This window comes from Microcebus murinus, chromosome 7 (assembly GCF_040939455.1).
Source record: "Microcebus murinus isolate Inina chromosome 7, M.murinus_Inina_mat1.0, whole genome shotgun sequence".
In the NCBI taxonomy this organism is placed as follows: Eukaryota; Metazoa; Chordata; class Mammalia; order Primates; family Cheirogaleidae; genus Microcebus; species Microcebus murinus.
This window is the reverse complement of record NC_134110.1, coordinates 30,340,900-30,917,615: the sequence shown is the minus strand read 5'-3', so window position 1 is coordinate 30,917,615 and position 576,716 is coordinate 30,340,900. Positions and strand designations below refer to the sequence as shown.

Here is a 576,716-nt window from a genome sequence, read left to right as displayed (position 1 = left end):
ACCTATAAGTATACTAAAAATTGTTGAATCATGAACTTTAAATTAATGAAATTTATGATATGTGAAGTAAATCTCAATTTTAAAAAAAGAAAAAAATATACAAAATATACATATAGTAGATGCCTAAAAAATGAAGAACTTTATGATGAGAAAAATGAAAAATAGTATTTAGGATGAATATTCACTCAATATCCACATCACCATATACACAGTGTGTAGAGAAATGAAATCTCTAACAAAAGAGAAAGTGCATGTGTGAAATAATGTCAAAACAACTAAGTGCCTAGTGAGGATTAAATTAAAGAAGATATCATTAAATTTTTGCAAAAGTCTACTGTGGTCAGCTAATCTAATTATTGGTTAAAACTAAAAGTGGTTGTTGGGATCATAGGTCCTTGCCCAGCACTACCAATAGATCTCAATAAAATATCCAATTCTCTCTGAGAAAATTCCATCTTCATACCAAAACAGGAAGGTCAGGAGACATGGATTCAAATAGACCTGCAGACATTGAGTTCAGTTTATATGCTTCTTGGGAAAAACAAAACTAAACTAAACTAAACATTGGAAGAAGAACTCATAGAGGTGTTTTTTGCCATCACATACCATGAATTATTGATAAATTGAGTATTTTATGATGAATACAAATGTTTGTCGGGATCAGAAAGAGTAGCTCTGTCAAAAGTCACTGCTTGCTGTCACCCCACCTCAACCCTGTGAAAATATTAATCATTTTAGAAAACCACAGTGGAATCAATAATTCACAGAGGCGGTTAAGATTTGGAATTTCTTTGAAGCACTCCATTTTATACTTGAACTTTTATGGTAGTGACTTTTTTTTTTTTTTTTTTTTTTGCTATACCTTGAAACTTTCCATTTAAGGCTACATTCAAAACAGCAACTCAGCTGGTAATCTAAAACTGGGATTTGACTCATCTGATATAAAATTCAGTTCATAGAGGTACTTTCAGAAGTGTCCATAAAGTAAGGTTTTCTTTAGCTCTCCTTGACTTCTTCATACTTTATCTTTGATACCAAGGAAGACAGTTCGTCCATCATATTTTATTATTCCAAATTTTTCAACCTGCCACATTTTATAGCATTAATTGTAATTCAACTGGAGATTTATATACTATACATGTTTCTCTCTGATAGACATTTTCTATCCTCATTCAGATATGCATGTTGGAAAATTGACATGGTTACTAGCAAATTAATTCTTCCTTGTTATGGTTCAATTTACCCTTCATGGCTTATTAAAATATTTCTGAACTTTATAAGGAAAATAGAGAAAGTTTGATTTAGATGCATTCATGCCTATTATTTTAAATCATTTTTATTGAAATATAAAAAGAAAAAAAGATCTTGTTTCAATTAGAATCTGGTAAGTTTTAAATGCAGAAGTGGTTTCAACAAAGAAAAGTTAAGCATCTTTCTAGACCTTGATTTATAATCTTTACACTATCATCTAAGTTATAGAGTAAGCATTCTATGGACACTGGTTGCATGGGGGAAGTGCCTTTCTTTCTTCCTATGTTGTCCTAGAATTTTTCACAAGGTAACTTGGTACAGCATGAAGGACAATGAACCTGGAATTAGAAATCCCAGCTACCAATCTCAAATGAGCCATCTGCTGTCTGCATCACTCAGAGAATTACAGCTAAGTACCCAAATCTTATGTCCCATGAAAGGAATGAAGATAATGATGTTTCTTCTTGATTCACATGCTTGCTTTGAGGAGGAGAAAACGACACAAAGCAATGAAAATATTTTCTGCAGAACCAAATAAAAGCGCAGCCTGTGTGTGAGCATATATGTGTATGTGTGTGTTTTGGGGTGTATTTCCTGATGCTCTAAAGATTGAGCCAGCAGCCCTTGCTAGGAAGGAAAAAAAGAATGAGACATTATCATCTATTATTACCTTTCTATTTCTAAGGAACTTAGCCTCAGGCAAGCAAGGAAGCAAGCAAGTAGGGAAGGAGGGAGGGTAAAATAAAGAAAAGGAAAAAAAATTGTAAAGCCATAAACTCCTTGTTGGCATGTCCCTCCTTATGGGCTACTGCGAGAGATACACACTTAAGCCAAAGTCTAAGGAGGAACTTGTGGGAAAAGGATGGGTACTGCTGGATCCAGCAGTCTGGCAATTGGAGTGAGAACTCTCCTGGAGTCATCCAAGGCAGGGCATCCTAGGAAGGAGTTCTACTAGGGCATAGTTTGAGTACAAAAGCTCAAAATGACTCTGGCAGAGCACTATTTATTACTCAGCATATGACCATGTTGTAAGAAGTATCTATGATATGAGCCGACCCATTCTCCCTGCCTCCATATTGTGATCTGCCCTTCCAGCCACCATATCTGAGACAGTTTAGCACAGCAGTTACCAGCTTGGTTTCTGGAGTCAGATTGCTTGGGTTCAGACTCATGCCCTGCCACTTACCAACACTGGAACTTTGGGTGAGTGTGTTAACCTCTGTGTCTCCACTTCTGTGTCTTCACTTTGCTCATGTGTATAATGGAAATAGTAATACATATATTACAGAGTGCTTATGAGTAGTAAAAGGAACAGCTTATATAACGTGGGAATAGAGTAGATGGCCACCATATGTAAGACATGTCAATTGTGACTGGTTTTGATTAGGAAGCTACACGGCAGAAAGTCTAAGAGTCCAAAGTCGCCAGCCCACGTTCTCTACAGATCAGCTATGTGGCTGTGAGATCTTAGTTCATGTGCCTCTGTTTACTTATCTGTAAGTGGCTAAAATATTTGCCTCACAAGGTCCTTACAAGGATTAGATGATGAAACAGCCCAGATGCAGTGGCTCACTCCCATAATCCTAGCACTTTGGGAGGCCAAGGCCAGAGGATTACTTGAGGCCAGCAGTTTGAGACCAGCCTGAGCAAGAGGGAGACCCCACCTTGACAAAAAAAACAAACAAACAAACAAACAAAAAAAACAGAAAAATTAGCCAGGAGTACCAGGATAGTGCTCACGCCTGCCCATTCCAGTTATTCAGGAGGCTGAGACTGGAAGATTGCTTGAGTCCAGGAGTTTGAGGTTGCCGTGAGCTTTGTTGATGCCATGGCACCACAGCCTGGGCAACAGAGTAAGACCCTGTTTCAAAAAAAAAAAAAAAAATTCAAAAGGGGCAACAAACATCAGGACCTGGCATGCAGTGAGTGTCTACTAAATGTTCAAAGCCACCCCAACTATCACGGAGTGGTAAGGCAGGCTGTGTTAAAGTCTGGCTGCATTGGTTCTCAATCCAGTTCTTCTCTTTCTAGACTCACAGGTCCTCAAACTTTTTAAGCAGGGGGCCAGTTTACTGTCCCTCAGACTGTTGGAGGGCCAGACTATAGTTTAAAAAAAAAAAAAAATTATGAACAAATTCCTATGCACACTGCACATAGCTGCTAAGCAGGACAGGCAGAGGCAGCCAAAACACACGGCAGGCCGGATAAATGTCCTCAGTGGGCCACATGTGGCCCGCAGGTGGTAGTTTGAGGACCCCTGTTCTAGAGTCACTGTAAGCAAATTACTTAGTCTTTTTGTAGGTACCTTGGGTTTTTTCATTTGGAAAATGGTAGAAAGTACCTCAAAGGGCTGTGTGGAGCTAAACGAGTTAAACATGAAGCTTTTTGATTAGTGCCTGCCACAAAGAAAACATCTGAAAACATGTCAGCCATTATTATCATTGCTGTGATGGTGAGGATGATGACTGAGAGGAGGAAGAGGGGAGGAGTCCATGAAAGCAATGTTACACAAGTGCTCCTGCTCTGTTCTCACAGGCAAGTTTGGTCACCACATGGGGAAAACTCCCTATATCTGTCCAGGACAGTTATTAGCCCACTAGAAACTCACTGAGGAGACAGGGAGAAGCCTTCACACTTGTACTGTGAAGCTCACAGGGGCCAGAGAAGAGGGACTCTTGTCACTTTGTTAAAGTCAGTTACAATGAATTGTGATCAAAACCTCTATCTAATCTCCTTAGTGGATTTTGAGGTTCATAGAAATCAAGGGAATCACATCTTTTCTTCCCAGTGGGAAGCTATATAGACAGAGCCTAGTAAATGGTAGTAGAATATCTGACTATGAGAAAGCCACATGTGTCCATCACAACATTTACAGAGCAGTGGCATTAGACATCCTTTTTTCTAGTATTCATTGTTGAGCATCTGCTGTGTCCCTGACTCTACAAGGCTCCAAAGAAATAATTGTGAACTTACTGCTTTCAGTAAGTTGAAAATTTTGTGAAAATATAAGAAAAAGTAAAAATTATAACCTCTCTCCCATCTTACTGATTTCACAAATGTTTCTTCTTTGAAGACAAACATTACCAAAGTGGAGATCGAGTATCTGTAAATAACATGGTCCAGTTTTTCTTAAAACAGGTCTCAGATTCTCTAACACTTTTATGAACTCACCATAATAAATAAAGCACCCTATAAAAGTAGAAAAACATAACATACCATCTGGTTTATATTATTGATATTCATTTATAATAGAAACATAAGACATCTGATAATCCAAAACAAGTGGGTTTGTGAATTCTGAATTCTATAGAGTAGTGAACACTAGCACAATTACCAGAAAACCAAACATTTTAAGACCATTCTAAGAGATAATAGGACAAAGAGAATAAAAGAAGTAAGGATGTAAAGGACAAATTAATTAAGTTTGATGGGGAAACATGTGAATTTGTCCTATATATTATCCAGTAATTTAGAGAGAAAATAGAAAGCCATTCTCAGGAAATAATAGGAGTTGAGACTGGCCTGAGAGTAGCTCAGGTATTGAACTCATTTTTTAGCTCATTTTTAAAGAGTAAATACTCTTGATATAAAAAAAAATTCAATATATATATTTAAAAAAATACATGTCTCAATTAGAAAAAGGATAATGTCATGAAAATTCATGATAATGAAAAGCTCTAGTATGTATCTTTGCATCAGACTAGTATATTGGTAAAATTTAGGAGGAAAATAGTGTTGAAAAGACCCTATATGGGGGATTTCTTATTCTATTTGTGTGGAAGCAAAGAGTGAGAAACATGACTCAGTGACTCCAAGTTCCTGTGATGAGAGAGGAGTGATCCTGAGATTATAATTGTAGAGCCCAGATGGTTGGCTTCCAAGTAAAGTCCTCAGCTTCTGTGCTCAACCCATCAGTGCTATCTGCACAGGACTTAAGAAAACACCATTATAGTTTTGCTGAAAATTAAGCACAGTGACTCTTAGGTATGGAGAAGATACAGCAGGAAATACCTGTAAAACTGGGTTTGGAACTATCTAGATATAGGTGGCTTACTATTGAATAGACTTAGTGGGCAACATAGAAATACTTCTGGGATTATTGCCATATATCCAAAGGCCCTATCAATGGGACAGACTGGCTTCCTCAATCCTTAACATGAGGGTTCTCTCCTTCCCTGGCTACTGTACTGAGCTGAGAAATGGACATCAAGCTCTAGCTGGATTAATCAGAATTTTCACTTCTTAGTCCCAGTGATTGTCTTCAGGGATGGAAATATGGCCAAACTTGGTTAAACTGAGTTATTCTCCAGAATCATCACAATTGTACATAGGTGTAAGAAGCTTCATTCATTTCTAGCTATGAAACTTAAACACTGGAAGCTGGAGTTGGTCAAATCCTCACCAAGTGGAGAAAACAGAAGTTAAATACAAGACATGAGAACATGAAAAGATGAAAGATAGAGAAATTATTGCAGGTGGCAGGGAGTCCCCTGATCAAAGCATCTCTAGCTGTTTTGTTGCCCCTTCACAAACACATGAGCTAACATATTTCTTATCATACCTAAGAAATCTTTTTTCACTTGAAAAATATTTAATTAACATTTGAATGAATATGAGTGTGATAATACACTTAAAAAATTAAGGGTGAAGTTCGTCACTAGGAATCTAATGGTCTCTGTTAAGAGAAATAGGTTCATTGTGATAACATTAGGTTAAAATCACTTATCTTCTAGGAGATCATTAAGAAATTTGTAAAATTTGTATAGAACTGCAAAAGACTCTGAATATCTAAAATGATATTGAACAAGAAGAACAAAGAGGGAGGAATCACACTTCATGACTTCAAGCTGTCCCACAAAGCCATAGGTAGATAGACCAATGGAACAGATCAGAAGGCCCAGAAAGAAACCCATGCCTACACAGTCAACTAATCTTCAGCAAGGACACCAAGAATACACAATGGGGAAATGATAGTCTCTTCCATAAATGGTATTGGGAAAACTGGATATCCCCGTGCAAAAAAAGAAATTGGATCTTTACCTTACACCATACAAAAAAATCAATTCAAAATGGATTAAGGAGCCAAACATCAAATCAGAAACCATAAAACAAACAAACAAACAAACAAAAAAAACAGTGGGAAAGCTCCATGACATTTATCTTGGCAATTTTTTTTTTTGGATATGACACAAAATACACAGGCAACAAAAGCAAAAATAAATAAGTGGTCTAAATCAAACTAAAAAGTTATTGCACAGCAAAGAAAATACTCAACAAAATGAAAAGGCAACCTACAGAATGGGAGAAAATACTCATAAACCTAATTTGATAAGGAATTAGTATAAAAAATACAAGGAACTCATACAACATAGTAAAAAGAAATTAAAAGTAGGCAAAGGACCTGAACAGGAAGACATGCAAATGTCCAACAGGCATATGAAAACGTGCTTGACATCCCTAGTCATCATGGATATACCAAAGAAAACCATATTGAGATATTACTTCTCATAAGCCAGCATGGCTATTGTCAAAATGTCAGAAGATAACAAGTGTTGACAAAGCTGTGGACAAAAGGAAATTCCCATATACTACTTGTGGGAATGAAAATCGTGCAGCCATTATGGAAAACAATATGAAATTACCTAAAAGATTAAAAATAGAATATGTGATCCAGTGATCCCACTTCTGGGTATACATCCAAAGGACATGAAATCATTATGTTGAAAAAATGTCTGTGATTCCATATTCATGGCAGCATTATCCACCATAGCAAGATATGGAAGAAACCCAAGTGTTCATTGATGGATGAATGAATCTCTTTTTGAGGTTTTTTTAAAGTTTTCTCAAAGTATTATGGGGGGTATAAATGTTTTTAGTTATGTGGATCGATTTTGTTATGCTTGAGTCAGGGTTATAAGTGTGCCTATCACCCAGATAGTGTTCACTATGCCTGTTAGGTAGACTTTCACTTATCCCCACCTCTCCCCACCCCAGCTTGATTTCCACTGAGCTTCATTTTATGTTCTTAGTTATATTTAATGTACTGAGAAGTGGATGTTGCTATAACAAATACCTGGAATTGTGGAAGTGACTTTAGAATTGGGTAATGAGTAGAGAGAGTTTTTAGAAGCAAGCTAGAAAAAATCTAGATTGCCATGAGCAGACCATTAAGGGCAATTCTAGTGAGGGCTCAGAAGAGGAGAGCTGTAGAGAGAGATCTCTTGATCTTAGAGATTACCGAAGTCATTGTGAACAGATGCTGGTAGAATATAGACAATAATGGCCATTATAATGAGATCTTAGATGAAAATGAAAAATATCTTATGGAAAAATGGAGAAAAGGCCATAAAATGACAATTTGGCAGACTTGTGTCTGTTCCCTAGGACTTTATGAAAGGCAGAATTTAAGAGCAATGAAGTAGGGTACTTGGCAGAACAAATATTGAAGCAAAATGTTGAGGGTGTGGCATGACTTCTCTTGACTGGCTGTAGTAAAATATGAGAAGATAGAAACTAAATGAAGATGAAATTTAAAATCAAAAGGGAAGCAGATGTAGAGTTGGAAAGTTCTCAGCATGCAAAAGTCAGAAAACTTGTTCAGGAGGAAACACCAATGGACAGGCAGAAGTCAGGTGCTATTCATTAAGACAATGTGAGAATGATCCCAAAGATATGTCAGAGATTGTCAGCACTGGCCCTGCCATCACAGACCCAGAGTGCCAAGAACTGCACAGCAGAACTATGTCAAAAGAGGAGCCTCACGTTCCCACTAAACCTTAGAACTCACTCCCCTGCCCTGCTTGAAGCCTCTGCTCCCAGCATGAGGGTGCAGTAGTCTGTGGTTTTCCCTTGTGTGAATTAAATGGGCCCAGGTATAGTTTGCCAAACCCCTCCAAAAGGTATAAGCTGTAAACCTTGACAGTGTCTGTGTGTGAGTAACTCTGCAAGGGGATAGAGTATATTAGCTGTTGAGGCATGACTACCTTAACCTACATTTCAAAAGATGCCTCAGAGAGCCTCAGAGCCCATGCAGAGAACAGTGAGAGGGACAGGGACATTTCAAAGCTTAGTAGAGTCTGAGAACAGAGCCAATCCCAAGATGCCAGAACTGTAGAGTCACCAGTGTGCAACTTCAGCCAGAGAAATTCTCAGCATGTGGCTCCAATCCCTGAGAGCTGCCATATGAGCTGCACCCAGCAAAGAGGTGGGTATAGGACTGCCAGGATCCTTGAAAGCCCAATGTCTAACCCAATGTCTTCAGAAAGAGGGACATGGAGTCAAGGAAGATTATTCTGGAGATTTAAGATTTAGTGTTTGCCCTGTTGGGTTCTGGATTTGTATAGAATGTAATACCCCTTTTTTTTCCTTCCTATTTCTCCCTTTTGGAATAGAAATGTCAATCTTATGTATATCCCACTATTATATTTTGGAAGCAAATAGCTCATTTGATTTATCCAGATTAAAGCTGGAGAGAAATTTTCCTCAGGATGAATCATATATTGAGTCTCACCCATATCTGATTTTGGTGATATTTAGATGAGACTTATAGACTTTAAAATTCATACTAGAATGAGTTAAGATTTGGGGGACTATTGGGGTGGAATGAATGTATTTTGTATTATGAGAAGGACATATGATTTGGGAGGCCAGGGACAGAATGCTATTATTTAAATATTTGTGTTCCTCTCCAAATTTATGTTGAAATTTATTCCCCAATGCAACAGTATCAAGAGGTAAGACTTTTAGTAAGTGATTAGACCATGATGGCTCCACCCACAACTGATAGGATTAGAGTTCTTACAAAATCTCTCGAGAGGGCAAGTTCATCCCTTTTGCTCTTCTGTCCTGTCATGTAAGGACATAGCAAAAAGTCACCATTTTGGAAGAAGAGAGAATAACCCTCACAAGACACTGACACTTCCAGCATCTTGATCTTGAACTTCCCATCCTTAGAAGTGTAAGAAATAAATTTCTATTATTTATAAATTACCCAGTCTCAGGTATTCTGTTATAGCAGCACAGATGGACTAAGATACCTACACAGGTCAAGTGAGTAGTTTAGTCTTCATGCTGAAAGTTCAGGAGCTATATTAATGAATTTTTGGCACAACATGGACCTGATAAAATTTGAGCTCAGTTTAGACATGAAGCAAATGTAATATTTCAATTACTATCATAAAGATCTCATTATATGATCATACTTTTAAATGTAGAAGTGTATTATACAATACTTAGTCCAAATACTTTGGTTAATAGATGAAAGACCCAGGAACCAGAAACATAAAGTATTCCTCAAGGTTAAATAAAGAAGATTATCAATTTAAGAAAGTCTAATGATCTCCTGTTTGAGTCATTTATTTACTCTATAGCCATGTAAGTTATTTCTGGTGCCAAATCAAGACACGTCCTTGCATCACTTCATTGAAATTTCTTGCCTTAATAATCTTTGGTCAATTTATTTTACATATTAATATGTATTTTTGTACATCCTTTATGTCTTCAATAAGACTTTTTGAATTAAGAAAGTTATATCCCTTTCATTAATTTTCATTAGCAAATGTTTGATTAAGCTACAACCACAGAAACTCTGCTTCGTTTAGAACCTGTCCTGGTGAGGCTTAATGTTCTTTAAACAAAGCAAATAGCTAACAGAACAATTTTCACTATTTGAGTGAAAACATGCACTGTTTCAGTTTAATGGTTGTGAAAGGCAATTTGTTATGGAATTTTAATGGTTCCATTATCACAGCTATATCTAAATGAATCACAGTTATTACCATTTAAGGTATGGCATAAATTGTAGATTATAATTGCTTACAGACTTTCCTAAAACAATACTATGTCTACATCAAATCTGGAGCGTGCTGTTGACTTAATAAAGTGCGGAAAGGATTATCATAAACCTAAAATGAGGGATGGAATGATGGAGAAAGACTTCTGTAGGGAAAAATATCTCCCATTTACACAAAGTAAAAATTAAACTGAAATTAAAATAAAACAGCAAAAAGGTAGTTTTCACCTTTGAACTCATAATCTTTATTGTATCTTCACTTGGGTCTGTCAGGATTTTAGTGTAGAAAGGATGTTTGAAATTGTTTAAGATAATGGATTTTTAATGATTTAGCTATGAACCTCTCATTAACAAATTATCCATAGTCTTAATATGAAAAACTAGACTAAAAATGGATTTTTATGTGACTGAATCAAGAGTGAGGGATTCTTAATATTTTTCCCTCAATCCAATTCCTTTTTCCCCATCTCCTCTTTTCAACTTGACAATCCCAAGTCACTAATGAACAGTGTAAACTCCACAACTCTATTCTACACATCCAATTATACAACTGAGAATATTTAAACCAGAAAATACACATGCGTTTCCCAATACTTCAAAGCTAATTAGTGGGAAATATGGGGCAGAAAGACAAGTTTCCTGGGTGTTATATAGAGAACATTCCATTATATTGGCTTTTGTTCAAGAATCTTAGGATTTTCCTACATTCTCATTATTGTCCTTGAACTTGAAGGCTCCTGCTTTAGTTAATGAATGACTGGAAGCTCAATTCAGCTCTAAGAAACAACGGTGATATAGCACATCTTATATTTTCATGGTTAGAGCTGGAACCCATACTACTAAGTGAAGTATCCCAAGAATGGAAAAACAAGCACCAGATATATTCTCCAGCAAACTGGTATTAACTGAGTAGCATCTAAGTGGACACACAGGTGCTACAGTAATAGGGTATTGGGGAGGTGGGAGGGGGGAGGGGGGCGGGTATATACATACATAATGAGTGAGATGTGCACCATCTGGGGGATGGTCATGATGGAGACTCAGACTTTTGGGGGGAGGGGGGGAAATGGGCATTTATTGAAACCTTAAAATCTGTACCCCCATAATATGCCAAAATAAAAAAAATAAATAAATAAATAAATGAATTGTAGATACACATAGAATCTGCCTGCAAATGTGGTTATAATTAGAAAATAATTTGAAGAAAACATAAATGCTCTTTTTCTTTCTATCAAAAGTAAGTAAAGGAATTTAACATCTAAATAGAAATGATATGTTTTCTCCCATTCTGTAGGTTGTCTGTTTGCTCATGAGATAGTTTTTTTGGCTGTGCAGAAACTTTTTAATTTGATCAGATCCCATTTATTTATTTTTGTTGTTGCTGTGATTGCTTTTGGGGTCTTCTTCATAAATTCTTTGCCTACGCCAATGTCTAGGAGAATAGTTACAACATTTTCTGCTAGAATTCTTTTTCCATACCTTACATTTAAATATTTTATCCATCTTGAGTTAATTTTTTTGAGTGGTGAGAGATACGAATCTTGTTTCATTCTTTTGTACATGGCTATCCAATTTCCCCAGAACAATTTATTTAATAAGGCTTCTTTTCCCCAGTGTATATTGTTGTCTGCTTTGTCAAAGTTCACTTGGCTGTATGTGAATGGTTTATATCTGGGTTCTCTGTTATGTTTCATTAGTCTATGCCTCTATTTTTGTTCCAATATCATGCTCTTTTGGTTACTGTAGTCTTGTAGTATAGTTTGAAGTTTGGTAATGTGATGCCTCCAGATTTTTTCTTTTTGCTTAAGATTGCTTTGGATATTTGGGCTCTTTTCCAGTTCCAAATGAAGCATAGAATTAGTTTAATAATTTTAGGTTATTTTCTAGTCACCTTGCTTATTGTTTTTTATTTTCTGAAGGAGTGCAAGCCTCATGAGGACTGTAACACTGTCTGTATGTCTTTCTTACTTGCTACTTTATCCTTAGGTTATAGATTATTATGTTTGTTAAATAATAAGCAATATATGGGATAACCTGATAGAATGAGTGAATGTTACCAAGACACTTTGGTTTTTTTTGAGACAGAGTCTCGCTTTGTTGCCCAGGCTAGAGTGAGTGCTGTGGCGTCAGCCTAGCTCACAGCAACCTAAAACTCCTGGGCTCAAGCGATTCTGCTGCCTCAGCCTCCTGAGTAGCTGGGACTACAGGCATGTGCCACCATGCCCGGCTCATTTTTTCTATATATATGTTAGTTGGCCAATTAATTTCTTTATATTTATAGTAGAGATGGGGTCTCGCTCTTGCTCAGGCTGGTTTCGAACTCCTGACCTCGAACAATCCGCCCGCCTAGCCTCCCAGAGTGCTAGGATTACAGGCATGAGCCACTGCACCTGGCCACCAAAACACTTTGTATTCCTTTTTCTTAAGCCTCCTAAATTACAGCAACTGGTTCTAATGTAACTTACTACCTACCATTCACCTTTTCTGCCTGGCCTATTATTTTACAAGTACTTTACTTGTGGCTCCTGTAAGTGGCTACCAAACCCTGAGGTTCATGCCCAATCTCCTCATAGATCTTCTTCTGACCTGAGCAAAAAGTCCCTATTCTGAAAGCTGACACTCCACATGTTTAAAAGAGCTATTACTTTCTACCTACAGACTGACTGTCTCTCTCTCTCTCTCTTTCTCTCTCTCTCTCTCTCTCTCTCTCTCTCTCTCTCTCTCATATCCCCAAGCTCTATCAGTTCTTTATAGCTTCCTCAGTTTCCATGGAGATAGATGGCTTTAGCGATTGCTGTATAGGGCCAAGGATTATAGAAACAGAAGAAGTGGGAATTAACTTGGACACTCTTTGTGCAATTAGCATCTAATGAATCTATCCTCAAAATAGGTCAGTTACAACCCCATTAGTCCAGAGTCATAGCTGCTCCGACTTCACTTAATAAGATGTCAGATGGCGACTCGCAGCAAGGACTCTAAAAAGAGCTTCTGGGGAGAAAATGGTTACTGAATAAACATTCCAGTCACTGGGGAGAGAATGACTCATTTGTGTTTCCTGTTTTAATGTGTGAAAATGGTTTTCCTCTAGAAAGGTACTGCATTAAGGTGCTTGGAGGCATTTTGCCAGACTCATTTGTGCAGTGGATTAGGATCTGAATAAGATTATAGAATTGCATTATCGCTGAGCATGAAGAGAAGAATGTATGGTGTGGGCAGCTCCATTTCCCTTTCAAAACCATGTTACAAGGCTTATTTACTTATTTATTTCAGTCTGGTATAGGGCAGAGTCTATAAAAGTCTCCCATTCTTCAAAAGAGGAAAATGAGGCTCAGGGTTAGTGGACACAGGGTTAGACCAATGTCATGGACCTAGAAAATGACAGAGTGAACCTAAATCATGAGTGTCCTGATTCATTTTCAAGGTTGAACACTACTGTTCACATACTTTGAAGCTTCTTATGCTTGGAGAATTTTAAGTTATACATATTGATGAAAGTAGAAGATAACACCTTCTTGACTAGAGATAAATAAAAGCAAAAGTACAAGACCATCCAGCGGAAATTAAAGTAAACATTACAATGGAGCCCACAGCCAAGAAATTTGGAGTCCAAATTCCAAATTGGATGACTCTCCTCATTTGAAAAGAAAAACAAAGGCTTCTTCTCAGTTTTCATGATTTCTCTGCTGTGGCCCTAAATTGTGATCCAAGTTCAAGTCTTTTTGTTCAAAATGTGGTGCTTATTCCATTAAGCAACACTGCCATGGGAAGAACTTGGGTAGCCCTAGTGGGATGTGGTGGAAATATTTTATATCCTGTATTCCTGTCTCAGTCTCAGGTCCTCCCTTCTGATCCAGTCACTGTGGCATCAGACAGCTGTACATAAATATAGTCCACTGACTACCAGTGTCACCTACACCAGGCCTACTTTGCTCTGACTTGTGGCCTCTTTGCTGCAGCAGCATGCAACATCAGGAAAAGTGAGATAATTGATACTGCTGGGGTGATATTGACAAATAGGGCATGAGATTCGATGGATAAAGGTTCACAGCCCCATGCCTCATGGAGATTTTGGTGACACATATTCTATATGGTATTTCATGGAGTCCTCATGAAATGTAGCATTCATTGCCTTGAACAGCAACCAGCTCAATTATCCATCCTTGCTTTAGATTTTCCTGCAATCTTCTTTCATTTTCCCCATATACATTTTTCTTTCCATAAGATTACTTTCTATTATAAACTATGTGCATGTATGTGCTTGCTTACCCTCTGGGGAGAACCCAAGCTGCATAGGGCTATTTCTTCTGTACTTAGTAAGTACATCAGTCAGCATTCTCTAGAGAAACAGAACCATTAGGATCTATCTATAAATGTATCTATCACTTTATTTATTATAAAAAGTTGACTTATGTAATTATGGAAGATGAGAAGTCATCTTGGCAAGTAGGAGACAAAAGAGAGTGGATGGTACAGTTTCAGTCCGAGTCTCAGGGCCTGAGAAGCAGGAGAATGGATTGTTGAAGTTCCAGTCCAAGTCTGAGTCCAAAGGCAGGAGAAGAACAAAGTCCAATCTCAAAGACAGTCAGAGTTACCTCTTACTGAGCCTTTGTGTTCAATTTAGGTTTTCCTAAAACCTACACAGTGAAAGATTTTATCTCTATCTTTAATGTTTCCTAACTCCAGACCCAAGCCCACAACTGTCTAATAAACATCTCTATCTTAATATTTCCTAACACATTCAAACTATATCCCAAACTGCCAAAGCAAACTCCCACTTTCTTTCCATAATTCTATATACCCAGACACACAAGCAAGAAACCATAGGTTTATTCTTAACGATTTTTTCTCTGTGAAAGGTCATTCTTATGCCCACATCTTCACTTTGTATTTTTGTTATTTCTATAGCTAAAAATATTGTGATTTCCAATTACCTCCAGTTTCTTCTAGGACAGTATTTGGCATAGAGGAGGTGCATTCAGGTTTACACCTATGAATAAAACTTTGATTTTCACAGTTCAGTATAGGAAGGACCTGTAGATTAACAACAAAGAAAATAAACTTTGGTTTTTTGCTAGCCTCCAAGGAGAGAAAGTCAGACTGAAAAAGATATATTTGGAGCGAGGGGCTAAAGAAACCATTTATCTCACTCAAGGGTGATATTTACAACAGAAATCATAAAATAGGTAATGTTCTTTTACATCTCTAATGAACAATTTGAAGAGAGCTAACTACTCAGAGAGTGTGTTTTTTCTCCCAATAGGGCTTATGTAGAGATTATAATGAATTCTTTAATTTCAATAATTCAACCTTAAAGAAGATCTAGTTACATTTCTCTTAAAATCACAATTAGTGCTCCAGGAAGTATGTTTCCCTGAATGATACTAAACATTTTATTGTACTAAAACTAGAGAATAGAAATGAGTAATTTGCAATGCTTTAGAATGTAAAAGGACTTTTTGGGTACATTTTAGACACACTGGTCTCAAGAATGTCTCTGAGTTTCCATAGTTAATGCAAAAGACAGGAAGGAGGTTTTGTTGAAATGGTCTTCATAGCTGTGTTCTGGTACCCATAGTTTCAGTCTTTCCTCAGGATTTCCTAATTTAGAAAGGGGAATATAACATGGAAGACTGTAAAGGTAGGCATAATCTTTGAGATTATTGATCCTTCCTTCCTCTATTACCAATTGAGAGCTTGCAATATGACAAGCTGCATACCAATTGCTAAGAATACACAAAAGGAATTAGATTGAATTCTAGGAAAGCAGAGTTAGAATACTATGCCCAGACTTGAAACAATGGGTATGTGTGGGAAGAACTTAAAATGGGTAGGCGTTGTGTATCTTTAGGATTTGGTACATGTTGACCTTTTCCCAGGGCCTACCCTTAGTGCCCTTTATTTCCATGTGAACTCCACCTCCTCTTTTCTTTGGTGACTTCTTCTTTGTCTTGTTCCAGAACACATGCTTATATTTATACTTCCCATATTTCTACCTCTTGCTTAAGCCTCTCACTGAATTTCAAAATCTCATGCCCTACTCTCTACTAATGTCTCCGCTTGAATATATCTCACCAGAATCTTAGATGTAACAAATTTGAAACTGATCTCTTCAGGTAGTCTTATATTAAAACCTGTCTTCCCTTAACACCTGCTCTTCCCATTTTATTTCTAACCATGAAATGGTAGCACATTTGATCAATGTAAAGCAGCTATAAAACTGAAAATCATTTATAATCTCCCCCTATTTTTTGCATCTATATATCATACTTTTTTTCAGTCTGTTGATTCTACTTCCACAATATATTTTGAATCTTTACTCTTACCTCCTACCACTGCTGCCACTTCACTTATTCCCAGTAATTGTTCTCACTGATCTTTCCCACTGCAATGCCCACTTGCTCTTTTGTACTGTTCTACTTTCACTACCTGTAATCCATGTTATGCAGGCAACCTAAATGATATATATATATATATATTTATAAAGTTAATACATTTATTAATTGTATTTATGTTAAACCATTTTTTTTATTTTGGCATATTATGGGGGTACAGATTTTAAGGTTTCAATAAATGCCCATTTCCCCACCTCCCCCCAAAAGTCTGAGTCTCCATCATGACCATCCCCCCGATGGTGCACATCTCACTCATTATGTATGTATATACCCGCCCCCCTCCCCCCTCCCACCTGCCCAATACCCTATTACTGTAGTACCTATGTGTCCACTTAGGTGCTACTCAGTTAATACCAGTTTTCTGGAGAATATATCTGGTGCTTGTTTTTCCATTCTTGGGATACTTCACTTAGTAGTATGAGTTCCAGCTCTAACCAGGAAAATATAAGATGTGCATATCACCATTATTTCTTAGAGCTGAATAGTACTCCATGGTATACATATACCACATTTTATCAATCCATTCTTGGATTGATGGGCACTTGGGCTGTTTCCACAGCCTTGCAATTATGAATTGTGCTGCTATAAACATTCGAGTGCAGGTGTCTTTTTTGTAGAGTGTCATTGGATCATTTGGGTAGATGCCTAGCAATGGGATTGCTGGATCAAATGGTAGATTCACTTGTATCGCTTTAAGGTATCTCCATATTGCTTTCCACAGAGGTTGAACTAGTTTGCAGTCCCACCAGCAGTGTAGGAGTGTTCCTCTCTCTCCGCAACCACGCCAGCATTTATTGTTTGGAGATTTTTTGATAAAGGCCATTCTCACTGGAGTTAAGTGATATCTCATTGTGGTTTTGATTTGCATTTCCCTGATGATTAGAGATGTTGAGCATTTCTTCATATGTTTGTTGGCCATTCTTCTGTCTTCTTTAGAAAAGTTTCTGTTCAAGTCCTTTGCCCACATTTTAATGGGGTTATTTGATTTTTTCTTCCTGATTTTTGTGAGTTCTAAGTATATTCTAGTTATCAGTCCCTTATCGGATCCATAGGATGCAAAAATTTTCTCCCATTCTGTAGGTGGTCTGTTTACTTTCATGACTATTTCTTTGGCTGTGCAGAAGCTTTGTAGTTTGATCATGTCCCATTTATTTATTTTTGTTGCTGCTGTGATTGCTTTTGGGGACTTCTTCATAAAGTCTTTGCACAGGCCGATGTCTAGGAGAGTGTTTCCAACTTTTTCCTCTAGAGTTCTAATAGTTTCATACCTTAGGTTTAAGTCTGTTATCCAGTGTGAGTTGGTTTTTGTGAGAGGTGAAAGGTGTGGGTCCTGTTTTAGCCTTCTACAGGTGGCTATCCAGTTTTCCCAGCACCATTTATTGAAGAGGGATTCTTTTCCCCATCGTATGTTTTTGTCTGCTTTGTCAAAGATTAGATGGCTATATGAGGATAGTTTTATATCAGGATTCTCACATCTGTTCCATTGGTCAATGTTCCTATTTTTGTGCCAATACCATATTGATTTAATTACTACAGCTTTGTAGTATAGTTTGATATCTGGCATATTAATGCCTCCCATTTTGTTTTTGTTGCCTAGAATTGCTCTTGATATTCGGGGTCTTCTTTGGTTCCATAGGAAGCGTAAAATTATTTTTTCTATGTCTGTGAAGAATGCTGATGGGATTTTAATAGGTATTGCATTGAATCTGTAGATCAGTTTGGGTAGTATAGACATTTTGATGATATTGAGTCTGCTGATCCACGAGCATGGTATGGATTTTCATCTGTTTACATCCTCTGCTATTTCCTTCCTCAGTGTTTCATAGTTCTCCCTGTAGAGGTCTTTTACGTCCTTGGTTAAGTATATTCCTAGGTACTTTAATTTCTTTGTTGCTATTGTGAAGTGAATTGAGTCTTTGATTTGGTTCTCAATAAGATTGTTGTTGGCGTATATGAATGCCTCTGATTTCTGTGTATTGATTTTGTATCCTGAGACTTTACTAAATTCAAAGATCAGTTCCAGGAGTTTCTTGGTTGAATCTTTGGGGTTTTCTAGATACAATATCATATCATCAGCAAACAGTGAAAGTTTGATCTCTTCTGCCCCTATTTGGATACCTTTGATTCCATTTTCCTGTCTGATTGCTGTAGCCAAGACTTCCAGCACTATGTTGAACAGAAGTGGAGATAGTGGGCAGCCTTGTCTGGTTCCAGTTCTAAGTGGGAATGATTTCAATCTTTCCCCATTCAGTATGATGTTGGCTATGGGTCTGTCATATATGGCTTGTATCATTTTTAGGTATGTCCCTTCTATGCCTATTTTCTTAAGTGTTCGTATCATGAAAGGGTGTTGAATTTTGTCAAAAGCTTTTTCTGCATCTATTGAATGAATTATGTGGTCTTTGTTTTTTGCTTCTGTTTATGTGGTGAATTGCATTTATAGATTTACGTATGTTGAACCATCCCTGCATCCCTGGGATGAAGCCCACTTGGTCGTGGTGGATTATTTTTTTGATAAGTGTCTGGATTTCATTGGCTAAGATTTTGTTGAAAATTTTTGCATCTATATTCATTAGGGATATTGATGTGTAGTTTTCTTTTTTTGTTGCATCCTTTCCTGGTTTTGGTATCAGAGTAATATTCGCTTCATAAAAGGTGTCGGGGAGGTTTCCGTTCTTCTCGATGTTGTGGAATAGTTTCTGCAAGATAGGTACTAGTTCTTCTTTGTAAGTATGGTAAAATTCAGGTGTGAAGCCATCTGGACTGGGACTTTTCTTTTTAGGGAGATTTTTAATTGCTGTTTCTATTTCAGCTGTTGAGATTGGTCTGTTCAGGGAATCTATTTCTTCCTGGTTGAGCCTAGGGAGGCTGTGTGTTTCTAGAAATTTGTCCATTTCCTCCACGTTTTTCAGTTTGTGTGCATAAAGATTTTTGTAGTATTCATAAATTGTATCTTGTATCTCTTTGGGATCAGTTGTGATATCTCCTTTTTTATTCCTGATGGAGCTTATTAGAGATTTCTCTTTTCTGCTTTTCGTTAGCTTACCCAATGGTGTGTCAATTTTGTTTATTTTTTCAAAGAACCAACTTTTTGTTTTATTAATCTCCTGAATAGCTTCCCTGTTTTCAATTTCATTTAGTTCTGATTTGATCGTGTTGATTTCACTTCTTCTGCTGGGTTTGGGGTTGGTCTGTTCTTCTTTTTCCAGCTCTTTGGGTCGTTTCATTAGATTATCTATTTGTGATCTTCTTGTCTTTTGGTTATAGGCATTTATGGAGATAAACTTTCCTCTCAGAACTGCTTTAGCTGTGTCCCAGGGGAGTTAATGACTTGTCTCTCCATTGTCGTTTTCTTCATAGAATTTTTTTATTTCCGTCTTGATTTCTTCATTTATGAAGTAATCATTTAGTAGGAGGTTGTTTAATTTTCACGTTTTTGTGTAGAAATGTGAGTTTCTGTTAGGGTTGATTTCTAGTTTTATTCCACTGTGATCTGAGAAGGTACATGGTGTGATTTCTATTTTTTTAAATTTCTTGAGATTTTCTTTGTGTCCTAGGATATGGTCAATCTTAGAGAATGTCCCGTGAGCTCATAAGAAGAATGTATATTCAGTGGATTTTGGGTAGAATGTTCTGTAAATGTCAGTCAGACCCAATTATTCTAGAGTTTTGTTTAAGTCCATTATTTCTTTATTAATTTTCTGTTTGGAGGATCTGTCTCGTGCCGTCAGTGGGGTGTTGAAATCTCTGGTGATTATGAAGTTGCTATTAATCCATTTGCTTAGCTCCAGTAAGGTTTGCTTTATGAATGTGGGTGCACCTAAGTTGGGTGCATATATATTTAAAATTGTTATCTCTTCTTGTTGGACTGTGCCCTTCACCATTATATAATGACCCTCTTTGTCTTTCACTACCTTTGTTGGTTTAAAAACTAAATCATCTGAAATTAGAACTGCCACACCAGCCTTCTTTTGGCTTCTATTTGCTTGGAATATTGATCTCCCCCCTTTTATTTTTAGTCTATATGCATCCTTGCAGGTTAGATGTGTTTCCTGAAGACAGCATATACTTGGCCTGTATTTTCTTATCCATTCAGCCAGCCTATGTCTCTTGAGTGGAGAGTTTAAGCCATTCACATTTATTGACAGAACCGATAGGTAAGGTAGTTTACTGATCATTCCTTTGGGTTGGATGTTGTTGCTATGATTTCTGTCTTGAGCCATTGTAATATCTGGCCTTTAATATCTTTGGGTTTTGGTTGTTTTTATATTCTTGGGTTATTATGATGTTCCATGCGTAATGCTCTTTTAAGTACTTCTTGTAGGGCTGGTCTTGTCTTGGTGAATTCTCTGAGCCTTTGCTTGCCTGAGAATGTTTTTATTTCTCCTTCATATATGAAACTTAGTTTTGCAGGGAATAATATTCTAGGCTGGGCATTGTTTTGTTTCAAAAGAGTGAGAATGGGGCCCCAGTCTCTCCTTGCTTGTAAGGTCTCATTAGAGAAGTCTGATGTTATTTGAATTGGCTTTCCCTTGTATGTTACTTGCTTCTTTTGTCTTACAGCTCTTAGAAGGGCCTCTTTAGTTGATACTTTGGTCAGTCTGATGACTGCATGTCGTGACGTCTTCCTGTTTGCATTGAATCTCCCAGGGGTCCTCTGGGCTTCTTGAACTTGTATATCGAGATTTTGAGCAAAGCCTGGGAAATTTTCCTCTATTATATCTTCAAAAAGCTTGTCCAGCCCTTGAGTGTTGTCTTCCTCCCCTTCAGCTAACCCTATGACCCTCACGTTAGGTTTTTTCACATAATCCCACAGCTCTTGTAGGCTTTGGTCTTTTCTCTTGTTTTCTCTTGTAGGCTTTGGTCTTTTCTCTTGTTTCTCTGCTGTATTTCTGTGACTGATTTATTTAATTGGAAGGTGTTATCTTCAAGCTCTGAGATTCTTTCTTCTGCTTGATCTACCCTGTTCTTGAGACTTTACACAGTATTTTGTAGTTCCCTGAGTTGATTCTTCATCTCCAGGACTTCGGTTAAACACCTGGGAGGGCTGGTGTTTAGGAAGCTCACAGTCTGAGTTCCCCTGAATCAGCTGTAGGGTCCCAAAAGGGAAGATCTCGTTCCCTGGAGGTGCCTCTGGCTGGTGGCTGTATTGCCTCTCTGGGCAGCCACGGGTAGGGTCGGCAGAGGGGAGGAGGAGGCAATATGGCGCCTGCCGCGCAGCTCGGGTCTGTGCACACAGAGGTGCCCGGAGGAAGTGGGAACCTGGTGCCACGTCTGCTACAGGCTCACCGCTGGCTGGCGGCGGCGGGTGTCCGCAGGTCTCTCCACCCTCTGGAGAGCCCACCAGCAGTCCCAAATGCAGGGGAGGGGAAACAGCAGATCCACCTACCCTTGCCGCTGGTCTCCGGGCTGCTCCAGTGGTCTCAGCCTCCAGTTCTCCTCCGCAGCCTCCTCCCGTGGAGTCTCCCGGGGTCTCAGGTACCCCTCCTTCTGGCCCTCATCCGCTGTATGCTCGTCTTCTTGCTTCTTTTTTCTAATTTCAGCTAGAATCTGTCTTTTCTGCAGAGACACTCTGTCTGGCGGTGTTATTCGTCCGCCATCTTGCTCCACCCTTAAATGATATATTTTTTTAAAAAATCAATATTTTTATACCAATCCTCAGCTTAAGTTTTGCTCAAGGAGTAAATAAACATGTTTGCACTTAAACTAAATTCCAAAATCTTTATGTGACCAATATGGTCCACATAGCCTGTCTCTTCCTACTTTTTCAATTATCCATTATCAGTTCTCTTACTGTGATTCAGCAATAGCAGCTTCCTTCCTTACCAATCTCTTTCCCCTTTCAATGGCTTTTTATGGTGCCTTTATCTAATATTCTCCTCCCTCATTCTCTTTGTGATTGGCTCGTTCTCATCTATCATATCTCAGCCTATACATCACCTGCTCCAAAAAGTCAGCCATGACTACTGTAGACAATAGGAACAATCTCCCCACTTGTTTCTTTCATAGCATTCATCACATGGTATGTGCTTATTTCACTTTTCCTTGTTGTCCCCTGTCCTCAGTAAATTGCAAGCTCCATGAAGGCAGATAAATGTATATACAGTATACATTTTCCTGTGCATATAACTTGCAGAGTCTCTGCCATGTGGTGGGCACAGATCACACATTTAAGGAACTATTTGTTGACTTATTGAATTAATGCATATATGTTTTCCATTCGTCTGGGAAGCTAGTTTTTTCTTTAAAAAATAAAGCTTTTATTCAATAAAAGTTTCTTTCATAATTGTATTGTAATCTTCTGTGGGTATTACAGGTCAGGAAATTCTCCTAAAAGATGTTCCATTAGCAGTGCCTCAGTCTCTTCTGTACTGTGTCTCCCCCACCTCTAGATCTCCATAGTCCTCTCCAATCAGCCTGAAGATGGAGAAAGGGCAGAAGGTCAGTGTGGGCAATCATTATAGAGGAGACCTGGAAATCCATTTCTACTGGTAAGTTCCTCTTGACATGCCTGGTACACAGCCCATGATGTGGCCCTACCCAACTGCAGGGGAGATGAGGAAAGGTGTTTGAGCTCTGTGCCCAGGAGGTGAAGGAAATTGTTAGGCAAACAACCTGTTCATCTTTGACATAAAATCTTCATCTCAGGAGTGTGGAACCCTGTGCTACACATTGATTTTTTTCTACAATTTTAAATTTATATATTTAGTCAACATCATGAGAACTCATAATGTGAAGTGAAAGTATTAGTCAATCATTTTGACATTTCTTCTACATATTTTCAAATAATAATTTTATTTAAAATTATGGGGGGGTAGGGGAGGGATCATCTGGGTATCAAAACCCCTAGATGGAAGAATAAATATTTTATTTTCTATTTATATTTTTAAGTTTTGCTCTACAAACCACCCAGTAAGTGAGGACAATTCCACATTGCCTACATTTTATCTGAGTAAATTAATGGCTGCCTATTGTGTGAGTTGCTAAATGCAAAGTTCTCCCACATGCAAATGTTTCTAATAATAATTTGCTATAATATTCCATGGTAAAAAGTCTTGACATCTGAGGGAGCAGTGGACAAGTGATTCTTTTTAATTTTTTTGGCAAGGACAAGGACTCTGAACACTATAATTATAATCAAGACTTCCCCTTAACAAAATCCAAAGGCAATGAGAGTAAGGAAAAGACACCAGGGAAAGGAAGATAATGAAAGAGCCCACACACAAAGCTCGGAGAATGTCTTCAGCAAAAGAAATATGTGGGTAGCAGATTAAGGAGTGCTTGAAAGGAAAAAAAAAAGGTAATAGAATTAATGCTATGCTGGGACAGATGTTTTTGCTATTAAGAGAATTAGAGAAGATGTACTCACCCTTGAAATGTCACTTTATGAGGAGAAGGACGCCTGGGGAGCTGCGTCTCCATGCTCTCAGATTTTGATACACGAGTGAGCATGTGAATGAAGAATAAGTCAGAGATGAGGGAGGCATGGTGCACCAGTTAGTTCTTCAAGGTCCTTTAATGCTTCAGAATGTTCTGGAATATGGTCAACATAATGGCAGGAACAGAGTTCTGACCTCATAAATATAGGAAGATAAAAGGATTAATATGCTAAAATATGCACACTCAGTGAAATCATAAATAATTGTTCTATTATCACCTGGAGTGGTGTTCAGGCCAAGGTTTGGGTGAGGGCTCCAGCACCAGAGCAGGAGCTAGAATATGGAGGCCAGATTAAAGAAAAGATTAAAAGATACAAGTTAAATTAAAATTTCATATAAACAACATTTTTTCTAGTATCTCATATATTTCATGGAGCATCTTTATACAAATATATGTGTGTGTGTGTGTGTGTGTGTGTGTGTGTGTGTGTGTGTGTGTGTATACACTCTGGGCATATGTATGTATATGTATTTATTCTTGTTTATCTGAATTTTCAATTTTGGGGACATTCTGTATTTACATTTTCTAAATCTGTCAACCCGAACTAGAATATCTAAAGATTAGTCCAAGTCTATGGAGAGGCCTTCTTTGAGTTATAAAAGCCAGGGTTCAGTATCTACACACTTTTCCTCATAAGGCTTAGGCCTGAGAGAAAAGAGGCATCTCTGACTTACACTTGGACCCACGAAGTCACGAAAGCACATTTAAGTGGACAGGCCAAAGGCACTGCACCCTAAGAGAGCATCTTCCCTTTTGGGAGCCCTACTCTGTCAGCAGAGCCGGCACTCCAGGAATTTCTGGACATGGGTGCAGCCCTTTGCAACCCTTAAAACAGCAAAAAATCTCCTGATAGAAGAAGTCAAAGAGTAAAGGGCAAGGAATCCTAAAAGAAGGAACCAATTTTATTTGGTGGTACACTGCTTGTTTCTTAAATACAGTAAAAGTTGCCTTTTCAAAATAAAAATACCACTTCTATAAAACTCTCTTGGTAACTCTAATATAGTGTTTGTGACCAAATGGATCCCCAAATACAATTGTAAAAAGTTAATTCTTCACAGACATTGTAGGATTTCATAACTACTTCAGGTTGTGACTCAGCTTCTTTGGTACAAATAGCCCATTACACATTTTCTCTGAGATCTGAATTACAATAATACAATTTTTGAACTCAGAAAATATTTTGTGGCAGAAATTAACCCAAGGGCTTTAAAATTATATTATTTTTGATGGATCACTAATATCTCTATTTTCTTGATTTCCTACTGGAATTTGAAAACAGTCCCTTTTGCTCTTTCACATAATCTTTTCTCAGCTACTTTCCCCAGAGTGACTTCCTTTGTAATAAAGTTATCAGGTAAAACCCTTTAAAAATTCATTGATGGAAGCTACGGGACTCCTGGGTGTTTGGAACAGATATACAACAGCATTGTTGAAGAGAAAAAACTAGAGAGAGAATGAATTGTTCTTTGTGTGCAGAGATACAGAGGACAACACCATAGTTTGTCTCTGCTGGTCATGAGACTAACCATGAATAGAATAATGGGAACTAAAGACCCAAAAGAAAGGTTTGGATACTTGCAAAGGCAGGATTTCTCATGCAATTATCTGTGGTCAGACTAAAAACAGTAGAAAGACAAAGCAAAGTTGCACATGCTTTGAATTCATTTAAATATTATCTAAATATAGATCTATATACAAAACAAAATTATAGCAAAACCAGTCTATATTTCCACATATTGATATACATGTTGTAGCAGCTGCTGTTAATGATCAACCAATATCTGTTTATCAAATATCAACCCATATCTTCTGATAGTGTCCTAGTGTAACCACCTGTAACTTTCTACCTGTGGACTTTCTCTTAAGTGTAGAAGTGCTGGGAAATAAAGCACCTGGGACAGCATTCAGCCAGTCCTGGCAAGGTGGGATGATTTTGAGGCATCTTTTACACTGTGCCGCATAGGTACCGATAGGATTGAGCCTCTTGTTTACAGTACCTGTAAACAATTAGTCACAATTGTTAGATTGTGACAAAAATTAGTCACAATTTTCCAAACATTTATTATTTACCACATACTAAACCCCTCATAGCTACTGTTACAGTAATGCTACAGTAATGCTACTGTTACAAAGATGATTTTGGTAACATAGATTTAAAATTTCACAAGGAAATACAGGAAACATTTTGAATTGTATCTGCTTCTTGAATAAATGGTAATTTTTTTCTTGTTAGTATTTTCTATAATTCTACAATGAAAATTACAAATGAAATAAGTAGGAAATTATGGTTTTATAAGAAATATATTGAATAATGTTGCACAGCTTGCAAAGAACTTCAGTGCATATTCATTTATTTAGTATATTCAGTGTTATCACCATTTGTTCAAGAGTAAATTCAGTGTTGGTTATGTTTTTGACCTACTATACCACAGACCTAGTAGGCATCAGACTGAAAGATCAACTAGATAATGACTAGAGAATCAATTCTGCCAGCGAAGCCGTCAGAGTGGAGTGGGGTGGGTTTTCCTCTCTGGGTGACTCTACAGATGCCCTTGCTGTGACAATCTGATGACCTTCTTTCTCTTCAAGTGCAGAGTGTAGTGGGGACATGCAGGATCAGATAGGAGAAAATGGATTTTGACAAGGCATTTTCAGGTTTTCAAAAAGCAGGTCTTCATTCTGGCCTGATGTTTCATCTGGATTTGTAATCTCTCCATTATGGGAAAATCAAAAGGGGTCATTTGGAGAGGCTTTATCTTCTTCTTCTGTGGAGTCCTTATGAAACATTTATGAGTTTTCTGACAATATCAAACCAAGCTTTCTTTTCTGTTCTTCCTTCCTAAGTTATGCCCTTCAGAGGTGCCTGGCTCATTCCAGTTTATAGTGAATATGAACTATACTGTCTCTTGAGATTAACTCATTAATGGTGATGGCTTGTTTTTCTGCAAATATCTCTATCTCAACTACTCCCAACATTTTGAAATAACTAGTGCTGAATCTATCTAATACAGTAGCTTAATTTTTTATGTTAAATGTCATACAGTGATTGCTTATTTTGTAATTAACCCTCATGTATATGAGTTAACATACAAAAACTGGAATATAAACCAGGTTCTAAGTTAAATTTTCCCCCTCTTACTAGTTGCATGTTCTGGGCCAGGATTGAACCTTTTTTAGCCTCAGTTTTTCAATCTTTGTATTCAAGGTAAAATCAAAGCTCACAGACGTATGCTACAATATGGAAAGGAAATGTTTGCCAGTATTTTATAATACTTGAGAGATACTTAAGTATAAAAAATCATTATAAAAATTAGTCACAATTTTCCAAACATTTATTATTTACCACATACCAAACTCCTCATATCTGCAATGCTACTGTTACAAATATGAATTTGGTTACATAGACTTAAAATTTCACAAAGGAAATACAGGAAACATTTTGAATATTGAAATAAGTCAGAGGTATAAATGTCAGTAGAAAATTGTCAATAAACTGGTATAACAGGGAAGGAAAATAATTTAAAAATTAATTGAGCATCTACTTTGTTATCAGAAAATTAAAATATCATTTCAATCATTTCATATAATCAGTGAGACCAGTAGACCACATTATTTTTATTCTATCAATGGGAAAAAATACAAATTGATGCTTACGAAAATTAAACAACCTGCCATAGGTGTTGGAACAAAATTTATAAGTTATACCCAACTCTAAACCTATTCTTTTCCCACCACACTATAGTTCTTGGTTGTGTTTATCTCTATTTTGTAATCTGACATCATAAAAGTCTCCCTCTCACTCTCTCTCTCCCCCACATACAACATGCATGTATAAAATATTACATAATGTATTATATTAGTGGAGGCTCTATATACATACATACACATGTAGTCTTTATTAATTAACATGAATAAGATACAAATAGAAGATCTAACTAGAGAATTAAAAAGTAAAAACTGAAAACAAGAGTGCTCCATTCAGTTTGTATTCAGCTTTAAAATCAATCAAGTAGACTTTTAAGATATTAAAATGTTTTCTTCCAAAATTCACTTACATTAAACTATAAAGCACTTTCTACTTTGCTTTACAATTCTGTGTGTTTATGTGTGTGTGTTTTAATAGTTCCACATTTATATTAACTTTTTGGATTCTTAAGAGAGGAAAATGATGGAAAGTTTTAGTCTTCCTATTTCCTTAAGAAGAAATTGAAGGTGTTGAAGTTCTGAATATTGTATTAAGTTGTTACTGTTAATAATCATGAAGACGGCATAAGCACTGTAAGGAAACACAGAAATTTAAAAGTGCTAACTTTTGAAACAAGAAGGGAATCTTAAGGGAACCCTGTTGTAGCAGATTATTTTTTCCAAAGAATCCTCTGCAATAAGTCCCTTTTCACATGCCCTTTCACAAGATTATTATTACACATGAACAGATGGAGTCTATATCCCCTTCCTTGAAGCCTGGATGGATACTTGTGACTAACTTGGCCAAACAGTATGGCAGAAGGGACCCTATGGGACATCTAAGACTAGGTCAAAACATGCCATCTACCTCTCCCTAGTCATTTTGGAGAGGTGACTGCTCTTTTGAAACCTGTACATCATGCTGTAAGAAATCTCCAGAATAGTTTAGAGGGGCCCACATGGAGAGGAAACAATACCCACACCCCATTCTCAGCAGGTCTCCTAGGCAACAGCCAGCACCAACTTGCCTGGCCTTGTGTGCACACCGTCTGGAAAGTGGATACTTCACCCTCCGGTAGAGTGCCACAGCTGAGGTTTTGTGGGGCTGAGACCAGTTTTTCTCATCATACCCCACATAAATTGCAGATTTGTAGGCAAGCTAGTCATTGGTGCTTTAAGCCACTGAATTTGGAGGTAGTTTGTTACATACCAATAGGTAACTGATTCACTTCCTAAGAGAAGTGCTTTTCAGATACTACGTATATAAGTATAGCATGATCAATTTTGTTTTATTCACTGTATGGTAGTTATATTAGTAGTGCTTCATAAACTACGATTTTCAAGGCAGGGATGTTCAGGTAGATTCTTGTATCCCCGGGTTCTAACACTGTACATTGAATATTGTGTTCAATAAGTGTGTTCAAAATTGGCATATATACATTCTTGCCAAATTATGTACTGGGAAATATGACTTCAGAAAAAGATTATCAGCTCTTACTAAACAGAGGGTTCAGTTGTTTAATAGATTTAGAAAAAAATAAGGGATGCCAAAACATTTTCTTTTCTTTTCATTTCAGCATGTTTGACAAACAATAAACACTCGCCTTTCAAGGACACAATCTTGTCCTTGAAACTTAATGGAGAAAATGTATCTGTCAAGTAATATATTTATACTTAGCTCTTAATTGATGTCAGAAACTGTTTTAATACACACTACCACATATTCACTTAACCTTCACAACAGCAATATTATTTTTATATGCCAATTTACTGATGAGAAAAATTAAGCATGCAGACATGCGCAACTAATAATCTAAGGATTCTAATAATATAACCCAAGCATTCTTGCATGAAACTGGAACAGCAACGGACATTAGGGAAAACTTCAGAAATCTGAGCAAAATATAAAATTTAGTTAATAATAATGTATTGATATTGGTTCATTAGTTGCAACAAATGTACCATGTGAGATGTTTACCATAGGGTATAAGAGAACTCTGCATGCTATCTTTGAAACTTTTCTGCAAATTTAAAACTCATCTTAAATAAAAAGTTTGCTTAAGTAAAAATGGGGGAAAGCAGTGAAAATAATAATTTCCTCAACATAATTTACAGAGTAAATAGTACATAAGCCTGCAATATATATGTATACAAATGCATGGAAAAAAGTCTAGAGGTATACACACCTAAGTGTTCGGCAGTGCTTAATATAAGGAGGGAACTGTATGTATTGCTACAGTGTCTAAATATCTTTCAAGGATAATGGATTCTTGAATGTGAAATTTATTTTTAGCCAAGCAAAGTAAAATAATAAGGAAATTTAAAAAAATGATTATAATTAAAATATGCAGAAAAGGATAAAAGAAAAACATTTCAGAGAATGAGAACATTGTAAGCAAAAGATCAAAGCTTGTGATATGACTTACCCAAGTTCTGGAAAATATGTTGATATGAAAGTTGTCTATGTTTGTGCATAAAAATTATCCGTGTTCTACTAATATCAATGTATTCCTACCCTGCTTTTGCCTATATCAACTTTTACCATAGATTCAGGTTGCCTCAAATGAGGTCTACTTAAATGGAGAAGGAACCAGCTCTGCTGAGATACTGTGGTGGGTGGTGGGCAGGGGCATGGATGGAACCAAGAAGCATCAGTCACCTGGGCCAATGGCAAGCAGTCTTGGATATGGAGCTAATTGAAGAAGGCCCCTTCCAACAGGTGGCTTTTTCTGAGTCTTCAATTGTATCTGAGATGTCACAGTAAAAACTAGCATTCGAGCAATAACAAAACTTTTCGATTCTCTCTTTGGGTTGGAGATTCATGAATTATGCATGTCTATGCAGATTTTTCACCTGTGACAGGTGTAGTATGGGCAATTTCCCTAATATATTAAGAAAACCAGCCATGTTACCAGTAACAGATGTAAATGAAATATTCCCATCAGTTGAATCAGTTTATTCAACTATTTCACATCAGCGTGTGGTGGGAGAATGCCATGCATGAGAATCAGTTACTGATGGAAATCCTACAAATACCAGCTCCCAGTGATGGGCTTCTCAGTTAAAAGATGGACAGGTTGTTGCTTATTTACTGCTTCAGTTATGTGTATTGTTTTCTGCTGAACCATACTACCTGAGTCGTGGCACACCTCACCTGAAAAACCAGCTGGTAAGCTCTACAGTGCATTTCCCTGAGAGACTGGACAGATGTCAAAATAGGGGAAAAAATATGCGTAACCAATACCTTCTCTGAATGCAAGGGTAGCAAGGTGTTACAGCTTCACATGCTTTGGCTCTGAGGCATCTGGGTACACTGATTACTCGTGCTGAGGCTCTGCATTCCCTGAAAGCCCTTTGATCTGGTAAAGCCCTGAGTAGGTTGTATTTAGAGAAATTGGATATTGCTTTTGATCCCCTATGTGAACCATACGTGCTAAAGATTAAGAAAATATTTTCACAGTTGGAGAACTCTGGACTGGGAGACTAGAGATCCCAGTTGTTGCCATGCCTCTGGAAGTGAACAGCCACATGCTGCCCTAGGGAAGTCACTCAACTTTTCTGGGTCCTGTTTGCCTTATCTAAATGTAAAGTAATAGGACTTAATAATGTCTAAGTTATATTCCATTGATACAATGCCCTGAGCCTTTCCTTTGACTACCCACTGTGGAAATGTTGACTTCTAAGACTGTAAAGCAAATTGAAATGCACTCTATTTAAATGCTGTTTGCTACTTTTATTTCAAATAGAAGTACTCTAAAGTCCACAGGGGTAAACATTATGCTTCTCTTTGTAATCTACACTGTTTCCCTTTCCTCAGGATTGTCCCCTTATTGTCCCATGTGCCATCTCAGATCACAGCACCACCAAACCTGAAGGAGCAGCCAACATTCTAATCATTTCCCACAAATAATCCACAGACAGACAACAAGAACTACATCATGTGCTGCAAATGCAGCTTCTTCTCACCCACTCTCTCCACTCCGGTGTCTTTAGTCTGCTCCAGTGTACGTTTCCTTCATGTCTGCTGGCCCAAACCCAAGGATGCACTGCACAGCATGGTTGATCTCCTGTACCGTCCCGCTTCTCTCTCATCAGTAGAGAAGCACCCTGCCTTCCCCACCTCTCTGTGTTATTTGGGTTATCCAAAATAACAACAACAGCAACACAACAACAAGGATCTTCCAACTGGGTTTAGTAGGAATGGCTAAATAAAGATGACTGGTTCCTTCCCTTGTTTATATTAAAAAGCAAAGTGAATCAAAGTGAATTTTTGAAAAAAAAATCACAACATGAAAAGTATTAGAGAGTGCTTTCAGGTATTCAGGGTAGAGAAAAAAGAACTTACTTTTACTTAAATGAACATGAAGGCAAAATTTATAAGATAATATTTGTGATGAACTTTTGAGGAAAAACCAGGGTAAGGTTAGTAGGAATTTCCAACTAGTTTGTGCACTTCTTAAGGACAGGAATCACTCTTTTGTTTTATTTTTGTTTGTTTGTTTTAATTGTGTTTACAATGCCTTTGACATTTCCTGAAACAAAGTTGAAAGCGAGTATACACAAAAACGTGTTTGTTTAATGAATGAGTGAAGGACTTTGCACCAGATCTGCAGTTTGTTTGTTTGTTTGTTTGTTTTTCCCCCAAAACATTTCACAGGTCATCAAATCCCACATAAGACTCTGGGAGGAAAAGAGGGCAGATACCCCTCTTTCATAGTTAAGAAAACTAAAGTTTGGAAGGATGGAGTGACTTGTCCAGTATCATGAAACTGACATTTGACAGAGCCTTGTCTCATAGTTGCCAGCTAAGATTCCACCTTTATACATAACAATGCTGTCTTTCAGTCTTGAAAGAGCACATCTGAGGCCCTTCTGCGGTGAGAGTCACAGAGAAGCTTAAGAATCTACTGGTTGCATTTACTGGGAAATTGAAACATATACTAATGTGGTTGTGGGATTTCAAAGTGAGAATGAATAAGCTGGATTGAGTAACTTTACTATTGATCAGGCAGAGGCTCATATTTAATAGAATATATACTAGCCATGTTGCCTGTGATAACTTATAGTTCTTCTTTTGTTAATATATATTTCAAAATATCAAGGGAATACAAGCATTTTTATTACATGGATGAATTATGTAATGCTGAAGTCAGGGCTTTCAGTGTGCCCATCACCCGAGTAATGCACCTGGTACCCAATAGATAAGATTTTATTTGTCTCCTCCGTTGTACTCTCCCCCCTTCTTAGTTTCCAATGTCCTTTACACCACTATATGAGCGAGTGTACCCATCGTTTAACTCCCACTTACAAGTGAGAATATGTGCTGCTTATTTTTCCATTCCTGAGATACTTCACCTAGGATAATATTCTCCAGATACACCCAAGTTGCTGCAAAAGACATTGTTTCCTTCAGTTTTATGTCTGAGTAGTATTCCGCGGTAAGTCTGTAATTGTAGGTCCACTTTTAGTTTTCTAGACCTACCTGGAATGGTAAATTCTACTTTTAGTTTTTTTGGGAATCTTCATACTGTTTTCCATAGAGGTTGCACTAATTTATAATACCACAACAATGTATAAATGCTTCTTGTTTTACTGCAACCACACCAACATCTATCACTTTTTGATTTTTTCATAAGGGTCATTTTGATAGGAACAAGATGTTATCTCATTGTGGTTTTAATTTGCATTTCTCTGATGATTAGTGATGTTGAACACTTGTTCATGTTTGTTGGACATTTATGTATCATCTTTTTGGAAAACTCTGTTAATGTCTTTTGCCCACTTTTGAATAGTATTACTTGTTTTTTGTTTGTTTGTTTGTTTGTTTGTTTTTTCTTGCTGATTCATTAGAGTTCTTTCTGCATTCTGGATATTAGGCCTTCATTGGATATATAGTTTGTGAATATTTCCTGCCATTCTGAAGGTTGTCTGTTTACTCTGTTGATTATTTCCCTTGTTGTGCAGAAACTTTTCAATTTAATTCAATCCTGATTTTTTTTGTTGTTGACATATTTGTTATTGGGGTCTTAGTCATAAATTCTTTGCCTAGACCTGTGTCTAGCAGAGATTTTGCTACTATTTCTTCTAGAATTTTTATGGTTTCAGGTCTTACATTCAAGTCATTAATCCATCTTGAGTTAATTTTTGTACATTGCAAGATATAGGGATCCGTTTTCATTCTTCTGCATGTGACTATCAATTTTTTCCAGTAGTATTTATTAAATACAGCATCCTTCCCCATATGTATGGTGGAAGTGGCCCCATGTAGCTTGGGTTACAGTGTCCATGGGGGTGGTGTGGAGCTCCAGGGTTTTCTCCTCTGCCCCTCTGCCCCATGTGTAGGCACTTTCCCCAGGTATCTTCCGGTCTTGCAAAGTGGATTACCCCAGCTCCCTCTCCTTCATTTTGGGTGTCTGTAGTCACTTTTCTGATGATTCACAATGCTTTCTCTGAGACAGTCCATCTGCAGGTGAACATACACTTAAAACTTTCAGTCTTCTTCTTGAGAGCTGTGTGTGTGAGCTACTTCTAGTCCAATGTCTTGGCTCCCTCAAATTGCAGTTTTTCTAAATTATCTTGCGACATCTGACCTCCTGGCATGGCTCCCTACCAAACCTTTTTTCTGGTCAGAAACAGGATCTTTCTCATGACAAGCTCCTCACTTTTGATTTAAAAATGAGAAAGAAATGGCATTTGATGAGAGGTGGAATACAGAGAAAGTGAGTTTACATTTTATTCTCAGATGAGATAAAAAAATGAGACACATATATTCCATTTGTTAACTCCAGGTACCCTTGTAATGCTTAATGAATATTAACTCATTTAATCCTCTTAATTCATAACAAAATAAAATAATTCCCATTTTTCTCATGTGGGATTTGAAAAACACAGAGAAATGATTTGTCCAAAGTTCTATGGCTAACAAGTGCAAAGCCAGCTATTACCCCAGATCAGATAGGCTGACTCCAAAACACATAAACCAATAAAAAAACCCCAAATCTTTGGACTGTATTCCTACTTTTCTGAAATTGCATGAAAGAAATAGACTATGTCAGGGTATTTTTCTGGACTCTGCTGTATTTGGTGAGGGAGCTACCTAAGGAAGAGCTGAATCTCTTTTACCTGTGTTTTGGATGATGGGGAGAGGGTGAGCCCATAGACATGTTTGTTTTCACTCAGCATCTCTCATGTATGGTGGGTTGCACTGTCTTAAGTAAGCTGTCTTACATTTCCTGGATAGAACACACCCTGCCCTTGATAGAATATTCCTGCACAGAGAGGCAACATAACAGCTAAGAGCAAAGATGTCCCCTGGGTTCCACTCCCATTTATCTTCCTAGGGCTGTGATTTGTGCAAATCAATTTACTTCCCTACAACTCAGCTTCCTTATCTTCAAGTGGCCATGCTAATGTGCCACTTTGGGATAATTGTGAAGGTTAAATGAGTTATAAAAACAAACAAACAAACAAAAAAATATATATCCTTAGAACTGTGTCTGGGACATAGCGTATGCTGTAATAAGTAGAAGTCATTGTCATTGTCTGTACTCTGTTTAAATATAGAATTCTTTCTGAATATAAGTAATAATAGAATATATGAAAACAGGTTTAGATTTTTTATAAAAATAATGAAAATTTAGAATCAAATTATTTGGTTTTATAATTATACTTTCCAGCTTCTTATGTGCATGAACCTGGATAAGTTACTCAAACTTTCTGAATCCTCATTTCCTTCATTCTGAAATATGGATAATAATATGTATCTTTAAGGTTTCTATAAGAAAATAACTTTTCTAGCATGGAGTAGGTGATAAAGGAAATTGAGATCCTTTTATTTATTTCTTAGGCAGAATCAGAGGAAGGACACTCATTCCACTCTTCTGCAGATGGCTGGCATACAAAAGGCCTATGATGATCCTATCTATACCCATGGTACTGATAGGAAAGCTTAGTTAAGAAACAACTAGAGGACTTGAAAAACAGCTACCCATGAAATCTACTAAGCTGTATTTGTCTAGTCTTAGTAACTGCCGATTTCTCTAAAGGACTATAAAAAAGCTTACATTATACGAACTCTTAATCATCAAAAACAGTACCAGTCATCACCTTCACATGAACCCTCACCTGAATAAATTCCAGAAAATCATGCACCACCTTAGGGGTTGACTTATCATGCTGCTGTTCTCCTTTCAAGCTTGGACTCTGTTACATAAATGTCATTACTTCTGCCTTGGTCCCTCCTGAGTTAACTGTCTTGAGATGTTGTATAAATTGTACTTCACTTTTTTTCCCCCACATAAGATCAGCCTCAATCGTCATGGGCAAATTACTCTGGAGCCAGAAGGATCTTTTTAAAATATAAATCTCACCACATCATTACCTTGCATATGACTTCTCTCTGCCTTTAGAATAAAGTTACAAAAATACCCAAGAAGTGTATACCTTGCTGAAGGATATAGTCCCTGGGTCCCCTGCATCTAATTTACTGGGTTTTAGTTCCTCTACTTCCCCTACCTGCCTATGCCCACCACACACAGTCACACACACACACACACACACACACACACACTGACACACCTACACATATGCACATGTGCGTACACACACTTATCATCATCATTTCAGAACAAAATGTAATATTCTTTGGTTCCTTGGTCAGGGAGACCTTAATCTGAGGATTCAGACTTGCTATTAGGTCCCCTTATGACATATCCAATACCCTGAAAACCCAATTTGCTTTTCTTTTTCTTCTTTCTCCTTGAAACTTAGCTCACTGTCTTTGAATCCCTATTCAGACCATAAATTCCATGAGGTTGAGAACAAATGTTCTCTGCAATAGTCTCTGAATATAATTTAGAGTCCAGCACTTAGCATATGCTTATCAAATATTTGTTGAATTATGAATATACAAATATGAATATACATCTTAGCCCTTAATAATGCTCTATCATTATTATTATTATTATTTTATTGGTAATTGTAATATTACACTTTCTTTCGTAGTTCTGTGGCACATTACAATACTGGATTCTAAGAGAGAAACATTTTTTTTTCTTTTCTTTTTTAATAAAGATTAATGTAGTTTTAATTTATGTCCAAGCTATAGCTGGCCTGATACCTGGGCTGGTCTGCTCAGGAAATCACATTATGGTGCAAAGTGTTTGGTTTTTAAAAAAAAAAAAAAAAAAAATATATATATATATATATATATATATATATATATATAATCAGAGCATGGGAATGGGAGATAGCTATGGGAGCCTGATAAACAGGGCCATCATTCTCAAACTGTGATCACCAGGCCAGTAGAACCAGCAGCATCTCTTAGGAATTAGATAGAAATGCAAACTCTCATCACCTCCACCTCCTCCCATCTCAGTCCTAGAAGTGCTAAAATTTGTGCCCAGAATTCTGTATTTTAACAAGCACCCCAGTTGAACATCATGCACACTTAAGTTTGAGTAGCACTAGGAATATTTTTTCCTAAAATACTAAGACATTTTATACAAGATCCCTGTATCTGAAGACTCTTCTAAAGTACTTTAATCTTTACTTTTGAGAGTTAATGTATCATTTTCCTATACACATGGATACAAAAAATGCAAGAAAGCATTTTTTGGGCATGTTGTCAAAGATGTGGGTGTTCTTTTTCGCATTTCAACTGGATCTTTCTTAGCATCAATGACTTTAAAATGTCATCTACTGAGAGCTCAATCAATTCTATCTGTAGTTCCGTAGGTACCTTGGTGATATCAAGTAGATGAGGCTGAAATGCTAATGTGTGTGTGATGCCATGATTCTCAAAATCAGTGAACTTTTCATTATATTCTCCAATTAATAGGTCCATAACAGTTGTGTATTCTTCAAATGAGTCACATATATTATCCTGCTCATCAATAACCTTTGCTACCTGGGGAAAATATTCATCTGAAATTTCCTTTTGAAGGAGTGTTTTTAAAAAAGATAGCTTTTTTTGAAATGCTTAGATTTTTTTGCCACATATATTTAGACTTAGTTTTACCTTGCAAAGAAATATTTAAGTCATTTCAATTTGATATAATATCACACAGAAATGCTGCATTCCAGTCAAAATCTTATTTTAATAATTCACATTGCTGATTCCATTCTTCATAAAATTTAGCTATTCTTATAGAGATAACATTTTGGCCAATACCTGTCCCTGTGATAGCCAATACACTTTAGAATGATATGGCAAGTCCACACTGAATACCCCATTGTTCAACTTTAGCCTGTGATGAAATTGACAATGCCATGTTGCATTTGCACAAATATAGTTGACAATACTTATAACTTGCTGCAAAGTGTTGAAACAGTAGCTTTAGCACAGAGGTGTTTCTGATGCAAGATACAATGAAAAGAAATGAGAGAATCTGGATCTGTTAATACTTTTTTTTCTTTTCTCTGTGCAATAAATCATTCATGTTTTCCTGTCATGGAAGGTGCACCACCTGTGCATACACTCACTAAATTTACCAAATTCAGTACAACTTCATGGCATTTACCTTGAAAGTTGTTGAAGATATCTATTCCCTGTGTTCTGCTCCCAGGAGGGCCCCAAAGAAGTAATTCTTCTTAGGAAAGAAAATCTTCTGTTGTGAACCAAATGAAGTATAAAACCTGTGCCCAGTCAGTAGTATCAGTTGATTCATCCAAAACAATTGAATAACATAGGTTTTCATTTTGAAGTATTGCATGAAGTTGTTCTGTTAGGTTGAAGGCTAATTCATGCTGCCAATTAGTTATGTTCTCCTTGAAAGAGGAAATTGTTTGTACTTTGAAACATTATCCTGGTCAAATCATCCTACAACTTTGACAACGCATTCTTTCACAATTTCTACATCACTGAATGGCATCCCTTTTTTCCAAAGTAGGCTACTTTATAAGTTGCTTCAGTGGCATTATTTCCAGGTCTTATTACATCTTGAAATAATTTTCTTTGCTTTTGCTTTTCATCTTTTAATTTTGGCAATGCAACCTTTTGTACCTCTCCCTCTAATTTAAAGTATTTGTGGTCCTTATGAGTGAGTGTTATAATGCTGATGAACATTGAGTTTCTTTAATGTTGATATTGCAGTATCACAAAGCAATAAAATCATCTTATCTTTAGCAGAAACAAGAAAGTATTGCAATTCCCAATCCTAATTAAAAAAAAAAAAATCTGTTGTCTTCCTTCAATATTCTCCTTAACATGATGGACTGCTAAGCAGACAAAAATAAAAAAATATATATTACCGAGCTGTGCAACTATTCACAAATTCCATTTCAAACATAAACACCGTGTACCATTGTCAAAAGCTGATAACAAACTGGCATATTTGCCCACATAAGCTCTTTTTAACCAGCCTTGTGTGGTAATGGTACCAGTCAGGTGGGGGAAGTTAGAACTAAATCATAAGCATAGGGGCCATTGATTTAGCTCATTAGAACCAATGTTCTAATCTTGCCAGTCAATCTGGGTAGATTATTTCATTGACACTGGTTTTATTCTTTGGTATTTTAAATGTGTTCATTTTAAAAAATAAAATAAAAAATTAAAAGATGAACAAATATATATAAATAACAATAAAAGGGTTTGTTCCATAAGATTTGGATTCAGTCTAAAGGGAAGGGCCTAGAAGGCCATACATGTGGCCTTAAAGCTGTAGTTTCCCCACCTTTAGGTTAGGCTGTTTCAAAATAACACATGGCACCAAACCCTAGTGATATAACACAACAAAGGCTTATTTCTTGTGCTAACAATGTCTGCTGCAGGTCCAGTCAACTTGCAGTCAAGTTTTCTGCATGTGGTGGCTCTGTGAGAGAGAATGCTTTGGATTTGTGGCTCTTCCATCCCAGCTATCCTTTTATGATTATTGTAGCAAGAGAAAGAAGCAGAAAGAATTGAGCACCAGCTTTTAAATGCTTCAGCATGAAAATGGCACATACCACTTCTTGTTAGAACAAGTTGCTGGGAACCATTTATGTAGAACCACCTTAGGTAAAGGGAATGAGAAAGGTAGTCTTCCACGTATCGTGGAAATATTAGAAGCACAAAGAATGTCTACCACAGATTACTAGTGGGACTTTTAGTTATTTCCTCAATATTGCAGCGTTTGTATTTGTCCCTTACAATTCAAAACTTTTTTTCTGAGCTCCATTTCTGTATAACTGCAGCCATTGTATGGAGGCTTCAATAACACCTCAAGACCTCAAATTTAACAAGTTGCAATCTCTTCTATCTTCTTTCTCCCCAGCTTCTTCTTTATTCTGTATTCCTTACCTTAGTAAATGGTGCTACAATTGGCAAGTTTCCCATATCAGGAAACCAAAGGCCATCCTTTATCTACCAAACTCTCTCTCATAGCCATCACATCACATCAATCAACAAGTCCTGTTGATTCTTAGTCTCACTTTTAAACATGCCCAAGGCAATCACTTCAATTGAGTCTCGCTTGACCTACTGCAAAGTCACTTCCCACGTCTTTTTCTCCCCTTTCACCAATACTTCTTCTTCTCTTACACCAATACATTTTGTGAACTGCAGTCATCAATAAGCAAAAATGCTTCTAAAAAATAGTCAACAAATTTACTTATAGAGCAAAATGTGAAATATTTAGTATCTCCTGGAATACCCTATATGGTCTTTTTTTTTTCATATCAGTACACTATATCATGCTACTTCCCCCAACTCACTCCACATGGTATAGTGTCACACATAGACAGTCCAGATAAGTGGGGATCTTCCCTTTTCATTCCTCTATTAGATTTTCTGTTTTGAGGCCCTTCACACCTTGCGGGCTGTGAACGTGGTCCTGCAGGAGAAAAACTGCTAAGTATCCTTTATATATAAGGTTAAATATCATTTCCAGGCAGTTTGGATTATGTTTAATACTCTGCCAATATACTATACCTCTAACTTCTAGCACTTAGCACCATTTTATTTAATTAGTCACTTGAATAAGTCTTTCCTTAATGACTATTATTAACATTTTATGAGGACAGAATCTGCAGTTCTAGTTTACCAGTATTGTCTCCAATACATTCCATAACTAATATTTAGTAAACATCAAATAAATGAATGGATTAAAAATGCTATATAAATCAACATGCCAAAATATAGTTTTTAACAGAGTTATATGTGTGTGTGTGTGTGTATGTATTTGTGTCTTAGAAGAATGTGAAAAAGTTTTCCAGAAAGTAAGTGCATATATCAAATGCAATGTAACTAATAATTAAGATCGAAAATGATGGGAAAGAATTTGGAAATTGAGTTATAGGGAGTTGATAGTGATGGTGGCTGGAGGTGTAAGTTAGAGACTAGGATATTGAAAGTGGAAGGAAAGATTAATAAGATAAATCATAGTGTCAGGAAAAGCACAGTTCAGAAAGATTGTCTTCTGAATTTGGGAAATAAGAATATTGATAGATATACATAGAAAGCATTTATAAAATTAGTTATCATGACTGGAGCATGATATATGCCAGAGATTGCTATGCACTTTATGTAAGTTGACTCTAATTCTCACCACAACCCTGTAAGTAACCCCTCAAAGTCATGGAGTTAGAGCACAGAAGGCTTTGATTGCAGCTATCTGGCTTCAAACCACATCCTCTTCCAACCACACCCTATTAAGCAGTGAGTACCTAATTAATACTTGTTGGTTTGAACTGCAGAGAGATGAATAAATGCAAAGAAAGCTTTGAGTGGAAAGTTCTGAAATCTTAGGGAGTGTGGGTAGCTGCATGTGAGTACCTTTTTAGGTGTTTCAATATCAATGAGAAATAATTATATTCATTTCCTAAAGACTATTGAATGTTTATGATAAAAAGATAAGGGACTTTAATAAATGTTAGTGGAGCTCCCTGAGACATTCAAAGAACCTTAAAATGTAGTTCCCTCTTTCATTTTTATGGCCAGAAATATTAAGTACTTTATTAGCATTTTATCTAATTAGTAACTCTTTATAAAAGAGGGGGAGATTGAGTATGGAAGTATCTAAAAACAGAAATGCCATCTAAAGCCTACTCACTCCTATATCTTCTGGGAAATAATCAAAAGAACATGGAGAGATAATTGTTGTCATTTAGCACCTGCCATTTTCCACATTTATGAAATGATTCCTCTACTATCCAGTGTTGTATATTTGAAAACTTATGCTGGTCTTCAATTGAACTTAAATCCATCCACACTAACTCAGGAGCATGAAAATGGCACATAACAATTCCTGATATAACAAATAGCTGGGAACTATTTATGTGTTTAAATATTCATAATATGATAAGGATAAGGGAAAATGAAAGCTGTATCAAAACGCTATGTTCCATTAATTGATTTGCAAGAGGATAAGGATAATAGCTACCAAGATTTGAGTGACTACTTTCGTTAATCTCTGTTCAAGACTTTTCCTGCATTTACATATCTGCTCCTAATCACATTAAACATCAGAGTTGTTAGGGGTAGTTATCTGCACCTCCAGTTTACAAATAAGGGACTTAGGACACATAACAGAGGCTAGGTTAATATTTGCTAACTCTAGTAAGTACTTACTAAGTGGCATATTCTGTACTAAGTGGTTCCTGAATGTAATAGTAAAATCCTCACATTGAACCTATGAGATTGATAATGATATTAACCATACTTTACAGATTAGAACACTAAGACTCACAGAAATTAAATAACTCAGGCTGGATCATGGGAGAGCAAGAATTCAAACTCCACATATTGTCTTGGTAGAACCTACATCAAAATCTTAGTCTGCCTGGTTCCAAATCTAAGTGTCTTTTCCTTCCTTCTTTATGGCTCTGTAATCAAAATAGGCATGAAGATTTTCAGTTCATTTGATAGTTCATTAATTAACAGGGATTAAGTTTTCTGTAAAAAGCTCAAATACCCCTAGATAGTCCTAAGGTTTTTCTGGAGTCTTAAGAAAGAAAGATTGTGAGTATCTGACCATTAAAATTAACCAAATAAAAAATGCTGGAAACCCATGCTCTAAAACCCCTGCCTTCCTTTTTATAGTCTCTAGTGGCTCTTATCCAAAATGTAGCTGAAGCTTTCTATAGCATTTGATTCCACTTGCTTCTTTTTTTCTTCTTGCATTAGATCTTCTGCTCATGATAACATAATATGGTGGTTTGACTTTGGTGGAGTTTGGGAATTTGATGCTGACCCAGGAATTTTATTCATTCTCCATTTACCTTGACTCAGTCTTTGAAATGAAAGCAAATCTTAAGTTTGTGATTCAAATATCCAGGCACAATGTTTATCTGTCATTGAATAACTGTATAGTTTGTTGAAGGCATATATGTTCTCTGGGGGGAATTATAATTTAAGTTCCTCTTACTAAGACTATTAGCTGTTACAAATCTATTACTTTCTTTCCTCTTTCAGGCTCTTAGAGCTCCTACTTCTTAGGGAATGGAAACAATAACATTTCCAATAGATAACCTTAGTGCCAGAAACTGTTTCAAATACTTAAAAATATTAGTGCATTGTATTATCCTAATGATAATATGAGTGAGGATCTTCTACCACACTCACCATCAGCTTAGAAAATTGACACATTAGAAACTAAAACCAATTAAAGCACTCAGTTGGAGAAAATTTCTTATAGCATTGAAGGCTGATATACAGCAGTCATTCTATTCTTCCCTTACCAACATAACATTGGTTTACCTGCTCATTGCCATGTGGCCACTCACTAACCGTCCAAGTCTTCATTGTGCTAAGGCAGTTGTGTGATCCAGATATGAAGGAAACCAGTCTGCAGGGAATAGAGGGGCACGTCAGAGTGATTTTGCTTCCTTTATAAAAACGTGGATTCCTACAAAGAGAATGTCTTTTGCATCTGCTGCTTCTTTCCTGTTTTGGAGTCTGGAAGGAAGGATATAAGGCTGAGAATAACCAAGGTCATTTTTCTTTTTCATAATGCAGGAGACACACAGAAAGCACAGCTAATGTCTGGGAATAGTAAAAACAGAAAGAGGAGGAGAATCTGCCTCTGATTACATGACTAGGCTGCTGGATCAACACTAACATCACCGACCCTCAGAAAGCCTGGGATTTAAGATGATTAATAGCTTGGCTCCTGAAGACATCATTAATTGAATATTCTGTTACTTGCAGCCCAAAGCATTTTTAGCTGAAACTGAATTTCACACTCAAAGTGAGAGGACACTGAACATAAGGAACCCAAAGATAAGGATTCGGCTGAGTAGCAGCTGTGGGATCACAGGGAATAAGAATCTGATATTTCCAGGCATGGTAGGCAGAATTCTAGGAGATTCTTGTCCCTGGGTATACTCATACCTTTTCCCAGTTACTGAATTGAGCACTAACATAGATGTTCCCATAAAGAGGCTTTGCAGATGTAATTAAGTTCCCAAATCAGACAACCTTAAACAGGGAGACTATATGAATGAGCCTGTAAGGAGGCTCTTCATGTAAGGAGGAATGAGTAAGGAAAAGGCTCCTTACATGAGCCTTTTAAAAGCAGAGAGTTTTCTCTGGATGTTCACAAAAAAGAAATTCAGAGAGCTGTGTCCAGAAGAAGAAAACATAGCTATGGTGAAATATTCTGCAGGTCACACTCAGGGATGAGTAGGTGGTCTTTAGGACCTGAGAGATAATCCCTAACTAGGAGCTACCAGGAAAATGGAGACTTCAAACATAAAAATGCAAGGAAATTAGTTTTTCCAACAATGAATGAGCTTGGAAGGAAACCTCGAGACTCACATGAGAACCACAGTTTCTGCCAATGTCTTGATTTCAGCTTTGTGAGACTCTATTATATGAACTTTGGCAAGTTGACACATTTTGGGTCTTAAATCATTCTTCATAAGTAGTTGACGCATGAGTGAATGGTAAACTCCTAATTCTGTAGAGGGTTAAAATATATTTAGATGAAGAAGAACTGTTATCTGAAATGTACTGACTCCCATTATTTCCCCCAGTGCTTAATAGAGCAGTTTCATTCTCAGAAATCTTTGTTCCTTCTGCCCCTTGTTGATGTGACGCATGTGGGGTCAAAGGACTATTCTTGAGTCCCATGTATTCACTAGCTCTGTGACTTGGGAAAATTGTTTCACAAGGCACAACAATAAAGTGCCTGACACAAAGTCAGGACACATGAGATGTTTATCGCTTTCCTCCAGTGTATCGTCCAAAGTTTTAGTCTCTGTATCTATAAGGGGATTTTAAGTTTACTTCACATGTAGAAGTCTATTATTTCATAATTTGAAAGACTTTTTTGTGGGGTGGGCTACAAGGGGATGATGGGTTTAGCATGCAAAGACAAAATTTTCATTCTCAAAGAATGAACAAAGGGAGAAAATTATGTGATGCCTAAGATCCCCTGATACATGTGGTCCAGCACTGTTGCTAGACATCTGACTATCTTCCATGAAATGGCCCAAAGACATTCCACACACTTCCCTCAAAATTTCCTGCTACAAGGTTTTGTGATTAGTTTTCAACAATTAAATTTAAGTTGACCTCTTCTACTTCCATTCTTCTGAGATCTAATGAATTGTTAGGTGATTAAACATCATCAGCATTATTTTTCAAATAGCATCTTAATGAAATGATCCTTATATGATTCTAAGAGATCTTGCAATTTAGTGTCATGTAGTTCAAATCACTATCCTATAAGGCATGTGGATTTGTCTGGGTAGAGCAGTTTAGGCAATGACAACAAGTAATACCTGGAAGTTGAGTAGTTTAGCAGAGTGCATGTGCATTTCTTGCTCACTTCATGGTCTGTTGTGCTCAGGCACTATCTGAAGGAGCTGTGTTCTAATGGTAACAAAGGAATCTGACCTCATCCAGGAACATTACCACTTTAGGGTGATGTGTTCTTTTCAGTAGCACAGATGTGGGAAAGAGACTGGGGGAGTTTGCAGGGACATTCTATGGCTGTCCTGGAAGCAGAGAGCATCATTTCCATCTACATTCCATCGGACTAAACCCAGTTGCACACTGTTGGCCTCACTGCAAAAGGTTTAGAAATAGCAGTTCCACAGTTTCCCAGAAAGAGAAATAGTCTCTGAAGACCAGGAGATAAGAAAAAAGGACCCAAAAGTCTACTATAGTTAGTTAGAGGCATCAGGTAATGTCTCTTCTGGTCCCTGGCACACAGGTCCTGGTTGAAGATGTATTTCCTCTGAATTATGACATCAAGAGATCAGATGGAATGTAAAATTATAGAAAGGGGAAAATAGTGGTCTTTTAAAGTCATGCAAAACTTGGGTTTTAAATCTGCCTGTGCTATTTATGAATTCTCTGGTAGCATGTTGTGTACTGACATGAGCCTATTTCCTTAGCTATAAATTAGTACATTGTTTTTAATTAATTCTTCATTCTTACAACCAAGAATGATTGAGGTTTGAATAACATGGTGTCTATAAAGCTCCCAGCACAATACCAAACAAAATATAAAGTTTGGAAGCTGCACCTGGGCTCAGCAGAGGAATGCTGTGATGAATTAGTGATGTCTGCCAGGAGCGTGGAGAGGAGATGTGATGAGGGGGCCATGTGGCAGCCCAATGTTTACTCATTTGTCATTACTATAAAAAGCAATCACTGCGACTTCCCATATTCCATAATGTGCCTTGGCGTCAGTGGCCTCATCAGGCTAATGGGTATAGTCACATCTACCATATGTGCATCCCAGGATGGCAGGAGCTTCAGCTGAGTTGATGTCTGTGAGAACTCTCAGAAAAGTAAGGAATTGAAAAATAACAGGATGATTAAGGATTTTTGCATTGTTTAATCATTCAGGGATCGTAGTTAGGATACTTTGGAACACTTTATAATTTTATTGCCTCACACACCTCAGGATAATAATGCAAAATTAAAATAAACATTCTTGGGAATCAAGTAAAGTGCATTGATTTTGAGATGAAACATACTTTTATCCTAGGTGATATATGCTCACATTAAAAAAGTAAAAGACATTTCATGGTTTAGAGCATTCATAGTTGCTACTATTGTTCAGCTTACTGGTTAAAAGCAGCAATTCTGGAAGCAGAAACTCTTGACTTATTATTAAGTAGTTCGGTCATCTCGCACAACTTTACATCTTAACGTCTTACTCCATCATCCAAAAAGCTGTAATATTAAGAGTGCCTAACTCATGGATTTGTTAAGAGAATTAAATGTTTTACACATTCTATAAGCTTTTGCCAATTTTAATTTTTTTTTATTTTTATTACTCTTTAAATATTTTTGTTAAATAATAAGACACAAACACACTCATTAGCCTAGGCCTGCACAGGGTTAGACTCATTCATATCACTGTCTTCCACCTCCATATTTTGTCCCACTGGAAAGTCTTCAGGAACAGTAACACACTTGGAGCTGTCATCTCCTAGGTTAACAATTTCTTCTTCTGGAAACACCTACAGAAGGACCTGCCAGAGGCTGTTTTACAGCTCTTGGGAAAAAAAAAAAAGAAATTGTGTGGCCAGTCCATGGTCTACACTGAAAACGGTTTTACAGCTCACAGCAGGCAGCTCCTCTCCAGCTAACCAAGTTAGGGTTTTATATAAGGGTTGAAGTCAAAGACCTTTGGTAATAAATAGCGTGCTTTTATCCAAACAGGCTTCTTTAGATCACTCCCTTGGTAGTTGGACTTACAGATAAACAGCTGCTCAAAGACATAAGAGTTTGCTGTCATGGGTAACACAATTCTATTTGAAACTAAATTAAGCCTTAATATCTTTAACTCTATGCCTACTGTTAGTCTGGCTTATTCCTCATCACATGAGTCTGTTAGGCTGAAGATAGTTTTGTGCTTACTACCCCTGTATATCAATAGCATCAGTAAAGTCTATGTCTTCCCAGATGTGCTTTAAAGCAGTGCTTCTCAAATTTAATGTGCATACAAAACACCTGGTACCCTTGTCAGAACATGTATTCTAATTCAGTATATCTGGGTTGGGACCCAAGATTCTCCATTTCTAACAAGCTCGCAGGAGATGGTGATGCCTATATTTCTCATAACACTGACTAACAAAGATGTATGGTACACATGAATCAAGAGGGTCAATGTAAAATCACTTCATCAACCTCTGGAGGAATTTCGTTTTCTGTTAGCAGAAACCCTCAAGTCAGCCTAAAGCCATAAGTCAGTGTCAAAACTAATTCCAGCTAAATTGAAAGTTAATGGCAATCACATAAACTACTGGTTATTGATTGACCATGCATAACACAGGATTAGTGTTATGCTGCCACTTGCTTGTTTTGGGACCCTGGTAAGTTGTATATCCTCCTAAACTCTCAAATTTTCTTGCCTATAAAATAGTGATAGTAATAATACCTCTCTATTAGAGTCTGTGCCAGAAATTAAAAATGATAGCTTGTATTAAATATTATTCTTAGTACAATGCTGTCAAAATATAAGTATAGAATATATTTAAGCTATTTGTTTTTGATTGGGACTGTTTTTCATTTTATGGGAAGTGATTTCCAATTTCCTCCAGGAAGAATTAACTACCCCTAGCTCAGTGCTGCTGTAAGAGCAATGGTTAAAAGTAATCTTCTCTTATTCTTTGTTTGAACTAGGTGTTGGCACATCTGAATTACTGGTAGGTTAGAACTTCTTGGAGGACAGGTGGATCAGTGCATTCTGACTTTTATTATTTGTCTTTTTGGATAATTTAGTCTTTCTACTTCTATCTTTGGTATTTGACATTTTCAAAAGTTCCCTTCTCATTAACATCTTTCTTTGCACTGTATCCCATTGTTAAGGCCCTACTATACTGATTCTCCAGGGAAGCTACCCCTGATACTCAGCAAAGTGCCCACTCCCTGTTGTCAGTATCAAAGTTAGTCAGTATGAATTGCCTCGTGGCATGGTTGAGGTGATGCACTTGCCAGACTAATTTCTATGTCATCTGTTTATATATTGTTTTTTCCCCATTGATTCTAATGTGAAATTGGTTTATATTAAGATGACAATATCAACTATCTTAAATAGGAAAGTGATAATGATAGTCCTATAGGTCCTCACTCCATTGACAAAATCTTGCCTAGGCAACTGAATTCCATTTTAGATGTAAGACTTTAGAAGCCATATGGACTCACAGAAAAACATACAGACTCAAATAAAAAGAGTTCTGAAGGGAGTCAAAATCATGTTATATTATATAATAAAGAGAAGAATAAACAGGAACATGAAAAATCAGGTTTACATGAAAACCATACATTTCCATATGAAAAAACAGGCAGACTTCTTATAATGTCCCATAGAAAACCATGACCTAAAATAAAGCACACTGTAGTTCATAAAATATTTTTTAATGATCCAAGCTGTGTGAAAAATGGATTGGGATAACTTAGAGATAACAAGTTCTCCAACACTTCAGATGTCCAGTCTCGGGATGAAAAGCCTTTAGATGAAGTTTGGGGGTTTGCTACTGAAGCATTCAATAAGGAGTAGAACTAGACACCTTTCAATACTAACTTCAACTTTCAGAATCTATGATTTTTTATGAAAGCTACATAAGAGTAGAGACTATTTCTTCAATTCTCATGACAGGGCCAAGCATATAATGTTATGTACTCAGTGAGTGCACATTGAATCAGTGGATTAGACTTCTGTTTCGTTCCAGAGTATAGGGAACTAGCTTATCTGGAGGTGCCCCAAACTTACCTGTGCACTAATGAATATCAAAATGAAACTTTAAAAGACTTCAGGGTATTGAATTAGTTTAAGAGACAAAAACTGTTTAAGCTAAGGACAATTGCTTATCCTAAATTTCTCATTCTAATTGTAAAGACATAGGCAATAAAGGTAATCACCTTGTATTCACATTCGTGTCATAACTATTCCGTACCCAGTGCCTGTAACTATCTCAATTATCTGAAATGGTTTAATACCACAGTCAAAACTAGGCTAGAGTTGGCAATAACAATAAAGCTAAAAAGGGTCCTGGCTATTTTATGACTCTATGGAATCATTATGCTCTTCAGTATTCAAGTGAGACAGATAACAAGAGGGCATTAAAATTTTAGCATCCTCAAACAATAGTATGGTTATTGCTTATTAATTATACCAAAGGAGCACAACTAATTAGTTTAATAGGTAGCATTATGTATGCCAGCGACAGATTAGAGGAAGGCAGTGGGCCATATAACATTCTTCAGAGGAACAGCCGACACCATCTATTTACAGTTGCTCAGCACACCTAAGACAAATGGAAATAAACATAAAAGACTGGGAGAGCTTAATCCACAGCCTTTTCATTTTGAGTATGGATTACAAGTTGTGCATCATAGCAATCATTTGCACAGTGATTATTTTTTTCTCCTTCAAAGAAAACAGGGAACAATTTTCAATATTCTTCCTTAGCTTTTCTGCTTTCCCCATGAGAATAAGGTGGAAGGAAGGTGAGAGAGAAATGTCTGGATGTTTGTCAAGTGTAGCTATTATGAAAAAGAATTTATGAATTTAAAGGTAGGCATATTTTGAATTTAAAAGATGCTGCCACATTGCTTTCTAGAAACACTTCTGAAATTTGTATTCCTATTTTTTATGTATTTGTGAACATATTTCCCCACTAAAATGTGATCCTTTTAATTTGTTTAATTTATTTTTACCTTCCCCCCATATTATGGGTTGAAATTGTATCTAATTGTTTTAATTTATATATCCTTGATTTCTAGTGCATTTTTCATTATGTAAATGTCTGCCTTTATAGTTTTATAAATTATCTGCTCTTATCTTTAGCAATTGTTTTATTTAGTTGTTTTCCCCCTTAATATAGAAACTATTAATATATTCTTTATATTTAGTTGTTTTCCCCCTTAAGAAACTATTAATATATTCTAAGTATTAGTCAATAAAAATCCACCCAGATGTCCCAGATATTGGGGTGATCAAACAATGATTTTAAAATTCTGATAACAAACATTTTTAAGGACATAAAGTTAAACATGGTCGTGATGAATAAACACATGGAAATTAGCAAAAAGTAGCAAATTTTTAGAACTATTAAGTACAATTGGAAACAATATCTTGTTTACAAATTTTGGTTACCTGCTGAGAGCTGGAATACGACACAGTTAAAATGAGGACAGATCAGTTTGACGGAAGACAGATAAAACAGTAACAGAAAATGAAGAAAAAACAGCTGCGTTTTAACGGGAAAGTCAGTGTTTTACTAAGGGAACTTGAGAAAGCCATTCAATGTTTCTGACCCTTCCCTGCACTTTTAAACATATTATATTGAATTTTAAAGTTCATTGCAGAACTCACTTTCTGTGTTCTATGAGTGTGTTCAGAAAGAAATCCAGGGAAAAGCCTGTGGGCACTAGATATCTGAACTCAGAAAGATATCCGAGGTGGACTACAGGGAGAGCTATTGTCTGTATCTGTATCTATAGTCAATAAATGGAAAAACTGCACATCAAATAAGAATTCTTGGCTTGGTTATTTGCTACTGTTGAGCAAGTCACTTCCTTTCACTTCCTTTCTCTTGACATGATTTGCTTCATTTCTAAAGTGAGGAAATGAATAACCAGATCTGAGTGAGTTTCTCTGAATAAGTGAAATGTATACAAGTCTCTATAAACTCTCAAACTATCTGTAAATACTAGTTTTATTTTGTGGCTGCACAATTTTACAGAAATATGGGAGAAAAGTATGTCTTTTGTTTAAATAAAACTTAAAGGGTGATTACTTTATATCCAGTGCTCAGTTTTATTAGTAATAATATTACTGTTGTTTTGATTTAGCTAACATTTCTGAGCACTAGGCTAAATACTTTATAATATCTTTTTAACCACATAAGATTTTTTCAGGAAAATAGGATTCCAATTAGACAGATGAGGAAACCAAAGTCCAGAGTAATTAAGTCATTTTTCCAATGCAATGAGCATCTGGTAAATTGTGGTACTAGAGTATAAATCCATGTCCTTGGACACCACATTACACCATCTTTCAACCATTACGTATACATAATAATTAAACATAAAAAATGTTAGAAAGAAAAAAAATTAAAAATAAAAAAATAAAGTTAATTTAGTGTTGTATATGTTACATTAGTAACTTGAATTATAAAAGTAATAATAATAAAGTATTTAAAGGCAAAAATAAAGATAAGAAATCTCTCAATTTTTTGGTAAAGAAAAGAAAAAAGAAAAGATAATACATAAATCTAATAAAAGAGAAGATAGAATGAGATAATCTCCTCATATATTTAATTTCTAAAGGCTTTCTCACATTTTAATTAGTAAATATTTCAGGCATAAAATGTACTACATTATAAATATAACTTCATTATATTTTCTTATTTTTTCTTTTTGCATTAAAAATGTTATTCACAAATATATTTAGTAAACATTTGTACCCCCTTAATATATTGAAATAAGAAAAGAATTGTTTACAGTCCTTCACATCTTATTCATACTGAAATAAATATCCTAATTATACATCATTTCTTCTCCCTAGAAAATGAAAAAAAATGATAAATCAAGATGAAAAACTGAGTTTTTCTTTGTTTCTATAAAAGTCAAGGTGTAGAGATTCATGGGAAATGGTTTGAAAATAGCAGGATCTTCTATCATTGTTTATTTGGGGTTTTTTGATCACAAATTAAATTATTTTAAAGCATTAAAAAATGAACTACTTAAAACAGCCTCCTTTTCTTAGTATAGAGGAACTAGGTCTGCTATAGTTGCCTTGACCTGACATGACTAGGTGGGGTTATAATGTAAGAAATAGGATGCTAAAAACCCCAAATTCTTAGATCCCGCAGAAACTTCACGTATCTCATAAAAAGTGCGTCCCACCCTGCTTTGTTGGCTTCTCATTCTTCTTCAATCATGCTCTGTAACCACAGCAGCAGGCACAGCATATAGCATCAGTTTACTCAGCCTATTGCCTGTACCTGCCCTTCTAGCCTATTTCTGAATGGAGGAAAGGGGCTTGGACTTGCATGTGTGTGTTCCAGATGTGTTGCCTCCATCTCTGAGCTCTGCAGGTAAATTCCAGATGCTGTCATCACTTTTTTCTTTCTTTGCCCTTATTAATTTCACCTCAGATGTGTATTTCTTTGAAATAAAGCCAAGCTTACCTTTTCTGCTCAGCACTTCCCTTCTTTTCCCTTCTACTACAAAATATTAACCACATTAACTGGTCCTCAATACTAGAAACCTCCATATTATTGGTATCAACATATTGAGATTAACACATTTTAAAAATCCCTATATTACCTCTCCTATATTGAGTTTAACATGTTTTAAAAGCCAAGTTCATTAATTGAACTACTTTACTATGTCTACTTTTTAAATGCATCATGGAATGGGAGGAAAACGCAATATGAAACCAACTTGTCTGTATACATTATAAATTTTTGGCCAATATAAAATGATGACTGCAATATGTATGTCTGAACAAATCTGTACAATATTGCTTACATATTCACTATGATTGACTATATGAAATGTTCACTTTTTATTAAGATTTCTTGGAAGTTAGTGGGCACCTGGAGATGTTAGAAAGTTCAGTGTTACACCAACCTTACAACTATTCCCCAATTATATAATTCATGTTTCCTTTCCTGTACTCTGGAGCCTCAAAAAGAATAAGAAGATAATAATTTTAAAAATCACCTCACATGCACACAGCACATTTCACTTCACATATTACAAAATATGCATTTTGATTATCATCTGAAACTAAGATATATGTATCATTAGAATCTCTAACGTAGAGACCCAAATAGATTGTGTGGCTTAGCCAAGGTCACAATTTAGAAAAAACAAAGGTATTTCTTGAATATATTTCTTTGAAACTTCTAGTTAAAATTTTTCTCCACTTCTCTATGGCAGTACTGCCAATATTTGAAAATAATTAATATTCCAACAATTTTCTCTGTTCCAAAGTAAAATCCTTCGGCTGATGTTTGGAAATAATCTGATTAATACAAGTAGTGTCCCAAGCAAAGAACTGATTGTTACCCTCCTTAATTTTATATGCTACCTTGAGTTTGGAGTTTAGTTGGGGCTTCTTTCTAAGTATAAATCTGAAGAAAAGTGTTTTTAGTAATGACTGTGGGGACCGTCTATGGACCATAATGCAAATGTCTGCAGGTATTTCATTTACAAGACAGTGAATGGCACTTGCCTTTAAGTATTTGAACACTTTTAGAAAATTCTGTATATTTTGCATAGCTCTAGATTTCTAAATTAGGACAAAAAATGCATGTTAGGGAGAAACCAATTTCAGGTTATTCTACCTTATCTAGATTAAGTTTAATATTTCCTGACTCCTGTGAATGAACAAAAGAATTAATGAGGAGGATGTTTCAAAGTCACAGCTTTCAAAACTCTAAAACAGGCCACTTTGCATGCATGATACTAAATACCTTCCTCACAAATACATATATTAATTAGTTTTCATGGTCCATATATTCATATACTCCTCTATTTTATTTTCCCTTTTAAAGATATATATTTAATTGACATAAAAATTGTATACATTTATAGTGTACAACATTTTGTTTTGAAATATGAATACATTGTTAATGGCTAAATCAAGCCAATTAACAGACACTTTGCTTCACATATTTATCATCTTTTCTTCCATGATGAGAACACTTAAAATCTTCTCTTTGTAGTTTTCAAGAATCCAATACATTGTTATTAACTGTAGTTACCATGCTGTACAATAGATCTCTGCAATTTATAGCTCCTAACTGAACATTTTTATCCTTTATCTAATATCTTCCCTGCCCATTTTCTATTTTAAACTCCCACTGTATCCCCACTTGATCTCTGAAATATATAGTTAGGAATACTTTCAGCTGCAACTTAACAGAATATTTGGCTAAAAGTGCATGTTGTAGGATTTTGTAGTCTGATTAAAGATTTAATGCCACAAAATGTAAGACTGGGAATGCCATCCCAGTCTTTCAGTGTACTTACTATCACTGAAAAAAGTTCAGTTACTAAACTCCAGTAAAAATGATAATAGAGGTAGTTACCCCAGTGAGCAGAGTGTTGGCTCTAATCAGCACTTCTTGAAATGTTGTCTGATGATCACTTATATCAAAACCTTTTAGGGAAGCTTATGAAAATGTGGACTTCGAAGCCCCACAGTACCATTACTAAAAACAGAAGGTCTGAAGTTGGGAACAGGAACTACATATTTTTAATAAGATCCCCAAATAATTCTAATTCAAAAGTTTGAGAATCATTTGTACATATAGACATTACTGTTTCTTTCAATTACTTGATTCCAAAGACTAGTGATTTTAATTTGAAGGTGTAACACTGAACAGGAAAAGAGTTGACTCCAGAACATTGAACCACATGTTCCAGAAATCCTCTGGAATGGAATAACTGATGAGTTGGGAATGCACATAACTGTCCTTGTCCCCCAGAGTACTGACAGTCCCTTTGCATTCTACCAACACAAATTTCCTTAGTAAATGTATGGACAGGTCACCCACTCATTCTTTCCTCAATTTTTTCTTTCCTAACATGTACTTGTGAGTTCAAGAACCCTAATTGAACACCTATTCTAATACTGTACACTGATCTAAGCACTGAGCCAAAAAACAGAATCATTCATATCCTGGAGAGATTCATGGCCAAATAGGAGGAAATAGCAAGCAGATATAGACAGCAATGCTCTTGAATTTAGTATGGTCTATCACAGGGATATGCAAATGGTTGCTGTTTCACATGGCAGGATGCTTAAACAGAGAGCCACTGAAACAGTGGAGCAGACCATCACAAATAAGGATGTTCAAGGAAGGCTCCTTTGTGCTGGACATTCTGCTTGCCCCTCCACGTGCAATCTGTCACCCTTTTCTACCCACATTTATATATGGGGGCCAACCACTGCTGGCCATATAAATCAGGCTCCCTTGCCTCTCTGACTGCCAGTTGAGTTCAATCGTTGGGAGGCAAAAGCAAGAGAACAGAGACAGGACAAATTGAGTACAGGGCAGTTGTGCCCCAAGCTGTACTCCTCTTGCTAAAGTTGGTCAGTTACTGCTTCTGCTATGTAAAGCCCCTGTTTCTCCAGATAGTCAGTCCCGAGAGCTGCATGTATTACTAGAATTTGGTAATTGTTTATCCACTTGGTCTTTCAGAGTTAAGGACAGGAATGGGCTTTTCTATAGCTATTCCCAGGTATATTTGCTTGCCCTTCTTGTTTTCCTTAACTAAATCATACCATTGTAACTATCCTGTTCATTAATTTCTTTTCAGTTATCCTTTTTGAGAGTGCCATGTCTTTACTTCCTGGGCATCCACTCCCTGAATTTTAAGAAGATGTTACCTATTCCTAGAAATGAGAATAAATTTGGTAGGTCTGAGAAACTTTAGGATGGCTAAGGTGGCTGCACCATAGCAGCAAGTGAAGATGAGGTAAGACAGCCAGCACTGGACCATTATGGTGCCTTTCTTAAGGAGTCCAGATTTTATGCTAAAAGTTAATGGAAGTCAATTCTGGGCTTTAAGCAGTGATGCAATCACTGCATATTCAGGATAAGCAAATAAGCCCTGGAATCAGATTGCCTGGGTTTTAAATTTGGCTCTGATGATTATTTTCTTGGTAATCGTGATCAAGTTACTTAACTCCTGTGATGGGTAATTTTACGTGTCAATTTGACTAGGCTGCGGGATGCTTAGAATCAACATTATTCTGGCTGTGTCTATGAAGGTGCATTGAATGAAAGTAGCATTTGAGTTGGTGGACTCAGTAAACATAGCCCTCCACAACGTGGGTGAGCATCATTTGACCAATTGAGGGCCTGAATAGAACAAAAAATGGGTGAGAGAGAATTTGTTACCATTCCCTTCCTACCTGCCTGTTCGAGCTGGGGGATTGGTCTTCTCCTACCCATTGACTGGGATTTACACCATAGACTCTTCTGGTTCTCAGGCCTTCAGGCATGGATTTGGGTTACACCACAGGCTTTCCTGAGTCTCTAGCTTATAGACAGCAGATCACTGGATCACTCAGCCTCATAATCATGTGATGCTTGTAATCACCCCTTATTACATGTATCCTGTTGGTTCTGTTTCTCTGAAGAACCTTGACTGAGACAGTCCATTTGTGCCTCACTTTTCCTATCTATGAATAGGAGATAGAAATAGTACCCATCTCATAAAATAGCTGCAAAGATAAGAGTTAATATATAAAGTGCTTCAGTGAGTACTGGACGCATTGTAAGCCATCCATACAAGTAGCTATCATAATTACTTTGTAAAAAGTATCACCTGGTTCTTCTACTAGAAACATCTGCAGGGTAAATGCAACAGCAGAGCAATGGCTGCAAACTCTTTCCATGGTGCGGGTGAGAGAGGAGAGTTCACAGGAATTGCAGATATCAACATGCCATCAGAGGGGCATCCACACTCAAGCAATCTTGAGACCTTCATTCAAGTTACCCAATATAATTCAGTGTCAGTCTCACGTTTGAAGATAAACTTACTCTGATTTACTTTTCTGGGTGTTGGGACAATAAACCATCAGTTTGTGAAATTACTTAAAAATGCAGAGAATAATTTGCATTAATTTTTCCATAAATTCTTTCCTAGCTCCAATAGTGACAGCAGCCCATGGAGACTTGATACATTATCCCCAAAATGTCCACCAACAACCTGATACCATAGCAGCCGAAATAAATTTTAGAAACGTGTCAGCCATTTAGGTAAATATTCTTTAGATTCATTTTAATTTAATTCTATTGATAAATGTCGAGGATAATCTCTTGGAATTGATTTCTATTGATTTGTGTCTAATGGAATTTAATTTAACCCCAGTGATTTGCATTGTACAAATTAAATTTCACAGACTAATTAGATTGAAGGCATTCTCACTGAGGTAGAGAGCATTCATGGGGATGAGCCCACTGTGATATAGCTTTAATATAGATAGGCTCCTGGGCTGATAGTGTTTGGAAAATTATTAAAATTCAGCAAATGTGTTGATTATTAAAATCACATTCTAAAGGAAGATAAACTGCATAGGTTTTGCAATTATATTGAATTATTTGGCTCCATCATCTATAAATAGTTGAGGATTGTTTCTAAGGGCTGCCCTTCTAGTGGAATTTGACTTCAATTGTAAGGAATATGATGTGTCTGGGGAGAAAAAAATGGGAAGGCAGAGAAGAGAGCTAACATTTACTCATCACTGGATGATACTTTTGTACCTTCGTTTTTGAAAATTAATATTCAGAATAATATACAAATGCCTATCTTAAGTACAGCTTTTGTAACATTTCAGTTCCTCTTGGCCTTGCCTGTTCCTTATTTCAGCCACAACTGCAGCAGCCTCTGTGGCAAGGCGCATCCTGCCAGTACTCAACCTAGTATCCCTGCTGCAAGCCTCCCTTATCTCCTGGGGCTTCTCTGGTGACACTACTGCAAGAGACATCACAGGAATCCATGAGGCGCTTACCAACATGCAAATGAGAAATGCAGAATACTTATAATCCCAAAGAGTAAACTTTGAGTAAGGATGAATAGGAGCTGTTATGAGCTGAGTTTGTGTCCCCACAGATTGATATATTGAAGTCCTAAATCCCAATCTGATCATATTTGGAGGTGGAATCTTTCAAGGTAATTAGGTCTTGATAAGGTCATGAAGGCAGGGCGCTTATGAAAAGAGATGAGAGCGCTTGCTCTCTCTTCTCCTTCTCTTTCTCTCTCTAACTCTGTCTCTTTCTCTCCCCCTCCCACCTCTGGCATGTAAGGACACAAGACCACTATCTGAAAGCCAGGAGAGTACCTTTTTTTATAGATTTTTTTTTATTTCGGCATATTATGGGGGTACAGATTTTAAGGTTTCAATAAATGCCCTTTCTCAGCCTTCACAACTGTGAGAAATAAATGTCTGTTGTTTATGCCACCTACTCTATGGTATTAGGTTATCACAGCCTGTTTTAGTTCATTCTTGCTGCTATTAAAAAACACCTTGAGATAGGGAAATTTATAAACAACACAAATTTCTTACTCACAGTTCTGGAAGCTAGGAAGTTCAAGAACAAGTCGCTAGCAGATTTGGTGCCTCATGAGGGCCTGTTCCTTATAGATGGCACCTTCTATGTGTCCTCATATGGCAGAAAGGGCACTCTCCTTCAAACCTCTTTGTTAAGGGTACTAATCCTGTTCATGCACATACAGCCCTCATGACCTAAATACCTTTTAAAGCCCTACCTCTTATTATCATGACCTTGAGGGTTAAGATTTCAACATAGGAATTTTAGGTGGACACATACAATCAGACTGTAGCAAAACCTGACCAGACTAATGGAGTAATCAAGGAAGAAATATTTCCTCATTTCTTTTCTTGAATAGAAGCTCAGAGGTGCTTTTCTTAAGGCTCATCAAGTGGTTACATGGGCTCAAGGAACCAGTCACAGACTCCATGATGCATCTTGGCACTGGCTTTTCCTCCCCTCTAGCTTTGCTCTAGTACTTAACCTGCTTTCAAAAGATAGTGTTCATAACTTAAGCATTTCTTTTGGGTTCTATTTTCTGGAAAACCCAGGCTAAGTCAATCCCATTGTCCTTGATTCACAAATAAAATATCTAAAGTTTATACAGAGATTATTTAGCAAATATTGCACAGCACAAAGCTAAGCCAGGATTTAAACCAAGGTCTGCATCCCCACAGTGCCTCATGTGAGAAGGAGCCAATCAGGCCTCATTGCACATCATATGATCTCTGATCCAGTCCTGGAGCTCAGTATTGTCCCCTAGCTTAGCTTCTACCAGCTCCTCAAAACTGGATTGACTGACATTCATCTACCTGACCCAGTTTCTAATTCCATCAGGAGTGACTCAAGAGATATTTCAGAAGCCTCCATCTTAGAATTATTCTCTGATGCATAACACTCAAAATAATTTGTGCATAAAGAACATGGCAGGTGAGTTTGTACCCTATAAGTCCTGCTTCTCTGACCTGGGATTCTCTCTAGATTATCCACCACTGACTGAGTGCCTGTGCTTAACTGACTGGGGTATCACTGCAGGGCCCTGGCTTTTGTCACTGAGATCCCAATATGTCTGTGCCCCAGAAGGTGCTAGTTATCCTTGGAAAAATTTCCTAACTGGGACTAATGCCTGCTGCACTATAAGGCTCTAATAGCTGTGAGTAAAAAAGGAAGGGGGTGGGGACGGATAACTCAAATCCATATAAAAGAAAAAAAAACAGGTAATTAATTCAACAAATACCAAACTGTGCATGCTTTCCTGTTCCTGCAGAAAATCTTGTTTTAGAGCTTATTTTTAGCAGATACTTCCCTGGGATCTTCCCTAAAAATTTTGTGATTGATAGCCATTGCAAAGACAGGGATCTATCCACTCTGAAGTTCAAGTCAGACTTGTCATTACCCATGGATATAGGCTTAGTGTCTTTGGGGGTCTTTCTGATGCTAGCAGCCTGGGTGCATTCATTGATCATTTTAATGTTTTAGAATAAGTACATTTTCATTTTACTCTGGGCCCTTTAAATTACTGGGAAGATAATAAAACTTAAACTCTAAGTCACCTCATCAGCAAGTGCACATCCCAAGGCCTTAAAAGGGCTTTAGCAATGTGTTCACATAGTTCATATGTTTTGAGAACATTTTCAAAATTGATATTGTAGTAATTGATTAATACTGGTCTCCTGTCACACATTTATATAGGACTTCTATACACAGGGCCTCATCTAATCCACATGGTAACCATAGGAGATTCTTAAGGCAAACATTACAAACCCCAAGCCAGGTTCAGGGCCATGTGAAATCTCCATGGACCATGTTTTCCTTGCTCCTAACACTGACCAGACTCTAATCTGCTGTTGTCCCTCTTCTGTGACAGATCAGAAGATTCTAGAAGGTAGAACCCATGTTCTATGAATCTTTGTCACTCCAGCACCTGTCCTGGAGCTGGTCACCTAGCAGGCAACCCTAATCCTTTGATTTCCCAGAGAATATTAGTTAAGGCAGTATTCTTTCCTTAACAAATAGTGGTGATAATTTTAATTTTTTCTTGCCCTCAAGTTTTACCCTGCCCCCATTAAAGACTGAAGGGCACAGGAATCAAAGGAGAGACAAAGAAAAATATTTTGAAAAGCTTTTAAGAAATTGTGATCCAAATAATTTGCCTAATGAAGACCTGAGCCATCTGTGAAATCCCCAGTAACAATTCACTCTGCCTGATAACTAAGGAGGCAGCTCATACTCCAGCAGGTCAGGAACACATCCATATGTTCACATTTTCCAGTAGCATCTGGGTATTTCTATTTTGCATCCCAGAATGCCAGAGTCAGAAAGGAACTTGGAGAGCATATGTTCCAGGGCCTCATTTCATGCACAGGAATCGGGATCCAGTGAGGACCCAGGGATATGCCCAAGATCACGAGTTAGAGTGAAGACTAGAAATCAACATCCTTACGGTTATAGTGCCCTTATCCCTTGTTTTAAGTTCTCACTTGTGATTAATATAGCTTTGACCTTCTCTTGCAAAAAGAGAAAAAAAAAGATGATATAACTAAAAGAAGCAAAATATTTCTGATGTTTCTAACACGATGTAGGGCTGAAATATAGCCTATAAATTCTACTTCAAATTGAGGGGACGTGGCTATCTCCAAACTTACTATTCAAGTCAGACAAAGACAGTAAGACCACAAGGCTGCTGAGAATATGATTGGAGTTTTGAAGTTCCCAGCAAAGAGGCAGGCCTTGGACTGAATCCCCAGACACCACTTGCCCTGCTGCTTATAGCACTGTTTGTTTCAGTTTGGTTTTGTTGAGCTCATTACAATAAAGGTCACCTCACCTCCCAGTTCCTACAAATCACTAGGGAGATAAAGGAAGAAAAACATCAATCCCCTGGCCCCATGGAGACATGTCTATAGGTGGAAGGGATATTGTGATGGGCTTCAGGAGCTTTGCCCTAGATAAACTCTGCTCCACGCCCATCTCACCTATGTATACTTGCCTGCTCCATGGTGTCCTGTTCCCTCCTATTGATCCTCCTTTTTACTCCTTCCTGGGTTACCTGCATCTCTGTATTATGCACTGTCCTATAATTGTTTCATCTTCCTGATCTTTTGCTTAACCTGGCAATTTTAGACTCACCTCACTATAACTGAGTTATGCCCCTAAACCAACACAGCACCTTCTGAAACTTTATGTAACTTTCTCCCCGGAACTTTCCCAGGCTTTCCAAGACTAAATAATCTCTTCTGTGCTTCCATACATATGACCTTTCCTTCTCTTTTGGCTGCAATTCATACACCAGATTATACAGACCCATTTATATGTGTGTATCTCCAAATTTAATGCTAAGGCACTTGAGGCGACTAACTGGTTTTTATTTCCAGTGTATCTCCAGCACTTTGTAGTGTATCCATGATGTTAATAAATGTTAAATACCCAGATAACACAGCTTGAATTCATCCCAGGTCCTCAAGTTGATAGATGGACATATATTAAAGAAATATTTGAATGCCTGTTTTGTGCCAGGCAGAAGTTCCTCCCTTGGGAAGAAACACAGAGAGAAGCAGACCAGCAAACTCTCCCATGGAGCTTCCATCACAGAGAGAGGGGGCGTGCAGCAGACAGTAAACAAGAAATGACTAAAAATTAATGAAAGGAGATAAATTAAGGCAAGGATAAGTTAAATTAATCCTATAAAAAAAGAATAGCATGATGGACTGATAGGGTGAGGTAGACAAACCATGTTACATGGGATGTTACATAAAATGTATGAAAACCTGGCTGTTCTTGTCTGGAAATTGGGGAAAAGAGACTCCCAAGGCCAGGCATGTATAAGGCAAGGACCACTGGGCAGAAACCTTGTTAGTCGACTTGTTCAAAGACCTGAAATAAGGCTGGAGTGGTGGAACTCAGGCAGCAGGGACGTTTGGAAGGAACCAAGGTGAGTGAGATGCATCACTGATTAGCCAAGAGATTTCTTGGCTGTGACCAGGAATTTGGAGTAATGAGTAAAACATCAGGCTTCTGAAATCAATGATGTAACGTAACCGGAACCACATTCTAAAGCATCCTCCTGGTCTCTGAGAGGATTGTGGGATTTAAGGTAGCTCAGATGGAAGCAGCACACCCTGTAATGTTGCAGTTGTCCAGGGGAGAGAGGATGTTGACCTAAACCAGTGTGCTAACAGTGGCAGTGGAAAGAAATAGACAAATAGAACTTGCTTGCAGATTTGTATTTTGGAGTGAAACAAAGAGAAGGATCGAGAAAACCTCCTGTATTTTTTTGCTTGTTTGTGTACCTGGGTAGATGGTGAAGCAGTTTATTGAGGAAGAAAGAGAGAAAAAGAGTTTTAGAGAGGTAAATCACTAATTCTATTTTGGACTTTTAAAGTTGGAGGTGAATTTATGCATTATGTGCAACTGTCATGTGAGAGGTTGTCTAAATGAGCCTGAACTTCTGGAAAGTGGTCAGCACTGAAGAGAGAGATCTGGGAGTCTTAAGTAGGGACCAATTCTACTTTATGGCTCTGGAATTACCCCAGGAGGGAATGTAATAGAGAAAAGACAATGTTCAGAATGGATCTCTGAGCACTCCAAACCAGAAAGATTTCACAAGAAGCAGAGTCAATGAGTAAAAGGAAAGCAAATGGCCAGTGAAATGGAAGCCACAGAAACAAAGTATTTCAAGAAGGTGGGTATGGTATGAACAAGCCATAGAAATCATGGCACCTGTCATTTGAGCACTTACTCCCTGCCCACTAGTGATTGTGAGAGGTGCCATATCCCACTCAGAGTGTACAAAATGATCTGTGAGTTTGTCACCAATAGAGATGACTGGTTCTTTTTCTACCTCAATGGCTATATAGTCCCCATTTTCCTAGTCTCCAAACCTTGGAGTGCCCATGGCTCATGGCTCTGGCTTTTTCTTCTCTTTCATACTCAGTCTGTTGTAATAATTTTAATACCCTCCAGAAGATGAGAATTTTCATAATGAAATCTAACCCTGACTCCAATAAAGAGCTATCAAGCAGCATCTCTATTTGGATATTTGACAGTAACTCAAGTTCAAAGTACCCTGGCTGATATTGTACTTTTAGAGGCAGATCTAGCACAGACTAATGAAGCCAGGGCCTCTCTTTTGTACTGATTCCTTTCCATTATTAATAGTAGGTACTGATAATTCATACTTTTTATGAGAGCTGCCAAATTGTGCAAACTTTAGGACATGTCATATCTGTACCCATCACTGCTTGGTCTCTGCCCCATAACTATATTTACTGTCTTAGTTTAATGAGAATTGCATCCTCCTAGATACTCAGGACAAAAATCTTAAAATCACCCAGGATCCCTTTCTTTCACCCATATCTCATGCTTTATCCAGTCCAATAGCAAATTCTGCACACTTCATCTTCAGATCATACACAGAATCTAATCAATTCTCAATCCTGTCTTCACGGCCATCACCCTTGTTTCAACCACTGTCTCTCACCTGAGAAATTCAAAAGCTACTTCACTGGGCTACCTGTTTCCTGCCACTCTCTTTGTTCTATCACTAACAACACCTAGAACATTCCCTCTTTATGAAAGGTCATATCATACTGTGCCTATGCTCAAAACCTTCCAAAAATGTTTTCATCTCTAGAGTGAAAACTGAAGTCATGATTATGGACACAAGGCCTACAGGGTCAGCTCCAGGCCATCCCCTCAACCTCTTGTCCTACAACTCTCTCAGGTTCTCACTCGACTCCAGCAACACAGACCCCCTTGACCTTTTCCTTATTGTTGTTGTTTCTGTCATAAGGCCTTGCTCCTGGGCCCTTGGAAGCTCTCTCCTCCCCCAAGGCAGACACTGATGCATGGATCCCTCCCTCCATGCATTCATGTGTCTGCTCAATCCTCACCTTATCAGAAAGCTGCCCTGGCTGCCCTACCAAAGGAGCACACACAGCTCCTCTCCACTGCAGGCCACCCAATCTGCACATCCTGCTCTACTTCATTGTCTTGGTATTTTTACCCTGTGACAACATAGAATGCAATTTTTTGTTTGTGTTCTCTACACTACTGACTAGAATATAACCATAAATACAAGCATTTGTCCTTCCTATTTTTACATTTTTCTTTATTTTTTATTACTACTATATTCTGTATATTTTTTCCTTGAAAATTATTTGCTAAAGGAGATAAAGGTTTTGAGCAATTTTAATAAATATAATGTGCATTGCTGTTCTATTTAAACTCTTAAGCCTTCTGTATGTAAAAGTGGCCATTGCCAGGAAGGAATCCAGCCTGGATCTTACAATCTCCAGACAGGAAGCAGTTTCTCTCCAGCCCCTGTGTTCTGTCCTTTGCTCTCCCCAGGGCAAACATCCCTTCCCCTCGGCCAAACATTCAGCTCTTGGAAATGGATATGATAATCATTTATTCACCCTTTGGTGTGCCTTTATTTATGTCAGTGAGACACCTGCCTGTCACAGGGATAAATGCATTATATACTTCAAGTTCAGTGTGAAATAAATGCTCTGTCTTTTGACAAAGGATTTTCTCTCTTTCTTTCTTTCTTTCTTTCTTTCTTTCTTTCTTTCTTTCTTTCTTTCTTTCTTTCTTTCTTTCTTTCTTTCTTTCTTTCTTTCTTTCTTTCTTTCTCAGTAGAAGCAGTTTGGAGAGGTTCATTTGAAATATGGCAGAATTCCCTATTGCCCTAAAACCCTTAACTTGGAAAACAGTATGGGGAATAGGAAGAAACTGGGCCTGGGGACTGAGGAACTATCCTGTCCTCGCCCTTATCTTCATGGAGGAGAAAGAATAACTAGGAACTACCCCGGGTTTTTTATAAGTTTCAGAATATTATGGAGGTACAAATGTTTTGGTTACATGAATTGCTTTTGTATAGTTTGAGTCAAAGTTATAAGCATGTCCATCACCAGATAATGTATGTTGTACCTCATAGGTGTGATTTCACCCATCGCCTCCTCCTCCTCCTACCTATTTGACTTCCGTACAGTTTTACCTCCATATATGCACATGAGCGTTGTTTGATTAATTCCGATTTAATGGTGAGCACATACGGTGTTTGTTTTTCCATTTTTATGGTACTGTACTTAGGAGAATTATATCCCAGGTAACAACCATGCAGGTTGTTACAAAAGATATTAGCTTACCATTTTTTAATGTCTGAGTAGTATTGCATGCTATACATATACCATAATTTATTAATGTACTCATAAATTGATGGGCACTTTGGTTGACTCCACATCTTTGCGATTGTGAATTGTGCTGCAATAAACACTCTAGTGCAAGGGTCTTTTTGATAAAATATCTTTTTTCCTTTGAGTAAATATCCAATAGTGATATTGTTGGATCAAATGATAAGTCTACTTTTAGTTCTTTGAAGTATCTCTATACGATATTCCATAGAGGTTGTATTAGTTTGCAGTTTGCCAACACCCACCAATAGTGTATGAGTGACCTTTTCTCTCTGTATCCATGCTGGCATCTATTGTATTGGCACTCTTTGATAAAAGCCATTCTTTCTGGAATTAGGTGATATCTCCTTGAGGTTTTGATTTGCCTTTATGTTGCTGAAAATTACACGTTAACATTTTTTTTATGGGTTTATTGGCCATTAGTCTATCTTCTTTTGAAAAGCTTCTCTTCATGTCTTTGGCCTACTTTTTAATGGTGCTGCTTGATTTTTCTTTTTGTTGTTATGCTTTAGTTATTTGTAAATTCTGGTTATTAGCCCTTTATCAGATGTATAGCTAGCATGCAAATATTTCCTTTCATTCCATAGGTTACCTACTGCTCTATTTATTGTTTCCTTGGCTTCTCAGATGCTTTTTAATAAAATCAAGTCCCCTTTATTAATTTTTATTATTGCTATGATTGCCTTTGGGCTCTTCTTCATAAATTCTTTGCCTAGGCTGATGTCTATAAGAGTTTTTCCAACATTTTCTTCAAGAATTCTTATAGTTTCTTGCCTTAGGTTTAAGACTATTATACATTTTGAATGAATTTTTGTGACTGGTGAGATGTGAGCATCCTGTTTCAGTCTTCTACATGTGTCTATCCAATTTTCCCAGCACAATTTATTCAGCAAAAACAGTCCTAAGGAGAAAATCCATAGTTTTAAAAACCTGCATCAAATAGGCAGAAATATCACAAATCAACAATCTAATGAATCACCTCAAGGAATTGGAAAAGGAAGCAAACTAATCCCAAGCTCAGCAGAAGAAAAGAAATAACTAAGGTCAGAGCAGAACTAAATGAAATCAATAACAAAATAATTATACAGAAGATTAATGAAACAAAAAATTGGTTCTTTGAAAACATAAACAAAGTCAATAGATCTCTTGCTAGATTAACCAAAAACAGAAAAGAAAGGACCCTAACAGTCTCAATCAGAAATAAAAAGGCAAATATTATAACTGACACCACAGAAATATAAAATATCATCTCTGAATACTATAAAAGTCTCTATGCACATAAATCTAAAAATGGTGAGGAAATAGACAAAGTTTTAGAAACATGCAACCTCCTGAGGTTCAATCAGGAAGAAATAGAACTCCTGAACCTACCAATATCAAGTAACAAAAGTCAGGCACTAATAAATAATCTTCCAACAACAAAAGCCCCAGGAAAAATAGTTTCACAGTCAAATTTTGCCAGAGTACAAAGAACTGGTATCCATACTACAGAAATCATTTCATAACACTGAGAGGAAAGAATCCTCCCAAACTTGTTCTATGAAGCCAGTATCACCTTGATACCAATGCCAGGAAATGATACATCAACAGAAAAGAAAACTACAGACCAATATCCCTTATGAATACAAAAACAAAAATTCTCAATAAACTAGCAAACTGAATTCAGCTGCACATCAAAAAAAAAAAAAAATTCACCACAGCCAAGTGGGCTTCATCCCAGGGATGAAAGGATTGTTCAACATACATAAATCTATAAATGTGATTCACCACACAAACAGAAACAAAAACAAAGACCATATGATCATCTCAGTAGATGCAAAAAGAACATTTGACAAAATTCAGCATCCTTTTATAAGAACTCTTAAGAAAGTAAGCACAGATGGAAAATATCTCAAAATTATAAAAGCCATATACAACACAACAATAGCCAACCTCACACTGAATGAGAAAAAATTGAAAGCACCCCTGCTTAGAACTAGAACTAGACAAGGTTGTCTACTGTCTTCACTTTATTCAACATAGTGCTAGAAGTGCTAGCCAAAGCAATCAGGCAAGAGAAAGAAGTCAAGGGTATCCACAAGGGAAAAGAAGAGGTTAATCTATCTCTCATTGCTGATGATATGATCTTATATCTAGAAACTCCAAAGATTCTTCCAACAGACTTCAGGAATTGATAAATAAATTCAGCAAAGTCTCAGGTTACAAAATCAATGTACACAAATTAGTAACATTTCTATACACCAACCATAGTCAAATTAAGAATTAAATCAAAGACTCAATATCTTTCGCAGTAGCAACAAAGAAAATAAAATATCTAGGAATATATTTAACCAAGGAAGTGAAAGACCTCTACAAAAAGAACTATGAATCACTGAGAGGAAGGAAATTGCAGAGGATGTAAAAGCATGGTAAAACATGCTATGCTCATGGATTGGCAGAATCACCATTGTTAAAATTTCTATACTACCCAATGTGACTTACAGATTCAATGGAATCCCCATTAAAATACCAATGTAATTGTTCTCAGATCTAGAAAAAATAATTCTATGCTTTGTCATAATTCAGCCCCCCTCAATAATATTCCAACTTAATATATTTGAAATTGAAAATAATAGGAGTTACGTTGTTTTTGATGGTTTTAAAGCCTTTAAATATAATTTACAAAAATGAAAAATTCATATAGCATTTCAGGAGTGATAGTTACAGGGTACTTGGTAAGTTTTACTGCAAGGACATGGGATAGTACATATGATGACCTCTTGTATGACAACTGTTGGATTTACTTTTTTAACTCTTTTAAAATATAAACATATAATTGTATAGTGTCATGTTTTGCATTGCATGACAACTGTTTAGGAGGTATTATGTTGATGAATGATGATTCAAGTACACAATCCCTCTCCTGCTAGTACCTAACTTATTGTAACCTGATGGTACAGAGGAGTGAATTTTTTCTTTTTGATATCTGTAGAACATCAGTTAATATCTCAGGGAGATTCTTGAAAAAAAAAAAAAAAACCCTTAAAGGTTATCTCTTTGGAGTCAACATGGAGGTTATCTACCACACTGGAAAATAACAGACCTCTGATAGTGGATTGCACACCTTACCTTACTGAACACACCATCAGAAAAACATGCGGCAAAGAAATGGGGACCAAAGTGCCACGCTGAAATATCTCTGGACATATAGATATACACCTACAATAGAGAAGAGTATGTATAGTGTAGAGAAAGAGTGTAGAGGTCACATGTGTCTGTATTTTTCATAAATTGCTAGCAATTCGGGGTGCTTCTTGAATAAACTTTTTTTTTATTTTACATTTATTTAAATTATTCATAATACATATTCATCCATTTATTTATTTACTCAGCAACTATTTTTTGAGCATCTACTCTGTTCTGGACTCCAATATCAAAATAGGGGCTGGAGATGTAAATTTTAAGTAAGTAGGCTTTATTCAATTTTTAAAGCCAGGAGATAGCATGGTGTCCTCTGGAGAGTGACTTAAAAATGGCAATCAGGAAAGGATATTGCTGCTTCTTTTTTGTAGCTACTAAAAGATATCTCCTGATTTATCTTTGTTTCCAAGGAAGATATCTATTTTTTATTTAATTTTTTAATTATTATGTGTACATAATAGTTGTATGTACTTATAGGGTACATGTGATGTTTTGATACCATACATACAATGTGTATTAGTCAAATCAGGGTAATTGGGATATCCATGGCCTCTAGGATTTATCATTTCTTTGAATTAGGAACATTCCAATTCCACTCTTTTAGTTATTTTAAAGTAGCCTATAACTTGGTCTTGACTGGAGTCACTTTGCTGTGATATCAAATACTGTTCTCTCTAAGTATCCCCACTTTAATTGAAGTGTTGCTCGATACCCACCAGTGTTCAAGAATCTAACTAGAGGTAAAATAAGAGGAAAAACTGGGAAATTCTGATGGAATGGTTAAATGTGAATGAGAGAATATATGAAGGTATGAGGTCTCCATATTTGTAGAACAGCTTTTCTGCCAATTTCAGTTGCTTTAGAACACATCTGTGGAGGTCCAGAGTCAGCCTCACTATGAGTCAGTTACAGCCCATTGTGAGTAAGAATATATAGATGGGGACAATGTAGATTAGTAGAGGTATATAATATCTAGGTGTTTTAGGAGGTTGGAAGGATGGCACAGGAATCTGGTAATTGTGCTTTTTAAATAATGAATCATCTATCAAAAGAGAAAGCACTTGATTTTTTTCTTGCTGATTTGTTTGAGTTCTTTGTAGATTCTGATTATTAGCCATTTATTGGATGTATAGCATGCAAATATTTACTCCTATTTCTGTAGGTTGTCTATTTGCTCTGTTGACTGTTTCCTTGGCCGTGGCCTAAAGCAGTATAAAAGCAATCCATGTAACCAAAACATTTGTATCCTGTAATATTCTGAAATAAAATAAAATGCAAAAAACTAAAATAAAATAAAGAGAAAATCCCACTTGACAAAATGAACAATAAACATCATTTTTTGGTAATATAGTTTACAATTGCAATGTGATGGCATTGAAATTTGAAAGAATTGGAGAGTATACTGTGATATCAAGAATTATAACATCTTTGTGAAAATGTGTTCCTCTGGTTAATTCTTGATCCTGAACATTGATTGCCTGATTCCAAAAACATAGTCACAGAAGATAAGGGATCAATAAAATATTTTATGACTCTTCACATTAAAAGATAATTATTTTCTAAATTAGTCCTGGTTCCTAATCCTTATATTAACACCTGCCCCAATCTAACTCTCATCAATAATTCTTGCTTTGACTCCCAGTACACTGAGTCTGAAAGCCCTTAAATCACCAGGATTCACAGCCTCTGCATGATTAAGCTTTATCTTATACTTAAAAGACCCCATTTTCTGTTGTTAAAACATAAAGAAAGAGTAGAAGCAGAAACAGCAGAAGTAATTCACTGAGAATTTTTCTTAATGAAGTTTTCTTCCTCAAAATAAGGAAACTACCCAACTTAAGAAATATTCAGCAATCCCACTGCTGGGTATTTACCCAAGGGAAAAAAAAAAAGTCATTTTATCAAAAAGACACTTGTACTAGAATGCTTATTACAGCACAAATAACAATGACAAAGATGTGCAATCAGCCAAACTTTCCCATCAATTTGTGAGTGGATTCATAAAATGTGGTATATGTACACCACAGAGTACTACTCAGCCATAAAAAATGAATTAATACCTTTTGCAACAATCTAGATGGAACTGGAGACCATTCTTCTAAGTGAAGTATTGCAAGAATGGGAAAACAAACACCACATGTACTCACTATTACATTGGAACTAACCAATCAGCACTCATGTACACAGATGGAAGTAAAACTCAATGGAAATCATGCAGGTAGGAGGGGGAGGAAGAGATGGGTGAAATCCTGCCTAACAGGAACAATGTAGACATTTGGGTGGTGGACACACTTGTAATTTTGACTGAAACAGTACAAAAGCAATCCATGCATCCAAAACATCTATGCCCCCATAATATTCTGAAATAAAAAATAAATAAATTGAATTTTTAAGAAAGAAAGAAACACATGAGTAGTTAATTAACAGAATCAAATTCCAGTCAAGAAATTCTCTTCCAGTTCTTACTTTCCATGTTTAAAAGATGTCCCTTCCACTCTAATAAAACAGATGTATATAATAGACATAAATCCTAAAGGAATGTGAGTGTCTGGATTCTCCCAGGAGTAGACCTCAAGGCAAGATGCAAGGAGTTTACTTGGAAGTTGTAGACAGAAGGCTGGCCTAGTATCAGGAGACAGAAAAGGGTGAGTTGTCAAGTCCCTGTGGATGACTGAGGTTTAACCCTGTGGGGAAAGTATTCTACCTGAGGGCCAACCAGCTCTTTAAGTTATTTTATTCTTTTTGTATCTATTTTTTTAATTGACAGATAAAATCACATGTATCATGTACAACATGATGTTTGGAAGTATATGCACATTGTGGACTGGTGACATCTAGCTAATTAAGATATGCATTACTCATAGAGCCATCATTTTTGTGATAAGAACTCTTAACCTCCACTCTCTTAGCATTTTTCAATAGCACATGTGTCTTTATACACTGACACAGCTCATGCTTTAGGGCAGCTGGGGAGCCTGCTCTGTGCACAGGCAGAGCACCCTCCGCAGCTCTGGAGAAAGCCCTGTCCGAGGAATGGAGTTATGGTAATTTGGAGTCTGTAAGCATATATGGAAGTGATAAGGTCTAGGCCAGAAAGGTAGGGCAGGGGCAACCTGTGCAACAAAGTGATCCAGTGAAAACAACAATAACAAGACAAACTCAACATCTGCTTGGAATGCATCCCTGCCAGCATTTTCCATGCATTGTCTCTAAGCAAGTATTATTTTTCTCATTTACAGATAAGAAAGTTCCTACTTTCTTATCTGTAAGAGTTGTCCTCTTACAGGGAAGAGGTGACTTTTCCAGAGTCAACAGCTATCAAATGACAGGATTAAGTAAAAATCAAGTTTCTATCACTAGATTTTTTTAAACTTTCAGGTCTATAAGAAAGTGTAGCAGCAAAGATTATCTGTAGAGAGAGTGTAAGAAGTAAAAGCTGATGCCATCCCTCCAGATGAACACTGTGGGCAGTGACTTTGTCCTGGTGAGGCACAGGAACTAACCCCAACCTGCCCCCAGGTCAGAGTCATCACTGCAAGCCAGATCATGAAGAACACAGTCCCAATATGTGGTCTTCCCCACCTCTGCCTCCAGTCAACCACTCCCTGGGACTTTCCTGGCCCCATTCTGAAATAATCCAGGTCTTTTGATATTTAGAGATTCCACTGCTGTCCCCAGTAAGAAAACAGTTAACAAAAATTAAAAAGCATGAGGAAGTCATGCAGTTTATATAGTTCTTATAGTCGTCTTTAGTTTACAATATAGAATATATTAGGGTACAGTAATAAAAATAGTTAAAGATCATGGACTAGATGGAAAAAAAAAACTACTAGGCACTTCAATCGCCAGCTTTTTACAATGGTGTGACAGGACATTTTAGATTATATGCTATTTTTGCCCTAATCTATGCCAAAGCCTGTGACAAGGCAGATTACACCCTTTGGCAATAAATTGGATAAAGTTACCCTGTAAAGCACATCAAGTCAACAGAATATTGGTTTTAAGATCTCTCACTTTCCCATTTGCAAGAAAATAGTTAGCCTGTTACTATTTCATGAATGTTGACCTGAGACCTAAGATACTGGGTCAGAGACAAAGGACTTTATTACTCACAAAAGCAAACAGCTTCATCATCAGCATGGGAGCCTTGGTTCCCACTGCTCTCAGTTCCTCAATATAAAGTTCCTATCATATGTGGCTTGGGAAATTCATTCTTTATACCACAAAATAAAATTTATGCTGTGTATAGACAGAGCAACTAAAGGGAGAAATGTTCACTTACATTAATTAACAAAATGATTTTGCATGTAATATATTCAATGCAATGCACCATAATTTCATAAAGCAAACAATGTTTGAATAACTGCTGATTGTTACCTGCTTCATTGGCAGAACTTTATAGAGAATGTGCAGAGTAGCCATCTATAACCTATTTCCAAAGAGAGCTCTCCATGTTTTCAGGGCATATTAATGGTGTACTTATCTCTCACCCAGATAAGAGAAGAGTCACTACTACCTCCCCCTCAAAAAAGGTGTGAAAAATTAAAACAAAACAAAACAAAAATCCTCAAATGAATGTTTTGGGTTGTTTTTAAGTGATTTTAACAAAGTCAAAGAATTTCAACCTAGGTGCTTAATCCCTTTGGTTTTCATTTTCATTCAATCATTCTTTCAAAAAAAAAAATGCATCAAGAGCCTGGAATATCATTGCATAAACAGAGTGCAAGTCCTTCTACCTGGGGTAGGGGCACTTATTCAGCAGGGCTTCACATAAAAGAAACACTTGAATTGGGATATTGAATCACCGACAACATAACATTATTCACTGTAAGGATGACAGACAAAGGACTTTTTACAAGAGGTCAAGTATCTAGAAGAGAGTTCAAATAAAAAAAACATATTGCGTTTGCCTGACTTCTCAATATGTGATGTACTAAAAAACGATGAGATACCCAAGTATTCATGGAAGAATTGTGGTGTGTTTCCTCCTCCTGGCACAGCTCCATTCCAACATGCACACTCACACGCACCCCATTAACTTCCTACCCATATGCGTCACATTAACTATGTCTTCCACACTTCACCTTTGTAGTAAAAGCTAAGTGGAAGGAAAAATATAGAAATAGGTATTTCATCGATGAAGGCTTTTTGTGTTATTGAGGGATGGGGGAAGAGGTCAGGCAAGAGCCTAGAAAACTCCTGAAATTTGGCTGCTTTCTAATCATTAGTAATAATAATAGTAAATATCTACATAGAGCATCTCCATTTGCATATCCCATCTCATTTGTATTTTCTAACAACCTTGTGATATAGGTATTAATATATGGCCCATATTATAGATCAGAACACTGACTTAAAGATGTGGCATGGCTTCCCAAGACCACTCAGGAAGTGATCAAGGCAGAAATAGGACCCAGATGTTTTGCTTCCTGAGTTAGATCCCATTCATTAAGTTGGAAGGGCTCAGAATGCAGGTTGCAAATAACTTGGACTGAAGTGGAGGCTGTGTGGGAAGTCAGAGATGCCCATTCGATAAGAGTAATAACTGACTACAAATAACCATAGTCATTTGTATGTGCACAATATACAGTTGCTAAGACACCTTTACATTTATTCAATTACTTGTCATTTGCAATCACTCAGTATGACAAAGAGGACTTACATATATTATCCCACTTTCTAAAAAAATTAACTGAAAACCAAAGATGTCAAGTTGGCAGAAGGTTACCAAGCTGGGAAACGCCATGAGGCAGAAGACCTTAGAATGGAAGGCAAAACTTCTCTACCTAGAAGGGGGGGAAAAAAAAACACCATCCCATTAGACATCCTCTTCCCTGCCAGTTTCTCCCCTCCTCTCCTCTTTGCTCTTTTCTGACTCTCTTCTTTCCACCCCTTCCTCCACTTCCTCCTTCTACTTTTTCTCTTCCTCTTCCTTGTCCCTCCCACACACACCATATACAGACACATTTCATAAGCATAAAAGAGAGATAACCTGCCTATATTTCAGGCAATGATTCCAATATATTATTAACGTCAAGAGAGCTCATCTCAACAGTTTAAGTTCTAGAATAGCTCCCTTTTTCCCTCCAGCCTTCACCCTCTTTGGTATTTCTTAATTTCATGGCTAGCTCTTACGCTTGATTGAAAATGACAGTTTTGGATGGCTGGAGGCTCTCTCTGAGATGATTCGATCTGTCATAAAAAAAAACAAAACAAAACAAAAAAAACTTCATGAGGGACAAAGGCCAGGCTCTGTCCATCTGTCCAGAAGGGAAGTTGTAGAGCCATCTTCTTTGCAGAGTTATTTTTGTGTGTTGAGTTTGTGTCTAATTTTCTGGAGTGCTGAGTCTCAGGATTGAAAGAAGCACTTGTGTCTCCCTGAACAAATATATTAGAGTCGTCGGCTGCCTTCAGATGCAGAATTGCATGACTTCAAACACCACAGATGCTGGAACTCACATTTTAAGATGAGGGAAAAAAAGAGTCACAGCTGCAGGGTACTTATTCCACAGAATTGAATTGTGAGCTATTTAAGCACAAAAATCAAAGCCCACGGAGGCGGGGGTGTCCAAACTCTGGGCTGATGCTAGGGATTCTTTTTCTCCCACAACAGAAAAAAGAAAAAGTAGTTGAAAATGGCACAACTGATTTCCAACTCATTTTGACTTATTTGGTAAGACATTATGAAACTACCAGAATTACAGCTGAGTGTGAGTGTGAGTCTCTGGCCTGGACCTCTGCACTGGCTGGTCTCACTGACAACCACTCCTCGGCTCTTAGTCTGCTCTGCATATGAGCAAAGTTACCTAAAGAGAAAATGTGGTCATGGAATGCCGTGCTTAGAAATCATTTAAGACAGTAGCTTCTTTTTGAAGGCTTTCCTGAACCTTCCCACCTAGCTCTCAAGGCCACAATAATCATGCTTCACTCCTTGATAGCATGTGGCATTATAACTTTTCAGTGAGCTTTCACTGTGTCACAAATCATCCCCCAAATCACTGTTTTAAAAAGCACTGATTCCATTTAGTTTAAGATACTATGGGTTGGCCAGGTGATTCTTCTGGCTTGGGCTGCTTGATTCCTCTCTGTATGAACAGATAGATAAAAAATAATTTAGGATGTATTATATAAGTATAGTACAAATCATAAGGACCACAGTTAAGTCTCAAGAGAGAGAAAGAACCAAAACCTATTCACACTGAAGAAATTTGGGTGGGGAAACAAGGGGAACAATTTGCTTTGATCGTTACCAGCCAGGTTTAGGGAACTGAGAATAACTTTGTCCCCAGCACTTTGCTGAGAGCTTTGCATGAGTGGGCTTATTCTACTCTCCTGCAAATCACCCAAAATAGGCACTACTTTACTAAGTTTTACAGGTTAAAAACTGAATCCAAAAAGCTAAGAATCTTGCTTAAAAGCGCATACCAATAAGGAATAGAATGAACATTTGCGTAGAGAAAGCAGATACTTGATTTTGAGTAATTTATTTAATTTAAATATATACCAATTACTAATTTGTTTATTTGCTCTATATTGAGAACATGCGATCTAAGTAATTGCTACCACAAGCAGCACAGACTCACTTGCGTGTAAAGAGATAGGCAGAATCAGGATCAGGCCCACCTGTCTTCATAGGACTTCAGCTGTGACTCTTAAGGACTAAGGGCAATAGCAAAATCCCCTACCACTTTGGGCCTCAAATATCTGTTTTGTACACGTGTTTTAATTTTTCACAATAGTGATAAAATCACCTACAATGTTGCCTCAAAGATTAAACAAGATAATGTGAGCAAAGCACCTAAGATCCTGCCTGAACATATATACTGGGTGCTCATAAAATAGCCAGTGTTTTTATTATCATTATGTCAATGTCGAAGATTTATGAAAGGAGTAACATTCTAAAAAGAAGATATACTAATTTGGGAAAATGATAAATGTGAGTAGTTGTAGGAAAAAAGACAATTTGGGTAACTCCACCATACCACTAACAATAATGATTCTTAATGAGACCTAACCCAGGACCAGAGTTTGAGACAAGAACTAATTTTACAATAGAGCCAATCCCTCAACCCACTGTCTCTGATGTTTTGATCAAGGTGAGATTCACTGCACAAATCATAGTGGAAAGAACTTTGGTCTTTGGAAAACATAGCCCATCCCATTTACAAATCATTGAAATGTTGGATACAATCTCCAGCTCCCCTTAGCAAATACAAAGTGTTCCAAACTGGTTGCTGAGTTGGTCTCCCACTGTCTGCAGCTCCTAATTGTTTACCAAATACCTACTGAACAAATTAAAATAATGCTTATATTTCAAAAAAGGAAACTAGCTTCATCCTTATGTAATTATTTCCCACAACAGAGCTAAGCATTTATTTGATTCCTGTAGTTTTTACTCTACAGGTATCTTTCACTTGAAAGACAAAAATTAGAAATGTTAGGTGTCATCAATGACTAAATATCGGCGATTACAAATGTAGTTAGTGTATATACTATCTATTATGCTATAAAAAGTTTAATTTCCTAGATTTTCTCAGAAGAAAAGACATCAAATCAGAATTATTAATTGATAATACATTCTATCAATCAGAGCTTCAAAATCTGGACATTGTAAGCCAAGAACCCACATTCAGGAACAAAATTCTTCTTTAAGCGAATAGAAGGCACTTGATCAGCTTTGAATCTTTAATTGAAATTGGCTGCATGTAAGACATGGTACATATGGACATGGAACGAGGCCTAATCCATCCTCCCATTAGGGAACTCTGTGATTGCTTGAGAATCCAGGGTCCAGAGCCAGATGCCCTCGCATCAAAGAGTAACTCAGAACTTAGTACTTCTGTGATTTTAAACAAGCTGTCACCTTCTCTGTGTCTTGTCTTCATCAAACATAAAACAGGAAAAATATTGGAACCTACTTCATAGATTTTGTTGTAAGAGAGAAATGAAATGCATGCTGACTTCAGCACAATACTAGGCATATAAACAATTCTAATAACTATTAGCTATAATTATTATTAGTACATACTATAGACTTTCAAAAAATGTTTGTAATTACACAAGGAAATATACCTCCTTTGATTAAATATTTTTATTATATTTTTATCACCATTATAATTAACATAATTATTACTATCATTATGATAAGCCATCAGTCATATTAATTGAGTTAAGAAGTTTAACTGTGCTGACATCAGCCATATAAAAGAGAGAATACTACTGAGCTACAAATCTTCTTGTTTTATGGGTCCCTGAAAAAGAGATGGAAGAGTTATAATAAGTGTCAAATACTGTGCTTGGTAGTTTATATGAATTCATTGATTTAATTCTCCCCGTAACCCTTTCATTTGAGTATTATAAAGCCCACTTTGCAGATGGAATTGGAACAGAAGCTCAATTTTTGCCCAAACTTGCATTTGTCTAAGCGAGTATGGACTGATCTGGACTTGAACTCAGGTTTCACTAACTTTAAGGCCTGATTCTTTGCATTATCCTAGCCTGTTTTGGGAATTGATGAATTTTAGGTAATGGATTCTAAATTCCCTAAGTCTCTAGTTAGTTAATCAACTCCATGTTATTATGAAATAAACAATGGACCCAGTGTCAAAAGACTTGCTTTGAGACCTGGGTCCTTCCACTTACTAACAATAAATTTGGTCAAGGCTATTTCTACTCCTTGAGTTTCAATTTCCTTATCTGTAAAATGGACATAATTGCTTACTCACAAGTGGCTGATGGACATGTAAAAGAAAGAATATGTAAGTCCTTTATCTATTACAAATGTCCAGGGTAGGGTAGTATGTCATATATTTTCAAAAAATTTATAATCGTTTCTGTATCAGAAGTATCAGGAGTGCCTATACCTGAGTATCCTGAGCGCCTATACCTGAGTCATCCTCTTTAAAGCTATCTTCACATTCTCTTTTCTACACCCAACCACCATTCACTTCATCAGCAAGCCATGTGGGCTCTATTTAATAATTTCCACCAAAAGGGTCACTTGCTTTCATGATCACAGCTAACACCCTACTCATCACCTACAACCAAATGATAGCATTGGCCTTGATAACACATTGCCTTATTGCAACTTTGGCCCCTCTATGGTCCATTTGCCATGCAAGTCACCATGACTCTGCCAAACATAGATCATGACACTCACCTCTTTAAAAGCAGCCACTATTCTCCATTACCCTAACTAAAAATGAAACCCAAACTCCTTGTGTTGGCCCTAAATGGCCCCATGAGACCCAGCTCTTACCAACCCCTACATCTCAGGTCCTATATCGGCCCTGCCAAGAACTCTGAGCTTCTTCCTGCTCTTCTGTCACTGGCAGCCTATCTGAGTCTCAGAGCCTGTGCACTCTACCTGGAGTGCTCCAGTCTCAGCTCTCTGTAGGATGTTTCCTTCATACCACTAAGATCTCAGCTCAAAAGGGTCCTCACCAGGACCTGCCTGTCTCCTGGATCTAAATAAGAAATTCACTCCCACTTCACTCATACCTATGATACATTATGTCTGCATGGAATTTTTTGCTACCTGAAATAGTCCTCTTTATTTATTAAACTCTTTACTTTCTTTTTCTTTTATTTCAGAATATTACAAGGGCACAAACATTTAGGTGGCATATATTGCCTTTGCACTGCCTGAGTCAGAGCTACACCTGTGTCCATACTCAAAACAGCGTACACCTCACCCATTAGGTGTGAATACATCCATCCCCTCCTTCTCTCTCCCACCTGCTCAACAACCAATGAATGTTACTTCCATATTTGTACTTAAGTATTGATCAATTAGTGCTAATTTTATGGTAAGTACATGTGGTGCTTGTTTTTCCATTCTCGTGATACTTCACTTCAGAGAATGGGCTCATACACTGGGGAAAAGAATCTCTATTCAATAAATAGAGCTGGGAAAATTGGATAGCCACATGTAGAAGACTGAAACAGGACCTGCACTTCTCATCTTTCACAAAAAACAACTCATGATGGATAATAGACTAAACCATAAGAATTCTAGAGTAAAACATTGGAAAAACTCTTATAGACCTAAGCCTCAGCAAAGAATTTATGAAGAAGACCCCCAAAACATCATAGTATCAAAAAATAAATAAATAAATGGAACCTGATCAAATTAAAAAGCTTCTGCATAGTCAAAGAAACTATCACTAAAGTGAAATAGACAACCTAGAGAATGGGAGAAAATATTTGCATGCTATATGCCTGATATAGGGCTGATAACCAAAATCTATATAGAACTCAGGAAAAGCAGCAAGAAGAAATCAAACAACCCCATTAAAAATTGGCAAAGGACATGAACAGAAACTTTTCAAAAGAAGATAGACTAATGGCCAATAAACATATCAAAAGTGCTCAATGTCTCTAACTATCAAGGAAATGCAAATCAAAACCACAATGAGATATCACTTAAAACAATGAGAATGGCTTTTATCAAAAAGTCCCAAAACAACAAATGTTGGCATGAATGTGGAAAGATCGGGAACACTCATTCACTGTTAGTGGGACTATAAATCAGTACAACCTCTGTGGAAAGTAATATGGAGATACCTCAAAGAACTAAAAGTAGAACTACTATTTGATCCAGCGATCCCACCACTGGATATCTACCCCAAGGAAAAAACAGTCATCTCATAAAAAAGACATCTGCACTCAAATGTTTACAGCAGCACAATTCACAATTGCAAAGATGTGGAAACACTCCAAGTGCCCACCATTACATGAGTGGATTAACAAAATGTAGTATATGTTTGTATACCATGGAGTACTTCCCAGACTTAAAAAATGGTGGACTAACACCTCTTTATTTTCCATTGCCCTAGTAAGATATAAAATTAATGAAAGAAGGAACTTGAACCTGTGTGTCTAGCTCATCACTTGCACCCAGCACAGTGCATAGGTATGAAAATAATATATATTGAATGAATTTTAAGAAGTGAATCTCTCTTGCACAATTGTACAATTGTGAGCCTTTATCTATTGCCTTTGCTTGGTGTACTGTCATGCAGAAAATAAAGAAAACTCTCCTGCTCTGGCATCCAATGCTCCCCAGATCCCTGACTGTACCTGCCTCTGTGGCTTCTGCTTGCAACCTTTCCTCCAGCCACAGAGCTGCCTGGTTCTTAGGCTGCTCCTCTAACCAAAAATACCCTCTCCATTTTCCTGAATCATTCAAGTACCACTCATGCCTTATTTTGTCTAGTTAAGATGCTATTTATTTTCTACATGACACTTTTCTTGATTGTCTCAGGAGTAAAGAACAAGCCTCCCTCCCTGTTCACAGGACTTCACTCCAATTGGACACTTAGCTTGACGGTGTCTCTCCATAGCCCATTTCTTTGAGAGTGAGAGGAGGGGATGAAGCGATATTTAGTATGATGGCTGTTCACTGGTTGTGTTTATATCCATTATCTGCTTGAAATTCTACTTCAGTGCTTCAAGGATGGTTTTCTTCCCATTTCACAGATGAAGACATTCAAGTTGAGTAAGATTAAATAAATGTCATAGGGTCACACCATTTATATAGGTGCCTAAGTTGGGGATAAATCCAGGTATGACATCAAAGCGAATTTTCTGTCCTGCTTTATTCTTCTTTCTCTTTACCATGCCTATTCCAGAGCAACATTAAATTTAACTTAAGGAATTGAATGGAATGGATAATGATGCTATACTGAAGTCCAGGTTTGTCTATTTCTCAATTTGATCTGGAAGCCTTCATGCATGTCCTTATTTACTCTGTCTTATTCCCTTCCTAGACCTAAAAGTCCTCACAAAGCGAAGAAAAGAAATCCCGTTGCTGGATAGCAGCACCCCCTTCTCATCATATCAACAATTCCATACATAACTGACCTGTGATGCTCATTGTTCCTTGGCATTTGTTTTAATGGTCAAAACAAAGGGGTTGCAACCGTTGGATGAAATTGAAAATAAGATTTATTTGGAAATGAACTGATCTCAATTTGCTAAATTGTCATATCGGGTGGCAAATATTCAGTTCATACTCGAAAAACAAAAAAGAAAGAGTATCTTTCCCCTAGTGATCTCTATAAGAAAACTTGAAAATCCACCAAATTAGAATTATATTCTTCTCTCTGGCATTCAGCCAGATTCTCACAATATTCAAAGCAGTCATGTCATTTCGAAAGCTCAGGGAAAATATGTTTCACATAGCTTAAAAAGTTAGATTAAAACTTCACATTTGGCCGGGCGCTGTGGCTCACGCCTGTAATCCTAGCTCTTGGGAGGCCGAGGCGGGCGGATTGCTCAAGGTCAGGAGTTCAAAACCAGCCTGAGCAAGAGCGAGACCCCGTCTCTACTATAAATAGAAAGAAATCAATTGGCCAACTGATATATATATAAAAAAAAATTAGCCGGGCATGGTGGCACATGCCTGTAGTCCCAGCTACCAGGGAGGCTGAGGCAGAAGGATCGCTCGAGCCCAAGAGTTTGAGGTTGCTGTGAGCTAGGCTGACGCCACGGCACTCACTCTAGCCTGGGCAACAAAGCGAGACTCTGTCTCAAAAAAAAAAAAAAAAAAAAAAAAAAAAAAAAAACTTCACATTTGAAATACTATCAGGACCAGCCCAGTTCTCAGAGGCAGCCAGTCTAAGAAAGCTTCCTCACGTGGATGCACTGAAGCGTGCACCAGAGCTTTAGTGTGGGAGGTCTACCGAGGGGCTTGGACAAAGAGTGGAAGTAGGATTCGGGACAGTCACAACTCTGGCACCAGTTTACTGACAGATCCTGAGTAAGTTGCTTAATGTCTTTGAGACTCACATTTTTTATGCTGCAGCATTGAGCACCTAGTACACATTTCAGAAAGTTGAGAAACATTATGGTGCCTGAAAGTGCAATAAAAGCATTCCTGAGACCCAGTCACTCTTACTGGGGGACTCTGTTCAAATAATGTCTCTGAATCTCAGTCTCTTCATTGGTAGAATGAAAAACAGGTCCTTTGTCACAGAGCTCTTTGTGAGAATTAAATGAGATAATGTATATGAAAGCGCCAATAACCTGGGTAAAAGTTGAAAAGGTGCCAAGATGCTCAGTTGTATGATTGATATCAATGAGTTAGAATTTAAGGGTCAGCAAAGTACAGCCTGCAGGCCAGCTGCCTGTTTTTGTACTAAAACATAACTGGAATGAAGTCATGCCCATTCTTTTATAGCAACCAGACATGTGCAGATGCTTTAGAGACTATATGGCCCTCAGAACCAAAGATATTCACTCTCTGGCCCTTTTAAGAGAAAGTTTTCCAATCGTGGATTGGGTGATTGGTAAAGACCCTGCCAGCTCTGACTTGGTGGGGATTCTTCCCTGTCTCTTTTTGTTGTTTCCTTCTTGCCTTTACAATCCTTCTCTTTTCTTTTCTGCCCTCTGTTTTTCTTCTCTTCCTTTTTCCTTCTTTTTTTTTTATTCTAATTTTCTCCAGAATAAGAAAAAGCCTAGACAAATAGACTGAGTGAGGTGTGTCTTCCTCTGGTAGGTGCAACTGGTGCCAAGCCCCCTGGCACGGCCTGAGCAGCTGGGGCTGGGCTGCATCCACCATTGTCCATGGGGATTCTAAATTATGAAACCACCTTATGTGAGTGGCCACATATTACTTAGACACCATTGAGACTTTGCAACTTGCTTCTGCATTTATCTTAGTTTTTGAAATCATTTTGCTCATATCATTCTTTCATACTAGACCTCAAACTTTTTGAGAGTAGGAGCTATGCATCATTTATTCTAGGGATCACATATATAGATGACAACATCTAATATTTAGCTCAATAAATGCTTGTTGAAGTGAAAAATTCTCTTCACAATTATATGTTTCTTGTTAATTTATTAATTATGCTAATTAATACAATCAATATTTTGTTAATATTATATCATTCATTCTGGTGAATTCTATAGTGGTTAAGTCTTTTTAATTTTTTTAATGTGTGTACTTAAAAGGAAATGGTTTATAGTCTTCAGTCTATATCAATCATAAAGGGATGAAAAAATGAGTTAAGAACAACAAAGGACATGTCTTTTATAATTTGGATAATTTTAGGATTTTTCCCTTAAATTGAGAAATAATAAGCACCCTTCCCTCCACACCCTCCACTTTTGGTCAGTGTGTCAGGAAAATACTGAGGCACAGCTGGACGCAGACTAAAATCTACTCTTTACCCAAGTGTGACCAAATCCACCTGCAAGACACAAGATACATTTTCATGATCTGCTCATCAGTTCAAAGTGGGTCCAATTAAAGCCTCATTTACAGGAACTAATCATAGTCTCCTGCAAATTGGAGGAAACACTGTTCCAATCAAATACATAATTCCCCTTCCCTTATGCGTTAAGTTTCCTGGTATTATGTGACATTTAGCAGTTGGCATCACCCTCAAAATTATCCCTTTTGGGAAGGAATTTTTGCATTGGGAATACAATTCTGACTAGTGCTTGGTTCTGATAAAACTTATTTTTTTTTCTGTTCAGTCTGTCATAAACTTATTTTATTATATTTGCAAACTTTGATGTCAATTCAAACATTTTCCATCTGATTATTGTATTTTATGGATGTGGCTACAGTGGATTCCACTTTCCATTTAGAATACTTAGTTGACGTATATTTTCCAGAGGTTTTACCCATATTACCACATTTAATCCTCAAAAATAACCCCTGGAGTTATTTTGTGATGTTGCCACATTTCACAATTAAAAATAGCAATAACATCAACAAAGCAGAAGTTCAGAGTCAGTAAATTGTTCAAATTTGCATAATTAGTAAGTAGTAAACCTGGTAGTTGTTAGTGGGTCTGTTTAGTTGCTTAGTCTGTGCTGGTAATTGCCAAGCTCTGATGATTTCCAGGCCAATCAAGAGTGGGACATGGAGCAGCGAATCATCACGTTGATACTCAGCAACTCTGCAATAACCCACTGCCGACAGGCCAGATGCTTCAGCAATTGTGAGAATTGGAGAGGACTGGTCAGATGGCCATTTTCTCTTAGCCATTTCAAACATGAAAGACCCTTTAGAGAAGGGATTGGAAAATTATGATTTTTAACATTTTAAATGGTTGAAAACAATCAAAAGATGGATATTTTGTGATGTGAAAAATATACGAAATTCATATGTCAGTGTGTATAAGCAAAATTTTATTGGAATAGAGCCACACTCATTTATTTTTGTGTTGTCTGTAGCCACTTTGGTGCTACAAAAGAAGGAACTGGGTAGTTACAAAGGAGATAATGTGGATCACAAAGTCTAAATTGTTTACTAACTGTCTCCTTAGTTTGCTATTCCCTGTTGTGGGGCCCAGCCCTGTGGCTGTCTTCTGCATTGGCCTTGTGTGGTGGCTCTTGCTTTGTTTCTTTGCCCTCTTCTAAATATGAACAATATTAGTACCTCCAGTATCCAGCCTATCATATACCATTTTATTTATACTGCTAGGACTGAGAGGATTTAATAACATCTCCTGCAATTCTGATTGATGCTTGGAACCCTCTATAACAGCCCTGTCGGGTAGAACTTTCTGTGTTGAAGGAAGCATTCCATAGCTGTCTTGACAAATACGCCATATGTGGACATATGTGGCTCCTGAGCCATGTGGCTAGTATGATTGAGGAATTAGATTCTGGAACTAAAGTTTATTTAAATTTAAATTTGAGTGCCCACATTGGACGGGGAAGGTCAAAAAGTTCTCTGCTGAGCTGTCACATAGCCTCAGCTTGAGTGCTTTGGCACTAAGAAATTAAACCCTGTGCCAAGCACCCCATTCCAATTTGGGGCAATTCTTGCTATCTGAAAGTCTTCCTTGAGAAATATTTTCACTGAGACATGTTCAACTGAGAAATGTTTTCCAGTAACTTGCACATTGCATTTTTAATTCTGCTGCTTAAGGTCAGACAACATAAGCCTAATCCCCCAACCCACTGTCAATCCTTCACCTGTCTGAGCTAAGCGAGAGTATGCACTAACCCACACAGGTATCTTTGAGAGGCATGCTTCATCTTCCCAGGTTGGGCTGGAAGAAACAGGGATGTAACTGCACCAAGAAGAATGGAAGCTATTTTATTGCCCCCTGTTGGATATTTTATGCCCAGCATGGAAACAGTTTATTACATTGTAGCCCAAGTCCTACTGGACATCAGGGATTCCACTACGGAACACAGAGCTTCCTTCTGCCTGTCTGCTAGAGGCTCAGGCTCAGTTACATGACCAAGTTTCTCTCCATAAATGGTCCTATCCTCTACTTGTAATTTGAAAAGAATGAAACAAAGAGAAGAGTAAATAAGAGAAAATTCACAGCAGACTGATGAAGTCCATTGCCAGCAATATTCTACCCAGACCATCCCTGGGTTTGGACCTTGGCTATGTTTTCAGTTTTCTCAACACTTAAAGTTCTGGTCCCTAGTACAAGCCTGATTCTTGTCATTGCTTCTGTCAGCTCTATGATACACTTCCAGAAATTCCTTTTCTATTTAAGTCAGCCAAAAGTCTAGATTTTTTTTTTTTTTTTTGAGACAGAGTCTCACTTTGTTGTCCAGGCTAGAGTGAGTGCCATGGCGTCATCCTAGCTCACAGCAACCTCAATCTCCTGGGCTCAAGCGATCCTCCTGCCTCAGCCTCCCGAGTAGCTGGGACTACAGGCATGCGCCACCATACCCAGCTAATTTTATATATATATATATATCAGTTGGCCAATTAATTTCTTTCTATTTATAGTAGAGGCGGGGTCTTCCTCTTGCTCAGGATGGTTTTGAACTCCTGACCTCGAGCAATTCGCCCGCCTCGGCCTCCCAGAGAGCTAGGATTACAGGCGTGAGCCACCACGCCCGGCCCAAAAGTCTAGATTGGTGTGGCTAATACAGACTATTTTGTGGGATTATAGTTGGCTTTGAAGTTGCTAGTCAACATCCAAAGAACGGGAAGAATTCTGGCAAAGGTGACTGGTGTTGGTTGACCTTATTCATGTGCAATGCAGAAGTAGTCGGATTGAGACTGCGTCTGCAGAGACCTCAACTGCATGAACTAGGACAGACGTAGCCCAAATGTGTGGGACCACAGAGAGTAAACAGATGTGTGGTGGTCATTATCTACCAAACATTATGATCTAATGCTGGTGGGAGAGGGGAGGTAACATGAGAACACAATAACTCTTAACAGTGAGAATTACATGAATTGCCACTTTCTCTTTTCCACCATGGCTTTCAAAAAGTTCAGAATTAAATTTAAAGCTTAAAAGACAGAAACTATATAAAACTGGAAGATTTGGCTTATTTATTCCCAGTTTCTTAATATTGTTTTGTATGCTATATTCCTGTTGAGTTAAGTTTGTCTTGAAGGATTGTTTAGTGAAAAAACAAGACATAAATTTCAAATAAATGGTTTATCTCCATTAAAAGAAAAAAAAAAAACTTTCCTGAGCACACACAGTCTTATTGCTGTATAGCTTTATAGCTCCTAAAGAAAAAGCTTGTTGCTTGTTAACTTTGGAATCACATTGGAGTCAGTGCTTGGGTTTCCATAATTAAGCACCCACAATTATTCCATGTATGACTGAAAGGGTCAGAAGGAAGAATAAAATAAATAAGGAGGAAGGGAGTTCACATTCTCTGTGTACCTGCCACCTGCCAGGCTCTAGCCTAGACACTTTGAAATCTATATCCAATCGTGACAATCATCTGTCTAAGGAAGTGAGACTTGGAGATACTGTAATTTGCACATAGTTGTACAGACAATGGCAAGCTGAGATTTTACCTTAAGACATTCTAACTCCTAAGCATCTGTTTTTAGAGATAACTCTGCCGAATGAATGAGTAAATAAACAAATAAATAGAACATTGTTGATATTGGTAACTTCATGGGTGAATCGTAACAAGTATTATAATGTTAGGAGCCCCAAAATGATACCCCATTTCTCAGAACCAACTGACAGATAATATACATCAAATTAAAGGGATGCTTTTATTACTGATAAAGGATTGTTATAGGATGTGGCTTAAGGTTGTTTAGCCAAGGAGACATGCAAATAGTGCACTTCTGAATTGAACTCACTACCCTCTTCTAGGAGTCCTGGGGACCCATATTCCCATGGGTCTTGCTACTAAACAACTCACCGCATAGAGCTCCAGAGAGCATGTGCTTCCTGTAGTGAGACGTCTTTCTTCCAGGAGAAAGGAAGGGGCTAAGCCCATTTCCTAGAACTCACCAGTCAGAAAATTTGCTACTTCACAGGAAAAGCAGGAATTTTACTCCCAAGAAGTTCCCTCTATAATAAAACATGAAAAAAGGAAAGGAGAGATTTCCTGCTAGCTTTGTGTATTAGGAATTATACTCTTACTTGAATCTGGACTTTAGAATTCTTCTTCTACCCTGGCCTCATAGCCAGGTATCTGGGTATCCCTGGGGAATTGCAGGTTTTCAAAAATGCAGCCTGACCCATGACCAGATATGGTCATTGCTGTGCACTTCAGGTCAGCATTAGGTAAAGATCCCAGCCTGGACCTCAATGGGATCCTGACTTCCCTCCCCCTAGGGTTTGGATTCTATTCTCTATTCTAATATGTTTGGTTGAGTTTCTGTTTAAATTGGATGAGCCATGCCATCATTCATTCTCTGTCCATGAATGTAAATATAGAAAGTATATACAGAGTGAGCTAGCCCACCAAAGAACACCAGAATCCAGCTGCCTTTATAAACTTTTTTCATTAGATTTACCAGGTGCAGGATATACAGAAATAAATACTAACATAATTATAGCTAAAACCATACATAAATTCCCCAATGTGCCTTCCAAAAATCCTGTGTTAGAGATATCGTTCTTGCTCCATCCTGAAAGCCCAAGCTCTGTACAATTCTATTTCTTCTCTCTCACACTGACATCAGAACATATCTCAAGAATAGATCACTGTGCTTTATAATAATAAAAGGTATATTTAAGAGGTCCAAGAAGTTGACTGATTTATTCCAAAGCAGACTGATATTCCCCTTTGGGGGCAGAAGTCTCTCAAGCAGGAAGTTTCTGAGGCTTTCGCTGCTCTTTAGATACTCCTTGCTCATTTCCTTTGTCAGACCAGCAGGGAAATGAATGCAGAGCTTCTTACAATCTAAAGCTACACTCTGTGAACTGCTCTGATAAAGGAAAGAAATCACACATTATCCTTGAGACTGGGGCATGTGCCATTAGGGAACTTGCAGGCTTTGTTCTAGGCATGTACACAGTGAACATGACTACAATTCAGTAGGTGCTCTCCAAAACAGATGTGCCCAGGACATGTAGCAGGAAATACAGCGGGAAGGGGTTTATTCTGCTAGAGAAGCGTCAGATGCAACTGGAACTTAAGTTGGATTTTAGGAGATTATCACTCTTCAAGAAGAAAAGAAGAGAGTCCACAATTGTTAATGTGGTTTATGAAGGCATATGTGAGGGAGAAAACGGAAGGAGCAGGGGCCCAGGGCACAGCCAGGCTATACAGGGCACGAAAATCCCACTACTTATCATGTTACGCACCCAGCCTAGTGCCTGGCCATCTGAGATCTCTGCACAAGTGCTTGTGAACAGAAATAGTGATGTGTTCAAAAGGATGCAATGCCATGCATTCTAGAGAGGGGCCCCTGCCCAGGTGGGTGATGATATTTGATGGTTAAGAACCTCATTAGTGACTCTTACTTTAAAAATGGGGGAATGAAATAAAAAGAGAAGGAGGAGGGGGAGGAGAGCAAAGAGGCAGCTTTGGGAAATGCAGCAGGCTATCTGGTATTCCAAGGGGGAGAAAAATTAAGAAAGGTGCTCTAAAATAGTAGGAAGTTAAGGGGTAATTAGGGGAGAAAAAATAGAATAAACTTGCTTTTGACATTTAGCTATTTTGAGCATTATAAAGCTAATTTATGGTGATTGCTTTCAAAGGCATATGGAGGTCTTGATTATTGCAATGACTGATCTGTAAAGATAATGAACATCAACTATGGGTAAGACATATAGCTGGGTCAGATACAATGATAAGAAAGAAAGCAGCATTTGTTGAGTGCTTTCTATGTGCCAAGCACATTATCACACTCAATTCTCACAAAACCTTGTAAGGGAGAAACAATTGTCAGCACTCTTTGGGAATAAAAATATGTACAAAGAGGATATGATTACAATAAAATTAATAGTTGTTCAAGCTGACTCTGCATGATCAAAAAACACTTGTGTGGGCTGGCCGACAAGCAGAGGGTCTGTGGTGAGCATGGGGGGGAAGCTGCCACAGTCCGTGCAGGCTCAGGCTCACCTGCAGGTCTATGAATTGGGCCACAAGTCATCTGGCCTCAGACTGCCCACCAGGGAGAGGCATTAAAAGTTGTAACTTGGGAATGTAGGAATGCTGTGTTGTTGTTGTTGTTGTTTTAAATTGAATAACAGCATGCAGTATGCATTAGAATGCTTCAGGGCAGGAAAAGCAGTCAGGAAACAGTGGCAGGAATCTAGGTGAGAAATGAGGGAGGACCATGATAGAACGTGGAGAACAAGAGCAGAGGCACCACTCGGGAGCTAGAAGAGCGACGAACCAGCAGGCCGGAGCTGCTGGAGACACAGGGCCAGAAGACGCAGGGGAGTTGATTGGTTTTGAGTTTGAGTTTGAATTTCTGAATGGATGACTGAAGAGCACACACAAGACAAGGCAAGGTCAAAGGCAAGAATTAATAGTTGTTAATTCTTAATTCCACTGCTCCTCTTAGATCCAGTGGTTTATCAGCTCAACAGGGCCTGCCTCTACCCCCTGCTGACTACTTCCCAGCTGACTCAAAACCTCCTCAGTGGCTGGAAAGTGCCTGCTCACCATCCCAAAGTGGAGCTGTAATTCACCCCTCTCCACATGTCATTGAGGATTACTCTCCAAATGGGCAGAGTCTTCCAGCTCCCTGGGCAGCCCTTGATGTCTTCAGATTACATGGCTTCATATTGGACTCTTTCCTCAGTTCCCTCCCTACCCCGGCCACTCATAGAATGCAATGTCAGGGCACAGGCATGATTTCTAAACTATGTTGGAAATTACCACCTTTGGTTTAAGTTTCAGGCTGTACAATTGCCTTTACCTTAGTCTATGCCCATTCCAACCACGTGGCCTAAACTATGTTGGCTACCTTAATGCTTTCATGCATATATTTTGTGAAGTTTTCATTGTAATGGCAGGGTTAATCACATGGACTTTGAGACTCTAGGGTCTAGATTTGATTCCTGTATCTACTGTCTACTAGCTGTGTCATCTTAGGTAAATTACTGAACACTTCTGGGCCACAGTTTATGTGGGGGGTAATATAAGGATTTAGTGAGTTAATATAAACCACCTAAAATATTGTCTGCCACACAGGAGAGCCCAGGACACTGTGGATGTGAGCAATGAAAGGGATGGTGGTGATGGCATTAACTCTGACGGCATTGATGGCACCCAGGTTTCTCCCCATGCCCTGAACTCTGCATTGCTCTCCAGGATGGCACTTACCACTTTGTAAGTATTAAAACTGCCTATATTTTCTGGACCTTTACATTAAATTATAAATTCCCTGCCCACCATCCTATTACATTCATCCTTACAACCCTGGCACTAAGTGTAGTGTCTGATAGATAGAGCTTTAACAAAATTACTGTCCTCACTCCCTTTTTCACCTTATTAATTCTTTAGTAGGATGTGCAAATGGACCAGATCAACTTGAAGGGAAAATTAATGCTTCAACAATTTAAATAATTAGGCTGTATAAAATATTTCTAAATCTAAACCCTGAGCTATATATTGGATAACAATTACATGAGCACTTAGAAAACATAAAGCCAAATTGTACATTTTTCTATTGCCAGAAATACATTGAGTAGAATTGTATGGTATTTTTTCCTCTCTTTGGAGGTCATTTAACTCTATCAATCTTATTTCTAGTTTAATTATGAAACCAACATGACAAACATACCATACATCCAAAAACAAATTCAGTTTTTTGAATATTAATTAACATTGTTTCAAAGAGATGGCTGCTGTTTATCATTGATTTAAATTAAATATTGAGAAGGAAATTAAAGAGATTTTTATTTCATTTATTCAGCAGCAACATTACAATTTATACAAATGAAGGCATAATTAAACAGTCTGCCATTAAATTACAATCTGCATCTCATGTAAGCAAACATATTAAAATTGAATATGCTTGTCATGAATATAAAACCAGCTTGCTGGAATAAGAATTACTCCTCAAGTATGATGCACATTTAAGCAATTGTTTTGTTTATTTTCCAAAAAGGATTGTGGCTTTTTTGATATGATCTGGCTTATAGGTTGCATTACTTTTAAAATGTATAATTGATAATAATTCTAAGACTACTAATAAAGGCTAATGATGTAGTAATCCATGGTAAGCACTTAACTCGTCCTAAGTATTTAATAATTCAATAACTTAATTAATGAGGTGGGTATCATTATTATCTCTTCTATGGAGTATCTTTTTTGATTGTTTGTTTTGTTTGAGGAAGGGAGAAAGGAAAGTCACTAGGGAGCAAGGATGGGAAGAAGGAGGGCACACGCACTCCGTCTAAGCCCTCATGAGTATAATGTACAAAAGAAGGAAACAGAATCCCCCTGAGATGCTGAGACAGAGAATTCAACTCTGTGAGTCAGGTTATAGTAACAGTAAGAAGATAAAGGGGACATTCAATGAAGTGAAGGTTCCAGGAAATGTCTAGTTCTGGGAGTGGCTTGGTGGATGGTATATATTCAATTAAAGCACTAATCCAAAATATCTGATCGAGATAGAGTTAAATATGATTTTTTTAAAGTTAGGATAACAACATTTCCTTACATTAGAGAGATTACCTTGAATAGGTTACTTAACCTCTCTGACTTTTCACTTGCTCCTCTACCAAGGGAAGATCATATTTATAATGCTCCCTAGCCCCCAAGGTGAGTATCAGATGATAATAGATGGTGGCTGGTATCTACTAAGTGCTCAAATGGGGCATTTATTCAATGCTTAAAAATTCAGACTAGAATTTTAAACAGCTTGCAAGAGAGAAATGCCATCTCAAGTGAGAATCAGGGATGAGCTCTGAGTAGAAAGCATGGAATCTCAGGGAGTTTATCATCAGTTACCCTATTCCTGTCTTCCTTCCTTAACCCTATGTCCTTGATGTCTGGTGGGTATGTTTTGCATTCAGAATGGTCCCCAATAATTTATATCATTTCTCGGGATGCAAGATCTATGAATGCTGAGCAGGGGAAAACACATGAAACAGTAAAAACAAATTTAAAAAATAAATAAATAAATGAGCAATCAGGCTTACCCACAGCCATTCTAGGAATCACCAGATGGCAATTGCAAACAATTGATGTGATGTAAAATGCCTTGATCTGACCAAGCAAAATTGGATTCGGGGAAAATACATTCAAGGAAGGAAGGCATTTAATTGTAAGGATATCTCAGAGAGAGAAATGGACCTTGTTGCCAGATGGGTCTGCTAATTTGGCAATTAAAGATTCGACGTCTTCAACTGGAGTCAGGCTGGGTGCTGGTTTGGGCTGCAGGCAGCTTGCGCAGAGGACCTGCTTCACGTCAAGTCAAAGGAAAGGGCGTTCACCAGTGACTGCTCCTTGTTGTCCACAATGAAGCACTCTTATCTATACATAAACTGATTCTTTTTTAAAGTTTTTTTTTTCATTTTTAAAGAAGTCCCAAGCTGTCTCTACTTTCCAATAATTCATGTATTCATTCCACGTGTCTTCGTTCGTAAGGCCCCTTGAAGTCCAAACTGGAACTTGGTTAAGTGCTGGGGAGGACTCAAAGCTCAGAGCTCACTATTCACTATTCCAGAGGAGATCAAATGTACATGTCAAATTGCTTTTCTCTTCAAATAATAACGATTATGCCTTGTGTGTGTATTTTTTAAACCCCTTTATTCAGGTATGATTGACATACAGAAAGCTGTATGTATTTAATGCACAACTCCAAGTACACATCCATGACATTGTCACCACAATCTATGCCATACACTATTCATCATTTCCAAAAGTTCCCCCCTCTTTATTTATTATTTTATTATCTGTGTGATAATAATATTTTGCATAACATCTACCCTCTTAGCAAAGCTTTAAGAGTACTATATAATATTGTCATCTATAGACACCATGCTGTATTGTAAGATCTCTAGGACTGAACTTGCATAACTGGAACTTTGCAACCTTTGACTAATATCTCCTTTTCTGGATTACTAAGCACTTCTCCAGGTGTTACTGACTTTGCACAGTGAACACCAATTGTTTTATAGGCTGCTGCCCCTACCCAACCATGCCCTCCCAGAGGTCCCTCCCGGGCAGGCCCCAGCCTGTGTGGTCACAGTGGAAAGAGCCATGGGAGAATTCACACTGTGGCCTGGCCCCCTCCCCACTCCCCACAAGTCATGGTCTAGGCATGGGCTCCCGAGGCAACCTGTCAGAAATTGGGACTAGACTCCAGCCTGACTGCTCTGCTGGGTGAGTATTGGCTTGTAGCTACTTCCTGCCACACCAACTGGAAAGCAAAGGGAGTGGACCTACTGATCTGTGATAAAAGACTTCCTAATGGAGGGACTGACCATTTCTTTCAGTCCATGCATGAGGCTCAGCTCCAGCACTGCTGTTGGGTACTATAAGGCAATCCTTTAGCATAAATAGACGCAGGTTACTAAAGCATGCATCCAACAAATATTAACTTATACACTCACCAGATCCGACCTAAAATTTGTTTGTTGATTTTTCTATTCCCTCCTTCTTTCAATATTCAATTTAAAGTCATCTTGATCAGAGTGGGTCCAAATAAACAGATGATGGTTTGGGGAATATGGCCCATTTCTATCTGTTTTCCAGCTTGATTTATTGAATCTATAGCTTCAAATTCTATTCTTCAACACTCTATTGAGAAAAAGTTGTAAATTTTCTGATCCCTAAGCTTCTTCCCAATATTTGGTTAGGAAAACTTTTGAAACCACAACTTGAACCTAACATCCTTAACTTTTCATCAGCTAGTAAGGATATTTTTCCTCTTTGGAGATTTATACTATATCTTTTTCTAGAACAGCAGAACAACACAAGTGGTGTTGATTAGAAGACCCTACATCAACTCTGATAAATCCTGTGACCAACTCAGAATGACCCATACTTACCACATTCACATCTCTACTCTCTTTTCTCTAACAGAAATTCCGTTTAAGATCATGGTATTTTGCCTTAACTTTCTTTTGTAAAGTCAGCCCTACCTTTGCTGAGGCTGGTCATCACTTCTTCCAATTTTTTCACCCAAATTCTTCCATTTTGTTTTTTGTTGTTGTTGTTCAGGCTTTATTCAGGCGTGTATATGTATATAATATATATGGACAATATACATATATACCATGCATGGACAATATATGTACAACATATACGGATATACAAAATATGACTTACAGAAATATCTCCAGTTGGCCAAATCAGAAATACTTTTAGTAAGGAATAGTAGTAGTGTACAAGGACCCCAAACTTTCCCCTCTTAGTTCAGTGTTTCTTGGGGTTTTTTGTCATTGGTTTTTGTTTTTATATTTTTTGTTTGTTTGTTTGTTTTTCATGGCATCTTATATTTGCCAGATCATCTGTCACCATCACTTTTCTTTCTCAAAATCTGGACCCATTTGACACTCTTCCATGTCCAGCATTGGCACAGACTTTGGGAGAATCACATTCTTCAGTAGAAAACATTTTAGCTGCAAGTAAATCTATAAAATGGCCAATGTAGTGGGCCTTACCAAATGATGGTTATTAATTGGATTGCTGCAATAGGCATTTGGTGAAATCAGCAATCACCTCTCAAGAGTCATATCCCTGAAAGTTGCTTTCTTTGTTGTTCCCTTTCATTTCTCTCCAAACTAAAAGTAATTGTAAATGTCTCTAGATCTGGCTGTGATTCCTTCTAATATAACCAGTTGTTACAAAGCAAAATCATTAGCATGATGAAAAATTAATTAGGAAAGTCTGTTGCAATTTATAAATATGCATTTGTGGTTAAATAAATATGAAGTTTTAGATTTTGCTTGGTGCCCTGAGGGTGGATATTTTGCATGCCTGTAGTGTACCGAACAAGAAACCTAATCAGATTGGTTCTGCCATAAATGGAAGCCATTTATTTGCCCCTAATTGGGATCTGAAAAGTTATTAAAGCATATTTTTGGAGTTTGTTCAAATTAATTATTGTGAAGCAAATGGATTTATAGGCAAGCTATTTTCTCAAAACAGTTTTTTCCTGAACCAGCTGTACCTTGTTCTAACAAATGAAAATTACATAAATTGAGCAAACATAATGGGCGATCACAGATGGAAAGAGAAGTGGAGGGACCGAGGTTTAAGGTGAAGGCTTGGAAGGTTATAATATAAAACAGGTGTTTTTACAAACATGCTCTCAGAACCCAATTCACTAATCCTTCTACCGTATTTCCACTACAAGAAACATATTTACTGCAATGAGGAGGGAACACCCTGTTAATCGCTTGATCTGGGGAAAACATAGTTTTATTTTCTAGATTTAGATTTGCCCTTAATACATAATAAGAAGGCAAGTAAAAGTAGCTTTAGTTTCTTAATCCCCTGATATATATGGACTGATGGGCTAGGAAACTCTAAATCCAAGTTAAAAAATTCAGTGTAGGATTAACTTGTAGAAAATGGGAATTTGATTAAGTGGTAACTGAGAATTTTTAGTGAGAGAGGAGTTTAGGTATTTATATTGTTAATCTTCCTCTTAACCTTGTATACTATTTATCTGGGTTGGAAATGGGATTTATAACAAGTGAAGCCAATTATTATCTTCATAATTATTTCTATTTTAATTGAAACTACCTATCAACATTGACATTTTGATGCCATCTTTAACCCAGCTGATGACAACCATGGGACTCATGGTTCCTCAAAACCAGGAACCACAGCCTTGATACTACTGGTAATTACATGATTTATAAAATTGTATTAAGAGTCAATATCAAATGATCAATTAGTCCCTGGGGATGCTGAACTTCTAAGGAGACATAAACTTTATATATTACACCCTTAGCTCTGCACATTGGCATTGCAGAAGATGTTCTACATCTAACAGTCTAAGAATTAATGAAATCTGTACAATTTATTTATAGATGTTCATTTTCTAAAATTTATTCAAATAAACTTTGTGTAATCGGTGAATTTTCAGAGTTCTTTATGTATAAGGATTGGCAGACATTTCTCAATTCCTTCTGATTTCTATTGTCCTCAATTCTCTCTCCCTGGTATTGTTTCCTTTACAATATAAGCTTCTCTCTGGGGTGATTTCAACAGCTGTCAGCCTTTTCACATGCATAGCTCAATCATGTTTCCAACCACTCTCTCCCTAACTAACTAAAATAAAAAGGAAATAAAATTGGAGAAGAAAGCACTAATAAAAAAAATGTCATAGGGCCGGGCGCTGTGGCTCACGCCTGTAATCCTAGCTCTTGGGAGGCCGAGGCGGGCGGATTGCTCAAGGTCAGGAGTTCAAAACCAGCCTGAGCAAGAGCGAGACCCCGTCTCTACTATAAATAGAAAGAAATTAATTGGCCAACTGATATATATATAAAAAATTAGCCGGGCATGGTGGCGCATGCCTGTAGTCCCAGCTACTCGGGAGGCTGAGGCAGAAGGATCACTCGAGCCCAGGAGTTTGAGGTTGCTGTGAGCTAGGCTGACGCCACGGCACTCACTCTAGCCTGGACAACAAAGCGAGACTCTGTCTCAAAAAAAAAAAAAAAAAAAAAAAAAAAAAAAAAAATGTCATAATAAAAAGAGTCACATTATAAACTTTAAAAGCCAAGAATAATTTTTAAATAAATATAATTTGCTTCATTTTGAAAGAGTATTTGGGGGCAACATATTACTCAACCAATATTTAATGAATCAAGGAATAAATAAGTAGGTGTAAACCACCTTAGTAAAGTGTGTTGCACTCTTCTGTGTCTGAGAGAGCTATGAGAACACATTTCAAATTTTTCAATTTAAAGAGTGAGGTCTAAACATGCAAGTGGTCAAGTGGTTTCCAAAAACAAAAAGGAAGGAAGGAAGGAAGGAAGGAAGGAAGGAAGGAAGGAAGGAAGGAAGGAAGGAAGGAAGGAAGGAAGGAAGGAAGGAAGGAAGGAGGAAATAAAGAGGAAATACTCCAGCTGAAGCCAATTTCCTAAATAGAAGCTATTATTGGTGCCTTATCCCTAATTTGACTTCCAAAAAAACACATAAAACCTCCAAAGGAAAGTGTGGATAGTAGGAGAAATAAAGAAAAAAAACAACAATATGCTAAGAGTCATTCTTGAAGCTTCAAACAGAAGACCGCAGCCAGGAGAGAAATTAAACAATGCTTCACAAAATATCTGTTCTGACATCACATCAGAAAGGCTGGACCTCTAGGAATCTGGAACAAATAGTGAGTGAGTTTCCAGAATTTGAGTGAAATTCTGCCAGGAGCCTGCAACAGAAGAGGGAAGTGGAGGCTCACTAAGGAGATACACAAGAACCCATAGGTGAGATCAAAGTGGCCCTAGGAAGATCTCAGGAAGTAGTCTCTGGTACAAGCAAAAGCAAACCCTCTCTGGAGGAAAAGGTTACAAATACAGCCCCTTGGAATTTCCATGGATTAAATTTAACAAAATAAGATTTTAAAACAAAAATCACCAAATATGTAAGAGAAGTATCAACAAAAAAATAAAAACAATGTAAGAATGCTCTACCCCCAGATACTAGAAATGACAGATACAGAATATAAAATAACTTGTTATAAAATCTTTGAAGAAGTAAAAGACCATTTAAAACTGGCCACAAACAAGTTACTATCTTTTATGGGTTGATTGTACCCACCTCTCCCCCCAAAAATTTACATGTTGAAGCCCCAATCCCAGTACCTCAGAATTAGTTAAGATGAGGTCATAGGGGAGTAATGTGAGCCTGAGTTGGTAAATTTTATGTGTCAATTTAATCAGTCCACAAGATGCCAGATATTTAATTGAACATGATTCTGGGCATGTCTGCAAGGGTGTTTTCTGGATTTGAGTAATAGTTGAATTGATAAAATAAGCAAAGCAGATTGCCCTCCTGAGTGATGGTGTGCCTCATCATGTTGTTGAAGGCCTGAATAGAAAGAACCAAAAGGCAAAATAAGAGAGAATATGCTTTGTCTGCCTGGCTGTCTTTCAGCTGGGATGTTGGTCTCCTGCCTTAGCACTCAGACTCACAATGGAACCTTCAGCCATTGGCCCTTACTGGTTCCCAAGCCTTCAGAACAGGACTGGAACTATACTGGCAGCTCTCATGGGTCTCCAGCTTCCCAACTGTAGATACTGGGACATCTCGGCCTCCCTAACCATGTGAGGCAATTACGCACACACACACAAACACACACGCACACACATACACACACATACACACTAGCATTCTATTGAGTCTGCTTCTCTAGAAGATTTAGCCTAATCTAGAGCCTCTAATCCAATACGCCTGGTATAAAGACGGAGAATTTAGAAACAGACACACATACGCAGAGAACACCATGTACAAATGAAGGCAGAGATTGGGGTGATGCATATACAGACCAAGGAACACCGGAGATTGCCAGAAAAATCACTAGAAAGCAAGAAGAGAGATGTAAAGCAGATTCTCTCTCATACCCTTAGAAGGAGCCAATCCTGCCAACACCTTGGTGTTGGACACTTAGCCTGCAGAACTGTGAGACAATATATTTCTATTTAATTTGGGGTACTTTGTTATGGCCTCTCTAACAAACTAATGTACTCTCCAATCAAACAGGAAGGTTTCTTTTAAGAGAAAATAAATAGAACTTTGGGGAATAGCAATGGAATTGTTAAAATTAAATACACAGCAAATGGTGTATCAGCCAGAGTTATGTACATGAGAGAGAAATCAAATCATTGTAGGGGCAGGTAGGAAGGATTTCATTCTAAGAAATCAGCTTCTTTTTGAATAATTGTATTTCCTAAAATGGCTCCCAAACCAACCAGCATGGGCCCTCTGTCATTAGAGCTTTCCTACAAGCATTAAATTATTTCCACTGCCACCACCATATGTGCTGCTCATCTTCAGAAAGCCAGAGAATGGACAACGTTCTGATCTAAAGCTGAGGATGGTAGGTCAAGAAGACAAACCCACCGTCTCCACCATTGTCATTGTTTGTCATTGATTGAGGGAGCTGTTACTAGTGATGCTCACATTCAAGTTCATGGGATCTCACTAGCCATCAGCAATAACCAGGCACTGCCTCACTTCTCCTTTTCAAATCTCATGCAAAAACATCTGTGACCCTAATGTTAATGGGATCTTTAAAATGTAGTCATTTCCTATTTTAAGGTTTCTACCAAGAAGGTGGCAAGAACTTAAAATGAATAAGCCAACCCAGAGTACCCAGTAGAGGGAAGCTAAGGAACAAATTAAACACAGTAGAAGACAGAATTACTGCATAGAGCATGCTTAATAATGATATGAGGAGATGAAAAATATAAAGGCATTAAAAGACACAGAGAGAGAATGTGAATATTTAACATGTTTATACCTGCTCAGCATCCTAGAAGCAGAGAGAACAGAAAATGGATATTATATAAAGTTACAATTTTTGATAATTGTTTAGACCTGTGATAAACATTAGTCCACACATATAAGAAACACAAAGAATGTCAAGTAGGATAAATACATTTTTAAAAGTCTAACCCTAGATAAATTTTCATAACATAGCAGAACGCCAAAAATAAAATGACAACCTTACAAGTAGCCACAAAGAAAAAGATAAATCATTTATTAAAGAATGATAATTAAACTTCTCAATTTAAAAAAGCCAGAAAACATAAAATATCAAAGAACTAAGAGAAAACCACTATCAATATGGTATTAGGTATTCAATAAAACTCTATCTCAAGAATAAATATGTTTTCAGGTATGCAAACAAAAATCAGAGTGTTTATACTTACTAAAGTGTTACCAATTTCTAAAATATTTATATTCGAAAAATAAAACAACTACAGAAGGAAGACCTAAGGAGTAGTAAGGCAAGAGAAACAACTTAAAGCTAAGAGAAATTTCATGCATAAATCATGATGAGAGTAATAAAATATTATCTTGTTGCAAAGAGTGAGAAAGCAAGATTAATTACACAGTGTAAAAATCTAATGGCAACATTTGAAAGAACATAAATGAACTTTATAACTTAAGAGCCAGTAGAATAAAATAAGATAAACAAAATTAGAAAACAAGTAACCAAAAATAATTAGTTCAAAATAAGGCTAATAAACACGAGGGAGAAGATGAAACTTAACCAAAAATAGAATGATTATAAAAAAAAATTGAAAATTCCCAAAATGAGCCCACTACCCTAAATAATACAAATAGATCAAACTCTTCATTTAAGAAAATTAAATGGAATTGTAAAAATAACCATAGTAATGTCCTATTTATAAGAAATACAAACCAAATATATTGAAAGCAAAATATGGAACAAAATATATAAGAGAAATACTAACTAAAATACTACTGGCTTAGTTTTTAAATGTTATATAAAATAGACTTTAAGATCAAAAGAATAATTATGAATACAGATGGTTAAATGCAATTTCATGTCCTGAGTCTGCACATGGCCATGTGACTTATAGCAAACCTAAGAAAGTACTTGCACATGTTCACTTCCTCTCTTTTGATTCCTGGTCAGTGCTGGAGAACAAGCCTCCGGGAGCTGGTGGGAGGGCTATGGAAGGTGACAAGAATAACCACGGCCATCGCAGACCAACTTAGAGCTAGATAGTGTCCAAATACATAATCCCATCCAGGTGGGATTAGCAAGGGTGCACATGTAACCCACACAAAGCACACCTGAGTGAGATCAGACAACACTGAATGAACTGCCCAGACTACCCTAGACATACAAGTGATCATAAACTGTTATAACAAACCATTCTGTTTGGGCGGAGTCTTTGGCATTTGGTATTATAAATAATGTGGGGGTACTGTATTCCTAGATGTGCAATTTTAGGATAGTAGAGTAAATATATTTTTAAAAATAGGTATTAACAAATCATCCCACATCTTCAACAGGTTATGACAGAAACTTTTACCTTATAATCTCAATCTTTTGAATATAGGAGAATGACATAGTGCATGTTGTTATTTTTTGCATTTAAAGACATCATAGAATCAGATATGTTCCCTAAATGACCTACACAATTACTAAATGAAAAGAAAAATATATATAGACATGCATTCACTCCACAGGCTAGTATTTATGGAGAACTATCCGTGTGCCATGCCCTGGACAAAGAGCCCTGTCACTTAGTTCAGGGATTCCACAGGAGGGTAGAGCTGATGAAAGGAAGCATGTCTCTGGAGTCACAGAAAGATTATGCACCAGCCTGTCTGTAGCTTGAGTAACTTATTTAATAGATGCACCTGCTCCTGCCAGCTGGGAAACGTTTGTTAAGGTGACCTGAGGCTCCTTCCATCTGCTTGGTGTCACCTGAATGACACACAGGGAGAGAAAAAGTCAGATGTAAGAGGAACACATTCTGGCACCTTTGAAGTGTCACTGGTTGCTATGAAAACCCTTCTGGTTGGTGCACTGGAGAAAGCCTATCTCGAGAGTTCAAAGGACAAGCTTCTTTGATAGGTGTCTGTTGAGGGAAAGGTTTGACCAGGACCCAGTTTCTCAAAGATTGTGTGAGAAATCTAAATAACGGAGAAGTGTCACCATTAGTGACCCTCTCACAAGGAAGGCAACTCAACAAGATGTTCCAAAGGAACCCTAAAAGCAAATAAAACAAGAATAAAGTTAATAATTGGGTGACAGAATGTAATTCCACTGAATTTATAATAAATCAACAAATATTATAGAATGTTTACTCTACACCATGTGCCAGGCCCCAAACTGGGGATCCAATGGTAAATATGAAAGAGCCCCTGACTTCAAAGAGATAACAATCTTAATGGAAATGAACAACAAGAAGGTTCATGATGGCGTCTATACAAGGGGTTCTTTCTATAGGAGCAGCAAGAAGATAGGAAAAATCTAACACAGTCTGTGAAGTAGGAGTGGGTGAGATGGAATACGGGATGTCTATCAAAGAAGACTTTCTGGATCCAGGATGATACAGCATTGATAATGTAACTCTGAATTAAAACCTCTGGGATTTACTCGCATGATGCATTTAGAGACTTTGAGATGAAAATTATTTGTCAAATAAGAGTGTTATAACAGTTAAATGAGATGCACGCTGTCTGGCATGTAATAACTGGTCCATGTTCATTTTGACTATTCTTCTAGTCACAGCTAGCATTCACTGAGAACTTTATATGGGTCAAGCAATTAGTTAAGTATTTTTTTTTTTTTTTTTTTTTTTTTTTTTTAAGAAAAGCAGTAAAGTCCCAGAGTTAAGTATTTTTTTTCTAAAAACAAATGAACAAACAAACCACTTTAATGAATTATCATCATAATATCTCTATTCTATGAGCACTATTATTATTACTATTTTATATTGGAGGCAATTATGACACAGTGCAGATAGTAGGGTAGAGGTCACAAAACAGCAGAACCTGCAGTTCAAATCAGTCTGCCTGTGTAGTTACATTCTTAACAAATATACTCCACAGTCATGATGATGATGATGATGATAATAATAATAGCACTATAAAGGACAACATAAAACAGGTGCATCTTGCTCAGTGTGTGGCAGACACTACTCTGTCTTCTTAACTTATATCTCACTTAACTTTCCTAACAATGTGGTGAGGTGAGTGCTATCTCCATTCAAGAGATGAGGAAAAAGAGACATGGGGAGGTTCAGTAGCTTGCTCAAAGTTATGCAGACACTAAGTGGTAGAGCTGACTTTGAACCCACACAGGCTGGGTGTAGATTTTGTGAGTTTGACCAAACAGCTAGGTCTGATTCTCTGAGATGGAGAGTAGTGTGCAGAAAGTAAATCAGGATGTGACCTCAGGATCATTCTTGTGGAGGAATGGAAAAAGCAGGACTGGGCAGAAGGAAAGGCTGACCTGATATCTAGTCACAAAAAGATGTCAGCAGATCCCCCCGAGGAGCTCTGGAGGTGGGATCAACTTTCCAAGGTGTCCCCAAGCTGAGATAAGGGCCTGAGATTTATTCTGTTGCATGGATGGATTGATCATATGGTGTAAGTGGCTGCTGTGGAGGACACAGCTTAGTAAGACACACTTCCAGCAGAGGGCAACTCCAGGGAGGGATTCAGCTATCAGCCGGTTGCAGCCAGTACCCTCAGCAGCTGGTCCTGCATCACAATCTGATGCCTCTCTCTGCCCAGCCCTGTTCCTTCCCCTTTTCTTCAGTTATTCCACAATAAACCTATGGCCCTTCCTAATCTGTTTGAGCATATGCTTCCCAGAGACTGCAACCAGCACACCCTTGCAAAGTCGAAGGGTGTTGGTGTAATAAACTCACTACCAAGAGGCTGGTTGGTGTCCCCTAGGGATGGTGTCATGCTGGGGTTTCAGCGATGATCTCTACTGTCCCAGTTTTGACATTTGTTTCTGCTGTGTCCTGCGGCCTTTGAAGTCAGCAAGAATTTTGTACCACAGAGAATGTTCTCACGTAGCCAGATTCTCCCTTATCAAGACTTATGTTCTTCCTCACCATGATCCAGCACCCTTGGGGGCCAGCCCACATGTACTCTGCCAGGTTCTGCCAGGACATGTTGGATCTGTCTTGTAGCTCCTCTGGGTTTAGTCTCCTTCCTCCTCAGTGGTCCCAGAACTTTCCCAGATGGTTTAGGCTGTGACTCAGCCCTTGCTTTTGCTTTGTCCTCCAGGAAGGGAGGTCAAGCTTACATCCTGAGGGATGCACATATTATCTTCAAGACAAAGCTTTTAGAAGAAAGAATAGCTTTTGAACAGAAAGTGGTGGCCATGTCTACAAGACAAAACTGTTTCTTGAAATCTGTGAGTCCATTTTTTATCATATTAATCTAAATGTCATCACCCCAAATCTCAGAGTTCTTTTTCCCAATTAGGGCTCTGACTTGGACATAGAAAACATGCTGAAGTTGAGATTTCAGCTATCTTTGGAAAATAATTATCCTCAGAGTGAGGTCCTCACTTTTCTACCCTTTGGCTTGGAGTACAGGTTAATTATCCCTAATCTGAAAATCCTAAATTTGAAATGCTCCAAAATCTAAGACTTTTTGAGTACAGACATGATGCCATATGGGTGGCTGAGATAATGACACCTTTGATTTTTGAAGGTAAATGTACACAAACTTTGTTTCATCAGGAAATTATTAAAAATAGAGTGTAAAATTACCTTTAGACTATGCGTATAAGGTATATACGAAACATAAATGTTATGTTTATACTTGGGTCCCATCTGCAAATGATCTTATTATGTATATGCAGATATTCCAAAACATGAGAACAAAATCTAAGTCTGAAACACTTCTGGTCCTAAGCATTTTAGATAAGGGATACTCAAACTATATATAAAAGTATCTCTATATGTTTCCAAGGAGGCCTTCTGACTTTCAAACTTAACTTTCAATTACTGATTAATCACTCTCAGCCTTTTATTGTCTTTTGCCTTGAGCTATATACACTTAATTATTCAATTCCATCATTCTAATAATCACTACATCTCCTAAACCTCTCCAAAGCCTGAGGTATTGCACCTGCTAGTGCATTCCCTTCCAGCACTGCATTTCCCCACCTCAGTTCACTATGCATGGGAGCTGTCACAATATCCTGAATCCCTGAGGCCAGCCGTGCCCCCTACCATCAATGGTATGATCTGCATTCCCAGCCTCAGGAGGGGATTCCATTCCAAAGTCCCATTTTCAAGTCTGCTTTCTCGGACGATTTTCTGAGACATTGCATAGGTGTGCATGAAGAAAACGTACTATGGATGACTCTCCCAAGAATTGACTTGGAAGCAGAAGAGGAGCTATGATGCTATGGCTAAAGAGATCAAGGTTGATGTCATTGGGGTTCTGCAGCTGGAATGGTCCTTTGGACCATTATTGTCCAACATTGAGGCAAAGACAAGGGGCTTTTGTACACTCACAACAATGTATCTGTGGTTAGGGTTGCCTTTATAAAAGGAAGATAACAATGGGATAGGCAGCTTCCACAGGCAAAGGGAGATTTCCAGGGAAGGACTCAGCAATGTGCAGCTGGGAGACTGTGTGTTGAGGCGGTGCCCCTCACGTCCTTTACACTCTCTGTGTTTTAGTCCCCCAGAGCTGACAGTAGAGCCTCTATCTCAGCTATGAACAGACAACAGCTGGGTGATAGGCATGGGAGGTGTAGGCAGAGAGAACTGAGCATCCCAGGGACAGAAAAGGCTGGTCATGTAATGAATTCACATTGAGCTTCACTAAAGGGCATCATCTCATATGCTGTGACCCCTGACGACTCCATTCCCTTTTCACAAAGCATGTTTTTCATTTGTGTGAAGTTGGTGGCCTGAAGGTGTTGAGATAAACCCTGTGAGTGTTGCCAGACAAAGGCAGAGGTAATAATATCAGAAAAGGGAAAAAGGGAACCTAGTAATAAGGACCTACTATGTGCCATGTGTCTTTGTAGCCTTTGAGAGAGAGAGTTAGAAGAAAATACCATGCTGGTCAGGCAAATAGGAGATTTGATAATGCAACAAAAGAAGCATCATGGAGTTGATTTTTTTTTTTTTTTTTGCACAATCGGGAATGTTTTTCAGTTGAACCCAATTTTTGATCTGCTCTCTTCCTGCCAAAAATCCTGATGAATCAAAATGCCCGCATCTGTCATCACATAGGATAGAGAAACAATGCTGATCAGAGAGGCCGAGCTGCCCATCAGGGGACAAGCAAGGACAAAGTGCCAGGCCAATGAATAGAAGCCAAGGCCAGGGTCATGCAGTGTGGACTGTAGATGGAGGGGTCTCCTAATGCTCTGTGAAATTGTCAGATCAGATTGCTGGGAGTGTAGAAACTCAGTTCTCTCAGTGCTGAAATTATAAACTTTCACCAGCCACCCAGAGAGACTTGAAAGTCCTCTGCTTTGATAGAAATACCCTGATATAATACTAATCATATATGCACAGGGTGCCTCCTATGTGTCTGGCACTGTTCTAGCTGCTTGACACATTCCAACTCTTGTGATATGGCAGTGCTATGCAGTGAGCATGTTCAGTTATTCCCACTTTACAGATGAGGACAATGAGGCACAGAGAGCTGAAGGAGTCACACTGTGCTAGTGGGAGAGCCTGGATTAAATTCAGACATCTAGGAACACATACTCAAGGGTGAAAACATTGAAGAAAAGAAAACGTGATTATCATAAAAGTCAGAATAAGACAGGGTTGAGGAAGGTGGATAGAAAAAAAGGCTTTGATTGGGAAGAGGAGTGCAGGCTGCTACAGAATTCACAATGTCCTATTTCTTGAATGAGTGGTGCTTCCCTCAGGGTTTCTCAGCCTCAGCACTATGGCCTTTTGGGCTTGATAATTCTCTGTGGTGGGAGCTGTCTTGTGCATCGCAGGATGCCTAGCAGCCTTCCCGGGCTCTACGCACTAGATACCAGAGATACACTCTTCTGCAGATGTGAAAACCAGAAACATCCCTAGACTTTGTCAAATGTCCCCTAATGTAAAAAATTTTCCCCAATTGATAACCACTGGTTAGCTGTGAAGTCCATGCTACCAGAATTGATAAAGTATACATTTATGCTATACACATTTTTGCATGTTTGCTGTATTAATCATTAAATTAAACTCAAACGAAAAAAGAATCTAGGATAGTGTGTGGCATGGAGTAGATGTGAAAAATGGGATTTTTTTCCATTCCTTTTCCAGATCCAATATTTCCTATTTCTGAGCTTATCTAGGAGGCTCTAGATATGCATTCTATGGCATCCCCCTGCCTGATCCCAGCTCTAGAACTCCAAACCCAGGCTGACACAGTCATATATCACTGCACTTACAACATTCTATTCCCATTGTTTCATGGTATTTTTTAATAAACTTTAGATAATAGGTAAACATACAGAAGAACATATATAATACTATAATTAATGCCCTTGTACCATCATGTCAAATCAGCAGATGTTAACATGCTGTTGCATTTGCTTCCAAACTTTTCATTAATAAATAAATATGACAGGTACATTTTTATACCCCTCCCCACAGCTATTTCCCTCCCTTCGACCTCAGAGGAAATGGTTACCATGAATTTGTTGTGTTTCATTTTTTTAATATTTTGTCATAGAAATAAAAGTGTGTATGTTTGTCAAAAGCAATATTAATAACATAACTACTGTGGCTAATATTCCTTGAGTATTTGCTGAGTCCAAATCAACCAAATGTTATATTTGTATTATTTTGTTTGATATCCATAGCAACCCTTTGAAATACCCACTATTATTCTCCTAAATTTTCATCTAAGCAAACTGAGGCATGAAGACACTAAATAAATTTATCAAGCTCACATAATTGAATTTTACATAAATGTTAAATTTTGAAAAATGTTATCAAACAGACTTCATAATCCTCCATTTACCCATCTGCTGTCCCTGGTAGACTTTGAATTCTTAAAGGCAGATAAGGTGCCCCTTTCTCTCAGTGTCCCTGGGCTACAACAAAGAACACTTAATAAATTAACTCACAAATGAGTAAGTAAATACAGGGATCAAGAAATCAATAGATCAATACAATCTCTCATACTATCTTCTGTTTCCATTCCAGCTGCAACACACCCTTCTCCACTCATCTTTCCTCTTGTTTCTCCCATTGAAGTATCCGTCCCATGCCCTGCACAGTGAGAATAACTGTGCTTCTTGCTTAAAATTCTCTTTGCAGTCAGGGCATTGGAGACTGCTTTGAAGAGCAGGTGCATGGTGAGAATGAATCAAGGGACATCACAGGGGAGTCTGAAGTGTCACCAAAGAGGCCTGGGGATATTATTAAAAATGTGCCATGGTCTGATCTAAGGCAGACATTGTGGGGTTGCAAGGAGTCCTTAACAAAACATCTGGGAATATGAACCAGGCCACTTAGGGGGACAGTTACCTGGACAGACTGGGTAGACCTGCAAACATACTCAAGTACACAAATATGTTTTCCTATGAAGCAGGCATTTTGTATAGATGCTAACCTTTATGTTTAGTATATGTAGATTAAAGATCGATTTTGCCTGAAAATGCTGAAAATGAGGATAACAGCACCCACCTCATAAATCCAGGAAGCATGAGTTGATGCACATAAAGCACCCAGCATGGGGCCTGCAGGCACCGGGAGCCCCGAGAGTTGGATGTGAAACCAACTGTTGGTTCTCCCAGAGCAAGGCTCCATCCACACCTCATGAGATTGGGGCCACCGCTCACAGCTCCATGGACACATGAAGCTTCCACACACCTCCCTGCCACCCACCTGCTACACTCTTTGCTCAGACTCCACAGCCCTACTTCATCTTCTAGGTAGCAAATTACTACTCATTGTTTCAAGGTCGAGCTCACATTCTCAGTCAACATCACCCATCTCCCTGCACACTGTACTGTTTGGGGAGAATTCTAACTCTCTGTCCATAGCACATACTGCCTTCTGACATATTACATACTTACTTGCACTTGCTATTTGTTCCCCCTTCATTCTAGAGCATAATTACCATCTGGGCAGGTCCTCTGGCTGCTGTGGTCACTGCAATATTGCCAGGGCCTGCGTCAGGCATGTAATTAATGCCTGCAGATTAAAGGCAGGGACTGTGCTCACACCCTGAGTGAAGGAATGTGACAGAGGCTCCAACACCCTCACCTCACGAAGCCTTCAGAAACTTGATCAGGAGACATGCAGGTGGGATGGCAGGAGGTGTGAGGGACTATGGGTGTTCAGGAACTTCAAGCATCTTAGTGGGTAATATGTTCAAGACCATAAAACTAAGTAAACGTGGTAAGAAAGGTTGCACTCAGGTGGGTCTTGGTCCTCTGTGTGTACTCTTTCCCCTGAGTCACCCTGCCTCTGTCACTAGGCTAACAAGACACTCAAGGGAAAATACCCAGGCAAATGTGTTTTGTAGACCCAGTGCCCAGAACAGTGCCCAGGCAGGGAAGGTAAGTGCATGATGAATGAATGAATGAATGAATGTACAAATAGAACTGGATATGCCCCTTAAAGTATAGACAGTATGGAGGTAGAAACAAAGGATCCCAGGATTTCTATACCAAATCGGACAAGTAATCTTTTCAGTCTGATCTGCAGACGCCCACAGGGGCTCAGAAATAGGAGGATGAAGATTCTGGGACGCACGGACAGGCGCCCTGGCTAAGGAACGCAGAGCTCTGCTGCCCCCATGTGGCACAGAGTTCAAGAGATGTCCAAACACGGATTCCTACAGCTGTGTTCAATCTCCACCCATGCTCGTTGACAGTAAACAGGAATCTTCTCTTTTTTTTCACCCACAGGTCGATGTAATGTAGTGACTTCAGACACCAGTGTCAGAAAAATGGAGGTACCCTTATTTAGCATGGAGGAATATTGGGGACCCCCAATACATTGAATCCTATTCACATAAGCTTACACAGGGTGTTTGCCATGCAGAAACACAAGTTCTAAGGGTAACTTTCCCTGAGCTTGATCAAGAAAGAACTGCAAATGGAAAGACCTCCTATATTCGTTGGATTATCATTTTTCAGAACTTGACTCTTGCTATGCTGGGAATTTTATTGTAGGTAAACTGCTTAGGCAGTGAGTGTTCTGGTCTTAAGTGGATAATGTGGAGCAACTACATTGATGGGCAGATGGAACTGTCCACATGAAGACAGAAGGTCCCATTTGTTAATAATGTTGAATTGTCACACAGGATTAAGTGAAGCTTTATTTTCGACAAGTAAACCCTACTTATAACAAAAAAAATAAAAACTCGATCCTCCATATATCACACAACTGTGAGTTTCCTTTTTGTTTTAGTGTTTATTTGCCCCTGAATATTACATTTGCCCTGTAACTTGAAAGTGCCATAGAAAGCATATTTGAAAGCTTATTAAAGAACCTATTTTAGGTGATGTTCACCCCACAGCTGAAGCAGAACCATATGATGTTACATGTTGAAGGGAAGTTGAAGAATTCTTCCAAATTTTTGTCCTTATTTCTGGAATGCAAGGATTTGCACTTGACCACAAGCAGAAGCTAGATAGTAAGAGACATATTTGAATAATTACAGTTTCTTTCAATACTACTCTCAGTATTATTTCAACTTTATCTGAACTGAAAAAGAAAGCAAGCATTTATTAGTTGTCTTCTCTGTGTCAAGTACAGTATTGCACTAGGCATTTTGCAGACATCAACCCATTCAGCATCACTCTGATGCAATGAGGGAGACTGTTCAATAATCTATTGTGTGTGACAAACTCCTCCAAACTTACTGGCTTAAACGACATTTTCCCCCTCGAAGTTCAATAAATTCACTGGGCTCAGCTGAGTGATCCTCACTTGGACTCTTTCATGTCATTGCAGCTAGACAGTAGCTGCACACAGAATCCTCTGGAGGCTTAAACTAGGCTGATGCCCAAGATGGCTCATTCACATTCCTGGCATTTGATGCCGGTTATTTGTGGATCTCAGAAGGAGCCATCAAACAGTGCCTATGCATGACCGTGAGATGTGCCTTGGGCTCCTAACAGCGTGATGTCTATGTTCAGAAAAAGCATGTCTCAAGAGTGATCATTCCATGAGAGAGAAAGTAGAAGTTCCTGGGCCAATTAAGGGCTATGAGTAGCACTGGAAAACTATTATTTCCATTCAATACTGTCAGCCAAAACAATCACAGGGCTAGTCCAGATTCAATGGACTGAAGAGCAAACATCGCCTTGTGACAGGGGGCTGGCAAGGCCATATAGCAGAGGAGTATGTGGGATGGGAGATATTGCTGGGACCATATTCAGAGAATACAACCTTATGCAACAATTCACATTTTTCCCACATGCAAAGAGCTTACTACCCCCTCCCAAGGAATCTAGGATTTCAGCTCTTCCCATTAAAGCATTAGCCTAAAGCAGAGGGTCTCATCAGCCAAATCAGCTCCCCATGTGGGCAATCCTTCTGGGGGTCCAGGAGGGATTCTTTGAATCAGCATCTTGAGTGCAATTTCTCTTAGTCTGAGGAAATAATAAACTAAAGATCCAAGTCATCCACTCTACAGACATCAAACATAATCAGGTGAAAATCAGGGTGCATAGTAATTCCTGGTCCGTAGATATTCTGCAATCTAGCTGGACACTTGTGTCCAGTGTTTTGATTAGAGATCAAGCATGCTCCCCTTGTTGCTCTCTCTGGTTCTTGGTTCCACCATCTGAGTCTTCCATTCATTTTCCATAGGGAATAGCCTGTGGGTACAGATGAGCATCCTCTTCAGCCTGCTCCATGCCCACATGGTATCTGAGGTCCAGAAACTTCTTTCCACTTTGGACTCTTTATGCCAATTTTTTTGGTTCAAACAGACAGTGTTTATGATGGAATAATAAAAAGAAGCACATATCTTATGAATATTATGTGTTTGTAATGAGTCTTATTGAAGTTCAGTCTATTAGGAAGAACAGCCACAAATAACTTTCTTCGAGATAGTCCTCCCCCTGGCCTGGACTTAGAATGAGTGTGCTATGAAAAAATGACCTTAACTTTCTCAGAAGTTTGTTGTATAGTTGAGGGAGGCTATGAATAATTTCCATTTTTTTTTCTGAAATCTTAACAAAAGTTTTACAACCACATGGGATGATCTTTATCCTGTGGCTATTTCTTTCTTTGTACCATTTTGCTGCCTGGAAAGGCTAGTGATAAGAACCAATTTTATTTTTGAACCTAGTATTCCTAGGTACTTTATATTTCTTATAAATTCTGCATGAAAATTGAACACTTACTCTTTTAGTTCCTCTTTTTTAAAAAAAAAAATCTGTACCTTATATATGGTCAGAGAAAGAATTTGATACTTCCACCATTATGCCTGATAATCTTCTCAGCTAAACACATCAGTTACTATGTTCATATAGTACTTTTCATATTTCTGTTACCAGTAAAATTTTTCTCAACTTTTTATTGGCATATATCATGTTTCCAAAGTATCCTATAATGATCTTCTCACTGTCCTTCCAGATCTCACTAGTAGTCTCTTTAAAGGACCTCAGCCCAGCCCCAGATCTAATGCTACCTACAGCAGCTTTCCACTTCACTTTTGGTACCAATTTCTGTTCTGATCACCTGTTGTGTAATAAAACATCACAAAACCTAGCAGCTTAAGATCATATTTTTTTTCTTTCACATGATTACATGGGCTGTCGGGGCTCTAGTGAGTTTTGTTCACTTGGGCTCTTTCATGCTGTTTGACTCAGATATTGACTGGAGTCTTCTGAAGGCTCTGGAGGCTGGACTTTGAGTATGATTCATTGCCTGCGACCTGTTGCTGCTGGCTGTTTGCTTGCAGAAATGCTGGGGCTTTGGTGTGCTGAGACAGACTTGAGTTTCTCACGATAAGGAGGCTTGGTTCCGAGCTGGAACTCCTTAAGAGCAAGTGTTCCAAGAAACAGAAAATGGGCATTGCCAGTCCAATTAAGGACTGGGTCTATGACTTGCACAGTGCAATTTCTGCTGCATGCTGCTGGTCAAAGGAATCACAAAATCCATAGGAATGGGATGTATCTCTTGATGGGCTGTTACAAAATCATGTTGCAGGAAAGCTTGTGGGATAAGAGATACTGTTGTGGCCAACTTTGGAAAATATATTGGAAAATATAATATGCCATAGATTCACTATTCTCTGATTTTATACATTAAGAAGAAAAAAGAAACAGGAAAGTTTTGAATTACCCTTCTTATTCAAGGCCATTGCTTAAGCAATTGTCTTCTATTTCTCATCAATATTTATTTTCATTTCTAATGCACTATTTCCATCACCTAAAAGCATACTATTATCTCTCTTATATTAAAGTAAAAACTCTCAATTCCATATCAATCTTCATATAAAACCCCCTCTCTTGTCCTCTTTATATCAAGACTCTGCCCCCTTTCATTCTTTCTTAAATCTAACCTTGTCAGGTTCCTGTGTTCCCTGATTCTTATCTCAGTGTCTAAGAATGGTTACTGAGACTGAATTGATGAAAGAAATGAGCAGATGAGACAGACGCAAGCAAGCCAAGCACCAAGATTTATTAAGCACAGTATAATAAATTCCCATCCCCAGAAAGGGAATGGGTCTATTTCTGCAAGTGGATGACCCTGAGTCTCTAATACACACATATTTTTATATGATAAAATATAAAATAGTTTTATATGATAAAATCTGAGGTGGAGTTTCCATTTCCCACCCTTGGGTGATTGACAGGTTTTCTTACATAACTCCCTTAATCTGTGTGCATGCAACCTACCCTAATCCTTCACAAAAGTTTATCAAGGGGTCAAAAGTTCAATGCTAATTAGATGGTAATGAACACCAGGCCAGTCTAGGACACTTAAAATTCCCTAATGCAGATGTTCCAGTTTATCCTGTTTGTGGTTTTGACCATATCTCTAGTTTGTGGTTTTTCTACTTCATTCTGGTTGGTCAGTTCTTATGTCTTCTTATTATAGACAAAACATTTGTTCCTCTCCCTTCCTCCTTATCTGTACCTAAAAATGTAATCAGGCTTTTTCCTCTCTCTACCAAACTGCTCTTACAATAACACCAATAACTGACACTTTTGCTAAGCCCAATGGTTGATGGTTCAGCCATGTTGCTTGACCTATCTGCAATGTCTGATGGAGTTGACTCTGAATGTTAAGACATTTTATTTGGTTAGTATCCCCAACATCTGACTCAGATAACTTATCTACTATCTCCCTGGCAACTCTTTCTGTTTTTTTGTTTGTTTGTTTGCTCTTAATTTACTCTTTTCTCATAACCTTAAAGTATTAGAGAACAGAAGTCTCGATATTTGGTCTTGCCCCTTTACATTATAAAAATGATATTATTACTCTCAGTGGTATCATTCAACATCAGGGATTTGAATATTTTTTTAAAACATCACAATCTCTCACTATAATAGAATCCTTTTTATATGCTGATGTTCTTCAAAATATACCCTAGGTTTAGGATATATTTTTCCCTGATTTCCAGACTATATATCCAACTGGCCATTTAACATCTCCTATCATGTCTGGAATGCATCATACACTTAATATGTTCCAAACTAAACTCTTGTATTTATCCCTCAAGGCTGCTTCTTTAGATTTCTATCTGATTTGATAGAACTTCCATCCTTCTATAAGATTAAACCCAAAACATCAAATCATCCTGAATTTATCTTTCACTCTCAAAACCCCAATCCAATTCTCGTTACTCCACCTTCAAAATATGTCCAGAATGTGAGCATTTCTTGCCATGTTCACTACTAATTTCCTGGCTCAAATATCTATGGAAATTTTTTCAGTGCCTCTTACTGTTTTTTTTTTTCTTTTCATTCAAATTTATTTTTTATAATTATACTCAACAAATCACCAAGACTCATCCTTGAGAAACAAGGCAGATTATTATGCTTCTCTGCTCAAACCCTCCAAAGACTTTCCATCTCACTCCATGTAAAGCTCTTTGCAACTACCTATAAGGCCAATAGAATCAGCTCGCTAGCAAGTAGCTCATTGAAGTCTCCTCATCATTGGCCCGTATTGTGGAATGAGCACTGATCTCTCATGCTGACAGATCAAGAATTTAGCAGCATCTGTATCTAGATTAACCATAGCCAGGGGAAACCCATGCTTCTGGGTTCATGCATAGCATCCATTCTTGACCCCGTGACTACTCTGTTTATGGGATCCTACATAATAACGGAAGTTGCCAAGGGCAAAAGCAGTCAACACTCACTGGGAATGTGTCTCCTGTCCTCTAGGTGTCTCAGTGCCTCTTCTGTGGCATATACTTTCCTGTGGGCATCATGTGAAATTCAAAGATCCCCAAACTTTGTGCTTGCTCTCATAGACTCTTCCACACTCTTGTAATCCAGGCCTCTTTATCTCTCAGATGCTTTGTATTTACAAGGAAATAAGCAAATGAACCTTGAAAGCTTACTGAGGTCTATTGTTTCATAGACTACAGTCACCTTGTTCCATTGTTTACAAACCAAGATAATAAATATTTATTGATAGAGTGAGTAAATGAGCCAGGTTCTGTTCTAGATGGACTCATTCATCTTACACATCCTCTCAACAGCTCTTTGACACATATATGATTATCGTCAATTTATTGCATCTCTCAAAGGGAAAGTAACCGCAAAGTTGTTAACTGGCAGAGCTTAGATGGGAACCTAAATAGGTCTGATATAAACCCTTTATTGATTGAAAAACACAGTGCCAAGCACATATTGTGCTCTTATTAAAACACCCCATGTCCCTTTACAACAGAACAGATAATGCTCACATGGGTGATAAAGATCAAATAATGAGGTTTATGTAGGAGGGATTTATAAAATATAAAATGCCATATAAACTGCCAAACTCATAGTAAATCACATTGATCCCTTCTTCTCTGATATACCTGCCATGTCTGGGCATAAAAACTATGAGATCATAATATTAGCATCTAAACGTTGAGACCTCAGAGATGAACACACCAAATGTTTTCATTTTGCAGATGAAGGAACTAAGTGCAGGGAGATGAGGTAAGTTGCCTAAAATCAACTCAGGGAGCCAGGACCCAGGTTTTGTTCAATCTTCTTTCCACTATAACATGTACATTAAAATGTAAATGTTATTTTATTAATTTATTTCATTAAACTGAGTCCCCTCTCTCAACCTTATTTCAACAGAATTAACCAAACTAATTGAAACTTAAACCAGTTGATATTACACCAACTTCTCTCTTGGACTCCACATCCCATTCAGACACATTGTAACCCCCTGGGAAAGGATAGTGGCAAGGTAAGCTCAAGTCCTTTACCTGGCTTCCAATATAAAATATGGGGGTTGCTCAGGTCTTTAAATTCTCAGCCATCTCAACAAATCTATGATTCTCCTATATCGGTACCTCATTTATTTTATACTCTTTCTGCCTAGGTTGAATGGCTCTTTAACCTCTAGGAATGAAGAAAGGGAAAACAACATTTATCAATCAATTTCTATGTGCCAGTTTATTTACATTTTAAACAGATTTTTTTTTTTTTTTTTTTTTTAGTTGCCAGCAATAGAGACCAGCTCTGGTAAATATAATGGAGGAAGTTTATGTGACTATTTTAGAGAAGACAAGGATTAGTTCAGAAGTCAAAGGCAGGCCTCAGAAAGGAAAAAGGACAGGATGAAATGAATTAGAAAGGATAAGGCATTTAAAACAGTATTGGCATACATTAAGGTCTATCGAAGTGTTAGTAAATAAATGAATACAATAAAGAACTGGAGTGTGGGCAGCTCTTAGGTTTGGAATAGCAGAGATTAAATCATTTTTTATTTATGTCACCACAGTTGGGATACATTAATTGTGATCATCCTCTGGTTTTATGTTACCTGAATTAGGATACATATTTCAAGGACCCTCTGTCTGTCCCAGCTGAGACCATAACCCCACTCCCTGGCCATGGTTCCAAACACTTTGAGAGTCCTACCAATCAGCACAATAGAGCCAGTTCCTACAGGAATATTGCTGGCATTGAACATAGTGGATAGCCCAAAATGGTGTTCTCCATGCCATATCATACTATTCATGTAAAAATATTAAGAATTAATATTAGGCTTTGAATGACAACTCCCAAAGATGAGGACTCACACAGCTGTGAAATTTATGATGAATCACATTACTTTCTGTAATCCTGCTTCTCATTTGTAAAATGGGGCAACAATAGTAACTACCTTATGGGATTAAAAGAGGATCCCCCAAACAGGGGATGAATAGAGCAGGCTTCAGAGATTATAGACAAACAATGTTTCCTTTTCCTCATTAGCCATGGAACCTTGGGAAAGTTTTATAATCTTACTGAGCTTCAGTTTCCCTCCTTAAAATGTAGTCAATGCTACCAGCACTGCAGAATTGCAATGAAGGGATTAGAGGTACTAGAAAAAAGTTTGAAACAGAGTAGATGTTTAGTAAATTATTTTAAAAATTCATTATTACCACCATAATTATTGCCACATTATCATTGAGGGAAAAAAGATCCAAATCACTAAGCTTATGAAAGAATGTTTTTTAAATTTTTTTTAACTAAATTTGAAGCTACAAGAATGTTGGTTATAAGTCAACCGGGCACAGATAAGATCCCCATTTTCTCATTGCACAAATTGTTAGTGTTTTTATTTAAGTATCTCTTTACCATAATAGATGGACGATGCACCATCATACCAGATAGCTCAGCTGCCTTCCAGGACATAGGATAATGGGATGTGTTTCCATATGGCCATTGTCAAATCTTGGCAAGGGATTAATTTCTAGATTTTTAAATTCTTGTAATGAAGGACGCAGTGAAGGAATCATAATTTCCCTACAGGTAAATGATGCTCTTCAAATTCCACCACTGGGGAATCAGTAAAACTTGAGGACCTGAGGGAATTTGCAGCAGGTGTGGAAATTCAGACGGCTATAAATTATCAACTATATTTGGCACCAAACAGAGCGATATTTCTGAATAATTCTTTTATGCCTGTCATAAGAATTTGGCATGCAGTTCTGTGCTGCAATGCATGTCATAAATACAATAATTTATGGTTTGTTTCTACCCAGTAATGTGCAATGTCTTACTAAACTTGGGAACAAGTACAATTAGAACTATAATCAGTTGTGACATTTTTTGAAATGTTTTTATTTAATTATATTTTTTGCTACAGGCTGACATTAATAGCTTTTTTTTTTTGAGATGAGAAATCATAATAATTACTCCAGAGAAAATGACTAAGATAAATGATACTCACATAAGAAGGCAGAATTGATCAAGACACTGATTGGTGGTTGGCTATATGAAAAGAAAGATAAAAGTTCTGCAGCTTTAGTTTGGCCTACTTATTAGCATCACCCAAAGAACACACAAGAAGTCATTAAAATTAATCTCCATGTTTCTCTCTCTCATTTGCAACCTACATCCCTTGGTCGCAGGTGGCTCACCTCTGAATCGTGGAAAGAATGCAGGCTTTGGATTCAGTAATATCTGAGATGGAAGGAATCCTTGGATTATCAGCTTCTTCCTAAATATGTGATGGGTCAGGAGTTTACCACCTGTTTATGAGAATCATAGTACCAACTTTTTCAGAATTGGTTTCAAGATTTGTTGATATTCACATTGCATGCCCGTATTGAAACATCACATGTACCTTATAAAGATATACGACTGTTATGTACCCATAATAATTAAAAATTTCAAAAAAATTCTAAAACAAAAAGGGAGCTATACAATCAAACTACCTAGATCTGAATTTTATCTCTGCCACATGCTACATGTATTAACTTAGACCAGTTAAAAATAACTGAAATTAAAACAAATTATGTGGGACCTATTCTGTACCAGGTACTGTTAATATATATTAGCCAATTACTTGGCCTTCCTCATTTGAATAGCAAGTCATAATACCAGCACCCACCTTTACATGCCATTGCTATGTAGAGGCAAAATCTGGTAACATATCCATCATACCAGTTTCCTGAAAGGTAGGTAATAGACATTGGGGAAGAATTAGACATCGCAAGTGCTGTGACCGCTGATAGGAGATGGACAATAAACTGAATCTCTTAATCCTCACCCTCCCACTTACCCTGAGAATTTCTATGGTGCAAAGGTTACCTGGGTTTCTTTGCTGCCTTTCCTTCTCTCCTAGTTAATGTACATATTTTATTTCTTCCCTGACCATGTCAGATTTGCCACAGGCTCTAAGGCAGATCCTATGAGCATATTTTTGATGAGTTCTAACATCTAGGACTAAGGATCATCTCTATCCTATAGATTATAATATTTCTTTAAAAATGATATCAAGCATTAATAAAGTCATAAGTGTTTTAGGAGGGCATGGGAGATACATTAGTCAAAACTATTTGGTTGCAGGCAACAGAACCATTCTGAGTGCTTTAAAACCCAATGGAGAGTTTTTTATATAGGACACTGGATAATTAAATAAGCAGAGATTTTGGTCTCCCCCTCTCTGTGAGGACCTGTGCCAGGGAAACTGCCAGCTCCTAGGGTTTTGGGGTACAACTGAAATTCTCTTTCTTGCTTGCTCACCACTTCTTTCACTTCCTCTTGACGCTTTTAAACCTCTTTCTAGGTTGTCGCAAAGAAAGAGGAGGGGACCGTAGGGGAGGGTAGCTAATGGGAGCAGGACATTTCTTACTTGAATGGCACCATCATAAGCTGCCTTCTCTCTCTCTAGTCCTTGTAGCTGTTGAACACTGAGTCCTTCTCTCATTATGTGCTATTCTGGGTTATTTAGAATCCTTCTCTACACCTGCATGGCTGTGGGCTTTTGCTGAAGTCCTTTGGTCTGGGGTAAATACTTCCATTTCGCTGGTGATTGATTGTGTCCTCATCCACCCCTAGAAATCTTGTGGTCAAAGTTCCATTCCTTGATAAATCCAGTCTCACTGGAGTTAAGTGATATCTCGTATGTTTATATCAGCACAATTCACAACTGCAAAGATGTGGAAACAACCCACATGCTCATTAATACATGAGTGGATTAATAATATGTGTTATATGTATACCATGGAGTTCTACTCAGCCACAAAAAACAATGGTGAACTAACACATCTTCTGTTATCCTGGATGGAGCTAGAACCCATTCTTCTAAGTGAAGTATCACAAGAAGGGAAAAACAAGCACCACATATACTCACCATCAAATTGGTACTAATTGATCAACACTAATGTGTACATATGGAAGTAACATTCATTGGGTGTGGGGCAGGTGGGAAGAGGGATAAGGGGATGGGTAAACTTCACACTTAATGGGTGCAATGTGCACTCTCTGGGAGATGGGCACACTTGTAGCTATGACTCAGGAAATGCAAGGCAATTTATGTAACCAAAATGTGTGTACCCCTGTAATAGTCTGAAATTAAAAAAAGAAAAGTTCCATTGCTCCTCTGCTTACCTTTCTTGTCAATCCTGCTTGGTAATATCTTAACAAGCCCGTTTCTGGCTCTCTAACATTAGTGCCCTACAGCTTCATTGCCTAAACTCCAAAAGTGAAATCTGATCCCAATAAAGCAGCCAATCTCCTTTGCACCTTCATCAGTAAGGCAGGCCAGCCTGCTCTGGTCCTTCACATCCACCAGGCAAGAGTCAAACAGTGCTCCACTCCATCCCCCAACTGCAGTGCATGCATGGTCTGATTAAACCTCTCCCTCTGAGCGCCAAAGACGATGCCTCCTGCAGAGGAGAGGGAGAGGAAACTCCTTGCAAATTAGTAAGCCTTAAAAATTTTCTTCCTGTGCTTAACATCTTGACCTATTATCCGTGGTTTGGGGAGCCAGTTTGAGGCTATATTACACTGCGTTAATCCACAAGGGTGCGCAGCCCGCCACTTTATTTGGTATCCAGCATGTGGTGCCTTCATGCCTTGGGCTCAACTAGAGACAGGAAACACTTCATTTTGACAACCAGTTATTTAAAGATAAGGATTTCTCATTAAGGCCAGGTTGCTCCTCTAGAAACTGGACAGCCATCAGCCTTCTTTTTCCCTCTTGGGTCTTGATTTCTTTCTTCATCTCTGCTATATTTGCATCTCTTTGAAGCATAGCTGGAGATCTCTGACCCCCAGTCTTTGTGGCAAGCTACAGCCGCCCCATTCCTCTGCAGTTTATATGTTTTCATTCCAGCTACCCCTCCAAGATTAACTTGACTTTCTCTGGTCCCCACAACTGAAATCTGCATAAAAAGAAACTGTACCAGCTCAGTCCAGGTACACAAATCTCACTCATTATGACAGCCAGGACCTATCCCACAGATTAGGGAAATCCCAAGTTATATAATACAGGAGGAGGTTCCCGGCCCATGGGATAGATGTATATCCCCAAAGTTTCCCACTGGAGGAAATTTAAGACAGGCCTTTGCGTGAGGGGTCACATTGGCAGCTAGCCTTGAAATATGAGAAATATCTCTAGGAAAGAGACTGGTTATTTCTAGAGGGAGAGACTTGCACACAGGCTTTAATAGACTGGAAACAAACTTAAGTGAATGTTTTATGTGCCTGGTAAGGAAATATGACAGTTTTAGGTGTGTACAACCCACTGGGTTAAAAAAAAGTGAGTTTTCTTTCTACTGTTGCAAACGTTACTCTTTCTAAAGAACCAACACTTTCGTTTAGTAACTACCTCTGAGCACCTACTAGGTTTCACTCTTGCAGGTGCTGGGAAGCACTGATGTGTGCACATGTTTTGCTTTATGAAGTGGAGGAGATGGAGAGTGCGCAAGTAATGTTTCATTTAAGGAGATGCAGAGTGACAAGTGGTGAAGAGGAGAAAGAGACACTTTTGTTAGAATAGCAAAGGACGGCTTTTCAGAACTGATAGCCTTTGAGCAGAAAAGTAAAAATGGTGAGGAAAGAGACAGAGGGGCTTAAAAATACAAGAGCTAAGCTTGTGTGACAGAGGAACCAGTTTGAGTGTGAATCTGACTGGATGCACGTAGAGGAAACAGCCCATGAAAAGCCAAAACACAAACAATTGCATATGAAGGAGAGAATTTTAGGTAAGGAGGGCGGTCCGTTTGTTGTCCTCACCTCACTCAGTAACACCAGGGACAACTGGGGATCTAACAGGGGCCAGTTCTTTGCAATGGAATGGCGACTCCTACAGCTGAAGCCTGTTCAATCAACCCCCAAACAGCCTCAGCCTCCGCCTCCGTATAGGGTAATGCCTGTTTCTAGTCACTTAATCTCTATTAAAGTTACCACAGAGCCCTTATTGATTTTTCTGTTTAGAGAAATGAGAAAAAAACATGAACTTAATTAGGTTCACGGTCCTAATCACAGCTCCTAAATGCTGGCTTTTACTTTCCCGATGCACCTGACTTGATTTGGTGCTTTGGAGTCTGGAAATGCCTGTGTCTGAGAGCTGAGGCCTTGGGAAATGAATGCAACCTAAAAAGAGAGAGAAAATAAGAAGACAGAAGGCTGAGGAAAATGATTAGCCTCCTGGAGGGCAAGGCCAGTAACGCTCACTGCTACATGCACAGCAGCCTCTGGACACCAGGGGTGATGTCCTGCTCAGATACAGAAGGAACCCGTTGGGCCTGGGGAGTCAGTGTGATGCTGACCTGGGATGGCTCACTCTGCCAAACGAGCTTCTTCCTCTGAGAAAGGGGTTCGTGGCTATGATAAATCTGTTTCCAATGAGAGGTATCCATTCACTGGGCCTCATGGCAACCCATCCACTGGGCAATAATGATTACAGAAAATAATCCACAGCTCCTCTTCCCACATCCCCTAAAATGGAGCTGAAACCAACCAAACCACAGAGACTCTGGCCTTAGACCAGGAGGGAGCCTCACTTAGACCTTGATAATCCTCTGCCTTTGGGTGGTGGGAAGGCACAAGGACTTCGGTAGGGTTTAGGGGAACAGAATAGGGGCCACTGAAGGGCTGGAGGAGGCTTAGAACATTTCCGTATTTTAACAACAGCTCATGCACCTTTGAGTCCTTTCTGGACACCATTCCTGTATAACAGGCCAAAGTCCAAATAGTTATTTCAAAAAAGAAAATTTGAATATTTCTATTTTTTCCCTGGATTCAGTAGACCTATGGCATTTAGCATGTAGATTGATTAGTTTGTGCTTTCATTCTAAGAATAACAAGCTTTCATTTGGCATACTCTGGGGATAGAAAGTGGTGACATGGATTTAAATGCAAGAAATGTCTACTCAGTGCTTCCTCTTTATTCCCCCATGAGAGAAAACAGATCGATGAGACATCCCTGCATCCAATGAGCTCACACTACAGTGTGTTAGAGGGGCCACAAATGTCAAAATTCACAATGCAGAGGAGTTAGAGCTAAGAACCACAAGCACGGGGCAAACACCTAACCCCATCCATGAGAAGATTAGCCAGGAAGAATATTCTAGAATCTGTGTATAACATCATGCTAAGCCTAAAAGACAGGTTAACAATACACAGAGAGCAAAGAGCATCCTAGGCCCATGACAAAGAACCTAACTGAGCATTTGGGGAGAGTATTGTGAGTGGAATGCACAGGACATAGGAACATGGCAAACGTACAAGAACTATCTACTTTCAATTATGATAACTATAATCATAGCCATCTTCATTATGTTTCTAGGGCTGCCATAAAAAAAATACCAGGTGACTTAGAACAATGTAAATATATTATTTCACAGTTCTGGAAGCTAAGAGTATGAAATAAAGATGTTGGCAGCACCATGCTTCCTCTGAAAATACAAAGGAGGAATCTGTCCCAGGCCTTTCTCCTAGCTTCTCACAGTACTGGTGTTCCTTGGTTTGTAGCTGCATCACTTCAATCTCAAGCCCATCATCACGTGGTCATCTCCCCATGTCTCTTCACATAGTCTTTCTTCTAAAATATCTGTCTCTGTGTCCCAGTTTCCCCTTTTAATAAGGACAATGGTCATAGGATGAAGGCCTACCCAAGCACCTCATTTTAACGTCTATCATTTCCAAAAATGGACACATTCTGAGGTACTAGGGATTGGGACTTCAATATATTTTTTTATGGACACAATTCAGTCCATAAAACATTCCCTAACATGGGAATTTCACTTTCTAGCTAACAAATCAGACTTTCTAGCTCTTCCATATTTATAGGATTTCATATCATCATTGCAACATTCTTGTGGGATATGCATGATTTCCCACATTTTAGGGGTAGTTTGGTCAATGTAGTCCTAATTAGTAAATACAAAAGTTGGAACTTTAATCTAGTTTTTTGATGCTATTTTTGTTTTTGTTTTTAAGTGCTTACTGTGCAGGCCATGTGCTTTACATGGAATATTCCATCTGCCTCATAATAACTCTCGGAGGTAAGCAAGACCCATCCCCATTGTAAAGGGAAGAATCTAAAGCTTTAGAGCACTGGAACAACATTTTAAAAATCACAGATGATGGTGTAGCTAGGATTTATACCACAGCATGTTAATTGCATAGCACATACACAACCATGAACAACTGGCTTCATTTAACTCTTTTGTGTACACAGTGAACAATTATGATTATACATGACATTTATTCAACATTGAAGATTAATCAGCACTTTACCTACTCTTCAAAAATCATGACAACAATGCAAAATATTAGTAGACCCTGATACCCAAAGGCATAAATGGAAACTCTGAGAGATGAAGTAACTTGTGCATGGCTGCAAAGTAGGGGAGTAAGGAAGTTGCTGTATTTAACCTTAAAACCCAGAAAAAGGTCTAGTTGGAGAGAACTGGTGGAAGTAAGAGCTCTGAACATGAAGCCATAAAAATGGAACTCAGACTTCTAGTCAAGATGACAAATGAAATTAATTATACTCTTCTCTGCTTTTCAAGGTAGGCTTACGTCATTGTTTCCTCTTTAACTAAAGACTTGTAGCATGTCTCAGAAACAAGAAGCAAATGTATGTGTGTTAACAGCAGGGAGGAAACCCCAAGGTGAGTGTTGCTAGACAGTGATGCCCTGCAGCTCACAGAAAGCAGTGCCTGCACACTAACTGTGGGGTCAGCCTGCAGGGCCGGTGAAGGAGATAAGCCAAATGGGATATTCACATAAGCGAACCGAACTTGAAATAATTTTATCCAATAGCTTAGATGCCACCTTTTTTGTGTGTGGCTTAGGGAGTAATTAGAAACAACTCTATAAAAAGGAACTTCATTTAAATTGTGCCTACACCATACATCAAGAATGGTAATTCCCAAGGTTTATCAAAATGCAAACTCTGATGTAAACACCAGAACTGTGCAAGGCAGCAAGTCAAGCTGCGCAAAGAAAAAACCGCAAGAGACAGGGAAAGTGTTGGGGGACAACGAAATCTCCACTTAGGTTGGGGGGAAAAATAAAAATATACATATACACACATATATCTATACATATACACACATGCACACACACATAAAAATATACACACGTATATATCTCAAAGCATATGAATTACCATAAAAACATAACTGGAAAACAATTCCAGCGTATTGCAATAGAACTTGTAAAGCAAATCTAAAAGGACTTTAAAACAAGTATACTTAGAATTCTGAAAGAGAGAGGGGGAAGTAACAATTTTGCAATGAAAATACTGATAAGTAAATTTTAAAAATAATGTCATACAAATAAATAAATAATTAAGAACCAATTGTAAATGTTGAAAATGAAAAGTAAAATCGCCAAAATAAAATAATTATATCCATAGTAATAAAGTTAATATATTACATTTCATTATAGAAAATTAGTAAATTGTAATGTAAACTTGAATAAATCCTCGAAATATTATATACCTATACATATATATTTAATATAGCCTATATATTAATATATAAATTATTATATAGAGAGGGTGTGTGTACATACACACACTCTATATATACAAATAATACAGTATACAATATATTATATATTCCAAAATATTATAAATGTTACCTATAGTATCTTATATAATATTAATCATAGTTATATTAGTATATAGTGTTAATATATAAATATAATATCAGTATATATAGTATTTATATGGTACATATATACTTATATATGTTAGAGAGATCTAGATAGATGTATCATATAATATATACAGATAATTGGACAGATTAGATAAATAGATATGATAGAAAATATGAAAGAGAAGTAATGACACATGGACAGTAGTTTGAGCTTCCATATATGTCTAATACACATGACATGCTAGAGGGTGAGCATGATGAAAATGTAGGGAAAATTATTCAGAGAGAGTGTCTAGTAATTCTTTCAGAATTGAAGTTCACAGGGGCCAGAGCCCACGAATTGCTGTTTCATCCACTTAGTCCATGCCCTTTCTCATTTTCTGCAGCACTGATTCTGACTGCAGATGCCGTTCACTCTCCCTGCTCAGCCTTCCTAGTTCATCCCCCTTTACCTCATCAGTCAGTGCTGGGCTATACTGCCCACCTGTTGCTGAGCAGATGCAGCTGAATCTTAGCCCATCACTGAGAAAAATCTGGACAGTGCATCCAAATCACACATGCAGGTGGCAAGCTGGAGAGAACTTTATTTGCTAGACATCTATTAGGTCCAAAGCTTGAGGCTTCCTTGAGAACACACCCTGTCTTCTAATTGAACAAATGATTCACCAGTTTAATGGATATTGTTACTTTCTTCCTCTTTTCTTTGTTAATCCTTTGTCAGGGACAGTTTTTAAATTACAGCTTTTGGACTCTAATGAGGCTTTTGTGTAGTTTATAAAGTTTGCCCAGATTTTCTGCTGTGGGTCCTCATTCGGCAGACCCAGTTTTCATCACCATTGGGAATGGAATTTCATCTAATCCTTTACATGCACATCTTTGAAATTGGAACTGCATGTTAAATATTGAAGCAAGTGTAGTCCTATAGCCTGAAAATTCCAGAAAGGAGACATTCTGATGATAAGACTGTACTGTTCAGAAAGCCATGACTACAACCGTATTTAAAATTACTTCTCTAGCATTCAATATTTTCAAACTAGGACACTCTCACTCTAACAAAACACTCTTTAGGTATTCATTTTTAGTTTTGTAAGTTTTTTTTTTCCTCTCCCTGGGAAACTGAACACTTTCTTTTAAGGAGGCTATTCTATTGACTTTCAAGTGCTGAAAATAGGTCACATCCTTGCTGGTATCATGGCTACTGGGAGCCATCAACATTTTTTTTTTATTTGTTTCTTTGACTCTTGTTTTTTTCACTTGAAAAGAAATGTGTTCAGATACCTAATGAATATTTCAAAATAACTTCCAACACATGAACCATGACATTTTTCTAAATGTTAAATTTTCTAAACTAAATGTTAAATTTCTGATTTTAAATTTTACCCAAAGAAAAGCTAATTTGTGAATGAGATAAACTAAGGCATGAGCAGGCTTTCAATAAAATTTTTATATTGCAAAGAAATATCTTTAAGTAACCTTACTTTATCAACACAGAACACAATAAGAATTCAAAAGGCATAAAAATAATCACAGTGGATCCCAGCATTGCCTAGTCCAGTCAGCCTCTAATAGAAAAGGTTGCAGTCTCTACTATGTCCAGAGCATGAGATGGAATGGCAAATATTCTAAGAGACAGAAACATCCCCGTTGTGACTAAACATAAACCCTTCTTCTTTCCCTCCTTAAAAACAAAAGTTTTGAGGGCTGAGGGACATAGCCAACCTCCTCTATGATGCGCCTAAGTTCCTTCAGGTTCTAACTGTCATCTTACATGTCTCCCTCCATCCAATTACCTTTCTCTCTACCTTCCATAGGTGCCTCTTCTTCCTGCCTTGCAGAATGGACAGGCTGCTCCACTCCCTAGAATGTGCTACCAATTATTCTCTTGCCAACTGCCTGCTGAATTCTTTCAGCATGGTTAAGAAATGATTCTGAAGTCAAATTGCCTTAGGTCAAGCCTTAGCTTTAGCCTTTACAATATGCGTGACTTTGGAAAAGACACTTAACCTCTTCACACCTCTGTCATGTACCGGATGCAGGAGCTCTTTGTGTGCATTATCACATTTACTAAACAAATTTCCTGCAATAAAAGTATGTCATCCCCCAAGTAATATATGAAGAAACTTAATTCCAAAGAAAGTCAGCTGATTGCTATTCTAATATTCCTGTAATACGAACTGTCTAGAATCTCAAGTCTGTGGATGTCAACTTCACAGAGATAATACTTGAAATTTGTGCAATCTTTAAACATTTTTTAAACTTATTTTGTTTTTTCAAGTATATTGTAAGATATGTAAGTCCAAATCTGATAATCATGAAGGGCACAAGATTGTCTAAATACAAACAAGAAATTGAAACCAATTCAAATGCTAGACTCTGTCCAGGACTAGAATACTGTGAAAGTTTCTCATTTCATTCTCTGTTTCTGATGTTTAATATCAGAATCCATTCTTTTCAAAGAAGAAACCATTATATAATTGGCCCTGTTTGAATACCTTCAAATGTATTTCTGGTCCTTTACATGGAAACAGTTTTCACTCACACTATGTGAATAAGACCTAATAAAACCCACAGCAGGCAGCAAATCCAGCATATTCAGGGAGTGTCCTAGGTATCTTTTTGAATGATATTCTACATTTATATCATCTATTTTCTTTCCTATGGCTCATATTTATTCTTGGTGATTTTCCCTATTTTCATCAGGATTTGGTCTAGAGCTTCCAAATTCTTAACAGAGATTTTTCTTTGGGATTCAGAATTCTAGGTACTTTGGGGGAATCTCTCTAATCAGGTTATTCTTAGAATAATTACTAAGATTCTTCATAACCCTTATTACTATTGATATCTAAACAAAAGTACTTAGTAATTAAGTCATTTGAGCTTACTAGTCTATACAAATAAGTATAGCCAATAGCAAATTTCCCAACACTGGAGAATATCTGTAAACTTCATCTGTGTCTTAGTCTATTTGATGTTGCTATAAAGGAATACCCGAGGCTGGGCAATTTATAAAGAAAAGAGGTTTATTCAGCTCACGATTCAGCAGATTGTACGGAGAGCATGACACCAACATCTGCTTGGCTTCTGTTGAGCCTCAGGCTGTTTCCACTCATGAGAAAAGGCTAAGAGGAGCTGGTGTATGCAGAGACCACATGGCAAGAGAGGAAGTAAGAGGGGAGGAAAGTGCAAAGCTCTTTTTTACAATCAACTCTCATGGGAACTAACATATTGAGAACTCACTCACTCCTCTCTCTTAGGGAGGACTTTAATCTATTCATAAGAGATCTATCCCCATGACCCAAACACCTCCCATTAGGCTCCACCTCCAACATCAGGGATTAAATTTCAACATGAAATTTAGAGAAGAAAAATACTCAAACTATAGCTATCAGGTAATGTTTGAATAACATAAGACTCAAATCTCTGAGTGATGTCAACAGAACAACTTCATGTGTCAAAATTTTCAATTTGAGGACTATTTTTCATCTAAAAAATAGTTTAGGATAGTTTGTTATTTCTTCAATCACAATACATTATATGTGAATAAAGAACACTGTGAATATAAGCTTGCTAATATTTATTGTATGTGCAAGAGTTACCGTTATTACCATTTCATAACACATTTATAACATGACAGCAGCTATCAGCAAGACCAAGTGACTAAATTGTGTCCCCTCCTCCCCCATATACTACTTTCAATGGAAATATCATGTAAATTATGACCTTAACTTTTAGCTCTACAAAACAGCATTTGTTTCTCTTAATTTTCACTTTGTATCAATAAATTCCTTTAGGCCCATACAGTCTATAGATGATTAAACTTTAATACTTATATGAAAATTATATGTTTTTTATTTGTTTTAGTTTCTTAACTGCTTTCACTCAGGATTTAAGATTCAGGGAAACATAAATTGCCTGAGAAGTTTAAGGAAGGAATTTCTGCAAGAATTCTAAAATATGCCTTTCAGATTGAAGCCTGCTTCTAATAGCCTGTTCTCTTTGAATCTATCCATGAATTGCCCTTGGTATTAAAACTCCTCTAATAACTATATTGAGGTTCTCATTTTACCATCACTATTATGGCATCCACTGAGATCGATGGACTTGTGGTATCCCCTCACCTTGGACAGGAATGAACATGACTCTTACTGTAACCACATCAGTGGTCTTGTTGTAACTATACATTTATAATATAGTATACATCTGGATTTACCTCAAAGTCAGAAATTCATTTAGTACTCAAAAAAGGCTTATTGATTTGTAAATGTTTCTTAAAATTCTAGAGATGTTAGACCATCAAATAAATAGATCAATATAGATTGATAAGGACAAATGTTACACACACACACACTGTGTATATGTGTGTGCATATATATATATATATACACACTATATATATATATATACTAGATATATATATATATATATATATATATCTTTGCATAACAATTTTTTCATTAAATCTAGCTTACCTGCCTCTCCAAGAACTATTTTGTATAAATTTATCTTTCTTATCATGGCTACTTGAAAAAAAAATATTGAGTGTCTCATTCATTATTAACACCTCCAAGCTGCTGCCCTGCTGACAACTGGAGCATGTGGACCCATGGAAGATGACCCATTGGTGCTATTATGCTATTATACACACACACCTTGGGATGTGCCTAATTAACATCCATCAAGATGTAAATGGAAGACTTTCCATCAGCCTGAGGAAAATAATGTCCTGCCCCTTTCCATGCAAGGAGCATCTGTGCCAAAGATCTAAACTGGTGGTCCATGCACTGACTCTGATACATGCATGTATTATATATGGCCCCTCAATGCTCACAGATTGTTTTATTGAGCCAAAACTTTCAAAAATCAAAATATTTTACAGATAAAAATCTTGATCAGTCTGGCTTTCGTCAAAAATATTGTATGAAATCTGGGAATACAGAGCCGGCATTCCTACTTAAACGTGTCTGGCAGTAGTAGTTGTTCATCAGCTGTCTTCTTAAGATGGGCTATGTAGCCCCTCACTTCCCACAGTGCATTCCACCCATCGTTGTCTCTTTACCACTGAAACTGGGTGTCAAGTGAACTTAGCACCGACTTACACAGTTATGTGTTTACTAACTAAAGAAATATATCCATCTCACTTCATTCTGTTATCTAACCTACCCACTACCTTTAGGACACACATTAGAAATCCCCGATATAATCAATAGATGAATTATCACTTTCCGTACCATGGGTGTTTATTCCTTTTAACAATTGATGAATGTGAAAATGACAATCTCAACTTCTTTTTTTCCCCTTAAAATAATTTATTATTTTTAACAGAAACAGGTATTATATGTCAGTAACAACCTTTATCATACTTTCTCAAACTTAAGCAATTACAGACTTTCTTTTAAATTGGACAATATGCCAGCACCTTTTAAAAATTTAATTATTTTCAAACAAAACTTTTAAATGCATTCTTTATACTTCTAGCTATTTTGTAACCCTAAAAGCCAAAATGGAGTTTTCAATTAAATACAAACAAAAATGTAAAATAATACAACACAAAGGAACAACACAAAACAATGGAACAGATGGTGTTTTGTTGAAGGAAAAGTTCTGTTTGCCCCATGAACACAGTCTGGATATTTGAGGAAGAAGTCTTTTGAGTCTGCCCTGCCTACATTCTGTGAAGTGAATAAGTTTCCCACTATTTTCAAAACTTATATTTATACATTCTGTCATAATCAAGTTGACCCATAAAAGCAACCATCAAATTAACAGCTCTGTTGTTTGACTGACTTGACCAAAACTGTTGGACTAATTGGTGATTGTGCCTGCTTATAAATGTCTGTGAGAATGCTATCACAAAGGTATCCCTTATGATTATCATTATTTCTGAATGGATGAAGCTGAGAGACTTGCATTATTGTCCTATAGACAAGAAAAGGTATATTACTTGATAAGACAGTTAGCCTTTCTGGGTCTCAGTCAAAGAAAGAGAAGCAAGGCCAGTTCATTGTTCTAGCTACATGTTCTTCTTTTGCTGCCATCACAGAATCTTGTTGGATAAAGAGGTATTTTTTACACATTTCCTGAAGACAGTGACTCTGTTCTGACATTGATTGTAAGCATTCTATGAACATGGCTAGAAAACTTAGTAGGTCAATGGACCAGGAAATAGAATGCCTCCTACTCGGTCTGAGGCAGGCCTATGTACTTCCAGCTTCATCAAGAGACTCCACATCATGAATTAATCCTTGGAGAAATATATGACAGGACAAATTCACTGGGATAAATAAGCATTGAACTACTATGAATGAAATCTTTAACAGCACCAACTTCCTTATTGGGTGAGAATCAGTCTCTTTTTCCTTATTGGAAGTACTGATCATTGCTATTTCATCAATGGATGATAGAGACTTGGGTTTTTGTTTGTGTAGTTGGTTGTTTTTTTTTTTAATTTATTTTTTTTTTAAATTTCAGAATACTACAGAAGTAAAAATGTTCTGGCTACATGAATTGTGTATGTACAGTTTGTGTCCAAGTTGTAAGTGTGTCCATCACCAGACAGTGTGCATTGTACCCATTATCTGTGATTTTATCCATCCCCTTCCATTGAGTTTTACTTCCATATGTGACTCAATGAACTAAAAGTAGAGACTCGGTTTTATTCTTCTCTGCAGGAAATTATCTGCTGACAATCAGAAGCCTGGTTGCCCAAAATGCCATCTAAGGCTGAGGAAACAGGATTACCTCAGTCTCCTGAGATCCCCTTCCTTACCCAATCTGCAGAACCTCCCAGCCTCATGTCTGTTACAAGGCAAATCTGAGAGACTGCTCTCTTGTCTTCTTACTTCGTCCAAATCAACAAAAGATTTCTCTCTCCCCAAGCACCAGTGTCACAGGGTTTGGCTTTAGCTGCACAACAGGTATATGAGCCTGAATCTGGGGCTCAACAATAATATTAGCTGGTGCTTTGCAGTTTACTGTCTTTGAAAATCAGTGTTTCCACTAAAATAATTATGCTCTCTTTCAAACAATTACATTTCACAAGTGGGAAATCACAGATGCAGAGAGGTGAAGCAATTATACACTATCATATGGTCAGTCTAACAAAATTCTCACTCATACAAAAATTGTCTTACTCCAAATTATTATATTGTTATTATCACAGAGCATCCTGTCTACTGGCAAGAACTTCAGTAGAAATCAACTGAACCACCAACCCTTCCCATATGAAGGCACAGTTAACCAAGCCCTGCTTTTTGGCCTTTTGCCCAGATCTTTCATTGATTAATGCCTGTCATATAATACTAAGGGTAAATATTTAATCTCTAACCTCCCCACTTGACACCATGTTTCCTGAAGGTAGGGACCATTCTCATTTAGCTCTGTATTTTTCAACATAAGCTATCAATAACTTTGCAGATATCTTCTGTTGATAATCAGAAAGTTAAACGACTCAGACAAGCAAAAACTTCTGAATCTGCCCCTGCAAATAGGTGAGGATGGTTATTTATTTGCAGACTTGTCCCTCCTTTCCTCAGATAGTTGTTTAAGATAAGCCCAGGTACTTCAGCATCTCCCTAGAAGTCACTCCCACTGACGAATGATATTTAAACAGCATCTTATGATAGGTTGGATAAGGACCCATGATGGTGACCACGTCTGAATTGCTGGAACTTGAGAGGACGTTAGCACACACGGTAAAAGGGATAAGGTAAAGATCCTTAGGTCAGAGACTATCCTGATTGTCTCTTGCTCACCATGTAATCACAAAGGTCTTTGCAAAGGAGAGGCTGGAGGGTCAGAGTCAAAGTGTAAGATATGTGAGGATGGAGGTAATTTGCAGTGATCTGCGGAAGTGGCTGCAACAGCAGGAGTGTCTGTAAGATGAAAAAGGCAAGGGATAGATGCTCCCCTAGAGCCTCCAGAGGAAACCAGCCTTGTCGACACTTTGACTTTAGCCCACTCTGATGGGTTTTGGATGGCTGACCTCTACAATTTTGAGATGATGCATTTTTTTTTCCATTTTCAGGCACTACATTTATATTATTATTATAAATTTATACTTGCAATAGGAAACATGCATGTTCTTCTCAACGCATACTGTTGTTCTTAATAATAGAGCTGAAAATCACAGGATTCTGAAGACAAGAAACAACTTCCTATGTAATATAGAACTCAGCTTCCTTTCCTTAGGACATTCTCGTGGTATGAAAAAAAAAAAAGAGATGGAATTGGGAGACAACTCTTATGATACTGTCTCTTTTAAAATATTGTGGCCTCCTTTCTCTCTAACTCTGGTTTGGATGAAGGCAATGCCTATTTTCTATAAAGATAATAACATGGATCAATAAAGTTTTCAAGTATGCACTAGCTATGGTTCTCTGTCTAGTTTCAAATAAGTGCCAATTTTTGGCCACCTAAAGGACGGATTAAAGGAGTCCAATGCATGTCCTAGTAGCTTTAACAGTATTCACACCAGCTTTTTCTCTACTGTCCTTTTCCTTTATTCGGCTTCCTTTTCTTTTCCTTGGACTTGATCTCCAGGAGGGGAAGTTGGCAGGGCTCTGTCCATATATACTTCTTTTTCCACAGCAGAGAACAAAAGGGCACTGAGGAATTCCAAGGACTGTGAGGAAAATGGCTTTCCTCTTTTCTCTCCACCCCTGTAGTGGGGGTGAGAGCTATTCCCTGCCAAGCAACTAACATTTCAGACTCATTTTCTCAACTTCACAAAATCTTTCATTTCTGATCTTTTATTTGGGCCATGTTTTACTTTTCATAATACATTTTTCATAATTTATCATTCATTTACATTTCAATTAAGAACACTAGCTGTTTGTAAAAGCTACCCTGATGGGGGAGTGTGAAATAAATTATTGAAGTTGCTATAATCTGCACTTCCATTACCACCTCATTTACCCTAATGACACTAAAAAGATTGTCACCTCCAATGTAGCTCCTCCAAATAATAGAAATTCTCCTTGGAGTTCAACACACTGAGGCTGTAGATATCTGCATGTGGTGCAGGATTGCTAATGAGGCAGCTGTTGGTGGACTTCACCCTGGGAGTCCCATCCAGTAGAGTCTCAAATGGAAATAAAACTGTATCCAGAGCCTCCCAAGAAGATGCCCCATGGCTTAAAAAGTGAACATTTAACAAGAAAGCCACTTGATTACCATCAATACAGTCTTTATTCACTGGTCTTTAGTACCCATTTTGCACATAACATTTTTCTTAAAGCAGGGAGAAAGGGTGAAAGGAAAGACGCTAAAGTTTACCCTACACATGCTATGTAAGAGACAGTGCTCTGAGGGCTTTTGCTTTTAATCCCCCAAGAGTTCCTAAGCCATTGGGAAAAATTGGCATGTAAGCAAGTAACTATTATATAAATGTAAAGGAGAAAAGTGGAAGGGAGAAAAATATTTATTATGCTCTTAATATGTTTGATGCAATTTGCAAATGCTTTTCTTCCTAATATTTCCTGCCTAACTTTATCTTTTTTACTTTATTAACAGCAGATAAAAAATAACTAATCATTATTGCAAATGTACTGTGGATTCATATAGTCTACATTGTTGGTGGTCTGCTCATATCCTCTCATCATAACCACTTCGGTGTACAATGATCCAATTTCCAAGGAACAGTGCCTGCATTTCTTTTCCTAATGGATTTATTTAGTTGTTAGAACCCTCTTTGCCAACCTGAGTGATGAGCCCATGGTGCCGCATAATTAACACATTGCTTTCCCAACCAATGGCTGATGACTAAGGGATAAACACCCCATGTTCCTCACTGCTCAGCTGGGCTACCCATGAATGTGTTGTACACTTGATCCACAATTTTCTCATTGGGGTTAATTAAGTTCCAGTTGCACACAGTGTTAATTGTCTAAAAACTCACCTTGCTTCCATGTCCTTCCCATCCCTGCCTTACTTCTCACTCACCTGTAGGTTTTTGTAGTGTTTACAAAAACCTGCTTAAATCCTAGTACCAAGTCCCAGACATGGTCTTCTGAAATCTTTCATAAGCAATTCATTTCTGCCCTTAAATCCCAAATGGGACCTTGGGTTCATAGTCCCTGAATACATTCAGACTACCCAGGTACTACCTGTCTGGTTTTCTGATTAATTTTGTTTTCAAACCTTCCTTAGTTTCTATACTTTTGGAGTATTGTAATGAGTTTAATTGTGGCCCCAAAAGCATATCCACCCAGAACCTCAGGCTATGACCTTATTTGAAATAGAGTCTTTGTAGATGTTCTTGAAGGTCTCAAGTTGAGATCATCTTATATTATGGCAAGATGGAAATTCAATGATAAGATACTGAAAAGGAGAAGACACAAACCCTCAGAGAGGAAGATCATGTGAAGATAGAGACAGAGATTGGAGTTCTGCTGCCACATGCCAATGAAGGCCCAGGGTTGCCACCAGCCAAAAGAATCTAGGAGAGGGTGCAGAACAATCTCCTGCAAAGCCTCCAAAAGAACCAGCCCTGTGGACACCTTGATTTTAGAATTCTGGCATCCAGAATTGTGAGACAATAAGTTCCTATTGTTTTAAGCCACACAGTTTGTGATGATTTATTGTAGTTTTTCTAACAAAACTAATACAGATGCCCTTTGCATATTTTAGGAATCTCCAGAGAAAGAGAATATATGTATACACACACACAAGTATATATATAAGTATGTGTGTATATATATAAGAAATTAGACATATATATCTTCAATTTATTTATGCATTTTTTTGTTTAGCAATCAAAGGAATTGGCAGGCTGAGAGTCTCATGACCTTTCATCTGCAAGCTGGAGAGCCAGGAAAGCTGGTGTGAAATTCACTCTCTAACTGAAAGCCAAGAACCAGCAGTGCTGATGTTCAAGGGAAGGGTGAGGTGGGTGGTCCCTGCTCAAACTGAGAGAGTGAATTAGCCCTTCCCCCATTTCCGTTCTATTCAGACCCTCAGCAGATTGGATTATGCACCCCCACATCAGTGAGGTAGAGCTTCTTTACTCAGTCTCCTGATTTAACTGCTAATCTCTTCTGAAATCAGCCTCACACACATGCTCAGAAATGATCATTTACCAGCTATCTGGGCACCTCCTTAGCGTACTCAAGTAGATACACAAAATTAACCATCACATCTTGTGACTTTTTTTTGCACTGTGTTTTTCCCAACATTCCATTACCCATTTCCATATCAGACCTGTGAGTGCACGCCAATCTCAGAAACCTACATATACAAACTGAAAACACCTCCAGGTAATGGAGTAATTACCCTGACCTCCAGCCATTCACTAAGTTTGTTCCAATTACAAGCACTTTCCCTCTGTTCCCTACCTTGACATTTAATGTTCATATACACTGTAATCTTATGACTTTGGGATTTGGGTTTTGTATTTATTGTCCACTCAAGGCCAAATAATAGCCTGCCCACAGGCAGGGCCTCCAGACTTAGAGACTTCCTCCTTTCTGTGAGAGTGCACCTTCCTCCCCATACCTGTAAGTTGTGTATTACTCAGAATGACCTCCACCCCCACTCCCTGCAGGCCTCACTCAATGAAAAGGGGGATAACCAAGTATACTGTGGCAATTCTGATACTTACTAAGGCATCTATATAGTGTGAGGGCATACTTGGTTAAAATACCTGTTGAGTAAAGGACAGAAGTAATGGATAAATAATGATGCAAAAGTGAAGACTGGATGAATAAATCAATAAACATAAATTAGTAAGTCAATGAACAGTTAAGTACACAAAGTAATGGGTTAATAGATAAATGAATGAATTAATAAATGAATGTTTTTGAGGATTGAGTATAGCCTTAGCTAAGGCAAAAGAGAGCAAAGTCTTCAAGAATTAATTTAGGCCCAAAGTAAACCCTAAATATGTAGCTTTATTTCTACTTAAGTAGGACTGCTATACTTTGCATGTTTGAGTCCCCCCAAAATTCGTTCATAGAAAACTTAATCAGCAATTTAATGGAATGCAGTGGGGCCTCTGGGAGGTGACAGGAGTGCTCATGAATGAGATTAGTGCCCTCACAATGAGGTTTGGAGAGCCGTCTTACCTCTCTTTGCCCTGTGAGGTTACCAGGAAAAGTTGACCTTCACCAGACACAGAATCTGATGCACTCGATTTTGGGCTTACCAGCTTCCAGAACTGCAAAAAACATTTTTATAAGCCACCCAATTTATGATATTTTGTTATAGCATCCTGAATAGACTGAGGCAATTACTTTCTAACTTGAAAATATTCATTCTTTTACTTATAACAATACTAAGACTCTAACAGTAGTTGAAACAAGCCTGAGATAAATTTAGGAAAAAAGATATATTTACATGAATTATAATTAATGAATATGGTTAAATATAACAAGACTGATTCCAAATGCTACCTATTATTAACAGATTTAATAGACAATGTATTATGCATTGTTGGATTTCCATCAGGATACATATAGCAGAGGATTAAGTTTGTTGGTGTCCAGAGTATGGGTACTCAATCTATATATTATTTTGAACCCATTTGCCCAATACAATGAGATGTAATTACTTGACTATTTTTATGTTATAAAGTTCTTAATACCAGATGTTCGTTTTTTTGGTGTACCCCCAATACAAAAGCATGTTACTAATGAAAATAAAATTGTTATATGATTGCATATCCATGTTCAATAAATTTTAGACCCATCCCTTTAAATATTGCATCCCTATATAGTATTTCTCCAGAAGGTAAATTAGGTAATGTCTTTTTTGTCTTATTAGATAAAGCAAGGAAATAAATTCAGATTTTAAACATTTAATATGTCATCAGATTTAATTTTAAAAATCAGTATATGTTGCGATATGATGGAAGTATCATAGAAGAGTGGAATTAGAAGGGGTTCAAGATGAGATAATTTAGTTTCACAGGTATATCAGTCTGGGGCCAATCAGGAGACAGAAACCACACACTGATGTAAGAGAAGAAGAAAATAAATAATTATAAAGCTATGATAAAAGAATTATTTTAAAGAACTCTATAACATAGTACCCTCGAGTTGAAAGAGGTACCAAAGGAAAACATGGAGGGGGGATTCTCTCTAAGGCTGAAGTTCAGACTTCATTGTACAGATGTGGTTACACCCCCTGAATGGCTAAGAAGAACCTGGGTTTCTCAGGCCAGAGCATGTTTGCAGTCCCTGGAGCAGCAGCTTGTGGATATGTATGGAGCTATGAAGGTGGGGGGGGGTGTCATCGTGGAGAGACCTGGGGTGTCTGTTGTATGTATCAGAGGTCCATAGAAAATAAATCTCTGGGAGGTTGGTGAGCAGGGAAATTGGGGTGTTGGTAGAGCGGAAAGTCCTGGAATACACAGTTGCTGAGTTGGGAGAGCCATGGGCGGGTGAACACAGGCCAGCTGGGGCCAGGAGGTCAGCAAAGGACTATGCTGCTGGGCACAGATGCCCTCACACACCACTGAAAATCTGCATCTCCAGCAAGAGAAGCCCCCCAATTCATTGTCTCTCAAACACCCTCTACTGAGAAAGTTTAGCATCATGCTGCTGTGAATAGTAAATCCTTAAAGGAAAATGACTATTGCCACAGAGAACATATTGTAGGATGAATTTGGAATTGAGATAATAAATTAAAAATTGCCCCCCCCCCCAACAAAGGTAGATGTAACTTGTGCAGAATCATGCAGGACATTAGTGGCATGGATTTAGCATGAGAATGATGACTCTTGCCCCTTAACCCAGAGCTTCTTTTCATTGTGACTAGCTTCCCTTCAGCTCAGTTAGAATATAATTAAGGTGGAAAAGAAGATGGAAAGGAATAAGTACTTTCTAAATGCCTAGATTGTCCCAGTGTCTTCACATTCATAATCTCATTTAATTGTTGCAACAGCACTTTCATACAGGAATGTCATGTCCACTTTACAGATGAACTTAGAGAAGCTGACCATCTTTCACAAGGTTGATGGGTGATCTCAAAGCTATGTTATACAGCCCTTGGCAGAGGTGACCAGGGGAACCAGTGCAAGAGAGTGACCAGGGGATTGGGATTCTTATAGGAGTCTTTCCCCTTTCCTCTTGGGATGATCCCCAGGGATCCAATAGAAAACCTTAACTGCTGCAGCCTAGTTGCTAATGCCTGACACCTCATCATTCCAGAATATCATTAAATTAATGACATAGACCACCCTGAACATCAGATGAGACAAAATGTTTCTTGTACCTTCAGTAAATGTCTGATCTAATCTACAAAGATTATATTAATGTCATCACCATCACTTAATATCCTTGTTGATTTGGAGACAATTTGACTCATGGAAGGCAGAGTAGAATGATGGACATTAGTGTGAAAATCATTTATACAAGAGCCAAAAGACCTGGGCTTAAATCCAAACTCTAGGATTTGCCAGTCTTGTGACCTCCAGCAGATTAGGTAATCTTATAGTCTTGGTTTTCCTATGTGTATAATGAAAATGTAGTAGATTGTAGTATTGTTTTAATTAATAATTGCTCTTCTTTGCACATGACCATACAACTTCACTCGTATGGCATTAGATTTAGCCACATGACTTTGCTTTGGCCAGTGAAATGTAAGAAGTGATGTGTTATTTCTGTGTACAAATGTCAAGAGTCATTCTGTGGTTCTATCAGTTTGTTGTTTTTTTTTACCCCCTTTTTGTGCAACTGGAAGATGGAGGCTGTTTCCTCTGCTCTAGGAATCAGTACAAATATAATATGGAGTAAAACCACAGCCAAACCATGACATGCAGGGAGCATGAGTGAGAAACTAACATTTGCTATTGATAGTTACTGACACACATTTGTTATTGCAGCATAGTTTAGCCTGAGCTCACTGCTATAGGTGACATTAACCCTACTGATATAAAGCTCATTACAGCATATTATTTTACCTATTGCTAAAATATTATATTCACTGGGCATAGATGATACAGTAGTGAAAGAGACAGACACGTTTCTTGATTTTTTTGATATCATATTATACATGGAAAAGAAAGACAACAATCAAACAAAAGAAAAATAAACAGCATGATCATTTGCTATTTTCTCAGATAATCAGTCTCACTGAATTTTTCAGCATTTCTATAATATACCAGACATTTTCAGAACTCTGAGAATTTGTACAAGTAATTGTATTTTTTCAATATATTCTACTCTATTCTTTTTACCTGGCCAATTCATCCCTCACTTAGATCTCTGAGAAGACTTACTGACTCCACTGAAAAGTTAGCTTCTTCCTTCTTCAACTTCTCACATGACACTATTCCAGGTTGTGTTTCAGCAGTTTGTGTAAGTTCCTGGAGGGCTGGGGCCCAGGGTTGGTCACCTTTATGCCCCCATTTCTAACAAGAGGCCTTAAAAATACTTAAGGTACTTAGAAATACTTTAACTGAATGAAAATGCAATGGCTAAATCACAAGCCTATTAAGTAGATGCAATGAGACCATTTATGTCAAAGGGTTTTCCATAAATCGATGTTTTAAAAAGTAAAAAAAAACAAACTAATAATAATGTGAGGGAAATCCAACATAAAACATCTTGTTACTAAAAGACCAGAGAACAGACTACAAAATTATAGGTATAGTTCAATACAATTTGAACTCCATACTTAGATATAGCTATAGTTATAGAGATACAGATTTTTACACCCATATGGTAAAGTTTGGGATGATGTTTATGACCTTATTTATACTTTCCTATATTTTCCAAATCTTCTATTGTCAGCAGATAGCAATTTACATTTCATAAAAATAATAAATATGTTTACTTAGCCAATTCTTAGGATTACTAGTATTATGATCACAATATGCCTCTGGATAAGAATAATATGTACTTTATATTTTTTAGAAAAGTTTGGTAGTTACATATTTAATATAGTACTTCCTATAGGTTACTCACTGCTTTAAGCATTATAGATTAATTCATTTACCTTCATCACAACTCTATTTGATAAATACTGTGATCTTCTTGATTTTACGGATAAGGAAGTAAAGCACGGATTTGTTAAGGAACTCTCTGGAGTCACACAGCTGTAACTGGCAAGGTTGTGCTTCTAATCCAGACAGTCTATTTCAGAGTCTGGGGTTTCAGCTCTAGACCAGCAGTTTGCAAAGTGTGGTTCCTATACCAGCAGTATCAGTGTCACATGGGAACTTATTACAAAAGCAGGTAGTTTCTGAGCCCAACACCAGATCTGCTGAATCAGAAGCTCAAGAAGGGATTGTGGGGGGACCAGATACCTGAGCAATAATGAACTTTCCAGGTGATTCTCTGCATTCTCAAGTTCAAGTATCATTAACCTACACCTTGTTGCCTTTCTGCCCAACAATAACATTCAAGAAACATGTGTTTAAGTCCTGCACATGCCACTGGAATTTAATAAACTCTGTCCCACTTTACTCAATCTAAATGACAAGAGAGATAACAAAACATGGGTCCTTCTAAAAACACAAACAACTATACAAATAAAATAAATCAGTAGAGATATTCTATTTTCAAGGAATAAGACATCGAGGTTTTGCCAAACATGGTATGACCTGTTCTGTAATCAGATACCCAAACTTTTACCAGGAAAGACATTATTTAAATTTGGTTCTAAAAATTTGGTAGGAGAGATTCAATGGGACAAAGTGTACAAAGGTCACTGAGGGCAGACTGGACAAAGGAGAGGAGGTGTGAAGGACTACAGAATCTGGTTATGATGGCTGGGGCAAGGTGCACATGGGCAGAGTCTCTCCATGAAGTCAGAGACATACACAGGGTCACTGTGGCAGACACAGGACACTTTCCTTTGAGGACCCTTTGGGAGTATCTGACAGGATCACATGCCAAATTCAGACACTGAAATCTTTTCAGTTTAATGTATACATATTTACCAACAGAGATTAACTGCATTTTGTCTTAAAATGCTCAATAGTCTTAAAAATCAAATTCCACCTTCCTGCCAATGTATTTACCTGTCATTACTAAAATCACATGGGATTGAGAAGTCTCTTTGATAGTCAAGTGGCAATTTTTATCATCTCCAAAACAAAAGCTATATAAAAAAAGAACAGCTTAAATGTGTTTTCTTATTGCCTCTGCTAAGAAATTGAGCCACACTCATAATAATTAAATGGCAAATTTTCCTACCTGTTTGGCTCATTACGGCTCTTTGAAATTACTACTCATAAATCCTTTTCCTGTCTTCAGAGCTAACATTCATGCTGGGCACCACAGACAGCAGGCACAACGGCATAAATGTGCCATATGAGGCCTTGGCCCATCCCTCTCAGCGCTACTGGTTTCCAACATATTTGCCTCTTTACACCCTTTCTTCATTCTTTATGTTTATTGCACACAACTCTCTCCCTAACTAAGCCTTGAATCCTGAGTAGCACTCCTCCTGCCTCACCAAATGTCAGGGCTCCCCCGCACCTCCGCTGAGATCACATTCCTGATAGGACCTTCATTCTGTTTCCTGCTCTGAGCATTACTTCACAATTATAATTCCTTCTTGCATTCAGGCATTGCTTTTACAAACCTTTACCCCTGTGTCCATTCATTCTTTCATCCAGCATATGGTTTAGCTCTTATGTATAGGTGGTTCCACATTCCAGATAATCTTTAAAGATCATTCAATCTCCAACATTCTACATTTGTATGAACCTAGTAGACAGAACTCCTGTTCCGTTCTTTATTCTGACAGTTACTAGTTGTAGGACTGAGCAATGTGCTGCCCCTCTCTAGGTCTGAGCCATTACACCCATAACATGGGCTCTTCTATTCTGAAAGTCCAACTGTATGAATTGACTGCATTTGAGAATTGCAGCTGAAGTTAAGCTTCCCACCTGGATACTCTAGATCCACAGGCTGATAAGCTCTCTGCCATTCACGCTCGAGAAGAACATGACACACTCTATGATTTGCTCTTCTGACATTTCCAGTGGTGTTCACTCGCCCTCCATCCAAAGAGCAGCATTGCCTCATTCACAATAAATGTATTAGAGGTAAAAGAAGACAAGGGAATTTTTCGACAGATGGCTCAGATTCCTCAGCTGCATCATTGCTGATCTAGGAGACTAACATTTTTGCACCACAAGATAAGTATCAAATTATATGCAAATGGGACTTCAGAGCACATAAACCACAGTAGATTCTCAGACATAAAGTGAATTGTTTTCCTTCTTTGTTCTTTCTGATGTATGCCTTTGACAGCAAACATTTGACATGTTTTACAAATAATAATCTGTTTAATCAGTGCAGGCACCAAAAACAAGATAGCTCATTCAGACATAACTCTGAGGCACAGAGTCAGTGGTTGTTGACTGAAGTTGCCAGACTGGGGGAAAAATATCAGATTAGGAGAGCTGAAAATTGGGTTTTAGTCCATAATTTAATTATTAATTTATACAAGAAGTTTTAACAAGTACTACAGCATCTCTTCCATGGTTGATACATCTGAGAAATGGAGTTGGCAAGCTTTTCCCACACACAAGGATGCCAGTGAGGACAAAATAAATTGATGGATGGGAATATGCAAGAGCTCCTGTTTTTCTTAAAGCTTCAGAGTCAATCCAGGGAAAATAAATGGCTCAGTGTGGCTCATACAAAGACTCAAGAACGGCATGTTGCTCTAGATCAGAATTTCTCAACTTTGGTACTAGCGACATGGCAGACCAGATGAATCTTTGGTGCGTGTGGAGGTGAGGGGCTGTCCTGCGCGTTGCAGGATGTTGAGCAGCATCCTTTGCCTCTACCTATGAGATGCCAGTAACAACTTCCCAGTCATGACGACCTAAAATTCCCAGGAAGGCTGAGCAGTGCACTCTCCCTGTTCAGTCGTCTACATAAGAAATGAAGTTCATAACATGGGATTGCTTGCTGAGGAGCCTGGGTTCAGAGCAAAGGCAGTGAGTTGGTTCATCCCAGCAGTTTTCTTCATGGAGCCAGGAGGGCCTGGATCATCCACTTTTTCTCTAGAGACTGTCTAGCTTACTTGGTCAGAGCAGCAGACTGCTGTATGATGCTGAAGCCACAATGACAAATTCTTAAATTCTTTCTCTTTGGCTTTTCACTACCTTTTAAGAGTCTGTGAGCTCTCTTTTTTACAGACACACACACACACACATACACATTTTAAGTAGGGAGTAAAATCCCATTGATTAAGCAGCAGGTTTATTGACTATAATTATCTTCATAGTGTGGGTTTTCTACAATCAATGTATTTGAATTTTAAAGGACCTTCCATGTTGTGAGAATTTCTGCTATCCCAAAAGCTCAACAATGAACAGCTTTGTTTATCTTTCCTGATGTACTCATTTTTTTTTTAATTTCTGAAGAATGGATTCCAAGTGGGTGAGTTGAGAGAAGTGTGCATTTTTAATGGTGCCAATGAAAATGATGAGGTTGCTGATGGGGACACTAATTGTGATGATGATGATAAAAAATAAATAAATAAGTAAAAACACCATTTTTCACAATGGGTTCAGAGAAACCATCAGCTCATTGTGCTCTAGTTAACACAGCCTCTTACACTCACCAGAGAGGGATCAGCTGTGATTTGCAAGAGCCCCTGTGCACCTGGTATAACTCTAGCCCTCCCTCCCCTCCATAAAAAGCCACAGTCTCACCACCACCGTCTGCTTTGAGATCATCAAGGTCAAGTTCAAGCGCCCCTTTCTGCACTTACTTCAGTCCCTACTCTGGGACTCTTGGGTCATCCTTCATTCTGTGGACTCTGATGTCCATGTGGCTCCTAGGGCAGTAAGATAGGCCACGCTAACCCCTGCATTTCCTCCCCCTTCTTTTCTTGATGTATTGTTCTTGTAAGCAATCATCAACACTATGCACATTATATCTGGTGCTTATTTATTTGATCACCCCCATTGTAATTGCAGCCCTAAGAAGGCAAACATTTCCTGTATTTTTCATTGCTGCTGTCCTGGTACCTAAGACAGTGCTAGCATACAATGGACGTCCAATGAACAGAATAGAACAAATGAACAAATAAGCTAATGAATAAATGAAGATGATTAAGGCAGAAAATAACTGCTTTTGAAATTTGGAGAATGAGGTGGTAGGAGAAATATGCATTGGAGAGCTTTAAAGGAGGCTTTGTGCAGAAGGTGGGAAGGGACAGTGTGATGCCAGCCCCAATTCAGGACACTTAAACACTGCTGACATCTTCATCCCTCAACCTCACACTTTCCATTATACAGATCATAATAAAAAGGAAAATTAAAAGTTCTTTCACATCTCTATGCCACAGATTTCTCATCTATAAAATGGGAGTAATAATAGTACCTATTCCATGGTAAGAACATTAGTTAACCTGTGTGCAGTGCATACAGGAAGTGCTATGTAAGTGTTGCCACCATTATTATCTCTAGCATAACAATTAGTGCATCATATTCTTGTGGGTTTGTATATTTGCACCTAACATATGTCAGGTGTGCCATAAATACATATTGAAGGTATGTCTGGATGTGCAAAGTGAGAAGGCACCTGGCAAAAACCAAGTGCAGAGACAACCTGCATGATACATTGGATACAACGAGAAAAATTAAAAGTCATTAATCTTGAAGATATATCTCTGAAACTCCTATAAAGAATGAAATATTCCAGCTATGGTCTTTTGGGGAAACAAACTTAAATATTTTCAAATTATAAACTTCAAAATTAAGAAACAAAAGATAACCTAATTGTACATTTTTCTCTTAATTACAATCAATTAAATGAAGCAAATATATAAAGTTTGTGTTGGCCGTTCATTTCAAAAGATCATATGGTGTGTGGAGAAGGGGCAGAGGAGAGGATGAGGGTAACACAAGGTGGCTGTCTAGACCCATGGTTCACTGGCAATGAGCCCATGGCCAGTCCTTCCATGCACACTGCCTCTGAGCCTTACTTTCCTTGTGTGTTAACTTTGGAAATAACTTTTATCCTACAAATTCCACTGGGTTCTTTAAAGAATCAGATGAGTTAATGGATGCAGCTCCACTGTGCAAAATAAAAGGGATTATGCAAATGGAAGAGATTATTATCAGAGAAAAATTGGAGTGAGGTCAAGAGAATTTTTCCTCCTCTATACTTGTCTCTGGTCAAAAGAATTATGTGTCAGGGCTTTAAAGTGATGCCTAAGTGATCTCTGGACATAAACCTTTCCCTTTTCTGACACTTCCTATTCTTTTTCTTTTTTTTATTTTCTTCTCCCACTGAACCTAAATAAGACACTATACTCTGCTGACAGCAAAAAGAAATGCTAACCCCCTCCATTTCTCTGAATACATAGATAGATGGTTAGAAACTGAGAATGACTTCAGCCCTTGGCAAGATCATCTCATACTGTTCAGAATATACTCTACCTCCTGCAGGGCAAAGGAAAAAAATAGCTCTTTCTGTTTTTCCCTCCAGGTGAGAAATCATAAAATGAAGATAGAGACAGAATAACACAACTAGAAAAATACAGCCAAGAGCTGAGGGATTTTCAGACTGTCAATTTGGCTTCAGAGAAACAGTAGGGGGAGGATGTTGTTTCCGGACGAGCCTGAGAAGGTGGATGAGGGGATTGGGTAGCTGTTGCCCATGTGGGTGGGACAGAAGCCCAAAACTGGGCAGGGCTCTCAGCACTGCTCGCTGACATGCACTGCTACAGCCACATCCTTGTGAACGAGCCTGGGACTCATGACCATGGGATTCATCCTGGGAGGGGGACCATGGCAGAAAGTAAGAGCACATTTAGACAGGATGGCACAATGGAAATCACCATGGCCTTGAAGACAGGAACCGTGTATCCATTATCCATTTGGTGCATTCAATAAATCTGCAGTAGGTGCTGAGGGCATAAAAAATAGTATGATTTGTCCAAGCTATGAAAACAAAAATCAGTCTCATGGGGAACAAGTTCTAAAACAGATTGCTTAACTATACTGTGGGAGGTATAGCAATGTATGTCCGATGGTGTGAAGCAGAATGGGGGCCTGGGATTCAGCCAGGGTGCTGGGAGGCACTTAGGGGATCAGAGTAACCTTGCTGGAGAGCTGCATCTCGAAGGGTCAGTGCTGTTCACTGAGGGCTAACATGCCATGGGGACTTATAACTTTTCCCAAAACACATTTTTCTTTATCCCCCTCCAACTTAGAAAACTACACAGTCATTCACCCAACTTCCTGAGCTGTCAAAAACCTGAATATTGATCTGGATGCCTTCCTTCTGTGTATCTGACACCTGGCCACACAGAGGAGTATACAGGTGGGCACAGCATGAAGGTGGAATGGCCACGTTGAAGGTGGTGGCTCAGAGAGTTGGGAAGATCAAGCCAGATCAAGAGTGTGGTAGAACACTGCTCAAGTGTTTCATTTCCTCGTATTTGTTTTCATTGGTATCCTTCACTCTCCAGCCAGCAGAAATAATTTTCAAAAACTATGTGAACTAAATTCAAAGCACTCAAGGATCTCTCAAACACAAAAAACAAACAAACAACAACTACAACCAAGCAATAACAACATTCTACAAAGCAAGTGTGGTTAAAACTCAGGGGAATGAGAAGCAGACTCACATTTATAAGCAAGGGATTTTAAGTACTTTAATGTATATGTCTCAGATAGGAAATACTGACATCTCCCTGTCATGAATCCATGTGCCCGGGATATAGAGTCACTGGCTGCCAAAGGAAGAAACAAGGATGCTTAGAGACAGAGAAAGTTTGTCTTAATTCCACTGCCTAGCTCTTGGCTCTTAAACAAAATCCCTAACCTTTCTGTATCCCGGGTTTCCCTAACTGTGAGAAACTTGATAAAGCTGCATTCTTAAAATTGTTTCCAGGATCATATGAGTTAACATAAACTATGGGAACAAGTACTGCAGATCGGAGAGCCAGTGAAACAAGGCACTGGCTTTGAATCCTGCCTCTGTCATCAATATTCTGAATAATTTGTGTGCAATTGTCAGAGATTTCTGACCCTCAGTCTCTTTATTGGTAAGAGGAAACTATTAATGGTAGTGCAAATGTTATAAAGTAGTTGTGAATACATGATATTCCTTACAAACTCATCTTACCACAGTGTTTGGAACAAGTAGGTGGTCAAAAGTGGTAGTTGTTTTCAGAATCATTTCACAAGTAATTTGTATACTAACCAGAGCCTCAGAACTTGTTATTGTTATTATCATGACACAACAAGATTGATTATATCTTAGCAGTGTCATTCTGTTGACTAATCAGAACATATTAATTTTTCAACTCATAAATCCAAAAGTATAGGAGCATCAACTCTACAGCTCACCTTTTCTGGTAGGATATTTTATACAATGAAAAGAAAAGATATTTGATAAACCTAGAATTGTACTTCCTCATCCTAATTGACTCCAGAGAATAAAAATATGTCATGAAAATTGCATAACTATAAAATAATTAGGTAGCTCTTTCAATTCCATTTTCTTATTTGATCCTCATAAGAACACTGCAAAGTGGAAATGTGACAATATCTATTTGCTATTATCACAGAACCAAAGATTATTCATATCCAAGCCCAGAAAATTATGTAGAAGGTTCACAGCAACAGACCTTTATTTCCTGACTTGAAATGATATGCAACCTTTATAAACACACAGTATCTCCCAAGGCAGTGGTGAGAAGAAAGAATAAATGAGAACAAAGAGAAAGTAGGTGTGGGCTGCTTCTGTTGATGGAAACTCCTCGATCAGAGTGAGGTGTCCATGAGCGTGATCAACAGGGACGTTGTTAAAGGAACCGAAGAGTGAGACTCTCAAGGAAAGAAGGTTATTTGCCATTCATTTATTCAAGGCCTCTTTGCTGAATTCATTCTATATAGTAGACCCTGAGGATAAAGACACGAGTAAGACAAAACTCCTTACCATCATGGAGCACAGTTCTTAAAGGGGAGACAGAAACATTAGTAGATAATGATGGAGCAATGGAGAAAACTGGATGGCTCAGATCTGAAAGGACACTCCAATAGTACTGACCCTGTCTAGGTTAGGATTTGAACAGGTGAATATGGTCCAAAAGGTATCCCAGAAGGGTTCATAGCATGAGCAAAGCCACAGTGGCAAGAAGCAGCATGATGCACAAGGGCGATCTCAGCTGATCAACAATGCTGAAAAGCTAAGTACGTGGCAGAAAGAGTCAAACAAGAAGGTTGAGCACATGGGAAGAAGCCTTGAATGTGGTATTAAATTTCAGATATTTCCTTGAGGTTCCTCTTAAATGTCTTAGATTGCTTGCTCTTAAGGATTTGTATTCTCAATGGAGAAATAGAGAGGGAAAGGAGAAAGGACATTCAATTTTCCTTCCAATCTACCACAGTACTTCATTCGTCTTGTGCACAAAAAAAGTGAACTTAAAATAATTACAGACAAGAATTTTATCCTAGTCTTGTTGTCAAACACGTCCCCTACCATCTCCACTGAGCCCACACCCTGCGGATTGACAAGCATGGGCTCCGTTGCACAATGCTCATTTCCTCTCTAAACATCACTTACTTTTGTTACATATAATTAGCTCTTACGCATTTCTTCTACTGTAAAATTCTAATCAGCTGGGAAATTATAAAATGTGTTAAATTAAGGAAAGACAGTTGCTCTCCATTTTTAGTTTCTGAGCTTCAGTTTCCTTATTATATATTATTATATATAATGCCTATTATAAAACAAGGAACTGTGGCCAGGAAATAAACATGTACCTGTATGTGTATGTGGAATAGGCACTCACAATAGTGGCCATTATGACAGAGTTTTGGTTAGGATGATCAAGGGCAAGCTGGACCTTGACATTTGTGATTGCACAGATGAAGATTTGAGAAAAGAACAACTGTCATTTCCACACCGCTGTCCTTTTCTTGCCGCAAAACTTGGCTACACAGTCTATTCTAACTTGGACACAAAGGTGTTTCGGTTTTACTGTTAGTTTCAGCCCTTCATTTCTCAGAATCAGCCCCCATATTCGTAACTGTTATACTCATTTCTGACTTCAACATTTCAAAACTATCAGGAGATATCCATCTCTTGTTTCACACTTGATGTTGTTTATGGCAACCAGTCCTGCTGTTTCTTGGAAATGGGTTATGATTCACTCTACTGAAACTTAACCAGAAGTACTGGAAATACAAAGAAGTTATGACGCAGGGCCTTTTAGTAGTGCAGACTTATTATGACACCATTTTCTTTTATCTTGACGAAGATGATCAACCTCACTCAAAGTTCCCTGGAGTAGAAAGACTTGTGTTTTATCAAGCCCTATATTTCTTTCATCCAGCTCAGGTTTTGACTGCCATGCACTTAATACATATTGCTCTAATGAAATATTTACATGCTACGTACCAGATATTCACATTAATCCATGTGATAGATGAGAAACCTGAATATCAAAGATGTTACCTGATTATCCAAGTGGTAGGCCTGAGGCATTAGAAATGGGAGTTGGGTAGGGGCCAGAGTATGGGTGGGTCATATTTGGCTTATTGGGGACTGGTGGAGAGCTTTCCTAAAGTTTCAGGAACCAGGAAGCTATAGAGATCAAGGCCAAAGCTGCGCAGTAATTGGAATGCAATGGAAAAGAGAGAGCAGGTGTAGAAGAAGAGAAAGAGGAGTCCATTATTTACTCAGTCTACAACTGTTAACTAAACACCTACTATATTTATTTATTTTTGTTGATGCTATGATTGCCTTTGGGGACTTCTTCATAAATTATTTTCCTAGGTCAGTGTCTAGAAGAGTATTTCCAATGTTTTCATCTAGAATTCTAATAGTTTCACACCTTAGGTTTAAGTCTGTTACCCAGTGTGAGCTGATTTTTGTGAGAGGTGAAAGGTGTGGATCCTGTTTCAGTCTTCTACATGTGGCTATCCAGTTTTCCTAGCCCATTTATTGAATAAGGATTCTTTTCCCCAGTGTATGTTTCTGTCTGCTTTGTCAAAGATTAGATGGCTATATGAGGAAGGTTTTATATCTGAGTTCTCTGTTCTGATCCACTGGTCAATATCCCTGTTCCTGTGCCAATGCCAAGATGTTTTAATTACTATAGTCTTGTAGTATACTTTGAAGTCTGATAAATTGATATCTCCCATTTTGTTTTTATTGCCTAGGATTGCTTTTGCTATACAGGATCTTCTCTGGTTCCATATGAAGTGTAAAGTATTTATTTTTATATCTGTGAAAAATGATGATGGTATTTTAATAGAGATTGCATTGGCTCTGTAGATCTCTTTGGGTAGTATAGACATTTTAACAATGTTGATTCTGCCAACCCACAAGCATGGTATGGTTTTCCACCTGTTTATGTCCTCTGCTATTTCCTTCCTTGGTGTTTCATAGTTCTCCCTATAGAGGTCTTTTGCCTCCTTAGTTAAATATACTCCTAGCTACAACAAAAATAAATAAATGAGACCTGATCAAATTAAAAAGCTTCTGCACACCCAAAGAAACTGTCATGAGAGCAAACAGACAACCTACAGAATGGGAGAAAATTGTCGCAAGCTACACATCTGATAAAGGGCTGATAACTAGAATCTATTTAGAACACAGGAAAATCAGCATCAAAAAGTAGGCAAAGGACATGTACAGAAACTTTTTCAAAAGAAGAGAGAATAATGGCCAACAAACATAAAATGCTCAACATCTCTAATTATCAGGGAAATGCAAATCAAAACCACAACGAGATATCACTTATCTCCAGTAAGAATGGCCTTTATCAAAAAATCCTAGAACAATAAATGTTGGCATGGATGCAGAGAGATAGGAACACTCCTACACTGCTGGTGGGACTGCAAACTAGTTCAACCTCTGTGAAAAGCAATGTGGACATAACTTAAAGCAATACAAAGTAGTCTACCATTTGATCCAGCAATCTCATTACTGGACATTTACCCAAAAGAACAAAGGACAATCTACAATAAAGACACCTGCACTCGAATGTTTATAGCAGCAGAATTCACAATTGCAAAGATGTGGAAACAACCCATGTGCTCATTAATCCATGAGTGGATTAACAAAATGTGGTATATGTATACCATTCAGTTATATGTATACTATTCAGCTATAAGAAACAATGGTGATATAGCACCTTTTATATCTTCCTGGACAGAGCTGGAACCCATTCTACCAAGTGAAGTATCCCAATAATGGACAAATAAGCACCACATGTACTCACCAGCCAAGTGGTATTAATTGATCAATACTTAAATGGACATATAGGAATAACATTTATCAAGTGTCAGGCAGATGGGAGGGAGGAGGAGGGAATGGGTATATACATACATAATGAGTGTGATGAACATTGTCTGAGGGATGGACATGCTTGAAGCTCTGACTCCAGGGGGAAATGGGAGGATGGCAACACACATAACCTAAATATTTTTACCCCCATATTATGCTGAAATAAAAAAAACCCACCTACTATATGCCTGGCAGCATTGTAGGCACTGCGAATTCAGTGTTGAACAAGAGAGAAAGGCCTGGCACTCATCAAGCTTGCAGTCGAGGTGGCTCCTGGGCAAAAGCAGAGGGTGAGCCCGGGGACCCATGTGCTATTTCTTGGGGTTTCAAACATTTTGGGTGGGTTTAACTGATGAACATAAGTAGAAATAATATGAAAAAGAACTCACATAATCTATTCAGTAGGATGGATTTCTTCCTACTCATTTCTCAAAATGAGTCGTAAAATATTTAAAGAAAATTAGCTGATCAAATCAAAGAAAGGGAAAAGGTATGATTGTAAATTTGGTAAATTTCCTTCATTCATTCTGAATCAAAATTGCTATGAACATTTAATAGTTGCCTCATGTCTCCATGTAGAGGCAGTGAACACTTTTCTAAGAAAACCTAAAGAACCATGATTTGTAATTTTGTACATGTATCATGTGGCCTGACCCCCCTTAATGTGGATTAGCCCCAGCTCTTGTTTCTGCATTTGTGTTTTATTCATGTCTAGTGAGTGGCACCACAGCATCCTTAGGACAAGAGAGTTCAAAGATAAAAGTCCCACATACAGAATCTTCTAAACATCGAATGAATAAATAAATGAAAAATGGAATAAATGATTTTGTAGGTAAAGGGTCTCAAAGATATAAACAACCAACAGAGATTTTTCTCCATGAAAAATCTAAAAAACTAAGAATATAAAAGGAAAAAAAAAAAAACTTGTCAAAAGCATTTTGCATCTGAAAAGCATTACTTCAAATGGTATTCACTTATTGGGATCTCCACAACCTAATCTTGCTGTAGGTGGTGTAATGGGAGATTGGGACTGTGAAGATGATGCCATCTATTTTGTTTTTCAGAGGTAGACATTTCTCCAGGGGTCATTAAAAGTAAGCATATTTAGGGATGAGCTGTTTACTGCACTTTCCTGGTCAGTCTCAGGCTGAGGGCTCCTTCCTTAAAGATGAACGTAGAAACTCACACCTCGCAAACAGTCTGAAATGCAGAGGTCATGGCCAGAGTAAAGGGAAGAGGATTCACTTCTCCCCTGTCCAGTCTTTCCCATTTATCCACACCCTTTTTGTTTGGACGGGCCCATGATGAAAGTGCATGGGTAAAATTTCTGAAGCAAAGAGCAAATATCTTAATTTCCTAATGAAGATGCATAATCACGTGTAACCAGAGTACTTAGGAACTACTGAAAGCTCAGAGAAGGCAGGAGGAGAAGAATCTATTTTCAAGGGTAGCCAGTCTAAGTAACTCAATGGGCTCCATCACATCCATTCATAAATAACTCGATTTCCTTTCCTTCAGATGGAGCTGCATTGGCAGTGTTTGTCAACTCACACCACAGACCCATGGAAAAAATACGACAAAAAGCAGACCTTTTACTTCGCAGGAAAATGCACCCACAACTAAATTTTGAACATAATTGATTAAGGTTTACACAGACTGAGAAGTTCTTCTATGACCAAAGAATGTGGTTTAAAAGATGCAAAGTATAATATACAGTGAAGAAAGAGCAGAAAAAGTAATAGAAAATTAAATCTTGCAAGAGTCACAAGATATCTTTAAGTGAAAAAAATGCATGAGGAAGTGAAGAGACATTTGGAAAACAGTCTGAAATTTGAATCTGAATTCTGCTGCCTATTAAATGTATTGGCTTAGCTAAGATACCTGTACAGTCATAGACACATTTATTGCAAACTGAATGATAATGTCATTTGCAATAAAGGTAATGCCTGTAGAAAGCTCAACAGAAGGCCTGCCAGATAGTCAGTACTTAATGCATTTGTTTAATGGAAACTAAAATAAAATAATTATTTACTGAATGTATTCTCTTTGCCTAGCTATACAGTAGTCACAAAAATAAGCATGCGCCAAATACCTAGTGTGGTGGGCATTGACTGTGCTTTTGTATTGATCTCAACCAAACTTGTAAGTCATTGTTGTTGCTTGCACAAAGCTTGAGGAGGTAGAATAGAATCATGGCAGCGCTTGAAGAGACTATAGAGCCTTCCTCCATTCACACGGGAGGGTCAGAGGTAAAACTGGGATAGGAACTGAGTTATCCAGGCCTCCCATATTATTTTCATTCTAGTGTTTTGTGCAGAATCTAAGACTTTGATTTATGTCCATTGCATGAGGAAAATGAAAGCCTCAAGGAACTACCTAAGATCTTGGAGAAGGAGCGATTCTCCCACCGTACGGCTGTCAGAGAAGCCTGGGGGCAAGAGTGCCATCCCTTCCAAGTTCTAACCCTCTCCCCAGATGTAAAGAGTATAAAGCAACAGGACTCAGAAAAGAGTGTCCAGAGCAGCCTTTTGTGGAATCCAGATGCTTGATTGTTCTTGAATGGATGTTCCCATATTTGTCATGAAATATGATTTGTGTTAACCTGCAACCTTTCAAGAATGTGTACATCGTTATTGGTTAAAGAGACAATGATAACTCTTTCACTTACTCAGGAGGCCACAGTGGAGAATAAATGGAACTCTCAGATAAAATATGTTTTACACAGTGAGTGGCATATCATAGAATCTCAGAAATATGTTAGCGTCATCCCTCTCCCAGAGGGCCCCCTCTCTCTTCAGTCCATGCTGTGGCACTCTCCAGTCCACACCCCTGGATGGAACACATGCTAGGTGCTCTCAGCCCCTCAGAACTGGAAAAGGAACCACTTCCAATCAAGTGTGTTTTCCCCTGTCATCAACATGTAACTCCACTATCTCCAGAAACACTTTAGCAGTGTGAATTATTGCAAAGCCACAGCTGGTTACCTGGTAACACTGAGTTGGGAATAACACAGCGTGGGTTATTTATGTGGACGAAACAAATGTGAAAAGAGAGGGAGTTCATGTCTTCCTCAGTGACTTAAGGCATAAAAGTCCTCTTATGTTCTCTAGGGAAATGAATGAGATTCTATCAGCCTTGAGCTAACAATATTATCTCTTGTGAGAATAAATGTGAAATTAGACTATGGCATCTACAACTTGAGGTAGACAGATATTAAATCACTAGGGCATATGTATAAACTTCAGGTCTTTGACAATCTTTAATCACACTAATTTTTAATGTGCATCAGTAAGTGTCATAGTTCTAAATGATGTATTCTTGTCATTTGTTAGTTTAAAAACTGGAGTATCCCTAATTAATGAGATGCAACTTTGTGTAATTCTGATAACCTTTTTAGAATGTTGTATCATATTCATTGTATATAATTTTCAGGTGACTTTCTTTGAACTGTTTGGCCAACCCCCAGAGGGAAAAGATAAACTATATTACTAACCATAGCATCTAGGAGAGAACATGCTAGGGTAGAAAGATCATAGGATTAGGAGGTAGAGTAGCTGTATATTCTTAAAATTCAGATTTTGCCTTGACTAGTTCCTTGTAGGGAAAAACCCTTTCTTATTGAACTTTGTACATGTAGCATTCAACCAATATTTTATGTGAAAGACTAAATTACGTGAAAGAATGAATGAATAATAAATAAGAATAAATCAAATAAAAATAAATCAATGAGCCCATTTTCTAAGTCTGAGTGCCATTAGTCTGTTAAATGGTGATAATAATGCTTTCCCTACCTCATAGGGTGGATACAAGGAAAAAATGATAGCTTTTTGTGGGGTGGGGAAGAGTAGCTAGAAAGACAGAGGAAAACTAGCATTTATTGAGCCTCTATCCTGACCCTAAGTTGGGCATTGAAATACACTACATAATGGAATATTCACAATAAAAATTTTAAGATGCTATTCCCATTGTCATTTTACAGAAAAGAAAAGTAGGGTCCAGAGAAGTTAAATTACTTTTCCAATGTCACATATAATAAGTTGAAGTAGGATTTATATTTAGGTCTCTTTCTACTACATGAGTTTGTTGTCATTTGGATATGTTAATAATTATTTTAATTTATTTATTCATATAAGAAAAAGAAAAGCTGCTGAAGACACTTATCATTTTGAGTAGCTGTGTTCTACTCTCTTATTCCGTGAATGGCATTCCCCTTTTTCAGCCAAGAAATACTGTTTTTTATTTCAACCAGGTGGTCTAGTTACGGCTGCTCGTGAGGGTCCTTCAGAAACTTTCCACCCATGAATCAAGTGATTGGCCCAGGAAGCCAGCAGGGGAGTGGGAGATGGGCAGTGCAGAGGGGAAGGCACAGATCACTCTGAATCTTTCCTGGAATTGCTTTTAAATGGAGCTGAGACAATCCATTCAGTCTCTCCCTGGTGGTAAAATTGTGAGCTTTGGGTTGCAGGGGTCACCAGATGTCATGTTTCTAGCTCCATGGAAGGAGCCCAGGTGGGAGACATCCAAACAAGAGATGAGAGAGGTCAACAGAGCGGGTGGTGGCATTTGTGCCCTGGCTCCAGCTGTTCCATTCTGAACCCCTGTCTCTCTGGGTGATTTGATGAGGCTTCTGTTCAATTTTTTTTTTCAATTTTTTTTTTATTTCGGCATATTATGGGGGAACAGATCTTAAGGTTTCAATAAATTCCCCCCCCCACAAGTCTGAGTTTCCAACATGACCATCCCCCAGAAGGTGCACATCTCACTCCTTATGTATATATATACCCGCCCCCCTCCCCCCTCCCACCTGCCCAATACCCTATTACTGTAGTACCTATGTGTCCACTTAGGTGCTACTCAGTTAATACCAGTTTGCTGGAGAATATATCTTGTGCTTATTCAATTTTTATTTCAGACAAATGAGTGGAGTTGAGCTCCTGACATTTAAAATGATCTTTTTTTTAATTACAAGTTTCCTAAATCCATTTAGGATAGATGAAGACAAAGCTGAAACAAACCCCCATGGCACACCAGGAAAGGCTTTGCTCAAACAGGAAGTACCCGAGCCACTGGGACACAAGGGCATCCATGGGCCAGACTCCATCTCTGCCATTTAAAGTTTTTTATCATGCAGGTCACTGAGACTCCATTACTGTAAGCAGAAGGAAATGCAGTAAACAGGATCCAGGGCCCTCAGACTCCGAATCCTTTGGCAAAGTCGACTCATTCTCCCCACCTAACCCTCTGCCAAACCATTGCCTTTTGTTTCCATCACCCATGCCTTCTTATTTATTGGCTACTATCAATAAGGCATTCTTTAAGGCTCCAAAAGAGTGGAACAAGGGAAACTATTTCCCTTGAAGAATTTTCAATCTGGCAGAAAGGGTATGTAGGTAAATAATGAACTATAGCAGTGTGTAACCAAATGGAGAAACCTATACCCCTTGTTTGACTCAGAAGTTTTGGTCTAGGAATCCATTCTACAGAACCCCTGAAAAGTCTCCCCAGAGCTGAATATGTAGTATATGCTCCTTTACTAAGGCAATGAAAATCCTTATTTGATCATCAGATAATTAAAATTAAAGAGATAAATTATATGTTTTTATTTTATCTTAAAAACATATAAGTGCATACAGTTTGTAAACTTTTTTGGAGGGGAGGTCGGAAATGGTAGACTGGTTGACATGCTAAGTTGTCTTCCTACATCGACCACACACAGAGCAAACCCTCCATAATTGCCACATTTGGTTTCATTAAAGGGAAGCAACTCCGGACAGTATTATAATCACCCATGACAGATGAGTACCTTATGTCTCTCCAGCCAAAAGCCTCATTTATATGATCACACCAGTAAGACAGACAGGAAAGCCACCCAGATTTCTGGCTCTAAATTTCATTATTCATCAATTCATCTGTATAGCCCTAGAGGTAGAGTTTGAGGTGGGGATGAACTTATAGTCTTCATTCATTAGATACTTATTGATAATCTATTTTACAGTAAGCAGTGTGTCGAGCTATGAGAGGAGGTGAGTGATGGCACGGGGAGGTGGCATGCCTGTGGGAGAAAGTCATTACAAAAACTGTGAGAAATGTCATAATGGAAAAGTTAGGGGGGCTTCAGAACATCTTGGTGACAACTGCTTCTTTAGGACATAAAACATTGAGGCTAGCGATGTCTACACTGCAACCTCACATGTGGAAGTCCAGTCCCTAAGCTGTTGCTGAGTGAATTGTATCCAAGAAAATGATGCCTTGAACTCATCAACCAAAGGGGAATCTTTAAATTTGTCAAAACAGATTTTCTGGGCAAACTTTTGAGATTCTTAAAGGGTAATGAAACTCCCTAAGTTTCAATTTTAGTAAGTAGCAGGTCCAACATTTGAACTCAGGTAAATTTACCCCAAGGCCCTACTCTGCCCAGGTACTGCCCTATAGGCTACCCTGCTCTCATTTGAACCTACTCTTGCAGGGGACTTTTGAATAACTTGCATCCTTTCTTTGCAAGGATGTTTTTTACCCAGCATCTGGATAACAAGGACAGGTTGCATCATTGATTGGTGTCGTGTGTTCATTTTCACTGTGCTTCTCAGCATTACTGATGCCAATCCCACCAGAGGACTGTTTGAAATATCTACACCAAGGAAGCCCATCTGCTACAAATGCCCTCCCATTGTTTCATAGCTATGGCAAATAACATTTACAATGTCTCCACTTACTTATATTTGAATGAGCAGGCAGCATTATGGTGTGGATGGAAAAAATTAGAATATACTTAGGAGATGTGAAATCTCAGATGCACCATTAATTACCTATCAGATGTGTCATTTCACCTCCCTGGACTTTAGAGTTAAAAAAGGAGGTATCCATCATTAATTCATTCACTCAATCAGTCATTAAGTGAGAGTTCATCAGTGCCAGGGCATGCTCTGGGATTGTACTCATTTATTTATCTTATCTTTTCAATACTCTAAAGCCAGGAACATGTTAGGGATTTCACAAAAATTTGTTGTATAAATGGATAATTAAACTAAAGTAGTAATAAATATTCTTGGAAACGTTAAATAATTTCATAAAAGTAAAATATTTTATATATTTTTAAATTATTTGTATTATAAAAAAAATAACTGCATTGCCCTAAAAAGTCAAAAATTAAAAAAATTCTCTATTCCTTGATCTTAATATAACCAAAATTATTAGCAACATGGAATATTTATTTTGTTTTTTCACTTATGTATGTCTTGGTCCATTTTGTGTTACTATAAAGGAGTACCTGGCTGGGGAATTTGTAAAGAAAAGAAGTTTATTTGGCTCATGGTTCTGCAGGCTGTACAAGCATGGCACCAGCATCTGATTCTGGTGAGGGCCTCAGGGAGTTTCCAATGAAGGAGGAAGGCAAAGGAGGAGCTAACATGTCATGTGGAGAGAGAAGCAAGAGACACAGAAGGTTTTAGATAACCAGCTCTCACATGAGCTATACACCCAGAACTCACTCGTTATCAAAAGGGGGGCACCACGTTATTCATGAGGGGTCTGCTCCCATGAACCAAACACCTCCCACTGGGCCCCACCTCCAACACGGGGGATCAAATTTCAACATGAGATTTGGAGGGGACAAATACCTAAACAATATCAATATACAAGCAGTATAGCATCTATTTTTCATCTGTCAAACCATAACAAAGGAAAGAAATGTGGTGAGTGTATACTACACACTAACAATGAAAAGGGCTAGAGATAGAGAAATAAGTTTGTTTCTGCCACCAATGAGCTAAAATTCCAGCACTGGAGAAAGGTCAAAAGTCCAATTCAGTGTAATGGGTGTCTTAATGGAGGTATATATTAAAATATAAAATTCATTTTGAACTTGAAGCATCATTTTCTTTAGGCATTTGGAAAAAATAAACTTGAAGCTTTGTCTTGAGAATAAGCAGGGATAGGACTTATGGATTACAAGAATAGAATGGAAAAGCAGGAGGATGTGAAAATGCACAGTGCTTTGCAGGCGATGAGAAGCCCAGTATGGGGACTGAGATGAGAAGAGATGTAGCCAACTGAGGATGATGATGACAGCTAAAAGAAACTGTGTGTCAGTCACTGTTCCAAATACTGGACAGGGATGGACTGATAGTATCACACTACTATTATTCCCATTTTGTGTACACAAATAAACTGGGGAACAAGAAGAGTCAAAGACTTGACTACAGTTCACAGGTAAGAAGTTGTGGGGTCAGGATCCAGAGTGATTGCATGTCTGAGAAACATGACCTTCAATCAGAAAGTGTCTTGGCGTAAAATAACTACTCTCGGATAAGGTCTGCACTTCTATCATTTCCACCTGGGCTATGCAGGATCTAACAGAGGGCTCACAAGTAGGAAAACCTTAGCATGCCCTCTGCAAAACCCCTAGCCCAATTGTCTTCCTGGCAAGCATATTCTCTTTCAGCTGAACTTCACTGAAAAGCCCACAGTGAGCTGCCAGAGCTGGCAGCAGGTAAGTGTTTTAGGCACTGACACTTCATTAGCAGGACCTGTGTCTCTTCTTGGCATCTACATCCTTTCTCCACTCCCAGCACCACCTTTGCTGGCATGCCTCAGCTATAATGCACACCTCCATCTGAAGGTTCTAGCATCTCTGCACACAGGGCAGGCAGGAAAGGGAAGCTCAATGCCAGCACTTTACTGGCTAACAACACTGCAGTTTAAAGTGAACACAGGCACCTGTAACACAAAAAATGTTTTGACTAATGTCTTTTTCCCCATCCTGCAGTGATCTTACATCTGTTTCCTTGGAAATGAAGGCATTTTAGTAAACACTGGATAGCTGTCATTCTACAGCATTTCACTATATGTGTATGTGTGTGTGTTGTGTGTGTGTCTGTATATAATCATTTTATTTATCATCATCTTCTACCTGCTCACTGTTCTCCCATTTTTATATAGAATATTGTGCTTAAGTGGAAGTGTAACATTAGAAAGTAAATTTAGTAGAAAAAATTACCAACTCTATCATGACATGGGAGGTGTAGGACGAGCGTGACCACGGTATCACAAAAAAGTTCTGTCCTGATTAATTGATTTGGTCATCCTCTCCTTTGGAAGAAAATGACAATGAGTGTCCTACCCATTCTGGGTGGGCTTCTCCTGCTCTAAAACACTCAGAAATTCATGCCTGTCTTACATTTCCCTTTCCATGAGCCTCCTCATTTACCTTCCCTTCCACCTTACCATGAGTGCTTCTGCATTAGAAACAGAGTCTTGCTTGCCTGAACACATCCAGCAGCCAGCAGAGCTAGGTATATATAGTAAAAATAATAGCTACATTTATCCAGCACCATGTGCCATAATCTAGTCCAAGGGCTTAAAGTGGATTATCTAATTTATACTTCAAAGTGGTTGCTATTATACCCCTATTTACAGATGAGGAACAGGTATAGCTCAGAAAGAATAAAGCCATGGATGGAGACCATTTGGAGACCATTTATGAATGTCCTTCTCAAGGATCAGTGAAGGGAAACTTTGACAACAACTGCCATTGCTAACACTGATTAAGCACTCACTAGTGGCTGGTTTTGAATATTTATGTGTCATCTCATTTTATCCTTGAACGATGGAATGAGGTAGATATCATTTATTATCCCCATTTGATAGAAAAGGAAACTGAGGTCAAGTGATTGGCAAAGGTCACAGAGCTAGTAAAAGGAGAAGTCAAAAACTGGATTCAGGCCCTAGAGTTTGTACTTCCATTTGCTGCACTATGGTAGTAACTGTTATGATTTCCCCATCCAGCTACTCTGAACAGGAGTGTGTGAAGTACTTTATATACTCCAACATTACTCACCATACCCACTGTATGAAAAGAATATTACACTCCTGATTTTAAAGGTCAGACAGTTTAAATAATTTGCCCAAATTACACAGCAATTAAAGAAAACAGCTAGGACATAGACTTACTTTTGCCTGATTCTCTAGCCATGATCCTAATAGAATTGACTATTTTAGAATGCAGTGTTGCAAATTAGGAGCTTTTTTCCCACTCTGAATTTTGTGATTGCTTTAGCATATTTCGTTCTGCCAACCGCTTCAAACCCAGCTAATATATGACCACTATTTAGTATCTTCCTCAAGCTCCTTTCTTCTGCCCTCAAAATATATGATTACCTTCTCCTGTTTTGCGTAATATACACAGCACCCATAAATAAACCATTCACATTCTTGTATGTTTGATTCTAGGAGTTATACATATATATTTTTTCACAATACTGATGTATGAATCTGTTTTGGCTGCTATAACAAAAGTACCATAGGCTCAGAAACCAGGGACACTTAGTTCTCACAGTTCTGGAAGCTGGGAAGTTCAATATCGAGGCATCAGCAGATCCTAGCACTCTGGGAGGCCGAGGCGGTGGATTGCTCAAGGTCAGAAGTTCGAAACCAGCCTGAGCAAGAGTGAGACCCTGCCTCTACTATAAATAGAAAGAAATTAATTGGCCAACTAATATGTATAGAAAAAATTAGCTGGGCATGGTGGCACATGCCTGTAGTCCCAGCTACTTGGGAGGCTGAGGCAGTAGGATTGCTTGAGCCCTGGAGTTTGAGGTTGCTGTAAGCTGGGCTGACGCCACGGCACTCACTCTAGCCCGGCCAACAAAGCGAGACTCTGTCTCAAAAAAAAACAACAACAACAACAAAAATGCGTCAGCAGATTCAGTGTCTGCTGAAGTCCTGCTTCCTGTTTCATAGATGTTGTCTTCTCACTATAACCTCACATGGCAGAAGGGGCAAGAGAATGTTCTGGGTCGCTATTATAAGTGCACTTATAAAAGGGCACCATCCAGAAGGCCCCACATGCATAATCTGATCTCCTGCTAAAAGCCCCACCTCCTAACACCATCACAGTGGAGGTTAGGATTTAACATATAAATTTTGAGGGGACACAAATATTCAGTTTATAGCATTTGGGATCATATTACATTTACTGACTTATAATTTTCCTTTTATTTCTTTACAACATAAGATAAACATTTTCTGATGTCATTATTCTATTACATCATTTTTAATGGCAACATATCATCTTTATTTGCATTAAAACTCAGTAATAAATACCTATTATTAGGTATTTTTTCATTTCTTTCAGTAAAAATCTCTGGAATTAAGTTCTTTCTAAATAAATATTTTTGCATATCTATGAATGCATGTGTGTTTGTGCATATGTAGAGTCTTAGAAAAGGAACTGGTAGTGTCAAAATGAATGTACATTTGAATCTCAAGATGTGTATTATCAAATTGCCCTCTGATTTCTGCCTACTTCCAATCCAAGCAGTAGGGCATGAGATGAATCATAATTGACACTGTCAGCAATTGAGTTTCAAAACTTGTAACCCTTTTTCTGTCAAATTGACAGATGGCCTCTTCCTTTCTACTGCCCTAACATGTATTTGCACTTATTTAAGACATTTCTTCCAATGCATAAGAGCTAGTTAGATTCATGTGCCTCTACTAGCTAGCCTACAAGTTACTTCAAGGCAGAAATCACATAATTCACTCATTTTATAATCTAACACCTAGCACACAATCTGCTTCATAGCAGATGCTCAGCAATGTTTGCTGAATAACACCAAGTTTTGCCAGAAGTGAAAGGGAATGTGGAGAATTTAGTCTTTTTACTAAGGTGAGATATGTGTGTTTGCAGTAATGCTTGGGGCTAACCTAGTATCACTGCTCCAAGCTTCATATTTTGAGCTAAATTATTCCTAGAGAACAGTTCTCTAACTGGGGTGTCACCTTATGTCAGCTCATTGAACACCTGCAGACTGTCTCTTCATATAATATAAATAAATCTCCTTTTCTGAGAAAGGCACCCCAAAATCAACACAATATATAGACAAGTTACCTTCAGTGTTTCAGCTTCAAATACCAGTGATTTATACCTCCTGATTTGGAATAGAGCCACTCTCCAAGTGCAGGTGTGTGCTAATGCATATTTCTAATACCACTGAGACACCTTTAGCAGTCACTGCTTAGATACTACGCATCCCCCTTCTGGGAAATTTACCCTAAGGGACATATGAATGTACTTCCGTTCACTCACCTCAATTCTTCAAATTTGTCTCAAAATATTCCACCACATGGAAATTATGCTACATGTACTTATGCCTTAATAGAATTATTAATTCATCAATCCATCCATTTATTATAAAAATAGCTAACATTTATGGAATATTTACCATCTGTGTGCCTTGCACTAAATGCCTTACATATGGTAAATTATTTAATCCTCACAAGAGTGCTATTAGGTAAGTTCTATTATTATCCTAACTCTATGGTGGCAAAACTGTCACAAAAGAAGTTAATCTTTTATGAAGTTGCAGTGTTAGGAGATATAAGAACAAGGACTGCGATCAGCTATGTGTGATTCCAGAGCCTGCATCCCTAAACATTATTCTAGCCAACAAACATTTAGTAAAATCTACAATGTGAAACCCTCCAGCTCGATGCCACCCTTGTTTACATAGTTATTGTTACCTGAACTCTCTTCTAATACATTTTATTTTTTAGTGACCTTGTACAAGGACTGACTGTTTTCTGATTTGCAATATTCAGGTGAAATTTATTTCAGCATGTGTTTTGCATGTTGTTTGGAATGAAAACCTAAAAAAAGTCTTAAAATTCTTTAAGTATTAGGTATTGGTTTCCTGTACCCTACTTCACCGTCTTAGACCCTCATTATTCCACATCTAATTACGGGAAGCATCTTATTTAGTCTCCAATTTCTATCCTCTTAATCTGAAACCATTGTCCAAGTGTTTTTTTCTAAAACATAAGCCCAATAATATCACCTTCTATCCTTAAATCTTTCTATGATTCCCCAAATCCTCCAGTGGCTTCCCCTACCTTCAGGACATCTTCCTTAGATAGATACATTTGGGGTCTGGCCAACACCTACCTTGCTTCAATTGTATGGAATTACTTTCAGGTTAAAAGTCATTTCATTTCATACATTCTACACATGTTCCCTTCTCCTACATGGCATTATACCCTGTTTTGGGCTTAATTATCTCCTACCTATATTTTAAGTCTTAAGAAATGGTTGTCCTAAACTTGACGACATCCACCAACTTCCTTGGGTTGAGTAAAACACCCTCTCTTGATACCTCTTCTTCCATACTTCAACAATGCTGCTATTTCTGCAGCTTTTATTGTATTACATATAATGTTCTATCAAAGCCATGGATTTTCTTATTTGTTTCTCATATAGTCTGCGAGCTCTCTGGAAAGGAGGAGAGGAAAAAATCTCCTACCTCTGTGACCATCCATGTCTACAGCAATGCCCTGTATTCCAGGGCACTCAATGAATCGTCCCCACCACTTCCCTCATCATTCCATACACGCTGGACAGCTCTCCAGTCCACATTTCTCCAGGGATGTTTGTCCTTCTTTGTTTGTTCTCATTTTTTTATCTTTAACTTTCATCTGTGTTCTTTTACTCTGTACTCTTTTTCTCCTGTATACATTTTCTTTTATTCTTAATATTATTTTTTCATCCCTTTTTTCCTCTTTTTTTTCTGAACACATGCCTGGATATCTCAAATATTATTTAGCACCTACAATGTTCCAGACTCTGTACCAAATGTTGGAGATAGCTGAAGGTGCATAAGAAGAATTTTCAGTTTCCTCAGATATCATCGTGCTATAGAGGGGAAAGGCAAGTAGTTAGGCATTTGTAATGTAGCCCTATAGCAATGATAGTTATTATAGAATGCTGCCCAGGAGTGTCAAGGTGGGCTCCTAATACACCCAGAGAGTAGAGTCAGCAAAGACTTCTTTGGGTATATACTTTGCCAAGCTGTAAACAAAGGGTAGCAGTTAGCAAAGCAAATAGAAGAGTTGCCCCAGGCAAAGGAGAGAACATGAGCAAATGCAGAGAGAGGAGTAATAGCTGTATTAGGTACAAACATTGCCAAGGGAAGCACCTAGAAATGGTAAAAGAGCCAGATCAGGAAAGACCTGTGAGACTAAAGACAGTTAAAAAGTGTCTATGCAATAACACATCATTTATACTAGCATTCATGAACTAGTCATTAAGTGACAGGTGCCCTTCTGAGTGATTTGTGTGACTTATCTCATCTAATCCTCCCATTAGCACATTTAGATAAGAACTGTTATTATCTCTACTTTAATAATGGACAGGGACTGTTAAAACAAGATATCACTACACTCCTATTAGAAGGCAAAATTCAAAACACTAACAGCACCCAACCCTGACAAGGATGTGGAACAAGAGAACTCTCATTCATTGCTGGTGGGAATGCAAAATGGTATAGCTGCTTTGAAAGATAGTTTAGCAGTTTATTACAAAACTAAATATACTCTTACCATATGATTAAGCAATTTTTCTACTTGCTATCATATTTACCAAAAAAGCTGAAAATATATGTATATAAAAATGTGTATGCAAAAGTTCATAGAAGCTTTACTTGTAATTGCCAAAAATTGAAACTGACCAAGGTTAGTTTCCTTCAATAGATGATTGGATAAATAAACTTCAGTACATTCAGACAATGGAATATTATTCAGGGCAAAAAGCAAATGAGCTATCAAGCCGTGAAAAGACGTGGATGAAGCTTAAATGTATATCGTTAACTAAAAGAAGCAATTCAAAAAGGCTGCATATTATATGATTTTGACTATATGTCATTCTGGAAGAGGCAAAACTATGGAGATAGTGAAGAGAGCAGTAGTCAGGAGTTGAGAGAGGGAGCAATGAATAGGAGGAGGACAGAAGATCTTTAAGGCAATGAAACAGTTCTGCATGATACTATTATGCCAAGTACACACAATAGTATATTTGTAAAGAGACACCAAGAGTGAACTCTAATGTATAGACTTTGCATGATCATGATGCATTAATATAAGTTCATTGATTATAGCAAATGTATCACTCTGGTACAGGATTTTGACAATGCAGGAGGGTGGGTATATGGGAATATGGCAAATCTCTGTAACTTCCACTCAAGTTTACTGTGAATCTAAAATTAAATTATTCTTTTAAAAAGCCTATTAAAAATAATAAGGAATGGGGAGCTGATCCATTCTTATCCTTCACTGAAAGGATAAGAGTTTGTCCTAGTCACATAGCCAGTAAGCAGCACAGTCCTGACTGAAATCGAGCCAGTCTGGCTACAAAAACTTTATTCTTGACCATTTGGCAGGGTGGTGTCCCCAGCCAACTCTGACATGGGCAGGAATTATCTTGAGAGAATCATGAATGGGAACACTGTGACCAGAAAGTTTTAGGTCACAGAAGGAGGTGTCCGTTTCAACATGAGATGAGTGGTAGAAGCAGAGGAGGCAGGTGATAGAAGACATCTTGCTAGGAATGGCTGGTGGCTAAGGCTAAGGCTAAGGCTAAACAAGGCTAGAGAGATCAATTAGTCAAATAACAAGAGAAAGGCACAGCATTATAATCAGAGGACTTGCCCGAACATTAGAGCCATGCCGGCAGTTACCTTATATATATTAGTTTCCTTGAGCTTCCATAACAAATCATTACAAATTTGGAGGATTAAAAAACAGAAATTTATTCTCTCACAGATGTTGAGGATAGAAGTCCAAAACCAAGGTTTCTACAGGGTCTTCCTTTCTCCGAAGGCTCTAGACGAAAATCTTTCCATGCCTCTTCCAGCTTCTGGAGGCTCCTGGCAATCATTGATGTTCCTTGGTTTATGGATACATCTCTGTAGTCTCTACCTTTGTCTGTGAGTGAACTTCTTCCCTGTGAATGTCTCTCTGTGTCATTGATCTTCTTATAAGGACACAAGTCATTGAGTTTAGGACACACTCTAATCTAGCATGACCTCATCTTAACTAACTAATCACATCTGCAAAGAACCTATTGCCAAATAAGGTCACATGCTGAAGTTTTGCTAGAATATGAATTTTTCAAGGACACTGATCAACCTACTACAGCTCACTATCAAGCTTCCTAAAACTTATGTCCATCCCATGTGCAAAATATATTCACTTCATCCCAATGTCACCAAAACTCAACACATTTTTTTTCAGCATTAGCTCTAAATCCAAAACCTCATCTAAATGTCATCAACTTATAAGGTTTTTTTTTTTTTTTTTTTTTGAGACAGAGTCTCGCTTTGTTGCCCAGGCTAGAGTGAGTGCCGTGGCGTCAGCCTAGCTCACAGCAACCTCAAACTCCTGGGCTAAAGCGATCCTCCTGCCTCAGCCTCCCAAGTAGCTGGGACTACAGGTATTCGCCACCATGCCCGGCTAATTTTTTGTATATATATTAGTTGGCCAATTAATTTCTTTCTATTTATAGTAGAGACGGGGTCTCGCTCTTGCTCAGGCTGGTTTTGAACTCCTGACCTCGAGCAATCCGCCTGCCTCGGCCTCCCAGAGAGCTAGGATTACAGGCGTGAGCCACCGCGCCCGGCCAATTTATAAGGTTTTAAATCTCATCATCTAAGTCATCTGAAAAAGGTATGAGTGAGACTCTGGATATGCTACATCCATTGGCAAAATTCTTCTCCATCTGTGGACATGTGAAATTAGAAAACAAATTATCTTATTCCAAAAGACAATGGTGGCACAGGCATAAGATATAATTCCAGTTCCAAGAGAGAGAAAATGGAAGAAATAAATGGGTCACTAAGTAAAAAAAAAAAAAAATCAAACTAGCAAAGCAAGAACAACTTGATATAATTCATAGGAAACCCACAGAGATTTTAAAGAGAGTTTAATAGGTAATAACACTGGAAGCTTGGATTAAAGGAATGCATATAAGTCAAAATGAAGAAGGGCTCCTGTACTGCCAATTTTTTATGGGCAGGAAGTAGGCTATAATTTTTCTAAGATGCAAAATGGAACAATTCTTATGAATATATATATTCATAAGAATATATATATGTATATATATATATATATATATATATATATATATATATGAAAAGCTAATTGCGCAGAAAGTAGAACTCAGAGCACAGAGAGTGGAGCCAAAAGCCAAGAATAAAAATGGACTCAAAAAACACTCCCCCCAGGGAGAATTGGGGCCTAATCAAAAATATTTTCTTATTTTCGACAGAGTATAGAATCTTACAACATGGGATCCTAAAGTCCATCTGGACTTTAGGATTGCTCCAGACCTGTGATTGCTATGCATCTCCTGTTCTTTTCTATCTTAATAGGGACCTCTCTATTTTATCCTTTCCCACCCTTAGATTTTGGTGGTGGACCAATATTTTGTATTTTACTCAACAGATATCTGGATATCAAAAATCATCTCCAGCCGGGCGCGGTGGCTCACGCCTGTAATCCTAGCTCTTGGGAGGCTGAGGCGGGCGGATTGCTCAAGGTCAGGAGTTCAAAACCAGCCTGAGCAAGAGCGAGATCCCGTCTCTACTATAAATAGAAAGAAATTAATTGGCCAACTGATATATATATATAAAAAATTAGCCGGGCATGGTGGCTCATGCCTATAGTCCCAGCTACTCGGGAGGCTGAGGCAGAAGGATCGCTCGAGTCCAGGAGTTTGAGGTTGCTGTGAGCTAGGCTGACACCACGGCACTCACTCTAGCCTGGACAACAAAGCGAGACTCTGTCTCAAAAAAAAAAAAAAAAAAAAAAATCATCTCCAAAGGAGCCTTATCCTCACTCATATCTGATGCAGACCACAAGATCCTGGATCACAAGCCATCTAGTCTAATTGGGATGGGAGTTTCAATGGTCCTGAGATTTAGATAAGCTTAAACTAAAGAGGGGAAAATGTAAGTAATTTTTAAACATAAGAAAGACTGTGATAGATTGCAAAAAAATTCCTCTATATGCCCTTCCCTTTGTAATGTGATATTGTGGCTTCTCCAATCAAGAGGTGGGGTCTATTTTTGCATTCACTTGGATATGGCTGGGTCTTGTGATGTGCTGTAATAGCATTGTGGCAGAAGCGACATGGTAGGTATACTGAGTCTAGGTCTCAAGAGGCCTGACAACCTCTGTGCTAGCTCCTTTGCTGTCCTGAGACTGTCCTGTGAATGAGTGTAAGCTAACCTGCTGGGGAAGTGCTGTGGAAGGGAACAGAGATGCCCCAGCCAACAGCCTGCACCAAACCACCAGACATGAACATGAGGTCATCAGGAACAATACTGCTCCAGTTTGATCATCAGATGACAACAGACATATGAGTGATCACAAGCTAGACTAGGAGGCAATCTGCCCCACTGCACCCAGGCCAAACTGCTGAAATAATTTTGAGCAAATTAAATGGCTATTATTTTGAAATAATAAGATTTTGGGTGGCTTCTTATACAGCATTAGATAGCTAAGACATTAAAATCTATTTTCTTATGCAAAGGGAATAATGAGTAAAAAAAGGACTGAGAAAGTTTGTTATTTATAGTAATTTAAACTATTTCTTATATGGATTTCAAATTGATAAACCCAGTATCAATCCCAAGGATTTTTCTGATTCATTTCATAGACAGACATAGAATATAAGCAATATGTACCTGCACATGAAAAGTTCTAAAAATCCTATTTTTACACTTTTGGTTTGTTTCTATATTCATTCTTTCAAGAGCAAAATTATAGGGAGAAGTTTGGGTTATTTTGAGTACATTATGTGTGTTGTTGCCATATCTGTTTTAGAATGAGTGAAAGGTTTCATACTAACAAGGTATCAGCATTATTTTGTGTAGCACAAAAGAGGCCAGAAGAAATAGCTAGTTATAGAGCAGCCAAATTCAATCAAATGTAATAAAGAAGCTCCCAATAGTCCAAATTGTCCCTAATGGATGGTGATGGAGTGAACTCTTCATCTCTCAAGAGAATTGAGCAGAGGCTGCCTGCCTGCTGAGAAGTATATTGTACCGGAAAATGTTATGCCACATATGAGAAAAATATAGAAGAGAAAACAAGAAAAATGTTGGTTTCTTTCTCATCTAAAAGGAGGTCTGGATGTAGGCAGTCCAAGCAGATCTAGCAGTTCCCCTAGGTTATCAAGGACAGAGACTCCTCAGCTCACTGCTGTATTATCCAAGGGGACAGCTGCAGGCCACATTGTCATATCTATATTCCTGGAGAATGGGGGAAAGAAAAGCAATTACCTGGCCCACATAGGTCAACTTCCAGGAAGTCCAGCGCGATTCTATATTCCTATTTCATTGGCCAGAACTCAATCTCACACCCTTATTTGGCTAAGTAGGAGACCTTTAACTTGGTGGGAAAGTGTGCAAATAAAAGTATGGTCTGCGGTTAATGAATTAAAAATGGTAAATAAAAGATAGGAATATGTAATAAACCTCCTTAAACTCAGTAATAATAATGACTACTATTTTTATGTACTATTAATTTTATGCAGTCATAAAACTAAAGGTGTTAAATGAATTATTTTATTTAATGCTTTATTCAACCCTAAAAGATAGGTACATTACCCCATTTTAAGATTAAAATAATGAAGGTTCATAGAAGATAAGTAAATTACCCGAGATCCTACAACTAGTTATTGACCACTTAGATTTGAACCAGATCTGTATGTTCTCACAGATACATGTTAAACGTCATGTGTCTGAGGAAGGTGAATTATATAGTGAAAATAGTAACAGCTTCAGAATCAGACAAACTTGGAATCCCATCTTAAACTACCCAATAATCATGTGATAATGAGCAAGTCCAGGAGACCTTTCAAAGTTAGCTTTCAATAAAAAGATGCTCTTTGTTTTTTAAGACTTATTCAAGGAAAAGATATACGTTCCACTTTATAACCCATACCCTCCTATACAAAATACTCATTAGCATTCATAGGCATAAGCTTTTGTTTGGCCAAAAAATAAAAACCTTAAGTTGATACCATGAAAGTGTGACTATCATTTTCAAATAATAGAGCCTTCATTGTGTTCATTTACTACTGCATACCAAACTACCTCTAAAATTAAATAAGCAATAAGTTTCTCTTCCAGGTCTATGGGTTGACTGGAAGAGGGATGATGATTTTTCTGCTAGTCTAGCTTGAGATCTCTCATACAGTTGCAGTCAGTTGGTAGAACCTGAATGTATCAGGCTACCCTTATCTACATATCAAAGATATTTTTTTCACTTGCCAATTTCTAATGTCTTAGGGATTTGGGGCCTCATTACCTTATGTGGACTGTTCACATCCTTTGTGAACTGTCAGTAAGACTTGAGCTTCTCATAGGATATTGGTCTCGGGGTCACTTCTTATATAGAAGCAAGAAGTGGGATTTGGCTGGCCAGTCAAGAACTACACTGAGAATTGGCCCAGCATCACTCCCATCACACTCTACTGTCCAGGGACTTTGATGGGGATAAAGCAAAGTGAGAATGCAGAAGAATAGGCAAGATTGAAGATAATGAAGCCATCTTTAAAATGTGAAATTTATAGCCCTGCAAGTTAAATGTTTTTGTGTATATATATTTCTTTTGTTTTGTTTTTAGGAAAAACTAGCTAGTTTGTAATATTTCCCTTTATAGTTATCTATAGGTAGCATAGGAGTCCTTTTGAAATGAGATCTTACCATTCCTTTGCAATTTAAAAGGTTATAATATCATTGGTGAATTTTAGTTTCGATGAATGAAGAAGGGGTCCTATCGACTGTGCATCATCAATCCCTAGAAAATTTCTGGCATGTGGCAGATGCATAATAAATATTTGTGGTAATATTTTGTCCAGAATGTTAAAAATACAAACTAACTGGCTATGTGAGCAGAGGAAAGTCTTTGAGCTTCCCTAGCTTTCTATTTAGTAACCTGTAAGATGAAAAAGGTCAAAGAATTATAGATAATGATAAATATAAAAGTGGCTATGAAAATATTGATAATATTTACAGATCAGAAAGAATATTCATATTTGAGAAGATATGAGTTGTTTGTCTATCTGGAATAAATTCTTACTTCCCCAATTTCCAACAAAAGCCACTAATTTTTATTTGGGACTCAAAGGTTTCTGGGTAAATTTATCTTATCTCAGGCTCTTGGGATACAGCATGTGACAGAGGTTGGCCAGTCAGTTCCCCCATCCACCTTGAACACATTGATTTAGAATGACCAAATTGATTGTTTATACTGGGAAGGTAGAATGATTTCAGCAACCATCTAGGAACATGAAGAAACCCAGCGCTAAGATTGTCACTCTCAGAGATAAGTGCTTCCTGAGTATTTCCAATCAGGAGATAGAAAGCAGTCCGTACATATAAAACATACAATTTATGTGTGACTTCAATTGTTTCAGTTCAATTTCATATCTTGCTCAAACTTAATAATGATTCCCTGGCCTGCCTTAAGCCAGCTAGATGTCATTTGAAACCAAGAGTCCACCATGCTACATGCTAACACTTCATCAATAAGAACCTCTCCACCTTGTCAGGTGGTTCTGTGATTCATGAGAAAATCTCTACAAAAGTATAAAATCAAGCTTTCTCATACTGCAGATGACTCAGGGTCTTAGAGTAAAGAGAGTTACTAAGGTACTTTTCAAGGTCACAGCTACTGATTAGCAGAACCTAGAAACTCTAGGGTTGTTATTTCAAGGATAAAGAGTATGTTAACTGAATGCAAAATGGGAAAAATTCAAGCTTTATGACTGACAAGTCATGTGTGATTTGTCTAGAATCCATGAGACAGGAAATCATCTTAGGTTTGCTCCATCACTACTTCAAGGATATTACAAGCCTTAGTAAACAGAAAAATTACTATTAGATGAATAAATTATTTTAAGCAAATTATATTTCTCTATGAGTGTTAGTCTCCTCATCTTTAATGTAGAGATAATGACTTCTAACTCACAGATATATAATAATAAAGTAGCTTATATGTAATATACTATCCTATGCCTAAAATAATCAATAGTTGTATAATAAAGTTAGTTCATTTCATGCCAGTCCATTAGTATTCCATTTCAGAGAGTAATTCTGTCTCTCTGCATCTTCCTACCTGCATAGAATTTTCATTTAGAATGTTGTTGTTGTTATTGTTTTTACTGTGCATTGGAGACAGATTTTGTGCCACCAGCTTTTCTACCTTGGTCTGATTCATTATTAATAGCAATGACCCCTGGCATGTCAAAAAGCGAACAATAATGGTAATGGGTTTTAGTTACAGAAGTCAAGGTTACAGTTGTTGCAGCTGTGGGTAATTTCCATTCCTAAGTTCATTAAACTCTTAAAAGTGGAAAGGTCAATAGTGATTTATTCCACTGCCAGCAAACTCAATAGCAATTCTTTACAAACAATCCTTCTGTCTTGACATATGGCGAGACTAATAGCCAATGAAGCTAATTTCATAAGGCAATGCGCTGCCTACCCGGATTTTTTTTAAAAAGGAATATAGCCACATAAAAAGAGAATGTTTCCAAGGCCCTCCACCTGGGTGAAGAGGACAGAAAGTCAGAGCAAGGTGAGACCCTGCTGCCTTGCTGTGAGTCCAGTTTTATGTGTCTACTTGACTGGGCTGAGGTATAGCAGTTAAAATATTAGTTCTGAGTGAGTCTGTGAGACCATTTCAGGCATAGATTAGCATCTCAAGTGGTAGACTGAGGAAAGAAGATCAGCCTTCGCCAATGTGGGTGGGCACAGCCTAATCTATTGAGGGCCCAGGCAGAAAAGAAAGGCTGGGAGGAGGGAATTTGCTCTCCTTGCTTGAGCTGAAGCATCCACCTTCTCCTGCCCTGGAACATTTGTGTCCCTGGTTCTTGGGCTTTTGGACTCAGATAGGGAGTTACAGCATCAGCTGTCATAGTTCTCAGGCCTTTGGGCTCTGACTTCACACTGCTGCACGTCCTGGTTCTCCAGCTGCAGACCCCAGACTGTGACACTTTTCAACCTTCATAATTGTGTGAGTCAGTTCCCATAATCAATCTCTATCTCTTTTTCTTGCTCTTTATTCCCCCTTCCCTCATTCCACTTGGCCACGCCATATCTCAGCATCAAGATCACTTCTGGGCCACGTGCTAAATGTATGAGCATGTACAGCCCAGCTTTAGTCACGGCTTTGCCTCATGTTGACATAAATAGAAAAAGGAAAAAAAGATGGTGTTATTTAGATGATTTGTGTGAGGAAATGTGGATGGCAGAAGAGAAGCAAGATGTTTTACAAGTATAAACCTTAAAAGAGAGCAGGCATGACAAGACCATGTGCTTCTGGACTTTGGCACTGGCTTCATCCCACGGTGTGAGAAAGATGATGCTATGAGAAAGCACACACTTTGATAGCCAGGCTTGACTTCCCTCACAGTGTTGTGTGTCATGGCCAGGAGTGATCACAGGTGGGCAGAGGTCTGTGGCAACAACCCAGCTTCAAGCAGAGACATTCCCATCCCATTTTGTGAGCCAAGCAAGCACATATATTACCCAAAGCCTTCCTGTCTCAAATATCCAACACATTCTATCTGAACCACCAACAGATTAAAAACCATTAAGCTTTTATCTGATCTGGAAAAAGACATTCCATTCCTCTTTCTCCAAGCATTCTCATCTCATTCTACAGGATGGAGGTTTTCTTCCCTCTTTGTTTACTCCCACTCCCTCCTCACCCTTTCTGCTTCTTCTTCTTCCTCCTCCTCTTCTTCCTCTTAATCTCCCTCCTTCCCTCCATTCTCCTCTTCCTCCTATTTTCTTACCCTCTTATCCATTCAGTAAAATGTACATCAAACTCTTGTTGTGCTGGGCATTATCCTACTTATAGAATATATAAATGAATAAAAAATGTATTATTTTTTTTCTATTATTTCAGAATTTTATATCCTACTAGGGTAAGAAATTAAAACAGGCAAAAAAAATACATAGCATAGAATGAATATAAAAATAAAATGCAAAAAGAGATTCAGACAGAGAATATCAGGGTGAGAGGCACTTCAAAGGATAGTCTAGGAAGTCCCCTCTCTGGAAGTAAAACCTGAACTAAGACTTAAAACAGGAATTGACAGGCGCTATGGAGAGTAGAGATTGGATTTACAGGCAGGGGGGTGGCAATAATAATTTCGTTAAAGTGAGAAAGATAAAAAATTAAGTTTAGTTAAAATAAACAGGAGAAAAACAAAGGAAGTTATGAAGAAAATAATGATTAGAGAATAGATTAGCAACAATCATGTATAAATGTTTAGTTCCTTTGGATAGAAAAAAAAATTACCTTGAAATGTATAACAGGAAGCCATAGGAGTGTTGGAGCAGATGAATGGCCATATATAGCTTGTATTTGGCAGTCAGGCTTACTGTTGCTGGTGTAACAGATCCTGTATAGGCAAGAGTGGAAACAAGGAGATTAATTAGAAAGACATTACAGTTTCCTAGCAGGAGATGATGATGATCTAGAAAAAGGTGGTGTTGGCAGAAGAAGATAAAGTCAGGAACTTGTTAATTGACTGGATCAGAAGGCAAGAGAAAAAGCAAAACCAAAAATGACCGCTTTATTCACTAGGACCAGATGATCTCTGCTCATTTCAAGAGAAGCGTGCCAAGGCATTGCTAAGAATCCTTACAGAAAACAGGAACCCATTCAAAATGTATCACTGAGAACTCAGCTAAGATTTAAGATATGCTTTTGCATGGCATCAGTATCCAGAATGTCATTATTTTTTCCAGTAGCCATTGGAGTATAGATGAAAAATCTGTGACTTATGACTGACCTGTGTTTGGAATCTTGTGACACAGCTAAGAGAAAGAGATTGATGCTAAGACAGTGAAAAGTGCTAATGAGGAAGGACAGAGTTCAGATGAACTGCCCTAGGCTTCAGATTGGGGAGGAAAGAAAAGAGTTTAGACAGCATTACAAGGAGGGAGAAAAATAAGTAATAATGGGTCTAAATGTCTCATTGGTCATGTTGTAGGTGAAGGAAGGAGATCACTGGAAAGTCTGGAGATTACTCTCAGGGAGGGAGATATTTGCTTAGCATTTTAGTAATCAGTATTTTTAAATAAAAGATTTTAAGATGTGGTAGGGAGAATGTAACTAAAACACAAATGGAAATGCAGATCTTTAGGGTTGAGGAAGTTGAGGAACATAAAGGCTAGAGGCAGAAGTCATGATCCGCACGGGCACTGATATCCCCTGGGTTGAGGACTTGAAGCAGTGCCTTCAGCCAGAGGATGGACTGCCTAGGAGGAGAGAAGAAACACGGTCACAAGATCTGACAGTTCCATGCAAAATATACACAATTTTGGGGTGCTTATTCAGGTAGCAGTTTACAATAGGTGCTTAGTAACTATTACTTTAGTAAATGAATGTATCTATTTATCATCTTCCAGACACATTTGTTTTTTTAATGAGACAGAATCTCACTCTGTCACCCAGGCTAGAGTGCAGTGGCATCATCATAGCTCACAGCAACCTCAAACTACTGGCCTCAAGCAATCCTCCTACCTCAGCCTCCCAAAGTGCTGGGATTACAGGCATGAGCCACCACACCCGGCCTCAGATACATATTTTTGCTTCTAATTTAGTTTATAAGTCATTAAGAAGGCTTTTGGGAGTAACTTTGATGTTTTTATTTCTTTCTTCTCTCTTTTAACCTGATTGGATCCTTTAATAAACCATATTAGCCCTGCCCTTTATATAGTGTACTAGTTTATTAAGGCTGTCATAACAAAATGCCACAGATTGGGTGGCTTCAATAATAAACATTTATTTTCTCACAGTTCTGGAGTCTGGAAGTCCAAATCAAGGTGTCAGCATGTTTGGTTTCTCCTGATGCCTCTCTGTTTAGCTTGCAGACAGCCACAGCCACCTTCTCACTGTGTCCTCCCATGGCCTATTTCTTTGTGTGCACTCTGGTGTCTCTTCTTCTTATAAGGACAACAGTCCTATAGATTTAAGCCTTTCCCTTATGACTTTATCATATTAAAGGCCCTATCTCCAAATACAGTTACAAGGGAGGTTAGAGCTTCCACATATGAATTTGCAGGGAGAAAAAATTCAGTCCATAACAGCCAGGCTGTTGACCTTATTTGGGATTCTTTGTTTTGCTTATTTACTCATTCAATCCAAAAGAAAAAAAAAGTGATTAATAGAGCACCTAATTTGTACAAGACACTGATCATGGAGTTTCATTGGGCACTCGCTAAATGATGAGTAAGACATGATCTCACCATGCATGTGAAGAGTAAATATATAATGGATGTTGTAATGGTTATGCCACATAGATTTTCCAGAGAGATCCAACTTTCATTTTAACTCACTTGGAAACACACATGCCCTAGAAGGGGCAGCTTTCCATGCCACATGGCTCTATTCAATTGCAGTCACTAGACCTCAGGTTGATGAAACACCCATCCCAAAATGGGTCAATCAAAGCCTTATCAGGGATTTTATATGAGACCTAAAGGTTGTTGTAGGAAATTGGAGTTGTTTACTTGGTAGACACAACATCATATGAAAAATATGCTAAAAGGTATAAAGGCATATTTTATTTTACTTTTATGTAGAAAATTAGCCTGAGCCTCCGAAAAGAGAAGTAAATTATCCAATATCTTCATAGCTGTATATAAATGAAATATATATGTATAATTAATCTGTATAATATATAATATGTTATAAATAATTATATAGTATTTTATAATTCTTACAATATAAAATTATATGTATACACACATATATATAATTATTTGGTACATTAGGGCTTAGAAAACAACTTAAGTTTAGATCCCTCTAAAATGTATATATTTATTTTTATCTGAGTACTTTTCTCTGCTTTTAATAGGCTATTACAGCCAGAGTATTTAGGGGACATTTTAAAAGATTTTCAAAATACCTTCCATGATCTAATGGAACATAAATATTATTATCCTTTGCTTACTAACCTGAACTGCAGTAATACTCTCAAGTATTATTTCCCCACCTCATTACCACTTAATTGAATTAAAGCTAAATTTGTATTTATGCTGTATAATTAGGAATTACAGGTAAGGGACAGTAACATTCTCATTAGTGGCCATCTGTTTGTGAAGAAGTAGCGATAACCATATTCCCAGGAATCTAGTGGTGAATGTATACACACAAAGGATATTAGTGCTGAAAGGACAGTCTCTCAACATTGAGGAGAAGAGTTGGTGGCTCAGAGATTACAAGTTCACAGAGCTAATTAGCAGTAGACCTGGGTTCAAACCCCATTTCATCAGTCACCTTACCTGAAATGTAGGTTCCTTAGGATCCTACATGTGGTTCCTTAGGATCAAGAATTGCAGTAATAACTCCTCCAAAGTGCCCAAAAGATCTGTGTCCACTGGGCCCCTTGAGTCAATGGTATGGTTGATGGCTGAATGAGCAGCCAATGTCATGATCAAGGAGGTCAGACTCACAGCCAAGTCTTTCCAGAGAGCAGCAGCATCCTTATAATTGATAATCAGTCCCTCTGTCCTGCTCTGAGAAGATATAGCACTCCTCTTCAAGGAACATCAACAACTGCTTTCTCTCCTTCTCTTATGTTCCTGTCTTTTTCTCTAGCAATTTTCAAGTCACTGTCATAACATTATCATTGGCATAAATATGCATTGATTGCTAGATAGCTATAGGGGCTATACCCATATTTTAAAGGTTAGTAAAAGGAGACCCAAAGGAGTCAAGCAACTTGCCTAAGGTCATCACCTTATATGGTGATATATGGTGACATATGATATGGAGTCAGAACCCAACACACATAGCCATTTGGACCACCCACTTGTCAGCAAGAACAAGTAGTCCAGGCAGCAATAAAAATCATTAAATAACAAGATGGTGAGTCAGACTGCTTCAGAAATGAGTAAATAAAGTTTTCATGGGTGTATTAATTTATACCTACATCAACTACCAATCATTTCATTTTTTATCATGTGCAAGGAAATGTGGTTTGGGGAGGTCCTATCTTGCAATGTTTAAGGAGTTGTTCCTAAGGATCAAGTCCTTGCCCTGCTCTTAATGAGCTGTGTGACTTTGGATAAAACATTTAATATGTATGGACTTCAGTCTTCTTATCGGGAAAGCAAAACCAATAATATTTACCTTTTAGAATTGTGGTGATAATTCCAGTATCTCAAGTGATCTGTAAATTCACTGATATAGCAAATATTTGAATGCAGACTCAAAGGCAGTCATTATGATAGGATAATAGGACAATGGATAAAGGATGACTGGCATTATTATGGGAGCTACACAAAATAAAAGCAAAGATTCTTGTTCTCAAGAAATGTAATCTTGTAAGGAGTTCAGTGGCGATGCTCACCTGTACAAAGAGAAATTTGACAAGAGCCTTATACGTGACTGAGATTAAACAGTGTGGCAACACAGGAGATCTGTTTTGGTTGATGCCATTCCAGAGGGCTTCAAACAGGATGAAGTCTCAAGTAAGAAGTTGAAGGATAAGTAGAATGTGAGAGAGGTAGGGAAGACAGGCAGAGAGGGCAAAATGAATAAAGTAAATTAAGGCATAGAAATGAGACAAGGGAGGTAGCAAGCTATTGATATATTGACCAGACTGATTAGCACAGAATATGCACCTAATAAAGGTTCATGTTAAGTCCAAACAAGAATGTCAGGGACAGCACAGGGATTCTCAAAGTTAGATTAGGGAAAAGTCCTGTCCACCAGACCTTCCGTGAGGGGAACGGCACCACTCACATTTTTAATCTCTACCCCACTCCTTCCTCCCAGCAGCTGGCTAGAGGTAAATTGTGTTCGGAGTCCTGTGTCTCGTTTTTATGATTTATTAGTTCAGTCTTTCAGTGGGTAAGAATATAGAGTGTGTTAGATGGCACATACTCGGGGAATTTATGTTGCATAGCTAAACATCATGTCTGTCTATCTCTTCCCAGTAATCTCCGATAATACCCAAATGGGCTTTTTATTTTAAACATCTGGACAGCCTTATGGTGGTTGAGAATTAAGGCGCTGAGTGAAGAAAACAGCGCAGTCATAAAGTCTGTCGGATAAACAAAGCTTTCTTTGGAACATTAACTCCTTTACTGAGAAATCTTCTCTGTTCCTCAAAATGCACTTAGTAACTTTACATCTTCATCTCCAGGTACTACTTTTCTCTTGGAAATACTCTCATGGCATTTAATGGAGCCATTAAGGTAGAAAACTGTGGGATATTAGCATAAAAAGAACATTGCCAGAAAAAAGATGCAAAAGGCTTTCTCTCACATAGGCTCTCTCCCCCCACCCTTTGGAGTTTGCTTTTGTTTTATAACAGCAGAAATTTCTATTCTGGGTGGAAGTGATTTTAGCTAGATAATAACTCTGTAGATGCTGTCATAAATTGGCAAAAGGTGTGTAACTCAGGGAGGGGAGTAAGACTAGAATAGTCAAGTTGTTTCATTTGTTTTTAATACACACAGCCATTCGATAAAGAGAGGCTGCGGGTTTTATCTCTCTTCTCAGAGATTTCCTGGGTTCCTTCTCACCCTGTGTTGCTGGAGAGGTAACGTACAGTCTTTGATCCCTCTGAGCCTTTGCAAATGCTGTGCCAGCTGCTGGATGCCTTGCTCATCCTGGAGTTTCTAGGGAACAACATTTCCTCGCTATCCAAGGCTATGCTCACATGTCTTCTTCAGCATGAGCCTGCCAAACCCCTAAAACAGAGCTGGAAACTTCCTTCTTTGAGTTACTGTAAAACCATCCATGGGAATAGTATATTACCCCTGCCAAGCTATGAGCAACAGGCATGGCTGGATGTGGACAGAATGGGTTCTTGAATTCTTCATCACTGTTTCCCAGTTGCTCATACAGTACCTACAACAGAGTCAGGCATTCACATATGTTTTGTGTATTTGTTTTCTATTGCTGCATAACAAGGCACCACAAACTTTGCAGATTAAAATAGCACATATTATCCAACAATTTTTGTCAGTCAAATGTCCAGGCAGGGCTAGTTGAGTCCCCTGCTTTGAGTCTGACAATGCTGTAATCAAAGTATCGCCCAGGGCTGAGTTCTCATCAGAGGACTTGTACCTGCTTCCAAGCTCACTTGAGTTATTGGAAGAATTCATTTTCTGGTAGCTGTAGGACTCATGTCAGCTTTCTTCTTCATAGCTAGCAAGGAGAACAAGACTCCAGAGAGAGTCTGCTAAGAAGCTAGAATTTTATTAAACATAATGTAGTCACAAAAGCAACACTATGTCACCTTTGCACAATCTATTTTCTTAAGCCAATCACAGGTCTCACTTGGGAACGGATTATACAAAAGCACAGATACCAGGAAGGGAGATTGTGTAGGAGGTCCACCCAATTGTCTGTCCATCATACAACTTGTTTAATAAATCTCTAACTGAAACTGACTGCTCTATTTTTCCTAATCATAGCATTATTAAATCTGATGTCACTGCATGTCATATCTTTTAGATATTTGTGCTCCTTTGCTAACTATCTGCCTTGTAATTCGTAGGTTCTTAGAGAGCAGAACTCATGTGTCTCAGGCTTAGCAATATATCCATAGTGCTTGGCAAGGACTATGGTACTTAGCTGGGTACTGAATAATATATGACAAGTGGCAAATTATTTCATTAATGAAGAGAGTATGTGAGTGTGCCCAGTCATTGCTATGAGCCATACAAATGTGAAACTTATACTTCTTTATTAAATATTTTCCTTCCATGTGCAGATTTCCATCATCTCTCACCAAGTGTACAACAATGGCCTCCTAATTGGATTTTCTGAGTCTTTTTCCAGCTCCTTCAAATCCCATTTTCACCAAAAGAGCCATCATAATCTTGTGAAAATGTAACTCAAAACATATTACTCTCCTGTCTATAATGCTCTAATGGCTTCTGTTACAAATCACAATATTTTGCCCTAACTTGCAAAGCTACATTAGCTTATGATTTGCTTTTCAAAGTCACTTGTGAAACTAACCTTTTTTGATGATCAGATGCTCCTATTCAGCAAAGCATTGTGTAGCCACCTCTTATTAGCCTTTTCCCTCGCCTTCCCATAATTACCCAATTGCAGTGATGAGGTTGCAGGATAGTTGAAAGAGCTGGAGAGAAATGTAAGAGAAGAAACTGGAAAAGCAGCTGTTTTATACTGGACATTCTCCACCACCTTCACCTTATGCACTCATGCATTAACTATGCTTTGCCCAGTGCACTGGGGCACACTGGGTTGCATGTGAATGGTGCCCCTGAAGTCTAACTGCACAGGGACCATGCAAGCACACACTGTGTCATGAAAAGACTTTCGTGAAGCATTCTCCACCTTCCCTATTGCTCATCATGCACTCCCAGTGGACACTACAATAACTCTGATTTGAGTGTCAGTCTCTTCACTCAAAACCCTAACTGGCCTGAATGTCTTTGTCCATGCATTTCCCTTCTTCTGGGAATCTTCTGCCTCTTTACTTGGAAAACTGTAACACTTTGTTTGCATCTTAGTTTCTGCAAGAACCTTATCTAATCTTCCCAGGCTGTATTAGGTCCCATTTCTTTATGCTTCCTTCATACCTGATGCATTTTTGTACATATGGAATTGCATAATATAATTATAACAAAATTAGTTGCTCATGTACTTGTATTGTATCCTAACCTGTGAGCTCCTTGAGAGTAAGAACTTTGTTCAATTATGCTTAATTCATCTTACATAATACCTAACCTCTAAAAATCATTTGTTGAATAAAAGAAGGAATAATAGCAATAATAAAGATACTAATATATAATATCCATTGGAATGTAGTCTACGCTTTACATTCCTTGCTATTATTTAATTTTTACAATACCTTATGAGATAGATTTATTACTTATTCTCTATTTTAAGATTTTATGAATTTAATTTTTGTGTAGTTAGAATTTCTGATAATTTCCTAAAGTATCAGAGCAGAGTCCTGTTGTACGTCAACATCTGTGTACTTAAATACTAGACCATATTAAAAGTTTTCTGAAATACTGTGTGATTTAAGGAGGTCTTTTACCTTTGTGTATCATAGATATTTTTCTCCAAAAATAGGAAAAGTGTAATGCATAACTGGTTATCACTGGATAGTCAGGTCAAAGTTTATTATAACACACCAAAGGGAAATGCCACATTCTATGTAGTAAATATCCACAGAAAAATTAGAATATATGATTATCGGTTTTGGTTTGAGATTTTCCTAAACCTGGCATGGTAAGATTGGTTATTTCTTGGTGATAAGTAACTCAGATTGTCAGCTACGGACCCTTCATTAATAGAATATGAAGGAGGAGGAAGAAGAAGAAGAAGGGGAGAAGGGGAAAAAGGGAATTTGAATTCCTTTCAAATTGAGTAGAGTTTATAGAAAATAAAATAAAATAAATGTTTTAAAAATTCAGAAAATGGTTTCCAAGGAGGAGAGGGATATAATACAGTAGATGATTCTTAGTGGAAAAATGAGAAACTGTGGATCATGCATCCTATGGCCTTTTATAGTATGAAAATATAACAGTTCTAAAAACTTTCCCTTCAGCCCTGTAAGATATCATCACAGAGAGCTTAGAGAAGGAAGAACAATGAAGGAAGTAGAGAAAATTTTCATTTATACTTTAGTGTCTTTTACATAGAAGATTCTTCCTAAAATATGGCTCAGATCCCTCTGAAGTAACTGTCCTGAAGACAGCAGCTATAAAATGTGATTGACAGACACACATAGACACACACACACAATGATCTTAGCACACTTCAGAGTAAACAAAATTATGCAGATTTTTAAGGAGGACTGGAACTCTGAAGAAAGCAAGGGCACATGTGAGTTATCTGTTTTTATGGCTTTTAGCCCAAAGGCAGGCCAAAGTCAGGGCCAAGCAAGGTAGATATAATTGCTGCATTTCTTTATTAGCTGAAGAACCAGAGAACAGATTTTATGGTAACTTAAGCTACTGTAAAATAAAGGGAAATTTTCAGAAAAGAAAGAGTCAGAGAGAAGAAACCCCAAATTCTGTGAATAAACTTTGCACAAATTGTTGGCTTATCTCAGAATTGTACATGTGTGGGGAAGACTGCTAGCAACCCTGCTAACAGTAAAAGACCAACCAAGAGCCATAATTTGCTGGTACCAACACCAACAAAATTGTCTACTGGAACAAAAAACAACACAGTTCTTAGGAATATAATTGAATTCAGAGGCTTCATGACATAACCACACAATGATCATCATCCCAAAGTACATGGCATATAAAACAATCAGGAGTATATGACAAAGATAGGAGAGAAATAATGATCAACCAACAATGATCTCAGTATGGCATGTTGAAATTAGCATCACATATGGACTTTAAAACAGTTTTATAAATATGTTCAATGAAGTAAAATAAATTATTCTCTTAATAAATGTAGAGACAGAAAATCTCAGCAGTGACATAAAAACTATAATAAAAGAATCAAGTAGAAAACCTACAACTCAGAAACACAACATTAGGGGAAAAAAAGGAAGAAAGGAAGGAAGCTGAAAGAGAGAAGAGAGAGAGAGAGGGAAAGAAAGAAAGAGAGAGAAAGAAAGATCAGGGTGCGGGCAGGAAAAAAAAGAAAAAGAAAAGAAAGATCACCAAATAGGCATACAAGTAGAATGGAAATGCTAGACTGAAGTGTCAGAGATTTTTAAGTTATATCAATAGAAATTCCACATAGTGAAGGAAAGAAAAAAATAAGGAGGAAGAAGAGGAAGAAAACATGGAGGCACCTCAGACAATCATAAGGGTTCTAAGATGTGTGTGCTTACAGTCCCAGAACCACCAGAGAGAGACTGGGCAGGTACAATATATTTGAAGATGTAATGGCTGAAAACGTCCCACATTTATTAAAAGATTTAAATTTATAGGATCCTGAAACTAAGTGAACTCTAAGCAAGATAAATACAAGCACACACACACACACACACACACACGCATATCATAGTAAACTGCTAAAACCAAAGATGAAGAGAAAATCTTGGAAAACATCAGAGAATAATTGAAGAAGTTAAATTTACATTGACTTTTTGTGAGAAACTGTGGAGGTCAGAAAACAGTACAATGATGACTTTAAAGTGATGAATTAAAAAATCCTGTCATGGAGGAGGATCAAGATGGCGGATGAGAAACACCGCCAGAAGAGTGTCTCTGCAGAAAAGACAGATTCTAGCAGAAATTAGAAAAAATAAGCAAGAAGGCGAGCATACAGCAGACGAAGGCTGGAAGGAGGGGTACCTGAGACGCTGGGAGACTCCACGGGAGGAGGCTGTGGAGGATAACTGGAAGCTGAGACCGCCGGAGCAGCCCGGAGACCAACGGGAAGGGTAGGTGGATAAATCACCTTTCCCCTCCCCTGCATCTGGGACTGCTGGTGGGCTCCCCAGCGGGTGGAGAGACCGGTGGACACCAGCCCAGAGATGGCCGCCGCCAGCTAGCAGTGAGCCTGTAGCGGACACAGCACCAGACTCCCAAATCCCTCAGGGCACCTCCGTGTGCACAGACCTGAGCCGCGCGGCAGGTGCCATATTGCCTCCTTCTCCCCTCCGCCGACCCTACCTGTGGCTGCCCAGAGAGACAATACAGCCACCAACCAGAGGCACCTCCAGGGAAAGGGACCTTCCCTTTTGGGACCCTACAGCTGACTAAGGGGAACTCAGACTGTGAGCTCCCACCTGCCAGCCCTCCCAGGTGCTGCTGGCACGGTGTTCCCAGGAGAATGGGGCAACTCAGAGGCTGAGAGACACAGACACGGCTTGGGCTCCCTGTGGGTGAATTGGGACCAGAACTCCTCTCCCTGGTGGGGATACAGTTTGAACTCTGGGACCCAGAGGTCGGACCTGCAGACCAGATCCCCTGCACCGAGGTCTAGCATTGCCCGGGGCAAGGAAGGGATATTTGTGAACAGCCTGCTGAGGTGTGTGTGCCTGCAGGGGCAGATCAGCATCCTAGAGGGAAACCCTCCCACCAAAGAGAGGCCATGCGCCCAGCTCAGGCAGCGTTTCTGCGCAGGGAACCTCCCCGCCAGCATCAAAATCGCGGAGGTCTGGTGGCATGTGGTCTGGCCTGCTGGCAGAGGCCCAGGAGTAGCTGCGGTGTTGGGGAGGGTGGAAAGAAGCGAGGCCTGCCCAGACTGAGGGTCTCAGACAGCCCCACCCACACACCCAGACTTTCTGGCAGAGGGGGACCATTCCAGCCCCACCCTGACAGCTTTTCCTGGAAGCAGAGAACAGAACTTTGACCCCTGCTGGCATTGGTGGTGTCTAAGGGCAGGCTTACCCAATCCAGCCCCGACCAGAACAAGAGCTGACAACAGGACACAAAAACAACAGCATAGCCTGTTCCTCCAAGCAAGCGCCACCTACTGACAGGGACGGCATCCTACACAGCCATTTCAGGGAACCCACTGACTATTTATACAGGGAGTGGTCGAATCTCACCCACAGACACCACCTAACAGCTCAGAAACTAAACAAGACGTGTGAATACCCAAACAAAAACCTAAAGGAAAGAAACAACAACTGATCGACATGGGAAGAAATTAGGAACTCAGGAAATATGAAGAACCAAACGGAAAACACACCCCCAAAGAGGAGCACCAGCCCCCTAGAAATGGACACCAACCAAAATCAGGCAACCAAAATGACAGAAGAGGAATTTCGTATGTGGATCATAAGAACACTCACAGACCTACAACAACAATTCAATAACCAACACAAAGAAACCACAAAAAGTCTCCAGGACCTAGAACAAAAGTTCACTAAAGAAATAGACACAATGAAGAAAAGTTTAACCGAACTCCTGGAAATGAAGAATCCATTCAGGGAACTACAAAATACAGTGGAGAGTCTCAAGAACAGGGTAGATCAAACAGAAGAAAGAATCTCAGAGCTTGAAGATAACACCCTCCAACTAAATAAAACCGTCACAGACATAGAGCAGAGAAACAAGAGAAAAGAGCAAAGCCTACAAGAGCTGTGGGATTATGTGAAGAAACCTAATGTGAGGGTCATAGGGTTACCAGAAGGGGAAGAAGACAACACTCAAGGGTTGGACAAGCTATTTGAAGATATAATAGAGGAAAATTTCCCAGGCCTTGCTCAAAATCTTGATATACAAGTTCAAGAAGCTCAGAGGACCCCTAGGAGATTCAATGCAAACAGGAAGACGTCACAACATGCAGTCATCAGACTGACCAAAATATCAACTAAAGAGGCCCTTCTAAGAGCTGTAAGACAAAAGAAGCAAGTGACATACAAGGGAAAGCCAATTCGAATAACACCAGACTTCTCTAATGAGACTTGACAAGCAAGGAGAGACTGGGGCCCCATTCTCACTCTTCTGAAACAAAACAATGCCAAGCCTAGAATCTTATTCCCTGCAAAACTAAGCTTCATATATGAAGGAGAAATAAAGACACTCTCAGACAAGCAAAGTCTCAGAGAATTCACCAGGACAAGACCAGCCCTACAAGAAGTACTCAAAACAGTGTTATGCACGGAACACCATAATAAAAACTCACGAGTATAAAAACAACCAAAACCCAAAGATTAAAGGCCAGATTATACAATGGCTCAAGGCACAAATCAAAGCAACAACATCCAATCCAACAGAATGAACAGTCATCTACCTTACCTATCAGTTCTCTCAATAAATGTGATTGGCTTAAACTCTCCACTCAAGAGACATAGGCTGGCTGAATGGATAAGAAAATACAGGCCATATATGCTGTCTTCAGGAAACACATCTAACCTGCAAGGATGCATATAGACTAAAAGTAAAAGGGTGGAGATCAGTATTCCAGGCAAGTGGAAGCCAAAAGAAGGCTGGCATGGCAGTTCTGATTTCAGACAATTTAGTTTTTAAACCTACAAAAGTAGTAAAAGACAAAGAGGGTCATTATATAATGGTGAAGGGCACACTTCAACAAGAAGAGGTAACAATTTTAAATGTATATGCACCCAACTTAGGTGCACCCAGTTTCATAAAGCAAACCTTACTGGATCTAAGCAAATGGATTAATAGCAACTCCATAATCACTGGAGATTTCAACACCCCATCGATGGCACAAGACAGATCTTCCAAACAGAAAATTAATAAAGAAATAATGGACTTAAACAAAACCCTGGAACAATTGGATCCGATTGACATCTACAGGACATTCTACCCCAAATCCACTGAATATATGTTCTTCTCATCAGCTCACAGGACATTCTCTAAGATTGACCATATCCTAGGACACAAAGTAAATCTCAAGAAATTTAAAAAAATAGAAATCATACCATGTACCTTCTCAGATCACAGTGGAATAAAAGTAGAAATCAACCCTAACAGAAACTCACATTTCTACACAAAAACGTGGAAATTAAACAATCTCCTACTAAATGATTACTTCGTAAATGAAGAAATCAAGATGGAAATAAAAAAATTCTGTGCTCCTACACTGCTGGTGGGACTGCAAACTAGTTCAACCTCTGTGGAAAGCAATATGGAGATACCTTAAAGTGATACAAGTGAATCTACCATTTGATCCAGCAATCCCATTGCTGGGCATCTACCCAAAAGATCCAATGACACTCTACATAAAAGACACCTGCACTTGAATGTTTATAGCAGCACAATTCATAACTGCAAGGCTGTGGAAACAGCCCAAGTGCCCATCAATCCAAGAATGGATTAATAAAATGTGGTATATGTATACCATGGAGTACTATTCAGCTCTAAGAAACAATGGTGATATAGCATATCTTATATTTTCCTGGTTAGAGCTGGAACCCATACTATTAAGTGAAGTTTCCCAAGAATGGAAAAACAAGCACCACATATACTCACCAGCAAACTGGTATTAACTGAACAGCACCTAAGTGGTCACATAGGTACTACAGTAATAGGGTATTGGGCAGGTGGGAGGGGGGAGGGGGGTGGGTTTATATATATATAATGAGTGAGATGTGCACCATCTGGGGGATGGTCATGCTGGAGACTCAGACTTGTGGGGGGAGGAGGGGAAATGGGCATTTATTGAAACCTTAAAATCTGTACCCCCATAATATGCTGAAATAAAAAGAAAGAAAGAAAGAAAGAAAAAAACCCTGTCAAACCAGAATTCAATATATAGAAAAAAATAGCATTCAGGATTAAAGATGAAATAAAGGCATTTTCAAATCAAAGAAAGCTAACATTTATCTCTAGCATACCCACACAAAAAGGAATGTTACTAAAGATGTTTCAGTCCAAAGGAAAATGATATGAGAAGAGAACTCCAGGGTTCTGTATGAAATGTCAAAATAAAAACACAGAAAGGGTAATATCCAGAAAAAAAATATTTTTCTTAATTTCTTTATAATGCATTTGACTGATTAAAGCAAAAATTATAATATGGTCTTGGTGGTATGTAATTATATGAATAATATATATGATAAGTCCAGTGTAAAGAATAGAGGGGACCAGGCAGAGCACAGAGGATGTTGAGGCCAGTGAAACTACTTTGTATGCTATTTTAACGATGGGTGCATTCATTCTACATTTGTCCAAACTCATAAAATGCACAAAAACAGCAATGACCCCTAATGAAACTGTGTACTTTGGGTAATAATGATGTCAATGCAGGTTAATTAATTGTAACAAATGTGCCTCTGTGGTGAGGGATGTTGATAATGGGGGAGGCTGTGCATGTGGGGGAGGGAGGGAATATATGAAAAACCTCTGTAACTCCTGCTAAATTTTGCTAGAAGCTAAAATTCCTTTAAAAATAAAGTGTATTTAAAAATAACAGAGGGAAAACTAACTGGATAGCTACACTTGCGAGGCTTCTACATTTTATGTGAAATGGTGCAATGTTAATGCTAAGTAGACAATGAAGTTTTTAAGGATGTACAATACTATAATCCTTAAAGCAACCACTTAAAAGTATTTCAAAAGGCATATCTAATAAGCCAATAGATAAATTAAAATAAAATTATAAAAAAATAGTAAAATTACCTAAAATCAGAAGGAAAAAAGAAACAAAACAAATTAGAGGGTATAAAAATAAAATTGATAAAATGGTAGACTTAAATCCAACCATATGAATAATTATGTTAAATATAAATAAACTAAACATTTCAACTAAAGACAGAAACTATCTGAACAAATCAGAAGTCAAGGCTCAAGCACATGATGCCTACACCAATTCACTTTGTGTATAAATGCACAGGTTCTGAGTAAATGGATGGAATATATATACCATTCAAATAGTAAGTATAATATATCTAAGTAACATGTTAATCCCAGAGAAAAAACATTGTAAAATCAGGATTATCCAAGAGATATTAAAAAGAAAAGATCTGTGAGATAGGCAGAAGATGGTATCATTACCATATCCACATGACAGATAAGAAACCTGAGACTTTAAAAGGTGAATCTTGTTTAAAAAATGATAGGCTTAGAGAACTTTCTGCACCAAATTACAAGCTTCTAGAGGGTAGTATCCACCTCATAAATCTTCATGTTCTCAGTAGCCAACAATGTTCAGCATGGTGAAGAGGCACTCCACGATGGGTGCTGAATGAATGAATGCATGAATGATCAACTATCAATTATCAGGGCACAATACCCCACTGACGCATGATCCAAATTACCATTTGGATCAGCATGAGTTACAAAGTGTTCTGATATGCCATAGTCACTTTAACAGATAATTAATGTTTTATCTTCCCAGGACCTTCCATTTTCTTGGAACTATTGTACTCCCACTCTGCCAGCCACTCAGTTGCTGTGGAAACTACTACATTATTGCAAAGGGACCCAACCTTGTCCGCCCTTGATACCCAGGAATGGGTATATGATATAATGACATCCTTGGTCTCCCTTTTCTACCTAATTTTGAAACTAAAACATAGTAGGATTCATTAATTAGGTGCCTAAAGCTGTAATGAATAAAACTTAGGTACCATTTATAGACATGATTATCCAAAATTGATTTGAAACCCGGAGACACCTGCTCAGAAAAGAGACAGAATATGCAAAGAGAAAGAGACCTATAGAAGAAAAAGTGTCTGGACAGGTTCAAATCCCTGATTTCAGCCAATTTCTGAAACCCATCTGCATCCCCATTCATGAATCCTACAAAAACCTTAAATGCTTTTCAGGTTCTCCCTTTGGCTTAAGTTTATTCTTGTTGTGTTTAATCTCCTGCTTAAAAAAAAAAAAAAAAGGAGTCTAAACATATATACTCATTTACTCCTTAGTGTTACTTTGAATTAGAAGTACCTCTCCCATTCATAATCTTTTTTTTTTTTAATGTAAAATAGATTGCAAGAAAAACATTTTAAGCAAAAGATCAGTAAGCTGCTGATGGAGATATTTTGGGAGAATAGAGAGGCCTTTTCGGTATGCCTAAAATTTCATCATTTTGCCAGCTGCCTATTCTCCCTACACAGCAGGCAGGTTCAGCTTGGTGCATTGCTGGGCCTGCAGCAATAACCCACAGAAGCAAGAGCAGTGCATCATCCAATTATATGGTCTATTGTTTCATTATTCACCCTACATTGGCTGCACCTGTCACCAGCTCTGCTCTCTTTCGTTTTCTACCTGCACGCTTACCCTCCCCTGTACACAGCGCAATCATAGCCTGTTCTGAGTCACCTCAATATCCCATTAATCTCAGTAAGCAATATGCTTCCCTTCAATTATATATTTAGAAATAGTATTCTCACCCCCTACCTCCCATTTTGGCCAATATTTTACTGTGAACCTGGCATAGTGAGAGTGAACTATGAAAGTAGAATATTTTTTTTGAGACAAACTCTCGCTCTGTCACCCAGGCTAGAGTGCAGTGGCACAATCAGAGTTCACTGTAACCTCAAACTCCTAGGCTAAAGTGATCCTCCTGCCTCAGCCTTCCAAGTACAGGTAGGAATTACCATTACCATGCCCACTAATATTTTCATTTGTTTGTTTTCTTTCTTTCCTTCCTTTCTTCTTCCTCTTCTTCCTCTTCTTCCTCTTCTTCCTCCTCTTCCTCCTCTTCCTCCTCTTCCTCCTCTTCCTCCTCTTCCTCCTCTTCCTCCTCTTCCTCCTCTTCCTCCTCTTCTTCTTCTTCTTCTTCTTCTTCTTCTTCTTCTTCTTCTTCTTCTTCTTCTTCTTCTTCTTCTTCTTCTTCTTCTTCTTCTTCTTCTTCTTCTTCTTCTTCTTCCAGAGATGGAGTCTCGATATGTTGCCCAGACAGGCTGGTCTCAAACTGCTGACCTCAAGCAATCTTCTCACCTCAGCCTCACAAAGTGCTAGAATTATAAGTGTGAGCTACCCTGCCAGGCCAAAAGTAGAAATTTTGGGACACCAAATTAATGTGACCATTATCCCCTGCTCTTTGTTGCACATCTCAATGTAGGTACAGTCACACACACACTAAGCACCATGCCCACACACAAATTGCAAACACACAATACTTACATGTACACAGACAGGCACACACACGCACAAGCACATGCATGCATGCCAAAAGAGCCCAGTATTTGGTCAGACAGTTAATTAATTAATATAATACCTTTTTTTGAGCTGTACTACTATTTCTTCTTGTTAAATCAATCAAATAATATTTGAGCAACACTATGGAACATAAAAGAGAAATGTAAGTTTCATGTCTGCCTTAAGGGCAATACATCACAACAGGTAAAGAAAATACAAACCTGGAGACTGTTTCCCAACAATGAGTAAGCGAGTGCAGAACTGCCATTCAGGAACCCTGAGTCTTCTCCCCGGCTAAAACAATCAAGGGGCCAGGCAAACAAACAGAATCCACGTTAGCTAACAATTTTCATGAAAATCATTCTATGTGAGGGACTTTGAATATAAATGCTAAAAGACTGGATAGGCAAAGGGGAATATGGAGGTAACTATAAAAATGAGCTACCCTGTCTAGGACCAGGACAAAATGGAAATCACCGTGGTTACTACTGTAAGTCTTTTAAAGTAAACACTATGTATGGACTCTGGCTTATGGATTCCTTGGCCTCTGACCCTGAAACTTCCAGTCTAGTAGCAACTCCCCAGTGCTGACTATTCCAGTTTTAAAAAAGAGGCATAGAATGAGGAAGGTGAGGGAGGACAGGAAAAACAATATTGGCCCAAGTGTGCAGCAAAACCCACATAACCTGAACAAAAGGAAGTCTTCCTATAACATGCACACCCTCTACTTAGTTGACCTTACCACTCTAGGTCATTGAAAGGGGACTATCAGAGCCATTTACTGATGTGAGAGCACAAGAGGGACAGATTAGTAAGGAAATCGCAGGAGACTGGTTAGACATGTTGTTTGGCATTTCTGGTAGACATCTGCATCTGGACAGCTGGACACCCAAGTCTGGAATGGCAGGTGTGGGGTTCTTACTGGAGATAGGAGACAGTCATTTTGGACTGATCAGCATTTAGTTGATATTTAAAGTCATAATGCCATATGAAATCATCAAGGGATGGAATGTAGACAGAGAAGAGAAATAAACTGAGACATGAGTCCTGAGACATGCCAAGGCTTCCTGGTTGGGGGAAAGGAGGATCCAGCCAATAAACACTGAGATGAAATGTGTAACAGAGCAGAATGTGGAGTCCTGCACAGTAAGGGTGCAAAGACTTCCAGGTAGAAGGATGGGTTGTCTCGCCCAGTGGTTATATCCTTCAGGATCCAGAGAGGGGACAGAAAGCCCACCAAATATTTAAGCAAATAAAATTTTATACAAAGAGTAATTAACTCAGTATTTAAGAACTGAAAACGACAAAGGGAAAACATTAGGGTATCACAGAAGTGAGAGGAAGCTGCTATCACCCTACGACTGGAGAGCAAAGTAAAGCAATAGGAATTTGTAAATATATTAATAGAAATGTGGAGAAGGGGACCCTGGGAACTGAAACTCAGGCTTTCCAAGAAGGGGCACTGCTGAGCTGCTGGTATCTCCAAGCTCAGAGAGGGGACCCTGTGGCGGTGGGTCCCAGGCTTCCAAAAATGTGACAGTGGCCAGCTGATGCTGGTGTCTCTGATTAACTGTGATAAAACTGACAGCTGGATCTGTATGTGTTGGGTAAAAAAATTGCAATTTTTTTAATTGACAATAATATTGCACATATTTATGGTGTACAGCATCATGCTTTGATATATGTTTAAATTGCGGAATGACTAAGTCAACCTAATAAACATATCCATGACCCCACATACTTATCTTTACTTTTGTGATGAGAACATTTAAAATCTATACTCTTGGCAAATTTGAAGTATATATTGTTATTAACTATGATCACTATGCTGCACAGTAGATCTCCTGAACTTAGGCCTCCTGTCAAACTGAAATTCTGTGTCTTTTGAACAACATCTCCCCACTCACCAACTCTCACCCCCAGCCCCTAGTGACCACTATTCTGCTCTCTGCTTCAACGAGTCTGACTTTTTGCAATCAAATGCTGGTATGGGAAGGCACTGCCACTTCTTGGAGGAAGAATTGTGCCCAGGGTTATGTTGCCAGGAGCCAGAAGCAAAAGCAAGAACAGAAAGCAAGTAGAAGGATAGTGGCCCATTTTTCTTCTATAGACTCCCAGTCTTCATTAAGCAGAAGGGTGGGACTGAGCAGCTGGGATAAGGCAGAACACTAGATTTTTGCAAGAGAGACCAACAGGCATCAGAGTAGACATGTCACCAGGTAGAAAATTCACTACGTGTTCGTACAGAGATAGTGAGCTCGGAGCTATTCTATAAGGAATAAGGAAGAGTCCTGGTGGGGCTTGGAAGAGCCATCCATGGCAGCAACAAAGAAACACACTAAAACACACTGAGCACCAAACCTCTGTGAACGCTATGTTACTGGGTAACTTGAAAAGCAAAATAATGGCCTTTCAACCTTTCGACCAAGTAATTGACCTCCAACCAAGGGTTGGCATTCTTTTTTCTATAAGGCATCAGATAATAAGCAAGTCAGACACATGAGCTGTATAGTCTCAGTCACAACCACTCAATCCCACCATTGCATCCCGAAAGCAGGGACAGGAAGATGTAAATGAATGGCTGTGGCTGTTCTGGTAAAACTTTATTTACTGGCAATGAAATTTGAATTTTATGAAATTTTCATGTGTCATGAAATATCATGCTTCTTTTTATTTGTTTCCAACTATTTAAAAATGTAAAAACCATTCTTAGCCCACAGGCCAGAAAATCAAACTTGTTAGTGTAGGGAGTAAGTATGCCAACCCTGGGTTTTAACCAAGACTCTACCTTTAAAGAACATGAAAACTCACAGATAAGGCATACCAATATATGGTTATAGGTAGAATATGTGAATAAGATTTTGGAAGATTTGTTAAAAGTGCTATGTAAGGTCAGGAACCTAGGAAATCTATGGAAGGATTCCAATGTAAGAAATTGTAATGACTTAGAAACTGCTAACCTAGACATGGACGATACACCAGCTCTCAATTTGCAGGCAGAATAAGTCTGCTTGTGTTTGGTAGAATTTCACATTACTCCTCACGGCCCCTACAGAGCCCAGTATTAGTCCTTCTCTCCCTCGTTGGCTACTTTCCATAAGTCAGCAAAAGCAGCAGGTTGGAAATTATCATTTTCTTAGTGTTAACATTTTCTAATCTGCTCTGTCTTCATGGATCAAAGGTAACACCGGACATAACAGAAATCTGAGATGACAGAAAGGAAATGCCCAAACCCTCTCAGACAAAATATGATTTACCTGTGCAAGAATGATTTTCCAAAGAATACCAGGAGGACTTGCAGAGAAGATGGAAAAGGAAAATTAACTATCTGGAAGAAATTAGCTTTTGGCAAATTGCACCTCTCCTGTGCTTCCTGAATGACTTTCTTTGGAATTACAAAAATCACATTCTCCATTGCTGCAATTCCACAGAGACTACTGCAATATCACTCCTCATCTCTCCCACCGCCTGCTACCCATGCTCTTGGTCCCCAAATCAGGCAAATTAAGGAGGGGCCTGAACACTAGAGAGGAAAAAGGACAAAATCATTAAAGGTATATGAGCACTGGAGCCAAAACCTGAGGGTTGTAATCCTGTTTCTGCCACTTCATATTGTGTAAATCTGTACAATTATTATAATTGTAGATTATAATATAATCTACATAATATAATCTAGATAATAATTATAATATGTAGATTATTTAATTACTTGTAAATCACTTTAACTATAAAGAAATAGACATAATAATAGCATCTATTCCATATAATTGATGTGAGGATTAAATGGGTTAATTTATGTAAGTTGCTTAAAATAGTGCCTTGTGCATAGTTAGCATTAAAAATTATTGACTCTAAAGTCTTATGTCAAATCTATTGCTGGCTTCCTGCAACTTAGAGGGTCCACTCCAAGTTCCTTGATTTGAGATTCTACCTGCCATGAACTGCAACCATGTGGGACGTCTCAACATTCTGCAACACTCTGCACCTAATCCTATTCTATGCTTTTATACTCACTGTTTTCTCTTGCTGGAAAATCCTTTCTACTCCTACCTTAAAAATCCTACTCATCCTTTAAGATCCAGAAATAAAATTGCTTGATTTTGTTATATTTTCTCTGCCTCCACCAAATTTATCATGAGCTTTTCTCAGTACAGCCTTTCTTAACTTGCATAGCATCTAAGTTAAAGATCTTTTTAAATTCTGCAGCACAGGACAGATTTTTCTATACCTGTCTCATTGTGAGGGGTCGAGACATTGCATACCTGCAAGGCCCACACCCCAGTGAAGCCGGAACTAACATCCGGCTTCTGGAAACTGTTGCTTGCTTGCCATGGAAACCGTTGCTTGCTTGCTTGATTGCGCCAACTTTGCATTGTTCGGACCCCTGTATAGTGGGGCTGCCAGCCAACCAATCATGTTAAAGGTCAATGCATGATCCACGCGTGATCAGCCACTGCATAGCGTATGCACCATAGGGATAAAAGGCACGCTGCAACCCCAGTCGGGGTCCTTGCCTGCAAGAGTGACCACTGCGTTGGTGCTCTGGGGCTTGGACCCTGGCTAGCCAGAAAATAAACCTCCTCTTGTGTAATTACATCCTCGATGTCTCTGCTTTTCTGTCCGGTGGGGCTGTGGAAGGTCGGTCCCTAACATCATCACATTTGTTAGCCTTTTCCTCATACCCAAAATATAGTTATAGGGTTTTATTTTTCTTTGATAGAGAATGTTCTCAGTGCTATCACCCATAAGGAATTTCCTTCTTTTGGTTCTTCTTGGTTTGGCAGAAAGTGACTTATAAAAACAATAAACATTATATGAAAACCTAAAGGGAAATTAACAAAGATAAGCACATGTGCAGAAGTCATAGAAAGCTCCAGTTCTGGTTATGGAGTAGGGGTTTCAGGTCCTACTAGCACAGAGGCAGGAGGATATAGCAGAAGAAGGTTGTGCATTGAGCTAGGAAATGCCTTGTTCAGATCTTGGCCCCAAAACCTAACAGTATTTTGAACTTCAGTAGGTCTATTCATCCATCAGAATGGATTTCCTCATAAATCCATAAAGCCTTAAATGGCTAACACTACACAGTGCTACTACAAGATTTAATTAAGCAGATATTAGTGACAACTTTCTGTACTGGACTTAATGGAGGAGTGCTTTGGCTATATTGAGGGGAAGGGATTATTTGTGTGTCATATCCTTAGGAAATAACCTTCTAGTTCCAAATGAATGGTACAACTTCCCAGATACTATCTTTTGACTCATTTTCAACTGGCCTCTTTTCTGCTCTCTGTAACCCAAGCAGTTGGTAATTCCAATGACAGACTTGGAAGATCTGAAAGCCTTGACAGGTTTTGAAGCACATAAATGCTGGGGCCCACCCACTTCTGGTTTCTGGTCTAAGTACCACCAGCCCCATGATAGGCTGAACTTGATATTGACAATAGTAATATCTTATGCTGCAAAAATTTCCCAACAAAAATAGATATCTGCCTTAATCCTACAATGACTACAGTATCTAATACCCTAGGAACTATAATCATTCCCTAGAGAATTGACAAAGCTTTCAGGCTTGTCTTCCTTTAGCAAGGCTAGGGCCAGAACCAGTCAGGACTGTTCTCAGCATGAAGCAAAAAAAGGAAAACTGGAAGAAGAGGGAAGAGGGGACATAAACAGCCTAATCAGGAAGATTCTAGAAACTAGGGTTAAAAAAGAGCCCGGAGTTTGTTGCTACATAAATTAAAATTGCTATATAGAGACAGAAATGATTTCAGGAGTTTTGCAGGGCTTTGCCCTGAAGGAATATGTGAACCTGTTAGTTTGCATATCAAAAGCTGCCTTGCCTCAGGAGGGCATCTTACAGGTAGGTTACTGGCAGCTGCTTTCCAAGGTAATGCTGCAGTCTCAAACCTGTGGCTTTCACCTATTTTGTAAGACAAAACAGGCTTGCATGAAGCCACAGGATGAGAGCTGATCAAAGAGTGCCCACCCAATAGACAGACACCTGTGGCTAAAAGCAATTAGCCTAAGGGACAGTTCCTGCTTCACTCCTGACTACCTGTCTCAATCCACAATAACTAGATAAAGAAATATAGAGCCACTATATTTCTGTTTAACTTTTCTGCTAAGTAATAGCTTTATCATAGAACTTAGAAGTTTATCTTAGAAAGATTTTATAAACGTTTGCTCACATAGATAGAGTTAATTAAGGGATCTCTAGAAGCATTTTGAGAGACTTTTAACCTAAAATGAACTACCTGTTATTATGTAAATCTGTTACCACTGGCAACTGATCACTATACCAATAAATACCCTTGTAAAACTTTACGTGGGGCCTCACAGCTCACAGGAATGTTGTGGGTTCTCAGAGTTCCCAATAAAATCTATACTATATAAAACTGTACTTTCGTCTCTGGGTATTCTTTTATTTCTCTATTCTATTATTTTCTATTTTCTATTATTTCCTTATTCTTTGTGATGACCCCTGCCTAAGGGATCCAGTGTTTTTCTGGGAGCATAGCTAACTTCCCACAGGAGTTAACACTAGAATAAAATAGAGTGGATCATTATTGTCTGGGGTGGAACATGGAATGGGAATTCCATTGAATGCAAGGATTACGTGAAGAAACTTTTAGAGGTGAAGGAAATGTTCTAAAACTTGATTGTGAAGGTGGTTGCATTTATCAAAGCTTATTTAAGGTAGAATTAAAAATCTAAGAGTACATTTAAAATAGGTGGATTTTATTGTATATAAATTATACCTCAATGAAATTATGACAAATCCCAGACAGGGCAATCTGAGCTACAGCCAATGAGGCACTGCCAAGTAGGTGGAGCTTGTGCCATCCTCCCATGAGGTGTGGAGCACCTGAGCTTTGTTTCCTTTGCTTTTTCCTGTTTGGTGGGTTAAGAGAGCACATGCTCCTTAGGAGCCAGTGCTGGAGCTATAAAAGTACTATCTGGACAATACCTTAAAACTTTAAAGAAGAGGCAGCACCTCTGATATGGGGCCCAGGCCCCAGGGAGACATCTTAGGGCTGGGTAGGAAGCTGAGCTAATATAGTACCTCAGGATGTGAGGGTAGCTGAGCCCGAAGGAGGAAGGAGGAGAGCAGCTGGGGAGGGAACTCTACCATGAGTCCTCACCTGGGAGGGGGCCTCATGTGAGTACAGAACCTGTGTAAAACTCTACTGCAGACTGTGCTTCCCCAATAGAATTTTACACTATATGCTGGGCAAGAACTCACATTTTCTAATTCAGTTTTCATGCTTTTATATTCATTAGCATTGCAGTTGTCACATAACATTTCTGGAACAAGTCCTGTATTGGTTGTCTTATAAGTATTTGTAACAGCAAAAATGGTTTGCTTTTTGTTTGAATCATACGTTTCAGTTCTTTGCAGTAGGTAAGCTCCTAATTAAAAAGGCTTTTTAGATCACTATAACAAGAAAAACAAAAAACGAAAACTCTACTGGGGAACACAAGAGTTTGGCAGTGACTGTCCAAAGGAAGGTCCCAATTTACCAGACTTAAACTGCTATATGGTGCATAAAGGAACAGAGAAACTGTTTGAACCTTAATTCTGATAATTCAGTTCCTAGGGAGCTTTAGGTGTCACATCTTTACGATGTTTACACCAGTAGCTGCCTTAAAGAGGTGTGTGCAGATTAAAGGAAAAGAACCCAGATGCTAACCTGAAAACTGTCCCAGATTCCCCTGGGATTTCCAGGGCTGCCCAGATTGGGGACTTTTAAGTGCTATAACTGGAAAGTCCAAGGCAAACTGTAGATTTCCCCCATAACCCCTTTCCCAACGCTTTAGGTGCTCAGATTTGTATTTTCCAAGAATAATTGTGGCTACCATGTGGGAAAGAGGTTGAGGAGGGTAGGAGAAAGGATAACATAAGCATATATGAGTTCCCCAAAAAGGGTGATACTAACCTGAACTAGAGTAATGAAATTTGCATTAATAGAAAGTTAAAGCAAAATGCAATAGATTTAACCCTAGAAGTGGGACAGGGGTAGGAGTGGGGACCTAAATCATTAGCAGACATTTAAATATCCATCAAAAGTTTCAAACCTACCCTATGTTTGTAAACAATGTTTGGAAATAGATGATAGTTTTTCATTTATTGATGTTTCGAATCTTCTACTCGGGCTCATTTGCATTTAACCAATTTGATTTCATCAAATCAACTGTCATGATGATAGTTTGATTTTAAAACTTGACTGTTAGGCTTGGGCTTAAATGTTTCTTTCTCAGACAGATGTTAACTTATTAATTTATTTAATCCTTAAAACAAATCTGTAACATAGCTACTATTATTATACACAATTTATAGATGAGGGAAGCTGAAGCACAAGCAAGTGAAAGTAATTTGCTAACATCACACAGTAGTCAGTAAAAGACCTGAAATTCAAACCAAGAGGCAAGTCTGGTTCAATTCAGACCTGCCTTTAAACACCTTGAACCACTCTGATGTTCTGTTTTGACTGTTACATTTCTATGCTTATAGAGGGCAAGACCATGCATTGGTGATACGGTGTTTAAAGCTTACTAATTATTACATGATTAAACATCTTAAAAGAATGAATTTTATAAACAGTTAACTATATAGAGTTTTACAAAAAATTGATGAAAGTTAGGCATTTTCTGATGAGTTCTGAGATTTTTAAAAACTAAAACTGTTAATGGAGAAGGTGATCCCATTAAAGGAAGATATGCAATCATTAAATAAAATATTATAGATGAAGCCTCTTCCATAGAGAATAATTTAATATGACAAAGCAAGAAAAAGTAAATTCCAAAGTAGATATTTTTTTTTAAATAATTAGCTATTTAGGGGAAGTATAATTCAACTCCCTGCATGTATCAAAATAAATACCTCAGCAATCACAGGTACAATTTTAAACCATAACTCAAGGAAAAACAAAAAAATAAAATAATTGAAAATTTACCAAATTTCTAGAAAAAGGTTTTGCCTTTTAAAGTTTAGAAAAGAAAAAACAATCACACAAGAAAAATGGAGCAATTTGAATATATAAAGGGTAAAATGCTTTCTACAAGAAAATTTAAAAATAACCTAAATTTAAAAAGCAAGCACTCCCTGGTATTTTCAGAAAATAATTTCCCAAAGGATCATGAGCTTTTTTATACAACAAAACTCAAGCTTAAGAAACAAAATAGTGCCAAGTCTCCAAAGAGCAAATGGACAAGGGCACAAATAGAGAGCTTACACACATTTTGAAATATTCAACTTTAATAGTAATGCAAATCAATATACCTAATATAATGAAAAAAAATTGTATTGTGTTAGTGGCTAACTTAAAAATACATTTACAAGTCTATCTATTGTATATACCAAGCCATCACTCTGTCTGCTTCTCATTCTGCCTCGCAGCAAATGGAGAAAAGTGTCTTCTCAGTCATGTATTACCTCTAGCGATGTAACCTGGAAAAGGCCATTTAGAAAGTAATTAAGATAGACATATATATGACCACAGAGCAATAAAATCCGAAATTTACAGAGCATTTAGTTATCTATGGTAATTAATCCCATTATAAAACTGGTTTGGAGAAGAAATTCAATCAATTCAAAAATCATTAGAAATGAATGGCCATTGAGAGCCTTATAGGCAGACACATTTCTATAAAAGAGAAACAAAAAAGAGAAGCTTAAAGTGTGTCTATTATTTTTTAAACTTTCATTAATCTAAAGATCAGGGTTTTCTGCAATTCACCAAGGGAGATCTGAAGACAGGTAGGACTCAGTTAAGTACAATGAAAGAATAATATTTCAAGCTAAGTGTTCCAGGGGATACAGGAGAGCCAGACTTGGTCCTGGACATGTGGGGCTCTAAAGGTGTAGAGTGTTGCTGTTCTTAACTTAAAAACATAGTGAAACCACAGAATATGTATTATAGAAGATGAAATATTTGATCTGGTCTAAGGTTTAATTAATTAATTAATTAACTACTTTATTAATATTTTTGACTCCCCCATCACATCTCTAACTACAATGTGGAAAGTGGATTAAGAGGCAGCAAGGAGGTACACAGAGTTACACCACAAGGCAAGCAAAGGTGCTACTTCACATTGGGGCATTGTCAGGGTAAGAGAAATGGATGAATTTGAGAGAAATGTTTATAAGGTAAAATAGACAGGGCTTGGTGATGAGTTATATCCAGTGGATGCACAAAAGTGACTTACCAGTTGGGACTCCTTGTAGTAACATTCCCTGAATGGGAAATGCTAAAGCAGGAAAGTAGCCCAATTTATCAAATTCAAGGATTTGAGGAACATTTGTTTATTTTAATCAAATCTAAATTTTATTGAATTTCTTATTGGATTGGAAATTTTAATAGCTTTTGAAAATATCTGCAAAGTTTTGATGATTGGTGTTCATTTTGTTTTTATAACACTTCTAGAAATAAACTCTTTACCAAAACATAAGAGTGATACACAGTTTGGTCGTTTTACCATATTGCCTCCTTCTTTTTTGTTGCATCCTTTCCTGGTTTTGGTATCAGAGTAATATTCGCTTCATAAAAGGTGTCGGGTAGGATTCCGTTCTTCTCGATGTTGTGGAATAGTTTCTGCAAGATAGGTACTAGTTCTTCTTTGTAAGTGTGGTAAAATTCGGGTGTGAAACCATCTGGACCGGGACTTTTCTTTTTAGGGAGCTTTTTAATTGCTGTTTCTATTTCAGCTGTTGAGATTGGTCTGTTCAGGGAATCTATTTCTTCCTGGTTGAGCCTAGGGAGGCTGTGTGTTTCTAGAAATTTGTCCATTTCCTCCACATTTTCCAGTTTGTGTGCATAAATATTTTTGTAGTATTCATAAATTATATCTTGAATCTCTTTGGGATCAGTTGTGATATCTCCTTTTTTGTTCCTGATGGAGCTTATTAGACATTTCTCTTTTCTGCTTTTTGTTAGCTTAGCCAATGGTGTGTCAATTTTGTTTATTTTTTCAAAGAACCAACTTTTTGTTTTATTAATCCCCTGAATAGCTTCCCTGTTTTCAATTTCATTTAGTTCTGATTTAATCTTGTTGATTTCACTTCTTCTGCTGGGTTTGGGGTTGGCCTGTTCTTCTTTTTCCAGCACTTTGAGTCATTTCGTTAGATTGTCTATTTGTGATCTTTTTGTCTTTTGGTTATAGGCATTTATGGAGATAAACTTTCCTCTCAGAACTGCTTTAGCTGTGTCCCAGAGGATTGATAACTTGTCTCTCCATTGTCATTTTGTTCATAGAATTTTTTTATTTCCATCTTGATTTCTTCATTTATGAAGTAATCATTTAGTAGGAGGTTGTTTAATTTCCAAGTTATTGTGCAGAAATGTGAGTTTCTGTTAGGGTTGATTTCTACTTTTATTCCATTGTGATCTGAGAAGGTACATGATATGATTTTTATTTTTTTTTTCTTGAGATTTACTTTGTGTCCTAGGATATGGTCAATCTTAGACAATGTCCTGTGAGGTGATGCGAAGAAGGTATATTCAGTGGATTTTGGGTAGAATGTCCTGTAAATGTCAGTCAGATTCAATTGTTCCAGAGTTTTGTTTAAGTCCATTATTTCTTTATTAATTTTCTGTTTGGAAGATCTGTCTTGTGCCAAAAGTGGGGTGTTGAAATCTCTGGTGATTATGGAGTTGCTATTAATCCATTTGCTTAGATCCAGTAAGGTTTGCTTTATGAAACTGGGTGCACCGAAATTGGGTGCATATATATTTAAAATTGTTATCTCTTCTTGTTGAAGTGTGCCCTTCACCATTATATAATGACCCTCTTTGTCTTTCTCTACTTTTTTTGGTTTAAAAACTAAATCGTCTGGCCGGGCGCTGTGGCTCACGCCTGTAATCCTAGCTCTTGGGAGGCCGAGGCGGGCGGATTGCTCAAGGTCAGGAGTTCAAAACCAGCCTGAGCAAGAGCGAGACCCCGTCTCTACTATAAATAGAAAGAAATCAATTGGCCAACTGATATATATATAAAAAAAAATTAGCCGGGCATGGTGGCACATGCCTGTAGTCCCAGCTACCAGGGAGGCTGAGGCAGAAGGATCGCTCGAGCCCAGGAGTTTGAGGTTGCTGTGAGCTAGGCTGACGCCACGGCACTCACTCTAGCCTGGGCAACAAAGCGAGACTCTGTCTCAAAAAAAAAAAAAAAAAAAACTAAATCGTCTGAAATTAGAACTGCCACGCCAGCATTCTTTTGGCTTCCACTTGCCTGGAATACTGATCTCCACCCTTTTACTTTTAGTCTATATGCATCCTTGCAGGTTAGATGTGTTTCCTGAAGACAGCATATACATGGCCTGTATTTTCTTATCCATTCAGCCAGCCTATGTCTCTTGAGTGGAGAGTTTAAGCCATTCACATTTATTGAGAGAACTGATAGGTAAGGTAGATGACTGTTCATTCTGTTGGGTTGGATGTTGTTGCTTTGATTTCTGTCTTGAGCCATTGTATTATCTGGCCTTTAATCTTTGGGTTTTGGTTGTTTTTATATTTGTGAGTTTTTATTATGGTGTTCCATGCGTAACACTGTTTTGAGTACTTCTTGTAGGGCTGGTCTTGTCCTGGTGAATTCTCTGAGACTTTACTTGTCTGAGAATGTCTTTATTTCTCCTTTATATATGAAGCTTAGTTTTGCAGGGAATAAGATTCTAGGCTTGGCATTGTTTTGTTTCAGAAGAGTGAGAATGGGGCCCCAGTCTCTCCTTGCTTGTCAAGTCTCATTAGAGAAGTCTGGTGTTATTCGAATTGGCTTTCCCTTGTATGTCACTTGCTTCTTTTGTCTTACAGCTCTTAGAAGGGCCTCTTTAGTTGATATTTTGGTCAGTCTGATGACTGCATGTCGTGACGTCTTCCTGTTTGCATTGAATCTCCTAGGGGTCCTCTGAGCTTCTTGAACTTGTATATCAAGATTTTGAGCAAGGCCTGGGAAATTTTCCTCTATTATATCTTCAAATAGCTTGTCCAACCCTTGAGTGTTGTCTTCTTCCCCTTCTGGTAACCCTATGACCCTCACATTAGGTTTCTTCACATAATCCCACAGCTCTTGTAGGCTTTGCTCTTTTCTCTTGTTTCTCTACTCTATGTCTGTGACGGTTTTATTTAGTTGGAGGGTGTTATCTTCAAGCTCTGAGATTCTTTCTTCTGTTTGATCTACCCTGTTCTTGAGACTCTCCACTGTATTTTGTAGTTCCCTGAATGGATTCTTCATTTCCAGGAGTTTGGTTAAACTTTTCTTCATTGTGTCTATTTCTTTAGTGAACTTTTGTTCTAGGTCCTGGAGGCTTTTTGTGGTTTCTTTGTGTTGGTTATTGAGTTGTTCTTGCAGGTCGGTAAGTGTTCTTATGATCCACATATGAAATTCCTCTTCTGTCATTTGGGTTGCCTGATTTTGGTTGGTGTCCATTTCTAGGGGGCTGGTGCTCCTCTTTGGGGGTGTTTGGTTCTTCATATTTCCTGAGTTCCTTCGCTGATTTCTTCCCATGTCGATCAGTTGTTATTTCTTTCCTTTTGGTTTTTGTTTTGGTATTCACACGCCTTGTTTAGTTTCTGAGCTGTTAGGTGGTGTCTGTGGGTGAGATTCGACCACTCCCTGTATAATGAGTCAGTAGGTGCCAGGAAAAGGCTGTGCAGGATGCCGTCCCTGTCAGTAGGTGGTGCTTGCTTGGAGGAACAGGCTATGCTGTTGTTTCTGTGTCCTGTTATCAGCTCTTGTTCCTGTAGGGAGGCACTCTAGTGCCTCAGGTGGTTGGTGGGGCCTTGGGACTTCCAGGTGTGTCTTTTTCTCCCCCTCAGTGAGTGCTAGTCTAGGAGAGAGTCTGGGCGGAGCTGGGTTGGGTAAGCCTGCCCTCAGACACTCCCAATGTTGTTAGCAGGGGTCAAAGTTCTGTTCTCTGCTTCTTGGAAAAGCTGTCAGGGAGTGGCTGGAATGGCCCCTCTCAGCCAGAAAGTCTGCTTATGAGGGTGGGGCTATCTGAGACCTGCAGTCTGGAGCAGGCCTCGCTTCTTTCCACGCTCCCCAACTCCACAGCTACTCCTGGGCCTCTGCCAGCAGGCCAGACCACATGTCACCAGGCCTCCCTGGACTGTAATGCCGGCGGGGAGGTTCCCTGAGCAGGAACGCCACCTGGGATGGGTGTAAGACCTCCCTTTGGGAGGAGAGTTGCCCTCTAGGATTCTGATCTGCCCCTGAAGGCACACACAGCTCAGTGGGCTCTTCATGTATATCCCTTCTGTGCCCCGGGCAATGCGAGACCTTGGTGCACGGGATCTGGTCTGCAGGTCTGACCTCTGGGTCCCAGAGTTCAAACTGTATCCCCACCAGGGAGAGGAGTGCTGGTCCCAATTCACCCACAGGGAGCCCAAGCTGGGTCTGTGTCTCTCAGCCTCAGGGTCTGCACTGTTCTCCTGGGATCACCGTTCCAGCAGCACCTGGGAAGGCTGGTGGGTAGGGATCTCACAGTCTGAGTTCTCCTTCGTCAGCTGTAGGGTCCCAAAAGGGAAGGTCCGGTTCCCTGGAGGTGCCTCCAGCTGGTGGCTATATTGTCTCTTTGGGCAGCCACGTTCCCTGGAGGTGCCTCTGGCTGGTGGGTATATTGTCTCTTTGGGCAGCCACGGGTAGGGTGAGTGGAGGGGAGAAAGAGGCAATATGGTGCCTGCTGCGCGGCTTGGGTCTGTGCACACGGAGGTGCCCAGAGGGATTTGGGAGCCTGGTGCCACATCCGCTACAGGCTCACTGCTAGCTGGCGGTGGCCATCTCTGGGCTGCTGTCCGCTGGTCTTTCCACCCACTGGGGAGCCCACCAGCAGTCCCAGATGCAGGGGAGGGGAAACGGCCGATATACTTACCCTTCCCGCTGGTCTCCAGGCTGCTCCGGTGGTTTTAGCTTCCAGTTCTCCTCTGCAACCTCCTCCCGTGGAGTCTCCCGGGGTCTCAGGTACCCCTCCTTCTGGCCCTCGTTGCTGGATGCTCGTCTTCTTGCTTCTTTTTTCTAATTTCTGCTAGAATCTGTCTTTTCTACAGAGACACTTTGTCTGGCGGTGTTTCTCGTCCGCAATCTTGATCCTCCCCCTTTTTTTAACTTTGGAATATTTTAGTTTACATTGGCTATTGTAATCCTGTTATGCTACTCTCTATTTTTATTAGCAATTTAACATTTAGGACTCATTGATTTTTCAAAGACTATGTTAAGATGATTTGTTTTTGGCAATTGGTAGCCAAATTTTAATATATAATATACTTATTAAGATGACTTCCTATTCATATGAAATTTTCCAAAGCTTTTGCATTTTTATGAATTTTATCTAAAATTATTTTTTTAGCTATTTCAAATTCTCATGTATGATTAACAAAATTAACATTTGACATAATAAATTTATGGCCCATTGCAGCAATCCTTTCTAGGACTACTCACTCCTTTTCTACCCCTTGGAACAGATTTCCCTTTACATATAATTTAGTCTGTAATTAGCTACCAAATTGCCCAATCCCAACATCCATGTTAGGACCAAATTTAAGTACTTCACCTATGATTGTATTGTTTGGATATTTCTAATTTCTTGGTATGCTTTCAAGTGTCATTTTCTATTTTTTTTTTTCAAACTTAAGTACCTTTAGTATTTTTCTTGTTTTTAAGCAGTTGCTCAAATGACACATAAAACTCAATTTTGCATTTCAAATCAAGTAATAAAAACATTAGTGTTTTCTTATTATCTGAGTTGATTTTTCTATGCCCCACCACTCACACAGAGCTAAGCCCATGTATGTAATTTTATAATTTATTTTTACTTTCACTGTTGTTGCAGGCTGAATAATGATCCTCCCTCCCAAAAAGAAATCCATGTCCCAGTTCCCGGAATCAGTGAATGTTACCTTATTATGAAATGAAAAAAGACTTTGCAGATATGACTAAATTAAGGATCTTGATATAGGGAGATTATCCTGGATTATTGGGCAGGGACCTGAATGCAATCACACGTTTCCTTGTAAGAGGGAGGCAGAGGGAGATTTGTCACACACAGAAGAATAGACAGCAATGGGGCAACAGAGGCAGGGACTGGAGTGCTAAAGCCACAAGGCAGGGAATGCTGGCAGCTGTCTGCATCAGGAAGAGGCAAGGCATGAATTCTCCTCTAGAGCCAGAGGGAGAACAGCCTCAGTGATACCTTGATTTGGACTCAGTAAAGCTGATTTGAGACTTCTGGCCTCCAAACTGTGAGATAAGTTTCTGTTTTTCAACATACAGTGCTAGAATAATTTGACATTCATATGCAAAAAAAAAATTAAACATGAATCTCATATCACATACAAAAATTAACTCAAAATGGGCCACATACAAAATTAACTGATTAACACTTATGTGCACATATAGTAGTAACATTCATTGGGTGTCGGGCAGGTGGAAGGGGTAGGAGGAGATGGTTATATTCACACCTAATTACTGCACTGTCTGGGGGATGGACACGCTTGAAGCTCTGACTTGGGTGGGACAAAGTCAATATATGTGACCTAAACATTTTTACCCCCAGAATATGCTTAAATAAAAATAAAAACTTAACACTATAAAACTTCTACAAGAAAAAAAAAAAAGAGACAATCTTTCTATTTTTCTGACATTGAATTAGTCTATGATTTTTTATTATGACACCAATGTCCATAAAAGAAAAAAAAGTGAGTTGGACCTCACATATATTTTTTAATTCTCTATGAAATTTACTGTTAAGAAAGTGAACAAAACAAGCCACAGTCTGAGATAAAATGTTTATAATTAATATATCTAATGAAAGACTTTTATGAAGAATATATAAAAAATCCAAACTCAATAATAATAACCTCCCACCAAACAATGAGTGAAAGATTTGAATAGAGACCTTGGCAAAGAAGAGATAAGGATGAAAAATAAACTTATTAAAAATGTTCAACACTGGTATCTTTAGGGAAATGCAACATAAGCCAAAATGAAATGCAACTTCCCACCTATCAGAATAACTAAAATTGAAAAAATCTAACTATGCAAAGTATTAGAGAGGAGAAACTGAAACTTTCATAAATATCTAGTAGCCACTTCAGAAAATAATTTGACAGTTTTTTGCTTATTTGTTTTAAAGCTAGACATATACCTACCTTATTATCCAACCATTCAACTCTTAGATATTACTCAGAAAAATTAAATTATATATTCCTACAAAGACTTACATATGAATGTTCATAGTAGCTTTATTTATAACAGTCAACACTGGAAACAACTCAAATGTCCTTCACCAATTGAATGGTTAAACAAACTGTAGTAAATCCATACAATAAAATGCCATTCATTGATAGAAATAAATGTATTATTGATACATGCTAAAAAATGTATGAATCTCAAAATAATTATGCTGAGTTAAAGAAGCCATACCTCCTTCCTCTGACAAAAGAGTGCATTCTGTATGATTGCATTTGTATATAATTTTTGAAAAATAAAACTTATATATAGTTACACAAAACAAAAAATTAAAGATGAGATTATTTGCTTAAAGTGTACGGGAAAGGTAGAGGGATTTCAGAAGTTCAAAGTCATAGAGTAAAATAATAAAACCACATCTCTTCAAAAATGGGGTTTTAACCCAAGTGAATTAATAAAATATGTATATGTAAAAAAATAAAATAGAAGTTCAAAATTAGCTAAGAAAGTTTAAAACATTTGTTCTGAAGAGCAGAGCTCATTGACCAGAAAAACTAAATAAAAAACATAGAGATGCTTGTTGGTTGATAAAATCTTAATTATTTTGAGACACAAAAATGAATAAAATACAATCTTAAACTCTGAGAAATCATGGATATAATGAGGCGGAAAATACATAATTCACCACAACTCATGTTATATAGATAGTACTTTCTTCTGTTAGGAAGACTGAACAGTTTGTTAATGCTCTTCATAATGTGTTGATTCATCTTCAAAGTGATGAACTTCAAAATATTTTATATTAATGAAAAAATGTAAATGACACATTTCCCCCACACTACATATGAATATTTGCCATGTCATTAAATATTATTTTAATCCAGTCAATTATTTGTGAAGAACTGTAACCCAATGCTCATATTTGGGCACTGGAGCTCATATCAACAGGAGGTCAGAGTTCTTTTGTGATTGTGATTTTGTGATTGTGTCTTTTGTGATTTTGTGTCCTTTAATGATTGAGAGGGATTCCCTCCACGGTCTGGGAGCACCTGGTCCATTTGCGGTTGATCAGTGTGTCAGTCCCAGGGACCAAGGTGGAGCTGCCCCTGCTGTCCATAGGATGCATCCTGTTGGTTCTCTCAGCACGATCACTTCGCATTAGCCCTGTCATCCAATGTAGCTTTTTACTGCTGGGCATAACAAACCTACTGCCAGGGCCACCTGGGATCCTGCAAGATAGATGGATCTGGAGAGTGATCTTGAAGGAACATGTTTCCAAATGGCCAACATGCAGAATCCCACAGTGCTTCAGATTTTATGTGCACCTAGATAGGATGAAGTAAGAAATTGTATTCTCTATGCTGGAATAGCCCTTCAAAATCCTACAGTCATTCCTTACTCAATTTTAAATAATTCAAAAAAGTGGTGATCCAAAGATGACCTAAATCTTTCTAATGCTTCCAGGAGACCTATGATGAAGTCATAGTCTATGAAAGAAGCTCATACTATGTCAAAATTTCTTCTTAGGGCTCTCCTTTCCTAGAGAGAGTAGGACATTTTCTTTGCTGTCTGTCCAGTGCCCCTCATTTCCCGAAGCCCGCTCTCCCTGTCCAAGACCCCAAGTGCTTCCAATCTGCTCAAAGTCCCCATCATAACACCTTATATTCCACACTCTCCTTTCTTACACCCTTTGCATTTCTTGAAATGGGGTATGATATGGGGAAAAATACTATGGACGTTTTTATGTACTAAAGAAAAACTGCCTCCTCTCCTTTAGATGGCAAAACAGACTACCTCGGCTTAAAATCTACAATTAATTCCCTTTTAACTACATCAGTCTAAGTTCCTACTTAGCATGACACTTACAGATTTCCACTGCCTGACCTCAACCAACTTCATCAATGTGCTCTCTCAACAGTACACACAAAACAATTGCTACTAGTCCCAAAAAGCAACTGCGAAGCTTTGCCAAAAAAAAAAAAAAAAAGAAAAAGAAAAAAAGGGCTTCCTGTGTTCTCCTGTATTCTATATGTGAGTGGTTTATAAATCATGCTTAATTTTAGTGTCTACAAGCTAGTTATCTGATGTTAATTGAGGTTCCTTTTTACAATGAATCTTGTTCATTATATAGTAATAACTTTGAGCCCTGGCGTCCCCATTCCAATACCATGTAGGGAAAATCTTCCTTTTTATTGTTAATGAGATTGTTACTTTTTTCTCTTTAATATTATACATTTTAATCATTTAATCTATTTTAAGGAAAGCAATTATAAATATGCCTAAGTGTTGAAGAAGTTTATGTTTTGCATATATCTTGTTTAATCATTTTCAAAACTTTACCACTGTCACCATTCCTATTTTACAGATTAAAAACCAATTCCCAAACAAATATTGTTAATTGTGAACTATATTTAAGGCATTATATAAGACAAAGGGAATCTGAAGATGATTCAATAAATTTCTGTAAATACAATTACCTAGTAGCAGAGTCAGGAATAAACCTTGAATATCCCAGCTATAATTATTTTTAAAGTACAACAGGCTAGTAGCCTGTGCATATTTATAAATATACTTGCTTATTCATATATTAATAACTAAGCATCATAGACCATTTTGCAAGGTCTAATCCATACAATATGCTTCATGTTTATTTATTATTCTTAATCTAGAATAATGTTATCCTTAATAAATCTACATCTATTCATTATTGGATTTAAACTGGGGAATTTAAAAAAAAGGTCTTAGAAGTTCAATTAAGAATTTAATATTTCCTAATGCAAATCAAAACCACAATGAAATATCACCTAACTCCAGTAAGAATGGCCTTTATCAAAAAGTCCCAAAACAATAAATGTTGGCATGGATGCAGAGAGATAGAAATACTTGTACACCACCTGTGGGACTGCAAAATAGTACAATCTCTGTGGAAAGTAATATGGAGATACCTCAAAGAGCTAAAAATAGAAATACCATTTGATCCAGCAATCCCACTACTAGGCATCTACCTAAAGGAACAAAAGACATTCTATAATAAAGACATCTGTACTTGAATGCTAATGGCACCACAATTCACTATTGCAAAGATGTGGAAACAACCCAAATGCCCTTCAATCCATGAGTGGAATAATAAAATGTGATATATGTATACCATGGAGTTCTACTCAGCCATGAAAAGCAATGGTGATATAGCACCTCTTGTATTATCCTGGATAGAACCGGAGCCCATTCTACTAAGTGAAGTATCCTAAGAATGGAAAAACATGCACCACATATACTCACCATCAAATTGGTTTTAACTGATCAGCCCTTAAGTGCACATATAGTAATAACATACATCAGGTGTTGGGCAGATGGGAGAGGGGAGAAGAGGATGGGTATATTCACACCTAATGAGTGAGGTGTGCACTCTCTGGGGGATGAAGACACTTGCAGCTCTACTCAGATAGGGCAAAGGCAATATATGTAGCCTAAACATTTGTAACCCCATAATATGCTGAAATAAAATAAAATAATTAAAAAAAATAAATAAATGAAATAAAAAAGAAATGATGTAACATTAGGATAATAATGACATTTTAAAAATAGAAACAAATAAGTTTAATTAAATACAATTTATTATTTGAAAAAAAATAAACCTAAAGCAAATGGTATTACCAATTGTTCATAGAGATTGTTTAACTTCTCAGTTATAATACCCTTCTGAGTTAGGTATTCTTTCTATTTGCTAGCAGGGTTATCAGAGAGCAGAGAGCAAAAGAATTAAGCATAATACCAGCTCCAGTGCTGCTGCCGCTGCCACTGCGTTTCCCTCACTGTGGAAGGTAAGACTTTCCTTTAGAGCCAATGTCACTGTTTCCACCTTGGGCTTTCCCATGAGCTCATTCCAACACTCAGGTCACCAAATTCTCTTTGATCTCTGGAGCCCAAGAACCAACAAAGCAACTACTCTGAAGTCATGTCTCCACCTTCTTTTGAAACGACCAATTTAAGTGGAACAACTTGAAGCAATGAGGTCAGAAGACAGCAAGGATATACTTTAGTGACACTTCAAATAGGACTGCAGAGCCAGGCCAGGCAGCTGCCTCAGCAAAAAGAAGTGGAAAATATTTCTAGTAGGAATGAGGGTGGGGTATGGGCCAGCTATACCTGGAAGGTGCCCACCAGAAAATACTGCTGCTTTAAGCTGGTCTAGTTCACCCTCTAAATGAGGATAGTTGAGGAGTCTCTCTTTAATCCACTGAAGGTGGAGTACCCAGTGTGGACATTCTGACCTTGGATGTCACCATTATCTCAGGTAGTTTCTGTACCTTGGTGGAGCCCTGCCTTTCAGGCGTTAATTTCCATTGACTCTTGCACTCTGCTTAACCCGGCTGCTCCAATGATCACACCCTGAACTTGCCTCCAAACTCACTAATCAGGACAAACCTTTTATATTCTCAAGTGTTTTATCACCTTTCTTCACCCCACTCACACCAATACACATACTCTTCACTATAACATATCCTCTCACCTTTATCTTCATGAGATCAACAGAAGGTCTCATATGAATACCACCTTCAATTCTGCCATGAAACCAACAATTCAAACTGTTGGGTTTGAATTCCTGCCATTCAAACCAACTTGACCCTAATTTGTTCTCTTCTCTTCTCTTTTTGAGATGGAAAAATGTTTTTCCTCTGCCATCATTGGGCAGCTCCTCTGCCTACACCTGGGTCCTGGCTCTACCCCTGAATCTACCCCTCCCCCCCAGTGCTGTCATCCCACTAAACAGAACCACTAGATATTCAAGCAGCTCAAGCCAGAATCCTACAGATGTTCTTGAAGTCACCCGCTTTCCTGCATCCCCAAAACCTAATCCGTTATCAAATCCAGCAAATTAATTCTGGGAAGAAATAAAGACATTTGGCCTCCACTCTCAGACTTAGATTTCTGGAGATCTATAAACCTAGAATAAATGTGTTCCTGTAGGTGAGATATTAAGATGATGTAGAATGCGACTGAGACCTGGGAAAGGAACCACTTCTTTCTAGAGACTCAGATGCTGAATTTGGAACTTTAGCATTGACACAATTATCCTCAATGTGCTAAATTCTCTAGGTCCTTGGAGCACTCTATATTTATTCTCCCTTTGTTTAAATCCCTGAGTCATTTCAAATTGTTTAAATGTTAGCAGTCACCTGATCTCAGTTTGGCTTTAAAGCATAAATGATAAAACATCATGTCTGCTTAATAATACACAGTTAACATGCATTGAGCATTTATTGTCTTAGGCAGTATGCTGAGTGCTTTCCATGTATTAATTTATTCAATCTTCTCACCAAATCTACACAATGGGCACGATTGGTATTGTTAGGGTGTCTATTTTACACAGGAGGAAACTGAGACTCACAGAAGTTAAATTTAACTTGCTCCAGGTCAGAGTTAATAAGTGACATTGCACAAACAAGAAAATTGAGCTCAGAGAGGTTAAGTCCAAATGCAGATGTTAAACAGGCAGTCATGCTGAAATTCAACTCATATCTGTTTGTATCAAATGCCCATACTCTTTGGAATGTTAACAATATTCAGCATGGTCTGAGTATATTGTGTTTATCTGAGATGAAATCAATTTTGCCCAGTTCTTCAACAAGGAAACCAATATTTAAGCAGAAACAGTGCCTGTGAAGATTAAGATGTAAAAGCAGGAGCAGGGTCTTGACTGGGACAAGCCAAACATCAGGAACCAAAAAGGCTTAGGAGAGGATAAGTAGGAATAGGGAGCCCTGGGACAACTACTATGAAAATATTGGGGTGTTGATACCCTTGGTGGATAAAATGCCAATAACTATATCAGGCTAGTTGAAAAGCAGAGCATTAGGGTGGAGCATTTTCACTAAGGACAATTTAGAAATTATAAGGTGAGTAAAACCAGTGGCTTTATCCCCAGACATTGTAGCACAAAGTCCATTTTATAAGTAGTCCAGCTACTTCCTGAGCCTCACACTTAAGTCTTCCAGCCATTTGTCTTTACTGGAAGCAGGCAGCAGTATAAGACAAGGAACCCCGGAATCCATTGTGCCTTAGCCAGACACCAAAGGTTTTGTTCTATTTCTGTGGATGTCTGCAGACCACCAAGGAGGGAAATACACTGTGGGACAAAATGTGGGATGAACAAAAGGGAACTGAGTGGCTTTAGGAGGATGTGAGAGAGCTTGGCAGGAGCCGTGTGAGGCTAGTACAATGGGCGTTGTGTAACTCGGCTTGGATGCTCAAGGGCTGCGCTGGTAATCATAACTGATGTGGAGCTCACACTGTGAAGTGAGAAAGGAATTCATTTTTCTTTCTTACAAATCAGAAGTAAAGTGAAAAGAAAACCCATTCTTTCTCCTATAAGAGATGCAAAAGGAGAGAACAGCAGGGGCAAATGTGTGCATGAATAAGAGGGATTCTAATGTTCGGGTGAGATAAAGTAAATAAAGCCTATGATTTGACGTTATAGATGATGTGTCCAAGGTCTTCCAGGGTGGCTTACAGCATCTGAAGACAGAGGAAAGGCACATGTGTCTTAATTCTAACCTACAGAAGACTGCCTGAAATTGACTTCCAGAATCCCTGCCTTGGTCCATGATACCTCCATCTCCCAGTTTCAAAACTGCCGTCCACATAAGCAGTTCCTAATCTGAGATGCATGAATTCCACAGGGAGTCTGCAACTTGGCATCAAGACATCAGAAAATGTTCTGAAAAATTGTATTTAAAATTATGTGTTTGTGTGAATATATACATTTTAATGGGGAAGAGAAGTTCAGAAATTTCATAAATTTGTGAAGGAGACTAAGTCCCCAAATATTGACACTATTGATATTTATTATTTTCCCCCACTGCTCTGATTTGGGTTCTTATCACATACTCTGGGTACTTTCGGGACTGGCATTCCTGTCCTAGTAACTCGTCGGTTACCCTGCACCTGTGAACTCTTTGGACCAGCAGTATTAGCATAGCCTGGGAGCTTGAGGAATAGAGGTCCTACCCAAGACCAGTATATGCATTTGAAGTGTCTCTCTGATTCCTGACACTGACCTGCATTCTCTTTCTCTTGGTGCACTGTATCCTTTGCTTTGAAATGAAAGCAGGAGTGTGCTCTGTGGAGTCTGGTGAACTATTTTAAGTATCTGAGCTGGGATGAGTGGCGTGAGGAACAGAGTTGAATAAGACCAGTTGCCTCAGCCCAGGGAAGCCTAGCTCAGTGGACAGATGGCCACTCCTGCACACCTAAGGAAGCCCAGTAGAAATTAACAGAGTCTTCTAGCCAAATCTACCTGACCCCAGAAAATTAGCAAAAATTCTCTATTGTTGTATGTTCCTAAGGTGCTGCAGCTGTTTGTTCTACAGCATTATCCTGGCAATAGATAAGAGATACAGAGGAGATCTACACCAACCAACTGGGGTCTAGGGGGAGGTATTGGATTGTGGTTACCAATCAAGGAATAACATCAATATTGCCAGAGTTTTCTGTAAAATGTCCCATTATTAAAAATAAAACACCATTGAGGTTCCTCAATTAATTCTAGATCTCTAAATACATGAATAGACCTTACATATGGGAAATCTATTTTTAAGAAGGTTTACTGAGATATTTATATTTCACTAGCCTCTTTCATGTACTGTAGTCATTTTTCTCACAATAACTTATAAGAATTTTGTATATATACAGTGATACATAGTTTGATGATGGAGATACATTCTGAGAAATTTGTTGTTAGTCAATTTTGTCATTGTGCAAACATAAAAGAGCAGGCTTCACAAGCCTAGATGGTGTAGCCTACTATACATCGAGGCTATATGGCATAGCCTGTTGCTCCCTGGCTACAAACCTACACATTACTGTGCTGGATAATATAGGCTATTGTAACACAATGGTAGGTATATGGGTATATAAATATACATAAACATAGAAAAGTTATAGTAAAAATACAGTATTATAATCTTATGGACCACTGTCTTATATGCAGTCTCTTATTGACCAAAACATTGTTATATGGCACATGACACACATTTGCAATAGATAATAATATGTAGAAAAAATTGAATTCACTAGTTAAAATTAAAAGTGAATCTCCTTCACACCTAGTATATACATTTCTTTGTTTGGAAGCAATCAATATTGCCGGTTTCTTATGTATTGCTCTATATAGGAGTTAGCAATGCAGGTATCTTTTACTCTAAAAGTGAACACACAATTACTTCTTCTACAAACACATTCTGTAAGTATGTGAAATGACAGAAACTGGCCTGTAGTGTTAGCCATTAAGTCCATCTTTCCAGATTCAGACCCCTAGGCAAGAGTGATTAAGTGACTTTCCCAAAAGGTCACCCAAGTTGAGAGAGGAATTTGGAGTCTAATCCCTGTGACTGAAACAGCCCCTTGTAGGAAACAAAGCCCTCTGCATATTAACTTTTTTCCCTTTTGTAACAAGCCATTTCACACTTAAAAAAAATTAGAAAAGCCACACTACCGAGAGTTCAAGTACTCGCTAGTGCCTCTATGAAGAAAGACCCAGCGTGCAGTCTATGTAAACTCTCTGAAGGAATCTCTCTCACTATTTGAGCAAATACATCCTTGCACTTGGCAGGGTAATAACTAGGCATCCATGTTGCTGAGATGCATGCTTCTTTCACATGTATGACTATGTTTATAGTCACATATTCATTTCCCTCACTCATATAGATACATCTTGTGAAACTGTTTGACCCATGTTGAAAAAAGACCAGAATCAATGTAATAGCAGGGTTGTAATGGTGTGATATAGTATAAAAAGAACAGGCTTTGGACTCAGGTATCTTTCCACCCTGGCTCTCTCAATTACTGGATGCACAAATCTGATCAAAATACTCTAGTTTTCTAGGTCTCAGTTCCTTATCAATAAAGTAGAGAGCATGATATCCAATTAACAAATGAGCACTGAGCAGTCATCGTGCTTGTCATTGAGGAAATGAGGACTCTAAATACAGACATGGGTCCTTCCCTACCAGAACCAGCAAGGAAGATAGAATTCCATAAAATAAGGTAACAAAGCAAAGCAAGCTGAGGGCTGCTATAGGGAGAGTGCATGTTGTTATGAAAACAGAGTGGTTCTAACTCAGACTTAAAGAGTTCAGGTGCACCTTTCTGGAGAAGAGAATGAGCTCACTCAGTAAATGTCAACTGATTCAATAGCAATGGAAAGTGTACTGGACTGGTAGCTTTCATTAGGGTTAGTTATGACTCTTTCCTCAGCTCTATCTTTACTATCTAATATATGGTTTCCAAGGTCAGAGAAATCAGTCCCTGGGACTGAGGATCTTATGAGTAAATCCCTTAAGAAATCAAGGCTTCTCTTGTAAGTCTGTGGTCTGTAGTGGACAGAAACTATGCCTGTGGTCTGGGTCCCTGTGCCACCTCTATTTCTCCTCCTTAGCAGCCCTCAGAAACTCACCAAATCATGGAGTGTAAATTTCCACCCTGGAAAAGTGAGAAGCAAGAACAGAATGATCAAAATGACAACAAGCAGCATTTGATGGACTATCTCAAATTCTCCATCACCATGTTCTTCCTGTTCATAAACACCCCACACACACTACCGCCACCACTACATTGTTGTCTGTCTCTAACTGCCTCTTGACTGCACAAATCAATTTCAATTTTGTGCTTAAAATGGGAACAAGAACTAAGGACATTTTTAAAATAGCTTTTTAATATATAGGTGCCCTCAGAGGTTCCTGAGCACATTTCAAAGTGCAAACTGATAGATGGTGCTAAGCTCTGGCAGAGACTTTGCATTCAGCGGGGAAGTTGAGTTTCCATTGGTCTTTGCACTGGCTCCCAATCCAGTGAGAAGCAGATGAGGATAATCAACATCTTAGAAAGGACAGTCTACCAAAATTTTTAGATAATTTGTCCATCTCTAAAAAAAAAGTAAACTGTTTAACACATTAACTATCCTGTGAGTTGTATTTAACCCATGCTAATTTTGAGCCCAGGGCCTCATGAAGCATATATAACTCACAAGTCTCTTTATCTTTACTGTTATGGACTACTTTTCAAGTTACATATAACTCATGCACAGAAAATAATAAAAAATAACAAATCTGTCATTAAATTAGAAAGGATTGTTTTGTTTCGAAGTTTTTATTCTATTTTTGTAATAAAACACTGTGGCTCCAGGGAATTTTTTTTCTAGTGTGGCAGTCAATGTGTTAAGTCATTATACAAGAATATTTGTTTTAAAAACAATCTCCTCTTATTGTAAGCACCCTTAAGAAATCCCCAAATGGAACTGGTTAGACCAACAAATGATGTTTTCTGTTTTTCACATAAACGGGACTTAATGATTAGACCCATTGTGCCTGTGTAAAGTGGTCATATCCCTTGTGTCCCATTTGTAAGGGTAGAGTGCACATTATTTCTAAATGCCCTGATAAATCTATCAGCTCCTCCCATTAACAATCATGTACTTTTTTTGTCTTTATTAATGAAATTCTGCCTGCTTTTTTTTTTTTTTTTTTTGAGATGCATGTCCTATGGATAGATTAGAGATAGACAGCTCTAAGTGGATATCAGCACAGGCCATGATTGCTGACCCAAGAAAGCAATTAAAAGAATCAGAATCACCCTCTGCTTTCTGAAACACACACCAGCTGAGACCTATGGGAAGTTTGACATCAAACTTCAGGTATGACATTCTTTAACTCACTCACTAATCTCTGAAGAAGTAGTCTCTGGAACTCAGGGCTGTCAGTTTGACTGGACAGTCCAAGTTCTGACAGAGAGCTTTCAGGTGGAGTGGATGCTGGCCAGGTGGGAGAGAGGAGGATGCCCACAGATTGAAGGGCATTACATTTTCCAGAGAATGAAACACTGACCAGTTTCTGTCCCTAGAAGTCCTGAAATTTCCAACTCATTCTAATTAAAAAAAAAAAAATCAGACCATGGTCTAGCCTCCAGGAAGGATGACAGTCTTAATTTGGAGAGAGCTGAAAATGGCTCTTTTTTTTATGGGGTGGATGGAGATTAATTTGTCTTTTGCTTGGGTAAGTTCCAAAGGACGCAATATATTTCATAATTCTAGCTCATACTTTGTTTTCCTCTGCTCTCTGGTCTAAAGGGGAAACTCCATTTGCCTTCCTTGACACACTCATGAGAACAGCCTGTTTACCGTGGGCATAATGCAACTTTCAACAATGAAATAACTTGTGACCTCAAACATGAAACAGTGCAAGCAGTTAAAAACTAGAATGGAAATTTCTGCTAGTGAGAGAATTTGGACCTCATCATCTCTAGAGCAGGCTGTGATTTGTAATGTCTATTTTTAAAGCTGAAGTCTGTCATTTATGTTAAAATGCAAAGGGCTGGGGGAAAGGGAGGAGCTCAGATTTGTCATATGTGGAAAGACCACCTTGTTTGCTCATTTTCCTACCATTTGGGAAAGCTATTAAAGACTCTTCTGTGAGGCATTTAAAACCTCTTCAACAATCTTTTCGAAAGTTCCAAAATTTCTCCCAATTAAATTGTCAGATAGGGAGATATATCTGACAAATATTTTCTAATGGATGAGCCTTTGACAACCCAGTATTGGGCACTTTGATGTGCCGATGGCCTTGAAAAGTGGAGGTAAGGCAAGGTGGGAAAGGATGCTTGGTCTTGGCCCCAGATTCCACAGTTTGGAGAGGAGCATTATCAGCTACATGCTGCATTCTTCATCCCATCTCAGAAGATGCTCACTAAATATTGATTTAGTTCCCATCAGGCTTGTTTTTTAAGGGTGTTGCAGTAAGGCAAGGGCTCATTTCTTCCTTGGTTTAGCCACCAAATCCTTGTGTGAGCATCGGCATATAAATTGAAAGAATAGTCATGAGGGCTACCATGAGGATTCTGTGAGATAACTCACATCAAGCACTTGCAGAGATGACAGTCTGTCCTGTAGTGACTGAGTGTCTAAGGACAGACCCACATCTCTCCCCAAGTGAGTTACAGTGTCTAGGCTCAGTAAGGGTCATTACAGGTCTGTTTCAAACTCCAGTATAACTTTATCATTAATAAGTATGTTACTCTTCTTTCTATTTTGATCTGACTCTTTGAGTCAGTCAAGACTTATGGGATGAAGGGATGGAGATTGAATCATTGAACACCACCAAATCTCCAACATATATACAAGAAGTGCAGGATAGGTAAGACATTTAACCTGCCTAATGGGATGCACTCATACCCCGAGAGTCCCCATTCCTTAATTCAGTAAGTCATTCTTCACTCCTCCTTAAAAATCTCCCTTTCCAGTCTATTACAGCAAAATATAATTCCCTTCCATCAGATGTTTATGTTGTTCTGACCATGAAGCTACTGCAATAGATACAAAGATGAATATGATACAGTCTCTGTCACCAGGAAACATGTTGCAAGTGAGGGAGACAAGAGTAAAAACAATTAACACAACATCGACTATATTAATAATTGTAATTTTAATGTGAAATGCCTTTGAGCCAACTCTTACCAGCTATGTAACCTTGGACAAGTTAGTCAACCTCATTAGGATTCTATTTTATAATCTGATGAATTGATATAATATGTCCCTTTCATGGTAGGGTTAGACAGGATAGATATTGTTAAATAACAATGATAATAATGACACTGTATTATCAGATTTGAGAGCTTTCTAAAGGAGTTACATGGGGTTGCCAGCCCACATGTCAGTTTAACCAGAAAGTGCTTATAGAACCAGACACAATATCATAGGTTCAGGCTTTCTAATTTTGTAATAGATAAGGTTTCTGATCTTTAAAAGTATGTAATGAAAACTACTAATGTGGCATGTCATGTAAGAACTGGAACTTGGGTCTGGAACAGATACAGAGAAAAGGCTTTGAATGTTTTGAAAAAGTAACTGCCATTTATATGGAAGAAAAATGTCAATAGTAGAGAAGGCATGGGTATTGAAAATACCTATTATTGGGTATAAGACCTAAAATCCAGGCTCAATATGATATGCTGCTTCACATATTGTGAAATGACCTCACCATATGTTTCTTTCCCTCCTCATGTTGTACCCATGGATAAGGTTGCTTTGTGAAATCACCCTCTGTATCAAAAGGACCAAGCACAATTTATGCTTATAACTGAGTAGTTGGTGTCAGTGCCCTGCCAGCGTGTGAAATGATTCAAAAAGGACAATCACATCCTACCATAGGAAGAAAGGGACACCCCACCCTCTTGCTACTACAAACATGTCTCCCACAACCCCTCCTGATTCCTTCCATTCTCAATTATAACCTCCACATGGTTCACCCCCTTTTAGCTATGAGTGTATGTGATTAATACACTGCCATTGATCCCCTCTGTCTAGTGTTGGGATCATGTGTTTGGTCATCTCCATGACCCTAGGATGGGAATCCTACCTCACCAACGGGCTACATAGGAGGCAACTAAAATAATTGGTCTGCATATACACTGTTGGTGGGAATGTATTAATAAGTTAGTACAGCCTATATAAAAAACAGCATAGAGATTTCTCAAAGAACTAAAAATAAATCTACCATTCCATCCAGCAATCCCACTAGTGGATATCTCCCAAGGAAAAATAAATCATTATATCAAAAATGATACTTTCACTTTTTATGTTTATCACCACACTATTCACAAGAGCAAAGATATGGAATCCATGCAAGTGTCCCTCAACCAATGATTGATGGATAAAGAAAATGTGTGTTTATTTATGGTATACACACACATATATACATATACACAGATAGCATGGAATACTACTCAGCCATAAAAGAGAATGAAATGATGTCCTTTGCAGCATAGATAGAACTAGAGGCCATTATCCTAAGTGAAGTAAGTCAGGAACATAAAATCAAATACCATATATTCTTATTTATAAGTAGGGGCTACACAATGGATACACAGGTGCATACAGAGTGGATGAATAAACATTGGAGACTCCAAAAGGTGAGAGGGTTGGATGGTGTGAGAGATGAAAAATTACTTATTGGGACAATGTACACTATTCCCAGGAAAGGTACACTAAAAAGCCCAGACTCCACCACCATACAATAAATTCATGTAATAAAACTACACTTGTAACCCCAAAATCTAAAAACAATAAAAAATGAATTGCTCTCTCATCAATTCATTTGGGTGAATTTCTATGTCATTCCCTGCCTCCAAAAATATTTATTTTTTCTTTAAAATTGAACATGTGCTTGATTAAAAAATATACATTAACATAATTTAAAATTAGTCAGACCAACGGGGAAATAGAATCATGGACTTCAAGGATGAAGAAATGAAGCTCCCTCTTTGCAATTGAACCTGTTTGCTTAAGTGAACTCACATAGATGTTTTCCAAATATCAAATATTTTAATAATTGCCAATAAAAATCTCCTTTTTTCCATTAAAACATTTAAAACATATTTTCAAATGCATGGATTTAATACGATTAACAGAAAATCACATTTTCTAAATCATTAATTATTTCACACAGTATCATGCTGAATTCTGGTTCTGATTACATTCCCAACTGATCAGTCCAAGGAAAAAAAAATCTACCTTTTCTGGCCCTGAGGCCTGAGTGTTTTATTCCCCAAACGTAAAGTGGTAGTGGACATATCCTCTTCAGTTTAGCATTCTTCCAAGCAACAACATCTGCTCTAACTGAATAGATCATCTGAATTTTTCAAGTACAAGGTGATTCTGATTACTCTAAAATGATGTCAGTAAGATGAAGAGGGTTAGTTAAGTATGCTATTCTTAAATACCAGCTAATTCCTATAGGTATTCTTTGCTTTGCAGACAATGTCGGATAGAGCCCAGGATATATTAATCAATCAGGTGAACAAGAACAAAAACTAAGAATGAACGTAGAATCTGAGAGTGAGGGGTGAAGCCCAGCTCTGGCACCACCCCCGCCAGTGGCCCTCAGTATTGGTGGGGAGCCCCTCTGATTACCTGCAGCCATCAAGTTATGCTGGCCCTCGTAGATGGATATCTTTGTTTTATTCTTAAACTCAATGACTGTTTCATCTTTAACATGGCTTAAATCAAGTAAAATTGTGGGTGTGACCAGTTTGGTCATCTTCACCAGCTTCTGGTGCAAAATAAAGTTATATTTCCTTTCCTTCTTTCTTTATTTTAAAAGATCCAAGTCTCAATCCTACTGATGATCAGAAAACACATGTTCATCTCTCTGTGTCTCCTCCTCAGATGCTTAAGGCATCAGTGAGTGCTTTTTCATTTTAAAGACAGCATCTCTACTTAGCATTCCCTCAAAAATAAAATAAAATAAAAGTAATCCTGGACAATCCACAGAGCTACCCCCATTCTGGTCTCTGACTGTCATGGTCTTCACCAGGAACATGTAGTCCGGACCTTAGATGCGGGACATTCTAACCTCTGCTGCAAATGTGTGTTTCCCCGACAGTTATACCTTCCTCCTCTACGTGCATGGACAGAATCCTTCCCACCTCGCCACTGTGTTCCATCAGGGAATGATTCATTGCAAAATAATAAAATTGCCCCATCATACACTTGTTATGGAAGACATTCCTCATCAATGCAGGGAGGGGAAAATCTGACTTTTTGAGACATAGGGACTTCCTTGCTGATGCTCCTGAAATCTCAGCTTTGTTCCTAATTCAAAACAATGGTGAGTCCTGATACAGACACTCCCTGTCTCACTGGGCACTGCTCTCACACCTTGATTTTTGGTATTCCAGATGAGAATGCACATACCTCTGAAAGATCTTCAGAGTTCCTTCCCTCAGCCAGGAAAACATGAACCAAGACACAAGTCCTCATAGGACCTTGGACATGGAAATCCGTTGAAAGCCCTGGCTCTTTAAAACAAGGGATACTTAGTTTGGTTCCATGTCCAAAAAGCAAACCAAACAAAACAAACAAAAAACTCACTCATGTTTCAGAGTTGTACTCACACCCAACTCGTAGTGACTACATCTTACACTTCTGCATGCAGCCCTAGTTGGAGCACCAGATGTTATGGGATCTATCAGGGTCTGCAAGATTCCCAGAAGAGGCACGGGAATGAGCTGCTAGAGATGGTGACAGTTCCTGCAGGAGCAAAGCATCTGCAGCCCCTTAATTCCCATCTTCCTGAAAGCTTTTGACTTAGTCTATCAAGAATCCCTCTCTCAGTGGTACTTGTCTTTCATTTTATATTGAAAATCTGTAGTAAAATCTTATCTACCTTACAGAAATTTGCTACAAACCTTTAAATCTATAAACTGAAAAAAATGGAGCTTTTAAATATATGTTTCATGTACAGACAATGCATTCCACTAAAAGATATATTCTTTGCACTGTCTCTATTTTTGTCTCCAATTATATTATAAACTATTGAAAGCCAGAAAGCCCAACCTTTCATCTTCAGTATGCTTCTCTGTGGAACCTACTATATTAACTGCATTAACCTGACTAACCTTTGGTAAATATTGATTGAATCAAATTAAATTGAATGACAGCCTCTCTCAGAGTGTGGTTTCAGAATTAAAAACAGTGCCTGTGTGGTGAACTTGGGGGCATATTTTCAGGGATTCATGTACTGTTTTAAGAATAGTGAATTTTATCTCCTTGGAGTTCAGCAACCGAATAGTTTTACTCACCCAGGATAAGTGAGGGAATGTAAAACACAGAACAACAGTCTCCCGAATACTGAGCTCTGGGTCAGTCAGGTTTTGAGTTTGTTGTCATTGCTAATTTTATTCCATTGAAGCTTGGATACAATTCAAGATTGGGAGTTCTTCATGTGCATAGACTAGGGTCGTGTCTTTCTCAGTGTGTTCAAGACTTAATCTATCATATTTCCCCTAAAATCTTCACCTCCTTTGTTTTACCCTACATAGGTTCACTCACGGCCAGTATTCACTCTAGACTGTTCTTTACTTTTCACCTATCCCACTCTCTCACTCTATACTCTAGCTCGATACTTAAAAACAGCTCAGCACCTTCCATTGTTAACAAGATGACCAGTATCATAACTTATAGATCCCCCTATAACCAGGGTAACGTACCTTCTCAGCCTTACTCCCATTCTATTGCCTATATGCAAGTCACATGCAACTACAGGTCATCCCTACAATGCAGACAGTCCCTGGCACTGCTCTGTATTTGTGCATGCTGATTACATGAATGGGATGCCTGTGCCATGATTATTTATCTGCCAATGTCTTGCTTATCTTTACAACCACATAGGGATTTCCTTGAAGAAGGCACCCGTGCTACACTTCTCAGGCAGCAGTGGCACCCTGCTCACAGACTTCCGTCTATACCCCTCTGCCATCGTGCCCATTGCATTGCTTTGCATCTTCACTAGATATTGCATTTATTGCATTCTTTTCATTCATTCATTTTTTTTCATCTTCATTATACTGAAAGCTTCCTGAAGGGATCTTTGGTGCCCTTTTTATCTTCTATATTATCTCTTTAGCTTTAATTCTGTCAGTGGCTTCTAGTTTGGATTATATGTGCCTCTCTTTCCAGTCAATGTTCTTCTAATCTTGATCTCTGTCCTCTATTGAATAGGAAGGCTAATTCATTGAACTTCTTTGAATTCCACTTTCCTCACTTCTGAAATAAACTTGCTATTACCACTCAAAATATTACAGTAAAAATTTGAAAAACTGGCTTTAATAAAGTGTCTTACAGTATTTTATGACCATAAATCGCCAATATATCATTAAATTATTCATCCAATACTTATTGAATTTATACTCTGAGCCAAGAAACATGAAGTATTAAGAAAATCAGATCCAGGTCATGATTTCATTGGGTATACAATGAACTAGAAGAGAGAGACAATAATTACAGCTAACACACACACACACACACACACACACACACACACACACACACACCTCACGCAAAATCCTTTAGATTGGCTCTTCCCGGCAGAACTTTCTGCAGTGATGGAAATGTTCTGTAGCTACACTGTCCTATACAGTAAGTACTAGCTCTTTGTGGCAACTGAGCCCTTATAATGAAACGAATAAGACATGGGGATGAAATGTTTATTTTAATTAATTTAAATTGAAACTTAAGTAGCTATATGCATCTGGTGGCTACCATATTGGACAGTGCGGTTCTAGACCTTATTTCCTTTTTAAATCTCAGAGCTTGATTTGTGATGGCTTCTAACGCACACTAACTCCCGGCTGCTTTTGGGAAACAGAATGTCAGAAAGGCATCTTGGCACATTTTATTCAGAGTGAGAGTGACATACACTGACTGAAATCAATCCTAACCAATTCATTTGTCTGGAACAAGTTCCCATGCCAAAGCAAAGGATTTCCCTCAAGTCTTCTTACCAAGAATATCAAATATATCACCAAGTTTTCCTTTAAACAAGCTGTCAAAAGTACCTAGCTCTTCCAGTTTCCTCCTATGTCACTAGACATAGGAAATTCAGTTAACATTTGATGAATAATTCGCATTTACAGAGTTCTAGAATAAGCATTGGGGATGAAAAATGAAGAAGGTAATGTCTCTGCCCTCAAGGAGCTTTAATATTATCGAAAGAGAGAAGGCTGAGCTTAGGTGGGGATGGGCCAGAGGACTCCTTGGGGTGGCTATGTGAAATGAGTCATGAAGGACAAATGACCATCTTCTGGTCACCAATGTGAGTTGCAGCATGTGCCCTAACCAGTTCTCAGAGCTCCCCTGTGGGATTGGTCCTTGGTCCCCATAGTAGTAACTGACCCCATTGCACACTCCTCGTTGGCTGCCTTTCCATGCCTGTGCCCCTCCCCCACTATTACAAAAATGCTTCACAGATCACCTCTCAACTACACCACTTATACCCAAACCTTTGTCTTGGAGGGGGGATGCTTCTAAGGGAATCTAGCCTAAAATATAGGCCTGATAATAGCTAAATATGCACTTGTATGGGCCAATAACATATGATTGCTTTTATTTATTGTTTTTTTTTTCAGATTTACCATGTTAGGATATTTGAATAAGAGAAAAAAATCATCAATAAATAAAAGCATTTATTTGAAGAAAATGTAACCTTTTCACTTCTCCCAATATGAAAAAAAAAAAAAGAAAAAGATGAGAATGACAGAATTTTGGAAGAGGAAGCAACATCTTTAAAAGACAGCTCCTCCATTTGCCTTTATTTTTCCCATTTTCCTGTGAACCAATGAAATCTCTGTAAGAGATCATTATATGTCTTGGGACTATGCTTACGAACTACTAAAGTAGAGAAAGAAAGGGGGTGAAATGCAATCAGGGAAATGAGGAAAATAATGGAGCAGCCTATGGAAGCCCTTGGATTTGAAAGGAAATAAGGTGTTTGAAGGTTTGCCAGGAGCTTCGGTGATTGTAGGGTAAAGAGAGTGCTGGGTGCGTGTTGCATGTTCTCTCTTTGCCCTGCCAGAAGATAGTCCAGATTAGGATAGTGGTTAGAGGACTTGAGAGCAGAGGATTGACCCAAGAGATGTTTCAGAAGCAAAAGGCTGATTCATTTGTAGAGAGAAAAGTAGAAGGAGGAGTCTAGGATGATTCCCAAGTTTCTGTTTTGGGTGATGGATAGATAATCGTGTTGTACAGATTCTATTATACAAGAGGAGATTTAGGGGAAAGGGTAATGAGTACCTGGGAAGCTGTAAGATTGAAATATTTTGTTCTATAGCAAACTGTGTGTGTGCGGGTGTATGCGTGGAGAGAAAGATAGAGAGAAACAGAGGAAGAGATTGAAGTTCACTCTAGAACAGTGGTTCTCAGCTCTCATCCAGAAGCAATTTTGCTTCTCATAAGACATGTGCTAACGTCTGAAGATGTTTCAGTTGGAAGGTGCTACTGGCCTCTAGTAGGAAGAGAGCAGAGGACAAAGATGCTGAAAAACTCTGATAATGCATGACTAATAATTATTCAATGTCAAATGTTAATAGTGCAGAGGTCGAAAAAGTTTGTTATATAATTAAAATGAGACGAATGAAAGAATGTCAATTTTGAGGTAAGACACACATGGATTCAAATCTCAGACCTGCCACTTTCTGTGTGACTTTGACAATGAGCTTTCTCTACCTGGAGACACAATTTCTATTGATGGAGAAATAGAGACGATGCCATTGTTGGGCATGCTAAGTGAAATAATGTCTATTAAATTGATGGGGGCATAATAGAGGCTTAGAAAATGCCTCCTTTCTTTTTCTTATATTTAAAACCCATAAACAGTTAATAAGGCAGGGCCTCAAAAGTACTAATAGCTTCTATTTTCTATTCTGTCACATGTCTTTATAAGTTTCTCCAGCATAAAACATCTCTAGTAAAGCTGAAGTGGATTTCTTCCAAATCCCTGTGTTTCTGTCTCATGGTGTCACTTGTCAATGCATTTATTGTACTGCTTATAGATTATATATCTATTTCTCCAAGTCCAGATGGTAAGCTCCTTGAGGCCAGAGATCATACAATATTCAACTTGTATCCCAATCTCTTTTCATGATGTCTGAGACATGATAGATATTCAGTAAACACATATCTAATAAATAACCAGCTATGAATGGCCGAGATGACACTTCCATAGAAATGACTGTCAAAAAGACTTTTGACCTTTTGCTCTCCTTGAACCCCAATATTTCTCAAATTGGCTTTGTTTGTTTTCTCCAGTAAGCTTGTTTCCTAACTGTATTACCTGTTTATACTAATGAAAGATCCTTTTCCCCATCATCTAGATTTGAAACTTTATCTTAATCTTTGATTCCTTCCTTTGGTGGCAGCCACATCTAAACAGTCGCCCATTCCCATGACGATCCCATTCATGCAGTGGCATCAAGGTAAAAAGATGCCCTTTCCACTGACCTCACCACAGCCCATAAACTTAAACAGGAGCCCCAGCAGTGCGGTATTGTTCTCCATATGAGACAATGCCTTTAGGGAAAAGTTTGGTCTCAATATCCTATCCAAGAACCCTCATGATCTGTTGATTTTCAACTGTCAAATTCAACTGTTCATTTCATCTGAACATTTTCGACTATCAGATTCCCTTCCTCTCATGTACAAGCCCTTCTCTCCAAGTAATCTAGTTACTCTCATGTCTACTATCCTTCAGTTCTGTTTCTCTGCATCTATTCTAGGAGAACTACTGTCTATTCAACAGTGACTGACAATGACTGTTCCTGTCATTGTTACATTACTTGGCCATTTGAAATGGCTGACCACTTCTTCCTATTGGAAGCATTCTTCTTGCCTTCCATGACAAACTATCTGGCTTTCTTTCTTTCTTTGCTTCATTGGCTGATGTTTCTCAGTCTCCACTGTCAGTGTCTCTTCCTTTCAGCCTAAACAAGGCAGTGGACACAAGGCTCAGTCTAGATCCCCCAGCTCTGTTTCCTTGCTAAGTCTCTTGATATTGCTCCATTCTCTCCCTTGGCATTAGGGGTTATGTATTTGCCAAAGGCTGTGTGATGAAAACTACCAATTCATTTACTCAGTAGCCAATCTCCCCTATTATTTACAATCGAATTCTGACTTTATTCAGAGTGGCAATATACTCAAATTTTAAATTGTGTTTCTGAGCTTCCCTTGTAGACAGGCAAGGGCTATAGGAAATAAAATAAAATAAAAAAGCCAAAAAGTAGAAGTGATTGGGTTGAGTTTCCAGGAAAGCCCTTTTTATACCTTGTAACCTTCTTCCTTGGCATAATTCCTATCTGAAACAAAAGTAAGAGGGCTGGAGCTCCAGAAACTAGCTTTGACCATGGTCTTCAGGGTCTAAACCACTTACTATGATTTATAGAGAATCGAGGTAGAAGGAGCCTAGGTCCTTCGTGATATCAAACCATGAACCCAGCTCAAGACTTCCTACCCTGGTGTATTTTTAATTTGAGACAGTAGTAAATTTCCCTTTAGTTTAAATAATTGTAATTTTCATCTCTCTATCAGCCAATGACAATTCCTAACTTATGCATGCTCATAGTTTTAGACCTACATTTCTAAACTCCATCTGCGATTATTGATTTTTACATAAAAATTCTATGAATATATTCAATATGTCACTCAAAAAATGTGGATAAAACAAACCTTTTGTTTTCTTTAGAGAGACATTCTTTGTCTGCAGTCTTCTGCACTGAGACAAATTTTATCATCCATCTCACCTCTCTGGATAATTGCTCTAAGGGTCATCCTTGATTCTTCACTTTTGTTCATCTTCTTCACATCATTTCTATTCACAAGTCATCACACTTCATTCCTTGTCCAAAGCTCATCCTATACCTATTGATTTCTCCTCGTTGTCACTTGTACAGGCGAATCCAAGCCATCATTCTCTTTTCTTGTCTACTATGACAGCCTGCTCACTGATGTCCTTGTTCCCACTGTGCTTGCTGACAATCCGATCTCCATGCAGCAGCCAGAGTGATGTTAACAAATGCATGTTTTAATACAGTCCCCTGCTTAAAGCCCTTCAGGACCTTCCCATTGTACTTAGAGACCCACAGCACAAACTGGCCAAGTTTCCTTTTATGAGGAGTCCTCCACCATGCCTGAGCCACACTGGGGCTTTATTGTAACAGCTGCGACACTGGAACTCTCAGCACATGTCAGCGTATTTGTGATAGGAACCTCTCCTCCAGGAATGCTTCTCCCACTGAGCCTTATGTAACCGGGTTCTACTTATTAACTAGAACTAAATGGAAAAGTTTTCTTCTCTGTAATGCCTACCAGAACTCTTATATAAAGTCTCCACCAGTCACTTCCCATCTCATAACCCTATTTTAAGTTTCTACATATCATTCATTATTTTATATTCATTTTTTATTTTTTTAATTTATTTTGCTTATTTAATATCTTTATTTTCCCCATTGAATGTAAGCTCCATTACAGCAGAGACTTTGTCTTTTCCACTGTTTTGTGTATCCTAGCACCTGGGAAGGGCTATCACACTGATGGCAACACACAAAATGTTTTTGATTAAATGGATGGAATAAATTGCCTTTAATTACTTCAGCCCTGTTGCCTTTGAAATCAGTTTTCCTATCAGTATCAGTAGTTAAATGGGCTAGCCTCTCAAATTCTATTTCTGCGCTAGATTTCAAGCCTCTTTAGAGCTATGATGATGCTTTGTGCTTACTTGTACCCCAAGAGCTTCACACCGTACCAAGACCCCACTCTAGCCCAAAGTCTGGCTATGCAGAGCTCTCCACTGCCCAGTCCCAAACATGCGTCACTTTCTCATGCTTCTCTGATCTTCATGTGCGTTCTCAATGCCGGGATAGCTCTTCTCCCCTGATCCCACATGATGTCTTCTTGTTTGTCCTTCAAAACTCATTTTAAACATCAGCAAGACCTCTCCTCATCCCTTCAGCAAAACAATCACTGACTCCATTGGCTCAAATGGAATGTTTCTTATTCTCTTATCATTGCACACGTCACATTATTTGCATGCCTGCCCTTTTTCTGTGCCTGTTTACTTCTCTAATCAGGTTGTAAGGTCTTTGAGGGCAGACAGTGCCTCATCCATTTCTTCAACTCCAACTCCTGGAATGATTCCTGTCACATGTTCTCTGTACCTTTTTGTTGAATGTTATTGAATGCTTATATTCTGCTTCATGTTCTTTTTATAGGTTTTCATTGAAATATTCACATTTTTCTAGACTAAATATATCTTTGATGATTCTCTTAAGAGTATCTCATTTTTCCAAGTCTACTTTTCTGTGATATCCATTTTTCTGATGACTTATTTTTGTACCAGTGCATGAGGGGCTCCATCTTCAGGTTAAGGGTGGTGAGTGAGGAGGAGAGAACACAAGTGCTTTCCCTTCCTTCCTTCCTTCCTTCCTTCCTTCCTTCCTTCCTTCCTTCCTTCCTTCCTTCCTTCCTTCCTTCCTTCCTTCTTCCTTCCTTCCTTCCTTTTTCTCTCTTTTTCCTTAGCCATAAAACTCAGAATGAATTACGGCATGATTCCATGAGGTACAGAATAGAAACAGAATCACATGTTTTTCATAGGAACTGACTTCATCATTTCCAACAGGTAGACGCTGAGCCAGGGCTTGTCATCAGCAGCCAAGAGGCTATCTATGCCAAAACAGAGAGCTATGCCCACTCTTGCCACATCTCAGATTCTAAGAACCCCATGTTAGAGGTAGAAACTTCAGATTCACCTTGTCTAACTGTGATGAACAGAGGACGTTCCCCAGAAGGTGGAAAGGACCAAACTAAAAGCAATTCAAACTAAAGTTATTGAGTATGATTGACCTACTCAACAGATTAGTGGCAGAATATGAAGCAGAACAACTGACCACACTGTAACCTTGAGCACTTTCTTGCTGCATTATGCTGCATACTCAGAACTTTCTGGTAACTGAGTCTCTCCATGGCTCCCGCACTTCCCTCAACAATTTAATCGAACTTTTTTTGGAGTGGATTATGACTTTTTCAATTCCCTTTCATCCATGCTAGACTACGCATTCTTTTTTTTTTATTCTAAGATTGTTTTTTATTTGTGTAAATTTAGGGGTACAAGTGCAGTCTTGCTACATGAATATACTGCATCATAGTGAAGTCTGGGCTTTTAGCATAACCATCATCCTAATAATATACATTGTACCCATTAAGTACTATCTTACTCCTCACCCTCCTCCCACCTTCTCACCTCTCTAAGTCTCCAGTGTGTATTATTCCACAGTTTGTCCATGTGTACACATTATTTAGCTTCTCCTTATAAGTGAGAACATTTAGTATTTAACTTTCTGTTTCTCCATTATTTGACTTAGACTATGCATTCTTAAGAATAGAAACCATGTGTATCCTTCTTCTAAGGATATACTGCCATGTGTATATCCTTAGTTCCTAACTCAGTGTCTTTCTCATGCAGATATTCAGCGACTCTTTGTTGAAGGAATGCAGGAATAACACATAAGATTTGTTCTGTCACATAGGGGCTCTCATTCTGTCTTTAATGGAGGACTCAAACTTCCTACTGAAATCTCCTCATAGAAGAATGTGTGACAGTCTGTACCTCAGAGACTGTCCAAATCTAACCAGTTAGAACCTCATATTTATCATAACTAAGACCTTCATTATCATTACCTAGTTACAGTTTGCCTGAGGACCTAGGAGCAGAGAAATATACTGTTTAAAAATCAGAAGCCACCTGAGAAAATATCTAACCTTTTTGAGAAGTTTAATTCAAATATGCCCAAAGGCCTTCGCTCCTGCTATGTGATTTTTTTTCTTCATGAGAAGAGAGGATATTAATAGATTAAGACCTCTATTCTTAAGCAACACAGACCAAGTTCACAATACTTTTTCTCATAAAATATATACATATCTAAATTTAGGGAAAATGAATATTGCTCTAATTCTTTACTTAAATTTCTGAAGCACATATGTCTACATAGTTTAGAAAGATGTGTGTCTCTATGAGTCCAAATAAACAAAAATAAATATTAATAATTAAACATGGATTTCTTAATGAATTCACTATTCTCACCTGGGATGATATGGTAGGTAAAATTATCATCCCTCAAGATGCCCATGTCCTAATCCCTGGAATCTGTGAACATGCTACTTTATATGGCAAAAGTATCACTGAAGATGTGACAGGTAAGGAACTTGGGGTGGAAAGAATAGCCTATATTATCCAGGTGGACCTACTCTAATTATTAATACATGAATCCCACAAAGCTGAGCCCCTTTCCTGGTTGTAATATGGTCAGAGAGAGATGTAAGTAAGAAAAATAGTCAGAGAGTTGCAATATTGCTGGCTCTGAAGAAAACCAAAAGGATCATGAACCAAAGAATGCCCGTGACTTCTAGAAGATGGGAATGCATCTTCTAGGTGGGCTGCATAGGTGTGCAGCCCCTTGGCTGTGAGGCTGAGGACAAGTCCCTGTTCTGCCTCTGTTCACTAGCTTGGGCCAAGAACCATTGCAAAGTGTCAAGATGCTCATACCTAGACAGAAGGCTGAATACAGGTGGGCCCAGCTCGTTAAGCAGCAGGGAACAGGGACCCCATGCTCCTCTCCATCTCTACTTCCTAATTTAATGCCAGAAGGTAAGTGATTTGCCTAGGGTCATCCACCAGATTGGGGAGAAAAGGCGATCCCAGTGCAATCTCCTGGGCCCTAGTCCATTGCTGTTTGCAGCGCACCAGCCTTCAGCAAAACTGGAAAATCCATTAAAGGGGAAGACCCAGTGCTTTATATAGCACAGTAGGATATTTAGAGCATACACTAGTCATTTCAACACAGCCATCTATGTAACAAAAATGGTAGGTGATGACAGCTTGCAGAAGTTTTAGATAAATTCAAGTTTCCAATCCATGATGTGTTATTTCATCATTAACTCTCAATAGGAAGAGGGACCCTTTATGCTGAGGGGACATCTCTAATTATATATAGATAGGTAACCCATTCAAGGTCACACCATGATTTATTGGAAAGGCAAGGTACTGAAGTGTAGTTGACACCATATAGAAGTTAAAATGAGCACATGCTCAAAATGTGGAAGAAACAAGATTGGAATCTAGTCTTGGCAGAGTTAAAGCAGTGTTTTAGGTAGGCTTTGGCCAGGAACTCGACTTCTTTGATCCTCAATTTGCTCATTATAAAACAGGGATAATAGTTCATGTTTTTCAAAGTGATTGATTATAAGGACTTATTCATTCACTAACCCATCAATGAAATGATATAAATGCACAGAATGTCATACAGTCAGCATTCAATAAAAAATGTTTCTTACCTCCCCCCTGGCCCTTTATGAATTTTTCCTAATATCTGAAGAGAAAGCATGTTGTATGAGAAATAGTTTGTATATTAGCTGTGTAAATTCCAAGAATCAATGGCCCCAGCCCCAAAGGGAATGGCTCGACATGTGTTTTCACAGGGCCTGAGTCTGTCCCCAACAGCCTGTCTCAGGGGTGAGGTCTCCCAGGGCGCTTGCTGTGGGCTCCACTTCCTTTCCAGAGAATCCCTGTGTCTTGTGATTGTGGACTCACAGCTCCATCTCCTGGGTATCTCTGTACTTTCTTTCTTACTTTTTTTTATACTAGAAAATTTAACAAACTAAATACTACCTCATCTCAGTTAGGCATGGAGGGTGTAAAAGCCATAAACATCTTTCCTGACTTTCAGAAATAAAATGCCTAATCGGGCAGATGAACATGTCCAAAACAAACTGAAACAGAAGGAAAAGCCCAGTGAGTCCACCAGCCGAGCTTCCAGGAAAGTGCTTCCAGAGCACCTGAGGCAAAGGTCCACCCTGAGGCAGAGTCCCAAGGCTTCCTGGAGAAGGTGGCAGAGCATAGCAATGACAGGTGGCATGTAGTGAGCCCAGCTCAGGGCTGGTGTTCTTCTAAATGCTTATGTGTATTTACTCATTTAATTCTCACAAAAGTACTGTGAGCATACAGGGAATTCTGGTCTTCAAACCCAAGTAGTCTGGCTCTCAAAATCAAACTCTTATCTAATTTGCTACTTACTACTAGCTGAATAGTAGTTTGCATTTCAAATAAAAGATAAAAACTGCCTGAGATGGGTTAAAATCTAAATTCCCTGATTCCGTATATTAAACAAACTACTGTCATTCAACAGAGGCTTGGCCAGTGGACAGGATTTTTAAAGACCAAGTTGCAGCAGCCAGTGAAAAGGTGGAAGGTTGGTGTCAGGGTGGGTGGGTGTCTCAGGTGGAGGTAGTAACATGAGAAAGTATGGCTGTAGAAGTAAAGAGAGGCGAGAGAAAGGGTAAGCGTAGATAAAAGGGTGATTGTGCCACCAGCTCTCATGGAAGCATGGAGGGAGATACTAGGTGGGCAGCATGTTTTGCAGAGTGTTGAATCCCAAATTGTACAGGGTGGGAAAGCACACCAGACACTCAGGAGAGATTCCAGGTTGAGTACTGGCTCTTCACTTACTGGTTCTGTGAGCTAAGACCAGTGACACTTATGAACTGTGCATTGTAATGCCAACTTCAGACAAAGATTCCTGATGCGGGGCTATCTCAGTGCTTTCTGGGCATAGCAACATGGGAGAAGGTAGTGGAAACAGCAACAGAGGGAGACAGAAACATAGTGGCAGCCAGAACAGGTAGGAGCTTGTGTGCCAAGGTGAGGGTTTTCATTTGAATGTCATAGAAAGCCATGATAGGGTTTGAGGTAGGGGAGTGATGAGGTGGGACTTACGTTTCCTAAAGGACTTTTGCATAGGGCAATATGCACGAATCTCACAAATACAAGGTAGAAGAGGGCCAGGCACAAAAAATACACACTGTATTGCATTCACACAAAGAAGAAAAGCAGGCAGAAGGCTTCTGCGCTGTCAGAAGTCAGGATGATGGTCAGTGCTGAGAGGAGGTGGCCTCTGGCAGGGAGCAGGGGGCTGACTGAGGATGGCTGGACAGGGCCTGATCCTTCCTCTGGAGGCCGGTTACACAGAACCTTCAAATTGTGAAAATTCCCCAAGCCATGAGCTTATTGCAGGTGCACTCTCTTGTATACATATTACATGCTAATAAAAAGGTTAAAAAGAAATATTCCTGTAGGTCCTATGTGGGTAAGAAACAGTGGAAGAATGAGACCAGTTAAGAGGCAAACTCAACCACCCTGGTGGGAGACAATGGGGCCTGGGACTAGGACATCTGGGTGAAGGTGGGAAGAAGTTGCCAAATTCATTCTCCACATCTGTACTATTGTCTTCTTATTCCAAGCCATTATCATCACTCCTTTTAACCTGCTTTGGGACATCCAAGCCTCCCCACCCTGTAGCCTGTTCTCTTCCAACATCCAGTGGCATTTGGGTGCAAAATGCCTTCTCTGCTCAGAGCTCCCAGTGGCTCCCGCTCTGCTCAGTCCCTTCCCTCCCTGGCTGCAGCCACCCTGGGGTCTTTGGCTCCTTCAGCCCAGCTCACCACTCTCTGACTTTTGCCCTAGCTGTTCCTTCTCCCTTGAATGCTCTCCCAACTCATCCTTGCCTTAATATTGGTTTATCATTCAGATTTCAATTCTGAAAGGTATTTCCTGACTATTTAAAACCAAAGCAGCATCTCAGCTCCCTGCACTCCCTATCACCTTACCCTGTTTTGCTTGCTTCACAAGACTCGTTGCACTTGACCTTTCTAACATGCCTTTGCATTGCTCACTTTCAATTGCCTCCCTCACCAACAAGAATATAAGCCCTACAAGAGCAGGGACTGTGCTTTTTTCCTGATACATCCCCAAATTCTGGAACAGTATGTGGCCCATATTGACTGTTTAATAAATATTTTTCACCCACCTGGACATGGACCCAGGGAGGTTCTGGATGATTTGGTTTCTGCCAAATTCTCCACCCTTGTGCATCACCATCTGCCCTTTGCCACTTTATTTCACACGTGCTAACTTTTCAGACTTTCTTCACGCACTGTGATTTGTCTCTACAGAATGCCTTTCCCATCACTGTGAATCTAGTACACGCCAGCCATAATTTCAGGTCACAGGCCTCCTCCTCTAGGCATGCTCGAAAGGAGAAAAGTCACCTCAGTCCAAGGTGCCACCACACCAGGTGCACATCTCTATCACTTCTCATTGCATGCTTGGCCACAAAGAGTGGCTTCATATCTACCTTCATTGTGGAGTGGATGCACAGTGGTTTCACAGTCTAGGAGTGCAGAGCAGATGTGCTCACAAATAAGTAGCCCACATGTAGAAAGAATGTGGCTCAGACATAAATGAGGGTTAGATCCTGTGCTCTGAGAGAGATGAGAAAGATGTCACACCATCTGGGGGGATCTGGGAATGCTTTAGAGAGGAGGAAATACCCAAGCAAGATTTGGAACAATGGACATGATTTAAATGCTTGTAAACAGAAGGAAGGCATCCTAGGCTGGTAGCAGAGTGTGCACAGAAGCAAGGGTGGAACGTGCCCGTTGCAAGCTGAGCAAGTCCCTGGACACATGGACTTTCCAGCTATGCACACAGCTCATTACCTTGTGTCAGAGAACTTCAAGTGCTTCCTCATACAGTGCCTCGCTCAAAGGCACACAGAGGCATGCTGCCAGTGCCACTGACAGAATGATGAGTCCTGCTCATGTCCTGTACATAAGCCTGTTGACAGGAAATTGAAGAAATTTGTAAAACGTTTCTGTACTTTTCAAGACATTCTTAAAACATTTCCAAGTATTTTAAAGTATGAAGCTGAGACCACTAGAAATGACACATTATTTTTAACAAATGAGCAAGAACTTGAGGAGGTGAGCATCATCCTAGATGTTAGTGTCCTTCCAAACTGCATCACTGACTCAGAGCCAAAGACAATACCAACGGTTCAAATGAGTACATCATCCTTGTGTACGTGTGAAAGCTCCCATATTATCTTTAGAGTCTCTAAACTTGAGTTTCCATATATTCTATGAATATTTTGAAAATGATGTTTATCACCATATATAAAATGGCATAACAGTGTTAATAATTATTTCATGGAGTTGATATGAGGATCATAGAGCAAAGAATTTAGTATCAGTTGACACCAATAAGCATCTAAAAATACTATCTAAATGTAATTGAGGTAATTTTTAAGATAACTGTGTCATAACAGTAGGGGGATGAAAGGAACTAAATGACGGTAAAGTTTCTATACTCCACTTAAAGTAGTAAAACATTGATACGAATAGAATGTGATAAATTGTGTATGTTTACTATAATCCCTAGAGAAACTAAGAATATATATATGAAGATATACTAAAAAACACATTAAATAAACTAAAACAGAAAACTGAAAAAAAATGTAAAGTAATGCAGAGAACAACAGGTAACAGGAAGCAGAGATATAAAAATAAGAGATGAAAGAAAAGAAAAACAAATATTAAAATGGCAAGCTTATATTCTAACACATCAATATTTACATTGTCTATAAGTAGCCATACAAACCAACTGAAGGTAAAGATTGTTAATGTGAATAATAAAAAAATGACTCATCTATATGATATTTCAAGAAACTCACTTTAAAGATAGTAACATAGTTAAGTTAAAATGTAAAATATGTGAAAGGATATGCCATGTATACGCTAATCTAAAGAAATCTGGAGTGGCTATATCAATAGCAGATAAAGTATACTTCTTAGTCAAGAAGATTACTAGGAACAGTAAGAACAACATTTAATGATGAAAAGATCAAAGCATAATGAAGACATTACAAATCTAACAGTGTATGCACCTAATGACAGAAATTCAAAGACATGAAACAAAAACAGAACTGAAAGGGATAACAGAAAAAGCTTAAACCCTCCTCTTTCAGCAATCAAACATTTAATACACCAAAAAATAGCAAGAGTATAGAAAAACTGAACAAAACCAGCAACCAACTGGATTTAACAGTGTTATTCAGTATAATTCACAAACCAATTTAATGTGTACAATCCAATTTTTTAGTACATTTATGGCATTGCATAACCATCACCATATTCTGATTTTAGAACATTTTTGTCATTCCAAAAAAAAAAAAAAACTGAGCCAATAAATGAGTTTTTACTCCCAGTTTTCCTCACACGAACCTCAGCCTCCAGGCAACTATAGTTATTCCAATTCTCTATAGTTTTTCCAATTCCAACATTTCACATAAATGGAATAAACCAATATGAATTCTTTTGATATTAGTGCCTTTTATTCAAGATAATGTTTTCAAGGTTCATCCACATTGTAATATGTCCTTAAACTCCATTTATTTTTATTGCTAAATAGTGCTCTATTGTATAGATATAGCATATTCTGTCCATGTAATAGTCAATGGACATTTGACTTGTTCCTAGTGTTTGCCTTTTGTGAAGAATGATGCTATAAATGTTTATACAAGTTTATAAAAGTTTTGATGTGGACAGAGATCATCATTTCTATTGGGCATATACCTGATAGTTGAATTGATGGGTCCTATGGTAGTCATTTTTTTTAATATTTTTAGAAATTACCAACCTATTTGCAAAGTGGCTGCACTGTTTTACACTGACACCAGCAATACATGAAGATTCTATCATAATTTCTCAATATTCTTGCCAATAGTTTGTTTTTTTTTTAATATAACCATCCTAGTGAGTATAAAGCGGTACTCTTTCTCTGTTGGGCTGGAGACCTGCCCCTCCTTCACTGAGAGACATCAGGACAGGAAGGCAGACCAGCAGGAGGGATCTAGCCACAATGAGCAGCCTGGCCAAGGAATTGTCTTTATCCTTGAAGGCCAGAGACTCCATTTCCTGCCCAGAGTCAGCAGGGTAGCCCTGGCATGCAGAGGGACCACAAGCAGAATAGCTCATCACATCAAGCATCTGGCTTCAGAAACACTCTTCCTCCCCACAAACAGGTGAGTCCTGCCACAACAAATGTTTGACCAGGAAATTTCTTCCCAACACTGCAAAGGGAGGCAGAGCCATCCAAAGGGACCCAGTCCCCGTGAGTGGCCTCTTGGTCCTCACGAGCCTGAGAATCCTCACACAGTAAGAGACATAAGCCAACCTGACTTGAGGATAAATATTCCCAGTCCTCAGTCAACACCACAAAGGACCATTGGGAGCCTTAGTGTCACCAGATAAATCAAAAAGACCAAGATAATATCATCAAAGTCTCTGAAAAGCTGTCATTGGAATCACAGATCACCAAAGTAGGACAAAATTTGCTTGCTGGACCTAACCATGATCACTGGCAGCAACAAATATTTATTCATAATGGCAAATGGCTAAATATGTAAAGTTTGATCAAGGACTTCCAGTTTAGGCCAATATAGAGTAGACCCATTTCTCCTGGGACTTCCCTCTTATGAGTAAAAACTTTGGACATAACATGAGCATAGGGAGACTGAAAGTGGAAAAGAAGGAAGCGTCAGGGGAGGACTGCCTATGGGCTTCAGGGTTTGAGGGAGGACAGACGTGGTGGTAAGTTCCCTGTGCTCCCCTGTTGCCTCCCAGATATCTTGGACAGGGAACAGCTGAAACCTCTAATGTAGAACACCTACAGGTACAGACAATGAAAAGCCTGTTCTCTCCCAGCAAAGGACTGAAAAAAGGATGATCTCACAGAACAGAAAACTATTTTAGTAATACTCTATTTAGTCCAATAAAATATCAACAGGCCCACCAAATCCCATCAGCGTCCACACGCATACACACACACACACACACACACACACACACACACACACACACACAAGTCAGCAGGGGCCTAACAGGGAGTGAAAGAAGATGGTGATGCTCCTAGTCACCCACCCAGTGGCATTGGCAGGTCTGAACAGGGAGCTAATGTTTTATCCCCGACCTTGCAGAAGCAGGTATTATCCCACATCTCCTACTGGGATAGTGTCAGTGATACCAGGCACGGAGCATATCCTGTAACCCCCACCTCGTGAAAGAAGGGAGTGCCCTGATTCCCCTTCTGAGATGGTATCTATGCAAATGAGTGGGGAGCTGATCTTCTGTTCCCTGCCTGATGGAAGCTGATGGTTATGCAAGTGCCATACCAGAGTAGTACTGGTGTGGTGCCCTGACAAACTATGCCTCAACCCCCACCCAGGAACAATAGGACTTGAGGAGGTGGTGGAGACAGAACTGATCACAGATCTACTTTCCCCCAGCCAAGTGTCAACAGAGATCTCTAGGGAGCTGAACCTATGCACCTTTCCATCATCCATGAACCAGACTGAGGTGGTGGGATACACAGCCAAGCAGCCAATATCCCACTCTGTCATTCCCCTCCATGGGGTTATCTGGGTCCAGAGAGAAGCTTGACTACCTGCCCCACCCTTCAGTGGCAAAGTTGCATGGATCAGCCTTCTGCTTGCTTTCCTCTACCCTGTAGAAAGAAGGTTCAGTGGAGATCTGAGCTTGCACTCTCACTCAGAGGCAAGTGTACATTGGTGTGAATGAGAAACTGTGAGAGAATAATTAGGAGGAAATGAAATTCCGGCCTGTCAGTCTGTTATGAGCAAGGATGAGTTGCCATTCCACTTTTGACAGGTAGTGTAGGTGCATCCCGATGGGAAGTTAAACAGACACATCTTCCTGGCCCTCATGCCACACATCAACATGAGGAATGTCTGCTAAAACTCTTAAATGAGATCCCAAGTCTCATACTATGACATTCAAAATGGCAAGGACACAGTCAAAAATCACTTATACCAAGAACCAGGAAAATTACAACTTGGATGAGAAAAGCTCGTCAACAGAGACAAATAATGAGTTGAATCTGATGTTGGAATTATCTGACAAATGTTTCAAAGCAGTTATCAGGGAAAATGTTTCAACATGTGATTACAAAATCTCTTGAAACAAATGAAAAATAGAAAATCTCAGCAAAGATACAGAAGTTAAAAAAAGAACAAGATGGAAATTATAGGATGGAAAAAATATAATAAAAGAAACTAAAAATTTGCTGAATGAACTCCCTAGTAGAGTGGAGAAGACAAGATAAAATCAGTGACCTTGAAGACAGGTCAATAGAATGTACACAATCTGAACAAGAGGAGAAAATAAAGCAGAAGAACATTTGAACAAAGTCTCAGAGACCTGTGGGACAGTAACAAAAGACCTAATATTTGTATCATTGAAGGGAAATGAGAGAAGAGAGAAGGTAGAACTGAAAAAGTATTAGAATAAATAATGGATACACTTCCAAACCTTGGCAAAACACACAAACCTCCAGATTCAGAAAGCTAGGCAAACCCCAAATAGGATGAATACACATGCACAACAAGAAAATCCAAGGTACATCATGAACTTCTGAAACTAAGTGCAATGAAGAATAATTTTCAAGGCAGCCAGAAAGAAATGGTGCATTACTTGCAGGAGCACACCAACTCAAAAGAGACTGCAGGTCTCCTGTGTGAAAACACAGGACAGAAAAATGTGGCATAGTGTTTTCCAAGTGCTAAAATAAAAGAATTGTCCAGTATGGTTTCTATCATTCAAGGATGCAGAAGAAAGAAAGATATCTTCAGGTGAAGCTAAATTAAGAGAATTATTTGCTATTAAACATACTCTTAAAAAATGACTAAGGAAATTTCTCTAAACAGAAAGTAAATGTTAAGAGGATGGTTTAAACATTAATTTCACAAATCATATTTGATGGTTGAAGCAAAAATTAAAATAGCACTGGATGTGATGGTCAATTTATCTAGGGGTAATACTTAACACAATTATATTTAAAAAATTGGGAGAGTAAAGACACTGAATAAGAGTAAATTTTCTATACTCAAGGTGGTAAAACATCAGCATACCAATAGACTGTGATAAGTTAATAATGCATATTATAATAACGATAAAAACCATTAAGAAAACTATACAAAGTGATATACTCAACAATACTGCAAATTGGTCAAGATGGAATCCCTCAAAAAATAAACAAACCTGTTTGAGTAGACCACAGAAAAGCAAAAAAAATGCAAAGCAGAAGAATGAGAAATGGAAACAAACCAAAAATAAATAATAAAATAGCAGGCTCAAGCCCTACATATCCATAATTACCATAAAATTAATAGATCTAAATGCACTGATTAAAAGATAGAGACTGCTAAAGTTAAAAGAAAAAGAAAATGAACTAGAGGCAAGGGAAAACATGGGTGATTTGATGCATAGTAAGATGTCCTGTATTGATAAAGTTGAAAGAGCTGGAAGCCACTGGAGATAAAAGAGACCAACTTAAAGGCAAAAACCAGAGATTTTTATGTTACGTTACGTATTTTGAACTTTATTCAAAAGATTATAAGAAGCTAGTCCAGAGGTGTGTGTGTGAGAGACTGACTTTATCATATTTATATTTTTAAAACCAAGTAGAGGATGGATTGGAGGATGTGAGAATGGGATAAGGAAGACCAACTGGGCAGCTATTGCGATATTTCATTTTTAAAGACTAGAAGGCTAACAAAGGAAGTGGCTAGCACCAGGAGGAAGCAGCAGGTCTGTAGATGAAGAAACACATTCAAGAGATATCCCAAATGGAAAATGTGGGAAATGGGCTGAAATTGACTAGTGATTGAGTGTGAGCTCCTGAGGGAAAACTACTGACAGACTCCTGGATTTGGATATTCCTAACCATGTCTTCTTTAATCTTATTGTTTGATTATGCTCCATATTTTAAATCGTGTATGAACTCACCCATTTTCCTATTTTCAAATATATTAACCAAAGATCTTCTGTAATAACATACAATATCAATGCATAATTACTCACTATAAAAATATGTGAGTTTATACACATGTGCACCCACCCACTTGAAATAAAAATAAAGTCATGTGCTACATAATGACATTTTAGTCAATGACAGACTGCAAATACAATGGCGGTCACATAATATTATAATGGAATTGAAAAACTCCAATCACCCAGGGACATTGTAGCTATTGTAAGTGTCCTGGTGCAACATGTTGCTCACATGTTTGTGGTATTGCTGTGTAAACAAGCCTACTTTTCTGCCAGTTGTATAAAAGTATAGCACATACAATTATGGACAGTATATTTGATAATGATAATAAATAACTATGCTACTGGTTTATGTATTTACTATACTATATGTTTTATTATAGAAGAGTGTACTTCTACTTATAAAAAATAAAGTTCACTATAAAACAGCCTTAGGCAGGTCCTTCAGGAGATTTTCCAAAAGAAGGCATTGTTATCATAGGAGTTGACAACTCGATGCATGTTCCCCTGAAGACCTTCCAGAGGGACAAGATGTGGAGATGAAAGACAGTGATATGGATGATCCTGAGGCTAACATGTGTGTTTGTGCCTCAATTTTTAACAAAAAAGTTCAAAAAGTAAAATAATAATAATAAATATTTCAAAAATAGAAAAAAGCTTATAGAATAAGGACATAAAGATAAGAATTTTGCACAGCAAAATGTATTACAATGTATTTATATTTTAAGCTGTGTTATTAGAAAAGAGTTAAAAAGTAAAACAAAGTTTATAAAGCAAAAAAGTTATAGTAAACTAAGTTAATTTATTATTAAAGATATTTTTTATAAACTAAGTGTAGTGTAAGTGTACAGTGTTTGTGAAGTCTACAATAGTGTACAATAACACCCTAGGCCTTCACGTTCACTTACCTCTCAACTCACTGACTCACCCAGAGCAACTTCCAGTCCTGTAAGCTCCATTCATGGTAAGTGTCTTACAAGAGCGTGCCATATTTTATCTTCTATACTATACTTTTTCTGTACCTTTTCTAGGCTTAGATATGTTTAGATACACAAATGCTTACCATTGTGTTACAATCTTCTGGAGTATTCAGTATAGTAACCTACTGTATGTGTTTGTAGCCTAGGAGCAATAGGCTAGACCATACAGCCTAGGTGTGTGTTTGGCTATCCCATCTAGGTTTGTGTAAATGCACTCTGCAATGTTCAAACAACAACAAAATCACAAAATGACTCATTTCTCAGAATATACCCCATCATTAAGCAATGCATGACTATAGAAAACAATATTTAACCTTCCTAACTGGGATGTACTGGTATATTTTTACTTTTTCTTACTCTAGTATTTTTATTCTCCTTTTAATCCATTCTTTTCTGTGTCATAACATCTAGTCTGTTGAACTAAGAACAGCGGTTTCAAACCTACTGAATATATACTAAACACTAATGTCTTTTTACTCATAATTTGAAAAATCCTGCTGAATACAATGTCCATATGCTTTATGAACCTACAACATCAGCGTGAGAGATTGAAAACAGCCTGCCAAGTGTTCTCTTGCTGCTCCACTCCCACTTTCAAAATAAATTGCTTCAGCCCTTGAAAGTTTTGACATATTTATAAGCTGGCAGGAGAAAACTGGAATGTTATCCAGCCCCCAGTGTATGTAAGCATATTTTCCTTCTAACAATGACTTTTCACTAATTTTAACACGATGAATATAATGAGAAGAGACATTGCATAAGAATTGGTTCTACAGAGCTATCTCTATGCATGCACAAGGACAGGTTTTTCTCTTTCTTTCTAAAAAAGTCAGCAGTAAATTTTCAAGACATATAATTATTACATCTTCATTCTGTGATTTATCTGCCAGCATTTCTCAAAATGTATTCTATGGGACAGTTCCTTTTTCCCAATACTGCGGTCCCCACCCTAGGGCTGAGGCTTGCTACCAGTCCACAGCCTGTTAGGCACCTGGCTGGGCCACCAGACATCACCGCTTGAGTTCCACCACCCACTGCCCAAGACATGGAAAAATTGTCTTCCATTAAACTTACAAACTGGGATGTACAGCAGGAGGTGAGCGGTGGGCAAGGGAGCAAAGCTTCATCTGTATTTATAGCCACTCCCCATCACTCCCATCACCTCCTGAGCTCTGCCTCTCCCCTCCCCACCATCAAGGAAAAATTGTCTTCTGTGAAACTGGTCCCTGGTGCCAAAAAGGCTGGGGACTACTGTCCCAAATACATGTACACACAGTGTAAGAAATAAAGGCTTCTTAGAGTGCTTTGGGTGCCCTTGTCTAAACAATGTTAAAGCAGTTTGTTATTAGCACAACTTCTTAGAAATGTTAATCAACTACCCATAAATATATATGTATGATATCTTTCCTACATTTTTCAACCTGTATCTCAGTTGATATGTCTCTTGAATATTTAATAAACATCTCAAGTTTAAATCATACTTTTTGATTCTTCCTTCTCTGATCTTGATCCTCTCCTTGACAGTTTCCTAACTGGTAACATTTTCTAGGTGCTCCAACCAAAATCTTAGTTTTATCCTTGAATGACCTCTTTCTGAGTTAGAAACTCAAAAAGTCATCAAGTCCTGTGATTTCAGACATTCAAAATAAATCCCCGATCTCTGCCCACCCCAACTGTTCTGGTCCAAACCGCCATCATTTCTAGCCTGTGTTGTTATAATAACTATGAATAGTCCCCCTGGGTCTAGTCTGGATACAATTATAAAAGTCTGTCTAGGAGACTCATAGTGGGTCCTTTACTGCCACAGGAGGGACACTCCCATCATCTTGCCCAACACCTTACTACTCTGTTCTCCTCAAAGGTGAAATAATTAACTGGTGGCTGGTTGTCTGTGGCTCACATTACACAAGTGTGTCTCTTCTCTAAACCCATGCTTCCCCTTGGCAGGGGAGCCCCTACTTCTACTCTGTCTGTGTACGGAAGTTGGGGAGATGTGCTGGGGTGTTGTGGTGACAGTAGGCATTAGTGAGCCCCTTTGGTCACAGATAGAGAACCACATTTTCCGGATGGCTGATTACTAATAGAGCTGACCCTTGTGTCTGTTTTCCTGACTTTTATATGTCTTTCGATTGGTTTTATGCTTGGAAGGGGAAGAAGTGGGCTATTTATCACCCCCTGGAGGGTGAGCACTGCAAACTGAGATGATTAAGTAGTTCTGCCTGAGAGCTTCCATTTCTCCCTCTTTCCGTTTCTTCTCTACCCCAAAGAGATAGGGATTTTCCTACAATAAAGATTAGAATATAAGTGGAATTCAGTGGCTTGGCCTGGTTCATGTGACTGATTAATATAAAAAGCTTTAATGTGGAGATCTGTTGAGCACCATGGTCTGTTTTCCATTACAGACATATTTTTTCTTTCCTCATACAGCAAACCCTTATATTACTCTACGCTTCAGTACCCAGAAAGACAGAGTTTACTCTCTGGCAGATGGGAAAGAAAGCACATTTCCTACTTCCTAAAACGCTCCTTTATCAAAACTTTCATTTTCTATACTCAGGAAACAGAGAAAAACCATCTGGTTACACATCATCTCTTCTTAAGCACCAGAGAGGTATATGTATAAAAATAATTATTACTTTTAAGAATAGACCTGCTAGTCCAAACCAACATCTAAATTGGGAAACAGAGTTTCCGCCTTCAAGGTTTTTAAGAAGTATAATATGGAAAAGGGGCAGGCTTATTTTAAACAAGCCCTCATGGGACAGAGTTGTTACCAATGCACAATGCTTCATGTAACATGAAGTTACATGCACATGTTCCAAATTTCTAGCCACAATAACGATGTATATGCAGGTAGGCGCTCTGTGGTGAGGAGTGGTGGTGTGCTGGTACCTGGGTGAAGGGAAGACTATGGTGAGACATGGCTGGGTTTGCAGCCATCAATGATCCAATGCAGAAGGGAGGCCATGAGGCCCGGATGGGGCCAAGGGCAAACAAAACGGACTCTTGGGCACAAGGCATCAACAGGGAAGGTGAAGAACAACCATAGTCACAGTGCATGGGGGCACATTTTAGGGGCTGGATAAAGAGATAAGGAAGAATACAATGTAGTCCTGGTACATCTTTATGTGGCAACTGTGTAACTTCTTGATCTTGCCAGACAGAAGGAAGAAGAGGTAAAGAGAAATGTCGTGTGGTGATTACCCACACGATGCCAGGAACTTTACCTATATTGTCTCAAGTCCTCCATGAAAACAAAATGAGGCAAATAATAGTATTCTTATTTTTGTAAGTGAAGAGATCCTACCTTAGAGGAGTTAAATCACCTGTTTTGGGTCACCTAGGTAATAAGTAGCAGAACTAGATGCTTGGTTCCAGAACTCATCCTCTTCCCCATACATCATACTGTTTCTAGGTTAAGATTTGTCTCTTGGGTAGTTAGCGCCCAAATGCAAGTTTTGACAATTTTTAAATCTTGTTCAAACTGAATTTATATCCAGAAAATATATAAGAACTGCCTTTGCACATTTTTTCTCCTTGCTTCTCCTTTTTCATATGGGTCCTAGGACTCAGTTCATAGATTATGACTAAAGAGAATTCAGCTGAATTATGAATTAAAATGACATCTGTGGGCTAACTTGGGCGCTGGCCCACTTTTATTACATCATTTCTATTAGAATGTCTATGCAGAGGTTCAAATAGCAAAGACATTGCTGGAAGACAGTGTAGCCCCCTGGTGAGCACTGTGTGTCCCTGGGTCTAACAAAAGCTCCTGTGGGATGCTAAATCAGATGCCTGAACTTGAACCTGGGCACTGGGCTGAGGAGACTTCATCTGCCAGCCACCGAGATGTTTCCCTAGAAAGGACAGTCCTGGGGAGTGTGCGGTGATTCTGACAGACACTCCCGGCCAGGATGGAAGGGCCACACACGTACATGCCTTGCCCACATCTCTACAGGCAGGCTTGGGGGAGACACTCTTCCTGAAACACAGTTTGGCAGAGTGCTTTTCAGCTGTTAGTGGAACACCTCCTTTTCCATTTTCTATTTACACAGAAAATGCAAATGCACTGAGGAGGACAAAACTCATTGTCTTTTAGGAATGTTTCTAGATTTGAGAACCAGAAGATGAGAGTGTTGGCAGTGACAAGGAGTAATCTTTAATCTTCATAATATTTATAGTCTCCACTTACATAGATTTAAAAAGAACTTGCAACTACATATTCATATTTGTTATAACTTTGTGAGGAGGAAGCTGTTGTTATGTTTTTATAAATAAGGACTCTGTGGTACAAGGAGACGGTTTTTTCCAAGGCCACTTACTATTACTTGGTAAGCCACTGCACTGAACTGAGTTCTTCTGACTCAAATCATCTTCATTTATGTTCTCAGATCCTACTCTCATTTGTCACTTATTATCAATTGCTAGGCATTCCAGGACTCAGTCTTGGAAGTAAAAATATTAATAGCACATATTCACTGGTAGTTTTGACTGCTTTCCATGAACCAAACACTTTGTTATATGCCTTGTACACATTATCTCATTCTGGCTTTATGGATTATGAGATATCATCTGACTCATTTTATTAATAAAGCAGCCTCGGTGAGGAGCATTAAAACTCTTTGACAAAGTGGCATTGAAAACCAGCTAAGGTTGGATTTGAATCCGTTTCACTCTCATTTGAAAACTCATGTTGTCGCCACTGCGATATATCCAGCTCCTGCCTGAAGAAGCCTGTCAGTGGGAGAGAGAGCTGCATCACACATGCTTAAAGAACTGGGTGGCTTGAGCTATTAAGATGGTGGCCAAGGTGCTTTGAAGGAAGTCCCTGTGTATGGCTGGGGTATAGATTTATACACATATATTTAAAAATAGATAGAACCTAAGACCTAGCACTAGGATCTAGTCTCTTTGCCTCCAAAGCTCATGAGTCTTTGAAGAAAGGAGCTAAACGTTCTGTGCTGTGGTTTCCTGCCCACAGACTACCCATGTGATTTTCAACACGGCATCTGTTTTCAAAAGCTGTTTTCTTTGTAAGCAACTGGGCACAAGGGATTGTTTATGAGAAAGGCATGTTGATAGTCACTCCCTTGAGGAGGTCTCACTGTGCAGCTCAGGGCTGTGTGGTGACTCGACGTGCCCCCTGTCACCTGGGGAGTCTCCCATCACTCACATGGCTTCACACCACTCATCCCACCCTTTCTCTTCCTTTCTAAGAATACAACATAAATTATATTTATTTGATTGATTAAATTATCCAGGAGGTCTTTTCCTCACATTCTGCCTGGCTTATTTTAAAGTAGATGAGGAGACCTTTGCTCCTGGAGGTCAGCAGTGACCCATGAATCTTTTAGAGGGGAAATAATAGGGGCAGAATAAGCATTTGAAAAAGCATTAGAGCTTTATTCAGACTAATTTCAATACCAGCCAACAGTATTTTGTGACTGTACTTGCACCAAGTGAAGGGAGGGTTTCGGTAGCACTTATAAGAATATAATGTCTAGATAGAAGCTGTGTTACTGATACTGCCAGTTTTCTTCTGCTTGGAATATTGCAGTCAGTTTTGAATTCAATTGTTCTATTTTTAAGTATACATATTGAATGATATATCAATTAGGGATAATTTTCAGAGAATGGAATCCTCTCCTGCTAGTTTAAGGGAACTGGCTACAGAGTACTAAGCAGATAACTGAATTGTTATTGGAAGAATCTAAGAATTGGAAGAATCTAATACACTGGACTTCCAGGCACGAACCCCAGAGCTCGCTGCAGAGCCAGCTCGGCAGGTGCTGCTGACCCCAGGAGGACGAGGAGGCTTTAGGATCAGACCGTTGCCGGCCAGTCAGGAGAGCCACCTGCAACCACTCATCCCAGAATCCAGCCATGATCAGCACCGATAAACAGATGCCTTCTGCATTATCCCAGTCCTGAATGCAAGGAAGCACCTAATTGGAATAAGCCAAATCACATCTAGAGACCTAGTGTCAAGCCAGCTGGGAAACTAGGTATCTGAGCCCTGTCTAGTAATGCACACAACAGGAGATTGGAGTGAATACCAACTGATCCAATGTAAGGAATTCACAATAAACAGCTTTTGTTTTTTTTTACTCAGCTCCCAAGTTTAAACAACAACAACATAAAGGTTAAGAATACATTATTTAACTCTCTATTTACCCTTTAAAATTTTTATTATGCAACACTTAAAACACGCAATAATGTATAAAAGAGAAATGAAAACTCATCTATTCTACCAAGGGACTTATCCATGCTAATCTTGAAAGTGTCATCAGCATTTTGTGCTACACATACATGTACCCCAAGTGTGAAAAAGGAATAGCCACAGAGAGATATTAGAGAAGTTTTTAGAGAGAAAATGCAGAATCCGCCCCTCTTTCCACCTTGCCATATGGATTTGAGTGCATCCCATTCCAGTCTTTTCCCAGACACCTGTGGAGAAGGAAAGGGAAGGCTGATGTTTGGAAACAGATGTTCTCCCGGCATTCGGAGCTCCCACATCAGGTTCAGCAGGCACCAAGATGGTCATTATGCATGATTTTTAATTATAGTTTAAAAAGTACAAACTCTTAGAACTTCTTCAATATTTCATATGGTTACTATTTTTCCAGAAACGGATCAGCAGCATCTAGTCATCCAGCTGGCTTTTTGTTCCTGTGTGATAAAATGCCGTCATGTTGCTCATGCCTAAAGTCATAAGTGAGCTCACTCAGAAGTCTCTTGGACTTCTCCACAATATCCTTATTCAGGGAGATTGAAAAAATTCATGGATTTAGAATAGTATAAAAATTAATTGTTGTAGGTAATTATTTAGAAAAGGCCACCACAGTCTAAGGAGAGAATTGAGAGCATGGTGTTGAAGCACTAGCTAAACTAGTAAATGTGAGGTTATGCCAGAGGAAAACCTACTCGTGCTTGGTTTGGTTATGTCTTCTATGACCATTTTGATAGTGGGGAAACCTTTGTTACCTTTCCTCATGGTTCCATGTGGAGTGTCTTATTGAATATAATATCCCCCCTTTTCATGCTCCACTCCCCACTCCTAGAAGCAATGCACGATGTCCATGCCAATCATTAGCATAAGAAAAACCCCAACCCTTAACTCACAATTTAAGATTTAAGAGAAGGCAGTACACAATGGCTAAGCAAATATTCAGGGTTCATTTAATACACAACTGATTTGGGGTTTAGGGCATTAGAACTGTTTTAAGATACTCTGGCTGGTGTAAAAGGCTTTAAGGTACTCTAAGCTCTGAGCTCTGACCAAAAAGGACTGGCTCAGAACGAGGGTTGGTCAGCCCTACACTGTGCATGGCTAGGAAGAGCAGGAGAGACAAAAGGAAAGTGAGTCAGACCCGGTGTTCCAACATCAGACGCTGCACTCTTTTACAGCACTTGCTACCCTCACTCTTATGCAGAGTGTTTCAGTGGGATTTCCATGACCCTGGAGGAAGGAGCCTTGTTTACTAGTTCATAATCTGAACTGTTTTACATTGTGGATTTGGACAAGTCACTGCACATTCCTGAGCTTCCTGCTCCTCAGTCGAAATAATTAGAACAGGTAAGCAGTGTGTATGCAGATGCTCCTTCATAGTTGAAAAGTTCTTGGAAATAGTTGGGATTCTTTACATTGGAAATTGGAGAAAAAAATCAAATTTTATGTGACTTAAGCAAGAAGGTGTGTTCGCTTACGTAACTGAAAAGCACAAGTGGTAAACCTGGCTGTGGAAATAATCTGAGTGTTTATCTGATCTATCTTTCAGCTCTGCGTCCTCTGTTTGGTTTCATTCTCAGGCTATCTCATGGCAGCCTGAGACTCACATTGTCAAAATAGAGTTGTACAGCTCAGACACCACATTGCCACTGTCATTACACTCTGTCTCATGGGTTAGACTGGATCAAGGCTCACTCCTGCAGCAATCGCCAGGGGAATGTGATATGTTTGCTCATATATTCTACCATTAAGGCTGGAGTCAGTCCAAAACAAAAATCAGAGATGTTGCCAGAAAAAGTAACATGACCATCTAGATCAGCACTTTCCAAAAGAAATATGTGAGTCCAACATATAATACAAAATGTTCCAGTAGCCACATTTTAAAAAGCAAAAATAAACAAATAAGATCAATTTCAATAGTATATTTTATTTAACTGAACATATCTAAAATGTTATCATTTTCAACATGTGATCCATCTGAAAATTATTAATGAGATAATCTACATGATTTTTCTGCACTATCTTTGAAATCCACAGTGTATTTTACACTTACAGAATTTCTCAATTTCAACACATTTCAGGTGCTCAATAGTAACATATTGATAACATATTTAACAGTGCATAAGTAGAGAAAAAATGATGAATGCTCTCTTTTCATACCTACTAACACATTAGATTATTACAACTCAGTAGTTAGGATGAACATGGGATGTTTCACAAGTTGAACAACTAGCTTAAAGAATGGAGAAGTCAGGGAGCTAAACTAGATCTTTTGAATCCAAATATAAGTTTTGTTGCCAATGAAGAATACCTTATATATTCTATAAAAAGAGAATGGAGTGGACTTTTAAAAATTTTTATTGAATTAATTGAGGCTTCTTGCATAAGGCCAAGTACCTTGCTTATAGCCAAAACCCTGCTTGGACTCACCCAATTTACACAAGAAGAACTCTGATCGGTGTCTCTAGGGTTTAGCCTCCTGTCCTCATGGCTAGAGATCTAGCCCTGAACTCGTGTTTGAATTATGATAAGTGAATTCTTTATTGTGGATACACCCCCACCCCAATCCCATTTATGGTCTTTAGAGTCTCCTCTCCTTTTTTATGCAAGAGCCGCTGTCTGGGTAATTTGTAATCTGTCCAATATCATCTCTTTCTAGAACTCATTCTCCATTTTCTTCTCTTGCTTAGTCCTTTTCTAGCCCCTGGAATCTTGCCCCTGAACTATGTCTTTATAACATGGTCCCTGCCACTTGCCCTCAGACTCTTTCTGCCTTGGGAAAACAGTCTCATCTTCTGTGGGTCTATGATTAAAAGAATTCCACATACCTATCACCCACTAGGTAAGGGGATATTTATGCAGGATTTTATAGCTAACAGGCTTTCTCTGGGCCCGTTCTCTGATGCTATCACATCCAGAGATTGTGCCAACTTCTCCGGTTGTGGCTGGGCACCTCCACTGACATTGCTCCCCACCCACACTTGCCATGAATGAGGATAATTTCTGTGCCATCCATTCCAAATATGACATAGATAATGACTGTGTCATTACCAGCCATGTCCTTCAGAGATGGCATTCGGCATGTTAGGGGACTCTGCATTTTAGGGAAAAGAGTGAATATAGGAAGATGACCACTTATGAAAATTTACTATTTATCAAGCACTTTGATGTATACTCCTCATTCATGATTTAACTCAAGAGTCACTAAGCCCCTAAAATTGGAATTATTTTCCATATTTTAAAGATAAGGAAACTGGGGATCCAAAAGTTCAATAAAAATTGTCAGAAGTTTCAAACTAGCAAATGGCAGATGGTAGCTCAAAACTCAGGTCATTGCAAATAGCCCTCCTCCCTTTCTCTGTGTGCTAGGTTCATGCCACCTGACCACAGAGTCCCTTTAAAACAATTAAAACAAAATAAAACTGAGGACTAAGAATCCAAAGCTATTCATGCTACACAAGCTCTGTCTTTCAACATCCTTATTTACATTTTGCTACGGAGAAGAAATAAAACCAGACAAAGAATTATGTGCCTTTTTAAAAATTCAATTGTCAAACTTTGAGTTTCAACTAATGAATTTGTTTGGTGTTTATTGAAAATTACACTTCCCCTATCTATTTAATCAATCATTGCCACAATGCTACAATACTTGATGGCCTCACGTAGGGTTTCTCTCCTTGATTTTTATACTTCACACAAAATTCGGGCTCCCCTTTTATGTAGCAAAACAACAGAGAACATCTGAACAAAAGTGTGTTAGGAATCAGGAATCTAGATTTTTTTTGTTGTTTGCACTTTGAGACTCATTGTTTCCCTACACACAAGCACACACAATAGAATTCCAGATACTGTTAATAAACAGAATACTCAATTTTTTTGAGGAGCAATAAAGTCTGTCTTGTTATCATTCCATCCTACTATCACATTCAAGAAAACCAAATAATCATGGGGGGCAGTGTTTGCATCTACTCTCTAATGTCATTATGATTTATGAATATATTAATAGGAGATATCATGAAGTCATCTGCAACAGTTCCTGGCACATGGCATGCACTAAATAAATGTTAGTCTGCTTCCATCCTTTTAACACTCATAAAGCAACATACAATTTTACATTTTGGTAGAAAATAACCTCCATGTTTTGGTCACACATTCTCAAATGTCTGTGTTAATCGAAATACCTTGCAAATAGTTATGTTGTATATAAAGTGCATTAACATTTAGCATCTTCTTTTGACAAACAGCTCTGGGAGGCAGGCAGTACAGTTTTAACATTTAACTTTAGACAAAAAGACAAAGATTAAGAGAAGCCAAGAGATTTGTCAAAAGCAAATTTGTTCATCTGAGTACAAAAGTGCAGCGGAAGTGGCTCCCTTGATTCCCATTTCAATGTTCACCGGGTTTGCAGAAGAAGGGAAGCTAAAAATCACATTTCCTGATGTTATGCTTGTGATTTAGGATCTACCAATCAGAGACATTAACACCTGTGTGAGGCTTTCTGTGGAATTGACTTGCAAAGAGAGAGGTAAGCTACAAAGGTATTAATTTTACTTGCAAGGATTATGGCCAAAGCAGCATAATCCTGGATCTCTTTTTTAATTTTATGAAGATAAATTTGACAGTTTAGATAAAATTAGTAATTTCTTCCATTGTATGATGAGGAAACAAATTCTTTTTCCTTTTAATTTCAGAGTATTATGGGGGTACAAATACTTTAGTTACATAAATGGTCTTTGCGCTGCCCAAAATGTGTGTCCATACCCCAGACAATGCACACTGCATCATTAGATGTGGATTTACTGAAAGTTTCCTACGTGAAAACATATCCAGAAACTTCCCTACTCACTAGGTGCTTTTCACTCATAATTATCTCTCAAAATGGATTCTGTGAATTTTTCTAGGCCAAAGTATCACCTTCATTTTCATCATACCAGGAAGAAGGAATTCCAGCCCTGTTTTGAAAAATGTCTTCTTAAGCCAGGGCAGCCTGGTTATGTTCTTTGTACTCCTTCGCTGGGGCTTTTATGATTATATTTTTATTTATTTATTCTAGTTCCCAGTTCTAAGCACATATTTATTACCAAACACAATAACCATTTGGTTTCTCTGGACTCTGAAATTTACAAATAGCAGAATTATGTTGCAAGAAATTTAAAAAAAAATTGGTAATTGATTTTGGTCTGTTCAGGAATTCTGTTTCTTCCTGATTGAGCCTAGGGAGGCTGTGTGTTTCTAAGAAATTGTCCATTTTCCTTCACATTTTCAAGTTTATGTGCACAAAGATTTTTATAGTATTCAGAAGAATATTTTATATTTCCATGGTATTGGTTGTAATTTTGCCTTTTTGATTCCTGATTGAGCTTACTAGAGTCCTTTCTTTTCTACATTTGGTTAATCTAGAGAGAGGACTGCGAATTTTATCTTTTCAAAGAACCAACTTTTTCCTTCATTGATCTTCTTTTTAGTTCCTTTATTATCAATTTCATTTACTTCTGCTCTGATCTTGGCTATTTCTTTTCTTCTGCTGGGTTTGGGATTGGTTTCCTCATCCCTTTCCAGTTCTTTGAGGCAATTTATTAGATTGTTGATTTGTGATATTTCTGTCTTTTGGATATAGGCATTTATAGCTATGAATTTTCCTCTCAGGAATGCTTTAGCTGTAGCCCACAAATTTTGATAAATTGTTTCCCCTTTAACATATAGCTCAAAGAATCCTTTGATTTACATATTAATTTCCTCCTTGACCTATCATTTAGCAGTAGGTTGTTTAGTTTCCATTACTTTGTGAAGAAGTGAGTGTTTCTGTTGGAGATGATTTCCAATTCTATGCCATTATGGTCTGAGAAGATGCATGGTATAATCTCTATTTTTAAAAATTTGTTGAGATGTGTTTTGTGGATTGGCATGTGATCAATCTTAGGGAATGTTCTATGAGCTGATGAGAAGAATGTATATGTAGTGGTTTTGGGGGAGAATGTTCTGTAAATGTCTGTTAGGCCCATTTGTTCCAAAGCTCTGTTTAAGTCCATTATTTCTTTGTTTATTTTCTATTTGGAGGATCTGTCCTGTTCTGTCAGAGGGGTGCTAAAGTCCCCAGCTATTATGGTGCTGCTGTTTATCATATTGCTTAGATCAAGCAGGATTTGCTTTATGAATCTGGCTGTACCTGTGTTAGGTACATAAATATTTGGAATTGTTATGTCTTCTTGTTGAATTGTTCCCTTTACCCTAGCTGACATTCACTGAGCTCTTGACTTGTGTGTGTTAAGTGTTAGACAATGCTGATTCAAAACCCTTAGTCACCCTAAAGCATCTTTCAGAGATTAGCAGCACATGGTTTAAAGTAAAACAAACAAACAGACAAAAAAGACTGAATTGTTACTTTTTCTCATCATAGTTGTAAGTAATTTGAGTAAGTCATTTAATATCTCCAAGCCTACATTTCATCTGTACATAAAGTTTGACAATTATATTAATATAATATAATTATCGTAAGAATTAAATTAAGTAATATTATAAGGTACATCAAACTTACACTGACACTAAATATACCCCAAAATGTTAAAAAACATTGTTAATGTATGTTAAATAGTTATGACAATCTCTGGCATGTGGTGGTAAGAATCAATATTCATAGTCATTATCATATTAATATTATTAGTGAAGCTAACAAGGACATCATTTTAATCCAAGGCCTGCCACATATTATTCACTCTTTTACATGGTGTGAAACCAGAATTCTAATGCAAAGCAGGCCTGCCCTTGGTCCTGAACATAGTAATGGCTCCAAATTTCCTGGTTTTCTAAAAGACCTGGAGATTGTAGAGAGAAAGTAAAAACAGCTCTCTGGCAATTATCCCTGAAGTATGGGGACCATGTTGACAATAACTAAAATTGTAATTAGAGGAATTTCCTCACAGTGCCTCTGGGTACCATCATCCTGGTTTCACTACAAGAGTCTTTAGCCATTTTCAATCTGTGCCTCATTAGATAGTTAGCAGCATATACATCCTATGGAGACATTTGGAGAAATAAGCTTTATAAAAAGAGTCATCCTTTTCCCTCCCAACCTTTTCCACTCTGTAAGTATCTGTTCCACAGATGCTGGGAGATGCCAGTGAGGGCTTTGGGACTCTTACACATTCCACAAAAGTCCTTTTTCTCAATTTATGTGTGAGAAAAGGACATAGGAGACTTGTGCTATTTTATCACATTAAATCATTTAGCTCTTATGGGGTCTTTTTACTTTTCTGTAACCTGACTGGTCACCCAGCTGACCTGAGACCTCAGAGGCTCCAGTCAAATGTAATCTTCAGAAGATATGTAGAAGAAGCCCATTTATATCGCCTTGGGATGGCCACTTGACCTCAACATAACTTGCTTTACTTTTCTGGAAAATGGGAAAATAAAAATTGTTATCTGGACAGTTGTGAGGATTGAATGAAATCTAGTCATCAACTTTGTATTTCTACCTCTCCATGTTTGAATCCAAGGTATTCTTAAACCAATTCCATGTGGGTGTGTCCCATCCAGCCACCCCAGGCCCCCAGATGCTTCCCAACACAAGCCCTCCAGTCTCTTTCCTCCAGGCCTTTGCTCAACAAATGACCCCTCCCAGGGGTATTCTTTCCTTCTAGATGTGCCGGTAGGAATAAAACACTTCTTTCCAAGTCAAGTTCAAATCTACTTTTATCTCTCAGTTAGAGTTAACCTCACCTGAGACCAGTTGCTCTCAATGCAAGGCCATTCCTCCTGTACTCCCCTCCACCCCCTGGGAGATTTAGCAACATCTGAAGACATGTTTGGTTGTCACAACTGGGACAGGTCACCTTGTGGGTAGAGGCTAGTGATGTTGCTCGGCATCCTATAATGTGCAGAGCTGTCCTCCACAGCAAAGAATTATCTAACTCAAAATGTCAGTAGTGCTAAGGTTGAAAAACTTTACCCTAACCTTTGTCAGTGACTTAATCAGAGACTTTTTATGTCCTCCCCTTTACCACGGTGGTATCCCTGTACATCTTCCCCAACAATGAGCAGTGAGTTCCCAGAGAAGGGGACACAACCTCACTTTATCAGTTCATCTTGATGCCAACTTCAGTGTCTATCACAGTGGTCTGTACAGAGGAAGTGCTCAAAAGTGTTGGTTTTGTGGAATTGAGTTCAGTTTCATTTAATCACATACTGACAACACACAGCTTTCTCTCCTTCCAGGATATCCTAGGTCAGGAGTTAAAGGCCTCAGAAGAAGAGATGTTAATGTAAACTCCAAGTAGAGTAAATAGGTAAGCTGTACTCACCACTGTCTACCATGTACACCAAAGCACTGGATGAAGAAATCTTGATAAGGAACAAGGATGTAATTCCTTAGTGACATTGCTGGGAGTTTGGTACCTTGAAAATTGGGCTTTTTCTATGCTGAGGATGGGAAACAATTAAAATATTGAGTATTGTCATGGCGTAGTCAGCCTGGGGCTCTGGGTAGTGCTGGCCATAGGGCAGAACATTAGAAAATGCATAGGCAAGTCATGGACTGTTAGGAGCGACACTTGTCCTTCTCTAACCTCTATGATTAACTGGGCTAAAACTTTCCACTGCCACAGAATACCTATCATACCCAAAGGTATGGGTGGGGGTGTGCAGGGTTGGCCCTTCCCCTTTCTCAGTGGTTCTCAGTATCTCTGGGAACCAATGGGACATGTACCCACCCCAGATTCCATTCTTATGGTCCCTACCTTTTGGGATTCAAATTCTTACTCAACTTCTTATCTCTTTAAATGGATTCTTTCACTTGTTTTCTTATATGACTGGATAGGATGGGAGTCTTGGGGCACAGGAAAGGCCTGTGAAAAATTGCAATTTTCATCCAGGTCTTAGCCAGAGCTGCCAATAGAGTCTGCCTGGTCCACGCCTGGGCCAGCCAGCTCAACACAGTTAGGTGGGTCTTAAAGAGGTTATGGAAAGTAGCTAACGTTGGAACAATAAGTGGGCACATGCCTGGTATATTCCTTTGACATTCACATTTTAGGATTGCTGATTGACGGTTGGTTGAAAATTAGAGATCCTGACTTCCATTCATCTATTTCTCAATCTCCTTTCAAACTGAAGATGTAAACAATGCATGGTGCAGTCAGCATAGAGAAATGAGTCTGGTCTTTTACTCATTTCATATTTATTAAGACTTAACCTCACACCAAACACTAAGCTAGGCACTGAGAATTCAATGGGTGGCCAAAGACTGTGTGGGAATATGGTAATTGATTCAAAAGACACGAAGGTGACAATGACCACAGTTCTGAGTGATGGAAGAGAAATGGCAAGTAAGAGAGGTTTTTCAGAGATGATTCTGAGGTCTTCAGGTTCTGGATGGATGATAGTTTTGTTTACTGAGACTGGGGAGACCAGTAGAGGTAAACTGTAAACTGGAGGGAGGAGGATCAAGAAGAGAGCTCAGCATGTATGGAATTGAAGTCCTTCAAAGTGTGATGCCAAGTGGGCAGTTGAACATGTAGCTTTCTTTCTCAGGAAGGAGTTCTAAGCTGGTAGCACTAAAGTTTTGATGGTAATAGAAGGCTTGGGTGCACCTGAGTTGCTTGTTTTCTACCTGGATTTACCTGTCAGGTTAATTAAGGAGATGAACATTATGTGGGCTACCAGTGGGAAGTAACTGGGTGTTAACTGGAACAATTAAGCTGATTGGCATTCCCTGATATTAGGGAAAAGAACAACAACAACAAAAAAAAATCCTGGAAGGAAAGTCTCATCCATTACTAATCATATCATTAGGGGAACTTGAAAGCCATGGATAATTTTGCTCCATTTTACACTTCTACTTTTTAGCCCTTCAGACCAATGCAATATTTTGCCCTTTTGTGAAGAAAAAGTCACAGTGATGAGTGATTTCTGCAGCTTTTAAGGACCTTTGAAAGCATTTTGATGGAGGTTAGTCTTTGAAAGCCCCATGAATGTGTCTGCAAAATGTTTTTGCTTTTCATTTCTCACTTGTATTTTCTGCTTCACCTGTGAAACTCTATCTAAAAAGCAATGAGAAATGATGCTTTTTGACCTGAGGCCCAGAACTTGCATCTTTCACCCTCACTTCAGGCAAGGATGCGGGGCCTTGGTCAATGCCCCTGTATTCTCTGGGCCAGACCCCTGCATGTCTCAACAAATGGTATTACTTTTAAAAGAAGAGAAAATATTGAACCTGAAGACAAAATTTGCCTCTGAGAAACTGGTATTTTTATGCAGCAGATATAGAAATAATGGCATGAATGTTACCATGCCTCAAAAGCATGTACCTGAAGGATTGGAATTGTCTGCATCACACATTTACTGTATCTGGAAACAAATAAATGCATTAGTGCGTGCGAGGAGGGATTTTACATAAGCCCAGATGCATCAACATACAGTTGTTTCTTCACTCATTAAAATTACTCACTGATTTATTATGCAGCCGTGGTTCTCTTTGGGAGCAATTTTGTCACCCAGGTTGCATTTGGTAATGTCTAGAGATGATTTTGGTTGACACAAAGGGGGAGAGAGTGCTACTGACATCTAGTGGGTAAAGGCCAGGGATGCTGTTTAAAAAGCACAGTGCACAGGAAGGCTCCCACAAGGAAGAATCATCCAGCTAAAGCCCTCCATTGTCAAAGGATGAAGGACCTTGTAATACAAAATAGAGTGAACACTGTTGGCCCACATTTGCCTTCAGCCTGTTTATTTATGGCTGGGATAAGAATGGGCAGATTTAGTACAAGCACAAGCTTAGAAAAAAAGAGAGAAGCCCAAAAGAGTTATGACAGAAAACTATTAATAAAACACACACACACACACACACACACACAGATTGGGAAGAGGCTAAGTTCTCCTGTTGATTAAATCCACAAATACTGTATGCATAACTATTCAAGTAAACATTTTAGGCACAGAAAAATCCCAATTAAGAGAAATCACTTAAGAGAAATTCCAGAAAGTGATCAACTTGTGATGTGCAACCATCACATACACTTAATTCTTTAAGGGAAGAAATCTGTAAGGAAGTAAGGAGGCTGCACAGACACTCCCATGAACAAAAGAAGAGAAAGGTTCTTCCCTTGGCATAATTTGAAATTGCCTGTATCATTCTGAGAGTGCTTCCCTCTGAGCCTAAGCAGCTCATCAGAGGGCATGGCTTAAGCCAAACCAAACAGATTTGGCAGTTCCTGTAAGGATGGATTGTAGTATTTTAGCTAACTTAGGGACAAGATTTATTCTAATTGTTTAAACTAGCTCAAAGCTCTTGATAGAATCTTCCAGTTCTAGAGTTCAAAAATTTCACAAAGTGGTGGCCCACTGCCCTTAAATGCCCAAAGTGTTTTTGCCATGGCATATTTAATTTCTAAAATCTATACCAATGGTTAAACAATGAAAGATTTTACATAAAAATCATATGCATCACTTCTTTTAAAATATCCAAAGATCTGGCCACATCAGACTTGTTATTCTTCATAGAAATAGTTGGCTGGGGCTGCCACTCTACCAGGCCCTCCATTAAGACTCTTTGTTGGGCTCCTGGACTCCCCCTGCAAATCACTTCATGGCCTGATGCCATCTTTTCTCAAGTCTCTCCAATGGGTGATCTGGGAGGCCTGTTTACTTGGCTGGAGGCTGCTTCTCCAAGTCACATTCTTTCAATGTTTAATTGGTTTAATTAAACCATACCTTGGTCCACTCACAGACCCTATATAGCAGCATTGGTCTATCTGGACAGGATCTCCAGACACTGACAGATTTGCCTATATTACCTTAGCCTTTAACCAATAGGATCATCAGATGGTTTGAATAGGTCGCTCTTTTCAGTTGTGTTGTATGATATTTTCTGGGGGACATGGTATGCCCTCTTGCTCGTGTTTGCAAATTCAAGAATGTTAATGACTATAGGACATATTCCTTGAGAATGTCAGGTTTACCATAAGCATGGAACCTAGTAGACTACCTGGCACCCAGAGAATGCTCAGCATAGGTTTTGTAGAGTAAATGAATAATTTAATACCCATCATTTATTGAGCACCTATTATTTAATTAACTGCTTTTCCTATATTATCTGAATTAGCCTTCATAATGATTTAGCAATGTAAAAGAACGTCTTGTTCCCCAAAGTTGGCATAAGGCAACTAAAATCTAGGGGGTTAAATGACTTACCTGAGGTCTTATAGTTATAATATTGAAAGTGTCTGTCTAAATACAAACCACTTGAGGTGAATGAGCAAATGGATAAATGAATGATACAATACAAAACCAATTATCAGGCTCAAGGTATCACATCAGGGTCAGACACAGTGATTCTCAACCCTGCTGGACACTGGAATCACTGTAGAGATTTTAAAATAAAAATGTGTTACATGGGAGATTCAGATAAAATTGGTTTGGAAAGAGGGGCCATTTGGGATTTTTTAATAGCCCCTTGATGATTTTAATATGCAGTCTGGATTAAAAATTAATTGGTGATAGGAAAGGAAAATTTTAACCGGAATCAGTTTCTTGGAGGAGATGAAGCTATGAGCTTATGTTGGATATTTATTGAGGCCAAAAATATGTGTTGTTAAAAACCACACCAGGTGATTCTTTGGGCAAGTCTGGGAACTGCTATACTGAAGGTCAGATGGTTAAAATCTTCTGCTGCAGGGCAGAATTGGCCCTAGAAAGTAGCAATAGGCTTGATCTTTCAAGGAGGGTCAAAGGAGTTGAGTGCCTCATGGACCACCCGGAGCTGGAGAGGAGGGAGCCAGTAGGATGGAGCAAAGCAGGTGTTCCAAATAAGGCAATAATGTGGCGCTCTTAAGACTGACAGTCTTTAAATATTTGTTTAACCTTTATGCAATAGAGATTTCGAGCAATTGATTCGCTATTAATGAAAAATGTATTCACAAATACTGTGTTTATTTGGTTTGAATATTTTATTGCTGCGATAGCATTTTGTAAGAAGAAAGATTATTCATTAACCCTCTGCCGTGGACCAGTACCAGTCAGTAGCCTGTTAGGAACCAGGCCACATAGCAGGAGGTGAGTGGCCAGTGAGCTTCATTGGTATTTACAGTGGCTCCCCATTGCTCCCATCACTGCCTGAGTTCAGCCTCCCATCAGATCAGCAGTGGCATTAGCTGCAGGAAAACAAACCTACGGCTCCCAATGATTCTGCATTATGGTGAATTGTATGATTATTTCATTAGATAGCACAATATTCCCCTAGTCATAGGCAAGTCAGGAGTCACCCCAGGTTGGTCTTCTTACACAGACTTAACAGCTCCATCTCTGCCAATGCTCTCATTCCATTAGGTGCAAGACCTGCAGGGTCTTTTAATACTCATTTTACCAAATGTGCTGGCAAGAACAGCAGAGGTCCACATAAGTCCTCTGTCTGTCAGCAGGGCAAATCAGAAGCTCATAAAATCTAAATTAAATACACATATCATGGTGAGATTTTTATTTTTTCTTCTTCAGACTCTTTTTTAATGGTGACAAAGGAGATATTGATGAAATTTGTGGAAAAGATTAAGGAGAAGTCATGTTTTGAATTTTCTTTATCTGTAAGATATAGAAAGTTATCATTTTCATATCCAAAATTGGTTTGAGCAATCATCATTCCCAGTCATGATGCCTATTGCCTCAAGATGTTTTGTAGGGTTTTGTAGATTTCCAAGATTGCTTTTTAACTGTTCAACAAAAGACCTTATCCCTAATCCCAACAAAAGAATCATAACAGGAAAATGGTGGTGGGTGACAATATGAGGTCTAGAGATGTTGCCTTAGACAAGCCCCCAAGCCTCCTGGAGTCTCATTTCTCTCAACTGTTAACCATTTGACATCCACAGTAGCCACACTTACTTTGTCACCACACAGAGAGTTTGCAAATATCAGCAGAGAGTGCCCAGATGTGTGACAGCATGGAAACCCCTAGATTGGAGGAAAAGGAACATTCAGCCCCTAATTTTGGCCCTTCTTGTTAGCTGTGTGACTATTAGCAAGTTCCTTAACTAAGATATAAATCATAACTGGTAAAATGGACATAAAAGAGAAGTGATACAGTATATGACAGAATATCATACATGTTTGTTGTGTGTGTATTAGTTTTTTATACTGCATAACAGATTACTGCATATGTGTTCGCATATGATTATCGCATATTAGGCTTAAAACAACACACATTTGTTATTTCATGGTCTCCATGAGTCAAAAGTCAGGCATGGCCTAGCAAAGTCCTCTGCTCCGGATCTCACAAGGCTAAAACCATGGAGTTGGGGGGCACCAGGTCTGTGTTCCCCTCTGGAGCTCAAAGTCCTCTCCCCAGCTCACTTAGTAGTTGTTTGAAGAATTCAGTTCCTTGGGGCTGCAGGACTGAGGTTCCTGTTTCCTTGATGGTCATCAGTGGGGACCCCTAGCTCTTTGGCCTGCAGCCTTCACCCAAGTCCTCTTGTGACAAGGCAGTTTATTTCTTCAAGACCAGCAGAAGAATCTCTCTGCTCAGAAGGGCCCAGGCCAGATTTGAAGGGCTTTTAATTAACTAAAATGGGCCTGTCCTAGATAATTTCCCTTTTGATGAACTCAAAATCAATAGATTTGAGACTCTATAGGATCTGTACCATCTCTTCACTTTTTCCATATAACAAAACCTCACCATGGGAGTAGCATCCCATCATATTCACCAATCCCACCCACACCCAAGGGGAGCAGATCATGTAGGGCACATCCACATGGGGGTGGGAATTGTGAGGACCGTCTTAGAAGTTGGCCTTGCACAGAGTGGAAATTGCTTTAAATATCACAATGTGCTACACTGGAGGAGGGAAAGGGAACACTGACATTGATTGTGTTAATGACATTGGAGATATCCAGACAGGAAGGTGTGTTTCTCTGAGCATCCCTGTCCACAGGTCCTATGACAGTGACACTATTTGTACTGCTGGGATTTAGTGGGCTCAAGGGTGTATTTTCTCCTAGGAAGAACCCCTGAACTGCTGCACTGGAGGTGGGGACGAGGACATGCTTTTCCTGGAGCAGCACTCTTGCTGTCCAGGTGGGCATGGGGTGGGAAGCGGTGGGAAAGGAGTGATGAGAGTGGCAGTTCTTGGTCTTCTTGCTCGCCCTCCCCAGCATGGAACCTATGAGTGAATTGAGGTGAGGGAAAATAGGCCCCAGTCTTCTCAGGCTACCATTCCCGGTGTAGACACTATCAGTGCTCTCAGTGGTGCCTGCCTGGGACAGAGTCTGCATCACAGGCTGAGGGAGATGGGGATAAGGAAAGCCAGCAGCTGACCCTCCCACAGGGAGTCCATAGCCCCACCTGGGAGGTAGTGGAGAAGAGGCACGTCTTCCTGGCTGCGCAAGCCCAGGATAGAGCTTCTGTGACACAGTGCTGGGATGGGGGCAGTGAATCCTCTTGGGGCTCAAATGTCACAGATGTCCACTGTTCTTACTGATATCTACTAAATTCTCTTGAATAACGCTTCTCCATTTTAGTATGACCTTGGGACAATTTCCAAAACAGCTGTAACATTTCTCTCCGCTGGACTAAACTTTAGACAGTGTTCTTCCTGGCTCTAGAACCCCTCACCTCCCTTTTCTTGGAGCATTTACTTTAGAGAACTTGATATTTTTTTCTCTGCCCCTTTGAGATGTAAATCACATAAAGCTTTTTGCCAGTTCCACAGACCAGGACTGCCTTTCTGAAGGTACAGGGAACCATCTCTTTGCAACATAATGATCAAGGAAGACAGTGTCCCTGTCTCCCAGCCTGAGCTGGAGGTAGGATCCGGACTGTGGTAGGCAGGGCTCTGCTCCAAGCTGTCAAACTATATCCTGCCATACATAAAAATGCTTACTTGTCCTATTTTGAGTAAAGCTAACAAACACAGATGGCTCACAGTCTCCTTCTCATTCCAGCATTTTGAATCCTTCCTGCCCTTAGTGTCAGCAAAGTTCAGCTCAGACTGAGTTCTAGCCTCTCTCCCTGATAGCAATAGTCTTGAATAAAGTCTCTCTTGCTTATTTAATTTGGTCCAGTGCCATTTTTGTCTGACACTTCAAATGATTGTTTCCTTTATAATTTCCCCAGATAAATTATTGTTGTGCTGAGGATAAAATCCATGGAGCTCCTTACTCATCATTCCAGAAGTCTCAAGTCCTAGCACAAAATGTTTTCATGCTCGGCTGAGGCAATCCCCAGGGTTACATTCCCCCTCTCCCATCTTCAATGTCTGTCACAAAGGAGGGTCACAGTAGATAGTGACTGAATCCATAATAATGATCATGTATAAAACTCCATGATCCAGACACTGCTGCATTCTACAGAATTAATGATGAGCAAAAGAAACAGAGCTTACAACAGCCTGGGTCAGGCTAGGTCTTGGAAGAAATTTAGCTTTTTCATAGGAGCAATGAAGTGGCATAGAATAATTTTTAATAGGAGGTGATATATTGCATTTATATCTTTAAAAGATGAATCTGTGAAATGAGCTTTTTTTATAAATGCAAGGACTGCATTTTGTTCTTTTGATGTCATGAGCCCAAGACCCTGTCCAATTACTCTGACTCATCTCTCATTACCATCCTCCCTATAAGTGGAGAGGTGGCCAGGGGCCCGAGGAGTGGGTCACAGCACGGGTGAGATGGGAAAGGCCATGAGAAAGAAAACACGGCCAAAAGCCTTTTCCATTTCACTTATTGGGAAATAGATTATTGGGAACATTGACGATGATATGAAGCCAAAAACCAAATATTAACTCTCAACCTACAAGCCCAGGACTTAATGAGAATGAGTCTCACAACTGTTCTCACATTAAAAGGGCTTAGAGGAGTCTTGTGATTGAAATATGAGGAAAAGCCATTCTGTTCTTGAACAAGACAGACGGGTTTATTTTTTTTCTTTTTCCTCCCTGGAAGGTTATTTGTTTTGTTTTGTTTTGTTTTTGTTTTCTAAGACATGAGTAGAGGAAAGAAGATTTGGGACAAAAGCAACCCCCAGCCCCTCCCCCCCCCCCCCAGAGAAGCAAGAGTATAACTCCAGGCTTAGAAGCTGTCCACGGGCACCACACATATCCACACAAGGGCAGGCAGGTAGTGGTGCCTCCCGCACAGGGCTGGGGTCAGGTCTCCTGGGCTCATGCTGGTCAGGACACTGGTGAACTGTGTGTCCTGGAGCAAGTGGGGGTCCCTTTCTGAACCCCAGATTTCTCACTGGTAAAATAAGGGGATTAGATAGATGATTTTAAAGGAATATCTCAGCTCTGAAACTGCCTATGCCTCTGTATTATAAGGAAAGAGGGGACTGACATCAGTGTGGCCAAGAAGATCAGATCCTGGGGGAACCTTAGTCAATTATTTTCTTCTTTGGAAATACTGAGTAGCAGGTGACTTGCTCCATGGTGCTGCCATTTCTCTCCCTATACTCCATCTTTCAGATGTCTATGCACTTAATATTTTCTTTGGAATAAGCAAATTCATTTAGTATAAATGTAAATAAAGAGGAGCAATAAAAATATAAAAGAGGGAAAATGATGCTAGCAGTATGGTACGTGTGCATTTCTCTAAGAGCAAAGACTCAGGGCCCAGACTCCCTGAAGTAGAATGCTGGTATTACATTCTTCCTCTTGACTGTGTGTTGTTGGCAATTTACTCTCCAAGATTTTGTTTCTGCATCAATAAAATGAGAATGATATTCATACATATTTCATGGGGTTTAATACTTGTGTTCACTTAAAAAAACAGACTAAGAGAATAAAAAAAGGATTGATAGAAAGTTTTACTGCCAACAGGGAGCCCCATCCAGCACAGAACCAAAACCCAGAGGGATTGGGATCAGTGGGCAGAAGTAGAGTACGTCCTTTAAAACCAGAGGCCCTGCACACTGTCTTTGTATCACTTTAGTGAAGTGCAAATCTGTTAGGATTGCTGGTTATCTAGCCACATCTAGGCTGATGGGTTGGTAGGCACTGGGCCAGCAATTGCATGCACAAGGCACCCCACCTGGGCTTGTATTATCCAACTGCCTATGCCTGGTTAGAGATGGGTTTACGGTGATAAGTCAACTTGTCATCATTGTCAGCAGGCTGTAGCACATGCAAGGTGACAGGCAGAGTTCCTGGAACATAATTATATCAGTTAGTATGATTGATATCAACTAAAAAGATACATACAAGAAAAATGTTAGACACTCGATCATAGTTGTTGTTAGAATTATGCCAAGTATCCCTGCAGTCCACCTGCTCTAGGGACTGGCATCAGTCTGCTCCCTCATGGCCATCAGCTTTGACCCAGTAACTGTCTGGCTGATGCCAGCCATCATGCCATAAACCTTCGGCATGTTTTTGCTGTGCCATTTAGAGTTTTATTGCATGTTAAGCATTGTTATGACACATGCTCTGTTCTGTATGGATCTGTTGCCCACAGTGTCCCGGCACTCCCCTATTATGGTTCAGAACTATTTATGATGCTCTTCCTTTACCTCCAGCCAGGGCCTACCCCAAAGCCTCCCTTCTTCCTACTCTGCATCAATCCCAGACACACATTCCCACGCACCTGTGCCCCTGCCTGTGCTCAGGCTGTTTCTCAGACTGCTCACACTTCCTCATCTACTATTGGGAAAACCATAGACCTTTGCTCACAGTTTAGCCAAATTTAACCCGCATATGAAGCCCCACCTCTGACCCCTTAGAATCATCGATGCAGTATGCCTCCATGTCCCTAGAGCACTGTGCACATTATATTGTCTTGCATTGTCTTTGATGGGTCCAAGTTTATCCCTCTACATGAATAATGGGAAAGTAAGGTGGAAGCACTAATAATTACAGAATTCCTCAAGAGGCAAGAATGTGAACAATGTTGTTCACACCTGTAAAGATTTTAGAAACTTGCCTAGGCAGGGAACGATGGTCCATGCGTCTTTGTTTTACAGCATGTTCCACAGGCATAAAGTCAGTGCTCACTCTCCCTCAGTGGGAAGAGAATGGTGGGCTAAGGGCTCTTCCTTAGCTGTTGTTCTGCTGGCTTGACCTAGAGCTGTCTCTGAACTTAAAATTAAATAGCGATTTGTTTAGTATTTTTAATGGGGGAAAAACGGAAGGCTTAAAGGAGGTAGATTTGATGGTACAAATTTGCCTTAATTGCTTATTTCTAGGCAGGACCTTTTTCTCTTCCTTCCTTCCTTCCTTCCTTCCTTCCTTCCTTCCTTCCTTCCTTCCTTCCTTCCTTCTTTCTTTTCTTTTCTTTTCTTTTCTTTTCTTTTCTTTTCTTTTCTTTTCTTTTCTTTTCTTTTCTTTTCTCGGTCTTATCTATGTTCTGGGAGCAGCAGAATCAGAGAGTCTTTGTACCCTGCTGGGGCTCTCATGGGGGACAATCAGTGGAGGACCCACAGAGAAAACTGAAGGACCAGAAGGACCAAGGTCATTCTGCCAAGAGCTGGAGAGCTGGATTTCCCTGCAACCTTGTAGAGCTCACAGTGGACACAGAGCTATTGCTACTGCTTTACAGATGAGGACACTGGAAACCTAGAGAGATCAACACACATTTTATTCTCATTTACTGGCCCAATCATAAGCCCCCTGGGAAGATTCCAAACTGATGGGGAGAAAAGCCAAACTGTCAATAAAATACACAGGCCTCTATATTATTGGGACCAACATGGCGTGGAATGTGAGAAAGAAAGAGAGTTCACCAGAGAAATAGAACAAAAAATAACCCCAACTCTGGGCAGCATGGGAATCTTCCTGGAGTAAGCAGAAATAATAAAAGCACCACATTTCCTCACCTCTTATGTTGGTTATCATTGCATAACTCCCTCACTAGAACATAGTGTCATTAATGCTGGAATCTTGCCTGTTTTGGAAACTGATTGTCTAAAGTGCTTAAAAGGGAGCCTGAAACATTACAGGTGGGTCCTCAATAAATATGTGTTAAATGAAGGAATCAGTGGTCCCCACCAATCTCCTAGTATTTCAGCCTTGCCCCTACAGCGGCAACAAATGCCTTTTAAATGTAACTAGCTAGCTGGCGGAAGGCAAGTTTCCATCTGACAAATGAATAAAAAGGCAGGGTCAGGTGAAGGGGGTGTCTTATTCTTACATGAATCCCCATTACTTAGCAAGTCAGCTCACACACAATGCACCTCAATGGCTGTTTGTGGAGTGAATTGGAATAAATTCATTCATGTTAATCCTAGCTAAAAATCCTAAAATGTTATGCTGTCCCTCGCTGATTCTAAGGTCTTCACTTCCATTTTCCTCCCTTGTTTCCAGAAAACAAATCCCACCTTTTCCTTTGCTGGCTCAGGCTCCAGGCGAGCGTGTGGAAGCCGGCACTGCTACGCCCAAGCCTCGGCGAGCGCTCTGCCGTCCGCCGGGCTTCGAGCGCCCTCTGCAGGCCTGTGAATTCCAGGCTGTGTCACCGCACGGCCCCAGGTGCGCGAACCGCTGGCAGGTGTCTCTGCGCAGACTGCATTTCTACAAAACCTGCCTTTGTATTGTCCCTGGGTGAGGAGGTGGTTAATAAGAGCATAGAGGGGGTCCGTGCGCTGAAACAGAACTAAAGTCGCCTCGGGAAGGCGACGTGCTACAGCAGAAAGAGCTCAGGCTCAGGGATTAATGGCCAATACTTCCTAAGCACTTACAGTGAGTCAAATACACATTCGTTTATTCATTCATTCATTCATTCATTCATAAAAATTTTATTAAGGACCTACTATGCATGCGCCAGAGCACTGTAATTCGGAGTTAAAGTGAGCCTAAATCCACAACCACAAACAAATCCCCGGTCTTCATAAAGCTGGCATTCTAGTGAGAAAAGAACAGTAATCAACAAGATAAATAAGTAAATCAGGTAGTAAGGTGAAAGGGAGCAGATGCTGAGGGGAAAGGAGGAAGCAGGAAGGGGGCTATGAAGCTCCTGGGGCAGAGTGGGCCTAGAGAGGTTTCATATCAGGTGTCCAGGGATAGCTTCACGGAGCAGGTAACTTTGGAATAAAGACCAGGATAGAGGGAAGGGTGAGCCTTCAAGCTACCCGAGGAAGAGACCAGGGAAGAAGGAACAGCCATGCAAAGGCTTGAGGCAGTAGCCTGCCCGTGTATTCCAGCAACAGCAACGAAGCCTGTACATCTGGGCAGGGGAGGACCAAGACGGAAGCAGGCAGTGTGGGGGAACAGAACAGAGCAGGTGGGAGAAGCCACAGGGGTCAGATGAAGCAAGGTCTTCTTGGCTGTCATGGAGAGGAGATGAGACCAATCTGAGCTCCGATGTGAACCCAGGCAAGCTGCTGACCACAGTCCCCTCAGCCACAGACATGGATAGCTGGCTGTTGGATTAAGAATGTACCCAGCTCACTGTATGACACTTAATGGGTGTCCATGAATGCCATTGTTCCTATCTGTCCCTGTACATGCCCCTGCATATCCCATTTACCCAGTGACTTCAGAATTTCTGAAATAGAAGAACTGAGCCGAACTGTGAACTTGGTTCAATGTGCCGTCCACATCCGCCATCTCTCCACAGTGTGCCTGGCACGCCCCATCCCCCACCCCACCACGGCCCCTCCAGATTTGCAGCCCCTCCGTGGGATGCTGTTTAGGGCACCAGCCACCATCAAAGGGCTTAAACTGCATCTCCACTAACATTTTGATGGGAAGTACAACTAGACCTGGAGGGGGCATTGGAGGGGCAATGCTGGCGTTTCCACTCGAGACGGTGACAGAATCTTGGTCAAACACGCAAACTCTGCACCTGCCTGGCTGTCAGGTCGGTTTCTCTCACAGAGACTGGTAAGAATCTGAGAGGATTACGGTCACAGGCACCACGTGTGATATCAGCTAATGGCAGTGTGTCTTTACCTGGCACTTTATAGTTTATACATCAATTTCAGCTTCCAGGGACTCTCAAAATATGTGGATAAGATTAGGGCTAGATGTAAGTTTGTCAGTAATTATCTTGGAAGTAGAGGGTTAATTTCTTAAGCTTCCCAGAATCTCAGCTTCTTTCTGAATTTTGAGAAATATTATCTGCCCTTTCTATTTCACAGACCTGACTGAAACAGTCAGTATGGAAAATACTTTTTCTTAATAAAAATAAAAATAAAAAAAAACCTTGGACCTAACGGGCCTAATGCTCACCACATTCTCCTGTTCAGATTCTGGAAATATCCTTAACACATTCACTGCCATGAGAGTTGTATTTAACTCACTCTAGTTTTCACCCCGGGGCCGCGTGAAGCATATATAAAATCTTACTCATTGATGTTCTTATTGTTAATATTGATAATTTAATTCTAAAAATGTGGATTAAATGAATAGATGTCAATAAATTTTATTTTTCTATTTATGTTCACCTTTAAATTACACTAAACGTTTTTATTCTGTTTTTGTAATAAAATACTGTGGCCTCAAGGAAAAAATTTCTGGGTGTTTTTTTTGGGGGGGGTGGGCAGTCAATATGTTAATAGATTGGCCAATTTTTTCCATTTCAGTTCTGTCAGTCTGTCTATCACAGGTCACTGGCTGGTCTGTGGGAGCTGTGTGCTTGGCTCAGTTGTCTATCCTTGTCCTATGACCTGTGGTCAGGGGAGGTAGCGTCTAGTGGTGTGGACACCATCCCACATGGATTTGAGAACAGCCTAGAGCCTGCTCTCCCAGCAGGGGCTATCATCCGGGATGATGTCTACTGGAATTGGGTGGTGGGCAGACACTCACCATCACCGGTCTTTTGGTATAGCACTGGACAATGGGTGGGGACATGAACACCATCCCATTGTGTGTTGGCTTGGGCCACCTAGATGCACCCAGCAAAGCTGTCATCCAGAGATCAGGGCACATCCCTCCAGATGCCCCGTGGACGGGCAGCTCCAACTGTTAGAAACGCTGAGTAATCAGGGCCCACTGAGTGTGGGAATGAAGACTGGGCATTAAGTTCACTGGATGACACGTCCCGTTCCCTAGCCCAATCGCTCTAGGGGCCTGCTAGGAGCTCTCTGCTATTCTGTTAGCCACCTCAGGATGCCCTAGGTTCTTCTGACAGTGTGCACCCCAGAAAGAACCATACGTCATGTGTCCCCTAATCAAATGCAGAAATAACTCCTTCAGCCCTGACTGCACTCCCAAAGAGTGGCTGCTGTATATTGCATAAACACAAAGTCTTGGCAAAAGAAAGTCAAAGATTTTTTTTATTGTTGTCATTGTTGCTGTTTATCATTTATACACATCACAAGTTACACAAAATGCCAACCAAATGTAGAAAAATAGTAGAATTATATTGGCACTAATGACTTTGTTATTACTATGGTGGTTGTTTTACAGACGATTTGCAAGAGTGTGCAGGAGATTGTAAATATTGTATACAGACATTGTCACCAGAATAAATATGCATTAGGATTCACAGTGGCATCAAGCTATACATTCAGGTTCTTTTTCAGAGAAAGGGACCATGACAAAAGACTCTGTATCTCTTTACCTTCTACAATGTAGTAGGTCACATTTGAAAGGAAAATAAAATAAAATAACAAAATTAAGTTAAAAAATAAATCCCAGAGCCCTGCCCTGTGGGATCAATAAAACATAAGCCATAGGCTGGTTCCCTTGGCCAAGTCTAAGCATGGTAATGCATATGGACACTGCTGGTGTGTTTATTCTTTTTGATAGTCTATTTTATTAATTTAAAAAGAAGTAAAACTAGTCATAGGGCATCCAAAGACTTTGTATTCCAGATAGGTAATGTGCCACTCGGGAGGCGGTGCTTCTGGGCAGAACGGGTTGTAACCTGCACCGTTCTCCTTTTGCAAATTCCTTAACTTGGCACTCAGCTGGGGTCTCAGCTGGCAGGCCTTAACGCACTCAAATCCTACCTGAGTGCCATGGCTGACATTACAGCGGCATCTCGCCTGGACTGGTTTTCTGCTTCCAGACCCAGACGGGATGCCAAAACCCTATGACCAGGGATGTGATTTGCTTTTAGAGGCATCAGGATGATACTATGATACTATTCTTAATGTTTTCCACCTGATCTCTTGCCTCATTAACTATCTTGGACGATTTATGTGGCCATTTTCTCCCCCCACCAGCTTATAAATTCTTGAAGGGCAAGTTCACATCTGATTAATTTCTGCAGCAATCAGTGTTTAGCACAGAGTCATGTGGAAACTAAATAAATGCTTTTTAAAAGGAATGTATTCAGGTACGAATTATGGGAAAATTTTGAATGAAGGAAGATCATAGACTTCCATATTAAGTTACATGCAGAGAAAAGAGTATGTGGGACTAAGTGAGGTGCACTCTTTAAAAGCAAAAGGTGTATATAAGAAAAGACATAGCCATATGACATCAGATGCACTTTCATTATTAAACTTCCTCGGGGCAAGAAGGATGAAGCAGAGTATTTTGCCAAATGCAATAAGTTCAACCGTGAGCTAACGGACATTTCAAGATGTCTTTGCAGTTTGATGCAATACAAAGGCTCTGAGTGGCATTTACAGAATTCAGGGCTTCCAAACACCTTAAATTAGATGTAATACTGTTCTCAGCTGTGTGTCAAGATGCAGCCTTTCCTCAGCTCTCAATTTAACAATGGCTTACAACATACCCTGAGCAGAAAAACAGTTTTGTTATAAAAATCATCCAATCATGCACTGAATTGACCTGAAATGTCCAGTTTAGAGGCCCCTGGTGTCACCATGGAATGTTCTGACTGCTGGAAGCTTATGCCTAAAGATTCAGACAAGGTAATCTCCCTCAAGCCATCACGTATGAATCACTTTGAAGCCATGTAGAAAATGTCTTAATTCATTACAAAGAAAATTCCCTACAGCCACCTTTTCAATGTTTAATAAAACTTTCCTAACCTACCCACCAAGGGTTTTGAATGACTGCTGTATGCTCAAAGGACCTGCTCCAGATCTCTGCTTTTCCTGTCCCATCCCCACCCCTCAACTACCATTCAAGTAGGTGTTCCCAAACATATTTTATAGATCAGGAAACTGAGGCCTAGAGATATTGTGGTTCTTCTAACTATACAAAAGTCCACTGTGATGTTTTATCTCATGATACTACTCTCCTCTTGCAAATTCAGAAGCTTAGAGAGTAAACATGAGCCAATGTCAGTCTCTTTCTGCATTAGAATCAGCAGCAGCGGCTGTGGATGAGATGAATTGGACCTCCTTGGCAGACTTACCAAGTGCCTACTCTGTGCCAGGCTATGTGTGCAGCACCAGGTGTGCAAGCATGAATTAGACATACTTTCTGCCCTCAAGGAAAAGATATGTTTATGTGGGAGACCGATCAGGACACACATGAGATCACTGTGATGAGAAATATCAACCACTTCGGTGCTGTGCTCACGGGCCTCGAAACCTTGCCCACAGCCGGCACTCATAGTCCGCACGATAGTTTGTGCTGTGCATTGACGACGAATCCGTTTCGCTCTCGTGTGATGAGGACAGCTTTAAAGCACTGAAAGCTTGTTTTACAGGCAGCTTTACTTGTAATATGAATCAGAATAGGTAACATATACATATATGTTTTCATTATGCTATTTTTTTTTTTTTGAGACAGAGTCTCGCTTTCTTGCCTAGGCTAGAGTGAGTGCCGTGGCGTCAGCCTAGCTCACAGCAACCTCAAACTCCTGGGCTCAAGCGATCCTCCTGTCTCAGCCTCCCGAGTAGCTGGGACTACAGGCACGAGCCACCATGCCCAGCCGATTTTTTTAATATATATATGAGTTGGCCAATTAATTTCTTTCTATTTTTATGGTAGAGACGGGGTCTCGCTCAGGCTGGTTTTGAACTCCTGACCTTGAGCAATCCACCTGCCTCGGCCTCCCAGAGTGCTAGGATTACAGGCGTGAGCCACCGCACCCAGCCACATTATGTTATTTTTAAATGTTCACAATTTTATTTTGATAAATGAAAAATTAGAAAAGTCATATCATGGCTGTCGGCTAAAGTTGCTGTGTGTGTTCATCTGTGACTATTGACTATAGTTGACGCTCGTACCGAAGTGGTTAAAGGAGTAGGCTCATGGAACCATGAGAAAACTTAGCTTTGACAACAAGGCCTTGAGCTCAGATTCATCCAGAAGCAGGAAACCACATCTGGGAGCCATCTGGCACAGGTTCCTGCCCTACAGTAACGGGAAGTGATTCCTGGATCATTGTGATCAGCCATTCCAATGTGGGCATAGCAGAAAGAGAACAGAAGTGTAGATGGAAGAGCACAGTCTGAATAGCTATGGAAGGAAAGGCATGGGGAAAGGGGCCTGAGGCTAGTAGGAGAAAAGAGAATCTCGAGCAGTGTGATTGATAAACACAGATGACCAGCCAAGAATGAAACAGTTATTCCAGTTGCCCAATTACAATCTTGACAATGCTTTGTAAAACCACCTTTGCCACCAAGTAATGCTTTCTTTCGCTAGCTAATTTATTGGTTATGAAAGTGTCTCATATGAGAATATATTATAGTTAAAAAAAACTCATAAGGTTATGGTTTAGAACCCTGGCTTTGATATTAACAAGATGTGTGACTTCCACAATTAAGTAGCTTGTCTGGGTTGGAGAAATTGTAACATAAAGGATAAAATGAACACTTGGGGTTCGAATCTTCACTCCATCACTGCTAAGCTGTTTAACCTTAGGTAAGTTACTTGACTTTTCCCAGCATCACTGCTATGTTTTGTGGGTTTTAAGGATTATATGAAATGGCATATGCAAACAACTAGTAAACAAAAGTTGAGCACTATGTTATTTCCATTCCTTTGTTCCTTCATTTGTTAAAAATTAGATAAATGAGAGTCTAGGTTTACCTCTAAGTCTCTAACTCTGTGATGAATCATAATGTTTTAGGTTTGATGACCATGTTTTAGAGCCATATAATCACAACCACATCTATGTAACGAAGACACACACTCCATCATTTGGTCATAAAGAGGAGAGCAAATTTAGGGAAATAATTTGGTTTAATAATTAACAAAGCGTTATCCAAAAACATCCATACATTTACATTTGGTCTAGAAGCATAGTTCTATATATCAAGGCCTTTTCTTTGTGTGCCAGACATCACTGGGATCATTTTCCCCAAAATTAAAAATGATTTATAGGCCAGGCATGGTGGCTCACACTTGTAATCCTAACACTCTGGGAGGCTGAGGCAGGAGGATCGTTTGAGCTCAGGAGTTCAAGACCAGCCTGAGCAAGAGCAAGACACAGTCTCTACTAAAAAAAAAATAAGAAGAAATTAACTGGCCAACTAAATTTATATATATATATATATCAAATTAACCAGGCATGGTGGCACATGCCTGTAGTCCCAGCTACTCGGGAGGCTGAAGCAGGAGGATTACTTGAGCCCAGGAGTTTGAGGTTGCTGTGAGCTAGTCTGACGCCACGGCACTCTAGCCTAGGCAACAAAGTAAGACTCTGTCTCAAAAAAAAAAAAAATGACTCATAGAGTTTTGCACACTGAAAAGTAAAGTGTGTTATCACCATTCAACATGAAGAGAAAGAAGCACAAGGGAGAGTTCATTTATATTATCCAGATTGTCCCTAATGACTTCTATTTAGACATCACTGGTGTTACACATAATGCTCATGTGCCATGGAAAATAAAGTTTAAAAAGAGTAAATAAAAAGTAAAATAAAAGTAAAATAAATAAATGAAGGAGGAAGAGGCATGGGAAGACTGGGAGAGATATTTGAAAGGTTTTGAAATATCTTCATGGTGGCAGCTATATATTTATAAATAGATAAATAAACACACCCACACTCACTGTTATGTCTAATGTCACCACCATCACTTGTGTATGGAGTTGGAGTTCATCTCAGGGTTCTAAATATCAGATAGAGTGTGGACGAGACAATCTATTTTTCCTCTTCTAACTCTGAGATCTCGTGGTTTTATGATAAACACTAACTGTTAAAATGAAAACACCAAGTTTTATTATTTCTCCCAGATCCTTTTATTGTTTAGGATCCTATGATTTATGTTAACCACCACAGCCTACCACAAAACCCAGCACAAAACAGATGTTCAATAAAATGAGGAAAGAATAAGTGAGTGAACAAATGAGAAAAATGTGATCTATGTGTTTGCATATACTGCTTGGCTCTGCCCATTAGAGAATGGCATCCATCCTCAGCAAGCATATTGGAATGTACACCTTTGGGATGGACACCTTGCCAGAATGGTATAAGCAAGCATAACTGTACTTCCGTGTGTTCTTTTCCAAGGTTACCCTTCTTTACTTACACCAAGTGCTCAACTGGGACCCAGCAGCCTTGGTTATTGCCAATGCTCAGAAACATATGCTTTGAAACCAAAGAAAACAGCATGAGGGGGGGAAAAAGTGGCAATCATATTTAATAACTGGAAAATACTGGAAAAATAGGCTTTCAATTCAGTAGCCATGTGCTTAGAGAGAGATGTCATCATCGTACACAGTGAGGGCTAAGTACATCTTTCTGCCATGTCCTAGAACTTTTAAATGTATTTTCTTCTTTGCAGAAAATACCTGGGTCACATGTTATTATTTCTGGTCTGTTCTTTGCTGGCCATGTACTACATAGATGATCTCCAGATTTATCTCCCTCAGAGCTCCTTCTGAGCCTAGACCAGGCCACACTCACCGTGCTTCTAATTATCTGGTCACTGTCTACCTTCCCCTTACACGCACACACTCCATAAGGATGGGACACACTTTCTATTTTATTTTTGCTTTATAACCACCATCTGGCTTATGCAATGTCAGGAAATATTTGCAACTGAATAAAGGACTGTAGGTTTGATTAAGTTAATCCAATCTTGTGGGGCTGCAGATTGTTTAACTGTCAAACCGGAATTAAATAAGTTCCTTCCTGTATAAAATTTGTATGATCCCAAGGAGTTAATGTGGTCACCACAAATACTAATATAGAAAGTTCACTTGATTGCTTACATGCATAAAAATAAAAATAATTTAAACCATGTCAATCAATGTTCCCTCTTCTTAAGCTATTTATGTGATGCCATTTGTCCTAATTTCTGTCCATTAGAAGCTCAACAAACATATCGACTACATTCCTCAATGGGCAATTTCAGAAATGAGTGATGGTGAAGGATGTGGCCATGGACTTCTCCCAAACAAGGGACACCAGATCTCTCCTGGAGAGGAGAGGAGAGCTCTGGAGAGGGACATGATGACAGGGGCAAGCCGTGACCTCCCAGGGACCCTCATCTCTAAGTGGAAATTTTCATACTATTACAAACAATGTAAAGTTCACCCTAATATGAGAAAAAGAAATCCTATACAGCAGCTGACATCTCACAGCTCTTCTTTGTCACTCTTGTACTCGAATTCTCCATCTGCCTAATCCAGTGACCAAAGGTTCATGCATGCGCTCTCTCTTGCTCTCTCTCTCTCTCACCTGAGCCCTTTGATCATTAGAACCCCACAACTCACCATCCACTGGCCAGCTCCTACTCAGTCTTCATATATTGGCTTATACACAAGGCCTTTAGTGAACACCCCCACCCGAACACATCCCTGGTATAGGTTGATGTCCCTCTTCTGAGCACATGTAAGGGCTCTACCATTGCTGTACCCCCCACCCCCCAGTTTGATTTCACATTGGATTGGCTGTGTTCCTTGCCAGATGGTGCCCTACTGCATCTTACCAAAACATCTCTGGCACAGAGTAGGCCCTCCATTTGTCGAGTGAATAAATGAAATAATGAAAGGGTGTACACAGTGGTGACTGGCTGTGTGAAGCAAACAGTCTCACCTTTCAAGTCTCACTCTCAATACTCCCTTCTTGGCCTTCTCCAGGCAATGAGGAGTGGATATCCAGGATCCCCATGCACCTGCCAAGGCCTGCAGGAGTCCTCACTATATCCCATTGCAATGGCAAGGCTGGATCTCCCTTGAGATCCTTGAGAGCAGGGACTATGTGTTGTACTGGCACAGACTGAAGTTGCTCAGTAAATACCAGAGAACTGCAGAAACTAATAGGAGGCTTTTCTCTCTGTACTTTCTCCCAGGTCCATACCTCTCCATCTGCTTTCAACTTGTAATTGAGGGATTTATTTTGCCCCAAAGTGACTTTAGGTCCAAATCTGCTCATCTGGATTTATTTGGCTTATAAACAACAAAATTACAATTAATCACAATATCAGTAGTTTTTATTTCTAACTAGTTTTTGGGAAACTTAACAAATCATAAAAACAAAACAAAACAAAAAAAAAACCCAAAAACTACACAGTGAATGAAGACATACTAGACCAATATCTTGGCAGGCATTTTGTCTATAATTTTTATAATCAATAATAGAATGTTGCTGTTTTACATTATTTATATATATTTATATATTTATGTGTGTATATATATATATATATTAGATATCTATACTTCAATAGAAAGAGACATAAAAAAGCCTTTCCAAATGAGGCATGAGACGCAACACTCGACACTCTTATTTACAAGATAGAGATTACTTTCTACACAATTATAATAGATGCTCAGAGGCCAGAGAGGGTTTACAAAGACAGCACAACACCCCTATAAAAAAGAGGTGGACCATGCAGCTGGACATTTATTGCCATTAGTTCTCACTATGTCCAGACAGCATATTGAAGTTAAAAATGGCATCTGGTTATTGGAAAAGATGATGATCACCAGATTCATCCTGGCTCCATAACTGCTGGCTACATGGTCTTTCAAATGACCAGGGAACGACAAATGATGGGCATTGGAAACACAACATGAAATGCACTCATCAGAGGGACAGGGCTCATCCCTTGGCCAGAAGGAGAAGTTGCTACAAATCTGTAGTCCTACACTGAGCGTGGGCACTTGTCTGGGGCAGAAAACACAACATCACAGGCTGCACGGCTAGGAAACAAACTTCCAGGTAATACAGTGAATGTGGCACTGTTCATGAGTAGCCAGGGTCCCTGCCCAGTACTGACTCAGGAACTCGGAAAAGAATTCCCAGTGGGAAAGTGACCAGAGGATTTAGCGAACCATGTGTGTTAAGACCAGGATATAATGAGAATTCAGAAAAGACTCATAAAGAAACCCTAAACCGCTATGTGGATGCCTGCATTTGCAGACTCTGCATGCCACCCTCCCCCAATGCCATCCCCCCCAAAAAAAACTTTTTTTTTAAGAAATTTGCATGTCTAATCTGCTAAATTGCCTATCTGGTCTTGTTTCCCACAGTCTGCATTTGTTTTTCAAAGTCACATTGTTCATGTGCAAGAAACTTCTCAGATGAGCCTATATTCACTTGGCTTTGTTACCACAGCAGCAGTGACCTAGAGTCATGGGCCAGGTGCTGGGACTGGGAACCTGGTTCCAAGTGAGCTTCTGTACTACAGAAGGGACTATTTTGTATGAGCAAAAGCTTTCACCTCCAGAAGATATATCTCCTATGCTATTCATTCCTACTGCCCAGGTTCATGCTTTCCTTCCGTACAGCTAAATGATTCTTTAGGCTTCCTTTAGCCCTTAGAGTGTATTAGGTTTGGGGGACCATATTAGACATCCTGGTAATTTTCAAAACTTCCCCTTAAGTCATTTACCAATAGCAGTTTGAGTCTTTGATCTAGCTGTTGTTCTCCAATCTGATCTCACTTTTATCCCTGTTGTGTACTGATTTTTATGAATGGTGACCTTTCCTAGCCCTTTATTTTCCTAAGGCAAGAAGACATTTCTATTGAAAGATAACCAGCACCCTTCTTAGAGCTCCCCTGAGGTTTTAATCCAGCACCCCTCCCTTTTAGATGTCTTTCTCCTTACATGGAGAGAAGAAGCAGGGGGCTATGTAAATGGTTTTAATTTTTTGCAATTGCATCAAATGCTAACATAGCATTTCTTTGGATGTACCAGCAGGAGCTTCACACACATGTGCATTAATTAATCCCAGTGACCCCTTCTGCTAGGTTCAGTCTCACTCAGTGTTCCCCACCACAGACAGAGACGTAAGCAATCACAAACATGATTTGTGGAGCAGGGCTATGCATAGACGAAGTCTGGGGAACTAGGTGGAGCAACTATATGTCCCCTAGAGATGTGTGTGTTTGTAGCAAATGTGTATTTACCAATAGTGTCACTTTTATCCCTCCTTACCTTAAGTCACCCCACTCGCTGCTGTTATGAAATGCAACTGGGATTTATAATGCATTCCTTTGTCTCTTGTTTTGAAAACATAAAGAGAGAATATGAACATGGGCATCACATTTTCTTAAACAAATGGCACATTTGAATCTATTAAGGGTTCTAAATATGTTCCACTTCTGCGCAGAGGTTAACCTGAGTTCTGAAATGCTTGTGTGCACTTGATTTAATCAAAAATGATAAAGCTATGAGCTAGTGACATACTATACAAATCTAGTTAAACTCAGTGAGCCAGTGGTAGTTAAAAGGGCGGGCTCACCAACTCCAAGTATTCTGTCTCTTTTTTTGTCTCTTATTTTTCCTAGAAAGCATCTTGAATGATACTCCAGATGGCTAGACAAATTCAAGCAAAGTCTGTTGTCATTTATCTCTTTGTTGGGCTTTCCCAAATCTCCAAAAGCACCTCTAATGTTCGGTTCCACCCAGCCTCCACCCCTCACCACCGTTCTCTCGGAGCTTCACCTTGAAATGACGAGGTCTATAAAAGCACGTCTCAGCTAAAGCTCTGGATCAATCTTAAACACTTCCGGTGAGTTACCCAAGGCCTGCTCCCACAAAGCCACTACTTGAAATAGTTGAGTCCCGCCACCAAGAAAAACTTCTCTAGGAAGAGTTCTGAATCCAGCACAGCAATGTGAGCTGCACGGCCGATCAGGGTATTGGCAGTGTTGGGCAGCGCATGGAACACGTTGTGTCGGATTAAAGTGCAGTCCTTAGCTTCAACTAGGGGACCCAGAAGGTTGTTGATCATTTCCGCATAAACTGGCCCTGTAAGAAAGGAAGGAAGATGTAAGGCTGGTGCAGAAGTTAGCAGTGGAATCTAGAGAAAACCAATGGATGTGCGTCAGGATCCTATTCCTGAGCAGACCTTTATATACCAGTTTCCAACAACCTCCTAATGTTAGTGAAATAGATATGAAATAAAATCAAAGTTCTCTTTGTCTAGTCTGATTACAATAGCCAGGGTCATAAGGAGGCTTCCACATAGTAGCTTTGGGGACCTGTGCATTAGAAGTTATGGCAGAATGGGGGTGGGTAGGTATTTGTGTTTCTCAGCACACAGCTGTGCCTTTCAGCAGGGGATCAGAAAAGGAGGTGTGCATGCACTAGGGAAGACCCTCAGAGATTCAAGTTCTATTTTAGGGGGCCTTAGGGGCTGGAGACACATCTCAATAGTGAAGTGGAAGCAGACATCTCCAGATGTCATGCATTATACAAGCCATGTGACATTTCACCCTTCTCCCGATTCTAGGTGCCAGGTAGAAGGAGGAGGAGAATGCAGTTTTCTTCTCGTTGGTTTGTTTTTACAATTGGAAGTCTGAATTGACTATGTTTCCACCCGAAAGTGACACAACTGCAATTTTGCCTCAGTGGAAGTCTTAAAGCCATGCAGTGAAATTGCGTTGCTGAACAATACATTTGCATACCTGAGCCAACAATTCATACCTCTCAGACCTGTGTTCTTCCCTTTTGCAAAACTGTTCATGAAAACTTTTATATCATACAGAGACACTTTCGGTAATGATCCTAATAGCTAGGATATTTTACTTTTGACTGACTAGGGAGACAGGGATCAGAGGTGGTAAGATAAGCCCAGTCCAAATAACCAGGTCTGCTTTATGAAGCCACTATGTTACCCCCAGTTCTCATGATGAAAGGATAGGTCCTATTCTGAGTTTAGTAGTCCACCAGCCTCACTCTGGGTGTTCCTCTGTGCCATGTGCACAAACCCATCCTCTTTCCCTTACCCCCAAGTCATCAGCAAGGGAAACCATTTGCAGTTCTACTTTCCCAGGCTGGGAAGGGCAGCTGGACTCCCCACCATGCCAGAAGCCTTTGGTTTTTTCTGATTTTTTTCCCTTCTCAGACTCTTGGTAGGAGCTTTGAGGTGAAGGAAGTTGAAATGTAAAATTGAAATAATTACGGTTTTGGCTGTGAAAAAATCTCTTTTTAGCCATGCCAATCCCACTGGAAAGAACTTGGAGTTAAAATAAAGTGTAAGATCTTTCCAAGAGCCCATTAATGCTTTAAAATAGTGGTCATTACAATAGGTAATAATATGCTAACAGGTTATCATGCCATAAAAATGTTATGCATGAAGTATTCTTTTCAGAGGGAAAATGAAAATCAGCCAAAATTCAGCAATAAGGGAATGGTTAAGTTCAACATGCTTCATGGACTGGTTAAATAATTTTGTACCTCTTTAAAATGATGTATATGAATACTAAATAATAACAGAAATAATGCATGAATGTTGCCAATAAGTGGAAATAGAGGCATATTTTTGTTACATTCATTCCATAATTTGTTTAAATTGCATATGCAATAAAAGTCAGAAAGTCATTTATTATGAACAAAAGTCATTCAAAATGTAGCGATTACTCAACCACACAACCAAATCACTTTCTGCTGAAATTGTTATTAGTTCCAAAAGCTCTTTTCTTTCTTTCTTTTTTCTTTTTTTTTCAGATTGTCTCACTCTGTTACTCAGGCTAGAATGCACTAGCATCATCATAGCTCGCAGCAACCTCAAACTCCTAAGTATAAGCAATCCTCCTGCCACAGCCTCCTGAGCAGCTGGGACTACAGGCATGCACTACCATGCCCGGCTAATTTTTCTATTTTTTGTAGAGACAGGATCTCCCTATGTTCCTCAGGCTAGTCTTAAACTTCTGCCCTCAAGCCATCCTCCCACCTCAGACTCCCAAAGGGCTAGGATTACAAGCTTGAGCCACTGCATCCAGACTGGTTCATAAGTTCTTGAAGCAAAACTTGGTAATTTTCTTTTAAACATATATAGGAAATCCTTATTTCTTTTTCCTTAAATGTGTTATCATTTTTATCTTCATTGATTTTTGGGATAGGGAGCAAGTTATCTAGATGACAATGTAGTGAATAAATTGGGAGGTTACACAAAGATAGAGGAGGTTGGCGTGTATTTTATTTTAAAACTTCTGATAAATAGAAATATTGGTACTTCTTACAGGAAAATAATAAAACTTTAAAAGCTATCATCACATATAAAGTAAACTGCATATCTAATTTTTATGTGTTTAATTCACCAACTAAGCTATATTTCTTAATATTCATTTAAAAATATATCAGAAAATATGAACTTAAGAAAAGAGAGTGCTATTTTTCTCAAGATGACTGACAGGATTATTAATCAATTTAAGTCATTTAAACATCCTATGAAGATGAATAGATTTTCCTTAAATGGTCATTGTGAAGATTAAATGAAGTAAAGCAAAGTGCCTGAATTATGCCCGGCACATAGGAAATACAGCTTTGCTATTCTAGAGCAGGGATGGGCAAATTTTCTCTGAAAATATTCTAGGCTTTCCAAGACACACAGTCTCTGTCATAACTACTCAACTTAGCTATGCAACTGTAGCATGAAAGTAGCCGTGCATAATATGTAGATGAAGGGGTGTGGGTGTGTTATAATAAAACTTTATTTACACAGTGAGAAGTGAGTTGGATTGGCCTGTGGATCATAGTTGTTGACCCTTGTTCTTAAACCTTTACCAGGTTAAAGTTTCACCAAAAATACTTCTCCATGTCAGGAAAATAAAGTAGGCAAGGAAAATTAGCAAATGCCTGCACAAGGAAAACATTTGGAGATCTATTGGTAATAAATGTGTTGGGTCAAGCCTGAATTTAAAACCAAGTCATTGACTCTTTTGTTTATTGTCAAAGGTTTTTGTTAATAATGGTGTTCCATGGGCAATTAGAAATAATTAAAAAATGGGTAAAATATATACGAGAAAAGCAATAATATTTAAAAATCATTAGAAAATATCTTTAATATTTAATCTCAGAGATAGTAGGGCCCTATAGGCAGGCACTAATATACTGTAAGTGTAGCTGATGTCATTATTTTAGGTGAAAATTTAGCAGAACACTTCAAGAGTATTAGCTCATTAATATTTTCCTTCAATAATACCATTACTGGGAATCAATTTTAATGATTTATAAAAAATATACAAAGTTTTTCATCACATAATAATTTTTTCAAAAAACTCTGGAATCAACCTATACATACAAATAATTGGGAAATTATTAATTAAATTATGGTATATCCATAAATATAGCATATAATCATTAAAATATGTTTATATTTATGATATTTTATTAACATGGGCAAATGGATATGACATCATTCTCATCAAACCATAACAAAAAATTATAACTTTTAATATGAATACAGATGTAAAGAGACTAAAAGAAAAATCCGAAAGGCAAGTGGTAGTAGAGGTACAATTAGATATGATCCCGATTTATTTAAATAGGTTTGACATTTCCAAATGTTCCGTAATTAGACATTTTTCAATCAGAAAAAGTATCATTTTGCAATGTGCCTCATGTTACTTTTCAGTACATATTCTAGACAGTAATAAAGCATGATGCTATTTATGTATTATAATTAATATTCAAATATTTTTCATTAAAATTCCTATTGGATTTTCTAGGTCCCAGTAAAAATTTTGGATATACCCATCTATATATTGGCACTAAACCTTTGGACCTTTGGTGGACTACTTTCTTTAAAATGCCTTAAATATAACAAAAATACCATTTACTTAAAAAAGTTCAAAATGCCTGACATAGAAATAAACTAATTAATCAAAGGAGACCAAAAATGCCAGCCCATGTTCCTATCCTAGTTGCCTGGAAAACACTTACCTGTCCTATAAAACATAACTCAGATATCATCTCCACAGATCTTTCCCTGCCTCTGCCCTATGCCATATCCCTTTTCTGTGCTCCATCCATGCATTGAGCATTCTTTTATGTTTTGACTCATCACACTGTACTCTCCTTGCTAGTACTTGCCTGATCCCCCAGATAGATAATGTGCCCCGAGGGCCAGGCCTCTCTTAGAAATTCTACATCCCAGCCATCTTATTTCAGCGGCTGGCACACAACAGGACTGAACAAAAGTTTCATAATCTAATAAGCATGTGACTGTTTTTTACAAAAAGCAGCATCTAGGACAATAGCATCGAGGTATGTACACACACAGACGTGAGCCATTCCCAGCCCATCACTCCATTCTAAGATAAACACAGCACTACACTACCCAGATCCCAGGTGTCCCTAACAGCCACAGTCTATTTCCTGAATTTACTGTTTTGTTTTTTTTATTTTGGCATATTATGGGGGTACAGATTTTAAGGTTTCAATAAATGCCCTTCCCCCCTCCCCCCACAAGTCTGATTCTCCAGCATGATCATCCCCCAGATGGTGCACATGTCACTCATTATGGAGAGGGGGACAGGTACATACTGTTGTTTTTAAATCAGAAAGTCCCTAAGAAAAACATTAAATGCAGCTTACCTGTGTGTCTGTCTTTGAGGGCAGTTTTACACATTTCGATCCTGGCTGAATGAAATGGCACATAGCGGTCTTGCGGAGAAGCAACCAGCACGACATTTTTAAAATACTGCAGCCCTGTAACAATTAGCCAGTTGAGGGTTTTATAACCAGCAAGTTTCAACTTGGAGGCGTAGGGTATGAAAATAGCCAATGTTTACAGAAGGATAGATGATGGACAGCTGAACCAGGCTTGCTTGGAAGGACTGAGAAGGCCAATCTGTCAGCAGCCCTGCTTCCTCACTGGCCATGGAAACCACGCAACTGTGATTGTGATCGCTGCCATCTTCTGTGATCATTCCCATAATGCAAGGAGAGTCTTCACACCTTGTGCACTTCCACATTACAGAGTGTGAGTGAAGGCATAATATCAAGCCTTCCTGAGAACAGACCCTGTCTCCTGCTGCACAGTCAACATAATTGGACAATGTTGCACCTGCCCTTTTCATAGGTGGGCCTGTGCCTGGGTTAAGTTGGCCCAGTTGGTCCTGTGTAATTATAACATTAAAAGCTTGGTGGAAAGTGGAAGCTACAGCTTTCTGTGTGTCAAGATGACCCTATACACACCTCGGGTCTCATCTCTCATGTGCCTCTTGTGTGACAGGCCAAGAGAAGCAGGGTTCTTGGGTAGCTGTTGGATTCCCAGGGAATTAAAGCTGCCTTGCATGTGCATGAATCAAGATAGCATTAAAGCTAATTTGTGTCTCAGGAGTTGGATCTCAAACTCATGAATGCAGGTGCGGAGAAAACCACCCACCTGTTTTTTGGCTTAGTTGATAGAGGAAACATTTGCGCAAATCAGCGTTGTCCCTGAAGGTCAGCTGCAGTAGAGACCCAGATTTCTTCAATTTCTGCATTAGCCACAAGCCTAGGAAGACAAGAGCAAAAAACACAGCAAAAATCAAAACATAAGCCAAAAAAGAATTGGAGTGGAATTGGGAAAAGATTAACGTTAAATTGTAAATTTTAGTTAAGAGAGTAGTAGACATTTCAGCAAATACTTGGGAAGTCAGAGGTAAATTTGTATTCTTGTGTACTGGTGGCACGGATATAAAATTATCCTGCAAAAGGATACAGCAACAGGCTTTGGAGTCGTGAAACTATCCATACCTTTCGTTCCATTCAATCTCATGAAAATGAAGCCTAGGGAAATAATACTCAATATGAAAAGTATGTAAGAATAATCCTTACAGATGCATTTAGAATACTGTAAAATTACTAAACATCTTATTTGAGAACCCATCCATTCAGCTATGCTTATGTAAACACCAACATTGATGAGGGTAAGTATTATGTCACCACAACAAATGAATGTAACAGAAGCACAAGGAAATAAACAAGATACAGTATGCACATATATTGATTTCTATGCCAATGTGTCAGTGTGCACAGATAAGTAAAATAGACTATACAAAATTACTCTAGATGTGCTGGACTGGAAGAATTTTTGGTGCTGCCTCATTTTTTAATGTTTTGTGATATTGCAAGATTAATTTATAATTATGGAGGAAAATGTGCTTTAACTCATTTGTTTTTGCCCAGATTATGGCTTCCTTGGTTTGTAAAGACAGAGTGCAGAGGAAAGTACTTCTATTTGTTATGTGTCAATGTGTCAGATGACTCATGTTCACAAGTAATGGCCTCAAAATAAAAGTAAGCAAAGTAATTGGACCCATGTCAGGAGGGAACCATCTGAGTGTAGGGACGGTACAGGGAATGGTGGCAGAGGCCTGGAATATTGGCAGGGACAGGGGAACTCATCAGGGGAGACCCTAATGCCACATAATGGGTTTGAACAATTAGGGACTGATGTATTTGTTAGGAACGTGATCTAATAAACTATTAATTATAAGACCCAAGGACCTACTTGGGCTTCCTCCCACCAAATCATGTCACTTGCTCGGCTCACACCCCATTTGTAGTATCTACACTACCGGGTCTGCAGGGTGAGTCTAACATCCCCTCGTGTCACGGGAGGCCTTTCAGTGCTTGGCTCCTGCTGAGGGCTTCATCATCATCTCCTGCCCCGTCAGGAAATGCTGCATTTCTGTCGCAAAGAACTACCTGCAGTTTGCTGATTACACCAGATTATACCATATTGCTACACCTGCTATTTCTTCTACAAAGAAAATGCTTCCCACCATTCCCTATCTTAGAAATTCTGCTCATCTTCCAAAATATGTTGAGCCCTGCTTCTTTACCCTCTGTGACGTGCTTCCCTTACAACACAGATAAAATCACAAGAGCCTCAAAGCCATACAAGTAAGCAATATAGAATTCAGCTCTAGATGGCCTTCTATAAATTCTAGTGGACTTCGTGTTCCTTCTCCTGTTTAATCCTCAGGAATTCTATGACACACACATACACATACTCATGTGCCATAGATATATATACACACATATAGACTATATATGTGTGTGTGTGTGTATCTTTACCCATACATATATACACATGTCATAAATGTATTCATATGTATGCATAAACATATATAAATAACACACATGATCTCCATTTCACAAACAAGGAAAATGAGTATCACGGAGATTAAATGTCTTGGTCCAAGTCTTCCCTCAGTGTCTTAGTCAGAACTTAACCACAGGATGGTCATGGAAATGACACGATTCAGAGTCCATGTTCTCTTCATTACAACATTGTTCCTCGTCAATCTTTTCTAACCAGATACCCATGAACATCACCTTTTTGCTCACAGACATTTGAAGGCAGAAAAGATCTTAGAAAACATCTAGTCTCACTTTACTCAGCTCTCACACAAAAGGACCACATTTGTCAGCCCAGGTCTCTTTCCACCATTCCCTGCTTAGAAGAGGCTCCAAAGTCACAGGATTCCATCAAGAACTTCTGCCTCCAGTGTCGGGTCCCCAGTGCCCCACATGAATTTTGAGAAGTGACGAGGCTAGGAGAAGTCTTACCTGTACTAACCAGAGCACTGTTGTTGTACAGGGTCCCCAGGTGAGGCCCAGACAGTGACAGGAACGTGTGGAGTTTGTTGAGGTAATACCGGAACCGGGGCCGTGTAAGAACCGACCTGATGATGATGTTGCCAAGGGAATGGCCAATGAAGCTGTGTGGAGAGAGAAAGGGTGCAGGTGAGTGCCACAGTGAAGGCTGCTGCTGGGGGAGTGATGGCTGGACGTGTCCTAGAGCCAGCACCCTCCACCCCGCAGTGGGTCAAAGGGAGCTGGCAAAGAGAATGGGGGCGGCTAATTCACCCTCATCAGGTTCCCAATCTCTGACCACGTGACCCCTGATACAAGGTCTTCACAGACGGTAGTTCTATGTCCAGAGTGGTCAGAGGAGAAGCATGGGCATTTTGCATTATCAGAGCCCCTTCCCCCCACCCCATGTGGTTTCCAGGCCTTCTCAGTCCCCCTGGGGGAAGGGAGGGTCCTTTCTGAAATGCATCTCTGGGGATTGAATCCTCCTGGTCGTTCACAGGGTAAAGTCCCAGCTCCTCAGCCTGCTGATGAGGCCATTCCTAACCTGACTTTGGATGACCTCCGCAATGTTACCCATTCCTTTCTTTGCCCACTGTTTATTTCCTGACCTGCCCATTCTCAGCCCACACTGTGTGTAACCCCCTCCTACAGGGTCTGCTCCAGCCATGCTGTTACTTACTGATCCCTGGATTCAACACATCATTACTTTCAAATTAAACAATCATTTAGTGAAACCCTACTTATGAGAGGTATACCTCCCTACCTTTTCTCATGATAAGCATGAAACCAGGGAAGGGAGGCAATGAACGTTAGCTTATGAAGCTGCACTGCCTAGCTTACATTCTTTTATTTTTATTTAACCTCTATAGGCCTCAGAGTCATTTATAGAATTAAGGGAATGATATTTTATCTCTGAACACTAAATGGGATAATGCCTATTGAGGGATTAGCACAATATCTGCATAATTGAATGCTCAACAAATGCAAGCTATTACTATCATCTTAATCACTGGAATATTTAGACCAAGTTATTTGTTATTGCCTGAAGATAAAAGCAGTACTGAGACTGAAATCTTCTCATTGGTCAGGCAGGTCATTCAGCTTTTTGATGGATTGTCTCAGTGCTAGTTCCATTTAATAGATAAAGACCCAGAAGCTCAGAGATTTAGAAAGGATTTAAAAAGATTATAAAAGGTCACACACCTGGTACACTGAAATTCAAACTTGTAGATGTTATAAGAACAAGAATTCAAACCTAGGAATTCTCGTTTGAAGTCCAATATTCTTTTTCCTTTGCTACTAAATGTTTCTTCTCCCCAACACACACTGTGACAAGAGTGTGTCCACCAACCCTAGTACTCCTGCTCTAAATGCAATCTATTCCATTAATGGTCACACAATAACCTAGCCCAGTGGTGTGCAGAAAGCATCATACCAAACTTGCATACAGCAAATACCCCAAAATGTCTCCCTTCTTCCCCCACCATTAACTACCTGTGGTTTCCTTTTACCTAATTCGGGATATGGAGAGGTTGTACAACTGAATGTGTTGAATGATTTCATCCAATAACCGGTCCGTCATGGTATCAAAATCTGCAAATGTGTCCATCTGGAAGGAGAGAGAGGAACAGGGTGTTGGGTGGGTTTGTGGCCAAGGCCGACTGTGTGCACAGCCTGCCTTCTCCATGAATCACCACGGTGCACTCCGGGGTGTGCCTAAGCCTGACGTTAGAGCTGCAGAGGGAGGCTTGACTTTAGGACAAAAGGCCCACAGACTGGGGCTCTAATGACAAAACACGGGGATGCCGAAGCATCCTCAGTTAGGAGAGTGACTGAAAACCAAAGGGCGAGATGGGGGAGATGGAGAAGAGTAGCAAGCATATGGTGTCCACGCCAAGACATGTGTCACTCCGAAGCCCTCGTCCTGTACCTGGCACAGCCTGCAGCCTGTGCAAGGAGGCCATGTCCACAAGGCAGATGTCAGCTTTGGGGGGGATCCTAAAGCCACCCATGTCTTAAGAAGGCCAGCTGAAGGATCCACGAGTGTAAAAAGAAGAGAAATGTCACACACATCTTTGAATATCTGAAGGACAGGCACAGGGGACACACACTAGATTGGTTTCTATAACTTCAAGTGCCAACCTTTGGAAACATGGATAGAAGCCATGGGGAAGCATATTTGGGGTCAACATTAAAAAAAATAATAATAAAGTTTCTTGTAAGTGGTGCTGTCCTACATTGTCATGAGCTGCCTAGAGCTGTGCTGTGCTCCAGGCTGGGAAAGGTGAACAAGAGGTCTCCTGAGTGTTCCTCAGGGTGGTGGAGAAGAGAGTGTGTGCAACAGAAAATGAGAGGTTCGGAGAAGGCCTCTAGCACCCACTGCCACCTGCTGCCCCATGAGCTTCACGGAACAAGAGGATGAAGCAACTGCAAAGTCTCTCAGCTTTCCTGGGACAGGGAAGGACTCTGGGTGCAGCTCCCTGCTTGTGGGGCCTGTGCCCTGGACCAGTTGCTTCCCCCTGTCTACAACCTCAGTCTCCTTATCTGCTAAAGGGGTACAGTGTAGCCTGCTCCTTAGCACCATTTTAAAGACTATGTAAAATAGACATAACACACCCATGACAGATGCTGCAATTATCATTACTTCTAACTTTTTAGAGCCTGTTTCCTCCACTGTAAAATATTAATTCAACAGATTGATTAGTAAATAAATGATTGTAATTATGAGGTCTGAGTTGAGCATGATGCTTTGAAAATCGTTTATACTCTTTAAAAAAGAGTATCAGGTCCTCCCCAACCAGGGAGTTTGGAAAGGAATATCCTACAAATGCATCTGCTTATGAGATTTACAACTTTCAAAAAGTAATGGCAATGCCTTGTAGAACATTATCAATGCTGAGTGGCCAAATCCTACAATTAAGTGACTTATAAAGACCCAGCTCTGAGGCCCCTGTGGCATCCAGGTGGAACCCAGCATCAGAGTGTGGCTGGATATACACAACCAGAAGGCTGGATTCGCGACCATATCTCTCTTGCTAACAACATGCATCGTCCCTGAAAAGAAAACGTCACTAGCACAAAACACAAACATGAAGCCAGCCAGTGCTGCTCACTTCCCTGCCCCTTCCTCTGAGCACCCTCGGCATCCTCCCTTAGGCCTGGGTCACGTTTGGCCACACGTTAAAGGTGGATGTGCGCATGAGTTATCTTCCCAGAGATCACGTATGATGCCTTCCTCTCCACGAGAGACTGACAGTGGAGCCCTATGTCACTCCCAGAGCTTTTGTAAGGAGACTCTGGTATCAACATGTAGGAGAACTGCTGTCAGAATGAAATGAGGAAATTGGCAGAGAGGAAGCAGAGGATGCTCAAAAAGTGATTGTCTTTTCTCTTCCTCCCATTTATACCTCTTTGTATCACATGGTACACGATTTTGTACACAGCAGGTGCCAAAGAGAAGGTAACAGGACTGGGCACTAACAGTGGATAAATGAGGTATTACTTTCCAGTGTTTGCTGCTTGCTATTCTCTGCACAATTCCCATTCGCAATGGCCAAGGGACCCCTTGGTTACAAGCAGGTCTGTGCTTCCAAAGAGTACTCGGGACTCAGCCCTGTCAAGTTCCATGGTGTGGGAGCCAGCAACAACCCTCCACCCAGCCCCAACTCTCAGTCACGGGTTCTCTAAAGTCTCATCTACGTTGACAGCTCATTAGGGCCCAAGGCTCAAGCTGCCTTGAAATGGGAAAGGCCCCACAGGTCATCTCTGTCTAATAAAGTGGTCATAACCCAGCTTTATCAGTTACATAGATGCTAGTGACAGTCACCTTTCCGCCAGTGTGGATTCATGTATCCACAAATAGTTTATGCTCTCAGCTGCCACCGGCCCTAATGTCATGAGGTCAAAAGGCTGCAGTGACCTAACTCACATGTTTTCATTTCTTACTCTTTCCTCACCCTTCCTAAAGAAAACAGCAGGTCTTTTCTCTCCACTCATCCAGGTGGCCGGCCAGTGTTCTTTGCAAGGTCTGCCTCCTATCTGTGTGAGCCCATAAATGATCACAGTGCCTTTAGGAGGCTCATGCAGGGCATGCCTCTGGGGTTCTTTTGGTTCTGAAGTTTTTGTTGCCATACCTGATTCTTTTCAGACATTAGGAAGTCCAGTTTTCCTCCAGGGAGCCCCAGTTCTATGAAAGTCTTCACCAGCCGGAGGTCTGCACTGTTCCCTGAAAATAACAGACACCCCCCACCCAGCCCCATGGTTAATGACACAGACAAGGTGTCACTCAAGAGATTTATTTCTACCTTTTCTCCCTTTCCCATCGGATTTTTTTCCTATTTGGGGGTAAGCAGAAAATAAAAACAACTAAAACAAGTGCTCCTCTGCCACCCCACCCAGAACACACACAGAGTCTGGTCCTTCCAGCAGTCCTGCCTCAGTGGAGTTATTCCCTGATCTACCAGCACATGGCTGTGAACTCTCCATGCAGGCCCAGCGGGAAGTGCACAGCCTCTCCTTCCATGGCATGTTCTATTCTCCCAGGACATTTTGCAAACGGTGTCACCTAATGACTGATATGGCACAATGTGACACCTCTTAAATTATTTGCTTAAGACAGAGTCTATCTAATTCTGCCATTTAAAGGGAATCAGCAAGCCCCCCCTCAGTAGGCCAGTCAAGGCACAGTTATCTAAACAGAACAAGAATCCCCCTTGGGGACAGGAATCATGACAGAGCAAGCTTCATGGAGGCTCAATAGTGGAAACCAGGAACAGAGGACTAAAAGGTTAAGAAATGGAGGCTATAGCTAATCGTAGAGCCATGAAGGAGATGCATTCCCTGGAATAAAAATCATGTGAAAATGAATTTGATATAACAGAATAAGATTCTCATTCAAGTACTGTTAGGCATGCATTCCATGCAGGTCACAGGAGTTCAGTTGTATCTTAATCAATTTTTGGCCTATTCTTTAAACAGATCAGGACCCTGTGGAGTTGAAAATTAGAAGCCGCTTATTTGGATATATAGGTTACCTACTTTACCATAGTTTCAAAGTAGTTTGTATGATGTAAGTGAAAATATAATTAATTTAATATCATTCTTTATGAAACTACCCAATGATTCAAAGGAGGATAAAAGTGACACATGGCATTTGGGGTAACTCCAGGTGTTTGGAAGCATCCCTAATCTTTAAGGATGACTCAGTATGCCCAAATGCCACTCATGCTGGTGGTCTGTCAGAGCACATGTCCAAACTTACAGGGTCATAGCCATAAATAGTCATATTCCTTTTAAAAATATGTGTATGTTGTGGTAAGAAATTAAATGCTATTCATTCCTTCTGTCAGTTCTGACAGTAAAATTAGGCTCTTTGGTTTTATTGTTTTTGTTCTTGTTAAAGTTCCCCTAATGAAATTCTAGGACCTGTCTTTAAAAAAAAAAAAATAAAACACAATGAAAAGTTGGAAGTGTTTATATTTAGCATAAAGTGTTTATGTTAGGAATGAAAATGCTGCCACCCCCTTTAGCTACTGAGGAAAAGAGGACCTTCTGCAGCTTAAAACTTTCTCAGAAGATATAATTTAATAAGATGTTAAACTGAGAACATTGAGATTAATAAAAATCTTGGGCTTATTACACAACATGAAGAGTTGTGCAAATATTCATAACTGTGATCAATGTGTACACTTCTCTGTTAATATAAATATACCCTTGGAGACAGAATTTGAACAAAGGCATCCTGTAAAATTCTGGAGTTGAGACATAATTCACCTTGAACTAGAGAAGTAACCTTAAAAGAAACCTGTGCTCGGGATCAGTTGTCCTCTGAATGACCTGGTGCCCAGGTGACCACATTACCAACAGCTCAGTTTTCTGACATAGGACAACACTGGCAAAGCTGCTCTATCTTTGTAACTTTCTTCTTCTCCCACATACATGATACAAGCCTATCATCTGACCAGACGTCTTATTTTAACAAAATTTGAGAATCTTATCTCATTTTGATGTCATATCATCGAAGAAAGAAAAGCAGCCTGGACATGCATGGCATTGAGGGGATGAGTGAGAAAGTTTTCTTTGTTCCTGCAAATCCTGGGACTTGGTGGAGTAACTGGTATAAAATGTGACCCATAAGTGGGATATGAATAAAAATGGGCAGAAAAATAACCTGAGCTCCTCAAAATGAGTTCATTTATTCATCTCATGCGTGTCTTCCTTTATTCCTGCCATTCTATTGACTCATGAATTCCATCAATTCACGCATTCTCATTACTGTACTCATACATTACATTAATATATTCATTCCATTCATTCATTCACTCAATTCCTTCTTTTATTTTATGCATTCATCCATCAATTACTCACTCTATTTGTTCATACATTCCATTTATTTATCTGTTTATTTATTCCATGTATTCCTTCAGCCACATGAATTCATTCATTTACTCAACAGATTTTTTGTGTGTGTGCCAGAGAGATATTTTCTTTGAAAGCAAGGCCTTGACATATGCCTAGATTTATCATAGCTACTGTCATTCCACAGTTGTTAATTGTATGTTTTGTTGAGCTAATACCTGATCTAGATTAATTCATAAGTATCACAAATTGTATGCTGTACAGAATTTTGAGGAGGAAACTTTTTTTTCAGAACTCACCATCCAGGCCATGGACACAGACAACCAGGTGAATCCCATCTTCCAAATTTTCTTCCTCTTCCTCTGGTGGGAAATATGGTATATCAGAAGCTAGTACAGATAAGTCACTGTACAGAAATCCTTCAATCTTCAGTTCTTTTTTAAATTTTTCTTTGGCCTGATAAAAACTGGAGAATACACTAATTAATCACAAGCCAAGCCATGTATTTCATGTTGAGCAGGAAATGATGTGGGCTGGTATGTAGGAGTGATGAGTGCCCTCAAGCAAAATATCCGCTAGCAGCAAATGCCCAATGTGAGCCCTCTAGGGAGATACTAGTGAGTGAAGCTTTGTGCTGAACAAGGAGGCAGCAGCACTCCAAAAAACCAAAGGTTCTGTGGGTTTTGGCTCTGCATATTTCTATGTGGTTGCTGCACTGGACAGGAGACAGGGGTGATAGGACTTCCAAGGATCCATCCAGCACCAATGACCCATGCAATCTTTCCAAAGATCTCCCCAGAGCAAAAGCATCTTGACCTGACACACAAGTCCCCATGGCCTGGCTTTGCCCTGCTTCTCCAGCATCACAGTCCACTACGGCCACCTTCTAACAGTAAATGGCTTTACTTGCATGCCTTGGTGCATGTGGGTCTGTATGTCTGAAATGCCATTCCCACTCATCTGTGACGTTCTCTGCCTGCTTACCTGACAACTTGGTGGTTACAAACCTGGTCTCAGGACTCAGACTGCCAAGGTGAGAACCCTGGCTTTGACACTTCCTTGTCTCTTATCATTATCTATTATTGGTGGCATCATCATCATCATCACTGTCTCTTCTATTTCCTTCTCAGAGTAGGTGTTCCCTTCTGTAAGAAGCTTCTCCTGAGCACCATCCCTATTCACACTCAGCCAGATTAGGCCCTGCCCCTTCTGGCTCCACTATGCACACAAGAGTCATCACATTTACCCAGTCACATCCTCCATGACTTCCCTCATCTGTCTTTCTCCCTGTTAGACTGAGGACACTAACAGCCAGGTCAAGCCTGGCTAGGCATTGGGCAGCTTCTGCTCTATGCTTGTTGAATTGATGACAAGTGCCATATAATAGGTTTTTAATATTCTTTATAAAACAAAAGGTCCAATATTTACCTACCTGTGCAATTTCTTGTGGGGATATCATTAATATGTAACTCTTTCGAATTTTGCAAAAGAGTAAGTAAAATGAGATGTTTTGATATAATGATTCTATAATATAGGTAATAAAATATATATTAATAGTTTATAGGTGGGGGGAGGTGATAAATACAAACCCAACACAAGGATGAAGAAATGGGTTCTGGCATTGCAAAAGTAAATCGAAGAATTCCACAACATTAAAGTGGGCTTAAGAGGCAAATCTGCTGAAGTTGTTCTATTTCCCAAAAGCTCATAAAGCCTCTCAAAATGTGCAAAGGTATAGGTACAGTGATATTCTTAAGAGAGTTGTCTCTCATAATGAAAGCTGGACAAAATTTAAATGTTCATTTGTAAAGAATTTGGTTGATAAGTCATTGTATATCCATATAATATTGTTTCAACACAAAAATGATGCAAAAATTGATGTATAAACATAGAAAGATGTTTCCAATATATTACTCAATTTAAGAAACCGACAGTAAAGTTCATACAAAATGATCTTATTTTTGCATAAAAAGCATACATAGAGATGCATGTAGATAAATGTGGAAGAACACATACGGTGGTTATATTTAGGAGGCGAGCTTATTGCTAATTTTTACTTCCTTACACAATTTTACAGTTTTGATTTATATGATATGAATATATTGTTTTATTTAAATCAGAAAATAATAGATATTGAAATTTTGAGATAGTTTGCATGAAATTGAGAACCACTGGAGAAACCTAAAAGACTGTCCTGTGGTACGTAAGCCCATCAGGTAGCTTACCTAAACATCCTTTCACTGGCTTCTTCCTCCAATTTGCTGGATTGGGTAGAAACAACCCCAAAGGAACCCACAGGTTGATGAGTGATGGGAAATGAGGTCTGTTTGGAGGAAAATCCAGCCCTGGCAGGGGTCTCCTTGGGCACAGATGAGAAAGGGAGACATGTGGCAGTACATGACACAGACAAGTTAACGACCTCCACAGCCTTCAGGTTCTCCAGAGTAAAGGTCTCTGTAGAGGTCAGGGGGGACCCCATGATGGAAGGACCTGCCTTCGGTTCTTGGTTTCTCAAAACTTTGGGGTGAATGGAGTGAGTCACAGTGGGGCACACAGTGCCTGCTTTATGTTCACCTTCAGAGAAAGCAGTCACTGCTCTGTTAAATGCTGTGTCATTAACCACGTGAGGCGAACTGTTTTGCTTGCCTGTTGAACTCAGCTCCATGGCATCCACAGCTGATGTACAGCTCATTTCAGGCACCTTATGATGGGAGATACCCTCAACCTCTGAGATGCCATCACTGGAAAGAGCTCGTTTACCCACATCGAAGTCTGTAGGCATGCCCTTTGGGGCTCCTGCCAGTGCTCTGTGAAGAGATCTGGTCCTAGTGTTTTCAAGTGCTATGATACGTGATGTTTTTAAATTAAGACCTTTGGTTTCAACACTTGTAGCATTCTCAGTCCTGCCATCAGGATGACAGTGTCCTTGAGGATCACACTGACTCCTTTTACCTTTGGGAATGTCTATGTAACCAGGGCCCTGCTGGTTGTCAGCATCTAAATCTACCTCCACAAAGGAGTGGTTTACCCTAGCGTCCTCGATTCTGGAGCCACGACAGAGGTGAGAACAGTGTCCAGGAGAATCTTTGCTCTTGAGGTCCATATCTGAAGGTTCAGCAAAGCCTCTACCTTGCTGAATGTTGTCTTTGCCATTAGCAGCTTCCTCTGGACTACTGATCTGGGGTGCAGATACAGACTTGGTTAACTTGGTAAGCGCCAACTCCCGCTCCTCCTCCTCAAAGGGCAAAGAGCTAATGGAGGTGAGAGAAGCCTGGATGCCGCTTGGCAAACTCACATTGCTTTCAGTGTGTCCACCCTCTAAGGAGTTCCTGTGCAGGGTGTGTCTTCGAACAAATGGGTGCAAGACTTCCCGATCGCTGGGCAACTCCAGGGCCCTGCTTCGGGCCTCAGACCAAGCGACGGAGCTCGGCTCACTCTCAATGCCCGAATCAGAGATGGTGGAAGAAGACCTCTTGATGACCCCAGAGAGCACTGACAGTTCCTCCTGCTCTTCTGTGTGAGGGTCCTTTAGGGAAGACCTGCTATCCAAGGGCTCCCTCAAAGTAGAGTTTGGTGGGCCACAGGGCTCAGAGGCGATGGGCTTCAGACGTAGCAGCACCATCTTAGTCTCCTGTTCAGCTCCCTTTCCCAGAGTGCTTAATTCACGGAGAACTGTTTTTTCTGAAGAGATGGCATTTTGGTGATTTTCACCTGCCACCACTTTGCTTAACCCAGTCCTGTCTGATCCACACTTGTCCCTAGAGCTCCTACTCTCATGCTGAGCACTGACGACCACCATGGGTTCAGCTCTGTGGGGGTTCTTATTGCTAGATTTTACATCAATGTAGGTCAGTGCTGGGGCTTGTCCATCCTCTGGGCCTGGACTCCTTCTGGACATGTTTGCATCTGCCAGTGGACATGTTCCAACATCAGCTCTCTGGCCAGCCCCAGATTCAAGTTCGTGCATACCTGCTTTGTCCTGAAATTCACCAATTGTCAGATACACCTGAGATTCAGAGCGCACATCCACATGATTTTGTGTAGTTACATTCTCATCTGGCTCTGGACGCCTAATAACCTCTTCATGAGAGTCCATTTGGGGTGGTTTCACAGTAGACAAGACAAGGTTGTCCCTAAAAGGTACGTTTCTATTTACAATATGGTTCTCTTCTTTCTTTTTTAGATTCTGTATTGTGGGACTTGTCGTTGAAATATCAAAATTAGGGTAAACACTCAAATTATGCCCTACAAAAGAAAAAAAGAAATAAGGTTGCATTATAGTTTAAGGATTTTTGTTCATAGTTATCCAAATATCTAACATAGAATAGGCAAAATAAAGAATTTGGCTGTCCTAGTTTCCTATTCCTGAATGATACTCTCTAGATTCTTGGAATTTCCAAAGGGATAAGAGTGTCTTTGTCATTTACAGGAGTCTTGATAGTTTGTGCTAATCAGGTGACTCATGATGAATCCCTAAACAGTCATGCTAATGAGATAACTCAGGATAGGGCATGGCCACCCTGGAAAGACCCACCATGTGATTGGAGAGTGAGGACACTGAGCCAGGTAATGCCAGCCTGATCTCCAGCCTGGAGACTGGATTCAATCACAGAGCAAGTGGTTCAATCAACTATGCTCACATAACGGAACACAATAAAAACTCTAGATATTGGGCATAGGTGAGCTTCTCTGGTTGATGATACAGATTGATGTGTCTAGAGGGTGACAAGTCCTGAGGACACAGAAACTTTATGTCTTGGGACTTCCCAGACTTTGGCCTATGGATCTCCTTTTTTGACTGGAACTTATTTGTATCTTTTCTAATAAAAATATAATCATAACCACAGTATCTCCTTGAGTTCTGTGAGTCATTCTAGAAAGTTATTGAATCTGAGGCAGCTATGGGAACCCAACATCTGTAGCCAGTTGTTGAGAAGTGTGGGTAGCCCAGGAACCCGAGCTTGCTTCTGGTATCTAAGACGAAGTCAGTCTCATCTAGGGTTGTGCCCCACACTGTGCAGCTTGACCTAAGTCTGGGTAGTTAGTGTCAGATTTGCACTGCACAAATAAAAAGCTGTCAAATCTTGTCATTTTATTATTTGCTTTTTACTTATCAAAGTATGTTTAATAATTCCCACTTATAAATATTATAGAGCCAGGAAAGCCTGATTCTTAATTCTGACCTTGCCACTTACCAGCTTTAAGATCTAGAACAACTAAAGAACTTAAATAAGCTCTTTTCCTATTACAGTTCACTTCCCTCAACTCTAGAATGGGCAGATTCATAGTAACAGGCAAGCCTTACAGTCATATATCATAGTAGAGCTGCTATATGAAATGACGTTACACATGGCCAAGACAGAATTCTGCTTTTTCCGGAAAACTACTGCCAAACTCGAGCTCTGTAGCCAAGGCAATTATCCTACGTAGAATTCAGACCACAAGAAAGTGCCCAGAATAATTTTGATCTTCATAATCAGATGGCAGGGAGCTAAAATAGGATTTTTAAAATCTTATTTTATTTTAGGGTAAATTATTCTTTCTTTCCTCTCTCCCCTCTCCCTCCTTTCTAATAATTCCTAACTGGACAAAAGTAAGTGTTCTGTGTCTGTACCATAGCTCTTATGAGAAAGTCATCTGATATACTATTAAATTTCCTTATACATCAAACAAAAAAGGGGCACTGGGTTTTTATTTTCTTTAAAAACTTTAAATTCTTTATATGGTGTTAATAGAAGGTAAATGGACACAATCACCACTGAGCGTGGTCATAAAGTAAGCCACTCATGGGGCTTGGAGACATCATCATCTGACACCTTTGAGGGAAATTTACAATTGTGCCAGGGAAATAATGGACCTCGTTCTTCCCTGGACACGTTCTTAGCACCTTGAGAGACTTATGAGCAAACTCCCCTTCCTCATAGCCTATAGCAAATTAGATGTTCTCTGCTACAACGTTCTAGTATCCTTTCTGCTCACTTGTAGTGTGACACATCCTACCACCATCCTGTACCTCTCTGTGCATCTCCCATGCCCTCTGGAGAGAAGAGTTTGTGTTTTATGAAACTCTGTAGCCCCAGGTGAGGGCTAGTACACAGTCAATGAATTATGTTCATAAAATGAAGTGAGAGTAGAAGAGAAATCCAGCAAAGCAAAGAGTATTACGCACATCACTTCAATGTCATTTAGTCCCATCGATAGTGTATTGACATATTTTATGTGAAAAATCCCTCTCCTGGGCAGTGGGTTAAGAAGAGAGGAAGTGAGCATTCGTTATAAGAGAGAACTAGTCTCTGCCTTTAAAGGATCTGTCAAATACTGGGAAACATACACAGGTACAGCTGGCTTTCCTGCCAAAATAACGTGGGATTTGGCAAAACTATAGAGATTATAAAGGGATCAGTAGGTGCCAGGGGTTGGGGAGAAAGAGAAATGAATAGGCTGAGCACAGAGGATGTTTGGGGCAGTGGAACTACACTGTAGGAAACTGCAACAGTAGATATGTGTCATTCATTATAAATTTGTCCAAACCCATAGAATGTACAACACCAAGAGTGACCCTAATATAAACTAAGGACACTGGGTGATTGTGATGAGTCAGTGTCAGGTTCATCCATTGTAACAAACGTACCACTTGGGTGGGAGATGTTGATAATGAGAAAGGCTATTCAAGTGTCGGGGCAGAGAGTATATGAGGAATCTCTGTACTTTCCTCTTTATTTGTCCTTGCTGGAAACCTAAAATTGCTCTAATAAAATAAAGTCTTAAAACAAAAAGAAAAAAAAAAAGATTCTGGACTGCTGGGTAATATGAATTGAACTTCTTCAGAAAAGAAGGGAGTGAATCACACAGCAGCCTGGCAAGGTTTAGAAATTTGGGGTGTACAATCCAGTCAGGTATGGTTAGATCCCATATGCCCCCAGCAAGGTGGCAGGGGGTGTGAGGTTAGGCAGAAAGCAAGAACCCATGCTGTGGATGGACTTGAATGCCACGCATGAATGAAGCCTCTGGTCTTTATGTTATAGGTAACAGGCTATAGATGCTTGGAACAAAAAATAAAGACTTATCAGATTTGTCATGCACAATTAGTACACAGGATGTGCAGTGAGGAATTGGGTTGCCAAACTAGCAAAGATTTTGTTTCACTATTGCAACCATGGAAAAATGAGAGTAGCAAAGGAACTGACTCAAAAAGAGTAGATTTAGAATCAGGTACTAACGAATGATATCCATTAATGTTCATTCATAATTCCTTTGTAACAGTCATTCTTTTAAGTGTTTTATGGACTGGTCTAGCCTTTGGTCAAAGTGACCTTATAAAGTAGAAATTATAACTCCCTTTTCCCAGTTGCACACAGTTAGTAATTGTTGGAAAAAAATATTCAAATCCAGACAGTCTGGCTAACCCTTAAGGCTTTAGGCAAACCACTCCACTGCTTTCAGACAGGGGGAATACAGATGTAGACAGAATTTGCAGAGCACGTGGTACTCTGTAGTTATTAAAGCCATGGTACTGTAGCAGATCATGAAAAATGCTGTTTTTTTTAATATGTAAATGCAACAATTTTATTTCTTTTTTTTCTACTACACCAAAAGAATACAATACAAAGTATCTGATAACTTCATGGCAAGACAAAGAAATAAATGTTAAAGCCACCAAACTCTTTGGGAAAGAGAATATAAGTTTTTTTTATTGCTAATTATTTTGATCTGGGGCTAAAGAATCATCAAAGTACTTTGTGAAAGATCAAGAAGGTTAAAGAAAGCTTTGGGCTTTGAGTGGTGCACAGATAATTCTGTAAAAGTAGATTGTTGTGTGGGAATGGCTCGGGTCAGAGGTAGGTGGAGCGATACCTGGGGGAGACAGCCCTGCCTCTGAGGTCCCTCTAGGAAGGTGAGCACACCTGTGCTGTGCTGGAGTCCCAGCCCTACGTACATTATAGAAGCTTCAAGGATAGGCTTGTCCTGAAACACTATACAAACACAAATAATGAATGGCTTAGAGGAACCTTCACGTGCAGATGACCCTAGAAAGACCTCTCCCAACCATGCCTTTCTGCCGTCTCAGACTCCAGGACACTGATATGAGAAGTGGTAGGAAAGGAGTGGGCAAGAAAGTCCCAGAAAGACTGAGGTTGACTTCCCAGTTGATGCTGTGGCATGGAGGTTCGAAGATAAAGTGAATTTGATTAATAAAAAAATAAAGATATCCAATATGATTGCACATGTGAGTTGAAGGACTGAATTTTATATTCACTAGAATATCTATTAATACACCCAGGAAAAAAGACTGGAAGACAATCTGCAACAAGCCCTAATAATGATAATATTAGGAATTCTGACAATGAGTGCTTATCTTAAATATCTTCTCTATCTGTTCAAATTTTCTGCAAATTAAAAAAAAAAAACTATGATGACGATAAACTTATATACATACATGAATATGCATATACATATGTACACATGCACATACAAAAATATGCAAACATACACATGCACCCTACATAAAAAACAAAAGTTCAGTGCCATGTCTTATACTCATTTCCATGTAGGTTGGAGGCCATTTCTAGACTGGCCACGTTTTAGCTGTCGTACACAGTGTTGACACTAGATGTCAGGATACAACTGAGAACCAAATAACTTCAAATGTTTGCAAGGTTGCGCTGTCCTTGGAAGTCACCTAGATTTTTAAAATGTCCTATAAGTCTCAGATTGCAAAACCTCTGAAATTTAGCCATTTTAATGCACCATTTATATGATGGGTTCCAAACATAGGAATTAAAATGCTTCACAGAGACAGCAAGGTGAAGCATGGAGTTTGGAGTCAGAGTGAGTGAGTTTTGAATGTTGTCTTCAATTAACTGCATGATCTTTAATAAATTCTTATACTTCTTATGCCTCAGGTTCTCTCTGAGAAATAGAGCTTGTTTGGTTGTTTGCAGAATTAAAAAAATAAAACATATAAAACCTCCAGCATTGGGCCTGGTGTTTTTCTGGTCCTTGAAGGAAGGACAGGTTTATTTAGCTTGCTAGGTTTCCATGAGCAGAGCTGTGGGATAGGACCCAGAATTGACACTGGCTGCATCCATGCAGCCCGCTTTCTTGAGTGCTTTGCCTGTCTTATGGCATAAAACACATACTTCAAAGGGATCTGAAACCAATGTCATTAAAATTCAACTAGAAATGACTTTATATTTGAATCACGCATTTGAGATAAATAAGAAAAGATTTTTGTCTGACTTCTATGTCACTCTGGTGGGTGGGAATTTGGTTCCCATTTTGTAGGTGAAAACACCGAGGCACTACATACAATGCACCCCTGAAGTAGTTGGGGAGGGACTCTTTACTATCATTGCTCTTTTGTTAGATTGGTTTGTCAATGTCACTGAACTAAATTCACTTCAAACAAACAGCTTGCTTCCTCCCTACGAACCGACAAAATGGTTCGTCAATTTGGTCTCACTGCCGTTGGGATACAAGCAGGGCCACCACCTGAAACCCACGGGAAAGGCCATTCACAGAGACACACCTGTGCCCGGGCAGTCCACGTATCTGTCCTCGAAGATAACAGGCAGGGTGCTCCAGTCGCCGTCGATGTCCAAGCACTCGGCTGGCAGCGGGGGCATGCTGGTGAGGTACTCGGAATTCCGGATGTCCAGAGACAGCTGGCTATGGCTCTGCGTCCTGGGGAGCACACAGACGGGGTGAGCTTCCAACGAAGACGTAAATGTTTGAAAACTGTTGCCCCACATCTTGTGAATCCCCACAAAATTCAGAAAATTTTCAGCAGCCTCTGGCAATCGAAGGTCTGTCCATCCTTCCTTCCTTTCTTCCCCCACACACCCCCAACTCAGCCACCACAGCCATAGTCTGTGTTGTTTTGGAACTGGTTTAGGTACTGAGGTTACAGGATGTGGATTGTAGCATTAGGTGAAACAAAAAGGTATTTGTCGCAAACCGTTTTAGTGAAATGCCAGCTGAATTTCTAAACCACTAGGAATGTTAAGTTAGTATTTTGGAGGAAAAACTGAAATCTACATATCCTTTACTCTTGCTTCTCTAACTTCTAACATCACATATAATCTGAGTCATATTTTGGCATATTTGATTTAAAAACCATCTAAATAGCTTTTTATTGATCGTTATATGGACACTGGCATCCTTGATCAGGGCATAAGTTCTTGTAGTCCATGAACCATACTGTTTGGTTTCTCCGTGTAGGATAACAAAAAAAAAGGGGACCCAATTTCTGTTTCCATGACCCAAATTTCCTTCCAGCAATAGAAATTTGATTCCGAAATTTGATTCCATAATTTGGAATAATCACTATTCCAAATTCAAAGGCTGGAGTGGTAGAAAATGTGTGTTCCCTTTTTCTCAAGTCCTTGAAGAAGGGAGAGAGTTTCTTTTACCCCATGAAGAAAAAAATACTAACGTTTTGTCATATTTTTCTATACCAACTCAGTGTTTTATGGTGTCAGTGAGTTTGGGAAAAGAAATGAGCATGCACAGCTAGTTTGGGCCGCCCCAGGTGTGCTGCGGGGTTTTTTTCAGAGGAGGCTGGCCTGTGAGTTGGTGGACTGAGTGGGGAAGATCCACCCGCAAAGTGGGCGGCACCATCACATTGGCTGGGACCTGGATGGAGCACGAAGGCAGAGGAGAGGAGAATCCCTGCTCTCTTTGCTGGGAGCTGAGTTGGGACACCCTGCTTCTCTTGTCCCAGATACCACGACTCCAGGTTGTCTGGCTTTTTGCCCCTTCAGGACTCACACCAGTGCCTCCCCTGCCATGGACTCTCAGGTCTTCTGTCTTTGACGCAGTGCTACACCACCATCAGCTTCCTTTGTTCCAAGGCCTTTGGACTTGGACTGGGCCACACCACCTGCTCCCCTGGCTCTCCAGGTTGCAGAAGGCCTATGGTGAGAATTCTTAGCCTCTATCTTCCAGTGAGCCATTTGCCTAATGAATCCTCTCTCATATATCTCTCTATATACATCCTATCAGTTGTATCTCTCCAGAGAACTCCAACCCAAACAGGTACTTAGGAACTACTGGATACTAATTGATTGAAGCAGACAGGGCAAAAGTGTTCCAGGCAGGGACACTCTTTCCTCCATGGTAAAGATAAAAATATGAAGCACTGCAATCTGCCCCACTTCAATTGACCTAAACAAAAACACTCTGGATGCACTTACCCTACTCTATTTTTTTACAATACCTATCACCGTCTACCATACTATATAATTTATTGATTTGTAATGTGTGTCATTCAGCACCTGCCTTCCCTCATGTGCTGGTTTGCTCACTGATGTAGCTCAAGCGCCATGAACAACACCTCTATACAGTGAGTATCCATTCTTATTTGTTAAATGAATGAATCAATTAATCAACACGGGGAATGCAAGGAAATAGGGAATGCTGCATATTTCCAGACCCTCCGTGGAGTCCCGCAGGCTGAGAGGAAGCAGCAGAGGGAGGCTGGCACTGGAGCGTGAAGATCCCTGAGTACCTTGTGGGGCCGAGGCCCTGCGTGGACAAAACGAGGAGGCAGCAAACCACAGCCTTTATGCCAAGAAATACCACAGCCTCGGCGATATTTTAGGATGATAATTCTGACCAAGAAGAGAGTCTGTGAGAGAGTGGGTTTGTTTACATGTGTGGTATGTTCAAGTGTGTGTTTGTGGGTGTAGGTATGTATGTATGTTTTTATGAGTGCATGTGTGTGCACATATGTGTTTATACGTATGGGGCATGTCTGTGTGAATATGGGTGTAGGGGTGTGTGCCTGGGTGAGAGGGAAGGAGTTGAATGAATAAATATGTTAGCAATTAAGAGCAGCATTAACTAAATAAGAAATCCCATTCCTCATCATCACAAAAGGATTCAAACAGGAATCTGAACTCTGCGCCTTTCTCTTTTGAAACTGTCACCTCCCATTCCCCTCCCTGCACAGTCCTCCCCCACCCGACCCACTGCAAAAGCCACACAAGTGGGAAGAGACTAGCTTGGAATGAACCTGCCCAGGCTGGACTGGCACACCTGTGTCTGAGCATGCATACTGCATGCGTGGCCACTTCCTCATCCCCTAGGGGACACTCAGGGAGCTGGGACACCTGTAAATCAGGCTGTCCACACAGTGAGCAGAGGCTCTCTTTTGTGCATTCAGGCAGATACCTTAGGTTTCAGTTGGGTCATACTGTGAAGCAATGAGGGCAAGTGTCTTACGGAGCATATAAAGCCTGGCTCATCATCTACTGAGTTCAACATCAGGTTCACCTGACTCCCAGCTTAGGATGTTGGGCTGTACTTCTGGAGGATAGTCTAACAGCATAAGGACACCTCTATGTTAGAGGTTAAAAATCCACCTTTTACTTCTTCTTGTGTGTTCTTTAGTATGATGGCTCAATATTGTACAAAGCAGCCATGGCAAGGAGGCTAGGATTGTGGTCTCTGTACTCCAACAGGTCCATGTTTGTGTCACTTGCTCACTGTGTGGTCTAAGATAAGTTACTCAACCTCTCTGAGCCCAAGTTTCCCCAGTTTCTTCTTCTGTAAAGTGGGAGGAATAATAATATACAACTCATAGGAGTAATGTGAACATTAAAGGAACACTAAAGTATGTTATGCACTAGATAGTTTCTTACCAGAGTAACTTCCATAGACTATAAACACTAGAAAGGCAGGTAAGATTCCTACTGTGGTCAACCCTATATACAGAATCTCTTGAACGAATGATTTCTTAAAAGTTGGACAGTGTTACAATTATCAACATAGAAAGTGTAAAAGGCAAAGTGATATCTCAACTACTACTGTTATGGGAATTAACACATCAGCACAGGGCTTCCTATCCATCAACACCCCATTCATTCATCAGCAGACTTCCAGGCAGCCCCTCCTTAGGCATGGAAAGCACTGGCTAGACTTCAATAAAAAAGAGAAGATAAACCATAAAACACACCCTTGCTACTAACCAGTTCTAACTCATTTTTTAACACTTTTTCAAAGTCACGACCCACGGCGAAAAATAGTCTTAATTTTCATGGCAACCCAGAACAATCCCACAATCCCACACACACGCTGAACAAAAGTTTACTGTTGCTGCCTATTCAATCTAGTCCTGTCCTATTCTATTCTATCCTATCCTATCCCATTTGAAAAGTGCTATTCCAAATCCAATAAGTTGATTTCACTGTCCAGTAAATGATCGTGACCTATTGTTTGAGAAACACAATTTAATATGAGCTTTAACAAGATGGGCAGTGACAGATAAATTTCACCTGTGCCACCTTGCATTTCCACTTGCTCATCCTGATTTTGAAGGCTGATGCTCCCTCCTGTGTGAACAGCAGGACCTCCTGAGACAGCTGCCGGCTCTCTCCAGCTCTGATCTCCACGTGCCTCGACCTGTGTTCACGTCCAGGTGCTAGCACGGCACAGCCCTGCTCGCCATCTCCATCTGAGTCTCACTTCTCTTCCCAGCACGTGGTATCTTTTCTCTAGGATTTTCTCGATCTGAAATAAAGTCTCTCCCCCCACCCCATTCTACAGTTCCTATTCTTGATGACCTATCTAAAAGTTTACTTTCTCTTAAGTAGCATCCCTTCTATCTTAGTCTGTGATATGCTTTACATTAATATCTACTATTAATTGAATGCTTAAAACATTCTCTAATCTTGAAAGTTGCTCTATAGGACAAATATTCTAATCTCCAAGGGATGTGCACAGCTCAATCTCATGTCTGATTCAGATAAACGCTCAAATGTCACCTTCTCAGGGAGACTTTCTCTGACAACTCTGTGAAATAGCATCCTCTGTTCCTCTCACACTGATATAGATATATTTTTCCCATAACATTTATCATTTGACATGTATGTGCTTATATGCCTTCCACTGCTAAAATACAAGCTCCATGAGATAGGGAATCTGTCTGTTTGGTTCAGTGCTGAATATCGAACACCCAAAATAGCATCTGGTACATAGTAAACACTAAACAGATCTTTGCTGAATGAAGGAATCCTTATTTTATATCTAAGAAACCAGCTAAGAGAGACACAGTTGCTAGTTTGATGTCACAAGTATTACAAGTTGAAGAATCAAGATTTAAAACCATGTATATGATATATGAGATTTGAAATGTCAAGGCCCATACTCAATTCCTAGTTTAAAAAAAAATCAATTAACCATGATTATCAAAGTACAGAATCCAAATTCTTTTCCTGGTCTGTAAAGCCTCACATAGGCTGGTCCTCACCTGCACCTCTGACTGTCCCTTCCTTCCCTCTCCTGCCTGCTCACTCCATTCCAGCTACACTTGCCTTCTTGCTGCTCTTCAAACACATCAGATCCTTCACACCAGAGATCACCTCTGCCTAAATAATCTTCTCCCATGTCATGGTCTGTCTTGCTCTAACCCCAGATAACTTTCAATGTCACACCCTTAGAAAACCTTCTCTTATCACTGTCTTTCTCTCACACCCAGCATGGCCTTGCAAACCTCGTACTGGTTTGCAAGAGCTAACTGGGCCCATCCCTTCTCAACCCCATGTTTAGAGATGATGCAGTGGTGAAATTGACCACCCTGGGAGCATTTATATGGAAATCAGCAAACAGTACAAAGCAGACCTCTTTGTTTCTTTGTTTTTGCTCTTTTGAAAGCTGGTTGTTAAGCATTTATGAAGACACTCACCCTACCCCTTTTTCTCCTCATTTTCTATTTCATTACCTTGCTTTATTTTTTTACACTTGTCACTACCTGAAATGGTATAATGTATGCCTTGCCTGTTTGTCCCCTAGAATGAGTGACCCATAAAGACAGCATCTTTACTTCCTTCCCTGCAGTATTCCCACTGCTTATGTGCACAATAAACACCCCATCAATCACCATGTGACACTATCTGAGCAGAGCCTGTGGCTTGTGCTATGTGTTCCATAAATGCGTGGACATTCTCATTTGGTCCCAACAATTATTATCTTTCCCATTGTATGGATATGAAAACTAAGGCTGGATGAAGATAAGGGTAAAAACAACAACAACAACAACAACAACAAAAAACAAGGACAGAAAAATAACTCTCTCAAGGACCAACTGCCAATAAATGGAGGGGCAGAGTCTCGGCCTCAGGTTGTCTGAATGCTGTATTAACTGAACTTTGTGGGCAGCATCCCAACAAAGCTCTTCCAGGAGAGCAGCTGGCTCTGTGTCCATCACCTCCACGTGAGCTCACATCACTCAAGAACTCAACCATGGCTCAGCAGTCTAAGGCTTACCTACTGTTGTGGCAACTCTGGGAAACAGCTTTCCTGCAGGAATCCTGACTTGCCATATTTCACTCAGTGGCCCTCAAAGTCATGTTTATATTTGTAGGTTAACTCTTCTGATTTTAGTTCTAGAAAATATATTCTGTCAGTTCCAGCTGGGGACTGGAACGAATGAATGAATGTATAAATGAGTAAGTGAATGACTCTGGAAATTTCTAGACAAGCTTCAACCTACAGCTGTGCTTTCCTCACAGTGCCCCTCTTACCTTCAGAATCCATGAGGCGAACTGTAAATGTCATTCCAATTTCCACACAGAATGAGGTGTGGGAAGAAAATAAGATTACAAAGATAAAGGTGAAAGGACCTCCAGGTCTGCCTCGAGTGATGAATGAATCTCAGGTGTTCGTCCTTTTAAATTTACCACAGCATCTCAAACATTATTCCAACCACATTTAGTTTTTGAAGCAAAATTATCATTTGGAAGCAAAAAGAAATCATTGGGCTTGTGTAGTAAAGGCCAAAACACTTTGGAGGAATCTCTGCTCCTGCTCACCAGGGATTCTATGAGAGAGGATGACCTCATCTACCATCAACCCTCTGACTTTTTTGGGTACTTTTGAATTTTTTTTTCTGGAAGAAAGCAAACTTAGAAATTCATCAGCCCTCCTAATTAGGGAGTTCAGACTTAATTCTTATGCTAAAAGCATTTCATAGCTACCACAGAGTCTCAGGCGAATTCTGTGTTTTTTTCTGACATAGTTTGTGGCCACACCACCTGCTTCTAATTCATTTTGCAAAGAGGACTCAGCACAGATGTCATCAGGGACCTAGGAAGTCTTGATTCTGTCTGCAGAACCATAATGACATTCAACAAAAGAAAACTTTGGCTGGTGACCTTCTCTGCTACCTGCCAGCTCCCACCTCTGAGTCAGAATTTGTCTGACTCTTTTACCTGCAGAGGAAACGCAGATGGAATCTGCAGGGGTGGGGAGACGTCTCTCCTCCATGATCAGAAATGAAGTAAAGAGTGACTTTTTTTTTTTTTTTGAGACAGAGTCTCATTCTGTTGCCTGGGCTAGAGTGTCGTGGTGTCAGCCTACCTCACAGCAACCTCAAAATCCTTCTGCCTCAGCCTCCCGAGTAGCTGAGACTACAGGCATGCGCCACCATGCCCGGCTAATTTTTCTATATATGCTTTTAGTTGGCCAATTAATTTCTTTTTTTTAGTAGAGATAGGGTCTCACTCTTGCTCAGGCTGGTTTTGAACTCCTGACCTTGAGCGATCTTTCTGCCTCAGCCTCCCAGAGTGCTAGGATTATAGGCATGAGCCACCGAGCCACGCCTAAAGAGTGACTATGAACAAGAATGTCTTGAGTGGCTGCTTTTAGCAAATGAAGTGGGCATGCAATGGACTACTTACAGATTTTCCTGAAAAGTCAGAACTGCAAGTTTTTGGTGCTCCATATAAAAGAAAGCCTCAGAAAACCTTCGAACCTGAGGAATAAAACAATATAAATGGTTTAATTCTTTGGGTAGGTATTACTTCCATTTTTTTTAAGTTGAGACTCAAGGAAACAAGTGACATGTACTAATAGGAGGAAATCTGTGCTCACAACCTTCAGTCTCTATTCTCTCTCATTCATAGCTCTTAGACCACACTCGGTTTCTGGACACAGTTTAATGCTCGTGCATTGCTTTCTATCATCTTTTAAAATATATTTAGCTCTTATTTCTTCTACTAGAATATAAGACAGAAACCATAAATAAATGCAGAAATAGAATTCCCAAAGCCAGTCATGTAAGTGTTTTGCCTAAATGCTTTGTGGACTCTGATCCTCAGATACTGAGTCCTCTCATTCCAAATGAGACCAACGTCTTTTACTATGCATTAGTACCTACCCATATGCACCCAAACTGGTGGCCAGGAAATACATTAAGAGCAATGTCTTACATTTGAAAACATTTTTTTTCCAAATACTTTTCAAAGTACTTTTAATATTACTTGTGACAGTCTCTGCTATACTCTGAGATAGTGATAGCAGGTGTCTATAAATGATAGAGCAAAGGTCTGAGAGGCTAAGCAAGTTTATAATATCATTGCAATGTCACAGTACAGGCAGGACAAGCCCTTAGATTTATAGGCCAATCCCAATTCTTGAACTAACTCTCATAAAGCTTCCTGAAAAGAAACCAAATGCACGTGATCAGAGAATTTATACCATTTGACAACTTACCCGCAGGGTGTGATGTTCCTGGGTGAGGTAAGTGGTCACATGGGAGTGCAGAGTCACCGTGTCCAGGAATTGGGTCCACAGAGCCATCAGGTGGGCAGCCAGCCAGGCGAGGTCCTTACTTATCTGCTCTGCTATCTTCTCTGGATTGTTCAACATCTGGAGAGGCACAAGAGATGGTGGTCAAGGCCCGCTGCTGCATTCAGGGACTGCAGTCCTCTTCCTGAACTGTTTACTGACTTCTCTGTTTTCAATAAATCTCCTTCCCTTTCTCTGTACATCTGTGGTGTCATATTACACCTCATGGCCTACAGGATCACGTCATCATAGCACTTTTGATCTGGGAGTTAAAACAGCAATGGCAACAATAAATTATTTAGATAGTCCCTCACTGTTTATAGAAAAGCATCCAAAGCCCTTAGTCTGGCGTGCAAGAGCACACACAACCTAGCCCCAGTCTGTTTCTTCAATTTTATTTTTACCTTCACGTATTCTAAGTGTAACTTATTCTTAGATTTCCATAAATATCTTGAATCTTTAATCTTTTCGCTCTCCCTTTGTTTATACTGGCTATGCCTTTTCAACTTCTCTATCCAACCTTTCTTTCTTCACGACGTCTTCACTGTTGCCACCAGCTAGAAACTACCTACCACTCACATGCTCCCCAAACCTCTCAAGATACTGAAGATTTTAATACTGGGCTCAATTCTCTGTCTCCCAACAAATTCTGAACTCGGTACTTTGCAATCATTATAGCAATCACCTATTTGGCAGGTGGAACACTAGGCATTTTATATATGCTACCTATTTGATCGCTACAATCACCCTTTGATAGGGCTGTTGTAGCCAAGCTATTACAGAACAGTAAAATGAGAGTTAGTAAGTAGAATGTCCAAGATCACACAGAGGAACACAGAAGAAGGATTCTGAAGAACTGTGTGACCATAAAGCTACATCACCATGCCACCCTCACATAGCAGGTATTTAAAATCTTCACTGGAGAGGAGGTAACACCTTTATAGCCTCTCAGCACCTGAGTAACAAGGTGGTTTGCACACAGGGGGTGCTTAATAGCTTTGTCCCACCACTGCCTTCCCCTGACCCCTCCACGTTTCTCAGGGAGGACTCCAGGTTGCCTTAACTAAAACTTAAAGGAGCAAAACTCAAAAGAGCCTTTAGACAGAAACATTATAGAGGGCACAATTTAGATCTAGGAGAGCCATCCTCTTAGGGAGTAACTTGAATTCTGGAGAGGTGAGACGAGAGTTCAGCTTCCCAAGGAGAGACAAGGAGCCAGGTGCCAATGCCTGACACTGAGCTCTAGGTGTCATTTATTCAACAAGCATTTAATGAATATCTTCCATGCCCCAGGCACGTGTTTAGACTAAAAGAGGACACAGAGATGAATAAGAGGGGTCTCTGTCTGCATGGAGCTTCCTTCACTGGTGTAGACAGGAATGTGGGTCAACAATATAAGTGGCGTGGCGATCTCTCCCATGCACATGGACTGGGGCACACAGCCATAGCCATTTTTTTCTTTATATTTTTATTTCAGCATATTATGGGGGTACAAATTTTAAGGTTTCAAAAAGTGCCCCTCCTCACCTCCCCCCACAAGTCTGAGCTTACAGTGTGACCATCTTCCTGATGGTGTACATCTCACTCTACATAGCCATTTTTAACCCCATTCTCTACTCTCTCTTTGCCCCAGGCCTCAGTTTCCTCATCTATTAAATGAGTATGCAAAGCAAATAACTGCTTGTGAATATAATAACATATAGGGAGATCTAAGTCCAATGCCTAGTTTAAAGCACTGGAAGTTCCTTTTGCTATTCTTAGACTGAAGACCGGTGCTAGACGAAGGCACATCAGTTAAAGTGAGGCATCTAAGAATAAGAAAATGAGGGGAGGAGGGGGAATTTGGCACACAGTAAGGCTCACTAAATATTGGATATTGAGGCTTTATAATTAACAAGCAGCTTCCAAATAGAGGGCATTGTTCAACCATGGCACCTCTGAGCTGGCCCCATGCACAGCCCTTGCTACACTGACCTGCTACTTACACGCACAGGCCCTGGGCTAGGCTCCTCCATCCCTGGCGTGCCTTTTCCTCTCACCTTCTCACTTCCTTTTCTCTTCTCTTCACCATTTTGGACTTGTCTGTCCTCTACCGGATAACCATTTGAGGAGCCAATTCTGTATCTCCTTGTTTCTCATAAATCTTCTGCAACTTCTACCATGTTCCAGATATCAGACTAACCTCCCTGTCCCTGACACCTACTTGAACTGCACAGTCCTGTCCCCGAGCACCTCCAACCATGCTGTTTATTTCATTTCCTACATCCTTCCTCGCCTGCACTTGGAGCTTTGGCCTTCTCAGCATTCTCAGTAACGCACGTGATGGCTGACAGATAGCAGAGGTCAGTAACTCTTTATCAAATGAACAGGTGGCCTGGCATCAAGGGGAGAGGTGCCCAGGCTGCCCCTCCTGGGCTTCCTGTTCCCTTGCCCCTGTGCTCCCCCTCCACCACAGTGGTTCCAGCAAACACAGCATGCACCTGAGCTCAGCCACCAGAAGGGAAAGCTACTCATTAAAAGTGTCTTTGGAAGAACTATTTTTCCCTCAGTTGATTATAGAAATGGCTTCAGATAAGGTTACAGAAGCTTCTAATTAAGCCACTAGAGTCTCTCTACTCCTGCAGATGCCTGGGCCTGTGCAATTACAGATGGTAGGTGCGGGAGGGTTTCTTCGGGAGACCAAGGAGAGGCCCCTGACACCAACACAGAGGCAACTGTGGTCTGCGCTGTCATAGGTGAAACTCCCTGAGAGGAAGGCTCAGCCACCGCCACCTGATGCTCCCTCACACCCCGTCATCTGGATGAGACACACGTACACATGTACTTTGCTCACTCCTCACTTCTGTGCCCAGTTCACTGAGGACCTGTTCTGTAGTAGGGGTTGTACTGAACTCTGAGGAGCCAAGTACAAATGCAAACAGTCCTGCCAGAGCTATTTAACGAGATAATTGTAATGTACCTATAATGTGCAGTGAGAGAGATGCATACTACATGCTGTGGAAGGGTCGGGGAAGGCTTCCTGGAGGAGGTGATGCCAGCACTGTGTCTTCAAGGTAAACAGGCACTAAGTCAGGAGAAGCCTGACTTACACTTGACACGTTTCCTGAATGAACCGTGCTCTCCTGCAGCAGTCCTTAATCCTGGCTGCATGTCAGAATCACTGGGAGGCCATCATTCCACGGATGTCTGGGCCCATCTCAAAATGCCTGGGGGTGTGGCTCCAGCATTAACACTTTTTAAATGTTTCCCAGATGATCGTACTGTGTGGCCAGGGCTGCAAATCCCTGCTTGATCACACCCCCGCCTTAGCGGATGTTCTCACCTTTGTCTAGGATCCCCCCCACGTCCCACACACACATACACAAACACATACACACACACACACACACACACACCTGCAGTGTCCACTGGTATTTCAGATCTCAGCCCAATGCCAACAATGCCACTCATTTACATGCCCTCTCTTGGATACACAAGAGGGTGTCTAAGAATACCGTGTTTCCCTGAAAATAAGACCTACCCATAAAATAAGCCCTAGCAGGATTTCTAAGCATTTGTGCAATATAAGCCCTACCCCGAAAATAAGGCCTAGTGATGGGCGTGACTGTGCAGCGCATCTGCACAACCCATGCATTCCTCACGGAGCAGTAAAGAAGACGAGCAGCCCTTCTCATCTGCCCCATGAAAGCTCTATTGCTCATCATGAGAGATTAGGGCCAATGGTTCTAAAGGAAATAGAGTCGCAAGAAATTCAGGATGAAATTCGGGGTTTGGAGAGTTATGATGATGTTCCAGAAGAAGATGACTTAACTATATTTGAATAAATGTATATTGTTGTACTGTACTTAAAAAAAAATAACATATCCCCTGAAAATAAGCCCTACAGTGTCTTCTTGAGGAAAAATAAATATAAGACCCTATCTTATTTTCAGGGAAACATGGTAGTATTGACTGTTAAGAGTTACAGGGCATTTTATAGAGGTTGAATTACTTAATCCTTATACCAATCCTATTAGTAGGTTCTATTATTATCAACCTGTTATATGGATGGAGCAAGTGAGAGGTTAAGCAACATGCCCAAGATTACACCAAGAATGAGTACTGGAGATGCTGTATGGACTCGAGAAGACCTGCTCCAGAGCTGGCCCAGTCACCATGCTGTGTGGCCTCTCACACTCACACTCCACCCTGTGTAGACCTATGGCTGTCCCACTGCATGTTCTCAGCAGCATGCTCATGTGACTGCTCAGCCCACTTGAGTACATATCTGCAGGAGACAGGAGGGACGGCCTGCAAACGCTGCACTTATCAAACTCTGCACAGCACAGGGTATACCAGACCTGCAGGCTGCTGGCTTGGAACTCACTTAATATCTTCTTCATTAACCATTTTTTCCCTCAAATGTTCAAGGGCTCTTATCATAGCAGTGCACAGCAACAGTTCTACTAGCTCATCCACTTACAGGACCAAGGGTGATATGGAGAAAAGAAAATTCAAGTCATTCAGAGAGACTTTCATCAACAAAAATGAAACCCAAGGTCTTGAGTATAATTTGATAATTACTCTGGGGCACTATCCTCTACCTTGTGCTATTTGGAGACACATTTGGCATTTTTGCTTCAGCAAATATTTATGGAGCACTTAGTATGTTTTAGTAATGGGTTGAATATATACATGGAACTCAGTCCCTTCCATGGAAGAGTTGATGGCTTAGTGGAAGGGGAGAAAAGCAATGCAAATCACTAAACTTCACTGAGCAATGACTGGGACCAGGAGACAGGAAAGGCCACGGGGAGCTCTCAGATCCCAGGATCTCAGATGCTTCCTCATGACATGAGAACTTGGTTTGGGCTATGCAGGCTGATGGGGACTGTGTGAGGAATAAAAACAAGATCAGATGAGACAGTCTGGAAGAGTTCATGGCATATAGGAGGCACCAGGGTGAGAGGCTCAGTTTTGCTCCCTGAGGGGCTGAAACACAGGATGTTCAGGAGGGAAGGCTAGGGCACCTCAGGGACAGATGAGAGGAACATCACATGCCCAGGCCCTCATCCTGCAGGTGAACAGGATAGTGAGAGCTGTCACCATGTGGGTTTCCATGCTCACTGCAGTGAACTCTGTATGGGACACTGTGTGAAGCAAAAGATGAGTCAGACAAGGTCGTTGCCACACAGGGGCTCACAGCTACAGAAGAGGCGCCTGTAAAGACCAAACCTGTGATTTGTGAGGTCTTGCTGGGCCTGTGAGCCTCCACGTTCTAGGGGAGGGGCCTCATGACAGCAGCTGGGCATTGCTGCCAAGGCCCCTGGAACCTCAGTAGGGATGCTCTGGAACGTAGCCAGGAGCCCCACAGCTTGGGAGTGTCACAGCCTGAGCACAGTGCCCAGCTTCATGGTGTGGCAGAGGAGGAGGCAGCTAGTACTGCTGGATGCCAACATAAAGGGTGACCCCCAGTGCAGTTTTGGAGTTCAGACACTAAGTATTCACGCTGCAGTACAAGGAATACCAGCTACGCCACCATCTCCTGGGAACTTTTTGAAAATGCAGAATCTACTGTGCCACTGCAGACCAAAAGAAGCAGAACCCGCATTTTAACAAGAACCCCAGGTAATTCATGTGTATATTAAAGTTTGAGAAATTCTAAAACTGAGCAGAGAAATGGCTGCTTCTCAAACCAGCTGCCTCTAGCTAAGTTCAGTTCTCCCTGGCTGTCCTGGGCAGGCTCCAAATGATCCAAGCTCTGAGTCACCCTCTAGAGTTAGTCCTGGAAAGTCAGAGCCCAGGGATCTGCTGCAGAGAAAGGAGTGGTGACAGTGACCACAGCACACAGGCAGTCTCTGAAGCTTCAGTCTCCAGGCCCCCACTTGGAAGCAGGGCTAATGCAGCCTATGTCACAGCCTTTGATAAATGCTTTGTCAGCCTGCGTCTCAACCCCAATCTCTCATCTGAACTACTGTGGGGACCAGGCAGTACCACAGTGAGCACGGAAGGCCTTCTTACCACATGCCTGTGGTCCACGTTCTGTGAAGTGGATGGGTATGTGAGCACCTCCCAGTTGCTGTGAGGACAGTGAGCCGGGCAGGGAGCGAGCCTTCCCCGCGCCAGGGCCTGGTACTGTCATTGCTGCAACTGCCATTAACCATAACCACCACCTCCTTCAAGACTCACCCACTCCCTTTCCCTCTGAGAAATCCTGGGTCCTGTCGCAGGGCTTCTATAACCCTGTGGCAGGGATTGGAGCCTCTTTTGTTATTCCTAAATCCTTTCCAGCCATAGGCTAATGGAGTCTATCCTAATGAGGTGTCTCTTGCCAGGCCCCTAGACAGTTTTAGGGTGGAGGCTGTTTGCCAGAAAGCCTCATCGGTGATTAGAGAGTTGGGAATTTCTGCCCCACTCTGAATCTGGAGAAGGGACAGCTGCTGGGGACTGAGCCTGTCACCAAGGCCAGTGATTTAATCAATCTTGTCTGATACAATGGAACTGCCAATATAACCTTAAATGTCAGGGCTGGGAGAGCTGCTGGGTCTGAGAAGGCATCACATGCCAGGGAACTGTGTACCCCCACTCCACGGGACAGGTGCCCCCATGCGGGACCCTTCCAGACCTCATCCTATGCACCCACTGTCTGGCTGTTTCTCTGTGTTCTTTGTAATACCCTTTATAATAAATCAGTAACAGTATTTAATAAGATAAGTGCTTTCTGACTTCTGTGAGCCATTTAGTCAAATAATTAAACTCAAGGAGTGGGTCATGGGAATCTCTGATTTTATAGCTGATTGGTAGGAAGGGCTGGAGGCCCAGGACTGGCAAGTGGCTTCTAAAGTGGGGGTGGTCTCCAGGGACTGCACCCTTCCCTTATGGGACCTGATGCCAACCCAGAAAGAAAGTGTCAGGATTGGGTGGGATGGTAGGACATGCAGCTGGTGTTGGGGTGAAGAAAACCCCCATGTACTAGTCATTAAAGTGTTCTGTGGGTAGAGGCAGATCTCAGTAGTTTCTTTTTCCACATAGCACTTCCTTCTTCGTGGCTCTCTGTGACCCAGGGGATTTGTCCTAGATCCCTGGTGCATGGCATGAAGGCCCCTTCACTGTTAGCCTGGGCTCCCCTCTGGAGCCACAGTCCCTCCAAACCCCCTTCCCAGAGCCTGTACATTGTGCTACAAGCACAGCCTGGTGCCCTCTTGCCTCCATCAACTGTTCTTGTGCAAACAGGGAGAGTTTGTTATTCCCCCCCAATGCACTCTCCTCTTTAGTCCACTAGAGTCTGCCTCCTCCCAGGTGGAATTAGCCACACATCCACCTGGGGTCCCATAACCACATACAGCATGTGTGTCCATGTCTGAAACTCTCCCCAGGCCCATGTAATAGCATAACCAACGATAAACAAGGCAGCAGTGGCAGAGTTGGTGATAATATGGTGCTCCAGGCTCTGTCCTAAGTGCCCTGTGCATGGGACGTTGCTTGATCCTTGTAACAGCTGCTTTCACACATGGAGATGAACTGCCCAATATTGGACTGCCAGCTGGCATATTAGGGGCTGCACCCTACAGTCCGGGCAGAACTGACCTCTCACAACTGCTCTCTGGGTAAAACATGGCACAGGACAATAGCACGCATAGAGCTACTGAATGAGGAAATGAATATAGGAGTCCAAACTCATTTTATAGACAGGCTAACAGCCTTAGGGAGCTGGCATTAACTGCTCCAACATCAATCACTTCCTCACCCCTGGCATCATTCTTGCAATACATTGCTTTGTCCGCTCATTCCAGTCTTTATTAAGAGCTTACTAGGTGCCAGGAGCCCTTCCAAGCAGTGGAAACTCGAGAGTGAGAAATCACCTCCCCAGGCTGTGTGCTCCACAAGGGAATGGGTCCCCACTGAGCACCTCAGGCCTAGCCCAGGGCCTGGTGAGCAGTGGGGACTCAGGAAATGTTTGCTGAAATTAATCAAAACTCTCCTGGGTCCATAGCCTAATGGTAGTAGTTCCCAGGGACAAAAAGGACAAAGCCATTTAATCTTATTCTGTCGAGAGCACTTAGAGCAACAGAACCTACTTCATGACAAAGGACACGACAAGCCAGAGCCCTTTGATCATTGCACCCCCAGGTGTTCAGTGCCTTCTGCACTGTGCTGGGCCTCCCAGACCCCAGCTCTGTTCCATGCCACAAATGCTGCTTCCTGGGGTGGCATCATGGTGGGGCAGGATGGCCGCTTCTCTGTCAAATGGTTCTGGTCAAAGGGTGTATCCTTTGTGAGTCCAGCCCAGTTTATTCATCCACTGAACATAATATGATTACTTATTGTATAGAATCGTTCTATGGATTAAATGAGGAAATGCACACAATTCATCCAAAATAGCAGCCAGGCAACTAGCGAGTGTGCCATGCTCACTGGTTAAGAGAAAAAGACATCGATAACAAACAAATGATTTTTAGCCCCATTTTATAGATACGAAAATCAAGGCTTATGAATATTGAGCAACTTGCTTCATGTCACACAGTTAGTAGGTAGAGAATTTATAACCAGGCTCCGATGCACATAATCCTTACAATATACCTCAGTTACCCACTACCCAGCATCAGCTAACCAATAAGGAAAAAACAGGCTACAGCCCTGCCTGCCCTTGGGACTGTGGGCCTGGAGCTATAGCTTGGGCTCTGGAGGCAGAAGGCCTGCTGGGCGTGAGCTCAGACTCTTTCCTGCACTTATACTGTGACCCTGGTCAAGGGCTTTGGTGAAGGTGACATCTCAGTGGGTGACAAGGAATTAAAGGAGATGTTACTGACAAGCACTTAGAACCCTGCCTGGCTGGGGATTCCTGCTTATTAAATGTAATAAGCGGTGGTGCTGGTGCTATGGTGATTCTGGGCTTCGGACTAGAAGCTCCCAGAATCCTGAGCATAACAGGCACAGGAAGCAGCTGGAGAACCTGCAGCCATGCCCAGGTGCTAATCAGCTAGCTCTCCTGTCCCATCTTGCGAATTGGAAATTAGAAAGCTGAACTGGGAAGCTGACCGTATTTCTTCTTCTTGTTGTTGTTGATATTGACTTCAATCACTAAACCTAAATTTCTGATAATTTACAGATTAAAGCAGTTTTTCCTTGGGATGATAAGGAGTGCCTCCTGCAGGCCCACCGCTCTGGCCAGGCCTTCGGGGGATGGAACTGGAGGCAGCTGCAAGTCCTGGGGGAAAGGCCACCTCTGCAGAGCAGAGTCTAAGTTACCAGACTTCCGCCTCTGCGGAGCAGTTTCTGTGAGCTGAGCTGTCTGGTGTCCCCAGTCTAGAAACACTGGTTTAAAAGACAGAAATGTCAGTTTGTGATGAAGCAGTTGTTTTGGGTTCTGTTTCTAGTATCAGTTAGCTGTGTCACTCACCTTAAGTTACCAGACTTTCTTCCAATCTTAATTTGCATCATGTTAATACAGGAATAACAGTACTTACCCAGACTATCCAACACAATAGGATGTGAAAGTGTTCCAGAAATTGTAAATTATACCATGCATTTGTCAAATAATTTTTGAGCGCATATTCTTAATACACAATTGATGCATATTTTTGGCAAATGCATGCTGCCATTTTGACATCGTCATTGACTCTGGCTTCCCTGCCATGTCCCAGGCCACCTGAGCACAGGTGCAAGGTCCTATCATGCCTGGAGAGAAGCCCATAGTCACTAGTCAACAAACATGGATGGATGATGGGCAAAGACACAAGTGTAGTACAAGCTTCAAGGAGACAGATACCTGTTAACCTGTTTAGGTTTTCCAAAATGTCTAGCACAGGCAAGGTACATGCTAATAGAAACTTAATGTCATAGGGTAACAGAGCAAAGAATACTTCTTCAATTTGAGATCTAGAGCAAGGTTACAAGTTATGTCCTTTCACCTCTGGTTTCTATAGCAAGCAAGCAACTATGTTTGCCTTGCACAATGACTGCCATTCATTCAGACTCCAGGGCCAATTCTCCAATTACCTGTAGCTCTGAGCACAGCTGAGAAAGTGTTTCTTCAACAGCAAGGGCCTCTAGGAAGAAAAAAAAAACATATAATTAATGTACACACATAGAAATGCACCAGTTGCTAATTAAATAAAAAAAAATATATGTTTCAAGTTGACATTAAAGTCACAGAGACAGACATAACTACCAAGGACTCTCCTTACACATATTCCTACTTCCTAAAGGGATCATGTTTATAAGGAGAATAAGCCTGATTGGAGCCATAGGCTGAGCACTAGATAAAGGCCAATAGCATCTTGTGGATACACTTATGAGAAACAGTATATCCCCATATTCATATAACACTTGCGTGGGCCAGAGAGATTCCACACTTATTTGTTTTTACAGGTACACACACACACACACATACACACACAGATATACATCTGTGCAGCATATATGAGCCATGGATTTGCATTTCCATCTTACAGATGAAAAAGCAGAAGCCCTGAGACATGGAGGGCAGAGCTCACCTTCCTTCCCAGCTTTGCTGGCTCTTGGCCTCTGACTGTTTGGGATGTAAAGGTCATAGTCGTGACTGTTTGCACTCTTCCCTAGTTCCATGATACCACGATCAGTCATCTGAACATGGCTGTGGCATGGGTTTTAGTTATGGCATTATTTCCAAGGTGAGTGGAAACAACCCCTTAGCAATGTAGGATGCTATCTGATGACCTAATTAGTGTGCATCTCTCCACCTAACTGTTGTACTCATGTCTGTGAACCCCAGGAGGCATAACGGACTATTGTTGTGTTGATCAGAGCTGTGGTCTCTTGGTGTGTAGCACAATTCCTGGCACATAAAAGGTGCTCAGTAAAATATGATGCATGAGTAAACAAATAAACTCAGTTCCTTTGAATTAAAAAAACCAATTATATCAGAAGTCTAACTGCTACTGAACAATCTCCATCCCTTTGAGCTATATAAACTGGCTCTGAATCTGTGCATATGTCTATTGTACACATAAGATTTGAACCTGAAAAAAGTTCAGTAATTGCCTGATTCAAAGAGTAGCACCTACGCACAGGATTTGGCATTCAAACTGATAAAGCCAATGGTAAGATGACTGTAGAAGTCAATTCATCAACTCTGCCCCTGCACCTACTGCATCATTCCACATCCCAAGGAGAGTGTGTGAGGCATCTGAGGGGTACCCTACTCCCCCGAAGTCTAGACGGGAAGCAAAGCATGCAAACAAGTCATGTGATGGTTTCAATGCAATAATGGACAATGCACAGGCCATAGACATAGCCAAATCTCTGAAGTGAAGTCTAGGGGTCTAGGCAAAGAAATGAAGGTACTGAGCATCGGATTCTGATGTTGAAATTGGTGTTAACCTTGAAGACCAGGCTGAGGACTTGGCCTCTGTTCAGGAGGCAAAGGACTCTTATTAGAGGACTTTGAGCAGAACCAGGATACCTCACCTGCTGTGATTGAGTATGATGTGATATGAAGGACCCTGCCCTGGGGGATTAGCACAGGATCCCTGGGTTCCTGTCCTGGCTGTGCCACACAATGCTGTGTGACTCTAAACAGTCATTTGACCTCTCTGAACTTCACTTCCTTCATCTACCAATTGAGAGGGATTCTGGCCCAATGATCTCTATGACATCTAATCTTTGGAAAATCCATGTGCAAAAATCACATAGTCTTTAGGCAACCTAGCCAAATATGATGGATACTAACAGGTTTCATAATCAACCAGACTGCATACATATGCAAATATATATGTGTATGAATATATGTAGCTCTTTATGAGGATTGTCTTACACTCCAGTGAGTTACAATTTCATAATTATAACCTAATTAAGAAAAGGCTATATACTAGTATTTTCCCCTATATCGGGAGTGCTGGTGTGTAATAGGCATTCAATAAATGGCTGGTGGACAAATGCCTGAGTGAATGAATGTGTCTTTTCATGCTGTATTTGCACTTCCAAGATTCTCTGCTGCTAGAGCACAGCACAGACAAAACCTCCCTGAACTGCGGTGTTGCTCCTGTGACAGTTACAAAAGGCTTTTGTCAGTCTCTAGCCAGAGAGGGCACCACAGGTGCTGGGATGGGCTTTCCCGTCCTGTCCCTTACCCAGCTCCATGTGTGGCAGCTCAGGAACATCCCTCATGATCAGCAGGAAGTAGAGGCGGAGTCCCCGGTAGGCGCGCAGAAGCAGCAGGCACAGGTCTCGGTGCCACTTGTGTGCGTGCTGCATGCAGTTCTCCGAGGGCACGTAGAAGCTTCCCTGCAGGGGTGAGGCAGAAACAAAAGCTGAGGGCTATCACCACTGACCCTGGGCCGTACCCTCCACTCAGCTTGCGGCAACATTCACAAGATGTTTGCAGGTCCAGGGAGGGAAGCAGGCCTGGTCCTGAGAAAACTGGGAAGTGGTTGCAGATTCCAGGAAAAGAGATCTGAGCTTGAATTTCTTCTTTACCCTTCCATGTGGGAAAAACATTGGAATTCGCCTCACCTTTGTTGTACCATGTTCAAATTAAAAAGATAAAGTAGCAATGATAAGAATAATGAATGATGAGGATGAGGGCACTGACCTCAAGGGTCGGTGGCAACCGAACGGCCCCCACTTCCAAGCCTCTCCCCCACCACTGCAGGGTGCACTCAGAAGAGGACATAGGACAATGGAGGTGGGCCCTGTTCACAGGGAGATAAAGAATTTAGAAAGACTCTTGTAGTAGGTGGATGCCTTATCGTAGGTAGTGCTGAAAAAGAGGGAAAAAATGTGCTGTGGTGAAATAGGAAGAGGTCATGAGGTTAAATAATGAACATAAAGTGAACCTCAAATGTGAGCATGCAGTGTCGGAATACTCCATGCATGACATTTTGTTTGTATTAACAGATGTAGAATGGATTAAACTGGTAGAATTACAAAGGAATCTGTCCAACAAGTAAAAGGCATTTAAGTCCACAATTGCTTTGGAGATTCAGGCACAATGAAAAGGAAGAAACAGCACAAGTTTGACTTTCTTGCAGACTCGAGAGAGAGGGGTGTCCTGGGACGAATTTCAGGAGGGATTTGCTCTGAGAGCAGAGAAAGGGATCCTGTTGGGGAGGGTCCTGGCACAGAAGGTGGGGTTCCTGAGGAGTATGCTGGAAAACCCAATGGACTTGAGACCTGTTTGTCCATCTACTGTTTACATGGCCGTGATGGGTGGAAGCAATGGCTCTTCCTGTCCCTGCGGCCTGTGGCCTCGACTGGCCTGTTTGGGGCAGGAAGAGCCTGAATTGGTCCAGTGGGGACAAAACAGGTTTGCTGGGAGTTAACACACATCTGCACTTAATCCGAGCTCCCAGTGGTGTCGTGTCGGCAGACAAAGATGGGTGTAAGTATACTGATACTAATCACCTTAGGATGATTTGGCGATATGTGATGCAAAGCACTAAAATTTAGGAAACCTCGATGAGAGTCTCAGGTCTGTGATCACCTAGTTCTGAGACTGTCTTAGGTGTGTAGTCCCTAGAAAGAGACTATAAGAGGGTCACTGTGGTGTGCTCTCAGGAGCAACATCTGTTGAGGAGTGGGACAGGACAGATGGAGGAGTGGCATTGCACTGTCATGCATGTACAAAAGAGACCTCAGCCCATGTCATGGGTAGCCTGGGACCTGCAGAGCAGCTGGCATTGACCAGTACCAGAAGTGAGTTACTTTATGGGGAAGGTGTGACCTGGGGTGAGCAGCTCTCTCTAGACAGGACAATCTCTAGACTTGACCAATTGCTACCAGTCATCAATATCCCCAGCAGTATGAAAAGCTAGTGGTTTGGGCCTGAAGGTGGGTCTGGGCATCCCACCACGGAGTCCACTGGGGAGACCCTCTGTAGCAACTTTACTCCCCACTTTTCTCAGCCCTGAAACCTGGCCTTGGATTACAAGGTTGCAAGGTCCCTACTGATTTAAGAAAGACATTCAACAAGGTTTGGAATCGAAAGATTTCACAACCAGAAAATTCAGCCAACTATAACATCTATATTCGCCCAGCATTGAGACTGATCCATTTATTCCCATTTATCATCTTTCCTATTATATTAAGATCGAATGCAGGCACACCAATGCAGGTATAGAAAGACTGACAGAGTTAGTGCACAGCAGGGAGCATGTCAGTCTACCCAGGCCTATAGAGCAGAAATGAAACCACTGCATTTAGACAGAATATAGACATAGTGAAGTAAACTAACAAACATAAAATCTCACTAGCATCAAAGAAAACAAAATTTAAAGTGTCTCTAGAGTCACTACCTAGAGTCTAATTTCTTGTAGATCCTTCTAAAATACTGTCATGCACACATGTGCATATGTATGTGCATGTGCACTTACTGTATGTGTGCACATCCTGTAAATGCACATAGACATACTTACAAGTTGGAGGATACTCTGGGCATTTATCTGCTCCTTGTTTTGGAGCATGCCTTGGAGTTCTTTCTGATCACACCAAACAATAAATGACAAGAGCTCTTATTTCCATTTCATAGATCAAAGACAGTAGCTCGAATAACTTAGTAACTTATATAAGGACTCTCTGCTTGCCGGAAGCAGACATGATTCTCAGAATTCATGAGCTGACACCAGACAGTCCTTTCTCAGTATGCCACACCTGCCTCTGAAAATCGTGCCTGGCAGAGAGCAGATGTGTGACAAAGGGCCACTTGCTTTGACAGAGACATTAATTTAAGTCTTGCAGTGTCTCCATTACCTGTGACTAAGCAGGAATGAGAGCGGGAAGGGGATTAACAAAGGCACCATGTACAGTAGGTATGAGGCTCCACTTAGCTTCCAGCAGCCCTGAGAACCCCACCTCTGCCCCTGCTACCCACCCACACCTACCCACAGCTCCATCTTCTCATCACCATTGCCTCATTTTGAAAGTGCTTCAGTGCCCACAGAAGAGGGCAAGAGATCTATGAAGTCTATTATTAAGTTTGACTTTTAAAACTAGACCCCAAACATCATATAGAATTTTCAAGAGATACATAAAGAAAACCTTGGGGAACCTTCATAAGGCTGATTCAATATGATTATTGAGATAAGAAGTCAAAATGCTAATCCAAAAAGAAATCCTGAAATATATATGGCTGGAGATTATTATAAACAAAACAAAATTAAAAACCTCCATTCTCCATAAATTAGTCTATAGCACAACTTTTGGAAAATGAGTGATATGCCACAGAAAATCCCATTAGCCAGCCTCCAGACCCACAGAGCTTATGTCAGGGTGGAAGAGTCAACATACTTCCATTTGAATTGCATGAAGTGCATTGAAAAGCTGTGCAACAATCTCCCTAGCACAGAGCAAGAGCACTTCAGCAACCCTCTTCCAGCTGTCTGGAGTGAAAACCCTAAATACTAAAGCAGGAACCAAGCAAGGCAGGCAGACCATCAGGCTGCACATGAACTCACACATGGAAGGTTCCTGGCAGGGCTCACCCCATGACAGGTGCATGACAAAAGACAGGTGTCTCCCTTCCTGAGGCTGCAGTCAGCCCAGAGTAAATGGGAAAACATTTGTATAGTTAAATGTACAGTCTAGAGCTTGAGCTACATGGAAAACAGCATTAATGTTGAGACTCAAACTCGAGTTTGAGTTCTTGCTTCCCCACTCACTACCAATGTCACCTTGGGCAGGGTTCTCCCCTCCTTGCACTGCAGGTATATCACCTGTCAAGAGAGGATAGTACTGAAATTGGTGTCACAGGGTTACTGGTAAGGATTAAATGAGGCCATTCAGGTAAAACGCTGACATATGCAATGGCCCAGTGTCAAGTCAGTGAGCACTAAAAGGAACATCTGCTTACTTAGGACATCCTCGCTGATGGCCTCGGTCAACATGTCTATGGATTGTGTAGCTTAAGATTCAACAGTGATCCACACTCAGAGACCTAAACATGAGTTACAGTTCACTGTGAGTTCTGTAGGGGTATGGTTTGGTTTTGAACACAGATTTTGGAGGAAAATAGGCCTACACCTTGCTCATGGATCAGACCCTTACTAACAGTGTACCTGAGCTCATCCTTCTACATTAGAAGTACAGGTTTCCTATCATGGAAAGTTGGGATAACAATAAAGTTACAATGCTTAGGAGAGTGCCTGGTTTATAGTTAAGTACTTAATAAATGTTAGTTAAGAAGTTTCTTTTTATCTCATTTATTACTTAACAGAATATATAAATATCAGAATAGCTAAGCTTGTTATCAATTCTTGCCTTTATATAAATGCCTCTCAAATCTACATCACTAAATTTAATTCCTTCCCTAGGCTCCAGATCTCTGCATTCCAAGCTTCTGATTGGATAGCTTCACAAAGCCACGTTAAACAGAGCTCCTCGTTGTCCCCTCACCAGATCTGTCTCTTTCCTCTGGTCTTCCTTAATGGACCCCACTTTGCCCAATATCCAGGAAAGCCAGGGAGCTCCCCAAGGCCCCAGAATTCTTTCTTACCTCCAGAATCTGTTCTAAAGTTTGAAGGTTCTACCTCTAGAATTCTCTGATCCTTGCCACAGTTTAAATTGTCTACATTGCTTACTTGAATTATTAAAAACATCCATCTCATGAGTCTCAGTGCTCTGGTTTTAGCTTCTACCTACAGCACCAATCTGTACATGTCAGTTCATGTCATTATTCACTGTCTGTAAGATAAAGTTCAAACCCCTCTGTGTGGCATTCAAGGCCTTTCCACCTTAAGCCCTGACCACATTTCCAGATTCAACTGCTTCTCTCCAGGCACTTTTCCTCTTGAGGGCCTGTCCCTTGCTGTCTGTAATGTCCTTTTCCAGGCCTTTCTGAATTAATCCCTAGTCACCAGCAAGATGCAGGTCAAATGCCACCTCCTCTGTGAGACTCTCCAACCACCACTTCCTCTGCGGTTCCTCATGCATACTTTATTAGACCAATTATTACTCTCTCTATGTCTCTTTCCAACACTCCCTGAACACTCTGAGGGTGGAAACAGTGTGTTATTTGCCTTTGAACATAAAACAGGCACATATATATTCACTGAATAGGCAGAGAATGAGTGGATGAAGGAGTGAATTGTAGCCTCTGCTATAGGTCACTGTATTGTCACGACAATACAGACTTGATGGACACAGGCCTGGCTTTTAGGTCCAACATACCCTCATGTCCCCCTACTTTAAAACTGTGGGACTTTCACAAGACTTTGAGGTTTGGATTAGGACTTCCTAGATTACCTTGATAATCATGCTATAGATACACATGTCCTATATAAATACACTTGTTTATACTTTATATGGAATATGCATGTAATCCAATTTTTACTTGGCATGTGATAAACATTGATCACTTTTCAAAATAATTCAAAAATACCCATAAAAGCAAGAGATATATTTGTTAAGAAGTACCAATACATTTTTTGTGTTATAACTATGAGTGAATGCATAAATGAAATTGGCTTTTAATATTCTTAGAGGTTTATTTGAAAAAGACAAGTGAGCTCTATCAGGCCTCAAAATCTAGAATGCTATTAATAGTAGCACCGTTCATTATGTGTCTGCTGTGTGCCTGGTACTATTTTTAGTCCCTGGATTCCTTCTCTTGGTAATTCAGTGAGTTTTACATTATTGTTCCTTTTTCACCATTAAGAAAACAATGCTAATCTAAAAAGCATTAATAAATAGCTGACATTTATTATTTGACTCTATTAAATGTCAGACATTAAGTGTTTTACATGTATTAATCACTTAATTCTCATGTCAACTCCATGAGATTAGTCTGTTTGTTTCACTGCACCCATTTTGTAGAGTGGGAAACTGAACCTCAAAGTGGTAGATCCCTTGTTTGCAAGCCTCATGACAAGCAGGCAGTGGCTCAGGAATTCAGACATGCTCTCCCACCGGAAGCCCACACATTTCCCATCTTGATGCTGAACTTCCTCTTTGAACTGAGCTTCAGGCAGTTTAAACAGTTTGCCTGTGTTCACACATCCAGGAAGCAGTCGAGTCGAGCTTCTAACTCAGGTCGGGGCCCAGGTTTGAAAAAGAAACCAGCTTCATAAATCACAAGGAGAATCAAAGCCCCTGTGCTAGCTGCAGCTTTGCTGCTAACTAGCTGTGATCCGGGAAAATCACTTTACTTTCTGGCCCTTCATCACCTTCTCTGCCAGCCACAAATTGATGAGGTTTTAGTCGATGAGTCCTAAATGTTGTGTCCCAGTACTCTGGTTTGTGGTAACTAGCTATGAGTTAAACTACAAGTATTTCTTACCAACCCCTGATCCCCAAATTAAAATATAAAAATCACAAATTATTTTTCATATTAATATTATTGGATTCAAAGTTATACCTGTTGCCCCTACTAACATCCCAGAGAGTTTATTTAGCAGGAGAAAAAGGAAGCAAGAGCTGCCAGGCTGGGACTGCAGGGTAGTTGTGGGGGTCAGGGAGAAGTTGGGAGTCCTGGGTCTGGGTCCTGTCGTTACCCAGGCATCTGCTCCATGCCACATGTGTCACATGCTGCCCTCCACCTACATGCAGCTTCAGCATCGAAGGATCATGCGAAGGACTACTGAGTGATCACAGGGAGATGTGTATGGCTCTGGCCGTAGAGACAGTAATCTTGGTTTTATGTTCTCTCCCTCTATGACTTGTGGTACCATGGTGTCCCTCTGGGAAATCAGGGAGAGATTACTACTCAGCTTCTGCTCCCAGATACTTTCATGTCATCGGCAATCACTCCAAGTGGTTGACTGAAACAATACTTGAAAAAGAAGAAGGTCTTGGGGAAGCTTGGGAGACGTCTCCAGCTCTCAAAAGGCTACTGTGAAGAGCTTAACTGCCTAAGATCCCACTAAGTGGTGCCAGAGACAATGGGTGGGAGCTGGAGGAAGGCACATGTCATGGGGAGAACATGAATTTTCCACTCTTAAGGTGGCTTCAACGTGGAGGGACATCCATTACCATAATAGTCCTGGCCTTTCTCTGCCCACTTACTGGCCAAATGGTGACTTTTGGATAAGAAACAGGCTCTGCCTTGTCCTCTCTCAGAGACATGAATCTCCATTGCCCTGAGCCCTGGGGTAGCCTGGTGGTGGAGTCCTGCAAGGGAGGCCTGTAGCTGTCTCACACTGCTGGCCTACATAGGGAAGTAGTTAATTGTAGCGCTCACTCTCAGGTATTCACCCTCTAACTTGCCCCAGTTTGTCTTATCCAATTGTCTTGGCACTCATTTGGGGAAAAGAAGGTATTGTTTATCAATGTCCCTTCACATCCAACAGCAGATGTGATCTATGATGACAAGATCACTGATGTTATAACCGCCGCACTGCAGACAGATAGCTGCAGAAGCATTGTGTCACCTGGGGTGCTCAGGAATGGGGGCCACACAGGACAGGTGGTAACTGTTGGGGAGAAGGTTGGAATAGACCAGTGGGTGGGGGTCCCACTTCAACACAGCTTTTTTGTTCATAGCAGTTTTATGTGCTGGGTTCTGCACAGGAATTTGTTTGAGGAAAAAAAAAATTCCTCACTTATGAAAAAAGTCTGAAAATCACTGGACTAAACTAATATTCTTGAGGGTGGAGCTATTCTATCCTGATCCAGAAGGCAAGCCCAAAGTATTTGGCTGAAGATCAGACCTCAACCATCTTTGTTGATCATTGTTTTCATTTCTGACTCCTAAATATTGTTTCCTTTTCTGTTTATAAGCCTCTTTTAAAGAGTGAAAAGCTTTTGATCCAATTATTCCAAAATCATTTGATTTTTTAAAACTTGTATGGAGGGAAGGAACAAGGTTCCAAGAAATATCAGCAGACTGGAAACTAGAGGTGAGACCTGGGGTCAAGGGGTCAAATCTAAGCTTTGCTATCACCATGGACAGAGGCTACGCAAGCACCTTGGACAGAGCCTTTGCTACCCTCAGAGGGCAAGAGTGAAGGTAAAGGGGAATAGTTCTTGGCTACTCACGAAGCACAAAAAATACTAGTGTTCCTATGATTATTATTGGTAGTGGAAGATATGAATCCTTCCACCATTGTCCTTAAGTGATGACATTTTCTTTACTGAATCAGTCAAGTCTTACAACACCAAGAGATTTCGACCTATTTAGAACTTTACAAAAGTAATAAGTCACTAGTAATTAGAAACATTGATATATTGGCTATGAATAATTCATAACCACCTTATACATTACCCTACTGTCAATGATACATTTTGTATGAATACATAAGTTGTTGCTATTAATCTGCTTGACTTTAGAGGACTATATTTTCATATTAGAAGTATTATAATTGGTTTTCTTTATATTTGTCAGCAAGGCAGTGGGGTCAGACCAGTTCCATTTATTATCATGACCCTAATTGCTTTCTATTTGGTGTTTCCCTGTGCACTCATCACTGTGGCAAGCACTTGAGCTCCAGAGGTTCACCTGGAGGAGAATGTACTCAAGGTGAAGGAACCGGAGACCCAAGCACATGATTGCAGCACTATATGACAAGTGAGTGACATATTGGAAGAAACCTCAGGATACTCTGATGTGGAGCACACACAACTATCTAGAGGGTGAGGGTAGGAAAGGCTTCCTGGAAGAGGTGATGTGGCAGTTGAATCTTCAAGGGTTAGGTAGGTACATAAAGGACAAAGGAAAGGCAGGGTTAGGTAGGTACATAAAGGACAAAGGAAAGGCATGCCAAGCACAGAAACCATTGTAAACAAAGGCACAGGGTGAGTCAAAGGACAAAGTATAGGGAAATATAATCAGCTCTGTGCTACTGAAGTAAATGAGTCTAGGAGATGAAACTAGACAGACAGGCTGGAGTCAGGTCACAGAGGGCCAGGCATAGCATGTCAGTCAAGAATCAATTCCCAGGACTCCATAGACACATTAGCAATGTGTGGGACATGTGAGGGTGTCCCTCAAGGACAGGAGGGCAAGACAGGATGGGCAGGTGTTCAGGCTCTCCTCTGTGACTATGGCTACCTGCTGGTCCTGCAACCCCTTAAAAATGTTGGAATCAGGCCTGGCGCGGTGACTCACACCTGTAATCCTAGCACTCTTAGAGGCCGAGGTGGGTAGATTGCTTGAGGTCAGGAGTTCGAAACCAGCCTGAGCAAGAGCGAGACTCTGTTTCTACTATAAGTAAAAAGAAATTAATTGGCCAACTAATATATATAGAAAAAATTATCCAGGCATGGTGGCACATGCCTGTAGTCCCAGCTACTTGGGAGGCTGAGGCAGGAGGATCGCTTGAGCCTAGGAGTTTGAGGTTGCTGTGAGCTAGGCTGATACCACGGCACTCACTCTAGCTTGGGCAACAAAAGTGAGACTCTGTCTCAAAAAAATAAATGTTGGAATCATGATGCAAGTGTACAAAAGTGGAATGGCCCCTAAGAGGTTACATGAATGGTCCCTCAACTGCTAAGAGACAAGTCTAGAATGCCTAAACAAAACTGCCTGGCTCAAATCCCACAAACTACTATGCTGAATTCACCAGAATCAAAGCCCCTACATTGAATGCTGGCTTCTCAACTGAGGGCCAGACAGTGAGAATAGAGATAATGAAAACAGTAGGAGTAAAGTGAAATGGCCATCAGATAAATAGCATTAATTATGTGGTGTGTGAAGGGCCAACAGTCATTACGACCATCGAGGAAGCTAGTCCCAAGAGGATAAGCTCGGAGGTGTCTGCAGAGTAAGTGAGTTGTCAGTATCAGCGCCTTGGGACATTGTGACCATTGCATCCATTTCTACTTTGAAAGTGGTCAAGGTTCACTATGGTGCCTTAAAGAGTCAAAATGTTATGCTTTTGTGATTTTACTTATAAAGGTATTACATTCCTTCAACTGATGCTGGGCCAGGCAGAGAGTCAGTATCTGTAATTGCCTTCTTATTGTAGTTCTGAGGTCTCTTGTATGAATTTGGTCTTTGTCTCTCCCGTTGGTACTCTTGATGGGCTTTCTACGTATGGTCCCTTCTACAGGGAACCTGGAAAGTAGCCCAGACCAGGTCAGCATTGAGAACGTGTCTATGTTCCAATGCCAAACACACATGCACCCAGGAGGCTCCTCATAAACCCATTTGTCTGAGCCTCATGGTATCCAGAACTAGGTCCAATGTGGGGTGGGGGAGTAGAAGTGACCTGTAGGTCTCCAAAATGGACAATCAGTATGGAGCATGGCTGTCACTTGAATGAGGTCTGTCTGACACCAGAGCTCATGCTCCTAAGCATGACCAACTCCGGCCTCTTTACAGAAGATGCTCAGTGTAATGGTGGCTCCCTTTTGGCGCCAGTAGAAAACAGATCTGAGGGATGATTATTCTGAGGGATTACTAAGGCACATGGGAGACCACTTCATAAACTTTGTCATATTAGAATGTTTAGTGCTCTAGAAAACCAGCTCAAAGTATGTCTGGCTTTAATTCAAATAATAGTTTACGTAGGGCTTTTAAATCAACTCTGTAAGGTGTGTATCATTATTACCTCATTTTATGGACACAGAAACATAGTGAGAGATCTCTCGGACCATGTAAGGAATCAAGACTTTCTTACAAAAAATATTTATCAAAATTAATAGACCAAAAATAATCTGAACCCATTTTAAGTAAAATTTTATCATGAGGACAATTAAGTTGTATTCAAATATCACCATACAGCTTTAGTAGTTGCATTTGTATAGGGTTTAAGATCAAGTTGTTAAACATATGACTACTGATGTGATAGTATTTATCTTGCATTGCAACATTTCTTAATTGAGGCAAGGGCATTTGATGCATTTGTAATGCTGATCTGCATGTACTGACTGCTTATTACTTGCTAATACTCTGTCAAACACTGTGAGCACTGTCTACATGCATACAGATATGTATCTATATGCAGCATATCTGCAATCATTTATCATATTACTATAAAATAACAGTGGTAGTAACAGTCACCTGAAAACAATGTGGTGAGGTGCAACTAAGACAGATAACATGAGAAAGATGCTTAAAAGAGAGCTAGAAAGGACGAGCACCCAGCAGAAAATAAGGTGTTCACAGAATATGGTCAGAGAAGAAAGGCATGTGACCCAGATAGCAGGGGATGGGGGAGATGATTTTCACATGGAGTTCTAAGGTATAAAGAGGGACAGTTCAGACATCTCAGCAGGTAGAGTGATGGTGCTGGCCATCAACTGGTAACCCCCTCCCGCCCTGACAAATGTTGCTCCCCTTTCCCTGCACTGGAGAGACTGAGGCACAGGAAGGAAGTAGAGGAGAACAGAACCCCATTTTCCTGTACTCTTCCGAACACGGCTTCCTCTCTGCTTTTCAGTATTGCAGACAGAGCCTGCAAGTGATACTCAGAGGCCATTTCACAACTGGGTCTATTAACAACGTCTCTGCAGACAGCAAATTCTTTAATTAAGGTAACCAAAGCCAATACATCATTCCAGTGTAGAAAATACTTAACAATCTACATTTGAAAATGCTGAATCTGTCTATTAAAACATTTATAGCTTTGGCACTTTCATTTTCTAGTATTTTACTTCCATTTGTTCCTCATTAAAAGCAATTCCCCTGACTGTGTGCAATGTTCAGCAATTTTGTTAGTAGTTTTCAAATTGGATTCTTAATATTTAATCTAATTGGGAATAACATTACACAACTCAAACTGAACAAGCAATTTAGTTGTCAGATCATCATAAAACCGCAAACACCTTTCTGATGAATGTCTTTATTTTTACAGTCTTGCTTGAAGGAAGGTCTGATTTAAAGAAAAAAACAATACTATTCTCCAATTTAATCAGCTGTATATGTGTTTCTTAAAAAATTACCAAACAATCATTATGTGTGATATTTTAAAAATGTGAGACATTGTGTGTTGAGTAGAATGAGCACGAGCTCCACCCACAGGGTCAACCTAGATTCTAATACTGGGCTTTGAAAAGTGTAAACTTTGAGATGTGACTTTTTAGAGCACGACTTCTCATGTGAAAATACTGCATCTATCTATGAAAAATAATTTTGGAATGAGATACCTCCTACTGTGTAAGATTGTTGACAGGATTAAATTATATAATAGATCAAATTCCTGGTATATATTAAATATGTCATATGGCCACTCCATAAATAGTAGACACCATGAATTAATAAATATCATTATTACAGTTAATTCTATTGTTTTTATTAATGCCATTACAATGCCACCAGCATCATTTTCTCTCATAACTAGACCACACTCAAGAGTTACAGGAGATAGATAGATGGAGGAACAGGAGGGGATGGTTAGATTACATGTGCTGTTTTCAATTTGTTGTAATTCCTTTCCGTTTTACTTGATGTATTTGATTGCTTTAAGACTTGACTCTCAGATCTGGCAGTAGTATCTTGTGGAGATTGGACTTTAGAGCTTGTTAAGGATCAAATGTGGAGGAAGTTTATCTCCCTTGCAAGTTTCTCTTTGTGGATTTAAACAATAGAAGGGTGCAAGAGAGGAAAATAAATGGAAATGGCCTGGGAAGTGTATAAGGGAGAGGAGTCCAACCAACTTGCTCAGGAGTAGAGAGCAACTGCCAAGCTCCACTGGGCTGGAGCCCACTTAGAGGCTAGTTCTCAGCAAGCACCCACAATGAACAGGAGGGACTGAGGAATATAAGTGCTTCTGTAGCCATGGAGATTTGTGGCTGGAAGTCTGTTCTCAACCTGACTCAAAGTAACTTTTCATGTGGGCCCTACAGGCTGCTCTGGATGCTTCATCGTGGAGGCCCTTCTAACCAAGAGACTGAAACTCGGTCATCCTTCCTGTGGTTTGCCATTGCTCTGACTTTCATTTCCCTAGAACCAGCTTGCTTTATTCCTGAAACCAGTCTCTGATCCCAACCTAACTGCATCTATGCTGTGTGCCTTCACCTTACCAAATCCATGTCATGGGCTGCCAGGTGATAGCTTCATGCTGTTTCTCAACAGACATCCCAGTAAATTAAAGTTTCTCTCCTTTTGGGAACTGCTCTGCCATCTCCCTGACTCAAATGCTGCTTTTATTACTAGTTCTATACCAAGGCAAGAGTCATTTCTATCAAAAAGAGTTTGGGATGTTTCCCATCCTCATTATGGTTAATATTATTATGAATAGCTACATTTTAGAATTAAGTAGAATATACATGCATAGCATGCTTAGCATGGTACATGTATGCATTTATTCAAGAATCATTTCTTGGGCATTGTTTCCAGCCTAAGCACCAAGCAGAGCTCTGTTAGGAAATGAAACGATTATTTGTACATGACTTCTGCATTCAAGACCCTTGGAAGCTAAGATGTGAGACAGCACATAGATGAATGATTTCAGTCCATCTGAGTAAGTGCTGTGATAAATTTACTCGCAAATGCTATTACAGCACAAATGTGTCATTCTGAGTTCAGTCAAGAAAAATGCCATGTAAAAAGGGACTCCACCGTTTAAAATAAATAGCCAGACAGACAGGAGGAAGAAAATTCCAGGCACATAGATGAAGACACAAGTTAAAAAAAAAAACCTTTTGCAGAAATGAAAAATAAAATTGATATGATTTGCACAGAAAGTAGGCACAGAGACAAGGTTGAAGATAAGTTTAGACTTAGAGCCATAAGGCAGTATGAAGGTCTCTCGTTTGTCATGACGATGAATTCAAGTTTCATTACCTCAAATTAGCCTTAGGCAGAGATGGAGCAGAGGGAAGAGGATCAGAAGAAAAGAAGTTGAGCTGGGAAACTGTACATTGTCTAGATAAGAAGCAATTAGGACATAAGTTCAGGCAGCAGAAGAGAGAAGAGAAAAGGCACAAAAGCAAAGATAACTTAGAGTTTGTAGGAATCAGTCTCTGAACTGGATATGAGAGAGAAGAGATTGAGGATGATTCTGAGGTTTCTGGTGACTCACTTTAATAAACAACACAGATAAAAAGAGTTTTAGGTCCCATGAAGACAACTTCAACTGAATAGATATGAGGGTTAAGATTTAATATCTAGAGTCTATCAACCTGGTCTCAAATCCTAGCACCATCATTCACAATCTGCCAGATCTTGAGCCAGTTACTTATCTCCCCATGCATAAGTTTCCTTATCTATAAAAGAAGGAAATTATTAATACTAATAGCTTCCTGTATAGGCTCCTGGAGAGTAAATAAGATAGTGTGTGAAAGGCTTAATATGGGGGCTAAAATACAGTAAAAGCTAAACTAAATATATCTAATATTATTCTATTAATTAATTGAAAGTATGGACTCTGATCTGGATATTAGCCATGGGAATATATCCCTTATATCTGTATAAATTCACTGCTATGATCGCTAAAGACAACTGTTATGTAGCAAACAGAACAGTACAGTAGACTTTGAGCCCTAAATTCAGCATCTAACTTTTACTATGCCCAAGCCTAGGCAAGTCACATCCATTTTCTGGGCCTAAGGCTCTCATTCTATGATATAGTTTAACAAATCACAGATGTATGGTCATAAATATTAAATGAAACAAGAAGGTGAAAGTGTTTTGGTCAGACAGAACACTTTAGAAGCCCAAAATCATGTTGCATTATTTGATGCATCAATGATAATTCTAAGAAAGTGCAAGTAAGTCACCTTGGGAAGTTTGGGTGGGCTTCCCACTCTCCCCACCCTGCCCACCCCCATGAATGGCTCACATCCTAGAGGTGATGCCAAGTGAAGGTTAGAGTATTCCCCAAAGCCCTCGGCAGACATTCTGGCAGCCATGAGCAAGCATCGATTTCTTTGAAAGTTCTCTTGTGAAAGAGAATGAGATCAGTATGGAATAGGATTCTCTGAGCTACCCAGAGGAAGCAGCCAGTGAGGCAGAGGGGACAGCAGAAGTCAGTGAGGAATGAGATTAATTTCCAATAATAAATACTGGAGTAGACTATGTTACTAGGACTATAGACAAGGAGATACTCTATAGCTTGAAAAATCTAAAGGCTTGGTTCCAAGAGGGTTTCCTTGTCATATCTACTCCAGGAATGGGGGATCTGGATCTGAATGGTGGAAGGAAGTTGCTAATTGACAATTAAAATCCAAATAATTATAACAAAATTTCTATGAAGACACTACCAATGAGATTACAACCATTAGTAGGAGTGGTTAGATAAAATAGGACATACCTGATAGATTTTGAGATAAGAATTTTTCAGAATAATTTTTAATAACATTCACACACATGATATGAGTGCCAGGTGTTTGCATGGACAATGAGGGTTATAGCATGAAAGCAGACATCTGCCCTTGTGGGCCTTCAGTCTATAGCAAAGACAGACGACCATCTGCAGTGATGTGGGCAGTGCACTAAGGGTTAATAGAAAAGGATGAGGTTAAGGGTTGTCAGGTAAAGCTCCTCTGAGCAGGTGACATTCATTCTGAAAAGGAAAAAAGATGCCCAAGGAAAAGCTCTGAAAATAAATTTTTCTGATGTTCTGCCTTTGTCATTTATTTGAAAAATAAATACTCAGTGTCCTGTGATGCGTTTATAAATAAGATGGACTTATGCACTTAGAAAGCATAGCTTTTTCTACACCAAGTTAAACAGCTAGTGATTTAAGGCATGTTGGAGAGTGAAAATCTAATCCCTAAGTTCTGACTCATTCACAGGAAGCTTTGGCCTGGTAGTCTTTGCAATAAGCATATTCACGTAACATAAATTGTGTCATTGGACAAGAGCTATAATCCTGACCATCTTATAAAGGGGAAGATTGAGGCATGAGGACAACATAACCAGTAGACTTCAGAGCTTTCCCAGGCCCTTGGGCTATGGAGTCTACCAGCTTCTTTCCTTCACAGGTATCTGAACTTGGACAAATAACTCGTTATCTCAGTTTCCTGATGCATATGATGGGATGATAATAGTAGCCTCATTGTTGTGAGGGTTAAATGAGATAATCTATGTAAGTGTTGGTAGTCATCAACATGGTGAACATCATCATCATCCTCATCATCCTCATCTTCATACAGCACCTGACAAACGTGCCCCCTGAGGTCAAGAGTTTGGAAATCTTATCCAGGACCAATGTTTATGTAAATGGTAACTAAATTGAAGAATGTGTTTATGGCTAGAATTATTGACATATTTCTGGATAGTCATATCTTGACAACAAAATGGTATAGTTCAAATAATTCTTGAGTTACAAGAACTGATTTGTAATTCCAACACCGTACACTGTAAGATGACAATAAAAGACACCTTGCCTCTAGCTGTCTTCATGAAGTTATTCATCTGTTCTCTCATGCATTTCTTTATATAACAATATTCAGTGAGTTTCCTCCTATGTCTGAGGCACTGAAGACACATCAGTGTTCAAGAAATACCTAGTCCCTTCCTTCATGGAGCTTTTGTAGTAGCGGAGACAAAATGGGTAAAGAGAAGTTGAATGTTACTCTGAAACGGAATGGGAAGAAGATAAGAAACTTGAGGGCTTCTTCTAGGCAAGCTTGTACATTTAAGGAATTCTAAATTTTATATAAAAATTACCTCTCTCTTCCAAACAATGAGACTATTAAAGGGTATCATATTTAACTTCCACCTCTTCATGCTAAGTATAATTGATAGACTTTAATGGGTGTAAATTTAGTATTTATGGAAATATGATAACTCAGATTACTTCCAAGTATGTGTGCAATGAGACTTTGGGGGAGAAATAAAAACTGCATCCATGTAAATCTAGTTCTTAAATTAACCCAAACTGTTTTTGCACATGAGAAAAGGTCATAATCATACTTCTATTGCTTTTAATTAAGATATAACTAAAAATAATGAGAAAAACTAAAAGCAGGAGAAGAAAAAAGGAGAAGAGAGCTATCATTCATTTGATATTTATTATGTGTCAGTCACTCTAAATATATTAACCATGAGAACGATCATAGAGATCCCATGGGGCTAGCAATATGTTCTGGTTACAATCACAAATCAATTTAGTGCAACACACACAGGAGCACAAACATTTCAGAACTGCACTGGTGGGTTAGAATTTGAACTCAAATAACTGCCCTTAGAAAAGATGCCTGGCTTCTCAGATCCTTTATTTTCTCATCTATAGAGTGGAGCTCATACTTAGAAATGTACATGGATATTAGAAAAGTCAGAAGAGATCATGTTTGCAAAAACTGAACACTGTGTACAGAACAAAGTACTTGCTCAATAAATATCCCTCCTCCTTTTGTTTCTCCTGGGTACTAGATTTCTTGCTTCCAAAGGTGTACTACAGCCACTGAGTTTATACTCTGGAGACTCTGTTCAATGCCCTGCCCCCCAACACACACACACACACACACACACACACACACACACACACACACACACATTTATGAATAGACAACACAGCCAAGAAAATGCTTACCTGAACTGGTAATCTGCCTTAGAGAAAATTAAATTGAACTAAACTAGAAAAGAAAGCCATTTATAAAATCCCAACCATAAACATAAGTTGAAATGAATCACACATAATGCAGGTGATGATGAATATCATATATTTACTGACCAGGCTAACCCAGCATGCATTGTATCTGCAACTGTCATTAAGAATCAGGCAGCTGAACCCTAGTAATCTGGTCTCCATGGGAACGGAAGGTAATATCTGCACTACTGTTCCTAGATGGATCTTTTATTATTTCAATATTTGAAAAGTGATTTTTCAAGATGATAGAAACTATCAAATATATTCAATTATGCATAACATGGGAGATAGAAAGTCTGGGGTTTGGAACATTCCTTTGGTCCTGCTTGTTTGTCAGGGAGAAAATAGTACACTTATGGGGAGAACAGGCTGATATTTGGGGAAAAGGATCCCCATTCCCAGCTCAACTATAATGTCTGGAATTGCTAAGCCTAGAACCTGTTGCTGGCCACTTTCATCACAGGAACTGATTTCCTGCTTTTAGTCATTTTACAAAAATCCACTGGGTACCAGATGGTGTCCAGAACTCCCACAAGTTCAGGAAGGCCACTCAGTAATTTTACAGTAAGGACCATAAAGTCTGGGTAAATATTTGAGATGCAAATTTAGAAAATACCAAAGAAGCATGATTTCACAGATAACAAATGGTAAAGACCATATTATTCCCTAATTAGCATAAACAAAAAATCAGAATTATCCTTGAGTTTTCTCTCTCCTTCACAGCACCTATTTATTCTTCCTCTTTAGTGACTCTCTTTATTGGTTTCCTCAGTTTCCTGTTGTTATTAGCATGCACCAGGTTCTCTCTTAGATTGCTGCAAAGGTGTTCTACCTGGCTGCTCTGACCCTATAGGAACTCATACTTGGTGGACACAGAGATGGACACCCATGTGCTTGTCATAAGCAGTTAACAGAAACTATTCAAGCATAACAGCTTAGGGAAGGCTGCTCTTGTGCTCTGCACCGCCTTCTGTGTTTTAATACATTAACTATTTACTCCAAACTATGAATTGCTCTTATTAATATTATTTCTATTTTACAATGAGTTCAACTCAGGCACCAAGAGGGTAATTGACTTGCCTAAAATTGCCTCCCTGCCACACGCACATGTGAACACTCTTGTGCACAGAAAGTGGCAGGGTCAAAGAGTAGAACATAGGCAGTCTGGATCTAGAGTCCTCAGCACACCTTGTAGCTACTAAAGCAGGTACGCAATCTCAAATTCTTGGGTTGCCTACAGGAGACAATATTGTAACAAGAGCCTCTATCACATGGTTGGCACACCCTTCTAGCCTGGAGTCTGGAACAGACCCTTGTTTCTTTCAGAGCCCTAGGCAAGTGTAATTCAAATGCCACTCCAATCTGCTTCTGAAGTGCCACCCTCTCCTCTGGGACTGCCTGGACAGGTCCTGCTGTGGTCAACTATCAACTGCCTGTGAAGGGCAAATGGCACAGTTGTTGAGCCTGAAGGCACTGGAGCTGCCTGGGTTTGGGTTCTAGGCTGCTGATCACAAGCCGCTTCCTTGAGCTTTCTGTGCTTCACTTTTGTCTTCTTTAACATGAGATTATTAATAACATGCCTATAAGTTGTCATTTTGGTTATAAATGAGTAAATAGATGTAAAGAGCCTAGAAGTATATCTAGCACTAACAAGAATGTGGGGAAATTTGAACCCTTGTATACTATCAGTAGGAATGTAAAATAGTGTGGGCACTATGGAAAACAGTATGAAGAAACTGAAGGTTCTAAACTAAAAATGGAATTACTATGTAAATCAGGAATCTCATCTCTGAGTATATATCCAAAATAATTGAAATCGGGATCTCAAAGAGATATTTGCACTCCCATGTTCACTGCAGCATTATTCACAGTAGCCAAGACATAGAAACAACCTGAATGTCCTTCAACTAATGGATAAAGAAAAAAGTACACACATACACACCACACAATGGACTATTAATCAGCCTTAAAAATAAGAAAATCCTGCCACATATAACAACATGGATTAATCTGGAGGACATTTTCCTGATAACTCCTGCTTCTCTCCAGGTATCTAACCTTAAAGCATAATATTCACAAATTTCAAATGCTGGTGCCTCTTGTATTCTGCTACTCAATCCATGTACCAATGTCCATGTAGCACACTCTAGGTGCAAGAAGACAACATGCTGTCACAATGATTGTCAGCAAAGCCTGCGGTCAAGCAGAGGACTGAGTTCTAGGTTTGTATCCTTCTGCCTTGAGCAAATCAACTGGGCTCACTAAGCTCTGCCTTCTTCTGTCTGCAATCAGAAAACGATAATGAGGAAAAAGAACAACTTCTCCCAGGGTTGAATTATGACTTTTGTGGGCTCCAGGCACTTTTGCCTTTGCCAGCTCCCTCATCCATGAAATAAGTATAAAATTATAGTTTTATACCTGTTTGTGTAAAGATAAGTATAATTTAGACTGGATAGTATTGCTTTTTTTCCTTCTGATTTTAAATGAAATTAAAACGTTCCATCAGTCCCTAAAACTGCTGTGGTTCCTAGGCACTGTGCCTACTGTGTCTGGTGGCTATGTCAGCTGTGATCACTCATCACAGACATAAGAAGATATAAGTATATAGCTTCTCGCCTCATTTATTTACACAGCATTAACTGAGCACCTACAATGTGCGAGGAACTCTAATGGGTACCGAGGACTCTAGAAATGAAGATGCTCCACAAGGCAGGGGTTAAGGCCACCATTTCCACTGTCCTGTCACTAACTCCTTGCACAGTGCCTGAGACATAGTTGGTGCTTGATTAATATTTGATTAGTGAATAAACCAATGGTGGTGTCTCTGCTCATAGAGATGTCCCAATACAGAGGTAATATAATGACATGTTTAAGTTATACTGAATCTCTATGTCTTATATATATGACTCTAGATCTTCATGAAAAGGTTATGAGAATGTTTACAATAACAAGCAAGGGTATATTCAAAGTAAGGCTGATGTGCAAGGAACCCAATAAAAATGGGGGTGAAAGGGTATAAAAAGAGCATGCCTGGGAGAGGGAAACTTTCTTCCTAGAAGTCTGCCTGTGCCTGAGTTTCTCCATCACCACTCTTTCCTGCTGGATATATACCTCCCATCAGTAGGGAAGGGGCTTTCATGACACAAGGCTCAGCATGGAAGGGGCCTTGTAAAGCTAAGCACACCATGTGCACTTACATTATAAGCATTACTCACTTCAAGGAAGGTACAATTCTACAATTCTCTGCAATTCAATTTAAGAGAAAGCTGGCTTCAGAGCAGCTACGTTGAACATTCTATCAATGACATATGTTCCTCTGTTTGGGAAGCCATCTACTAAGTCAAGCAGAGGATGGGGGATTCCACTTTGGTGGCCAGAATACCGATCTCAGACTGAGCCTGCTCTAATAGAACACACTACCCGCAGTGGGGAGGCACCTGTGATCTCTGCAGGTGAGCAAAGGACCCGGAAGGCTCAAAGTGCCAACTGGGAACAGATCTGTTGGAAGAGTCAAACATCTCACACTCTGTTTGCAAGTGCTTTTGCTCTCCTGTACTTGGATGTTCTCAGATTCCATGGCATCCCATAGTCATTCATTAAACAAAGGCTTCCTGAGCATAGACCACGTGCCAGGCATACACAGGTGAATAAACCATGAACACACCCCGCTCTGGCAGAGCGCTAAGTCTGGCAGAAGATATAATGGCCCCTGCCCAGCTGTGTGACAGGGGAGACATACCTTAACCTCTCTCTGTCTCATGCCTTCATTTGTAAAGGGAAATTTGAATAAGTCCTTATGTGAATTGAAGGAGTCCAGGCACATCAATGGCTTAACAATGTACCTTGAAGCAGAGGAGGTGTTCTAAAATGTGTTTTGAAATTGTCAGCATCACACTTTCTGCACTTTTGTGAAATTTGTAATTTTATTCCTTTGGCTCACACCACTGGATCCCAGGCCCCATTCAGGGTAGGGCCTGAGTTTCATTCATTGTCTATGCCCCTGCAGCACACAGAGGCTAGAACATAGTAGGGGCTAAGTATTAATAAATGACCAATGAACGAATAAATGGACACACACACTGAAGCCCATGCCTGAGGGCACAGAGCTCTCAAGTCAAGGAGAGCTCCCTGAAGTGTGTGTCTATTTGCAAGACTCCCATTCCTACCCCCGGGTGATGGAACAGGCACCTTATATCAGTGAGAAGAAAGGGGGTGCACAGCCTCCCTGGGAAACCTGACTCTGCGTAGCTGGATTCTTCATCTTCACTGAGAGTCTTTTGGACCTTGAGCAGTAATCAATGTGGTGGTTATTTTACATGTCAAGCTGGCCAGGCCACAATACCCAGATATTTGGTCAAACATTCTAGAAGTGTCTGTGAAGGTATCTTCTAGAAGAAATTAGCATTTAAATCATTAGATTTTGAGTAAAGCAGATGGCCCTCCATAATGTGGGTGGGCCTTGTTCAATCAGTTGAAGGTATTAATAGAAAAAGACTGACCACCCTTAAAAGAGAAGTTGTTCTTCCAGCAGGCTGCCTTCACACTGAAATGGCAACTCTTCCCTGGGTCTCCAGCCTGCCAGTCTACCCTGTGGATTTTGGACTTGCCAGGCTCACAACTGCATGACCTAATTCTGTAAAAATAATCTCTCCCTCTCTCTCTTTCTCTCCCTCCCTCCTTCCCCGCTTTTTCCATATGTGTGTATGTATATGTGTATACCTGTATATATGCTTACACACACACACACACACACACACACACACACACACACACATATATATTTAAAGCCAGAGTTTTTAACTCAATGAGTATAGTGTCATCTCCCTACCCCTATATATATGTATGTGTGTGTATGTGTATGTGTGTCCACAAACACATACACCCTATTGGTTCTGTTTCTCTAAAGAAGCTAGACTAATACATCAAGGCCACCTGCCCCCAACTCCACAAGGCAGTGTCAAGCATAACACAGTAAAAGCATCAGAGAAAGGGCTGAAGGAGGTCTCTAGGATGATCACATCCAATTTTCTTTCTAAACCTTGGGAAACTGAGACCCAGAGAGGTCAAGTGACTCGCTCAAAGTCACACAGCATGTTAATGCTGGAGGCAAGAACAAAACCACATCTAGGACTCTTCATTCAATGTCCTACCATAAGGCCACATTGAAGCTGTTGCAGTAACATTTTATTTAATTATGTGGACAAATGAAAGAAAATAATATCAGCAGGGGGGTTGGTGGGCAATTTTGAGTAAGGATTTATGCTCCAGACCCTTATAAACTTATTTCACATAATATTCTCCACAGCCCTGTGAGCCAGGCATTAGCATCCCCATTGACAGATAAGCCATGAGCCAATGAGGGCAAATCAGCTGCCCACCAGTGCTAAGCTGCTGGTTTGGGATGGAGAAGGACACAAGCCCTCGCCCCACCAACTCTAAATCTCAAGGTCTAAATGTCAAAGGTGCAGCAGGAAAGCACAGAGTCCACAAGGGGGAAGGGAAAGGGACATGGCCTGTCATGTCAGCCCTCACCTCCCAATGATTTTTCATGCCAACCAGTTCATTTTGCTATGAAACTCTAGTTTTGTGAATGTCTCTGCAAGGAAAGGCTTATTTTGAAGGAAGCACCTGTTCTCTAATCCTTCCAGCTGATGCTACAATCTGTGAGGATTCCGATAGTATTTGCTAATGCACTGGGCTTCTCAGGGATTCGGATATACAGCTCCTGGGGGCTGAGGGGAGTGGATTTTATTGTTTGCTTGGCAGACTTACCTGGTGGGAAGGCACAAGGTGGGCGCATGGCACCGAATCCACATAATTGGATAGGACCCAAATGGAAAAAGCACAGGAAAAGAATCAAGTCCTGAAAATAACCCATTCAGCTATGTTCCACGAGCAAGTTCAATGCTAAGTACCCACAAACAAGCCATTTTACCTGACTCGTAAAAGACAGGGAGGTCTGTTTTGACACACATCCCCAAAAATACCCAAGAAGAGAAAAAAAAAAACTATACGGAGTCATGTGCCTGCTAAGTCTATTTCTGTAATGTTTTTACACACACTAACTCCTGAAATCCTCTCTAAAAGACAGACATTTTCCCATTTCACAGGTGAGAAAATTGAGTTTCCACAAGAATGAATGAGTTCCCCTGAGTAACACAGTGTTTATTTACCATAGCAGGTATTTGAAACCGGAATTTTCTGTCTAGCGCATTACAACAGGTCTCAGAGATAGAGGTGGGTCTGGGCCGTGCTCAGACGTGTCCTCCCTGGCAGAGTCTGGTGGGCTGAAATGATCTACAGTGTGCCCCACTCCACCCCACCGGTACCAGGCCTAGGGATCTGCACAGCCTCCCAGGGCAGCCCTGCCGGGCACTCACGTGTCAGTGGTGGTGCCCCCAGTCCTCAGCCCCCTCCATCTGGTTTCCCGCTGCTGCCTTGTAAAGCAATGATGGTCTGTGTGGCTTCACTCTCTTGCTGCTCAGCTTTCTACATCAGGGGTCCTCAAACTTTTTAAACAGGGGGCCAGTTTACTGTCCCTCAGACCGTTGGAGAGTGCGGCGCACATTCCACACATGCGCACTGTGGGCCCGGGACCAGTCAGCTGTTAAGCAGGACAGGCAGCGGCAGCAAAAACACCCGGTGGGCGGGATAAATGTCCTTGGCTGTCCGCATGTGGCCCGCAGGCCGTAGTTTCAGGACGCCTGTATCTACATGAACATGATTCACACATGTGTATCAATCAGTCATTCCACACATGATTCCTGAGCACTAACTATGTGTGCCAGGCATGCTGCTGGGCCCCGCGGTTATGGAGCTGAATGGGATGGTCTCCACCCCCAGCTACTCAGAGTCTGGTGGAGGAGAGGTGAAGATGCCGAGAGAATTGGGGAGAAAGTATTTCTTTCCAGGAAATCAGAGTGTACTTCCACAGCAGTGATAGCATCTGAACAAGGTCTTGGAAGGATGTGTAGGAAGTTGTGCATTAGAATTTCTTCAAAGAAGACACCTTACCATAATCATTCTCATATGCTCCTCTAGGACCAACAACAGCTCTTAGCTTGGGAGACAAGTGTCTAAATTGCTTTGAATCGATCTGGGAGCACTAGAATTTCCTAATGTCCCAGGCCAAGTTCCCTGGGCAACAGGGTCTGAGCGGGCAGATTTTTAGGTAGCAGATCTACTGGGCCAGCATATGTGGGGTGTGAGAGAAGGAGGACTGGGCAGAGGAGAAATTCACTGTGATGTGGTCACAACAAAGGTTTCAGTCATCCCTTGGGGAGCCTTTTGTAGGGATAGTCCTACAGAGTCTGCTGCCACTAACATCCGCCTCACCCTGGCAGGTTCAACTTTCCACTTGCTCCCTTCCTCACTCAGTTACTATGCTCTGGGTCCTGTGTCGATGCTAAGGCCATTGGGTTCTGACAAGCCTGGTGTTTGTCCGAGGTCCTGCGTCTCTGAGTCCCTGAAGTCCACTCCCAAGCTGGCCCTACTGGGCTCTAACGTCTGCTCCTTCCATGTCACAGAGCCCTGTTCTGGCTTCAGGTCCCCTGTTCCTCAGGAGGGTCTTGGCAGCACTTATCTTTGTTCTTCAAGGCCATGAGAACATGTGGCACAGCAGCTTAGGCCAGATGGAGACATGGCCTGGGCAGCTTTCACAGCCAGACCTCCTAGCCGTGTCTCAGAGATGGAAAAGGTGATGTTACAGGAGAGTGAGCCAAGCGCATCACCTGACATCCTAAATAGTCTAAGCACAGAGCCCGACTACCCAGGAAGATGAAGCGCCTCTTTTTGGGGGACTATGTGAGCATGGATAGCCTTTCACAGTTACAATGTGGGCTCTGTGATGGTTAATTTTATGTGTCAACTTGACTGGACCATGGAGTACCCAGATGTTTGGTCAAACCTTATCCTGGGTGTGTCTGTGAGGGTGTTTGGTGGACTGAGTACAGCAGACGGCCCTTTCCCATGTGAATGGGCCTCACCAACCCACTAAGGGCCCGAGTGGAGCAAAAAGGCTGAGTGGGAGAGAATTTTATATCTCTTATTCATGGTCTTTGATCTGGGACATCAGCTTTCTCCTGCCTTTAAACTTAGACTAGACCGCAACTATAAATGACTCTCTTGGGTCTCCAACTTGCTGACTGCAGATTTGGGGACTTTTTGGCCTCTATAATCATGTGAGCTGATTCCTTATGATAAATCTCTTTGTGTGTGTGAGTGTGTGCCTGTGTGTGTGTATCTACATATCTCTCTCTTATTGGTCTATTTCTCTGGAGAACCCTGAATAATGCAGGCTAGCTATTTCTGAGCAGACCACTAATAAAAATACACCATGCTGAGAAAGACAAAAAAAAAAAATGATCTGAGGAATGGGAGCCCCCTTAAATTATCAGGCCCAGAAACACATTTAAAATGTAGCACCAGTCACATCTCACATACTCTTGAGCTCACATCCTCTTAAACCCACTTGCTATTCAGGCTCTAGACTAACTGATGCCAAATAGCCATAAAATGCCATCCGGCAACTTGGAAGTGTGGCCTGGGCTGTAGTCCTCAACCTCTGCACCTGAATAAACTCCTTTTAAACTACATTCTGACCTTGTTGTTTATTTTAGGTTGATAACATATTGACTAAGGAGAAATAAGGACGAAGTAATACTGTGTGTGGCCAAAGCCCTGCACATCCTCAAAGAGTAACATATGTTTCTAGGGACAAAGGAACAGAGGGAAGGACGGATGTGCATATTCACTGAGTAGCTAGGAGCACCAGGTGCAGGCTGGGAACTTTACACATATTACACCAGTGAATGCACATAACACTCCATGTGATTATTGACCATCAGTAACCCCACTCTACAGGAGGCAATGCTGATGCTCAGAGAGTGAACAAAGGAGAGGTGGAGCCAGGTTTTGAAACCAGGCATGGCTCAACGCCAGCAGACCTCAGATGCTACCCCAGTTCTGGAGGAAGCCCCACATAACACAGCCTGTTCACCTCCAGGGAACTTTACTCTTCCAGGGGACCACATATAAAAGGAAGCATATGAAGGACATATTTCCTGTGTTGACCCCAGGGCTTGGCATTAGGGATGTCTTAGATAAATGTTGTAGTGATACAGGGAGGATGACGGACAGTGAGAGGAAGACACGAATAAGCAAAGGATCTCTAGAGATGGCATTTGACAGAAGCAAGAATATCAGAGCACACACCCTGCAATGTGAAGTTTGCAAGTCGTGGGGTCACCGCCCAGTGCAGACGTTACCTCTGAGGAAGTCGGTTTGCAGTATCCAGCTCCAAAGACCAGGTTTTCCAGAGAAATGATGGACTGTTCTTGCCCCATGTCTGGGCCACCTCTACTAAGCCAGGAGCCTCTTCCCGGACGAGTAAAACTAAAGAAGAAAATTGAAGAGGGAGAAAAAGAATATGAAGAAAGTGATGTTGCTGTTAACTCAGCTCCCTCGAGGGGTGTTACTGTGGAGCCTTTGGGGTAAGTCATTTACACAGAGTAGCTCACCCCCTGGAGTGTCTGCATGTAGCATTTTTGGATGTCTTGATGATAAGGTAGCAACCGGCATATAAACTTGGGAGCCGAGCATGCTCCATGTCCCTACGATGTGTACGGAGAAATGCCTGCCCTACATGCCAACCACACACCCGTGAGGGAGACTGAGCAGAGCTCCAGGGCATGTGAACCGAGGGGCAGGTGGAACGGGCCACAGAAGGACTGGGGACAGCCCTAGCTGGTCACATCTCTGCTCTGGAACCTGTTTGTTCTTCTGTGGAAAAGCATAAAACAACATCCACCTCGAGCATCCACATGAGAGTCTAGCCGATGTCGAAGGCCATCCTGATGGATGAAGCACTCTCTCTGTCAGTGCTAGTTGGGAATATTGTAATCTGTTCAACAGACAAATACACAGGTGCTACCGAGCTCTGTGAGGCAGAGGGAATATCGGCTGCCACGCTGTGACAGCAACTATCAATTTGAGGATGGAAGGAAATTAGGAAAGGCTGTGGGGTTATGAAGATTTAATCTATTTAGGTTTATGATCACCTCTCCTTCCCTTTACCTGTATGATTTGTGTCAATGGATACACCAGTAAAGTCTATTTATACTCATTTTTTCCCTTTTTATCAGAGCTCTTTTATTCAATATCTTAAGGTTAATTGTTGTGTCACAACGTAAATACTATTTGATAGGTATGTTTTAATTCCCTGGAGAGATTTAAAGTCTCTGACGGCAAAGGTCTTGATAATAAACCACCCCAGGTGGCATCATTTTTTTTCATTAGTGTTTAAGAAAAAGTTGTAGAGAGATAACCCAAGAGACCCATGTTCCTCCTTAAAATATTGACGGGAAAATTATGTTCTATTTCTATTTGATTCATTTATTTAAGCATTTATGAGGCCCATCATACTATATGCCTGACAGTGTGTTAGGTGCTAGCGTGGCAACCTGATTAAAGCATGGCCCTCCCCTTAGAGACGTTTTATTCCAGAGAGGCAGGCAGACACACAAACCAATTGATATAATACAAGGGAGGTAAACTCAGAGCAGTGGGCACAGAAGAGCAGTTTATAAAACAAACTAGGAAACAGGATGAATAGTCAGAGATGATACACAAGTGGAGTATAGCCAACTGCTGGAGAGGCAGCCAAGAGGTCCCTGGGCCAGGGTTTGAACCCCAGCAGAGGCCCCCTAGGCTGTGTGACATGGGGCAAGCTTTTTGACCTCTGCTACCTTGTTTCCTAATGTCAGAAGGGTTAAGAAGAGCAGTTTAACCATAGCGTCCTTCTGAGGATTCCACAGGATAAGCCAGGGACACTTCAGTGTCTGGCAAATAGTAATGATTCAATAAATGCTACTAGCTATTATTGATAATAATACAAATATAATAAAATATAATTATTCTGATTTTTTTCTGAATTGTAAATTGAAGCAACTCTACAATTTAGCTAGAAGATGGACCTAAGGAACATTCCAGAAGAAAAGCAGAATGTGTGTGTGTGTGTGTGTGTGTGTGTGTGTGTGTGTGTGTGTGTGTATACTTACAGCACATTCCTGGGACAGACTACAAATTAATACAAATTAATAACCAAAATAACTTGTTATTTGCTTAAGGGTATCTTCAATTAGCTTTTCCGGTGGATCTGAATCCCTCAAGGGAAATCCAGCAGTATCCATTTGAGAATTAAAAATCATATTCTTTTATTCAGTCTGGTTCAGTGAAGGTTAAGGGTCTTTTGAGGTTAAATCTTAATTTTACACCTGCTTCTTACTGATTGGATTTAACTGATGCTGCGAAGAGCTGGTTTTCTGGAAAAGCTAGTGCCTGCCCCATTTGGTAGGTATTTCCCACAACCTTAAAGGGTTCCCTTTTGTTCCCAGCTACTGTGAGCCAACCAAGAGAATTTCTTCCAGCAAAATCCAGAGAACAGAAGACAGTTCTATTTTTACTCCCATCCCTGGAGAAGTCTAAGCTCTTACTGTGAATTCCTATCTGTGCTCCTACCCAGCAGGGTTGCTGCAGACAAATCTGCAAGAGACTGTTTCTGTCTAGGGTTAAACTTTTTACTAAGAATTCCTAGATCCTGAAATTCTCATTCGAATAGTATCAGGGCACCCAGCACAAAAGAAGTGACGCCTGCTCTCTGCCATTTCAGTTGCTGTAAACACTTCCCCTCTCCTTACTCATCTTCCTGCCTCTGCTCGGATGTAACTCCCTGTGCAGCCTACTCACAATGGCTGGGGTCTCTACAAAACACAGGGCTCATCAAGTCATTCTCCTGCTCAAAACATGCAGCACTTTCTTCTTCCACAATAAACAGATTCTCAATTCCTTAATGTGTCATTAGTTACCTTGTTAGCATATAACTCCAATTTACCCTCCCAAATTCATTTTTCACTGTCATAGTCTCTCATCCCCTGGGTGGCACACAAAGGCTGTTTCTTCTAGAAAGCTTTCCCTCATGTCCCTTTGACGGAAGCACATCTTCCCCATGCTAACAGTTACCTACCGCTTATTAGGTGTTTATTACGTGCTAGGCATGAGGCCCCCAGATCAGAGGTTGGGATGTGGTAGGCACTAAGTAAATATCAATGGATTGCATGAATGGCCAAGGGTTTTACATGCACTACTTCACTTAATCCTTCAAACAGCCTTTGGGTATATACTGAAACTGAAGCTCAAATGCTAAATCTAATAGAGTTAATGATTAACTTGGAATTGCAATCTGGGTCCCTGTGATCCTAAAGACCATCCCTTTATCTCTGGCTTACATGGGGCTCCCACGATGCTTCGCACACCCCTCGGTAAAACAGGTATCACTCCGAATTAGAGTTCACAGCCCGTGTGTATTTCCACCAAACTCCAGCTTTTAAGGGCCCTGGAGCTGATCTAATCATCATCAGAGCTTCCAGGCTTGGCCTTTCTAGAAGTGGCTAATGCTTAGTGACACCCACCTCGAACCAAGCACACTTTCATCAACTGCAACACTGTTTACTTCATCTCATTGTAAGCCATCATCATCCCCATTGGTTTAGGATCACACTCGTTTTCAAAAATTCCTCCTCATTCATTCATTCATTCATTCATTTATATGTTGAAACAGATTCTTAGCAAAGTTAGGTGACTTATCTAAGGATCCCCCAAAAATAAACAATAGGGCTAGACAAGAAGATGCTCTAAACTCCAGCTAGTGACAATTTGCTCTCAGGGCCCCGGCACCCTGCAGGGAGCTCTGCCTTTCCTACTCCAGGCTATCACCGTACCTTCAGCAGCGACAGCCTGCTAATCCCAGGACCCAACCCTCGGCCATCAGCCTGGCCTCGCCAGCCTCACCTCACAGAGGGCAGAGAGATCATGCCCTTCATCCTGCCTTCAGGGCATTTATTTGCTAAGCCTCAGAGTGAGCCACCAGCTAGAGAACAACCTTGGCAGGATACGACTACTCTCTGCTGCTTTCTGCATCCTATTTCTTCTGTCACTTCTCAAGGTCAGGGCTGCTTTCTTTTGTTCTTATAACTATGAATCTTATAATATTTTCTACCAAATTCTAATGGAATAGCATTTACCATATAATAATATCATGTATGTAAATTGGTCCACTCTACTGTACTGTGAAGTCTTTGAGAGAAAGATCTATCCCAAGATATCTTTAGATCCCAAAGCAGGATGTGCTTCCTAACACCTTTGCTAGAGCACAATAGGCCCACTATCAACATTTATTGCTTGAAACATAAGACAATGTCCCCAGGTCTCCCTGGTACATGTGTCTCCTTCATCTTGAGGACCCAGTTTCTTTCCAGGAGCTCAATCAAGGTTTGGACTGGAATATGCCCAGACTTCTTTTATCTCAGTTCATGACTCCAGGCTGAAGTGCCGCCCTCACCAGCTCTCTCCACCTCTAAATTCCCAGTGTCCTTTGCTCCTGCCATGAGCTCTGACTTTAACCCCCTGTGGAACTTCCCTCTGTAAAGCCCAGAGTGGAATCAGCAGATGGGCATGGTCACTGGGTCAAGACCTCTAGGGACCAGCTTCTGGCCACATGGCACTGTCCAGGTCAGGTAACCCAATTCCTGCTCTCTGAGCCCAGCAGAAAACAGAGGCGTCAGGCCAGGGACAGCAAACTCAGTGAGAACTCAAGTCTCCCCCACATACATTTAAACACTCAGCACTTGAGGAGCCATTCAGAAAAGGGAAACTGGGGAAGTTCCCTTTCTGAAACTCCATGTTGCAATATTCTATCCCTAAACATCCCATTGCACACATGCAACTTTTGCCCATGTGCATGTATGATGTTTGAAATGATGTGCTGCACGTATCAGGCCATGCTGGGAGTATGTATTGATACAAAGACAGCTGAGCACAGTACAGTGCACTGGCTGTTGTCAGCTCTGCCCTTCCACTCAAGGAATTCATAAAACCTCAGTGCTTCATGGGCCCTTGGAGTTGTTCTGGGAAGTTCACTGAAGAGGGGAGGCAAACCACGTAGGTAGATCTTCCTTATCTTAACAAGTAACTTGAGGGAGCGAAAGAAAACTGAGCCCCTATCACGTGCTTGACACTGTCCTCATTTGGGATTCACTAAGACCTTATGTAGATGGGACATGTTAGTGCTACTATTCGAGAGATGAAAAGATGTGGCTCCAGGACATTAGAGGACTTTTCAAATAAGGCACAGTGAGACTAAAGTGAAGCTGGGTACAGAATCCATGTGTCAGCTGTAGTTTGCAGATGTTCAGCCCCTGGCTCTGAGACAGTCTCCCCTCACAATGCCCAGTCCCCCCAGAATTTAGACCCAGAGCCTGAACCTATAGCCTGGGAGAAGCTCCCGTCTGTGCTGATCTCCCCTGGCAAACCTGAGCCTCTCTGCCACGCCTGTGATCGACGGTAGCTCCCCACGCCCCAGGGCTGCCTCCGAACTCCATACCTGATCAGGGGCTGCCGCAGTGCCACCAGTGCAGCATGGATGGTCACGGAGATCACAGACAGGTGGAAATAGTCGAACATGACTGGCACTTGGTGGTGCAGACCCTTCCGTGGGTGGAAGTGTAGGCCAAGCGTGCGGCTGCTGATCACGGGTGCTCCGGCCACGTCCCTCAACCTGGAAGGCAAGCAAGTGAGCTCACATGAGCGACAGAGGGTTGACCCTTCTGTCCACCAAGCAGGTCTATCTGACAGTACCTCTGTGGGCCAAGCACTGCACATACATCAACTTATTCAATCCTGCAAACACCATGCCTGGTAGAAATCACTTTTCCCATGATTGACAGATAAGAAATCAATGCTCAGAGAGGGAAATAACTCATTGTATATCACACAGCTCTACAAGGCATATCTGAGAAAACAAGCTCATGTGTCAGTGACGAATAAGAGACTTGAACTTGCTTTCCAAAGCTCATGCCCACACTGAATCCTTTTGGCTCTCCTTGCCCACACTTCTCTCCTAGTCCCCTCAGATATCCAGATGTCCAGCACTGCACTTATGATGCCACACTGACTATGTGAGCCTGTGATTTCTATTAGATTCCTACCTCTTCATGACAGGGACTGTACCTAATTCATCTTTATATCCTCAACACCTAGCCTCATACCTGACATGCTGAAGAAATTGGTCAAATGTGTGCTTATCAAAATGAACAAAGGACTGGCTGAATGAATGCTCCAGGAGCCCAGTAGTTACAGAGTCTGACCCATTTCATCAAGGATTTGCCCACCTCTGTTGCAGCGTTTTGTAGGTGGTAGGTGTCTTACTCCTAAGAGACAAACCAACTTGTAGGCAAGACCCAACAATGTCTTCTGTTATAAAAAAAGGGACTGGTTCTTGTCTAAATAAAAGCCAGCCATGGTAGCCCTCAGAAGGATCCAGCAGTAATCTCTGAAAAACAGTGTTTCAGGCTCCATAAGTTTCTCTGAACCACAGGACACGGGAAACCTAGAAGGAGCAGCTTCCATTAGTAGAGCAGGGAACCAATGCTCCTCCTCCTCCATAGATAAATACTTGGAGCACAGAAAGGCAATGTGAAGGGTACAGCCACCCAAGACCGAACCCAAGGGACGTGGCTTCCTTGAAATCCTTGTTGCTTACATGCAAATGAATGCCAAATAAAAGAGCCAACTAAATCATTGCAGCCCAGTGTGATTCTATAAATAAAATAGAATAATGGTCTCCTCTTGTACCTGGAAGAAACCTGATGGGGAGGGGGTGGAGAATCATAGAAAGTCATTAATATTGATATGCATTTTAATTCTGGCAATAATTTATCAAGGACTTGCTATGAACTGAGCAAGGTATTTTTTCCTCCTAATCTGTATGACAATCCTATGAGGTATTTACTAGTATTGTTCTATTTATAGAGAGAAAGTAAAATCAACATGAGTTAATTAACTTGTTCAAAGTCATAAGGCAAAGCTAAAGTGCCAGAGCAGTTCTGAATCCACAGTTAGTTCTGAGTTACTGCTCAATGCTGCTTTGAATCTATTCAGACACAGGCTCCTACAACTCGTGGAAATATCACCAGGGCTTGAATAACAGGAGGTTAAATACATGTCAGGGTAGCAAAGATGGCAAAAACTTGTTAATAGAAATTTAAGCCATATCAGTAGGAATAAAGAACTAAGAATTACGGAGGTGATAACTCTTCTGTGCTCTGAAATGAATATTATCTGAAATGGAGATAAAACTTAGTTCCTGCAGGGAGGCGGGATCTCAATTTAGAAAAGGAGGAGAAACTTTGTACCATTGAGAGGAGAAAGCCTAAGTTCTTATAAAGAAACTAAAACAAACACAAAATAAAACAAACAAAAACAAACAGAGAAAGAGCCCCAGTATTCAGCCTGGAGATGAAAGAGATAAAGAACATTCTTTATCTGAACTGCCATCCAGACTCAGATTTTTCTGGGTGGTTATAAGGAATAAGAGGTAAACTGAGGGAAGACTCACAAAAATGAAGTGCTCCTTGAAGTAAAGAATTCCCTGATCATCAGGACTGCTGGAGGCAGGATGGACTATGATGAGAAGGAATGAGCTCCATCCCTGGGCAAACAGGTGCTGATGGGTCTTTGCACAGTAACAAGTACAAAGGCAAGGTCTGGCTACAACAGGGCTTCTCAACCTCAGTGAAACTGACTTAGGAGACTGATGATGGCTTGTTGTAGAGGCTTCTGGCTGGTGTGTTGTAAGGCATTCAGCAGCATCTCCGGCCTTTTCTCACTAGATACCGGTAAATAATTGTGACTATCCAACCTGATTCACACCATCTCTAAAAGAGGGTGACCTTCTTCCCAACCTGAACTCAGAAGTGAAGCCCTTGCCTCCATTCTGCTATTTTCCCTCAACCACCCCCATCCAATTGCAACAACCAAAAAGCATCTCTGGACATGGTCAAATGCTCCAAGAAGCAGAATGCTCCCACCTGCATTGAAAGCACAGACAAGATGGACTTGGAGAACCCAGCATCCCTGAAATGAGATGCTATGCTTCTCCAAAAGAAGCCAGCTAATGTAGTCATGTTTCAAAACTGAATGTCTACTCCCAGGATGTGCTACAGACACCGTATCATCCTTGAACTCAATTTATAAAAATGAAAAAATATGGCATTTTCAATCTTTCTGGGCTCTCGTTTCCTGTTCCTCTTAGCTAATCTTGTACTTCATGAAAACTTCCTGCTTTGATTGTTATTAAGTGCTTTGTTATTATGGAAAGGAAATGACACATCAAAGACTGGCCTCACTTGCATCCAGGAAGCCATAAAGTGGAAGAAGACATTCATTCAGCAGGCCATGCACTTGGCTTGTTGTATATATTCTCTCTCTTAATCTTTGTAAAAAACTGATAGGATCTGTATTCTATGATGATACTTACTTTATAAATAAGGCTACTGAGATTTATAAAAGTGTAAGAACTTCCCAAATATTTTACAGTTTATGAGTACAGACCCTAGATGGTTGAATTTTATATACTTTGGAGCAACGTCCTGTACACAGGCTCTCCTTTAACTGCTGTCTTATCTGCAAGAAGGTCTCATTTGCTCTGTCCATGGTGGCTTATTATTAGGCTAGTTGGAAGGCCGGTTGCAGAATTATTTCTAGGCTGAGTTTGGAACCAACGGTATTCACTGTCCCACCAGGGAAGCAGCAGATGTGATGAGAGAGGCAGATGGCCAGAGGGGCTTGTGTCCAGATAAAAAAGGGAAAAATGTGTGATCTTGAGCCCAGCCATTTTTTCAGGACCAGGGACAGATACCCCTGCCATCCCAGAGGCTAGAGGAGCCCAGCTATATATATATCAGTAGGTGTCCATTCTCAACTCCCAGACACAGTCGGATCTCTGACACCTCAGTAGATATTCATCTTTGGTTCATATCCCCTCTGACTCAACTCCTCATTATTTTATGACCCCATCCCCTAACAATTAGCCAGATTTCAGGGGTGGAGCAGTCATTGAGAAAAGGAAGAAAGTCCTGAGAGAAAGTCTGAACTTTAAAGGGATCTAGTGCTGGTCCATTCTACCAGTGCTGGTGCATCAGCCTCCTGATTCCCCACCTGCAGAGGAAAAGGAGAGGTATTTGCTGAAGAGGTTATAGAGACCAGAAGTGAGGACTGATTTTAGTTTGCAGAGAGTGGCCATGTGTGCAGAGATTCTTCTAATAGAGGAAGAAAAAGTTTTTCTTCCCTGCACCTTAAGCCAAAGGAAGAGGGTCTATGAGTGAACTTGCCCTGTGTCCCCTAAGACTGAGGGAACATAGGTCCTGGTGTCCAACTCATCCTGCAGAGGCTATCAGGAGAGAAGCTGAGGGTGGTTGTATCAGTCTAAGAAAGAGCAAGGAGCCATGCCAGAGGGTTTTTCCCACAAATGTGGGATGGCAGTTAAAGTGCCTGTGTCTATTTCCCACAGGCCAGATGTGGGTTATTTGGAGAAGTATATGTCCCAAGTAGTTTCTTGCAAGGAATGAGTCACACAGCCGCACAAGGCATCACTGTATCAGAGAACTGCAGGGATGGAGTGCAGTGAGGGTCGGAGGGGCTGCCTAACAGGTGTATCTCCAAGGAATTCACAAGAATAGTTCAAGGACGATTTGGTATCTGTCACACAAAGGACTCTACTCACATATGAACCCCTGACCCTTCCTCCATCTCCCCTTCCTCACTGTGCCTGACCCTAGAAGGTCCACAAACTGCAGTGGAGGGAAGGCAGGAGCAGGAAGTGAAGGCCCCACAATGCCCTGTTTCTGCACTTGGACTTTCCTACCCTGAGACAGCCTAGACCAGGAAGTGGGTGGACAAACAGAAAGAAGCTATAAACTGGATGAGAGTTTAGAGTTTTGACATTACACTTGACTGGGCTTCTTAATACTTAAGGAAACGATGATTTATTTATTAACTGAGAAAACCCAGAGAGGCTTAGTGGCATGATAGTTCACCCCAGGGTAGGAGGAAGAGGCCAGCCAACAGGCTGAAAGGAAGCAGTTATGAGAAAGAAGAGAGTTGCCTCCTGCTTATTTAATCAGCAGGTTACACATAAATGGATTTTCAATTTTCAGAGAGTTGAAACACAATAGCAGGTATCTAGCATGAAGATGCAGAATCCTGGCAGAATCTCCTTTGATTCAGAAGGGGCTTTGAGGTTTGTAGCCCCATAGGGCCATTAATCTAAAACCACCAATTAATACTACATTGAAAGCATACAAAGGTGTCAGACATGAGAAGGTGCCAGTTAATAAACCCAGGAAGTCAGGCATTTTCTGTGTATGCAACATTTGAGCTACCTGCCTAAAATGCATGCAGTTTGAAATAACCAAGCAGTCATTCTCAGCACACACTCCTGGGTAAGGGATCTCACAGTTCATCAGGACCCCAACATGTTGGGGGCATTCTGGAGTCCTAAGGATGCCCCAGGAGCAGGGGCAGGTGGAGGGAAGAATTGTACTGTGGCAACTCAAAGATTTCCAGGACACTCACTGCTGTTCACTCTCTGTAAAGTGCAGGTCCACCTTGAGTTGAAAATCGACTTCACTCAGTGCATCTTCCACCTGTAGGATAAACAAAATCCAAGGGGTTTCAGGAGTCAAATCTTGTCCAAATGAAATATTTAGCTGGTCTATTTCCCAAAGTAGAAAAACAGTATCTCATTACAAAATGAATGTCACTTATACTTAAGGCAGCATTTCCTTTAATATTCCATAAATTTCTGGATAAACAGGAAATCTGGGAATATTACAAAGAAAACACAAGGAATAGATTTACATAGCCAGCTCAGGGAAAAAGCCAATTTGCAAAATAAAAAGGCTAATAAGCAAGTTTACTCATTGTAGGACTTTTGAGAGTCTCATTTCCTACATGGATTTGATCTAGAATCTGAATTTGGGCAGGAGTAGAGAGTCCCAAAGTGTCCCATAGCACCTGCTTTGGGAGAAGGATGGAGTAATGATTCACAGTGACACCTCACTTGGCTAGTGATAAAATAAAATCAGAGAGGATGTTATCTCCAACCTTTAGGCCCCCTCTGAGTGCTGGCACCACTGTCCCTCTGTGCAGAGAAGGAAGCTGGTACTCAGGAAAGCTGTTCCTGTTCAAGATGCCTCAACTTCATGAGAAAACAGCTTCTTCAATTTTATCTTCAGATCCATTGCATTTAACCATTTACACTTGAAGACACTTTGGCATTCCACATGCTGTCCATGGCTGCTTGCATTCTTAGTTTTAAAAAAAGTACTTTTTACCATAGGAATCTTTGTTCTTCCTGCCAGCTTCTCATATATACCTAAAAGATGATACTCCTTCTTTTTTTCCCATGCTAAACAACATCATCTCCACCTCAAGGGGGACTTGCTTGCTAAATATCAGATCTTACCACCACCTGCCCTCAGCGGGGCCACCCAGCATCAGTGCTGCACACCTGTGACAGGACTTTGTCCCCTTCCCACTGCAGGCTGGATGTAGCCCTTCTCCTCTAATCATGAAAGCCTTCTTCTTAGCATTTGACGCTTCCTATTGCGATTGTATTTTTTTTTTTTTTTTAGCATTATAAGCTGGAAGCCTATGAGCCAAGTATTATCTGCAGACATGTTTTATTTAGTCCCCATGGTATTTTTTAAAATGTTTTGAACATTTAGTAGCAACCATTTACAATTCAGGCAATTTCAGATTTTTATTATACGTTTTCAGCTTCTGGGGAAACATCCTTGATGTGGCAATGCGGGGCTGGTATTTGAAAGCTGTTTGGATCAGTAATTGCTCTTGCAGCCACTGCTGGTTCACTGCAGTCGCTGACAATGCCCATCTGGCCTGCGCTAAAACTTCCCAGCTATTTTCCTGCCTGGTGGCCCCAGTAATCTGTGTATCATTAAGGGGGAGACTAGTCTTAATTCCTTCTGGATCCCCTGCTCCAGGAATAGTGCCTGCAACATAGAAAGTATCAATGCATCTTCCCTGTCCCCAACCTTTTTCTTTGTTTTTGTTTCTTTGCAAGAATATCCTCACCCTGCAGGGACAGAAATATTTTATCCAAAGGCCTCTTTGGAAATGTCTCCCTGGTTAAGCATAATTCAGGCAGAGGACATATGGATGGAATTTATCTTTAGGTCTCCAGGGTTTAAAATTTGTTGTAAAAAAAAAAAAAGCCACTTAAAAGTTAACATTTTGCTGAATCCAAGTGTTATAAATAACTTCCTCTCCTAGCTTTGTTTTGCATAATCATGAACACAAGGAAAGCAACACAGTCTCCTGCCACTCGTTCCTTGGAAGTGAGACCGACAAAGCAAGTACTCCCCACCACCTTCTGAGCACGCATTTGCCTTGGTAATGAAAATTCACTGTCAGCTCCAGTTTTAAACTTGCTGCGATTCCTTAGGAACTGGAGAGAAATCAATGGCTTGGACAAGCTGTGGCTAAATTGAGCCTGGCTATGACTTCGTGATACCTCAATGAATCTTATTTGCAAGATACTTCAGAATGAAGTCACCCCCTTTTCCCACCATGTATTTTATGATCGGCTGTTGACTACCTGTCCTGCCCACAAACACACACACACAGGGTGCACATGTACACACATGCTTTTCCTTTACTCTGCTTCCCTCTTCTGCATTGAAGATATTACCTCCCTTCATGGGTCATTTTCTCACCACCAGGAAGCAGTTCTGTATAATAGTGAAAGTAACAAAAGAAGCTCATATTTACAGAAGAGTTACTATGTGGCAGGCAATCAACTATCATTATACATACACTATCTTATTAAATGTGCATAAAACTATGAGTCACAAAGTTATTTTACAAGTGGGGAAACTGAGGCTCAGTGTGATGAAATCACTTTCCCAAACTCAACTAGTTAGTGAGCCCCATATCCTAGATCCTATCATGGGCTCCACTTCACTGGCCTTTTCCCATGGTCAACTCTGTGTTCTAGGTTGGACATTTTCTCACTGGTTAGTTTTAACTCTGCTCACAAAAGGGACTCTTGTTTTCCCCTCCATTCTTAACTTCTCTCATGAGCTCTGTCACAGCCTGGAGGCTAAGAATGCAGCTTTTGAAGTCAACCTACCTTGGCACAAGTCCTAGTTCTACCACTTAGTATCTGTGTGACCTTGGACCAGTTAAACTCTGCTGTTTTCTCATCTATAAAACAGGAGTAAAATAATTACACTTACTCCATAATATTGCTGTCATCTGAACTAAATAAGAAAATGCACACAAAGGGTTTTGTTCACACAAATCTCAATAAATTTTAGTTATTATTATTGCCATTATTTCCAATTTATTACTGGCCCTTTTCACATAAAGAATCCATTCTTCCACCAAATCCACACAGTGGTCCTGCATGCTGGCCACAAACATGGACTTTGAGATTGGACTGCCTAGGTCTGAATCCCAGCCCTGCTAATTCCTGGTGGTGTGATTTTGGAAAATTATTTTTCTAAATTTCTGTATCCCCATCTGTAAAATAGGAATAATGAAACACCTCATATTGCTGTTGCAGTGATTCAGTGAGATATTCCAGACAACTCAGCACGATGCCTGCCACACAGCACATACCTAATAAGTATAAGATGCTATTTGTGTTAAGCTCATCGTGATTGTTATTATAATTCAACCTGAATTCTCATCATTCCCCAATGGAAACTCTCCCTCTCCCAACTACCTTGGACTGTCAAGGGTGACTCCAAGCCCATTCTATGCCCAAATCTTAGATTCAACTTCCATTTCACTTTCTTCTCCACACAATGTCCTTCACCCCCCATGTTGAACCTCGACCCAGTTCTGTGAGCTGCACTGGCTGCCAGGCAGCTCACCCTTCTCAATCCACACTGGCCCCATCCACACAGCTACTCTCTCTGCCATGGGGCTAACCAGCACCCTCAGGGACCACAGCAGCAACTGCATCTATATCCTTGGTCTACTGGGCACCATTTTCCATATTTTGGCAGACTGACCTTTCTAAATCCCAGCTATTCTCCTTTGGAATCCCAAAGGAGCCTCCCACCTTCAGAGCAGGGTAAACATATGGCCTTTGAAAGGGTCTCTGTGGGGCTCCATGCCATGTCCTCCACCTTCCTTACCAGCTTTGTGTCTGTGCCTCTCCATCAAACCCACCCTCTACTTTTTTGCTTTTCACTGTCCTTCCTGTCCTTTGTCTCAGGAGCTCGTAAATGTTTCCCATGGAAATCTTGCCTTGCCCTACTTATCAAAGCTCTGAATCAATCCCTGCCACCTCCAAACAAATACCCACTGTCTAAATCACTAGTTCAGTGATGGTCTCATGAATCTGTATTTTCTACAAGCACTGCCAGGGGACTGTGATGCACCAAGAAGTAGCACCTTAGGAAATGCTTTTCGTTTTTAAGCCTATGCAAATGCAATCTTGTTAACAAAGGTTTGTTTTTTTTTTTTTAATATATTAATATAATATGTTCCTCTTCTTCCTCAGAATGTTAAGCATCTTGTTAATAACTGGATCTCCATCTTTGTCTTGGCTACTAGGAGCTCAGCACTAACCGTGTGGGCCATTAATTTCTAACAAATGCCCAGAGGATGCTTGTGCATTTTGGTCTGCTACCCTTAACCTGGGCTTTATTTTCTTTTCTGTGTTTTTTTCCATCCATATATCTCTGCCTGTAAAAATATTTATTTTTTTTCCTTTTTACTGTTCTATAAATTTTTACACTGTCTTAAATCTTTTGTGAGGTTACACAGAGTACACATCCACATTATCCTCATACTTACTCTTTGTAACTGTTATGAAAACATCACACAGTATACCTTAACCTGTGATTAGCTCTGTCTGTGGTCACCTCTTGCACTTATCTGGGACCTCACTTCATGGACTGAATCTCCTTCATGCCTCAATTCCCTGTAGCATGTAGAACAGAGCTTTATGGACATGCATTTTATAAATCTCTGCTGCTCACAATGATGTCTGTGTACATTCATGAACATATTTTCTGGCCACCTGGCCATAAGAAATGTTTTGGTTGTCACAAGAAGATAGATATTAACTGGAAAAGAGCTAATTCATTCCAAATATACAGTCCTTACAGACATATCCAATTAACTGCAATTGTCACTGATTTGGAAACAATGATTAGCTGTTATACTATTTGCTGCCATATGGATTACCCAAACACAGTAATAAATTATGAGCTTATAGAGAAAAGAAATTTGATATGCAGAAGAAAACAACATGTACTGTGAAACACACTCCCTACTGAACCTCAGAACTAAGGCTGGTTGCAACCTCACCTGAGCTAAAGTTGAGTGTTGGAAAAAGGTCAAACATAGAAGGCTTTATACTCGTAGGGACAGGAGCAAGATACTGATGGAATTAATATGGAATGATGGCCAGCATACCTGAATAATGCCCAAACCCAGCCTCCATCATTTTTTTGTCACAGTCACTCTGCCAAGGTAGCTTTTTGAGATCAACGGGTCAAATGATAATGGCCCATGAGAAACAGAGTGTTGTTCTCTTATTTGGGGAAGCTGACCCTGAGTGTAGCCTGCCTGGGAGTTTCTTAACAGTCAAGGGAATCTTTCCCTAAACTAAGTCTAACAGCTGTGAAGTTTGCATTGAAGACTGTGCTGAGCCCTTGACAATCTCATCATCTGAGTATCTGTCATGAGGCAATGGCCAGTCTTGCTCAGCAGGACTGTCATGCAGTCTCTCCCACTTGGGAACAACTGTAGCTTCACAAAACCTCCAGGGGGGTGCATATGTATCTATTCTTTCCCTCACAAGTGTATCTCACAGACTCTTGAGCTGGGCATGGTGTACTGATAGAACAGACATGACTGGTTTGTTTGATATAAGCCCCCAAACACCATAGTAGGTACTTAGTGACTGGTCAGTAAAACTTTGATGGATGGGTGGATTACTATGTAAAGAATGAACTTTCCAGTTTTAGTCATGCAAGTGAATTTGGTCACTACCTAGATCATAAAATATGTGAACAAAAAGACACAAGGTATGAGAGGAGAAAGATATTAGATGCCCAGTAAGAGTCGTTGTGCACTCCCATGGAAAATGTGAGTAGGAGGCTCCAAACAGATTCTCCTACAATAGGAACACTCTTCCACGCCACTTAAAGGTATTCTAGCAGGAAATAATCAGCAGAATGTGGCAGCAGAGGTTCAAGATGAGCATGGGAGAGGGAGAACAATGGTTTGGGCTTCAGATATTCCTTTGAAACGTGTTAATCTGATGAAAAGGTAAATTTTCAATCAAGTTTTCAGTAAGTAGAATGAAGCCCCCAAGGCCTCTGGGCTTGTACAAACACAGTTCCTCTTCATAAGATGTTCTTCCTCTTCCTCTTTTAGATGGACTCAGCACGTGCATCTGAAAGCCAACTCGTGTGAGAAACCAATGAGAGACACCACTGCCATCATCCCCAAGGAGCTCATTTCTCCATCCTTGGTGTCCCTTTATTTAATTTCTACAAACAACCAGTAGAGTGCACATCTACCAGGGTACTTGTTTATATACATCTGTTTTCCCGCTGAACCATCAACCCCTTTGATGCAGAGGACCTACTACTGTCTTCATCAGTCTGTCCCTGATCCAAGGGCCAGACACAGAGCCCTACAAAAAGTGGATACTCAATAAACATCTAGTGAGTGGCTGTTGACAGAGTACCTGAATAGATGCACACATAAGCAGGTGTGGAGTGAATACGAGAGACCACAAGTTAGTCAATGGAGGCTGCCTGCACTTGAGACTACATGGAATGAGCAAGTATGTGAATGAAAGAATGAGTAAAAAAATGGATATGTAAATAAGTACATGAGCACTCTACAATCACAAATTCCTCTCTCTCAGATTTCTGAGTAAATCTAGCTTCTCCTTCATTTACCATTTACCTAGCAATGACAGGGAGCAGCCATGTGTGGCTGGCAACAGAGTCATGACTTACCCTTTCACCATCCAAGAGTAAATGAGCTTGGAAGATCACAGCATCGTTTATGGGCACCTCTTCATTCCGATACAAGATCTGAAAGACTCGGCTATGCAAGGTGCTGTCGTGGACGCAGGCTGAACGCAGGCTGCTGCTCTCTGCAAAACAAGAATCAGTAGGAGCCCGTGAAGTCCAACTCTGTCCTGTAACTACAGCCCTATCAGGCGTCTGTCCTGCTCAGCAAAAGTAATGGCCCCAAACTGCCTTCCAATTTCCAAGGCTTAAAATCACAGATAAATGAGACTCCAGCACATAAATATCTCTGCTCATTGAGTTGGGCTAGTATCACAGAAGAGTCTTATTTAATCCTGCACAAGCTATATAATCTTGTGTCAGTCACTTGCCATGCTGCAAACAGTGCTCCTTGGTTGGAATTTAGCACCTACTCATTTATTCACCTGTCCACGGGTCCTCTCCTCTGTGAAGCTTTCCATACCCGCCCCTCATCTGGAAGCAATGAAGAGAACACGGAGTAAAAGACAGAAACCACCCTTCCTTCTACAAGGACTTCCTAGTGCCTGCAGAATCTCCCTGTCCTGAAAGATGCTGTTTGTATGTCATGTGTGTTATGAAGGACACTTTGTTTTGAAGTGTAGGCAAATGTGCTAATCTGAATTGTGCTGTATATCAAGTTTTTTAAGGAAATTGTTTAGCTTCATATCCTCCAATGCATTCTAAACCTACCGTAATCCCCAAACACTGTTTCAAAGTTAATTAGATGTCAGAAAGACAAATCTATCCGATGAGGTTAAGAGACCTTACTGTACCAGTGATCAGGGTTATTATGGGGAACAAATGGGTGAAGTCCTCCAAATAGCTCAACACATAAACTGTGCAGTTTATGGAAAAACATAGAAGTATTCTAAAATAAATAATATTTATACTTATTTATAAATACTACTTTGTTTATGTAATATAAAGGAATTACTACCTATCCATTATAATGAACTGCTATGAATAATGAACATTTTGCAGCTTCTAACGTGCTTTTCAGTTGTGTTACCTTCATTAAACAGGAACCCCTAAGGCAAGTTTTACTATGATGAAGACCAAGGCTCAAAGAAGAGAGAGGTGTCTTCATATGTCCACGTTAAGGACTGAATGCTATGTCTCCCCAAATTCATATGTTAACACCTAATTGCCAATGTGACGGTGTTTGGAGGTGGACCCCTTGGGAAGTAACTAGTTCATGAAAGTGGAGTCCTCATAAATGGGGTTAGTTTCCTTATAAGAAGAGGCCAGAGAGCTTGCCCCTTATATCACATGAGCATACAGTGAGAGAAATCATTAGTCTACAAACCTGGAAAAGGGCTCTCACCATAAACTAACCATGCTGGCACCCTCATCTCCAAACTTGCTTCTACTAGAACTGTGAGAAATAAATTTCAGTTGCTGATAAGCCACCTGGTTTATGGCATTTAGTTACAGGAATCTGAGGCAGGACATTGCTGTATGCTGAGGCACTTTGTAAATTTGTCCTCATGTATCTCCATTTAATAGAGAAAATGAAGTCTCAGCGGAATGAATAAAATGCACCTATTCCCTAGCAGGGGGTGGGCACTCCACAAAGCAGTGCTGAAAGAAATAAATAGGTTGATTGAAAAGGGAGCCAAGAAAATAAGAAAAATAAGTCCAACGGGCAAAGAAAAACTGCACAAGTGCCTCTTGATGGCTTAACAAGTTCCTTAGAAACAGGGACAGAGGATCAACATCACCTCCCAATGCACAGTGACTGCTAAACCAACACCTACCCTGTAGCTTCAGAGTAGGGAACACAAAACGTGTAAAACCCCAGGTTGTTTCCAAGGCTGTTCAGATGCGCCCGCTTTAATTTGCACTGCATCATAAAGGAAATGAAATTATTGGCCTAATGCAGCCCTATTTAGATTTGTTAAGATTCAAGTTGATGTGGCTTTTAAACAGAAACGATTCTCGTATACAGATGCCTCTACTCTAGCCCTTTCTCTATCACTGCCAAGGCCTAGCTGATCTATAAGCCAGACTGACGACGTGGCAGAGGACGGATGGGGTAACTACGCTGAAGGTCAGAGCAGCACTGAGCCGTCTGCCACCAGGAGGGACAGCCAGCAAAACAGCTCAATCACTTGCCTTCTTGGGCAAGTGACATCACTTCTTGTAACAGCAGCTTTCTTTATGAAAAATGGGCATATCCACACTGACCTTCTGGAACTGTTGTGGACATACAGAGGATGAAATAGATCAAGAGCCCGAGACCAGGCACGCAACACACAGTATGATGACTTTCTAATTGTGTTTACAGAGAAGGTTCTGAGTACTTTCTGTTGGATGCTTTTCCGCTGACCACATTTGTATGGGAGATTAAACTCTGAATTTAAGCAGATCGGCAAACTGGACCACAGGGCTTAACTGGTATTTACTAAAAATCACCAAATCCCAAGGTGCCCCATTAAGTTGAAAAAGAGACATTTCTCACACCCTAGGGGACTCTCTGGGTCATTTTTTTCACCTCCATGAAATAGGGCATATAGCAGGTGTCTTTTTACAAGAGAAAGCTTGCTAATCGTGGGCAGCTTCTGGGATTATGGAGATCACTGAGCCAGCACTTGCCTGCCTTGTTCCTCTGGGGATCTCCCCATCTTCAACAACCGCCCATGTTGGATGCCTACCACTGTCCTCGCTGCCCCTTCCGGGTGCTCCAGGCACCCAGAGACGACAAAAGTGACACTCTCTTTACCCTTCAAGACCCGACTCATAGTTTGGGACGCTGCCCTTTCCTAGCTATAGGGTAAAGAGTCACTTTTTTACTGTAGGGTATTTTTACTTATTATTTGGCAACCAGATTTCCACACAAGTGGTCCAATGACCAGAATCTTCCCACCTATCTTTCTCCTGTGTGCGTGAGGGTTGGCACCAGGCATAAGCAGAGTTGGAACTTTAAGGGTGGAGGGGTTAGACAGATGGAAAGAAAGTGGGGGAAGGAAGAGAAGGGAATGGAAAAAAAAGAGAAGAGATGATTGAGAGAATAGGGCAGAGTGGAGAAGAGGAGCTCTTCAGGGTCCCAACTGTACTAAGAATGCATTTCAAACCTGAGTTGAATCTGGAAGCTCAGACCAGAGGGCAAGAGAGAGAGAGAGAGAAAAAAAAGGCGTTTAGCTTTTAGGTTCTTCTATTTCTTCTCCCTTACACAATGAGAGATATTAATACTCCACATATCTATATATGTTTAAATGTTTAAAACTAAAATGATGATATTCCCTCTGCTGAGAGCTATGACCAGCCCAGGGGCTCCATGAGATGGATTACAATGTGTGGGTGCTGTTCACCTGCCCCAGACCCTACACCCTGGTGCCTAAGCCAAAAGCACCATATGTGCATTTACTTGTGTACTAAACCCAAATCCCATTCCATGAACATGGCCATTGCTCTGCCTGCACAGAGGAACTCCCCAAAACTGTGCGTGTGCTACATTGCCAGAACTCCAGAAGACACCCTCTCCAACTCCCAAGGCCTGAAGCCAGCTAGGTGAGGTCTGTGATATTTGAAAAATAAAATACTGAGTATACATTACTAAATTTCTTTAAACCCAGGCCACATTCTTAGAGACAATCCTTTAACATATTAGAGCCAAATGGAATGGAAAAGCACCCTGAGACTATGAGTTCCTCAAAGTCACAATCTTGGCTTTCATACAGTTTAGGACAGAATCTCATGGTAGGTAAACTTGAGTTCTAAACTTGCTGTACCACTTTCTAGCTGTGGGGCCTTGGGCAGGCTATTGAATCTGAGCTCAAATGAGGCAAGAATCACGCCCTGCCTGATTTCCATGATGCATGTAAGGCTTAGGTGCAAGGATGAATAAAGAAGTATGTTTTTACCTGAAAATTTCTCAAAATTCAAACAGATTTTCTTATAAGTTGAAGATGATAATGACTAAGGCAATCTTCTGACTGTTTCTAGGAACAAGAAGGACAGAAAGTCACCCTGAAGCTGAACTTTATTATTTTCTCCAACCATTTCAAGGAATAGGCAGAAGAGAAAGCCACCTTGAAAAAAGATATTGTTTTTCCAAAGAATGACCAGAATGATGTCCTGGAGCCATGTAAGTGTTGCCTGGTTGGTAGGGCCAGAGAGCACTCCCTGCCAGGCTGAAGAGGGATAGTGTGACCTCCTGTGATGCCACAAGGTTGAGAGCCCATCACTGGAGTGCAAGAAAAACAATTTAAACAGCAAACCAGGAACTATGAGGAGAGAAGGAACCATGGTCTTAATGACTTTCTTTTGAGTTTGAAAGTCAGGGGTATTTATGGACCAGGACAGACCTTTCCCATCAAAGGTGGTCCTGATATACTATGTGGATCAGGCCAGCACAACCTGCCCCCAGAAATAACAGTATTTTGAGAAAAGTTGAAGCCCAGGATGATGACCCAGGATGTTTATTAATATCCAAGGCTTCATGCTTAGAAGGTTGGTTTGGCTACATTGTGGGCTAGAAAGTTCTAAGGACCCATCTAGCCTCACAAGAAGATTATGCTGTGAAGAGCAGTGGCTGAATATATGAATGCTACATCTCAGTTAATTTTGTGCTGCTATACAGAATGCTCCAGATTGAGCAATTTATTATGAATGGAAATATATGGGCTTACAGTTCTCGAGGCTGGGAAGCCCAATATCAAGCTGCCAGCATCCAGCAAAGGCTTTCTTGTAGCATCATCTCATGGCAGAAGGTAGAAGGGCCAAGAGACAAAAGGGGGCTAAACTTGACTTTTTTTTAAAGGTAGCAATCCCACCCATGATAGTGAAGCATAGCCCAATCACCTCTTAAAGGTCCCATCTCTCAATGGCATCTAAATTTCAATAAGAGTTTTGGAGGGGACACATGTTGAGACTATAGTAGTTATCTATGGAATTATAACCTGGCAGCTGAGGGCAGGGGCCCTCACAGCCTGAGCAGATACCTGGACCAGTGACGAGTTCACCACTGAAGTTACAACTTGCCTTAGATCTCCAACAAACCACACTTCAACAGACACCCTATGCGCCAAAAAGATGCTCCAGCAGCAAGGGACTGATCAGAACCAGCTGTTTCCTAACCTGGAATTCAGAAAAGGACCCCATTTAACTGCGTAAGCCCACTTCTTATGTGTAAGCTTCTTGCACAACGTGAGAAAGGGGAAGCAGGAGGCATTTCTGTTAATAGTGTATTTAGAGACACAGGCACTTACTTGGAATATCTGAAGAGATATGATTCTACTTGTACCTTCAATTTTTGAAGCATATCACATTGGTGACACATCAATAAAGGGCTATGTTTTAGTTGTCATTTTTATTGCCATTTCAAAGAATATCAAATGTTTTTCTTACTTTCTACCTAAAGTACCCTGCTATACATGGAATATTGAATATTTTCCTTTAACGCATATGGGTATACATTTATGTCTTCCCATAATCCCAGATTAATAAATTTCTATGGTTTGTGCTATAAAATGTATCCATTTTATATTTTTTACATGTGATATTTATTAATAACCTTCTATGCACCAGGTTGGGCAAACACTGGCAGTCAGCAGTGAACAATCATAGGGTTCCTTGTGAGGGATATCTGCTGCACATTCCTCTCCGTGAAATAAGGAATTAGTCATCCCATTGCTGTCCAACCCCACAGTCATCTCCTGATCTACATGAATATTTAATCTCTCCAGACACATTGCACTGGTTGCAACATCTTATATAGGCTAATTTAAAATTTTAATTAAGGTGGCAAGTTATGTACATCAAACTGAGTTTGAACATAGATGTTATTTCTTAATTGTATGATTTGAAAAAGTCACTTTTCTGTAATATATGATAAATACAAAATGTTTTGTTCATTGAAAACTGCTATACAGATGCTAGCTAGCCTAGATTGATGGGTGTAAGTTCCATGTACTTTATATTCCTTATATTACTGGGTATGACCTCGGACATATGAGTCTTCATTTTACTCATGAAGAAAATCATGATCATAGAAGCTGTTACCTCCTCAGTGTCAAATAGAGTAGATGGTAGAATGGTTACTGCAAATCTTGTTATGTTTTTTTTTTTTTTAATTCTCTCATTCCTTAATTTGTTTATTCACTCGTTCATTATTTAACTAAACAACCACACAGGCAATATGTTACACATAATGCTATTACTGGTGAAGATAAAACAATGGCAAGGAATATTCTTCAATATGTTAGCAAAGACATCAAATGTAACCAAAATGTTTGTACCCTCACAATATCCTGAAATAAAAATAAATATAAAAAATATTTAGTACAGAATCTCCCAACTTTTCTCTCTCCTTAATTCACTTGCATCACTTTTGTCTTACAGAAAAATAATGTAAGTCCCAGAATGATAGAACAGCAGGCTTGGCACATCACGGTCACTGAATCAATCAATCAATTACTGATGAACACAAAAATGGAGGGAGAGACCTTGTGGACATTTCCCACTGCTAGTGGTAGTTCCAATTTGTGGTAGTTCTAGTACCCAGGATTTCTAGGTAGTTCTAGTATCCAGCCTACTCAGGAAGAAAACCCAAGTTACAGAGTGGATAACACAGCTTGGTAGAAATACGTATTTACAGGAGGCCAAGTAAACTAAAGAGCCCAGTCAAAAGCACAATTTAACCAACTGAATGAGTAAGGGCTGTTGCTGCAATTGAGCTATAAGCATTCTCCCATCAATGCTGAGTGGGCTTAATTACTTAATTATAAACCATTGTGACCTACCATTAGCGTGAGCCCAGTAGGGCCAGCACTTGATAACACTTTATTATTCAATAATGTGTATTGCTCTATAATCTCAGAAGTAAGAGGTCAGTGTGCTGCCTCTAGCATCCTCCAGTTGCCCAACAGCTTGCTAGCTGTTGCTTTGTATTGGTCCTAACTGCTTAGTAGCCTTAGTTAGGTATTTCAGTTTGGATTTTAGTAACAGATTCCAGTACGTGGCCTTGTACCTCATGCTTTGGTGAGGACAGGACATCTTTTTGAGCCAAAAGGCATTCGACAGTGTCATTTATACACTGTGCACCTGTGAACAAAGAATGTACCCAGTTAGCCCTCAGTTTCCTCAGCTGTGAACTGGAGATGGAAGAGTTAATACCTGTTCTAGGGTTCAGAGAGTTGAATGGAATGACCTAGGAAAGTACCTGGGTACAGGACACAACACAAAATATGTGCTTGGAGAAACAGCAGCAAATAAAGGCACTGCTGAGTCAAATAGGAGTGTGGAGCTGATATGGCCATAAAAATTATCTAGTACATTATTTTACCAGCTATGAACAGAAATTTCAGCAGTTGTTGGAAGTGGAAGGAGGTCCTTACTTGTCCTTTGACACTGGGAAGAAAGCAGGCTTGGTCCAGGGCAGTGGACATTGCCTGGATGGAGTGTGGGAATCCCCCTACTTAAGAGTTGGGAGACTTTGGGTGAGACCTTTAACCCACCCCACCCTGCCCCCAGCCTCAGTTCTCTTACATGTGAAACTGACAATAGCAACATGACCACACTGGGGAGCAAGCTGGCTCCTCCACGCCCACCACACCTGCTAATGGGAGGTATCTCAGTTCAGGCTCTTCACTCACCTGCCCACTAGCCCCTCTTGATCATTGGCTCCTCCTCCAGCTCCCTGTGCTCTGTGCTGTAAAACTCCAGGTCTAGGTTTCAATTCTTTTCTCCTCTATAAGCTCCCTCACTAGATCATAGCCATTTCCAAGGGTTTATATACCACATATAAGCTGAGACCGCTAGCATGTATAACTCCATCTCCTAAGTGGGAGCGATCCTTTGACCACTGGACATTGTCCATTGATGTCAAATAGAGATCATAAACCTAATGTGTCCAGGATAGAATATGTCACTGTGTTTCCAAAAAGTGTTCCTCTCCCAATCGTACCAATATGATTAATAGTAAAATACTTCCTGGTCATCTTTAATTATTTTTCCCTCACTGCCTCTATCCAATCAGCAAACCCTGTGGATTCAAAATCAAAATGTGATTCAGAAGAATCTTATCCTTTCTATATCCTTTTATAATTTTCTTTTGATATGAAATAGTGAAGACCTTACTCTTTCCTTCTACTCTTATCAGCATTAGTCTATCAATATAAAATATAAACCAGATGTCATTACCTGCCCCTTGCATGTAAAGCAAAATCTAAATCCTTTACTGTGGTTTCATGGGCCCTGCATGAGCCCTGTGAATGCTGCAGTCACAGTGAGGACTTAGCACAGGGATGATGCTTTGTGTGGTAGCCGGGCTGGGCAAATATTTATAGAATGCATGACCGACCAAAGCTCCAAGTGACCCGATCACTGAGAATTTGGCAGCAGCATTTAATAACATTTGTAGAAGTGAACTGCATTCAGATTGAGCAGCCAACACACTGAGGCTGTCTCTGTCTCCTGCTCTGTCCTCACTATGACCCAGAGTCCACATAGATCCATGTTCCCTTGCAAACAGCCAGAAGAAACCATGCCGGAAACACACGCTGTGGGGTTTCTGAGAAGCTACGTGTAACCAAGGCTCCATCTTCTAATCCTGAAACTCATCCTGTTAATAAGTCATCAGGAGACTCAGCAAATGGGAGGCAAAGAGCCCTGTTTATGTGATTCAGCCTTTCCTGAGCCATCTGTCTCCCCACATGCTTCCCAAGGAGAACTAAGTATAGCTGCAATTGCAGCTAATCAAATATTTGTCAGAGCTGCAGTGTCCCCACCCAGTCATGGTCCCCAGGATGTTCCGAGGAGCACAGAGCAGTTCTCTAGCCTGTGGTGACCTTGGCCTTAGTTGCAGGCCACAGAATGGAGGGGAGGTGGTGACTATGAAAATAGCAAGGAGCTCCAGAGCCACTGCTGACTAGGTGAGACCAGGCATTTAGTTTGCCTTTGTCATCCACAGATATAGAGGGTGCCTCCTGTGGGACCCGCCCCACTCCAGGGGCTAAGCCAAGCCTGACTGGTTCAGAAGGAGATCAGCAGCCTCATCCCCAACTCCCCCCATAGGCTGAGCCCACCCCTCTCTAATCTGTGCCTTGAATGGGCTGTCCTATCACAGCACACCCTCACCTGGACCTTCTCCTGCTCTGCCTCACCTTTCCTTTCTTGGTCTCCTTCCCTCTGTCCATCAAGCACATACCTGAGCTGTGCTTGTAGTCTATCACAACTGCTCATACCAGATGCATTGGCTGAAAGTTGCTCCTGGTTAAAATGAGCAAGACATTCCCACACCACGTGTGGATCAGTCCTGCTGCAACCTGTCCCTGCAGCCAGAGCTCTGTCTTCTCAGCTTCACACTCACTCTCTCTCAAAACTCCCGTGGCAGCCCAGACTGACCTGAGCTCCTGTCCTCCAGGACACTGGAGGCTCATGCAGCACACTTGTTCCCCTTCCCTAATTCAGCCTGTGTCCCCACTGCTGGTACATTGTGCCAAACACTGCAGATATACAGTGTATGTGCCTGTGGACTTGGCAATCCCTCCAGGGCTAGCTCTGCTCTCTTCAACTCTACCCTCCTCAAGCCCTTAACACCCCAGCCTCTTCCAGTTGGCCTGCAAGCCTTAGAGTCCCAGCTCAATGGGTGACCTGGTTTCTGATGGGCCACCTTGACTCAGATCTGGTCCCAGTTGAGCCAAGTAATTCACTTTCAACTCCACACACAGTAAGTGCAGGACAGAAGAGTTTCAACCACATGTCCTGGAGTTGAAGGTCCTAGGATACTTCTCAACCTGAATTTCTTCACTTAAAACTATAGCTCCAGCCAACTATTGGACCAGTCTTAGGCACAGCTGGAGTGTGCTATACCCACTTATCGGTGCTCACACTTTCAAGGAGTGGGGCCTTGAAGGATTAATGCAAGATCTGGCCTATTTCAAATGTTCTCCCTTTATGCAAGCTTTCTCTGACTGTCACAGCTTAGAGTGAATGTTCTCTCTTCTGGATCATATGCATTTACTGTCCAATACCTCTCACATTCAGAAAATTGCCATCCATCTTTTTCAGTGCACTCCTCTAACACACATACTCCATCAGAAATACTAATTGAGAATTCCAGGGCCCATGCAGGATGAGCAGACACAAGATGTTCTTTCCTTAAATAAATGTTATTTCTTTAATTGTAGCACCTGTGGAATCTTGCCTTTGGAACCCATAGTAGGTGATCAATATGTGTTTGGTCAATGACATAGATGTGGTAAGATGATTTGAGGAATGTGAGAGAGCTGATCTAGGCCACTGAGATGCAGAAGGAGTACTGAGAGGCTTGAGTTAGTGTCTTAATTTTTTCCTATTATAAGAACATGATTTTTCAAAAAATCACTTTGTTTCCTGTGAACTGGAGCTATAAATTACAGGGCTGTCATGAGTATCAAATCAGGCAATGGAAGTAAGTGTTTATGGTTCACTACACATCAATGTTTTAATTAATTTCTTAACTTTGGGGGAGTAGGGATGTGGGCATATGCTGGTAGTGACTTCTGACATGCCAAATCCAAGTTTCTTTCTGGTTAGACCTGGGTATCTATTGATACTTCTCAGTAAGTGCTAGTACAGTGTTTGCCCAAAGCAGGTAATCTATAAATATTTGTGAATATTCTGTTTCCTACATCATTCTTTTCCCCATTCTATTTTTCATCCATGAAGACCCTGCAAAATTTTCTCTTCCTCAGAAGTTCTTCCCTTAATGCTGCAGATAGGAAAATTGGTCCCTAGAGCAGTTTGCACCAGGTTTGTTGGAACGGCTGTTACTCAGAGTAACAGCTCTGCATGTCTTTCTGTAACTGGTCCATGGGTTTCTCCAAGATTGGAGACTCCATTACTCACCAATGTGTTCTAGGTTTCCAGTAAGGTTCTTGGCAGAGGAGGCGCACAGCTAATGTTTTTTAATGAATCAATAGCCTCACCCTCATCTTAGAATACTGCCTGTTTCTCAATGACCTCTTAAGTATCACTTCTTCTATGAAGATCTTCCCCAAGTGGAAGGCAGAATTTATTGTAGTTACAAGCAGTGCAAGCTATGAAATCAGAGAGATCTTTATTCATGCACTTGAAAATTGCTTATCCTTTTTGAGTCTAATTCACTTGATATATAAACTAATCATGCCGATCTCTTCTTCTGAAGGACTGTTTCGAAGGTTAGTAAGACAATGATGCATGTCATTGTTATTATGAAAAACATCTCTGCTCCCGCCTTGCTCATCTATCTTCACACTTTTCCTTGGTTCCACTTAGTCCACCTTCTATTTTACTCAACTTAGTCTCATCTCATTGTCACCCACCTCCCCCTTCTCCTCCTCCATTGTTCTGTAAGCTATTTAAGGGCATAGACCATAGGAAAATCATTTGAGCCTTTTCCCTGTAACCAAGATCAGTGCTTTAAATAAAAGATATGCCCCCCAAATTGTCCAATGAGTGTTTGGGTTTTAGTCTGGGGACCTTGATTATAAGGCTGAGTACTTTCTAGGAAACACAACTTTTATTTTTTTAATCTCTCAGCTCATATCCTACACCTGATAAGTCACACATCCAATATGCGGACTTAGAGCTAGAAGAAAGACATGCTGTTGTATAAACCCAATTCACAGAGAGGAACTAGAGGCTCAGCGAGGTGAAGAATCCAGCCCAAGGGCCAGCGGTGGAATCCGGAACCCACCCTCCAAGTCCAGGGCCCTGATGCTCACCAGGGCACTAAAGGGCTATTTCCAAGGCTCTCTCTAACTCTGTGTCTGAACAAATTCTACAACTGCCATCTGTGAGTTACAGTATCACCTGCGTGGGCATCAGCCTGCTTACCCAGTTGGCTCCAGAATCAATGCATACCCATGCCTGCATCCACAGAAATAAGCATTGCACTTTCAGATTTAGTTATCAGGTGGCCTGTTCTCCTGGGCTCAATATTTTTTAACTCAACACCCTGGTACAGAAGCAACCCTGCAAGTTTGCTGTTAAGGCCCCACAGCCCTCTGTAAGTTTCTGGGAGCTAAGTGTAGGGATGTAGCCCATCCTCTCAATTACACACTCCTGCACATCTGCAGGGAAGGGTGGCTGCACCCCTGCTGAGCTACCACAATGCACTGCTCTACCTTCCTCCTGAGTACTCTTCATTGTGTAATTGTTTATTTGCATGCCTGTATGGGCTCCTTCGAGATCAATCATGCTGTGGTTCATCTCACCAGCCATAGGACTTTGTGCAAAGCCTGAGAAAAAGTAAACTTGTAATGACTGGAGTGTTTCAACTATTTTTCTTACTTTACATATTCAAACTTTCATCTTAAACCAGATCCTTCCCAATGATGTTATGTGTATTCAACATTCTCTCATTAGAAATAAATACACATGGAAGCCAAATCTCTCTGCCCCTCCAAGCTACCCCGGTTGGATGGCAACTGACATACCCAAAAAGGATGTCTCTAATGGCTATTTCCATTTCACCATTGCTCTACACACTCTTTAACATCCCAAAATATGGTATCTGTTCCCTTAGCACCATGAAAACAAATCCTATCAAGGTGGTTAATGTCTTATATGTTGCTAAAAGTTCAAGGAAACCTTTAGTAAACATCCTACTCAAGTTCTCAGCGCAGCCTGCAATGTTGGTCAACTTGTTCTCCTCAAAATACCGTCTCCCCCAGCCCCTGTGAAATAAAGCTTCACTGGCAGCTTTTCTTTGCTTCCTTATCAGAGCCCCTTCTCTGTAAATTAGCAAGCCCTCCCCACCCCAGTGCCACTCCCTACCCCCTGCCCCCTTATGGTGGATTGTTTATTTTATAGCACATACTATAAGTTGAGGTATATTGATTTCTTCTCTTCCAACCAGAATGTAAGCTCCAGGAGAGCAGCAAATTTGTCTGTTTTGTGCATTCTCCAAGTCCTGGACATAAACTGTCATCTAATGCATAGCCACTAAATAGAATATGTCTCCAAACTAGACTTGTCCTCTACGTTCAAGATTTATGAGTTAAATTGTCTACTTGAAATCAACTGCCTAGATTTTCAAAAGCACAATACATTTAACATGTTAAAAAGTAAACTAGCAAACTATCTTCTTAGCAATAACAAAGGAGAAATATCTAGATGTCCTTTAGTCTGGCAATGACGTTTTATTAAATGTGACACCAAAGGTACCATCCAAGAAAGAAAGAACTGATAAACTGGACTTCATTAAAATTGAAATTTTCTGCTCAAATAAAGACATTGCTAAGAAAATGGAAAGACAGACCATAGATTGGAAGAAAATATTTTCAAAAGACATATTTAATAAAGGAATGTTATCTAAAATATACCAAAAACTCTTATAACTCAATAAGAAAAAAACCCATAAAAATGGGCCAAAGATATTGACTGATATCTCATCAACATAGATATACAGATGGCAAATAAGAATATGAAAATATTTTCCATATCATATGTCATCAGGGAAATGTGAAATAAAATAATGAGGTACTATTACACATCTATTAGAATGTGTAAAAAATTCAAAACCCTTATAACACCGAATGCTAGCAAGTATGTGGAGTAACAGGAACTCTCATTCATGACTGCAGGAAATGTAAAATGGCACAGCCACTTTAGATGATGGTTTGGTAGTTTCTCATAAAAATAAATATATTCTTACCATATGATTCAGTAATCACACTCTTTGATATTTACTCAAAGAAGTAGAAAACATACGTCTACATAAAAATCTGAATACAAATGTACATAGAAGCTTTATTTATAATTGCCAGACCTTGGAAGCAAACCAAGATATACTTAAGTAGGTGAATGGATAAACTATGATACATCCAGATAATGGAATATTATTCAGCACTACAAAGAAATGAGATCAACAATGTATCAAATATTTTGAAAGTAGCAATGAGAGAGAACCTGAAATGTTACAATACATAGAAATGATAAATGTTCAAGGTGATGGATACCTCAAATACCCCCACACTTGATCATTATACGTGCTATGAATATAACAAAATATCACATGTTCCCATAAATATGTAACATATTATTTATATATTCTTAAAAAGAAATGAGCTATCAAACTATGAAAAGACATGAAAAACTTAGATGCATATTATTATACTAACCAAAATAAGTTGATCTGAAAAGGCATACTGATTCCAATTATATGACATTCTATTAAAGGCAAAACAATCAAATCAATAAAACTATCAGTGGTTGCCAGGGTTAGAGGGGAAGGAGGAATGAATAGCAAAAGAACAGACAATTCTTAGGGCAGTGGAAGTATTCTGTAAGACACTACAATCATGGATGCATGTCATATACATTTGTCCAAACCCATAGAATATAGACACCAAGAATGGCCCCTCATGTAAATTATGGACTTTAGGTGATACTGATGTGTCAGTGTAGGTCTATCCATCATAACAAATGTACCACTGTGATGTGAGATGTTGATAATAGGTGCGGGGGGCTATGCACATTGGGGCATATGTAAGATGTCTCTGTATCCTCTTGTCAATTTTGCAGTTAACCTAATATTTCTCGAAAAAATAATATCTGTAAAAAGATTAACTCTCTATATCACCACTAAAAAAAAATAAAGCTGGGTTTTTTTCCAACATTCTTTATTTTATACTCCTTATGCTTCTATGATCTAACTTCTTACTAGGGCAAAATCGGACAGTCACCCTCAGTAAATCCCTTTCCCTTGCTATCCATGTGCAGTGTTTCATCAAGTGATCCCACTTCTCTCCATCTCAGTCTTCAACAAATTTGTCCCCTCCATGACATTTGTTCTCCCCAGCATGCCTCCTGTATGGACTGTCTCCCTACAATTTTGCCTGAGAAAAATATTTTCAACATGCAAACGCTGCCCCTAGCTCAGAACTCTTCCATATCTTTCCATTCCTCTTAGGATAAACAGAAACAAATTCCTAATGCAGTCCTCAAAGACAATTTGCTTCCCCTGCCCCTCCATCCTCATATCACTCCCATTCTTCTGCTCACTGTTCCCCAGCCATGTCCTGTCGCCTTGTTACCTTCTCTGCCATGGTGTTCCCTGTCACCATGTCACCTTATCCTATGCTGTTCCTTCTGCCTGGAATGGTGCTTCCCTTCCCTGTGTACCAAGATGACCTCAGCTCATCCTTCACCTCTCCGTTCAGGCATCTCTTCCCCCTGGAAAGCCTTCTCTAATCTCCCCAACAAATATTAACATATCTCTTAGTGTTGTGACATGAGTTAGCATAGAATTGACTGTGTGTGATTATTTACATAATAACTTCCTCCTGCACTAGACCAAGGCCTCTGTCAAGCTAAATTTGTTTTGCTTAAACAGACTTAATACACTGTATAGCAACTAACTGCTTGATAGATATTTGTTGAATGTGGAAATTTTTTAAAAATAGCATTAGGTTTGGAAAAAGTATATAAAAGCATTAACCCATTGACCTACTTTTTTTTAATTTTTAAAAGCATTTTCTTCTTAATTGACTATGACAAAAAATCAGAAATACAGGGAAGTCAAATTATTAATTGGGTAAACTGAAATTAAAAACTAAAGTACAGCAACAATTCAGAAATACACATTGGCTCTACTCACTTTTAAACTCTCTGAGATTCAGAGTCTTTCTTCTGAAAAATGGAGACAGAGCTACTTTTCTCCAAAGATTGTCATGAGGATGTATTAAATGGTACCTACAAAAGACCTAGCACAGTGCCTGGTATATTCAGTCATGCAGTCAACAGAAATTTATTAGTGCCATTACTGCCAGTCCATGGGAAATACGTATCAGATACCAGCACATATTTCAGAAGTGAGGCAAGTACATTTACTTTAAGGAAGATAAACAAGAACATTCATTTCCAGAAGTCATGACTTTTATTGCACCTTACATTTTCACAATATCGACCTGAATAGTTCTAAAGCAAAACCATCAATACTGGAGAATGTTTGCTCAGGTGAATCTATCTAACAGGATTTAGGGAAAAGAGAAAGGGTCCTTAAATGGAGTCTGGAGGTGATATAAAGTTCTTCATTCCTCTGTTCATCTTTTTATCCACCCATCAATCCATTGACTCAAACCCTAAGTATTGAGTGACTAAGGCACACCAGCACTTGAGTTATGGCAGTGAACAGGATGGAGTTTCTGTCCTCGTTGGACTGGTGCTATAGAAAAACAAAACCACTCCCACAAACAAACTAACAAAAAACACTCAAGTAACCATTCAGTTTTAATGCCATAATGTTACAAAAATAAAAACTGAAGGAAATATGGGACTCTTAATTTGTGGATAGGGAGGACTTAGGAAATAAAGATGAAAAAAAAAAGGCATTTTTACAGTTTGTTAACATTGAAGCTTGACAGAGGCGAGAACAGACCCTGTAAACCAACCTGACAGAGCAGGTTCACATGCAGAGCTCGCCCAGGAGCGCATGAGAACCACTGCCCTTGCACCCCTGGGTCAGAGTAGGGGAGTAACATGGTGTCAGGTAGCAAGGAAAGAAAGGATTCTGGAGAGAAGATGTTACATACATCTGGTGAGAGCTATTGCTGTGCAGTCTCTATTTTCACTACCTCAAGTGCAGTAGAGAAAAGAGGTCTCACCTCCTTCTAATCCACGTACGGAGAGCCTAATCAGAGAAACCCCCAGTTTAGGGACCAAGGGACCAGTGCACATTTCACTCCTCAGAGAGTTCATGTAATCCAAGGCAGCAAGACAGAGGCTAATGCATTAGGATAAGCTTGAATTTCAGAATTTGCTGAGGCCAAGGAAGTTCATGAACCAGAGGTGAGAAACATGGTGGAACAAGTTGTCCTGATGCCATTTTAAGGCCTTTCTAGGGCATTTCTGTGTGGTTGAAAGTTGTCCAATTAAGAACTGGAGATGCAAGGCAGGCTAAGCCAGCAGGGGAGTCACACATTAGAGACCCCTGGGGTTGCACCATAGTAGCGGCATGAAACTATGACTCAAGTACACATGCTCCTGGAGCCAAACAGACCTGAGTGCTAATCCTCACCCCACCATTTTACCTCCCTGAACCTCAGTTTTCTCCAGCTATAAAAGGGAATGATATTAGTTCCAGCATCAGGTTCTTGGGAAGAACATCTATGTGAGTAGGAAAGCCCATCTTAAGCTAATAGGCAAAAGCTTCAATACATTAAACTTCAAAGTTTAGAATGTATGCATGGGAAAAATTACCTAAAACAAATTTAAGAGGCAAGCTAAAGGTGAGGAGAAAATCTTTTCTACGTGATTTATCAAAAAATTGCTATCAAAGATGCATTTGGCAGCAGGTAGGAAACAAAATTATATAACCAAGGAGTAAATGATCCAAAGAAAAAGAAACAAAAGTTGTAAATGGGAAATTCATAAAATGGGAAATAAAAATAACTAATAAAACACATGAAAAGTGAGTTCATCTTTTTAGTAATAAGGGAATTGAAAACTAAAAGAAGATATTACATTTTATGGTTCTATATTGGTTTGGGGAAATAGATATTTTCACAAACTGCTAGCGGAAGGTGAAACTGACACTTTGGAGTGCATTTTGGCAGTCTTTAAAAAAAAAAAAAAAAAAAAAAAAAACATGAAATCTGCATACCCTAGAACTGATTCAGCAATTTGGCTTCTCAGTGTCTACCCTAGGGAAGCTCTTCACACATTTGTAAAGGAGGCATGTACAGTAATGTTTACAGAATCATCCTTGTTTGAAAAAGCCCCCAAACTCTGATGTGCTAGCACATGTTTAACAACCGGCTTCCTCAAAACAGACCTGATTTGTATTGTTTGCTGATTTCTTGGCATAAACAGTCCCACCCACGGCCAATTTCAGGCTACCAGGGTGAAGTCACTAAAGGAGGAAAGATGTCCACTGTCAGCTCCATGAATTGGCATAGCTGGCTACGGGACACCACTGCTCCCAGCGGTACACATGAATGGATTTTGGTAAAGTATGACAACCCAAACTCTAGATATTACCTGTCTACACATGTAGAGAATGTATACCAACAAGTTAGCAATGGTTTCTTTGGAACAGGGAGGGGTCTTGGATTTGGGTAGTAGCCCAAGATATCTTTAGCCTTATTTGAAATATTCTCAAGGAGCATTTAGCATAGATGACATATGGAACAAAAGTAATGTAACAATTGAAACAACAAAGTTGTGTTATTTATGTAGCAAAGTTAGTGAAAAAACAAAATGAATGAAATATCCAGTGTTGATTCCTCTATTACTCTACCTCCTATGGCCATGCACGCCGAGGGAAACCAATGAAATGTGTCCATTCATTCATGAAATAAATCATCACTGAGTGCCCACTTTGTGCCGAGTGCTATAAGAAAAGACAGTGGTGATCAGGGACATCCATCAAGTTCCCCAACTGCGGGAGTTACAATCTGTTGTTGGAGAAATGGATGTTAATGACTAATTTCCATCATAGGTGCAAATCTAACTGAGAAAGAGAGAGAGGAGGCATGCAATAGATGTAGCTTTAGAATGTCTGGGGTGCTACGAGGTAGGTATGTGGGGGGGGTCCCAGGCCAGGGAAGCCCACCTAGGTTAATAAAACATCCTGAACGATCTGGAGGAAAGCAAAGTGGGGGAAACAGGAAAGAGCAGAGACGGGGAGTGATGACACCAAAGACAGACTGCCTGTGAAGGACTGTAGGTGAGGGAAAGAGGAGACTCTAGGGAAGTAGAAGCTTCTCAGGCTGGAACGTGGCAGGGCGAGCAAATGCCAAGAGGCAGGCAGGGATGGACTAGGGGAGCCTCGTCTGCCAGGTTCAGGCTGATAATGAAAATGCTTGTATGAGGAAGAAATCAAGCAAGCCAATAAAATTCTTTTTTAAAAAAAAAAAAGAAAGTAAGAAGATACATTTCCTTAACGACAAATGACTAATCAACAAAATCTCCTAAAATCACATTCTACCACATGTGTCAAAGAATTATCTACCTTGTAGGTCTTTGGAGAAGTTAAGAAGATGTTAACTGTCCTACAGTAGGTCTGCAATAAACCTGGGCATCCTTCCTATCCCAATGTTTACTATGCAGGTGAGAAGGACACCTAAAACAGAGGTCCTGGTGAGCCATTTCCTCCGAAAACACAGCCATCCCTGCATGTGTGCCTCTGCCTTCTCCACACCTTCCTGACGAGTGTCTCATCAGTCACCATCACCTGGGTTTTCCTCTGGACATTGAATCCTTAGTTCCGTGGATGCATGCCCACGTTTTCTAGGATGAAAACCTCTCTTCACTTTTTAAAAAAATTATACACACACACACATAGTCAGCTCAGACAACAGCATCAGTGCTTTCTGACTGTCAAACAAAACTCCAGGCTTCACTTCTCAAAGGAGGTAGAGTCTAGGCCGGGTGCGGTGGCTCATGCCTGTAATCCTAGCTCTCTGGGAGGCTGATGTGAGTGGATCACTCGAGGTCAGGAGTTCAAAACCAGCCTGAGCAAGAGCGATACTCCGTCTCTACTATAAATAGAAAGAAATTAATTGGCCAACTAATATATATAGAAAAAATTAGCCAGGCATGGTGGTGCATGCCTGTAGTCCCAGCTACTCGGAAGGCTGAGGGAGGAGGATTGCTTGAGCCCAGGAGTTTGAGGTTGCTGTGAGCTAGGCTGATGCCACGGCACTCACTCTAGCCTGGGCAACAAAGTGAGACTCCGTCTCAAAGAAAAAAAAAAAAGGAGGTAGAGTCTTGCAGACAGTTTTTCAAGCCTCCACAATAGTGATGCATGAGTTTGCAACTGCCATGAAAACCCACCTAATAGAAATCACAATCTCTGAATAATGGAGAACGTTCCTCTCATTTTCTGACTTAACTCTTCCCTTGAGATCTGTTGAAGGAAGGATCTTTACTGACCAATGGATTGATCCTGTGACAAATGAGTTGTGCATTAACTCATTCAGTAAACAGTCCCTGAGCTTGGCTCAGGCCTACACCTCTGCCCTCCACATGCATCTGCTTTGGCCCAAAACAGCCGTGGCCCTGGATGTGGCCCTGGACTGGCTCCAGCTCTGTGATATCCTCCCAGGAGGACCTCTCAGGGCAAGGAGGAAAACCTCATTGCCCCAGAGTCACCTTGCATATACCTCAGCTAACACTCACTCTCACAGCCATTAAGCCCACCTCCTCTGTTTGTAGACCTAGGATTGGGATCTGTGCCTGCTTTTCACTTGTATCCCTGTGCCACCTCACCCCTGCGGCCGAGCCCTTGGCAGCCACCAGCACATTCTGTTATCTTCCGTGTTCCCATCTATCCCATGGAAGTCAGGGGCCTTCTCTATGTGCCAGAAAAAGTTTTGTTTTGTTTATTTCTTAATTTAGTGATTATGAAGCATCCAATCCTCAAATGGCAACACACCCAGTTAACATTGTCAGCGTTGCCTGTGACATGACAGTGTCAGCTACACCAAGGCGAGAAAATCACACTCAGGAAGCTGAGACAGCTGAAACATCACGCCAGGCCAAAAGTGTGGCCTAAACACCGTGTCAGGAAGATAGACAGTGCCTGAAGCCTTAAGGCAGGGGCTTAAAAAAGCAGCACTGCCTCTCAGGGAGTGATCAACAGAACATGCAGAACTCCACACGGGTCCACACCATGAATCCTCACTGATCCTCTCCTGCAAGCCATCCAGGTGCTTGAGATCGGGATCTGTGTGCGTGTGGCAGGGAAGATAGAGTAAGGAAGTAAATGTGTAGTCTGACCTGTGGTATCTGTTGGGGTAGCAACGAGAAAGTGATTCTGAATGGGTAGATTGGTGATGGCTGGGAGGGTGAGCTGGATTTCAATCAGTAGAGAAGCAATTCAGAGAAGATTCACACCATGCTTTGGTCCTAACTCCTCTCAGTCCCCTAAGAGCAGGAATGGGGAGATTTTATGTCCCTAGAATGAGAACTCAGTGGTCTCAACTCATCTATCTCTAACTTTCAGCTTTAAATCTTAGTTTTGGTTTTGGTTTTGTTTGTGTATGAGTGTGTGTGTGTGTGTGTGTGTGTGTGCGCGCGCGCGCAAGCTTTTGTTTTCCTTCTGATTTCAAAGGGAAAGGCCCCACTTAAGAAATTCAAACTTTGTTTTGGAAAATTCAACTTGATTCTCTTATAAATTATTATTTATGTTGATTTGTACACCTAATGGCTTATTTTCTCATTGTAGCAGTGTCTGGTCAGGAAAGCAGAAATGTCCCTAGATATCTGAAACAGAGAGAGACCCAGTGCAGGGATTTGGTTGCAAAGGTATCAGATTGGATCAGGAAGACAAAAGGGGGAGGAAGGATGTTGATCCCAATGTGGAATTGGAAGCAAAATTTATCTAATGTCAGCTGCTTGATATATAGAACTTTTTGAAGATGCCATATGCAGAGCATTTGACAAATTCAACATCCTTTCATGATAAAGCACTCTCAACAAATTAGGTATGGAAGAAATGTACCTCAGCTTAATAAAGGCCATATATCTCAATTCCACAGCTAACATCATACTCAACAGTGAAAAACTGAAAGCTTTTCCTTTAAGACCAGGAACAACAACAACAAAAAGGTATACTCACATTAATTTGGAAGTGTTACCTCCTCTTCAACTTTTTGGAATAATAAACAAATTCACTAAAGATACAAGATACAAAATCAGCATTAAAAAATTGTGTTTTTATACACTAATGACAAACTATCTACCTGAAAAAGAAATCAAGAAAACAATCCCATTTTTGTAGCTACAAAAAATAAAAGAAAAAAAAGAAAGAAAAAAAAAAAACTTGCCAAGAATGCCTCTCTCAGGAGGTGACATGGGAGCAAAGACCTAAGTTAATTGATGGAACAAGCTGGGAAAAGGTTGGGAAAGGAAGTACCAAATTCCAGGCAAAGGGATCCCCAAGTTCAAAAGCTCTGAGTTGGGAATGAACTTGGTGTATTCAGGGAGGAGTAGATGACAGGGAAGAGGGTCGGAGGTAACTGTGAGGGGAACTCAGAGATGGGATGACACAGAGCAAACCAGGACCTGTGATGGAGTTTGGATTTTGTTCCAAGGCGTACTACAGACAGTAATGCAGTAGTTACAAGCCAAACTACCTGGGTTGGAACCCTGCACCCACCTCTTACAAAATATATAATAAGTATTTTCATCTGTAAAATAGGGTTAATAATAGCATCTACCCCATAGAGTTGTGAGAAGTGAGAAGAGTCAATATATGCAGAAAACTTAGAATAGTAGTTTCTGACACATATTAAGCATTTTATATGCATTAGCTGCTGCTGTCTTCATCATTATCTCTGTCTTCATTTTCATCATCATCAGAATAATTTGAGTAGGGGCCCAACATAATCCAAATTACCTGTAAGAAATATTAATCTAGACTCTGTGTGGACTTCACAGATATCAGTGTGTCTTTGCCAGTGATGGACTAAACTGAGTTGAAACCCAGGACCTCTTAAGAGTGGTGGAGAGAGATCATTGCACTGAACACACACTGAAGGCAGATGGCTCTGAACATCTGAATTTCACAGTTGCCCTGAAGGTATGTGGGCTGTTCAAGATAAGTAAAGGCTTCACAAAAGTGCTGCCTAGCTAAGGTGAATGTACTGTACAAAAAAAAAAAAAAAAGAAAAAGAAAAGAAAAAGGTGGGGAGGGAGGATAAAACAACAACAACAAAATAACAGCAAAAAGCTTCTCATGCTTTTACTTCCAGAGCATTCTGAGTAAAAGCAGCACTCTTCAACACTGATGTATTCCTCACAGCTTCTCCTTGAGATATTTCCAATGAGCTAAAAAGATAAAATGGGAAACACTGTTTCTGTAACTGTCCAAATACAATATGGATATTAAAAAGTAGGCTAGGCATTTTCTGCTGGTTTCCTTGGATGAGAAGTGTTAACATAAATCTAATCTCTTATCTCGGGCTGTCATCAGAAAGAAAGGGCCATTTGACAGATGCATGGAAATCCGGTTTGTGAGAAACCCTGACTGAGTAACAACACTGTCCACGACAATTCTACTCTGGTTTAGAATGTGTCCTGTGGCAACTTTTTGGGCCTCTGAGGGAAATTTTATCTCTCATTGCCTGAAGTGAATTTTTCCTAAATTTTTATAGGGCACACATAAGTAGGGCAATGCATCAGAGGCATTCTATAAAACACAAGAGCGCCTTTGTCTCCTAATCTTTCAAACAATAAATAATGGCTAGAAGTTCAATGTAACTTGCCCAGATACTGATCTGGCAACGTTGTGTCTATTTTTGGATTTAATATCACTATTTCCCCAACTTTCGTCATTCACATAAAATTTTCATGACTTTACCTCTGCCTGTATTGCTTACTATTTCCCTCTACCTGTATTGCTTAATACTTTTTGCCTGCAATGATTCTTTTTGTATTTAAATTTATTTGTAAGTGAAACATACCGTCATTCCCTTAAATTAATAAAACAAAATCCAGTGTTACTGTCCATACATAGAAGGTATGGGTAAAAACAAATTCAGTGAAAACAAATCAACATTATTAAAGTCTAGCCAGATACTCTTGCCAACTACAGAAGGTGGTCCTGAACTTGATCTCTTTATTAAAAAGGGAGATTAGCAAGGGTTAATGATAAAGATGTATTAGACTAAAACTTATTTTTTTTTCTTGAATTTAACAGAAGTATTGAAAGAAAATTGAAAATGAACAAACTTTCCCATGAAGAGTCACATTCAGGTGCCTTATCTCACGTGTGCCCTCAAGTCCTCTTGATTCTTGCCACAGCACCAGGACAGAGGCTGCTAGTGAGGCAGTCAAATCCCAGGGGCTCTTCCCTCCTGGAGACAACCTGAGAACTGCACCCAGTTCTATGGTTACTCTTCCCCGTCTCCCTTGTTTCCAGTCATGGACATATAAATAAATCCCAGCAAATAGACACAGAGGGACCTTTTTGAGAGGGACCTCCAGGAAGACCTTTTAAGGAAGGAGGAGCACACCCTCCCCCTCTGTTCCTCCTTCCCTGTCAGCCTGCGGCTCAGGTGTGATGACCGCAGTGGCAGGCTGGACCCGCAGGCAGGCTTGACAGTGGAAGCAGCATGGCGGGTTGAAGGAGCAGGAAGATGGCTGGGGCCTGGGTCTCTGATGGCCGTAGGGGGCCACCGTGCCAATTTGGGCTTCCCACCTCCAGACACTAATGTAGGAAGTCATCTCTCATTTGGTTTGAGTCCCCAGAGGTCACATCTCCGTTACCCAAAATCCCCCCACACCAATGCCGCTGCTCATGTAGCCCCTCAAGAAACCGTGATGTATGCATTTAAGCACACTGTGAGGTAAAAATTATGCTTCTTAGCATACAGATAAAAGAAGTGAGATTCAGAGAGATCAAGTGACTTGCACAAAGGCACAAAACCCGTAAGAGACTGGGACAAGACATCAGCTCAGTTTTTTCTGCCTTCAAAGTCTCTGCTCCCTGGATGATCCAGGTGTCTCTCAAAGAAGGCCCACTCCAACCCATTATTGTCGTTAAACTTGACTCTTCAAAGGAACGGGGAAATAGAAAATATTGTGTTTTTATTATTCAGAGGAACCACCGAAACGAGTCCTGTAGTTCTGGACTCAATTCCACGTGCATGGCACCTGCCAACCCGGCACCACTGACTTATTGGTGCTTGCCTTGGATGCCATTGGCAGGGTGTCTGGAGTCTGCGAGCTGCCCAGTGGCGTAGGGAGAGTGAGAGATACATACACAGACACACACACAGACACACACACATAGACACACACACACACACAAATATATGTGGGCGTGTGTGTATACAGTCCAAAATATAAAAATTAAATTACAGAGTCAAAATTCGTAAATGTTTAATTAAATTTCCTCAAAATAATATTATATTGGTCACATTTAGTCTCTATAAAAATTTCATTATATTTGCAAAGACCTGGAAAGTAGATTTTCTCACTTTGCAACTCTTTTTGAGTATACAGAAAAAACATAACTGTTCATGAATAAAGAATTGCTGAGAGCTAATTAATTTTAAAAAGACACCTCACAAAAAGTACATCTTTTTCCTGATTCAATTGTGGGAAATTGGTATATTTTAATATATTTGCTAGAAAACGGGGCAAGGTCAACAAAAGTGAGTGTCTGGGCCCTGATGGAACTTTCGAGATAACACTAGGGGCCTGGGGTGCGGTGCACAGAATCCCCATGAGCAGGAACACTGCCCTGCTCCTTCCAGGGGTTCTAATGTACCCGCCCCTTCTGCTGTGTGCTCCCTCGGAGTAAAAAATCCACAAGGTAATCCTCGTGGGTTAAAAGAGTGCCTGGCCGTTAACTGCAGTTACTATTCCATTTGCCTAACTGCCTTGGCTGGCTCAGAAATAAATATTTATTTTCCCAATTACACTGATTGCCATTGGTGCCAGATGAAAATGCAGCTGTAAATTATTTGGGTGCCGGGGAGGTGGGAGGGGGAGGAGGGAATGGGTAAATTCACACCTAATGCGTGTGGTGCACACTTTCTGGGGGATGGGCATCTTGTAGCTCTGACTCGGATGGTGCAAAAGCAATATATGTAACCAAAGTGTTTTTTTTACCTCTGTAATATTCTGAAATGAAATAAATAAATAAACAAACAAACAAATAAATAAAAGCTTAAAAAAAAGTCACGTGACCATACATGCCAGTTTACTGGGACAGTCCTAGCTATGCCTGGTGTTCTGGTCAAATTTTGGATTTTGACCTCTTTCAATGTAAAGTGTCCAGGTTTGGATGACAAATTAAATTATCATTCTACTAATAAAAGAATTTTGTAGCATTAAAAAAAAAAAGTCCTCTGCTCCGAAGGCCCATCCTCAGAGACCTGTGTTTTACATTAAAGCATTAAGACTTCAGGCCAGGTGCGGTAGCTCACGCCTATAATCCTAGCACTCTGGGAGGCCAAGGCGGGCAGATGGCTCGAGGTCAGGAGTTCAAAACCAGCCTGAGCAAGAGTGAGACTCCCGTCTCTACTATAAAAAGAAAGAAATTAATTGGCCAACTAATATATATATATATAGAAAAAATTAGCCAGGCATGGTGACGCATGCCTGTAGTCCCAGCTACTGGGGAGGCTGAGGCAGCAGGATTGCTTGAGCCCAGGAGTTTGAGGTTGCTGTGAGCTAGGCTGACGCCACTGCGCTAACTCTAGCCTGGGAAACAAAGCGAGACTTTTTTCTCAAAAAAAATAAAATAAAATAAAAATAAAGCATTAAGACTTCAGAATTTCTTCCTCCAACTGCAAGTCTCTGAGAAGGGAAAACTAAATCATCCAATTATCCATCAATACAATCCACCTATTAACACCTGTACAAAATTCCAAGGTCTGGGAGAACAGAGAGTTTATCTTATATGGCCCCATGTGAATTTCTTCTTCAATATTTTCTCCATGTAGCTTCTTATTTCACTTTTTAAGTCTAATGGCCCTCACAGGGAGGAGCTCTGTGATAAGATGTGGACCCCATGCTGTGGCTTGAGAGGTCTAGAAGGGCTCTCCCACATGGGCCCCAGATAATCTCCCTGCTGATACTCCCATTTCCCAGCATCTTACTTCATTCTTAGACTACCAGAGAGCTTCTGGACCAAACAGAAAGAAGTCACCTTGCCTCTTTTGGACACTTTGTTTTTTCTAAATAAGCAGGGTTTTATTTTTCCCCTTCTAAGAAACAGTTTAATGAATATAAAGAACTCAAACAGCCTATTTTCCTATTGAAAGGCTTCCTTCAAAAACAGCTTGTTTTACCTAGCCTTCAAGAGCTCGTTACTTTCTTTACTCTCTTATTTTTTTTAATTACATGGAATTCAGCTTTCCTCCTCTTTTTATTTTTTGGACCAAGCTTTATTCTCTGATATGGTCTTTCATCAGCTAATTCAATAAATGTGCATGGTCTGTCTGCTATGCCCCAGGCGCTCTGCTAGACCCAGCAAGCCAGAATTGAAGAGAGCAGCGTGTTGCCATCACTGTGGAATGTGAATTTAAGCATCACCTTCCACAGGGAAAATTAACTTATATCGGTAAGCATCTTGACAAAGGAAAGCTTTTTCACTTAAAAGAAAGAATAAAATGACTATGAATATGTACATGCAATTTTACAATGGTCTTTTCATTGCTCATCACCTCCTTCCACACTGAAAATTCCTTCTGGAAACCTCCAGTGGGGAGAAGTTCCTGGCTGTGAAAGAAGACATTTGTGGCTGGGCATCCAGTTGGATTCAGAAAGCTCCAGATCCAGTGCCTGGCACACAGGAGGCCCGCAGGGAACACAAGACAAGCAGCAATGCACCAGGCCCAACATTTTAATCCGTGCAACTCTCCCCCATGTCTGTCAACTCTAGCTCTTGTAACGGAACTAAAACTAACAACCATTTACAGAGGGCTTGTGATGTCAGCTCCCTTCTATGTGCTTGCACAAATTAACATGTGTAATTCTCACAACAACCATGTAAATAAGTTATTATTCCCATTTTACAGAGAAGACAAATGAGGCCCAAGGAGGTTAGTAAGGAGTCCAAGGTCACCCAGTGCGGGCCCAGGTGTCTGGTTCTAGAACCAATTCACGTGCTGCTCTTGAGACAGAGACCGTTCCCCCTTTATCCACAGGGTGAGCCGCCCGAAGCCTATGGGGCATCTCTCTCTGGGCATGTGCTCCAGGGGCCCTTCACTTGTTCTTCGTCTTTCTCTCTAGGTTTGTTTGTTCAAAACTCAGTGTACTGGCTACATTGCAGAAGCTTCACCACAGAAGCTATTACTGTTACTCTCTGAGCAAGGAACAGGCAGAGGACCAGGGGCCCTGGAGCCCTACTCGGTGGGGAAATGAATACCAGGTTGGGGGTGATGATTCAAGGCGAGCTAAAGTCATAGGGACTTGCTGGGGGCACCTTCTCATTTTCTGAACATGGGGTGATTTGCATTGATGGCCTTGGATGGGAAGTCAGCCAGGTATGTTCACAGAAGAGAACAGCTTTCCCAAGGAGGCCTTCCCTAGGCACTGAGCCTTCATCACCCACACTGAAACTGATATTCAATCTTTCTGCTCCCCACCCTGGGCTTGGAGTCCCAGGAGGGCAGGCACCCATCAAGCTCATACACAACTAACTTTCGGGCACTAGGAATTTGATGCTGAATAACTATCTCAATAGAATTTGCATCAGATTTTGGGTAGACTAAGAGGTTATTCCTGCCAGATATGGTAAGAAGTGGTACAAGGCTGCAATATCCTGGCGTGTGCATGTCCACATGAGAATCCACACAGATGATGGCTTCCAACGGGACAGGAAACCTACTAAGTATCCACATGTACCACCTTAATCAATCCACCAAACAGCTCTCTGGGGTCTTTCCTATCATTAGTGTCCCATATATACAGGGCTAAATAGCTGCACAGAAGCTACCAGCACAAGGAACAGGAACACAAGTGAACTTTTAAAAACCTACTTTCTAACTGCTACACTATTTGTATGGGTTTCTGGCTGCAGGTGGTAAAATGACAGACAAGGATTTGTGGGCAAGTAACTTATTATGGGTGTGCCCTCAGTGAGCCCAGTGTGGAGAGTGTGGGTCCAGGGTGGAGAAAGAGAGGCATTCAAAGTGGAAGGAAGTGCAAGAGCAGGAGCCAAGATGAGTTAGAGCGCATGACGGAGCAGGAGACTGAAGAACGCTTCCTGACAAGGGCCCTACAGCCCACATGGGCTTTAAGATGAGTTCTCAGAGACAAAGGATAGAGCGACAATGCTGGCTTGACCCAAAGGATCATGGGGCCAGCTGGGAGAGCAGGGCCCTGGCCTGCGTAGGGAGTGGAGGTACCTAAGGGACCCCTGGGCTTCGCTGTTCCTGAGCTGACTGCTGTGACTTGTCTGGAAGCCAGGCTGCTGCAAGAGCCTCCTCTAAGTACTTTCCTTATTTCAGGGAGTCCACCCTGCCAGCCCTAAGCAGCCTCTCCTCTGGCCCCAGGCAGGTACTTAGAGCCTAGAAGCCAGAGTGTTTTACCTGCTTAGCATTCTCCATGAAAACAGGAATATTTGATATTTAGGTTCACTTTAATGGACCCTGAAAAATTAGATTGATTCATTTGGAGAATAAATATCTCTTCCCTGCCCCCTACATGGTGAAACTCTTAAATGCTTCCACTTAATGGAAATGGAAATTACCTCTCAAAACTTTACTAAAACTAATCATGACAATTTTTTATTCATTTGTGCAATTTACTGGGCTAGCTTTTGTCTTGTCTTGATGAGCAATGACTAGCAGATGCCTATTTTCTGCCTAATCATTTGCCATAACTTCAGTACGTTTGAGCAGACTCCCTCTCCTAAGTCTGACTTAATTCATCAGACCCTTAAAAAGAAAGAAAAACAAAACAAAACAAAACTTTTTTTTAACATCTCTAGGTAGAAAGAGACTGCAGAATCTGTTATATAGCACCATTTTGGTGGAAGGAAATAGCAAGGCTAAGTATACTTAACATTTATTCACAGAACTGGATATATCAGTTACTTGTAACCTTGAACTCAGAAGAAAAGAGAAAACAATGTTGAGACCCACAAAATGTAAGCAAACCTTTAAAGTAAGTATAATCACATATTTAACTTTCTTACATCTGTTTTCTCTTCCTGGAACACCTTAATTCTCACATTTCAACTAATTGCCATTCATCTCTGTATCTCTCAGGGCCCAGTACATTTTCTGCCTTGGAGGAGGCATCTGAAAAAATTTGCTGAACTGAGGTAAATATCAATTTGAATCACAATGTCATACACTTGCCTGACAAGTCTACCTTCAGTGTATATTTATGGAAAAAGACAGACCATTTGAAGTCAATTATACACATAAATGTGTATACAATTATATGTATTTGTATGAATAGGAAGGCCATTTGAAATCAATTATATGTATACATGTGCATGCACATGTTTACGTATGCATATATACTGGTGTGTATATTTCTGTCATGTTTTAAGATTACTACTAAGAATAATGAAAGTAACATTCAATTTGAGTACTGAGACATAAAAAAAAAATTCTGAGCTTTCCCATCATACTTTTATCAAGGGAAAACGTGGCCCTTGTTTCTGTCCTGTTCTATCTCTGCTACATAACTGGCTGTCAGCAAACTACGTGCCATCGCCTGGCTCTGGCTTGGATGTGTAGACGCATCTCTCTAAGGGTCCACAGGGATGCAGCAATGATACAAGAAGGCTGTGACTGTCTGCATCATTCTTTTTTTTTCTTTTTTTTAATATGTAAATATATTTAATATATTATAATATATATTATATATAACATATATAATTATATAATCATATAGTCATATAATATATATATGACTTTTCATTTTTTTAATTTTGCATATTATGGGGGTACAGATTTTAAGATTTCAATAAATGCCGATTCCCCCCTTCCCCCCCAAGTCTGAGTCTCCAGCATGACCATCCCCCAGATGGTGCACATCTCACTCATTATGTATGTATATACCCGCCCCCTCCCCCCTCTCACGTGCCCAATACCCTATTACTGTAGTGCCTATGTCCAGCAAACTGGTATTAACTGAGCAGCACCTAAGTGGACACATAGGTACTGCATCATTCTTTATGGCCACTGTGCCCACACAGCATGACATGGCACAGGGACTGGCACACTATGCTAAGTCACAGTCTTGCTCCCAGACATTCCTGAATCCCAGTCTCCATCCTTCGTCAATGCCCTTGAGGGAGGCTGACTGTTCCCTCCTGTTTGACCTTGGCTTTCCTTCCCACATGCTGCAGAGTCCCTCTGTCTCAGTTATATCCAATCATCCTGTTGAAACATCTCCTCCGGATCACCTTTGTCTTGGGAACACCTCTGCTAGCTCCATCTATAAGCTTTCCTTGAATCCATAGTAAGACTTTTTATTAATGGATAGTAAAACCAGGTACATTTTATTTTTCCCATTGTGTATCAAGCATGGTGGTAGGGGCTTCACCATCATGCTCTCGAACCCTTTCAGCAACTCCAGGCCAAAGGTATGATTAACTCCATTACAGTAAAATTTATGCTCAGTGGTTGAAGGGCTTGCCCTGGCACTCATAGCTCTAAAGTGAACAAGCAGGATTTTAATGTGACTATCTGAGTCCAGGTCCTCTCTGCAATAGGACCTGTCGCCCTGAAAATCTGATTCTTTAATCTAACAAATTCCACTGAATCCTCCCAATTTTTACTGAAGTTAAAGGAGAACAATAGGAAGATATTGCAATTAGTTTTCTTTTATGTTTTAAAACAGCCAAGGGATGCCTTGGGCTCAGTGAGTCATTAAACACTGTAATTTATACTTTCCTATTTCTGTTGTGATAGAGACCCTGTGGCCTTTATATTCATCCTGAACACTAGGGCCGAACTTCCCAATGTCCTGCATCCACACAGAAGGACCCCCTTTGTGCCCTGCACCCAAGTCCAATGAGCACATCTGATACTATTACAGTTGCCATCACTGCTCACATACCTGTTCCTTCTCTAAAGCTAAGATCTTTCCAGAATGCCCAAGGGGAGGATTTTTCCTAACCAGCATGAGTTCAAAGTCTGTCACAGTCTACTCAACTAGATATATTAATATATACAGCTAACTCAGACAAGAATACGCCATCAGTTTTGCAGAGAAATCTTCCCCAAATCATCTTTTTTAAAAACGTATTGAAAAAGAAAGCACAATAGTGTGCAGGCTTTTCCCATAATGAGTAACTATACATCATCCACAGCCTGTAATCATAAACATCTAGCTTGTAAAATCCAATGAGACATTGTTTCACATCTAGAGAAACTGCATCTAAATCATCCACATAATTGAAACATATTTCCATATAATGTGACTGTTTGAGAACTGACATACTTACAAAGAACAAAAATGTAGAATTCTGTCCTTTTTAATCTATGAGGCAACACCATATGTTTGAACAGCACTGGGTTTATGTTGTCAAAGTGCTTTCATTTCATCTGGCTGTGTCTGTGAAATGAAACAGTCTCCTTGGTATGACACAAAACGGCCACCCCCTTCCTGGCCACAGCTTATTTCTCTTCTCAGGGCAGCCCTGTTCTCACCAGCAGTCACATCAGATCTCTTGTCGCTGTGGAACATTGTTGCTCTGTCCAGGTCTCAGTGACACTGGCCATTCTGTTACTTCCACTCTGATCATCCTTCCCTCTCCTTATCTGTGGGACCATATTCTGCTCATCGTTCACGGTCTCATCTATGAGGTCCTTCCTTAGCCAAGCCACCCAGCTTGGGCAGTCCTGGATGGAGTCACTGCTCCATCCGAGTGACGGCCACCCCACTCTCCACTGGGCAGAATGCTGCTGAGGGAACAGCTACTTTATGCATCGTAGCAACACTTACTCTAGCAAATGGTTACTCTGAGCGTCAACTATATACCCCAGGCCGCATTCTAAGCATTTTACTTGCATAATTCATTCAATACTTACCACAAACCTATGAGATAAATACCACCTAGCATCCCCCTTTTATAGACGAAGAAACAGGAAAACAAACTGGTTGAATAACTTCTCTAAATTTAAGCATTTTAGAAATGGCAGACCTAGAATTTGAACCTGGAAAGCCCAGAGCTTGTCATTCTCCCTGATACTGAATTGCGCCTCTCTAAACTCAGCAACATTTTCTATTTCCACTTTAAGGATAAGTAGAACAAAAAAGCCAAATTAAATAATTTGTTCCAACAAGGCCATTCAACTAATGAGCATCAAAGACATCATTAGATTCCAAGTGTTTCCATTCTTCCTGGTTCTTTTTAATATAACATACTTTGTTGTCAAAACATTTTTTCTTTTTTTATTCATCAGAGATATATGCAGGTAATGGAAAATATGCATGGATGATTGCCTGCAAATATGACTGCCAAAGCTTCCTGCCACCACTGTGCATGCAGAAGGAGCTGCCCAGGAATAGGAGAAGTCTATTTCCCTTCTGCTTGGGCCAACCTTGTCACTTGCCTTGACCAATGGACTATGGAGATGTGACCCTGTGGAGGTCCCCACTTAGCCCTTAAGCACTCTAGAATCTTCTGCATTTTCTCTCTTGGTGCACTGAGCTGCTATGTAAGAAGTCTGACCTCCCAGCTGAAGACAGAAGCTCATCTTTCCCTCATGCAGGCCTGGAGGCAGACAGATGAGTGAAAACATCCTGAGGTCTCGGATGAATGTAGTACATAAAAGAACCTGGCCAAGCACAGACAACTCAAAACATTAAAAGAGAGAAAACCATCATTTTAAGCAACTATGCTTTGGAGTACTTTGTAATCCAGTGGTATCTAACAGAAGTAATATAATTGGAAATTCACCTTGAAGAAGAAATCACAAATGTGATACCCCTCACCCATGCAACAATCCTGTTGTAAATTACCACTGGCCTCTATGTTAGCATTCACTTCTAAACAGTGTGCTACTGTAAAGCTCAAGGCAATCCAACTTCACCACAATTATTCCTCTTTCAAACTAGACCAAAAGGAAAATATAGCTTTTTCCCCAAAATATTATATTTCATTTTTCTTTTGTCTCTGTGCAGCACTATCTCAGGTCTTTCTGTCCCATAGCTACTTGCTGGGTTCTGCCAGCCACTGGGCGGCCAGCAGCCTGAGAGAAGGCTCAGCCCAAGACAAGAGCCGAGCACACGTTGTGCACAGTCAGCAGGAAGAAGTGGGGTCCTTGTCAGGAACCTGGGGCTGGATGTCATCAAGTCAGCAGGGCTGCTGTTCCCATCCCATCTCCAGGTCCTGCCCCACAGGCTTTTATCATGGGACCCTGACTTACACCCCTGGTCATATGACCACTCACAGGTAGGACTGATTAGACATTTACTTTGTGCCAGGTCCTCTTTTGACACACTTGCACTTGTATTCTCTATAAAATGTCTTTTTCATTTATAATCTCTAAGATAAAAAAAAAAAAAAACACTATGAAGGATGGATTTGTTTCCTTCTATTTCAGGTGAGGAAATAAACCTCAAGCTGCTAATAACATAACTGGGGGCACACACCTAGTTTATGCAATGTCAGGACCCAAAGCCTGTGGACACCAGGAACCTTCTTCTCCAAAAAGCTGGGGTAGGGAGAAGGCATAACACACGGTGGTAGCAAAAGAGGGACTGTCTGGATTCCGGAATCACTCTGAGTCCACACTGGACATAGAAGAGTGGGTGGCTACCCAGGACCAGATGCTGATATCTTCCAGGAGAGAGAAGGAGAGAAAGAGAAGGAGCACCATGGCAATACAATGACCTGACTATTACCCAACACTCCACCCAGAGACAGGGAGAAGCAGGTGGTCAGCAGTACTTCCCCTCATGGAGCACAGGCTTGAGTTAGCCTATTGCTCATAAACCACAGGTCTCCTCTAACGTCCCCTTGTGTAGCCTAAGGAGCCCACTCCCCACTCCAGACCTCCTCCAAAGTGGAGCCAGGCAGACCATGGCATCTATACTCCTAACTCTAAGTATCCAGTTGCGTGTGATTTCACTCCCCATAATATCATTGCCAATTCCAAATGAATTTTATGAAGTGTACCTGTGACCAGAACTCTTAACTCTACTGGATCTGATTTCTATAACATTCTTGGCTACTCTAAAATAGATTCTCCATAGCTCTTTTTATCCCACTACATTTTCCTTGGTTTTATGGTCTAGCTAGTCTAACACAGTTCTCCCCAATTTACTAATGTAATCTCCATATATTTCTGCTAGTTTTATTTCTGGTGCAATATGTTCTATATCTGACTTAACACTATATCACAGAGCACCTGCTTGAAACCCTAGACACCCACTTAATCTCAAAACCAGGGCCTGGGTTGTCCCTGGCCATCCTTCTCAAGCTGGGAGCCTGGCATTTGGAGCCCTCCTTTTGTATGGTGAGCCCCACTACAACTACCTACTCACTCAGTCCTCTATGCCTAGCTGATTTCTACATTTTCTTTCATGACCAGCTATTCCTTACCCACTTGCCAGGTGCCACTTCCCACCTGCTTCCTTCCTGACTTGACTTAACTACCCCCCCCCCCAAGCCAGTTTATCCCCAGGTATCAGCTGCTCCTGGAAGAGTGTCACTTTTTAAAGCCAAGTTCTCTTTACAACAATGTACACCCATGGGCACTTCCAAAAGCTGGTCTCCATTTCCAAAATTCACACATCCAACATTCATCAATGATTTACTGAGTACCTCCATGTGCCTCGCACGCTGCTGTGCCCTGGCATGCAGAGACAAAGGAAGGTTTACCATCGGGAGCAGGCGCCCAGCTGCTGTTCTTCTGCTCACCTGTCTGCCCGGCGATGGAGGCACTCAGTCTGTGAGGGATCCTTGAGGACACCTTCAAGGTCACTCGGATCTGGTAATACCTAAGAAAAGAGCAAAGGACAGGCTGCTGAAGATCAGACTCCTTGATGCTGACGACTTCTAAAAATACCTAAACTTAATCGTGAAAGCCATAGGAAACCAGGGAAGTTTCTTGGCAGCATGCACAATCATCTGGCATCAAAGAGAAATGTATTTTATCAGCAGGGTCAGAGAGGGAAGGGGGCAATGTTGGAAGCAGGCAGATGAGCTCACTTGAGATCATACAAGACTGAACAAGGTTAGAGGTGAAAGGGATAGAGAAAAGGAATAGTTGGATCTGGTGACACACTTATGATTTGGGGTGTGAATTTTCTTTAGTCAGGAAAGTCCTCTGCTATAGGTTCTTTAATGCATGGTGGAAAACCCATATATAAAGCGGGTTTCTATCACTTTGCAACACAGGAAACCACTTCCTTGGGAAACACAGCAGCTGACTTGTTTTTCCTAAGGGTATTGCCAAACAGTTTTCCCAGTGTATTTCTTTTCCCTTATGTTCAATGTATCACTCCCATTTCCACATTCCATCACTTCAGGGCATCCTAGAGGTTCCCATGCTGTCAGTATACTCTCTTATGTGCCCTCTTTTGCTACAAGTGCAGATGCATCTTGTGATTCATTAATTGCTTTGCATTTAATGACCATGACCACTTTGCCTATAAGTACTTGAGAACATTTCTGGTGTCATAATTGTTCTTTCCTCCCACTGTTTTTTAACCCCATTATGAAATGGAATGTGAATAAAACAAAGTGCAATACAAGGAAAATGGACCATAAACACATCAGTCTCCCATGGCTCATTGAGCTCATACCTGGGGGAGTACCCTGTTCTCCACACGGCTGCACTGTGAATATACTGAGAGAATATTTCTGCAGGCAGTCCCGTGTTTGTTTTTATGTGTAAATGATGAACAGAGGAGATGTAGGACAAAGAGCATTGGCACTGGATTCATAACTGTAGCTTGGGTGACACCATCTTCAGCTATGGGATGTTCAGTGCATCACATAACTTCACCAAACTTGTTTCTGTCTGCAAAATTAGTTATTAAAAAAGATCCCTACCATGACTTCTGCTTCTAGGAAGATGGAATAGACACACTTTCCCCTACTCTTTGCACTAAGCACAACTCAAAACTCTAGACCAGGCGTCCTCAACTATGGCCAGTGGGCCACATGCAGGTGTTTTTGCTCGTTTTTTTTTTTTTTTTTTTTTTTTACTTCAAAATAAGATATGTGCGGTGTGCATAGGAATTTGTTCATAGCTTTTTTAAAATCTATAGTCCAGCCCTCCAATGGTCTGAGGGACACTGAACTGGCCCCCTGTTTAAAAAATTTGAGGACCCCTGCTCTAGACAGTATCGTGAGAAGAAAGCAGACAGGCTAAGGATCCGAAGGCCCAAGGAAAGGCATGGTGGTGAGTTCTCTGCATTTCTTTTTGCCTCATATCCCAGGATGGAAGCTGAAGGAGGTAAAGGACAGGGAATGCTAACAGCCATGTATAAAAATAGCGTTATCAAAAAAGCTTGCTCCCTCTACCCAAAAGATCACAAATGGGACAGACTAGGAAGATAGAAAACTTTTAGACAATACCTGTATACTTCAGCCAAGAAACCATCCCTACCTCCACCCACATCCTCAAAGATCCCAGGTGAAGTCCAGACTTGCACATTGCAGAACTATAAAGGATCTCTGTTCCCCAGCACGACCCGCCAGCAGAAGTCATGATCAGGGAGCCAGACTTCCAACCCCAATGGATACTAAAGAGAAGCCCACCTCCCTGGTCCAAGTGAGGACCACGTAGAGAGCCTGGACCTGCACCCCCACCCAGCATAAATATGCCCATGGGATTTTTGACACAGGTTCAAAAACAATTTGATAGAGGAAAGACAGACTTTTAAATAAATTGTCCTGAAGCAATTGGACATCTGTAGTCAAAATAATAACATGCAAACCTCAACTTTAATCACACACCTTATATAAAAATTCAAAATAGATTATAAACTAAAGTGGAAAATGCAGAACTATAAAGCTTGTAGAAAGAAATGGAAAATATTTTAAATATAGAGCTAAGCAAAGAGTTCTTAGACTTGACACAGAAAGCACGATCCATAAAAGAAAACAAGTGATACCTTTATGGCATTCACAGACAAGAGCACAGTGGCAAAACAAATTTGAATCATCTGACACACAGATTCCCAACTGAGGTTGGACAATACTGCAAACAAGTATCCTTTTGGCAGTATATTTAGTGCCACGTGTTTTTGTACATTGTGCTTTTTTTGTTGGCGATTCTGCTGTTTTAGATAGCCCGCAAGCATATTGCCAAGTGCTGTGTAGTGTTTTTAAGTGCAGGAATGCTGTGATGTGCTTTACAGAGAAACTATGTGTGTTAGATGAGCTTTGTTCAGCTATGAGTTTTAATGCTGTTGGATGAGTTCAATGTTAATGAATCAATAATACATATTAAGTAAGGTATCTTTAAACATAAACACACATAAAATAAGGTTATGTATTGATCAATTGACAGAAAGGTGACCAGAAGCTCACAGGTACCTATACCTCTATTTACCCTAAAACAACAGTTCAGTATTTGCTAATTCAGTGTTCATGGTTATTTTGTAGAACATACTACTGTGAGTAATGAGAATTGACTATCTGACAAAGGACTTGTACCTAGGATATAAAAAGAACTTTCTTCAGATACAGCAGTACACTCCTAGCTACCTGGGAGACTGAAGAGAGAGTATAGCTTGAGACCAAGAATTTGAGACCAGGCTGGGCAACATAGCAAGACCCTATCACTAAAAAAAAAAAAAAAAAAAAAAAAGATTGCACTCAAAACTCAACAGCAAAAACTAAAAAGGCAAATACATGAAGAAAAATATAACCAAATAGGAGATACAGAGGGAAAATAAGACCATGAAAGGATGTTCAAATGTCCATACCACCCAAAGCAACAGGCAGATGCAGTGCAGTTTGTATCAAAATTCTAATGGCATTTTTCATAGAAATAAAGAAAAAAATTCTAAAATACCCATGGAAATACAAAAGATCCTAAATAGCTAAAACAATCTTGAGAAAGAAGAACAATCAGCAAAATGAAATGGCAACCTACAGACGAAAGAAAATATTTGCAAAACATATATTTGATAAGGGGTTAATACTCAAAATACATAAGGAACATATACAACTCAATGGCAAAAATAATAAAAATAAAAACCCACGTAATGCAATTTACAAATGGACACAGAACCTGAATAGACATTTTCCCAGAGAAGACATACAGATGACCAACAGGCATATGAAATGGTGCTCAATGCCACTGGTCATCAGGGAAATGCAGATCAGAACCCAAATGAAATGCTATCTCACACCTGTTAGGATGGTTATTACGAAAAAGTTAAGAAACAACAAATGTTTGTGAGAATGTGGAGATAAGAAACCCCTTTACACTGTTGTTAGAAATATAAGTTTGCACAACCACTATGGAAAATAGCATGGAGGTACCTCAAAAAATTAAAAATAGAATTACCATTTGACCCATCAACCCCTCTGATGGTATATACCAAAAAGAAATAAAATCAGCACCTGGTAGAGATACCTGCACTTTCCAGGTTCATTGCAGCATTATTCACAATAGCTAAGATATGGACAACCTAAGTGCCCCTCAATGGATCAATGGGTAAAGAATTGTGGAACTGCACATGCACACAGTGGAATGTCATTCAGCCTTAGAAAAGAAGATACTGCTATTTGTGACAACATGGATGAACCTGGAGAACATTACACTTAAGTGAAACAAGCCAGATACGGAAAGAAAGATACTATATGATCTCATATATGTAACATTAAATAAATAAATAAAAAAAAGAACAGAGACATACATAGAAACAGAGAATAAAACAATGGTTACTATGGTCAGGAAAGGAGAAGGAATGGGGAAATGAAGGTAAAGGATACAAAATTGCAGTTAGGTAGGATGAACACGTCTCCAGATCTAATGTATAGTAGGAGGATATAGTTAATAATATTGTATTGAATGCTGAAAATTTGATAAGAGAGTAGATTTTAGGTATATTTATCACAAAAAAGTTAAAAAATAAAAAAGGAGGTGATGTTGGAAGACAATATATATGCTACATTTCTTACTTCTAATAATCATTTCACTCTATATATGTATATCAAAACACCATGTTGTACACTTTAATTATATACAAAAATAAATTTAAGAAAATATTTTAAACAACATTAGATGAAATACTAAGTAAAACCACAATAAGATACTACTAAGCACCCATAAGAATGGCTAAAATAAAAATAATGACAACACCAAATACTGGCAATTATGCAGACAAACACTGTTGGTAAAAATGTAAAATAGTACAGCTACTCTGGAAGATGGTAATTTCTTTAAAAATTAAGCATGGAACTGCTATACCAAGTAATTGCTCTCCTGGGCATTTATCTCAGACAAATAAAAACTCACTTATGGTAAAACTTGTACAAAATGTTTATAGCAGTTTTATCCATAATCACTCAAAACTGAAACAACCCAAATGTCCTTAAGTAAGTTAATAGTTAAACTATGAACACTACTCAGCAATAAACAAGAATGAACAATTCATACACACAGCAACTTGGATAAATCTCTGGATAATTACTCTGAGCAAAAGAAGCCAATTCCAAAAGGTACATGATTCTAATTATATGGCATTCTTGAAATACCAAAATTATAAAAATAGCATACAAATTAGTTGCCAGGGGTTAGGGGGATGGGAGTGGGAAGGAAGTCGGTGTGGCTATCCAAGAGCAAGAGAAAGGATCCTTGTGGTGATGAGAGTGTTGTGTATCTGACTGTTTGTATAAATATCCTGGTTGTGATATCATACTATAGTGTTGCAAGATACTTCCATTAAGGAAACTGAGTAAAGAGAAAGATCCACATCAACTGGAGCAAACTCAAATGCCTACGGGGCCAGACAAATTACACAAATCAAATTTTGAGAAAACCCTGGGTCCCACCTAATCTATCTTTTCATCTTCCACTTTTGATAGAAATGCGGGTACAAAAACAGTATAGCACCATTGAGAAACCCCAGTGTAAGCGCAATAACAAATAACCATGAACTGCATCTGAGCGAGGGTGGCGTGGCAGAGTGGAAGCCCCTGCCCTGTCCACAGAGGCAGCAGCTACATAGCAGCAGCTAATTACCTTGGTGCAGAAACGCTGACTGCATAGTGCTAGATCTTTCCATTTTTTTTCAGGGGAAGACATAAATTTGATTCTTAATAAAACATCTTTCAAATGTCAAGTATTGTTTCATAAATCAATGGCAATGGCAACAGCAACATCAGCAACAGCAAAAACAATTAGCAGCAGCAACTATGGCTACGACATTATCAATAAAGCACTGTGTCAACAAGATAAAACAAATTTGCACGCTAAATCCACATGGGCCAATAACTGGCAAATGCTGACTGATACAAATGCACAATGTTACTTTTAATGTTTCTTTAATAGAAGACTTTCGCATTTCAGTGATTTCATCAGGAAGGAAAGGGCACAAATGTCATAGGCACAGCCACCAACTGTCATATTCTAAAGGCTTTGTCCCTGAACATACAATGGGTCAATCACTGCCAGGGGCGACGCATCACTTTCCTAGCCGACTGCACTTGGAGCAGTTGCAGCTATGTGCAAGATTTATTAAGCCTTTCTGTGCCAGGCTCTGCCCTAGCAAATTCCACGTACCTACTCTTGTTTGATCCCCCATAAATCCTCTGTGAAAGAAAGCACCATCTCAAGTATTAACCCAGGAACAAATTGAGTCATAGGAGAGTTCTAACTACTTATCTACAGACACAGAGCTATGAAAGGGCGACTGGGATTCTAACTCCAGAGACGAGTGTGTGGTTTATTTCCCTGCTACGCTTCATAGGAGTCACATTTTGTTGTATAGCTTAGACCCCTTTTATAACCAATTCCAAAGTGCTCTTTGAATTCTTGTTTCCTAAAAACGCTTTGTATTACTGAATCTCACTTCAAGGAATCAATTATCTTGAACTTTGGATGTTTCATAGGCATAATTTGAAAGAAATAAGTTTCAATTAGGGTGACCCATTCAGGCTGTGCCCTGATTAAACAGAATGCTTAAATTGCATTAGGGATTCCTTTTTGCCTCATTGGAAGTTCATAAATCCATAAACCACATATTCATACATGACATGCATGATATTGTTCAATTCCTACAGGATATCTTTGCACTCACTATGATTTTTCTATCTTAAAAATGAGAAAATTAACACCTACAGATACAGAGATCTGTCCAAATTCACGTATTCAGTAAGTAATACAGGCAAATCTCCAAGTACTCTTTAACCATCTTAGAGCCAACTAGAGCTTCTAGTTGGAGAAAATTCAAAGAAACTACCATGAAGAAGGGAATATTTAGCTCAAGTTCTTGGAGAATGAGCCAGTGGCAGGAGAAGATCAAGCAATGAGTTCCAGTCAGAATGAAGAGAGAAGCTAAGACTACGAGGTGGAAAACTTCAGACACTACAAGGGTATGTTTGAGCAGTCTAAATTTGCACAGAACTCCTTTTGGGAAATACAACAAAAATAATCATCCTTCATTGAATTTCATCTGTTAGAGTGGCACCAAACTATGCCCTTTTACATAACATAATAGACATAGTAACCATCCTCTAAGACATAATGAAGATGTGCATATCCCAATCTTTAGAACCTGTGAATATGTTAGGCAACAGAGAATAAGGCTGCAGATGGAATTAAGGCTGTTAATCATATGGCCTTGAAATCCAGGGATTATTCTGGATTACCTGGGTATACCCAATGCAATCACCAGGGCCTGCATAAGTGAAGGGAAGAGGCAAAAGAGAGAGAGGATGACAGAGAAATGCAACATGAGGAAGACTAGAGCAGCCATTGCTGGCTTCGAAGCTGGAACAGGCCACCAGCCACGGGATGCAGGCAACCACTCGGCGTGGGAAAAGATAAGGTAACATTTTCCTCTAGAACCTTCACAAAGTCAGCCAGGCCAATGTCCTGATTTGAGACAGTGGGGCACATTTCAGATTTCTAACCTCTGGAATTCTAAGATAATAAATTTGTTTTGTTTTTAGCCACTAAGGTGTGCTCTAGTTGTGGCAATATGTTAGAGTAGTAAGAGTAAACTAATGCATACGGGCTTTCAAATTTCCTCCTCATGACAAAACTAACAGGAACAATTATTCCCATGTTAACAATATACAAACTGTGTCTCAGAGAGGTTAATTCACCCATAGTGACATAGCTAGTTATTGGGAATTTCAGGGATGGAAACACAGTGTCCTTTGACTAAACCCAACTTTATTTTAAGAAAGGCAAATCCAGGTGCTTTAAACTTTGTAAGTTTACCTTAATTTCCTCATCATTCTTATCACCAGGCCCCCAATCATATTCTTGCACTGATCACTGATTTTCTAATGTTTCCGTTGTTTCATGCATTTCTCTCTGTTTTCTCAAAAGCACCTTCAGAAAAGAAATGCTACCTTTTACTTCTTTTGCATTCTTTAGAGATGTACTAAGGAGAGAGAAGCATCCAGTGAACATCTGTTCTCAGCTTATTATAGAAATATCCATGCTGCCCGTTCCCTGAGGAGTCAAGCCATGGCCCATTCATCTAAGTGCCAGCATAGCTGGAATTCAATACATGCCAGGCGAATAAATGAATGAATGAATGAAAATTCTCCTACCAGAGATTATCAATAAACTATGGGCTTATACAATCCAATCCCAATAGCTGCAACTCTGAGTAACTCAGAGTCCACATGCAATTTTTATAAAACCAATAAAACTAGAAATCATATTTTTTAATAAGAATGCAGACATCTGTGACATTTGGTCATAATCACTTTCACATAAGTATAGTACAAAACATCCACTCTGTCCCAGCGACATCTGACATGACCTAAAATATAATTTTCTATCATGAAAAGGTCAGACATGGACACCCTATAGTCATAACACCTACTCTAAGCCAAGTAAGCAAACTTAAGTTAGTGCCTTTCCTTCTTGTAAGCCTCTCTTTCCTCACAGGTGAGGAAACCCACACTTGTACTAGCCTTGCAGAATCATCATGAGGCATGAACAGAACAATTCACAGCAAGCATGGGCTGTGTGTGATGCTTAACCCCATATGAGATTAAAGATAAAATGTCTTTGTTACTGTTACCCAAGACATGGCAATAGTAACTTGAGACATCCTCCCACATCCATGATCCCAGCTATGCTTCAATCTTATACCAGGGGTGAATCTAGGGAAAGGTGTGATGCTCTGGGTGGGGTGATGTAGGGGTGCCTGTGGCCCACAGTGCATGATAACACACAATGGCAGACTCAAGATATAAATGCTCTGTGACATGGCTGTGCCCACGGGGCTGGGCAAAATATCTCTCTGAGTTTTCTGAGGCAATTATAGCATTGTGGTTAAGGTGATCTCTGAAATTCTGCATGTGACCTTGAGTAAATCACTCATGTCCTTGTACTCAAATTCCTCACTATAAATGGGGACAGTAATGATAATAATGTCCCTCATAGTGCTATTATGAGGGATAAATAATGTGAAATATGCAAGGTGCTTATAGTACCTGGCAAGTAGACAGGCTAAATGGGTGTTTTCTATAATGAGGATAAAAATGACGATGATGATGAAGATGCTTTCACGAAGGTGCGTTAGAGGCACCTGGCATTTCTCTCGTCACATGATAATAGAATTACTCCCCTCTCTGTCTGTTCATCCAGATGCCAAGGTCCCTGTGAACACATGAAGTGTCTTTCCTTGGACCTCAGGGATTCCAAGAAAGCTGAGCACACTGTGACTTCTTCCTTCAAAGGTCATGGGAAAGAGTGAGCATGACCATCTCACAGCCAGGTCTTGTCTACATGAGACACAGGAGGGAACACTGGAAGGATCTTTGGAGTCAAACATGGGTTCACATTCTCAAGGATCCAATACTTGCAAAGGCTCAGTTTCCCTATGTTTACAGTATACACTGAAATATGAATGTGCAGAACTTTATTTTTAAAGAATAGTTAAAATACTGCACAGGGCAGGGATTCTGTATATGGTGGCTCCTAGCACAACTCCTCGTCAAGCAAGGTTTCATTTGTATGTTTCTTCATTTCGGACTCAAAACAGCCTCTATGCCCCTCCCCTTCATGATTGCAGAGCTTACTTAAGGACATTTGGCTAGTTTGTAGAGGACTCAGGACTTGAGTTGAGCTTCCTCTGGTCTGGTTAGAGGAGAAGACTCTACTCTCCAAAAGGCTGAGTCACTTACAGTCAAAGCTTCCTCTAGAGTGCTTGACATTGGAGAGTCGCTCAGAGAAACCTCGCTGAATAAAGCTGTACTGGTGGTTCTCTCCTTGGCCTTGCCCTAATAATAAGCTACCATAACAGAATTGTAAATAATACATTCAATGGCTTTCTTTACCTTAAAAAAAATGGCTCAAGATCTAATGATAGTCAGCTATAGGAAAACTGTATAAAGATTTATAAATAACTAGAGTGGCAAAACACTTTCTCTTATGGCCAGATATGACAAACATAAGCTCGCCTACCTCCATCCTTGTCGTGAATGCTGTTTGCTTACATCTTGGCTAATGAGCTATCACATCGTCCATACCAGTCCCTTTGCCATCAGGAAACCTGGCTCTGTCTGGAATCCCAGCCTTCCATAGGTGGCTGTGACCTGACAGTGGGAGAACACTCTGAAGCTGGGTACAGCTCTGCCCTGGCTGGAAGCCTGGGAAATCCTGACCATAAGAGAGGCCTTGGGGTTCCAAAAAAATCAGAAAAGACACAGAAAACAACTGTATGTTTTTACTATGCAGTACACTCATACACTGATTCATCTGTTCTGACAATATCCACCCACCACTGTACGACGACACTGTAGGATGGCAACCCATTCTGTTGAATTCCACTGGCCTTAATAACAAATACTGAGATACTTTTTCAAGAAAAGGCCACTTTAATATTTCAGCAGAACTTATCTAGATACTTCGACATAGTCAAAACATAATAATTATAACAACTCATTCAGATTCCAACAATGTTTACTGTGATGACCCAACTCATTTTTCTACCCCCATATCCTTGTTAATCTAGAAAGTTCTATGTGGCTCACACTATGAATTGCCTGTTCAGTATCCATGATTGTTTCTTACAAAGCAGAGCCAGGTTTCTTCTGGAGAAGTTTTATACTAAAAATACCCCTTTCCCGAATCCCTTGCAGCTAGGAGAGATCCTATGATCCCCTCTTGGCTAATTAGATAAAAACACATATTGGCACGTGGAACGAACAGGAAAGATTTTAAAGGAGAAACTTGTTTCATGACTCTTGAGCAGCTTGTCCCTTCTCTGAATCTGTCTTCCAACTTGATATAGAAAATATAATAGTGAACATTAAAGCAGTCTTCTTTCAGCCATGAGTATAAATGTCATGTACTAAGAATGAAAGAAGAGAAAGGCAGAAGCCTGAGTCCTTGGTATCCTTAGCGAAATGGCTATGCTGTCTGCCTCCACATTTCTCATGGTATCTTGTGATACATAAGCCACAGTTAGTCAACAGTCTGATTATTTGAAGCCAAACACAATTCTTCTTGATGGGATCTGATCACAAGACCCTCCTGGGCCGTATCTTGTGTAGGTGAAAACTCAGAATAAATAATATAGTCAGTCTGACTTCCCCCCACGCCTTTCTTGTGGCAGTGGAAAGCTTAGCTTGCCCTTGCATGAGAGCCGCTGAAATCTAAGAATCCAGGTTGGACTATTGTGTAGAAACGAAGCAGATAGTTTGTGTATACCACTGTTACAAAAAAGGTTACAAAGGTTACTCAATGGAAGAAAATGGTTCACCTCATGTGGCTGAACCTGACACACTGGACTTCTTCAACAGGGGCTGTGGCCAAAACCCCAGGGGACAATAATGTGCTTCTTGTGTAACTTTCTGTGTACATTTCCACCCAGAAACATAAGGAAAGTAAGTGATCAAAATTTCAAATCCCTGTGTCCTTGCCAACTATACAGTGGTTTCACACTCTGCTATTTTTCAACCCCTTGTGTCTGGTGCTATGTGGTATTCACTCTACCATAACTCATATTTAATTATCATGAAAATTCTATGAATTGTATGTTATCATTCCCACACACAAGTAAGGAAATAAGGGTTTTCAAACTCCTAAGGTCGCATGGCTCCTAAATCAAGTAAGGGTCTATGTAGCAGTATCTTCAGTTCCTTAAAAGAAAGTGAGCATGTCCAGCCATACCATTCATCACCTCTAAAAAGTAGTGAGGAAAACAATGAGACCATTTGCCATTTTTAGGGAATCTCAAATGTCCAAAGTTCCTCCTCTTGACACAGAAACTATCTGTGATTTCCCTCAATTACCAGAACCCTAGAAACTCAGAGTGGAAGGAACTGTCAACAGCTATCACACTGATACCTAACGCTGTGTTTCAAGCACTATGCTAACCATCCATAGGACATTTGAGCCAATCATCAAAACTATCCCTCTATGGTGGAAACAAGTATAATCTCCATTAAAAAAAAAAAGAAAGAAAGAGAGAGAGAGAGATACGATTAAAGTCTAGTAAGCCATTTTTCCAATGTCCTGCAACTTATAAATTGCATAGCTGAAATTTAAGCATGATAAAGCTGATTTTTGTGGGGGAGTTTTTACCTACTATACAATGTAGTCTATCATGACCAGGAGAGCCAATAAATTAAAAGTCTTGGTTTTATCTTCAAGGAAGCTGAAAAGCAACTTACATATAACAATTTATTGAATGCTTAGAACTACTCTTTGAGCTAAGTACTATTATATCATTTTACGTAAAAGAAAATTGAGGCAAAAGGTAGTTAGATAACTTGCCCAGAATAAGTGGTAGAGTCAGGATTTAAACAACACAGTCAATCTAACTTCAAAACCCATATTCTATTATCAGGAATAGAGGAGTTCCTGGAGTTCATTAACTCCCTTAAATTAAAAACAAACACATCAAAAAAATTAAGTCACATGGGCCAATATCACATCAATTAATGAGAGAACTGAGTTGTAGACACTTAAACATTGGTTCAATCAAATTGTTTTTTAAATTTAACATCCATAGAAGCCATATACAGTTATTGCATTTTCAATGGCTTTCCACCTGCCAGGCAGCGGTGTGCTGACTGTACACACCTTCACGTTCTTTAACACCAAGTTGGTATCTTGAAATTGGCCTTAGTAGGAGTGTTAACAGCATAGAAGTTGACAAATATCATAAATATATTTTTTCAAGGGTCAGTTTTTAAACACTTATTAGGACACCTCTGCTGCCGGCTCCTTCTACTCCCACCAGCACTCCATTCTTTTAACCTAAGGAAATCTGACACCCAGAGTAAATAAGTGGGCAATCTGGAACAGTTCCAAGAAAATCACTGTTGGGTGGGACTCCAACTGTTGAGCCTTTAGGAAAAATTATATTTTACTGCTCAGAGAAATCTCATTGAATAAAGATAATTAATTAGATTCCCACAAGCTGGAGGCAATAAGGATCTCTACGAAACGTGTGCTTTCTGTAAAGACTTGGAAGTCTGAACAAGACGGCTAAAATTTCTCCCACTGCCTCCTCTTCTCATTCGTATTAAAACAACACCCCAAAAGCCAACACTGGCAATAACAACCACAGTGACACTTCTTGTGTCAACTTAAGACTGCCCAACTCTCTGAACTCTTTTCACGCTGTTACAGGGCTCTGCATAGAGAAGAGTTTTCTCTTTTGCAAAAGGGGATATCAGATTCCTTCTGGAGTTGATATGGAAATCAAAATCGATGTGAAAAGCAAAACTGAGCTTCAGTAAATGGCGGGTGTTATTATTGCTATGGTTATCTTAGCATATCTACCCCAATATGTTCGTTAACAAACATCTGTACTCATGGAAGCAGGTCCCTTAAGGTACTCAAATCAGCAACACAAGTAGCTTAGTTGAAGTTACTAAATATAAAAAATAGGAATTGCTGAGCTGCCAGAAAGCTGAAAAGTACCCCCACCCCATCCCTACATCTCCTTCAGCTGTTTTTATCCCTACTGGCTGGTGGTGGACCTATTTATTATTCCTACCTAATGACCATCCCAGACAGGGTACTAGCTTGCGTGAGTGGCCATGTGTCAATGTTGCTCTCAGAAAAAATTGCCAATTGCTCTTTCATCCAGGAAAGTACCATTTTCAGGCAAAATGAAAGTTCCTTCTAGAGAGGCAATATGAAGCCGAGGGTTTCAGTACAAGATGCCTGGCACACAGCAGCTGTGCAACAGGTGTCAGCCCTCTTCCCTTTAGATTTGAAGGACCATTTGATTTTCTTCACATTGGTGTGGCTTGATTAAATGAGCTTGGGTGAATGCAGGCCTTCGAGCAACTTGCACAGCTTGAAATCTCATGGGTAATTTAAAACTTCAGACCAGAAAATCTGCCGTGCAATATCACACTGTGACAGGGGTATCTGCACAAAGAATTTTTCTAATTGGCAAGACCAGAACGTGCAACTAGTTCCAAGCAGGCAGAGGTGGGGGCAGGGCTGGGGAGCCATCACAACCCACAGGTCTTTCCTACAGAGGGATCAAAGGCATGAAATGAAAACATGCAATGGGACCCCAGTGTTCTGGCCTTCACCTCAGACACACCAGGTTTCAAAATCTAAGGTGTGCCGCTCACTGATGGTGCATGACCTTGAGCAATTCATTTTCCTCTCTAAGCACTGGTTTTCCTTTTAAAAACTGATTGTTGTGGGAACAAATGAGATAATATACGTAGAACACCTGGTACAATGCATGAGACACTGTAGGCACCAATTCCTTTTATAATATTTCTAGGTTGCTAATGGGAAGTAGACCCAGAAAGGGGGAATAAGTTTCTTCCAAATTTGCAGAGTCTATGCTAGAACCTAGGACGGCTAATTTTGGCCCATCCTCCAATCCATTTTACCAATATATTTGGACACAATTCAATTTCAGTATATATATTGAAATTAAGGGATAAGAAAAGAGCTTATACAAGTAGGTGGATCAGTTATCTTACTGTTGCTTTCACATATTCCACCAATATGAACAATAATCATACAACTGGCAAGGTAAAGAAGCTGGATAGATGGGTACCACGTGAATTAAATGAGCTTCAGAAGAGAAATCATCCCGAAGCTTGCCTTTCTTTGCTGTCAGGACATAAAGGTAAACACTTTCTACACTGTATTGTGATGTGTGATGAAAAATGGATTCTTTTTGACAATCTCAAGTGTTTGGGACAATGGTCAAAGATGAAGTGCTGAAACACAGTACAAAACCAAATATTCATCAAAAAAAGCTAACGTCTGTTTGATGGTCCAGTGCTGATATGATCCGCTATAGCTTCATGAAACCCGGTCAATCAATTACAGTAGATGTCTACTGCAACGAATTGGATGAGGTGATTAGGACACTTGCGATTATGCAGCCAACACTGGTTAATAGAAACAGGCCAATCCTTTTGCAAGACAATGTTCAACTACATGTCACACAAACGACACTGCTCAAACTACAGGAGCTAGACTCTCTGGCATCCACTATATTCACCAGATCTTGCCCCACTTGACTACCACTTCTTCCAGGCGTTGGACCACTTCTTGCAAGGAAAAATATTCAATTCTCAACAAGCTGTGGAAAACGCCTTTTGAGATTTCATTGTCACTTTCCAGGCTTCATTGCTGCTGGAATAAACATGCCACGGATAAGATGGCAAAACTGTGTCAATAGTTTAGGCGCACACTTTAATTGCACTGCTTCTTGTTTGAGATATAATAAACTACACTTTTGAATCAAAATTGGACATTTCATATTTAACGACCTAATAATATCACAGTAAGAACAAAGGAAGCCGCCAGTTCTTGCAAGTCAACCTTATGTCAGGTACCATTCTAGGCAGTTAACATGCATTGTTATATTCTACCTGAATAATATTCAAAAGGATGGCCATCACCTCCTCCAATAGTCCTATGCTGAGAGGAATCTAAAGTTCAAATCAAAAAGTATAACACTAATAGATGTATAGCTTATAAGGAGAATAATTTGGATGCAAGCTCATGATTATGAAATTCAAAAAATACAAAAAACATCTTTAAAATTGGAGACAACTCATATATAATGATCACCAACTGAAAGGTTACTGGGATACAGTAATGACCCATAATAGCATAAAGAGCACAAATATTAAAAAGTCATACCAGTCATAGTAACAGAATAAGCCATTGCAAACTTTATGTTCACATCTGCAAATTCTTCTGCTTGGTTATGGCCAACTTTAAATTGACCATTGCTGGGGACAAAGACACAGAGATGAAGGAAGGAACAGGCCCTGCCCTTGAAGAGCTTACATGCTAGCAGAGATGAAAGTCAATGTCACAAATAGCAGCCATACTCTTAACACTGTCAGGCTTCCAAGGTTCACTTGGAGTGGGAAGAGATTGCCTCCAGGAGGTGATGGGGGTTGACTCAAGGCAGAAAGTAGTAATTGTAAAGTTAAAAGTCCCTAAAAGATAGTAGAACATACGAGAGAGACTTCACATTTGAAGAAATAGGGGTGTGAGCTAAGAGTCCAAGGCCAGTGAAGAAAGCAGAGTGGCCGGAGCAAAAATTGATCTTTTTGATGTCACCAGTTTTCATCAGGGCCTTAGTACCATGCCAGTCTCAGGGAGCAAGTCTGGAACTGTGTCCTGCTTTTCTATACCCATAGAGAACCACAGCATGCTTCTTCAGCACTGGAATGCAGGCCTTGACCCAGAGAGGATGGAGATCCTGGTAGGCTGAATGCTCGGTAATGAAATTGTATGCATGCTGTATACTTCTATGCATGAGTGCTCCTGACTTGTTCAGGGTTTGACCCATTTTCCAACACTAAATTAATGCTGATGAAGCTTACATGCCATTTGGCTCACCCTTAAAGAATGGGTAGGTCTTGTCCAGGCTGGGGAAGAAGATGTGGCATTTAAGGAGGAGGAACAGCTTGGGAAAATGCAAAGGGCAGGTCCCAGAGAATATTGTAGGGACATTGGAGAGCTGGGCTTGCCTGGAGTATAAGATGGAGAACCAGGGACTACAAATAGATATTTCTTTCCCAAACATTTACTCTGGTATTTGTTACTATAAAACTAGATGGCTCAAGCTACCATCTACCAGGCGGCATACTTGTAGTGGTTAAGGGCACCAACTATGGAATCAGAGTTTGGTTTGAGTCCCAGATTCATCACCTCCCAAGCTTTGTGAGCTTTGGAAAGTTACTTAACCTCTCTGGGCTACCATCCCCTCCTTTGTAACATGCAGATAAACAACTAGACCCAAGTAATAAGGTTCAGTGAAGGGGGTATCCAAGTAGATTAGCATAGCCCAGAGAAAGTCTTCAATAATAATTACATTATTAAAGTTGTTTATACATTGTACTCTGGAAATGAAAGTTACCCCAAACATCCTTTTGGATGATGTCACTTTCTTCTCTGACTCTTTTTTTCTTTTTTTTTTAAAGTATCAAATATATTGTTTTTGTTTTGTTTTTCCATAGAAAAAAGCCTTACAAATTTATTTAGCATATATACACGGGGGACATCAGAATGAAGACCCAACATCTCTATGGGGTACAAAAGCTTATATATCATCTTGAAGTGACAGAAAGAATGAGGGCTGGATGTTGGGAGCATGACCCCAAACAGGTTATGGTAGTAAATCAGCTTGTAGTGGCAAGACAGGTTATGAGAAGGAGAAAGGAAGAGGCTTGGCTAGCAAAGGTGGTCTTGTTATGTAGATGAAATCTCACAGGTGCAGTCTCTGCCTCCTTTAAAAACAAACAAAAAGCCATAAGTAATCTAGTTCAAGTCCTAATTCATGGGCTATAAGAACAGCCAAAGGACACCACTACAAACTGTGTAAACAAACAGCTAGATAGATGATTGCTAAACAGACAGTGACAGACAGAGATAGACAGATGATGGTTAGATAAATATGTAGATATAGATGGATGGACAGATGGACAAATAGATGCAAAAAGATAGAGAGAAATAGCTGCTAGAGGAACAACCATACTTGCCAACCATTTTCTCAGAGGAAGCATCCCTGACCAACTTCCAGCTCTTTCCACCAGAATGGGTCTCTTTTGAGAAGAAACTGTCACAACCCTGATTCATTTCCCCCCCTTGGCTCCCTGGGTCTCTTAATTGCTTTTTGATATGAAAACTACCAGGTGTCTGAAGCCATTCTGGAGATTTCAAGGGATTTCATTATCTGCGTAAAAATTTCCATTTCCTCATCAATCAAATCTTTATTTCTGCAAAACTGTTCAGACAGAACAACAACAAAAAATTCCCTTAGCTCCATTCGACTAAGAGATGTGCTCTGTAATTACAATGGGGGAGGCTGTTTTTGCCAAGAGATCACAGATGAGGCAAATTGTCTTTGCAGAAATCCTCCCCAGTTCCCCCTGCTGATGTGAGGGGCAGGTAGGGTGAGGGATCTGGGGTCTGGCAGACTGGGAGGAGCTTTGCCCTGAGGATGAGTGAGGCAGCAGGTGTGAGAACACACCACTGTGCCTGGCGAAGCTACTGTACTTAATAGTAACAACTCCGGTCATTATTATCACTCCTAAAAAGCCCTGCGCTAAGTGTAAGATGACCTGGGTCAGGAAGTTTGGTAGATTTCACTATATAAATATAAAGCAAGTTGAACACCAGGAAAAAAGGGGGAAAAGTCCTAAATGATTAAAAGACCAGTGAAGTGCTTAACAAAGCTGTGTTGAACTGAACACAGGAGAGCACTGGCTTGGACATGAGCACGCCCCTCACCTGGGGTAGGTTAGGGGCTGGCTGTCCGGTGGGCTCGTTCTTGCTCAATCTCGCCAACGTCTGTCTGTCTGTCTCTCTCTCCCTCTTCCCATAGACACACACACATACACACACACACACACACACACACTCACTCATACTGGTCCCTGACTATAAAGCTCTTATTTTTGTTGTCAGGCACAAGCTACTCATTTTTACTATAATTTATTAATTTTTACTATCTATTAATTTTTACTATATTAAATAGTACTAAAGTACTATTTTTACTATTAATTTTTACTATCTATTAATATTAACTACTATCTGATAATCTATTAATCATTTTACTATCTATAAATTTACTATATATTAATTATATATATGAAAATTAATATATATATATCCCTTAATCTGTATTCAAGATGTCCTAAGATGTTCGAAATGCTGTCTGCTGGTTTCTGTGGTTTAGAGTAACGTCAGTCTCTAGTGATTAGAAAGCCACCACTTGTCTGTGCTTCCCTTGGGCTTGAGTACTGGGAAAAGCAAACACTCAAGTTCTGAAAGAGCAGACTGGGGAAAGTCTGTGCACCTCTGAATCCATAGGAAAAAGATAGACCCATGGAGGACACTCAATACATGACAACAACCTTACCAACACTTTCCTTGTTCAAAGGCACTTCCCTTTTCAAATAAAAATGGTACAACTGGCTGCTTGCAGTGGCTTGTGCCTGTGATCCCAGCACGTTGGGAGGCTGGGGCAGGAGGATTAATTGAGCCAAAGAATTTAAGATCAGCCTGGGCAACATAGCAAGATCCCCATCTCTACATTTTTTTTAATTAGCTGAGCATGGAGGCACATGCCTGTAGTCCCAGCTACTTAGGAGGCTGAAGCAAGAAGATCGCTTAAGCCCAGGATTCCAAGGCTGCAGTGAGCTATGACCACACCACCATACCACGCCAACCTGGGCAACAGAGCAAGACCCTGTCTCTAGCTCAACTGCTAGCTACCGAACACTAAATCCCTGCCACACACTGCTGCTCTGTCCAGGAGCACACCTTATCTCTAAGTCCCAGTGAACCACCAAAGCATGGTCATCCTCATTAAACGAAGGAAGTAGGCTCACAGAGGGTAAGCAGCTTCCCCAAGGTTGTGTTGAGGTTAATTAGCCATGTGGGAACCAGAGCTGCTCTGTCTATCCCTCCAACACCCATGTTCTCTCATCACCTCCCCACTTTTTCTGAATGGAATTATAATCTGGAAGCTCCCAAGTTTCAGGCAATCCATCACCTCCATCATATCTCCTGGAGCTCAGATGACCCTTTACCTGTGGCCCAAGAGTAGTCCATTTGGTCTGCAAGGAAAGGGTATGCTTGTGTTGCCTGGGGCCCTGGCTAGGATTGCAAGAACACCTGCTGCCCTGTGAGCCCATTTCTATGACCCATAACTCTCTCTGTGTCCAGTTTTAGAAAGATGCTGCCACGCTCAGGAGCTCATTGATGACTTTATCTTTGGAAGGAAAAATAAAAGCCTGCATTTTCTACAGTGCTACAATTACCTTGATGGACAATATCCCATAAAGTTTATCTTTCAATCCTCTTAGTCATACCATTAAGGTGCTACATCCAATACATCTGAAACTCAAAGTAAAGCAAGGTCACCTGTTGACATGGTAGACCTGGGATTCGGTGCCTGGACTGGTTGCAAAGAGCACATTCTTCCTCTCTACTGCTCCACCCTGCCTGTGTTCAGGCAATGGGATGGATGGTGAGGCTGCTAACTATGACAGGTGAGGAGGACTCTTGGTGAAGAGCAGGTGGGTGTGGTGTGTTTGGGGGGTGGGATAAGGGTACACATGGGGTAGAGTAAACCCAAGCAAGATTCAGGAGCCTTATGAATTCTCAGCCACTTTACCTTGGGTCTTAACAGACCATAGAAGAAATTAGAAGCCTTAAATGTTGTTAGTCAGACAAAGCAAAAGGATGGCAGTGCTTTCTAGACATCTGTGTGATGTTTTTTTCAGCAAGATGGTAGAGGTGAGATGACCTCAAATAATACAGAGCTGGTGCTTTGTGCCCAGTGAGTGCTGAGCAGGAGGCCACCCTCACCTCAAGTCCTCCCTGACAGGGAGTCAGGGAGTGCTGCTATAGTTGGGGTTTGGGAAGCAAACACACACACACACACACACACACACACACACACACACACACACACACACACACACACTTTTGTATTTTAGAATACCAGTCCTCCAACAAACCTTAAGATACCTGGAAAAAATAACATTTATAATATTATTGAATCAAAGGAGATTTGGACTCAGTCACTTGTGAAGAGATGAAGGAACATCCAGTCGGGGAACTGCTGTGCTGTGTAGGGATTAGCCTCAAAACCAATTCATGAGACAAAGAATCTCTGCAGAGACTTCCAACACCTGCCCTGGGACAACTAAACCATGGGCCTCATTTACTCTGCAGGGGCTTCTGCCTTTTACCAAGCTCTGTCTCTGAGGTACGGTCTGTCTTCCTCTCTCTTGACATCATCCTGAGGACCGAGCTCTGCCCCTAGACAGCTGCCTCTGCACCTGCTATACCATGTTATTGTTTTGCAAATGCATCCTGCTGATCCATATTTTCACACCTTTGCACCAGACACCTCCCTCTAAGGCTGGCTCCCTGCCCTCCAGCTGGGCAGTGTGCTGCCCGTCCTCTGCTGTCTAAGTGCCTGGCCTTCTCCACTGCTCTGTGCTCATGCCACTGCATCACCATTGCTCACTCTCCAACACCTTTCCTCGCTGGAACCCAGCATGATGAGGGTAAGAGCTGTATCATGCTCCTATTGTTTCTGTCCACATTCTCACCACACTGCCTCACACGCACCAGTCCCTCAAGGCAAGAATTAGGAATGGACGAATAAGACATTAATTAAGAATTAGTATCTGTTTAATCCAAGAACCTGACTCAGACTGTCAGCTCCTCACTAGAAGAACTTGATATATGCAGACTGTCTCAACCTACTTATTTGGAGAGTGAATGAATGCCTCAGGCCAGAGCCTACTCTAGTGGCAGAATATGACCACTGACCTTTTGATCCTGACTTCCAGCTCGCTCTCATTGATCTGCCACAGCAGGGAGGGTCCAGAAATACCCTGGCAAGGCTTCTGCATTTGCACATCACTCAGACTTTGACCTACAGCAAGTGTCTATAGAGCTCCTTAGTAAATATCCATTCACACATTTGCTAGTAAACAATCAGGAAAATCAAAAAGATTCAATGTGTACAATATAATCCTATTCTTGTTTAAAATGCTGATATCGGTATACACATAATCTATATTCATGTAGAAGACTCTAACTTTCTAAAAAATTTAGTAATGATTTTGAGGAATATAATTTTTGTTATTCTGCATTTTCTAATGTGTGTAAATGAATATGTTATTTTTGTCCAACATTTAAGACCTCAGGAAGTGCCATGCCCAGCACTGGACATGACCTGCAGTGCAGGATTGTGGCTGGGAGTCCAGAATCGGGGATTCGAAGCCCCTCAGAGAACTCCGGGGCTTCCAGAGTCCTACAGAGGCAAGAGAAGAGTCAGCTGCACCTGGCACCTGCGACGACCCCTCATCCTCCTCGCCCAGGTCCCCCACTATCTTCTATTATTTTCTTCATGTAAAGTAAAGGAGTTGTGCGATATGTTGTACTTATGTTCAAAACCCTAAATAATCATGCAATTGTTAGCTGTTCAGGTGGTATTTATTCAGATTTGAAAATCCAATTGCATCATGTTTAAAAAACTAAACATACTTATAATCGCCAATGTCAACTGGCTCACCTGTGCCACTCCCGCCCCACCCCATTCTCCCCTACCCTACCCTGAAGCCAGGCAGTATCCCAGGGAAGGATGTGAGTCAGGAACAGTGATGCCTCACATTCCCACCACGCTTTCAAGACCCCAGAAAAAAGGACAACTGATTATGAAGAGTAGGAAACTACATAAGCCTTTGACAAAACTGGGGCACAGATTGTATTTAAACAGTGATTAGAATTAGAATGTTCCATCAGCTGAGAGCTGCAGCATCACATAGTTGAAGCATGAAGCGATCTAAGCACAATCCTTCTGCGCTCTGTGTTACAGGGAAGCCTCCCCAACTCACACCCCTACCCCAGCCCCTCTGCTTTGCCACGTGGGTGACCTCTGCAGGGCTGGCTCCCAAGAAGAGAGGGGTTATTGCATCCTGCTCAGCAGGGTGGTGAGGGAGAGCTGACAGGAGGAAGAGGGGACTGCACTTTGTCTCCACCACCATCTGGTCCAGCCTGCAGTGGGCACAGCACTCCCATCCCTGGAAGCCGTGCCTGACTCATCATGCTGAGATGAGGTGGGAGCTGTAAGAACTCCCTTCTCATCATCTGAAAAGACCACAGCCTGTGACCTAGCTGTCCTGGGAGAGCAGGTCACAGGACAGTCTGGGACAGCTACCATAAGATCCAATGCTTATCCCAGAGCATCTCTGCACCCTGCCTGTCTGAGAGCCCTCGTAATTCAGCCTCCACCCTGCCAGTGCCAGAGGGATCCTTCTGAAATAACAACACAACCCGAGAACAAAACAATCAATGCAAAAGGAAAGACAACAAGAGAACAGGTAACAGACATCAAGCACTCGCCGATGCGCCAACAATGTGATGAGCATTTTACTTAAAGTGTCTCAAGAAACCTTCACACAGGTATTATTAGTGCCCATATCATCCATATCCTTAAGTGCATGCCATCATTGCATTGTCATCAACAAACAGGATACTGACACAATGCAGAGAGGGTGCTAGGCCCTGGTGACACAGCTAGGCATAAACCCAGGAGGGACAGACTCTAGCATCCAGGCCCTGCTCTTTGCTGCTCATGTAGGCATCAAGTATGGACCATAATGCTGTCCTTCAGAGACCCTCTAACTGGGCAACACCCAAGTTACACAGCCTGGCACACAGGTCCTCATGGTCTGGCCCTTCCTCACCCACCCCCTCTCCTGCCTGCCCCCTGCATCCTTGAATGTGGCAGCCTTGTGCTCCTGAGGCTGCCTCTGCCTCAACCGTCCCTGTGCCTCCCACATCTACTCATCCCAAAGGGCTGGTTCTAGGTTCACTTTCTTGGCAGCCACAGATGGTGCTTCCCTCTTTGGTGACCTCATGGTCCTGGCATGTTCTCCAAATCCAGCCCTGTCTCCCTGTGCTACATGGATGTGCTTTGCTTCCCATGCTACAAGATCACGCACTTTCCTAGGTACAGGGACATAGCCTCACTGTCTAATGCTCACTCTCTTTCTAGAACCCAGGAAAGAAACTGACATAAAATACTCAAAAGGTGTTTAGTACCAGGTATGCGCCTGAAAGAAGTGAAACCAGGACTCACAGATATTTGCATAGCCGTGCTCATAGCAGCATTATTCACACTAGCCCAAATGGGCAGGCAGTGCAAGTGTCCACCGACAGAGGAATGGACAAACAAGCTGTGGTTTGTCAACGCAATGAAACAGCATTCAGGACGGAAATTCTGACACATGATACAACACGGATGAACCCTGAAGACGTTATGCCAAGAGAAATAAGCCAGTCACAAAAGGACAGTTACTGTATGATTTATTTTACATGAGATTCCTAGAGTAGCCAAATTCATAGAGAGAGAAGGTTGAGTGGTGGGTGCCAGGGGCTGAGGAAGGGTAGGGAGAGGATTGGTTAGGGTTTGGTGAGTGCAGAGTTTCAGCTGGGGAAGATTTGAGAGCTCTGGAGATGAATGGGGTGATGTGAAGCTTCAAGCCAGCAGATGTGAAAATCACTTTGCCAGGTGTTTAATTCTGCCTTCAATGACCACTAGGAACACCTACTATGCACCAAGCCCTCTGCTAAGACCTTCACATGTCTTCACCTATTTTCTCCTCACAAAAGAACACCATAAAATAGGTGTTCTTATAATAGGGAAAACAGGTAGAGCTCAGAGTGATCAAACTAGCTCTTCAGCTAGGGAGAGGCAGAACCACGACTCAATTCCAGAACATCCCAAGGGTGGCAATCCAGGCATGAGTGACAGATGGGGAAACTGAGGGCCAGAGAGGTGGAATGACTCTTTTAATGCTATAGAGTGATTAAAGACTCATCCCAGGACCTCCTCATCTCCCAAGCAATAGGAATTTTCCTCCCTGCTTTGACCTCTAATTAGTACAAAGCAGCAGAAGGCGTAGCCTCCTTCTAGACCAGAGAAAGGGAAAGGTGCTTTCAACTATGCCTGCAGCCAAGAGTCCTTCAGGTGACTTCAAAGGGCCTTTGGTACTCAAACGGTTCTCAGAACACAGTAACATAGACCCCTGGGAGAGAGGAGAATACTTGAGTAGGCCATTGAGCAGGAGACAATTACACTCAGTACAAACTTCACTCTTGGCACAATGAGGTGAATAATTAAAGTTTCACTTGGGGGAAGGAACATCAAGAAGAAACAAACCATAGGCCCTCTCGATATCCAGAGCCCTCAGTACTGCATTGCAGGGTTCAGGTCTTCCTGCTTGTCTGTTTGTTTAAACAAGCACTCGTGTGTGCCCACAAACACATGTGCACACAACTATGCATGCCCATAGACATGCAAACATACAAACATGCATGCCCACAAATGCATGTGCATGCAACCATGCCTATCCACAAGCATGAGTGCACCCAAACATGCATGCACTGATTCAGTGACCTCAGCTGTATGCTAGGCACAGGGAGTTCAGAACTCAATATGATAAAGTCTACATATCCATATACCAATAACATTTTCTTCCCAAAGTTCCATGTTGCAAAAGAAATGCACTGATTCTTAAAATATGCATTTATTTATGTATTTTTCATTAAAAGCTTGCCCCATGAGGAACAGTTAAAGAAACTGAGGCTCTGTAACCTGGAGCTTGAAAGACGTGGAGTGTCCTGATGAGGTTCAACGAGAATTCCTGGACTGAGGGAAGGAAGGGAGACTGTCCCACCTGTTGCCAGGCATTCTCACCACAGAGGTGTCCAAAGAGGGACCTGGCTCTCGTGAAGGCTTGGAATTTCCAGCTCTAGAGATGCACAGGCAGGAACACATGCACAGCCACCACTACGCTCTACAGCTGCCAAGGCTGCCAAACCAAGGCAGAGGCACTCTGATTTCAGATTCTCAAGCACAGAGCTTGACTTCCTGGCCACAAGTGGACCTTAGAAGGGACCTAGGGCTCTGGAAAGACCCGAAGTAGCTCCATTCCACCTCTGGTCTCTGTTTACAGCCATGGATGGCTGAGATGAGGCTACAGGAATTGTCCCACCTCCCACACCGAGCTGCAGCCAACATGGTACAAGTATGTCGGGCTGCCCTTAGCTAAGAGACTAACTCTGATGTATCTTACCCTGTTTTCTCAGTTGATGCTAAACGTGAAAACCTCCACCCTGCCATCATCTTCTACCACACAAGAACCCCACAGTGCTCTGTTCCTCCTTGCCCTTGACTGAGCCCCCAAACCATTCTGCCCCTTCCCAACTTGTCCACTGTGTCCCCTGGAACTCTCATTTTATAACCAGGAAACTCCTCTGAATAGTCTCTGAAGCTCCTTGCCTGAAATGAAACCCTGTGTTCTCTAAGGACTCTGGTTTCCTGATGCCCTCTGCAGTAGGCACTGCTTTGGTTTTCTCCTGTCTGGAACACCGCTGGATTAGGAGGTGGTTTGGAAGTTCCTTGCTGACCAGGACCCCCTGGAGACCACTGCTGCCTGGCCCTCTTGTCTAAGGCTGATCTGTGAGGCTGTGCCATTTAGCCACACACACCCCCCATCCTGTCACTCTCCTCTACTGACCTCCTCCCAGAGAACTCTGGCAGCCGGCTCACCACATGCATCACCAGTCCAAATGTCACCGTGATCCTAGCTTGGGTTACGGTTAGAGTGAGGCAATAGGAGCCTCCCGGATTTCTGAATTCCTCATCTCTATCTCCTCTTCCATTCTACCTCTACAAATCTCTCTGTCACACTCTGGGCTTTTTAATAACAAAACTATTCAACATCTCCCAATCATCTATCCCTACATTCATTCTGGGAGCATAACCTCCTCTCCCTCCAGTTTGTTTGCTCAGTAAGCCACTACTGTGACATTGTCATAATCCCCAACCCCTACTCAGCTGGTTTCAGATAGAAGTAAGACCCCTCCTCTATTTTAAAAGAGTGAAGGAGATTGGTTGGCTACATAAAAAGGTGGGCATGTTTACTTCATCTTGGGAAGTGGCAGGGGTCACAGCTAATAGAGTGATCATTGAGAAAAGGACTATAAGAAAATATGGGGAAAACACTGTTTTTCCTACGTTCAGGATATTGGCCTAGGCAAAAATTTTATGGCTAAGACCTCAAAAGTACAGGCAACAAAAACAAAAATAGACAAACAGGACTGTATTAAATTAGAAACAATCTGCACAGCAAAGGAAATAATCAACAGAGTGAAGAGACAACCTTCTGAATGGGAGAAAATATTCATCTGAAAAGAGACTAATCTCCAGAATATACTAAAACATCAAGTAACTCAAGACACACATACACAAAATCCTATTTAAAAAGTGGGCAAAGGATATGAAGAGACATTTCTCAAAAAAAGACATACAAATGGCCAACAAGTATATAAAAAAAATGTTCAACTTCAGAAATCATCAGGTAAATGAAAACCCAAACCACAATGACATATCATCTCATCTCAGTTAGAATGGTTGTCATCGGAAGACAAAAAATAACAGATGCTGGCAAGGATGCAGAGAAAAGGGAATTCATGCACTGTTGGTAGGAATGTAAATTAGTATAGCCACTTTGGAAAATAGTGCGGAGATTTCTCAAAGAAACTAAACATAGAACTACCATGAGATTCAGCAATTCCCCTACTGGCTGTGTGTTTATCCAAAGAAAAAGAAATCAGTGTATCAAAGAGATAATTTCACTCACATGTTTATTGCAGCACTACTCACAATAGCTAAGACATGGAAACAACCTAGGTGTCCATCAATGAAAGAATAAAGAATTGTGGTATATATATACAGTGGAATACTATTTGACCAGAAAAAAAGAATTGAATCATTTCATTTGCAGCAACATGAATGGAACTGGAGGTTATCACATTAAGTGAAATAATCCAGTCACGAAAGACAAATATCACACATTGTAACTCATATGCAGGAGCTAAAAATGTTGATCTCATAAAGGTAGAGAGTAGAATGACAGATGTTAGAGGCTGGGAAGGGTGGAATGAAGACAGGTAGGTTAAACATACAGTTAGATGAAAGGTATAAATTCAATTTTTGAACAGCAGTGTAGAATGACTTTAATTAACAGTGATGTATTGCACATTTCGAAGTAGCTAGACAAGAAGAGTTAATGGGTGTCTAACACACAGAAATGATAAATACAAAAGTGATGGAAACCTCAGATACCTTGATTTGATGGTTACACATTCTGTGCATAGAACACAATATCACACGCACCCCATGAATATGTAACATATTGTGTATCAATAAAACATGCCCATTGGAGCATTCCCTCCTCTACTTCATTCATTCAGCTCATTAAACAAAGAGCTAGTGTGTACTCATTGTATGTTAGGAAGCATCCCAAAGGTTGAGATTCTTCAGGGAAAAGAACACATACAGATCCCTGCTCTTGTGTAGCTTATGTTTTAGCAGGAGGAGAAAATTAATAAAAATGTGATGTATATCTTCCATATAGTATGCTGGAAAATAGTGATGGGTTAAAAGAGGATTTCTGATTGGAGTAAGCTGCAGTTTTCAAGTGTGATTAGAAAAGGTGACCTGAGCAAAGTTTTTGTTGGAGGTGAAGGCTTGCACTATGCAAGCAGCCAGGGGAAGAATGTTCCAAGCAGAGGGGCCAGGAGCAAGGAGGGATCCAGAGTGGCCAGAATGCTGGGAGTTGGGGGGTGGGCAGTGTCTGGGTGAGGGAAGGTAGAGGTGGACCAGAAAGTCAGGGATGGTCTCTCAGGCCACCACAAGGATTTGCACTTCTGTTCTGAGTAAATCAGGGACTCACTGGAAAGTTTTGAGCAGAAAAGTGACACTTTCTGGCTTAGGTTTTAAAAAGATCCTCTGGCTGCTGCACTGACAAAGAAAAAATGAGGGAGGAAGCAGAGACAGATTAGGTAGAGGCAGTGGCAGGCACCCAGGTGACAGATGACAGTGGGCAAGACTGGGATGGCAGCAGTGAAGATGCTGAGGAGAGTGGCTAGATCTGGGGTATTATATGAAGTTAAGCCAAAAGTGCGGCCTGATGGATTAAAACAAAACAAAACAAAACAAAAAAGATAGAATGTGTCAAGAGAGAAGGAACATGGTGAAGAATGACTCTGAGGTTCAGCCCTGTGCAGCTGCTGTAATTTCCGATGGCAGGCAGCCCAGGGCAGTGCACTGGAAGATCTTCAACAGAGCACCAACGCCATGCATGACCTGGCACCAGCTCACCTCTCCAGCAGCTCGGTGGACTCACTTCACTTTCTGAAATGAGCTGTCCCTGCCTCGGGGCCTCACGACTGCCCTTTCTCAGCCTCTTTTCTTCCACCTGCACTTGGCTATCTCTTAATTAACCTTCAGTCTCCCTTGTGTTACTTCCTCGAAGAAGCCTTTCCTGAACCCTCGGTCTAAATTAGGAGTCTCCTGTCACGCTGTCTACGCGCACCAGCACTTTACATCATAGCACATATTTCAAACTGAATGCTCCACTTAGAAAAGGGAGTTTCGATTTTATGTGTGTTCTCCCACTGGACTGATGTTTTGTGAGAGCAGGGACTGTGCTATTTGGGTCACAGCCATGAAAGCACCACCCAGCACTGTGTCATCTATGCAGCAGACACTCAAAAAATGCTGTTTCATTGTTGAATCAATGGACAATGAGGGTCAAAATATTTCAACCCAACTCATCCATTTATCAGCAAGCGTTAGTGGAGTCCCACACTATGCTAGCCCTGAGTGGCAAGCCTGGGGACAGAGGACTTGGTGGAGAAGACCTGGCTGCAGGCCCTTGTTGCAATGGGGAGGTGATTATCGCAAGTGGTAGGACAAAGGAAAGCATGGGGGAGGCTCCTAACCTAGGTTCAGCTGTCAGAGAATTTCCTAAAATAGGTGGCATTGGAGAAGAGACAATAAAACAAAAGCAGGAGTTAGCAGAGAGAATAGTATGGATGGCAAGGATACCCCTAGCAGTAGCAGGGGCAGGTGCAAAGCTTGGAGGCAACAGAGCATACCTGAGTCTGGATAATTCTTAATGGACATGTTGGGTGGGGGCTGACTTCAAGTCAGCTGCCAGAATTATGATGGAAACCCTTGGTTCAACAATTTTATACCCCCAAATTCATTAATTCAAGCCCCCTTGGCATAGCATGTGAGGACTCTGTGATATTAACCCTGTCTCTTGTGCAGCTCTATCTGGAATGACTCACAGCCCCAAGCCACCCAACTACCTGGCCATAACATCTGACATCCCAAAGTTGGGGAAGTGGGGGGCCTCCTCTGACCCTATTCTGGGCCTTTTCTGAATTCTCCAAAGGCAAACCAGGCTCGTTAGACTCTGCCTTGGAAGAGCTCCCCTATCATATTGCATGATGGCCTCTGCTGCCTCAGTAGCTCCATCCCAGAAGATGAATGTGAACAGGGCTTGCTTTCTGTGAAGATTAAGTTTTATCACATAAAGTGCTCGGCAAAGGGCCTAACAAGTAGCAAGCCCTCATGAACGTTCAGGGCAATCACACGTTCGATGATATATGTCTGTTTCTCTCATGAAGGCTTAGCAGCCCAAGGGAAAGGTCTTGTGTTCATCACTTCTGGGTCCCTAATATGTAACACCCTGATTGGCACACGGGTATTGATTACAGTTTGATAAATAAGTAAACAAATTAACAAGAAAGAATGAAGGGATGGAGGTGAAGGCAGGTCTGTGGTAGGCCAATGTCTTCTCTAAGAGGAGAAGGAGGACAGGACTTTTCAGAGGATCTCAGTAACACTGTGTCCTCATCCACCAGGAGCATGGGCCCAGATGCCTTCTTAACCAAAGAGTGAACACAGAGTTCAGAGCTTGAGAAAACAAACTATTACTCCCTGTGGTGTCAATGATTCAAAAGCCCATGATTGGTTCCATTGCAGAGAGAACAAAAGAGAAGACAATACTTACAGGAAATCTGGGATCCTTTGCCCCAACATCAGAACCCATCACACTGACACTTAGAAGTTCTGCAGTTCATCTCTGCATGAACATAGTGCATGGAAACCCAGGCTCAGAAAGATCACAAGAAGGAACAGCCAAAAGGAATTGTGCCCAGTTAGGACTGAACTCTGGAGAAAAAGGACAGCTGCTGCTTTCATAATTAACAGCACTGTTAGAATGTCCTGAGATTTTTTTTTTTTTCATTTTTAAGGTGATTCAAGTAGCAGTCCTCAATCACCTACCACCCACTCTGTCTGCAGATCTCCAGGGGTGGCAAGTCAGGGCCTGAGCCAGACACAGCACAAATCAACACGCCTTTAGAAGATCTCCAGTCTGATCTAACACACAGCCAAGCGCTGCCTCAGACTGCCAGTGTTACCTAGGATAAGTCACATCATCTTTGTGTCCTTCAGTTCTCTCACCTACAAAGTGGTGGCAGAATTGTAGTCCTGACATCATAAGGTTGTTTTAAAAATTAAATGAGATGATAACTATTATATAAGACCTAGCAGAGTACCAGGCTCATGGCAAGTGTTCATTAAATTGTGGCTGATGCTACTGTTACTGTTTTCACTGTTTATTACAGTGGTTCAAATGTGCACAAAGACACCCTCATGTTCTGAGGAGCAAAGCCAGAGTTGCCCCCCACCCAGGGAAATGCCAACCAGACCAGCTCTTCTTTTTCCTCTTTTACATATCAGCCTGTTCTGTAAGATTCTGCCTGAGGAAAGAAAGCCAAAGCTTTACAAACAAGAATGCTTGAAGACCTCTGACCTAACCCTTCACCTGCTTCCCAGTCTTCATTCTTCTCACTCCCAGTCTCAGTTCAGGACATTAGAGAAACTAAGAGCAAGTCTAATTGATCTTCTTGGGAGACCATTATTGACCAAAAAGAGGTGCTCACAAGCTCAGAATCGTCACCACTTCATTAAACTACTCCTTGTGAAACAGTTGGGGCAGAATTTTCCAGGCTTAGAGTGCTCAGGTTAGTCAACACACTTGCCCGGTGTCCTGGACTGGACACATGGAGGGGAAGGCAAAGCCCCTGAGATCTGCCTGGGCAGAGAGGAGTGGCCATGCCCAGCCTCCTGCCAGGACAGGCCAGGCAGGTGTTTTCAAGCTTGATCTGGACTAATGTTACTTGTGAAATAAATGCAACAAAATCAAGGGGTGTACCTCTCAACCTCCTCATGTCTTAGCTATCTCATGAGATTGGGAGCTGTTGGGCAGAAGGGACCCAGGATGTGGGTTTTGGAAGGCAAACAGCATGGCTTCTGAGAAAGATCGTGGACTTGGAGGTGAGATAGAGATGGAATAGAACTCTGGAACCCTCACAGAGCAGCCTGCATGGCTTTGAATAAGTTATTTGGCTTTACTCTTTGTTGAAGACTGTGTGCTCATGCATAAAATAGAAAAGATAATATCTGTTTCTCCAGGATAAATGAAATGATGCAGATAAAATGCCCAGGACAATCCCTAGGATATAGAAGGATATAGCAGGGATTAAGCACAAGCTGGCTGGTGTTTTCAAGCTAGCTGTTTTCTTCTTCTTTTTTTTTTTTTAATTCTCCAACATTTGACACAGGGCTGGCCTCATATTATTTGATAAATGCATGATGACAGGAAGAATGAATGAATGAGTGAATACATACATGTGTGTAGATGGACGGATGGATGGATAGGTGGATGGACACTCTCAATAAAGGTAGTTTTTGTAGCCTGTCCATGCACCCTATCTGCAGCCTAAAATGAGCAAAGTGGAGCCAGAAATACAAAGCATGTACAAGAACACATAAGCTCTGTAGGGAGCCAGGAGCAGGCTTCAATCCTGGGTTTCCCATTCACCTGTAGTAGTACTCCCTCAGGCAAACTGGAATAACCATGATGAGGATGGTGATAAAGAATAACCACATAGCTAAAATTTAAAAAGAATATACACAACTTATTGTTCACAAAAAACTCTGTGAGTTAGATACTATCATTATCTGCATTTTTCAGAAAAGAAGAGGTTAAGTAACTTGTCCAAAACCATATTGCTCAAAGAGGTCCTGGCGTATGGACTTGAACACAGGCACTCTGACAATAGAACCCAAATCCCAGGCCTGAGCAAATCTCTCTGAATTCCCTGTGTGTCCACATCTGGCATCTGAGAAGTTTCCTCATTCTCGTGATATTTCATACATGCAAACAAGAGCATGCTACATGCAGCGTTTAAACAGACAGCAATAAATGTCATCCCCTTCCTTCACCTAAGTCAACATTCTTCAGTCATTATTCAAATGTAGACTGCTAGACAAGGAGGACACAAAGCATCTTCTACCCCAACCCTCCAATCAAATCCAACTTAGTAAAATTTGGCAAATCAATCCTTTTGATGTGTGAGAGGCAGGCAGCATGGGAAAAACAGCTATTATCCAAGAAATGTTCTTTAGAATTCTAGTATCAGAAGGTTTTAGTAGGTTTTCTACGCACATACACACACACACACACGTGTACATGCACACAAACTCACACATGTAAGCATACAGGTACACACGCACACACCCACACATGCATACTCGTGACACAATATGTATAGAAAAATCACTGCAGAAAACATCCCCAGCGAGGGATATTGCAGGCTGCATTTGAGGGACTAATGTTCCATTGAATACACTTCAGGATATTTTGGTTTTGAGAGAGAAAAGGCCTTGATTGGGAATCAGAAAATCTGAGATCCTCAAAGGATCCTTCCACCACTCAGCTGTCTATCTGTTGAAGGCAAAGTCCTCTTTTGTTGTGCTTCCTTATTCACACATTAAGGAAGTGAACTGTGTGATATATAAGCTTATTTCCAGAACTTCCATGCATTATCCCCATGCACTTGTCACACTCCTCTCGACTGGATGACACCCTCGGTCTTTGCATACAAAGTGTTTAAAATATACACCTGCTCACTCCCTCACCTTCCCCCCTACGGTGAACCACTCACTGCTGTTTGCCTGGGACTTTCCTGGTCTTAGCACTGGAAATCCCACATCCGGGAACCCCCTTCAGTCCTGAGAAAAATCAGAATCTACACAAAACTCTGTTACTCCACATAAAAGTCATGTCTTTTCATGCCTTTCCAAATTCTGTTCCCTCTACACAAAAGTGGTAGACACCACTTGTTTGCATTTAATTGTGTCCACAAAAGATATGTTGAAGTCCTAACTCCCAAGACCTCAGAATGTGGTATTATTTGGAAATAGGGACATTACAGAGGGAATCAAGTTAACATGAGGTCATTAGAGTGGTCCCTAACCCCAGATGATCATTAGCTGATCTCTGGCTCCCACCACATCAAGCAGCAAAACCTGGATTATAGGTCAGCTCTCCCTAGTACGTGGTGAGATTTCCCTCTTCAGGGTCAGTTCCCATCCATATTTGCAGCATTTGCACACCAGGCTCTCTTGCTGCTTACTCCCGTCACACAGACAAATTTTTCTGTCAAAGGCTAGCTTTGACCCCCGAGGCCAGCTTCAAGACATGTATTGGTCCTCATATCCTTTGATCCCTCTGTAACATTTGGCCAGCAGGATGCCCCCTCCTTCTGGCTCCCACATCTCTTGGATTCCATGACTTCTTTGTCCTGATTCTCCTTGCACCTCCCCAACAGCTATAGCTCTGACTCTTTGCAAGTTTCTCTACCTTTAAAGGCACTTAAATTGTGACTTTTTTTCCTTTGACATCTGGTCTCACCAAGAAAATAAAAGACAGTGTTGATAATACTAGCTTTAGAGACAAACAGCTATGAATCCAAACCCTGACTCTGTCATGGGGTAGCCAGGTGACCCTGAGCCTCGCTATATTTACCTGTAAAAGACAAATATAACAATAATGCCTGCCTTATAGTGTTGCCCATAGCATCAAGTGAGTTGACACAGCAAAGCTTCTGCCGTGCAGTCTGAGCCCACGAAGCCTGTGCTAATGTCGCACAGTCATGGAGTGATCTCAGCCAGGCTCACATATGCCCAAGTGCTGGCGAATCCCAGCCCAGACTTGCACCGGGCCTCTGCACACAGATGACCTCCTCTTGCTGCCTGGTCCTCCTCTCCTTCAGCCTCATGGATTCATTCACCCAAGGGAAGGGCTGACCACCACGGTGACTTTTCCCTTTCCCTCAGCACAAGGTGCAAGCTCCAGTTCTCCTGATCCCATTGCCTCAACAGCTCTCCAAAATTCTCCCTTTGAGCTACCCCTACCACTTTCATCATCTCTCCCCATCCCAATGGTCATCCTCTTTGCCTACAAAATGTCATTTCCATAACATGCACAATCAAGCAACTCCCCTACTTAAATTGTTGCATAGTCTTCTTTATCTGCAAGATGCAATCCCAGCTCCAGAAGGGGACTGATGTGCCCTTCACGACCAGTCTTGCTGCTACTTGGCCACTCTCATCCTACCCACTCTATTGAAACACCACGTTCACACAGCGCTCCTTAGTGCTTCCCAGGAGATGCTAGGTCCTGTTTAATTTCTAGACCTCAGTGTGTGCTGTTCTTGACGTCTGAGACCCCCTCTGGTCTGTACATGGCTAGTGAATCCCCCATCTTTTAGACAACGCATTCTGATATCTTCTGGGCATGTGGGGGGATTCCTGTTCTCCTCAGCTCCTAGTCCATGCTTTGCCTTCCATCTCTGACATCACTTTCTTGACTTACACCTCTCTCTCCCCACTGTATTAACTACTTGAGTTCACAGCTGTACCATTCATTGTTCTGCCTAAACATGTAGGAGACAGCCAAAAAGAATAAGAGCTCGAGGTTGCCTAAATCTGCAATTTGATGACAGTCTCCAAATGAAAAAAATGAAGGGAAATGGCCCCAAGTCTATTTTAGAAGGGGGTTTTGTATGAGAATGCCATGAGGGGAACATTATATGTTCTATCTTGAAGAAGATGACATCAGTGAGAACTGAGTGAGCAAACAGGCGACTTTTCTCACTCATTCACGTTTTTATTTATTTATTTTTATTTCAGGATATTATGAGAGTAAAAATATTTTGGTTACATTTTATATCTTTGCCTCTCCTTAGCAAGGGTTAGAGGCATGTCCTTCCCCTCTACAATGTTCACCATGTCCTTTAGTTGTGAGTTTACCACTCCCCCAAGCCCCTAATCCCTGGAGAATATTACTACCATGTGAACACCATTGTGTTAATCAGTAGGTACCAATTTGATGGCGAGTACATGTGGAGCCTATTCTCCTAATCTTGTGTTACCTTTCTTTGGATAGTAGGCTCAAGCTCAATCCAGGAAAATATAAGCAGTGCTAGATCACTGTCGTTTCTTATAATTGAGTAATATTCCATTGTATACTTATACCAAATTTTAATAATCCACTCATGAATTGACAGGCACTTGGGTTGTTTCCACATCCTTACAATAGTGAATTGTGCTGCCATAAACATTCTAGTGCAGATGTCTTTATTACAGAATGTCTTTTGCTCTTTTGGGTAGATGCCTAATAGTGCTATTGCTGGATCTAATGGTATTTCTATTTTTAGCTCTTTGAGGTGTCTCCAAATTCTATTCCATAGAGGTTGCACTATTTGCCATCCTATCAGCAGTGTAAGAGTGTTCCTGTCTCTCCACATCCTCACCAGCGTTTGTTGTTTGGGGATTTTTGATAGAGGCCAATCTCACTGGGGTTAGATGATAGCTCATTGTGGTTTTGATTTGCATTTCTCTAATGATTAGAGATAGTGAACACTTTATTGTATGTTTGCTGGCCATTACTCTGTCTTCTTTTGAAAAGTTTCTGTTCATTTCCATTGTCCATTTATTGATGGGGCTGTTTGATTTTTGTTTATTCTTTTAAGTTCTAGATAGATTCCTTTTATCAGACCTTTATCGGATGTATAGAAAGCAAATATTTTCTCCCATTCTGTAGGCAGTCTTTTCAATTTGATGATAGTTTCCTTGGCTGTGCAAAAGCTTTTTAATTTGATCATATCCCATTTATTTATTTTGTTGCTGCAATGATTGCTTTGGGGGTCTTCTTCATAAATTCTTTGCCTAGGCCAATGTCTGAAAAGGTCTTCCCAACATCTTCTCGTAGAATTCTTAAGGTTTCATGCATTACGTTTAAGTCTATTATCCATCTTTAGTGTATTGTTATGAGAGGTAGGGATCCAGTTTCATTCTTCTGCATGTAGCTATCCAGTTTTCTCAGCGCCATTTATTGAAGAGAGATTCTCTTTCCCAATGCATATTTTTGTCTGCTTTGTCAAAAATAAGATTACCATATGCAGATAGTTTCATCTCTGGAATCTCAATCCTATTCCAAAGATCTAGGTCTCTGTTCTTCTGCCAGTACCAAGCTGTTTTAATTATTATTGCTTTGTAGTACAGCTTGAAGTCTGATAGACTGATACCTCCCAATTTATTCTTTTTAGTTAAGAGTGATTTGGCTATATGAGGTCTTTTCTGGTTCCATACAAAGTGTAGAATTATTTTTTCTAGATCTGTAAAGAATGATGATGGTACTTTGATGGGGATTGCATTAATTCTCTAGATCACTTTAGGTAGTATTGACATTTTAACGATATTGATCGTACCAATCCATGAGCAAGGTAGATTTTTCCATCTGTTTACATCCTCTACAATTTCTTTTTTTAGTGTTTCATAGTTCTCTCTGTATATGTCTCTCACATCTTTAATTAAATATCTACCTAGATATTTAATTTTCTTTGGGGCTATAGTAAAAGATATTGTGTTTTTTATTTGAGTTTCAGCTTGATTGTTATTGGCGTATATGAATGCCTCTGATTTGTGTGCATTGATTTTGTAAACTGAGACTTTACTGAATTCATTTATCAATTCTAGGAGTCTCTTGGACGGATCCTTGGGGTTTTCTAGATATAATATCATGTCATTAGCAAAGAGAGAGAGTTTGATCTCATCTGCCCCCATCTGGATGCCCTTAATATCCCTCTCTTGCCTGATTGCTATAGCTAGGACTTCGAGGACTGTGTTGAATAGAAGTGGAGATAGTGGGCATTCTTGTCTAGTTCCGGTTCAAAGAGGGAATGGTTTCAATTTTTCCCCATTCAGTATGATATTGGCAATGGGTCTGTCATAAATGGACTTGATAATTTTAAGGTATGAGCCATCTATGCCTATTTTGTTAAGAGTTTTTATCATAAAGGTGTGTTGGACTTTGTCAAATGCTTTTCTGCATCATTGAGAGAATCATATGGTCTTTGTTCTTGCTTTTATTTGTAAGGTGAATTACATTTATAGGTTTGCATATGTTGAACCAGCCTTGTATCCCTGGAATAAAGCCCACCTGCTCATGGTGCATTATTTTTTTGATGTGCTGCTGAATTCTATTTGTTAAAGTTTTGTTCAGGATTTTTGCAGCTATATTCATGAGGGATATTGGTCTGTAATTTTCTTTTTTTAATGTGTCCTTTCCTGGCTTTGGTATCAAGGTGATATTGGCTTCATAGAATGTCACTCATTCACTTTTAAGGAATGAGAAAAAAGGGACAGTGATCATCTCTGAGTGCTCTGTCTAAGGAAAGAACTTTCATCAAGGAAGTGTGAGTATATATGGTTAAGAAAGTACTTCTTGTTCTGCTAGTCATTGGCTGGTAGGAGTCAATTCTCAACAGCCCCATTATCCCCTCATTACTCAAGGAGAGCCCCTGACAGGAATGGAGCAGCCAGAAAGGAAGTCTGAGTATCATTTCCTCCTAAGACTAGTGCTCCGGAGTTTTGATGTTTGCAGCCATGCATAGTGGTTAAGAAAGGGGGATAAAGGTCCAAAGAAAATAAAATGTGCACTGTAACAACTATGGTTTCAATGGGTTCCCTCCAAAATTCATATTGAAACTTAATCCTTCTTGTGATGGTGTTAAGAGGTAGCTTTTTGGGGAATGTGATTAAATCACTAGGGCTCTGCCCTCAGGAATGATTAGTGCCCCTAATAAAAGGGTTGCAGAGAACTAGCTGAGGCCCTTTGCCCTTCTGCCTCCACCATGAGGTGGGGTGCTGTGTCGTCCCGCCTACACACATATAAGGACACAGCAAGAGGACTCTCCCCAGACACTGAACTGGTGGCTTGATCGTGAACTTCTCAGCCTCTAGAACTGTGAAAAAATTAATTTATGTTCTTTATAAATTACTCAGTTGCAGGGATTTTGTTATAGTAGCACTAAAGGAAAGAGAGAGAGAGTCCATGGAATATGTGGAATCTGGAGTCCAGGCATCTCAGAATGAACTTCTCCACCTGGCCACTTCCAGAATGTGCAAAACCAAGGAGGATGTTGAACCCAGGTGAGCCTTTGCTTCCTCTATGGTTTAGAGATAATACTATGTTAACTGTAAAATTGCGAAGATTATATGAGGTTATTGGTAATAAAACAAAGTTTTTAAATTTCCTTCTCCAAAGGATTCTGGTTGACTCTGTTGTGTTAAGACATAAAAGACAGTTTCATCAAATGATAGTAAAGATATTTTTTTCAAAGAAAACACAAAATCTCACTTGTTCTGAGAACACCAAGCATGCTGATGAAAGCAAAGATGTGCCTACTTTGAGGAAGAACAGCAGAACATCCTGCCAATAGTATCTTTGTTTTTTTTTTCCCCCTGAAAGTTCCCAAACAGTAACTCAACTACCTGAATGTCAATGCAGCCATGGAAACTCCAGCAAAAGCTAGATAAAAGATTTGCTGATTTTTTTCTGTTCACAAAAACTCCTCTCACTCAAAAAATGTAGATCATTGTCTGATGCCATGAAGTTTTTTAATCAGTGTTTCATTCCTCTGAGCTTTGTAAAATTTCTTTTGCAGGGGTTTTGGAGGGGGTAGAGCAGAAAAGATTTGAGAGTAAACAAGGACTGTTAGGTCAGAGATCATTTCCTCCCTCACCTTGTTCAGTGATAAAAGAGCTTGTCAAATGGAGAATGAATCTTTATCAACATTATCTGGGACTATGAAGTAAGACCAGCAACAAAATGTATTCATTTCCACGGTATATATTTACATTATCAAGAGAAATGTTTCCTAATTAATCAAGAAAAAATATCATGATAAATTTTAAATAATAAAATGCATTTTAATATTTAAAATAAAAATATAAGACAAGTAAAATGCCCCCAAATACAGTATTCTTTAAATAAATTATAATGGAACCATATGATGAAATTCTATGTAGCTATTAAATATGCTGTAAAAATATGCAGAGTTACTGAAAATGTTCACAGCATGGAAAGTGAGAAAAATAGAGAACAACTTGCACACTACATTTTTTAAGAAAAACACATGTGAATATAAAATAGTCATTGCCTAGTAAAAGAATTATGGTGACATTTTTATCTTTATGCTTATTTTCCACCATACACACATTACTTTTATAATCACAACTATACACACACACACAGTGAAGATACCTGAAGAAATACATTTAAAATTGCTTTAGGGCAACATTTGACAACTGATAGACGAAAAAGAGCAGTTAAGGATCTCATTCTCTTACCCCCAATACTCTGGCCCAAGAGCTACACCAAAATACCTCTAGAAAAGAAATATTCTGGGGTTTAGTATATCTTTTTGACTGTATTTTACTAGTGTTCCTAAAACTACTATTTCTTTAGAAAAGTGGCATTTTCACTTTGTTGATCTCAAATGTGAGATAAAGAAAAAAATGTGATTCTTCCCATTGAATCCAATAAGAACCAACATGGTTTTCCAATGCCAAGAAGACCCCTTCCTGAGGGATTAGCAGTAGTGAGTACAAAGCGCCAAGCACCTGACTAAAATATAGGAAGGAGCACAAATTCATAGTCTCAGCCACCCAGCAGTCTATTCTAGTCCTGGCACTAGCTAGCTGAGGACGTCCGGTTCAGAGTATCAGTTATATTATAGTTATTAGGGTAGACAGGCCATGGTGGCACTGGGATATCCTGGCTGGCACTGCAAAGCCTTGACCTCTGTTTTCCTACGCACTTTAATCGACAGCTAATGAAGATCCTGCAAAAGCACATGATGAAAAAGTGAGATCAGAGAAGTTTAATAACTTGTCCGTGGGTACCCAGCTAGCAATAGAAGAAACAGAATTAGAATGAATATCAGTGTCTCCCAAGTGTCAGTGCTTTCCTCCTATGCCACCTTCATGGCTACATTGTGCCCTTCCAGTCTCCTTGAAAGACCTGAGTGAGAACCACGGAGTACCTGTAGAGTTCAGAGTATATTTGGAGTACAAAACTAGAAAGGACTGCACTCCCTGTGGCATCCCACTCTGCTTTTGATTCCACAGGGTGGTATTTAGGCCCTGTGGGTGGCTCTGGGCTCACCAGAGGCATTTTAAATCTCTCCAGGGCAGCATTTGGTCCCCTGGAAAGGGCTTTTCTTTATACACCTGCCAAGCATGTCCTCGGACAGGGGTTAAGAGGATAAAAGGCTCAAAGCCGCAGGCTGATGAAGTCACAGATTAAAAGGTAAATACAGAAAAACGGGACAGGGCCACCATTAATAGGAATGCGGATTTGCAACAAAAATAATCTAAAATGTCCATCTGCATAAGCACTGGGATAAACTGACATTTACTCATCATAGGAATAATGATAATAATGCCATTATGTAGAGTGGGAAGATCAAAGTTTTACTAAAATAATAATCGTGGAGTTTTATAGATAAAAAGATGCTTAGAAATGGTCCTGCCTACCTACGCTCTTAGTGCTAGATGAAATCTTGACTGTACTCTAAATTGAACTGGCTTCCACAAAAGTAAAGGGAATGGATGTATTTAAACAGCTAACACTGAAGGCACTGGAATGGTGTGTCAAATGGTGCCCGGATCATACTCACTGACCATCCAGCATGGTGGACACTCTGCCTTCGCAGACCCACCCCTGCCGAAGCCCTGGCAGTGCTGACCTCGTAGGTCCCCCTGTGCGCTGACACCCTCCTCTACCGTGGCCGCCTCTTTTTCCAGCAAAGCTGGCCATTCCATGGGGCTCGCAAGCGTGTGTGAGCCCCACTCCCTTTCAAAAGCATAGTGATGAATGAAAAGGAATTCAACGTATTTTAATAAGAGAAGAGGGAAAAAAAAGGATTGTTTCTGACAGAAACAGACAAATCAATTAACTGATCTCTGACAAGTAAAAGATAATTGTATTTTGGAGTCTATTAAGGCACATCAGGGCTGGTGAGCTGATTTCACAGGGGAGCTAGACGTCACCGGGCATTAAGCAGTGATGGGGCACATGGGCTGGGAACACGAGATGGCATTTTTCTTTCAGGAACCACTTGACTTATGACTCAACCATTTTCACTTCAGTAGAGAAAAGGCGGGTGAGTGTGTTCAAAGGGAATTTCAATCCTAACATTTCTACAGGCATTTGAACTTTCATGTCAGATCTGATGATACTGATTTGAGGTCCTTTGTGTAAGACTTTTCTGTAAATAGGGACAGAATTTTTCAGTAAAGTCCTATGAAACCTCTGAGCAGAAAATTTCCTACATGATACCGTAGAGAAATGTCAGAGGCAAGACAGGAGATGGACCTGTACATCAAACCATGGAAAACTTCACTCAGAAAGAAAACCGGATTCATTTAGAGCCTTACTTGAATTGAGATTTAAAAACAAATTTGAATTCATTTTTAAGGACAAATGATAGCTCCATCTCAGCTAATAATATTAGCAAGGAAAGTCCGTGCTCTCTTAAAATAGATCCAAATTGGTTATGATTACATTGATGATTTACAAATAACCATGTAATGAGTTTTATAATTAATTGTTCATTTTAAAAAGTATTTCCTTATGAAAAAATTATTGCATATAAAATAAGATCTCCCCTCCTTTTGTCTTACCCCTAGCACCATTCTGGAAAGCTAACACAGAATCTCTATAGTTTCTATAGTGACAGAGTGTACAAAGGGAGTTAAGATCCAGTCTTCTATTGGGGAAGAGGAAATTTCATGGAAGGACTTATGAAAGGCCAAGATTACTTAGCGTGTGGAATATTAGTCTTAACCTAGCCATTTGCAACTCTGGAAATACCTGGGGAGCTTTATAAGTGTTGACATCACAGTCTCACTGTGGTATTTTTTTTTAATATTTAATTGGTCTGAGGGGTAGATTTTTCAGTTTCCTGGCAAAACTAGAATGTGACAAAGCTTGAGATTTTCACAGAAACTCTTTCAGCAGTACTCCCTGTGCTTTTTAGCCAGAACCATGAGGAGGACATGTAAAACCTTGATGTCCTGAGCCCCTCAAGGTCCTGACTCAGCAGGTCTGAGACAGGGGCCAAGAATCTGCATTTCTAATAAGTTCCCAGGAGGTGGCGATGCTGCTGTCCATGGACCACACCTTGGGTAGCATCAATTTAAATAGAACATCAGGAATTAGGAATTGTCTTCTATTAATTTCACTTAATAAAGATACATGTGACCCATCTGTAATTGAAGAACTTTAAAGACAAAAAACAAATAGTTCCATCCAATCAAAGTTAAGCTATAATTTATTTCTCAGTATGCAGCAGGCTCTAGGCTAGGCACTGACAATACAAAGTCAGATAGGATCACATCCTCAGCCTTAAAGAGCTCACACTTACTAAAGTCAGTGGAAATTAACCAGGGGGGAGGGGAAAGAAGGAAGAGGGGAGAGGAATAAACCAATCTAATGGGTAATATGTAAACTATTTGGGTGATGGGCATACCTATAGCTGATACTCAAACATTATAAAAATGATCCATGTAATCTAAAACATTTGTACTCCCTTAATATTTTGAAAATAAATAAATAAATAAATTACAAGTCTCTAAAAAAGAGAGAGAGACAGTGAGAGAGAGAGAGAGAGTAAGAGAGAAGAGAGAGAGAGAAGACAAAGCCACATATAACATCTCCAAAATTCCCTTTTTGTAGTGTCCTCTTCTGCTCTCTAAGACAGTTTGTGGCAGTTGCCACTAACATCCCTACAACCCCAAGTGTAATGAAAAGTAGGCTGTAATAAGGAAATAAATAACTCCTCTTACCTACCCCACTCCCCACTCTTATTCTTCACTTCACCCATGAATTGCCACCTTTGATCTTTCAGGTGGGCTCTGCTTCCTAAGACCACCAAGTCACTGGGTTCCCACTATTCCAGGTCTTCTGCACGGCCAACACTCACCTATGTTTAAAGTGACAGTTCTGTTGTCATTTCACTCTGGGATGTCTTTTCTGGCTCTGCCTACAGACTGGATCCCTCCTTTTGTGTCTCTTCATAGCACCCAAGTCAGTGTCGGTGACAGAACTTATCACATAGTATGGCCATTTTCTGTGTATGTATCTGCCTCCCTCACCAGCTGGTAAATACCTTGAGGGAAGGGGCTCTATCTTTTCTTCCTAATGTTTCCAGAGTCTAATGCAATAGCACATGCTGGCCCACGTTTACTGTAATGAACGTGAGAGTAGATGACTGAAGAAGGCATATAAATACAGTAGCTAAGTATCTATACACAGAAAGGGTTTCGTGAGGAGATTAAATTTGAGCTAGAACTTGCATAGAGCAGAGTTTTCGAGGCAGATCCTATGAGGAAGAGGGCCAAGAATGGTCTGAGCACAGACAATAAGATGAGGAGTTTTAAGATCACATTCAGGTTTTGAGCACTAGACTGAGGAATTGGAGCAAAAAGAAGCTGGAAGGATTATAAACAGAGAGGCGAAGTGGTCACACGGACCCCTTTGGGTAATCCCTCCATTAATAGAGTTAGTGACAGACTGGAGGCAAGAGTGTACTAGGAGTGGCATTTTCTAGACACAAGGTACCAGGCTACCTTCTCTGTATATATTAATTAGTGCCATAGCCCCTCACATGCCCCATGAGATGGGCTTTGTCACCACCATCTTACAGGCTATAAAATGTTGGCTCAGTTTTTTAAGGGATGTTCCCAAGTCCTCAGAGCTCATAAGTGACAGAGCTTGGCTACAAATGCAGGTCTGAGCCGAAAGCCAGGTCCCAGTACTTCCTTGGCCCTGGATTTTGTTGGCATGAGTCTCACTGCTGAATGTGGATATGACACCTCATGTTACTCGTTGACTGGTGTGAGGAAACGCTTTCTCTTGGAGAATTTGCCTCAGTCAATATAGACTTTGGGTAAATGTATGTTGACTGTTTGCTCAAAGCAAACATCATCAAAAGGTAGTGTATATTCTGGTACCAGAAAAACCATCCACAAATATAAATGTGCTAGAAGCAAAACTCCATGATCAAGGCAAATTATCAGGCAATATCCTGACTTCTGTATCCATGTGCTTCCAATACAGCATCTCACAAAAACTGAAAGGGAGGTGCCTTTCCAGCCAGACTAGGAAACAATGAGCAGGGCCATCCAGATGGAGGTACGAGGGGCATTTCTCATCAAGTAGGTGGAACTTGGATGGCCACAGTTAGACTCAGTCTGAGGGAGGCTACTCTAAATCTCCAACCCGAATTTTTACCATCCCAAAGACCCTATATAGCATACATGTAATCATATACTCTTGATCCCCCTAAAAAAGGACCAGCTTCCCCAAACCCTACATTTCCTCTCTTACTGATATCGGGAGTTCATTTGCTTTCCTTCAAAAACTACCCCCACGGCCCCACCTGCCCACCAGACTTGGATTGCAGCCAACCCTTCCTGAGGGAGCACATGCTGGGAAAAGTAATTACATTTCACTCTAAGCACAATTTCTGTAGCATTCAGAGCAGAAAAATCCTCAAGTACCAGGGATTGTATCTGCCAGGAACTTCCCCAGCAAATGTAGAATCCTGGTCAGCATCACATGCAGCCTGCCCACACCTTCCTGAAGGCAGGATCCAGGAGCTCAGGGGCTTATTGCTAATCAGACCTTGTGATACAAGAACTCAATCCATCTACCTGAGAGCTCTACGTCACCCCACCCAAACCATACCCAGACCTGTACATAGACATAGCTGCAATCAAACTATCCTCAAGCATGTATAGTCATGAGATTACACCCTCATCCATATCTCAACTATGTGCCTAAAGGCACACACTCCTTGGAACCATGATATGCCAGCATAAAGAGCCAGAAGCCTATGAAAGTACTCCTGATCTACTAGACAAGTAGTCTCTAAATGTTAATGATTTGTATGTTTATCAGTAAAAACGTTTTTTGAGCACGTAACTCCAATATATGTATATTTATTTATTAATAATACATATATACAGTTCTACTCATATATATTATGCATTATATAGAAAAAAGTACTTTAAATGACAAAAGTGCAATAACTCATGTTCTAAAAATAGATATTTTGTATTAATGAACTACATAACGTTTTTGTTCTCATTTACATATATTATATAGATAAAACATATTTCTATCTATATAATATATAGACATATAAAATATGCTTATAAGATCTGGAAGCCTAATTCAGTATTAGACTTTAGTGGTGAACATATCTAATGAAAATGCTTCCCTAAAACATACAGATCTAGAAAAAAGAGTATCATAGGCTTACTAAAAAAGTCATGATTTCTATACTCATTTTTCAACCTCATTTATACCTTCTCAGGGGGTCTATTCATGTTTTGGATGTGTCATTTTGAAATGTTTTGCAGGAGATAATGAATAGAAAAATATCTAACACCATGGTGGATACATGACATTATTAAAACTACATCCTTTTCTTGCAAATTGTGGAACCTGTAGAGCAGAGTGGTGTGGTATGCCAAAGGAATGCCCAGAAGCAGTGGCAGAGCCCAAGCCCTGGGCTCTCATCACTGTATCCAGTAACTTCTAATCAAATGAGGAGAGGTAGGCAGATGGCAATAGGACTTCCAGGAAGATGCACAGAGCTCTGCCTCATCAAAGCCCAGTGCTTGATCCTGACCAGAATCCTTCATATGCCTCCTTCCCTGGAACATAAAGCTGGTCCCCAAATCATTTCCTATTCCTCTTACTCCCTGATTTAGGCCACCTACTAAAACCACTCAGGTCCATTGAATTTCACCCTCAAGTAAGAAGGGGCCATGGCACCCAAGAGGCACTTGAAGCATTGATTTCAGAGCTGTCCTTTTAAAACTGGAGTTTAACCTTGATGGTAGATTATAAAAATGTGCATGGATTTTCACTCTTCCATCAAGAGATGGTATCTATTTCTCCACCTCAAACCTGGACTGGTCTTGTCATTGCTTTGACCAGTAGAATTCATTCAAAACAGCTTTATGCAATTTCCAAAGCTGGGAATCCAAGGTTTCATGTGTGTCCACTCTTGCTCTTGGAAGATGACTAGGTACCAAGCCCAGGAACCTAGCCCTGAGAGAGGATGAGAGATCACAGAAAGAAGAATCACAGCCCCCAAGATGAAGGTCCAGGCCTGTGAGCAAACCCAGCAGAGATCCACCAGCCCTGGTCCAATTCAGTAGAATCACCCAGCTAAGCCCAGTCCAAATTGCCTACTAAGAATCAGGAGCTAACTGAAAGTTGTTGCTTTAAGCCACTAAGTTTTAGGGTGCAGCAAAAGCAAACTGACCCTTGTTTTGGTCACTAATTTGCTCTGTTATCTTGGACACATAACAAAGTCAGTTTCCACAAACTTTGGTTTCCTTATCAGTAACATGGCGGAAGTAGTAGCAGCCGCTGTGAGTACATGTAGTTCAAGTTTGCATTTAGTTGCATTATATTAATATAACCATTCCCCATCTTCATTGTTTACAATGATTCTGAAAGGTCAATCCATCATGAAGATTTATTGAGATCATGCACATAAAATGACAAATTCAGAGCACATCTGCAAAACGATAGAAGCAACTGAAGCAACTAGACTTTATGCATTTAAAGAGGACATTTACAAATACCAACCTTCTCAGTGTTTGAAACATCTAGGCACAAGTCAGATAATATGTGGTTTTGGGAAAATGGATGGTCCCCATAAATACTGAGCATACAGATATCTTTTTATCAGAGGTATACAGGCAAGCTTCATTTCCCATAAATTCACTCTCCTTTAAAATACACATATTTCACGGAAAGAGCAACTGAGAAGAGAGAAGGTACAAGGGAGTGCAGGAGGAAGAAGATAAATTAGCATTTTCTAGTCTGTCAATACAAGGTTTATTTTCAGATGCAATAAAGGTTTGAATTTTCAACTTGGCAAGAAAACATAATGAAAATCCTTTCCTCATTAATCTCAAATTGCCTATAACCTGCCCTTCCCACATACACCTCCTCCTAGGGAAATAAACATGCGCACGCGCGCGCACACACACACACACACACACACACACACAAATACAAATTGTGAAGAATGCTTACCCTCTCTGAAAAAGATCCACATTATAAAACTTATGTAGCTCTACAGAAAACTCCACCGTTCCTTGTACTTCAGACATGATCCTTTTGGTTCATTACCTGAAAAACAAGAAAGAAATTAACAACTTGATATCACATCAGCCAAACATAGAGAACCTGGCTTCTACAACAGGAAACCACTAGTGTTCAGCTGGACAAAAATATCTGACCAAGAAGACCCAAGGAGTAGCATGTGTCCACTGAATATCACCAATCAGGGCTCCTGTTATAGAAGAAGACACAGAGAGATGAAATGACCAGAATTACTTGCTTAATGTCACACAGCTCACACCTGAAAGGACTGAGACTCAGACTCACATATCCTAACTCCAAAGCCTGGCTGGTCCACTGCCACCTCCTACCTATAAGTACTATGCAGGCAACAACACCCCAGCTAAGAGCACATCCTTCATGACTAATGGCGTAGAATCCCTACCCTCCCACTTTCCAGCTGTTTGACCTTGAGCAAGTCACTATACTGCTGTTAACCTCAATGCACTCATCTGTAACATGAGGACTGGTAATAGCAAATAACACTGATAGATGATGGGAAAATTAAATAAATGGATCACACTAATCATTATGCATGGTCACTGACATATAGTAAATGCTCAGTAAATGGACTGCCATTAGTAATAATTAATGATTTTATCATTGATATTTTAAGTGCAGTCCATAAAGAGTGAAGGTGGCTGGAGTGACTAGGACAAAAGCATGTTCTATCAAGCACAGGACACAAAGCCCAACAGGAGCTGCTGAAAACTTTCTAAGCCAGGAGACCTGAAGGATGACAATAAGAGAGCTGGGTGGGAAAGATGAAAGGGAACAAAATTAAAATAGTCCACATCTGGGACAAGAAACAAACCAAGAGGGACATTTAAAGCAGGGCATGATTTCTGAGAATATGAAATCACATAGACACCAGGAATGTGCAGGAAAGGAATGAAACTGACTTATATTGAACACCTGCTATATTCTTATTGCTGCATGAAATATTTCATATAAGTTGCCTGATTTTTTTTTTCAACAAGCATTTTGTGATAAAGATTCTTGCCCCATTTTTCAGTTAAGGAAAAAGGATCAAAGCAGCTCTGACCTGGAGCCACTTTCCAACAGTAGAATGTTTTAGTGGTGTGCTCTTGAATAAGCCTCCTCCCTTTCCCCAAGCCTCTATTTGCTATCATATGTAGTGGGGACAATGCAAGCTACTTAGTAGGATTCCCAATAGGATAGGTCATTGGCTGCCGTGCACCCAGCACCTGGGAAGTTCTCGGTGACTGGCATGACCTCTGGAAGGGAGAGATGAGAAAGGAGGGGGAGGATGTAAGAGAACACTTGGGCTCTCCCAGCTGGCAAGTGGTGATTTGCATCTATCACCTCGGTCTCCTTTCAAAGCCCTCATCTTTCTGCCTCCAACATGCTTCAGGGAACAGATCACCCCATGGTTCAGAGCCACGTGCAAGTAACAGGGCCATGCTAGGCCATCTCCCATGAATAAGAGCAGGAGGGATTAACTAAGCCTTAACTGCATCTCAGTCCTGCCAAGGGTTCCATCCGGGGAAACATTTCTGAAGACGCAGCAGGCTGCATACCAAATTAAAATGTAGCAGATCCTAGGAACCAACCTCTATAAATTCCGCAAGACAGAATTTCAATCTGGCAAACCTGGAAAGGCTTGGCTCACAAAATGTGCTGAAAACCCATTTCCCTAATAGGGAAATGGAGCCACTGAGGTGCAGCCTGGCCCTGCCTAACCCACCGAGCCACTGGATTTCCATCTTAAGGCACTTCCAGAAAAAGCTGGATGGAGGGGTCGGCAGAGAGAACCACCCAGTGCTTCCATCACGATCACATCAAAAAGCCTCTGCTCCATTCTCCTCATTTACTCATCACTCCACTCAGTCTGAATCCTCAGAAAACTGCAGAGTTGGCAAAGCCCTCTGACTCCTTGCTTGTGGTTGTTGGCTTTCAATCTCCCAGGCCCCTCTCCTGATCTCTGAGTCTAGCAAGGAGAATATTCAGAAAAAAGGACAAAGAGAGAGCGAGAACAATGCTCCCCAACTTGGCTCACCTACCACGTGCCACACACTGTTGGGGTTTCCATTCATCATGCTGCACAGTCCTCAGAAAACCACTGCAGTGCATGGTGTGGCCGTGATTGGCAGGGGACCCTGATGCCATTCAGGGGAAGAGCCCCTGAGTAGCCAAAGACCTGGGTTTTCCAGCTTCAGCATGTACTGGTAGAATGGCAAGGACAGTATATTTCTGAGGAATTAATATTTAGGAGAAAAATACTTAATGCTTGGAGAATATTCTTTTCTCCTTGGAAAACGCATCTTACCATCCTATTGTTCAGGACTAATAAGATCATGCCCTACAACTTGTAAACATGGACACTACTTCTTGGTGGGAAGCTGCCTTTTCCTTTATTGTAGCAGGGGATTCATTATAAGCAAATGCCCAGTAATTCAATGAGGAAGATGAGCTTACATTTAAACTATAGCTTTTACAACTCCATGTTGATTTTACTAGTACCCATTCTTGGTCTACTTTGAGTTCAGTAATTCAAAACCACCTGCTTTGGTACCAACCCCCTTCCCATTCTTTCTATCTAAGGATTAGAGAGAAGATACTAGAGTCCTCAGACCAGCAGCATCAGCATCCCTTCATTAGGAAAGCTACATCTCCAGTCCTAGCCAGACCTACTAACTCAGAACCTGTAGGGAGGAGGCTCAGGGATCTGTGTTTTCACAAATCCTGCAGGGGATTCAGATGCAAACGTTTGAAAACCTCTGCCTTAGAGACTAGAGTTTTGGAGTTAACTTGATTACTTGTGAGCTGCATGAGCTTAGACCCATTGCTTAATCTCTCTGTTCCTCTGTTTCCTCATGGCTAAGGGGAGTATCCAGTGTTGTCTCCATGATCAGCAGAGAAAGAGGGTGTGGAGTGTTTAATGTAGTGTCTGGCACATTGTGAGAACACATATGTGATGTGCACACAATACGTGGCATGTACCCAACATACATATACACTCAAACACACAGGCACAGGCAATATAGATAACACAGACACACCATCATAGCCAACCCGCAGCACACACAGACACCGTGTGCCCAACACCGCAGATGTCTTCTCTGCACTGACTTCCTATCACGACCAATGCCACCCATGATTCCAGTGATCTCAGTCACTCCACTACATTCAGTGTGACTCTCAAACGCTCCGCTTCACAACTGCAGGTCCTGGAAGCTGTGTGTCTATGGAGCTTCAAGGCAGACCTTGCCCTCACGGTGCAGAGACTGGGGAAGGGTGATCCAGTGGCAGGCATGGAAAGAATGATGGGGGCTCTGAAAAAGCAAGGACCGAGGTTTTAGGGGCTTAGGCAAGGCCTCCCTAAAGGAGAGGTCAGCCTAGGAATGAAGAGGCCTTGGTCATGGCTCTGTCCAGGGTCGCCAATGTGGATCTCCCACTGTTCTGAAAGTGAGGTGAGTCCCATAGCAGGTCTTGAGGACCTCAGCTCACCCAGAATCCATACAGCTGCCCTTGGTGCTGCCTTCACACTGAGTGGCCTCCCTTGACCACCTGGTCACTGCTTGGTTCTGGTAGCACTGCTCATGGCCGGCACCCATGTGCATGCAACTTGCCCCTAGTGTACCATATTTTAGGAAAACACACTTAGAGAGGAGGGTGAGGGGAGAGTGGCGGCCCCCTGAACCACATGCCCAGAGGTCAACACAGGCTTCAGAGCAGCTTTCCTTATGGACAGCAGAAGGAATGATCTGTCTCTAGAGCAATATACACAAAGGCTCCAGAACCAGGCACTTGGGTTTCCACTAACCCTGAGTGACCCTGGAGTCATTACTCACTTCCCCAGGCCTCATTTCCCTCATCTGTGAAGTGGGGATAACAGTAACGCCTACTCCATGGGGTTACTGTAACCATTAAATTTATTAATACATCTAAGGCATTGAGAATTGAGCCTGGCATATAACGAACCCTCAGTAAATGTAGACTATTTTTAGTGTTGTTACAGAAGGTAGAACTAGAAGACAGTGTGGAAGAAAGTACAGCGAAATTACAGCCCTGCTTGGTTTTCATTCATTAAAGAGAATCTCAATTGATTGTGGCTTATCGACCTGCTCCGTCTGGGCGCTTTCTAGCCATCCCACTGCCAAGGAGGGATGGGTCTGTTCCATGAAGCAATGACTTCCCCACCACTAGGGGTGTCCAGGCAAAGGGAGGGACCCACTTTTACAGGCTGCTGGGTCCCTGCCTTGAGTTTAAACGATGATTAAACTCCCTTTTGTCCATAAGGTTCTAAGATCCCATCTTGTTATCCCTTTATCTTCAGGCAGGCCGTCTTGATCTCTAATTCATGAGGAACAAAAAGGGCAGAGCTAAGGACCACAAGGTGATGTCACAGAACCTTAGATTTGATCTCTGCCACTTTATTAGTTACCTAGAACGTCACTTCTCTCTGAGCCTAGGTGTCTGCCTCTGCACGTGCAGGGAAATGCCTACCTCAGAGAATGATACACAACGGGAACTAATTAAACACATTCTTGAAAAGTATTAAAAATGTTTGCATCGTCAATAGGGTCTTGTCAAAGTAATGAAGAAAAAATATTTTGGAAACAAACACATCACTTACCCCTCCTTGAGGAAAAAGAAGATGAGGCTGTTAGTGCCTATAAAACAGGAGTCATTGTCTATTTATGGATTTCTGAGCACATGGTATCTGGTAAACGGTAGATGTTCACAGATACTGGTGGAATTAAGGAATAAAAGGTAGCATCAGAAAACAGAGCTGTGGCCAGAGCATGACTATGGAAGGAGGACAGAATTCAACCAGGAAAATCAAAGTAAGACACAAACAGAACAGGAACCATGTAAGAGTCAGAACAGTGATGTGGGTCATGGGGAACAGAAGCAAGTTCTTCACCAGTACAGGTATCTAGAAAGAGGCCAGGCAGGTATGTCCTTCCTAGACTTAGCTGGGACTGAGAGTGCAGTGTGGCAAGGGCAGGGAGGTGTCAGTGAGGAGCATGCTCGGGAGGAGGTTCTGATCGTGATTCTGATCAATCCAGCCCAGTTTTGCTCAACACTTGGTCTAAGAACCTCCTACCAAAGAATCATCTTGGAAAACTCAAAAAAGAAAACAAACCAAATTCCTAGGTTTTACACCCAGGCCTTCTAATTAGACTCTGGGATGGGGTCTAGGAACACACACGCTAAAGTGGGAACCCACCACTGCAGCCGCTTCTAATGCCAGCTCTAGTAGACAAACTGTCCCTGTAGGTGACAGCTAAGCCAGGGACCAGAGGAACGCATCCATTTCCCATTTGTGTGGGCCAAGGAGCACAAGGAAACATCTTTGGGAAGGAATATTGGATGCTTCCCTTTCAGAAATCAAATTCATTTTAGTTACAAAAGTTGTCTGCATTTGTAAACTACTATGCACTATACAACAAGCCTGAGTGGTACCTGGAACCAAGACTCCGTGGTTGGGGTGGGAGAGGAGGAAGGAGAATACAGAGGGAGAGAGAAAGAGAGATCAGGTTTTGGGATAGACCAGCCAGAGTCCACATATTTTACAATTTACTTCAAGTAACAAAACACCCCCAGCCTCAGTAGCTCTTCACCCCAATGGCTAATGTGGAAGTTGAGAAGCGATGTTAGACCCGGCCCTCCCATGACACATAAAGTAGAAGCCACTAAGAATAGCTGTTAATGCATTTAGTTAATTGTATGAATGTTACATTTTGAATCTTTTTAGTTTTATCATAAAATTTATTTGAGCTTTTTCTTTCTGTGTGTTTGTTTCCTTCCAGTTTTAGGTAAGTTTTATCCTGAATGATGTAATCAAAAGACATTAAAAACTGGGCAACATGGTGGGAGCGGGACAGAGTCCTTGTTCTCTGTTCCAAAACTGTGGCCTGCAGTTCTCTCCTCCAGTAATGGGGCAAGATGACCCCCCCACACACACATATATATACATATTCCTTGCACTGAAAGCATCCAGAGTGACACCAAAGCCGTAGAAGACTACAGCCACCTACCCAGCCATCAGCTCATCAAGTGTGCTCAGCCTTCAGGCCCTCTTCCCAATGGTCATCATCTTTAGCTCCTCAAACCCCAACCCCTTCTGTCTGGCTCCAAAGCCACCCACCAGGAGTGTTGGTAACTACCCTTTTGGCTGATACTCCCACTTCTCGGTACTGATCTCTCTGCTCTGGCTTCACCACCTCAGTGCTTTCTCTACCCTCTCACTACAGGGACTTTTCTAAAGAACCAAGCAGCTCATGTCCCATGCTTCCCAAAATTCTTCAGTGGTTCTTCTTTGTTCCAACATGACTCAAAAGTCATGTTATCCTCCATCAACTTCTTACTTCTCCAGGCATAGTTCTTTGTCCTCCCTCCCATGCCATGTCTGAGCTTTACTCTGTTTCCTTTAGTTCTACAACGTGTGATAATTCAATTATCCCATCACTGTACAGGTACTGGGAGAACGTTAGTGCACCTGGGGAGTGCAGAGGATTACAGAGGATGCAAAGAACTTCAGTTGCTGCTTGGACAATTGGCAATCACTCACCATCAGTAGCAACTCCTATTTTTATTTCTTTCTTCAACATAGTTGGCAAAAATTCAAAACATCGTTCATTTCTTGCAGACCAAAAGAAGTAGGTCTCCCTTTTAACTTCAGAGGTTCTGGGGTTCCTGCTCAGTTACCATTGAGTAATTGTTTGTACTTTTCTTTACAACATGTGTAAAATGTTTAATCAGTTTTGCATATTTTCTGAAATGCTTTAGAACATTATCAGTTGCCTCTGAAGGCATTTGATAAAAATTTAAACCTACTTTGGAGAATTATCATAATTCCAATGCCTCATTAAATATTTCTTGGGAAAAATTCCTTTCACAAATCTTTTCCTTTAAAATGCAATTTTTCTTAAATATTCAATCTTCAAAGCATATGGCCTTTGAGGGATTTCAAGAAAATAAACGTTTGACCTTAATATACATCAGTATTTACTTTATGAAAAGGGCATACAACATTAATGTGCTCAAAAATACTTTAAATCACAGAATTACAATATGGTAGCTGGGAAAGGATCAGGAAGTAACCCTCTCATGCTACATAAAAAGATGGTGAGCTCTCTTAGCCTGTTTTCTGCTGCTATGACATAATACCATAGACTAGGTACTTTATGAAAAACAGAAGTTTATCTGGTTGTAGAGGCTGGGAAGTTCAAGAACATGGCATTTGATGAGAGCCTCATGCTGTGTTACTCATCAAGGATGGGCTGAAGGCACAAGAGAGCACTAAAGACAGAGAAAGGAAATTGGACCAAACCCCCTTTTATAACAAACTCAGTCTTGAGATAACTAACCGACTCCCTCGATAATACCATTAATCCAACCATGAGGGCACAGCCCACATAATCCAATCAGTTCTTAGAAGTCCCACCTTTCAACACTGCTACAATGACAATTAAGTTTCAACATGAGTTTTGGCAGGAACATTCAAACCACAGCAGGATCCCAGAGGTTAACCTTGTAAGTTCACAGGAGAGCCACATTGGTTCCTTTTAGGATGCACTGCCTCCCCTCTGGGATCTGAGAGAAGCAGCAGAAATCACCCTCTGACCACATGTAGCCATATTCGGTGGATGCCCTTCCCTCCAGGAGATTTATTCCAGGTAACCCTTCTAATAAGGTAACTACAGTTTGTTGCCTGGCATGATCCCTGCAGGGAGAATCTGCTCAGTGTTCCAGGCAAATGATCTCATTAGGGAAGGAAAACTGGCATTTCTTTATTGCTGAGGGAAGATCCCCTAAGAGGTCTTTATTGGTGTGAGAGCATCTCATCCATACTTGAGTCCTGACCTGGGTCTCACCTCTGTGTGGAGACTTGGATATGTCACATATAATCTCTGAGCCTCAGTGCTCCTATACAGAATATGGGCCAACTGCTCAAGGCACGAGGGATACCAGAAGACTGAGCCATGATCCTTGGGCATCACAAGACAAAGACCCAAGAAAACAAAGTCAAGTCACAACGATGGTCCATGAGGATAAGTGCCATGACATATAAAGAACATAAAAGGATGTAGTACCTGTGGTACAGGTTGAAACCCACTGGGTCAGCCTGCCAAGACCAGGCTACCCAAGTGATACAGGGACCAAAACAATGGTCTTGGGGAAGGACCTTAATCTCTCGTGCCTCAGTTTCCTCAACTGAAAATTGCTTTGGAGTCTGGCATACAATAAGTGTTTATTAAATACAAGCTGCTATAATAAAGAATAAAACCTTAAAGCAATTCTGTGATGATAGCAAGAGAGAAATGTTGAGCCCCTTCCACCGATGAGTTACCTATGCCAGCAGACTGTGAGTATCTTCAGAGCCTCCCAGCTGGGGGCAAAAAGAAAGTCAGAACCCACAGCTCTGGCTCTCAGTCATCACAGCAAACTAAGCCCCAGGCATTCATCTCCCTGAGGTTTAAAAGCATCTTCTTTCCTCAGTGCAGATATCAAAACGGGCTGTGTATGTTTATTTTTTCATGTCTGAAGACAGTGCAAATAGAAGCATCCTACACAATGCTAAGTTCCTGTTTTCCTTGGGGTTCTGTGTCCCTCCTCCCCTTTTCTTAGGCAACATTCAAAAATTCAGGCAAGAAGACACATAAGATTCCACAACCTCATAAAAGGTTAACTGACTCATAAACTCAGGCAGGAGCCTTGAAGTACCAAAGACAAGGAAGCTCCATTAAGAAAGCAGCAGCCATACCATCGCTGTTTGCAGCTCTGGGGCAGAGAGCCTTCTCCCTCCCTGACAATGCTGGAAGCTTTGGTGCCACTCACTGAGCAGTTAAGCATGTGACCATAGTGGGTGGCAATTCACTTTTCCTTCTATCTACTGAAACACATGCACACAGACACCTAAACGTGTGCATACACATACGAACATACAACAAAGAGCAGAGTGGGAACTGTCCCTTTGGAGAGACAATGTCGAATCATGGAAAGGCAGTGGCTTCCAGTCTGCCAAATCTGGTTCACATCCTGACCATTTCACGGGCTACCTTAATTGAGTTTTAGCCCTCCTAGTTTCCAAATCTGTAATCCTATAATAGTATTATATAATATCTACTTGACAGTGATTTACCTTTTAGAAGCTCAATAAAAATGTATATTTTTTCAGCAACTTTATGGTTGGCTCAATAAATAGTGGATAATGCTAACATTAAACTAATAATAATAATAAAGTATGTATGTCATACAATACAAATCATGCATAACAAAGATGAGCTTAAATACCCAAAGAAGTCCCATGGGGGATAAACAGCAAGAGCATCTAGGGAAAGCCGAGTTGCCAGGAAAAGACCCAGGCAGTGTCCAGGGCCTGCGTACTAGGCCCCCGTGCTTGGAGGAGCCACATTGGGGATTTAGTTCAAATCCAAGTAGGCTGGGTTCAGATGTAGGTTCCCATTTTCTCTGGGTCCTGAGGGAGAAAGCAGCCACATCTCTCCTCATGGAGAAACCTAATGCAGGGAGGTAATAATAGTACCTCTCATACACCAATGCAATGATAGAAAGAACTCAAGTCAGAGATAACAGATACACCTGCCTTGAAAGGCACTGATGTCCCTGTAAGAGTGTCAGCAGATGCCACGTCTGTCCCAGTAGCTGAAGATGGGATTCCTACTTTGAGACTGAGCCTTGAATAGACATCCTCTATGCTTCCTGACAGTCTTGAGAGTCTATGAATATCACACCATCTAATTTTAAGGTTCTGCATTCATTAATGGCTATAAATTTTTCAAGAGCATTCCATTTGCAGAGTGGCAGTGCACCCAATTCAAGTTGAATCACATGAAGACGTCAGTGTCAGCAATTTTAGCATCAGCAGTGTCTTTAACCCTTCGAGGTTACCTGCACTATGCAGGTATGAATACCGCATACATCAAAGCACAGTGACTCAGTGAGCCCTATGATCACCTTGCCAACCCCCTTATTACACAGATAAGAAATCAGAAGCCCATGGTCAAAGAGTAAATGCCCTCAGGAACCCCATCTCCAGATTTCTAGTCTAATGATCTTTGCATTCCTCGTGGTCAAAGTTTTCACATCCATGATTCCATCTGATCATAGAAAGAACCTCAAGAGGTAAAAAGAATAACGGGTAACATTCCCCAGTATCTGCATGGTGATGAGGAAGGAATTGGACATAAGGTTCATCAGGGTCTCAGAACTTTAGACCTTATGAGAAACTCAGGGATCACACAGCTCAACCCCTTATATTGAGGCCAAGCAAACAAAACACCTGGGAGGATTTGGGGCTGTCAGATAACCATCTGAGAAAAAAAAAGCCATGTCTGGACCTCAGACATCTGGGTTGTTAGAGTGTGATGTTCTTTAAGACACTGCACAAACAGACCCACCTCTGGTTCAGGTGCAGCACCAATGTGCAATTAACTCCAGCACAACCCAAACTCCTTGCATGTAAACCAGATGCTTCCATCTCTGAGCTCTTCTTCTTTCACTATATCACCACCTCCCCAACCAAAACTTCTCCAGATAGCCTCACCAAAGTGTCCCACATTCTCTGAACCGGGTTCTACCTATGCTCAAGCTAGTATCTCCACCAGATGCCCCACCTTGTACCTCTTTCCCTGACAGCTTCCCATCCTAAAATGTCCAATCCAGCTTCTCCAGGAAGCACTTCCTGAATGTCCATGCCACCACCATCCCCAACACAAGCACCCACCTCGCCCTATAGATGCCAAAGTGCCCTGACCACATTATGCTCTGGAAGCATATCTAACTTTCAGGTTAGACCGTGAACTCCATAAAAGGAGCAGCATCCACTGCATTCAGTAAGAAGCGCAGTAGAGAATAGGTATAGAATAACATCTTTGGAACATACAAGAGAAGGAATGGAAGACCAAACAAGTGCCAGAGAAAATGCAGATAACAAATGAATACCTGAGTCCATTATTCTTCTTTCTAATCAAATATAAAGTTTCCTTGGGCACTTGGAACCAGCTCCTGTTAGGACTTTGAGACTGAAATAATTATACCCCTCTTATTTTTTAATGCAGCCTTGAGCTCTCTTGTCCTCTGCATGTGTCTCCTGAGGAAGGAGGGACGGTGTGTACAATCCATCATGCCTGAGCAGGTCCCGCAGAGAGGCTGGCACTGGCGGAAGGGAGGCGGTGACTGATGGCGCCTGAACGGCAGGGCAGCACCGTATTTATCCTTCCCGAACGCCACAGTACAAACAGGAGAGGAGGTGAATGCAAGATGCCAGGCTCCCCGCAATGAGTCAAGGCTGGCATTTCAGACCTGCTCTCTGTTTGTGCCCTGGCCGCTGCGGTTTGGGATCCAATTTTGTTTAGCATCTGTCATTAGCTTCACAAGTGTAGCCATGACTCAGCCTGCGTCACTGCGTTCCCACACTGACCACCCACAAGATGTGCCTCCATTGCCAGCCTTCTCACGCACTCCAAGGCCCACCCTCCTCCCAGCCAAAATGGAAAGCTAAGTAGGGACAAGGCACTGAGGGCCTCAGAGATGATCTTAAAACAATGATTTTTTGGAATCTCTTGGGAGCCAAACAGAATAGAAACGTCAGTCTTCCCCGTGCTCTCCTGAACATCCAACATGCTAAAGGGCTCTTCCTTCTACAGGGCCGCAGGTGCCTCCAGGGCTGCAGACCCCACTGGGGGTGGCCTCTCTTGGGGTTTCAGTTGTCAGCTCATCGTCTCACAGACCTGGAGGGGCTCTGGGGGTGAGAAAACCATCACAGGATACAGAGTTCAGGGCAGAGGATATAGCAAAGTTTGGCTCCAAACTGCCATGGGCACAAGTCCTGTGCTTTATCAGTTCCTGATTTCATGCAGGTACCTTTGTTTCTCAACATTCTCATCTGTGAATAGGGGCTACTAATACTCTTTGTACAGGACCAATGTGAAAAATAAAATAATGTATATATAAAGTTCATTGTGTGGCATCTGGCACATAGAAAACACTCAAAGTTGTCACTACTATTCTTAACACCCTATTTGTGATGCCAATAGACACTCAATGAACAGTAATTTAGAAACACAATTAACCTTTCATTCAGAGTTAGAAATAGTTCTCCCTTAAAATGAATCGGGAGGGGTAATTTCATATTGAACATTCCCCCCCAAACATGTCTTGCAGGTATAGTCTTGCTGGCAAGAAGATGTCCCAGGATGTAGGAGAGAAAGCCCAGAGGAGAGAAGATGGATGCAGAGGATGAAACAAGAGTGGACATGGGCACAGGCCTGGCCTAGACATTTCTGCTGCACAGGGCCCTGTCCAAACCACATGCATGACAAAGTCCATTTGTTTGAATGACCGCCAAGAGTATCTCCACTATCCCCAACCACAAAAATGCCCCTTTCTATACTGGATATCAGTGACGTTGATGATATCCTTCAGCTCCAGAATTCATGATCCTCAGGCTCAGGCCCAGGAGCTCTGGAACCGAGGGGTGCCCAGTGTCTGCTCTGTTCTTGGACTTTCCACTCGGGGCTATCAAAGCCAGACATGCTTTGTTTCCAATCCCAGCTCCAATCTGCATTTCAGTGCAAACTCGAGGCCAATAGCTTAATATCCTTGGGCCCCGGTTTTCCTCATCTGTAAAAACATTTCTAGCAGAGGACAGTGGAGACTAAGGAGACATACCTGCATTCTGGCACACAGGCAGTGTTCATGTTAGCTCATGTATGTCAATGGGGTCTGTGTTTCTCTATCCCAGTTACGTATATAGTAATAAACATGAAAATGGGAATATTAGAGTGAAGGGGGAAAGAAAGACAAAGTTTTGGGACACCATGTTACCTGATATTTCAACACTTATTACATTTAACCTTCAAAACTCAACATGAGAGGTCATCTAATAAGTACCTCATGTTTTGTAGGAGATAACTGATGTTAACGAAGGCCATCTCTGTGCCTGACTTAGATATTAATCTTTGTAAACTCTGAATGATTCTTTTTGATATTCTCATTTTTCATTTCTTAAAAGGTAATTGATATGTTTGTTGATTTGTTTCTTCCTTCTCCTCTCACCCTGGTATGCAAATGCTGTTCCAATCATGCTGGGCTGTCTTGGTGCCCATTCTCCTGGCACTTGCTTCCTCCCCAAGAATCTCTTCCCAGCCACCCATAGTTTCCCCTCCTCTGTTAAGTCTTCATAAACTCTGAGCTCACCCTGGTCCTCCCCCTGTTTTGGAATGCCTCCATTCATTGTCTATAGGCTGTCACTGGGCTTGGGCTAGGAACTTGGGACACAGAAATGAGCCACACAGATAAAATCTCAGCCCTTGTACAGCTGGAGGTTTGGTTGATGACATTAGTGTCTTCACTGATACCGCCCCACTCCCCACACATAGGCTTAGCTCGATGTCTTGCTCTCTCAATGGGCAAGGCCTACCCAAGGTGACTGTACCCACGCAGAGTGGTCTGCACCTAGTACTGCTTCCTCCCCTTCGGTCTGGAAGGCTTGTTTGCCTAATTTGGGCCCTCATAGGCTCCTTTCATTTATTTATTTAGCCATTTACTGCACAGATGCACTGAGGTCCTACTATGTGCCAGGGTTCCAGAGTGGAACCCAGGGATTCATCCAGAGAGGACGAGTTACAATCACCAGCCTCCAGGATTTGGGAGTTTCAGAGGAACCCAGGCAGCCAAAGGCTGTACTGCAAAGGCCCCCAGGCTGCCAGGGGAGCAAGACCTCCTGCTTCCGAGCATCGCAGAGGCATCTGTTTTTCTATCAGGTAAAGTGTGGTGAGTGAGTGTGTGTGTGTGAGTGTGTGTCTATGGTGTAGAGTAGGGTAGAGGGAGGGAGACAAGGAGGGAACCACAGGAAAGGCTTCCAAAAGCCCAGACATTTTTAGTTCCAAAACCATTTAAAGGCTAACAATTGGTCACCTCCTGATACCTTCACCTCTCACCTGGGTGACATAAGCCTTCATGCTGCCCCTCTGCTTCTCTTTCCACCCACCCTCTCTGATCCCTTCTCTGCTTGACGGATAGGTGGTGGGGGGTTTTCCCAAGAAGTACCTCCACTCACATCACCTCTAATGGCCCCCCATCCCCTTGGTTAATAACCTTCACACACTCATGTTGGCCACTGTGGACATGACCTACCTCCTGGCTCTAGCATGGGTGATCCCTTTGCTTAGGATGCCCTGGGCACAGGCCTCTTTACTCTCCTTCAAATCGCTTCCCTCTCTGCTCACATACACCTGAGGCTTTTGGCCTGAATTTTCTACTTACTTCAAAGGCTCTTTCAAAGACTGTTCAGAGATGTTCCTCAATTTCCCTCCTGGTCTAAGCTCAAATGTCGTTTTCAAGTAGCCTCTCCTCTCCTCTTGGCTCCTATCTGGCATATGATCCTGCTTTATCAGGTCTGGAGCATCAACTGTTCTAAGGCATTGTTCGCTCGCCTGATTTCTGCCTCCTCCCTCAGAACATCACCTCCAGGAGAGAAGTCCTTCATCTATTCCTGACTCGCTGTACCCCCAGGGGATGGCACAGGGCTCAACCCAGATTCAGCACTCCATAAATATTTGTTGGGTGAACTAAAGGTAAACATTGAGCTGAAACGTGGAAGAAAATAGAGGATTTAGGGGTTGCAGGATGAGAAAGAACATATTTGAAGCAAAGGGGACAAGGAACACACAGAGGGAAGTGGGCAAGACTCTTAGAACAAATACAATACTGGATACTTCAACATTTTATTTCATTTAATCTTCAAAACTCAACCTAAGAGATCACCGTGCAATTGGTGCGAAGGAGGCAGCCACGGCTACCCAAGACACTCAGCTAATGCATGGGTCAATGGTTCTACAATAGCGTGGACTGAGCTGTAAGCTCCCCAGTCAGGGAGGAAACAAGAAGCACCTTGCAAGACAGAGCCCAAGTTACACTGGAGATTTAGGGTCTAGACAGGAACAGTGGAAAGTATAGAGGAAGACCCGACAGCATGAAGGGTTTGGGTAGTTGCTTTCAACTGCGATACAGAATGAACTTGAAGTAGGAAACCTTTTACCGGCTTAGGTATTAATCTTTATAAAATGACAACGAACAACCTATTTTTTGCCATGAATTAATCATGAATTTATGCATTTTAATTTTCTAAAGCAATCTTCCTTTATCGGTGTCTCAGCCAAGGCTGTACCGACAAACCTTCCTGGTCATGATGAGGCCACTGGTTCATTCAATCATGCGGCAAGTATTAACTAAAGGTCAAGTGAGTGTCAGGAACTGAACGAGGCATCGGGGAGATGGGAATGAATAAGACAAGATCAAGACAGGGAGACACGACAACAGGTAATTACCGTACAGGATGACACGGGCTGGAAGGAGACTACACGAAGTGCTGCCACGGGATCACAGAGGTAGCTTCCTCATTTCTTCATCTGTTTAAGGGGTAAAGGGAGATGGAGATAGCCCTGAGGGACACACAGCCTATAAAAACTGAGCACATGCAAACCTTATCACCCACTTACCCTGACATATTTAAGCATATACAAAGGGTTATTTGAACATTTGGGAATGAAGGGAAAATAGTAAATAGTTCACTAAGTGACTGTAATTAACATTACGGTTGTGCAGACCAGCCAAGCACTACTGGCTGAGTGGGGAGGGAAGAGGTGGGGTCAAACTGGACTTCTTAAGGCCTGATCCTAAAGGGCCACACCTGAACTGGGGCCAGGACTCACAGGATCAACACTTCCCCACAGCTACCTGCAAGCCCTGCTCCCAGTGCTCCCCAGACCCTGGGAGGCTCAGGCCACCTCCTAGTGCTTTGTGAATAGAAAACAATGGGGTAGTCTACCCAGTAGAGGGAGAGGGAGAGAGAAAAGAAAATGCAGGTTCAGATAAGTCTACCCCTCCATACTACCCTTCTCTCTCTCCTCCTTTTGCTTTCTTTCTCTCCAGACCAGCACAGGAAGGACCCAGCTGAAGTAAGAGACCAGAACCTCAAATTTTCCCATTAGACTTTGAGACCAAGACTGTCCTCAAGCTGCTGCAGGGAGGCCTGGAGCTCCTGCTATGCCAGACCCTGGAAGGGCTCTCCAAACTCGTGGCCCCATTTAACCCTAACATGCCCCTGTGAAGATGTCATACCCAGTGCTACAGAGGGTGTTACTGAGAATCAGGGGCAGCTCAGCATGTCCAGGTGCCCAGTGTCAGAGAGAGAAAAACGACAGAATCATGAACCACTGTCTCCCAAGTCCCAGCATCTCTCCCCCTCCTCCTAAAACACCCTCCCAAGTCACCTCCCTGCTTCCTGCATTCTCTACTCAGAAGCCAGAGACCTACAGATAGGAAAATCAAATCACACAACTCCCTGGTTACAAATTCCCATTGGCTTCCTATCACTGTTTAAATAAAATTGGGCTTCTCCAAAGAAGATGCATAAATGGCCAGCAAGTACATGAGAAGACGGTCAATATCCTTAGTCATGAGGGAAGTGCAAATTGAAACCACAAAGAGACATCCTGATCAAAAAATGGGCCAAAGACCTTAACAAACCCCTGAGGAAAAAAGATATACAGATGGCAAATAAGCATATGAAAAGATGTTCTACATAATGTGTCAATAGGAAAATGCAAATTAAAACGATACCACTGCATATCTATTAGAATGGCCAGACTCTAGGACACAGACAACACCAAATGCTGGCAAGAATGTGTCATGATAGGAATTCTTATTCACTGCTATGGAAATGCAAAATGATACAGCCACTTTGAAAGAATTTGGCAGTTACATATAAAATTAAATATACTCTTACCATAAGATCCAGAAATTGTGCCCCTTAGTAACTACCCAAAGTATTTAAAAACTTTTGTCTGATTAAAAACCTGCAAATAGATGTTTACAGTAGCTTATTCAAAATTATGAAAACTTGGAAGCAGACAAGATGTCCTTCAGTGGGTGAATGGATAAACTGCCATGTAGCAAGACAACGGGATATTATCCAAGACTAAAAAATAATGAGCTATCAAGCCACAAAGAGATATGGAGAAACCTTAAAAGCATATTACCATGTGAAAAGGGCCAATCTGAAAAGGCTGCACACTATATGATTCTAACTATATGATGTTCTAAAAGACAAAACTCAGTAGATAGTAAAGATATCAGCAGTTGCCATGAATTTGGGGTAGGGAGGTGAACAGGCAAAGCACCGAGGATTGTTAGGGCAGTGAAAGTTCTCTGTAAGATTCCACAAATGGTTCATGTATGCCATCATACTTGTGTCCAAATCCATAGACTGTTCAACAACAAGAGTGAACGCTAATATAAACTATGGACTTTGGGTGATGATGTGTCAACGTAGGTCCATTGATGGTAAAAGAGGTTTAATCTTATAGGAGATATTGACAAAAATATTGTACATGTAAGGAGTCAGGAAGTACGTAAGAAATTTCTGTATCTTCCACTCTATTTTAATGTGAACCTAAAATTGTTCTAAAAAATAATGTCTCTTAACATACACACACATGTGCGCATGAACACAAACACATTATGAGATATCACTTCATACCCACTAGGATGGCTATATTTTTTAAAAAATGGAAAAGAACAAGGATGTAGAAAAATTGGAGCCCTCACCCATTATTGGTGGGAATATAAAGTGACTCAGTCAATGGGGAAAGCAGTTTGAAGGTTACTCAATGAGTTAAACATAGAATTACCATATGAACCAGCAATTATGCTTCTGGGTATACAACCAAGAGAAGTGAAAACAGTTGTTCAAACAAAAACTTTTACATAAATGTTCATAGCAGCATTATTCACAGTAGACAAAAGGTGGAAATGAACTAAATGGCCATCAACTAATGAATAAAATAAAATATGGTATATCCATGCAATGGAATATTATTCAGCCATAAAAAGTAATGACTGTTTTGATATATGCTACAACATGGATGAACCTTTCAACATTATAGTAATTGAATGAAGCCAGACACAAAAGGACAAATACTGTATAATTCCACTTACAATAAATACCCAGACCAAGGCAAATACATAGAGACAGAAAGAAGATTAGCACTTGCCAGGGACTAAGGGAGAGAGGAGAATGGGGAATGGCTGCTAATGGACATGGGGTCTGCTTTCGGCAGTGATGAAAATATTCGGGGACTAGGTAGTGGGGACAGATGCATAATATCAAGGATTTGCTGAAAGCTACTGAATTGTTCACTTTAAAATGGATCAAATGGTTAATTTTGCATTATGTGTATCTTATTACAACAATGAAAAAAGAAAACAAAATCAAGTCCTTCCTTCCTTGTCCTCTTCTGAAACTTCTCTTCCTGAACAAGTCAGACTTAAAGCCATTAAGAGGCCTGGGAAGGAGCTTCCAGGATGAGGATGCCCTATTGTAATTACTTGCATTGGATCTGTTGATACATTTCTTATTAGTGTTCTTATTAATTCATCTCATTAATGTATGTATACTCCCACTGGAATTAAGTTTGTTTATTTTGTTCACCAATTAGGATTCTAGACTTAGCAAATAAAAATGCAACCAATAAATGCAATATTGGGGTTATACTTGCACTAAAAAAAATATTCAATGCTTCTCTTTGTGTAAAATTTAAATTTAACTGGGTTAAATTTTATCTGCCTATATTTTATCTGGCAGCCCTATCACCACCGTATCCCAAGAGTGCAGAGTTGGAACAGAATAAATATTTATGGAAAACGGAATGAATAAATACTTCCTAGTGCAACTCCCCTGTGTTCACTAATGAGGAATTCAGTCATCCATTAAGCATAGAGACGTACATAACTGTAACGTGCTCATGTGCAGAGAGAGCAAACGGAGAAGGCAGAGGGAGATGGGGAGGCTTTGTCCACTGTCTCCTTCTATAGCACTCTGTAGTGGTGTTGGAAGCAGAGCTGAGCACTGGGATACCAAGTATGAAATCTGGAACCTCTTCCTTCCATAGATTTACAATTTGAGGGCCAAGACAGGCGGCACCTGCCTGCAGTGCCACCATGTAGTAAGTGCTGTGCAGGGAAAGCAAAAGTTTCCAGATACGAAGAGGATGGACGGGTCGCCAGGGAGCTGCTTTCCAAGATGGGGAGTGGGAGTGTTCTGGGCAGCAAGCGATCCCTCCAAAACCCAGGAGCCGCCCTGCTCCCAAGCATCATCCTCCCTGCCTCTCTGCCCACCCTGCCCTGCAGGCCTAAAGTCCCTACCCTGTCCTCATTGAGCTCTTTGCCACTGGCCTTGGATCATGGGGATGGGTGAAACGCTGGATGGTAGGTCCCTCTTCTGCTCACCCACGTCCATAGAGCATCTCGGTGCCTGTGGGTATCGTTATTCCCGTTATACAGGTGAGGACCGAGAGCTGTGGAGCCCCTCAGTACTGGCCCCTCCCCCATCTACCTCCAGCTCTATCTCCCCTCAGTCCCAGCTCCTTCATTCACACCATCACTTCTCTCTACCTCCTACTGGCTTCCAGGACACTCGAGCCATTCCAGGATTCGCACCCCGGCTCTGCAGGCTATCCCTTGACCTTACCCTCCCGGCCACAATCTCCCACTGCTCCCTCAAGATGAATTATCCCTTTAAAACCAAGCCGACTAGCTGGGAGGCCATCAATCTCTGCACCATTTGAGCTTTAGTCAAATCCCCTCTTTGTCATTTTCCTTGTACTATAATGATCACATTAGCTGATACTTACTGAGCACTCCCTATATGTCAGGCCCTGTCCTAAGATCTTTAGATAGCTGACACCTCCATGGTAGCTATGAGTGTCATCATCCCCTTTTTACAGATGAGGCATGGGCAGGTTAAGCAACATGTCTAAGGGTCACACAGCTAAATCGGTATCAAAGCCGTATCAGAACCAAGGTTGTGATTCCAGATCCTCTCCACTAATCTACCTTGTCTCCAGGTAAGCATTGCTTTGGGTGGGGGAGCAGGAGGCTCAGCCTCATCCATTTCACCAGCCCTAGCACTTAGCTCAGAAGACAGCACAGGGTAAGTAAGTTATTAGCTCATTAATTGAATGGAACTAAATGACATATGGAAAATAACTTGCATGTTAAAAGTCACACATTCAAATAAGGTCTGAAATTTAACCATCTCATTTGACTAAAGGACTGCCTTTCCCACCTTTGCAATTGCCTTTGCAAATTCCTTTTGCCTCTTCTGGCCCTGGAGCTCCTCCCACCCAAATCTAGCTTCACCTCCCAGTTTATGTGTATCTCCAGGCTGGCTTCAGGGAATTCTCCAGGCCAGAATACTAAGTAGCACTTAGCTTCCTGTGAAGATAATAGCTAATTAGAGTAATTCACACTAAAGTGTGAATGAAGCCTGCAATTGCAAGGGAGCAGGGAGGGGGGTGCATTTGAAAGCAGGAGCTGACTGAATCCTGTATTAGTTGCATGCACCCAGCACATGTGGAGGAGAGGGGTTCTTTCTGGAAGGGGTCACTGTGAACACTCCCAGTCAACCTGCCCACCTCCCCCCATCTTCCCTCACTTTCTCCTTTGAGACTCAGAGCCCAGCTACTCTAGTGAGATTTTTTCTGAGCCAAAATGTATAAAAAGAATCATGGTTTGGAATTAGTCCTGAGTTTAAATCCCCTTCATAGAAAGTGTGAAGATTTGTGACCTTTGTGACCTTGGACAAATCACTTAGTGTCTCATGAGCTTCCACTAGATCCTCATCTGTCAGCTGAGTCTGGGGCAAGGGGCTAGATGAGTCCAGTGGAGTCCTGGCAGGGTTAGGGGTAGGGGATTTCATGTTGTTCGTTGGCTTCTCTTCCTCCTGCCATCCACCTTCTTCCCCCACAGGCTTCCGGAAAGGAATTAGATAGCACTCTGAGAACACTCCCTAATGGGTGTTTCTTCCCAACAGAGTCACTTGGTCACAAAAGTTGGGTGTCATCAGCTTAAACAAGGTTAATCTCTGCTCCTACAAGACTTCTCAGAGACTTTAACATGTTGGTATTTGATGTCAACCTCCAAAGTGGAGGTTATTCAATGACAGTTTTTTAGTCCAAAGAATACATGTTAAGAGTGTGCCACATGCCACGAATGGACCAGGTCCTGTCTGTGCACCGCACACTGACTCCTGAAACTTGCCTTATAGGCTGGTGGGGCGAGGGCAGATGCACGAGCAGAAAAGCGCCCTTTGCCTGAAACAGTTATTGAGATTTTTAATAATTATTCTGAATGGAAGTGTAGGGACCTTCAGGCAGTTTATTTTCAGCCACTCTGAGCACGTGCTTAGCACCCCCATCCTTTGTTCCTTTGCACTGCCTCTTCTTGTGTCTCTGCTAGATGGTGGTGTCCCTCCCAGGCAGCATGGGCCACATAACACCTGCTGAAGGGACAGCAGATCGACAAGTGGACCGTACCTTAGGCAAACCAAAGCTCTCACTGAGGGTATGTCACACCCCTGTCTGGAGCCCAGGCATCTGTGAGCACACCATATGTCTGTGACCCCCCCCAGCCCTGGGCCTCAGGCTCTTCATTTATGAAGTGGGGAGTAGGGCAGATGGGAGACATGCAGGGGGCATGCCTTCATATGAAGGGCCAGGGAGTGTGGGCCCTGAGCAGACAGCACCCTGAGCCCCAGTGACCTAGCCCTTTAGTAAACTAGAGGTTGTCAGATCTATTTCCAAAAAAGATAGTTGCCTAATTTTCTAAGTGACCTCCCCTAATATCAATAGTTGGAAATGAGCTTAGTAACTTTCCAAAACCTCTGCAGTCCGCACAAAACCCGTCTGTGGAGTGTGCTTGCCTCACGGACCACCAACTCTTGAGCTGCAGACCAGATAATAACAAGCCATGTTTATTTCAAGCACCAGGCACTAGGGACCAGGTTAGGTGCTTTGCCACCTCCTCTCCAAATTCTGGTTAATTCTGGTTTACTGTGATTGTTTTCCCCATTTGACAGATGAGGAAACTGAGGCTCTGGGAGGTTAGATAACTCAGCTGTTATCAGAGAACAGAGTGAGAGCTGGGATTTGGACCCAGGCTGGTCGGATGATAATTAATTCCACAAACCTAACCAATATATACTGCCATCTCTGTGCAAAACTGAAGAACTTTTTAGGTTTGAAAGGCCAATTATTCTATCTGTGGGTGTCCTGTTCTGAGAAGGCAGGTAGCCTTGGTGATCTTACTTCTGTTCTCTGTTCATGGAGCGCGCCCCCCCCCCCAATCCACATTCTGAGTCCCTTGCACAAGGCTTCAACCCCATAGCAGCCCTAAGTGGGTATGTGTTCCCATTTTACTATTGAGGACACAGGGTCAGACTGGCCATGATGTCCAGGATTCACTGCTACTGACGTGTGGAGACAGCTCCCAACTCAGGTTTGCATCCCTGAGCTGTCCATTAAAAACAGCAGGGCTCAATCTCACCACCAGCTGCACACATACACAGAAGCAGGTACTTCAGGCAATATCCTGATAGAGCCAGGGGACAATGGAAGGTACACACATAGCCAATTGAAGCAAATCACTTAATGGTACAATTAGGCCACTTGTGCCCCTTCTCGACCTCAGTGTCCTCCCAGTCTCCATCCTCCTTCACCTGGCCCCAATGGCTCAGTGGGACGTTGCCAGTGCAGTGACTAATGCCTTTGCCTTCCTCTGTGCTGCCTGCGCCTGAGAGAGAAACATGCCCTGAATCCCAAGTGCTATTTATCTAATAAGACTGCAGTTACATTAATTATATTTAAATGTCTCCACTTATACAATAAATTTGCCTGCACAGCCCTGCCATTATCTCTGCTCTCTCGCCCCTCTGCAGTCTCTGGGTCCTCTGAGGAATTCCCAGGAGAGCTGCCAGCGCCAAAACAGAAGAAGCCTGGCTGGGTGAGCACCTGTCTGTTTAGGGAGGAGGTCTCCTCGTTTGCATTGCAGATGTTCTCCCCTCTGAGCCAGACACAGCTTAGGAGAAGCAAAGGAGCTCTGGGGGAAGGGGAAAAAAACAAGGAGAACCTGCAGCCTTAAAGCTACATGTGGCCTTCTAGGTTTTTAAGTGCGGCCTTTTGACTGAATCCAAATTTTATAGAAAAAATCATTTTATTAAAACAGATGCAGCAGAGAAAAATGAAGCTTTTCTTGCCTCCTTTGGTACTTAAAAAATAACAATTTTGAAATCAGAAGGCCACAAGTTCCCCACCTCTCTGAGCTCTGGTCCTATGAGATGACAGAGTTTAGACCTGTGCAAGTATGGACTGAATCTTTCAAGGTTCCCAGTGGGTCCCTTTGGATACAGCTGCCTCATTCAGCAAATATTTACTGAACACATACTATGTGTCAAATAATATACTTGACACTGGGCATGCAAAGATGAATGAGGATTGTCAATCTCTGCACTTTGAAGGCAAAGGCATAAACATTCTGGATTCCTAAAGACCTTGGTTTCATTTGCTTCTCTGCTGCTTAACAAAGATATAATGTTAGACAGATTATTTAACTTTGTGGTCCCTCTCTCTTTATTTTATTATATACAAATGAGAATAATAGTTAATTCCTTCATATGACTGTGATGATTAATACAATTTGCAAACTCCCTAGCACGGTTTGTGTTGCAGTCTTGTGTTGAACAAATGGATGCAATTATTCAGTTGATATGCTACAAACAGGACTGAGGGCATCAATATTTAACCCTAATCACCAGGCTTCCCTGGTGTAAATTTACATCACATATTTTTCTATTTATGGGGCTCAGTTTACCAATCTGTGCGATGGAAGGGCATCTCTGCTTCCTGGAAGGAGCATGAGCTCTTTCCAGAAGGCCTGTACTGCCTTTCACTGGCTCAGTGGCCTTAGAGTACAGAATCTCCCAGGTCTCTGTTAACTATTGTCCCCCTCATTGAACTGCAAGCCCTGCACACACCTCTGACCATGTATCTATGGAGCAAAGCAGTGGCCAACATATGACAGGTTCCATAAGTATTTAGCATGAATAGAAGGAAAAGGATGGAGTGAGAATACTGACAACCACTTTGCAGCTCTGTGGTAAAGACCATATACATTCTTGATTATGTTCAGGCTCCATCTGATCCACTGACTCTCCATGACATAGAGACAGAAGGAAATGTGGAGAAGGGACAATGGCACAAGCAGTTTTAGTGTGTCCTTTTCCCCAGCATCCAACACAGCCCTCATACACTGTGAGTGATGCCCAATATGTACGAATCTGTAGACGCATGCACTCACTGATTGAAATTTCACAGCAACTTTGTGTGTAACAACAATGATTAAAGGGTAGGAAAATTGAGGCTCATGGCAGAAAAGAAACCTGGCCAATAGCAAATGGAGAAGTGGCCATTTGGATACAGATCTTTCCTGCAATCTTCCAATCTTCCCACTTTACCACACCTGGAAAAATCTCATTCAGGGGCTGCAGGGCCACCAACTCCACTGGTCCTGTCTTCCCATCTGGAGAGCAGCCTGTGTCTTTGCAGACCAGCAGACCCACCTGGTCATCTTCTCCCTGGACCTACCCCCAGGCAACACCTGCTTCTGTTTCAAAAGACACATGTGCCCCTAAGCATTTATCCACAGGACAAATACAGCTCATTCAGTTGCATGAATAGAGGACCCAAAGAAAAAATTAAAAATGTATGGTTTCCTTGTGTAACTTGCTCCAGGCCACAGCTGGCATGTAGAGAGCCCTCAGGCTGCACAGAAGTGCGGTCAACCACCTAACCAGGTAGTTCTTCCAGGTCCCGAAATGCCCAAGAACTGAATGAGCTGCTTGGGTAGATTCAGAGTCCACAACCACTTGTGATCCCACCTAAGGCTGGGCTCTGCGGCAAGTAAAATGTCTCACAGAACTCTGGAGCCAGGCAGATAGGGTGCAAAACCGCCCCATAGCATGGATGAACCTTGAAAACACCATGCTAAGTCAAAGAAGTCAGACTGAAAAGGTAATATATTGTCTGATTCCATGTGCATGAAGTGTCCAAAGTGGGTAAACCCATGGAGACAGCAGAGTTGCAGTTTCCTGGTTCTACTGGGAGAGAAAATAGAGAGTGCCTGCTTAATAGGTATGGGGTTTCCTTATGGAGTGATGAAAATATCATGGAACTAGATAGAGGTGATGGTTACATGACACTGTGAATATGCTAAATGTCAATAAATTATACATTCTAAATTGTTAATTTCACATTATGTGAAATTCATTTCAGTTAAAACATGCAATCTCCAATATCATGCATGCTTGTATTATAAGCATACCCAAGTACACAGAAAAAAATAAGTGTTATTGACTCTAAATATAATTAGCTCTTATTATTTCATCTTGTGTCTTAGCTCTGAATTCAAGGCTGACTGCTACTCCTTGGGTTCCACTTCCCAGCTCACACTCCACGGGTTAAGCCTTCCTCTTCCATGAACAGAGCTTCAGGTGTCTGAAGTCAGAGCTCATGTTCCCAGAACATTTTCCTCTGGAGATGGCACAAGCTCAGGCCTTCAAGCCTCAGAAAATGAGGTGCTGCCACCCCTTGCTGGTAGCAACTCTGGTGTACCTGGAAGGAAGGATTACTGCCCCTAGGCCTCTGGGAGCAGCCAGACCAGGCACATGGCCACTCCCTCTTCTGGACACTGTATCTTTTCTCATGGACTCCAGATGTACACACCAGCCTCTGGTGCCTTTGCATGTTCCTGCCAGGGCAGTGGGAGCTCTCCTGAGCCCCCAGATGTTAATCTCAGTTGACTTGTCTTCCTCAGCTCCCAGAAAATGCAGATTCAGAGGGAGGCTATGGTTTTACATCTCTTCTGTTCAAGGACCATGTGACCTTGTGTAAGCCATTTCACACCTTTGGTGAAATCCAGCCGGCACCAGTCAGAGCCCAGGGTAGTCAAGGTCTGGTCCTGTGCGTGGGACTCCCCAGCATGGTGTCTGACACCCAGCGGGGCACCTTCACTCTGCACAGGCATGCACTGGATTTTCAAGGGTATAAAAGTGAATCTTTAGCCAAAAGGATGCTGCTAAAAATAGCAGACCTCCTATGGATGATTTCATATTAAATCTGCTCAATTTACAAGTCAAAACCTTATTATCTTCCTTGCCCATCCTTGCAGGCCTCAGGTAACCAGGGACAGGTGCACATAGTACATGGCAGAGTGGGCTGTGGGTTTTAATATTTTAATAGAAAGCAGCCACTTCCAGAGGCCCCAGAGGGAGCAGTTCAGCTCATCAACTTGCATATCCCACCCCAGGGTGTAGAGTGACAGTTGGATTTGGAGATAATGCAGATGGTAGAAGCTCCCTTGGATGGGGGGGAGAAGTGGCACAGGGAGCAGAGGATGAACAAGTGAAGTACATTTCTCCAATCTGGGGGGCACTTGTTAATTCTAAGGCAGCATGCTGAGGCAGTGGCGATAAGTCTGAGATGAAAAAATGTTTGAAGCAGCCATGAAGATGCCAGTGGTCAGGCCATTAGCAGGAGGTAGTAAAATGCCTTGTCCGACACATAAGGTTAGTCCCCAACCTTTCCTGCTCCTGCCCTGAACCTCTATTTCCTCTAATACAGAATCTGGTAAATTCTTTGACACATTCTTGCTCAAAGATAGTCCAGGAACAGACTACAGCCTTGTTAGCAGGACTTGAATCCAGACAACAAGGATTCTAGAACAGTGTTCATTCCACCATAACACACCTTGTTATGTAAACTTTGCCTCAGTGTATTCATTAATAAGAGAATATCAGAAATATGAATAATAATATATATTTTAAAAGTACTGACTTAGAGCTCTTATTGCATAGCATCATTTTAATTAATTTTTTTCCATGGTGAGCTGGAGTCCCAGCTGAATTAGGAACAGTATCCCCATTCATTCTCAGAAGTCCAGGTCTGAACAAGACATCATATGCTCACCCTACCCAAAATGACCCTATAAGATATGCCTCATTATTTCCTTATACGAATGAGGCAACTGAGGCTCAGACAGATTATTTCAGCTATGAGGCAGAGCAGTATTCAAATTTAGTCTGTCTAGAATAGAGACTGAGCTCTAGTCTCTACCCAATGATTTTCTTTCAAAATACTTGATTTTCAGGTAGTGTCCCTTAAACCCCAGGGCAGAGGTTTTTTTAGGATTTTCTGAAGGAACACAGGAAAACCAAATGGGTGGAGCTTGGGGTTCTACCACCCCCACTGTCAACATACCGTGCCCCTTCTTTGGATTCTTACAGATGGGGGTGGTGGGGACTGATGTCTCTGAAAAAGTTCCCTTGGGAGAAAAATGCCTAATGCTTGAAAAACTGAACAAATTGATCTGATTTCTGTATCCTCAGTATCTAGAATGATGCTGATCACAGTGGGTCTCCAGATCACACTTCCTGAGTGAAAGAATGAACTACAGTCATTACCTGACAACTACCCTTGCTGACAGGTACTTTGAAAATAACCAAGGCAAACTTCCTTGTGAACAATTATATTCATGTCAGACCCACCCAACCTTACTTAATGTCAGAGCACATAATATGGGGGGAAAAAAAGGCCATAATTAGAAAAGGCATCCTGCAGCTCACCTGGCCTCATAGGTAAAATACCCTTGGCACGGTTATAAATAGGAATCATGAATATATATCATCATGCTTTGCAATTACCTAGCAAACCACATACCTCTTACTTTCTCCTTAAAGTTAGTCCCCACAGCCATGCAGGGTGTTTGGCACTGTGTAAAGATTCAGTAAGTGTCAGGGGGCGACTGGACGTCTGGGGTGGAGGAGTTCATGTGCACATCTCTCTGGAGCCTGGGCTCTGGGCACGCTGGGAGCACAGCAAACCGTGGCTGGGACTCTGCCTGGGATCTCAGGGACCCTGGCCAATGCTATAGCCAGAGCCACTCCTCAGATGCCCATCTCAGATGGGATGGGGGAAATTGAGTGTCCCAGGCCAGCAGACGCAAGGCAAGTAACTCCGACATTTACCACAGCCCTTGTCGAGTGTGGTCTGCTGCAGAGGAGACTTCTGGAATTCCTGGGGAGCAGGGATCAGACACTGGTGGACTTGGAGCCTAGTCGTCCCCACAAGGCTAACGTCGCAGGGTCTCCCCCAGGTTATCCCAGTCTCACCCCCCCGCCCACCACCGCTGGGAGGATGTGGGACGAAGGGAAGAATAAGAGGAGGAGGACCAGAGCGATGAGTCAGGGAAAAGTAGGTCAGACTCCTACTCTCTAGCACAATCCCAAGTGTGGAAGGAGCCGCCTGATGCACGCTGAGGAATTCCCTCAGTTTCTGCAGCACAGTTGCTCAGCCTTTGTTTAAACCCATCCAAGACAGGGGACATGTTACCTTCTAAGGCTGTTTTCTCCCTGGGCTACCCACAGCCTCACTCTATACTTACAGGTGTGACCCACTCCTGATTTTAAACTAAAATTCCAAATTCCATTCTAAAATATGCCTTGTATCTAGGTCCACGTTCCAAAAAACCAAAATGTATGATAAATATTGTTTCAGGCTAAGGGTTGAAAACACTGGCAGACCATTTGCAGGTTGTTTCCTAAAGTTTGGAGACGACTTTGCAGAACCTGAACCACCAACCATTTCAAGATCTCTGATAGATTGCTCAGGAAAATGTGCTTAAGGAGCAACTTGGAAATTCACAAATGGGAGATACTGTAGGAATTTTCTAATTGAGCATTCATTTACAAAATTGTGAACATAGGTAATTTTTATGCAAAATATTACCTGATATTATATTAAAAGAGGCTTGCATGGTCACCCAAGTTTAGGACACATTAGGTTAAGTAGATGTCTAGATTGCAGGACTTCCCAGAGCCTTTGATGATTCCCTCTACGACACTCCAAGCAGATCTAGCACAGATGTCTCCCTACCTTCTTATTCTGTGGGTTATCACCTGGACTGATGGCCTATGCTACACTCTTTGAGAGAAAAGGATCTATCAGCTCTGTAACCTTAAGCAAATCATTGAAACTTTCTGAGCCTTGTGCTGCCTTCCCTGTAATCCCTGCCCTACAGACGAAGACAGAAGTGGTGTCACTGTGCAAACCACTAGCAAACTCACAGGAGACACAGGGCATTCACGTCGCCTTGCTTCCTGAGTCACTGGCAGCCACAAGCTTGAAAGAAACCCATCTGTTTACCGGCTCAGGCTCAGAGCCAAATTCCATTCCCAGGGATGTTTTCACATCTATTTTCTCAGCCCTCAACAAAAAGGAAGAAAAGTGGCCTTTTAACCTCAGCTGATGCAGCAATGGGACCTGGAAAAGCAAAGGATGAAAATCTTTCTGTTTAATGCAATATTTTCCTGCAGAGATAACAACCAATTGCATTTCCTTTCTTAAGAGCCGGTGATGAATGTGACTGATGGCAAGAAATACCACTTCTGGGTAAAACATTTTAAGGCAAAGCTAATATTCCAAACTCACCCCATCATTTCTGAGAACAGTCTGGCTTAAGTGGATCTTCACAGAAAGTACCAGCATTCTGGGAACCCAGGCTGGTGTGCTGGGTAAGCTCCACTCTCTACATGTATTTATACTGTCCACGCACCACTCAGTCAGTTTACAAAGAGTTACCTATAAAGTCAGGGTACTTATTGACCAGGGATTTCTCATTTTTTCTTAGGAAATAGAAGGCACATTCAAGACATTAACTGGGAAGAACTCGTATGTCTGATTCTGTGCATAGCACTTGGCAATTATGACCCAGGTATTTAGGGACTAGATGGCTTCTGCTTACCACAGCTCACCTTGGGCAGCACCCACAGCTCATCACACCTCCACTCTGAAATATTAAAATAGTGAGCAACATGCACAGATCACTTGCCATGGGTCTGACCTTGTGTTCAGTGATTCCTCTACATTAACTCACCTCCACCCGAAGAGGTAGCTGCTGTTTATTGAAGATGAGGAAACCAAGGCACTAGGAGAAGAAATGACTTGTGCCAGGTACAACAGTAGGAAAGGACAGTGCTGGAACTCCAGAGCTGTGTTCAGCCACCATGATATACCACTAAGGTTCTGCTCCTAATGCAAAGGTGAATAATGCAAATTAAACTGGAATTTACGGGGTAAATGAGTGCTACAGACTGAATGTTTGTATCCCCCCAAAATTCATAATTCATATGGTGAAGTGCTATCCCTCAATGTGATAGCATGTAAAGGCAGAGTCTTTGGGAGGCAATTAGGTCATGAAAGTGGAGCCTCTCAAGGAAGATGAGTGCGATTAGAAGACGAGACATGAGAGAGAGATTCATTCATATTCTCTCTCTCTCTCTCTCTCCCCCCCCCTTCTATGTGAGGATATAGCAAGAAGATGGCCATCTGCACACCAAAGAGAGACATCCCTACACACCAAATCTGCCTGCACCTTGATCTTGGACTCCCCCAGACTCCAGAACTGTTAGAAATAAGTATTTGTTGTTTAAGCTACTCTTTCCATGATATTTTTTTTTTCATAGCAGCCTGAATGAGAAAACATTTATCTCACTCACTGCACAGCAAAACTTACTCATGATCCCATGAGACAGCTCCTCAACAAGTTCCTCTCCAGAGGCAAATCCCTTCATTTTTCCCCCAATTCAACCCTGCAAATGTCCAGACAAGGCTCCCTCACCTTCCACTTGCACACTCTACTTGGCAGAACTAACATTGCAGGTAGCCAAACCCACCCACCTTGGAGAGCAATCCGGACTCCACTTAGGATATTCAAGTCAAGTTTCTTGGGAGGGTTCGTTCAAGTGACTCATTAAATTGTTGACTCAACAATGCAGAGCTCTTCATACATTAAGGAGCCTGCTACTACAAAAAATAAAGTTTCTTCATATGGTTACACAGGGACTATTTGATTTAATCCTTATAATAATCCAGAAAATAGGAATTTTTATCTCTCTTCTACAGATAGGAAAACTAAGCCAGAGAGAGTTGAAGTGGTTTTCTAGTTTCCATAGAGAGGTGAGCTGTAACTTGACCTTGTGCTCAGGGCAGAGTAACCCTGAAAGCTCGGTTTATTCAGCAATTTGATGCACTACTCTAGATCCTTCTGTGCCCATTTCCCTCCCCCAAAGAAACACACACCTCAGTGTCTATTCACTCTTTCATTCAACAAAAGTTTCTGAGTTTATCATTGGTACAGGGAAGAGGCTGTCACCTGGAGGCAGTGGGGGGCTATTTTGCTGGGAGAGTGTGGAGACATTTTTGATCTTCACTACTGGAGAGTGCCACTGGCCCTTGGTGGGTGGAGGCCAGAGATGTGGCCAAACATTGTTCCATGCACAGGACAGTCCCTCCCACAACAACAATATCAAGGTTGAGAAATCATAGGAACAGTGTGTACAAAGAAAATTATAGGTCATCTTGCACCAGTTTGAGTGCTTTTCACATATTCAATTATAGGCATACCTTGAAGATATTGGAGATTTGGTTCCAGACCACAAAAATAAAGCAAACATTGTAATAAAATGAGTCACATATTAGTTTTGGTTTTAATATGCTGAAATAAAAATTAAAAGTTATGTTTATACTATAATGTAGTCTATTAAGTGTACAATAGCATTATGTCTAAAAAACAATGAACATGCTTTAATTTAAAAAATACTTTATTACTAAAAACATTCTAACAATTATCTGAGTCTTCAGCAAGTCATCATCTCTTTGCTGGCGGAGAGTCTTGCCTCAATGTTAATAGCTGCAACTGATCAGGGTGGTGGTTGGTAAAGGCTGGGGAGGCTGTGGCAATTTCTTGGGGAAAAAAAACAATAATAAAGTTTGATGCATCAATTAATTCTTTCTTTTATGAATGATTTCTCTCTAGCATGTGATGCTGTTCAATAACATTTTATCCACAGTAGAACTTCTTTCAGAATTGTATTTAATAGTCTCTCCAAACCCTACCACTGCTTTATCAACCAAGTTTACAGAATGTTCTAAATCCTTTGTCATCAGTTCAACAATGTTCACAGGAGCAGATTCCATGTCAAGAAATGACTTCTCATCCCTTCACCTTTTCTTGTAAGATCGTGGTGATTCAGTCACATGGGCTCCACTTCTAATTCTAGTTCTCTTGCAATTCTACCACATCTGCAGTTACTTCCTTCACTGAAGTCTTGAACCCCTCAAAACTATCGGTGAGGGTTCAATCAACTTCTTCCAAGCCCTCTATTAATACTAATAATATGACCTCCTCCCACAGTCAAAGATGTCCTTAATGGCAACTGGAATGGTGAACCCTTCACAGTAGGTTTTCAATTTACTTTGCCCAGATCCATCAGAGCAATGACTATGGCGTCTATAGTCTTACTACATATACTTTTTAAATAATAAGACTTTAAAGTCTAAATTACTCCTCGATGCATGGGCTACAGAAGAGATGTTGGGTTAGCAGGCATGAAAACAATTTTCCTTACACATCTTTATCAAAAATCTTGGGTGTCAAGGTGCATTGTCAGTAAGCAACAATATCTGGAAAGGACTGTTTTTTTAATTTTTATTTTCTGAGCACTAGGACTCAATAATGGGCTTAAACTACTCAGTAAACCATGCTATACACAGAGGTGCTGCCATCCAGGATTTATTTTTCCATTTACAGAGCACAGGCAGAGTAGGTTTAGCATCATTTTTAAGGGTCACAGGATTTTCAGAATGGTAAATGAGCACTGGCTTCTACTTAAAGTCACCGGCTGCATTAGCCCCTAACAAGAGAGTCAGCCTGTTCTTTGAAGCTTTGAGGCAGGCACTGACTTATCCTCTCTAGCTATGAAATTCACAGATGGCCTCTTATTCCACTCTAAGGCTGTTTTCTGTCACCATTGAAAATCTGTTTTTCAGTCACCTTCATTAGTTCCCTTAGCTAGATCTTCTTGTTAACTTGTTGCAGCTTCTACATCAACACTTGCTGCTTCACCTTGCACTTTAATATTATGGAAACAGCGTCTTTCCTTAAACCTCATGAACCAACCTCTGCTAGCTTCAAACTTTTCCTCAGCTTCCTCACCTCTCTCAGGCTTCACAGAATTGAAGAGAGTTGGGGTTTTTCTCTGGATTAGGCTTTGGCTTAAGAGAATGTTGTGGCTGGTCTAATCTTCTGCTCAGGCCACTGGAACTTTCTTCATATCACCAATGAGGTTATTTTGCTTTCTTGTCATTTGTGTGTTCACTGGAGTAGCACTTCATTTCTTTCAAGAACTTTTCCTTTGCATTCAGAACTTGGCTAACTGTTTGGTACAAGAGGCCTAGCTTTCAGCCTATCTCAGCTTTTGACACTCTTTCCTTACTAAGCCTAATCATTTCTGGCTTTTAATATAAAGTGAGAGACACACACAACTCTTCCATTCACTTGAACTTAGAGGCCATTGTAGGGTTATTCATTGGTCTAGCTTCAGTATTGTTGTGTCTCAGGGAATAGGGAAGCCCAAGGAGAGGGAGGGAGAGAGAGAAATGGCTGGTCAGTGGAGCAGTCAGCACATGCACGACATTTATCCACTACGTTTGCCATATTATAAGGGTGTGGTTCATGACAACCCAAAACAATTACAATAGTAACATTAAATATCCTTGATCACAGATCACCATAACAGATGTGGTAATAATAACAAAGCTTGGAATATTGTGAAAATTACCAAATGAAACACAGAGACACAAAGCAAGAACATGCTGTTGGAAAACAGTGCTTGACATAGCGTTGCCACAAACCTTCAGCTTGTAAAAAATGCAGTATCTGTAAAGTGCAACAAACCAACATGCAATCAAAAGAGGTATGCCTGTAACCGATTTTCAAAATAGCCCTATGAGACTGGAATATTACCGTTCCATCTAAAAGGAAGCCTGAGAGATGATTTCAGTTTATTTCCATGGTCATGAGACTTAAACCCAAAATTCCAGCTTCAGTGCCCACACTGTTAGCTGCAAGACCGCACTTCACAGTTGAATAAGACACTGTCAGTATTCTACACTGGTGGTGGGAGTGAGAAAGGTCTGCAACACAGACAGGAGAAGGCAGGCCGGAACATACCAGCTGGTACATGGAGCTGCCACTGTGTGTGAGTGAGGCTGACTTAGAGAAAGCAGGTATTTTTCTAAATGGGGCTTAGCTATTATCAGGAAGGACTCCAGGAGGAGGAGGAGTTGAAAAGATGCTGAGCTGATTTCCTCAGTGGCATCAAAGGATCATGCTCCCTGGGACTTCTGTGATGATTATTAAATGCAATACAGTGTGTGTTGTAGGCTGCCTCTACGACGGTCCCAGTGACCCCAACTCCTGATATCTATGCCCTTATGTAATCCTCTCCCCAAATTATAAAGATTCTGCTTCTGCCTTGCTTGATCTTTCTTGCTCACTGAGATAAAATCCAGGTGCCCTGCTGGAAGCTACCTAATGGAAAGAGGTGTGTAGCTGAGGAACTCAGGGAAGTTTCCAGCCAGTAGCCCAGGGAAAAGTACCCTGTCAACAATCATGTAAGTGAACTTGGAAGTGGGTCCTTCTGAAGAGGACTGTAGGCCCAGGCAACACCTTAATTGTACCCTAGTGAGAGACTGGAGCTAGACAGCCCAGCTAAGCTACACCCAGATTCTTGACTTCAGATACTGTGATGTAATAAATTTTCATTATCTTAAGCTTCCAACGGCAGAGAAACCTAATACAGCGTGTCTATCAGAAGCTTTCTATGCACTTCTTCATATCCTCTTAGCCTCACATGGCTTCAGTCATCTTTGAGGTCTAGTTCTCCAGTCACCTTCATGTAGGTGGAACCTGATCCTGCCTTGCCTTCGTCTGACACTGTACCTCTTCCCTCCCACCTGCCTTGTACCCATACATGTCCATTTTGAAGAGAAGTTAATTCACTGTGGAGCAAATCTTTGATCAAAGGGAGACAGGGACAATGGATAAACTATTTATCCTGTTCTGTACCTGGAACTGACATCCTGACATAACATTCATACTACTTTTCAGGAACTGCTCTATGCGAACTGTGGGAATTTGCAATAGTAACTGGAGAGATGGCCACCTGGGGAACACCTGCATTAGCTCCCTCTCCTTCTGTGTCCCTGCTTTCTGGGACACAGAATATTGTGTATGCATGGCCTTTGTCTCGGGCTCTGCTTCCCGGGCAACCGGAGCTAGGATGTGCCATGTCTAACACACCGGAGGTGCTCAGTCAATGGGACCATCGAGCACCCTTGCTCTAAGGCTGGATGACCTTAGCAGCATCCCCTTTAGCTTGACAGTTTTATAATTCCATGTATTTTTTATTTTATTCTTATAGCCTCTCACCTTCATCAAGGTACATAGCAAAATGGAAGACACAAAGCAGTTGTTTAATGAACAGGTTTTGAATCACATTGATGAAGAGCTTCTTTCTTAATGCTTCCTCTTCTGTATCTGTCACTTCTCCCGCCCTCCCCTCCCTTGCCCTTCATGCCTTATTGATAATTTCCAGCTTAGACTTCCCTTGTCTCATCACTGCTTCATATTTCAAAGTCTTTGGTCATCTGTTACCCTTGCCTTGAAGCCCCCCATTTTCTGGTTAATACTTACACATTTTTAATAATGCTACTTAAGGTATTATTAAGCTTTCTTAGATTACCTTATGCAGTAATCCAGGAAACCTTTCCTAAAGACATTCCCTAAATGTCCCCTCTCTGAGATCTCAAAAGCACCTGAAACATAGGACTGCCTCAAATTATTCACCTTTCTTTAAAAACACTGTAAAGTTAGCTGGCACAGAGACCATAATGTATTTTTAATCTAGCACCTTCAGTGTTTAATTGCTCCTCATGGAATGAATGGATGAATCCAATAAAGTAAGAAGAATGGCACAAACTAATTTTCTCTTGAATGCAGTACTGACAATTTCAACATAAATCTGAAAGCCACTTACTCCTGTGTTGGAAGAGGGGGTGACTGGAATAAAAACACATACTCTTTCTACAGGTGCCACATTCAGCCGCCAGTGTGATGTCACCGGTGGAGTTCAGCAAGGCTGGCCATCCGGCCCTCCTCCTCGAACATTTGAGAGCTTATGAGATGACAAGATGAAACATGCACCACAAACCTGGGGAGAAGGTGACAGCATTTTTCACCTCCCCATGACCTTGAATGGGCCAACACCCCTGACTTCTCAACACCCCTCCTCTAACATTGACTTTATTTTCAAGAGCAAGAAAATGAAGTATCCAAAGCCCTATAACCTTAGAAATGTTTACACATCAATAACTTTAAAACACTGAGGAACTGTGATAATTTAATAATATAATCTGCTTCAACTCCCTCATACACACATACACACACACACACACACACAGAACCCAAATATGGGAATCTCGTTACTGCCTGAAACAATTCCACAATTCCCACCTAAGTACTGAAGAAAAAAGATTGATATGATCTTCACCAGCATAAGTGCCTTATGACAAGTCACCTCACATACTGAATCTCAGTTTCCTTATCTGTAAAATCAAAACCAGAAGGGCGGCAGGGCTCGGTGGCGCATGCCTGTAATCCTAGCACTCTGGGAGGCTGAGGCCGGTGGATCATTTGAGTTCAGGAGTTCTAGACCAGCTCTGAGCAAGAGCAAGACCCTGTCTCTACTAAAAAGTAGAAATAAATTAGCTGGACAACTAAAAATATATAGAAAAAAATTAGCTGGGCATGATGGCACATGCCTGTAGTCCCAGCTACTTTGGAGGCTGAGGCAGAAGGATTGCTTGAGCCCAGAAGTTTGAGGTTGCTGTGAGCTGGACTGACACCACAGGATACTCTAGCCCAGGCAACAAAGTAAGACTCTGTCTCAAAAAAAAAAAAAAAAAAAACAAAAAAACCAAACATAGGGGCTTGCATGGCCTCACATATAGGCTGATAAAGATAATTATAGGAAATAATATGAATGGAGGAAAACTCTGAAATATGAGCAGATGTTTTCCTTCAGTACAGACTGCTGTTTCCATACCACCTGTAATTTGGGGCAATTGGGCATTCTGCATTGCCAACACTCCCAGGGGACATGGTGCGTTTGAATTGTAGACAAAAAAAAAAAAAAAGAGAAAGAAAGAGAGAAAAGTTGATCCTTGATTTTTTTAATTTAATGGGAAAGACTATAATTTAATAGCAAATAATTTAAAGTTTGAAAAGTCTAGGAATTTGGGCATGAATGATAGCTTTAAGAGATTAAGTGATCAATCTTTTCCCCCTCCCCAACCTAGAAACTAGGTTAAGTTTGGTTGGACTAGGGCAATTTAAGAGAAAGTCAAAGAGAAAGTGAAGATGGTTGTAGCATTAATGCTTCTCCTGCTAAGAGGCTCCACTTTCTGACCCCACCCTCAAACTTGTCTGAATGTCCTAATTCTAAAGAAAGAATGAGATGCCTTGAAGAACACTCTGTGCAGCGCCTGTGTCCTCATCCCTGGGTTAAGTATGAGGACGCAGCAGGTCCCCAAGTTTCCCAGGCACCAACTGGATTCCTATCAAAGGACCTCAAGGGCCCCAGAGAGACAGAAGGAGCAACTGAGATACGGAGCAGAAGTTAATGACTGAGGATCCTTCAGGAAGATATAAAACTCAGAGGATGCTGGTGAGGGCAGATTATGATCAGAGGCTAAACACTCAATCCCCACCTCCCATGCTGCTGCTCTCTGCAAACCTGAGAACCCAGCATCAACCCCACAGAAAAGTGAAGAGAAATTCTGGATTTTGCTATTGTAGTTATCTACAGCCTGGAGGCTAGAATAAAAATGAGATTTAGCTACAGGAAAACCACTATGTTTTTGTAAAGCTGAGCTGGTGAGCCACCTCACCAGGAGTAAAGAACCTTACACAGCATCTGGCTGAGAGCAGGTATCCAGCAGCATCTCCTTTCCCACGATGTTGAACTGACCCTGACATTATCACAATGCTCTCACAGCTCCCAGTCTGGCTATCAGTGGTGACAAAGACAAAGGATTTAATCCTCGAATCTTTGCCCACTTTGGGACTTTCCAGGCCTGCTCCCTCAATTCAGAGCCTGGGAACTGAGACCCAGAGAAGGGGAGAGAGATCACCAGACATAGCAAGGTCGCAGCAGAGACAGGTAGGAGCCCAGGTCTCTTGAATCTATATCCCTGGTCCTCCTACTTGACATGAAGCTTCCCAAGGAGCAAAGCTGGAGATGACTCTGCAGAAGATCACCAATATTTTAAGTGGTTGAAGAGAGGCAAGAGGTAGTTAATTAGTGTGAAGAGCTAATCACAACGGTATGGCCCCAAGGGGAATCCTGTTACTCTCCAGTGTCAGAGAATGAATGACAGTGACATAATAACTTGCTCTAATCCATCACATCCCCCTAGGTCCATCTCCTGAAATGTGGTTTCACAGAGTTACTCTGTCATCAAATATCTCCATTGGCTTTTCAATGTCTAGAAACTCAAGTCCATGTTTTTGGCATGGCCTTCAAGGCCCTCTCTGCTTCGGCCTCAATACACTTCCCTAGCCTCGAGGTTCACTCCAGCCTTTCAGGCAACCTCCTTTTCCCCTTCCCTTTCCCAAATCACATTTGGCCTTCAACCTTTTGCCCAGTCTATAAAGCTCTCTTCTTTTATCCTTCCCCATATATCAAAATTCAAGTCAGCTTGTGAGATGTAATTTAGACAGCGCTTTCCCTTGATCTCTCAGGACAAAATAAATCCTTCTCTGTCCTTTCAGAGCACACAACTAAAAGCACAGTGGAGTGGTGCAACACAGAGGTTGCACAGGCACTTAAGCACAGGCGCTTAAGTCAAAAAGACCTGCCATTAACTAGTTACGTCAACATTGGCAAATTTCCTAACCTCCCTGAACCTTTAATTTGCAAAATGAGATATTAATATAGTCACCTTCTAAGGGTAAATGACTTACATAACACATAATACTTGTAATGTGCTTGGACAATGTCTGGCACTTGTTTTATTCCAGTCATTCTAACATAGCTGGAAAAAATGGTGTGCATAATTATATTTTAAGGTCTCACTTTTTATCTTGTATCATCATTTTAGTCTACTTTTCCCTTTATCTGCATTATGTAAGTTCCAGGAGGGTCAGATCTATGTTTTGTTCATTCACTCATTCAAAAATCAGTTATTAAGCATCAATGTATGTCAGATTTTTTCCTAAGCACTGGCGATACTGAGCTAAAAAAAGATGATTTCTGTTCTCAGAGACTGTACTTTCTATTTAGGGAGAAAGACACATAGATGTGTATATCTTCAATACTGCCTTAGACTCTAACAATGATCTATACAAAATGGGTGTCTATTTTGTTTTAAAGCCTATTGTTGATGAAGTAGTTTCCTTCTCAGTGTTAAGTATCAGACTAAACAATTTCATCATCTCAATGAATATTTACAACTTGCCAGTGCTCTCCCTATTGTTGCATTAGAAAATTGCGGCTCTGCTGGATTAAGTGGTTTGTTCAAGGATTCATGGTTAGAAAGCGATAGCACTAGAATTAAAACTTACACATGCCTGATTCCAGAACTCCTCTCAGTACCACTAGACTGTAGTGTCCCTGCTTTTTGGAAATTTAGTCATTGTCTCTATAAATAAACTGGGTGAAATAATATTAAAAAGAAAGGAGAACTTTCAAGATTCTATTTTGCCTTTGCCTTCTAAAATTAGAAGCCATGACTTTTTTTGAGCCATACATCACATTGAATTTTATGAATACAACTTCTCACATAGCTTTTCAAAGTACATTTACAATGCAGTTGCTACCATTTAACTTTAGCAATGCTCAATTAGCCTCAGTCCACTCCACTGATTTGTCTCTTGCTTCAAAATATGTCTGTCACAAAGATACCTCACAGCCATGTTGGACTAAACACATGGTCATCATTATCTTTTACTGAATTCCAAATTTGCATATTCCAAGTATCACTGTTAATAATAAGAGCTACTGTAAATATGCACAACCATTATATACAAATAAAATTAAAAAGCAATAAGAACTGGCATTGAATGAGTGTTCACTAGTTGCCAAGAACTCTCCTGAGTATTTTACACATGTGAACATGTTTGATCCTTACAATTCCCTTTGAGGTGGTGAAATTATTCCAAAATTACAGATGAAAAAGACTCAGCACAAGCCTTCTGACCAAAGTTCAAATACAGTAAATGAGAAGTAGGACTGGATCCCAAAGCACATACTTTTTAGGTACTGTATTTCAGACATAAGCACTTACTACGAAACATCTAGTGCAGATGGTGAGAAGATAAATATCACTCTGAGCAAGGCTCCTGCCCAGTGAGATACAGTTGGTGAGGGAGTGGGGACAGAGCCTCCTCCTCATGCATCATAAAACTCTTCAGAGAGAAATCAGCTCTCGTCCTTGGAGGTGTGTGTGGTCTCTACAGTGGCCACAACAGAATGCCCACTGTTCACAACAGCTCCAGGCATTGGCTTAGCTGAGTATTCCATTTGGAATGAATCTGGCACAATGGCAAGGGGAGAGTGAGCTAAGCCTCAGTTGGCCTCTTCAGAGAGGACAGAACAGAGACCAGCACAGACGGGTCTTGAGCTTAGGTCAATCAACTATTGGTCAGACACTGTCCTAGGTGCTGAAGCCACATAAAGGAATGACGCTCCATTTACACTATCAGAAAGTTCACAGGAACTGAAGACTATGAATAGAATATGGTAAGCACAGCAAGAAAGAAACATAATCTTCAAATTATACATCAAAATATTGTGCCAGAAGACCAATAACCAAATAAAAAGATGCCCAACTTCATTTGTAATCTGGTAAATGCAAATTAAAATTATAATATGATAACCAATTCACACTGACCAGAATGGATAAAAGTGAAAAAGTAGACAATACCAAATATGGGGGTGGATGTGAAATAACTGAAACTCTTATGTATTACTGGAGTAAGTGTAAACTGGTATGGCTGCTTTGGAAAACTATTTAACAGTATCTACTCAAACTAAACATACACATACCCTATTACACAACTGTACCATTCTTAGTAATATACTCAGCAGAAATGCATATACATATGCATGAAAAGATATGTATAAGAATGATGTTATCATTTTTGTAATACTCCATTACTGGAAATTACACAAATCTCATTAGAATTGGTAAATGACTTGTGGTATATTCATACTTTGAAATACATGACACAAAGAATGAAACACTATTCTAATAGCAATATAGATGAAATCCATAACAATGTTTGAACAAAATAAGCCAGATACAAAAGAATATACACTATCTGATCTCATTTGTATAAATCTACTCAAAAGCAGTAACCAATGGTGCTACAGGCCACTACCACCTTTGGTCATGAAATGGGTGCAAATGGGGTTTCTGGGGTAATGTTTCTGGGGTGATGTTCTGTTTCTTGAGCCAGGTGCTAGTTAAACTGGATCTTTGGGAAAATTCATCAAGACTATATACATATATATGTATTTTACAAATATATATTTTAATAAAAGTTTCTTCCATGGCACTGATATTTTGAGATATGGCTCTTGATTTCTACATAATTCCTATGTTTTATCCTGAAGCAAAAACCACATTTCAAAGATACAAGTTAAATTTTCAGAGCCTTGACCCATGAGACAAGAATTATGATATTGACCTTCACAAAGTGAATATATAGAATAGGGTACTGGATCTAGTTTGGGAGTTCTGGGAAGACCTTCTATTCCTCAGAAAAAAATTCACTAACCTGGCACTATCTGTACCTCTGTGCTTGCACTCATTTCACTGTAATTTATTTTCCTATAGTCTTATGAGTAACACAAAGACAGGACCATGTCCTATTCATGCCTTGAACCCATCTCCTAGAAAACTTGCATGGCATAGTATAGGTGGTCAATAGATCTCTCTGGAACTGACTTTTATCATCACCATCATTATTCCTGCTATTCTTGTAGCTGCCACATTATTACAATGGAGAAAAACGTGGGAGGTGTCTGAGTGAACGCAAGCCTCACCGATGAACTCTATTTTAACTGCACCTTCTTAGCTCCTAAAGGAAGAAAACAAGAATTTGTTGATGACAAAAGAAATGAGAAAGCTGACTAACTCCAACTGCTTCTCTGAAATGCTAATTTGCTTTCAGAGCCTCTTCTCTGGTTTCTTTATAGCAATCTTACAAGCTTGTAGCAAAGGCAGCTTTTTGTTAATGACTGCTTGCAAATCCAATATGATGACTGTGTTTTGCTTAAGTCAGGTTAAAATGCTAGCTTACAAATAAGACAGTAGAGACAGAGATATTGCTAGCCAGTCGAGAGCAGAGATCAAAGATGCTATCTCAACAAGAGAGAAGATTTGTTCTTAGGTATTTTAAAATTTAGAGCTGGGTTTTTTTAAATATCTTGAAGGCCCTTTTCAGAGATGCTCTCCAACTACCATAATGAACGAATAAACTGAGAGAGACCTGAGAAAATAAATTCTACAGCATATATAAGCAAGGGACAAAACAGGTTTTCTATCCCAGCTTTGTGGGTTTTTTAATGCAAGATCCCTCCCACTATATCCAATTCCTTTAATCACATATCAGAAATATGAAATTCCAGCCAAGGTGGTACTTTCTAGAGAAGGGCTGTATAGATTGCAAAATTCATGTAAACTTTTCACACTACACGGCATTCATTCCCTTCACCATTCTTTCCAGTCCAGTCCTGTCTCCCCTGACCCCTTTAGGCAGCTCATTCATAAACACCTCACTGTGCTCATGCCATTTCCACTCCCTTCTCTATTGATAACAATACCACTATTTATTGATCACCTACCATGAGCCACCCCCAGTAAGATGCTTGGCATACACTTCTTCCAAAGCTAAGAAAACCTCAAGGGCATTTCATATGCATTTTGAATATCTATATGTGCATAACATCACCCTGAAACTCAGTGACTTAAAGTAGCAATTATTTTGCTTGCTCCCAATTCTATGGATCAGAAATTTGAACGCAACTTAGCTGGGCAACTCCAGGTCCAGCTGGGAGATCTCAGCTATGGCTGGAATGTGCTTCTTTCAACACTGCCTCCCTCTCCTGCTGGGCAGTCAGAGTTCAAGATGGTGCTGGCCTCCAAGAGAGAACATCCCACGAGGTCATGGTGAAAGCTGTGAACCTCTTAAGGCTCACACTTGGGAATTGAACAGCATCACTTCTTCCTCAGTCCATTGTTCAAGCCAGGTGACAGAGCTTGCCCAGATTCAAGGAGAGAGGGAAAGAGACTCTGCCTTCCAATGAGGGAGTGATAATGTCAACTTGTAAAGGAGCAGGTGGTATGGGGCGGGAAATATCATGACAGGCATATTTGGAAATAAAATCTACCAGAGTATGATGGTGAGGGCCATGTTCTTTGGAGTCAAACGATTTAGCTCTGCTATCAACTGTGTGTCCATGGACAGGTTAATTTACCTCTCTGAGCCTTAGGTTCTTCTCCCTAAAAAAATGGGGATAATATCCACCAGCTCACAAGATTTCTCCAGGGAATAAATAAGATAATGTATCAAATGAGCTTAACACCATGCCCCACACAGAGTAAGGCTCTGCTAACAGTTGCTATTGTTAGAGTGATCGTATAACTTTTTTTTCTTTTTTCTTTTATTTTAGTATATTATGGGGGTACAAATGTTAAGGTTACATATATTGCCCATGCCCCACCTCCCCCCTTGAGTCAGAGCTTCAAGCGTGACCATCTCCCAAAAGTTGCACATCTCACTCTTTGTGTTTGTATATACCCATCCCCTCCTCCCCCCTCCCACCCGCCTGACACCCGATAAATCTTTTTCCTATATGTCCACTTAGGTGTTGATCCATTAATAGCAGTTTGCTGGTGAGTATATCTGGTACTTGTTTTTCCATTCATGAGATACTTCACTTAGTAGAATGGGTTCCAGCTCTCTCAAGGAAAATACAAGAGGCGCTATATCACCATTATTTCTTAAAGCTGAATAGTACTCTGTGGTATACATATACCACTTATCCAAATCAGGATACTTTTGAGAGTGAAAGGGAGAGGCCGAGACTTTATGAAATTTATGTAGGGACAACAGGTGTAAACCAGAATTTATGTTCACCTAAGTTAATAATATCATTAAACACTGAAAATGTGGAAAATCAAGCTGAACAAAACTTAAACTCAAAGAGATTAGCTAGGTTGCCCCGTTCATTCATTAACTTACACACATGGACAACTCCTCCTCTGTGCCAGGCAAGAGAAAACATGGCATCTTGGGACTTACACTCTAGTGACAGTGAGACTAAATTACAAGTAAATATTAATAATTAATTTCTTATAATATGGCTGTTATTTAAATAAATTATAGTAAAGGAAGATAGAATACATTAGTGGACAGGGTTCTACTTGAAAGAAAGATAATTCTGATTCAAATGGCTTAAACCAGTGCTCCACAAACTGTGGCCCATGGGCCTGGCCTGGCATGCATTTTTGTAAATAAAATTTTATTGGAATTCAACCACATCCAGTGTTTACATCTTCTTTATGGCTGCTTTAATGTTACAGATGCAGCTTCAAGTACTTCCAACAGATCACATGCCCTGCAAAGCTTAAAATATGTCCTATTTAGCCCTTTACAGAAAAAGTTTTCTTATCCCTGACTTAAGCAATAGAGAAACATATGATCCCCTCAATAACTGAAGGTTTAATATGATGTCATGCCCTGGATCACTGCTGTCATGAGGGACTTAGGATCCTCAAGTCTTTCCATTCTGTGGCTTTCAGGCTACAGCTTTAGCAAAGGCTGCACCCCTTTAGGTTTGCATGATGGCTATACACCAGTGGTCCTCAAACTTTTTAAACAGGGGGCCAGTTCACTGTCCCTCAGACCATTGGAGGGCCAGATTATAGTTTAAAAAACACTATGAACAAATTCCTATGCACACTGCACATATCTTATTTTGAAGTAAAAAAACCCAAATGGGCAAAAACACCCGCATGTGGCCTGTGGGCCATAGTTTGAGGATGCCTGCTATAGACAGTCCAGACTCATACTGACACAAAGTCCACAAGGAGACGACACATCCTCCAGGGAAGAGACCACTCTTAATAGTGCCTCTCTTGGGAAGAAAAAAAATTCCTTCCCAGAGATACCCAACAATGTTCCATCATAGTTCACTGGCCAGAAGTGAGACATATGTCCTCCCCTAAACTAGCCACTGGGAAGGGAAGGAGACCAACATAATTGGCTAACACCAATCAGAATGATCCCTGGGGCTGGGTGTAGGTTTCTTCTCCCTTAAATTTTTTTGGGAAGAGGTACACATGCAAACAAATTTAGGGTAAAGCAGAGAGGCTATTAGCCTCTAAAAGTGTCTGATATGAATAGTGATTGTAGTAGGCATAGAGGTATAAGGTTCCTTCAGAAAAAGTGTTCATTCGGAGAAGCAATCTCCCAGGACATGACATCTGGATGTAGCCCTGAATGATAAGAAGGAGCAGGTCTTAGATCATGTGAAAGGGCTTTCCAGGTAGAAGGACTTGCTGGTAAGAATCAGGGCTGGTATTCAAATTCTCACACTCTGCATCCAAAAGCTGCACAGTCTCTGCTGCTCCGAGCTGTCTGCTAAAACTGCACCTGTACCCCACCAACAGTCTCTGGTATCATGGCCTTCCCTGCAGTCTTTGAGTATGTCCTCCAGACCAGATGTGTTCTCTTCCTTAGTTAACTCTTCTTCCCCAACCTACCATGGTACTTTTCTCATTCTGTTTGGTATATATTTATGGGTGGTTTAGTTTTGCCTTCTTATTTCCTATTAGAATGTGAACTTTTTAAGATCACTGACCATAGCTGATTCAGATCCACATCTACCACGACAATACCTAAAACAGTACACATTGTGAGCACACGGTACGTTCTTGATGAATATCCATACATTAGGCACAACAGCAGAGATCTGTGGCTCTGCTTGCTTCAATGTGTTGAAGGTAAAGGAAACCCTGATATTTGTACAACAGTCCAGGCACCCAGCTGCATTATGTAGAGGAAGGAACAGCAACGGAATGGTATCCTTTCAAAATCAGTTCCTGGAGTGTTTTATCCACTCCAGTGGATAAAACACAAAGTCAGAAGAGGGAGGCAGGAGGCAGGAGGCAGGATAGCCCACTGTATACAGATTGCAAAGGATGGAGGACAAATGCAGAGGACCTAGAAGGTCATAACAAAATTAGATCTGACTTTTCCCTCAATGAAGAGTGGCTGAAGAGTAATAAGATTTACTAATCACCTATTATTTTGACAAATTGTGTAAGATATTTTATATATACCTTTTGTCCTCATAAAATACTATTTAATAGATATAATTTCTATTTCACAGATGATGAAATTCATGCTCAGCAAGATCAGGTGGCTATGGATCACATAGTGAGAAAATGACAGATCTAGGATCCTTCCCAAATTTCCTTGATGCTCAAGTATATGACTTTTCTTCTAAGCTACACAGTTGACTTCTGACCGGTGATTTAAGAGGCCCATCCTAGCAGGAAAAGAGAAAATGGGTTTCTTGTAGAGAAAGATGCAGGAGGTTGGCACACTAGTTAGGTGCTGTTGAAATGGTCCAGAGCAGAGAGACTGGAGCCTGGCCCTTAGCACTGTTAACCAGAAATCAACCACACATGGAAACTAAGTGGGTGAAGGAAAGGGTGCAGGTGCACATGACACAAATGCACCCACCTTGGGGAGGGGGCTATAGGGAAGCAATCATTTTTTCTGCTTATGCCACTATGACCAAATCAAAGCAGCATTAATATTGCCCTTGGGATTCTTGCTCTAACTCTGGGTACACATTCTAAGCTTAGACAAGCTTTAGTCACAAGGACAAAATATTATTAGTTTAGCTGTGTTTTAGCCCCAGCTTTCTCTATGAATCATGTGTGCATGAATCATAATCACCACTCTTCATATTTTAGAAGCAGATGTATAATTTTTCTTACCCAAGAAAAAATCAATTGCTGTCTAAATATGAATCTAATGTTGTTTCTGAATCTCTTCGATTTATTTAATTCTGAGCCTTCCTTTTCCTTGGAAGTGAGAATCATCAGGAAAGCAAAAACATAAATAAAAATAAAAAGGTGACATATATTGAGCATTTGAGCATTTACTCTGTCCATGACTTTGCTCTCTATTTTTCAAAGTCAAGGTAGACACAAGTATTTCCATTATTTTATAGATGAGGAAGCTGAAGCTCACATAAGCAATTTATTGGCACCGGTTACACAGCTACTAAGCAGCAGAAGCTAGGGTTCTAAGTCAGCAGTGTCTCACTCCATGACATGTTTCTCTTTGGAGATGGCATTCAAAGCTCTCCACAGCATGGCTATGCCATTTGTTGTCTATTTTCATCTTAGGACACTGCATTCAATAACAATTGATAGCTAATTACCCCTGAACCTATTAACTGCATATGAAACGGAGATACCAGCCAAATTGATATGAAGCACACACAGAGTTCAAGTAGGTGAGGGTCTATGTCGTATTGCATCCCTACTAAAGAGTGACACCAATCAAACTAGGCACCTCTCAGCTCCCAGACATGGCAATGTGATGTTCTGAGCAGTTCCACCCACCTGCCACTGATGATGACAAGCTTCCTCAGGCACAATACCTGCTCCTTATGTCAGAGGACATAAAACTTTCAATCTTCCAAGTGTGCCTGAAGCCATGCAATAGGTTCCATACTTGGTATCCCAATACCCATTGTCTCACTGACACTCCTAACCAATGGTAAAGTTTGGAGTGTTATACTCATTTTATTGATGAGAAACCTAAAGTTGTGAATGTTGGCATGTCCATGCATGTACTGCTTTGCCATGTAGTATCACTGTTGTATTAAATTATACTACAATGATAACTTTACTAATATTATTTATCCAATACAATAGCAATGCATATAAATAGCTTATGTATGAAGTTTTAGAACTCTTCATGTGTTTTTAATTTCATGATCTCATCACACCTTACTATTCTCTAAAATTTAGGTCTATAATAAATATTTCTAAAAACTAAAGGACACGGTAAGCATTGTAGTGGGGAAAGGCATGCCTCTAACCCTAGCTAGGGAAAGTCAAAGACATAAAATGTCACCAAAATGTTTGTACCCTCATAATACCCTGAAAAAAAATTCAGACAAAAATGAATCAAAAATATATATTTGAAGGTCATAAACTACCCTCTGATCTGCTCTCAAAATGATCTTTCTAAATTGCAGTTTTTGTCATATCACCCTTTGTTCAAAAATTATAGGGGCGATGTCAAATCTTCTCAGGGGAATTGAAGCAAGCCATTCCAGTCATATAGATTAAGATGGGAGGTGTGGATTGCTCAGATATTTCAAAACCACCTTGTTCTCACTACTGCCTTTTGACCAGGGCTATTTCAGCTTTCTACCATCCTGCATTTCCTGGCCTTCCGACTACACCATCTGTGACAACCTGCATGCTCCATTGTGCCAGGAAGGCTTGTACAGTCCCACTTCGTAGTAACAGTGTTCTGTCAAAGAGACGGAGTCAAGATCCTTCACCTTTATGCAACATGATATGCAGGGAGTATGCGATTTAGTGCTTCCTTTACATGTGATAACTGGGTATTACGGAAGGCAAACATAGGACTTCAGTGGACATAGATAAAAGAACCTGGATCCACAGGAGAAGCTATTCATTTGGAATAACTCAGCAGGGTCAATGCATATGGACTGATGAAAAGATCACACTTGTATTGTCACTTCTTCCAATTATCTGGGAAATGCCCCTGAACTGTTTTTTATATACATTGTCACTGTGATATGAAGGGAGTGATGGTAATGTGATGTGGAGAAGTGGCGTACTCTATACAAATATTTGTAGAAATGTATTCATTTGAGTTGGGCAGCAGGTATCAAAGAGTCTGCTTGTTATGCCAGCGGACACGATACATGGAGTACAGCCTTCTGTGAGAGGCAATGACAGTCGGGTCTGTGGCCCCACAGACCTCCTCATAGAATCAAAGACTCTAAGGCACGAATTCACAACCATGTGTCTGCATTAAACAAAAAATCCTTGCATAGCATGTCAACATAGGTGGGCATATTTGATTCAGACTGATTTGGCCATAAAATCTGATTTGAAAGTGACTTCTGAGATGTGTGAGAATGGCAGGAACAGGTCTTGGAGTTAAATGAGCTGGTGACATTTTTTTAAGGACTATACAACCTTGAACAAACTCTTTAATATGAGTCTTAATTTCTTGTTCTGCAAAATGGAGATGAGAACCTACCTCATAGGGCTGTTGTGAGAATAAAATTTTAGTAAATTATATACTACAGTGTCTGCTCATATTATATCCTCAGAGAATGGAAGCTTTCTTGCCTTTGCCCCTTGGACCTCTGAGAGCTGCAGATTCATATCGATAAATGGATGACTTATGTAAAGAGAATAAAGTCCAAATGCCTTGACTTGCTTCTTAAGGCCCCCGTTCTCTGACCTCCATGAATAGTCTGATTTCATCTCCTGTAACTGCCATTATGGAATTCCCACTCCAAGTCAGCAGCTTCTATTTCTGGTGGGAATGTCGCTTTCCTCAGGAGTTTAGAAATAGAGAAGAAAAAAGTAATAAAGTTTGGTAGTGATATTGATAGAAAAGAATGTAGATATAACAATCAAAAAAAAAAAACAAAACCAAAAAGAAAACCTGGGTTAAAATCCCAGCTCTGTGATTTCCTGGCTGTAGTACCTGTGACAAGTTGCTTAACTGCTTTGAACCTAAGTTGCCAGTGCTGAAAAGTGAAGATAAAACCTAGCTTATAGCAGCACTGTGAGAAAACAATGCATGGCTGCAAACCAAGTGCCAGGCATGACACGTGACATATAGCAGCCATTCAATAAAAGGTAGTGCAAACACTCTTATCATGAATACCAGTATTCATGAATCACTGCATTATCATCACTATTATTCTGAAGAGAAATGAAATTGAGCAACCTGGCTGATGTGCTAATGCTGAATTCACCTGTTCTCAGAATATTTCTGTTTGACTAGTCAAAGAACTTATTTGTGCTTCAATTCGCTCACCTGTTAAAAAAAAATTCAAAAGTACAAAAACAGTCACTTTCTTTGTCTGGGAAACCTGCTCATTTTAATTAACCTAAAAGGTTTCTGGCAATTCGTGTTTATAAAGCACTTTGACATTCTAAGAATAAGAGGCAATTTAAATGCAAAGTTTTATTATAACACGTTTTTATGATTTTACTCAAGGGGCTCTCAAGCAAGAAGGAGCTCCTAGAATTCCATATCTGTCATCTAGGATGGCCTACTTGAGGGCTATGTTATCACGGACTTCCTGAGAGTTCCTGGAACTCTAATACTTAGCAAACATGTGGGACAGAGTAGGAAAATACAATAAAAGATAGTAAAAGGAGCTATAATATGAATGCCCTCAAATACCAGCTAAATGCTGATTCTTCCTATTAATACATATACAAATCAAGTTCAAATGTTACTCCTGTGCTCTGTCAAAGAAAAACAAGAACTAGAAAGTAGTTAAAGTATTAAAATAATTTTTTATTTCACACTATTGCAATAGTGGAAAAGATGACTCAATATAAAAGCAGGCTGAATTCTGAATACAGCAGGTGCAAGTGGGAATTTATATCCAGAGACCAACGTAGAGGTCAGTGGATGGAAATAACTAAGAGGAAACACCAGGAATAAGGTGACTCTGGCAAAACCAACCTAAGAGGATTCCTACTAAAGACAGATAAGAGTGCTAGGATATCACCTGAGCATGGTGACTGGCACAGGGCGGTCCCAACCAAAGACTGGTCTGGCCATTTAGTAAAATGTAGCAATGACTAAAACCAGGTTTCCTTAGGGCTGTATTTCACTCATTAGCATTTCCTACCTTTCAATGGGATGATCTTCTAGCCCTATAAGTGCCATGGTGACCTTGTGGGTGGGTGGAAGAGGTCACTATGCAAACAGGTTAGCAGTGACAGATGTGACTTCTGTTTGATAACTGATACCCGAAAAAACAAGTGGGTCATCACATTCACTGTCTCAGGACATCATTCACCAGGTCATTATGCTTTAGAAAACACAGCTCTCAATTAACTTTCATGAGCATTGGATTATTTCCTGCCCACTTTTAGGCCTTCATTTACCCACGGGGAGCTGTCCAAGTCAAAGGTGCTGGAGCGTGCATCCCCGAGAATCCCTGTGGAGGCTCCAGTGCAAAGCTCATGTTCTTCCAGGTCACAAAGTGCCTTCATGTAAATCATCACTTACCATTTCATAATGGCCCTATGTGGTCGGTACAAGGGGAAGCACAGCCAATAGAACAAGAAATGAGGTTTGAGGGTTAAGTAACGAATCACATACAGAGCCACTGGGGATGAGCCCAGACCTGCTGATCCTAAATCTCATGTTCATTCCACCACCCTGTGTGACCTCAATTGTCCTCGCTGGGACCCAGCACCAGCCTCATCCTGGAACCACAGGGAACAGCTTCACATGCTGACCCAGACAACAATGTGGGGCACAACCTGGGCAGAGGGGACTTGCTGAGATTCCCTTTGGCCGGAGTAGTCGAGGGATCCTTTGGATTCTGTGAACAAGGAAGATGCACGGTAACAGGAAGGGGGAGAGCTGTCCACTTTAGTCCGAGCTCCCACTGTGTGCCCGAAGCTCTCCCAGGCACTTCACCGCCACTCTCTAACCCTAACTCTTCCACTAGGTGTGCATTACTGTGCCCCATGTGACTGATGAGGAAACTGGCACCCAGAACACTTGATTGTCTAATGTTACAATGAAAGTACAAAAGGTAGAGCTGGGACTCACATAGTTCTTGGCTCAGGTAGTCAAGTACTTTCCATCACTCCAGGTACTTCTAATGTCATTTAATGGCTAACTGTTCCAGTCATGGTTCCTGGGATGTGAAAACGAATGCTGGTTTACCTATGGAAGAGGGGACCCATTTGAGAACTGGAGAAGGTGTGAGGACTATAGGGAAGATAGGGTAGAGAATGAGGTGAAGAATTAAGAGCTATCAGGATGGCCTTGGCAGTCTCAGCAGTGAGAACTCTTTGACAAGCTCACCAGATTCCCACCAATGGGCTGCAGGAACTATAATGTTGACCCACCCCACTCAAGACTTAAAGTCCTAGGAGGTAGATAGATGCCTTCCTGGCCATATTTAGGTCACCAGCTCAACCTTTGGCTATGCTCTGGTAAATAAATGCCTCTTACAGGGACCCTTAAGCCACCATTGAAGAGGGCATATACCTGGGTTTACTTTCAGCCAAGAGCACACATACAAGAGGCAGCTCAACTAGATGAAAGGCTAGGTGCTATTGGGGAAAGAAATGGGTGCAATATAGTGACAAGTATCCAGGACGAAAGTAGAATACGGTCTCTGCATTTCTACACATAAGGTCCAAAAAGGTAAAATTAGAATTTAGTTAAATGTCTATAATAATATATATGAAAGTACTGATAATCCATTTTATATAAATTATATATAATAAAATCATCTTTACCATCATCACCAAAATTACCATCATTAGTATCATCACAAGATAACATGAATCAGTTCCAGGGCCAGAACACAAACCTAGATTACCAGACTTCTTGCCCAAGATTGTTCTTGACATGGGGCATTGTAGAGATGTTCCCTGAGAGAGGACAGATAGAAAATATCTTTACAAGGGCAAAATCAAATTAAAATCTATCAAGCCTCTAAGCTTCACTCATACCGTAGGCCTCCTCTTGTAAACTGAAAAAATCTAGCTATGATCTTTTGTAACTCATCAACAAGTAGAGCCTCATCCCCTGGCCTGGGTTTGCTGTGACCTGCTTTAAGCAATTGAATATGGCAGAAGAGAAACCGTATGAGCTCCAGAGTCTTCTGCCTCTGCTCTTTGGAAAAGCCCCTTGTCATAGGAGGCCTGGAATAGAATACCAAATACAGGCCATAAAGAAAGAAAGGAACTGCTAGCACCCAGTACCCAGGCCCAGACGTGTAAGTAAGGCCATCGTAGATCCTCCAGCCCCAGCTGAGGAAGCATCTACTCCAACAAGCCCCTTGGAGGACCTAGTGGCTGCCTCACATGGCTGTAGTATCAATGATAACTATAAGCATACTGGGTGGGATGGATACTCCTTACCACATTGGGGAGATTATAGAAAAAATAACAAGATCTGGGGGTCAGACTGCCATATCGACTCAGCTCTGATGAAAGAACAAGAGTGCTTCTGTGGTAGCCCTAAAAGAATTTCTTATTTCTTGTAGTCACAGGAAATAAAAAGCTGAAAATCAGAACTAAAACTTTTTAATGCAGTTTGCAGAATTATAAGACAAGATGAATTGATACATCAAGTCTCTTTTGTCCACTTTAGGGCATCTGTTGGGAAAGAGTGGAACGCTAACACTTTGAATGAGGTACTTGATTGGATTAAGACCAAATTGGGAATCTTCAACTCTATCCATCATCATTATTATATAAAGGACTTAATACATCACATTGAATAGAGCCTGGCACACTATTTACTTATTTATTTTTAATTATTTCCTCTTACTAGCACATTCATTCCATGAGAGAAAGGATTTTTGTCTGTCTGCTTGTTTTATTTATCTAAAACAGTGCCTGTGCCACAGAGCAGACAATAAATAAGTAATTAACCATCCAGCAAAGCAGAAGGGAGGAAAAGAAGTTTAGAGGGGAGGAGAGAGTAGGGGGAATAAAACAAAAGTGCTAGGAAGTTACACACACACACACACACACACACACACACACACACACACACTTGTAGACTGGAGTCAGTTAAAGATTTTATATATCAGGTTAGATAGATAAGTCATTACCCAGTAGGCAAAGGATGCAAAAGATCACTCAGTTTTCTCCTTCCTCTAGTTATACAAATGAGAAAGGGTAGGTGTCTTAAAATAGCACGTGACGTCTCCATGGTATATGCAAACGGGACCAGAATTCAGCTTTTTTTAGGCTAGTGTCTTTAGTTTGGAAATAACAAAATTTAATATGAAGAAGAATAAAGGAATTATAAAAACTCTTGACAGTTGAACATCTCTTTATGGGCATGATGTGTATGTGTGTTTGTGTTTAATATTTCATTTGCTTATCGTGTATTCACTATGAATTCACTGTATTCACGTGCCAGCACATGCAACATCCATTGACACACATGCTACTTATCACTCCCTTTCCACGGGTTTAAAAATATCAAGTGATTGGATGTATTTGGGACTTACATTCTACCTTTCAGATCTAGAATTGATACTTTATCCATTGTATTATCTCAACCTGACCACCACCACCAGACACTGAGCAAAATAAAAAAAAGAGAGAGAGAAAGAGAGGAACACAAAAACAATCAAAAAGATTCTGGAGAGCAGCCAGGACATCATGCCAGACACTCCACAGAGAGCAAAAGGTAAAAAGTAATAGATCTTCAATTCACCACGTCCCTGGAGTAATGGATCCCAAGCAAACCATATTGTGTCAAATAGCCTGGCTGTGCCAGGGACTTCCCACTCTAAGGAGGCAGGGCTGACTTGCTTGCGCTAGTCTGTAATTTGATAAGACAAAAAGAGCAATGGAGTTTGGGAAACGGATCAATTTTAATGCAATGCCACTGATAAATCGGAAAGGACAACATGACATAATGGTTCTCAGGAGAGCATTTCTGCATCTCCTCATCTTCGTGTGTGAGGACGGTTTACCTTTAATCAAGTTAGTGGATTACAGCCCCATTGCAGCTTCTCCTGCTGAGTCAGGGATCAGCCTGCAGCTTGCATGAAGTGGACTATAAGGACCCCAGTAAGTCCCACCTCCAGACATAATTGTTTGTGGAGTTGTGTGTGGAGGAGAGATACAATCCATAATCCACCCTAGTGCCAGGCCATAAACATCTCCATTCTCATCCCACCTGGATGAAGTAGACTTTGTCAAACCCCCAAAATAGAACAGAAAATTAATGTCTAAAAATAAGTATTAATAATTGAGACAGAAATTGAAATCTAGTCTATCCAATTTAAATATATTTTTATTTCTAACTTTTTCTGTTTGTTTGTTTTTGTTTTACTAGATCATACTGGTTCCAAAGAAGTTCTCCAAAAAGGAGCCAAGGAAAACATAATCTCAATTTATTAAGTCAGTATTATATGGGGTGTGCTCAGGTACCTGAGTCTTTTCCCATGAGGAACAAAGACAGGAAATAAAAGCAAACAACAAAAGACACCCTGTGATGTTCCCAAATCTTACAGCAAACCTGGAAGGGAGCACTCACACAAATAAAACTGTTGATTAGTTAACCCAAGACATGTTTATTTTCAAAATTGTCACTCATCAAATTAATTCATTGAGCAAGTATATACTAACCACTGACTATGGGAAAGTGCTGCTCGAGGCACTGGGAATAGTGGAGCAAACACACTGACACATGATGCACGAAACCCCCTTGCTGTGGAGACAGATTATAATGACGACAACAAAGAAACATGATACCATCAGGTAATATTCAGGTTATATGAAGACAAAACCAAGTTAAGGTGAGAGAGTGCTGGGGAAGCCATCCTGAATATTAGCAGTCACAGAACTCTCTACAAGTGACTGAGGTCTCTGAGTCACCAAGCCACCTCCTCCTCACACCTACTAAGGGTGAGAGAGCCTTGCTCTTGGGTTCCACTCCTAGGATCTAACTTGGTGAGCTAAATCAAGGTCTTGAGCTAATCTACAAAAACAAACAAACAAACAAAAAAAGCAGAGAAGCTCTATGGCAAAGAGCAAAGAGTAGGAATGAAGTGGAGGAAAGGAGGAAAGGCCCTCAGCTGGGTGTCAGGGTTGATTTTGGAAAGCATGAAGGTTCATTTTCTGGGTTGACTTGCCTGGGCTATAGGGCACCCAGATATTTGGTCAAACATTCTTGGTGGGACTATGAGGGTGTTTTTGCATGAGATTAACATTTGAATTGGTACATGAGTAAATCACACTGCCCTCCCTAATGTGGGCGAGTCACACTAAATCAGTCCAAGGCCTGAAAAGAATAAAAAGGCTGACCCCCCTGGGAGTAAAGGTGATCTCCTATCTGCCTGCCTTCCCCCTGGGACATCAGTTATTTCCAGCGTTTGGACTCAGACTGAAACACTGGCTCTTCCTGGGTCTTGAGCCAGCAGCATTTGTGCTGGAACCACACCATGGCTCTCCTGGGTCTCCAGCCTGCCAACCACAGACCTTGGGACTTGTGGGCCTCCATAATGACATGAGCCAATCCCTCATTTCATCCATATAATAATTTAATGAAACTAATCTATTATATTATAAAATATAATTTCATGATCGCATGAGCCAGTTCTTTATTTCTGTTTCTCTGGGGGAATCGGAGAGAAAGTTCTTGGAAGACAGTCGCTGTCCATGTGGAGATTACTGAGATAAGCAGAGAGAAAACCAGGATTTTAAAGATGATTTCCTACAGTTTAAGAGGGAACCTCTCCATTATTTTTTTTTAATTCTTTGTAGAGATAGGGTCCCACTATGTTGCATAGGCTGGTGTTGAAATCCTGGCCTCAAGCAGTCCTCCTGCCTCAGCCTCCCAAAATGCTAGATTTACAGGTGTGAGCCACCATGCCCAGCTGAGAACCTTTCTTTAAACAACCATCTTTGGGAAACTTTTCTCAAGAGACTGCATATTTAAATTTCTTCTATTTTTTTACTGGTTTTGCCCAATTGTCACTTCCTTTAAACAATTATCTAATATGCTTATGGTACATAAATTGAGGCCACATGAGGCTCAGGTATAGTCACAATACAAAATTATTACCTGAATAGCTGATATGTGCTAAGAAGTAAGAATACATGATGAACAAGAACTTACGAATAAGTGAGAAAAATGCATTCAAATGCTTCTCACATAAATAATTAATTCACTACAATTGTATGAAGTGGAATAAGAGACAAGTGCAAGGCCACCAACAGATCTCGTGCTGGAGACCCCAACCTGCTCCAAGGGGACACAAAGGGACCATGGCTTGATTAATGCTGGGATCCAAAGGGCAAGAAGGGAGATAAAGGAACATCCTGGAGAGAGGAGCCCACAGGAGCAGAGAAGGCTCTGAGAGCCAGTGGATGGAGCTCAGGGCTGTCTAATGGGTAAGAGATCAGAGTGGCTCTCTGTGGGGGGAAGGGGCAAGAAGCAACAGGACAGGACAGGTCCTCTGAGCAGAAACTGAGGAAGCAATTGGGGGAGTCATTCAGGGCCAAGACCACCTTCAGGATTCAAACTGTGCTAGGTACATTAGAAGTCACTGGCCTGTTTTCAATTTCATTTAATTCTGATTTGATCTTGTTGATTTCACTTCTTCTACTGGGTTTGGGGTTGGTCTGTTCTTCTTTTTCCAGCTCTTTGAGTCATTTCATTAGATTGTCTATTTGTGATCTTTTTGACTTTTGGTTATAGGCATTTATGGAGATAAACTTTCCTCTCAGAACTGCTTGATCTACAGATTCAATGCAATACCTATTAAAATCCCATCAGCATTCTTCACAGATATAGAAAAAATAATTTTACACTTCATATGGAACTAAAGAAGGCCCCGAATATCAAAAGCAATTCTAGGCAACAAAAACAAAATGGGAGGCATTAATATGCCAGATATCAAACTATACTACAATGCTGTAGTAATTAAATCAATATGGTATTGGCACAAAAATAGGAATATGGACCAATGGAACAGATGTGAGAATCCTGATATAAAACCATCCTCATATAGCCATCTAATCTTTGACAAAGCAGACAAAAACATACGCTGGGGAAAAGAATCCCTTTTCAATAAATGGTGCTGGGAAAACTGGATAGCCACCTGTAAAAGGCTAAATCAGGACCCACACCTTTCACCTCTCACAAAAATCAACTCACACTGGATAACAGACTTAAACCTAAGGTATGAAACTATTAGAATTCTAGAGGAAAATGTTGGAAACACTCTCCTAGACATTGGCCTAGGCAAAGAGTTTATGAAGAAGTCCCCAAAGGCAATCACAGCAGCAACAAAAATAAATAAATGGGACATGATCAAACTAAAAAGCTTCTGCACAGCCCAAGAAATAGTCATGAAATTAAACAGACAACCTACAGAATGGGAGAAAATTTTTGCATCCTACGCATCCAATAAGGGGCTGATAACTAGAATATACTTAGAACTCACGAAAATCAGCAAGAAAAAAATCAAATAACCCTATTAAAAAGTGGGCAAAGGACTTGAACAGAAACTTTTCTAAAGATGACAGAAGAATGGCCAACAAACATATGAAAAAGTGCTCAACATCTCTAATCATCAGGGAAATGCAAATCAAAACTACAATGAGATATCACTTAACTCCAGTGAGAATGGCCTTTATCAAAAAGTCTCCAAACAATAAATGCTGGTATGGATGCAGAGAGAGAGGAACACTCCTACACATTTACTACAACAACTGAAGAACCCACTCTGACACGTCATTACCACCCAAAGTCCACAGTTTACATTAGGATTCATTGTGGATTGAACCCTAGATGTTATGCATTCTATGGGCTCAATCCATAGGACATACACAGATGTTGTAAAATCTATGGGTTTGGACAAGTATATAATGATCTGTATCTACCATTATAGCATCATACAGAGTAGTTTCAAAGCCCTAAAATCCCCACACTCTGCCTCTTCATCGCTCTTGATAACTACTGATCTTTCTACCATCTCTGTAGCTTTGCTTTCCTAGAATGTCTAATAGTTGGAATCACACAGTCCACAGCCTTTTCAGCCTGGCTTCTCGCACTCAGTAATAGGCATGTAAGTTTCTTCCATGTCCTTTCCTGGCTTGATAGCTCATTTATTTTTAGTCCTGAATAATATTTCATTGTCTGGAGGCTCTACAGTTTATTTATCTATTAAGCTACTGAAGGACATCTTGGTTACTTCCAAGTTTTGGCAGTAATGAATAAAGCTACTGTAAACATCCATTTGCAGGTTTTGGTGTCGACATACATTTTCGTCTCCTTTGGGTAAATACCAAAGAGCACAACTGCTGGATTTCATGGCAAGAGAACACTTAGTTTTGTAAGGAATGGCCAAACTGTCTTCCAAAGTGGTTATACTAATTAGCATCCCCACTGGCAATGAACGAGTGTTCCTATTTCTCCACATCCTTGCCAGCATTTGGTGTTGTCAGTGTTCTGGGTTTTGGCCATTCTAACAGGTGTATAGTGGCATCTCACTGTTGCTGTCATATGCATCTCCCTGATGACATATGATGTTGAGCATCTTTTCATGTGCTTATTTGCCATCTGTATATCTTCTTTGGTGAAGTATCTGCTAAGATCTTTGTCCCATTTTTTTTAATCTGCTGTTTGTGTTCTTATTGCTGCATTTCAAGATCTTTGAGACACAGGACACCAAAGATCCTCTTTCTCTGCTCAGCAAGAGCTCATTAGCAGTTCATTTAGGCTTAGCCAATCAATTGTTTTCAATCTCAAAGGGATGAGGTAGCAGTGACATTTATTGAGTGCTTTCTATGTGCTAGACACTGTGCTATACTTTATGTGGGGTCTCATTTTTAATTTACATCTCACCTAATTAATTGAAACTATTATCTCCACTGCATAAATACTTAAACTGAGGCTCATAAAGTTTAAGTAATTTGGCAAATATCACTAATAGGTGGAGTGCTGGGATCCGAACCCAGGCAGTCTGGCTCCGGGGCTTCCTCTCTGGACCACTGCACTCCACTGGTTCTACAAAGGGGGCTCAGAACAGCACAGGGCCCTGCTCATCCCCTGAAGAGACCTCGAGTGACTATGGACCCTGCCCTTAGCTTAGGGGCTCCCACAGCTTCTGCTCAGTTCTGAAGGGAATCTCTAGCATCTTATGAACTCCGCGATTTCCCTCAAGTCCTTCCAATCCATTCCCTTCTCAAGATGAGCACAGCATATTGATGTTTGCTACCAAGAACCTTGGCTGACACGCTTCTTGTTGCATACCCCATATTATCATTGAAGGGGTAGTTTTGGGGTTCTAATAAATTAGAGAGGGATTATTAGGACAGCAAGAAGATGATTGCTCAAAAAGCCTAAACATGGAGAAGGTCTTGCAGGATAAAAACGAAGCTGTGGATATCAATCGTTTGGGGACACTGAGAGCAGAGGCCTGACCACTGGAGAGGCAGCAGGACGGCCTAAGAGCAAACTTAAGCGGTGAGAAATTGCAGGGAACCAGAGGAACACAGAGGTTTGGGTGTTCAGTACAAGGGCAACTAACTCCTTCATCAGCTGGAGAAGCTAATTTGCCTGTGGGCACACTGACTTACCTTCTCGTGACTCCTCCTTCACTGTCACTACAGACACTGCTCCTCCAGGGGCAGAGACCACATGCTATTCATCACTGTGTCCCCTATGTCCCTAACAGTGCTGGGCATAAATAAATGTCCAGAAGTATTTGGTGAAAGGATAGACTGCAGATGGCTGGGTGAACAGATACACAGGAAAATACAGAAATGAGTTACGTTTCAGGACATTCTGGTATAGTCTCTGAGATATAAGATGTTAGAAAAATAATGACACTGCCCATTTTCTCCTTCATTCTTTTTTGTATTGCCTATAATTTTTTATAATTAACATAAACTGCACTTACATGTATAAATACCATGTTATTAAAAAAAGAATTATGACTTTGTAGTTTTTAAAAAATCACAAAAATGAGTAAGAATTCTTTAATAATATGACCCACAATTTCTTATTTCACCCTCCAATCTACTTTTCAAAGTGGAGATGACCATAGTCTATAGATGAAAGAGAAGGACACATGTTCCCAGAGGGAAGTAAAACTCAGTGGAAATCAAGCAGAGGAGGGGCTGGAGGAGAGAGTGCAGAAACCTACCTAAGGGGTACAATAGGCACTATCTGGGTGATGGGCACACTTATAGCCATGACTCGAGCATTACAAAAGTGATTCATGTAACCAAAAACATCTGTGTTCCCTAATACTTTGAAATAAAAAGAGAAATAGAAGGAATAAGAAGCCTGGGCAGGTTAAAAGTGTCACAAGTAAGAGATAGGGAGGTGACTTTAGCTTTCATCTTCTGTAAAGAAATCCTTGAGTGTCTTTTCCAAATCACGATAGTAATAAGGACTGTATTTGTTATCCACACCGTGTAACAAATTACCTAAAGATTCAGCAATTAATAACAAGTAACAGGCCAGGTGCAGTGGCTCATGCCTGTAATCCTAGCACTTTGAGAGTCCGAGGCGGGAGGATCACTCAAGGTCAGGAGTTCGAAACCAGGCTGAGCAAGAGCGAGACCCCCCCATCTTCACTAGAAATAGAAAGAAAGTAATTGGCCCACTAAAAATATATAGAAAAAATTAGCCAGGCATTGTGGCTCATGCTTATAGTCCTAGCTACTCAGGAGGCTGATGTAGAAGGATTGCTTGAACCCAGGAGTTTGAGGTTGCTGTGAGCTAGGCTGATGCCACAGCACTCTAGCCTGGGCAACAAAGTGAGACTCTGTTTAAAAAAAATAATAATTAAAAATAAATAAATAAATAAAAACAAGAAACAATTATCCTAAGTTTCTGCAGACCCAGAATTATGAAGTGACCTAGCTGGATTTTCTGGTCAGAGGACCCTCATGAAGTTGCAGTCAAAATGTCAGTTAGAGCTAAAGTCATCTCGAGGCTTGAGATGACTTTGGGGTCATCTGGGGCTGGAGGACTCATGCCCAGAATGTTTCACTCCTGTGTCTGGCAAGGTACTGCTGACTGTTGGCAGGGGGCCTTAGTTTTTCCCTACACACTCATCCACAGGACTGCTTGAGTATCCTCAAGCAGTGACATGACAGTTGGTTTTGCCCAGAGCAAATGACCCAAGAGAAGGAGGAGGAAGCTACCATGTCTTTATGACCTACCCTCAGAGGCTCGGCTCTGCCATTTCCACACTGCCACACACGACAGTGTGGGAGAAGACTGCATCAGCACATGGATAGAATTGAGGATCAGAAGGGAGGAATCAAAGGGGGGCTCTCTTGGAAGCCGGCTGTGACAAGAACTCCACTCAGAACTTAACAATAAGTCGGAGGAAAGAGGCAAGTCTGCAGGACAGAAAGCCAAGAAACTGCCAGGCCTTCCCTCATTACCTCCACAACATCACCGCCCACCACAGAGACACAGGCCTTCTTTTGCTTGCATTTAGAAATGCTACATCTGAAAAGTTCATGTTACAAACAGATGTTTCTTCTGGAACAGTGCTGAGAAGTCATCAACAAACATCTCATGTATAAAATGCCTATCATTTACACAAAAATATTTATTGTAGGCACCCTAATTGATTCTTGCCCCATGCCTTCTCTCGCTTAAGTCCAAGAGGGAAAAAAAATGATGCTGTTCATCATGTAAGAGAAGTATGTGCTCAGTCCCTGTCGGCCCTAGACTCCCTCAGCTTCACAAACAAAAGGAACTTTCCCTTACTACAGTTGGGGATTTACCCAAGAAGCAGCATGGTAAAGATAAGTCAAGAAAATGAGCAAAAGTAATGGTACCACCTGAAGGCCAGGGTCCAGAGTCAAGTTTACTCCCTGGGACCAGCAGGGTCCATGTGCTGTTCTGAGCTCTGTTTTAGAAACAGTGGAGTGGTAGTCACCCAGAGAGCAGGCCATGGAGCCAGACTTCCCGGGTTGGGATCCCAGCCTTCTACATATGATCACTGTGACATTTTCCAAGTTACTTAAACTTTATGGGCCTCAGCTTCAGTGTTTGTATAGTGGAGATAATAACAGGACTGACTCCATTAAGTTAGGTGCAAATTAAATAAGGTAATCCACACAAAGTGTGGATATGCTCTTTGCTACACTCTTGCCAAAGTTACCCTCTCCTTATTGCTTCAAAGCAGAACTGGGTTCCCAGGGAGGACATGTGGTTTCCCTAAGGTAGTGCAGAAAGCAGAGCTATGGTGGCAACTCAGGTGCCCTGACTCCCAGGACTGCAGCAGGTGCCAATTCAGTCCAGCCAGGCAGCAGAGGAGAAAAAAAAGAAGGCAGGAAAGAGGGAAGGTAATGCAAATAAATACAGAAAAAAACCTCCTTTGAAGTCCACGGCTTTAAAAATGGAAAAGAACAATTCTGAAAATGCCTTTTCAATAAGCAGCCTAAAGTGTTTAAGCCATTGAGTTGGCCAAAGTTCTCTTCAAGGGCCAATTTCCCAGGCCAAGAAAAGGGCTCAGGCACAGGTAAAGATGATTCCTGGAACACAGCCACATCTCTGTGACCTATTTTCTCCTCCAATCACCAAATGGAAAATGACTGCCCTAAATGCCTCCCTCAAATGATGGCTTTTGAGGGATTTCTAGTTTTTGTGCTACTGGCAAGAGTTACAAAATAACTGTCAGGTTCCAGCATCCTCCCCTGGAAGTGACCTGGGAGTTTATCTATTTGAACCACCTATGAAACACTGGGAGAAACTGAGGCCAGACATATTATAAGACTGTTTGAATATTACAGAGCAAGTAAGTGCAGGGCCAGGCCAATCACTGAGGTCTGATTCTGCACTCTTTCTTCCTCGGTCTTAATTTAAAAAGGAGGTCTGCAAGCACAGATTTAGGTTAAGTTTATCTGGAGGAGTCTCACCTTTACGCCATTGTAGCTCCACAAACAGAGAACACCACTAAATGGAGAATCAGAGGGATGGAAACTACTAAATACTGTGGACCTACTGTGCACCAGGGAGTCTCACTCTTGCTTCCTGTACAACCTGTGTTCCCCACAAGACCACAGACTCCCCAAGAACAGGAACCCCATCTGTGGTTTCTCACCTCTGTGTCTTCGGCCCTAAGCCCAGGGGTTGACATATCATAGTCATTCAATAGAGATACTGAGCAAAGGAATGCTCTGTCTCAAATCTTAAGATAACAGATGAGCACTGAGTTATAAATGAGAGAACTGAGGCCCAGATTCACAGAAAGATGTGTTCAAGCCATTCAGGATGTAACTGTGGGAACTGGAAACAATTTTGTGACTTTCAGAAAGAGGACGTCCTCGGGGGATCTATTTTAATGTAGAAATAAGATTGCTCCAAATCCAACAAATACAGTGTTGTTGGTACATAGGTCTTTTCGGTGTGCTTTAGAGGTTAAATATGTCCCCGAGCAGTTACACTGTCACTGCCTGTTTGCTCAGCAAATTCTCTTTCATCGTGGATAGGAGAAATGTAAACCACAGTGGAACTGTGGTCTGCATGATTGTCACAGATTTCAAAGTCACTGAAATCCAAATTAGTCACAGTTTCATATTCTTTAAATCCCAAGAATTTGGTCCAATAGCATCTTTTAAGATTCTAGCCAATTATGTAAAATAAAGCAAAACATTGTTGAAATAAAAATAAATAATAATGATATCATAACATTATAAAGTACCAGCTACTGTTCTGAGAGCTTTATATGTATAATCTCATTATAATAAATGTAAGATATAGGTTATTATTACTATTAATATAGCAATATTAACAGTATATTAATATTAATAATTAGGCAATCAAAAAAGAGAAAAATATCTAAGTCTAACAGAACAAGAACTTCTAAATTCTCACTCTGCTTTTTCTTGCCTGCCATTATTGTCTTTGTGAATGGATGGGTAAGTGGGCGTATGGGCGGATGGATAGATAGATGGATGGGTGAATGAAAGGGTGGAAAGAGACAGGGACACATTGCCACTACAGAGATACGGTTTCTAAGTGCCAGACTTCATCCATAATTCACAGTGTGGATAGCTATTGTAGGGGCTGAGTCATGCTAGATTTGTTGGGAAGGCCGAGAATGGTGGTTATGTGTGCAGGCTCTGAAATCAGATGCATACCCTCCATCTGCCAGCCCCACAGCTACAAGCTGTTTGCCTTTGTGTGTGATTTTTCTGAGCCTCAATTTATGTCCCTATAAAATGGGAGAAATAAGTTATCTAATCAGAATAGTGTGTGAGAATCAAATATTATGCTGGCACATAGCAGGTGCTCCTTAAATGTGTGTTAAAAGAATGAGTGATTGAGTCAACAACGCATCATTGTCATTCCATACATGAAAGGGATCTGTGCTAAAGTCAGGATTCAGCGGGTCACCCTTATGTTATGGTTTGAACTATAAGATCACCCAAATGCAACAAAGCTGTGAAAATCCCCAGATTTATATTTTAAACCCTCAGGCATATCATCAGACATTTAGTAGAAATATTCTCACTTCACTTGCATTCAAATGATCAAAATGAACTAAGAGCTAATTGTGATTTACAAAGTCAGGTAATCTTCCTAATCCTTTGTATCTTTGAACTGCAGATTTGTGGTTTGTTAAAAATAAGCACATTTCTAAAGAGGGTAACTGGAGTGAGGAGAAAGTATTTTCGGGGAGGGACTACAAGGTTAGCAAGAGGCGCTGGGTCCTTTGTGTTTGCTTCCTCTGTCTAATCCGTGCACCCAGCCTAGGGAGAAGGCATAATCTAGTGCTTACACGGGAAGTGCCTGCCTGCAATGTCACGAGGCTTGCGAGTGGTGGGTTTATCTGAATCTTTGATGAGAAGCTCTACCAATTCCTAGTTAATAATTATGCATCCAACTGAAAAAAAAATAAGGATATTTTAAAGCCTTCATAAGCCTTATCTTCACTAGAAGGAACACCAAATGGTGGTTTTCCCCAGACTCCCTTGAAGCTCTTTAGAAGTGCATTTTTCTCTATCAAAGAGAAGATGAAAAGGATGTTCATGTTATAAGAGTAGAAGCAAAGGACCTGCCGGTCTGCTCTACATGCATCGGTACTTGGTGAGATGAAGAGAAACTGGGTGGTGTAGACATAACCACACTCCCTTCCTGAGTCATACCCGGCTTCTCTCATTGCTGACACAGAGAGATGAAACAAGAAAAGGGCCAGGAAAATCACCCCGGGAAGCTTTGGGGAGAATAAAACTGGGACAACAAAGAAGTTGTGAGAAGAAAAATAAGAGGAATAAAAAGAAAGCTTTAAATGTAGAAGCAAAAGCACACAGTGATAAAGAATAGGCAAAACAGCTCAGGAAAGATGGGATTGTAACCATCTCTCCACCCTGGACCTAGGAAGATGAGTAGGAGCCGGATAACAAGGACAGGGGCACAGAAGAGAAGCAGGTGCCAAGAGAAGGGCTGGAAGATGCAGGTGAGAAGCCCCAGGCGTCTCTGCCACCCAGCGAGTGTGAGAACCACAGTGCAGAAGGCTGGAGATCATGCAGACCACGGATGGCACTGTGAGCCAGAGCAGGGTCTTTATTGTCACAGTGTCTGAGCCAGAGTCTCTCAAAGTGTGACACTCAAACCAACGGCCTCAACATCACCCCAGATGGTTGCCAAAAATTCAGATCCCGAGTTCTTCCCAAGGCTTAGCGAATTCACAGGACAGAAGGCAGACAAGCATGGCACTGCCAGCTCACTCCAGGTGACTCTTGTTCACACAGAGCGGTGACTCTCCACCAGGCCCTAGGGAGCCATTGAAGGGTTTTAAGCAGGAATTTGACATTCGTGTTTCATTTCACAAGGAAATTTTTCATCCTTTATGCTTTATAAGATTTGCAACAATTGCCCATTTCATATATAAATCATTCTTCTGAGCAAATATTAATATTTAATAATAGCTCACTTATCACATGTTTCCACTCTAAAGTATAAGCTCTATGAAAGTGGAAACCTGGCCTTTTTCTGTTTACCTTTGGAGTTAACAGAAACTGCTTAGCAGTTAACACAATGGCCATCTGTCACACGTAAGGAACATAATGTTTACCAAATGAATAAATGGGCAAATACACAAATGCATGCACGATAACAGGAGTAGAAATGACAGATTAGAGGATGGAGATTGAGGTGAGGTAGGAGTTTCTTGTATAACCCAGAGGAGAGGGTTATGCCTGACACAGTCAAGGTGTCTATGGGGAGGAGGGAGAAGAATCCAAATAATCTGAAAAATATATTTTAGATTGGGAGGGATGGCTGTTGAGCCAAATGAGTAGATGTATCCAGAGAATTCTATGCCTCCTTCCCCACACCAAATCTACTACAAATCTGGCCCACCACCTCTTTGTGTAAATAAAACTTTATTGGAACACAGTCACAGCCATTTGTTTATGTATAGTCTGTGGCTGTTTTCAATATAAGAGCAGAGTTGACTCATTGTGACAGAGACCAGATGGCCTGAAACACCTAAAATATTTACCATCTATCTTGCCCTTTACAGAAAATGTTTGCTGACCCCTGATTTAGGGGCTCATTTAATTTTCTACTCTTTTAGGGGTTACGTTGAGTTCAGAGAGAGTAGCAAATAATAATTCTCCATGGGCACATGGCTAATTTAAGCACAAAAAAAGTGAAATGTAGGATTTCTGACTTGCAAAATTGCCAGCCTGTATTGGTGGCCACACAGGGCATAGGTATGAAATTCCTCACCCAGGGAAGTTCAGGCACATATCGCAAAGCCTGGGCCTCTGAATCCACTCAGACACCCCACCCCCAATTCCTCCAAGTCGGTCCAGAGCATAAGGGAAGGGGAAAGTTACACTTAGAGCGCCTCGGGAATTCTGTGATGAAGATGGGCAGGGACTTGGCAGGAATAGCTGCTGAAGCCATCAAAGAGAACATGGCAGAGCTCAGCCACCTTGCCTCAACATCAGCAAGCATTAGGGGGATTTTCTGATGATATCCCAGAACCCCTTTTCACAGTGGCCAAAATGCCTTGAGGGGGGAAAGCCAGATAAACGAAGCAGCCACAGCAGTCATGGTGGAGAGGAAGGCATGAGGTAGCCACAGGGGGTGGTAGCAGGGGCACTCATAAACCTCCAGAGCGGCAGGATCTTGAAATCATAAAATTGGAAAAGTACTTCAAAAAATCCCCAAGTCCTTACCCCCTCTGCTACCAGAAAGGGCTGCTCCCAGATTATCAGCAACCACAGAGCTCTCTCTAATGCCTTCCCAACAAGCTTCTCGGGACCAGGACAACCGTGGGAGACACAGACTGCTGGTGCAGCACTCACGTTTGGGAGGTAGCGCTGAACAGTCTCACCTAGCCCCATTGTCTTCAAGGCTAACTCCACCCTCAACCTCAGCTCTTCACAGACCCTGATTCACACCCAGAAGGAGGTAGGACTCAGCCTCCCACAGGGGGGCTTGGATTTCCACTTTTCTCCTCTAACCCAGCACAGAGAACTGGAGAAATAATAATCGGACTCCCTTTGAAAATCTATAAGAGTCATTTTAACATGATTATTAGACACAGGCCCTGGGTCCAGACTGCCCTGGTGCAAATCCCAGGCGGCCCAAGGTCAGTACTTCACACATCCCTGGTGCTTGGTTCCATCAGCTATAAAATGGAATATAACAGTAGAATCTTCCTCCTGAGTTTGTTGCAAGGATTAGCTGATTTAATATATGTAAAAACACTGTGGATGGGACTGGCCCATGGTGAGCGCCATATAAGCATTAACTATTGTTTCTTTGCTGTACCGCCAGTATAAGCCCTTGTTGCAAGTGATGCATTGTGCTAAGCACTTTCAGTTCATTGTCTATTCCATTCCATTCATTATTCCATTCATTTCCAGTCATTATCACATTTATTCCTAGGACACAGATGCAATACCCAAGTTGTACAGATGAGGACACCAAGGGACACTGAGGGACACGATTTGTTCAGAGGCACACAGCTAGTAAGCAGTGGAGCCAGGAATGGAAGATTCCATGGACTGTCTGACTTGAAAGCCCATGAGGATGACAACCGGTGCTATACTGCATTGCCTGAAACACCCACAGCCCCAGCAGCCAAAGCCTTCCTCCAAATCTGAAATGCCAGCCCAGATGAAACATACCCACACCTAGACACGGAGGGGAGAAAGGGACATGGCAAAAGTTCCAGAGCCGATACACACCAACAGGGTATTCATCCAACCATAGCAGGTGCTACTGGCTCTAACCCAAGAGCTATTAATTCTCAGTTCCCCCCGTTTTGTGCCTGTCTTGGACTATGAGATTGGTACGAAAAGGACAGTTATTCACATCCCCAGTATATCTGCTAGTTCAGCAGTCCCCAACCTTTTTGGCACCAGGGACCAGTTTTATAGAAGACAATTTTTTCACTGATAAGAGGGAGGAGGGGGGAGCTCAGGCAGTGATGTGAGTGCTGGGGAGCAGGGAAGCCAAAGCCTGAAGCCCAAACTTCCCTGGCTCACCTATCACTGCTCACCTCCTACTATGTGCCTCACACCTCCCCCCCCCCCACCATTCCTAAGGTTCCTAGAAGAATTGTTTCTTCTGGGAGTTGGAGTAGGGGTCGCAGTAGAGCTCTGCAGCCTGGTCCCTAACAGGCCATGGACCAGTATTGGTTCACAGTGGGGGGGGGTGAACCCCAGCTCTAGTTAATATGTTCATGTGACAATGTTATGACTGATGAAATAAAAGGATAAATATTCTGTGAGGCTTCTGGAAAAGAGTGTTGCTTTGTTTCTGTTAAAAAGGGGCAGACAAGGGAAGAGAAAGGCTGGAGCTGCACTCCTCTTTCATCCTGCCTTGAACACAGATGTGATGTTTGGAGCTGTGGTCATTATATTGCAACAAGGAGGCAATAGCCAATAGCAAAGAATGACAAAGTAGAACTACTGAAAAACAGGGAGTTGATGTCTTTTCATAAACTTAAAAAAAAGTCACTAATCCATCACCTCCAGCTACTACATAAACAACAGTCGAGGAAGCCACCCTGAGTTGAGTATGCTGTTAGTTACAGCTGACAGCAATCCTAGCAGACCCTACAAGGCAGCTCATATCATCAGGGATATTAAGTATGTATCCTGAGCCAGGCAAAGGACCACTTGCTGGGGACATGTCCTGGTCACCAAGGAAACAACTCACACTCTGGGATAGCAATTCTCACTGGTAAAATAAGAAAATAAAGCCAGATCTCAGGAAAGGTCCACTTCTGTTCTGAGATGTTATGACTTTTTGTGATGAAGAGATACTGCACAGGATTTGAGAAGCTCTGTGACATGATGAAGGTGGAGTACGAACAGAAGAAAATACCAGAAAACTCGTTTAAATATGGTCTCAGGATCAATGCTTAGCTTCTCTCGGTTTTCAAGTTCACTTTAAGGTACACAAGTGAAATCTTAACCCATACCCCACTTCTATAGGGCTACCGTACTTAGGACTTTTAAAAGGGTCCTTACACACATGTCATTTATCCCTGATGAGAACACTGTGAAATGAGTAGAATTACTCTATGTAACAAAAGATGAGGCTCAAACTTCAGAAATCTAAGTCAGTCATCCCAGGACCTCACAGCCAACTGGGACTGTGTTGGGATCCAAGCACAGGCCTGGCGTCCTCTACAAGCACGGCTGCACTGGCATTGTCCCCTGATTATTTTTGAAACCAGCACATACTCAGAAACAACGATCTCTCCATCACATTCAGCCCACCAGAGTGAGAGAGAGTTGCTAATAACCACCCACCTGGAGCAACCTGATTCATGTGGCTGTCATCCTGCCTGAATGACACAGACGAGTGTCAACCTCCTCTCAGAAGCCTGAGTCAACTTTATGACCAGGTGAGTCAATTATCCAAGGTTGGCTTAATAGATGCTGCTGCTGCTGATGATGATAATAATAAATTCATCCAATGTAAATACTTACAGAAACAAAGAAAAAAATATATGTAAATACTTCATTTTCTTTTTTATAAGAAGGCCTTCATCATATACCGAAGGCCATTTGGGGACAACACATTTTGTTCTATTGCTCCTCACATTTATTTTTGTTTTTGTAGCTCTGCAGAACACTTTCCTATTTGGTAGAGCAAGTCACATACAAGTTCTTTCAAGAATTCAAGAGGGTGAAGATTAAGGCTCTACTGTTCTCCTATAAATGAAGTCAACTCCAAGGGAGGCAGCTTGACTGCTGAGCACATATTTGTAATGAGAGGCAAGAAACAACTCTAGACCTGTTGGTTTCTAACTCTCCTCCCAAGAGCCCGCAGGTCCTAGAATGCTGCCTCAGGCACGGGGGAGAGGCGGGGAGGGTAAAAGCCAGGAAAACCACTGAGGCTCTGGATCCCACCCCGTGATCCAGCCCGAGCAGATCTCTTCTCTGTCAGTTTTCTATATAGGGGTTTTCTGTTCAAGTTCATTTAAAACAGCACGGAGTTGGCACCTTTTTGTAAGTATGAAAAACAAAATGCTAAGGAAGTTTTCCTCCAGCAGGGACCACATGAAATGCACAGAAACAAGGTGGGTCAAGACACCATGCTCAAACAAGACGGAGAGGGTCCAGAGAGCATCTGGAGGGGCCCAGCTCAGGGCAGTCTCTGCCCAGCCCACCCCAGCTGAGAGCTTCAGCCACAGCTGCCCAACGTTTCTGAAGGGTCAGTGTCTATAGTTTGCTCTATATTCTCAACCAAAAATTAACAAGTGGCAGGCTGTTTATATTTTTTAAATAATTGAACAAGAAAGAAGTAGTAGTAATACATTATTTCCAAAAGATCATCATATTTTTGTAATCCCAGTCCACTGGCACCTTTTTGTTAACAAATAAAATTGAAGATTACAAAGATCTCAGCCCTATAATGAAGTTTCTATTCCTGAATTTCGATGAGAAGCACATATTCAGCCCTTACTTCATCAGGTTCTGTTTGCTAAGAAGGTTGGAAGAGAGAGAGAGAAACAGAGAGAGATGGCGGGTACCTTCAAATACCTAAACTCTACTGAGGATGAAAAGGGAAGCTAGCAAGTAATCATAATTTAAGGCAGAACACACAAAGGCAAGGCAGTGAGAACAGGAAAGACCTGCCCAGCCAGGAGATAGAAAAGGGAGAAACCACTGAATTAAGAAATTTGAGGAGGGGGGAAAGAATTATCATAGAGAGGGGAGTGTTTGGCTTTCCAGATAGAGCAAAAGACCAAAGGAAGAGATATCAATATATCAAAAAGATATCTGCATGCATACATTTATCATAGCACTACTCACAATAGCAAAGGTGTGGATCAACCCAAGTATGGGTCAACAGAGGAATGGATAAAGAAGACGTGGTATGTTTACACAATGGATTACTACTCAGCCATATAAAACAGTGAAACCACATCTTTTGCAGCGACATGGAGGGAAGCAGAGGCCATTATCTTAAGTGAGACAAGTATGTACAGAAAGTCAAGTATCGTGTGTTCTCACTCATAAGTGAGAATGGGTGCTAAAACATGCTTACTCATGGATGCAATAGAGCAGAATGCTAGAAGTGGAGATTCGAAAGAGGGAGGGGTGGAGAATGGATGATGAGAAATCAGTTAATGGGCACAATGCACATTATTCAGGTGACAGATACCCTAAAACCCTGACTTGACTACTATGCAATCTATGCATGTAACAAAATTATACCTGTACCCCCAAAATTTGTACAAAAAAGGAGAGAATGAAAGAGAAAGAGAGAAAGAAAGAAAGTCAGTTGTCTGGCCAGCCACGGTGAACCAGGAAAAGTCTGGAATTGCAGCTCCACCTCTGCCCACTGCAGGGTCCGTACCTCAGTTCCTCTGTATAATGGTTTCTCTGGATGATTTGAGGATACCTTAGCATAATTCACACTGCATGATTCCTGGGGTGCACATGCAGGGGCTCCACAAATAACAAAGGCTCTTTAACCAAGCAGTAATTTAGGTCGAACATGAAGACAAAAAGGATGTAGCAGGTGTGAGCACCTCTTTCAGGGAGGGACTTAGTAAAAAGATGTAGCAAAAGGGAAGGAAATTTCAGGAGGAAGAGACTTGAACTTGACATTCAGCAAACCTGAGAAGAGTAGAGTAGAATGGGATTCTAAAATATAAAGAAAGGCCGACTAGTAGAGAAGTTCTTTGATGAATAATAATACTTATTATTAAAATAACCAACATGTATAGGTCACTTAAATAGCAAGCATGCTACATCTCTGAGCTATATACTCTTATTTAATTTGATCTACAACTGTTTAAGTACTTGCCACCTATTTTAACAGAAAAGGAGACGCTCACCTATCTACATTCACTCAATCCTTTGTTAGATATTATTTCACTGTCCAAGCCAGGCACAGGCACTACTAGACAATGGAGATGAAGGCAGGAGTAAGGTGGACATCATCCTTGACTTCAAGAAGGTTGCAGTCTAGCATGGAGGACAGTGAGATGGCTGAGACGTCATTGTGCAAAGGTCAGCCAAATAGATGCATGAGTTGGACGCGATGCTTATTCTGGACTCTTTACTCCCTTCTGAGATAGGAATGGACATATCCTTGGTCTGCAAGTTTAGCTCCCAGAGTGAGACTCACCAAATAACCCCCTTTTCAGATCCAGAACTCCAGATCTCTCAAAGCCTCCCCCAACAGTGCACAGGATGAGAAGAGAGAAAAATAACATCCACCCTTCCTTGGAGCAGGAGTTGCACCTCTGAGCCCTCTGGCCTCAGTGACATCCATAGACAGGGTTCACTTGGGTGTCTTCTAAACACAGGAGGAGTTAGCCATAGAATTCTGGATGGGGTGAACATTCTAAGGAAGGAGGAAAGGAATCCAGGAGGTTTGCTGAAGCTGCAGTGAAATTCCGAGATGGAAAAAAACAAAATGGAAGGATTTCAGGATATTTTGCCATCATCCCAACAGAGATCCTTGCGGCTGGATGGCAGTGGGCTCACTGCCCAGAACATCAGAATAGAAAAACAAGTCAGCACATATCCTCAGGGGAAAGGCATCCAATCATTACGTACCATTGCATTAAATGCCCAGACAGAATCGCTCCCTATGCTAGACCCTGGAGCACGGCACTTAGCAGGACAGATGCTGCCTCTTTCTGTACCTTGGCACTTAGCAGCTACCTGGCCATATTATAATGCTGTTTTTAATGGTAAAAAATACTTTCAGAAGTTGGGAAAAACTCTAAGCCGTGTTCATTATTAGAACAAAGGACAACTAATGAAGAAGCAGCAACAAGCTGGAATCACAGGCTTGAGGGAAATTTTGCAATTAAGAAAATTAGAGGCTGCTGTTTCAGGTCTATCAAGTCAAAAGCAGGAAGAGGAAAGGATACACAAACTGAGCCAGGCCCTTGTGGCATCCAAGTCAATGCCAGCATACAACAGGGATGGTTCTGTAGCCAGGGAAGGAAAGGAACCACACTCACTGAATTGCATAGGTCAGATGTTTACACTCAAAGGCCTTCTGCCAACTGTCCCGCATGACCGTTGCCTAGTGGATGTTTACAAAGTGCCACTCTGTGCTCATCCCTATACTAGGATTTTGCAAACACACACTGTGAGGAGATGATCAGATCCCCAATTTACAGATGAAGTACCTGAGGCTTCAAGGTCCATCACTTTGTCCTAAGATCACATAGTAAGAAAGGGATGGTGTTACAAGAGGAACTCAGGGCTGTTCAATTCCAAACACTTGTTATTTTCACTCTGTCCAGATGTCTGTCTAAAATCCTCTCCCATGCCTGTGGGCCCACTCTAATGACTGACAAAGGCAATGTCGATTCTCTGGACTATATTAGTACTGTCACTTGAGCCTTGTGCCTTTGCCCAACTCTCTCTTTGTTTAATGCAACTGCATGCAGCAAGTGGAAGCTCCAGCAATTCAGCCCTGCAAAGAGTAAAAAGCCGCTCCCTTCTCCCCTGAGCATGGCCTGCCCCAAGCCTCCTGCTCAGCCCATATGTTCACTTGGCTGACCATTTCCTGCTCCATATCCTGGTGCAAGCTTCACCTGATCTCTTAAACCTGACCCTTGGCTTTAGCCTGGACAAGGTTTATGGCTTGCTCGTCCTTATGGATGGATGAACTCTAGGTCTTGCCCATATGTAGAGGACCTGGAATGAGGCCCACTACAGAGGGTAAAGCCCCTGTGATTCAAAGAGATGATGGAGTGGTCCCTGCTCTTCTACTCTTGACACCTCTTGTCTAGCACTAGAACTAAGACAGGTCAGAGCAAGCAAGAGAGCTGCACCATGACCCAGTTAAAGACAGTGGGCCAGAATCTCGGTCAGGAGAGAGAAGTAGGTCAGTAGCAGGCTGAGAGCAAAGTAAACCCAGAGATGATCCTAGAAATGGGCCCGGGAGTAGACAAGAGCAGGAACAAATGCATCAGGAAGGGCAAGGCGACCAGGGAAGGTGGGTCAGAGTCTGATTGAGATTCACAGAGTGGAGAAGGTGCCACAATGCCCACTGATGATGTTTATGTGGAAGAGTTAGTGCCTGGCACTAGAAATTGTTTTCTAAGGTTTGCTCTAAGAATTAATGACTGAACAACTAAATCTAAGAAAAGAATGATGCTATGTCTTACAAGATGAGAGGTAAGGGTAAACTAATATATCTGTGCCAGTACAACAAGAATGACTTATCAGAAACCATTCTATTTTTAAAGCTCTTAGTTAACTATATGCAGGGCTGGGATGTTCTGTTTAATTTATTTTATGTCTAGTTCAGGAGAAGAGAAAACTTTTGCATCAACCTCAGTTGCTAGAAGGTTTTTTCCCCCCTTTCCTTAAGTATGGTATGGCAAGTTTATATAAGCCTTACTTTGATGATTCAGGATCAGGAGTTGTATCATCACTGAACTGATGACTATGTACACACGGAAATACGAATTAAGGAGGTGTGATAGAGTGGGAAGAACGGAACCAAGACCCCCGAACCAAAGACAGTGATAAATATTCTTGCTGGTTGCTTTCCTATAAGTCATCTCCTCATTCAAAAGACAAACTCCAAATCAGTCCTCTGTCAGTAAAAATCCTATGTAATCATTGCCTTCCCCCAAAATTGATTGGGCGATCCCATCTGGTCTGTGCTATAAATGTGCAGAAGATATTGAAGGATAGCGTCTGTGATTCGCTACATGCTACCTTTACTAGTTGCTGCTCAATGTAACCCTAGTCTTCACCTAAAGGTGAACAGAACTATAATCTTTAAAATCATGAAACAAATTAAAAACATCCCTGAGTCATAACTGAACTACTAAATTAGAATTTTTTCAAGTCCCTAGACCTATGTTGTCAGATACAGCACTCACTAGTCACATGTGGTTACTTAAATTTAAATTAATTAAATAATATTTTAAAAATTAATTTCTTTAGTTATGCCAGTCACATTTCAAATGTTCAATAACCACATGAGGCTAGTGGCTACCATATTAGATAATGTATATTGAACATTTTTGTCATCACAGAGAGTTCTATTGGATAGTGCGTTAGACATAATTTCCTAATTTCGGAAAGGTTTTCTGAATTACAGGGGACAGAGAACCAAGGGAAATGACACTATGAGGAAATAGACAACTCCAGCATGTGGCAATTTTTACAAGACAACTGGTCTACTCTCTCAAATAGTCAATGTTATGGGTGGAGGGTTGTTCTAGATTTAAAGTGAATAAATAATATATAAAATCAAAAGAAGTACATACACTTTAGATTCTGCTTCACAAATACCTATAAGCAAGTTGTTTAAACATTTTGGGAAATATAAATATGGAGTATACATTACATAGTATTATAAATTATCATTAATTTTCTTCAATTATCATTAATTTTCTTCAATGTAGTGATATCCTTGGAGTCTGATTAGAAAATGTCTCATTCTTAGAAACCTACTGCAATATTTGGGCTATACTATCTTGAAGTCTGCAGCTTATTTTCAAATGATCTAAAAAAATATACATACATTCATATGCAGATAAAGGAAATATTACAAAACATTAATAGTTGTTAAACCTGACTGGGTATAGGAACTATGGGTATTCATCATGCTTTCTTTAAGCTTTCCAACTGATTGAAAATATTCATAATAAAATTTTTGTGAAACAACATCCCTATGGAATTTACAGAGCTTGACATGTGTCAAAACTCCAAGGCAGTTTGTATTTGAAAGCCCTTTTTGCTTTTCTTACCTAGTAATGGAAGATTACCATTCCTCTAACACCGTTTTATTTACATGGGTGTCAAAGAGATCAAATGAGAGGAATAATTTTATTGTGTCTTCTGACTCATCTGCTGTTAGCTCTTTATGACTCATTATCCATGGACAGAAGAAAGCCCTGAACATTTTACTAACAAGAAATTTTCAACATATTTCTCCCAATCCCAAGCCAATCAATTTCATTATGACTGCACTTGACTGTCTTTATTCTCCTCCTTCCACTCTTACTTTTTGAATAGGGTGTTGAAATTTGCATGTAATATTTACATGTGCCCATTAACTACTAGGCACCTCATTTCTCCTGTATCTATCACAACTCACTTTTGACTCAGCCAGCTCTAGCAAGAAAGCCTCCTATTAAACTTCAAAACTGAAAATTTAAAAATTATAAGAAAATGGTATTAATTGAAAGTTAAGAATTGTTTCTCCATGTCAGGAATAGAAGAGGAACACATAAAAGGTAATCAATTTCCTGGAAACTCAATGACGAAGGGCTACAAAGGAACTGGCATGATTACACCTAAGACAGGGAAAAGAAGGGATTTCTTACAAGGCATCTAGCAAGTATGCATCTCTCTGTACAGACCCAATTACCTTACGTGGCAGCAAATGTAATACAAAGACAGTGCTGACTGGAGCCCCTGAGAAAGACGCATGTATTTGTGTGGCATCTTACAGACTAGGGAAGGCAAGTAGGAAGAAAAAAGTCAGGGAAAAAGGCCAGGCATGGTGGCTCACCCCTGTAATCCCAGCACTCTGGGAGGCCAAGGTAGGAGGATGGGTTGAGACCAGGAGTTCGAGACCAGCCTCAGCAAGAGTGAGACACCCCCCTCCCTGTCACTACTAAAAATAGAAAGAAAGTATCCAGACAACTAAAAATAGAAAAAAATTAGCTGGGTATGGTCCCAGCTGGTGGGACTGGTCCCACCAGTCCCAGCTACTCAGGAGGCTGAGGCAGGAGGATCACTTGAACCCAGGAATTTGAGGTTGCTGTGAGCTAGGCTGATGCCAGGGTATTCTAGCTCAGGCAACTGAATGAGACTCTGTCTCAAAAAAAAAAACAAAAAAAAAAAAAAACTGGTTTATCCTGATACCAAGAGATGGACACAGAGCCCCTTGCCCAAGCAAGTATCAGAGATTTCTTGAGTAATTATATAACTACATATGTCTGGAGGCAGGGCAGCAAGGCAGAACAAATGTGGGATCAGGAAGCAGATACAACCTCTCTAAATAGTCATGCAAATGTTACCTACCTAAGGATGAATATTATCAGAGGGGAGATGGAGTGAGGACTTTATTTTTGGCTTTTTAACAGGCTTGAGTGACAGTCCCTAACACAGAGCTCTCAACATATTCTGCAACTGGCAGCATTAATTGGGAAAACACAATAATAAACAGAATGCAACTAGTACAACACCTGACATGTACGCACTGATCCATTCATCCACTAGTTATTAATTCAACACCTAAGATACGATGATCAGTGCTGTGGGCTAGAACTTCAGAGGTTAGCAAAAGCAAACATGTTCTCCTCCACATGGAGTATACAGGCTAATGAAATAGGTAATAAAACAATTACAGAAATAAATGTAATATTTAAGATAAGGATAACTGCTAGGATATAATATCTGAACTGAAATATAAAAGACACAGGTGGGAAGAAACTTGCATCTCAGACAGGGGCCCTGAGACAGGAGAAAACACATAACTCTAGGGAAGTGCTTTCTAAACACTTTAAAGTATACATCACAAGCAAATAAAAGCCAGACACACCCACATACACTGACATGGATACCGTATTCTATGTATACTTTATATGTATACATTAAATAATAGAGGCGGAATATTAGAGGCGGAAGCTCACTGTGGATGTGTGTAAGTATAATGCCCTACTTCAAATGGTCTTGTTGATAATACCTTTATAATAAATTATGGAATTTGATAAAATTTGTTTTTTAACTTGTGATGTAGCTGGAAAAAGCTTCCACTTGATTCCTATTCACAGTGTGATTGTCAGTATTGTTTTCAATTTGTGGTTTCCTTGCAGGAATCTTTCAAAGTCATTTGTTCATTTTGTTTAAGGCTGTTTAATTAAAACTAAATACTATAATCCACAAGTCTACATAACTGGCCCCTATAAACAACATATTGTCACAATAAGCTGAATTTGAAAGGACAAGTAAGGACACCACACTAACCTGCCTGGTTAGAAGCCCCTCCTTCCCTCAGGACACTTGTCAAACCACATATGACATGTGGCAAGTGGACAGGTCAGGACACTGATATAATGTAGAATATTAAATATTACAAAGCCCAATTTCTTACTCATAATTTTATAATTATAAGGTCAATATAATAAAAGTGCTAGCATTTCCTGTCTGTGCTCCAATGTTCTCTTAAGCTTTTTCTGAAATGCATGCCTCACACTCTGGAAACCACTGCTGTGGGAAACCACAGTACAGAGAGAGAGGGACAGGGTGGGGATGAGAGGTGGCCAGGTTGCCATGCACACGGACACCACTGAAGCATGTGCTCTTGTTCTTCATGTTACTGCAAAGCCTTTGAATGGATCCAGGAACAGGTGAGAGGGGCAGGAGCCCATCTGCATTCTGAGAATATCAAATGAATCACTGGTTTGGGGCAGGGTGTGGCTGCTGTATATGGGAAAATCAGGACACTATGACTGCAAGGAGCTAAGAGAGGACAGGGGTCATGCTGGGGAGGATGAAGATAGAGGCAGATCAGGAGGGCTGGAGATGGGCAGGTGACAGAATGGTAGTAGAGGCATATATGGGAACCAGGATGTCTGCTTCTAAGTTAGGGAAAGTGATGGCTGAAGCTACCATTTGCTCACTGAGATAGGAACATCAAAGGAGGACAGATTGCAGGAGTAAGTTTGGAATTTGTTCAGTTTAAAGTGCTTTGAAATATGCTCCCAGAGCTACACGGATTTTCAGAACTTAAGAGTCAGAAACCTGCAGGGAGTAATTAACCCTTTGTAATTGATAAGAACACTCAGTCTTTGTATTTACCAGGAAAACCCAAATGAACCAAAGCCGATGCCAGAGAGAAACACGACACTCAGGGAGTAAGCAAGGAAGGAGAGGTAAAATACACCATAAGACATACAGGAGTGTTACATGACAGGTAGGAAGAAATTGAGGAAAGAATGAAGTCAAGGGGAAAATGTGTGAAGAAAAGTGATCCACAGAAGACATGGTCAACCCGCCACTCAAAGAGACATCCTTCCAACAACCTAAAGACGGAAATGTTTCCAGTGAAACTGGCAATTAAGAGACTGTTGATTTGCACTAGGGTACGTACAGCGGGAAAAGAATACATGAGAAGTGAGAAAATGGGGATGGCAGGTTTAGACACCCTTGTCAAGACTGGCTTTGCAAGACAGAAGAGAGGGTGGCAGTAGGTGGGGACAGCGTGTGTGTGTGTGGGGGGGAGGTGGCTGTGTGTTTTGATAAAAGAGAGAAATTTCAAGCAAATGTATGTGCTAATGAGCTAATGAACTCAGGCCAGGAGAGAGGAAGAGGTTGACCATAAGAAGGAATATCACAGGGTAAGCAGAAGAGGCAGGGTTCCAGTGCAAGGAGGAGTGCACAGATGGAGGGATGTGCACAAGGACAGGGAGATTAAGTAGAGAAAGCTCCCATCTTGTTTGGGTTTCATTTTGCTTTCCTAGTGCAGGAGGTGAGGGGGTCTCCAGTCAGGTGTGAGGAAGACAACTCAAGGCAGGTGGAATTTGGAAGATTTTGAAAAATTCAAATTCCAGTAGGGAAAGGGAAGATGGAGAACAGGTTAAGGAGGTTCTGAAGGGTGCCCCGGCCATGTCAGGAACCAGGCTTAGTTTTAGAGACTTCTGATTCCTGTTGTCACCATTCGACGGTGTGCAGGGGTTGCTCTGGCAGCCTGGACAGCCTGAGGCAGCCATGCTCTTAGGAAGAGTCAAGCCCAGGTGATGCTGGAGGTGGGGTTATGGTGTGTCTCTGTCTGTTGGTCTGCTAACACAGATGAATTAATTAATGCTACCTGGTGTCTTCCCTAAAGACAAGGAAGCATGTCTTATCACAAATGGAGCACATCTTATCTAGAAGTCACACTTCAATCCTGTACACCCATGATAGGGCACATGGATACCAGAAATTCTACTCAGATGCACAGCCATGAACATGAATTAGTATATTCTGGAACAAATAAAAGTAAACTACAATGAATTTGTTTCTTCTCAACTCAAAACATCTTCACCTTTTGTTCCACATCAGATTGTGATCATGTGATCTGCTTTTCTCTTGACTACTTTACAGCTTCACGTTGATAAGGAGACACAACAGGATCCAGTAGGAGAACCTAAAACTAAGCATTAAGAATAAAACATGCTGACCTAATGTCCAGTCTGACCCAACCTTAAGCCACACCCTTGCTGCCACAGAACAAGCCGTGAAAAATCCGAAATCTTTTCATGGCATTTCCTTGCTTAGAAATCCTTCAGGGATCCATGGTGCCTACAGGATGCAGCGCAGCATCCTTGGAGTGCCTTTACACAGCCCTCTTGGAAAGAAGCATAAGTCCTGCTACCTCTCCAACCTCTCACACTGCTCCTTCCCTCACAGATCCCAGCCTCTTGTAACATGGAAATACACACCTCAGAGAGTTCTAAACTCTCACAGCCATTTCCTCTCTAACTTCTAAAACATGTTCGTTCTTCAAATGGGAGCAGTACTCTAAGGAGTAAAAGTGATTGTTCCAACCAGATTCAGCCTAACATCCTGTAGAGCAATTTCCTAAAGATTCTCTGAACGCTGAAGGCAGCTATTAACTGCCAAGGAGAATAGCACGCTGGTGATTCACCAGTGTACAACCAGGAGATCATCCAGTCAGCAGAGGGATTAAGATACAATAATGAAAACAAAAATAAGAACAGACTTGTTCTTGACCTATTGGTAGTCATCTTTGGGTTTTTAAAATCCGCTTATATGAGAAAGAGAAAGAGACAGAAGGAGGGAACTCTTCTATTCAACTGCAGTTTTATTGTTTTAATTCAGTCTAAGAATTGTGTAAGTATGCACAAAATCACAAACAGAAACCATCCTTGGGGACCCTGGCACTACAAGGAGTGCCTTGGGATAGATTTGTTCCACACACCACATAAAGATCAGTATTCCATGTTTTATTTGACTCTACCAATGTGTCTCAGCAAAACTTTAAATAGATGCGGTCTATCTGAGGTTTGCAAAACCATTGTAAAGAGTCAGCCAGTCAACAGAAAACAAATATAGCCCAGGTTGCTTCTTTGCAGTGCAGGGAGAGTTTAAACTTGCCCCATGGAACACACAGTCCAGAGTGTCACCTGAGCCATCTATGGAGGTTGCATAGACGGCTGAACAAAAATTAAGGACTTTGAGGCCAGATTCCAATAGACATTCCAAGCCTATTAACTATGTGACCTTGGGGAAAATATTTACTCTCTAAGCTTCAGTTTCTCTCCTGCAAAATGAGAACAACACTACTTATATCACACCGTTGTAAGGGACAAACAAGGAAAGGCCAAGTGATAAATGATTTTAACATGAAGACCTGAAGTTGTCATACTGAGCATTTGTCCTCTGTTCCTTGGAGTAGAATGCCCTTCCCACCCGTCATCACACAGCTCACCTCCTGCCTTTGTTCAGAGCTTTGCTCAAACATCTCATACTGAGAGAACGACCCTGACCACCTTAAACAGCGATTCTCTGCTGCCTCTTACCATGTTGTACTTTACTGCATGATACATATTACTTCCTATTACTTTTTTCTTGAGTTTTGTATTATTTGATTCCCTCCACTAGGTCTCAGACTCTGTAGGAGTGAAGGTTTGGTCGGGTTTGTTTGCTCTGCATCCTGAATGTGTTGAACAGCATCTATCCCAGAGTAAGTACCAGGGAATATCTGACAGCAGTACATGAACAAGATAGTTCACATCCTCACCACTAATCCCTCACCACTCAGTTCATTTCCAATCTCCTGCAGGTTGCTTTTCCAGACCATTCATTTACACAGATTCTCAGAAGTACTCATTTTGGGACAACAAAAGGTGCCATCTTGTGCTGTTACCAAGTTTTGTAACATTCGGTCTTTTTGTTTCCAGATTAATAAAAAATAAACAGTTTGAAAGCCATAATTTGTGTTTGCTGAGGATAATAGTTAGCCAGAAGTAACTTGGCAAATCAATTATCTTTTCATTGAGGCACCAAACTTTGTGAAAGATGCTGTTGGTTTCTGTGGGATCTCCTTTCTCCCATGACCCTGCAGAAGTTGGTTTTCACATGACTCAAAATTCTGTCTCCTGCCTTCTCTTTTATCTTTCTACAGGAAATGCTCTAACTGGGGAGTCACATCAAATCTCATGAATTCAACTATAATTTTTACATCATAAGACCTATAATTTCTATTCCCAACCCTGACTTCCCCCATATCCACAGCCTCTGTAAAGAGTTCCTAATGAGGCACCATACTGTGGCCCTCAAGAGTTCAGTTTTCATCCTTCCTTCATATTTCTGAAGTAGCTTCACTACCTATCTTGTCATCCATACCAAAACTCAGAGTCATCCCTGATTCAAACACTAACAAAGCAAAATGGTGAGGAGGATGTGTAGTAACAGGAACTCTTATTCATTGACAGTGGGGATGCAAAATGGGATGACCACTTTGGAAGATAGTTTGGCAGTCTCTTATAAAAGTAAATACACCCTTACCTTATAATCCAGCAACCATGCATTTTTTTTATTTACTTAGTTGAAAACTTATGTTTACCAAAAATCTGTACATGGATACTTCTAGTGGCTTTATTCATAACTGCCCAAACTTGGAGGCAAGCAAGTGAGTGGATACACCATGATACATCCAGACAATAGAATATTATTCAGTGTTAATGAGCCAGTAAGATTCCTATAAACCTCATCTTTTGCTGTGGTCCTTGACTTTGCACAGGTTCTTTGTCTTGGAATGGCTTTTTCCCTGCCAAATTTGCCTGGAAATGTCCAACTGGCCTATAAGGACTTGGGTATGTGTTACCTCTTCTATAAAGCCTTCCTGCATTCCACAGTTCCTCCCTCCTCTGAAGTTCCAGGGAGCACCCCATGCTTGCTTTTGCTGCAGCAATTAATAAATTACTTTCAAATTATCGGTTTAATCATCTTCCTTCTCCTCCAGAAATTGAAATCACAGAGAGCATTGATTTTACCTTTTTAGTCATTCAACACAGAGGTAAGGGTTCTTCTAAATCCACTGTCTCTGCCTACTAAAGTTGTCACCATTATCTCCTCTAACTCTTTATGTGTAAAATAGGGATGGCCCTAGGTTCACCAGGCAACACAACCCCAGGAATATTATACTGTATGTAACCAGGTGTGTGTAGAAGAAAACACAAATGGCACCCTAAGGAGAAAAATAAAACAAACCAGTTTTCTACATACTCAGAGAAAACAGTTCTGAACCCTAAAGCATAGGTTTTCTGTGGGGCGCGGTGTCAATGCCATTACAAGATGGCGCCTGTTTCCGGCTTTGCCTAGAGCAGTAAACAAGTTCAGCGCACGCGCAATTGTCGGTTACCCTGTGGCGCAAGCATGCAAATGAAGGATCCTACTATGGACCAATGCTTTGGCGGCTCGACAGCTGAGCGGCCTATCCCAGCTTAGGGGTTGTGCTTCTAGGGTATATAGCAGCCTGCGTGCTGCCGGGCTGGGTCTTCCGCATCATGTAAGTCTAAAGGGAACCCCATTAAAGCACTGTCAGAAGAACTCCAGTTGCCGCGTCTTCCTTGCTGGCGAGGCGGGCGCGACAGTTTTCCACACTGAGCAATTCTGACAGTCACTGCCTGGGGTTAGTGCAGACCCACAGGTTAAGGCCTTGTTCCCACAAGACACCCCCACCCCAACTCCAGATGCCCATGGAAAGTCCAGGTTGTCACCTATGCTTCTGAATGTTCACCTGGACATCAGAAGTTCCCACGACTCAATCATCAGGCCCAGTGATTTGCTAGAACAGATCACAAAACATAGGAAAATATCTACTTAACATTTACTTGTTGATCATAAAGGATAAAACCCAGGGGCAGTCAAATGGAAGAGATGTATGGGGGAGAGGTGTGGAGACCCCACTCCCCCCCCCCCCAGGTAGCCATTCTCTCAGTACATGTGTTCACCAACCTGGAAGCTCTCTGAACCCTGTCTTTTTGGGGTCTTATGGAGGCAGGATTGATTCAATCATTGACCACTTGTGATAAATTCAGTTTCCAGTCCCTCTCCTATCCCCTCCCTGGAAGCTGGGAGATGAGGGGTCAGATAATTCCAATCCTCTAGTACTTAACAGAATTCCTGCTAAATTGAGTTCAATAAATATTACCCTTGGGTATGATGATGATGGTGATGATGATCTACATCCTCAGCACTAGACCTGACCTATGGTATGTGCTTAGTAATATATTTTCGATGAATTGATATTCAGGTCATTTATTCTTTCTTCTAAATTATGAAACTCGAAAATCTCAGTACAAAATGAAATGGTATCCTTGTGTACCTAATTTTCTTCCTGATGTTTACTCCCTGGAGCTTACTACATCAGGCACGCTCAGTGCCTGTCTGAGACAGTCTTGTTTTGGAGCACAGTGAGACCGCAGGGCAGGAACTTTCTGAGGATGTTCTCAGTGGGGCCAAGCTCATTGGCAGGACTGGGTCAGTAACAAATACAGCTACACAATGCAACTGCCTGTTGGACCTGAATGCCCACTGGCCTCTGGGAGTTTAGCTCTGGCTCTACTATTCCTTTTTTTTTTTTTGTACTATTAGTTTATTTTAAAATAATACATACGTTATAAACATTCAAATCACATAAGAGCATATAATAAAAAATAAGAATGTTTCCATCCTATCTCATGTCCCCAGGCCTCCATTTCAAAGATAATCATTATTAAAGGTTCCTGTGTATTTTTCCAGAAAAAATTATCTATGTATATACAAGCATGTACATGATTGTGTGTGTTTAAAAACACATTCCATTTTTAAGCAAATGAAAGTATATAATACACACTGTTTTGTCATCCTTAAAAAAAACTATTCATCTTTGTATTTTTAATTAATAAGGATAAAAATAATTTTAATGGGATAATTTTCTACTTTACATCAACATATTTTCTCTTTTCTATTTGAATCTGTGCCATATTTGAACCTTTTCTTGGAAGGTACAGTATACTAAAACATTCAGCTTAAGGTGTTGACAATAATGGCAGTAAATATAATAAGAGCTAACATTTCTGAATCCTATTTTACCTGTCATTCAATTTACTAATCACTTTCTAAAGATTATCTCACTTAGTTGTTATTATTTTCATTTTTCAGATGAAGAAATTGACTTGGAGACATTACATGACTTGCCCACTTACATGAGTTGTTTCAGTTATTCTTTCTTCCTCTTTTCTTTCACAAAATCAAATTTAATCTTCTCATGCAAACTCCGTGGGGATTCCTGGCGGAAGGGAGTGCTGGAGAGCAGTGAGCAGCCGCTGACAACCAGTGCTCAGCTTGGGAGAGCGTGGCTTGGAGACCAGCTCTCAGCCTGCAGTGGTGCTGGTAGCTCAGGGAAAACCTCAGAGTCGGTAATTCTGATTCATCTGGTTCCAAAACATTCATACCTAGACATTATGGGATTATTCTGCCACTTAGACTGTTGGCATCAGGCTGTACAATCAAATCCTAACCACATGATTACATGAACATTTAATGTGTACCTAAGGTATGGAAGTATTGTGGAGAAAGATGGACTGTAAAATAGGTTCAGTCTTCAAGTTGCCGACAATCTAATAGAAAATGTTCTAAAAATGTAAAAACAATCTTTACTAAAAGGGAGGTAGAGGTGAAAGATATATCATAGAGGTAGAAAGAAAAGTGAGAAAGATTCAATGGAAGGAAAAATTCAAAGGAAAGAGAAATTATTTCTTCATGGAAGAAAGCCTGGAAGATACAACTCTGGGATTATCTCTGAATCACTTGTCATTTTTAAAATGAGAAAAAGGCTTAAAAATGCAAGTCAACCTGTCTTAGTTTACCTTGCTCTGTGGGTACTCTGAGCCCATCCCTATTTTACAAGTTAGCTTTATGAAAGAGCTTTGGGACAGGAAGGCCCTAAACTGGAGTTTGGGTTCTGAGATTCATCATCTGTGTGATTCCTGGCAAGGCACTCAACCTCTCTGAGCTTCAGAATTTTCATTTATGAAAAATGATTAGTAGAAATGATTTTATCTGATAAAACTGTTGTGAAGATTACATAAGAAAATATGTCTGTTGAATGAATATGCCTTTGAGGGCATTGTTGGGAGGGAAGGGGAGGGGAGGAGAGGGGAGGAGAGAGGGAAAGAAGGAAGGAAAGAATGGAGAGAGGAAGGGAGGGAGGGAGGGAGGGAGGGAGGGAGGGAGAGAGGAACTAACTATTGCCTGTTACTTCTGGCTTCCCTATTCTCCCCACTGTAAGAATTTAAGTTCTAGGAGACAGAGACCATGTCTGTCTTTCTATCAAAAGCATCCCCAGCACGTAGCATGATGTTTGGCACATGCTATGTACTTAATTCCCTTTACTAATGAAATATATATTTTTCTTATTACTTTTGCTCCATGTCAGGCCCTTGGTTAAGACTCTACATGAAAGAGTTACATCATTTATTCTTCCAGACCACCTATGACAAAAGTGGTCTTGTTGTCTCCATTTTAAAGATAAGAAAATATATTTAGAGAAGTTAAGCATGTTTTCCAAATCAGAGCTGGTGAGCAGTGAAGTTGGAACTTCTTGAATCCAAGTGCTCTGTTTCTATCATTTAGGTCAATCTGTTTGTACATCACCGCTGGCTTTGTCAAGACAGAGCGTGGGACTGAGCTAATAGCATGGTAGGCTCTTAGGAAAGCACCAATGACTGCTCCATTCTCTGAAGCGGACAGTGCTTGGACTGAGTGGATCTTAGAATAGTCCTGGGAGTCTGCCCTTCGAGGACTGCTTCCACACCCTGCTGTGTACTGGAACCAAGCCAGTCATTGCCCTCCTCTTTGTTGAGTGACAGCCCCTCCACTTTATCATTTTCAGCCTCTTCTTTGCTCCCGACTATGTCCCATCTAATCCACTGTCTGGCTCAACTGCTCTCTCCCAGATGCTTCAGGGAACCACCCTGGAAGACCAGCTCCAGGAACTAAGACCTCACTATGGGACTGCACATCTGACAGTGCCAAGGCCAGATCCGACTTCATAAGAGACGACTGGAATAGTCAGGAGTCAGATGAGCCCATGAGACCTGCCCTAGAAGAGCTCACAGTCTGGAGGAGGAAAGTGCGAAATTGTCCAGTTAGGCGAGAGACATCTGTGCGAGCTAAACGATCCACACAAAGGGCTGAGGAATAGACGCCACATCAGAGGCCATGTCTGAGCTTCAACGGAAAGGTGCGGAGAAGACTCCCAGACTGAAGAGTAAGGAGGGGAAAGGAATGAATGCCATTTCAGCAGAAGGGATGTGGACGTAGGTTGTGGAGGTGTGACACCTAACTTGTTTCCAAATGTTGTAGGGAACACAACAAGGTGCAAGAGATATCTCATGGTATGAAAAATGGCAGGGAAGAGAGAAATAGGGCAGGAGCGTGGAGAAGTACATGCCCAGAAAGGCCATCGGGAGCCTGCTCAGGAAATGCCTTTAACCCTAGACAGTTGTTGGGAATTCAGGAAAACAAGCGTCCTACCAGGGCTGACTTTACAAGTGCATAATCTCTGCACTCATAGATAGAGGGTCCCATACCATACTTAGAATAAGCCTGCCTTCAGTTAAACACTCTACTGTCACCAACTTGATATTAATAATAGGTGTTTTTTGTTTGTTTCTTTGTTTTTTTTTTTGTTTTTTTTTTTTTTTAGACAGAATCTCACTCTGTTGCCTGGGCTAGAGTGCCGTGGCATCAGCCTAGCTCACAGCAACCTCAAATTCCCAGGCTCAAGCAATCCTCCTGCCTCAGCCTCCTGAGTAGCTGGTACTACAGGCATGCACCACCATGCCCGGCTAATTTTTTCTATATATTTTTAACTGTCCAATTAATTTCTTTCTATTTTTAGTAGAAATGGGGTCTTGCTCTTGCTCAGGCTGGTTTCAAATTCCTGACCTTGAGTGGATTTCTCCCGCCTCGGCCTCCCAGAGTGCTAGGATTACAGGTGTGAGCCACCATGCCCACCCAACAATAGTTTTAATAACAGGCTCCACCTTTTCATTTTGCACTTAGCCCTGCAAGTTTTATAGACAGTCAATGGCTACAAAATCAATCAACCTACAAAATCAATGGATTCAAATGAATGCTTAAAGTAAAAATGTTAACATTTACTGAGTCTTTTATGGGTCGGGCACTGTTCTAATCACTGCACTTGTGTTGTTCTTTAATCCTAGCAAAAACCTGAAGGAGGTACTATTTTTTAAATCCTAATTTTATAAATGAAGAGTCTGATGTGCAGAGAGGTGGAGTGATCTGTCCACAGGAGCACAGCTAACCAGAAGAGCAGCTGGGCTCTGAGCAAGTGTCACATTCCACGGCCTCATGTGACCTGATGCTGTGGGACAGCTGAGTCAAGCTGCCATGAAAGAAGAAAGACAATGGATTCAACCACCAGAGAGGCAGGGAAAGGCTTTTCAGGAGATGACAAATGATGTGAATCTGAATCAATAAGGAGGCTGCCTAGATGAAGGTGGGGAGAGGGAGGGAGGGAAGGAGACAGGAGGAACAATAACATATTGTGCTAAAATTATCAATGGACCAACCATCTCCCTACCTGGGGACACCTTGCCCTCTGTCTCCCTAGCAGCCATAATGAAGGCCCCAAAAATGCCCACAAAGAAAACCCCCAGCCTAGGGCACACTATTCATTCCTGCAGTGACTCTAAACAAGCCTCACATTACATTCCACAGAGTGTCAACCCATCTTCAGGTTTATCTTAGAACAAGATGCATCTTCAAAAAGCACATTGATTTTAAGTCTAGATGTATGCAATATATTGCATTTACATCCTAGAAGTTCTGACACATACATTAATCAGAGATATGTGAATAAAAATATCTAGGGGGACACTGAATTAAGCCATGCAAACAAAGAAAGGGCAAATCTGCAACTTCAGTGAATGCATCTTCTTTCATTTGAGTTCAAGATAATAAAAGAGTAAAGTGAAAAAACGAACACCTAAAAATTTGACTGCTTATCTGAGAGAGTAGGGAGGACACAGGTTGCCCTGGATTATTTCTTTTTATTATTATTTTTTATCCCAAGCAGCCTACTCATTCTATCAACTGTCTTCCCTGGTAAGCAGGGTTGCAGTCTCTCATGCATGTTCTAGAATCAAAATATGTTAGACACAGCCTTGAGATTAGGGATCATCCAGTAAGTGCCCTAAATAAATCACCTCCTCCAAGTCAAACAGAAGTTCTATTACTTTCCCAAGCTCACACAGTTGAGTGGTTAAAAGCCAAAGATTTTAACTAACTAGGATTTTTTGAGATTTTGTTTCCTTTTGTTTTTCAGTTTGTTTTCCTCTCATGACCTACAACAGAATTTTCGATGTCCTCCACAAGGGACATCTACAGGGTGGCAGAGAAATAATGAGTCTTGGGACCAAACCAATTTGAGTGTCAAGGAAGGAAGTTAGGACTTCAACTCTGGCTGTGTGACTGTGGCTACATGTTTGCCCTCTCTGTGCTTTGGTCTCCTTAGATTGAAGGGGACTAATAATGGCTCCTGCAGAGAGATCACATGAAAGCTTTACTCAGGAAAGAACTTTCTACAGCCCCTTGTACATAGTAGGGACTTTGAGGGAGCTTCAGTTTTCCTCTCATGTGCACCACTTCATAACCGAATGCTTATGTGTCACTGATTTTATGATCATTCTTTGTTTCCAATGTCTACAGGCTCTTGAAAAAAAAGGGAAGAAAAAATAAAACTGGGAGAATCTCATTTTGTTATTGAGAAGCAATTATATTAATATTAATTTTATTCTCCCAAAAGGCCAACACAAACTATCCTGCTAAAATATCGAGCTTGATGCATTCCACCCTGGGCACAAGTTTCCAAAGATAATCTTATCGTTATACATTTCCTTTAAACAAACTAAAAAAGGCAATTTATTCTCCAGTGCATTTTATATTCTGAATTAAAATCAACAATGTTTCACAAAAACCACCCAGTTAAGTCATCCTCTCTTCCCCTGCAGCAACACCTCAGTTAAGATGATGGGTGCCCCAGAAATTAATTTTCCAGATAACTAATACCAAGGCTTTTAAATGCCAAATACTTTTCTATTCAATTTTAGTAATTTCTCATGTAACTTATTTTAGAAATTATACTCCCCTGTATTATTACAACAGACTTTACAGACTATAATTTAATTTTTGTTTGATGATTCACTCTCACACTTCTGGACATAAGTCATTGCTTAGTGCTGTCATCTGCTGATAGCCTCAGAGGCCCCTACAGCATAAACATCTCCAAAGTCCTCCCCTTGGAGTCCCAAGGCTCCACCTAATGGTTTCCCCTTGGTCTCTCCCATAGAGAGTTTCCATGAAAGAGTCTTATCCAGGTCCCTTGGTTTTCAGAGTGGAATGTCAACCTCACCACCCTCTTAGTTGATATTAAGTCTGTACACAGATCATCAGCCTTTAATCAGAATCAACACTGATTAATCTCCTACTGTGTGCCAACTATTACAATAGAAGCTATTTTATTTTTTATGTGATTTTCATTGAAAATACCTTATAGGTTGCCTATTATTACTGTTTTAGAGATAAACTGAGATCAACACAGATAAAGAAACATGACTGAAGTCATCCAATATCCTAGGGAGAAGCCTAGGTTACAGCCAGGTTATCAAGAAGAGTACCACTGAAACTCTACACCACGAAATCCGCGTGGGTAAGGAGGGCAGCGACATATCAAGATGGCTAATGAATGGAGACAAATAAGGAGGACAGAGGTAGTCATAGGTAGCCGTGGGGCAGAGGTAGCCATGAAGTCAAAGAATGGCAATAACGGGAAAACTCAACGAGCAAGCTAAGAGATGAGGCTGTGTTCACCAAGTCAGCTGGACACTAGAACATGTGGGACATGTGAGTGACTATGTGGCTGGGCAGAGTTGAGGAAAAGCCATCTGAGAATATGCACGTCAGGATGGTTAGAGGTCATCTACCTCGACTTGGAAACTCTCAAAATAATTGCAGCACTTGGGTGGTGAAGAAAACCAAGCTCCAGGTACCAAAATGATCAGTGAATAGAGGAGGATGTGAGAGCAGATGTCTGGGTGGCTAGGTACCAGGGTAGCTGGTGCCCCACTGCAATTTGCCCTCGCCAACTATGCTTTTAAGAGGTGAACACGAAAAGGTGTGGGGAATTGGGTAGGAAATCCACAGCAGGGCTCCTTGGGTTCCAAGCATCATAAAGTTTAGGGAGACATTTTTATAGCATGTTTTCATGAGCCTTCCCTCAGGCACAGACATTCTTAGGGGATCAGAGGGTGGTATGGCTGAATGTTATGAGCTCCACAGAAGCGGCTTTGGGGAATCTGTTTTAAAGAAACACTTATGGGCACTAATGACAATATTGGTTAGAAGGCAGCAGATGCTACTGGGGCCTCACCTGACCCCTGTGCTGGGTGGGTACACACATCACCCAGATGCTCTGTTGGCTGCTAGCAGCACATGGTGGCCCCATTATGAGAACTTCCCCCAGCTGACAGCAGCTGCTTTTTCCCAGAAATACTGAGGAGGATGAGCCACCAGAACTGAGTCTACAGCAGTGACAACAGCCTGGACCCTTGTCTCAAGGAGAAAGCATGACAGAGTATGTGTACCCCTGAGTACCATATGCAATCAGGCTGAGACTAGACCAGACTGTGCCCACCTCTATGCCTGGCCTTGTCTTTGTCTAACCCTGACCCCTTCTCTCTCTTTTCTCTCTCTTCCCTCCCTCCCTCTCTCTCTCTTTCTCTCTCTTTCTCGATCAATGGATGGCACCCCCTTAATCACATATACAAAAATCCTCATTTCAGGCTCTGTGTCTTAGAAACATGACCCAAGACAGAGAATAAGCAGAAATACCACACGGAGATCAAGGAACTGCCCAGAATGTCAAAACTAAGGTAACCAATCCATCAGGGCTGTCCAGGACTGGGGAATCCTGGCATGTAAGACTTACAGTTTTCAAACTGGAACAGTCCCAGGAAAATTGGGACAAATTGGTTACTCTACTCAGGACTGGAGTTCAAATCAAAGTCTGCCTTACTCTAAAGACTGGGCTCCTTCATTTGCATGACCTGCTATGTTGGTTTTCACTGGAAAATACATGCTCCATGTGGTGTCCATGCAGAGATGTTGCAGGCTCCAAGGCAGCCCCATCCCTCTTGTATAAAAGGTATTTTCAGCTGGGCTCATGGGAGGACTTCAGGTGATCCATACTCCACAACCAGACAGTATTCCTATTTGTTTTTTCTGAGAAGAGTGGCTGCAAATTTCCTCAGATGCTCAAAGTGATCCTTGATATAATTAAGGTTAAGAACAATTATCCAGGAAAACATTGTTTTTATCTCTGGATTAAGGAGAACAGTGGGGTCCTGCACTTACATCTACTTACTGGTCTCAAGCAAAGCTGTTCCCCAGGAAATGGCCAAACGCCCGCCCCTGCATTCACGGGAGCACGGTGGAAGTCACCCACTGCATTACTCAAGCTGCCCTCTACCTAGCCCTAGGGAGAAGGGGGGGCCAGTATCTCTTCTATTTAAGCCAAAACTGAAAAGATGCTTGTTAGTGTTGGCTGAGACCGGCAGGGCAGGTAACTCCGGGCATTAGGTGTCACAGCAGCAAGGGGACCAGGCTTTAGCGTGTCCCTGAACTGAAAGGCCACCTTCTGACCAGCAGCTCTAAATGGTACTTAAATAGACCTGTGGTTATTGGTTTTTAAATTTTAAAAGCATTATTTCATTATTGAAGACTTCTGGTATTATTTCTCCTATTTGCTTTTTGATAAATATTTATTGCATGCTCCATGAGTGCCAAGAACTGTTCCGAGGGTTTGGTGCAGCTATAAATATGGCAAAGTCCTTGCACTGTGGAGCCTATCATCTTGCAGACAGTCAATAAAAAAATAAATAAATAAATCCATACATCTGTAATGATATTTCAGATAGTGATATAATGATGGATTTATGGAGATAAAAAAACAAGCTCTGTGGCTGGAGACTAGACATGACTATTTGGCAAGGGTGGTCCAGAGACCTCTAAAAAGAAAGCACTCGGACAAAGTGAGGGAAGGAGCCACAGGAACATCATGGGGTGGTTTGTTCCAGCCAGCAGGGTGGACATAAAGTGAATAATACCTCCTCAGGCAAGAGGAAGACAGCGTGTTTTTTGTTTTGTTTTATTTTATTTTTATTTTTTTGATGGACATTAGTACAGACCTGTGAGTCTAAAGAACATCTCTATTTCAACAACTTACATACTTGCCTTAGGTAATCACTTCTGCTACCATGTTCTCAATCAGCATCTATATGTGGATGATTCTCCAAGTCTATATATTCAGCCAAGAATTCTTTTCTGAGCTTGACTCATGTCCTCTAAAATGTGCACGGATGTCCTCAGAGGCCTAAAACTCTACTTACTCAAAACAGAACTCATCATTATCCCATTAAAATCTGTTTCTTCCTCTATGCCTGTAGGCCAATGAACAGCAACAAGACCTAACCAACAGACCGGGTCAGAACACCAGGAGTCATTCTTAGCATCTCTCCACTCTCAGACCCTGTATGCTGAGTCAAGATTCTATTGAATGAGTACTTCTCAAGTTTGTTCTCCTGTCTCCTTCCCTACTACCTGCACGTGGGTTTGGGCCATCTTTACCTCAAGGAACCCTGAATTTCTTGCAATAGCCTCCTTCCAAGTTACCATGCCTCTTGTCTTACTTCTCTCCAATGCATGCTCCACACTGCAGACAGAATGAAATGTTCCAAAATGCACATTTGTATGTGTCATCTTCCACTTTAAGATCTTCCCACCACTCCATTAGCTTCCCAAAAAAGAATACAATCCTTCACAAAGTGTGCAAGGTGCTGCATGGCCCAGCCTCTACACTTACCTCTCCAGTCTCTTCATTTACCATCCTGCTCCCAAGCTCTATGTCCAGGCACTGTCTGGGCCCCCACATACCTCTGAATGCAGTGATACACCTCAATTCCTGTTCTTCACTCTGACTTTCTCTTCTATCTGAAACATATCCTCCAACTCCTTACCTCTTGTTTATCTAACAAACTCCTACTTGTCATTTATGTCTCATCTTGGGTACCTCTTTCTCCAGGAAGCCCCCTGTTAACACTCCCAGGTGCTGTTAGATGTTTTTTGTATTCTGAGGGTTATCTCTATCTTAGCCTTTGTCATTTTATATTATAATTGCTCTCTACTTGTTTGTCTTCTTCATAAATTGTACAGTTATTGAGGATATAAACATTATGTTCCTCATCTTGGTCTCCCCATGCCTCCAGAACAGAGCATGGGGCGTAACAGACATTTATGAAATGTGTGCTGACAAGTTACACTGAGTCCAAACTCCTTCACTTCACAGTTGGGCAAATAACCTCAGGGAAGTTAAGTTCCTGCTTAAAGAGCACAACTAATTCGTATGAGAGTTAACCCAAGAATACCTGACTTAGATAGTTTAATCCGATTTTCTTCTTGAATACCAGGCTCCATATCAAAGGTAAGACCCAGTTACTGATCTCAAAATAGTGCACAGTCTAGCAGTGACTCAATATCTAGACATAAAAACTTAAAACAACAAGAAGGCAGAGCCAAAGGGATTTCACTGAGTGCTGGGGAGGAATGGAGGGCGTTGGAGTATCCATGGAGAATCCATGGGGGAAATAAGCCCAGTCCCAGAGATGTGGCAGAGCGTGCGCCCAGCTGGATGACAGAGTGGGCCATGCAGGGAAAACACATCTGGGAATGATGGGCAGATGAGACCCTTATCTTTGCCATTCCAATGAGAGCTCACTGCCACAGTGGGAACTTATTGCTGAAAAGCTGCATCAGGAAGACACCCCCCAAAGGGAGACTGCACTGCCCTGCTTCTAGATTATTTGCACACAGACAGTTCATCCCATCATCTCCTCCTTCACTCTCATTGCCCACCTTCCCCCAGTACCTGAAGATTGTACGCTCAGAGACCACAACATCATGTCATTCGACATCTCCCTAAATATAACAAAATTAGAAACTCTCAAGGAGAAAGAAAACTCTTTGCTGTATCACAAAGCCAAACAAACACAGCTGTACCATCAATTAAAATACAGGGCAAGCCATCAAAGAATGGAGTGGAAAGAATATGTCTAAAGTGACAGAGAAATTAAGCATCAGAACTCAACCAGGCCCAGATGTCCCGATGTCTAGCTATGGACTCTTAAAAAGAAAAAAGAAAAAAACAATAATAAATCTATAGCTTTCAGTGTCCCAAGAAAAGTTTCATAATAGGTTTAGTCTTGCCAGTCTTGGTATCCAACTGCCTAGCTATACCGGGAACACTGGAGATATATAGTAAATAGTCACTTAATTTTTAATCCACTATTTGGAACATGTCATTGTTTCTCTCTGAAATCTGTTCTTCATTCTGATTCCCAGCAGAGCTGGAACAAATATCTGCTCTGGAGCAATGCCAATACCACATTCATTCATTCATTCAATGAACATTTATTGAGCACATATTACATGACAGGATCTGTTTCACCAGTGGGAGTTCAGCAGTGAACTTCTTAAAATACTACATTGGTAAGTACCATAAAGAAACATACACAGAAAGAAGAGACTTTCATTTTAGATGTAGGTGGCTAGGGGTGGGCTAATGTTCAGTTAAGGTAACATTTGAGCTATAGCCAGAAGAACATGGGGACAACCACATGGTTCTCTGAGAGCAGAGTGTTCCAGGAAGGAGCAGCATGCACTGCTGAAGATGAACCAGGAGGGCAGTGTGGTGGAGGTGAGTGTGTGGGGGCAGGAGGGTGTAGGGACTAGGTTAGGGGGTGGAGGTCATGTAGATATTGAAGGTCATGGGAAATGCTTCATATTTTACTTTGAGTTAAGAAGCCACTGGATAGGTTTGAGCTGAGGAATTTGATCTGATTTTAGTTTAACAAAGCTATCTCTCTGGCTGCCATGTGCACAGTAAATTATGAGGAGTGGTAGGAAGGCAGAGATGTCAATTCAGAGCCAGATTTATTAGTAAGGGTGACAGATAAAGGGGTATGAAGCAGAGCACTTGTGGCAAAGAGGGACAGAACTCTGAGTGTCCACCATTCCCTCCTCTTGACCTGCAGCAATGGTCAAAGGTCCCTAAAATGTTCTACTGATACTTCTCCAAGAGATGATGCTCTGGCATCCTTCATTTCCTCCTAATATTCCTCATCACACTATTTCTTGTCCATCCCTCTTCTTATTCAAACTCTAAATGCCTGAATTTAAGCACCTCTGATCTGCAAAATCTCCTAAGAGGCCATCAAATCTTTTGATCTGTTGTCTCCAATGTAGCCACTACTTGCAGCTGAGGAGAGCATTCTGCCCAACTTCAAACCTTTCCATGAGTCCCCGAGACCTTCACATTAGAAGAAAAGTTCCTTAGACTGGCTCGAACAACTCTCGAAGACGTAGCCCTACGTATCTCCCCAGCCTCAATGGACGCCACCTCACCCCTTGCCCTCTGTCTCAGCCTGCCTGTGCATCTCACTCCTTGCCACTTTTGGCCTCCAGGTTGTCACACCTATCTCCCTCCTCTGTTTGTCCCTCCCTCAGGTCTCCATTTGTAAATCCCTTCAGACTTCAGCTTAGACTCCCTCTCTTCATCCTTGACAGCCCCTCCCAGGAAATGTCACAGGCTCCTTCTCTTTGCTGCCACAGACCCCTGCATTGCCTAGTTTGTTCTTGTCGATATCCATGCCTGATCCCCCAATCACATATTAAGCTCTTGAAAAGCAAGGACCTTGTGTTGTTTGAGGCTGAATCTCAGGGTCTAGCATGATGAGTGACAAATGGCAACTTACTTATGCATACTTATTCCTTACTTATATGGGAATAAGCTACACTTATTCCTGTACCAGGCACATCACACTGCCACTCCCTCCACACCAGAGGTGGAAAGCCACAGAGCCCAGGCTCCTAGTACTAGTTTACTTTGTGATGCTAAGATCTCCCTCAGTAATCACTCCTGAGATTGCATGCAGCCACCTAGAAATGATTCATGTCGGAGCAGAAACATTTGACATTGCTGAGCCGCCCAGTGTTTGGGCAGCTCAGCAGATATTAGCCATGTCCACAAATCCCTGCCAGCTTTCTCAGGGAAGAGCTGACTTCATACATTCAGTGTCTTGTATTTTGAATGAAGGAGATCTGCCAGACTGGACAGAGCTGCAGAACATCTTGCCTGGTATCAGAAAATAATTAGGCTGGGACAAGAAGAAAGGGAAATGGGTATTCCGCAACTCCCTAAGCTCCAGGATCACCTTGGGCACTCTAGTTTTCTAGACTGAGGAAAATGCAAATAGGAGAGAAATTAGGTGGTGGGGCAATAGGTATATAATGCATTGAAATGTAGGGTTTGGGACAAGCTGTGAGTCTTGACAAGATGGATGGCCTGAAGGCCACGGTTGTGATCTTGGTAAGGAGAAACACAGATTAGCGTATCAGAGCCTTGAAACAGAGCTAGGCAGGGCCACGGAAATCATCCAGGCTATTTATTGATAAAGAAACTAAAGTGCAGAAAGGTGAGGCAGCCAGGTCAACAGTCCTCCCAAGCAATTCGTGTCAGATCTGCAGTGATGACACAGACCCTGAACCCAAATCTTTCCATTGTTCTGCTCCCTTGAGGTGTCTCACATGCCTAACAAAGAGAGGCCACTAATGGTAGGGGCTTTTACTGTCTTCTTAGTATTTTCTTTCTCTCTCTCTGCAAAGTAGGTGAATTAGAGCAAAGAAATGAATTTTAGGCATTTCAGAAAATTTTGGACCCTTCTATAATATTATTGGCAATTATATCTATCATTTGGAAATTATAGATATAATGTATTGAGTGCCAGATACAACATGTTTCTTACTGTACAGCTTCCCAATCTATTTTGAAAGGTAGTTATCACTATGATACTACGCAGATAAGGCGAATGGCTTGGGGAGCAAAAGGATTTACCAAAGGTCACACAGACCTAACAAGTGAAGGAGCCAGGATTTGAAGCCCATTTGATGCTGTGTAATTAGAAATAGGGATTTTGCTCATTTTATAGGGGAAAAAAATTAGGAAAAGAAAGAATTTACTTAGGTAGACTGTCTCACAGCTTATTAACTGCTTTTACTGCACAGCTATAAATTCAGTCGATGCACTTGACATCCCTGTGAAATGGATATTAACATCCACATTTTATGAATGAGGAAACTGAGGCACAAGACCCTTTAGAAATGGGATTCAAACCCAGGCTCTCTTAATCCAATTTATGTGCTTTTCCACTACTATAGCTGAAATCAAGGAAATAAATTGAAGGGAAAGAAAGCCATTTTAAGTTTAAAATATTCCATCAGATGTTTCCAACAAATGTTATATGACGACCATTCAATGTCAGATTTCAATTATTCTAAAGTGCCCACTTGAAAAAAAGGGAACATGTTAAGGGCAAAATATGTATTTCTATTCTCCATCACTCTGCTTCAGTAGGTTGACCCTAACAACACCACCACGAGCATCCTTCAGCCTTGCTGCACATACTGAGATAGGGAAGGCAGTCAGGGACAACTCAGTGCATGCCTCTTCTTGTACAAGTGGTCACATTCCAGGTGAGGCCCAATTACTCATTCAGTAACCATTCACCAGGGAAGTCACCACACCAGGTGCTGGGGCCACAACCAAATTAGGATAGGGAGAGGCACCTGTCATCAGGAAGCATAAGATGTAGAGAGAGGACAGGTATGTGCGCAAGCGATAACACATTACAGCCTGTCACAAAGCAGGCCAGAAGTATCATAGGAGCACATGGGAGAATTTGGGAAGGCTTCCTGTAGGAAGGAGCACTGAGACTGGGTCATTAAAGAAAGAGGGAAGTGAGAAATGGTCATTCTTGGCAAAGAGGCCAGCACGAGCAAAAGCAGAGGTTTAAAAGAGCAGGGAATAGTATAATATGGTCCTGGTTCCTTCCAGAAATTACAGTTCCCTCAGCAATAAAATCAAGTTGTAAGCATTCAGTCAATTTCAGTCAAATTGAACAAACATTTGGTAAACATCTGGCATTACAAAGTTGGATGAAAATAATCCTGTCTACAAGGAGCCCACGATGTGTCAATGTATTCATCTAACCAACATATAAATGAATCCCCACTATGTGCAAATCTCTGCTTACCCTATAAAATGCTTGGTCCACCCCTGTGGTGAGCAGCCCTCACTTTTTTCAAATTAGACGAGTACTGCATTTAATGGCAAAGCACTTGACCTTCAGCACTTGAAAGCAAGGAGGATGGCATGCAGCATTTCCCCCATAAAGTCCTCCTTATAGTGCCCTGAGTGCATTTTGGATCAAACTACAGTGTTTCAACTGTGAGTCATTGACTAATATTTATACTCCCTTTTCATAACTGATGGCTGTTTAATGATTGCCAATCTGAGGATGGGATTTTTTTTTTTTAGAAAATGATGATAATTCCTTTTACTTGCAGAAGACACAGGATTTTGAAAAGCCCTTTCCATACATCCTCTCCACATTCCATTTGATTGTTGCCATCCCCATTCTACAGATGAGAGAAAGAAGCCTCAGCAAAGTGGTACAACTCAAGGTCACGCAGCAAGTGTGTGAAGTCAGAGTTCAAATCCATGTTTTCTGACCCTCAGATCTTGTCCTCTTTCCTCTACACCTCAGCATCTGCCTAAAATATGATAATGCCATCCTCATTAAGACATAAATCCCCAGACAAAATGTTGGCCAAATCACATCCCCTCAGGTAACATAAATACATCATAAATTAAAAGCCCAGTTAAATAACATTGCCTCTTAACTGGGACTTACACGGTCCCCTGAGGCTAGAATACAAAGGGGCAGCCCTTTCAAAGTCAATGGCTGCCCATCGTGGAAATTACCCAGAGACCTACTTACCCATATGCAAGAGCTTTCAGACCCCAGTTATTCACTGAACTTTGTCTTCCTTCTTTTATGGTCTTCCAGACCAATGGTCCCAGCTGAGCTGGGTTTGGATTCATGCCCCACACTCTGGCAAGGGCCTGCAGGTGTGGTTAGCAATCCCTCACAGTGTGTGGACAGCCTAGGTGCCTCTCAGATTTGATACATCATTTGACATCAACAGCATCATAACCTGATGGAAAACAATGCCCCCAGTTCAAATGAAGAACTGAAGTGGACTTCTCTAGCTGTCTGAAAGCGGGATAGTTTGCCAATCAATGGCTAAGGAGCAAGGGGGTTACTGTGTCCGACATAGCTATTTTTCTGGCAATGTGGGGCAGGGAGCAAGAAATGAGGTGGGGAAGAGGAGAGGCGCAGTCTTGACTGCTAGCTTCAGTTTTTACTTCTACTCCCATTGCACCCCGAACAATCAATGGCAATAAGACAACAAACTCCAGGGATACCTCTGGGTCCCAAAATGATAATAGTTACACTTCCCTTGTCTAAATATCCCCTCCAGTGGCTGGGTTTGAAGCTAGTTTTACAGACCAAGAGCTGATGTGTGCTCTGGTCCCTTTACATGTCATAGCTGAGCTGCAGTGCTCCCCCACCCCCGTCCCCAGCCAAGCCACAGGAAGAACCGGTCTCTGGGTTAGCCTGGATCACTGAGAATCGCCACCGGGGCTCTCTCCACCCCAATACGGGAGCACTGGCTCCGAGGACCTGAATGGACATGAGTCTGAAGTGCCCCTTCAACCTCCACCTGGGACTTCTGTGAGGACCACCTCATTAACCCGGTGTCTCCCCATCTAGCACATCTATGGTCCCTCTAGTCCTCCACAAACCTATCCAGATGTGTGGCAAAACTGGAGGGCAACGAGATTGGGGAAAATAGAGGAAGATAAACCACATTTTGAGGCGGAATCCCTATTCAGTAACAGAAAGCCATCCAACTTGCAGCCACGCTTCCAGAAACGTCACTGCCACAGAGAAGAGAGTTTTGCAGCTGCAGACCCCGGAGCGCTCGCACCTACCTGTCTCCCGCTGCAGGGCTCCCCTCTCTCACCTCCTGGGGCCAGGCTCCCGGGTCCCTCGCCTCCCCGTTTCTCCTTGTCCAGCAGCCAACACTTGCTGCGGCGGTGGGCGGACTGAGGAGCCCGCGGTACCTGCGAGCTGGGTCTCAGGTCCCCTCGGCGAGGCTGCCTGGAGGAGGAGCGAGAGGCTGCTGCCCTCGCCGCGCCGCCGCCGCGGCGGTGCTGATGCGGTTGCTATGGTTATGGAACTCCGCAGCTGCCCCCTCTCGGCGCAACAGCTGCCCGGCCGCGGCCTCCGGGCAGCCCCGAGACCGGCGCGCGCAGGCAAGCTGGCGACCACGGTGGCGGTCCGGGGACTCCGCCAGCGGCGCGGCTGGGGAGGACGGAGCGGGTGCCCGCGCTCGCGCTCGTCCTGGCGCCCTTGCTCCGCGCCTTCCTTGCGGGACGCGGCCAGACCCCAGCGCCGCGCAGCGCGCCCTCGCGCCCGAAGAGCCCGCCCCGCCGCCGGCAGCCGCGGCCGTGCGCACCGCCCTGAGCTGCGCGCCTCACGCGCCTCCGCCGTGCCCCTCCGCCGCCAGCCCGCGATGGGGGCCGGTCCGCTGCCCGCGGCCAAACCCCGCCCGCGCGGCCGCCGGCCTGCGGAGGGCGCCACCCGCCCGGCCGCGCCGCCCCCTGCCCTGGCCGCGAGCATGCTCAGTCCCTGCGCGGCGCCCTCCGCGCTGCGGGACCCGGGCGCGCGAAAGGAAAGGTCCCTTCCCGACCCCCGGGCACAGGGCTAAGCCCTGGGGAGGGGAGTGTTAAACTTGGAAGAGGACCCCAGGGGCAACAAGTAGACACCGAAGACAGAATGAAAGCGCTAAACAGCCCATACCTCCAGGACAGGAGTCAGCAGGACAGAGTCAGCAGTGGCCTTCAGCCACTTGACTAACCCACCATGCGCTGTTCCCCTTACTTCTTTCTTAACGACTGGGTTTCGCAGAGGTGTGAGATTCTGTCCACGGAGAAGGAATAAGATTGAGGAGAGCTATGGCAATCCCATCTACTGAGCATTCTTCATGGGACCTCTGTAATTCTAACGATCTCTGTGTTAGGAAGTTCTCATGGCATGCCTGTTACAGATGACAGCCCGAGACAGAGCCAAGACTGGGACTTGGAGGCCCAGGGCTCTGTGCATTAGACTAGGTGTACTGACGCCCACCCTATAAAAGGCAGAGGTGGTGACAGCGTTAGCAGCCTCTAAGCCAGGTGGGGTGGGAGTGGGAGAGGCAATCAGGGAAAGACACCTGAAAAAAGGTTCGGGAACACGTAAGGGGGGAGGTGAAGGTTGGAGGAGAATGCTCCTTCCAGGACAAGAGGACCAGGAGTGCAAAGGCCTGGCAGTGAGAAAGGCAGGGCTGGTTTATGTGTTGCACTGCGCATCCGGTACCGCTGGAGCAGAGCAGGCCTGAAGAGGTGGGCAGTGTTGAGGGTTGCAGGGGGGATATGCACATCAAGGGTTCTGGGATCCCAGTGAGGGGGTGGGAACTTGACTATGAGGACAGTGGGGGAGGGTGCAGGGGAAAGGCTGAGTTGGCAGGTTGGAAAGGTCACTCTAGTGGAAGCTCTTGTGACAGGGGTTAGGTTAGGTGTTAAAGCTGCAGAAAGGGGTGCCATGAGGAGGCAGTTGCCACAGCAGGCCCGGACAGATGAAGACCCTGAGCTACCTGCCCTGTTTGTCCTCCCCACAGCACACAGGGAGCCTTGGATGAGGCATACCCTTGGTCAATGTTTGGTGAATGGCAAAGAAACAAATATTTATTTATCTTCTTGAGAAAATGGATGCCTTTCTTTTATGTCTGTCCTTAAAATGTGAACAAAATCATATAACATTTATGTTGCTATTGATACTGCATTTTTATGACAGCTTAATTTTGAAAGTCAATGCAAGTCCCCAACATTTTCTTCTGCGTTAGCTAGTCCCTAGCAGTGGAGATATGTCAGGAGCATAGAATTTGCTTGTATTAGTAGGATCTGGATTCAAGAGCTCCATGATATGTTCAATGAAAAAGCAAAGTGCTGAATAGTTTTTAAAACAAGATAACTCTTGTGAAACAAGGAGAGAGACACCTGTGTGTGTTTGCTTTTGCTTGCACTGCCATAAAAATATATTGAAAGGTTATGTAAGAAACTTGGAGAAATGGCTATTAGCTGTGGAGGTAAGGATGGTGAGAGAATTTTGTAGACAAAGGTAAGATGAGAATGAGACTTTCAGCACACACTTTTATAAAGCATTTAAATTTTTAAACCAAAAATAAAGTGTGTGTGTGTGTGTGTGTGTGTGTGTGTGTGTGTGTGTGTGTGTGTAGTCTATGCAGTGAACCTTGAGATAACATCAAATGCAATATGCAATATGTCTCAATGGGATATGTCCCAAGAGCTGATCCCACTCCTGTTCTCTACATGGTAATAGTATTATGAAGGAAATTATTACAGTGAAGCCTTCCTCTTCAAACCCTGCCCTTGGACTGACTAACATCCTGCCCATCTATCACCCAGCTGGAGGGATGCCTTCTGGATCCAAATATCTCCTCATCAGTGCTCTCCTCATGCAGGAACCCCATGCATTGTCCACTCTAAACTGGTGCATTCTCAGACCTAGAGAAGGTCTGTGTAAGGCCCTAAACAGCTGGGGGCTGAGGTCTGGAAGGGAAAGTCTGTGCCAAGGGCCTGAATGGAACCAACTCAAAGGCAGAAATAACCCTCCACTGTCTACCCCTCCCAGGGAATGCCTCACTGCCCATCAAAGCAGAGAAGCCAGAGAAACCTGACAATAGCCTGGTCTTCATAGTCTCTCTCTCTCTCTCTCTCTCTCTCTCTCTCTCTCTCTCTCTCTCTCTCTCTCTCTCTCTCTCTCTCTCTCTCTCTCTCTCCCTTCCTCCCCCCCCACCCTCCCTCCCTCCTTCCCCTCATATCCCATACATCTAATTAAATGTAACAACTTCTGCCAATTCTGCCATGTAAATAGCTCTCCGAGTCATCTATGACAGGGCTCCATGGTAGATTTTCAAAAAAATCTTTTTCAATAAGAGGTTGTAAGTAATGATGTATCCAGAGAAATGGGTGCAACGTTGCTTTATGTTTTGCGTTAACCAGTTATGATAGGACAGGACCATGATTCTGGTGCCGCCGGAAGGTGAAGGCCCATGGAAGAGCACTGAGTGCTGAGAGATGCAATCTGGGGAGCTGGCACTGGATGTCTGGCTGAGTTTGGGTGGGGCTGGAGTAAGGTTGTCATCCCTCATAGGACCACGGAGGCTTGAGCCCTTCCAAGTGAACAAAGAATCACAGCCAAGTAGGCTGGCATTTCTTCTTGTAGGAGGCAGGTTTTCAATGGTGACATCCTGTGGCAGCAAGAAGCAACTGTCATAAATGCTTAGACTCAGCACACTCTGCACATTGGGAGAAAGTCAGAACAGCCTCCCTTTGGGACAGGACTGGCCAAGCCCCCATGGATTTAGAGCAATTTGGGAAGAGCAAGATCCCCAAGAGGGAGAAACATCACTTCCTGCTTACAGAAGATCAAAGCCTGAGGCAACTTGCCAGGCCTTGAAATCTGCCTTTGCCACTTTCCTGTTGTCTGTCCTTAAAGATACAGCTTGACCTAATTATATTTCAATGGCCCTTTCTGTAAAGCAAGAATGATAATAAAATGCACTTCATAGGTTTGCTGTGAAGATCAAGTGGATTAACACTTATATGGATATAATGGATTAAAATGTAGAACAGTCCCTTGCGCCCAGGAAGGGCTGTGTATGTGTGGGCTATTACTATTTTTTAAATGTTGAGATGAGTTGAAGAAATAGAAGTGTTTGGGGTGCTGTGTTTATCAGTTATACTTTCTTATCTATCCATTTCCTGTGCCACCACCTTGGCCCAGGGCCATCCTGTTTCTTATCTGAATCAAACGATTTCTTAACACATCTCCTTAATTCCAGTTCTGCCCCCTTTAACCTACCTGCTGTACACACCATATTGATCTTTTAAAAATGCAGCTTTGATTTTATCCTCTTAAGACCTTTCAGGAGTGATTCTGGACTTTCATAATAAGCTCTAAGCTCCAGGGTCTGGCCTTCAGAGGCATCAAAGGTTTGATTCCTGTTCTATTTGGTCCAGCAATACCAACCTGCTTGTACTTCCCAGAAAGCACCAAGATGTCCAGCACATCTGTGCATTCTTACTCATCTTGCAAACCTTTATCTCCACACTGCATCCTTCAGGAAGCCTCTTCAGACCTACCTTAGAGGTAATCCCTTTTTCCATTGAGCTGCCTCGGAGCTCCATAATACAGTTATTTCTATAAAAATGTATTTCTCCCACTAGACTGAGAAGTTTTTGAATGAAGTTCTTACAAAAAGAGAACCTATGACTTCTTATTTTTCTTAATCAATTGATAGCAGTATTTGGAACATATAGAAGATGCTCAATACATTTCAAAATTTTACTTGAAGAGATTTGGGGTTGATTTTCTTCTCAAGTATTTGTCTTATCTTGCCTGCCAACCGAAAGTCACAAGTTTGTTTTAAACATCTTTGTATTTATGATAGGTACTCAATTCCTGTGGTTGATTTAATTAACTGATGAACTGATGGGTTGGTTCGCCTAAGAACCAGCTTGATTAGCACAGGGGCTGGGGAGTGGCGTTAGGAGAAAAGTGACTATGTTATGCTTTGAGGCAGGTCTTCAATGGAAATATTTTTTTCAGCAGCACAGCAGTTCAGTCCAGAGGTGTCCCTATATTTATTTTATCACATACTCCTATCAGTGCTTTATTTCAGGTACATGTAACAGTGATCACAGAAAACACCTGTGCAGTAGAGTTCTTCCTGGGCACCAGGCACTATGTTAAACACTTTGTATAGGAACTGGTCTCACCTTCACAACAAGCCTGTGATGATCCTGCCAGGAGAAAACTGAGGCAAAGTTGTGAAACTTGACTAAATTCACTCTGCTAGAGGGAGCTAAGCCAGGATGTGAATAGTCAGTCCCTGTTCATTACCACCTATATACTCTGCTGTGAGCTTTGCTTCTGTTTTCTCTAGGTTTATATTTATAAATTACATATCTGTCCTACTGTCATTATCTAATACAGTGTTGCTCAACCTCAGCGTCATTGATGGCTGGGGCCAGGAGATTCTTCATCCTGGGGGCTTCCCTGGGTATTGTGGGATGTTCAACATCTCCCTGACCTCTCCCTGACTAGGTTCCAGGAGCACCTCTCCTCACTTCAGTTGTGATGAGCAAAATGGCCTCTAGACATTGACAAAGCTCCCTGGGGAGCAAAACTTCCCCTAGTTGAGAATCACTAGTCTGAAAAATAGATTTAGGGCAAGTTCAGTAGTAAATGATAACAGATGTAAATCCAACTTCAAATAAAATTATTGATTTTAATAGGCCAATATTTGTTAGATCTGATTGATTGACTTTGTTTTGAACTGAGGTTTGGGCTGGCAAAGTCCTTCCTGGCAAATATGCTTGCTTGACTTTTTCTTCCTATTCACTTGTGCTTACATTATATATATATATATATATATATCCACCTTTAATCCATGTTTATGTGTGTGTGGTGTGTGTTTTACTTCATTTTTTCCCCTTGGGGTCTTTTTATGACATTTATCCAATTTGTAAGGATTAGGTTAATTATATAATCTTAAATTCAATTTACTAAGCACAAATAAACTGTGCATCCCCATTACAGTGAAGGAAAGGGACCACCATGGAGTTCTGCTCACATGTGACCCTCAAGATCTGGCAAGGCAGGTGCCCACTGCAGTGTGGTCTGGGTTATGGTGCAACTGTCAATCCTTAGAGTAAATAAACATTAGTGAAGCCAAATCAGTTTCCTTTTTTAAGACTAAGTTCAATATAAATGAGTACTTTCCAATATTCTAGATGCACATTCAAAAATATGAAAAATCTTGTATCTGCTCTCCTTCCCCTGAAACCTGGAGGTCAGCAGTGTTCTCATGAATGCACATGGGCATTAGAATCAAAGGGACCCAGTTTGACCCCAACTCCAAACCACTGTACCACTGTGATGTTGTGCAGGATACCTGATCTTCCTGAGCATCGGTTTCCTCATCTGCAGGTATACATGAGAATTAACTACTTTAAATGCTGGCAGGTTCTCAATGATGGTAGCCATGCTAATCCAGCTGTACAGCCACCTATATTTGTCATCCCATCTGCATTTGTCACCAGATGAGGACAGCATAACCAGTGGTCAATAGTCAAACAGCAGAAGTGATTTGTCACTTCTTACATGAGGAAATACTGTGCATGAATTATATAATTATTCCTACTCTCTCTCTCTCTCTCTTCTCTCTCTCTCTCTCTCTCTCCTATCTCTGCAATTGAAAACAAAACAGAAATAAACAAAGAAATAAATAACCAAAAGAGGAAAAATAAAATGGAAAATTTCAAAGTAGAGATAGGTCAGACCACTGAAGTTCCCTTTGAAGTGCCCAATGGCAATTGACTGACCCACATTCAACTGCAATGGGGCAAGAAATTAATGCTTATTTTACATTATTGGGATCTCAGGGCTTATCTATTTATATAGCATAGAATAACCAAGTCTGAGTAATGTAAATGAGAGCCACAGATTTCCAAATCACTAGACCATCACCTTAAAAACTACACCAAGAGTTCACATTGACCATACCACAAGATAGGTGTTATTATTATCCAATTTTTTCACAGATGAGGAAACCGAAGCACAGGTAGCCAATGGAAATTCTCCAAGCTAGAAAGTGGCAGAGCCAGGGTTTGATCCTAAGAAGTGTGGTCCCAGGATATTCTACACTGAGAAGCCCCAATAAAGGTTTGAGCAATGAATGACTGACAGAATTCTGGGCACATAATTTATGTTTACTTATCACACTTATTGATGCCATTTCTTTACTGCTGAGAAAAGCTTGAGTCACTATTGAAAAAAAGAGTTTAGTTGGTAACAAATAAATCATGTGTGCTTTTGAGAATATTAGCAACTTTGAAAAAGGGGGAAGTTTATTTAGTTGACAGTGAGCAGAATGACATTGAAAGTAAACGTCCTGAATACCTTAATTACCCTGATTTGATTATTACACATTGTATGCCTATATCAAAATGTCACATGTACCCTATAAATATATACAACTAGTATATACCCATACTAATTAAAAATAAGATATAAAATAAAATATAGCTGCACAATGAAATAAAGTAAATGTCCTTACTAAAGTATAAACAACGATGCTATTTTTAAATTCAATGAAGAAGAGTTTACATATATATATCATTTTAAGTTGGTGAATTATTACATTAAAAATGATTATAGTACTTTGGGAACAAATTCTTCCTTTTATAGAGGGCATAGCCTTGGGTGTTGGCCAGGGCATTCTCACTTCTCTTGATGGAAGCGTTGGAGAGTTCTATTATCATTCCTGTCTGCAGACACTTAGGCCCTCTTCCAAGGCCTGCCCTTGGTGAGTTGTAAAGGGGGAAGAATTTATCCTGAGCATGAAGTTTCTATGCACTTTTTCTCTGAGACCCATTTCCTCCTCTGTGTAATAGGGTATGAGCACTGCCTTAAGGTGGTCTGGGGGACTGAATGACACCACAGTGTGCAGGCAGGTGCCCAGCATGGGGCCTGGCACCTAGTACCAACCCAGTAGTCTTAGGCCCACTCCTTCCAGACTCCTGCAGACTCCTATTGTCTTTTTGGCCACAGTACTTTCAGGTTCACCTGGAAAAAGTCTCTGTGACCAGGCAATAACCAATAACCTGAGACCAAGGCAGCCAGCGAGCCCCACCTCTGCTTCAGCACCAAATCTGCGAGTGTTGAGCTCAGTGACCTTGGAAACCACTTGGACTCTCTGGGCTTCAGTTTCCTCCTCTCTATAATGAACAGGATTTATAAGAGAAGCACTGGGGTCCTATCTAATTTTGACATTTTATGTGTCATCAGACCTGTATTCTATCCCATCTATGTCTTTGTGGCCTTGAATGAAAAAAACACAAGTTCAACACAAAACTCAGCTCAAATATCTTACCATTATTTTATATCAAGGCTTTCTCCCTGAATTTAATGTAATTAAATACATTTCTTATTGTTTTAAGTGTTTTTTAAAAAAATATGAAATACATCAAACAGTTATAAAATATATATATATACACACACATATAAATGTATATATATACTCACATATAAGCATATAAACTTGAGTTTATTTTTATATTTTTCTTTATCTTTGCTTCTTTTTTTTTTTTGGTGATCTTTAAGAACACTTTTCTATCTTGAAGCCATTAAGATCCTCCTCTATATTATTATTTTTAAAATTATAAGCCTTTGGTTTTTACCCTTGCGTCTTCTATCCAATCACCCAGCACAACTTATTGTCCAGCCCATGCTCCCACCACTACTCCACAGTGCCAGCTCTGTTATTTCACACCTTGCCTAGGGGCCTGGCTGTGGGCATAGTTTCTTTTTCCTCTTATAAACAACACACCACTGATTATAATACCATAGTTTGATAATGAATATTTTTATCTAATATAGTATTGCTACACATCTGGTTCTTCAGCATTGTGTCAGCTATTCTTGAAAACACAAGACTGTAGAAGTCTGGGAGAAATGGGAGTAAGATTGCTCTTTTTCTTTAAATTTTAGAGTAGGCTTTGTAAAGTTTCATAAAAACATCACTTAGGTTTTTCATGGAAATTGCATGGAATCTATAGAGCAATTTGGGGGGTGACTGACATACTTATAAAACATAACTATATATTTATTGCAGTCTTCTAATGCAATAACATTTTATTACTTTCTACTTAAAGCACCTGAATATATTTTATTCAGTTTAAACCTAGGTACCATGTATATTTTTGTTGCTATTTTAAATGTATCCTTTTGAAAATCAAATTTTCTAACCATTAGTAGATAGACTTACAGTTGACTACAGCATTGCCTTTTACTGAGCATTATTTTTTTAGTTTGTTCAGGCTGCTATAACAAAAATATCATAAACTTATAAACAACATAAATTTATTTCTCATAATTCTGGAGTCTGAGAAAAACAAGATCATGGCACCTGCAGATTCAGTGTCTGGTGAGGGCTGTCTTCTGACTGCAACCTCATGTGGCAGAGAGGCAAGGTTGCTCACTAGGGCCTCTTTCATAAGGGCATGAATCCTTTGATGAGGGCTCCATCCTCATGAGCTAATCACCTCCTAGAGTCTCCACCTCCAAATACACTCACAATGGGGACCAGAATTCAGCATAAGAATTTGGGGGGACTCAAAAATGTAGACTACAGCACCATCTCTATACTAAAATATCTCAATTTTACATATTTAGCTAGATTTCTCTCTGAACTCCAGATATGTATAATATATGCAACTCCTTGGTATGTCTCTGTTAGGAGTCTTCAAGCTTCCCAAGTTGACCCTCCTAAAACAGCCCTATTGGTTCCTCACTCGACCACTTCCCAACATCTCCCACACTGATGGCTTCTTTGTTTCAAAAAATGTCTCCCACACCCAGCCAACACTCAGGCCAAAACATCAGCGTACTCTCTTCTTCCCCACAGCTTGCATCAGCAACGCCTTTCAGCAGTACCTCAGAAACAGTCCCCAAACATCCCATTTCTCCAAGTCCACAGCTGCTCCCTCGTCCCAGCCCATCCTCCTTGCCTGGACTCCGGAGACCTCACCTGCCTTCTGTCCTGCACCCCACCCCGGGTCTGCCAGAGGAATGTTTCCAGAGAATCTTCACTGGGTTTCCATTTATGTCTTAGTCCATCCAGGCTGCTTTAATAAAATACCATAGGGTCCATAGATTATAAACAACAGAAATGTATTTCTTGTAGTTCTGGAGGCTTGGAAGCCCAAGATCAAGGTGCTAGCAGACTCGGTGTCTGGTGAGGGCCTGTTTTCTTCAGAAATGCAAGTCTCCTTGCTGCATCTTCTTGTGGAGCAAGGGGCAGAAAGGCTGCCTCAGGCCTCTGGTATAAGGGCACTAATTTCACTTATGACCTAATCACCTCCCAAAGGTCCCATCTCTTAATAAAACCTGTCAGGATTAGGTTTCAACATATAAATTTTAGGGGGACAAAAGCATTTAGACCATAGAAGCCATATTCCTATAATCTCTTACTAATACTAATACTTTGTCTATAGATTCATCTATTTTCTTATGTAGGCAGTTGTGTTATCTGTGAACGATGATATTTGTGATTCTTTCTTTTCATATTTTATGCAAATTATTTCTCTTTCATGTCAGAGTTCCTTGGAGGAACATAGACTAGAGGAAGTGAAGGTGAACAGTCCTGCCTTGATTGTTTTGTTAAAGAGATTGCTTCTGAACAATTCCATACTGGGTACATCAGTCCATTATTTTATCTGTAGACATTCTTTATTAGGTTAAGAAAGTTTTCTTTCATTCTTATATTACTAAACGTTTTAAATAATAGTTATTGAAATTTTATCACATATTCTCTTTACATCTATTGAAATAAGGAGCTTATTTTTCTCAGTTACTTCAGTTAATACAGGAGATTGCATTAATGTGTTCCACAATCTTGATGTAAATTTGCATTCCGGGAATAAACCTCAATTGGTCGTAATGCACCATCATTTTGCAAACACTGTTTTATTCAGACTGACAATGTTCTCTTTAGAACATTGTTATTATGTATATGAATGAGATTTGAACATAATTTTCCTTTTCCAACCTTGCTTGCTTGCAGAATGAAGGTTGTAACACTTTGCTAAAATAAGCTATGCAGTCTCCCCTCCTTTTCATTTCTTTGAAATATTAATATTAACAATATTTGTTTCTTGGATACTTAACTATAAAATCATTGGAAGCCTAACTTTTTCTTTCTTTCTTTTTTTTTGGGGGGGGGTAGGAAGAGTTTAACTATTGATTCAGTTGCTAAATAGAAAAATAAATTTACTGGATTGAATTTCAGAGGTGGAGGAGGGACATTTTTCAGGATTGAAATAACCACCAAGGGTGATACTGCGGATAAGGGAGCGAGAAGAAGAAGAAAGAAGGCAAGAGGCAGCGATTTCAATGCCTTGTGGTGGGGGAGGCAGCCTCAGAACAGGGAAGCCAGGTCTGTTCTGCAGAGACAGGATGGAAAGAAAGGAGAATGGGATTTATGTAAAGGTAGTAGAAGGCTGGGGGCAGAAGGTACTCCTGTGTTATTTGGGAAGTAGAGAAAGAGCTTCACTTCCCAGGGAGGAAGATTTGGAGTTAAGGTTTGAGGGAGATGGTAAACCTGGATTGGTGCAGGAGAAGAGCAGGTGATCAGGGACAAGGTGTTGGTTTGATGTAACAGATTACGGGGCAATTGGTTGGATTCTAGAGGGGCTGTAGCAGGATGGGAGGGAGAGAGCTCAGGCTCCAGGAATGAGTGATGATCACAAGATGCCGGAGGAAGAGATGGGTCCTGAAAGACTGGGAGAAGATGAGGCAACGGGGGTCTGAAGATGTCTGTGAAGTTAAAGCAAAAAAGGTATGGTCAAAGAGTGGATGGGAACGAGGACTCCAGAAGACAGATGTGATCCCAAAGAACATGTATGAGCTTATGCTTGTCAAAGTGGAGTGTTTGAGGTTTGGGGTTGGGTTAAGTTTGGGGCAAATGCTCAGGAAGAGCATGGAGTGGGATGGAAGGAGAAATTGTGGCAAGAAAGGGTGAAGCTGGGTCTGTGTAGAACCATCAGCAATTACATGTTTATTTTACTTTGAGTATTAAAAAAATTACATATATTATGTAATTTAATCGCCATAACAGGATGAGGTAGGTTTTAATATTATCTCCAATTTACAGATGAAAACTGATGCTCAGAGTTGTGGGGGGGCCAGGCTCATTTCTGAGATGGGATTTACTTCCAGGTCTTTCTGGTCCCAAAGTCTCTCTAGCATCCCACACTGCTAGAGAGGCCAGAAGTTGTGTGGGTCATTAACATCTCCCAGAGAAGCAGCAGAACTTTGGGTAGGGAGAAGGGCCTCTGAACTAGCAAATGCCAGTGTGAGGACAGGTGGAGGGAGGGGGAACAGCTGCCACAGGATCCGAGGACCTTTGCTGAAGGATGAGGACAGGGGCCTGGAGTTCCAGGGAGAATTGGGATGTGGGGATCAAGAGAGAGCTGCATTCATCTTAGATGGCAGCAGGAGAACAGGAGCCCCAAGAGAGACAGGTTTCAGGTAAGCTGTGGTCTCTATCCTTGAGGAGCTCTCAGTGCTAGGTAGGGAATTGGACTCTCACTAGGATTTGAAGAGAAAACCAGGAATGATGGATGGAGAGGGATTTGACAGGATGACTGCATTGAGTGTGTGTGAGGCTGGGTATGTTTCAACTTAAAGAATGCAGGAGAAAATATCATGTCTGGGCACTTATTTATTCCTGTATCAAACAGAGGGTGTGCTGTGGCCCCTGCACTGTAGGAGGCTCTGAGAACACAGGGAAGCCCAGAGTCTGCAGGGAGCACTGACCAGGAACCCACACAGGATCATCAGAGCCCACATGGATGGTCACCAGGACACAAACACACACACTTCAAGGGATTCCACCAGAGAGTATCTCACTCCACTCCAGCTGGCTGAAGAGATTTTAGAAGAGGAAACACATGGTCTTTTATTGGCTAGCAACTCTTGACAAGTCTTTCCACACAGCATGATTGGGAGAATCCTGAGAGTTACAGAAGCACTGTGTAAACCGCAAATTGCATTAAAAACACTGATAATTATTAAAACGTTGATTACTGGGACATGATAAAGTTCACAATGCTTAGCGTGACAGCCAAGGCAGCTCAACATCCAGCTGGAGTTATGTGCTCTTTGCTATGCACCCTGTGCTCCGTGTACATAGGGCCATTCCCATGTCTCAAGCCGCCCCTACCCTCTCATGCCTCCATGTCTTAGCCTGTGCAGCCCCCTACACCTAGGATGCCTGCCCCCTTGCTACTTGGCAAGCACATGCTTATTTGTCAGAACTGAAATTTCCTATCACCCCATTCATAAATGTACATGCAAAGACACAAACCAGGAGCTAATAATACCTGTTGTCTCCTGGACAAATTGTTTGACCTCAGGATAAGTCAGGAAAGACCCAGTTCACTAAACAACCTTTGGTCACTTTTTCAAGATGCCCCCTGGTTCTGATAACCCATTGGACTTGAAAGAGCCTTAAGTTGTCTTAAGTCTTCTTTTCCTGATTATATCTGCAAATATTCAGGGTGAAGCAAAGGCAGTGAATTTACAGATAGCCTTTTGCTTGCAAAACAGGGATGCCCATCTTTGCGTTTTTTACAGTAATACAAACTACAGGGAGAAACCATTTTAATGTACAAAAATAGAGAAGATGGGTTGAACAAAATATAAGACAATAAGCTACTAGTCAGTTATTAAAGTTATGCTTTAAATGTATTTAAAAATGAAGGAAATGTACTATTATGTAGAAAAATGAATTTGGAAAATAGTTTTGTGGTAGAATACTACTTTTGTGTACAAAACTAATAGAAAAATGCCATGCCACCCTGAAAGTATACAGAACCAAGACAGACTCTGGGGAGTACAGGTGACTTTAATTCTTTCCACTGTGTTTTTCAATATTTTCTAAATATCCTATAAGATATCATTATATATGTCATCAGGCAAAAATAGTGGTTTAATTTTTTAAAAATTACTTTGATTGAAATGACCCAAATTTTTGTATTGCAGACTTTTGTGTGTTTTTATAGTCATCTACCCAGCCATTCATCCACCCTAGGAACACCCCTGTGCAGCTCACATCAGCCCCTCCCTCTTGGACCCCTGGGATGTAACTGAAGCCTAGGGTAGGTTGGAAATCTGCAGGTGTGGAGGGGGAGATGCTGGGACTGCAGAGAGGCCCTCCTTCCACAGCCTACTCTGCTGTGCATCGAGATCTGGGGTCCCCTGCATGGAGTGAACAGGGACTGTCCACCCCACTTCAGCAGGTCCGGCAGCAGCAGCCAAGACCAGGAGTAGCAGGAGATGGTACCAGTGGGCCACAAGCATGCTGGGCAAGGTCCAAAATGATTTTTGAGTCAGTCCCTGGACTGAGATTCCAGAAACATCAGATGACCATGGAAAGATTGTTAGATGCATCTCAGAAGTAGGAGCTGGTTTGACAATGATCACTGACTGTGCCAAACCTTTACAGAATGGAGGCCCCTGACCTTCCTCAGCTAGTCCCATGCAAGCCTCATTTATATTGAAGAGAAAAATGAAGCTCAGAGAGACCATGCACCCCAGGACCTGGGAGGCCAAGCCCTGACAGGGTCCCCCATCCCAGCCTCTCTCCCTGGGACCCCACTGATGCTGAATGCACTGTTCACTGGCGTCCTGACCCCCAAGGATCAGCTCAACCCCTGTCCTTAATTACAACATCTGTAAGTGGGAACGATGACTTCAGCTGTGCCTGCCTTTGAGGATTCTTTTAAGGAACAAAAGGACTAACAGATGCAACATCCATTCAAAGCTTCCACTTCCTACATGCATAACCTGTGGTTTTTATTATCCAGGCAGGTTTCGTGCTTAGCCACTTCATTTTGCAGAAACCCAAACCATCTCCAAAACAACAGTTTTCATATAAATACATCTACATTGTAGCCGTGAAGGCTCCAATTAAGATTTTGATGTCCAAAAGAAAATGCATACTATCTCTTCTGATGTAAAAGTAATTTACTAACTTCCTACATAAAGAATCCTTTTCATTTAAATGGAGAAGAAATCTTAATAATAGATGATTGCTTTATGAATATGAAAATTATATATTCATTGCATAATTACCCATTTAATTGACACAGCATTGCATCTCCCATGGAGTGTGTGGAACAGATTGGAAACTATGTGATGGATTGTTCCAATGCTTCTTTTTAGAAGTATTCAGCCAGGAGTGTAAGAAAATATCTAATACAAATCCCCTGTTATATATTATATTAAGCACCTGCTGTATGCAACCAGAGATTGTTGCAGAGTTTACAATCTTCAGGGAGACATCCCCGCCAATATGAAGCCCAAAGTTCATGAGACGAGGGCACAGTTTATTCTAATACAATCTAGATTGAAATCCTTAGGGGAAAAGGCTGCCCACAGAAATGAGAAAAGAAGAAAAACAAGTTTAAAGGATCAACTATGAACCGCACTTTAAATGTATAAACTTGTTTAATGCTCAGCACAATACTTCTTAGGTATGATTAGCTCCATTTTACACTTAAAACAAGTAAAGCACAGCAAGATGAGTTCACCTTGCTTGAACACAGTTTATATAATCAAGAAGAGAATCATACGGATCTAAACGTCCACGTACTACTTCATTTTTGGGGTGCCTTTCACATGCATTATGAAGGAGAAACGCTCAAAGGTTCCAAATAGGAGCAGCCTGAGGTGACAGGGCACTGAGAAAGGCTCCCAGGAGCAAGAGAAATTCCAAATGGCCTGTGAGGGCAGGGCAGGGTCTGGGCTGACAGCAGCGGGTGGATGGATTTCCACATGGGGGCAGGAGTGTGCAGCAGGGTCTCTGAGTCGTCCAGGTGGGCTGGCACATGTTTGCCTAAAAGATGGGTTGTGAGTTATACAGGGCCTGGAAAAGCCTGCACCTTGTTTGGCAGAGGACACGGATCCCTTCAGAGGGTCTGAGCAGAAATAGTACAAGATGCTCTGAGCCTGGTGCACACTCGTCCTAGTGGGGAAGGAGTGTGGTGCAGGCACTGGAGGCAGGAGGCTTGAGCCACTGCTTCACTCCATGACACCAGAGTCAGAGCCTGACCAAGGGCTCTTAGCAAGGTTTTAGTTAGTTCAGGAGTAATTTCTATAGGGCTATTGCTGGGTCAAAAGGTAGTTCTACTTGTTGCTCTTTGAGGTATCTCCAAATTCTTTTCCACAGAGGTTGCACTAATTTGCAGTCCCACCAGCAGTGTAAAAGTGTTCCTATCTCTCCACATTCTCACCTGCATTTGTTGCTTGGGATTTTAAAATAAAGGCCAACCATACTAGAGTTAGATGATATCTCATTGTGGTTTTGATTTGCATTTCCTTAATGATTAGAGATGTTGAGCATTTTTTATATGTTTCCTGGCCATTATTCTGTCTTCTTTTGAAAAGTTTTCTGTTCATGTCCTTTGCCCATTTAATGATGAGGTTGTTTGATTTTTTTCTTGTTGATTTTTTTGAGTTCTAGATAGATTCTTGAAACAAAAGTCCTTCCATAACAATGACATCTGCACTCAAATGTTTATGGCAGCACAATTCACCATAGCAAGGACGTGGAAACAACCCAAGTGCCCATCAATCCATGAGTGGATTAATAAAATATTATATATGTATACAATGGAATATTACTCAATTACAAAAAACGACTGATGGTGATGTAGCACCTCTTACACTTTCCTGGATAGAGCTAGAGCTCATCCTCCAAAGTGAGGTATCACAAGAATGAAAGAATAAACACTACATGTACTCGCCATCAAACTGGCACTGACTGATCAACACTAAGGTGC

General features: G+C 40.6%; 1 protein-coding gene across 2 annotated transcripts; it reads right to left on the bottom strand.

The window, feature by feature from the left end:
- Window positions 1-282,920: 282,920 nt before the first annotated feature.
- Window positions 282,921-560,722, bottom strand: FAM135B (family with sequence similarity 135 member B). 2 transcript variants are annotated; one of them, XM_012735958.3, is made up of 20 exons: window positions 560,175-560,722; window positions 457,935-458,030; window positions 410,433-410,551; window positions 375,179-375,318; window positions 368,739-368,809; window positions 363,709-363,882; window positions 358,538-358,664; window positions 331,995-332,148; window positions 329,884-329,933; window positions 319,831-319,986; window positions 319,017-319,090; window positions 311,867-312,021; window positions 304,563-306,582; window positions 302,637-302,803; window positions 300,114-300,205; window positions 297,492-297,589; window positions 295,954-296,105; window positions 293,780-293,890; window positions 292,987-293,100; window positions 282,921-288,414 (listed from the first exon to the last, which is right to left on the bottom strand). In XM_012735958.3, exons 2-20 carry the CDS (start codon window positions 458,009-458,011, stop codon window positions 288,209-288,211), a joined length of 4,257 nt encoding a protein of 1,418 aa, XP_012591412.2. In that variant the 5' UTR covers window positions 458,012-458,030; window positions 560,175-560,722; the 3' UTR covers window positions 282,921-288,208. The 2 variants fall into 2 exon arrangements, with proteins under 2 accessions (XP_012591412.2, XP_012591414.2); XM_012735960.3 differs by having other exon boundaries at window positions 410,472-410,551.
- Between the last annotated feature and the right edge of the window lie 15,994 nt (window positions 560,723-576,716).

Coding starts and splice junctions, on each gene's coding strand:
- FAM135B (XM_012735958.3), bottom strand. CDS start 458,011: ATGTCTGAAGTACAAGGAACGGTGGAGTTTTCTGTAGAGCTACATAAG. Junction 410,552..457,934: donor GTGGATCTTTTTCAGAGAGG/GTAAGCATTCTT, acceptor CTCTTTTCTTAG/GTATTACCAGATCCGAGTGA. Junction 329,934..331,994: donor GCTGCCACACATGGAGCTGG/GTAAGGGACAGG, acceptor TTTTCTTCCTAG/AGGCCCTTGCTGTTGAAGAA.